General features: G+C 43.4%; 7 protein-coding genes across 18 annotated transcripts; 3 read left to right on the forward strand and 4 right to left on the reverse strand.

Moving 5' to 3' along the window:
- Positions 1 to 24,360: 24,360 nt before the first annotated feature.
- Positions 24,361 to 84,460, forward strand: SMG7 (SMG7 nonsense mediated mRNA decay factor). 7 transcript variants are annotated; one of them, XM_079761613.1, is made up of 23 exons: positions 24,361 to 24,517; positions 49,498 to 49,529; positions 52,255 to 52,372; positions 54,024 to 54,156; positions 55,250 to 55,421; positions 56,630 to 56,701; positions 57,560 to 57,710; positions 58,070 to 58,205; positions 62,229 to 62,391; positions 62,668 to 62,824; positions 65,920 to 65,990; positions 68,145 to 68,205; positions 70,730 to 70,849; positions 71,749 to 72,037; positions 74,088 to 74,232; positions 74,779 to 75,161; positions 75,774 to 76,145; positions 76,851 to 77,000; positions 79,477 to 79,557; positions 80,011 to 80,170; positions 81,584 to 81,754; positions 81,867 to 82,012; positions 82,591 to 84,460. In XM_079761613.1, the coding sequence occupies exons 1-23, from the start codon at positions 24,489 to 24,491 to the stop codon at positions 82,702 to 82,704; spliced, it is 3,426 nt and encodes a 1,141-aa protein (XP_079617739.1). In that variant the 5' UTR covers positions 24,361 to 24,488; the 3' UTR covers positions 82,705 to 84,460. The 7 variants fall into 7 exon arrangements, with proteins under 7 accessions (XP_079617739.1, XP_079617734.1, XP_079617735.1 ...); XM_079761610.1 differs by lacking the exon at positions 24,361 to 24,517 and adding an exon at positions 38,823 to 38,890 and having other exon boundaries at positions 71,749 to 72,175; XM_079761612.1 differs by lacking the exon at positions 24,361 to 24,517 and adding an exon at positions 38,823 to 38,890.
- A 152-nt stretch (positions 84,461 to 84,612) lies between these two features.
- NCF2 (neutrophil cytosolic factor 2) lies at positions 84,613 to 106,290 on the reverse strand. The gene is made up of 15 exons (XM_079761617.1): positions 106,012 to 106,290; positions 104,002 to 104,084; positions 98,258 to 98,366; positions 95,964 to 96,098; positions 94,545 to 94,652; positions 94,143 to 94,202; positions 92,770 to 92,813; positions 91,438 to 91,579; positions 91,274 to 91,342; positions 90,437 to 90,512; positions 88,775 to 88,800; positions 88,203 to 88,354; positions 87,968 to 88,079; positions 86,893 to 87,070; positions 84,613 to 86,302 (listed from the first exon to the last, which is right to left on the reverse strand). Exons 1-15 carry the CDS (start codon positions 106,183 to 106,185, stop codon positions 86,190 to 86,192), a joined length of 1,581 nt encoding a protein of 526 aa, XP_079617743.1. The 5' UTR covers positions 106,186 to 106,290; the 3' UTR covers positions 84,613 to 86,189.
- A 23,059-nt stretch (positions 106,291 to 129,349) lies between these two features.
- ARPC5 (actin related protein 2/3 complex subunit 5) lies at positions 129,350 to 142,440 on the reverse strand. The gene is made up of 4 exons (XM_079760831.1): positions 142,106 to 142,440; positions 139,750 to 139,821; positions 138,861 to 139,037; positions 129,350 to 131,003 (listed from the first exon to the last, which is right to left on the reverse strand). The coding sequence occupies exons 1-4, from the start codon at positions 142,247 to 142,249 to the stop codon at positions 130,941 to 130,943; spliced, it is 456 nt and encodes a 151-aa protein (XP_079616957.1). The 5' UTR covers positions 142,250 to 142,440; the 3' UTR covers positions 129,350 to 130,940.
- A 226-nt stretch (positions 142,441 to 142,666) lies between these two features.
- RGL1 (ral guanine nucleotide dissociation stimulator like 1) lies at positions 142,667 to 363,451 on the forward strand. Of its 2 annotated transcripts, XM_079760833.1 has the most exons (19): positions 142,667 to 143,089; positions 213,137 to 213,300; positions 247,324 to 247,434; positions 287,096 to 287,304; positions 305,974 to 306,051; positions 321,526 to 321,710; positions 324,896 to 325,020; positions 326,656 to 326,871; positions 330,789 to 330,892; positions 334,132 to 334,216; positions 339,183 to 339,272; positions 341,628 to 341,714; positions 343,028 to 343,060; positions 345,360 to 345,481; positions 347,169 to 347,258; positions 350,160 to 350,346; positions 354,057 to 354,311; positions 358,844 to 358,958; positions 361,325 to 363,451. In XM_079760833.1, the coding sequence occupies exons 2-19, from the start codon at positions 213,169 to 213,171 to the stop codon at positions 361,510 to 361,512; spliced, it is 2,412 nt and encodes an 803-aa protein (XP_079616959.1). In that variant the 5' UTR covers positions 142,667 to 143,089; positions 213,137 to 213,168; the 3' UTR covers positions 361,513 to 363,451. The 2 variants fall into 2 exon arrangements, with proteins under 2 accessions (XP_079616959.1, XP_079616960.1); XM_079760834.1 differs by lacking the exons at positions 142,667 to 143,089; positions 213,137 to 213,300 and adding an exon at positions 246,077 to 246,316.
- APOBEC4 (apolipoprotein B mRNA editing enzyme catalytic polypeptide like 4) lies at positions 151,087 to 153,197 on the reverse strand. The gene has a single exon (XM_079761650.1). It carries the CDS (start codon positions 153,103 to 153,105, stop codon positions 151,999 to 152,001), a length of 1,107 nt encoding a protein of 368 aa, XP_079617776.1. The 5' UTR covers positions 153,106 to 153,197; the 3' UTR covers positions 151,087 to 151,998.
- Positions 363,452 to 369,494: 6,043 nt separating the features above from the next.
- Positions 369,495 to 447,423, reverse strand: COLGALT2 (collagen beta(1-O)galactosyltransferase 2). Its single transcript, XM_079761334.1, has 12 exons — positions 446,551 to 447,423; positions 401,520 to 401,630; positions 398,633 to 398,750; positions 397,578 to 397,712; positions 393,947 to 394,151; positions 388,535 to 388,654; positions 381,884 to 381,960; positions 378,231 to 378,337; positions 377,014 to 377,146; positions 375,810 to 375,937; positions 374,014 to 374,220; positions 369,495 to 372,302 (listed from the first exon to the last, which is right to left on the reverse strand). The coding sequence occupies exons 1-12, from the start codon at positions 446,811 to 446,813 to the stop codon at positions 372,026 to 372,028; spliced, it is 1,881 nt and encodes a 626-aa protein (XP_079617460.1). The 5' UTR covers positions 446,814 to 447,423; the 3' UTR covers positions 369,495 to 372,025.
- Positions 447,424 to 452,550: 5,127 nt separating this feature from the next.
- On the forward strand, positions 452,551 to 485,805 carry TSEN15 (tRNA splicing endonuclease subunit 15). Of its 5 annotated transcripts, none has more exons than XR_013812967.1 (8): positions 452,551 to 452,703; positions 455,410 to 455,491; positions 455,802 to 455,937; positions 464,397 to 464,538; positions 467,516 to 468,307; positions 470,435 to 470,543; positions 470,628 to 470,892; positions 485,622 to 485,805. XR_013812967.1 is itself a non-coding variant. In XM_079761619.1 (5 exons), the coding sequence occupies exons 1-5, from the start codon at positions 452,560 to 452,562 to the stop codon at positions 467,537 to 467,539; spliced, it is 528 nt and encodes a 175-aa protein (XP_079617745.1). In that variant the 5' UTR covers positions 452,551 to 452,559; the 3' UTR covers positions 467,540 to 468,911. The 5 variants fall into 5 exon arrangements, 2 of the variants coding, with proteins under 2 accessions (XP_079617745.1, XP_079617744.1); XR_013812968.1 differs by having other exon boundaries at positions 465,044 to 468,307; positions 485,622 to 485,795; XR_013812969.1 differs by lacking the exons at positions 467,516 to 468,307; positions 470,435 to 470,543; positions 470,628 to 470,892; positions 485,622 to 485,805 and adding an exon at positions 461,267 to 461,398 and having other exon boundaries at positions 464,397 to 464,533.
- The last annotated feature ends 51,434 nt before the right edge of the window (positions 485,806 to 537,239 follow it).

A 537,239-nucleotide genomic window follows, 5' to 3' on the forward strand; every position in this document is an offset into this window, starting at 1 on the left:
AGCTCAAGTTGTCTTAGAAAACAACTGTGATCTTACATAAGCTGCCAAAAATGAGGCAAAGATGTGCGCATTCAATAAATGTTTCTTGAGTGCTCACTGTTGTGTTTAGAATTGGTTATAAAATCTGCTGATAAAGCCAAGTCCCTGTCTTCACCGAGTGTACATTCTACTGAAAGGAAACAGATCAAGAAAATATTAGATGGCAGTTGTGCAATGCTCAATCAGTGAATGTAATTTACTCTCCGACTGTGAGTGGAGGAAAGGGGACCATCAAGTAGTTAGAGAAGGCCTCTCTGGGCAGGTAAATTTTAAACTGAAACCTAAAAGACAAGGAGTTGCTAGTACCAATATTTTGGGACAGGTAAGAGTTTATTGTGCCAGTGTGGCTAGAGTACTAGTATATGAATAAAGGGGGAAAACCTAAGAGGGAAGATCGGACTTGTGAGCAGGATCCAATAAAGTAGGGCTTCTAGGTTAAAAAGGTAGGGTGTGGAATAATTTAGAGAGGAATGAAATAAGGAAACCACTGGAGACCTTCCACACGGGGGAAGCAGAATGCTTCCGGGTGCCAACATGCTGGGCCCCAAGCTCTCAGAGGACAGAATTACCTTTGTCTGTGTATCTTTATTTGGCTGTTGTTCATCTATCACTTCATGTCTTTTGTAATAAGTGGGGTATCTAGTAGTGGTGGGGGGGAACCCATTGAAGCTTTTAAGCAGAGGAGTGATTCATAATTTACACTTTTATAAGACAGTTCTGGCTGCTAGGTGGGAAATAGGAAGACAAGGAAAGCATTTAGGAAAACCTGCTGGCAGTCTAAGCAAATGGAATGGTCTTTGGACTAGGATTTATAGAGGTGACATTGATGAGAAGCAAAGGGTCTCAGGATAAGTTTTGTAAATAAAGTTTTTGAGCTTTGCAAAGAGATTGAATTTGGAAGATGAGGGAAAGAGAAATCTAGGAAAATGTCTAGAAATTTGGCTTATGGAAATGAAGAGGTAGAGACTGAGAAAGATGGGAAAAGAAAGTGTGAAAAGCAAGCAAATGTTCTGTTCTGATATAATAGATAGACCTAATAACTTCTTTTTTAAACTGGCCTTTTAAAAATTGAGATAATGATTGACATATATCATTGTATTAGTCTCAAGTGTACATAACAATTCTGAACATAGAACTCCACAAATACAAATATTTACCTTTCTTGGGCTTCATGTTTCTTGGGTAAATTGCTTATCCAAGAGTATATAATAGGTGTGCAATTAATACTTGTTAAATCATTCTGACTAGCAAATCAACCCTAATATGTATAAATTTTCTAGTTTGAATACAAGGGTCCTAAGAATTGTTATATATCAATAATGAAATTTGCATCTTCCCTGATATGGAATGCAGGTTATTGGGTCAGAAAGAGCAAGATGTTGAAGGGAGGCTGACTTGGGTATGAAACAATGACACTAGCTTGGCAATTAACATGATTATAGTTAAGCAATAAATATTTATTGAGATCTGCCATGTGTCAGGCACTTGATTTAGGGGCTTTGAACAAAACAAAGTCCCTGCTTTAGTATAACTCACTATTTTAGAGGAGAAAACAGATCATAAAACAATGAATAAACCTAATGGTAATAAATACCATAATGAGAAGGAAGCAGGGTAAGAAGAAAAGGAAAGGGAAATTCTCTTTTATTTAAGATGATCAGGAATGGTGTCTTTGATAACAAGGAAGGAAGGAAGTGAAGAAAGTGAAGGAAGTGAAGAAATGTTTCACTTGCTAATTGTATGTGTCGCTTGCTAATTGTATGGCTTTGAACTAGAGCTGCTATATTACATGCCCTGTGTACTATATATACAGGTGTATAGTATGTATCAAATAAGGCCATGTGTGAGTAAATGACTTTTTTAAAAAGCATATTGTCAGTTTTAGGCCAAACTCCACAGTTATTATTTCAAAATACGTATTTTTGTGTGTGTTTAGATTTTTTTATTATTTTTAATCCTCACTCAAGGATATTTTTCCATTGATTTTTAGAGAGAGTGGTAGAGGGAAAGACAGAGAGAAATATCAATGTGAGAGAAGCACATAGATTGGTTGCCTCCAGCATGCACTTCTCCCATCCCCCACCCCAGGACCCAAGCCCGGGAGGAGCCTGCAACCCAGGTACTTGGCCTTGACCAGAATCAAATCCAGGACTCTGGTCCGCAGGCTGACGCTCTATCCACTCAGCCAAACCATCCAGGACTATTTAGAGTTTGTTATTGATGACTTTGTCAAGGATATTTCTGGAAGTTACAATCTTAGAAGGCAATGGATTGGAAACAAATAGCCAAAAAACATACTATAAACAAATTAATTTCCAGTTAAGATTCCGAGGCTGACTTATAAGATATAGAAATAGGAATGTCAAGTCTCTTGCATAATACATGTACATTAATATATAGAGTGAGCTATTCTCAGTAGTGCTTATTTTAACTTAGGTAACATAATTTGGTCCAATATTTCAACTTTCCAACAGCTGGGTAATTGCTTTAGGCTGAAAAGGAACCAGAGTTATTCTCCCATAGTCTAAATCTTGTAATCTGCTCCAGCTAGTTCAATTTCCAAATGGCTCAAGGCAGACAGTCCAACCCAGAACTTTCCCTGCTATAAATATCTGTTCTGATGGGCAGGCTTAAGTGTCTATTGGGTCTGGTATGAAATGTGCATATGTAAAATCTAGCAGTGTGGGTACTGATGCTCACTTATCTCCCTGTTTACCTAGCTTGGATTAATCATCCATTTGCATCACAAATCAGGATAAAACCATTTCATGTTTATGAAGCTGGGTTCCAAAGTAATATTAGGGATCCTTTATAGGAAGAGCAAAAAGGCACACACCTAGATGTGGCTCCTTCAGTTCCTGAGATAAAGTCAGATATTAAATATTTATTTTATGTTTTCCTGGTAGGAAAAAAAATATTACTCTGGGAAATGACTCGGAGAAATCCCATGACTCTTTAGGATGCTCTACAATTCCCTATATTTGCATAGTTCCCTCTCTTTTGCTTTCTCTACTTCAAGACAAACATCTTCAGGGAATACGATATATAAAGAAAAGTTCTATCAGAAAGAATTACAATGAATAAGAAGTCAAAGTATTCCTTGAAATGACATGTGAGAATATCTCTGCCTCCTTCTTTTAAGTCATCTGAATGAAAAACATGTCTAGCTCACAGGAGTCTTAAATAAAGGATAGGGAACTTAAAAGACGAAAGTTTGGTGGGTGTTTTTTTTTTATTACATTAATACCTCACAATTTGGTCAAGTCAGATCTAACCTAGAATTTTAATCCAATGACTCCCTAAATTTATGAAATGTAGAAATTAACAGTGGTGCAGCCGAGCTTCTCTAAAAACTTGCCAATAATAACCAATTTCAGAGGAAATGGAGGTATAAGAAAAATAAGCACCAGTTGGACCTGTTACCTTCAGTCTTCACAGCCCATATTCATTCTGTTGCTGTACTTGAGGTGGCTAAAGGTTGGTAGCTGTACATTTTTAGATTTTATGAGTTTCTTGTATGATTTGGGACCATTTCAGAAATCTATAGCAGACACCCTATTCAAACTAACTTAAGCCAAAAAGAACTTATTAATCTACTAGAGGCCCGGTGCACAAAATTCGTGCACGGGAGGGGGGGGTGTCCCCTCAGTCCAGCCTCCACCCTCTTGCAGTTGGACACCCCTCTCACAGTCCGGGACCCCTCGCTCCTTACTGCCGCCTGCTCTTTACCGCTCAGCTCACTGCTCCTTAGCACTGCCGTGGAGGCGGGAGAGGCTCCTGCCACCGCCGCTGCACTTGCCAGCCGTGAGCCTGGTTTCTGGCTGAGCAGCACTCCCCCTGTGGGAGTGCACTGACTACCAGGGGGCAGCTCCTGCGTTGAGCATCTGCCCCCTGGTGGTCAGTGAGCATCATAGCGACCGGTTGTTCTGCTGTTCAGTCAATTTGCATATTAGGGTTTTATTATATACGATAATTATTGCTGGTCCCTAATATTCTATTTCTGCCCCTATCAAAAGGATTTGCCCAAGATTATTCAGTGCTACCCATGGCACAGGTAGGATTTGAACCAGGCCTGTCAAGAGTCCAGGGCCCCTTCCTATAGCAAGACCCCACACTGCCTTTCTAAAGGAAGATTCATCGATGCAGGACTACGGAGTGAGTGAGGGTCTCTTGACTCTCCAACATGATAACTAACCTGGGTGAGGACCAAAAGACTGCTGTGCCAGTCCACTGTGCAGTGACATTTCCAGCTAAAGGCTGAGCCCACTATCTACCCAGACTGACTGCCAGGCAGAGTCCCATCAGTTGGACTTGATATATGGGGTAGAGAAGGCAGCCCTCGCTGCCTGTGATCACCAGCACCTGCTCTGCTTCCTTTCTCACCTGCCCACCTCTGCTGAGGCCTCCCTTCCCCTTCAGCTGTGAGTCAACGTGTTCTGGCTCAGCTGGTCTTTGAACTTGCTCTTGGTTCTCGGGTGCCTAAGTCCCCAGGCATGTCTCTTTCCAGGAAGACTTCCTGGCAGAAGGTAAGCATAGGCCAGTTTTGGTGAAAATGCTTTAAAATCTTCTTGAGGCCCTAAAAGATCGTTGAGATGGTTTCCGAGATGATTTGAGCAAATTCATCACGGTAGAGAAAGTGTCATTAACGTATAATAGGATTTCATTTCCTCATATAAGTAGCGCTGAAAGAGTACTTTGAAGTAATCAAAGTTTGTATTATTAGAAATGATGGATCTTTTGCTCTTTCCACCACTCTGGAAAAATGCAGGAGCCATAATATGGGTTGAAATGAAATATGCTACTAAAAGGAGGCAATTTCACAATGCAATGGATAAGTGACTGCCGAGGTGGCTGAATCTGATGCATTGTTCTCTGTGCTCTCCAACAAATCCAGGATGCTGAAAGAAAAGGAAGCGTTTCTCATGGGAGAATGACCCAGATGAGATTTAACTGATCATCCTAGAGAATGGGATTCAGAGGAGGAAGAAGGAAACTTGCTCACACCTTTTCCTAAAAGCTCCACTAAGAAAAAAAGGCAAAAGGAAAGTTTTATGAACCTAAAGTGGGGCTTGGTATATTTGTGTTTGGGGTGTGTGTGTGTGTGTGTGTGTGTGTGTGTGTGTGTGTGTAGGGTAGTATCTTGCTCAGGGAGAGTTTACCTGGAAATATTTGTTATGAGAGATCTGGATATTATTGAAAATAATACAATGAAGGGAAACCAAGGCAGAAAAGTAAGCTATATATTAGTCAAACTTCATATATGGAAATCCATGTTTACACAAGAGAGAAGTAGGAAGTGGATGATTATTGATGGGTTTTTGTTGTTGTTGTTTTAGATGTTTTTCTAAATAAGATTTCCTAAGTACCAAGATTCTAATTGGGCATCCATGTTATAAGATATAGAAAACTAAGTTATAGTTACATTAAGAAGCCAATATTGTGCTAATTTGCCTGTTTCCTTTCGTTGCTCCTGTGATTAACAACTCTTCCACCTTGCCCTCCCTACCCTCCCCCCCCACACACACACACACAAAAGATGCACATATTAAACATGTCGCAGGGGGAAGTTCAGGAAAAAATATGCTTAAGAAGCTTGGTTGATCCCTTTGTATGCAAAGAATGTATTTATCCCAGGTGATTAGTGCTCATTCCCCAAAGCTTCCTCTGAAGGATTAATTCTTGGCCTTTTCTGGTTAGCCCAGTCCTTAATGATAAGTACAATTTAAAGTGATAGACATACCAGAATGGCTATCATCAACAAATCAACAAACGACAAGTGTTGGCGAGGATGCGGAGAAAAAGGAACCCTCGTGCACTGCTGGTGGGATTGCAGACTGGTGCAGCCACTGTGGAGAACAGTATGGAGTTTCCTCAAAAAACTGAAAATGGAACTCCCATTTGACCCAGTAATCCCACTCCTGGGAATATATCCGAAGAAACTAGAAACACCAATTAGAAAGGATATATGCACCCCTATGTTCATAGCAGCACAATTCACCATAGCTAAGATTTGGAAACAGCCTAGGTGCCCGTCAGCAGATGACTGGATCAGAAAACTGTGGTACATCTACACAATGGAATACTATGCTGCCATAAAAAAGAAGGAATTCTCATCATTTGCAGCAACCTGGGAGGAATTGGAGAACATTATGTTAAGTGAAATAAGTCAGTCAATGAAAGAAAAATACCACATGATCTCACTCATTTATGGATAATAAAGAACATTATAAACTTGAACAAAAAGATAGATACAGAGACAGTAAAGCATCAAACAGACTGTCAAATTACAAGGGGAAGGTTAGGGAGAGGTGGGGGAGATAAGAGATCAACCGAAGGACTTGTATGCATGCATATAAGCATAACCAATGGATGCAAAACTCTGGGGGGTGGGGGCATATATGGGAGTGGGGTGTGGGGAGGGCAATGGTAAGATATGTACACATATAATACCTTAATAAAAAAATAAATAAATAAATAAATTAATTAAAAAAAAATAAAGTGATAGACATACAAGCTACTAAAAGTAGTCTATACTTTTCTATATTAACTAACTCAAATTTATTCTCTAATTAGTTTGAATGAGTGCCATAGTATAGAGATTGCAAATTTATTCAAGAAAATATTTTCAGAGTCAAAAGAAGGGTGCTTGAGATGGATGCTTTTGCTCGCTAGACTTAGAAGTTGCCTTTGAGATAGTAGGAGACGGTTGGTTGCCAACTCTCTTCTTCCTTTTTTTAGGCTCTCAGTCCCATCTACCTTTGGAGTCCGTGTAACTGGGTGACCCAGTTCTGGCCAATGATACATGAGGGCAAGTGAGCTAGGGTGAGAGGGGGGATTCACTTCTGGGAATGATTTTTATTTCTGATAAAAACAGAGGTGGGAGTTCAAACAATTTTATGAGGATGTGATCTTGGAGCTACAGCAGCAATTTTGTTACCATAAGCTGACTATCTGAGAATGAACATTGAATACTCAAAGATATTAGAGTCGAAAGGTTTTTTAAAAGATTTTTGGGCTGCTAGAAGGGGCAATGCGGGGGAAAGAGGACACCTATAATACTTTCAACAATGAAGTGGGTTTTTTTAAAGATTTTTGGTGGCATCATCAAGCGACATCTCAACACTGCAGCCATCTATGTCCAGATAAATGTGCTAATTGCTTAAGCCACTGTTTGCCACATATCCTGTGACTTGCAGCTGTATGTAGCCTGACTGATACAACAGACCTGGCAAAGGAAAAGGCTCCTATAACCCTTCATAAAAGAAAACTCTCTTTTCTACCTTCTGTCTCAACGAGGGCTGCTATGACACAATTTGACAGGGGTATACGTTAACAATTCTGACACTACTTTGCATGTATACTACGGTTAAACAAAAAAAAACAAGTTTTGCCCTAACCAGTTTGGCTCAGTGGATAGAGCGTCGGCCTGCGGACTGAAAGGTCCCAGGTTTGATTCCTGTCAAGGGCATGTACCTTGGTTGCAGGCACATCCCCAGTAGTAGGCGTGCAGGAGGCAGCTGATCGATGTTTCTAACTCTCTATCCCTCTCCCTTCCTCTCTGTAAAAAATCAATAAAATATATATTTTTTAAAAATTTAAAAAACAACAAGAAACAAACAAACAAGTTTTCTCACTATCAAAGAAAGAAGTTACAAATAAGCAGAGAAGGCTAGAATGGACCCTGTGGTTCTAGATTAACGTTGACTAGAACTAGTATGAACCCACTATCTGTTGTATACACACGGGTAGAAAGATACAGAAGTAAATATGAATTTGTGTGTATATACGGGTTAGTAAACAAACATACACACATTTCCTTGTTTATCAGTTCAAAAAAAAGGGCCTACAAAGCAATGATACCCCATTAGCAATGAGCACCCAGAACTTGCTTTCTAAACATCAACCTCCAATAAAAGAAACCAAGGCTTCTTGAAGAAATGACTGATTGATTCTATGACTGAACCAAGGAAAATACAAGTCTGGAGCTGCCTACAGTGCCTTAAAGTAAGGAAGTGCTAAAATAATAAAGGATAGGGCATGTTTGGGGCATATCTAAGACCACTCACACAATGACTCATAGGACTCAGCCTATAGTTGCATTAATGGCTAAAATTGATCACAGTGACAGAATAATGTTACACAGCAGATCATGAAGGGAAAAAGATACATTGGAGAAATCTATCAATAGGCCTTTGATACTGTCCCTGCCAGCCCAGGAGGAGACAACACCAGGTGTGCTACCTTCTCTAACAGTGAGCATGCAGGGCCACATGTGTATGTCTCTCCTCAGGAAGCCCATTTGAGACTTAGAGTTGAGGGCTTTTATTAGGGGATAGTCATGCAGGCATTCTCTGACTGGCAAGTGCCAAAATCCCAGGATCTCAGAAGGAAGCAGGTGTTTGGTACCTGAAGTGGACAAAATAATCTTCCCAGGGTCGGGAACTTTCCATGTCAGTATGGGGAACTCATCACAAGCCAAGTTCCCAGATGCCAGCCAAGGGCAACCTTGCCAGCAGGCCCTTCTAAAGATAGCAGCCATGGGCCTGCGATGTTAACTCTTCCCTGTACAGGCCGTATAAAAAGGACACAGAAGCCTACCTCCCACTCCCATGGCCAGACATGGCACAATTTGAACAACAAAATAAATAATTGTAGTATAGCATTATAATTCAAAGACTAAAATAGATATCCATGAGTCTATACTGATATCAGTAAGTAAATTAGAAGGGAGAGGACTATATCTTTCTTACAGAATAATTCCAAATAAGTGTAGAAGGAAAATTGTAGGGGAAATTGAAAATCACCATTAGAGCATAACAATGATAATTGCTGTAAGCAAGATTCCCTAAAATTAGTAGATGAAACAGGAAAAGCAGAATGTTTGTATACCCTCAAAGTATCTCACCAAAAAATATTAAATTATTGTGGTGATTTAAACATGTATCCACAATTATTTTATAATTAGCCTCCCAGGAGCTGAAGTATAATTCCCTTCTCCTTGAGTGTGGATTGGACTTACTAAGTTCTCCTAACAGAGTCTAGAAAAGGGAAGAATAGTATCTTTACAGTAGAGAAATCTGGCAGACACTAATTGATCCAAGTGATCCAAGTTTACAACGTTGGTAATAAATAATGTTGATATAATGTACCCCTGATGTGATGCAATAAAACGGGTACTTCACCTCTGTGATATTATTTCCCAAAAGCCATAAATTTAGTCTAATCATGAAAAAAATATCAGAAAACCCCCAATCCAGGGATATTTTACAAAATACCTGACCAGTACTATTCAAAATTGTCAAGGTCATGAGAAACAAGGAATGACTGAGTATCACAGATTGAATGGGGACTTAGACGTAATGATGAAATGTAACATGGACTGGATCTTGGTACCAAAAGGGACACTAATGGAAAAACTGGTGAAATCGGAAGGAAGTCTGTAGTTCAGTTAATAGTATTGTACCAATGTTAATTTCACAGTGTCAGTCATTGAACGGTGGTTATATAACATGTAAATGTTAGGGGAAGCTGGATGAAGGATATCCATGAACTCTCTGTACTATATTTCCAACTCTTCTGTAAATCTAAAGTTTTCTCCAAAAAAAAATTGTAGGCTGGCACATAACAGTTACTATCTGATGTTAGCTTCTCTTGGTTAATTTACTTTATAATCACCCCCAGAGGGCGATAATGTTGGGAAATTTCTTGTTGCTTCTACTCCAAATAAAAAGTGTGTTTCTAACAATGAGTGATTTTGTGGCATTTATAAGCTTGGGAAATTTCATTGCTCTTTAAAAGTACAATGTCATGATAGAAAGCTACCAGGCTGAAAGTTAATGCTTTTGGTCTTTTATTTATTTATTTATTTATTAGTTGCTGGGGATGCCTTGGTTTTATTGTCCTATCAGTGGAGACTGGTTTCCAGACGGCCAGCATGGCTGGAGAATTGGGTCTGGACTGTGGCCACTTGGAGGCAAGATGCCCCTACACCAGGCCCTACCCTACAAACCCAACTATCTAAGCCTGTGGTCTTGAGGCTGTTTGGAAATACATGACCCAGAATACTGAAATCAAGTCAACACTGAAGCCAGAAATACCCCAAAACGGGACAGTGTAAAAAGTGTGGCACATGTGGGCCTCACTGCTGGCCCTAAGAGTTCTAGTTGTATCCTATTCTTACCTGTGCTTCATCCTACAGTAAAATGTTTCTTTTCCTCTTATTGGAAGAGAGCTTTGTAAGTTTTACCCTGGCTAAGCGCCTTCTTGCTCAGCGGGCTTTGTAGAGCTACTATGAAGTAGTTACTATTTATGTTCCTACCTACTTCCAAAAGGAATCTAATGGATGGCTCATTCTCCAAATAATTTTGCTAACCCTGGGTCTTTATTCTCATCCAGACCATCTGTTCCTCTTCACCATGAAGTCAGAGCACTAAATTTGTGACAGCACCATTATTTCCATGGTAACAGGATGTGGTCTTCATCACTGAATCCTGATTTCCCTCTGACCAGGATCGAGTAGCCGCAGGATGGCGGAGTACACGCTGACATTTTCCATTCTTTTCATGTTTAGCTTCTCTCCAAAGTTCTTACTTTTCATTCTAAAGTCTTATACTCAGCCTGGATATGTGTTTTTGCCTTTGTCCCATAAATGATTAGATATGCAAGCCAAAAAATAATAAATAATAAGTGGAGAAATCTCTCTCTCTCTCTCTCTCTCTCTCTCTCTCTCTCTCTCTCTCTCTCTCTCTCTCACACACACACACACACACACACACACACACACACACACACACACACTCTGGTATATAAACTTACTTGAAAGTGGGATGATTAGCAAATGCTCTTTGCATTCATATAGAAGAAAAGAGAATAAGAAATGAAAAAATCTATTTAAAAGACAAGAATCTTCTAAGCCTAAGAAATTGGCTTTGATGACTGAAAAGCAGTGGAAGGCAGCTGACCTCATTCCTGCTCAATGCTTTCCCTACCTCGCTTAGCACCATATGACATAAAAGTCTTCCTGTGGGAGCTCAGACCCTCTGACCGAAGGAAGGTGGATCAGCAGCTTTATTCATATAAATGACTAATACCTGGATATTTTGTCCATTTGTTTTCATCTCACACAACTTTTTCTTCTCTCACACAACAGTTACACAATATTTAGAGAAACTTCTTAGAACATAATTTGCTATACTATGGAACTGAGTAAAGGTTATACAATTTTAAGAGAACTAGTTATTGGAGTATCAGAAGAAAATCCCTGATTGGTACATTAATCTAGCAATTTTACAGGACAGTCTGTAACAGGCAAGGATTGTTGTAATGAGGCTCTGCTGGCATACCACATAACATGTTTTATGGATATGTAAGATATATTATAAATGATATATAAAGTTATATATAATATATAATATATGTATATTATAGAAAAAGTGAAATATTTGTCGCCAAAAAATCTGGTATTTGTTTTAAAAATGTGTTTACAAATATCAGACTGAATATAATATGCTGCAATTTGATGTTATAAAAAGACTTATCCATGTACTGATATAGAGTGAGTTATTTTAACTTCTGTACAGTATTTTGTTGAAAGAATATACCATAGTTTGTCTGCTCCCTATTTATTCATTCATTCTTGGGGTGTTTACAGTATTTTATTAATACAAACCATATTGTAATTATCCTTACCTATCTTTTTTTTACCAACTACAGTTATCTCCTATCTCAGTAAGTGGCATCACCAGGCACCAGGCATAGGTGCTTGGCCCAAAACCTCAACGTCAATTCTGAACCTTTTCCTTCACATCTTGGACCAAGTTGTCTGTTCTGTATCCTAAATCCAACCACTCGCAACACTCTCAAATCCTAGCCACCAACATCTCTTTCCTACCACTGCAGTAGCTTCCTAGCCTACCCCACTCACTCCACTTTATATCATGGACTTTTTGTATTTTTTTTTCAAGATGTTAAGCTCATTTGCCATACCTTCTTGCCTGAAATGCACTTTCCTCAGAACTTAAACATGTATATGGCTTGTTCCCTCGTTTCTGTGAATTCTTAAATTCACCTTCTCAGGAAGGCCTTCCCTGTCCGTCTAGCTAAAATAGTGCCTCCTGCTTCCAGGTCTTTACCCTGCTAACCTTTGCTTCAAGATACTGAACTGGTATGTATCCATAAGTCTGTCTCAGCTTCATGAGAGCAGTCTTATTCACCTTTTATTCCCATAGTCCTACTGTGATGGTTGGTTCAGGTAGGAACTTGATAAATATTCATTCAGTAAATGAATGTTTCCTTATGCATTTTTCAACATTTCTTCTGAATTATGTGTCTAGAGCTGGCGTCTCTGGATCATAGAATGTGTGGACATGGTATTTCCAAGTTGCTCCTATAGGTGGTTGTAGGAATTTGTACCTCCATCAGCACAAGATCTCTCATTTCCATATAACTGATAGCCAACACTTGGTATTGTCAGATTTAGAATTTCCTCCCCAATCTGATGGATGCTTTAATTTACATTTCTCTGATTACTAGGGAGGTTGAGTGTATTTTTTAAACCGATTTTTCTATAGGTTGTTTTTCTTTCTCTTATTGGTAAAAGTAATTTATATTATCTGAATATTAATCCTTGGTTTGATATATATGTTGCAATTATCTTCTCCCAGATTGTAACTTTCCTTTAAATATTGTTTCTAGGATATTTTATCAAGCAGAATTACTAAATTTGGAGTGTTCAAATTTATTAGGCTTTTTCTTTATAATCTGTGCTTTTGATGGTACATTTAAATAATCCTTCCTTCCCCTGTGATTATAAAGGTGTTCACCTATAATTTCTTCTAATGGTCATAATGTTTTTATTTTGTTTCAGGTTTAGATCTTTAACTCATCTGGAGTTTAATTTATAGCAGTGGTTCTCAAACTGTAGTATGGGGATAACTGGAAGTCCCAAGACTTTTTCCGGAAGTTTACAAGGTCAACCCTATTTTTGTAATAATACCAAGACATCATTTGCTTCTTTTCACTCTCATTCTCTCATGAGTAGTAGAATTTTCCAGAGGCTATGTGATAGGTAATGATGTCATCACTGATTGGGCAACTTATAAACAGCAGAAACTTAGTGCTCAAGGTTCTGAAGGCTGCGAGGTGTCTGATCAGAACACTAATCTCATTCATGAGGGCTCCACCCTTATAATCTAATCACCTCCCAATGGTCCTACCTACTAATGCCATCACCTAGGAGTTAGGATTTCCACATAAGAATTTGGTGGGGGCGGGGGGAACACAAACATTCACATCATCAAACATGGTAAATATCAATAGCTGTACCCCACATAAACAATAATTGTGGGATCTTCAATAATTTTTAAGAATATAAAGGAGTTCTGAGACCAAAAATTTTGAGAACTGTTGGCATAATGTATGGGATAGGGGTCCCATTTCATTTTTTTTTTTCAGTTCTCACACATTTTTTGTCCAACTATTTGGAGGCATATTATTATTATTATTATTTCTGTTGCAATTGTCAATGGGATCTTCCCCTGTTACATAGGTGTATAGGTTTCCTATTATTTAGGTATATAGGATTGCTATTGACTTTTTGCATTGATCATGATTTAGCAACATTACTCAACACTTAGTCTAATATATTTTTCTTGAAAAGTCTCTTGGAGATTCTAATTAAAAAACAATGTTTTCTGTAAATATTTTGTACTTTTCCTTGCTAATCACTGAACAGCTTTTTTCTCTTAAATACAGGACTAGAGCTTGTAACATAATATTTCATTGTAGAGGTTAGAGCAGGCTCATCATGTTCTTGACTCTAATGATAATACTTCTAGTCTCATAATTAATGTTTGTTATAGATTCTTTGTATATGGTATACTCACATCAATAGTCTTTGTTAGATAAAAGATTTTGTTATTAATTATGTTTCTTGACTTTTCATTTTATTTGTATTTATTGAGATAGGCAGCATATGGATCTTTTCCTTAATCTGATAATAGGTGGGTTATAGATAGATTTTAGAAAGGTCTATGTATTTCAGCTCAACTTCATTTGTGCTTGATGTATTATATTGTATACTCTGCTGGATTTGATTTTATAACTTATTTAGGATTTTCATATCAAAGTTCAAAAAATGAGATTTGTCTAAATTTTTCTTTGGTATCCAGATTACAGTAAATTCATAAAATAAGCTGGGTAGACTTTACTCCTATTACCTGGAACAATTTGTGTAGATGGGATTGTGCCATTAACATTGGCAAAGGTCACCTGTAAAACCATTAGGCATGGTTTCTTTGACAAAACATGGGGGGAGGATGGGAAGGACTTTTGACTACTGACCTATTTTATTAATTATTGATTGGTTCAGACTTTCTATTTCTTTTTGAGAAAATTTGCTCTTTTCTGGTATATTGTCTATTTTTACCTCAGTTTTCAATTTACTGGCATAAGACCACTCAATATTATAAATTTTACAGTATAACTGATGATATTCTTAACAGCTGTTAAAGTCTTCTCATGTGACACTCTTTACATCATGAAGCAGAGTCAAGCTCTCCCAAAGTACCTATCCAAATTCATATCATACAGAATCTGTGAGACAATAAAATGGTTTATTGTTTCATACCACTATGTTATGTTTTGGATTATTGGGGGGGGGGAGGGGGATTGCACAGCAATACACAGAACACAAGAAGGAGACATTTAATAAGAGCCTCAGAAAGAGAGAATATCATTTTTGTATCCTGGATCCTTTCCTGCTGATGTCTCTTACCTCCTTATAAGACAAAACCTCTCCTAGCTCTCTCATTTTATAGGCAAGCTTTCTGAAGCCACTCAAGTCAGTTTTATTACCAACTACATGCTGACGGTTCCTTGATCTACAACTTTAACTCAGATTTCTCTCAAGTTCTCCAGATCCTCAAGATCTCTAAATCCCAGACAATTGCAGTTCAATGTGTCCAAAACCAATTCATTATCTCCACAGTCATACATCTCTCCAAGTGATTTCTCCACCCATGTTTTCTATTTTCATCCAGTTTCCCAAGCAGAAACCTGGGGGGTCTCCTTGATTTCTTCCTCTCCCTCCCTCATGGACATAAGTGACCAAGTCTTATCATCATATTTCCATTTAAGGAATTTTTATAGCCCAGAATTTATTAACTATCACTAGAGCCATAGCAGTATAATGAATTAAAGATGAGGTTAAGTGGGATAAAAAAAAATTAAAATGTCACTGAAGTCAATGTAAAAATAGTTTTGGTATTGCCCAATGGAACATAAAGTTTGAAAGAATAAGAACTTACAAGAGATTGTTAGATTTAGTTAGGAGGTTCTTGGTGATCTCAAGGTCACCTGAGGGATAAAAGATGAATATCTTCAGTGTATATAGTAGTTGGACAACTGTCTGTGTTACTGTTGTAATTACCTAGTTGTTAATATTAATCATAGGAAAGGAGCGAAGGGGAGGCCAGACATTATAAGCTTGGTCATCTGGGCAGCTTCACTAAGAAGTTGCAGTTTGACACTCCCCAGGGAACTACTGGTCCATTCCTTGCAGATCACTGGGGAAAGGGACCCACCAAGGGGGAAGATGGATGCTTATGCACTGAAGTTGAGGTTATGTAGGGAAGATGCTTGCCTGTCAGTCTAATCTGGGAAACAGATCATTGGCTAGAGGGCGTAGAGCCACTGCAAGTACTCGAAATCTTAGAAGGTTAAAATCTGCATACAAAGGAATTATCTTGTTCCTCTTGCTTTGCTCCTGCTTCCTTGCACTCACCCTTGCTCCCTCCATAGCCAGGTGTCCCTAGAAGCCACATGGCCCAAAGCCATGCAGACCCCACATGCAATGGACTGCCGCTGGGAGCACGAGCTAATCTGGACTGTATTCGATAGGAATGGAGGCTCTGGGCAGGAGCGCTGCTGAAGACGAAGTGGGACTTTTTTTCCTTGGCGGGACAGAGGGAGATGGGACCTTGGGAACTCGGGTTTAATTCCGCAGAAATGAAACTTTCCATGACACCTCATCCTCCTATGGGGGCCTCAGGAAATTCTTATTCCGTGGCACCCCAAGAAGCTCACTTCCACCAGCAACAGGTGGGGGCCACAGAGAGCACCGCACTAACATCTGGACTGCGCTGTTTTGTGTTGTTTTAAATGTTTTCATTGTCACCAAAATGGGTAAGAGTTGGGTGACATCACACTTTGTACCCACAGGTTAAATTCAAATGATACATTTTTTTTTTTTTGGAGAATAGTCTTTAAAATGACAATGCAAAGTTTCTCATGGTACATACCAGCCTCCTTGAAGTGGCTCATTACATAGAATTATCTCCAACTGTCACAGATTATAGGCAAGGAGAGCCAGGACGTCCCTTCAGAAGACAGGGATTGCTGAGTCTGCAGGCAGATTGCAGAGGTCACCAAGTCCCTTCCTTGTTTTTAAGACAGAATGGGAATCTAGTCTCTTCTTAATATCTCTCAATTAAAGCAGATTTTAATAGATAGATGTCTAACAACTATTACTACCACCAGGCAGTGCAGTTCTTGACTCATCCATTTCTTCTTTCTCTTCTTCCAGACTCCATGGTTTCCTTTCTTCGTGTTCTCTTTCCCTACGCTTGCTTCCTTCTCCGTTCAGTTTTCCTGCCTCTCTCTCTCTTTTTTTCTCTCTCACCCATAAATAGAAACCAAAAATGTTGAGGTTCCTGACTGGTTACATTCCAGATAAATAAGGAAATGCAGGTTGTTGTATAACTGGGAGAGGTCAGGGGTGTGATCTAAAGTTGAGAGAAGAGGAGGGTTTTAAAGGTAAAGGAAGTCAAAAAGGTTAAGTATAGGTTTCATTTTAGACTTTTATTACATAAAATGATTCTTTTGTGAATTCCATCCAGGCATTCCATCTTTCACAGGTGATCCAAAATTACCAAAGATGGTCAATAACATGTATTCAAAGATGATCACCTTCATTAGTTTTTGTTTAAACAAAAGTATCAGTACCCAATATTTGCATTAGAGTGAACCTTAGGAAATGCCTTAGGAACTGTCTATAAGAACTTGTGTGTTTTTTTCAACCACCAGGATGTAAAATGTCACTGAATTCAATGTAAAAATTGTGTTGGTATTGCCCAATGGAACATAAAGTTTGAAAGAATAAGAACTTACAAGAGATTGTTAGATTTAGTTACATTTATCTTTAACCTATCTCCTTTTCAATTTCCAGTGTTACTTTCAGGCTCTTGTGATGTAGCAGGTAGCGAGACATTGTTTAAAAACAATGACCAACAAACTCCTAATAACAACAACAAGAAATCTATCTTACTTTTTGGTTGGTGGGAGATATTGAAAAATATAAAAATAAACAAGCCACCCATCAATAGTTTGTCTCACAGAAATAACTGCTATTAATATTTTCTTGTATTTCTGACCATTTCCTATGCAATTCTATTTCATAATTACATTTATATATGCGGTTTTGTATCTTCCGGGCATGTGCTAGTCTAGAACACTTTTAGTCATGGTTTCCCATCCCTTTTCTGGTCAGTGGAACTGTATATGTTCCTTTTCCTGCTGGGAAATAGAATTTGAAAAAAGTAAACTCTGCAGTCTCCTTTTGAAGGAGACATTAAGTGGATTATCTAGGTGCATGTCTGTTCTTTATCTCAGGGTAGAATGGCTCTAGGGTCCTCTACCACAGATTTATCCTCTTTAATTGCCCCCATTATTTGATTCTCCTCTAAACTTTAAATTCTGAAAGCAAGACTGTATACACATTTCTACACCAGTACCAGCCTATGACCCTTTATGTAAAAAATTCTCAGTATATTTTTGGAGATTGAATGAATGAAAGGAAAAGGAAACACTACAATTCTAGAGGATCCGTAACTCATCAAGCCTTCTCCTCAGTATCAGGATGCATGCATCTGGATTAAACTTCCCAGAAGTAAAATATAGATTGAGATTTGTCGCAAACGAGTAGAGAAAGATAGGAATTGATCATCAGTGAAGCATCCCCTATAGACCCTAAACTCCTGACTCTACCTAAGATTCCTCCTGTGTTTAATGCTTCAATTTGGCTCTCCACAAATATTTATAGAAAATTAATTTCAACTCTTTCCTCATTTAATAATCTTTGTAACATCTAGGCCACTGCTGGCTACATTTTGGAAATAGTGGCATTCCCATATTTGGCATGCCTATAGGCTTGGTCCCACCACAGGGACATTGTTAAAGAACTAAAACCACGCATATCCTATTGGACAAAGTATTGGATCACTCAAGGGACATTAATAACAAGCTTACAGCTAATGAGAGAGAGAGAGAGAGAGAGAGAGAGAGAGAGAGAGAGAGAGAGAGAGAGAGAGAGAACCATTCCTGAGATGTCAGTTGTCTGGTTCCTGATGAGCCTCCTTATCCTCTTTAGCTTTGGCAGATCTCAGATCTCATCTCATTCAAACAAAAATTGTTAATGAACTGAGACATCCTCTGTAAGTAGATGGAAACTGTTTTCTCTCTTGGCAATTTATATTTGATCAAGATGCAATTGGTCATAAGGTTTTGAGGCAGTGTGCTGTGTACTGCTCTCTCTACAAATGCAATTTTACAACATTTTGTGTTTGTTTTTAGAAAATCAAGTTTAATTCCTATTAATTGCAGTGTGAAGTTGAGTGTGTGAAGCTCTGATTCACCTCATTTGCATAGAGAGAGCAGCACCACCTGTTGAGTGCCTTCAAGGTTCCGGGACTGCTAAGTTTATTACATACATTATCTAAGGTTGGAGAAGAGGCAGGCAAGGACCAGATCACATAAGTCATCCAAAGGATCAGTAACTGTATTCTAAGGGCAATGGAAAGCCAATGGAAATTTTAGGCCAGAAAATAAAATAAAACAATTTAAAAGCTTAATATGGCTAAAATGTGAAATATAAGAATACATTAATTTACTGTTTAATGTGTTCTGGAATGTGCTCTACTATCCAGTAATCCAATAATATCAGTATATATATGACAAAAGTATCTAGATTTCTGATATATAGAATTTTTCTGAGAACTGAGAAGACCCTAGGGTAGTTAAGCAAAGTGGAGCAGTACTTGGGTACATATTCTTAGTATGCCTATGTCTCTTTGCCTTTCATTAATACTGTTTTAACTTGAATTGCAACTGGAGGTGATAAAATAATAAGGGCAGGAAAGGAGAGAGGTGTGCCCGTGTGTACGTCTGTGTGTGTGTGTGTGTGTGTGTGTGTGTGTTTTCCCATGGTTTTGGAGAAGAGCAAATTTATGACAATGAATGTCAGTATCACATTTTCTTTGCTCAAAAATAGCAGTCTACAGTATAAAAATCAGGAAAGTGAAAACTACTGGGTAATACAACAGATTTTGAATTGAAATACATTAATTTTTTACTAGGGATCCCAAGATGGCTCTGGTAGTATTTGGAAGAATAAAGAGATCCATGAACACTAAGGCCCTTGGATAATATAGAGTATTGCAGACTAAAGTTTTAATTTTCTTTCACTTTTTTAAATTGATTTCCAAGAAGAAGGGAGAGGGAGAAAGAGATAGAAACATCAATGATGAGAGAGAGTCATTGATTGGCTGCCCTGTACACCCCCTACTAGGGATCGAGCCTGAAACCTGGGCATGTGCTTTGACTGGTATTGGAACTGGTGAACTCTTCATTTATGGGTCAACACTCAACCACTGAGCAACACTGGCCTGGAAGCAGATAAGATTTTAAGGTATGGTTCTTTCCTAGAGGTATTGTCTTATGGGGAGTTGGGAAAAATTCTTGAAGATTAATAAGGTTCTTTTTTTCTCTTGGATTGTGGACTGCATTGCTTCCTGACTGTTCTCCAGGCTCAGTGACTCCCTCTTAGGAGTGAATAAGTAAGTATATACCTAGCAAACTTCTTTGAGAAAGGCTGCTGACCCTTGGTCTAAGAAATCATGAGCTACAGGAGACGTGCGTTTAGTTGTCAGTTTGTCAATCTGACTCATTTTTTCAAAGAGAATGAATCACTCATTTGATTGACTCATGTAGCTCCATGGTACAAGGTGTGGTAGCACAAAGAGCACAGGCCAGCTTCAGGCACATTACGTACCTGAGTACTGCAATTGATCAGTCATTCTTCTCAACATAAAAACACATTTATTAAGTACCTAATTGTATACATGACTTGAAAACATTCTTACTATGTAGGCTAACTATCAGAATAAATTAGCACTTGTTAAGGTTTCATGGAATAGGTAAGATGTCTATTATTGTAAAAAGGGAGGCGGCTAGCTATGTATTAATTGTCGGGTTACCAAAGCTCGGAGTAAATTTGGTAGGAATGTGAAGAGTAGCTTCTCAGCAAGTGCTTGGTGTCTGGTTGAAAACTGGCCACGCTGCTTACTTGGGCACAGATGTGGTTATGTTAGGCTGTTTTTCATGATAAAAGGTGTTTTAAGTTTCAACCCTCTAGAATCTGATGCTCAATATCCTGATATTGTATTTTTTTTCTGTAATCAGAGTCATGGATAAAGAAATCTATCTTCTTCACCACCCTCCCCCCCTCCCCCAAAGAAATCTATCTTCTAGCACTGAATGAGAATAGATTTGGGTATATGGCCAGACCTGAGTATGATAGCCAAAGATTAAACAAGTTTTTTTTTTTTTAAATAATTTTATGCTTCAGCAGTTCTAAATTATTCATTTTTGCTTGCTATAAAAGAGCAAGGAGGCAAAAAAAAAAAGAAAGAAAAATTAGCATTTATCCAGTGCCAGTGTAGTATGTCAGGCACTCATATACTCAGTCACATCAATCATCATTAAAATTGACAAGGAGCAGGTAATAGGTGATGTTTCCATTTTGTCAAGGAAGAAACTGAAGTTCAGAGACAGATGGGAATAGTTGGAATGCTTACTCAGGTATGCTAGCTTATGATCTTCCCATAAGATCACTTAGGCACAAACTGAAAAACTTGAACTCAGGTAGGATGAAATGAAATGAGACAGCTTCTTCTCTTTATTTTGATTTAGATATAATCTGTATCTGCACGGGGGCGGGGGGGAGGCAAATAAAATCTATTGCAGAAAGATGCTTGTATTCTACAAATCTGTTGATGGGGAGGGGCAATAGGAAGAGATGAGATTAGGAAATGTACATTAAGCAACATGTCAATCCTGGGTCCTAATTTTTCTGAGTCCTATTGCTTTTTTAAAGTATTTTCAAGATGAGCATCAGTGTCTCATAACCTGTAAAATGTGAATGTTGCTGTCCTGCCTAGTTTTTATGGACACTGTAAAGCTACTGAACAAGCTTTAAAAAGTTATTAGGAAAGTTGCTATAAAATACAAAGATTGTTTATATTTTGGACCCTCACCTGTGTACCTAAATTACTTTGTCCTTACCTTAATTACCACATCTATCATATTGCATCCTAATCACTTCTCTACTCTCTGGTATCTTGACCAGCAGGTGGTTCCTCCAAGACAAGGACCATGTCTTTTTTTATTGCAGTATCCATAGTAACCTAGACAGTGCCTGAAATATAACAAGTGCTCAGTAAAAGTTTCTGAATAAACAACACAATAAAAGGATTCATCTTTTTAATATATATATTTTATTGATTTCAGAGGGAAAGGGAGAGAGAGAAACATCAGTGATGAGAATCATTGATTGGCTGCCTCCTGCACACCCCCTACTGGGGATTGAGCCCGCCACCCGGACATATGCCCTTGACCGGAATCGAACCAGGTGGACTGACTCTCTATCCACTGGGTCAAACCGGCTAGGACAAGGATTCATCTTTTTTATCCTAGTCTCCTTATTTCCAAAATCAGAAGGGTAATATTTTTCTAGGTTGCTTATCAGGAGTGTCACGATACATGCTCATGTACTCGCATTACTGGAGATAGGGGCCACCAAGAAGGTATCATTATGATGATTACTAAAGGGGTGATTATTTTACATCACTGAAGTTTTATTCTGGCTAAAAGCATTTTAAAAAAATCTAGCCAATACATTTCAGGAGAGAAACGTAGGGCGTGTGGGGTAATATGTAGGAATAATCTCCATCTCTGGGCTCTCACAGGGTCGAAGAACCAGAGATGAGAGCAACCTCTCACTAGGTGGCTCCCTTTCCCGCGAGGGGGCGGCGCGTGGGCGCGGGGAGGGCGGCCGGGGGCATTGTCCAGCCGCAGTCACCGTCGCGCCCCGGGCGCGGGCGCGGGCGGCAGGAGGGGCAGAAGTTCAGCCTCCGTCTCGTTCATCATCATCTGTCTTTGGGATTGATTTCCAAGCAGCCTGTGCTTTCATTTCCTCCAAACTTACACATGATGTTCCAAATAGACGTTGGTTGGTCCAGTCTCTCAGTAGATGCAATGTCAGGGGAGGGTCTTGCCTGTCCACCTGGCCTGGAAGACCGCAGGAATCAGGGACTCAAACAGAATCAGCCCATCAAAATCCTGATTTTCCCTATCCCCGTGAGGCCGACATTTCTGGAGGGTTTCACACATCCCAAAGGACTTTGGGAGAGCTGCTTCAACGGCTCCACAGGACGAGCTGAAAATAGAATGGATGTCAAATGCCTTCGAACCAGTAGGATGACTTCTGCAACGACTTCTCACACTCTCAGTGCCACTGGCCCCGTTCTCTATTTCTGTTTTTAGGCCCAAACCTGACACAAAAATACACAGGCATTCAAAAAGATTTGTTCTAATGAAAAAAAAAAAAAGTTTCCCTAGACGCCTTCCATCGGAACTTCGCGCCGGTATCTAGGGATGGTTTTTGTTTTTAAATCCTATTTTCCCCAACCCTTTCCTCTCCAACCCGAGACACAAGAGTGGCAAGTTCTAAAACACTGCAGACTCATCAGAGAGTGAAGTTGGCAAAGAAGGGAGAAACTCGGTCTCCTTTGGATAATCAAGCGGGACCTCCACTGGGGGTACAACCGCTAGCGTCGCGCCACCTCCTTGGTCCTAAAAGATGGAAACCCACTTGTTCGCTTCCCAGGATGTGTTCCCTCTCACGCCGGCCTCCTGGCGGCAGGTGGTGGCTCCGGAAGGCCGGAGCGGGGGACTCCGAGGAGGCTCCGTCTACGAGGGAGGGTGTAGGGTGGGGTTTGGGGGATTCCTCTAAGGGGGGGCGACCCGCTGGGAAAAGTCGAACGTCCCTTCCGCAGGCGGGAGAGCGATCGTGGCTGTCGTGTGCCGTTCTCCTCCCTCAGGGACCCCGCCTTGGCGGGATCCCGCCTCCCGGAGCCCGAGGCTGTTGTGGGGAAACCCCTTGACCGCCACAGCCCAGCGCCGCCGCCTCGTCCCCCCGCTCCGGCCCGCCGCCTGCCAGCCTTAGGGCCCTGCGTCTTCTTCGCAGGCCCGGCCCTCTCCACGCCCGGCAGTGAGAGGAAGCTATGGAGGTGGTTCCCGCACTCAAGCGGGCGGAAAAGCCCATGGTGAATGCCTCGGGGTGTCCCCCGAAGCTGCGGGCAGGGGAAAGGGAGGAGGAAACGAACTTCCCCGCCCGGGAGAAACACCCGGATTCCCAACCTGGGGGAGGCCTTTCGATGTCAGGGAAGCCGCGGGGAAACCCTGGGCACCTTCCCGGGTATCTTATTCGCCAAGGGAGGGTCAACCGGTTGGCGCACATTGGTTACCATGACGATACTACAGCTCCAGTTTCCATGGCAGCTGCTTATCCAATCCCGTTGGTTTCCTTTCTCTTCTTCCCGGGGCTCCACCCCATCCCCTCCAACAGTCCCTACGTGCGGGGGGAGGGGCCGCGGAAAACAAGAAGGGGTCCTTCGTGTCACTCTAGGGCACGAGGGGAGACCAGAGTCCAGGCTGGCGGGCGGAACTGTAGGAGGAAGGGGCGCCGTTTCCGGCAGGGACGAGTGGAGGATTGGAACAAGGAAGAGACAAGTCGGGTGGAGTTGAAAGACGGGGGAAGACTTTGAGTGTGACTCCCCGTAGATTTGGGCTCGATGGTCCCGGTGAGGCTGGGGTTGCCCCCTTGCGCGGGGGAGAGGCGTGGATTGGCCGGAAACCGCCCAGCGCCCGCAGCGGGCTACTCAGCGACCGCACAGCTGCAGCCCAGGTAGCTGATCCCCTGGGGAAGCAGGACCGAGTCGGAAATCACCGAGGGGCCGGCGCCGCTGAAATCTCGCGAGAGGGATTCCTACTTCCTTCCTCCGCTTCTCCTCTTCCCCCGCCCCTTCCCACAACCCTCCCCCCTCCCTCCTCCCGGGTCGGAGTGTCCCTGCGCCCCACGGGCCGGAGCTGCAGCGAGAGCAGCTTTCCCCGGTCCCTCCCCTTCGCCTCACTCACCCCCACCCCCCCCGCCGAGCGAGGAGGAGCCGGAGGAGAGGAAGATGGCGGCGGCCGCCAGCACCCGCGGGGCCGCGGGGCCGCTCCGAGGAGCCTGAGGAACCCCCTAGAGGCTTCGCGGGAAGACGCGGCGGCGGAGGATGAGCCTGCAGAGCGCGCAGTATCTCCGGTGAGTGCCGGGCCGGTCGGGACGGAGGGGAGCGGGCCGAGGGTTGGGGCATGGAGCCACCGACCCAGAGGTGGTATATCCGGGGTGGCGGGGGAGTTGCCGTGTCCTCTCTTTCCCCGGCGGGAGGTGGGGGCTGGAGGGGCCCCGCGCGAGGCGGCGGAGCGGGCGCACCGGGGTGTCTCGCCCCTGCGGGTCGGGCTGAGTCCCAGCGAAGCCGGCTCGCCTCGGTGCGGGGAAGGAGGTTACGGAAGCGGGAGCATGTGTGCGCGCGCGCTCGGGTCGCGGGCTCGCTGGTGCGGGCTGGGGAAAGCGCCCGGGGAGGCGGCGGCGGCGACCCGGAGTGGAGGTGGGTGTGGAGGAGTCTGAGCCCCGTGGCGGGGGAAACGTGGTTGTGGGGTGGAACTGGCTGGAGCGGTGCGTAATGGGAAGACTGGGTGGAAATGTGCACACCTGGGATGTGTGGGGGGCTGGGGGAGGAGGACTGGAGGAGGGAGAAGCCGCAGGAAACCGGAGTGAGTTCTTCATTCTCGGGTTGGAGGTACTGAGGAATCCTGCCATCTGTAGTTAGTTGGCGGAGTGGGGGGTGGGGGCACGAAGAGGGGTAATGGATGAGGAAGTGAGGAGCGAGAGAGGTACGACGGACGGGGTTGGGTTCCCCTGAAGAAACTGGGTTAGAACCAGTGTAGTCGGGAGATACCATTCTTTAAGAGTGGCGTAAGGAACTTGCACGTCGGAGGTAGAATGACGCATGGATACAGGGTGCGGGTATGAGATGTGTCTGGAGTGGGGTGAGGGTGGGGGCGATTGATACACGTCTTAGGAGGGGGGAAGATGCAGACACATTGGAAGCAAGCATACGAGGGCGAGAGCATATTGAGTGGAGAGACACCAGCTATTTATTGTGCATCCAGGAAGGTTCCATGGAAGCTGAATTAAGAAACTTGGAAGTAGAGGTACACAAGGGTCAAAATCTTGATGGCAGAGAGAAGTAAGGTTGTTACACCCTGAGATTAATTGGGGAGTTGCCACTGTTTAAAAGGGGAAGGCTGACTTTAAAGTGGGTCCCTTTGTCTTTAGGAGCAGAACCAAGAAAGGCAGGCTTGTTACCACAAAGTGGTTTCATACCTTGCAGAGGAGGAAATTGGATGGGGTAGACGTCTGAAATGAGCAGAAAAGTCACTGTAGTTGTTTAGCGAAGTGAAAGTATTGATGGGTTGAATGCCAGAGTTTAACAGGGACAGGGATCCACACAACCTGTGTGCCCAATGACTTATTGGGTAGTTGGAAGGATGTCTGTATATCAAGGCCCTTTTTTTTTTCCTCCTCTGATATCTGTTTATTGTTTAATATGTCAGATAAACTTAATACACCTGCGGGAAAGATCTGTGGTAGATGCTGTAGAGGGGTGGGTATGGAAACTGATCATCCGGATAGTCCTTTTAATTTTAAGGAATTTGCAGTTTAGTATACATTAGGCAAGTAAATAAGTACCAGCACAGAGTGAAAATGGTAAGTGTCATAAAAGATGCCAAGTGTTATAAAAGTCCAAAGGCAGATTACTTGAGCACTTGGTGGGAATCAGGAAAAATGTCCTTTGCTCATTTACTCATTCATACACTCATGATTCATCAGTCATTTTGTTGATCACCTATATAGGAGACCTTATACCAGCTGCTATGAATAGAAAAGTAAGAACTCCACCCACTGCTTACAGAGTTTACAGTTTGTTAGGCTTCAAGGGGAAAATGGCACTTAAAATGGTCCTGAAGGATAAACAATATTGGATTGTTTATCCAATATTATTATTTATCCAAATTATTTATCTAATATTAAAAGTGTGGGTTGAGAAGAGTGGAATCCAAATGGAAGGAAACTGAGCAAAAATATGTAGATAGGGAGGTTGGGGGCTTGGAGAGTTGTTCAGTCCAGTTACACAAGAACATAGAGCGATACAGCTGGAAAAACATAGAGTTTTATAAGTTATTTAGTTTTACACCTTCCTTTTATAGATGAGGAAAGATAGCCCAAAGAAGTTAAAATTATTATTATTATTATTTTTTTAAATATACATTTTATTGATTTTTTACAGAGAGGAAGGAAGAGGGATAGAGAGGTAGAAACATCGATGAGAGAGAAACGTCGACCAGCTGCCTCCTGCACACCCCCCACCGGGGATGTGCCCGCAAGCAAGGTACATGCCCTTGACCGGAATCGAACCTGGGACCTTTCAGTCCGCAGTCCGACGCTCTATCCACTGAGCCAAACCGGTTTTGGCAAGAAGTTAAAATTATTGAGAATCATACAGCTGGTGTGTGGAAGCTCTGTAACTCAAATGTAGGTCTTTTAAGTCCAAATCAACTGCATTGTGCAAAATGTCTGGGCTTATCCATTCTTTCCATAAATATGTATTGAGAGCTTACTATCTAGGCACTGAGGATATTGTGGTGAGCAAAATGAACACATGAATAGGTTTATCAGGTGGTGACAATACTAGGAAGAAAAATAAAGCAAGAGAAGGTGACCACTTGATAAGGTGCCCATATTTGAGAGGGTCTTGACTCTCATGATCTATAGTTTATAGTTAAAATGAATGGGCAATAGAGAATCTGAGTTGGTTTGTTTAGAAGGAAATTCACACGTTCATAGCTATGTATTAGAAAGATGAACCTGTGTAGTGTAATGGGCAGTTAAGGCCAGAAATAAGGTGGTGGAAGTGGGACAAAAAGGTATGATAAAAAGCAGATCGGGAGAGTAGTGGGAATATTAATGGGAAGATCACTTGGCTTTGAGGGGCTTCTGTGTTAATATATATCTTATATTTTGTAAGTCAACATGGTCCAGAAGACTTATCCTTAAGATGTGAAATCAGTGGCAGACAGCTGGAGATGAATTTAGTTCATAGAAGAAGGGAGAAAGAATAAGAGTGAACACAATGTTTGAATAACCTTTATTTTCCAGTTGAACAGGTAAAATGGAGCTGTCGTAAGACCTGGAGTCCCTTGGAGCAACGGTCGCCAACCGGTGGTCCGCGAGGTCCGAAAGGTTGGCCACCGCTGCCTTAGAGGTTCCTGGGAGCCAATCTTTTCTCAGTCTTGCACATCTGTCCTAAGTAAATAAAGCAAGACTTAGGGCTAATAGTCGCCTGGGACAAGCCTTTCTAATCAAGAAAGGCTTCCACCAGCCCAGATGTCCCCTCTCCCTCTTAAGATGATCATTCTATTAAAAGTTTGCTGTGGGGAGACTAGAGAATGTCTTCAGGGAAGCATTATGTTCACTTTTCTTTGATGAAAAAGGAAATGTTGGTTTTTATAGACAACTCAGGAAGAATGCTGGGTATTACCGAATGAGTATAGTTGAGGGTATAGCAGTTATTCATTGTGACCTTGACTTTAGGTCTTGTCTACCTTTGTCAGTATAAGAGCATGACTGGGCAACTTTTAAACTGCATAGCTACAGATCTTCCCCATGTAGATGAAAATTAGTTTTGTCTCAGCTGAATTAATTTGTTAGAGTAAGTGAGCTGGGTGTCTCATATTGAAATGGTAGGGTGGTGGCAAACCAGGAGCAAGGTGGTAGTTTCAAAAGCCTAAGAAATGAGGATATGAGTTAAGAAGCAGTAGTAAGACAAGGAAAGAAAAGGGATTTAACATCAAGTGAACCAAATTAGTCTTGAGTTGTAGAAATAGAGCAGAGTTGAAAGACAGGGAAAACTGTTTTCTGTATGGGAAAGGAGGTGGTGGTCTGGGCAAGAGAATATGAAACTTTTTTTTTGTTAGAAGGGATGTGTCATTTAAAAAAAGACAGCGACTGACAAGACTCCTATCCAAATGAATAAGTTGAGAATACTTTTCTACACTTTATAAAATAAGACATTTTTTTTTAATGTTTATCATTTTTCCTTTTTTTAAATATACAATTGTGGGTTTTTTTAAAAATATATTTTTATTGATTTCAGAGAGGAAGGAAGAGGGAGAGAGAGATAGAAACATCCATGATGAGAGAGAATCATGGTGGATCGGCTGCCTCCTGCAAGTCCCCCACTGGGGATCGAGCCCACAACCCTGGCATGTGTCCTTGGCTGAACTTGAACCTGGGACCTTTCAGTTTGTAGGCTGATGCTCTATCCACTGAGCCAAACTGTCTAGGGCAAGACATGGTCTTAAATATAGGGATTCTAGACTGTCATTGGAAATTTATTACCCAGTTTGAAAAAAAATCAGTATTTTCTCTTGATTTATGACAAAATGGAAAGATTTTTAAAGTCTAACACCTGTTGAGTAAAAGAAAAGGGTGTATTGAATATAGTTCATATGATAAGGGTGGGAGAAGGATGAGAATAGGCCATAGATAAGATAGTAGGTGAGGTATAATATCATGCTCTAATAGAATAGCATTTGCAATAATAGAAATACAAAAATTAACATGTCAAATTTGGAAAAGCAGGGTGGGGGTGGTTCTGATGTACCAGACAGGGAAGACATCATCGAAGTTTGTTTTGGAAGGTGAGAAAGTAGAACAATCATAGCCATAGGGAACACCAGTCACATAGGGCAAAGCTTGTTAGAAAAGGTGGCACAGGTGCCACTGACTGACATCTGCTACCTTTGCAGGAGCCAACTGTTCATACTCTGTACCCCTCTAACTTTCCTCCTCTCCTTCACTGTGCTCTTCTTTTTGTCTTTAATTTCTTTCTATGCTGTATGTTTTTCAGTGAGATCTATCTACTTGAAGTTGATCCCTAGTGTTAGAACCCTTTACAGGAAAGGTCTATAAATTATCTGTTGTATTGTTGTCGTTTTTTTATGATAACTTAGTGAAGAGGCTGCATTCCAGTGGCACTTATTTTGTCAGAAACTTTGTTTCTTCCTCTAACCAGAGGTAGAAATAATATAACAGCAACAAGGTTGATGTTTAAATACTAATTAAAATATTCAATATGTTGTAAGAGAAAATATATCACTGTAAATCTTGGAACAGAGGGAGAAGGGAGGGGATGAGGCTGGATAAAGCAGAACCTTAACCTAGCCTGGGGAGAAGAACAGGGATGTTAGTATATATATTCCTCCATTTGGCCTGGGTATTCACCATCTCTGGAAACCAAGAGATTCTAGAGCAAATACTGATACTTATTCATGTGGTCAAGAAGTCTTACCTCTGACCCATTCACCACCACCTCTCACCAAGTACAGGATTTTAGCTTTGGTCCCAGAAAATCAGCCCAACATGGCTGATTTATCAAACATGGTAAAATTGTTTGAAGGAAAAGAAACTCTCATGAGGCTTCTAAGACTATTTTTTGTTATAATGGTATTAATAGAATTTTACCTGCTTGAATATTGACTGGCTAAATTATTTTGGCAGTTAATTTCTGCTTCCCTTGTGGTTTCAGTTGGACTCAAAATGTATACTTCCTGTCCTAGTGTATGTTTCACTGCTATCCTTCAGCTGTTACAGTTTACCTTCATGGTAGGTGAAGCAATTGCTGAGTTTTTGTTTTTTAAGATATATAGTGAGCTCTGGATACATTATTGTAGTAAGTTTTTCATGAGGCATTTTTGCAATGGAGAGTGGTTGAAACTTTAAAAGGACTAGTTTGTTTTATAGTGGAGAAATATTATAAACAGCCTCCAACTACAGCTCTAAACCTGGCTAGCCTTTATTTTATTATTTTATTTTACTTATTTTTTATTGACTTCAGAGAGGAAGGGAGAGGGAGAGAGAGATAGAAACATCAATAATGAGAGAGAATCATTGATCTGCTGCCTCCTGCACGCCCCGCCCCCCCCCCCCCCCCCCCCCACTGGGGATTGAGCCTGCAACCCAGGCATGTGCCCTTGACTGGAATCGAACCTGGGACCCTTAAGTCTTCAGGCTGATGCTCTATCCACTGAGCCAAACCAGCTAGGGCCATTTATTTTTTTAATTGGTTGCATGAATGAGTACCTGAAAGTTTAGGTGATTGCTCATGTTTAGAGAATAAATTATTAAGTTCAGTTGTGTGGATAGACATATCAGTGGTCCAGGAGATTGTTAACTAAGAAGGGTTAATCAGCAATTATAGAAAAACACAGTGATGGAGTTTTGGCAAACATGTCACATAGTAAGTGAGAACTTGTAACCAACTCCTTTCTTGTTAGCATGTAAGTGGAGCTGAGTAGGAAGGTTGTTTTCACTGAACCTCCCTTAGACCCAATTTTTGCTCAGTGGGAAGAGTAGGTGACTACTAATTGTTTAAGAAAATTTTAGGAGTCTCAGGAGAAAATTTTAGGAGTCTCAGGTAGACCACGTAGCAATTTTGTTCCAAGTTTTTTTTCTTCTTCTTTGCGTCATTTATAACAGGGTTTCTTAACCTTGACACATACTGGCATTTTGGGCCAATTCTTTTTTGTGGGGAGCAGTGCTGTGTGTCGGATGATTTTAGCAGCATCCCTGGCATCTGCCCTCTAGATGCCAGTATCATTCTCCTCTATTTGTGACAACCCAAAATGTTTCTACACATTGCCCAATGTTCCCTGTGGGTGCAGATTCATTTCCAGTGGAGAACCACTGATTTAGGAAGATATATATGCACAGCATAGATTTTTTTTTTTTCACCTCCTTTAAGCCACAGATAATTTCTTAGGCTTCTCTTTACCGTTTTCTCTTAGGAGTAATAGGCTAGTTACCATGTTTAGACTTTACCCATAAAAACTTGTACATGTTTAAGTGTATTTTTTAATCTCTGTTTTATATTATGGAAAATCATTAAATACTTACTATGTGGGAAGCACAATTATAGGAGTTTCGCCTTTGGGAAAGTCAGAGATACCAGAGAAAGACGTTTAAGTCACTAAGAGCAGATGAACTGGTAAGTGCTATGTTAGAGGAACAGAAGTACTGTGTAAGTATAGGGAAGAAGAACTTCCAATAGAGGTAGAGGTGGGTGAGGAAGTGAGGTATTTTGGAGGAAGTGAGATTTGATCTGGGTTTTGAAAGATGGATGGACTTTTAAAAGTAGATACTGGGCAAATTGATATTTCATGCAGGAGGAACATCTCATGGTTCCTTTATTCCAAATACATTTTTAAAAAATTCATTCACTCCCATGTAATACATTCTGGCCAGGCCTTTCTAAGTTTTCCTTAGAAAAGATAGGTTATAGACAGAGTAGAGATGTGGAAGTGGTAGTTCTGAAGACTTTATGGGTGTCGAAAGGGGGAAGTGGTTTGATTAGAGTCCTGCAGAATCTCTTCATTGTATTTTGAACCTGGTTTATCCATTCCTCCTTAATATCACTTCCCAGGCCATTTCCCCTGTAGAGTACCATCCTCCTGTATCTTACTTCAGCTCCACTTTCTTTGAAGACTTCTTGTGCACACCAGTGATTTCTGTATTCTTTGAACTTTGTAGCATTTTCTGTCTCTTAGTCATTTGATACTTAAGATTTCCAAGTTTGTAATGATCTCCTTTTTTTATGTAAGTGGATTATCTCTACAGCTAGACTGAGTGTGGTAGAGACCATGTCTCAGCATTTTTTAAGTACACAATGTACATAATAAGTATTGAATGAAGTTTTTATGCTTTAGTTTTTGTAAAACATGGAATACTTAGAGATACTAGTGCTAGGCTCTGAGAATATAAAAACAAATAAACAGATTTTTGTTCCTGGGGGAAATGGATGTTGTGCATGTATTTCAAATTCAATATAATGAGGCAACTACTATGTTAAACGTTTTCATTTTATTTCATTTAAGAGATGCCGTGACTTTACTGAGGGAAGTGGAACTTCTGTCTGGGGAGTGCAGAGAAAGCTTCTGGAGCTGAACCCCTGGTTCAGTCTTAAAGGAGGAGTAGAATTAGCTAGATGAAGACAGAGGGAAGACTATAGTAGGCAGGGGAACAAAATGAGTAAATGCTTGGAGCAGTGCATTTGAGGAACTCTAAAAGGTTTGGTATTAGGAATGATAATTCTCTTGATGTAAACATCATGATTAGATCAGACTGGCAGTCAGGTTATGTCATAAATTAAAGAGATTTTGATTAGTCACTCTCTCATCCTGTGTTTCCTTTGGGAGTCTAAGGTTCTTTCTACAAACCTGGTCATTAATCTTATGGGAGCAATTTATGTTTGAATGGCTGATGTTGATTGTACATGTTCCTATTGGAATAGGGAGAACAAAAGAAAGATATGTATACAATGCCTGCAGTACTTCCTTTGAAGCATATAAAGATTTAAATTTCCTTACCTTACCTTTGAAAGTAGCTTCATCTTTGGCAAAACTTAGTTATTTGGATCATTATTAAATTACTAGAGGCCTGGTGCACGAAACTCATGCACTCGGGGCAGGGGCATCCCCCAGCCTGGCCTGTGCCCTCTCATAGTGTGGGAGCCCCGCGATGGATAGCCCCAAATAGGTAGGCCCTGCCCACCCATCCAGGGCTCCTCGATGGATTGCCCCAAAGAGGTAGGCTAGAGCCGGGCTGTTCTGCTCCCGCGGCACGCGGAGCCACGGGACCTGCCTCCTCCGTGCAAGGTGGTGGGGACTGTCTGCCACGACCTGCCTCTGCTGTGCGTGCAGCCATCTTGTGACGGCATGAGGGCATCACGGCGTCAGGGCATGACGACCACCTAGGCCAGTGATGGCGAACCTATGACACGTGTGTCAGCACTGACACGCGTAGCCATTTCTGATGACACGCGGCCACTGAGGCGGCCACGTGCCGAGGATGAAACATTTGCTGCTCCTGAGGATGAAACATTTGTAAAATAATGTTTTTTCCTCAAAGTGACACACTACCCGAGTTATGCTCAGTTTTTTGGCGAAGTTTGACACACCAAGCTCAAAAGGTTGCCCATCACTGACCTAGGCTATTATTAGTATAGATTATGTAGGAGAAGAGAGTTTTAGTAAATACATGTAATTCTGAAAATAGCTTTGAATTGATAGGACTTACTTTATAGAATCCTCACCAGTTGAGATCAGACATGGAATGGAGGTAGAGGTGAGATAAGGGGGGAAAGACATTAAGTAAAGTCTTTTTGGATTTAACTTTTAAAGTCTCATAAAAAAATTTCAGACCCTTTTTGATGATTAACATTTTCACAGTTCCTGATGACATTTTTTTTCTTCTGTAGTGTCTGTTTAAGTGAAATGCATGATTCTAAAATCTATATTTAAAGAACTGCTGTATTGGTGCGTTAATATCCTCAATCTGTTTTCTGAAAACTCCATTGGTTCACCAACCACATAAGTTGAATCTTTTTTCCCCCATGGCTTAGTATTTTACTACTGTATTAGTTAGGCTACTGTATATTAGAATGTGTTTTACTAATAATGCCTCTTAGAAAGGTCATCAATTATTTATGTAGTTTGTTTTTAATCAGGTGCCAACCTAACCAAATTTTCTTTGAGATACTATGTAGTGATGAGATATCTGTAATAAGATAATTAGAGTAAAGTGATGCTGTCAAGTACTGTAATATATGTAATTTAGATGGTTTCCTAGCAAAGCAGCATGTTTTAGTGAATTGGATGAGCATGGCCTTTGAGTTGAAATTGGCCTAATTTGTAATTAGGTTGTTCCAAGTTCAGATTTCAGCACTGTATAGCAATGTGACCTTGAACCTCTGCTCTGTATTTTCCTATCTATAAACTGACAATGATAGAATTATTGGGAAAATTACTTGAGAAGATGCATATATAAAACTCAACATAGTTCCACATTGGTAAAGAGCCTGATTTATGCATTGTATTCATTTTCTGCATTTCTGCATGTATGAGTATTTAACTTATGAACTTGCTAATGTATCCTTTAAATTGGGTGGTAGCAGTTGTGCCTTAAATAGCTATAGGGTGGTGGAAGGGTCTTTACTGTGAAGTGATCTACTTTATTCTTCAAGGGTACCATTTTACTTTTTACTAGTACTTTATACTTTTCAAACATTTTTATATAATTTTCTTCTTAGCTCTCCTGTACAGTAACCTTATGTATCTGGATTGGCATTTTGTAGAGAAGGAAAATGATAATGTACCTAATTAGTGGCAGAGTTGGGATTGACTTTACTTTTATTTTTCATGGACACTGTACATGTCCTGCTGGAAGGATTGGCTTTAATCTGCTCCCTTTTTGACCACTGCACACATTTGGACAGTACTCTTAAAAATGAACTTTCCGTTTTGTTATCTGTGTTTGCCATTGGCACTGTCAAGTAGAATAATGTATGTAATTTAGATAGCTCACAATTAGTGGTTTTAAATTCATATATTAAAAAGCATATTTTTTAAAAGTTAATTTTTTTTAATTTCAAGTGCTGACAAAACTGGTTCATTATTATGAAAATGCTATAATGAACATTCTTGTACACACATATCCTTATGTACACTTGAATGACAGGGTATGTACGTTTAAAAATACTTCCATTAAGTGTGGTAGGCAGAATAATGTGCTTCCCATACCCCCAAAGGATGTCTACATTTTGATCCCCAGACTCTAATAATCTATTATGTTGTATGACAAGGGGGAATTAAGGTTGCTAATCAGCTGAGTATAAAATAAAGAGGTTATCATGGATTATTTGGTAGGCCCAGTGTAATCACAAGTAGACTTTAAGTGTGGAAAGGGTGTCACAAGCCAAGGAATGCACACACCCTCGAGAACCAGACAAAAGTAAAACGAATTCTTCCCTAGAGCCTCCTGAAAGCAACACAGTCATGGTGACACCTAGATTTGACCTCACTGGGACCCATTTAGGCTTTTGACTTTCAGACCTGTAAGATAATAAATTGTGTTGTTTTAAGCCACTGAATTTGTGGTAATCAGTTACGTCAATAGTAGGGAACTAATACATGGTAGATGTTGCAGAAAATGCATACTGTTTATTCTGGCCTTAGCATTATTTAAAAGTACCTGTATCCTTATATTCCCACTAGTACTGAAGGTTTCTTGCATCTCACTTTTTATTTATTTGTTTATTTAGGCAGATTCAGTGATGTTTTTATTTGTCTAGCATTTCTCAGAATGCTTTCTACTGAACATTAATTCTCTGAGAAATTCATAGATGTTGGGATTTTCCATATTATCATGGCAAAAGAAATTTAAGAATCCTGGGTTAAACTGGATTCTTATTTAGGGCTTCTTATAGTTTGTAACATGCTAATGTGATTATGAAACTTTCAAGAGGGAAAGTTTAGTGTTTTCTGAAAGTTATGTCACATCTCACAAAATTGATACTTTTTTGGGACACTTATTTGAAAATGTGGCTCTCCTTTTTTTGATTCCTTTATCTCTTAACTCTCTCTGTAATACAATGACCTTCATATATGCCCATATCATATCTTAGACCTTATCATTCTTCAGAATTCTTCTACTTCTAAAACCTTACTTGCAACCATTCCATTTTGACTACAACCTCATCCCCATTAGTCCCACTGCTTCTGTTTAAGTCTTCTAGTATATTGGAATCAGAGGGAGAAAGACCACACTAGTGAGTTGAAAGAGGTTATTAATTAGGAGGTTCCAGTGAGAAATGATGGGGGCCAGACTAACGTACATGTTCATCTTCATACAAGAACCCCGTTGAAGTAAGTGCTTTTCTTGGTAAGGCATGAGTTACTTTCTTTGGCTTTAGACCCAAATGTGGACACAGTTTCTTGAGGTTATTCATTTTGGGTTCACAGATTCCCAAGTAAGGTAAGATGGAAATAAGAAAATAATTTGGAATCTGAGAATTATGGCCATGTACTGTAAAGTGAGTTTAAAAGTGATATAATGCAATACCAAGCTAATAAAATAACCTTCCAGCTTTCTGCTTTCCTGTTTGTTACCTTCAGTGTTTCTTCATACCTATAATAACAATTAGTCTTTCCTCTCCACTATTTTTGGCAGCTGGTGTGAAGTTAGCTACAAGGGATAGCAGGACTCAGAAATGTGTCAATATGAGTAATTCTCTCATTTTAAATGCTAACAGGGAATTGCTTTCTTTTGTGTGAGGATTTAATTGTTTGTGTGTTGAGTTTGGGGGATGTGTGTGTATATCCTGATTTTGTAGCCCTACAGATATAACCGATATAACCGTTAATATAAATCTTTGTGAAACTTTGAAAGGGAATCATGAGTTAATATCCTTTATTTAAAATTGCTTGGTATGTTATTTTATGATTTTATAAAAAATGTTTTAGGAATCATTTTGACCTGCTTGTTGTCTAAAGCAGTAGTCACCAACCTTTCGGACCTCATGGACCACCAGTGGTCTGCGGACCACCAGTTGGTGACCGCTGCTCCCAAGGTTTCCTTAAACCAACGGTCGCCAACCTCACGGACCACCAGTGGTCCATGGATCACTGGTTGGCGACCGCTGGTCTAAAGGGCTTCTTAATGTTTATGCTCTAGACCTCTGCCACATGGGTTCTGGATTAGCTTCCAATCACCTGTAGTAATCTATTACCTGTAAGGCATTTAGTTATTTATTTTTAATGTGTTAAATAACTGGTTTATATTATCTTATTTATTTTTGGAAGATACAGTGATTGTTGCAAAGAATGCTTTTTAAAAAAAAAGTATGTTGCCCAGCCATGTGGCTCAGTGTTTGAGTGTTGACCTATGCACTAAGACTGTGGTTGGCAAACTCATTAGTCAACAGAGCCAAATATCAACAGTACAACGATTGAAATTTCTTTTGAGAGCCAAATTTTTTAAACTTAAACTTCTTCTAACGCCACTTCTTCTAACGCCACTTCTTCAAAATAGACTCGCCCAGGCCGTGGTATTTTGTGGAAGAGCCACACTCGGGCCAAAGAGCCGCATGTGGCTTGCGAGCCGCAGTTTGCCTACCACAGCACTATGAGGTCACAGGTTTGATTCCCAGTCAGGGTATATGCCTAGGTTGCCAGCTAGATCCCCAGGAGGGGAGGGTACAGGAGGCAGCCCATCGATATTGATGTTTCCCTCTCATTGATGTTTTTCTCTCTCTCCTACTCTCTTCCTTTCTAAAATCAATAAAATCAATTTTTTTAAAGAAGTATTCCTAGTTATCAGATGAAAAATCTTTTAAACTTTTCCTGGAAGGCCTTTGAAATTATTGTCAGTTTGAGAAACCTTGAATTTTTAGGGTCTTAGCCTTTAGATACTGTTTAGTCCAAATTAATAGAAGCTTATTTGAGCAACTTGTAGTCTGGGAGCTGCTGTTAGGAACTGAATATACAAGGTTGAATGGGACAGTCTCTAGAGGAGGAAATGTGTAAACAAGTAACTTCATTATAGTGCATACAGTAATAGAAGTGGGCATTAAGATGCACTGGGAGTGCTTGGCTAAGCCAAGGCCCCTCACTGAAGTTGCTGAGTCTTAAAGTATAAGAAGGGGTTAATCTGACAGGAAGGGAAGAGGGCAGGTTGAGTGAAAAAGCATGAATAAGACACTGAGGGCAAAATAGCAAGGAACTAAAAAACTAATTTAGTTTTATTGGGTCATAAAGTATAAAGTGGCGAGTTGTGGGACCTTATATGTCTGTTAAAGAGCTTGGGTTTTGTCATGAGCTATTTTCTTTCAGTCTTTTTCACTAAAGTACAACTGAAGTCACAGGCAATCGGATACATGCTTTGGAAGTATGGAGATAAAATCCACATAAACCTCTTGTGTGCTTGAAATTTCTCTTAAGACTAGTGTTTATTGTTTTAAAAGTATGAATAACTTTGTCTTTTATTCTATAATTGATTATTAGTGTATCTAGCTCATAGAAATTACCAAATTATTGTTCAGTGAATGAAAATTTAAAAATCTGCCATTACCAGCTGATCTTAGGATTTAAGCATTATTCGTATCACCTATAATTGCTTTACATGTTGTTGTGGTGTGTTTTTTTAAGTAATTAAACCTGTGGTTTGATTGCTTTACATGTTTTTCCTTCAGTAAGCAGTCCTGTTTGGACCAACCATCTGCTCCTGTGTTCCACAGGGCACTCTCACCTTGGTGTACTACAAGAACCCTGCTGGGTAACTGGTATCTGTTCTGTAGAGATCACTCTGCTTCAGACAGAGAGGGAGATTAGGATCACATTTTTATCTAAAACCAGAATGCTAGAAATACACAAAACAATTTAAAAATGTGTTTTCTAAGAAACTAAATTTAAAAAAGAAAAAAGCTTTGATATTCTTTCTTTACCTTTGACATGAAATCATTTCAAATAAAGAGAAAATAATTTAATTTACATCATGTAGCTCTCTGTTATTATGGGTTAACTCATATTTTCCTCTCCTCTATCTAGAATGTCTTAAAACCATTCTACCTTATGAGAAATTGATGTTCTTGCAGATAGTGGGAGGAAACGTTTCATTTAAGTCCCAGATGAGGACCGGAAACTTGAAATCAGAGGAGCATCTGAAATCAAGTTATATTAGGTAGGATAAAAATTACAAGGGTTTCTACATGTTTGTGTTCCTTTTAAAGATGGATGTATTTTAAAGCATTCTTATTCTAAAGTACTCTTGTATGAACACTAATAGAAGGATTAGAGACTTTCTGAAGCATTTGATATTAGCCAAGATGGGAGTGGGAAGTGCTAAAGACATTTTTTTTACTTACGTGATTTCATTAAGAACTTTGGCATATGTTTACTTTCTCATGAGTATTTGTATCTTATACTCCAAGGAAGTTTTCAAAACATTTACTAAATTAAGGTTAAGAAATCTTTGTGTTTATGTATGTCTGAATATATATATATATATTTATGATAAGCCTAAGGACATGTGCTTCATCTTGTAGATTATCCTTCCTACATTTTGGGTTACATGTGTAGCAGTTCATTTGAGTGTAGGGAGCATCAGTTCTTGGTTCTGTTTGTCAGCATGGATGCAGTCAGGCCTGCTAGTGTGCTAGATAGAGAAGCCCTCTCTAACCACACGGTGAGTAGTAACTTGTCCCAGTAGCTAGTATCAGTGATAATGACAGGATGTGTGAAGGTGCTTGATCTCAGAGATGTGGCTTTTAAGTGAGAATTGATAGTTGCCCCTGGAAGTTGATACCATGACAGCGACACATGTAGGACATTTCTCCACCCCACACTACTCCCAAATTCTCCTAGCACATTTCTGTCTAATCTTACCTTACTCTAATTCATCCTGCCTCTTTTTCAAAGCCAGTTCTCGCTTCCATCCTTATTAAGGACATTCTCATGTCCTTCATCTCTTCCAGAACCATGCTCTATCAATTTTGTTCTCACTTTCTTATATCTTCAACCTTTCCTTAAACTTAATACTGGTTTAAGTCAACTTAAGAATTGACTTAAACTTCTCCCTCCCATTTGTTCCTCGGCCCCCTGCAGTTTGATGTTTTTTCTGGCAAGGCTATTGTTGACCAGTATTTCACGGAATCCAACACTTTCCAGTCCTTATAGTATTTTTCCACTGCTTTTATTTTGTTGCCTTCTTTTTATCTTATTTTCCACACACCACTCTTCTCTTGCCCTCATATATGTATTTGACAGTTTCTTCTTGTTCTTCATGGGCTCTTGCTTTCATCTGCCCCTTAACAATAAAGATAGGGAGCTAGCTCCATCCCTCTGCCTTTCTGGGCTATTAACATTTACTCTCATGGTTTTATTTACCATTAATGTGCTGATCACCCCACCACTGTATCTCTAGTCTTGCCATCTCCCCTGTACTTGACACTCATCCCTAAGTGCCTGCTTACACAGCTCCACCTTTTCAATCTGGGAATGATTTTAGACTATTTCTTCTGCTGGTGTTATTTCTAGATTTTTTTTTTTTTATTTTGAAGGTTTTCCATACATCTGTAGTCTTCCTTACTTCTAGTCTTACCCTTTTAAAATCTATCTTCCATGTATCTTGTTGTAAATGTTTAAAAATGCAATTCTGTTCATGCTATGCCCCTGCCTAAAACTTAGTACTGGTTTCCTATTAGTTAGGTGGTTCCCAACCTTTTTTTGGCCATGCCCCACCTAAGCATCTCTAAAGTCCTGATGCCCCCCGCCCGCCGTGACATATAATTCTTATTCAAAAAGTGAACTCCTATTCATGTGGAGGAAGCCTAAAAGTCCATAAATTTGGTCTAAACAAGCTTCCAAAGAACATGGCATCCATGAAAGAGTAAAATAAAAGAACAAAAGGACAGTTGAAGAACTAAGGAAGAAATCACTAAGAAATTGTTATCCTAGCTGGTTTGGCTCAGTGGATAGAGTGTTGGCCTGCGGACTGAAGAGTCCCGGGTTCGATTCCAGTCAAGGGCGCATGCCAGGGTTGTGGGCTCGATCCCTGGTGGGAGACATGCAGATGGCAGCCGATCGATGATTCTCTCTCATCGTTGATGTTTCTAGCTCTATCACCCCTCTCCCTTCTTCTCTGAAATCAATAAAATACACACACACACACACACACACACACACACACACACACACACATAAAAGCCCAAGCGACTGTCCAACCATTCAACTGTTTGACTGTTAGCTATGACATGCACTGACCACCAGGGGACAGACACTCAATGCACAGGCATGGAAACATGGAACAGACTGATGAATCTCAGAGGGAAGAGGGGTGGGGTGGGGGGAGAGATTAACCAAAGATCTTATATGCATACTGCACTGGTGGAGTCCCTCAGCCTGGCCTGCGCCCACTTGCAATCTGGGACCCCTCGGGGGATGTTGGACTGCTGGTTTTCAGCCCGATCCCCCCAGGCCAGGCCGAGGGACCCCACTGGTGCATGAATACATGCACTGGGCCTCTAGTATATATATAAAAATAAATTGTTTAAAAAATAATTTTGAATTGACATGAAAAGAGCAAATAAAGTTTTAAAACATAATAGAGAACTGAAATGCATAAATATGTCACAATATATATTTACTGTATATGAGGCCCCTAGAACCATAAGAAATTCATACAATTCACTCTTAACTCATTCTTGAATTGCCTCTCCTTAAAAATCAAACTGCCCTTCTGTGAGGCATGTGCCCCACGTTGGGAACCACTGTATTATTTGAAAGACAGAATCTGAGCTCCTTAATATGTCGTGTGAGGCCTCACAATCTGCTGTCTGCCTTGACTCTCTAGCTCACCTCCTGTAGCCTCCTGCCTTGTTTCTACCTGCTTCACTAGCTTTTTCCCTCCTCTTTTTATTGTTGTGGTACTTTCTCTGTCTGGAAGAATAATTCCTTCTCATCCTTTGAGATTTCCAGACCAGAATAGGTCCTTAATTAAACTCTTTACATGTTTTTAAATAATATAGATTATAGAGTGAATGTTGTAGAGTATTGGAATGTCAGGAGATTAGAAAATTCATGACAGACTATAAAGTGCCATAGAGAGAAAGCAAGTTAGTATTTTTATTATATTTTACTGAGAAAAGCTCCTTTAGGAGCAACATTTTCCCTAGATGTTCTTTTCTATGAAATTCAACAGTACATCAGCAATACGATTTGTTTTTTCTGATTAATTCCATGAGATTTGATGTCTTAGAGATCTGTAGATTATGTATGCTGTGTACCTGAGTGTATGAACATACTTGATAATGTTTGACCTGTTATTTTAGCACAAGTAATTATGATTATGTTATTATGCTTATGATAATAAATTATGAATTACTCTTATTATCTCAATACTCCTTAGTACTGTATGGAATTGAGTAAATAAATTAACTTGAAATAAAACCATGGCTTTTATTAAATTAAAAAAAAATACTCTAGGCTTGCTTTCCCAAACAAAAGAGGATTATTCACCTTTCCTTAGCAATTGTGAGTTTAGAGGATGTTGGCTTATATTTTTATGATCTGCTCATAGGAGAAAAGGGGGTTGAGAGTTCAGGTAGAGGAATCTTCCATTGTATCTACCCCTGAATTGGAAATATCTTCTATTTTTAAACTGAGAATCTTAATATGTGTCTTAATAATATGTTATTATCCTATGTTACCTTGCATTGTTATATAAGTGCTCTGTATAATCAAGATAGTTGTCAAAGAAGATAACCATTAATTTTAGTGTTTTTCGTCTAGTGACATTATTTTTAAAAATGGTTATAAAATGCTAACTATTGAAAGCTCCACTTCTATGAGCTATTACTAGCAAACATTCTAGATTTTTTTCTTACAATCTTGTATAAGAAAGGGACTGTGATATAATGGTTAGGAATTCGCCTTTGGAACCAAACTGAGTTCAAATGCTATCTCTATTACATACTTTCTAACTTGATCTTGGGCATGTTATTTAACCTCTATCTCCTGCCATTTCTTTAGCTATAAGATGGCAATAATAGTTCAGTGTGAATTAAATGATTACTTTATGTAAAGCACTTAGAACGGTGTCTGGTGATAGTAAGTGCTATTCATAGTGTTAGCTATTTCAGTAACCTAGTACATTAGATTGCATTAAGTGTATTTATAGATCTTGATGATCATATCATCTCCAAGAGTATTGTTTCACATTGTTAACTCTCAACATATTTGATTATCACTGAATGTTTCAGATTTTATTTAGTTTTTAATGACTTTTTATTAGTATAAGTGCTTAATTTCCCATATTGTTTACAGATTGAGACAATATATTGAGTATTTTGAAAACTTTATCTATATATTTAAAAGCCTAATATGCAAATTGTCTCCTTGGGAGTTCAACCAGGAGACCGGGAGTTCGATCGCTTGCTGTGATGTGCGCTGACCACCAGGGGGCGGCGCGGAACAAAGGAAGGCCCCGGCTGATAGCCGAAAGGCCCTGATCGGCCCAGTTTGCTGGCCAGGTCTAGGGACCCTACCTGTGTACAAATTTCGTGCACCAGGCCTCTAGTATTTTATAACTATTTAATAATGCTATTTTAAAAATGATTGAAGCCATGATGATTTTAACTCTTAGATTCTTAGTTTATTCATTTCCTTTATTGATCCCTTCAGCTTAAAGTAAGAATATAAAGGAATTCTAGTTGCCACAAATTCTACCAAGAGAAAACATTTTAAAACTGTTACCTTTTTTTAAAAAATATATATTTTTATTGATTTCAAAGAGGAAGGGAGAGGGAAAAAGAATCATTGATCAGCTACCTCCTGCTCACCCCCTACTGGGGATCAAGCCTGCAACCCGGGCATGTGCTCTTGACCAGAATTGAACCCAGGACCCCTCAGTCCACAGGCCGACGCTCTACCCATTGAGCCAAACCAGCTAGGGCGAAACTTTTACCTCTTTATATAAGCATTGGATGTAGGCTATAAACTGTAATATTAGTCTTTAACAATATTGGTTTTTAACAAGACCAGTAGGTCAACTGAGGTGCAGTACTTTTTCTTTATAAAGTAAAATATAATCAACCAATTTTGTGCTAATCTTTATGAAAGTTGGTATAAGATCACATATCTGTTGACTTGGTTTCTTGTATATTATGCACTGTAAAAAAAGAAAACTAATACTTGTGATATAAACAATTCTTAGTTTAACCCTTTTTCTCACCTGCCTAAATGGATATATTTGGTACACAGTAAAAAGGAAGAGTAAGTGGATAATCCTATATGATAAAAGCCTAATATGCTAGGTGTCCGGTCGTCTGTTCAACAATCAAAGCGTAATATGCTAATGATATGTTAAGGCCACTCGACCGCTCGCTATAACATGCACTGACCACCAGGGGGCAGACACTTTGACTGGTAGGTTAGTTTGCTGCCAGGGTCCGGCCAATCGGGACTGAGCAAGAGGGGCCAGACACACCCTGGAGCTCTCCCGCGGTACTCCCTAGGTGGCCAACCTCCCACATCTCTCCCCGGTGCCTTGGCCTGGCCTGTGCCATCTCGAAATCCCGGACCCCTCGGGGGATGTGGGAGAGCTGGTTTCTGCCTGACCCCACTGGTGCATGAATCGTGCCACCGGGCCTCTAGTGATATATAAACCTAACCTGGTTGAGCTCGATCCCCAGTGGCATGTGGGACGCAGCCAACTAATGATTCTCTCTCATCATTGATGTTTCCCTCCCTCCCTTCCTCCCTTCTCCCTCCCCCCCCCCTCCCTCCCTTCCCCACCTTCTTCTCTGACATCAATTAAAATATATTTTAAAAAACAAAACAACAACAAAAAAACAATTTGCAAATTCATTTAATAAAAAATATGACATGGCCTATAAACACTAACTTTCTGGTTACGTGAAACTATTTTTTAACAGTTCTCTTTGCCACAGGATTACAATATTAACTAATAAAAAGAGATATCTTTACTCTGAGGAAACTATCGATGATTCCTTGTGTAGGAAAACTATTTGGTGTGGGAACTTACAGATATTTTACTTCTCTTTTTTTTAATCAAGTAATCCCTAGAGCAGGAGAGGCAAATTTTTTCTGTGAAGGACCAAATAAATGTTTTAAGGCTTGGTGGGCCGTGTGGTCTTTGTCTACTCAATTCTGCCCTTGTAGCAGAAAGCAGCCATAGACAGTATGTAAATTAATGGGCAGGGCTGTGTTCCAGTAAAATTTATTTACAAAAAATAGATGCAGGGTGAAAGAGGGAATTTCACCCAAGGCTGAAAACTGTCCTAGAATATGAGTTTTACTTGTAGTTCTTCTGATTGAAACTTAGATATTTATTTCCTAACTAGGGGCCCGGTGCACGAAATTCGTGCACGGGGGGGGGGGTCCTCTCAGCCCAGCCTGCACCCTCTCCAATCGGGGACCGATCGGGCCAAAACCAGCGGATGGACATCCCTCTTGCAATCTGGGACTGCTGGCTTCTAACCACTCACCTGCCTGCCTGCCTGCCTGATAGCCCCTAACTGCCCTCCCCTGCCGGCCTGATCTCGCCCCCAACTGCCTCTGCCTCGACCCCCACCACCATGGCGTTGTCTGGAAGGAAGTCGGACGTCCGGAAGATGGCCAGTTGACCTGGTCTAATTAGCATATTACCCTTTTAGTAGTATAGATGATATAGCAGTGATGGCAAACCTATGACACGCATGTCAGCACTGACACGCGTAGCCATTTTTTATGACACACGGCCGCTGAGGCGTCCGCATGCCGAGGATGAAACATTTGCTGGTCCTGAGGATGAAACACTTGTGAAATAATGTTTTTTCCTCAATGTGACACACTACCCGAGTTATGCTCAGTTTTTTGGCGAAGTTTGACACACCAAGCTCAAAAGGTTGCCCATCACTTTATATAGGATAGGATTGCTTAAATGGGCAGTGGGGGGAGCCTTTTACAGCAGGAGGAGATGCGCTTGGCAGACAAAAACACAATCCCTAGATCTGGACTGATAGCCATATGCACTATACTACCAAACCAGTCAAGAAAAAATTGAACCGCTGTCTTACACCTTATACCAAACAGCTGATGTCCTTAAAACCCCTCCTCAGCCCCCACCTTAGGTTCTGCCTTTGCCCTTCACCCAGATTTGGTTCTGGTTGGTTGGTTGGTTTCTATGCCAGTCAGCATCAAAAGCTCCGCCTCCTAGGCATCCATTGGCTCCTGGCACTTCACCCAGATTTGGTACTGATTGGTCGGTTTCTATGCCAGTCAGCGTCTCTGGGCCTATCTCTGGGCCTGATCAAAGAGGTGGGGCTGATCAGCAGCCCCCGAGGAGGCCCGGAGAGAAACAGAGGCGTGGCTGCTGCCGAAGCCAGGAGAGAAAGAGAGAGGCAACGGCTGATCAGTAGCTGCCACGGACGCTGGGGATCAGACCCTGCCTCTCTCTCTGCAGGCCTCTCTCTGGGCCTGATCCACAGCCCCCTCAGCAGTCAGTGCTGGGTCGCCATGGCAACCCAGTACTGACTTCCAGTGTTCCCTTGAGCCTTCGTCGTTATGGACCCTGGCGTGCGCGCGCGCGCGCGCTCTCTCTCTCTCTCTCTCTCTCTCTCTCTCTTTCTCGAGATACTAGACGCCCGATGCATGAATTTCTTGAAAGAGTAGGCCTTCCTTCCCCCCACTGCTGGAACCGGCTTCCTTCTGGAACCCAGGACCCAGGCTTCCCTCTGGCCGCCGGCAGGCACCTGGGACCCGGGCTTTCCTCACAGCCCCGGCTTTGTCTAGAAGGTTGGCCAGAAGGACGTCCAGTCTAATTAGCATATTGTGCTTTTATTGTCATAGATTATCATAGATGAATAGACTAGAGGCCCGGTGCATGAAAATACATGCATTGGAGTGGGGGTCCCTCAGCCCGGCCTGCCCCCTCTCACAGTCCGGGAGCCCTCAGGGGCGGGAGGTGACCCAGCGATCGGGGAAGGTGACGCCCCATCACACCTCTGCTGCTGCCACTGCTGGCAGCGCAAGCCTCAGCCGGCCCTGGTTACCTGCACCTTGGGCCGGCCCTGGGAGGCTGGGGGCTGAGGGGACTGGGGGAATCCGGAGGCAGGTGCACGGAGCGACTGTGCCCGCCCTTGCTGTGCGCCTGCCACCCCAGCAGGGCTGAGGGGACTGGGCGCCACCATCTTGTGGCTGTGGGCGCCACCATCTTTTTTTAAAAAAAATATATTTTATTGATTTTTTACAGAGAGGAAGGGAGAGGGATAGAGAGTTAGAAACATCAATGAGAGAGAGACATCGATCAGCTGCCTCCTGCACACCTCCCACTGGGGATGTGCCCGCAACCAAGGTACATGCCCTTGACCGGAATCAAACCCGGGACCCTTCAGTCCGCAGGCCGACGCTCCATCCACTGAGCCAAACCGGTTTCGATGGCACCACCATCTTTGAGGGTGGGGCAGTCAGTTAGCATATTTCCTCCTTATTGACTGTGGGCGCTGCCAGTTTGCGATGATGTGAGGGTCAATTAGCATATTCCCTCTTTATTAGATAGGATACCTATAATAATAAAAGCGTAATATGCTAATTAGATCAGATGTCTTTCTGGATGAAGCTGGGGCTGCGAGGGAAGCCTAGGTCCTGGGTGTCAGAGGGAAGCCGGTGCTGGCAGCCAGGGGAAGGAAGGCTTATTTTTGCACCAATTTTGTGCATCGGGCCTCTAGTTTTCATATAAGCTAGTTGACTTAAATGTTAGTGTTTAGTTGACAGTACAAAACTAAACCTAGATAAGTCTATGTCAGCTTTTTATGTCATAGAATTTTTATTCTGATTTGAAAGAAATAGAAATAACTTGGACTTTGGTGTCAGAAATAACTAGGTTGCACTTAATTGTGCCTAATTGCTGGTTGTGACGCTGGACAAATTGTTTTACATTTCAGAGCTTCAGTTTCTTTGTTTATAGATTGGGAATTAATAGTAGCTATCTCCCAGGGTGGTTATATTTTTCATTTAGCTTTCTTTTCATCATTGCAATTTAGCAAGATTATTTTAGTCATTAGCTTGTGTCTCTTCCAGAACCTAGTAAAGAACTCTGCATAGAGTGAGCACCTCTACTCTTGTCGACTGAGGAATCAAAATCCCTGGGATTTCAGAGTGATTTAACATTTACGTCAGAGTTTTATACCATGTTCTCACTTTTGTTAGTGCTTGAATTTTTTACTTTTGCAGTTTTCCTTGGACAGATTACATTATATAAAAATACTAGAGGCCCGGTGCACAAAATTCGTGCACGGGGGCGGGAGGGGGGTGTCCCTCAGCCCAGCCTGCACACTCTCCAATCTGGGACATCTCTCTCACAATCCAGGACTGCTGGCTCCCAACTGCTCGCCTGCCTGCCTTCCTGATTGCCCCTAACCGCTTCTGCCTGCCAGCCTGATCACCCCCTAACCACTCCCATGCCAGCCTGATTGATGTCTAACTGCTCCCCTGCCAGCCTGTTTGCCCCAACTTCCCTCCTCTGCTGGCCTGGTCACCCCTAACTGCCTTCCCCTGCAGGGTTGATAGCCTCCAACTGCCCTCCCTTGCAGGCCTGGTGCCTCCCAACTGCCCTCCCCTGCTGGCCATCTTGTGGTGGCCATCTTCTGTCCACATGGGGGCAGGATCTTTGACCACATGGGGGCATCCATATTGTGTGTTGGAGTGATGGTCAATCTGCATATTACTCTTTTATTAGATAGAATAGAGGCCTGGTGCACGGGTGGGGGCCAGCTGGTTTTCCCTGAAGGGTGTCCCGAATCAGGGTGGGGGTTCCCTTGGGGCATGGGGCGGCCTGATCGAGGGGCCTATGGTGGTTTGCAGGCCAGCCACGCTCCCTGGAGACCCAAGCGGAGGCCCTGGTATCTGGAATTTATTTACCTTCTACAATTGAAACTTTGTAGCCTGGAGCGGAGCCGAGGGAGCCAAGCCTTCTGCTCGCTTCGTGGCTGGCAGCCATTTCTTTTGGGGTTTGTGTATCTTCTATAATTGAAACTTTGTAGCCTTAAGCGGAGGCCTGGGCCGGCCAGGGTATGCGGAAAGCTTTGCTTCTTCCATTGCCCGGGGTCAACCCTAGTCTCCTGTTCTTTCCAGCTCCGTGGCTGCCGCCATTTCTGTTTGGATTTGTTTACCTTCTATAATTGAAACTTTGTAGCCTTGAGTGGAGGCTTAGGCCAGCAAGGGAAGGCGGAAAGCTTGGCTTCCTCTGTCGCCTGGGAAACCCAAGCCTCCCTCCTCCTCTCTGTGGCTGTAGCCATCTTGGTTGGGTTTATTTGCATACTCGCTCTGATTGCCTGGTGGGTGTGGCTGGTGGGCATGGCTTGTGGGTGTAGCAGAGTGATTGTTAATTTGCATATTACTCTTTTATTAGGTAGGATAGTGTAAAGTTTTGATCTTTTTTTTTTTTTTTTTTTTTTTTTTTTGGTCAGTGGAAGCCTGGACCAGAATCTCTTGGAATTATAGATCTCCTTTTACTGTTATCTTAAATCTATCTGATTTATATGCAAACAGCAAGAAAGTGAACTCAAAGATTTTATGATGACCTGTAAACTTTTAAGTATTGGCATCAGTTTGCCCAGACCTAGTGCTACTCTGGATGAGAAAGCAGAGGGACTGTTTGCAGTGCCACAGATAGAGCTGCTTACATCCTTATTGTAGTAGATGAGCTCACTTAACTGTGAACTTTTAGTGTTAATTTCTGCTGGGTACACCTGCTTTGTTTCTAACTGCTCTTCTCTTTTTCCTTTTTAGGCAGGCAGAAGTCCTGAAGGCTGACATGACAGGTAGTGGCTACTCCTTTGTTTTTCAGAACTTACTTTACACCATTAAATTAAGTAAAGGGTATCTTTACTATATGACTTGTAGCACTTATTTGCTTTAAATATTTATTGTTTTATATTTTGAATTCTTACTTAGATGATGACCAGTCAAGAATTTTCTGTAAGCTGTACTACAAAGGATTGGATATTACCTAATTTACTACCGAGAATCATTTATCTTTTATGAACTATTTATCAATGATTTCAGACATACAGAAAAAAATTCACATACTATATAAACACTAATATCCTTTGGTGTATTAGGTTCTTTTTTTTTTTTTTTTTTTTTAAAGATACTATTTTTTACACAGAGGAAGGGAAAGGGATAGAGAGATAGAAACATCGAGGAGAGAGAAACATCAATCAGCTGCCTCCTGCACACCCCATACTGGGGATTTGCCTGCAACCAAGGTACATGCACCTGACCGGAATCGAACCCGGGACCCTTCCGTCCACAGGCCGACGCTCCATCCACTGAGCCAAACCGGCTAGGTCTGGTATTAGTTTCTTATCTTCCTATTTATAATTCCTCAAATTGGAATAATAGGTAAATCTTCAGAAAAATATTTGCAGGAAAACTGCTGACATGTTTGAAGTTGAGTGAGCTGCCTCGCCACATTCCTTTATTATTTTATCCCTTTTTTATTTTGAATAGTAGCCAAGGTGTTTTTGAAAAAAATAACTGGACTTAGTCACTAAAGAGAGCAGATGACTCTAACCCCCAAATGAAGAAATATGGCAATACTCTAGTGATAAGTATGCTCTCCATAATAGCATACGCCATCCAAAAATGTAAGAGAAATATGTGATAATGGACCTTGTTCTAATTTTGAGGAATTTAGTTCTGCAATGAAACCCACAAAGAAGAGTTAAACTATTGTGATAATCATCATATCTGCCAAAATTTATGATGAAAAGGAAATGGACTGTTTCGATGTCTTGTTCTCAATTTGTACAATTATAGGCTAATGTTCTCTAAGAATTTGTGAGTAATCTCATTGTCATCTTGTTCAAGGGAAAAAGAAGAAAAAAGTTCCAAACACTTGTTATAGGTTTACTTAGTATAGCACTTAACTTCTTCCCATCCTATTTAATAATCCTATCTAATAAAAGGCTCATATGCAAATTAACCATCACTCCTACACAAAGATGGTGGCTCCCATAGCCACAAGATGGCAGCGCCCAGTCCTCTCCGCCCCGCGGGAGTCCCCCCAGTCCCAGGGGGTAGCTTGGCTGCTGAGAGCGGACAGCGTGAGCGCCTGGTGGAACGCTTGCTTCGTTGCAAGGTGGGCCTCCGGGCAGCGGGCACGGAGCGACCAAGCCCCTCAGAGAGCTACTGGTGCATGGATTCATGCGCAGGGCTGCTAGTTGTTAACATAATTGTCATCATTTCCCATTCTTTGGATATCAGTTTCAACTCTGAGCTACTGTGTTATGCTCTTGTGATGGCATTATAAGTACAATCTTAATTATTAAACACCCTTAGTAAGAATGCCTTCCCAGTAAGATACTAAGTCTATTCATTTAAATAGTGATCTTTTCCGATTATTTCCCTGCCATTGACGAAGCAGAGCTGAAAAAATGTATAAATATTATTGATTTAATCATTTAACACTTAAGAGCAAGAAGCTGATATTATACCCTAACTTTTTTTTAGTAGCCAGCAAACTCTTGTGAGGATTAACTCAAATATCCAGAAGATTCTTCTTGCAGAATAGGATTATGGTGGCTATAGAAACTAATAGCAGAACCTAAAAACAAGAGTGAAGATTATGCCATTGCACAGCAGCAAAATATGCAACCAGACAGCCTAACAGGCAGTTGGAAATATATATTATAAAGTCCATTATTAAGTTCTACTGAGGCAGCTCACTGTCAATTATTGCACTCATAAGCCTACTTATCGGAAAGGCTAATGTGCCTTTTAGGACTCTGGCAGACAATATGGCCTCAATTTGAAATTTTGTGTAGTAATAGCCTGACTTTCTGATTTCATCTTGCAATGTCTCATTTGGCCTCTTGAGCAGTTTAATCACTGTCTGCTATCAGTCCTCATTTACATTAAATAGCAAGTATGGATTGCTCACAAAAGTGTCTTGGCAAGCATCCTACCAATCATTAAAATAATGCTCACTGTCCTGGTTTTGTTGGATTGACATATATAGAGTAGGAGTAACAGCAGAATGCCCAAACAGCTGCTGGATTATGAGCTGATAGGAAGATTTCATAAGGACAATTGTGAGAATAATTTTAAAAAATTTTTTAAAAAGCTGCTTTGGACAAAGAGAGGTATAGTTGTGAGAGTAAACAGACCAACTTGGCAGTCCATCATTTCAAAGAGGGTGGCTAGTGTGAGGTTATGGCTTCCTATGGTATGAATACATAGAAATCCAAACCCAAAACAAAGGGCATACCATTCCTTTTTTTTTTTTTTCAGCCTTTTTCATTTCATGGTATTATTTTAAAGCTAAAAGACAAATACAGAAGCATACAGATTTAGTCATTAGTCAAAATGTGAAAGTCATTTGAAATGCAGTAGTATAAAACTTCAGCAACCTGTGGTATATACTGGTACTTACAGCAGGTTTTTACTTTGGGGAATGGGGAGGGGAAGGAATCATTGGTGTGGTACAATGGTCTTAACTCTCTATTTACCTGTCTACTATTCTATTTTTGTTTTGTTATTCAGATTCTAAGCTGGGTCCAGCTGAGGTCTGGACATCCAGGCAGGCTCTGCAGGACCTGTACCAGAAAATGCTAGTTACTGATTTGGAATACGCTTTAGACAAGAAAGTAGAACAGGATCTGTAAGTATTATCATTTGGGATGTCCCTGTTGAGATCAAGGATCTCACCAAGACTTTAGGATAGTAAAGAACAATGTGGTTGTTTCTTTTTAACCTCTCTCAGAGTAAGCTTTTTCAATGAAAATAAAAAAGAAAAGATATTATAATACTTGTGATTGGGGCGGGGGGAGGGTGGGTAGAGAGATGTTCCGAGTCGGCTCTTATTAAGATCTTTAGGGCATTTCATAAAATAAAGAGGTATTTCCTTCCCCATGCCCCCTTAATAAGACTAAAGAAAGATTTTGTATATTTAGGCTATCTCCACTCATTTTTTTTTAAATATATTTTTTTTTATTTTATAGAGAAAAAGGGAGGGGAAAACATCAATGAGAGAGAAACATCGATTGGCTGCCTCCTGCACACCCGCTACTAGGGATTGAGCCTGAAACCCTGGCATGTGCCCTGACTGGGAATTGAACTGGTGACCTCTTGGTTCATAGGTCGAATGCTCAACCATTGAGCAACTGACCAGGCTGTCGCTCAATGGTTGCTCGTTCTTTCTTTGAGGGGTGAAATGGCAGATAACCAGATTCCCAAGTGAGTAAATAAATGCCTTTTGTGGAAGGCCTTATCTTTTAAATTGAAACAAGGACGTTGGCCTGATGAAAAATGTTAAATCAGTTAAGAACATTCTATTTAGTAATGCCCATTTCCCAAAGTTGCAGTGAAGATTTTTTGAGATCTAGTAATAGAGCTTAATCACAACCACTCAAAATCCATATCTATGACATTAGAGTCAAGGATAAGATGTCATCAAAAATTCTAAGGGAGTGCTCTAGAGCCTTAAAAGTTGACATTGATAGGAGTTAGGTACTTTCCAGGTAGGTTGTAAACCTTTTATCTGTTTGCTTCCTTGAATCAAGCCAGTAATATCATCCCTTCATCTTAGTTCTGTTTTTTCCCCCTCATGTGATTTCCAAGTTAGAAGGTGGCTGTATTTCACCATAACTGAATTTAAAATGATTCTCTAAACAACTCAATTAATGAAAGGCATTTTATAACAGGATTTTGGTATGCTGTATTTCAGCATTGTGTTGTTTCTTATTTTTAAATAGCTAAAATTAAAATGTCAAAAAATGACCTTATATTTCAAGTTCTAAAGAAAACATTAACCCCAAGAGAAACCAACTATTAATTAGAAATAGAACTGTGAGAAATAGATTTTAGGGAAATAAGGGATATAGCTTAATATTTACAAAACTTTTTCCCTCTATACATGTCATTTGTTAGGGTACACTCAATTATTTTTTGGCACAATGTATGCACATTTGTTAATTTATTTTTACATTGGTGTTACCACTGTAGTTCTGATTTTGTACTGGGATCCCTAAGTAGGCTCTAACTTTAGTAGCACTAAAAGATTAATAACTAAAGCCACAATCTGATTATTCAAATATTTGGTTAAGTGTTTACTAAGGCCAGTTGGATTCTACTGCGTGTCTAGTCTTGTTCAAAGGGGAGCCTAAAGTTATTTAATTAAGTCACTATCTTTAATGCAGGTTTACTATCTAGTATGTTATAATTATAACAAACAGTTCTTTCTTGTTCTCAGGGGGACCAGTGTCTGCCCAGTGAGTCACTGCTATACAAATAGAATTACATTTTGTTTTCAGCTGGAATCATGCCTTTAAGAATCAGATCACAACACTACAAGGCCAGGCAAAGAATCGAGCAAACCCGAATCGGAGTGAAGTTCAGGCAAACCTTTCTCTGTTCCTAGAGGCAGCTAGTGGCTTCTATACTCAGGTGAGTTCTACATTGTATACCAATTTTCCTAGAATTCTCTTTGTACACATTTTGTTGTTCATATAAATACTTTGTGGCTCTGGCTGGTTTGGCTCAGTGGATAGAGCGTTGGCCTGTGGACTGAAGGGTCCCAGGTTTGATTCCGGTCAAGGGCATGTGCCTGGGTTGCAGGCTCTATCCCCAGTTGGGGGCATGCAGGAGGCAGCCGATCAGTGGTTCTCTTTCATCATTGGTGTTTCTATCTCTCCCTCTTCCTTCCTCTCTGAAATCAATAGAAATATATTTAAAAAACAAAACACAAAAACCCACTTTATGTAACCACTATTGGGCCATCCAGTTGATCACCTATAATCTCAAGTGAATAAAAATGCCCCAAATTGTATACCATAAGAAGCCAGATCATAATGGATTAAGGAATGAATAGGAATTAAGAAAGCAGGTATAGCACGTGTGGACTCCTTTGAATGAGTTTGGCTGAAGTCTTTTTTTTTTTTTTTTAAGTATGTTTTTTATTGATTTTTACTGAGAGGAAGGGAGAGGGATAGATAGAAACATCAATAAGAGAGAAACATTATCGATTGGCTGCTACCTGCACACCCCCTACTGGGGATCTAGCCTTTAACTCAGGTATGTGCCCTGACTGGGAATCGAACTGGGGGCCTCTTGATTCATGGGTCGATGTTTAACCACTGAGCCACACTGTCCAGGCACTGAAGTTCTTTTTAAAAAATGCTGCCGTTCCTTTAAGATGCATATTCTAGATTGCTCGAATACTTGAGAATTCAAGAGAGATGATTTGTAATGAATGCTACTAATTATCATATGAAGGATTACCATATGTACAAGGGAAAATGAAAGTAAATGATTGTATCATGTATAATACAGTATTACTGTTGCTGTTATTATTTGCTGCTATTAAAAAAGAAATGATTGGGGGAAAAAGGTTACCATAAAATTTTCTTGAAGTGCTTGCTCAGGTCTCAGCAGTATGTGATATTAGATACATATGTTAAAGTATACAAGTTTTACTATAGAGCACTTCTGACTTGCCAGGTCTGACTTAATACTAAATCTTGCTATGTTTTCCTTTCAGTTATTACAAGAACTGTGTACAGTGTTTAACGTAGATTTACCATGCCGTGTGAAGTCTTCCCAGTTGGGAATTATCAGCCATAAACAGACGCATACCAGCGCCATAGTGAAGCCACAGTCCAGTTCCTGCTCCTATATCTGCCAGCACTGCCTCGTGCACCTTGGAGACATTGGTGAGCCTTTGGTGTGAAGGAATTGATAATACATTTATAATACATTTATTCTTTTCTTTGGTGTGGTCATAGAGGGAAGCTCGATTTCCCTGTAAACTGAGCATGCAAACACAATTTAGATGGTCGTAAGAGGAAACTAAAATATATTTTAAGGCACTTAGATTTTCTCATTGTTTTGACATTGGCGAAGGATCTTGAAGGAAGTAACTTTCACATTAAGATTTAAATTTTATTCAGATTTGTGCAGATGTAGGCAAATGATAAATAGCAAAAATGTAATCAAAGCTAAACTTTTCAGAGTGGTGCCATAATATTTCCTAAATTAAGTCTGTACTCCTAGAATTGTGGGGTTTACGAATTATTCCTTCTGAAACCAGATTGCCTTCTTTCCTTCCTGCCAGTGCATTAAAAGCTCATTTCTGTTTCCTTTTAACAGTTAAATTTGTATTTCCATTTTATATATTTAAATCTGGGAATGTTATATAACTTATTTCTTGTTCATTCCTTTAAGGTGACCTAAAAAATGGTTGTAAAACAAATTAACTATAGGATTATGTTTTGTTGTCCTCAAATAACAAGGAATTGAGAACATTACTGCTTTAAGATCAAAGATTTTAGATTTCTTGATGTCATAAGTCACTAATTCCATGAGGGGTCACATCAAAGTAAGCACCAAGTTCTGCAGGAAGATTCAAGGAATAGTGTATTTAGGTTGTTTTGCTGTCAGTGTATTCTTTGCACACACATACTTAGTATTGCAGTAGGTATGAGGCATTTTTCAAAATCACTTTATAAATAATTGAAAGAAATACATAATTTTCAGATCATCTTGTATAGTGTTTTTTGTTTTGTTTTGTTTTTAAGTGCCATATAACTCACCCCTTCTTGGCCGGCTCCAGGTCACCAGCATAGTGCGTAGTGAGAGCTGGTGATGCATGACACTGGAGGACCTGAAAGTGGGGGCTAGGTAAGCTTTAAAATTGGTTACATGCTGAATGTCCCAAATAGGGAAGGCTGGATGGACACTTCACACATAATCCTATAGTTAATTTGTTTTAAAGTATTTTTCTGTCTTTAATGCTCTTAAATCAATTTTAATGTGTTTGTTATCTTTAGAATTTAAAACAATAGCCTGTTTTGGAAATATTACCCTAGTTGTTGCTTTCTTTGTTTTTCTTTAAACTACTTTTTCTTCTTCCTCCTCTCAGCTCGATACAGAAACCAGACCAGCCAGGCAGAGTCCTACTATAGGCACGCAGCTCAGCTTGTCCCCTCTAATGGTGAGTGAGTCTCTCATGTCAACTGGTGGACAGTGACACTTCATTCAGTACCACTGAATGGTAAATAACTGAAGGCTTATCTTTCATGTTTAGGACTTTTGGTATTGATTGTCATATTTTCCCTTTTAACCACATTCTATATAACTGGAAATGAAATTTCTAAAATAACTGTTGTAAATTAAAACAGTATAAATAGAATATCCCCTAACATGATCTAAAATTATTTCAACAACTCTGACTTCCATAATTACTTATAGAATAATTCTCTCTTTAATACCACCATTTCGGTCCTAGGAAAATTATCTCATTATCTAAAAGGTAGTGGTTTTGTATTTTGTTGGTCCCAGAAATAGGTGTTAGTGTGATTCTTGAAGTAGAGAAATTACAACAGATGTTTGATGATATAAGTCATTCTTGTTAAGCCACATTAAAATTCCTCTATAGATTCTAAAAGGAGACCTTGAGAGAGTCTCAAGCAGGGATGTTAGTCGGCAAACTGTTCGTTTAGTGTTGTCTGTGGCTGCTTTCCCACTGCAGTGGCAGAGCCGGGTAGTTGTAATAGAGACTCTGACCCCCCAAATCAAAACATATTTACTATCTAGCCCTTTCTACCAGTTGTATTTGAACTTAAAGTGCTGTCCACTGTAATTATGTGGCTTTTTAACCTAAACATTTTATGTTTCATTGCTGAAGTGTGATGGTTTACATTATGCCTATTTGTAATGAGGTTGTCATGACATTTACTTTATCCAGTACTCCACCTTATTAATTTAAAGGCTTGAAAACTGATAATTTGTTTTCTGATAGCAAAACTTGGTGCATCTTTAGTTACTTTAGAATTTTGACTTTCTCCTCTAGGTCAGCCTTACAATCAGTTGGCTATCTTAGCTTCTTCCAAGGGAGACCATCTGACCACAATTTTCTACTACTGCAGAAGCATTGCTGTGAAGTTCCCTTTCCCAGCTGCCTCCACGAATCTACAGAAAGCACTTTCTAAAGCACTGGAAAGGTAGGGCTGACTTTCCCAAGAGGTCTTTGTGTAACCTGGTAGGCTTTACCCCTCAAATTTAGGCATATAAGAAATAATGACCAGTTCCCTATGCTTCTCTTATACTTGCCTGATTTATAAACAATAATAAATAATAGTTTTCACCAAATTTCGACCAATCAGCAATTGATTTGTTTCCAGTAGAGGAGTACAGGCTGCTGATTACTGCCTCCACCTGAGAGTGTCACATTTGAAAGTCAGTCAGGCGCAAAATTCTCTCTAGGTGTTCAAACATTGTATTTTTACAAACTGAAGCCTCCTTTAAGAGGTTTTAGCCATTTTGCTGCTTAAGATTCATGGAAGTTTTTCTTTCATTTCAGCCGGGATGAGGTGAAAACCAAGTGGGGTGTTTCTGACTTCATCAAAGCCTTTATTAAGTTCCACGGCCATGTGTACCTGAGTAAGAGCTTGGAAAAGTTGAGCCCTCTTCGAGAAAAATTGGAAGAACAGTTTAAGGTTAGATTTCAAAACCAGAGAATTTATTGTCTTGTTTAAATAAGCCTAAGATTTGGAGGAATATGACTCCCAGTTTTCATGCCATTACTTAACTGTGAACTGTTGGTAAAAATTAACTTTGAAATTAAATATGAAAGTTTTGCATACAGCATCCTTGTGATTTAAACTAAGGTGCCGTTTATACAAAGAAATACATGCAGCAACAATGGGCTAATAAATAAGTAGCTGCCATTTGGCAAAAAGTATCCAAGTGGAAAGAAACAACTCCTTCTTTCTCAGACCAAGCACATTTATTTTTCAATTTGGAAAGTACTGCTTTTGATGGATTAGATATTTTTAGATATGGTTTCATTACGTATTTTATAGGTATTTCCATTTTGCAAATCAAGCTCATTTCTCTTGTATTTTGATTCATCAAGATTTGTGGTAGTTTGAAAGAAAGAAATGAGAAATTTCATTCAATTACTTTACTCAATTATTTCTAGTTACGTATGTGAAAATTATCTTGGGTTAGGTTAGTATATTAAATTAGTTTAAATGTAGTGTATGATAGGTAAAATGTGGGAGGAGTCCAAATTAAGTATTAACTTTATTTTTAATTTATTCAACAAATATTTGACTGTTGTATACCTGTCACTATTTTAGTCACTGGGATCAACATTAAACAAGACATTCTCAATGAGCATTTTTTATTTCGTGGTTACTTCTGGGTATCTTTACACTTTGGAATTGTCTATAACAGCAGTTGCCAACCGGTGGTCCATGAGGTCTAAAAGGTTGGTGACCGCTGGTCTATAACTTCTTTATAGTTTTACAAATATTATAAAAGTCTCACAATTCAGAGATTGTAGAACTTAATTAAGAGACATAAATTAGCCAAATGTAATAAATGTGAAGTAGTTTTTACAGATAATTAATTTTTAATTGATACTTTTATATAAAGTATAAAAGTTAAATTGATTTCAGAGAGGAAGGGAGAGGGAGAAAGAGATAGAAACATCAATGATAAGAGAGAATCATTGATCAGCTGCCTCCTGCACTGTCCCCATTGGGGATCTAGCCCACAGCTCAGGCTTGTGCCCTGACCTGAAATTGAACCACAACCTCCTGGTCCATAGGTCAACACTCAACCACTGAGCCACATAAGCCAGGCATAGTTGATACTTTTTGTGTGAAAGAGAGTATAGTAAATAACTATAATAAAATTGTTTGTTTTAAAATAAGCTTCTAAAATAAGAGTCCCTTGCAGTTTTTTGCTTCTCTTAGTGACATATGTAAACTTAGTCCATGATTTCTAGAGGGCGGGGGTGGGTGGTGGGTGGGGTGGTGCATAAAAGCAACAACTTACTTTGTAATGCCTGCAGCTATTCAGCCTGGAAAGAACAAACAAGTCTCAATGCTTCATTATAAGTTTTCAGATATCTGAAAGATTATTTTAAAATGACATATCTTTGTCTTTCCTGGAGTCAGAACTAAATTAAATCTTAGAATTTGAGTAGAGATGTGTAGGGTGTTGCTGAGGACTCTCCTTTGAGAACTTAAAAGTCAGGTTGACAGCTATCTTCTTGGATGGTGTAGGTGTAGTCCTGTTACATATCGGGATTGGATAAGATGACCTCTTGAGATTGCTTCTAGCTCTCTTGTTCTATGAAAGATACACTCCCCAAACAGGGAGGGTGTGGAACCTACCTTAATGAAATCCTCTCCATGTAAGTTATTCTAGTCTAGAGTCTAGTCAGTTTTACACTTGGTTCAACCTCAAACACTAATATTCTCTTCAAATATATAATTCTGTATGTGAAGTTCTGGTGGGAGTGTGTGGGCAATTGTGAAGTATCATTCCTGCACTCTAAAATTAAACACAGGATGAGGCAGATCTATTTTAAACCTTACCCAGTACTAAAATGTCAGAACAACATTGTGGAGTGAAATTTTAGCATAGTTGAGTAAATATTCAAAAGTATTTTAAATCCTATATAATAAAAGGCTAATATGCAGTTTGTCCCCTCGACCATGAGTTCAATCGGGGCAGGGCTGCCCGCCAACCACTCAAGGCCCTTCCCACCCCCGCTGGTCCTACCCCCGATTGCCCCTCCCCCCCATCCCAATCCTGTCCAACCATCCTCCCTTGTCCCCTCCCCCTGGCCGGCCCTCTCCTATTGGCTCCAATAGGGGCCGGCCGGGCCCCACCCATCCACGAATTCGTGTACTGGGCCTTTAGTTTGTAGATAATGATGTAAACTTCAGTGTGTCTGTTTAACTAGCAATCTTTAGCTACTAAGCAGAAACATTTACCAAGTTGAGGTTCATTGAAGGATTAAGGCTTGGAATTTAGGAACTGAGATGTAAGGCTTTTTATATCTGTCAGATGTATGCTGTTTCTTAATGGTATTTAATTCAGTGTTTTCCTCAATGGCTGTTCAAAGTGTTTTTCAGTAGCAATATGTGTGTTCCTATTTGATTTTGTCTCAGGGGAGAATCTACTTACTTCAGTACAATCTAAGTTTTACAAAAGTACAATTGAATAATTACACATTGACTTCCAAAGGTGTGAATTATTCCTTCACTAAGTATTTATTGTGTACCTGTTGTGTGCCACGCACTTTTCTAGGCCTTTGGAGATATAGAGGAGAGAACAAGACAAAGTCTGTGCCTTCATGAACTTAATCTTACATTTGCTAGTACCAGGCTACACCATATGCATCAATGCTTCTGTGCCTACATTAGAAAGTCCTTTAAAGGGTCAGGATTCTGTAATGTAGGACATTGCCTTCTAAAGTGAACGCTGCATTGCTATATTGTAATTGTAAGGAAAAAAATGCTTTTTGAAAAATACAAATAATATTCTCATGTATGCCAGTATCATACATTTGTGTAAAGGCTGGATGCAGAGATTGAAAATTTTGTGGGAGAATTCTGGAGAAGAGCTAGGATTTCAAGACATTTTCAGGAAAGGAAAGTGTTTAATGCCTTTGGGAAAGAAGTGAGCATTCTAGATGTATATATGGGAGTGACAGATGGCAAGGAGGCTGAGAGATCTGATAGGGAGAGGAGAATTAAAGTGGAATGGAATTGTGTTTTTCTCCAATGGTAATGTGAAAGGTCTTGCTAATGAATTATAGATCTTATTCTGTATCTGTTTCCCACCATAAGGCAGTGAGAGTCTCCATTGTCTCCACAAACTTTCCTTGGGGACAGAGGCAGGTTGGCTGTAGCTAAAATGTAGAATGAAGCCAGATGTCATCTTTGTTATCAACTTTGTTAGGAACTTGTGAGGTTAAGGGCGATTAGGTTGAGGCCACCAGCTGAGTGCATGGAGGTAAATTCTTCCTTTTAGCGCTGGTTAGCAGGTCTTTTTGAACACATGGTTATTAAGTAAAAGAAGTTGATGATGAAGGTTATGGATGTACCTTCGGGGGGAATATCAGTGTAATACTTTGTAGAAAGTACCTGTAATATGTTAATGATTGCTTTAGATATCATTTTCCCTGTGTTCCAAAGTATGTTCTTGCTATATACCTCATTTATAAGTAAGTTTCTTTAAGTATGTCAGGCCTTTGAAAGAGTAAATTGTATGACAAAATTTGGAAGTCATACATTATGTACCAAGAGTTCAAAAACATGTTTTGAGTCTCTTTATTTGAAATTTTGCTTCTCACTATATGCATGTACTTTTTAGTCATTGGTCCCAATTTGATATTTTAGTGTGTATGCATCTCTTATGAAACAGCTTCTAATGGATGAAGGCATGTGAATTTATTGATGGATACTGAAAACTTGTGAAAAACAGTTCAGTGGTGTCTGGGTTAATTTTTTTCAAGGCGAATGGTCAGCATGAGAAACATCAGACCACATTAGACTCGATTAAAATACTGGGATTATTAAAAGTGGAACAGTTTACTCATCTGTAATTTACTGTAACCCATGTAGCTCTAAATGCAGACTGACAGTTTAATTCTTGTGTTGAAGATGGCTCCTGTTCTCGATAACAGTATATGCAGTGTTCCCTATCTTCTTTTACAGAGGCTGCTGTTTCAAAAAGCTTTCAACTCTCAGCAGTTAGTTCACGTCACTGTCATTAACCTGTTTCAACTTCATCACCTTCGTGACTTTAGCAATGAAACAGAACAGCATAGTTACAGCCAAGATGAGCAGCTGTGTTGGACACAGTTGCTGGCCCTCTTTAGTAAGTATTAAATCATTTTAACTTTCTGTTCCATCTTCTTTGGCCTTTTCATCATAAAGCATTAATGCTATATAAAGGAGTGTCTTGTATGTCTTAATATTGAATCAGGAGGCCCATACTCTAAATTCTGTTGCTTATCTGCTGACATCCATCGTCAACTATATCTGTAACAATTTTAACTTGGGGGGGGGGGGAGTCTTTTTAGAAAGAAGCTGTGAGACTGATAACACAGTTTCAAATATCTTATGTTTTCTGTATACATTTTTTTCTTTTGAGTGTCTTTTCTTGGCATCCTGTGCAAGTGTCCTCTCCAGAACAAGTCTCAGGAGGAATCCTACAATGCCTATCCCCTTCCTGCAGTCAAGGTCTCCATGGACTGGCTGAGACTCAGACCCAGGGTCTTCCAGGAGGCGGTGGTCGATGAAAGACAGTAGTGAGTATCTTAGAGTTTCGTGTCAGCTTTTGTGCTTTGTTTGTTTGATATTCAAAGATATGTTGAAACCACCTTAGAAAACACAACATTTGAACAATGGAAGGCTGTATTTCCCACCCACTCTTTGGAAATTGAACTGAAGACCTCTTTATATGCTTTCCCTTTATTTGTTTGAATTCTTCATGTGAGGCACAATCTTAAGGATTTCTGACTTTTTGTTCCCCCTGTCCTTGGTTGCCACCCTGGGGAAGTGGCATTTTTCACATTCCAAAGTGAAATGGAGATAAAACCAGTTTGTTTCTTATTCACTACAGTATGCTCCAATTTTTTGTTTAGGAATTAAAATGAAGAGATTTTTACTCCTTTCCATCATTTTCTATACATAACCTGTTTGGTGTTGCCTTATAGTAATGCCCAATTTGAGTTATATTTGTTTGTTTTAAGCATAGAATATTTTGGTCATCGCCATTTTCTCACTAATCTCTACTCAGAATAATCCTGACAGTTCTTAGGAACTATTGGTTTTAGAGTGACAAATGAAAGCCTTCAGCTTACCTTTGATTGTGGGAACATTTTGAAGAAGGCTTTTCTGTGAGTTGGAAGTTCCTCCCCTATATATTCTGATGGTGGGTAGAAGGAGAAGCTCTTTGACATTTCAGCTTTGTATCCCAGCATCTACACTTTGACCAAGGGCACAATCTTGAAAATGTCCCAGCCACATTTAAGACCCTGTGATCCCTTTATTGAATTCTCTTTTCTTTCCCCCTTAAACCTAACTATAAGTTCATTTACTCTATGAATAGAGTTTAGTAACATAGCACAGCATACCACACATCTCCTTTTCATGTCAGTGTGAGCATTGTAAGTAATGTATATTTTTAAACATTGCTTCCTGGTGCAAAATTTTCATTTCTTTATCCAGAGGCTATACCATTTTCCTTCCCTTCTGAACTTTAAAACCCAGTACTTGTGTTTGGTATAGGAAGTTGTATCAGTGAATCTATGAAAGAAGAATTCTGTATTTTACATTTACTTGAGAGTTTTTGTATTTGTGGGCAGGGATTGATTGTTCTGTTTTGTTTTTGTTCCTACATTGACCCTTTTGGCCCACTTTGTGCATCCCCATTTCTTTTCTTTTCTTTTTTTTAAATATGTATTTTTATTGATTTCAGGAAGGGAGAGGGAGAGAGAGATAGAAACATCAATGATGAGAGAGAATCATTGATCAGCTGCCTTTGCACGCCCGCTACTGGGGATCAAGCCCGCAATCTGGGCATGTACCCTTGACTGGAATCGAACCCGGGACCCTTCATTTCGCAGGCCAACGCTCTATCCACTGAGCCAAACCAGCTAGGGCTGCATTCCCATTTCATAGCATGGCAAAATGGTTATTCAGGCAGAGGAATAGTTTTATTTACAAACCTTTTTCCACCCCCTCTTTCTTTCGTATCATTTATTCTTCCCCCTGCCTCCTATCAGATATATCAGGATTTTTATGCCCTTGCAGGTATTTCATTCTATTGTAAATTGTGTTACAATTCATTTTAAAGACGAGTGTGGGGTGTGTCTCTAAAACTGGAGATTTTCTTACTATGTTTCTCTATATATCCTTTTGTACTATTTTAAGTGGCATATTCCCATATTTCTTTTTTTTTTTTAATATATTTTATTGATTTTTTACAGAGAGGAAGGGAGAGAGAGAGAGAATTAGAAACATCGATGAGAGAGAAACATTGAGCAGTCGCCTCCTGCACCCCCTACTGGGGATGTGCCCGCAACCAAGGTACATGCCCTTGACCGGAATCGAACCTGGGACCCTTGAGTCCGCAGGCCGATGCTCCATCCACTGAGCCAAACCGGTTAGGGCCATATTCCCATATTTCAAAGTGCACAAGTATTACTAGTTGTCAACTTCCAGCTTTTCTCCAAGTTGTGATTACTTACATCTAATTTCTGGAACCTGGGCACCTTAACCTAGCCTTTTTATCACACTTTTCACCAACATTGGTTGTTACACATTCCAAGAAAAGCTTAACCTTTTGCACTCGGATGTCGAGTGTGACTCGACATGTTTAGCATCGGTAGCAGCTCATATGTCGAATTGTATTGAATGTATCAATAATTTGAAATATAAAAAAATCCAAATAAATAAGTTTGTATGAAAAGAAACTCCAGTTTTTTAATTCTACTGCCGCGCTTTGTAAAATCTGGGGTATTTAAAAAATTAAATCCTGAGTAGAATAAAGGAATCGAGAAAAAAGCAAGCGAGTGCAAAGGGTTAATGTTGCCTTAAGTAGAACATGGATTATTTTTAATATTTTTAATACTTTAAGTTAACATTAAAAATTTTTAAAATATTTACAAACTTTCACAAAAATAGCTTGCGTATTAGAAAACAGAGTTTAGAGGTAGGAATATTGTAACAGTGTGTATATTCATCACGTTGACCAGAGAATGTGATTTGACTGTTGTAACCATACATGCTGTTTCAGATTAAGAACTAAAAAGGGGTTCCACTTTTTAGTGATGATGTATGTGAAAGCTCTATAACAGTGATGGGCAACCTTTTGAGCTTGGTGTGTCAAACTTCACCAAAAAACTGAGCATAACTCGGATAGTGTGTCACTTTGAGGAAAAAACATTATTTTGCAAATGTTTCATCCTCAGGAGCAGCAAATGTTTCATCCTCGGCATGCGGCCGCCTCAGCGGCCACATGTCATCAGAAATGGCTACACGTGTCATAGGTTCGCCATCACTGCTCTATAAAAACATGTTGCTTCTCTGGTCATAGTTTTCTCAGTAAATACCAATTTTCAATGTTTAAAACTGAAAAATTATTAAACTTAACTAGCTGTTAAGTTAGGAGCCTGGGAAACATCTGCAGTAGTATCTCATAGAAATATGACACTCTGGTGTATCTTTCATCTAGACATCTTTGAAAATATGTTTTAGGAAGTCATACAGTCTTTAAAATGCTGAAGCAAGGAGAAAAATGCATGAAGTCTAGGTCCTCGAGATAACATTTTCATGGCTGCTTAGTGTTCTGGTTTCTCTTATGTGAAAATAAAGTCTGCACTATCGCTTTCATTTTCAGCATTTGGCCCTGGCTGATTTCTCTTCTAAATAGTTTCCATCCCCATGAAGAGGATCTTTCAAGTACTAATGGTAAGAGCAACCTCAACCTTGTGCTGTTGACATTGTTCTCCATCACTAATGGTGGGCTTAAGGCCACAGAAAAGCAGGTTTGTGCTTTTATGTGTTTGGTGTTAAATTTAATGTATCAGAAGTGACTTTGAACTCTATCCAGATTGAGTGGGTGGAAATTAGGTGATGTTCTTCCAGTAGCTTATTCTCCTATTTCGCTGCATCTGAACAGGAGCACAGAGAGTGTAGTACCTTCAGATTCTTTCCATTCTCCTCGTTCTTACTATTTAAAAAAAAAAACACAAACACACACACAAAAAAACCACTAATGTAAACAGCATTTCTCTGTCAAAGTAATGCCTACTTATCATGAAACATTTGAGACATCTATAATAATAAAAGGGTAATATGCTAATTAAACCAGACATCATTCTAGACATCATTCCGGACAAAGCCAGGGCCAGAGGGAAGCCTGGGTCCCGGGTGCCAGAGGGAAGCTGGTGCCAGCAGCAAGGGGAAGGAAGGCCTACTCTTGCATGAATTTCATGCATTGAGCCTCTAGTACAAATATAAGAACACAAGTCACCTATGGTTCTCTCATATAGAGATACGGGATAGTATTGTTTTCTACAGGCCTTTTTGTATGTGTACATACACAGCCTGCATGTGTTTGGTATCTAATTCAGCTTTGTACTTTTTAAATTTAACATTATATTGTTAGCAAACATTTTGACACATGATTTTTACTGGCTGCATAATAGTCCATGCTATGGATATGCCATAATCTATTTAATCATTATCTATTTGCTTTAAAATTTTTCCATCCTACCTAATAATAGACAAATATGCAAATTGACCGTACCTTCGCTATGCCCATGATTGGCCAGGAGGCGCGGGGGGCGGGACTTGGGGTGGCCGGGGTAGCTGATTGGGCCGGCGGGATGCTGAGCTGCGTCGCCAGCAGCGGCAGGAGCTCAGCGTCTGCGCCATGGCTGTGCTGCGGCACAGAAGGGGCCTCTGGGGCAGCGAGCTGACGTCCCGCCGCCTGGACCATCAAAAGCGGGGGAGCTGAGTGCAATCGAAAGCAAAAGTGTGGGAGCTGGGTGCCTGTCCGCTCAGGCAGCAGGCCTTTCAGAAGCCTCTGCCACGCCGGAGGCTTCTGAAAGGCCTGGTGCACCAGCGATCGAAAGGAAAGCGTGGGAGCTGGGTGCCTGTCTGCTCAGGCAGCAGGCCTTTCAGAAGCCTCCGCGGTGCCGGAGGCTTCTGAAAGGCCTGGTGCACGAGTGAACAGGCACCCAGCTCCCCGCGATCAAAAGCAAAAGCGTGGGAGCTGGGTGCCTGTCCGCTCAGGCAGCAGGCCTTTCAGAAGCCTCCGCCATGCCAGAGGCTTCTGAAAGGCCTGGTGCACCAGCGATCGAAAGGAAAGCGTGGGAGCTGGGTGCCTGTCAGCTCAGGCTGCAGGCCTTTCAGAAGCCTCCGCCACGCCTGAGGCTTCTGAAAGGCCTGGTGCACCAGCGATCGAAAGCAAAAGCATGGGAGCTGGATGCCTTTCCGCTCAGGCACCAGGCCTTTCACAGCACCCAGCTCCCCGTGATCGAAAGGGAAAGCATGTAGGGGACCCTACACGTGCATGATTCAATCATGCACTGGGCCTCTAGTTATAAATAATTCTACACTGAACAATCGGTAGTTGACTTCTTTCTGATTATATTTCTTCCATTAGATCTATGCTCCTCAAGCATTAATTTGCAAATGAATCTCCTGGGACCTTGTTGAAAATGCAGTTTATGATTCAGTAGGTTGGGATAGTGCCCAAGATTCTACATTTCTTACAAGCTCCCAGATGATGTCAATTTTGTTATTCAATACTTTGGGATTACTGGGTCTGAGGCTATGAAATTTTAAGACTGCTGGGGAGAGGTGGGGAGAAAGGCATCATACTGCAACTCAGCACTGGGTATAGGTGAATGTTAGGGCAATGTGCAGGGCCCAAAGGCAACATGCAGGGCTTTGACAGGTAAGTTACTATAAAGAAGAGCAGGGAACTATAAATATCATATAGTTTCTCCAGAGACTCCCCTCCCCCCCCCCCCCCCCCCCCACTTAGCAATATTCTGCTAAACAACAGGATTTTAATTAAAATGTTTACAAATCTTGATTTCTACCCTTCTCTAGCTACACCGCTTCCAGAGGAGTTTGAGTTACAAGGATTCTTGGCTTTGAGACCTTCTTTCAGGTGGGTGGCAGCTGGAGGAGGCTGAGTTCATTGCTAGTGGTTGCCGTATTAAAATTATGAGGAATCAGGCTTGGGTGGAAGCACTTTAGATCTTTCTCAGCTTTGTCTTCTTTTCCTAATGGCAACTGAGAGTCCAAGTATTTTTATGTAAAATGGATTTATATACGTTGTGCCTTTAATGCCTATGTAATACCAATACTAAGTGCTTAAAAAATATGGAGGAAAGGAAAGAGAAATGCTTCTTCCAAGTGATATTTATTTCCTTTTATACTTTCCTTGAAATCAGAGAGAAAGTCTCAAAATGGAAACCAAATGTAAACCAAAGGATATTGCTTGACATATTTCATATTAAGAATAAAGCACTCTGTTTTCCCAACCATTTTGTCTCTGTTCCTTCTCTTTAAGAGGAATAACTTCTTACTCCTTTTCAAGTCTAGCCCTTTCATCTGTGTCCTTGATCTCATCCTTTCCTACCTCCCCAAGAACCTTGTTCCATCTGTCCATCTCTCTCTGCATTGTATTTTCAGTATCTTATTTTTTAACAACCAATTACTTCCTTTTGGCCTAGTAACATTTAAATATGCCCTATTCTTTCTTAAAAAAATAAAATTTATGCCCTGGCCGGGTGGTTCAGTTGGTTAGAGCGCTGTCCCGTGCACCAAAAGATTTCAGGTTCAGTTCCTGGTCAGGGTACATGCCTAGGTTGTGGTTTTGATTTTCAGTTGGGGAACGAATGGGAGGCAACTGAACGGATCAATGTTTCCCTCTCGAATTGATGTCTGTCTCTCTCTTCCTCCCTCTCTCCCTTCCTCTCTAAAAATCAATAAACATATACTTAAATGAGAGTTTTTTTTTAAAAAAAAAAGTAAAATTCACAACCTCAGCTTTCTCTTCATCATTAAACTTCTAAGAGTAGTGTGCACTAGTCTTGCTGACCTGCTTCACAGCCAGTTATTTCTCAGCCTACTGCAACTGTAAACTCAGTGCCTCTCTCCTAGTTACCAAGTTGTATTGACTTCTGTATAATTTTCATCCTATATAATTTTTTTTTAGCATTGAGTCTGTTGGTCCCCTTCCTTCATGAAACCTTTTTCTTAGCTCTGGATCATCATTCTTCTCCTACCCTTACAAGACTCAGTTGCATTCTTTCTTTTGTATTACATGCCTTGGAATATTGGTGTTCCCCAGGGTTCTCCCCTTGCCCTTTCCTTTCCATTCTACGTTCTTCTGGGTGATAAAATCCATCCTTTTGTCTTGAGCATTCACCTCCTGGATACTAAGACCAAAATTTTCAGTTCTGACTTAGAATTTAGACTCATATTTCTAGAGTCTTATTTTGGTCATGTCACTTTTGACATGACCAAAAGTGAGCTAGTATTTTCCTATTTGGTCAGTAAAATATGATCTTTCTAAATTTATCTGTATGCCATTATCCAACTACATAAACATTTTTTATTTCTATTAATCTTTCTCACCAAGTCTTTGTAATTCTGTGTCCAAAAGGCCTTTTAGATACAACTCCTCCCATTTATTTCCTCATAGTTCAGGCTTTTATCACCATATACCTGGGGTAAAAAGTTTCCTAATCACCTTCCCTACTTAGAGTCCCTCTCTTTCTATAGTTTATTTTTTCTATCCTGTTTCCACATTATTTATTTATTTATTCATATATATATATATATATATATATATATTATTTTTTTTTAATATATTTTACTGATTTTTTACAGAGAGGAAGGGAGAGGGATAGCGAGTCAGAAACATTGAAGAGAGGGAAATATCGATCAGCTGCCTCCTGCACACCCCCCACTGGGGATGTGCCTGCAACCAAGGCACATGCCCTTGATCGGAATCGAACCCGGGACCCCCCAGTCCACAGGCCGACGCTCTATCCACTGAGCCAAACCCGTCAGGGCTCCACATTATATTTTTAAAGTGTAGACCTGATGATGCCCTTTACTAATATAGAAACAGTTGTTCAATTGGCTTGCTGTCCAAATGCTTAGTTGTTCAGCATACTAGTATTTTTTTTATCACTATGCAGTGTAAGTTTTCAGCCTTATTTTCCACTTACACCTTCCTCCTCCTCACTAATACCTACCTTTACATACTCTACATTCACTATGTTATCTTCTTGAATAGCTGTGTGTTTTTATTCCTCCAAAACTTTGTTCATGCTATGTCTAGAACATTTCCTTTTCTTCTTGTCCTTCCCTTACCAATCTGTAAGTGCTCACTTATAACTGGCCACGCTCCATCTCAGATGCCAGCTATGTGAAACCTTTTCAGAGCTTATCAGAAGGAACTAACTCTCCTTTTTCGCTTTGCACTCTAATGCTTTCCATAGTGTGTTTTCTGCTTTGCTTCATTGGATTTAAAATCTTAGGGAATATAAATTAAAACAAATGTAGTTAATTACATCAAGTAGTTAACCTGTATGGAAAAATATGAAGCCATTTCAGTCAATTAGAATCATTTGCTTGCCTAGGAAATATCTTTTATAACTTGCTTATATCAATTTTAGGAACTTGGATTTTTCCAAAGGTCACCAAGGTATTACAGGAGACAAAGAGGGTCAGCAACGACAAATACGGCAGCAGCGCTTGATCTCTATAGGCAAATGGATCGCGGATAATCAGCCAAGGTATTTCATTAAATACACATACACAGCCACCTGTGTTTTAGTCTTTGGTATAATGCTACTGATTATAAACTCTTAAAGACAAAATGATGGTAACATAGCAAATTATAACCCTGGTGATCATTATACTCTTAAATCTCTCTTCTCCCCATTACCTACCTATTGTAGAGGAATTGGCCTCACCCGCTTGTTTATCATGAGCTTCTGCTTTAATTCATAAACATTTATGTAAATCTATTTTGTACATTCACAGTTATGGTGCTTGGTATTGATTGACAGGGCCATGGTGATCAGTTTCAATCTGAACAGACCAGGATGGAGCTACTGGCTAATTAAATACAAAGCACATTGGGTAGTTGGTGTAGTGGAGGGCACAGGTCTTAGAGTCAGATCCGTTTAAATTCAGCTTCTAGTTCTGCCACTTCCTCAGGTCTGTGTCCTTGGGATCCTCTGCTTGATTATAACCTGTCCAAAGTCAGTCACTATTTCATAGTCATTTTGTACTGAGGTTCCTGTCATACTGTGAGCATTTAAAGTAGTTGCATGATTGATTGAACTTATTACCTCTTAGCTTAGTTTTCACACCTATAAAATTGGAGTTATAAATAGCTACTTCAAGGGCCTAATCTAGTGCCTATGTTTAAAACATGTTCAGTATTTGTAGCTGCAATTATTGGAAAACATTAAAAGGGCACGGATATGTGTTGTAGTGTTGAATATGATAATGAGAATATGAGTCTCTACATAATTACTTTTTGTGTTACCTGAATCCACATTGTTATTTCCTGCTGTTTCCAAGTCTTTAGGGCTGGGAATCTTGACTGTTGGATCCATACACAATTCAATTGTACTGTTTTTTAGGTTTATGTTTTTCATATATGGATTTATTTTTACTTTTTTAGGCTGATTCAGTGTGAAAATGAGGTAGGGAAATTACTGTTTATCACAGAAATCCCAGAGTTAATACTGGAAGACCCCAGTGAAGCCAAAGAGAACCTTATTCTGCAAGAAGCATCCATGATAGAGTTACTGGCTGAGAATGGGAATCCAGGACTGAAATCGGTGCTGTCTACGGGCCGAAATCTAAGCAACAACTGTGACACGGGAGAGAAACCAGTGGTCACCTTCAAAGAGAACATTAAGCTACGAGAAGTGAACAGAGACCAAGGAAGAAGTTTTCCTCCCAAAGAGGTGAGAAGGGACTATAGCAAAGGAATAACTGTAACTAAGAATGATGGAAAGAAGGACAACAACAAGAGGAAAACAGAACCCAAGAAATGCACCTTAGAAAAGTTACAGGAAACAGGAAAGCAGAATGTGGCAGTGCAGGTAAGCTGTATTTGAACTATAAAGCAGGTAGAGGAAGGCTCACACAAAAGGCAAGATTTTTCATTTTGTTCCGAAAGCCTTGACAATTGGCTATTCTAGAAGCTTGAATGCATTCTTCAAATGCTTCATAGTAAGTCTTATAAAGAGCTGTGGTAGATGGTTACTTCATTGACCCTTGGGAATTATCATATGAGTGAAAGAGTCTTAATTTGTTTGACATGTTTATCAGTTTTTTTCAATTTACGTTGTTTGAAATGACCAGTAAGCTGTCAGTTACACAAAAACTTATATTTTCTTTTGAAAATATAATTGCCATTTGTTAATGCTGTAGTGAGAAATTGGGGGTCTTCGATAGACCCAGTAGAACTAAAAGTATAGTAAGGCTTGTATAGGTGGGGTTTTTTAGAGTCACTGTACAAGATAAAAGATGAAGATGAAGCTCTTTTCCTTGACATTTGTACCTGTCGCAGCCAGTAGCATTATTAACACACTTCAGTGTTACACTGGCCATGGGAATTTGTTAAGCAAGAGCCCAAGTCTCCTGCTGGGAAAAGAGAAACACTGCTCAGTTATTTGCAGCTTTGGGGTGTGTGTGTGTGTGTATGTGTGTTTGTTTTAATACCTTTCCAAAGAGATACAGATTATTTTATATAAAAGGAAAGGGTTCTTTACTCTGTACTGGTTTTATTAGTGCCATTAATGTTTGAGTAAATGCCATTTGTTTTGTTAACACATTTGGCAAATAACATTTGTTGGTGGTAGGCATGAGGAACCTTATATTATTGGCGGCCTCTTGCAAATAAACCGCCTTCAATGTGTTTCCTTTGCAGGATTTGAGGGGGTGGCGGGGGAGGGAAAGGGAGAAATAAGAATATAATAGTCCCATTTTAAGATTAGTAGGGGGAGAAACAGAAAAAACATGGTAGAAATTAAGAAAAGGAACGGAGAAAGACAGGTGCTGCGGAAAGGTAAGGGAAAACCTAAATGAACTATAAAACTGAGGGCTCAGTGCTTTAGGGATAGATCCCAGCATTTCCTGCCTGCTCTGCCTCTCTTCTCTAGAACTGCTTCCCAGCACAGTTCAGACTAGAAATAAAATCTCCTCCTGATCCCTCATCCCTCTTACAGTCTGCCTATAGATGAGTAAAGAGCCTGGTAGCAGTCAGTGGATCACCACCCTCTGTACCTCATCCTAAGTTTTCTGTAAAAGTTACCTATTTTCCCTCCTTTTACTCATCTTTTTTTTTTTTTTTAATAATTCTTGTCTAAAGTTTTACATGTCTCCTTTTCCCTGGTTGACACCCCTCCCACCCCCCTTTTACTCATCTTGAGCAGTGCCTGGGGCGTCCACTTCTTTTGCTCCATGTGCAGGACTCAGGGCCTGTTCTTTAGAAAGTATCCTATCTATTCTGAAGGGTGGTAAGGTGCAAGGTGGAGGGTGAATGCCTCACTGGTACCCTTAAGGCTGCCCAGATGAAATTAAACTGAAGGCCAAAGTGGGTCATCATTAATTTATAGTTTATGTATGTTACTTAATGAATTAGAGTAATTCATAAAGGGCCCTGGAACCTATAACAGGCAACTTAAGATCATAGGCAAGTTTTTAACCTGTTGACATTGGGTGTCTCATTTGTAAAACAAATGAGCTCTCAGTCCTTTCCATATTTAATATTTTTATGATTTTGTGAGGGTAAAATAATTATATGAATAAAATGAAGCCATGTATCTTTTATTGGCAATTAAATCACCTACTTTGATTTTCCTCTTTTTAATTTAGGGGAATTTAAGTATCTTTAGCGTTTACTTTTTTTTTTTTGACGTAGTGGTGTTTTAAATACTTTCCTAGAGTAGATGCTTCTTTCTGACACATTTGAGTTTCAGATTATTATAATTTTGCTTCTGTTGGTCACAGGTAAAATCCCAGACAGAACTAAGAAAGACTCCAGTGTCTGAAGCCAGGAAAACACCTGTAACTCAAACCTCAAGTCAAGCAAGTAATTCCCAGTTCATCCCCATTCACCACCCTGGAGCCTTCCCGCCTCTTCCTAGCCGGCCAGGTAAATATGCTTTGTAATTCCTTCTACTTAATAGCTCTGTGTAGGAGTTTCTATTCATTCATTGAGTAATTCATACTCTGTTGGAGTGACATTACCAACGTAGGAGGAAGGAGGATGGTAAAGTGGGAGACATCTGTAATATTATCAACAATAAATATATATATATATATATATATTTTTTTTTTTTTAAGAAGGTAGAAGGAAGTTATGTTTTCCTAATACTTATGAAGTTATTTTGGAGCCATTTCTCTGGTAGTTTATATACAAGGGCAGGTTTGTTATGAAGGAATTCCTGTCACTAAGCGTGATGTTTAGAACACTCCACTTGCTTAAGTGGATAGAAGTAGCAGTCAGTAGTCTATATTTAATTTTTGAAATGACATTAAAGATTTTCATTTGATCAATCTTGACGGTTGATCCCTATCTTTTATAACTTATGAGAAGACCCCTTCCCCACCTTATCCCTACCCAAATGACTTATTTTTGCCTTTTTTTTTTTTTTGCTAAGTTTCTTTAGAACTAAAGCTGTGTTCTTTTATTTTAAAGGGTTCCCGCCCCCAACATATGTTATTCCCCCTCCTGTGGCATTTCCTATGGGCTCAGGTTACACCTTCCCAGCTGGTGTTTCTGTCCCGGGAACCTTTCTTCAGCCTACAGCTCACTCTCCAGCAGGAAACCAGGTGCAAGCTGGGAAACAGTCCCACATTCCTTACAGCCAGCAACGGCCCTCTGGACCAGGGCCAATGAACCAGGGACCTCAACAACCACAGCCACCTTCCCAGCAACCCCTTACATCTCTACCAGCTCAGCCAACAGCACAGTCTACAAGCCAGTTGCAGGTTCAAGCTCTAGCTCAGCAACAGCAATCCCCTACAAAAGCCGTACCAGCTTTGGGAAAAAGCCCTCCTCATCACTCTGGGTTCCAGCAGGTAGGTGACATTGTACCGTCCAGCTGAACTAAGGACGGGAAGGCTGAAGTTAGTCAGTATTCAGTTAATTGAAAATACTAGTTATGCTGTCATACACCTCTTAGACTTGTAATGATGATGAGAATATAAAAGTCTCTCTTTGCTGATTAGGAAAATGTAAATGTTTTCCTTTACACTTTTGTAAAGGTTAGTAGATACTATTCTTTGCTGCTACTACTTGTTAAGTTTTATTGGAAAGTATTTTCTAGAAATAATTGTTTCCGTGTGAACATAAACTATAGAAGGGAAGTAGAATCATAATCTTGATGAGATGTTAAGAAAGCTGTGACACCAACCTTAAATATTGTCATCCACATAGCACTTGAAACCGGAGGGAGACACACACACTCATTAAACCTCTTAAATAATTGAATTGAAAGAGAGACTATGAGTTCAGTGTCCATAATCTGTACCCAGATAGCTCTCTGTGTATTGAAAAGCCTGAACGGTAGAGGAAACCGCTGCGTTGCCGAGTGGTGTTGATTGTAAAACCCCCAAGTGCATTCTGTGATTCCTGAGTGTCAGGAACATTGCGTTTCATCCTCATCCTGATGACAGGCTTTTCTTTTTCAGTATCAGCAGGCAGATGCCTCCAAACAGCTGTGGAATCCCCCTCAGGTTCAAGGCCCATTAGGGAAAATCATGCCTGTGAAACAGCCCTACTACCTTCAGACCCAAGATCCCATAAAGCTGTTTGAGCCGTCATTGCAATCTCCTGTAATGCAGCAGCAGCCTCTAGAGAAAAAAATGAAGCCTTTTCCCATGGAGCCATATAACCACAATCACTCAGAAGTCAAGGTCCCAGAATTCTACTGGGACTCTTCCTACAGCGTGGCTGATAACAGAGCTGTGATGGCTCAGCAAGCAAATATGGACCGCAGGGGCAAGCGGCCACCAGGAGTCTTCCGTCCAGAGCAGGATCCTGTGCCCAGGATGCCATTTGAGGTGTGTGTCCTTTCCTGTCACAGGCACTTGAGAGAGAGAGGTCTGGGGCTGCGAATCTTTTGAATTTCCCAGTAGCTGTTTCTAAAGGTCACTGATTCGTTAGTGTCACAGAATGCTACTGAGCAGTGGGCACAGCGCCTGGTCTCTTCACAGTTGCACAGTATGTTGGATTTGAGGAGCTGAAGGATCCTGTTACTGAGTTTAAACTTGATAGTCTGGCAAAGATGTCATGTGCGGGACTCTAACCCACATATTAGAGAATTCGGAGATAGCTCCCTGCGTTGAGCTGAATCATCTAAGTTTAAAAATAGTTCACTGCACATTTAAAAGAATTGCTTTCTGAGAGGAATAGTCAGCCAGTTATCTTTAATAGTGGAGTTCCCCTTCCTTGCCCTCCTATTCCTGAGACACAGGATGTGTTTATAACTTGGTGGTTAGCACAAGGTAAGTTAGTCACTTTGCTCCATTGCAGTTTGACTCACGAGCCACTTTTACCTTTTTTTGTTCTGCTCTGTCAGTTTTTGCTTCTTTGTATTGTCTTGATCTTTCTCGCCCACTCTGTGCCAATTTGCTTTTGTGTTTCAGAGCCTTTTCCTTTGCATAATCTTGCTTCACTATTAATGACTTCATCCCCTAATCATGCCACTGCTCCTTTGTGCTTTTGTCATCCCTATGGCCTCTCACTGTGCTCCTTTCTGTCACTAGGACCCCAAGGGCTCCCCTCTGCTTCCTCCGGACCTGTTAAAGAGTCTGGCTGCCTTGGAGGAAGAGGAAGAGCTGATTTTTTCTAACCCTCCTGATCTTTACCCAGCTCTGCTGGGGCCTCTCGCCTCTCTCCCTGGAAGAAGCCTCTTTGTATGTATTTAACCTAATTCTTGCTCTAACCCCAGCTGCTTTTCTGAGATTTTAGAATAGGCGATGTCTTCTTTTGGGGGGCATTTCTTTTTTACAGAATTGTAAAGTTTATTTCCCAACCGCCCAAACTGGCCTTCAAATGGTAGTAGAACATGGCAAAATGTTTCTGACGGCCTGGTTTCTCCAGACCTTACAGTTGTGACTTTGTTAAGACCATCCTGAGGGCTGGGCACACACAGGTTGTGATGCTGGCAATTTAACTTAGTTCTCAAGTGGCACTTCCATCCGGACCCAGGAATGTCCGGTGTTGTTAATCTTATATAGAATAGTGAAATTTTTTTCTCATGCATTCAAAATAGGAAATGAAATATGTTCTAGACGGTTTACTGGTGCTTTTGAATGCTATGTGGCTCTTTTCTGTTTGGTTAACTAAGAGCCGTATAAACAGAATGGCTAAAAAGAAGCGTCAGAGTGCCATAAATGAGTGACTACAGCAATAAACAACTATAATGACATAAAGTGTAAGACTTCATTAGTTGTATCTTTTTAAGAAATCTTCTAGATCCCAGTCTGCAATTTCAGAGAGGATACCATGCTGTACCTGTGCCAGTGTTTACATTATATTTACTAAGATGGGGAAGTAAAAGAAAAATGTGCGCTATGGTTGTTTTTTTTTCTGTCCTTCACCCCATCTTAATAAAACGTGAAACAGTTCTGAGACTTATTTTCTTCCCCATAGACACTGGGCAAGAAAATGTAAAATTAAAAGGCGTTGGTTTTCGTACTAGGAGAAATAAAAGCTTAATGGCACTGGTGACAAGCTGCCATCCCTGGCACTTGAAGTTCCCTTAAGAATTTGGCTTGGTGAGTGGCCATAGAAAGCTCCCATTTCCCCCCCTAAGTTAGAAATAAAATCTCCTAAAAACTGGAGTAGTGGTGCCCTGACTGTGCCTAGAGGTGTGGAAACCCCAGTTGCTGACCTGCTGTCGCTACATGTCGCCTTGCTGCTTTTCACGGGTGGCTGGAGGGTTTGGGGGAGGGTCTCCCTCTCTGTCCACCTGCTTCCTGATCCCTTGTTCCTATTGCACTTGCTCCTTCCATAGGAAATGAAGCTCATGGAGCAGTTGGGGAGAGGCATATATTAGTGTTTGTTACACGTTTTTAAAGAAAAACCTTGACTATAACCCTTTCTGTATTTAACATTGTTAATGATATCATGTGTGTGAAAGTGACTTGCGTGTAATAGGTGGTTAATAAAAGCATGTTGACCAACTATTCAATGACAGCAAGCATCAGAGATTCAGCTTTTTTCCTCAATAACTTGACTTTAGCAACTATGTATTTCAGTACAGGGTAGGATAAAAGTAGGTTTACAGTTGTTTGTATGGAAAATAATACAATAATCCTATCTAATAAAGAAGGAATATGCTAATTGACTGCCATGCCCTCACAAAATGGCGGCGTCCACAGCCAATAAAGAGGGAATATGCTAGTTGACTGCCATGCCCTCACAAGATGGCGGCGCCCAGTCCCCTCAGCCCCGCCTCATCCAGCCTCAGTCCCCCAGTCCCCTCAGCCCTGCCTCATCCAGTCTCAGTCCCCCAGTCCCCTCAGCCCCACCTCATCCAGCCAGAGTCCCCCAGTCCCCTCAGCCCCGCAGGGGAGGGCAGTTGAAGACATTCATGCCGGCAGGGGAGCAGTTAGACGTCAATCAGGCTGGCAGGGGAGTGGTTAGGGGGTGATCAGGCTGGCAGGCAGAGTGGTTAGGAGCCAGCAGTCCCGGATTGTGAGAGGGATGTCCGAGGGGTCCCAGATTGGAGAGGGTGCAGACCGGGCTGAGCGGGACACACACACACACACACACACACACACACACACACACTCACACCTGCATGAATTAGTCTATATTATAAAAGGCCTGTGGCCCTAACACCGTAACAACCTAAGACAAGGCAATTTCGCGCTCTGGGCTTCTAGTTAGTAAATATTAATACAAGAATAAACTCTGTGTTTAGCGCACTCAGTGCTGTAAACCTACTTTTGTCAACTGTAGATAAAGCTGCATAGGGACCATGTTCACAAAACCCGTTGTCAAATGGATTTGAAAGGCTTTTCTTCAGTTGTTAATGTCAGTGTTTTTAAAAACTTGGGGAGAAAACAGTGCCAGATCAGTCCAGCATTTTGTCTTGAGATTATTCCAGGGTTACTGGTCTCTGCCAGAATCTCTGTGCTGGGTTAAAAGGGCCTGATCGAGGGGGAGGGTCTGTAACTGCCTGTGGCCACTGGCACTGAGCAGGCATCGTGGCCTTTAACAGATTCGCACTCACATCTTATGAGCCTCATGCTGTACACTACGGTGGGTACAAGTGCGCTTACATTATGGTCTTATACTTGGGCTGTATAGTGTCTTAAAATTAATATTAAGGAAGTGCAAGGCATAATCTAACTACCATTTTTTTTTTCTGGGTCTGTGAAGAAATCCTTATTGGAGAAGCCCTCTGAGCTCATGTCACATTCATCCTCTTTCCTGTCCCTCACCGGATTCTCTCTCAACCAGGTGAGTAAACAGTGAAGAAATCCTGCTTTGTGTTGTCATTGTGGGCTCTCGTGTTCTTTCCCGTCCTATTTCAGTATGTCTGCTTTTCTCCCATATATCGGCACCTTTCGGATTCTTTATTTTATCCCCTCTCTCTCTGATTGGGTACACTAGAGACTGGTATGTTACAGGTTTGAATCCTTTAACTTCTCAATATTGAAATCCTTAGGCTCTGTTTCACCTAATAAATTACTCATACTTTTTAACCTTGTGGTTTACGTAGATAGAGCAAAAGTGTGAGGGAAAGCAAAGGGAAATTAACAGGAAAGCTGAAAGAAATAAATAAAAGCCTTCAAAAGTTTGCCTTAAGAAAAGTTGAAGGTGTCCCAATCATCTGTGAACCTGAACGTGGCATTTTCTAAATACTTTTCCTTTTTTGATGTGCTTCTGTAACTTGATTGTCATTTCTTTCAGGAAAGATACCCAAACAACAGTGTGTTCAATGAGGTCTATGGGAAAAACCTGACAACCAGCTCCAAAGCAGAACTCAATCCTGCAATGGCCCCCCAGGAAACATCCCTGTACTCCCTGTTTGAAGGGACTCCGTGGTCCCCATCACTTCCTGCCAGTTCAGGTATTAACTAGTCTTCAACACGTGGTAGACCTTGCATTACCAGTAAACTCAAATTGATTAAGAGTTAGAATGATTTTACCATTATAAATATATTGTGTTGATTTTTTTTTCTAAGTAACTTCTGAAAGAAAATAGAGAAAAGGCCTGATGAGCTAGTTTACATAACAAATGTCATTAAAAAAGCATTTTTTTAAAATATATATTTTATTGATTTTTTTACAGAGAGGAAGAGAGAGGGATAGAGAGCTAGAAACATCGATGAGAGAAACATCGATGAGCTGCCTCCTGCACACCCCCCACTGGGGATGTGCCCGCAACCAAGGTACATGCCCTTGACCGGAATCGAACCCGGGACCCTTGAGTCCGCAGGCCGACGCTCTATCCACTGAGCCAAACCGGTCTCGGCTAAAAAAGCTTTTTCAGCCTCTCCAGTGTGGCCCAGTGGTTGAGCATTGGAGGTCAAGGTTCAGTTCCCAATCAGGGCACATGCCCAGGTTGTGGGCTCAATTCCCAGTATGGGGCATGCAGGAAGCAGCGGATCAATGAGTCCCTCATCATTGATATTTCTATCTCTCTCTCCCTCTCCATTCCTCTCCAAAATAAATGTGTTTGTGCGCGCGCGCAATTTTTTTTTAATTTTTTTTTTTTAAGGTTTTTTCATATCTCCAGTAACCAGCAAAACAGCAGAGTTGTACGGGAGAAAAATAGGGATTCTAAAGGATGTCAGCTGTTTTTTAGTTTTGTTTGTAGACATACATTCTTTGCAGGAAAAACTGCAATTTTTAAAATAGAGGTTTTTTTTTGTTTTTTGTTTTTTTTTTAATGCCATTTTAGAAATGGAGTCTGATTTAATAGTAATTCTTAAAGTTAGGCAATTATATTTCTCTTGTGGAAGACCAGTGGGTACTTATCTGAAACAGGTGTGTTGCATTAGTGGGTGCATTTGACAGAATCGTCTCCTGCTTTGTTTTGTTCTGTTTTGGTCTAGGGCAGTGGTCGGCAAACTCATTAATCAACAGAGCCAAATATCAACAGTACAACGATTGAAATTTCTTTTGAGAGCCAAATTTTTTAAACTTCTTCTAACGCCACTTCTTCAAAATAGACTCGCCCAGGCCTTGGTATTTTGTGGAAGAGCCACACTCAAAGGGCCAAAGAGCTGCATGTGGCTCGCGAGCCGCAGTTTGCCGACCATGGTTCTAGGGCAAGGAATGTGCCTCATTATTTATGTTTAGTGAAACAGATTCCTACATCTTGCAGAGTCCTTTTGGGGGCCCTTATTTTGCCTTTCCTCCAAAACCCTCTAATTACTTTTAGTAGAATTTAAGTGACCAGATCTACAGGAAACTAGTTCTTGGCATGTTTGTGAAACAGCTTATCTATTGAATGTTCTCTTTTGCTATTATTTAATAGATCATTCAACACCAGCCAGCCAATCTCCTCATTCCTCTAACCCAAGCAGCCTGCCAAGCTCCCCTCCAACACACAACCATAATTCTGTTCCATTCTCCAATTTTGGACCCATTGGGGCTCCAGATAACAGGGATAGGAGAGCTGCAGATCGGTGGAAAACTGATAAGCCAGGTGAGAACCAAACTTGACAAAAGTAAAATAACTTACTCTGTCTTTCCCTGGTTTTCGGCATTTGGCAGTGATAAAACGTATTCTTGAATTCTTATCTCTTTTCATTCCTTAGCCATGGGTGGGTTTGGCATTGATTATCTCTCAGCAACATCATCCTCTGAGAGCAGCTGGCAGCAGACCAGCACTCCAAGCGGCACCTGGACAGGCCACGGCCCCTCTGTGGAGGATTCCTCTGCTGTCCTCATGGAGAGCCTGAAGGTGAGTGGATTTCAGGAATAAGAACCACAACCATTGTTGCTGGTTTCACTCACATAAATAGCTAGGTTATTCCTAAGGCCCCCTCCACTTGATTAATAGCTCCTATCTAGCAGCGTTCTGGAAACATGGCCTGCCTTATGAGGTTCTTGAATGGGCTTTTTGTTTTAAATTTGTGAATTCACTAGTGACAAAGCATTATCTTCAGGGGCAGAAACGCAAAGGTCCTAGTTGCATTCTAAGTTTAAGAACGTTCTGATTCATCTTGGAATGTTTGATTTAAGCCTTTTCTGAACAAGTAAAAGAACAGCACCTAACAGTAAAATACTCTGTGGTCCCACATGGAACTGAGTTTAGTAAAAGACTTCATCTCAAACGTACTTTCACCTTTTCTGGTCTAAAATAATCTTAACAGGCGCTAACTAACTAGTCTTAAGGACAGTCTTTTCTAATAGCAGGATTTTTTAGGAGGTGGGGATCTTGGGACGTTGTGCCTTTATGTTTGGCTGGGATTGAAAAACCAATCCTTTCAGACAACCAGGCCTGTGAGCTCTGCTGACAAGCTCTGGGCTGTCTTTCAGTCCATCTGGTCCAGTTCCATGATGCACCCTGGCCCGTCCGCTCTGGAGCAGCTGTTGATGCAGCAGAAACAGAAGCAGCAGCGGGGACAAGGCACCATGAACCCTCCACACTGAGGATGGGTGGCAACCTGGCAATGAGGCTCCATACACCATGGCATGTTGGGTTTGCAGGACTGGCCCATAGCCCCTGCAGGTGGCAGCCCTCTTCTCTGTGTCTTGCCGTTGAGAGGGTGTAAGTGTTCCACCGGCCCGCTGAGTGTGCACGAAATGTCCGCAGTGCAACCAAAAGAAAAACCATCAGGAACTCTCCGTCCCCCCGGGCCTCCGGAGGGAGAGAGGAACTGCTGTTTGTCTCACTCAGTTACCTGATAGCACCGCCTCTCGCCTTCTCCATCGTGCATGTCCCCAGCCACATGGGAAGTGAAAGCTGAGAAGGGAAGGCAGGTGGGAGAAGCCAGTGGGAACTTCTCAGTCCTTTTTTCCTCTTTGGGGAATAAAATAGGAATCCATTAATGATTGCTTTGCTGACTGAGAATGTAGTTGAAATTATTCCTAAACATCTTTTATTATTGTTATACTCTCAGTAGTAAAAAGTCACACTGAATTCTTCCATACACAGATGTGCTGCTTCTAGTCAGTGTGCAGCAAGGAAAGCCCCGTTCACTGCTCCTTGAGAGGTTGGTGGTGACAAGATGGGGGAGCGGACCTCTTCGGCCAGTGGCAGTGTTCCATAGGGAGAGTACAAGGCCTCGCCTTCGCTCAGAAGGTTCCGGTAGGCCCTCTTCTGGCCTGGAGACTCCAGCAGGAAATGCCCTTCACTCTGTAGGTGCTCGAGCCCCACTCGAGGGTGCAGTGTGGGTGGTGGTGCTGGGCTGGACCAGCAGGTGGCTGCTGTAGGGTTTAAATGGACGTTTTTGATTCCTGTACATTTTGCAGTAGCAGAGCAAGCAGTCTCCCAGAAGGCGGGCTAGTCCATTCATGGCCTGGTGTTTTACTAGGTAGAAGCTTTCAGTGTGGTTACTTTTTGTTTGGTTGGTTTTTGTGCCCCTATCCTATCTACTCCCCCCTCCTCCCATCCTACCTCCGTCCCTTTTCTACCCTATGCTATATGCCAGTCATTGTTTTTATTCCTAATGTGTACAACATCGCAACAAGAAGCAACAGCATGGGGTCCAGCAGCTGGGGCCCAAAAGACAGTCTGAAGAGGAAGGAGCGGCGGCTGTGTAGCCCAGCGGGGCCAGGCCCCCCCACCAGCTGCAATCTCCCAGCCTCCACCTTCAGAGTGAAACTCGAGGCAACATGGACACATGTGCATCATGCACAGAAGGAAACAACGAAGTCCATTCTGGAAGAGGTGGAAGAAAGGAAAATGAGCTTTTATTTGATATTTATTAGAAGGAAAGAGGACTGAAAATTTTCTTGGGTAGAAACAGAAGGACAGCATTTCTGTTAGTCGTTTCCTGGAAAAGTAATATTTTAAGGGGAAATTATGGAAACAATCTAAATGTCCAATTGCTGTGCTAGTGGTAGGGTTTGTTTTCCAGGAGGTCTCTCCTTTGTGCACGTGTGAGTGTGTGCACGCACACGCCCACCTGCTCTCGGAGGAGGGGTGGTGTGTGGTTAGTGTGGGACTTCAGAGCTGGAAGGCGGCTACAGAGCAAAGCACATCCGGAGCCCGGCGTCACTGGAGTCTGGGCAGCCCCAGCAGTGAAAGGGGCAGGGCGTAAGGCGCATTGCTCTTCAGAGAGAGTGGTTGGAGTCCGTGTGCTTACATTATTGCTCTCTCAGTTTGACACGGTGTTTGGGTTTTTTTGTTTTTTCTTTTTTTTTTTTAGAAGGTCTGGAAGGGTGAAGCCCCCCTCCCCCCCAATCCAATGGCAATATGAAACCCTTTGTGCTTCTCTCCTGCCCCTTCCTGTGTCCACCTTCTCCAGTCCCTCCCTCCCAAGCCTCCTCCCTGCTGCCTTTCCCCACTCTGTGTGTTTGAGCCCCACATTCAGGCAGCTGCAACATTCCAGTGTGTGAACTGTCACCCATTCTGGCACCCTAGACCAGCTCATCAGGTTCGCCGTCGCTCCCAGGAGCGCCCATGTCCCCTCTGCAGCCCCATTTCTGCATGAGCATTTGGTGTTTGGAATGTTTTCTGATTCTCGGGCGGGTTCCTCACCTTATCCTCCATGTGGAGTAATAAGGAGGGAGAGGAGAATCTTCATCAGAAACTGGTTTTGTGTAGTAAACCTTCTTTTGTGTTTTGTTTTGTTTTGGTTTTTTTGTTTTTGTTTAGGTCTGTCTGTGCAAGACCTGCAGCTGCTGAAATCAGCTTTGCCTTTAATTAAACCATGTTCTCTCCAACCAGATCTGTGTACAGATGGTTTCTTTTCTACCCTAAAATCAAGACTTGGGAACAACTCGGAAGTCATCTAGAGGTGGTCAGAAATTGGATATGCTTTAGGGTTACTTTTGCTTTTAGTAGCTTTCCAAACCAGCATGCATTAGTATGGAAAGGGGTGGGTAGAAAGAAACTATCTAATTATTTTATTTAATAAATAAAGAATCCTTATGCAAAGGAGTTAATATATCCACCAGTTTTATCCCTAGTTTCTCTGTTAGTAAGGCAATTCAGAGAAAGCTTATCATTTGGGCCTATAAAGTTCACTAAGTCTGATTGGCAGCAACAGTAATTAATAATTATTCTTAGCTTTGGGGTTGCATTTCTTCCAAGTTGTGTCCAAAATGTCCAGTGGCAGCCTGCTGGGCCTTCCGCCTAGGTGTTGATTCTGTCTGTACCTCACCTACACACTTGAAAAATTATTAACAGGGCCTTATACTCACAAGAAGAAAGGAATGGATTAAGGCCAGGCCTAGTATCTATGGAATCCTTCATCCAAGTTAACCCTGAAAAACAGGCCGCTGGGTTACATGATAACCAAGGTAAGGCATTCCATTGTGCGCACTAGCGTTGTAAAATGTTAACTAATAGGATACTGTTAACCAACTGGCTGCCTCAACACAGCTTCTTTTCTTCAGTTAAGTCAGTGGCAAATTTTCCTATTAAGCTCTTGAGTGTTTGTGAGAAGACATGAAGGGATGTAATTCTAGTCACTCCATGGGAACCTCACTCAGTCTAGCAACGAGACTTGAAAGTTAATTTTTGTGTGTGTGCCTCCTGAATTACCTGTAGGTTAGTCAGGCCCCAGTAGTCTGATGGTGAACAGGAATTTATTTACAGTTAGGCCTTAGGCCTGCATTCTGAGTGTCTTGGGTTTTTATTTCTATCACACATACAGAGAAGTGCACCGATAATAACTGCAACTCAGTGCATTTTTCATAAAGTGAACACATCTGGGTAGCCAGTACTCTGAGCAAAAACATCAGCACCTGGGACGCCACCTCATGCCCTTCCAGACACTTCCAACCACTTCCCCCCTCCAACCCCCCCAAGGTGTTCGTAATCCTAAATTCTCACATCATTGTCTAACAGGTTAAATTTTAACGGGAAAGTAGATTAGTTGACACTGTACATTGTACCACAGAGGCATCCTAAACCTTACAAATGCGATGGTAGTTTTTTCCTTCCACTCCGTAGGTTGTGAGGCATCCTAGACTCCCCTGGGAGTGCTGTCCAGGTCTGTGGCTGCACGTTCTTTAACAAAAGCCTTGGGGAAAATGCCAAACTTCCCTTTGCACTCCCCTTCCAGCCATTCGTCGTTCACTGATGAAGGGAAAGCAGAGACTGATTTCTAAAACCAGTACAGGAAAATGACCTCGCGTACTGCAGTTTAAGAAGCACTAAGAACACTTAATGTTTCCGTTTTTAATGTGTTTGATTCCTTGTAGAATTAGGGAAGCCACCAGGGAGGGACACAGTAATTCTGAATAGCTGCTAGTAAGACAAAATTGACCCCCTTCTACTCTCATCTTCGAAAGTGCATACATCCAAAGAACTATGGTTTGCAGAAGATAGGTATCTTATGGCTTGGTGCAAAGGCAAAATGATGCCCACAACCTTCTGGTTAACTCTGGGAATGATGATCCATGGCTTCTGAAGCGTAGACATCTTTAAATGTGAATGTACTGAAGTGTCATTTACTAGTAAGTTGACATTTGTTGCTTCCCTGCCCATTAGAGCAACAAACGGAAAAGCTGAGTACTGGGTTTTGCTCTCCAGCTGAGAGCGAAGAAGGAGATTGAGACCACTGGCTCAAGTTTCGTTTGTAGGTTAGTGATGTTTTCTGCCTCTGCCCTTAAATTGACTTCTGCTAACATGGAAATTGATTTCTGTAATTCAGGAGTAGCACTTACCCATGGACAAAACCTGGATTATGTCCCCTTCCAGAAACTCCAGGTCTTCTGGTTGGGTAGCCTCATAACTGAAGATTGCTACCACTTGGCTCCCTTCCTTCAGCTGAGGTTCTGATGTCTGGCTATTGGCATCCGATTTCTCACTTTCCTTGGGTTCATCTGGAAAGCCTTGGTCACCCTGAAATAAAAAAGGGCCTGTTAGTTTTCCTAACTTCCTGCACAGTGAACATCATCCCTGAAGGATTCAGCGAGAGAAATGTCAGTAGCACCTGGATATAAACTCAGCGGCAGATTTGGGATCAGTGTCTAGCATAGACCTAACACGTACTCTATGAATACTGGCCGGTTGGTTAAATGAAACAAGGTCTGCAGGACCACAGGTAGTTGTAAAATCTTACCTAAAACTCACAGTAATCCTGAAAAGTAGAAAAGTAGAATATTCTTTTCAGATGGAGAAACAGGTTGAGTCACCAGTAAATGTAGACTGCAAAGTCAAACCTAGGTCTCTGAGTCCGACACCCTTTCCCCAGCACTCACAACACAGGACCTTGAAGAAATGCACGTTTTCAGCTCCATCCCAAGCCTATTAGATCAGATGGGGCTCAGCAGTCTGTTTTCACAAGCCCTCTAGGTAATTCTGGTACTTGCTAAAGTTTGAGAACCACTGCACAGCACCATACTATGCAAGGCCAAGACCATTATGGCCATTTTTGTCCCACAGATGTTGAGGGAAAGGTGCCGTTTCTGGAGATGTGAGTCATAGATGTAAGGAATCAGCATTAGAAAGTGCGAGGCTCAGTGCTGTGCTGTGTTAGAAGGTCTCGTTTCCTAGTGCTATTGGCTCCAACCCTGGCAGGTCCTCTGTTGAAAGGCAGTACCATACGGTAGAAAGGGCCCAGGAGTCCAATGACTAGGCTTGTATCCCAGTACCACTGCTCCCAGCAGTGTAACCTCTCTCGGCCTGTTTCCTCCTGAAATCGAGGCTAGAAGAATTACCTGAGGGCCTGCTAGATGTTGAATTGCTGCTGCGGACGGGGGCCCACAACCTCAGTACTCTCAGGCTGACCGCACTCACCACTGTGTTCTCACACCACACCGTCAGGCAGTAGTTTTTCACCTGGCCCCAGGCAGCCTTCATGCTGTCTTCGGAAAGGGGCACTAGCTCATGGCTGTCCCTGGGCCGATAGCTGGGTGGAGATAATGAGGAAGAACCAAGTCAGAGAACATCAGTGCAAAACCATCCTCTTCTGTCCTCCAGGCCAGCGCCAGGTCCCCAGCCGTCCCCTAACTGCCACCTGCACGGAGCTCACCTCAGCTTAGTGTGTTCTGGCAGGAGCTCCAGTTTCTTAGACACCATGTCCCGCACCTGGCTATAGGCGAATCCGGGCTGGATCTCCATGAGCACCGTGTACTTGTAGTGCACCTTGAGTGTGTAGAGCATGGGAACACGGAGCTTTATTTCCTGAGGGGAGAGGAAGCAAAGGGAACTCATGAGTGTCTGTGCTTCCTCTTAGCAACCCCCTGGCTCGCCACAGCTCTACTGGTAGCACAGGGCGTACTGTATGTAGCCGGGAGAGGCCAACACGTAACTGGTTTCAATAAGTAATGTGAAGGGTCTTTGCAGGTCTTCTAGCCCAGCTCTTGCTTGGACAGGAATTCCTACCTAGCAAGATCTGGCCCACCAGCTATGGGCCAGCAGGAAATGTGTGCGTGGGGATGGGGTGGGAGGTTGTTGAGGGGTCCCCAGGGCATGGGCTGTGAACATGGTGGCACTGGTCTGCCCTTTGGGACTATTTCTGTCATCCAGGGAGACATGCCCGTGGTGGACAGCCCACACTCTTCCATTCTCTACCTCTTGAAATAATACGAGAGAAAATGTTACCTTGGGCTCTTCTTTTTCTTTCTGACCTAAACGAAGAAGGTAAGGAGTGAAAAAGAAGATGAATGAACATTCCTGACCAGCCCCTTTCATACACAGAATGAAACCTCTTAGAACAGGGCACCCGACTGCATACCCTTTCATCTCTAGGGTAACTAATAACCTCATTGTGGGGAAAATCTGCCTCTGGGGGCATGCGAAGAGCAAAGCCCTGAATGCACAAAGGAACCCAGTCTCTGCTTCCAGGGAGCTGTGGGTAATTATCAAAGGACTGCCCATCCTCACCGACCCGTGGGGTCAGCAGGGTTGAACAAGTGGGCTCCAAAGCAAAGACAAACGGACTGTGAGGTGAGCCAGGGGCCACAAGAAGAAATGTTAGATAGAACCACTGATTTTTACCTTATCCTTTATTTTTATGTATGTTTTCAATGTGTATAATATATTGATATGGCAATATGCATATCATTTATATACAAGAAGTATTTATAAATACGCTATAGGGGATTCATCATAATAATAAAAAAAAAAGATCAGTGATCTCAAACCAAGCTTGACTATTAAAATCACTTGGGAAGTTTTTTTGTAGAAGTACAGATTCCTAAGCTAATTCCAGGTCTAAAAAATCAGAATAAAGAAACCTAGGGATTTATACTGTTTAAATCTTCCTAGGTTAATAGGTGATCCCCGATGGGCCCCTACCCTAGACAGAAAAACATACAAAAAAGCTAGCAAGGATATTTTTGAGGATAATTGGAGTAATTGAATATGCGATATACATTCTATAAAATTAATGTTAAATGGCCTGGGCTTAACAGTTGAATTGGGGTTATGGAGAGAATGTCCTTGCTCTTAGGAGATACATGCTGAAGTGTGGGGTGAAGTGTCATAACACGGCTCAATCACTCGGGGGAAATATATATATATATATGTGTGTATATATATGGGGGGGGCAGGGCAAGTACACGGTACAAAGTGTTAGCAGTTGGTGACTTTAGGTGAAAGGTATTCTGGCATTTTTTTTGTACCATATTTTCAACTTTTCGGTGGTTTTGACATTTTTGTAAATAAAAACAGGTGTGGGGAGCGTCCAGGGGATTCTGATGGCCTGGTGGGCGTGAGGATCACTGCATCTCCACCAAACGCTCAGAATCGGCTTAAACTGCACTCGTGGCAGAAAGCAAGCCTGTCCTGCCGAGCAGCGCTCTCCACTCAGCGGGAGGGCCTGCCCCTGGGTCCTTTGTCTGTCCCCAGGGCTCTGCAGAAGGTTTCTTTTCCAGATAATAGAGCTCCTGAGACCTTTGAAAAGAACCATCCTGACCCCCTCTGTGGTAAACGTGCAGTTACTTCACCGTGGTTTCAGTACTGACCGAGGGGTTTGGTGATGACTTGAGTTGGGACACTCATTGCCCCCGCCCCGCCCCCCCCCAAAAAAAAAAAAACCCAGCTCCATTTACCCAGGCCCCATGGGTGTTCTGCAGCAGGTAGGGGGAAGGGGCATCTCCTTCCTGTGTGCTGGGAGGGTGGGTGGCTAGAGCAGGAGACGGGGCTCTGGGGCTGAGTGGCCCTGAACTGAGTGGCTTGCTGAGAGGAAAAGAAACCAGAATTTCCTGCAAGCAGCTTGGAGGGTTCCTTTCCCGCTCGCGATGTCGCTCCAAGGACGCTCACCTGGTGACAGCTGGGGTCTTCCTGGAGCACTGAAACTGGGCGGAGCTGGGATGTCAGACTCCGGGGAGGCGTCCTCCTGCTCGGGACAGGAAGAGATGGTGAGAACTTACATCCCCACAAAGTTCTTAGGCCAGAGCAGGAGTGGGGGAGGGGAGATCCGCAGACCCCCAGGGAAGAGAGCCAGGTGCAAATGACTTCCTAAAGGCAGGAGTACTGGTGTCATGGAGGGGAGGGGAGAGACGAAGGAAAGTGGGTTAAAAGGGGAGGCAGGGTGGGCAGGAAACAAACCACAGTAGAAATAAGAATCCACCCCTCAAGGGCCCTGCTGCCTAATCACCCTCATTTACAACTTTTCCAGTCATCTGGATGCCATGATTCCAACCAGGGAGGACCCAGCCCGCAGAGGACACCTGCTGCACTGCCCAGGCATCTACACTCTGCTCAGGCCCAGCAGGAGGGCGGGCCCTTGAGGGGCAGAGGAGGGGCTGGTAGCAGCTCCAGAGCAGTGCTCTAAAGCAGATCTCGCTCGCTCTCTCTCCCTTCTCCCCCCTCTCTTTGTGGCATTTCACCAAGCAACACTTGGACTATTTTTCCAGGTGAAGAGGACATTTCTGGGAAGACCTAACCTGCATATGTTGTGGGCATTGGGTCCCGTGACCAGGAGGAATCACAAAGGTGGGTGGGCCCAGTCAGTCCCAAAGACCTTCTGCTCAGCACATCTGGGCTTTCCCCTCACCCCAGGTGATGGTGACGTTTCCCACACTGCTCTTCCCCCTTCACGGGGAGGCCCGTCAGTGGGTGGGGTGGGAGGATGGGTCAGGCCTTGGTGCCACTTACCTGGGGCTGCTGCTGAGGATGGATCCGCAGCTCCACGGGTTCGAGGAAGTTGCAGGGAACAAGCCCCTTCTGCAAAGAAGGTAGCAGATGGGGGTACTCGGAAAGCTCTGCCGTCGGCTGCCAGGATTCCATACCCCCAAGCCACCCCCAGGCCCCCTGAATACCTGCCCGTTGAACATGACCGTAGCCCAGTTGTCGTTGCCCTTCTTCAAGACAAAGACGATGTTCCCGGGCATGACCTGGAGCTCCTCCGGTGTCTCAGGCACAAACCCGAACAGCACACGGTGAGCCTCCCCTTCCAGGGCCCTGAGGGGTAGACACAAGATCCCGTCCACTCTCTGGCCTGGGGCACATCCCCTCCCACTGTGGGTCCAGCATAGTGGACCTGGAGCCGGGAGACTGCTCCAGACACCCTCTAACTCCACGTCCAACTGTCTGTGTGACCCCGAGCAGGCAGGTGCCTCCCTGGGCACCGAGAGGGCGCGGTAGGGAACTGTACGTGAACTCGCTTCACAGCCATCCATGCAGTGGGACAAGAATGAAAGAAAACCGCGTGGGTATAGAGGCCTTGCGGTCCTTGCCCTCCCTTCCCTGGGGAGGAAGGCTCCTGGTGTGCCTGGCCAGCTCCCCTGTCCGGGCCGGGGTGGACCAGGTGAGGGTGCAGGGGATGGCACCCGTGGGAGGCAGGTGAGAGCCAGCTGGGTAAGCGGAGAAGCCACCTGGAGCCAGTGTGGGGTCAGGCAGGCACACGGACGGGGATGTGGTGCCTGCAGGGGGAGCTGTGAGGAGTAGGGGTGTGTGTGGAAGTACTGAGGCTGCCCACTCTGAGCTACTCTAGGTCATTTCCTCCCTTCCTGCGTAGCTCTTCGGGGCGCTGGGCGCTTTGGCATGTGTGACCACGAGGCCGGCTTCAGGTGGCGATAGTTTCACGTTCCCCCCCCCCGCTCACTCCCCGCTGGCGCTGTCCCCTCGCCCTTCTTTTGTTCCCGACCCTTGTGTCTATTTACACAGCAGACAGGAATGAGCTCATCCGGGCCCCCATTTTTATAGTTGCTTTGGAACTTTTTTCACTCCGTTTTAAACCTTCTTTGGGTGGGGAGCAAGGCTGACTTCCTCACTGAGATGCAGTTCTTCAGAAAGCTGTGCCATTCTTTGCTTTTCATCTTACAGGAGAAATACTCCTTTTCCTTGAGTCCTTCTTCAGAAAACATGTGCCAACAGGGAGTGAAAACAGCCCTTCTGGCTTCCACTCCGCTTGCCCGACTCCAGAGCTCGGCCCCCGGCAGCCCTAGGCCAGCGTTATTAGTTACCCATGGGACCCCACTGCCATTCGGCCACAAGCCCTCCCTGGATGGTGGCTGTGCACATGGACCGGGGGACACAGGGACACCACGTAGCCAGAGCCAGGCCCCCAGCGTCTTCTGCACCCCCCTCCACTCCCATCGGTCCAGGCTTGGAGCTTGCCTCGTCTGCATGCTGATCTGACCCTAACTTACCTGAAGATCTCGGGGGTTTTGGGTCTGGGTGGAGGCTCCGCTGCCTATTGAACATCAAAGAGAGATGAAGACGGGCAGGACAAGAAAGAAAGAAAGAGAACAGACTGTTAATGGTCACTGGAGCCTTCTTCCCGACCAGAACACCAAAGACTGCATTTGTGGCTCCACCAGAACCCCTTCTCGGGAGAGGCACAGGGCGCCCTGACCGAACACTGGAAAGGAGCGCCCCACCCGCTCCCTGGCCAGGATTCACCCGCACAGCAGTTGGTCTTGGGCCAGACCTGGTTCTGGGGAAGTTGGTCTGTCACAGAGCAGCATGGCGTCACCAGGATGCCTTTGACCTTGAGCTCTGCCCTTTGTTGGGACGGTTTCCAGAAGCTCTGTTCTATAATTAATGTCTGCTCTACCACATGACTCTCGTGGGTGTTTAAAATCGACTCCAGAGCCACCGGCCAGGCGAGACTCTCCTTTCAATGTGCGTTTCCTGTTCTATACCGAGCGCCCCGGAGTCCAGTTACCTGGCACCTGCTCCTCTTGGAGTCGTCCGGCTGCTCGAAGCCCAAGGGACTTCTGAGAGGTTTCCCACAATGGAGTGTGAGAAAGATCAATGAATCTGGACCCTCTGTTCTCCTCTGCTCATCTCAGCCTCCGGGCCCCAGCATTGGTCACATTCGGGGCCAGCGGTCACCATTCTGACCCTGGCAGGCCTGGCACTGCCCTCGGAGCCCCACCCTGTCAGTGCTGACCAGCGCTCCTGCCCATCATGGGTCTCTCACAGCAGAGCCTGACTCCTGCTCGGCCTGTCTTACCCTCCCCCCTCACGAGGAAGCTCTGCCTTCGCATGGACCCCTTGCCATCCAGTCCATCGGGGACCACAGCTCTGAGCCCAGCTTGGGCGGAACATGGTTCACTGTGGGCACCCTCTCTGTGTTCCCAAGGGAACCCCCTGCACACAGGCCGATGGGTGCCGCCAGGAGAGCTCAGGGCCTCAGGCCCCAGCCCCCAGGAGGCACCTACCAGCCCCTGTGCCTGAGGAGAGGACTCGTTCAAAGGCCTCCGTCAGCTTGCATTTCAGTTTTCTGGGAGAACAGTCGAAGCTTCAGCTCTCCTAGACCTTAGAGAAGTGGGGACTGGCATTGGGGGCAAGCAGGAGCGTTGGTTCCTTGAGGACTTGAGGCTGGTTAAGCCTCCAACTGCTTTATGCCCCACCCGCCGTGGAGCCTGTGACAGGAATGGCCGCAGGACCCTCAGCAGCACTGTAGGCCAGTGGAAGGGGCCCTTGAAGGGAGGCAGCTCAGCGGAAACGCCCTCCCCGTGGGGAGTGTCACAGAGCACTCTGGGGCCTTGGTCCACGGAGCAGGAAGGACCCTCACCTGCGGCTGCAGAGGGGCAAATCCCGAGAAGCTGTCTTGATCCACCACAGATGCCACCACCTGAAATCGAGGAAGGGGGGTGTGAGGGCTCTGCCAGCACTGTTTCCCGATCTGCCTATGGCCCCCGAGATCCCCTCCTTCCTCCCACTGGCTCGGTCCCCAAGACCAGCATCCTGTGAGTCACCCTGCGGCCCCCGCCCAGGTCAGGCGGAAGGGAGGAACGAGAGGAGCCTGGAGAAAATAAACTAGAAGCATCATTCAGCCAGACCCCATGCTATAAACAGTCTCTCCTTGCCACCCCAGAGCAGAACCACGTGGGGTGTCCTTTTCAGAGTCTCCCACCCACCTTGCTCCGCAGGGCCCAGGCCTCAGGAGACGCCAGGGAAGCTGAGAGCCACCTACCGTCGCCTTGCCCAGGTAATCCTTCTTCACCAGCTGGGCCACTTGCCTCTCATTCGGTCGGAAGAGCCTGCCCGCAGGGATCACCACCGGCTCGTACAGCTTCTGCTTCTACAGAGCAGTGTTTCCTTACCATAAGGCACAGGTAACCGGGCTTGCCCGGCTCCCTCCCCGAGTGCGGGCAAGGATGCAGCGAGATAACCTCGCAAAAGCACTTTTCCTGAACGTGTAGGGATGGAACTTGTTATTGTTTTAGGGTCCCAGGTGGGTGTCACCTTTCGCTGAGGGACTGTGTGGACCTGTTGGTGTTATTTGCCCAGCACCCTTCTCCTAGGGGAGCTGCCCCTCCCCCACTCTGTGGGACTTGGATGGGGCTGTCACTCAGAGTATAGGAGGCACCACCACCATCACCACCACCACCACCACCACCACCACCACCAGACTGGCTCAGAACAGTGCTCTCCTGGGACCAGTGTCTGCTGACATGGGCATGTTGGTTATTATTTTTTGTTAATCCTCACCGAGGACATTTTTTCCACTGATTGTTATAGAGAGTGGAAGGGAGAAGGAGAGACAGAGAGAAACATCGATGTGAGAGAGACACATCGATTGGTTGCCTCCTGCAGGCTCTGCGACCAGGGCCAGGGATTGAGCCTGAAGCCGAGGTAGGTGCCCTTGACTGGAATGGAACCCATGACCATTCAGTGGCAGGCCGATGCTCTAACCTCTGAGGCACACAGGCTAGGGCGGGCAGGCATGCTAAGACAGACCTGTGCCCTCTTGTTCCTGGCGTTTTAAAAATCTGATTTAAAAGGAGCTTCATCCCACATGTGCTCAGACAAGCTATGGATAACTTTCGGCATTTGTTCATATCACCAATGCATTTTTGTTGAGAGCCACCTCATGTGCCTGGCACCACACCAGGCTGCCAGGCCTCTGCCCTTACTTGGCTCCAGCCCGCTGCTCCCCCGTGTGCTGCCACGGAGCCCCACTTGGGGGCGGCCTGGGCAGGGTTCTGCTGTCCTATACTCCAGGCCCGTGGTCAGCAAACTGCGGCTTGCCAGCCACATGCGGCTCTTTGGCCCCTTGAGTGTGGCTCTTCCACAAAATACCACGGCCTGGGCGAGTCTATTTTGAAGAAGTGGCGTTAGAAGAAGTTTAAGTTTAAAAAATTTGGCTCTCGAAAGAAATCTCAATCGTTGTACTGTTGACTAATGAGTTTGCCGACCACTGCTCCAGGCTTCGGCTTACAATCACTTCCAGATTCAGAATCCTGCGTGGAGTTACACCCCCAGACGAGTGTTCCCCAGGACTCAGAGGAAGTAAAAGCACCACGTCCACGGGTTCTCAATCCATGTGTCCACTGGAACAGACCCAGATCCATTGAAGTCCTCCCCGCACCCGCATCTCCAGTGCGCTTACCCACACACACTCCATGGCTTTGTCAATTTTGGAATGTCTCGGCTCAGACTTCATGCTCATAGCCAGTGCTAAGTGTTCTTCGGCCTTTTTCCATTCCTCCTTCTTGGCGTGCATGAAAGCAATGTTATACAACACCTAGAAGAACACAGGCCACACCGTAAGACAGGGCTGCTCCAAATCCAGGCACCAGGAGGAGCTGGCATGATGCTCCTGGGACGTTGCCTGGGGACCTTTCTCCCCCTCCCAGCTCTCCTGGGAATGTCTGAAATAGACATCCATCTTGCTACAGGCTCATGCCCAGCACACGGACGGTGTTGAGTGAACACCACGTAATGCGTAAATCCAACATCGTGTACATTTTTTGACAGCCAAGTAGGTCAGGAGGAAACAACTATCGTGTTGCTTTAGGATCAAGAAGAGTGACAGGCTCAAGACCCCTTGAAGAGCTGGGAATGAAATATATGGCCTCTCAAAACACTGCCTGCCGCTGAGCCTGGGCTGAGAGACTGGGCAGGTGCAGGGTGGGGAGGAAGAGGGTTCCAGATGCATCGTCCTGCTCCAGCACCGCAGACTCTGCCTGGGACACGGCACTAGCAAGACTGACACAGTCATATGGGAGTGAGGATGCGCTATGGGCCATGGCTGGGAAGAGACTCAGCCCAAGCCTAGGGCAGCGCCTCACCTGAGGCGGGAGGGAACAGCCCATTCACCAACAGCCATGCTTTTCCAGGTCTTGGGTTGGGTGGTAGGTTTATGAGTCTTATTATTATGCTTCACAACTTACACATAGAATCACATCTTTTAGATGCATCAGCAAGATAAAAAACAACCCTCCCCCCCCAAACACACACACACACACAAAACACACCACCAAACTCCCTTCCCAGGTTATTTCTGCACCTCAGTGAGCAGTTGCCTCCTACATACACACTTGGCTGGCCCGGCCCTCCCTTGGCGGTGTGTGCAGGAAGAAAGAACTCCAGGCCCTTTACAATTTCCTCTTCCATCTCAGCCCCCTTCTTTTTAGACCTTTCCCACACCGGGTTTTTATGACTCCATGACTGGAAAAGGTTGGGCCTCCTTTTAAAAAGGATGGTGGGGTTTCTCAGAGCCCGGGTTATACCCTGGGGAAGGCAAGGGGCTTTATAAGCAGCGAGATGACTGGAGTGTCCCAGGTGGCAGAGGGGCCTTGGACCCTGAAAAGCCCAGCGTCCCTTGCAGAGAGGCCTACACCCAGCATTTCCTGCCCCAGGTCATCTCAATGCCAATTGCAGGAGGAGCTTCCTCCCATGGAGCCCTGCTTCAATGCCACTGTTTCATGGTCCTCTCTCAACCGGTGGTCTGTGGGGTTCAAAAGGTTGACGACCGCTGCTCTAGAGCTACTTAGTCCCCCAGCCCTTAAAACTATATAAGTGGTTCTCGCTCTGGGGTGATTGGCCACACCTCGTGATGTTTTAGGTTGTCACACTGGGGGTGGGGGACGACTGGCCTCTAGTGAGTAGAGACCAGGGATGCTGCTAAACATCCTACAATACACAGGACAGTCCCCTACAACCAAGAACGATCTGGTCCAACATACCCACGGTTGAGAAACCCTATTGTAGCAGCTGGTCAAATGGCAGGCAGTTCCCACCGCCAAGCCTCATTTCCCGGGCCTGGGAGAAGTGAAGGAAGGCCACCCTGCGGCAGGGCTGGGTGTCCCCGGAGGCCCGGGCAGCTGCTGACGCTATTATTAGCCCCGGGCGACCCTGGAAACACTTGGCTTCTCCCGCTGGAGAAACTAAAACAAGGAGACTTTCTTCAGTGATTCTTCTAAATAAAGATCTGTGACATTTGCAGGGATTGTAGTTTTCAAAGCTAGTGGGGTATTTGAGATGTAAGAGGGGCGTGGGGAGGGTGGGTTGGAAAAAGTATGCCAACTTTTGAAATCCAAGTCATGTTCCTCCCTTTTAGTGAGACAGAGATTAAGTTCTCCTTCTATGGAGAACTTTCCTAAATTGGTGCGTTGAGCTGTTCTTTGACCGAGAGGGAACCGACTTGTGTGAAAATATCCCCACGTCCTCTTTGGGTATCAACCAAGGACATGAGGCCAGAACCATTAATAGCAAAGAGCATGGTCTGTAACTCAGGAACTGAGCAAGGTCACGGCAGGTCCTGCACGGAAAGCGAACCCGGGATTTGGATTTGTTAGTATAATGCTGGGCGAACAGCTTGTCCACCTGAGTGATGCAAATTATCATGGATACTTTCACAGGCCCACACGCTCCTGCCCAGGCTGGGCCCTGCCTCCTCACCTCACAGGCAAACAGCTTGAACTGCAGCCCCAGGATCTTGTAGTCTATCAGCTGGTTGCCCCGGAGCTGAGCCAAGGCCTCCTTCAGGTCTTTAATCGCGGAATCATATCTGCAGGGCACAGGGAGAAAACAGACCAGTCCCGGGCCTGGAGGAAAAACTACAGAATTAAATGTGTCTGCATCCCTTTCTCTGTCCACCTCCCTGGGACAGAGCCTTTCTGTTCCTCTAGGTTTGTGCCAACCCTGAGCCCTAGTTTTCTACAGAACTCAGGGTGCAGGTACCCGCCACCCCCCCGAGGTTGACACAGGGACACCACTCAGAGAGGCCCCTCTCACAGCCGCTGGCATCTCCCTCCTGCCCAGAGCCTTCTCCTTGGCTGCTTTTGAGTCCAATTTAGCTCTTGGTTTTGTGGTTGCTTGGTCTGCCCCACCCCCTCTTTGGAAGAGAGAAACCACCTGGAGCAGAGAACATGTCTAACCCTGCTCTGCAGATAGATCCCTGTACTTGCTTGGATGGGCCTTGTGCGGACAGCTCGAGGTGTCTCAGGGCTGCTGTGGTGCAATCGTGGCAGAGAATGGGGCTGGTCATATCAGCAGTGCCCACGGTGGTGTGGCCAGGACCAGGACCACATCTCCTCGGCCTGCCCCTGACCGCCCTGCCCTGGTGGGAGGGAGCTGTTGCTGACCTGCCGGGTGTGGGGTTGGGGAGCAGAGGAAAAAACAAGCTACCCACACCCCTCAGGCCCCTGGCCTAGAAGGAACAAAGCTGGCTGCTGGTTGTGGCTCCCACGGGGCAGCTGAACCACAAGTCCCCCGGCCATGACCTAGAGCTGCCATGTGTGGCTTTTCTTGGAGGCAAGCCTGGGATTTGGCTCCGGCGGCTGGGGACTCGCAGGAGGTGGTATGGTGTGAAGACGCCCTCGGACAGCGGCCAGGAGACTGGGGCCAGACCCATCAGCTCTGCCACCGACCAACTGGGAGATTCTGGCAACTTACTGCCCTCGGGCTCCGGATGCACAACATAAGGAGTTATTGTGTACCAGGAGCATATCATATTCAAGGAGCATGGAGTATGAGGAGCTTGCTGGTAGGTGGTCCTGGATCTAACTTCTGGAGACAAAAACCACATGGACTTGACTCCTGGCTCTGCCACTTACTATCTAATGACAAAGGGCAAGTTGTTTAATTTCTCAAAGCCTGTCTTCTCATCTTCAGAGCTCCAAAGCTCTGGCAATTGAATTCACACGCCAGCCATTTAGTATTTGCTTCGTTAACACCTAGACCAGTCGTCGGCAAACTCATTAGTCAACAGAGCCAAATATCAACAGTACAACGAATGAAATTTCTTTTGAGAGCCAAATTTTTTAAACTTAAACTTCTTCTAACGCCACTTCTTCAAAATAGACTCGCTCAGGCCGTGGTATTTTGTGGAAGAGCCACACTCAAGGGGCCAAAGAGCCGCCTGTGGCTCGCGAGCCGCAGTTTGCCGACCACGGGCCTAGACTGTAGTATTATCAGGAGGTAAAAACACACCGTTGCAGAAGCTGGAACTCTGACCTCAAGGAGCTGGAGCTGGCCAGGAGGGTGGCTGGCCAGAGAGTCCTAGGGGAGGTGGTTGGGAGAAGCTCTAACATGCCCTTGTTTCAAAGAGGAGTGTAAAACCTATGAAAAGCGTGCAAGCCATTCCCTCCGAAGCAGGAAGCATTTCAAGTCCTTAACCCATCCTTTTGGGACTCCTGTTCCTTCTTTCTAGGCTGGAAGATGGGTGACAATTCACTGAGCCACGGAGGAGGGGCAGACAGAGACGCAGGTGTCCTGTTCCTCCGCACATGCTGTTCCAGGTGTTCCCTGCCAGTGCCGGAGGCGCCCGAGGTCCTCAGAGGGCACCCTCGGGGCACTGTCAGCATTAACCTACAACATGCTTCCTCCTGGCAAGAGCGCTGGCGAAGCAGATGGATTTCAGCTGGGAAGTGACACCGTCCGGGTCACCCGGTATTGAATGACCCCAACACATCCAGCTCATAATTCTCCAGCCCCTGGGCTGTCTAAAGATCTGAGCCCGAGGGAGGAAGAGGGAAAGAACCCACCCATCATTCAAAGCGCTTGTTCAAAAACAGGGAGAGGCGTCCTGCTGAAATGTCTGTTTACCTTGAAAGCAGCATCCCACTGCCCGCAGCAGGCCTCTGCTTCGCCCCCAACTTGCTTTCCCCGAGTGGGCCGCAGGGGCATCGGCCTCATAGCTCGGCTACCCCTGCACGGGGTCTGAATCAGCTCAGTGTGAAGCCCCAAAACAGCGTGCAGCCCCCGCCCACCTCCAGCCGACTTCAGTTCTCTTTGGTGCCACTTGGAAGGCACAGTGTCCCTAGGAGGCCAAGGTGCTGGCAGCTTCTGCGGGTTCCCAATGACACCCCGGCTGGGCGCCTTGGCTAGGCTGGACCCGAGCCCCCGCACCCCAGGCAGGGGCTCACCCGCTGGGGCAAGCTTGCCTTTCACAAGCTCTGAGCCTCAGGCGTTTGTAACCCTCGTTTCTGTAACACTCCCTGGAAAGGTTTCTTAGTAACTGCTGTGTTCCCGATTGTTCCCGTTCTATCCGTGCCCCCTGCCGTCAAGAGTCCAGGATAAAGGAGAGGTTTAGCAGCTGAAAAAAGTAAAAATGTCAAACACCTCTGTGACGAGCTGGAGGTCACAGTTTTCGGTGTCAAAGACTGGCTGCAGGACAAAGATGGCTGTGTCAGCAACATCTAGGGTCTCACTCTTGCTGTCCTAGCCCCTCAGATTCGTAAGACCCAGGGTCTGAGCACCTACAGCTTCCTTCCCCTTTCATATGACAGGCTGGCCGGGGCCATCCCTGAGACACACCTGCCTTCTCAGACATGCGCCCCAATGTTGTCCTGGTGGCTGGGAAATTAATTTGGAAGTGGTTCTGTGGTAGGCAGATAGACAGACATGAGCAGAGCGAGGACAGTGGGCCAGGTACAGAAGGTCACCAGGACCGAAAGCCCTGGGTGTCTAGCAGAGGACAACTGTAGGGTGGGACCTTGTCCCCAGGGTGACCGTTCCTCCCCTAGCCTATCGCTGGTCATGTGGTTTGGACCCTCTTACCTTTCCTCCCTAGAGATAACATCTAGGCCTCAGTTGTATTTCAGCTCCAGGCCCAGAAAAGCAGCAAAACCAGACCGGTGACCCATGGCTGACCTCAGGCCCAGCTGCACTGAATAATGACCCCGTGCCCTGGAGCCCACCAATCAATCCCTGGAGGCTCAACCCTGAAAGGACACACCTGGAAAACGGCTGAATATTTTATAGAGATCTTCCCCGGGACCTCCCCTTACGTCTCCACCCTTAAAACCCCGGAAATGGAGGACCCTCCCGGAGTAGGCCCCTGCCCTTCCCTTTCCCCCAGGCGGGTCCCCTTGACCTTCCTCCCTTCTAAGCGCCAAGGGCCCTTTCTTTAACTCTGTGACTTGTTCCCTCCGCCCATTTCTTCGACAAATTACTTACTTCTGTGATTTTCCATATGTTTAAGTCTGGGCTCTGAAATCTTTCCTAGCCAGAACTCAAGTACTGAGGTTGCTGATCCCAGGGCCAGCCTGACCTCACCGGTCTAACACCTGGTGCCGCGGCCGTTCTCGCCACCCCCAACAGTTACAACCGTTCCGGTAAAAAGTGAGGCCTAAACCAGGGCAGTGCTGGTGGGGAGAAGAATGGGTGGATTTAAGAGATATTTAAGAGGTCGACTTGACAAGGTGTAGGAGAGGAGCCATCCTGGGTTGATCTCAGGTAGAGATTTAGTAGCCTGATGGCTCCAGATGGAGGCCGATGCAATGGGAGAAGGTGGGATCCCTTAGAGTTCAGGTATGGGTTTTCAGGGGACATGGACCCCCCGAAACTGCCGTGTGTGTGTTTCTGGGAAGATAACCCATGCAGTTTGCCATTTAACAACCTGGGAGAGGAGGACACCAAAGCCTATGGACTGCGCGAAAGAAAAGGAGGCGACTTGAGGTGAGAGCAGTGCCTCGTTTATATTGTTTCCTCCATGGATTGCTGTTGAGTCAAAGATAACATTTGGTAGATGTCTCTCTCAGGTTTGACTACTATCAATCGCATGCTAATTAAATCCTGGGTCTTATTTCTAGATCTTTCTGAGATCTTTCTGACTCTCTCGGACGCCAGGCCTTTCCGGCTCAGGGATTTCTGGGCATTTCCATGTAGAAATTTCTCCCGGGAGCATTTCCTCTGGTCAGTGACTCGCCTCATTATAAGCTGTTAGAGCCAATGAAAGGATGGCCTGCTCGTCTGTCTTTTAAGATTAAAGATTCGATTCGCTGGAGGGTTTGTGCTCAGGCTTCGCTGCATCTTCTGTCTGCTCAATCCCAGGCTTTCTGTCCCCAGATGGCCTCTGTGGGCTCTTTCTTTCGGGAAGACGCTACTTCCCTTGCTGACTCAGATAACTGACCGCAACTGCATCTTGGAAGTCTGAGCAGCTTGTAGTTGCCCCTGGCAATAGCTGAGCAAGTGGCATGACACCGCCCACATCATGCTCTGACCGTTTCCACTGGAAGTTCTTCACTAGCCTGAGCCAAAATCCTTTCCCCTAGAGCTGTGCCCACTAACGGAATGATCGATTTCTACAAACCTTCTAAGTTGACGCTGAGAATATGTTTCCTTTGTTATTTACATATTTGTTATTGGGGGAGGGGAATGACATTGAGATTAACTTTGATTTTCTATCTAGTTATCTTTTTTACTAATTATTTTGTGGTGACTGTAAACACACCAAAAAATACAGACAGGCTGATAGAAGAAAATGAAAACCCCTCTAAGCTCATCCCTCCCCCCCCACCCCCCCACCCCCCCCCCGCCCCAGAGAGAACTGCTGACACGTTTTGGTCTACGTCAGTGGTTGGCAAACTCATTAGTCAACAGAGCCAAATATCAACAGTACAACGACTGAAATTTCTTTTGAGAGCCAAATTTTTTAAACTTAAACTTCTTCTAACGCCACTTCTTCAAAATAGACTTGCCCAGGCCGTGGTATTTTGTGGAAGAGCCACACTCAAGGGGCCAAAGAGCCGCATGTGGCTCTCGAGCCGCAGTTTGCCGACCACTGGTCTACAGCCTTCCATAGACACTCTTTGAAACAGAAGTGGGCTTGTGCTAGCCATACTGTTTTGAAACCCGTGTTTTAATTAACATCTACTATGAACTTTTCCCTATATTAATACATATGCCACCTATTTATCTGTATCAACAGATTCTTGTACATATAATGTTAATAGTTTGTTTTCTCATTTTGGTGGCTGAATAATATTTCATTGAATGGATTGAACTAGGCTTGTGACAATACATTCTGCAGGAACGAAAGAAGATGTGGTTTCCTGAGAATCCTCATAGTGGGACAGCTCAGTACCTCCCAGCAGTGGGTCAGCAGCGTGTTCCCTTGATGGCCGGCAACTCACCATCAGCACCGTCCAACCATGCCCCGTAGGGATGCTTGTGCGGTGCCACAGCAGCTGCATCCCCAGCCTGTGGTGGTTCTGTGGGCCCACTGTGAGCTCCGACACAGCTGATCTGCCCCCTGGGGAAGCTTCGTGCTGACGGATTGCATAACTGCCCAGGGAAGGTCCAGCCACGATTCCCACCAGAGGCTGGGGAGACACTTCTCCACTCCCCAGGCCAGCAGCCTGAGACCCTCGGGGTTTCTCTGCGAACTCCCCCAGCTGGTGCCACACCGGGACACTTACTTCTCCATCCGGTGGTAGAGCATCCCTCGCTGGAAGTAGGCCACCGCCAAGTGTTTGTCTCGGTTAATGGTTCTGGAGAAGGCCTGCGGGAGAGGGAGGGTTCACCTGGGTCCCAGGAGGAGCTGGCGGTGAGGAGGTGTGGGACAAGGAGCCAGAGGGTGAGGCAACCAGGGTCATGAGAATGGTGGTGTCTTTACAGTGACACCAGGACCAGAGCGCCCTGTGCTGTCACTTCCTGATGGCATGACGTGAGGCAAGTTGCCTGATCTCCCTGAACCGCAGTGTTCTCCTCGGTGAAATGGGGATATTAAAATCTTTCAAGAGTACTGACAGGATTACAATCATAAAAGTAATTAAATATAAAAATAATTAAAATGTTAGATACAGTGTTCTATTTGTTTATGATATACATTTATCACATAAGTATGACATAATTAAAATAATAACAAATATGAATGCATATAAAATGCCAGGAGTAAGGACTCAAGCAGGACATCAGAGAGAGGCAGAGAGAGGGAGAAGGCAGAGCAGAATGTAGGGAGCGATCCAGAGTGGGGACAGGAAGGCATGGAGGGAGCCCAGAGGTGGGTGGTGGCCTGCCCAGCCTTGCCAGGAGCCCCTGCTGGCATCACTGCCAAGCTCCTCCCCCTCAATGTGCACTTTGCTTCCAGCAGCCCTTAGAATCTGTGGTGCTATTTGCTCAGCCCCCTGGCAGGCCCCTGAGAGGAGGTGGGGGGGTCCCCCCTATGCTCCTGTCCGCCCACTCTGGACCTGAGATGGATTTGTCAAGTCTACAAGGTCTTCCAAGAAGCTTCTCTCCTCCCTCATCTTTGCTCACTTCTGGTCACAGTGAGGATGGCTCTGGGAGGAACAGGCTCTTTAAGGGACCTGGGGAGCCAGTTATCTGTCCACAAGGCCTTGCAAGTTGTGGCTAAAGGTAAAAACGAGAACTAACATGCACAACCTGTTGTGAAGTATTGTGGCATTTCCACATGCGATGCCTCACTTAACCTCAAGAGCAGGGGTCCTCAAACTTTTTAAACAGGGGGCCAGTTCACTGTCCCTCAGACTGTTGGAGGGCCGGACTATAGTTTAAAAAAAAACTATGAACAAATTCCTATGCACACTGCACATATCTTATTTTGAAGTAAAAAAACAAAACGGCAAAACCACCCGCATGTGGCCCGTGGGCCGTAGTTGGAGGACACCTGCTCAAGAGGTTCAAGAAACGGACTCGCTGAGGACCCAAGGCCCAGGAAGAGGCAGAGCTGAGGTCTGACTCTCGGTCTTCTGCTTCCGAACTCCGTGCCCTTCCAGCCTCCCACCACCAATCCACAAGGTGATGCTTGGGGAAAAACATTTGAAAAAGATGCTAAAACACCCGACATGGGTGCCCCGGGCAGACATCACTAGTCAATCACTGCATCATTCCCTTCCAGCAGCCTCAGAATCTTTATTAGTAAAAGAGTGCCCACCTCATAGTCCTGTAGGTGAATGGTCACATAGGTGACACCTATTTTACTTCAGTCCCTCCCCTCGACCTCGTGGGCATAGCTCACCACACTCGGGGGTAAAGCTCACCACACTCGGGGGTAAAGCTCACCACAAACGGGGGTAGAGCTCACCACACTCGGGGGTAAAGCTCACCACACACGCGAAAGTCTTGGAAAGCCAGCAAGAGGCGTTTTTGCAGCAGGTGTGAGGCAGTGAGATGCTGAGCGTGGACAGCAGGAGTTCACAGGAGGAAACATAGCCAGGGGAGTCTTCATATAGGGGTCAGAGAACGATTCCAGAACGATGTGGAGTTGAAGGTGGAGAAGAAAGGAGAGCGGGACCCAAGGTGGATCCCAGCCTGGCTGCCCCTCCGCGGTGGGGCCTGGGCCGCTCTGGTTCTTACAAAGCTCCCAAGAGGTTTCTCAAGTGCAGCCTGGGCAAAGGCAGGGAAGAGGCGGGGTGGGGGGGTGGGGGGGGGTGAGGCACCTTCACTCGCTGGCTCACTCACTCACCCACCTTCTCTGCCGCCGCCCAGTTTCCCAGGACTGTGTGCATGCAGCCGATGTTGAAACAAATCCTGGAGTGGGGGTCCTGGACTGCGGAGAAGGCGTCCAGGGCTCCCTTCCAGTCCTTCTTGTCGGCTGCCAGCACCCCGTCATTCCAGAGGCTGATGGCCTCAGCCAGGGACATGGTGTAGGGGGGAAGAGGAGGCTGCGAGCCGGCAGGAGACAGGGAGAGGGTGGGGGGCTGTCCCCAAGCTGGGCAGCCCCAGGCCTTCACTTGGCGGCCTGGTGCTCCAGTGGGGCCCAGCCTCCCTTAAGACAGCTCCCCAGTGTCGCAAAGGCGTCAGGAAATGTCCCCACCTTTCGGAAGCTGATGCACAACCCTGCCACGAGGGAAACAGAAAGCCAGAGAGATGGGCCAGCGGGGGCGGAGTGTGGGAGAGGAAGTGCATCAGACACTGCCCTGATGGTTCAGTTCCTCAAAATGCTTCTGCCCTGCTGCCCGGCTAGTCCTCTCGGTCTTCCGCCCCCTCCTGCCTGCCGCAGCTTCGGTCAGGGCCCCCCGACCCCCCCCCCCCACACACACACACACCCCGCTCAGGGCAACCTGGGCCAGTCCAGGCACCTCCCCGGGCCCTGATTTCCACACCCTTGTTGAATGAGGGTGTTGGCTGAGAAGACAGTTCTTTCCACTCTTACAGGAAGGCCTTGCTCACGTTCTCATAACCTCATAGGCCGTCTTGAAATATTTGTGTTTTTATCTTGAGCTAAAATGAGCAATTAGCACATTTCTGTGGCAGACGGGTCTTGGGTGTCCATCTGGGTCTGAGATAACTTTTAGGAACGCTTAGGAAGCTCAAGAAGGGCCAAAATTAAGAGCCACATATGAGGGTGAATTATGACTTCTCCCATCCTTGTGTGAAAACAGGAGAGACCAGGGCTCTCATTGATGACTGATGTGTTTACTAGTCTCCAAAACAAACAAACAAAACATTTAATATTCCTTTCTTTGCTGAGCTAAAAAAGTAAAAATCAGTAAAAGCTCCCAGAGGAACAATTGTGAGTAGGGAGTAGAACCAGTTTGCCTTACTAAAATCCCGGCTTCTTGTTAATATTAGAGAAAATGTATGTCTAGGAGGGTCAAATATTTACTCTTACTCTGTAGCAACGGAAAGAACTTGCCATTTATCACCCAACTTCTCTGAGAGCCTGAAAATAAAACTTAAACATGTACATTCTATAGGATTGACGGGATTGAAGGCGTGAGAACTGAGAAGACACGCATCCGTTCCCCGTGTTCGGAAGGCCTTCCCACCTCACTTCTTTGCCTGGCAAACTCCTATTCACCCAGGAAGGCCCAGGGAAATGCCACCGCCTCTCCGAAATCCAGCCCCACACGCCAGGTAGTAGAGATCATCTTCCCTCCTTTGGACCACCTCTTCATCCTAGGCCCCCCTAGCTCCAATGCTCAGTAAGGGATGGATGAAGGAATGCATTCCAGAAACAAGTGAGAAGTCACTGACCAATGCCTGCAGGTGGCAGTGATACCGGGAAGAGATATTGCTTGCCCATCCAGTAAAGAAGTAACCAAAACCCGAGTAGCACATTGATTATTCCTAGGAAAACTAAGTGGTTTGTAGCTAATTGGTGATAAATGGTGAGTTCTTTTGTAGCTAAGCTAGACTTTATTTAAACTCCCCCCCCCTTCTTTTGAATTTATTATCTTAGCCTGCCACACAGAACTCTCCTTAAACTGACACCCATGACTTTTCCAGCCTTATTTCCCAGAATGCCCCTTCACAAACCCCTACAAACTCCATTACTTGCTTCTCTCCCTCAGGCCTTCATTTCCTGCCTCTCTGCTTCAGCTCCTGATGGTTTCTCTCTCTCTGGACTGCCCTTCCCATGTCTGCCCCTAAAGCCACCTTGCACAGCTTTCAGTGTCCTGTTCAAATATCCCCTTCCTTCAGAAGTCACCCTGAAAGCTGGCTCACCCGCAAAATCTGGGAATAGCCACTCCAGTCATCTCACCTTCTGAACGCCTATGTGGCACCTAAGTGGGGTTCTGTGTGTGCCTGTGTGTCTTAGAACAGGCGGTGCCCACCCTGGTATCCCCCAGATGCCATTCATACTCAGTTCTGTCCACTTTCCTGCCATCTATCCTGTGGCCAACCTATCAGATGGACATATAGACTCCTAACATCTTGCCTTTCCATCCAATCATTCTCCACAACATGGCCAAACTGATCTCTTAAAGACACAGTCAGATCACGTCATTCCCTTGTTTTAAAACCTTCAGTGCCTTTGCATTGCTCTTAGAATATAATCCTTCCCCTGGTACGAGGAGGACCCTGTGTGCTGCTCCTTCCATGCTATTTCAGCCTCTCCCAGGGCTCCGGGTGCCCTGAGCTCCTTTCTTGCTCTCGAAAGAGCTGGCCTGTTCCCTCTGCCTGTGCTACTCACCTTTCACTGCCTCCGAGTGGCCTTTCCTGTTCTATGACCTCACTGAGCTCACCCTGCTCTCTCTCTCTCAGCACGCGGTGCTGTCTGGGCACGGTGCTAGTGACCATTTGTAACTGTATACTCTCTGCGGGCTGTTTCTGTCCCCCAGTGCAGACACAGTCATGATGACTGGCTTTGATTGCAACACTCACGGAGAGGGTGGTAGCTGACCTTTTCAGCTGCCCTTTGCTCCCCTTCCTCCTTTCGGTAGAACCCAAGTTCTGTTCAAGTCTCTACTTTCCTGAGGCCAACACTGCCTCAGGGAGTGGGGTTCTGATTGGCTTAGGCACAAACATGAGATGAAATTCGGTTAAAAAAAAAAATGGGCAAAGGACCTAAATAGACACTTCCCAAAGCGGACATACAGATGGCCAAGAGACATATGAAAAAAATGCTCAAAGTCACTGATCATCAGAGAGATGCCAATGAAAACAACAATGAGGTATCACCTCACACCTGCCAGGATGGCTTACATCAACAAGTCAACAAATGACAAGTGCTGGTGAGGATGTGGAGAAAAGGGAACCCTCGTGCACTGCTGGTGGGAATGCAGACTGGTGCAGCCATTATGGAAAACAGTATGGAGTTTCCTCAAAAAATTAAATATGGAACTGCCATTTGACCCAGTGATCCCACTTCTAGGAATATATCCTAAGAAACAGGAAACACCACTCAGAAAGAATGTATGCATGCCTATGTTCATAGCAGCACAATTTACAATAACTAAGATCTGGAAACAGCCCAAGTGCCCACCAGTGGATGAGTGGATAAAAAAGCTGTGGAACATTTATACCATGGAATACTAGGCAGCAGTAAAAAAGAATCTCTTATCCTTTGAGACAGCATGGAGGGAGCTGGAGAGTATTATGCTAAGTGAAATAAGACAGTCAGAGAAAGACAAGTATAACATGATCTCACTCATATATGGAATCTAATTATCAAAATAAACTGATGAATGGAATGGATCCAGAGACATGGAAGCATGGAACAGAGTGCAGAATCTCAGAGGGAAGTCGGGGGAGGGTGAGTAGGTGGGAGGTGATCAACCAAAGAATGTGTATGCATATATGCATAGCCCATGAACACAGACAATAGGGTGATGAAGACCTGGGGTAGGGGGGCGGGGGCAGGCTGGAGGGGGTCAATGGGGGAAATAGGGCTCATACGTAATACTTTCTTTTTTTTCTTTTAATATATTTTATTGATTTTTTACAGAGAGGAATAGAGAGGGATAGAGAGTTAGAAACATCAATGAGAGCCGAAGCCGGTTTGGCTCAGTGGATGGAGCGTCGGCCTGCGGACTCAAGGGTCCCGGGTTCGATCCCAGTCGGGGGCATGTGCCTTGGTTGCGGGCACATCCCCGGTGGGGGATGTGCAGGGGGCAGCTAATCGATGTTTCTCTCTCATTGATGTTTCTGACTCTCTGTCCCTCTCTCTTCCTCTCTGTAAAAAATCAATAAAATATATTTAAAAAAAAAAAGAAAGAAACATCGATGAGAGAGAAACATTGATCAGCTGCCTCCTGCACACCCCCTACTGGGGATGTGCCCGCAACCAAGGTACATGCCCTTGACCGGAATCGAACCTGGGACCTTTCAGTCCGCAGGCCGACGCTTTCGGCCATACGTAATACTTTCAACAATAAAGATTAAAAAGAAAGAAAGAAAGCAGAACACCTCAGCTCCCGTTTTGTTCCCGAGTTACACAGGGAATGAAGATATAGACCAAGGGTCCTCAAACTTTTTAAACAGGGGGCCAGTTCACTGTTCCTCAGACCGTTGGAGGGCCGGACTATAGTTTAAAAAAAACTATGAACAAATTCCTATGCACACTGCACATATCTTATTTTGAAGTAAAAAAACAAAACGGCAAAAACACCCGCATGTGGCCCGCGGGCCGTAGTTTGAGGACGCCTGATATAGACAGAGGGTGGTGAGAAAGCTGAGAGCTTCTTTAAAGAAATTCCAGTTATCATATCCATATATTAAATCCCAGGAACCGAGCCACTTTGGAAGTCTGATCCCTAAAACCTTGTCAATCTCTGAAGTTCCGTAAAGACTGGGAATAGATACCAGAAAGCCAGGATGCATGAGTAAGTGTGGTTCTAGTTTTCCAAAGGCATGAATTCCAAAAAGGACATCAAAGATTTACCAACTCATCCTTGGACAGGATTCTAAAATATAGAATATTAAACAAAGGCGCTTAAAAACAAAATGGAAACTGGGACCTTTAGGAACGAGCATGAGATTCCTAAAGTCAAGTCAGGTCAAAGCAACTACTCTTTTCCTTTTTTTGAGAAGACTTTCCTGATAGGTGGACCAGGAAGGTGCCATATGCAAATACTGGAAAGCTATGCAGCCCAGGCATTCCTCAGACAAGACAATTTAGATGATTTGATTGGTTGAATATTTTGTCCACAGTCTTCTTGATGTGTCAACTTGCACTTTTAACCTTTTTCTAAATAACTTGGGTCGTATTTACAAATTATTTAAAGCTTGGAGTGAGAGAGTCAAGATGTACAAAACAGAATCAGAATTAAAATATTGTCTGGTTCATACTTATTTACCAAAACCCCAAGTTGAAATTCGATAGGGATAAATGTAAAGATTTATTCCTAGGTTAAGAAAGCAACTGCCAAAACTCAGGAAGAAGACAACTCTTAAGAACAATGTGCTGGGAGAAGTCTAGCCATTTGGGTTGACGGCAAGCTCAACACCAGTCAACTGAATCATGTGGTTGCCAGCATAGCTAATGCAATCGGAGGCTCCCTGACCAAAAGTCCACCAGCTCTCACGTCAGACGGTTCTTGACTCAAGCGCTGACCCAGTGACCTGAGTGATCTCTGTTGGTCAGCGCAGGAGCCTGTCACCAACTCCCCAGCCCAGAACATGCGGGCACACACCCTCTTCTATGCACAGGACGGACCGTCTGTCATCTCGGGCTCCCATCCTGACTGGGCTGATGTTCACATCTCTTTCCCCATAACTCTTAGCTGAGATAAGAAAACACTGTCTGGAAGGCCCCCAGGTTCAGTTCCTGTTCTTATCTGGTCACAATTCAACCGCCCAAACAGACAGAGCTCATGCATTCTTCACAAATGCTATATCATGGTAGGTAAACACTGTCCTCGCATGAAGCCGTCCGCGTCCCTTCCAGAAGACCCTAGCCTCTCCATTTCTCGTAGGGTTCAAAGTTCGAGGACATACACAGAGTGGGGGAGATCTGGAGTCCTGGGTTCGAATCCTGGCTCTCCTCCAGCTGGCTGTGGGTCTTACAGCCTCTTGCAGCCTCACTTTCCTTATGCGGGAAGGTGTGTTGTGGGGAAGGAGTCATAATACTGTCAAGTGCTTAGAACACAGCACCTGCCTACTTGATCACTGGGATTGTTAAAATTCAGCTATTTTGAGGGAATTTGGGGAAGAAGGAGAAGTCAGAATCTTTGGTCTGCCTAGCGCCTCTCCCTTTCAGCACTTCTCCAGAAAAACATGTATAATGGCAGCCAGAAGGGAAGCCAGATACAGTATACAATAGGGTGTGACCTGTGCAGTCACACAGGGCCCCAGGCTTGGAAGTCCTCCATGCTGTCACCATCTCGAGGTTCATAATAATTCTGAGCAAGAGGCCACCTTTTCGTTTTGCACAGGGCCCTGCAAATCCTGTACCCACACGTCCTGTATAAAATGTCAGACACACACAAGGTCTGCTCCTTCCTACTGCCATCCCGGACAGAATGTCCTGCTGCTCCTGCAAGCTGCTGGGTGGAGCCCAGCCCAAGGGGACCATCTTTGGCGCCTAAAACATGGCCACTTCTGCTGTGGCCTGGGGCCCCCTGTGCTGACACCTCTGGCTGGGTCCTGTCCCAGCCTTCCTCCGGGACATCATTCCCAGTGTCACTCCAGAGGAGAGCATTTGAGAGCCTTGCTCCAACTGCCCCTAGGATTTCTGGGAGCCTCAGCTGCTCAGAGCCAGGGTTTGGAGGTGCCTCAGTGACTTCTGCCCCCATTCCTGCCCTTGAGTTCCATGGATACACTTAACCATCTGTGGTCCCCTCTTATCCTGTGTTTTACCCAAGAAAGCATTGTGGGGTCAGGAATCCTGGATTCAAACTCCGGCTCTGTCATGTACCCCTGAGTGAGCTTTCATAAGCCACTTCAGTTCTCAAGAGCCTCAGTTTCCTCATCTGAAAAGTGGCTATAAGAACGGTGCCTAACTCGCTGGTGTATCCCAAGACTGAAATGAAATCTCTATATATAAAAGCCTAAGCCACCATTACGACTAAAGGATCTAACCACCAGTCGCTATGTCGTGCACTGGCCACCAGGGAGAAGACCCTCAATGTAGGAGCTGCCCCCTGGTGGTCAGTGCGCTCCCACAGCCAACCTCCCACAGCTGGCCAACCTCCCGAGGTCCCTCTCCCCGGCCAGCCAACATCCTGCGGTCTCTCCCCCACCGCCGGCCAATCGGCCCCCGATCACCGGCGAGGCAGAGGGATCCCACCCGTGCAGGAATTCGTGCACCTAGCCTCTAGTGTTATATAAAAGTGCCAAGCAGCTGCTGAATGCAGTGGGTGCTTTTGGATTCCACATGGGCGGGCAAATGAACAAGCAGTCTTTGTTTTCTTCGTGGGGCTCTGGCCCTCGGTTCTGACATTCCCCCTCCTCCATCTACAGGCTGAGTTGAGCAAAAGTCTCAGTGTGCTGGGTGCCACATCCTCTGCCAGACCCTCGGGCGCTCGATTCCACCTCTGTCCAAACGCCAAGCAGCTTTCTCTGGGCTCCTGGTTAGTCTGCTCTCAGCTTTGTAGCCATGTCCTCCCTAGAGTTCCTAGCACATGAAAGTCTGCAGAGTGGTTTGTTAGACTGGGGCACCATTAAAGCCACAAAATTCATGACACCCAGTCCAGGGTTATTAAATGCGGTGGAAGTCCCCTTTTACACAAACACTTCCTGCTTTAGAATCTATGGTAATTTTCCACTAACCAGAGTTTTTCTACTTCCCTCTCTCCCTCTTGGGGTTGTCTGCTTATGGGGAGCTGTAGCTAAGACATCTCTTTCTCCCAGCATCCAGACCCTCTCCTGCTCTCTCCTTCCATCCCTGTCCACTGGGACAATGACTTCGGGAAGGCACATGGGAAAGCAAGGTGGAGATGTGGGTCTTAGCAGAACAAGGAAACATATTAAGAAGCTACAGTGCCCGGCCGGTGTGGTTCAGTGGTTGTGCATTTACCTATGAACCAGAAGGTCACAGTTCGATTCCTGGTCAGGGCACCTGCCCAGGTTGCGGTTCGACCACCAGTGTGGGATGTGCAGGAGGCAGCCAATCAATGATTCTCTCTCATCTTGATGTTTCTCTCTCTCTCCCTCCCTCTCCCTATCTCTAAAAATCAGTAAAAATATATACACATATATTTTTAAAAAGCTATTGCAATATTTCAGGCAAGAAATAATAATGCTAAGGCAGGGCGGGAAGAGAGGCAGAATATGAGTAAATGCCCGAGATGAGGAGGCCTTACACATGGACATAAAGGAGAGGAGAAATCAAAACGAAAGAGTCTGGTGCTTCCAGCTGGAGTGGCTCCTTGGCCTGTCCTTGAACTCCCAGCTGGAGTGGCTCCTTGCACTGGCCTTGAACCCAGCAGGTTCTTTCAGAATCTTGGTCGGTTTGTAGTAACACCTTGCCACTGATGAAACGTGTTCTTTCTTCTCCTTCCTGCCATGAGCTCTAACTGCCTTCCTCCCAAACAGAACTGAGCAGCCAAATTGGCTACCTCCCAAAGTTCGGCAAACAGGCCAAGAAACGCCGGGGGTCCCAGAGCTGCAGTCAGTGTCAAGTAGCAGGGACCCCGAGTTCTTCAGAGCCCACTGCAAGCGCTTGAGGTCTGAGGCACGTGATTTCCAGAGCTTTCCACACGCACTTCCTCTCCTCTGGACACGAAGTCTGGGTGATGGATGTGTCTCAGGCAGGGCCGCGTGGAAGGGAACTAAAGACTGCAATAAACCGGCAGCAGCCCTCCTCCAGGCGGCGTGCGAAGCGGGAAGGGCACGGGCCCACCCACGTGCTCACTTTATCAGGAGAAGGTTAGGGAACAGAGGAATGACAGCAATGAGCAGCTGGGAGTATCGAGTTCTCAGACCTTCAAAGATTCGCTGAGCCTGCCCAGCCCCTTCACCTACAACCTCTCCTTCTCGGTGTTACTACCTGTTGGCCATTGTGGTTCCCTAAAGATGAGCCGGTTATGTGCAAGCTTCCCCCTGAGGACGATGACGTATCTAATAGCTGTAGCCACAGAGGTGGACATCCTTCAGGGGTCGGGGGGTGGGTAGGCACTGGCAACTGACTCTAATTCTAACAGTTATTCTCCGTTGAGTTCCTACTGTGTGCTGAGGAAGCTTCAAATACCTGCTGTGTACCATTGACTCCTACCAACATCCTAAGTGACCAGGAGTAAACCCGGGTCTTTCTGACTCCAAAACCAGTTCACGCTCAGTAAAGAGGGAGAGCGAAATCGCCACCTCAGAAGCATTTCAACTATTCTGAATACCCTTTGGCAATTTTTTCCTTCCCCAGAATCCAAAGATGTCAAAGATATTTCAGCTGTAAAATTAGTGTTTTATTTTTCCTGGGGGTGGAGGTGGGGGGAGGGCTGGGGGGAAAGGAGGGAGAGGAGAAGGCATGGAGATTTTAGGGGAGGTTCTGGGGGAAGATCTCTAGAATATTCAGCCGTTTTCCAGGTGTGACCTTTCAGGGTTGAGCCTCCAGGGATTGATTGGTGGGCTCCAGGGCACGGGGTCATTATTCAGTGCAGCTGGTCCCGAGGTCTCAGCGGTCAGCGGTCAGCGGTGGAGTGCCTGGTCTGGTTTTGCTGCTTTTCTGGGCCTGGAGCTGAAATACAACTGAGGCCTAGATGTTATCTCTAGGGAGGAAAGGTAAGAGGGTCCAAACCGCATGACCAGCGATAGGCTAGGGGAGGAACGGTCACCCTGGGAGCGAGGTCCCACCCTACAGTTGTCCTCTGCTAGACACCCAGGGCTTTCGGTCCTGGTGACCTTCTGTACCTGGCCCGTCGTCCTTGCTCTGCTCATGTCTGTCTAACTGCCTACCACAGAAGGGTAGGCTTTTTGAAAAAATGAAAAAGCTGGCTTGTGGCATTTCCATGGCAGGGTAGGAGCAAGGGATTAGAAGGGAGACAAGACATGTTTCGTCGGGAGCGGCGGGCGGTTGCGTTCTCGTGGTGGCTTAGCCGGCGTTTGGTTCTGGCCGTCAGGCCTCTTTGGGATCAGGCCGGGGCAGCGGGGCAGCCCCAGCTCCACGGCTCTTCTTATCGGGTGTCCTTGGGATCCTGGACCCAATCTAGGACCCTCCAGTCCAGTGGTCGGCAAACTGCGGCTCCCGAGCCACATGCGGCTCTTTGGCCCCTTGAGTGTGGCTCTTCCACAAAATACCGCGGCCTGGGTGAGTCTGTTTTGAAGAAGCGGCGTTAGAAGAAGTTTAAGTTAAAAAAATTTGGCTCTCAAAAGAAATTTTGATCGTTGTCCTGTTGATATTTGGCTCTGTTGACTAATGAGTTTGCCGGCCACTGCTCCAGTCTATCAGAAATTGAGTCTCTCCTGATAGGAAACCCATTATGGGAGAAGCAAGCCCCAAGAAGCAGCTGGGCTGGGGGGGCTGAGGGCAGAGGGGGGTAAGGCCGACCTCAGGAGCTGGGGAGGAGGCGGCTGGGGGTCGAGAAGGTGGGGGCTTCCAACTCAAGGGCTGCCCAGGGCACTCTGCATGGCAACCTTGACCTCTGAACTCTTTAAAAGCTTAAATCAACTGGACATGTTTCCTCACCCCCTGACCCCAAACAAGTTCCTGTAAAGGCAAATAAATATCAAAATAAATACAAAACAGCCAGCTTTTAAAGAGACATTTGGAATTTGGGAACCCCTGGCATAGTCTTTGCCAGCTGTGGTGCTTTTGCCTGCAAGGACCTGGCCCCATGGGCTCAGCCTCAAGCACATTCATTGCAGCAGAAGGGGGCAGAGCCTACAGCTCCATCCACCCCCTCAGCCATCGCTCTGGGCCCAGGCGGCTTCTCAAGTCCCATGGGGCCACATGACAGGCCTCAGAACTCCCCTCCGGCTCAGGCCCCAGGTGTCCTTGGGATCCTGGGCCCTGCTGGTGGGACTGGGGGTTGTGGGTGACTCCCAGCTTTCCTGAGATGCTTCGTGAACCTACAAATAAAGTATTGCTGAGGTCATTTGTCAAAGTCAAATGGAGATAAACTCTTAATTAGATTTTCTCTGCCTGGGGAGGAAGCAGGCGAATCCTTGCTCCCTGGGGCTTTCATTTTAATTCTGTGTCTGAAAACTCTGCTCCCACTGAGCCGTTTTCAGGCTCCCTAGCAGAGTCCTCAGACAAGTGCTCACTCTGGAATCAACTCCCCGAGTCGCTATAGCAACCTGGGCACCAGCTGGAAGACCCAGAAACTCAGCAGAGTCCTGCTTGTCAGGCCTGAATGGCCACAAACAGGAAGTGTCATTTTGGGGGGTAAAGATTGAATTCAGAGGAATAAAAAAATATGTTTAGTTGACCATAAAGTAGCTTTAAAAATCAGATGCTTGCCCAGGCAGTGTGGGTCAGTGGTTGAGCGTTAACCTATGAACCAGGAGGTCGAGATTCAATTCCCAGTCAGGGCACATGCCCTGGTTGGGGGCTCAATCCCCAAAAGGGGGTGTGTAAAAGGCGGCTGATCTATGATTCTCTCTCATCATTGATGTTTCTATCTCTCTCTCCCGCTCCCTTCCTCTCTGAAATCAATAAAAATATATATATTTTAAAAAATCAGATGCTTTCTGACCCAATTGGGCCTTCATTATGTTTTGATGTCAAATGTTTAAGTTTGAAATTTAGCAATTCAAGGTCCAGCAATTCACTCATTTTGTTCAGGCAAAAAGTCACAAGGATGAATCTCTGAATTAACTGTCTGCTAAACTTCGGGATAATCATCATCTCATCAAACTTGTTGTTTTAACTGAGAGAAGGAAAAGGAGAACTGAAACCCAGGGTTGGTGTCAAGCTTAGTTAAGGCTTCAGATGATGACAAAGCCCCAGTCTGCATACTCCAGTGGCCTCTTACGCAGAGGGGAGGTCGAGATCCTTGCCCCAAAAAACTTACACGTGATTGGAGATGCTAAGAAGAGCTAGTGCGAACCGATCGGAACAAGACCAGGCCGTGCGAAAATCAGCTCTGCCTGTGTGGGCTGCTCACCATTTCCAGCATATGAAAAAGGCTTCAGCTCTTAGGACTCTGAACAAATAGATTCCAATAAATTGTGCCTCCTTTCAGAATTAAAGTGTTCCAGCAGATCGGCTGCTCCAATATGTTATCTTGGGTGAACCAAAGGAAGTCTTTTTTCGTTTTTGGCTGTGGATCAGCCAGCTGGCTTTTAATAAGATTTTCCATGCCTCACCCTAGACGGTTTGGCTCAGTGGATAGAGCGTCGGCCTGCGGACTGAAGGGTCCCAGGTTCGATTCCGGTCAAGGCCATGTACCTGGGTTGCAGGCTCAGGGCCCTTGTCGGGGCATGCAGGAGGCAACCAATCGATGTGTGTCTCTCACATCGGCATTTCTCTCTGTCTCTCCCTCTCCCTTCCACTCTCTCTAAAAAAGATCAACGGAAAAAATATTCTCGAATGAGGATTAAGAATTAATAATTAAAAAAGATTTTCGGTGCCTCTTATAATGCCTGAAACGGCAACAACAGCTGTCTAGCTCTCAAATGACTCTTCTCCGTCAAGTTTGCTAAATCTCGAGCCAGCATTTGATTGGTTACCATTATTGCTCTTGATGGAGAAACTATTTCCCAACCATGGAAGCATCTAAGATAGGGTTTCTGCACTTCAGATTACTTCATCCTTCCGTTCACCAAGCACTCATTTGAGGAGGGAAAACTATAGAATCTTAGGTTCATTTGCTCCCCATGAACTTGAAAAAAAAACACACAAAAAACCACGTGTTACCTTTGGCCAATTGATTCCCCCAGTTCAGCGCTCAGAACCGAACCATCCCTGCTCGGGGTGAACAAGAGGGACATTTCCACATGTGGGGGAGTCCCTGATTAGGATGGGGTGTGGGGAGGGGAGACAGAAAAGGGGCCCGGGTGTCCAAGTGGTAGATCCTGGCTCGGGGAGGCCCTTGTTCCTAGCTTCTCTTTTTGGCTGATCTGTAACAGGCCCCCAGGCAAACTGAACCCTCTTTCACTCCTCTGGTTCCTGGGTGTCCCCTGAGTCACATTCAGGGATGAGGAAGTAAAATATGAAACGAGCCTCATGGCCCCGTGGCTCTCTTTTCCTAATTTGGTGTGGCTGGCCTGGGCACGGGGGCTGGGAAACATGTCTTTCTTGGCAAGGGCAGAGGGGAAGTCTAGGACCTTCTCTTTTCCCGTTCAGGTCTGCGCTGACACTCGGGATGAAAATCTCCAGGGGACTGGAGCTAAGCCATGACTGTCCCAGTTAGAACACACATGTGATTTTAGGCTTGCAAAATGTATTTTCGTGGTAAGGGTGATGCAGAATGCAATAAAAAACATCCACTCCAGAGAACTGTACTTTTGTGGCAAATATGCATTTTCCACTGATATAGAGAGGTGAAAATAAGTCTGTAGAGAGTTCCTCCAAACTCTCTATTTTTAGTTCTCTGCGTTCGAGGCACATGTAGATACTTGAAGTTGAAAGCTTCAACCTTTTCTGAAACCCCCAAACTTTTCCAGGGGTGTCATTTTCTTCCTCGGAGACATGGCCCTCAGCACCTTTCCAGCTGGTCTCTCTCCTTTCTTTATCTTCTTCTCAGGGGCGGGGAAGGTGGAAGCAGGGCAGGGTGGTGGAGAGTGGAGAAGACTGGCTCAGCCAGCACTCCCCATCCCTCCATCCCATCCCTCAGTGCTCCCGAAGGGCCACTGCTTTTGGATTTAAAAGCCAACAATTTTCTGTATTTCTTCTCTGGCTCCACCAAGCCAAGTCACCTATGGGACAAATGGCAGCCTCCTGTTTCTCCATAGGCTCGTGGGGGGAGGTCACAAAATAACAGGGAGGGTGAGGGGGGGATCGTCCATCAGAAATTCACAATATCACAGCAGCAGATGTTGTTATTGTGGAGCTGCTTGTCTTCTGTTACTCCATCCCTTGTACTGTTGACTATCAACAATGGGTGCACCATTGTTGGGCAAAGGGCTCCCGGCCAACACGGCAGCTCACTTGGTACAGGCTGGAACTCAGGGCAGAAGACCCACCGTGCCTTGTTCTCTGAGGAGAGGTGTGCGTGGGTGCGGCCGGTAGGATTTACTATGGGACCTGTCCCCGAGTGCCTCTCCCTGCCTCTCTCTCTGGAAGCATGATTTACAGGTAGTGAAGTGCATGGCTCAATGTGTGTACGTCCATGTCATCACCACCAGAGTGCTCCCCTTCTTTTTTTAAAAAAAAATTTTTTTTATTAATTTCAGAGAGGAAGGGAGAGGGAGAGAGAGATAGAAACATCAATGATGAGAGAGAATCATTGATTGGCTGCCTCCTGCACGCTCCACACCGGGGATCGAGCCTGCAACCCAGGCATGTGCCCCTGGCTGGAATCAAACCTGGGACCCTTCAGTCCACAGGCCAACACTCTATCCACTGAGCCAAACCGGCTAGGGCCAGAGTGCTCCCTTTTTATGGGAGATGGTGAGTGCAATCCTGTAACTGGGACCAAGACAGCCTGGATTTGTGCACAAAATGGTCTGACCTTGGGTGTCAGCTGTTGATTAGGGTTTTGGGCTCTGAATTCCTCAGCGCCTCCCCCCCCTGGCTCAGATTGCTGGGTCAGAGGGCTGCCTGCACCAAGGACCCTGCCCGCCCAGAAGCCCAAGCAACCTTCCTCCCCTCCGCCTGCTTGGGAAGGAACTCGATCACCCACTGACCTCTGTAAAGTCCGTGATGGAGTACTGGTGGGTCTGTGCCAGACTCAGCAGTCACATGAATGTCCTGTGGGGATGAGGAGTCTTGTGGGGGCATCTCAGTGTCACCCTGCTGGTGGTGTGGGCTGAGCTACGTGGGTGACGCTTCATTTCCTGTCAAGTACTGGCACAGAGACAGGAAGCAGAATCGGAACCTGAGTCAGTTGAGAATCGATGGGAGGTATTTTGACTGCGGCCATGGCCTTTGATAGAGGAATTTTTCTTCAGCTTTGAGATGCTCCCATAATTAATAGGATCTTGGGTCCCCTCAAAAGGCAACAAGACCAGTTTACCCAGGGACTTCACTCTGAAAAAGGGCTGACTGTCAGCTTTGGAAAAGTTGACATAGGTACAATCTTTCTGGAGAATAATAAGCTTTGATTCAGCATTCCACTTCTAGAAACCTGTTCTGCTGAAATACTCAAATATGCAAATACCACCCCCCCACACACATACACACACATTGCAGCACTCTTTATAATAAGACGTTTTCTAAAAATCAAATGATTAAATAGATTATGATATGTGTATAGGAAGAGAATGAGGTAGATCTGCATGCGTTGATGCTAAAAAATGGCTAGCCTACCGTGTTAAGTAACACAACACAAAACAAACACCTAAAGAAGAGTTTGATACCTTTTTGGTAAATGAGTAAGAATATGATCATAGCACATGTGTTGAAAGTATTGACATTGCTTATCTCTGGGAGATGGGAGGAATGCTAAGGGACTTTTATTCGCAGTGGTTCTCAACCTTACTAATGCCTCGACCCTTTAATACAGTTCCTCATGTTGTGGTGACCCCCAACCATAAAATTATTTTCGTTGCTACTTCATAACTGTAATTTTGCTACTGTTATGAATTGTAATGTAAATATCTGTGTTTTTCGATGGTCTTAGGCGACCCGGCTAGCGGTTCTCAACCTGTGGGTTGCAACCCACAGGTTGAGAACCGCTGCTGTGGATATAATTGAATGGTATGTATGCCATAACTTTACCCTTCTAAAACCCAGCCTTCTTCCTGGGCCCCGCCGTGTCCTACTCAACACAGCACCCCAGAGTCTCACAACCAAGCAGCATGTGTCTTGCCTAGATACTTTCTGGCCCAACATCTGCGGCATGTCACTCATAAGTGGCTGTGTCTCAGCAGCAGCTGTTTTTCCTCTGGCTAGAATAAACACTGGGTATTATATCCAACTTAAGGAAGCTTGGTTTTTTTTTGAGGACCAAGAAAAATTGACAGCAGTGCTCAATCACTTAATGGTACCATGGTATCACTTAATTAACTTGATTTAATATCAAGAAGAAACAGGATTCTGGAATGCCGACTAATTGTGTGATTTCTGATATCATGGTATTCCTTTTATGTGGCAAACTCCTATGTAGCCTTCAAAACCCAGTGAAATGGGTTTTGCGGTTTTCCCCTAACATTCAGTCTTGGAGAGGTAATTACTCCACATCTGAGAGTCTACCTGACTATTCCCTCCTCTACAATAGCTTGTTCCTTACAGAATAGCAGTTGCTGCTTGTGAGTCTGTCCCCTTGAATCTAGGTCCTGAAAGATAAGAATTGTATGTTACATACTCTATCTAGCAGGTGGAATGTAGATATTTGATTGAACGACATTAGAATTGTACCTTAACATAGAAAACATTTTGGGTAGTTGTAGCTATATATCTTTTTTTAAAAAAAAATATTTTTATTGATTTCAGAGAGGAAGGAAGAGGGAGAGAGAGATGGAAACACCCATGATGAAAGAAAATCATGGATTGGCTGCCTCCTGCAAGTCCCCCACTGGGGATCGAGTCCACAACCCGGGCAAGTGCCCTTGACCGGAATCGAACCTGGGACCTTTCAGTTCGCAGGCCGATGCTCTGTTCACTGAGCCAAACTGGCTAGGGCTGTAGCTATATCTCTTAAGAAAAATACCCTCAAGTCCTGAGAAAGGCAGCCAAACTGGTCAGTTAGGAGCTGTGTGGGACTCTCGCATGCGGACAAACTAATCATGACTTGAACTCTAAAAGCTATAAAAAGATAAGTAAATGTAATTATGTGAAAATTAAATAACTTTTTCTTCATAGCAAAAACCATCATAAAGTCATAAGATCAACTTAGAGAACATATTTGACATTTCTATTGCAAACAAAAGGAGCTCTTACAAATCAGAAATGAAAAGGCCATCAAATGGTCAAAGAAAATACAGAAAAATAAAAACATAAAAATACATAGGAATACAAAAGAAATATAGAAATACAACCAGCTCTTAAACATATGAAAACATGTTCAACCTCATGCATATATGTACCTTTTTTAATCTATCAGATTTCCAAAGACAAAAATGTTTGATCACAAACACATAGGGAAGGCGAAGAGATGGGAAAATAAGCATTCTCCTACACTGACGGAGGAAGGATAGTGGATATGACTTGTAAGGATGGCAATCTAGCAATAACTGTCAAAATGATAGATGCACGTCCTTTGACATAAACACTTTTAGGAATTAATCTATAACTAGGCTTACAACATATGTGAAAAGGCTTGTGCAATGTTGTACAATGTTATTCATTTGTAGCAGTGCTTGTAATTGCAAAAGATTAGAAATCACCTAAATCAACAGGGAAACAGGTAAGTTCCAGTACATTTATCTTTTACAATAGAATATTATGCATTCATAAAAAGGAATAAGGATGTTCTTTATGTACTGATAGGAAATTATTGCCAAAGTATACTGTTAATGAAAAAGCAAGGCACAGAACACTATGTATAGTAGTCTAGTATTTATAGAAACAAAGGGGATAAGAATTATATAGGTATTTGCTTATAAATGCATACACAATAGCTGGGAAAATGCCCAAGGATTTACTAATATTTGTTGATTGTTAAAAGGGAAACTCATGTGGGAGGAAAAATAAAAATAAAATATTGAAGCATAGGAACAAATTACTTATTTGAAAATAATGAATAAATAAATAAAATTACAAAATTATAGGCCCATGAATACACTGACCTTTGACTTGGTCATCAAATTGAACTTTAATGTAGAGGTATTTCTGGAGTCTTGGTTCAATTTTTGGATAAACAGAAAAAAAACATGATGTTATTCAGTGGCCTTGTCCATTCCTGGCATTCATTACCCTAAGAACTGGCATGATTAAAAACTTGTAAGTATAAATGGAGTAAAGAAAGGTGATATAAGTTCATGGATACTATTTCATGATTTTTACACTTAAGGGAAACAAAAGGTATTGGGACACATTTCTGATCTTAGAAGGTGAAGCTGAGTCATGGAACAATGAAAGTTGTTTGTTCCATGTAAATACCCATGATGCCACTGTCAGCCAGAGGTAAGCTGGAATTCTGCTCCTCAGCTACATTCTCTGGCGACTTGCTTATAGCTACATAGTATAAAGGCTGCACATGCTACCTATGGTGGCTCTAATTTCCGCCTAAATCTGATGAATTCTCTACCTAAATGTCCACATTGAAGTGAATTGGTTTGTGACTAAACTTGATTGGATATAAGCTGTTTGGACCCAAGTGGAATTATTTTATTCTTCGCTTAGTTTTCAATTTGTGCTTCTGATATATTGTCCTGTTCAGGCACCCCAGGACCTGTGCATATAATCATTATTATGCAACCAATAGATATTTGTTGAGCATCAGCTATGTCAAAGGACTGTGGAGAATGAGTAAGACACAGCTACTATGACTTCAGGAAGGCTGTATAGTCTAGCAGAAGGGTGGAGAGGGTATGTCCTAGAGCGGTGGTTCTCAACCTTTCTAATGCCGTGACCCTTTAATACAGTTCCTCATGTTGTGGTGACCCCCAACCATAAAATTATTTTCGTTGCTACTTCATAACTGTAATTTTGCTACTGTTATGAATCATAATGTAAATATCTGTGTTTTCTGATGGTCTTAGGCTCTACAGTAGCAGTTCTCAACCTGTGGGTCGCGACCCACAGGTTGAGAACCGCTAGCCGGGTCGCCTAAACACCGATATTTACATTGCGATTCATAACAGTAGCAAAATTACAGTTATGAAGTAGCAACGAAAATAATTTTATGGTTGGGGGTCACCACAACATGAGGAACTGTATTAAAGGGTCGCGGCATTAGGAAGGTTGAGAACCACTGTCCTAGAGGAAACATGTCAAATTCGAAGGCTAACACGGGCCAAACAAATGAGGCATGCAGCCCGTGGGCCACGAGTTTGACATGCTTGTCCTAGAGATTATTAGCTCAATGCTGGGGCTGAAACATATGGGAGTCTTAGCATGCTGGACTGAAGTTCTGGGGAGTCACGTATTATTCAATCTTTGTTTGATGTATATGGTCCTTACGGAACTGTTACATAGAGAAATAAGAGATGTAATCCTAGACAGTTTATGTTTATTATTTCTAAACATCCAAGTAACATAAATGATGAAGGAAAACAGAAACGTAAGCCTGAACTCTGCGGCGTCCCATGTGGTGTGGTTGGCTCGTCCATGTGGGGAAGTGGCACCACCTTGAGGCGAATGACATGCTGTATCTTGATTAGTGATAGAGGCACCTGCATTTGGGTACACAGACCATTTCGACCCTGGGGTCCTCACATATTCTATTAGTGGTGTTGGGCCAAGGTGGAGAGGGGGTGGGGGAAGGTCCATGGCAGAGCACCCCTTTCTAAACCGTTTTCGAGTCCAGTAGATTTGCTTTTTATCGGACTCGTCTTCCCATCCCCAATCGCTTTGCCACTCTCTGGCTCTTTCTTGTCTGCAAGGTGAAGTGACTGGTAAATCTAAAGGGAGAATAATGTATTTAAAAATTATTCGCTCAACTGCTAGCCAAAGCAACCCATGGAAATAAAATCCAGCGTTTTCTCAGTTTAGATAGAAGCAATTCAGACATTTTGAGTCCGTTGGAGAACGGTGGGAGGACATACCTTTAAAGAACCTGCCTGAGCACCGCAGAGTTCAGTGACGGTGAACCTATGACACGCGTGTCAGCACTGACGCGCGTAGCCATTTCCGATGACACGCGGCCGCATGCCGAGGATGAAACATTTGCTGCTCCTGAGGATGAAGCATTTGCGACTAGAGTCTTGGAGTTAGTTTTTTCCTCAAAGTGACACACTACCCGAGTTATGCTCAGTTTTTTGGCCAAGTTTGACACACCAAGCTCAAAAGGTTGCCCATCACTGGCCTAGTTAATGAGCAGGAATGACTCTGAGCGCCAGGGCATGAGCATAAGGTGAACTAACGGGGAAAACGAGGCAGGAGGCGTCGAGAGAAAAAGAGGGGATGAAGGCAGCAGATGCAGGGACTGAAGAGGGAAAAGGAAAGATGACAAGAATTAGGGAACGGAAAGGATGCAAGGCAAGTAAGCATAGGAAGTGGGAAGGGTGGAGGGGGACAACAGCAGGTGAGAACCTAGCCAAACCCGTACAAGCCGACCACAGGCTGGCGGCACAGGATGGGGCCACACACAGAGGGCACAGGTATGTGTTGTTGGGTCGGTGCCTTGGGTCCTTACCCACAACAGGTCCATGATTTTGAACCCAATTTCTTCCAGCCCAGAGTTATCTCAGGGGTCCTGCCTTCCTCAGGATTTCCCCTGCAAAAACTCGGCTTTGAAGCCAGAATGTGAGGGCACTCCAAGAGGGTGGGCAGAGATGAGCTTCCATGGGCGGTACCTCTAAAATGGAGCCCCAGACCATTACAGTGAAGGTGGCCAGAGCGGTTCTGAGGAATTAACTAGGCAAGTAATTTTTTAGTTATGGCCAATAATCTCTTCAGCGTGGCTAACGAAACGAGAGATTGTGGCTCTGGTTCTTGCAAAATGGAATTATGGTGAAACTAATTAAAATAGAAGCTTGAGCTAAAAATACATCATTTATGGAAACGTGGAAAACAGAGGCCCTATGAAAAATACTGGGTAAAGAGGAAGACACAAGAGAAACTGCCTGCTTTGAGAAGCCAAACCCTCGGTCAGTTTCTCTTTTCCAGTGGAGTTATGAATGGCATGGGTATTGACCTCTAACCTCACCACTTTAGAAATCATCAAAAGGCAAGTGAAACTCGGTGAAAAAATTGCTATGCCGAATGTGCCTCTAGTTGTTGTAGTACCTCTCCAAAGCTTTCCTCTGACTTCTACACCTGTCAACGCTTGCCTCTCTGAAGGACTCTCAGCAGCACCCTGCACACATTAAGGTTTGAGATTTCTAGAGAAAGCCCCCATCCTCATTTGTCCCCCAGCACTGAACTTGAGAAAGAAGCGTGGTATAGCCTTGGAGTCAGGCAGATGGGAGTGGGGTCAGATTCGGGGACCCATAGACTGTGTGATCTTACACATGTTCTCTGAGATCCAGTTCTACCAGTAAAGATAAAATAATACAATGGGACTGGCGTGGTGCTCAATAAAGGGTGGCCTTTGTGTTTAATTCACCTGCTCGCACTCAGAATCTTGCTTTGGAAATGAAAAGCCATGTTGCTACCTCATGCCGGGAAGTGGCTCTGGCTGCCTGCTAATTGTGTTATATTTCATGAAGCTGTGTAACTGTGGGCCACAAGGCAGGACTATTGATGTTTCAGTGTTAAAGAACTACTTTTAAGCAAACATTCTCAACATCATGGACATTTTAATAAATGATAAAAAAAATAGTTAAAGGAAAGAATGATTCAGACCCGTTTGTTATAAGTGAGGCTCTTTATTGCTAACGTATGATGCTTTCCTTCTTATAAAATTTAATTTCCCATTCTTTTACTACTATAAACTAGTGACCATCAATGTGTTTCAGCTAAAAAAAAAGGATTTCCTATAATCCCATGACTTACTTGAATCTCCCATAGACATACACTTTATTAAAACATGGTCTTAATAAATAACTTTCACTGTCTAGAACTTCATGTTAAAAACATTAAACCAGCCCTGACTGGTTTGACTCAGTGGATAGAGCGTTGGCCTGATGACTGAAGGGTCCCAGGTTCAATTCTGGTCAAGGGCATGTACCTTGGTTGCGGGCACATCCCCAGTGGGGGGTGTGCAGGAAGCAGTTGATCGATGTTTCTAGCTCTCTGTCCCTCTCCCTTCCTCTCTGTAAAAAATCAATAAAATATATTTAAAAAACAAAACAAAACAAAAAACATTAAACCATAGGAAGAACAACAATTTGCTTCAACTTGCTCTTTTTTCCCCCTCTGTCCACATCAGTTGCAGGAATCCCTTCTGCCCCTCCAGGCCTAGTTCAGACTGACCCATCTCACTTTACTCCAGTCCACCCCGACTTCACTGTTCCCCCAACACTAACTGCACTTACAGTCAAATACTAAATTGCATGACATTAATTAAAAAAAAAATCTTTACTGTTGAAAGTATTGCATATGTCCCCTTTTTTCGCCCATCGACACCCTCCAACACACCCCCGCCCCCCACCCCAGGCCCTCACTACCCCACTGTCTGCGTCCATGAGTTATGCATATATGCATACAAGGGCATGGCATTAATTTTAAAGTGCTTAAATCTTCTCAATTAGGTTGAGAGCAAAGCCCAGACATTATGCTTCTAGCACGTCCAACACAATCCCGGGGGACACAGGAAATGCTTAGAAAGGAAGCATTTTGCTAATTTGCACCATCTACAGATTTCACTTGTGTGTTAATGGATTTCCTTAAGACATATTTCCCATCAAGTGTGACTGTTACCTAAGTGGTGCTGTTACCCAATGACCAAAAAAGGGTGTATGTGCCATTTCCCCCTTTATTTATTTTTTGAAATATATTTTTTATTGATTTCAGAGAGGAAGGGAAAGGGAGAGATATAAACATCAGTGATGAAAGACGATCATTGATCAGCTGCCTCCTGCACACTCCCCACTGGGGATTGAGCCCACAACACGGGCATATGCCCATGGCTGGAGTTGAACCTGGGACCCTTCCATCCACAGGCCGACACTCTATCCACTGAGCCAAACCAGCCAGGGCCATTTCCCCCTTTAAAAAGTGGCAAAGACAAAACAAATAACATGGCTAAAATGAAACACAAAACCACTGAGATCCAAGTAGAAGAGAATGGGAGGTAAAGGACCAGTTTGGGGCAGAAAGTGCTCCCTAGCCTTTCTATTTTCCACGATTCATCCTGACTATCCCCTTCCCCAGGACGCACTGTGCCATGGTCAGTATAACCTGGGCCGACATCAGATGCAGTGTGGAGCCAGTTGGTTCCAGCTGGCATCCATTCTGCACATTGTGAAATATTTTTACTATCTCCCCCGAGTAAAGCTGATTGGTAGATTTTGAATGCACTCATTCTTGTGACTATAAAACTCCAGAGTTTTCCCCAAAGTGCAGTCTTGAAAATGTCATAGAGGAACTTATGAAAAAGTGTTGCAAAATCACTCTTCATTTTAAAGTTTGTAAGTGGTTTGGCTATACCCACTTGACTACCCCTAATACCTATTGCTTAGCTTCTAGCTCACAGCTCTCTGAATTGCCTGTTGAAGCTTTAAAGCCAAAATCCGGTGCAGTGGGAAAGCAAACAGGTTGCTGTAAGAATAAGAAATAGATTTGAGGCATCAGGAACAGTTCAAAAGCTGGATAAATGACTGTAGCTGCTAGACTAATTTGCACATTGTAGTCTAGGTCTTTTTTTTCTTTTTCAATTGTTGACACTATTGCAGACGTCCCCCTTCCACCCTGCCCCCCAGCCTTCACCACACTGCTGTGTCCATGGTCTGACCTAGGTCCCTGGGCAGTGGTAATAAGGTGTTCAACTGCATTGAGAGCTTTGAAATCACTCCAAAGGCTGTGCTCTGAAATCGTTAATGACTCTCTTCTCTACTACCTTGTATTTGAACAAAGTAGCTTTATTTAAAAATATATTTTTATTGAGTTCAGAGAGGGAGAGGGAGAGATAACATCAATGATAGAAAGAACCATTGATCAGCTGCCTTCTGCACGTTCCCCACTGGGGATCGAGCCTGCAACCCAGGCATGTGCCCTTGACCAAAATTGAACCCGGGATACTTCAGTCCCCAGGCCGATGCTCTACCCACTAAGCCAAACTGGCTAGGGCTGAACGAAGTAGTTTTAGAAACCTTCTGTACCAAACTAGTTCTTGACAAGCGTACAATAACCTGGTGGTAAAATAGGAAATCTTTCCCTTTAAAAAACTATACATTCTTAAGTACTAGAGTTAAGAGTTAGAAAAATAAATTAATCAACACTGACATTTTTATTTTTTTCAACTTTATAATTTTTACAAAACAAAAGGCAGTATCAAAAACAGCAAAGAGTTTACAGGATTTCTGCACCAGTTTTCACATAAGTCAGTGATTTCGGTGTCCAACGTAAATACGAAGCGTAGGCTGATTTCCCTCTTGGTCATATGCACTCAGGTGGTTGGATTTGGAGCTACTGAATAACAACTTTTTATGAGCACCGGTCATTTTTTTGAGAACTGATTTGGTTTGTCCAACAAGTAAACACTTTTTGCTGTGTGGCATTTTCTTCTTTTAAAAAACACTGAGCTAAAATACACAATGCGTGTGTGTTTGGATCTGAACCAAATCTTTTGAGATCCTAATTACCCTGAAGAACACTGAAGACATTTATAGGGCATATTAAATACTGGTTCTATACCGCATCAGGTTAAGGCAGCTACTATAGTTCTAAGGAAAACAGCATTTCATTCAGCGGCTGCCCAGAGTTTGAACTACGTCACAGTTTCCATGTCCTTTCTGATGTGGAGTAGTTTTCCCAAGTAGGGCTACATTATTGGAACAAAAGTTTTATGCTCAAGCCCAACAGGCTCTGGTATTTTATGGAACATTAGTGTCGAGCAAGACTCCTTGCTCTGGACCCTGGTGACCACAAAGAAATCGAGAGGCCATGATCGCTGGGTGCTGAGAGGAGGAGCATACTTAAACTCACATAATCTGGAGGCAGACACAAAGCTGGAACTCGGTAGTGGTGTTCACCTACTACTTGTTCCAGAAACACATTTTGCTTAAATAAGGGAAGTATGGTCCAGTTTTGTAATGTTAACAGCTGCCAGTCTCTCAAACATGTTTTTATAAGGATATTTCCTGGCTAGCAATGAGTTAGGAAATCGGCATCAAATTTATCAAATTTATCACTATTAGTCAAAAACAAAAACAAAACCCAAAAAACACCACCAACAACAAAAAGCCCCACCAGCCAACAGAGGTGATTAAACCTGGATGTAAATTATACTATGTACAGACTGGTATACGTATCACTGAAATAGTTCTGACAGCATGACACCTGTTGAAAAATTGCCTATATATTATCCCAATTTTCATGAAAGGAAAATGGATATGAAGTTTTCTTCTTTACAGATATGAAAGAGGAAGCAAGAAGGCAAAGCTGAGAGAAACAGATGCTACCCAAAGGGCAGTGGTGGCATTTGGTTGTTTTGGTCTTTGTACCAGCAACTCCCACACCCACAGGAGAAGCCCAGTTCCTGCTGGACTACACGGTTCTCCGGGCAGTCAACACCCGAACGATGGACCCCACTCCTCCAGCAGCAAGTGCCTGAAAACAAACCAAATGTAAGTGTAAACAAGCAATTCTCATACCAGGTAAAACATTTTTCTTGAAGAAGGTTGAGTGCAGCTGTTGATTTTAAACTCACTAATTTTCATAAATATTTCTTGAGCACCTATCATGCACCAGGCACCGTTCTTGGTTGGCACTGGGGAATAGTAATAAAACCTTTAGAGGCCCTGACCTCATGCACTTACATTCCAAAGAGATACTAATTTACATTCTAGTATGTTGTTTTCAAATAACAGTTTGTTCTTAAAGATATACAGCATAATGTTTTTGCCTAAAACAGGTGCTCAAATATTCTGCTCTTATTCTCGGCAGAATAAATTCCAACTGGGATAAACCAATCTCAGTTCCATTTTGTCAGTCAGGATTTGTCAGATTTTTCTTCCCCAAGCTAAGAATTACTATTTAATAGCTAAGAGCTTCAGAAGTTTGACTTTACCTTGAAGAATTGGAAGTCATGATTAAGCATTAGAAATCTGAAGCTCTGGTTTACTTGTGTTCAGAAAACACTTACTGAGAACCTTTGTGTTTTGGGTACTGTGCTAGATGCTGGGGATACAAAAGTGAGTAAATACAGCACCTTCTGGTCTACTTGGAAGAGACAGATATATAAAAAGATTATTTTAATATTATATAATGTAATGTAATGTAATGTATGACAGAGCTATGCTTTGGGCGCTATAAAAGCAGAGGAAGGCACATACCTAACCTGAAGGTATAGAGAAATGTGGAATGGTCTGGTAAGGCTTCATGGAGAAAATGATACATTAAATGGATAAGTAGGTGGCAGACTGACATAAAGGGTAAGGAGGCACTCAGGCAGAGAGAAGATCATGAGCAAGGCATTGAGGTGTGAAACATTCTGGTGTGTTCAGGGAAAAGGTAGGTCCTGCTGGAGCATAAGGGGAAGAATGACACGTAAGGTGAGGCTGGATTGGGAACCTGGACTTTATTTTTCAGGTGACTGACAAGGGTAGATGTGGATTCTAGAGACAGCATTCTGGTGACTGGGTGGAGAATGGCCACGAGGGAGGCAAAACTGGTAGCTGGGAGGCCAGTCTGGGAAGCGATAGCAACAGATTGGGAGAGATGCTGTGAACAGCTGCATTGAAGATGTATCTGGGTAGATGATTTGAGAAGTATTTAGGAGATAAGACTGGAAAAACACTGGTGACTCATGTTAGGAAAAAAATGAAGCCTTAATATGTGCCTCAATGCCCTAGCCGGTTTTGCTCAGTGGATAGTGTCGGCCTGCAGACTGAAGGGTCCCGGGTTTGATTCTGGTCAAGGGCACAGGCCCCGGGTAGGGGGCTTGATCCCCAGTGGGGGATATGCAGGAGGCAGCTGATCAATGATTCTTTCTCATCATTGATGTTTCTGTCTCTCTCCCTCCCTCCCTCTTTGAAATCAATAAAAATATATTAAAAAATTATGTGCTTCAATTCCCCCACTACTAACGGAATAATAACATCAATCTTTCTCTCCTTGTATTTTTATGAGGATTAAGTGCATTATCCTACCTAATAATAGACAAAAATTTAAATTGACCGTACCTTCGCTATGCCCACAATTGGCCAGGAGGCGCGGGGGTGGGGGAGGGTGGCAGGACTCGGGGTGGCTGGGGTGGCTGATTGGGCCGGCAGGACACTGAGCTCACATCGCCAGCAGCAGCGCGAGCTCAGCGTCTGCGCCATGGCTGTGCTGTGGCACAGAAGGGGCCTCTGGGGCAGTGAGCTCACGTCCCTCCGCGGACCATCAAAAGCGGGGGAGCTGGGTGCCTGTCCGCTCCGGCACCAGGATGGCAGGTTAGACCTAGGGGACCCTACACGTGCATGATTTAATCATGCACTGGGCCTCTAGTTATTTATAAAGGGCTTGGCAGAGTGCTTGGAATATAGTAAGTGCTCAAGTAGTGTTTGCTATGACCCTGAGGTGATACTGGACTAGGTTACTTAGGTTTTTTTTTTTTTTTTTTTTTTTTTTTTTTTTAAATTTCTTTATTGATTAAGGTGTCACATATTTGTCCTCATCCCCCCATTCCCATCCCACACCCCTCCCCTTGGATGCCCCAACCCTCTGTTGAACTTAAGCATTGGTTAGGCTCATATGCATGCACACAAGACCTTTGGTTGATCTCTCCCCCCTCCCCCCACCCTCCCCTATCCTCCCTCTGAGGCCCGATAGTCCGATCGATGCCTCCTTGTTTCTGGTTCTGTTCTTGTTCATCAGTCTATGTTGTTCATCATTTCCCCTAGATGAGCGAAATCATGTGTCACTATAGATATACTTATAAGAATTGAATGTGCGACGAGCAATAATAGTTATGCTGACAGGCAAATGAATCAGTCTGTAGTGAGTTTCTTTCTGGACCAACAGTTCTTTTGAGACCCAATATCAATGTCCACCGGTTCCCTATGAGTACATGTCGGCACTGATCCCTCAGCTCTGGATGGTGGACAAATGGTGGTAATGCAGGTCCGACTCCCTCTGGTTTGGTCTCGGCTGGACCCAGGGGCACTGCTTCACCCGGATCCAGGGGCCCGCGGCCTCGCCCGGACCCGGGGCCCAGGGCTCACCCGGCTCCAGGGGTCCGCGGCCTCGCCCGGACCCGGGGCCCAGGGCTCACCCGGCTCCAGGGGCCCGCGGCCTCCCCCCGACCCGGGGCCCAGGGCTCACCCGGCTCCAGGGGCCCGCGGCCTCCCCCCGACCCGGGGCCCAGGGCTCACCCGGCTCCAGGGGCCCGCGGCCTCCCCCCGACCCGGGGCCCAGGGCTCACCCGGCTCCAGGGGCCCGCGGCCTCGCCCCGACCCGGGGCCCAGGGCTCACCCGGCTCCAGGGGCCCGCGGCCTCGCCCCGACCCGGGGCCCAGGGCTCACCCGGCTCCAGGGGCCCGCGGCCTCGCCCCGACCCGGGGCCCAGGGCTCACCCGGCTCCAGGGGCCCGCGGCCACGCCCCGACCCGGGGCCCAGGGCTCACCCGGCTCCAGGGGCCCGCGGCCACGCCCGGACCCGGGGCCCAGGGCTCACCCGGCTCCAGGGGCCCGCGGCCTCGCCCGGACCCGGGGCCCAGGGCTCACCCGGCTCCAGGGGCCCGCGGCCTCGCCCGGACCCGGGGCCCAGGGCTCACCCGGCTCCAGGGGCCCGCGGCCTCGCCCGGACCCGGGGCCCAGGGCTCACCCGGCTCCAGGGGCCCGCGGCCTCGCCCGGACCCGGGGCCCAGGGCTCACCCGGCTCCAGGGGCCCGCGGCCTCGCCCGGACCCGGGGCCCAGGGCTCACCCGGCTCCAGGGGCCCGCGGCCTCGCCCGGACCCGGGGCCCAGGGCTCACCCGGCTCCAGGGGCCCGCGGCCTCGCCCGGACCCGGGGCCCAGGGCTCACCCGGCTCCAGGGGCCCGCGGCCTCGCCCGGACCCGGGGCCCAGGGCTCACCCGGCTCCAGGGGCCCGCGGCCTCGCCCCGACCCGGGGCCCAGGGCTCACCCGGCTCCAGGGGCCCGCGGCCTCGCCCCGACCCGGGGCCCAGGGCTCACCCGGCTCCAGGGGCCCGCGGCCTCGCCCGGACCCGGGGCCCAGGGCTCACCCGGCTCCAGGGGCCCGCGGCCTCGCCCGGACCCGGGGCCCAGGGCTCACCCGGCTCCAGGGGCCCGCGGCCTCGCCCCGACCCGGGGCCCAGGGCTCACCCGGCTCCAGGGGCCCGCGGCCTCGCCCCGACCCGGGGCCCAGGGCTCACCCGGCTCCAGGGGCCCGCGGCCTCGCCCGGACCCGGGGCCCAGGGCTCACCCGGCTCCAGGGGCCCGCGGCCTCGCCCCGACCCGGGGCCCAGGGCTCACCCGGCTCCAGGGGCCCGCGGCCTCGCCCCGACCCGGGGCCCAGGGCTCACCCGGCTCCAGGGGCCCGCGGCCTCGCCCCGACCCGGGGCCCAGGGCTCACCCGGCTCCAGGGGCCCGCGGCCTCGCCCCGACCCGGGGCCCAGGGCTCACCCGGCTCCAGGGGCCCGCGGCCTCGCCCGGACCCGGGGCCCAGGGCTCACCCGGCTCCAGGGGCCCGCGGCCTCGCCCGGACCCGGGGCCCAGGGCTCACCCGGCTCCAGGGGCCCGCGGCCTCGCCCCGACCCGGGGCCCAGGGCTCACCCGGCTCCAGGGGCCCGCGGCCTCGCCCCGACCCGGGGCCCAGGGCTCACCCGGCTCCATGGGCCCGCGGCCTCGCCCCGACCCGGGGCCCAGGGCTCACCCGGCTCCAGGGGCCCGCGGCCTCGCCCGGACCCGGGGCCCAGGGCTCACCCGGATCCAGGGGCCCGCGGCCTCGCCCGGACCCGGGGCCCAGGGCTCACCCGGATCCAGGGGCCCGCGGCCTCGCCCAGACCCAGGATTCAGCCTCACCCGGACCCAGGGGCGCACGGCCTCGCCCGGACCCAGGATTCAGCTTCACCCGGACCCAGGGGCACGTGGCCTCACCCGGACCCGGGGCCCAGCCTCACCCTGACCCAGTTCCCAGCCTCACCCATACCCAGGGGCACGCGGCTTCACCCGGATCCGGGACCCAGCGGGGTTTCGTCTTCTTGATCCCAATTCCTGTTGGTCAATTCCCTCTCAGCAATTCCTTCGGCCATTTTCTCAGAGTTCCAGGGCAGCCACCGCAGAACTCGTTGGGCGGCGGGCTCAGCGAAGCTCCGGTGTGCCCGGTGCGCGGCGGCGGGCTGGTCCGGGGTGGCTGCGTCGGCCCTTGGGTCTGCAGCGGTGGCCGGTCGCCGAGCGTGCGCACCTGGCCGCTTCCGGGGTGTTGAGATTCTTGAAGGACTCGGAGGTCAGCAAGCGCGTAGTCTCCCGCCCCATGTCTCCCAGGGGCTCGTCTGTCCGTGCTCGGCAGCGAGTGAAGCCTTCCCCTCAGCCGGAGACCGCTGGGGGAACTGCACCGAGCACGTTCCAGGCCGCCATTGTGTCGCCTGAGCCGTAGTTTTTAAAGTGTGGTCTTTGGGTCACCGGCATCAGCTTCATCCCGCGTACCCCTCTCTTTTATTCTAGTTGTATAGCTTCCGCTCAGTTAGCCCTCCGGTGGTTCTGGATGGTGTCTGCTCTGCTCTCCCGTTGTAGTCTCAAAACCGTTGTGGTAGGCAGCAATCAGGCTTCTGCCCTATGCCTCCATCTTGGTCCTTGTTTGTATAGTTAAGTCTTGATTGTTGTTGGTGTCACTGGGAGGAATTGTCCTCCAGGCCTATTGGCCGTGCGGACCCTCTGTGTCTATAAAGGAAGAGTTGCTGTGCGGAAGACACGCCTATGTGCCGGGTCTTGGTGCAGCAAGGCTTCGGCGCTCACTGCGTCTGCCTCTTGAATGTGTCCCTTATGGGAGTGGTCGAAGTCTGGTGTCATCTCACACCGACCACTAGATGCCCTCATTTCTGGGTCTCCAATGGAGTGTAGGTCAGCTACTGCCTGTGGCCCCTCAGCAGGAATTACAGCATCCCTTATATTCGTGACCTGTTTCGGTGCCTTCCCCTTTTGGCTGCCTCCCTATCGCTCAGCTTCCCCAATCTCCCTAGGTGGTCGCTCTTGATATCCCCCTTTGTGGGCTGAGTGCAAAGTCTTGGTGTTGTTAAGCCTTGATTGCTGTTGGTACACTGGGAGGATGTGACCTCCGGCCCAATTGGCTGTGAGGATCAGCTGTGTCTATGCCGGGAGACAGCCCCATTCAACTAGACTTGCAAAATTGTAAAAGCCTCTGTGTTCAGCTTGGATGGGGCGGAGTTACAGGGCGGAGCCTACCGCCTTGGCTTCCTGTCAGCCCCGCCCTATGAGGTTCCTGTGTCCCTCCGTACTCCCAGCAAACACCTCTGAGAGAAAAGTGCCCTGGAGTTTCGCGCGCTGCCAAACAGTCTAGTCTCTCCCCCAATGAATCTGGATTCCCAGATTCTCTCCCGGAACTGGGTTTCCGTGTAGTCAGAATTGGGGCTCACCTCAGTCTGGCGCTTTTGTCTCCTTCCCTCCAGGGCGACTCAGCGGCACAGTCAACAGCCCATCCTCCGCGCACAATCCCCTGCGCGCCTCCGGTGCTCTGCTCTTCGCCGCCTCTCTGCACCTCTGTCCCACAGCTCAGCTTTCCCCAGTATGAGCCTGGCATCCCCGGGACTTTCCCGGAACTGGGGTTCAGTGCAGTTGGAACTAGGGATTCAGCACAGTCCGGAGCTTTTGTCTCCTTCCCGCTAGGGCAATCCAGCGGCACAGACAACAGACCCTCCTCTGCGCGCATTCCCGTGCGCGGCTCCGGCGCAGCTCCTCTGTGTCTCCGTCCCACAGCCCAGACTCCCCCAGCATGAGCCCGGCTTCCCAGGGTTTCGCCGGGAAATGGGGTTCAGTGCAGTCGGAGCTGGGGTTCAGCACAATCTGGCGCTTTTATCTCCTTCCCGCCAGAGAACGCCAGCCAGGCCGTCAGCCGCCCCTTCCTCTCCGGCTCCGTCTTCCCCGCACGCTCGCGGGCTCGTGTCTCCGCCTGTGTCTCCATACCTCAAGCTTTTACGGCTTCTCTGATTTTCCTTGTGGTTTTCTTTTTCCTTCTAATTGTGGGCATTTCAGTCAGCCAGCTTTCCTGTGGTTCTGGATGATGTCCGTTTTGACTTTTAGTTGTGTTTTTGATATTGTTGTGCCCGGCTGTAGGTTAGGTGTTTAACCTATGCCGCCATCTTGGTTTCTCTTTACTTAGGTTTTAAAGCTGGCTCATCTTCTCTAAATTAAGAGCTGTTGTAAGGATTAACTGAAACAATAGTACAGTGCCTGGCAAACAGGAAGTATTCCATGAACAGGATGACCATACAAATTATTCTCCAAATTGGTACCCAGAGTAAAGGGGAACTATTCATATTTATGCTGAAACAGTAGGTATAAACTGGGGCTGTCCTGAGAAAAATGGGAGTTATGGTTACCCTATCCATACATGTTAGCACTTTTATTTGAGAGTGTATGAGGGATAAAGTGACTAGAGAGAGGCTAAGCAGCAATTTTTACTACCTATTCTTACCTTACATGTGTGTATTTTCACTCAGAAAAAAGCTTCTGAAAAACTGAGTTTTGGGAATTGTAAGATTAGAGAATATACACCCCTGATTTTTAAAACTGTGGTAAAATATATAACCCCAAATGTGCCACTTTTAAACATCCTTAGATGTAAAATTCAGTGGCACTAATTACATTCATAATATTGTACAGACATCACCACTATCTATTTCCAATACTTTATCAGCCCAAACAGAAACTCTGCCCCCATTAATCATTAACTCTTTATTTTGCCTTCTCCCCAACCCCTGGTAACCTCTAACCTACTTTCTGTCTCTGTGAATTTGCCTATTCTAGATATTCCATATAAGTGGAATCGCACAGTATTTGTCTTTTTGTGTTTGGATTATTTCACTTTGCATAATGTTTTCAAGGTTCATTCATGCTGTAGCATATATCAGAACTTCCCTTTTTTTTGGATGAAAAAATTTCTATTTTATTCCACTGTATGCATGTACCACATTTTGTTTATCTGCTCCCCTCATTGGGTTGTTTTCACCTTCGGCCATTGTTAAATAATTCTTGATTTTTATTACTTATTTTATTTTCAAAGATTTAATTCCAAGTTCAAGATTATGTTTACTAAACAATAATCATTAAATAAAAGTGCTGCAAATCAGACTCTCTTAGGACCAACGCTAGTAAGCATAAATCTAAATTTTCATTTTTAGGCATTTATTTGTAATAACAGAGATATATAACCAAGAAGTCAGAATTATTTTTAGGCAAGAGGGGCTGTCATTGTTATTGTCCACTATGAAGGAACCAGTCGTATGGATTTATAATTCATAACTTACCTTTTCATGCCACTGCAATAACACAGCGCTGCTATTGTCAGAAGGGCTCTCAAAGCCTTTATAAATGTACTTCATGAGGAGATCCACCCCATTCTTGTCCAGGGACTGAACTGCCTTTTCAATATCATTAGCTTTAAAGGAGATGAGCACCTTCAAGACAATGCTGCCTGCCCGATCCTGAGGGTAAATAAGTAACAGAACAGTTAGACATATGTGTGGGGTTACAGTTTTGCAAAGGCCGCCCTGAGGAGGTGACATGAAAGAGGAAACCGTGGGATAGCTGAGGAAAGTATTTCAGACAAGGAAAGAACACGTGCTGTTAGTGTGTGTTCAAGGAGCAGCATGAAGACCTAAGGTGGCTGGGGCTGAGCTGTGGAAGAATAGCAGGGCAAAAAGTGAGAGAGGATGTGGGGAGACAGGTGATACAAGCCCTGCAGGCTACTGTGGGGAACTTTATCTTTCAGTCAGGGAAACGATGTTGCATGGTTTTGAGAAGAACAGTGGCACAATCTGTCTGACGTTTGAACAGGATCACTTGGCCGCCATGTTGAGAATAAGCTGGGGTGGGGTGAGTGGTATCGGGGACAAGGCAGAAGCAGGAAGACCAGGGAGGAAGTTATTGCAGTAATACAGACTGGTTCTGGCTAGCATGGTAGCAATGGAGGTGGTCAAAAGTGGTCAGATTCCTGACATAGTTGGAGGTAGAGCAGAAAGGATTTGCTTAGAGATAGATGTGATAATCGACCAATTTATTCTATCCAGATTTTTAAAAATCTCTGAACCATCCTTCAGAAATAAGTTATTGATGAAACGTATTTTAAGTTTCGTGTTTATAGGCAAGAGACTCTCAACGTAAGAGGTCAGCAGAGAGCACTTGTCTGTGACTCACCTTCACGGCCTGACTCTTGGTGTTGATAGGGGGGTTTTTCAGGGCTGCCTGCAGGGCAGCCATCATGTTTCCTGTGGTGGAGGTTAAGGGGATAGCAGCAGAGGGCGACCCTCAGGGAAGCACTGCAACTACCAGGAACCACTGGTTCGTAAGACTGGACTTTATGCACAGGAAGAACAATCACTGTGGTCACTGTGTTCAATACTGGAAAATTCAGCATTTTGTTTTCAGGTATGTCAATCAAAGATCAAATACTGAAAACAAAAAAGGACATTAGATTTGTTTTTTAATAAAGCAAAGACTTCCCTCCTTGGTTCTAATTATCAAATGAATACCTTACTAATCTCTCATCTTCTAGTAAGACACATATGGAAATATTATTCAGCAATATTTATAAAACACTCTAAACTATATATCAGAATTATTAGGCCCCAAAAGGAAACAGCCTAACCTCAATCAAAACATGTCCATTTTATGTGATTCTAACTGGAAAAACAAAGATCCAACTTTTCTAGAATTATATTCTATATTAATTGACATGCTGATAGAAAATGCTGGTAGATTAGCAATCTGAATGACTTATATTAGTAATCTCTCGATATGGATGAAAAGAGGCATTATAGAACATATCCAATGACCCTTGGGTGATAACTCTGTTTGGGATATTTTCTCTCATATTTCATGAAGGCTATTCAAACTGTTTTTAGGCCATACCTATTAAATGTAGTCTCTCTTTGAAAGCACCAGTGAGTTAGCACGTATGGCCAATCAGACTGTCAGAATGTACAGTCATTCCCCTAAAAGGAAAACCACACAGAGCTCACTTGTTCCTCCATCTGTGAGTGCCTGACCAGCATTTGTCTCTTCTCTTTGTAACACGAGCAGAAAAGACAGTGTCTTTATAAGCAGATCCACTATCTGGATAAAGCAGAACCACTTAGGGGTCATCTCATATTATCTAAAATTAGTTTCGCAAACATCATTCATTCATCACAAAGAATGTTTTTAGACAGAATAATGTTCACCACTTTTTTCTGAAGAAAGAAAACCTATGGCTGGTGGTAAGCTGTTATTTTCAAGGCTTAATGGACTTCTAGGGAAGTAGCCTTTTGCATATAGACTGGCTCATTTTTAAGACCCCAAACACTTAAATATTTAAATAATTCAACGTAGCAACAGCTGACTGTAAAAGTTGTGGAAATGAAAGAAACATCTGTATGTTGATACATGTTTAAGGCTGTATTTTAGGTGCCTTTAAGACCAAATGTAGTTCCTACCAAATATTATCACTTATCTATTTCCCCATTAGAATTAAATAGGACATTGATGAGGAAAGAGTCTACAAAGCCTTCGTTATGAAAACACCCAAGAATAACCAGAAATGAGTGGATTTAGTAATTGAGAATCTCTAAAACTACAGCTTTGGCTATTGCAACATTTACATTTTTCTAAAGAAAAGCTGATGCAAATGTTCAAGGTTATGAATATGCAAATATGCAAAAAATCCAAACCCAGGAACTGACAGCCAAATTTTAACTAAAATGGTAACGACTTCATGATTATAAAAATGGGCTCTGCTTTGTACAAATGGCTCATCATCTTCTATCTCATTCGCTAAGGTTTACTTTAAATATCTTCAGGGATTCCCCACATGCACTCTGTCTTCTTTCTATCGTCTTTGTGCAGCGGGCAAAGCCTCCAAGCTTCCTTCTCGGAGTTTTGGTTGTTTTGTACTCATACCCCTTCCCCAGTTAACAAATTCTGCGCCAAATACCTTAAAAAAAAAAAAAAAAAAGCCCCCAGGCTGGAAGGACAGAGGGCCTCATTCAGCAACCGCCCAATCTCTACTGGCAAGGAATAAACTATCCTAACGCGACCAAAACAAAACCATCACAACAAAATACAAAATCACGAAAGGAAGATGCCCATCCCTCCCCGTTATAAATTTCTGGAGCTAATGTGACCCCAGTAAACAGCGTTCCCGGAGGAAAGCGTCGCCCTGATCGGTCCTGATCGGCCCAAGGTGCCGTCCCAGCGCCGCGAGGGCGCGGCCGGCGGAGCCAGTGTCCGGGAGGCAGGACCCGGGCGCCACCTGAGGAGTCCCGGCGTGGAAGGCGCGCGGCAAGGCAGGTGACCGAGGGCTGGCCCCCGGGGTCTCGGAGAGCCCCGGTGAGAAACGGAGAGCCCAGCCCTCTCGGGATGGGGACCCCAGACACAGGATCCAGCCGCCAGCCGCTGGGGCAGCTCCGCCGCGCCCGTTCCCCCCGGAGGGCCCGCCCCTTCCACCCGGCAGCGCGGGGTCCCGGGAGAAGGGCGGGGTGGGGAGGGATGGGGAGGTCGGGGGAATGCAAGGATATTGCCGCAGGCAGGAGTCCACCTCGCCCTCGTCGGGCCCGACCTGCCCGTCGCCCCCATCTTCCTCGTCCACGAACTTGTTCTCGTCGTACTCATCCACGTCCACCTTCCGGAACCGGGCGGACGACACCGTGTTCTTCGACATCCCCGATCCCGAGCGGTGGCCAAGGCCTCCTCTAGCTGCAGTCTCTACCTCGGCGAGCCCAGCCTGCCGGGAACCCGAAGCCTGGCGCCTTCACTTCCCTCTTCCGCTCTGGGGCGTCGCCGGCAGCCCCGGCTCGGGCGGTTCTGGGCCTGCGCGCTGGCCACGCGCCTTCCGCCCGGGGTTCTCGCCCAGATCGAGCCTCCCACGCCGCCCGGCTCTCCCCCGGGGAGCGCGCGCGAGGGAGGGAGCAGCGGGACGCAGTGCGCAGGCGCGGACTCTCCGCAGAGAAGGGGCGGGGCGGAGCGCAGGGGGCGGGGCAGAAGGGAGGGCACTAGGCGGTGCCGCGGGCACAGCTCAGAGGCAATTGGGCGTACCACCGAGTCACGTGACCCCTAGGGGTTTCCATAGAAACGCTTCTCTGCGGTCCAGTCTCGGAGGTCTCAGGTTGGCGGCGATGGACACTGGGGGCGGGTGGCCTTGTTTTTTGCTGTCGCCGCCGCTGCCAGCGATCTCCATCCGGGTCCTGCGTAAGGTCCGGCTGGGCCGGACTTGCCTATGAGGTGGGATGGACTGGTTGTCAGACCAAGTCCCCTGCAGTTGGCAGGAGTATGGGGCGCAGTGATGCACGCCCGGGCGCCCAGCATCCTTCTACTTGTCGGAGACGTTGCTTCGGACCTAGCGCTGCCCGCGGCTGCGTGCCTGAGCGGGGAGCCCCTCTCCCGGGCTTGGAACCGCGCTGCGTGCCCAGCGGGAGGTGCCAAGGACGGAGTCCAAAGGTCACATTTTATCCCTTGGTGCTGTGTGACAGCACCGCGGCGGCACCTGCAGAACCTGCATTAGGTATCGTGTCCATTGGGAGGGAGGGGAAGTGTCTGGGCAGGGGTTGGGGTCAGCTGGCAAAACTGGGGTGACCCTGTGGTATGTGGGGTAGGGTCGGTCACTGACATTTTAAAATAAGTGGTTATGTGGAGCAAGAATGCTAGAAAAGCTATGATATGGGCGAGTTAGGTTCTCCGGTGCTGAGGGCGAACACAATGTGTAAGGAGTGGAAACCAGATCTTTAAGATTTATATTTGTGATTTAAGATTTGTATGATCCCTTTAGGCCAGCTTTTTATCTTATTTGACATCCCCGTTTCTGAGCGCAAAGCTCTTACTGAGGAGGGAAAGGCACTAAAACTGAGGAAATGGTAGCTGTGGTGCATGTATAACAATGAAGTATAAATATTTTCAGAATAAAATTAACTTGGACATTGGCTGGACACTCAGATGGCTTTATGCTTTCCTGACATCCTATCGGATCTGGTTTAATTCCACCTCTAGCAGAAGGCCAGCTGTTGCCCTGTTAAGGGTCCCAATCCTTGGTTTCCTGTACCGAGTATATTGAAAAGAGCACTGGGCTTAGATTTAGAATTCTGGCTTGAGTCTTGACTCTCTCCCTTGATCGATTTGATTGAGGGACGGCAGTTAAACTTCTGACTCTCAGATTCTTCACTGCTCAAGTGGGGTTAACAGTGTACGTAACAAGATTGTTCTGAGGGTAAGTACAGGAAAGTGTTTTGCAGTTCTAAAATTCTACATAAATATGAAATGCATGTTACCTGTACATTGATTTTGGCACCATTTAATGAATTACTTTATGATAATTGTGTTTTCACCTTGCCCCCTGGAAGAGATGGAAGGATTCTGGAGGGCAGAGGCTGTCTTATATTTCTTTTGTATCTTCCTTTGGGTCTGGAAGGCACTCAATACACTCAGGTACTCAATTATTCCTGATGAATTGAATAAAATGTAAAAGGCATAGCAGTTTGAGAATCACACTGAGAATAATGAACCAGTAAAAAGAAGAGAAAAGAGGTCAATGTCAAATATTTGTTGGACATATATGCATACATATGTATGTGTGTGTGTGTGTGTGTGTGTGTGTATATATATATATATATATATATATATATATATATATATATATATGGAGAGAGAGAGAGAGAGAGAGAGAGAGAGACCGACCTCAGGAATGCATTTTCTTTGCTTGGGAAGAAGTAACGTGGCATTTTTCTTTTCCCAATTAAATTACTTTTCTAAAAGATTTTGAGGTGACAGAGCAACATTTCTTTAAATTAACATTCAAGTTAATGAACAAACATGCTGGTAAAAACTCTCCCAACGACTGTCATAAGACAGCAAAGGAAAATTTTTCTACCTGTTGGTGGTCTTTATTTTAAAAACGTCTTATACCAAAAGAATCAGATCATTACTATGGTGAATGACATTATATAACTTAAAATAAATATTTTTAATATTCTTTTTTTCAGTTTCAATTTTTTGCTAACTTTAGTAAGAACTGAACAGATTATAGTACTTTTTGTTCTTCTAAATCAATATATTTTTGAAGAGAAAACTGAACATTGGAAGCACTATTGAGAGCAAATGGAAACAAGGATTCAAGAGCTAATACATCCCTTCTCTTACATTTCTATTCTTTTGTATTAGTTCTTACTTAGGAAATTTCCTGCTTATCTCATTTTAGAACTGGGAAAGAATCGTGGAGTAGAAATCAACTTAAGGGAATAGAGAGGGTAATTTAAAAAATTGAGTTGCTCAAGGGTATAATTGTTTTTGATCGCTCAGAATTTTGCTCTGTATGTGTTAAATACAATTAATTCTCAGCCACGTGATGTGTATTACATTTGAGATGTAATAGTGTCAAAAAAATGTGCTTTTCCAATGCAGTGTTTTTTATTGTCTCACACTAAATACCTTGTACATAGTAGGTACTCAACATTTCTATTTAATGAATTAATAAGCTGACAAAATAATTTTGGAATCATATATAGAGATTGAGGTTTTTCTTTTTTAAACCTCACCTGAGGATCCAAGGATATTTTTTCATTGATTTTTTAGAGTGTGGAAGAAAGGGAGGAGGAAAGAGGGTGTGGGTGGGGAAAGAGAGAGGGGGAGGGGAAAGATTGACCTGGACTGGAGAGAGACACCTCAATTGGTCACCTCCCACTCGTGCCTAGGGATCGAACCTGCAACCCAGGCAAGTGCCCTTGACCTGGAATTGAACAGAACCCATCTGTCCTCAGGCCAATGCTCCAACCACAGAGCCAAACTGGCCCGGGTGAGATTGAGTATTTTTTAATCAACACCTTAATTACCTCCCTAAAGCATTAAGGAAATTTCTGTGTATGTGAAGAAACCTGTCTTTAATTATCATTTCATTAGAAAATATACATTATTCTACTTCCTTGCAAATTACAAATTTCTTATGTTAATCATGGTACTTCATTCATTGTGGATAACAGTATTCTCCCTATTTTAATTTTCCAAAGAAATGCTTATCCTTGAAATAAAGGATCCATAGGGCTTTAAGACATTTTTTTTTTTTATTGTGCAAATAACTTGGTTTGGTTCATTACTAAAGTAAGACTGAATCAGAATTTTGAGGTTAATGCTGCATGAGAGTATATAGCTTCTTTTTATTTTCTGTGATGATGCAAACAGCAAAAGATCATTTTAGTTAGAAAGTATTTTGATAAAATTATCCTATAATAGGTTTTTCCTTTCATATATTTTAATCCAAGTACTCTTATCTACATTGTGCTTCTTTTCCCCAGACTTGCCACTAAATACTTAAGACACCAAGACCTTAAATCCTGCAGCCTGGCAGGATTATTATTTGAAATGGCAATGAACTCAATGTTAATCGAATATGTCAAACGTGTTATAAATATAAAATAAATAAATTTCAGTTCCGGTAATGATGATTTAATTTCATGCTTCTCTAGCAACATAATTACTACAATAGAAAAATATTTTTTAGCATATTACCTGTAGACTATATTATGGTTTAATGACTTTACTTAATATCAAATAAACTTGTTCTGTGTTGAAACCACCAACTTTGAAAACATCAAGTTTTTTCTTTGTGATTAATTTTAGCTTTACATAATTTTATGATTACACATTGAGGTAGAGTAATAGGATGGACTGTTTTACAGTGAGACCTTTATTTCTTTATATATCAGTACTTCAAAGACTGAAAAATTTAAATCTGTACTCCTGTATCAGGAAAAAATTTTAGTGCTAAATGAAAGAATAAATCTTGTGTGTTAAACATTTTTGTCAATGGCACTATATCTCTACTTTTTTTTTTTTACCTGTATATGATAATATAAAGGGAAGCTATGGATTTAAAAATTTACTTATTCCATATTCCTTTCCACTACTGGGATCTGTTATTAATGATAACATTTCTTGTCACAATATACAAGCATAATATTTGAGATAATAATTTACATTTCCTTTTCCAATATTTACATCACTTTTATTTTTCTTATCTTATTGCATTAGCTAGACTTTCAAAACAGTATTAAAAAATTGGGGAACAGTAGGCTTCTCTTCTTTGTTTCTGTTGTAATGGAAATGTCTTTGGTATTTTACCAGTTTATATTTTCTATTGCTTCATGATCTTTAGGCATGATGATGGAAATTATCAAATGCTTTTTGGGAGGATCTAATGATAAAAATCATGTAGTTTTTGACCTTTTAGTTTATGAATGTAATGAATTATATTGCTATATTTTTCTGTACTGAACCATTCCCACATTTCTAGAGTAAACTCTATTTGGTTACTATTTTAATTGCTTGCTAAATTCAAGTAGTATTTATTTTGTTTATATGATTTCAGAGTCTATATGTATAAGTCATATTGGTTCATAATTTTATTTCTTTGTGCTGTCTTTATGTGGTTTTGATGTTAGGGTTAGTCTAGCTTTGTAAGATGAATTGAGAAGATTTCCACCTCTTTTTTTTCTGTGCTCTGGAATAGTTTGAATAATAGAAAGTTTCTGTGCTATTATTTCTTTGAAAGTTATAGAATGTGCTCACAAAATTATCTGGGCTTGCTAATATTTTGAGAGGTAGATCTTTGATCATATTTATCTTCTGTGGTTATCGATTTGTTTGGCTTTCTTCTTCTTTTTGTCAAACTTAGAAGTTATATTTTCCTAGTAAATCATGCATTTCATCTAGATTGCCAATTTATTGACAAGAAGTTGCAAAAAATAATTTCTCACAATTATTTTAGTTACTTCCATGACCATGGAACAATGGCTTTTCTCATTGCTGCTATTAAATATTTAAGCAAAATATTAAAATCAACATTTTTTCTCCTCCTAACCTGATTGTCACAAATTCTAGAAACATACTTTTACTTCTTATAGAAAGTAGTCATCTCAGACTATAGTTTTGATAGAATTTGGAAGATCTTACAATTCCTATCCTCTTCTACTATCATCCTATTAATATTTTATTAATAATAGCAACCACTTGATGAGTGTTTATTGTTAGACACTTGGTGAGCATGCTCTTTATTGTACTTATTTTATTTAACCATTTGTACACCATAAGGGTCTATAGACGCCAGCGGCAGACCTTTTTAAATTAAATTCAAGATATCGCGTGGCAGTTAACTGTTAATCCTCAGATTAGCTCTAGGACCTAGGAATTAAGTGTTCCCATTTTATGAATGAGAAAATTAAGGCTCAGAGAGATTGGGTAACTCAGCCAATGATAACGAGCCCGTAGCAGACTGGTATGGGAAACACAACAGTCAGATTTGGAAGCTTTTGTTTTCAATCACTTCATGGAACTATTGCTCTGGTAAATGCCATGTTAGAGCAGATAGGGTTGAAAGGAACCTTAAAAATGCTCACGTCTCTTGTTTTACAGACAAGGACATAGAAGCTACTTGCCTAGGGCCATGTATCTTTATGCTCTCTTAATAGTCTCTTGTTTAAGGCTTGACAGTATTGGCTTGGACTCATGACTTGTCTAACATTCTTCTTCCTAGTCCCAGTCTTATCGAACCAGTACAAAAATTTAACTGCCTGAACACTTTTCTATAGTTCTGGCAGCATTTCTCTCTTTGTTATATACCAGGTTCATATTTGAAACACCTGCCTGATAGGATGATTGGATTAAATGAGTTATACATGTAAATACTTAGAAAAATGACATGTAGCTCTCAGTAAATGTTAGGTAGTAATAATATTATTTTACAAATTTTAATTAGTATAGGCTATCATGCAGCTTTCCTTAAAACTCTTGGAAATAAGATGAATAACATTCCATGTTGTGAGTTAAACATTTTGGTTTGCATGCACTATGAATCAAAAAAGAGATGTAACAACAGTTTAAAGAGATAGGATTTGCTCCCAGGCCAGCAGGATTAAATTGTAGCTTGATGAACATTCTGGGCCCACCTACTAGTAAATACTGTCCATGGACAGGTGCCCGTGTGTATATCACACCATTTCATTTCAAGTGGCAGATGTCTAACCCTGGGAAGCAGAGACTGAAAGCACTAACATTTGAATCACTTAATGAGCTCTTCTAACCCTCAAAGTAAACTTCTAATTATAGTAGCTTCTCATGTAGTTTATCTGCATGGTAAAAGCTGTGTAGGCCGGACAACTTGAATATGTGGTTGCATATCCAGTTGTAAGTCTCACTGGAAATTAGTACATTAGCTTTCTGCTTTTACTTGTCATTCTTGGGAGCTCTGTTAATCCAGGTCTGCTCCTGGTTAATAAATCCATTCTCTCTGTATTGACTAAGTAGTAGCTGAACTTACAAAACTGAGAGTCAAACCCTGGACCATGTTAGATTTACCAAGGTAATGATTCCCTCCCCCACCCTACTCAGTGTCTTGGGCTATACCTCCCTGCCTTTTTTAGATCTCTCAGTAACATTCCTCTTCCTAGCCCCAGTCTTATCTAACTAGTACAAGGTTTAAATGCCCCAAGCACTTTTCTTTTCTATAGTTCTTGCAACATCTCTCCTTTTGTTAAATACTTGGTATCCAGGTTCACATTTGAAATACAAATTCACCATAAATTTCAGACTGTGTTTCTAACTGGATCCTTTATAGCTTGATTGATATTGTGGTCTTCTTCACCACTTTGGAGATAGATTTCTTGGCAACTAATTGGATCTACTTTTTTTTTTTTGAGGAGTCCACAGATGCATAGCATTTCATTTTGTGAGTTAAACATTTTGGGCAGGACTCTCCCACTGCAAGAAGCTTCAGAGCCTCTCCCTGGCCTCCCAGACTTGCTGACGCCATTAGCGGAGTTGCCCACCTGGATCTACTCTGATAGTGATCAGAGATGCTGCATTTGTCATGTTGGGGTCTTTTTTTTTTTAACTCTACACCCCAAATTGTTGACATGGTTTTATGATCTACTAAACTTTAAAAGTATCTCTTTAAATAACAATTAATATATATCCAAAAAAATAATTATCCTATATACACTGAGTGGACAGATTATTATGATCTCTGAACACATAATAATCTGGCCACTCAGTGTGTGTGTGTGTATGTGTGTGTGTGTGTGTGTGTGTGTGTGTGTGTGTGTATGTATATATATATATATATATATATATATATATATATATATATATATATATATATATAAATTAGAGGCCTGGTGCATGAATTCGTGCATGGGTGGGGTCTGGCCAGGGGGAGGGGACATGGGCGGTTGGCCAGCCTGCCTGCTAGTCGAACTCCTGGTTGAGGGGACAATTTGCATATTAGCCCTTTATTATATAGGGTATACACTGAGTGGCCAGATTATTATGTGTTCAGAGATCATAATAATCTGGCCACTCAGTGTAATAAAGAGGTAACATGCAAATTGACCCTCACGCCGTCACAAGATGGCGGCACGCACAGTGGAGGCTGGGTTCCTGTAACACTAGATGGCTGCACCCACAGCAGAGGCAGGGCTCCCGTAACGAGTGATCAGCAGAGACCTAAGGCTGCGTGGTGCTGGGCCAGGGTGGGGGACCTGTGGCTGTGCTCCCTGTCCACCTGGCAGGGCTTGACAGGGGACCTAAGGCCGTGCCCCCCACCCGGCGGGGCTTGACGGGGGACCTCAAGGCGCACCCCTTGCCCTGGTGCCAGGCCTGGGACCTCAGGCTGCACCCTCTGTCCTGGGTTGGGGGACCTGAGGCTGTACCCCCCGCCCCGGCGCCGGGCTGGGGAACCTCAGGCTGTGCCCCCCACCCGACATGCTCTGGGGGACCTGAGGCTGTGTCTCCCTCCTGGCACCAGGCCGGGGGACCTGAAGCTGTGCCTTCTGCCCACGGGCTTGTTGGGGGCCCTGAGGCTACACCCCCCCGCCCAGTGGGGCTTGACGGGGGTGGGGCCGGCTGGGTCTGGATCTCACCCAATGGGGGTGGGGCCGGCTGGGTCTTTTGTCTCGCGTGATTTCGAGGTGTGTGCGGGTGGGTGGGGACTTGACTCTGGGTCCTATGGCATGCCCCAGACTCTGACAGGAGGAAGATTTTCATATACATTTTACTAATTTTCTTTCATCTCTGCCACTTCTATTATAGAGAAAGGGCAAATAGCAATATTAAAATATTTCCTCTAATTAATTCCCTTTTAATGTGCACAAATTTCGTGCACCAGGCCACTAGTATTCTCATAAGTCTATAAAAAATTTCAGGTTAACAATAGAAATTTCTTTTAAAATTTTTATTTATTTTAATCATAACAGACATTCCTATTTTAAACATTTTTCTTTTCTTTTAAGAGGTAAGTGAGGCAGCAAATGTGATTTAATGCACATGCTCAGAGGGTTAAAGAGCACTCCTAGAATTGTGTTTTGAACAAGAGTTTAAGACAAGATATAGATATGCACTGGTGAAAAAGAAGTGGTCAGAAAAAAAGAGAACTAGAACCAATTATGCACTGGGGAGCTATGTCAGAAGGAGGAGGAATGGATGCTAACAACAACAAAAAAATATGTCTATTGCAGGAGAGTTAAGTGGCCACTTGGCTGGAATGGAGAAGAAATGTCGGGGAGCAGGGATTGGTAAAGTTCTGAGATGTGGATTCACAGCCTTGCTACCCATATTTTGCCTGGATATGGTGCTAGATCCTAAAGGGAAACTAAATAAGTGAAAGAGACAGCGCTTGACCTATAGGAATTTACAATCTTGCTGATGAGACAGGGCAACAGGGTGGTAGAGGAGGAGCCTTGAAAGCCAGTGAGAGGGGCTTGCATATTACACGGTGTGTGAGGGAAGGAACCTTGGAGAGTCTCAGGTGTCACCTGCCTCTATCATCCACTCAGGAGGCATAGGTCTGCGCTGGGAAAGATCAAACCCAGCACGTGGCTACATTTCAAAAATCAATTTCTGTAGCTATAGCTAATCAATTAGCAAAAGAGCTTTTTCCCCACACAGAAGTATTTTGAACCACTTTAGAAAAAAAAAAAAAAAGCTGCCTATAATCTTCTGTCCACAACGAACAAGTAATGGAAAATCACTGGTTTGCTTTTGCAAACAGTACTGAGTGTAACTTCAGGCTGTTTTCCAACTTTATAGTCAATTTTAGTACTGAAACCAACTTAGGAAGCTGTTTGGTCCATAGGCATTTTCAGTGGCAAGATGATATGGGTAGACCGGAATAATGACATTTTCTTGTTTACACCAAAATATTAGCGAGGTACTAATGGCTTCACTTGGGTACTGTCATTTTCAAAATAAAGGAAAGATAATAAGTTGCTTAAAGAAACATTTTGAATTATGTTTAAAATAGTGTAGCTTTATAATAGTTAAGCTGGTAAATAATTCAGGTTTTGCCTATAGTGTATCATACCCAAGAGAGAAAGTTTCCAGATTCTTGTTGGCTATCTTCTAAGTCTTCGGTAGTTGTTTGCAGGAATGTTGATTTTATTTCTTCCCTTTCTTTTTCTTCTTCTTTTCATCTGCCTTGCTGCTACTTCCAGACTGTTCTGTGATTGCCATCGTCTCCACTGGCATTGCCATGGGAGGCCTTCTGAGATCCTTGGTTTCCTGGGATGACATCAGAGGCATATTTAAATGCCTTACAACATTCCTGGGTTTATACGGGCTTTGACCCACATGGATTGGTGGTAGGTCTCGGAAGGGCACCAGCACAAACACGACAGGAACCCTGAGGTCTGGTGTCAGATTGGCTTGTGATTGTCCACTTGTCACTTGAGGAGACTGTCCAGGAAAGGCATTGATGAAAGGGTAGCTTTCTAAAGCCGCCTGAGCTGTTACATTCGGATCCTCTTTTGTCTGGGGGAGAACATCAGTGAAGTAAGGTTTCACCCCTGTTATGGCATTGATTTCATACGCATTGTGCCTGTCCGCCAGTGCTCTCCCAGTCAAAATGGGTTGGGAAACAGTTGATCCCAAGACACCGCTCACAAAGTTGTTGAGGAGAAAATGCCAGATCCCACCACTTATTGGGCTCAAAGTGACCTTCGGCCAGAGACTAGCTAGGCTCCGGAGAGCTTCACGGTTCCAGGCCGAGGCAGGAAAATCAGGGTCAGTGTGATAGAGCTGAGAGAAGTAGATACTAAGAGTGACATCTGGGTACGTTGTCAGGAAACTGTACATCTTGCTGATGCAGCAGTGGTCAGCTTCATTACAAGGGGAGTGGGTGGAATACAGAATGATGTGCCGGATGCCGTCGTTGTGGTATATGGCCCAGTCAAAATAACCGTTCGTCTCAAACAGCATTGATTCTGGATGGGTATTATTCGTAGTGCAACTGCTCGCATGGCCCTTTTGCACCAGGCTTCCAGTAGAAGTTTTCAGTTCATAAAATGTGAGGTGTTTTGTTTGAGGATAGGTTGGTCCATAAGGGAATCCAAAAATCTGGTAAAATTCTGTGTAGGAAACTCTTGCTTCTTCGCCTGTCCGAATATGGTAAGGACAATTAGAGCAATCTAGAGAGAAGCTTAGCCAGTAATAAGGTTTTACTATGGTTCCACGATTTGCTAGGTATTCCTCATATAATGGCTCCATTGCTAGTTTTAGCGTCTTCTAGCTGGAATCCTAAGCAAGGAAGAGAGAATATATGTAAAACCAGTGCAGGAAGAACTAAAGACAGCACATTAATTTACTGAGTCATATTTTTCTTTAAAGCAGGTGGTATAATAACCATGGTAGCATTTTGAGTCTAAAGGATAATGATACATATCCATAGATTAGAAAGCTCAGGATTCAGCTTTTTTGAGACTCCTAAGAAGAGGGAGGAGGCATTATACATTACCTGTTTCATAGATTCTGAGGCAGTAGAGCAAATGGGTTAATGGTGAAAGTTCTAGAAACAGACCTGTTGCAAATCAGGGCCCTGCCACGTACCAGCTAAGTGATTTTTGGCAAGTTATTTAACATCAGGGAGCTTCCTTGTCTGTAAAATGAGGCTCAGAATAGTTCCTACCGCATAAGGTTATCTTGAGGATTGAATGATAGATAAATACACAATGTTTTATTATGGGTCCAACACATAGTAAGGTCTTGATAAACACTTAGCTCTCAATAGTAATAGTATAAGTCCTAGGGTTATCTAGATGATTATTGTGTAGGGAAGTCCAAAGAAATAAACAGGGTTTTGCATTTGTTTGTAATGTTCTTTGTCTCTTTTCCAAATATGATAGTGTCTAGCATATCATGAAGAGGTGTTGCATGTGCTTGCATCTCAAATCAGCTATTTCTTCTAATCATCCTATGTAATAAAAGGCTAATATGCAAATCGACCGAATGGTGGAACGACTGGTTGCTATGATGTGCACAGACCACCAGGGGACAGACTCTCAATGTAGGAGCTGCCCCCTGGTGGTCAGTGAGCTCCTACAGGGGGAGTGCTGCTCAGCCAGAAGCCCTGGGCTGGGTGTAGAGGCTGTGACGGGAGCCTGTCCCGCCTCCGCGGCATTAAGGATGTCTGACTGCCGGCTTAGATATCCCCCGAGGGCTCCCAGACTGTGAGAGGGCACAGGCGGGGCTGAGGAACACCGCCCCCCCCCCAGTGCACGAATTTTGTGCACCGGGCCTCTAGTTGACAATAAGTTGGAAGTGGTTATCCTTTGGGGAATATGATCATGGAATCTCAATGGTAGTTGCTAGAGACTTCTTTTTTTTTTAATAAGTATTTTTTTTTCTTTTTTAAAAATTGTTTAAAGTATTACATATAGTAGTACATATATCTCCTTTTTTCCCCCCATTGACCTTCCCCCAGCCTCCCCTACTCCCTGTCGCATGCCCTCATCCCACCCCCACCAGAGACTTCTTGTAGAAGTCCCAGGTGAGTATTCTTTGGGTCATAGATATTCATTCATCAACTTTTGAGCGTTTTATTTCCAGTGGGTGGGTCTTGTTAGAGCAATTTGGAAACTTTACTATTCTAAAAGCAATAGGGTTCTTAGGATATTTCAGATAGTTTCTGGGATGTTAAAACTGAACTGTTAAGATCTTTAGGTAATTATTTTTCCTTTAAAAATATTTCTTCAGTTATCATTATTCCAAAGCAACAACATAGGCATTATAATATAGTTTAAAAATATTGTAAAATAACTTTTTATTATGTAAGTGTTACATGTTTCTTGTAGAGTTTTTTGTAATACAGATACATAAAGGAGAAATAAAAACTCATGCCAGTTTGTATCAGTTTCCATTTCCATTACCATCGACAGGTCTATTCCCTCCAGTCTTTTTGCTACGTGTGCTTGTTGTGCCCAACATAAATAAAGCCATGTTTTACATTTGCTTTTTCACTTAGTATTGTGTCATGAACATTTTCCTATGTTGTTAAAATTCTTCAAAAAGCACAGTATCCACGCCTAATTAGTGTCTTTTTTAAAAAAAATATATTTTATTGATTTTTTACAGAGAGGAAGGGAGAGAGATAGAGAGTTAGAAACATCGATGAGAGAGAATCATCAATCAGCTGCCTCCTGCACGCCCCCCACTGGGGATGTGCCCACAACCAATGTACGTGCCCTTGACCGGAATCGAACCTGGGACCCTTCAGTCCGCAGGCTGACGCTCTATCCACTGAGCCAAACCGGCTTTGGCTAATTAGTGTCTTATTACATAACTATAGCATTCAGGTTCTTGCCTATTGTTATTATTATAAGTAACACTTTGATGAATATTTCTTTAAATAAATCGTTCATATAATTGACTCTTTTCTTTAATGTAGATCACTAGAAGTCACATTACTAGATCAAACTTTCTCACATCACTTCCTAGGAGAATTACATTCCCAGATCCCCTCAGTCATTGCTGTATTTATCTCCAGGCTGAAACCTGCAGAGTTCCTTGTATAATCCCATCTTGGGCAGAAAATATTTTAGGGCCTCAATCCAGCTCTAGATGGAATGTGACCGCTTTACTCATGTCACCATCATCCTCATGGCTAGTCTCTCAGCAGTAACCCTGGGCACCACACCCATCATACTCCAGACTCCTCCCAACCTCTGTCATGTCAACTTAGTCTGCAGGATTGGGGGGGGTTGCCTCAGTTTCCTCCTAAGCGTTGCATTTTCCTGCTGCAACGGAATTCCTGCCCTGAGGCTTCCTAGACCTGGCACAGCTTTTCCTCGCGGCCCTGGACTCTTTCTGCTTAACCCTTGGCAACAGGCGGACCCCCTGGGACCTGACACCATCTCACCCTGATCCTGAGCGTTGTTTTCTCCCAGCATCCCTGCTCTCTCGGTCTTACCCATGGAACTGGGTCTCTCTGAATATCAAAACTTGCTGAAACCAAGCCCAAAGTCTCACTCTGTTTTGACCATTGTGCCCTGGATCTGGCCTGCCATTGGGTGGCACACCTGATAGCCAGGTTACTACTCAAATTACAATTTCAATTCACCCATAGAAACTTACGGTAGATTGATTTGGCTAAAATATTATGGAAGCGGTACCAAGAAGCCCTTTTCTGCTTTTTTTTGGGGTGGGGTGGTGGTGAGTGGAGTTAACTCTATATAATGGTCCCAGAATCACCCTTTTGGGACGCAGAGGTCTTTGTGTCTTTGAGATAAAGGCAGCCTGGAAACCCCAGCACTCCCTCCTTTGCACTCTTCCTCTCCTACGGCTGTTTTAGCAGCGGATGGCGCCTCATTACCATCTGTAAGGAGGTCTGAGGACTGCGCCTTCCTGTGTCATGGAGGGAGCTCTGGAGTTTCCTTCTTGCTGATAGCGAACTCTTCAGTGTCACCCAGCCGTGACTCCCTCTTGGCGAGGGCTTCACTGTTTCAGTCTTCATTTGGGATTGTTCTTTGATCTCTCTCATCTGAAGAGGAGCAGGAAAGAACTCCTGGCCCCTTTGAACTCTGGCACAATTTGTGGTTCATATCAATTAGCCACCGATCACAGACTGTCTTGTATTAACTTTTGGTGTCTGTCCTTTCATTCTCCCCTAATCAGGCAGAGACATGCTCTGGTTAGCCCAGGACCTACCTCAGGAACCTTGATTGGTCACAGGTGGGTTGACTAAGACCTGTTTCCCCAACATCCTGTGTCCCTATCACCTAGTCCAGTGATGGGCAACCTTTTGAGCTTGGTGTGTCAAACTTCGCCAAAAAACTGAGCATAACTCGGGTAGTGTGTCACTTTGAGGAAAAAACATTATTTCGCAAATGTTTCATCCTCAGGAGCAGCAAATGTTTCATCCTCGGCATGCGGCTGCCTCAGCGGCCGCGTGTCATCAGAAATGGCTACGCGTGTCAGTGCTGACATGCGTGTCATAGGTTCGCCATCACTGCCCTAGTCCTTTTCTTTCTTTTTAAAAAAGTAAATCTTTATATGGAGTTGGGGGACGAGAAGAGATAAACCAAAAAACTTATGTACTTGTATGCATAGCCCATGGACAAGGGCAATAGGGTAGTGAAGACCTGGGGGTAGGGGGTAGGGGCTGGGAGAAAGGAGGTAAAGGGGGAGGGGAATGGGAGATATCTGTAATACTATCAATAATAAAAAATATATTAAAAATAAATCTTTATTGTTGAAAGTATTACATATGTTCCTCCCCCCTCTTGACCCCTACTAGCCCGCCCTCCTCCCTCCTCCCTGCCCCCTGCCCCAGGCCTTCACCACCCTATTGTCTGTGTCCACACCTAGTCCTTTTCCTTCTGCTTTGTCTGTGCTTGGGAAACGCAGGTCTGTGGGCAGTGAGGAGTAGAGACCTGCATAACCAGCTCTGTCATCCGGTTGTGAGTGGCCCCTGGACTGCGGCCGGCCGTGGGGGGACGGCTTGCCTGACTTTAACATAAATGAGACAGTCTGCTTTATTTTCACCAGCTAGGATTCGCGAGCGCTGCTAAAGCACAGTTTGCACTGGAGTAATGGGAGAATGGAGTTTGCCTTTCCCAATCTGTGTGCAATCTGTTAGCAGCTAAAAACAAATGCTAGCAATTATAATTACCGTCATTTTGTCTCCAGGCGTGGATCACACTCCAGGTGTTCTGGGAGATGGTCCATTTTCTTCTCTTTCCCTCTTTAAATTCGAGGCCCTGTTTCAAATAGCTTCAGACGACAGTTGTACTGTAAAGATTCACCTTTTGTATCGGTTCAGGACTCTTTCACGCTGCTGTGTGTCTGTTGGTTCGCTTGAACTTTGCTGTCCTAAGTTAGAAAGAACTTGCCGAGGTGTGGCTGCTTCTAAGAACACTGTTGAATTGGTGCCATGGTAACGTTTGCAAAGTAGCTACTGCTAGGATACAGCTCTGACACTTAGTACTTTATTTGCATTTCAAACCACCTGTTCCAAAGATGAAAATATCCATGAACACATATTCCCAATCTGGATAAAAGTGTAACATTTGACTGCTTCAATGAAACGTGTTGGGGTCCCCCACCCCCCTGGCTGTTAGAATCAAGTTCTGAGGTCATGCGTCTCAGCACCTCTGTCCTGATCTAGTATAGGTTCCAGGCTTGGTATCTGGACAAGATTTGTTGTTTCTGTGGCCTGTGGAGGCTCCAGGGCCTCTCCTTAAGCGGTTTCCCTTCAGTGAGAGGGAGGCACCTGTGAGAGGAAGCAGACTTGACTTCCCCAAAGGGAGGCACTGTCTACTAACAGACCCACAGAACCAAAGGGGGAGCTCTTTATTGTGCCCAAACCTGGGTTACTATGCACTAGCAGTTTCCTTCCTCCTACACGTTCCCTGGGAGGCTCCTGCTAGAGGTATGTGCGTGGTTCCCTCCAGGTTAAGACCAGATGTGGCCCTTTTTCTGCGGCCGATGGGAGAGCCGCTCGTCCTTGTCTGTTCTTTCCCCTGCCCCTTCATCTCCACACCGTGTCCTAGGACACTAGACATGTGGAGCGCCATGATTACACTCTTGGATATTCCCTCTCTTCTCTCCCTCGGGCCACTTGAACAAGTGAGCGATGATCACTACTGTGTGTCTATAGCACTCTGAAAATGACCCATCCGGGAGGTGGAAGCACCGAGAAGGCTTCCTGCGCAGCCTCACCAAGTCTTACTTGTTTCTCATGGTCAGACTTCCAGTCTCCACAACAGCAACAGTCTCCTCCTCCAGAGGGCGCCTCTAGCTGGGCTGTTTTATGTTGATCTCTGTGCCTTTTTTTCTTTCTTTCTTTCTTTATTGACCTTACATATGTGTCCTTATCCCCCCATTGTCCATCCCCCGCCCCGCCCCGATCTCTGTGCCTTTTAAGGGTCTCTAGTCTCTAGTGTATTTGTTAACTCCTCAGCTAGTTATTTTTCGTTCCACTTTCCTTCAGGCTTGCTTTCATACATGCTCGCTCTACTGCATCCCACTCCTTCCCATCACGCCTTTACTCTTCCCACATCTTGCTTCCAATCTCATAGTATCTCCTAACTCAGTTAACTTGTAAATATTAAACCAAAAGCTGATCCTCAAAGTTCACCTTTCATTTAACCTTAATAAATGATATTCCGTTCAAAACTATTAACTAAAAAATGAGCCTGTATCCACTAGTATCTTTTTACCAATTACATTTTAGGGTGATTTTAGGTATAGGCAAACTCCAAGTAGCCACCATTTAAAAAAATAGCTCTATTAAAGTATAATTTCCAAATAAAAATTGTATATTGTTAAGGTGTACAACTACATCTTTTGATATATTTACACATAGTGAAATGTTCACAACAACCAGTCTAACTAACATATCCATCACCTCATAGAGTTGTTTTTTAGGGTGTATGAACATGTAAGATCTAACCCCTTAGCAAATTTCAAGTATTCAATACAGTATTGTTAATGTAGTCATCATACTCTATATTAGATCTCCAGAACATATTCATCTTGCATAACTGAAACTTTATACCCTTTGACCAACACCACTCCCCTCTCCCCTCCCCCAACTCCTGGCAACCACCATTCTCCTCTATGATTCTATGAGTATGACTATTTTAAATCCCACATATAAATGAGATCATGCAGTTTTTATCTGTTACTGGTTTTTACACTTAGCATAACATTCTCCAGGTTCATCCATGTTGCTGCAAATGGCAGGATTTCCTTTTTTCAGGCTGAGTAGTATTCCATTGTATGTATATACCACATTTGCTTTGCCCATTCATCTGTCAATGTCTTTTTGGTTGTTTCCATATCTTGACTGTTGTAAATAATGGTGCAGTGACTATGGGAGTGCAGATATCTCTTTGAGATCTGATTACAATTCTTTTGGGAAAATATCTGGAAGTGGGCTTGCTAAACCATATTGTAGTTCTATTTTAATTTTTTTGAGAAAACGCCATACTATTTTCCATAATGGCTTCACCAGTTATATCCCCACTAACAGTATACAAGGGTCTGCTTTTCCATATCTTCAACAATACTTTTGTCTTTTTGATAATGGCCACTCTTGCAGATGTGAGGTGATATCTCATGGTGGTGTTGATTTGCATCCCTCATGATTAATGATACTTGCACCTTTTTATATCTCTGTAGGCCATTTGTATGTCTTCTTTTGAGCAATGTCTAATCATGTTCTTTGCCCTTTTTAAAATCAGTTGTGTGATTTTTTTTTTTTTGCTATTGAGTTGTATGAGTTCCTTATATACCTTGCCTCTTACCCCTTATCAGATATGTGGCTTGCAAATATTTTCTGCCATTCTGCAGGTTGCCTTTTCACTATGTTAAGTTTCATTTGTGGTGCCTATATATTCCCATATATATTCTCACTTGTCTACTTTTGTTTTTGATGCCTGAGCTTTTGGTGTCATATCATTCACGTAACAGTAACAAACTGTATTAAACTGATGAAAAAGAGCAATCACAAAATAAAGACCTGCAGAGAATTCGGTAGATTTCGTGACGCTCACTAAGGACTTAGGTGGGAAAGATGGGGTAAGTGTTAGTGTTGAGGGGAAAGGGAGAGCTTGAAGCTTTGGGTCATAAGCCGAATGGCCACAGGGTGGCAGCACAGTCTTAACAGCCAGGACACTGGTGGATGACCCTTAGTTTGCTAAAACCACAAGACTTTTCAGAATCTCTCCATGTTGTTTTCCCCTAGGGCTGTGGTCTGCAAACTGCGGCTCGCGGGCCACAGGCGGCTCTTTGGCCCCTTGAGTGTGGCTCTTCCACAAAATACCAAGGCCTGGGCGAGTCTATTTTGAAGAAGTGGTGTTAGAAGAAGTTTAAGTTTAAAAAATTTGGCTCTCAAAAGAAATTTCAATCGTTGTACTGTTGATATTTGGCTCTGTTGACTAATGAGTTTGCCGACCACTGGCCTAGGGAAATGAAAACAGATGTTTAGAATCAAAGGTAACTCCTTAACTTAAGCTGAGGGAAAGTGCAGGGTGGAGGCAGCATCTTTATTCCCGGAGGTATAAATAATCTAAAAAAGGTTTCAAACCATCTGTGGGGAAGGACCAATTTAGTTTCTAAACCACTAATTTTGTAAAATTCAATGAAAATGATTTTATAGGAAAAAAAATCAACAAAAAATACATAGAAAATATGAGCCCATTTAAAAAATTAGTTCAACAGATAAAGTGTATACAATTTCATAATTAATTTCAACAGTTATCTATTTTTGTGAAGCATCTTGTTTAGTTCAGCTGGCTCTTTTTTTATTTTTTTTTTATAGAAGGATTTTCTCAATGAAGGAGCAGTGTGTTGCTTTATGTTCTGACACAAGCTCCTTAATCTGTGAGCTATTCTAGAACCTTCTTCTATACAAGATTTAAACTCTAAATCACATTTTCTGATATAGATCATACAGGGTTATCTCCTATTTCTATAAAAATTTTTAAATAGTTACTCTTAAGTTCTCTACTTATCTTGCTCACACTGATAGCCAGTATGGACGGGCCCTGGTTTACAGACTTAGCTTTGAGGGACATTGCTTTCATGTCCTTCTTGTATCCCACTTAAGTCACTATTAGAGAGTGCTTTTACTTCCTAAGTTAACTAAATTTTATTTATGTTAATTCCTCTAGCTAGCTTATATACAAATGATGAAGAACTTAAATGAAAATATCATTTGTTGAACCAATTGACATTTACTGAATGCCTACTTTGTGCCAAAAATTTTACATGCCTCACATCCCAAAGAGCCGGGTATTATTACAATTTCCATTTTACAGATAAGGAAACTGAGGTTAAGAGTGTTTAATATTCAAGATAACATAGCTAGTAACTGGTAGAGCTGGGATTTGAACCCAGAGCACTTTAAAACTTTTTTTCTTTATACCAGGGTCCATTCATCACATCCTACTTTTTGAGAAAATAGAAAATAATTTCAAGTTTGTGACCTAGTCTTAAGATAAATGGGAAAAATAATATTTTAAAAGTGAGACAATGGTAAAATCAAGAAAGAGAAGAAAATGTAGAAAAATGATAAGATGATAAGTATGTAGGGGGAGACAGCTGAACATGTTTTTGGCAAGAGGAAAGATTTAAAACACCGACTTTAATGAGGTATAATTTACATATTATAAAATACACCCACTTTAAGTGTACAGTTTTTTTGAGTTTTGACAAATGTACGTTCTCATGTTACCACCATTGCAATAAAAATATAGAACATTTCCATCAACCCCAAATTTCCCCTGTGTCCCTTCCTTTCCCATGAATCACCCTCCCACATGGCTTTAGGGAAGTGCTATCTTTTTGCTGTTACTGTAGATTACATGTGTTTTTTCCAAAGTGTCACATAAATGGAATCATAAAGTATTCTTTGGCACTTTTCACTTACTTCTCAGGATAATGTTTTTGAGATTCATCCATGCGATTGTATTTATCAGTTGTCTGTTCCTTTTTAATATTGAATAACACTTCATTGTATAGATGTGCTATAATTTATTCATCTGTTCATGGACTTTTGTATTGTTTCTAGTTCGGGGCCATTATGAGAAACCTGTGAACGTGTTCAAGTCTTTGTGTAGACCTATGCTTCCATTTCCCTTGGACAAATACTTAAGACTGGAATTTCTAGGTTGTATAGCAATTGCATCTCACCTTCTAGGAACTTTCAGGTGGTTCAGAACAGGTCTCCCTAAGCTGTGTCACCTTGGCATCTGGATCATTTTGAGCTGAAGGCGATTGAGACCCTGCGGGATCTCAGGGAACTTTTATACCTCCCTTAAAGAATTTAAATTAGGGGCCTTTCCCATAGTAAGGATTATTACCAGAGATAACTTCTTATGACCTATGCATAGGGCAGGGAACACATCTCATTCCTGAACATCTGCTCTTCTTATCGTCCCGTGAATAGCCTCCCTCCCCTCTGAAGCCCCCAGGCGCCTGACCTCATCCTTAGCTCAAAATGTCATATACCCTCCTTTTACCTCTCTGTCCCTGAATTTCTTCCATATGTGGGTCTCTGACTCACTCATGTGTGTCAGGTTCCCATACATGAGTATGTAATTATATTTGGTAATTTTCTCTTGTTAATCTAATCTGTGTCATGTAGGTTTAATCAATAGACCAGCTGAAAGAAGGGTAAAGGAAAATTTCTTCCTCAACATTGCCAAATTGTTTTCAATAGTTATTTGTTATTTTATGTTTCCATTAGCAACATTAAGGTATGGAAAGATATTCCAGTTGCTCACTTCCTTGCCAATACTTGGTATTGTCAGTGAAAGGAAGTATTTAATTTATCAATTTTAGAAAAACCAGTTTCTTTCAAGCTTGTCATCTGATGGGGAAGGAGTGAACACTGGATGGGATTCTGCAGTACTTCTGTTTCTTCATTTAGATAACTAATCCCCAATAAATTTTCATGGTCACCATACGTATCAACAAATTTCATATTTAAGTTATCGATGCTTTCAGCTCCTTCTGTCTCAGTCTCTTTCAAATGAAGTCATTAACAGTGCTGAAATCAATGCTGAGTTGAGCTTAGCTCAATTTTGTCTTTTAATTAAGACAGAATATGTGGAAGCTGAGAGAAAATATTGTGGGCTTAGACTCAGTAGAGGATATGGTGAGCTCTGAAAATCCTCCAAGTAGAAAACTGCCATCTCTTGAAACATTTCTCTCTTTTGAAATATCAATTAGGTATATGTTGACCCTTCTCATTTATCCTATGACTTTTAATTTGTCTGTTGTGATTCCTATTATTCATTAAAAAAATACGTTTTTATTGATTTTACAGAGAGAGTAAAGGAGAGGGAGAGAGAAACATTGATGTGAGAGAGAAACATTGATCGGTTGCCTCCTGCACACACCCCGACAGGGGACCAAACACAAAACCTGGGCATGTGCCCTGGCCAGGAATTGAACCTGCAACATTTTGGTGGACAGAATGATGCTCAATCAATTGAGAGACACCATTATTTAACTCTCAGTGCTGTATTCCTGGTATTTTCTCTGGGTCAATCATCTTGTTCTCTACTTTCCTCTACATATCTGGTAATCTACTCTTTAACCCACTTATTGAGTTCCTTAAATCAATGACTATATTTATCCTTTATAGTTTTATTTTGTGTCTGTATTTTCCTCCATTTTTATATTTTTGGTTTTCCCCAAATCTTTAATTATTTCAATGTTATCATATATCTGTAACAAATAATTCTATTAGCTAAAGTTCCTGGAGGCCTAACTTTGCTTTAGTTGTTCCTCCCTACTCTTGCTGATGGTGGATTGTTCCTTTGGGTGCTGTAAAGTGTTGTTTTTGAAGTCATGCTTGGTGGGGATTCTGTGTGGCCTGCACAGAAGCATGTCTCTCTAGAGCGAAGGTTCTCAATCTTTTCTGCACATTAGAACTACCTAGTGAGCTTTTAAAAATTAGGGCGGCAGTTTGAGCCCCAGATCAGTTAACTCAGATACTCCAGGTGTGAGATTGAGGCATTAGTGTTTTTAAAGTTCCAAAGTCAATGTTGAGAATCACTGCTCTGGAGAGAATTTGACTTTAATTTTCACAGGCACTATGAGTGTGTTTCCAGCCCTGGATCACTTTCATAGCTATTTCTCAGCTCTGGGTTCCTGAACTACATAGGTAATATAATTTTTTTAACAGTAAAAAGTATTTTATTTTTTATTTTTATTTTTTTTAAAATATATTTTATTGATTTTTTTCACAGAGAGGAAGAGAGAGGGATAGAGAGCTAGAAACATCGATGATAGAGAAACACCGATCAGCTGCCTCCTGCACAACCCCCACCGGGGATGTGCCCGCAACCAAGGTACATGCCCTTGACCAGAACCGAACCTGGGACCTTTCAGTCCGCAGGCCGACACTCTATCCACTGAGCCAAACCGGTTTCGGCAGTAAAAAGTATTTTAATAGAGAATAGCAACAAAGCCAATTTGATTCTTTTTGTTTGTTTTCCCCCCAACAGTTTTGAGGAATAATTGACAACTATAATTGTATATAATTAAAGTATAAAATGTGATGGTTTTATATACATATAAATTGTGGAATGATTACCAAGAACAAGTATTTTAATGCACCTGATAGTAAACTTTTTTATTTTTTTTGTGGTGAGTATGCTTAAGATCTACTCTCAGCAACTTTCATGTATATAACAAATACACAATACCATATATAACAAATACACAATACCATATATTTTTTAAATAAATCTTTATTGTTCAGATTATTACAATTGTTTCTCTTTTTTCCCCCCATAGCTCCCCTCCACCAGGTTCCTACCCCACCCTCTGCCCTTACCCCCCGCCACACACAGTGCCCTCCTCCATAGGTGTACGCTTTTTGTTCAGTCTCTTCCTGCACCCCCCACTCCCCTTTTCCCCTGAGAATTGTCAGTCCACTCCCTTTCTATGCCCCTGATTCTATTATATTCACCAGTTAGTACTGTTCATCAGATTTTTTATTCCCTTGGTTTTTAGATTCACTTGTTGATAGTTACCTATTTGTTGTTCATAATTTTTATCTTTATCTTCTTCTTCCTCTTCTTAAAGAATACCTTTCAGCATTTCATATAATTCTGGTTTGGCGGTGATGAACTCCTTTAGCTTTTTCTTATTTGTGAAGCTCTTTATCTGGCCGTCAATTCTGAATGATAGCTTTGCTGGGTAGAGTAATCTTGGTTGTAGGTTCTTGCAATTCATCACTTTGAATATTTCTTGCCATTCCCGTCTGGCCTGCATAGTTTCTGTTGAGAAATCAGCTGACAATCGTATGGGTGCTCCCTTATAGGTAACTAACTGTTTTTCTCTTGCTGCTTTTAATATTCTCTCTTTGTCTTTTGCTTTTGGAATTTTAATTATGATGTGTCTTGGTGTGGTCCTCTTTGGATTCCTTTTGTTTGGGGTTCTGTGTGCTTCCTGGACTTCTAAGTCTATTTCTTTCATCAGGTGGGGGAAGTTTTCTGTCACTATTTCTTCAAATAGGTTTTCAGTATTTTGCTCTCTCTCTTCTTCTGGGACTCCCATAATTCTTACGTTGGTACACTTGAAGTTGTCCCAGAGGCTTCTTACACTATCTTCAACTTTTGTATTCTTTTTGCTTTTTCAGAGGAGTGTTTTTTGCTTCTTGGTATTTCAAATCTTTGACTTGATTCTTGCATTCCTCTAGTCTGCTTTTAGGTCTCTGTATAATATTTTTTATTTCAGTCAGTGTATGCTTTATTTCTGGTTGATCCCTTTTCATGTCCTCAAGGTTCTCATTTAATTTATTGGCCTTTTCTAGGAAATTCTTTAAAAACCTTATAACCATGGTTTTGAACTCTATATCCAGTTTTTTGCTTTCCTCCATTTCCTTTAATTGTGGCCTGCCTCTTTGTCTCCGCATTTTAGCTGCTTCCCTGAGTTGTTGGAGTTGCTTTGTGTGTTAGGTGTCTTAGCAGAGCCCAGTAGCTCAGCCTCCCCAGTTACCTGTGGTGGATCCTCTTGGTGCACCCCTCTGTGGGCTGTATGTGCAGTCTTGTTGTAGTTAAGCCTTGCTTGTTGTTGGTATCACTGGGGAGAGTTGATCTCCAAGCTAACTGGCTGTGAGTATCAGCAGTGTCTCCGCTGGGAGGGCTTCTGTGCTCAGCTTGGATGGGGCGGAGTCTCAGAGTGGTGCAGACAAGCTTTGGTTTCCTATCAGCCCCGCCCTAATGTCCCTCGGTGATGGCTGAGTTTTGCCTGCTGCCAGACAGGCCGGCCTCTCCCGGACCTACGCTGGATATCAGTGTAATAGGGAGGCTTTGTTTTCCTCCCTAACGAGAAAGCCAGCCTCGCACTTGGTGCCCGCCCTCTCCTCGTACCGCGAGCAAGCCAGTCGTGTATTCAGCCGCCTGCCCTCTCCACACCTCCACAGCTCCCAAAGCTCAGCGTCCCTTTCTCTTTTATTCTAGTTGTAGAGCATCTGCTCAGCCAGCTTTCCGGTGGTTCTGGACGATGTCTGCTCTGTTTTCCAGTTGTAGTTTCAAAATTGTTGTGGTAGGCAACAATTAGGTGTTTACTCTATGCCGCCATCTTGGTTTCTCCCCACAATACCATATTTTTAATAGCTATACATTAGATCTGTAGAATTTATAAGTTTGTACCCTTTGACCTACATCTTCCTATTTCTCCCTTTCCCCAACCCTTCGTAACAACCACTCTATTTTGTTTCTATGAAATCAGCTTAAAAATATATATTCCACATATAAATAATACCTTGCAATATTTATTTATTCTCTGTCTGGCTTATTTCACTTGGCATAATGCCCTGCAGTTTCATCATGTTGTTTTTTATGGATGAATAGTATTCCATTATATATATGTGTATATGTAATAGATAGATAGATAGATAGATAGATAGATAGATAGATAGATAGATAGCATTTGTTGCCTGTGCTTTTGGTATTCTTCCCAAAAAAATGATTGCTAAGACCAATGTCAAGGAGCTTTTCCTATGTGTTTTCAGGTTTTATAGTGAAGCCTTTAATCCATTTGGCTTAACTTTTATGAGTTATGAAAAATAGGGGTCCAGGTTCATTGCATCTGAATACTCAGTTTTCCGATACTATTTGTTGAAGAGACTTTCTTTCCCTAGTGTGTATCCTGATGTCCTTGTCGAAGATTAGTTGACTGTATATGCATAGGCTTATTTCTGAGCTTTCTATTCTGTTCCATTGCTCTATGTGCCAGTACCATACTCTTTTGATTACTACAGCTTTGTAATATAGCTTGAAATCAGCCAGGGTGATATCTCCAGCTTCGTTCTTCTTTCATGGATGGCTTTGGATATTCAGGATCTTTTTTGGTTCCATACAAATTTTAGGACAGTATTTTCTATTTCTATGAAAAATACCATTAGAATTTTGATAGGGATTGCATTGAATTTATAGATCACTTTGAGTAGTATAGACATTTTAACAACATTAATTCTTCCAATCTAACAACATGGGATATCTTGCCACTTATTTGTGTTTTCTTTAATTTCTTGCTTCAGTGTCTTATGGTTTTCAGTGTACAGGTTTTTCAATTCCTTGGTTAAAATTTATTCCTAAATACTTCATTGTTTTTGATGCTGTTGTAAATAGGATTGCTTTCTTAATTTCTTCCGATAGCTTGTGGTTAGTGTATAGAAATGCAAATGACTGGTATGTTTGTTTTTTAAATATATTTTTATTTATTTATTATTATTATTATTTTTTAATCCTCACCGAGGATATTTTTCCATTGATTTTTAGAGAGAATGGAAGAGAGGGAAAGTCAGAGAGAAATATTGATGTGAAAGAAACACATTGATTGGTTGCCTCCTGCATGCACCCTGACCAGAGAGCCAGGGCCTGGGAGGAGCCTGCAACTGAGGTATGTGTCCTTGACCAGAATTGAACCCGGGACCCTTCTGTCGGTAGGCTGATGCTCTATCTACTGAGCCAAACCAGCCAGGGCATGTATGTTGACTTTATACTTGCAATTTTACTGAATTTACTTATTAGTTCTAACAGGTTTTGGTGTAGAGTCTTTAGGTTCTTTTGTATATAAGATCATGTCATCTGCAAACAGAGGTAATTTTACTTCTTCATTTCCAATTTGGATATCTTTTACTTATTTTTTTTTTGCCTAATTGCTGTGTCTAGGACTTCCAGTACTATGTTGAATGGAAGTGGTGAGGGTGGGCGTGCTTGTTTTGTTTCTGATCTTAGAGGAAAGGCCTTTAACTCTTCACTGTTGAGTATGATATTAGCTGAGGGCTTGTCATATACGGCCTTTATTATGTTGAGGTGCATTCCTTCTCTACCTAATTTGTTGAGAGTTTTATCATGAAAGGATGTTGAACGTTGTCAAATACTTTTTCTGCATCTATTGAAATGATCATATGAATTTTATCCTGCATTCTGTTAATATTGTGTATCACATTTATTGATCTGTGTATAATGAACCATCTTAGCATCCCATGGATAAATCCCACTTGATCATGGTGTCAGACCTTTTTAATGTGCTCTGGAATTCAGGTTTGTTAGTATTTTGTTGAGAATTTCACATCTGTGTTTATCAGGGATACTGGCCTGTAATTTTCTTTTCTTGTAGTGTCCTGGTCTGGCTTTGGTATTAAGATAATGCTGGCCTTATAAAGTGAGTTTGGAAGTTCCTCTCTCTTCAATTAGGTAATGTAAATTTGAATCTTATGCTTGGGGAGTGCTCCCCCAAACATCTATGTTGAGATAGCTTCCTTGTCATCTCTTTTTCTGAGAAACTAGCCATGTGAGGGCTTATGGGGGCTGGAAGGGACTTGTTCCACGTCACATTGGGCAAACCCAAGGCTTCGTCATCTATTTCCACAGGGCTATACAATCCCAAGCTTCTTGTTTACCAGTATCAACACAGCCTAAATGTCAGTGCCAGTGTAACATATCTGTGTTTATGTTCTTCTCTGGTTTTGGTTTTAGAATTTCCCTTACTTCCCTGTGAATCAGCTGTATTTTTGAATGTTTGTTATATTTTACCCCCCAATTCTAGGTTTTTCTGCATACTTAGATTACAGTATTGCTAAAAATACAAGTCTTGCCATGACTGTGAGTCTGTAGCTTCATGGCCCTGCCCTGCTCTCATGTTCCCAATGTCTGCCTGAACCAAGTATGAGCTTGCTGTGTCTTTGGACATAGTGCATTGGGTTTGCAAGCATACACCTGGCAGACAGACATCTGGAGCTAGTATGCGTTTCCCTGGACTGGGCCTGGCCTGGTCTTGGCTTCGTCTTGCTCCAGCTGGTCTATGTTGCCAAGGTCCCAGCATACTTTGAATTCCAACCTACCTGAATTATGTCAATTTCTATTCTTTTTCTTCTGTTTCCAAGTCTCTGTCTTCTGAACTTAAGTTGCCAAACTGAAGTCTGGTTTCAGTTTATTTTCTGGATTCATCTTTCCACAAAGGACTCTATCCCTGATTTGAGAGTTTGTAGTGTGGTTTATAACAATGTGGGAATGGGTCCAACTCAGGATTCAGATTTCTAAGATGCCCAGATGATCTTAACAAAAAGCTTCTAACGTTCCACTTCATTTAAAAGAATACTAAGCTTATTGAGTATGTGAATTTGAAAGATTTTCTATTACATGTTGAGAATATATAGTATTAATCAAGGTTAAACACTGAATTACTAATTTTGTCAAAAGGAGGAATTTACAGTTGAGAATACTTCGATTTACTTTTATTTGCTTAATTCGTGAGTAGCCATCTCCCTGTATACCAAATACAACCATCTGTGTGGGATTGTGGCTGGTCTAGTCCATAGACCCTTTTACTTTGAGACCTCCTAAGAAAACTGAGTTTGGTAAAAACTGTTCAGAGAACTCTTGTCAGTGTTGAATGGAGCATTTATCCCAATTTTCCTGCCACGATATCATGATCGGTGAATTTAATTTTCATTGGTTTATATCAGGCTTACTTTCAAAAGGGATTTGAGGTGATATTATTGTCTGTTGACTGACTGGCAACATTAAAAAGTATTATTTCTGTATTACTAAACAGTAGGCCCTGTAAAGACAGGGACCCAGCTCCTCTGTTCACCTGCTGCATTATTAGCTCTGAGGGCCATTCATGGCCTATGGCTGCAGTCACTGAATAAATGAATGAATTGGTGAATGGTAATCTCCATGCTAGCTTTACAAGATTTTCTATATCACCTATTTTTCTTTTACTGTTGGTGAGTTGAGAAGCTATTTTGAATCTCTTTTCAAAAGAGCAAGATGCTTTAAAAAGAAAATGTTGTGATGTTTGAAAGGGCACGATGATTTCCTCAGGCTTTTGATTTTGGAGAAGTGTTTTAGCTTGGTGAAGATCCGGGCCTGGCACTGGCTATTTATCTGAACAACAGAAGGAGTAGAGGGGAGCATTTGCAAGGGTGAGGCGAGAGACCTCGCTGTCACTGTCAGCCCTCCTTTACAAGCCCAAAATAGTTCCAGAAATGGCTGGGCTGGGACACGCGCCATATTGACATTTCTCGTTTTTAAGTGGAAAGACCGGGAGACTTCAGTCCCCAAGTGGACAGAAGAGCCTTTATATATAGGTCGTTAGCACATTATAGAGATGAAAGGCTAAACCCATAATTTGCTCCTGGCCCCTCCTGCCCTTAGGCTGTTAGTGGCAAGTTGCCTTAGCAGAGCTGAAGACAGAGTCTTTCCTTTGGAGAACCTTGTTTCTTTCCATGTAAATTATAATTATAATCTGAAAGTACACCAATGTTTGATTTAAATATTTTTATATTTACATTTATATTTATACATAGTTTATATATTTAAAACCTCATTTCAAGAACTTGTTTTAAAGCAATAGCAATTGACAAAAGGTATAAAGTAGAGAATACCCTAAATTGGCTTGAAATATTTAACATTTGAAATGTTCAACATTTCTTCAAGAACTTTGTTTGCTAATAACAAGGATTCTTTTTAAAAATTATTATTTTTAGAGAGAAACATATATTTGTTGTTCCACTTATTTATGCATTCATTGGTTGATTCTTTTTGTTTTTTAATCTTTATTGTTGAGTTTATTACAGATATCCCTGTTTTCCCTCCTCATTACTGCGCCCCCACCCCCACCCCAACCCGGTTCCCACTCCACCCCAGATCTTTGCCACCCTATTGTCTGTGTCCATAGGTAATGCATATATTGCATATAAGATCTTTGTTTAATCTCTTTCCACCTCCCACTTCCCCACTTCCCTCTGAGAATCGTTAGTCTGTTCCATTTCCATGCCTCTGATTCTATTTTATTCACCAGTTTATTCTGTTCATTAGATTTCTTGTTCGTTTATTTGATTTTTAGATTCAATTGTTGATTGGTATGTATTTGTTGCCATTTTGTTGTTCCTATTTTTGATCTTTTTCTTTTTCTTCTTCTTTCTCCCCTTATTAAAGAATACCCTTCAGCATTTCATATAATACTGGTTTGGTGGTGATGAACTCCTCTACTTTTTCTTATCTGTGAAGCTCTTTATCTGACCTTCAATTCTAAATGATAGCTTTGCTGGGTAGAGTAATCTTGGTTGTAGGTCCTTGGTATTCATCACTTTGAATATTTCTTGCTACTCCCTTCTGGCCTGCATAGTTTCTATTGAGAAATCAACTGACACTCTTATGGGCATTCCCTTGTAGGTAACTAATGCTTTTCTCTTTCTGCTTTTAATATTCTCTCTTTGTCTTTAGCCCTTAGCATTTTAATTATGATGTGTCTTGGTGTGGTCCTCTTTGGATTCCTCTTGTTTGGGACTCTCTGTGCTTCCTGGACTTGTAAGTCGATTTCTTTTACCAGGTAGGGGAAGTTTTCTGTCATTATTTCTTCAAAGAGGTTTTCAATATCTTGCTCTCTCTCTTCTTCTGGCACCCTCATAATGCAAATGTTGGTATGCTTGAAGTTTTCCAAGAGGCTCCTTACACTATCTTCATATTTTTGGATTCTTTTTTCTTTTTGCTTTTCTGGTTGGGTGTTTTTTGCTTCCTTATATTTCAAGTCATTGATTTGATTCTCAGAATCCTCTATTCTACTGTTGAATCCCTGTATATTATTCTTTATTTCAGTCAGTATATAATTAATTTCTGACTGGTCCTTTTCTATTTTTTTTTTTTTGGAGGTTTCTAGCAGATTCTTGAGTAACCTTATAACTGTGGTTTTGAACTCTATATCCACAGTAGTTTGCTTTCTTTCATTTCTTTCCTTTGTGACATGTTTCTTTGTCTCCTCATTTTTGCTGTTTTCCTGTGTTTGTTTCTATGTATTGGGTAGAGTTGCTATGTCTCCTTGAGTTGGTAGAATGGCATTGTGTAGTAGTGTTCTGTAGGGCCCAGTGGCTCAGCCTCTCCAGGCACTTGAGCTGGGAGCTCTAGGTTCACCCCTTTGTGGACTGTGAACACAGTCTTATTGTAGACTTGACTGCTGTTGGTGTCACTGGGAGGAATTAACCTCCAGGCCAATTGGCTGTCAGGACCAGCTGCGACTACAGTGGGAAAGCTACTGTGTAGGAGGCACCCTTATGGAGCAGGACTTGCTTCAGTGGGGCTTTGGTGCTCACTGAGTCTGCCCTTTGAGTGGGTCTCTTATGGATGTGTAGAGTTGTAATCTGGTATGGTCTGACACTGACTACTGGGTACACTAGCTCTTGGTCTCCAGGGAGGTACAAAGTCAGTCACTGCCTGGGGCCACCCAGTGGGAGCTATAGAGAGATCAACAGATTCCTCCTCTTTGTATTGAGTTTGGAAGTGTCCAGATGAGGCCCAGCTATGAAGCAAGGCAGGCTGGTGCTGGTGTCGGGTCTTGGGCCTTTTATTGATAGGTTGAGAGATTTTAGCTTGAGCAAGCACAGGCCATTCATATGCAAAAGCCGCTGCACACAGCTTGGGTGGGGTTGTAAATTGAATGAGGGAGGATCTTAGGGAATCACCAGGGCTGGAGCAAACAGAAATGGCTGCCAGTCAGCCCTGTGACCAGGGAGGCCCCAGAAAATGGGACCAATAAAAACAGTGATACCTGCGAGCACCTCTCTCTGGGAAAAAGCCACCCCGAGTTCCTGTCCCAAGCCGGACAATCCAGTTCCTGCTCATGTGTGTCTGTGTTCCCCAGAGCCTCTCCCTGGTGCTGGAGCTCAGAGGAAGCAGGATCTTGTAAGTTCAGTTCATGGTGCTGGCCTTTTAAGAGGAACAGCTGTGTCTCCAGCAGCCTCTGTGTCACTGAGCCCCAATCTGCACTGGTTTCTACAGTCCGTAGTTCTTACTGCTCATAGGGACTTCTTTTCCTAACTCTGGGAACCTGGGCTGGGGGTCTGGTGTGGGGCTGCGACCCCTTGCTCCTCCGGGCGGCCTCTGCAGAGATGATTTCCCTCCCCATTAAAGAAGCAGCACACATGGGTGCCAGACCAGCCCGTTTCGTGCCTCCGCACCTCCTACCAGTCTCAGTGTGCTTTCTTCTTTACTTCTCTAGTTGTAGGACTTCCATTCAGCCAGCTTTCCAGCGGCTCTGTATGATGATTGTTCTGTATTTTAGTTGTAATTTTGATGTGGTTGTGGGAGGCAGTGAGTACAGGTGTTTACCTACATCACCATCTTCAAAATCTCTCAGTGGTTGATTCTTGTGTATGCCCTGACTGGGGATCGAACTCAGAACCTTGGCGTGTCGGGGGGATGCTCTAACCAACTGAGCTACCCAGCCAGGGCCAATAACAATGATTCTTAAATTTACTGTAAAACCTGGAAAAGCAATCAACTCTCTGGATATGAGTCAGCAATGCCATCTAGTGCTTACTACCTTGAATTACAATTGGAAGTACCTACAAGGGACATGGGAGACTAAGAAATCCTACTCTATGTTCAGTGACTTACATGTTAAGACTTTAAGTTTATATAATTAGAAAGGGTTTTCCTTTTTGGTTCAAACATGGGAAAGACTACAGTTTTCTTCAAGGCCTCCTTAGTGTTGAATTTTTAAAAACATAGTAACATAGTAACAGTTATAATTTCATAAAATTACTTGAAATCTTGTAGCAGCAGGTCTCTAATTGTTCTAATGAAACCTGGGGTTATAGGTTAAATTAGGTACATCTATAACATAAATAGGGTAAGCAGATGTAAATAAGCAAAAGAATGACAAGAGTATGGTCAGACAATAGTTTTGTTTCCTCCATACTTATTCTATGTTAACACAGTAATTTTGTGATCCTTAATATATCTGCTACTGTAAAATATTCTTTCCAACAGTTAACAAATACTGATGGTTTCAGTCAGAAATGAATGTACTCATTAGTTTTAAGCTTATAATAGGTAAATGTATGGGATCTTTGAGATTTCTAGGATAATTATATTTTAAAATCTCAGCACTTGTAAGAATAGCCACCTGATTCTTATTTTACTTTACCAGTACACATTAGTCTCTAGAGGTTAGCAAGAATCACCATCTAGACCAGTTTGATCAGTCCTTTGGTAATTCCAAGACTCACATAGGAGCTCCTCGGAAATAGTTCACGAGTTGCTCTTTTCCCCCTATTTGTTATGTCATGCCAAATCAATGTTATCTTCAGAAATTATAACTTTTTGTTATATTACCCTTTTGTGTAGCTTTCTTTTTCTAATTTTTGAAAGTAATATATGCTTATGATAAAAATTTCAAATATTAATTATCCTCTATAAACCAAGCCCCTGGAAATATTCATGATTAATAGCTCAGTGTACTATTTTTAGTTATATTTGTTCATGAAAACCTTTTCTCTTTCCAGTGGAGCAGAGGTAGGGGTGCTCGATCTTAATTTTCCCTGGTGACACTTTCTTCCAAGGAATTTGCTGGCAATTTGTTTTCCAGCTCTGCTAAGGTAACTGGTAATTTATTACCACGGTCAGGAAATTTGCATTTTTACTTCAGTTATTACTGTTCCTGTCTTTCTGTGGTGTTTAATTTCTTAGGAGCTTGACAACAACATGTATTTGTGCAGTGCTGTGCCAATTTCCTAGCATGTCCGGATGTGTGTCAGCCCTGCATAAAAAGGTTAGGAAAGGTTGAAGTCCTGCCTAAGTTAGCTAATATGTGGCACAGCTGTCATTTGAACCCTCTGATTACACGTCCTAAGAAGAACTCATCTGGTCTCATGACCTTAAGTACTACCTAAATTCTGATGATTTTCAAATTTGTATTTCCAGCCCTGACTTCTCCCTTGAGCTTCAGACTTGTATATCCTACTGTCTTTTTTTTTTTTTAAAAAAATAACATCCCTAATTCAGTGGCATCATAAACTTGACTGAGCCATAAAGAGTATCCTTGCCCAGCCCAAGTGGCTCAGTGGCTGATCCCCAGTGTGGGACGAGTAGGAGGCAGCCGATTGATGATTCTTTCTTCCTCTCCCTTCCTCCCTGAAATCAATAAATTTTTTTTTTAAAAGAGAATCCTTGATGTCCCTACTTCTATCTTGTTTCTTTCAAGCTCTTTTCCATCTTACCTAATGGCATTGACCACTCATTTGCTCATGCAGAATTCTTAGAATAATTCTCAATTTCTCTCATCCTCAAACTTGATATCAAATCCATCAACAAGTGCTAAATCTAACTAGATTTCACCAATTTTACCTTCATCTCTTACCTGGGCTACAATGATTGCCTCCCAACTGGTTTCCCTGCTTCTACTCTGTCCCCATTTCCTTGTTTTATTTCTTTGTTATACTTAACAATATCTGATATTATTTGTTTATGGGTTTGTTGCCTATCTTACTCCCTTTTGAATGTAAGCTCTGTAAGGCAGAAACTTGTCTTGCTATCACCGAATCCTCAGGACCTAGAACACTGCTGCCAACAGGGTTTCATGTTGAATGAATTCATGAAGGAATGAACAAATGAATGAATGAAAGGAAGAAATCTGGTGTTCTTCCAGAAGTCAGGGATTTGGGAAAATTACTCCTTTGCTGGTTTTCCTAGGGCTCTTTTTAGAAAGTGTCAAAAGACTTTTATTTAGTAACTAGAGGCCCGGTGCACAAAATTTGTGCATGGGGGGGGGTGTCCCTCAGCCTGGCTTGCATCCTCTTGCAGTCCATGACCCCTCAGCGGACATCCCTCTCACAATCTGGGATCCCTCGCTCCTTACTGCCCGCCTGCTCGCTCCTTACCGCTCGGCTAGCTGCTCCTTAGCACTGCTGCGGAGGCAGGAGAGGCTCCCGCCACCACTGCTGCGCTAGCCATCCATGAGCCCGGCTTATGGCTGAGTGGCGCTCCCCCTGTGGGAGTGCACTGACTACCAGGGGGCAGCTCCTGCATTGAGCATCTGCCCCCTGGTGGTCAGTGCGCATCATAGCGACTGGTCATTCTGCTGTAATGGTAGCTTAGGCTTTTATAATATAGATGTGTTCTTGAGATTGATATTAGAGTCTTATAGTCTGAAATTTATGGGATCATTCGGGTCTTACTAAATGCATCTTGTGCCTTCTGAGATCTTTCTAAGAGATTTTCAGCGGAAGCCTGAGAAGGAAACCAATCATCATGTTTTCTGGCAGAGGCTGGGCCTAATAAATTAATGGGAAGGCACTTTTGCTGGTTGAGAGAGGCATTCAGTAAGCACGTTCACAGTGATATAAAAGAGAAAACAGAGAAGTGAATGAAAACCATCCCTATTTGCTTTGGATTGCCCTTCCTCCAATGCGGTTAACTTTGAATAAAGAGGAAATTGACATTGGGCTGATTAATACATTTTTAGAACTGGGAAATTAAAATGAAGGTCTAAGGATCCTGAAATACTGTATTTTAAAAAATCAGTGATTCTATAAGAAATGCAGAACAAAATGATGGAAGGGTTGAGAGAATGATTGGTCATCCTAAATCTGGTTTAATGGAAAAGGTTTGTTTTTTTTGACAAGCACGACATGGACTTTGGACTTTGATTCTACTCTTGCCATTAGCTGGCCACAGGTCATTGGGCGCATCACTTCTGGAATCTAGGTTTGTTATGTCTGTTGGAGGTTTAAGATGATTATAAGATAAGTGAATCCTGAGGAAGAATTCTTATAAGAATAAAGCACAACACAAATATAATGTGTTATCCTGATTATCATTATCTTACCCTTCTAGTATGAGGTCTTCATTCTCTTGCTCTTTTTAACTTTGGGGTTCTGGGACTCCAATGACTATGAATATCTGAGATCTGAACTCAGAGTTTCATGGCACACCTCAAAATAGTTTTAAATGACTTTTCTGGGAAATGTTTGCTAGTTTGTTTAATTGGTTATGTATGTGTATCTGGGACCAACAACAATAAAAACACCATTTATGTAGTACCATCATTGAGACTTTATTATAAATTTGTGAGCATCCTCTTGGACCTCAGATATGAAGTTTTCTTTGGCTCTATCAGGGGAGAGAGAATGAAGGCTTTCAAGCCTTTAAAAGCAATTACAGGCTCAAGTTTCTGAAAAAACAATGTGTGCCAGGAATGGCACCTCTGCAATGATCTGTTCGTGACTTTTTTAAACTGTTTTTTTTAAACAAAAATCCAGACTTTTGATGCATTTTAATACCATTAGTATTTCTTAAGTAAAATTAGTTTAGCAGTGTTATTAATTTTTCTTGAAATGCAAGGCAGGAAAACGAGCCTGAAGCAGTATTGTTGCATGTGTTTAAATAACTCTCATTTCCAGATATTAGAAGGCATGTTTTTAAGTGTTCTGGAGAAAAGTAATTTTTTCAGGTCCAAGAAGATTGATTTGTTTTAGAAATACTGAGGATGCAATATGTGAATCATATTTGGACTTTCAAGCAGGATATTAAACCTCACAGTGAAGTGGTTCCATGGCTATTAAGGCCCAAGGAGAGGATTGTGAAGCCAGGAGACAGAGACTGCAGCCCACTTGGAGAAGGACATGATACAGGAATGGAAACACTGAATAAATAACTTTCAAACCATTCTTTCTTGATGTTATTTTATCCCTTGAAGGCAGGCAGAGCATTAAAATTAAAATCGTATTTAAAATCTTCACTATAAAAATATGTTACCTAATAAAATGAATCTCGAGTCAGTCACATGTGTCTCTTTCCAAATCCAAAATACTGAATTTATTTAGAATTTGAAGTTCATCTTTTCTAGGCAATGCACTTTAGTTAATCTTTAAAAATAAATCCCTGTTACTCAGTTCAAGTGAGTAATCCTGAGATAAGCTGGCCATGTCGAAATGGGCCCCATCCAGGGGCTGACTAGAGAAACTGAGGAGGGGACAGAAGGGACCTGTTATTTCCATGAGTTTGTGCTTTCGCATTTGCTGTTACTCTCTGGGGATCCCTTTCCCATCCTAGCTCATCTGGTGAATTCATACTAAATCAACATCCACTTCAAGCTTCCTGTTCTCACCGATGACTTTACTAACATCTCTAGGTAGATAGTTGTCTACTCCAGCGATTTTCAACCTTTTTCATCTCATGGCACACATAAACTAATTCCTAAAATTCTGCAGCACACCAAAAGATATATTTTTCCCTGATCTGACAAAAAATAGGTATAATTTTAACTCATTCACACCTACTTCTTTTCTGTGGTTGCCTTATGTGAATCTCTGTTACTGCATATAGCACACCATAAATAATTTACTTACCTATCTATCATTTTTTTATCTCCAGTGTCTAGCTTAGTGCCTGACATATTGTAGGAACTTAATAAGTGTTTGCTAAATGAATGAACACAATGGCGAGTGATAACCCCTGAGATCAGCATAAATCTAGATTCTACTCAGAAGGATGTGGTTCTTGCCCTAGCTGGTTTGGTTCAATGAATAGAGTGTCAGCCTGTGGATTGAAAGGTCTCAGTTTGATTCCAGTCAAGGGCACATGCCCGGGTTACGTGCAGGAAGCAGCCGATCAGTGATTCTCTCTCTCATCATTGATGTTTCTGTCTCTCTCATCTTCTCCCTTCCTCTCTGAAATCAATAAAAATATATATTAAAAAAAAAAAGATGTGGTTCTTGGCCCCATCCTTCCCCTTGGGCAAAGTGGCAGTGGTGGGACAAAAGCTATCGGGAAGATACTCAGATGGGAGGGTTGATCATTCAGTAAATATTCATTGGGCTTCTGGCACCCTGACAAATGTTGTGGGGGAAACTGTGGAGATGTAAGGTATACTGTCTCTGTTTTCAGGGGGTTACCAGTTAGATTTAGAGGTCTAACTTACCTGTATAAATCATTTAGAGGGAAGTTGAAAACCAAATCCTAAGACTTGGCTTTTTGTGTATCCGGAAGCCAGAAAAGGTAGAAAGCCATGTGAGTTGAAGGAGGTGGGAAGGGCTTCATAAGGGGAGACACAAGTTAATTTGGGCTCAGCAGTGTTGACCAAAGGAAGGGCTGAGAAAGTGGCAAGCCTTGGGCCAGGGGAGAGTTGAATGGTTGACTGTGTGGGAATCAGCCTGTGGAGCAGGGTTTCCTCTGGGGACTACAGACACTTTGTATTTATGGCTTAGAGAGGCTTTGAACTCCTGGAAGTCTTTGTAAAATGTTGTATGTATATGTATATGTATATGTATATGTATATGTATATGTATATGTATATGGTTTTCCAGGGATATGGTTCAGCTTTTAAAGATGTAGATGTAGAATTTTAAAAGAATGCTAAATTTTGTAATTTCAATCATTTTAACTATGTCTTTTCATGAGGTCTCAAAGAGAGGGAAAGGGGAAGAATTCAGGGACCCAGGAGGTAAGGGAAAGAGAGAGGGGAAGGAGATTCAGGCTAATGCTTGAAGAGGCAAAATAACAATACAGGTATTAATATTTGTCAATGATATTTCCCTGAAAATGTGTCATTAGCCATAAGACATCTTTAGCTGATTATCAAAAGAGATCTTCTAAGTAATGAAGGCCAACATTCTGGGGCTAACATTACCTATTTGAGAGAAATCAAATACTTAGCTGAAAGTGAATGAAAACCTGTCCCATTGTTGCCTAAATAAAAATATAGTAGATTCAAAGGCAGACAGATTTATACACTTGGCTAGGATTTATTTATTTGTTTATGACAGTATTTGAAATTTAATCAACTAAAGTTGGTATTTTAAAGGGTTATTATTTTTAACCTTTTGAATATAAGGATTTCTCTCAATGAAAAATCTGTATTTTATCATAAAAATTGAACATAATGAACTTGACTGATTATTTGTCAGAGATACAGATTATTTTAATATTGGGTGCTCAATATACATAGAGAACATTCAGACTCATTTTCAGCCATTGCCAACTGACAGTTTACAAAAACTAACACATCAGGGACAGGAATGATGGATTTTCACTTTCTCTTTAGTGAGCTTTTCACTGTCACAAACATGCTTTGAACTGTCAGCTCTGTGAGTTAATGAGGAAGGAAGGAGGTGCATGAAAAAAAAATCTGTTCATTTGTTCTTTGGCTTGTTCCAAAAAGGATTATAATGAAGAACTGCTTTATATTATTGGTTTACTAGAGGCCTGGTGCACAAAATTCATGCATGGGCAAGGTCCCTAGGCCTGGCTGGTGATCAGGGCTGATCTGTGGGGCGACTGGCGGGGCTATCGGGAAGCCCCTGCCAGCACCACCTTGGCTGGCCTGGCGCCGCCCGCTCGCTGGCCCCGCCCCCTTCCACTACCACTGGTTGGGGCCTGCAGGCTGGGGGCAGCTCCTGTATTGAGCGTCTGCCCCCTGGTGGTCAGCGCACATCATAGCGACTGGTCCGCTGTTCAGTGGATTTGCATATTAGGGTTTTATTATGTAGGATGGAATTGGTAAGAGTTCAGTAATTGAGGTGCAAAGAAGTTGAAAGTTTCTGCAAAGAAATAATGCAATGGGGATTTTTCTATAATTCTTTAGGAAATTAACTAATTTGAGAATAAAGAAGATAGTAATGTTGAAAAAGGGAATAGACATATACACCTCAATTATAGCTCAAACATCAGTATAAGCCATATTTTTTACAAGAATTCAGTTTAATTGAAAGAGCTGAGCAATTTGATGATGCTGGAAACTTGTTGAATTAGATTTAAAAACCTAAAAAATGTATGACTGCTTTCAATTTAATAAATGTTGAATTTTAACAGTCTTAAAGTCAAGTATTAAGAAAGATGTTATGTAAACTCTCAGACCATATAATTTTGTAAGGAATAGATCTTTATTTAACCCATAAAGATACCATAGTTTTCTGGGCTGCCTGGTCCCAGGTTGATGTTGGCTGGAATTAAAGGTGCAGTTTCAGATACATCACCTTTTCTAATTTTATGCTTACTAACATAAATTTAAATTTAATTTTAAATAAATTTTAATATGAGTTAAAATAACTGCCATAGAGGATGCTTAACTTTTAAGCTATAAATAATAGCATTTCTAGTTTGGTTGTTTGGGAATGTGGAACAAAGAAACTATTAATGATCTATTTGTGAAGAGCAGATCAGTGGTTGCTGGGGCTAGGAGTTACTGCAAAGGGATAGCGCCTGGAAGTTTCTCAGGGTCATGGTACTCTTCCATATCCTGATGGTGATGGTGTTTACACATATCTATATATGTGTTAAAATTCATAGAATTGTACATGAAAAAAAAGTCCATTTTACTGCATGATAATTTAAAAATATACAAAATAAAGAAAAAAATGCTAGCAGGGAAATAAAAAACTCTTTTTAAAACATAAGAGGCAAATGATGGATCAAAGTATACAAAAACAGTCCTAGAGGGCCACGAGAGAGCAGGGGTCTTAAAAGTGTGTGGCTTATATTTCTTAGCTCTTTAGGTTGGTGGAGGACACACTTCAACGTTGTTATATGGACTGGATTTAGGAGCGAATGGGAAGAGTGAGCCTTCTTAGGTTAGAGTTATATGGTGATTCATTTTTCAAGCTTCAACCCTCCCTCCCTCCTTCCCTTCCTTTTTTTCTTAAGTTCATGCTATCTGACACAATGAAGTAGCATCCTAGAGAATGTGGAAAGGACATGAAATGAAGCTGGTCTAGTTCTTTTCCAATCCAAGGGTGGACAGGTGAACCAGAATAAAACAAAACTAGAAGCCCTGCTGCTCACCAGAGCACACCTATGATATCCAACCCAACCTGTAGGCCTCCCTAGGTCAGATGGTATTAAGTATTAGAGGCTCGGTGCATGAATTCATGCATCGTGGGGTTCCTCGGCCTGGCAGGCGATTGGGCCAATCAGGCTGTCTTGCCCAGTCCTGTTCGGGGCGATCAGGGAGGCCGGGGAGAGGGACCGCAGGAGGTTGGCCAGCTGTGGGAAGTTGGCTGTAGGAGCACACAGACCATCAGGGGACAGCTCCTGCATTGAGCATCTGCCCCCTGGTGGTCAGTGTGCGTCATAGCGACCAGTCGTTTGGTTGTTCAGTCACTTAGGCTTTTATATATACTAGGAGCCCGTTGCACGAAGTTTCGTGCAATAGACTTTTCCTTCACCTGGCTGCCGGCACCAGTTATCCGCCAGCAGCAGTTTTCCTCTGGCCACCCGCCAATCAGAGCTCCTCCCGCCAGCACGATCAGCCACCCCGAGAGGAACTCCGATCAGGAGGCGCTCTGATCGGGCGGGTGGCCAGAGGAAAACTGCTGCTGGCGGAAAACTGGTGCCGGCAGCCACGCAATCGGCCACCCCGAGTTCTGCCACCAGCGTCTTCTGCCACCAGCGTCTTCCGCAGTGCCGGCCTAAGCAGCGCCGGCTGTTTAAGCCGGCAGGAGGAGCGGGGGTCGGGGAGTCCCCGATCCCTGCTCCTACCGCCAGCCAATCGGCCACCCTGAGTCCCGCCCCCCGTGCCTCCAGCCGGCCCAATCGTGGGCGTAGCGGAGTGATGGTAATTTGCATATTACCATTTTATTAGGTCTGATGATAGATTGTTTGGGACCTGAGCATATGGTTTGAGTTAGAATTGAGTCAGGTTCCAGAAGTTGGGTGCAGTCAGGAGGGCCCTTGGAGTAGCCCTTAAGTTGATCTTGACCTTTTAGTGTTCTTCGGGTTGGACTACCCAGGATTACTCTTATCCAAAGATAGCTTTTCGTCCCCTTGAAAGAATAAATTTGTGTCTTGGGCCTGAACAAAATTGAAACCAGTCTTCTAGAGATTTTGAAGGGCTATTAAGGCAAGGCATGGACAACATAGCCTCTTCTCTCATATTGTCTCTTTTGCTTCTCATTTCCTTGACAACCCGACTTCCGATTTTCTGAATGGGTGTTTCTTTGGTCATTTGCCCAGGAAACGGCTCTGGATGAGGGAGCAGAGGAGGGAAAGGTTAACTTTTATTTCCAAGAGCACTGGCTGCATGGATTTTTGGATGCAGCAGTCCCCAGGAGAATGTGGTGTGGCTGAGCCGTGGCTAGCGTATGGAGCTCCACACAGGCAAGAGTGGCCTGAGCAGTGATGACTGTTTACAACAGCTTCCTGAGTCTACTAATACCAGATTGAGTGAATAAAAGATTGGTTTGAAGTTCTTGACTCACATTCTTTACATTAAATATTGGTAACCATTTTTTTCCCAGTCTTTTCTCTAGATTATTCTGGATTTAAAAACTAGCTATGAGGTAACGTTAACTGAATTTGTTGACATTTGCCAATCATAGCCACAACCCTTGCTTAATATCATTTCAACATAAAGCATTTGCCTTTCAGCTAGTTTGAAAATATATTGTAGTACATTGTTGGTAATAGGTTTGTTGGAGTTGAATTGTTGGCTATAGGATTTGTGATTTGAGTTCCTATGGTCATATCATAACTCAGTTTTGCAAATCTTGGTACCATTGGGACTGTGGAGCTATTGTGTCTGACTTAATTGCCTATTTAAATGTAAGGCTAGAGCTAAAGTAAAAAAAGCAGATGGATTTAGAAGAGGAGATCGTTCTGTTTTGAGGTCATGTGTAAAGCCAAGAAATTCCTGGAGCAGCTCTGACAGGGATTTCAGGAAAATAGGCTTGTAATGTTTCCACTTCTCTCCGCTTGCAGTCTGGCTGAAAATGTAGTAAGATCAGCCTTTTTCCAAAGATCTTGGTGTTTCTGCAGCTGTTTTCAGAAAGCATTGAAAATGAAAAGCAAAGCAGTCCACAGAATTGCAAGTATCCATGCCCCAGTCACCAAAGCTTTCGGATGATCTAAGTGGGAAAGAGTTGAAGCCACATAAGTGAAGGTGTGCATGACACAGTGCATGTGCGGAGGCTGCTCTTTCAGATGTGACATCATGCTGATGGCACCTGGAAGCTGTGGGGCGAGCACTGGCTCCACAGCGAGGGTGCCAAAGGTCCTTTATAGGAGCTCTGCACGTTATGGTCCCACTGTCTGTTATTTTAGCTTCTTTTTGTTCTGTTCACTTGAGTCAGCTAGGCCATCTGTCTAGATCAGTAACATCTCACACTTTCCAATTGGTCAGGTAGTCCAGTGTTAATAAGTCACTTACTATCACTGCTGAGGCACTGCATTTGCTAGTACTTTTAAAGCATTTTTTAAGGAATCCTCCTAGTATTGTCATTCTTGGTCTATATAAAAAGAAACTAGGGTTCAGAGAATTTATGTGATTTGTGCAAATCCTGTAAGTAGACCACTGGATCATAAGAACTATAGAACAGTATATTTTATATCGTTAGCTGCCAACTTTAAAGTGGTTAAAGCTCCCTATGTAAGTAATGTGTATAAGGAAGTTTAAAACAGTAGAAATGATTAGACTGTAAGAGTGATTTTAAAGTATTTTTGGCAAATGAAGCTTATGTAAAAGCTCAATATGTTAAGCTAGAGACTATTTTATTAGTATGAATTTATTTTACAAGTTCTATTTTCTTTTTAAAAAATATATTTTTGTTGATTTCAGAGAGGAAGGGAGGGAGAGAGAGAGAAACATCAATGATGAGAGAGAATCATTGATCAGCTGCCTCCTGCAAACCCCCCAGTGGGGACTGATTGCACAACTCAGGCTTGTGCCCTGATGGGGAATCGAACCATGACCTCCTGGTTTATAGGTTGATGTTCCACCACTGAACCACAACAGCCGGGCGCAAGTTCCATTTTCTAATAACAGCCTACTTTCAAGTTAGCCAGTAACGCTAATAGACTATTTATGATGAACACAAATATTTGAAATCTGGATTTGTGTAGTCATTTGAAGCCTCAATATCTGATATATTTTTAAGTTTTGTTGATTGCCCTCATTGAAAAAAATTCTGATTAAGGTAAATTCTTGCAAATGGGTATAATTTTCTTACCATCTAAGCCTACTCAGAATAATATTCAAGCAGATTGACCCAGAAGCTTGAAATATGATTACTAGGAAGGTTTTGATTCAGCTTGAATCACCAAATAACTCTAACCTAAGAAGGCTCACTCTTCCCATTCTCTCTTAAATCCAGTCCAATCCCATCTACTGAAATTGCACTTGTCAAGGTCCCTAGACCTCTGTGTAGCCAAATGTGTTCATAAGTCCTCAGTGTTCACCTCTGATCACTTTCTCCACTCTCTCCTGGGGGGGGGGGGTGCGGTGGGGATGGAGGCAGAAGAGAAGTAGAAGACATTCATAGTTGACACCTCTGATAGCAAATAGATTCTATTACAAGTCACTTTATCTACCCTGAACGAAATGGTTAGTCACAGGTGCAGAATGCTGCGTGGTCTTGTGTAAGTCAGTTTTCCCATCCATAAAACCAGAATAGCAGTGCAGGTTTACTTGGCAGGGCTGTAAATTAAAGTCCCCTAATTCATGGTCATCAAATATTTTCCAAATTTGAAGAGTCATGGAAATGAGAAAAATACTTACCAAGAGACCCCCGAGGGGTTATGCTTGTTTAAGCTGTCAGCCATTCCTTGGGCAGTGGTAATTTCCTGGCAGGAACTGGCCTGGAGGGGCCTTGACAGACGTTGCACAGAGCAGCTAAAGAAGGCCTGATTGACACGTAGATATTATTTTATCTTTGTAAAGCTGCACTGTGAGGCCTGGCACAGCGGGAGGAGGCCGTGAGGTATTCACTTGACAGCCTGCCATTGTCAACTCTTAGGGGAGGGAGACGTCAGTGCCTAGAAGGACAGGTTGTGAGTGGTTCATTTTTAGTTCAGCTGCAACAACTCCTGCTGGTGACTTAATACTGTGATTGTGGAACTCTCTCTCCATGTGTACCCGTGTGTGTGTGTGTGCGCGCGCACAGCTGCATGCATTCATGTGAGCAATTCCTATTCACTCCCCATGGGCCACATTTTTCATGGGTTTCGAGGCTTGCTATTAAGCAGATTGTACTAGGATGACCTGTTTTTCTGGACAAGAAAGATAACACAGTAAGTCATATAAAAATTTAGCTTATGTCTCATTATTGTGGGTGTAGGCTGATAGCAAAGGCAATAGGGAATGGTGGTCTAATTTGGACCTTAATCCCAATTCCTAAAGCAGTACGGGCTTGTGGAAATCAAGTTTTCTGGTGCTACCATAAAGAAATGTTTTGTGGCATTCTGGTAAAAGGAACAAATTGGGAAGGACCCTGTTGAACCTTAGTTTTGCCCCTGCAAATTATGAATGATCTTGGGTTCCAAGCCCTAGGATATTCATCCCCCCTAATCAAACCAACTGTGACGAGGTGGTTTTTCCTCAATCAGCATTTGAACAGTCTGTAGTACAGAAGACCTACATGGCCTTTCTTTGATTTTGATGATTAGATGCAATGGGATGGATGGAAGTTTTTATTTTCTTTAAGTTTTAATATTTTTTTATTGATTGATTTTAGAGGAAGAGAGGAAGGGAGAGAGAGAGACACTGATTTGTTGTTTCACTTGTTTATGCATTCATTGGTTGATTCTTTTTTAAAGAATATATTTTTATGGATTTCAGAGAGGAAGGAAGAGGAAGAGAGAGATAGAAACATCAATAATAAGAGAGAATCATCAATCCGCTGCCTCCTGCACACCCCACACTGGAGATCAAGCCCACAACCTGGGCATATGCCCTGACCGGGAATTGAACTGTGACCTCCTGGTTCATAGGTCGACACTCAACCATTGAGCCACTCTGGCCGGGCCATTGGTTGATTTTTGTATGTGCCCTGACTGGGGATTGAGCCCACAACTTGGGGTATCAGAACGATGTTCTAACCAACTGAGCTATCCAACAAGGGCTGGATGAAGATTTTTAAAAGAAGTTTTATTACTTTTTTTTTTAAAAAAGAAGAAGTATAGTGTCCCCGTTTAAAAAAACCCCACCAAAACCCTTTGAATGAAACCTTATCTTATGAATTTTAGGACAAGATTGTGATTTCCATGAATGTAGGAATTTTGCATGTTTATTCATCACTGTATCCCCAGGCCCTGGAACTTATAGAAGGTGCTCAATAAATATTTGTTTAATGACTGAATCATAATGTCATAAGTGCTAAAACCTTAAGCCACAAGAAATATGGGGTTTGTTTTTACCACAGTGATTTTCTAAGAAAACACTACCCAAACTCTCTCCTCACCCCTTTCCATAAATATTTTTTTGAATGAATGAATATCATGGGTGGGGAATCTTTCCTCTTTTTGGGCAGATGCTCATTTATTTTCTTGCTTCAGTGATTATTTTATAAGATGTCCCCTGTGATGTTTAACTTAACCTAACTACTGGGTTTTTCATTTTATTTTTCTCTGAGTCACACTCAGCCTGTGCCAGAGAATAATGAAATTCAGCTTCCTGATGGTCACGATCAGTGTTCGAAAGGGGCTTGTCTTACTCTTTTTTAAACTGAGGGCCACTTTGGTGTAGAAGATCAGACAGAGAACCTTCCACCTACTTCTGCTTTGATAGTGTACAAAGAAACACTCAGTGCCACAAAGTCACAGAAACAAAATTAAACAATTAAGGGAAGACGATGCTTTTGATGAAATATCAATAAACAAAATTTTAGAACCAATGATGACCTTAGCCTAATTATGCAATTTAAGTCCCTTGGTTTACACTGAGGAAGCCAAGACCCAAAGGGGCACAGAGCAAGAAAGTATAGGAATCTGAGTTAACACTCACTGTGCTTTTCCACAATATTGCCACAGCAAGCCACAGGGAGCGAAGGTATTTTTATTTATTTTAAAAAATAACTATATAGCAAATGGTTAAAGCCAGAAACAAGAGTACAGATGCTAACAGTTTTATATTTGCACTATATAGCCGCCAGGCCACCCAAAAGAACTCCCTGGGCCCTCATCAGTGCCTCTTAGAAAGTACCTGAACCACTGCTGAAAGGCTAGGGATTGGGAGTTGGAAGCAGTGTGGTGGGGATGGGCAGGGACTGAACTGCGGTGGGGTGAGGAAGCTTGGGTTCTGATTCTGATTTTGTTGCAGGAAAGAAACTAACATTTATTGGGCCACAGCTATGATATATTCTTCTTATCTTGTTTAATCCTAGTTACCATCTTTGCCAGGAGGATATGGTCATCTGAAGAATGAGGAAACCGAAGTTTAGCAGGGTTAGGAAACCTATAGAAATTAGGGTCATACATACTACCCAAAAGTTACTGCTCAAGTTCCCCTGATAGGCCTCAACTGTGAAGAGAAAGTATTTGAATGAGTCCTGAGATTCCTCTAGGCCCCATATTCTAGAGGTTCTATATTTTTATCCTGTTCTCTTTACTGATGTTTGGCTTTGAAGATTTAACTTAACTCCTTTATACTCCCTCTCCCACCCCAGCATTGTGGACTGATACAGGGATTGCCACGGGCCCATCTCCCAGGGTAGTGTGGCAACAGATCGCTGGACACCGCGGAAGTGTTTCCTTTAGGTATAAGCCTTGCTTCTCAGGGTGCTAGGGTCTCGCTAGCATCTTAAATAATTAGGTGGTGCATGCTATTGACACTTTATTTTCACATTACAACATCAAAGAGATAAGAATTGCTACTCTTTTAGCAATTAGTCCATGCAAACTTTAGCCCATAGGCCAAACTGTTATCTCCATATACTAGAACTATTACCTTGTCACATTTCCAGAAGGTTGAAGTGACTCAATAGACCAAAGAAAAGGAAGGGTGGCATACTATATAAAATGTTGTGTATTAGTTAGGGAAGGCTAACAGTTATAACAAATGGACTCCAAAATTTCTGATGGCACAAGCATAATAAAAGTTCATTTCTTGTTCATAAGAAGGATAGGACAAGTTAACAAGTCAGTTGAAAGAGGCCTTTCATCTTTAATATTCAGTTTCTCAGGTCGTCCTGGAGGTTGTCTCCATGCAGCCCCTTGGAAGAGAAAAGGGCAAGGAGAAGTGCCGCATGGAGGATTTTAGGAGCCACGTTAGGAATGGCACACATCGTTTTCATCCGACTTCTTTGCTTGGAACGCAGTCACATGGCTGCATCTAACTGCTAGGGGGCTGGGAAGTGTGATCCCTGGAAGGAAAGCCCACTTCCCAGCACGGACCCTACACAGTGGATGAGGGAACACGGGTTCTCAGAGGAGAGCTAGTCTTCTGTCACACCCTGGACCAAGATCAGAAGATCTGTGTTCTGGTACGGGCTTTTCTAGTACTGGCTGGGAATGTTTTCTCCTCCATAAAGTAAGAGCGTTAAATAGTTGATATCCAAGGTATCTTTTACTTTAGAATTCTGTGGTTTTTATATTACTCTTAAAGACAATCTTGTTCCATGTGAAGGCAGCTAGTTCTTTGCCTGGATGCAGTGAAAGTCCTGGGTTGGTGCAGCAAACCTTCTCCCATACTGAACCTCATCCCGGCAAAGCTAGGAGCCAAGTTCAAGGGCTCCTTTGATCCTTGTTTTGTTGATGTGGAGGCTGACGTTCAAAGGGTTGAATGAGATATCCAAGATCACTCAGCTGGAAGAGTTAGAGCTTTCATCGATGGAGCTGCCATTACAAGTGCGGTTTTTATCATTCTAAAGTGTATTCTTTTGTCAGTCTGCTATATTTCTTTTTTTAAAAATATGTGCTTCTCTAGCCCAGACTCTCAGGTCAGAGGTCATATTGTGTTTCTCTTCTGAACACTAGTGCTCTTGGCCCAGCAGTCGGTGTTCATTGATTGACAGGCCACGCAGAGTGAGTGTGAGACACTGGCTGAGAAGGCGTGCACTGTTGCTCTTGCTCAGACTACACATGGTCTCTTCTCTTCGTAGGTGAGGAGATGAGCCTTGCTGAGGAGACCAGAGGGTTTTCCTTCTCTCTCTCTCTCTCTCTCTCTCTCTCTCTCTCTCTCTCTCTCTCTCTCTCTCTCCAGTGCACATGTCTCCCTCTCCAGAGCGTGGTGAGGTACGGGCATGAGGAGAGAAGCCTCCCCGAGGAGGAGCTGAGGGCTTTATTTCCTGATGCCCTGGTGTGGCTTTTTCTTTTCTTTTTTAAGGCCATGTTGGCTTATGTGACACATCCGTGGTTTAGAGGGAAGAAGTAAATGTCTGCAAAGGAAAAGAGAGCACAGAGCAAGTTCACATGGTCTGGTGGAGTGAAGAGAAAGAAGCTGAATGCAGATGGCATTAGAAACAGAGATGATTTAGCAATACCTGAGGGAAGGCGTGAGAGGAGAAACAATGAATGCGAAGTGTGGTAGAAAACTTAGCCTTGAAAAGAAACTGAAGTCTGCCAACAGCAAAAGGAAGGCTCCATGAAGATATAGAGCAGAAGGAAAAACGTGAAATGAAGTAAGGGAAAAATACAGCTGATAAAATCACCAGGGAGATATAGCAAGGCCCTTAAAGATCATTAATGGAAGTTTAATGCCAAAATATTAGAGTAAAAAACCACTCACAAGTATGGAGCTTGCCTGCGTGTGGCTTGTAAAAAAACACCACAGAAGAGCCAACTCCTTTGCCTCTGGCACCCGCACAAGCATGTATGCCCTGAAGTGAAATCTTTCATATCACTCCTGTGCTCCCACTTCAAACACAAGCTTCATTACCATTTTTAAATGTTCTCCCCACTGACCCAAAACCATATAGGCACCTGTAAGAACTGACCCAGAGGTGCTGCCAACGTGCCGAGATCTGCATCCTCGGGCTGCCCCCTTCTGGCAAAGGATCAATTTGCTTAAGTTGTTCATTTCCCCTGTCATACTACCCACTCATCCATATTACAAGTGCTTAGTAATTGGCAGTCTCTCTTTATTCATTTGAAGTCCCTTTCAAGTCAGGCGCTGTGGCTGTTTTGTTCATGTAATAGTCCTACTAGTTAGTGTGTGGAGAATGGATTGGGTAGGGAGGGAGTAGGAGTTTATGTAGAGATAAATGGTGCTCAGAAAACTGGACAGCCAGATGCAAAAGAATGAAACTGGACTATACATAAAATGAACTAAAAACTAATTAAAGAGTTGAATGTAAGACCTGAAACCATAAAACTCCTAGAAGAAAAACATAGGCAGTAAGCTTTTTGACATCAATCTTGGCAATGAGTTTTTGGATCTGAAACTGAAAGCAAGGCCAACAAAAGCAAAAATAAACAAGTGGAACTATATCAAACTTAAAAGCTTCTGTACAGAAAAGGAAATCATTGACAAAATGAAAAGGCAACCTACTGATTGGGAGAAAATTTTTGCAAATCATATAACTGATAATTATATATAATTTTATATATAAAATATACTTATGTACAATACTTATACCTATATATTATAAATTACATAACATCCTATCTAATAAAGAGGGACTATGCTAATTGACCATCATGCCCTCACAAGATGATGGCGCCCACAGCCACAAGATGGCGGTGCCCAGTCCCGTCAGTCCCGCCTCATCCAGCCGGAGGCCCCCAGTCCCCTCAGCCCCACAGGGGAAGGCAGTTGGGGGCGATAGGGCTGGGAGGGGAGGGCAGTTGGATGTGATCGGGCCAGCAGGGTGGGCAGTTGAGGACGATCATGCCGTCAGGGGAGCAGTTAGATGTCAATCAGGGTGGCAGGGGAGTGGTTAGGGGGCTATCAGGCTGGCAGGCAGAGTGATTAGGGGCAATCAGGCAGGCAGGCAGGCAGGCGAGTGGTTAGGAGCCCGCAGTCCTGGATTGTGAGAGGGGTCCCAGATTGGAGAGGGTGCAGACTGGGCTGAGGGACACCCCTCCCATGCACAAATTTTGTGCACCGGGCCTCTAGTATTATCCTACCTAATAAAAGAGTAATATGCAAATTGACCCTAACTCCACTACACCCACAAACCACGCCCACCAGCCAATCAGAGGGAGTATGCAAATTAACCCAACCAAGTTGGCTACAGCCACAGAGAAAGTAGGAGGGAGGCTTGGGTTTCCAAGGCAATAGAAGAAGCCAAGCTTTCCCCTGCCCTGGCCGGCCTAAGCCTCCACTCAAGGCTACAAAGTTTCAATTATATAAGGTAAACAAATCCAAACAGAAATGGCTGTTGGCCACGGAGCGAGCAGGAAGCTTGGCTCCGCTCCAGGCTACAAAGTTTCAATTGTAGAAAGTAAATAAATTCCAGATACCAGGGCCTCCGCTTGGGTCGCCAGGGGGCATGGCTGGCCTGCAAACCACCACAGGCCCCTTGCCCAGGCCACCCCACGCCCCAAGGGAACCCCCACCCTGATCCCGGACACCAGGGCAAACAAGCTGGCCCCCACCCGTGCACCAGGCCTCTATCCTATCTAATAAAAGAGTAATATGCAGATTGAACATCACTCCAACACACAATATAGCTCCCCCCATGTGGTCAAAGATCCTGCCCCCATGTGGACACAAGATGGCCAGCAGGGGAGGGCAGTTGGGAGGCACCAGGCCTGCAAGGGAAGGCAGTTGGAGGTGATCAACCCTGCAGGGGAGGGCAGTTAGGGGTGACCAGGCCGGCAGAGGAGGGAAGTTGGGGGCAAACAGGCTGGCAGGGGAGCAGTTAGACATTAATCAGGCTGGCATGGGAGTGGTTAGGGGGTGATCAGGCTGGCAGGCAGGCGAGCAGTTGGGAGCCAGCAGTCCTGGATTGTGAGAGGGATCCCAGATTGGAGAGGGTGCAGGCTGGGCTGAGGGACACCCCCTCCCGCCCCCATGCACAAATTTCGTGCACCGGGCCTCTAGTATAATTATGTATACGTATATGTAATTATTTTAGAAGATTAAATATATTTATATAACATGTTATATATAATTTTTTATAATTATATCTCTTATATAATCATATATAATTTACAATATATGAAATAATATATAGAAAAACTCATACAACTCAATCTACAAAAAACTTCTAGAACCAGTAAGTAATTTTAGCAAGCTTTCAGGATACAAAATCAATGTGCAAAAATCAATTGTATATTTATCTATTAGCAATAAACAAATAGAAATTGGAATAAAATATAAGACAATATTATTTGCAATAACATCCCAAAGTATGAAATGCACAAAACTGCTATTCTGAAAACTAGGAACATTTCTATGAGAAATTAAAGACCTAAATGGACAATTTACCATGTTTATAGCTTGGAAGACTTTATATTATTATAATTTCAATTCTCTTCTAATTTGATTTCTAGATTCAATGAAATCTCAATAAATTAATATTGCTATTGAATCAGTATTGTTAAAATGTCACTTCTCTTCAAGTTGATATATAGATCCAATGAATCCCAATAAAAATCCCCAGCAGGCTTTCTTGTAGACATTTCCAAACTTATTCTAAAATTTATATGGAAATCTAAATGCCTAGAATAACCAAAACAATTTTGAAAAATAAGAATAGTTAGAGGACTTACACTTACTGATTTTGAACACTATAATGCTGCAGTAATCAGGGCAGTGTGTTATTGGCATAGATTTAGATGCATAGATCAATAAAACTCATTAGAGAGTCCAGAAATAGACTATGTAATGAGGAGGCACAGTGGGTTAAGGAAAAACCTATGTAATGAGGAGGCACAGTGGGTTAAGGAAAAACCTATGTAATGAGGAGGCACAGTGGGTTAAGGAGAAACCTATGAAATGAGGAGGAACAGAAGATTTGACCCAGAGGAAGGTGCTTACATGGTCAGGCCCAGCTGAGAGGATCATGGAGGAGTTTAGCTCACGTCACTACCTCTTCTCCCTAGACATGTTTGGTCAATTGATTTTCAACAAAGATGCCAAGGTAATTCAATACGGAAAGGATTACTTTTTCTACAAATGCTCCAAAACAAGTTACTATCTATGTAGGAAAAAAATGAACCTCAGCCCTTACTTTATCACCCACCAAAATTAACTTGAAATGGACCATAGTCCTAAATGTAAATGCTAAAATTGTAAAACTTTTAGAAGAAACTTCATAATATTCAGGTAGGCAGATATCTTAGATAGGAAACAAAAAACATGAATGTAAAATGTTTGAATTGGGTACATCAACATTTAAAACTTCTGCTCCTCATAAGATAGCAGTAAGGAAATGAAAATGCAAAGACAAGCCTCAGACTGGGAGAAATATTATCAATATATATCTGACAAAGACCGCTTTTGAGAATATATAAAAAACTCTTACAATCACTAATAGAACCAATACAAACTACAAAAATGAACAAACTTTTAGCCAAAGTTATACAGAGATTGTATATCCATTAAAATATGATCAATATCATTTATTATTAGGGAAATGAAAATTAAAACCACAGTGTGATATCACTACATATTCATTAGAACATTAGAGTGGCTAAATTAAAATGACCAGCAATACCAACTGTGGTGAGGGTAGGATGTAACTGGAACTCTGATACACCGCTAATGGGAATATAACATTTTACAACCATTTTGGAAAAGAGTCCTGGAAGTTTCTCATAAAGTTAAATATATACTTACCACATGACCAAGCAATTCCACATGTAAGCATTTATCTAAGAGAAATGAAGGGATATGTCCTCATAAGAGTTGTACACAAATGTTCCTCTCACCTTTTTAAAAGTAACTCAAACTAGGAACAACACTCATGCCCATCAGTAGGTGAATGTATACATGAAATATTTGGCAATGTCAATTGGCCATATATATGTCTTCTTTGGGGAAATGTATTTTCATGTCCTTTGCCCATTTTTTGATTGGATTGTTTATTTTTTGCTATTGAGTTGTATGAGTTTCTTATATATTTTGGAAATCAACTCCTTATTGGATATGTCATCTGTGGATATAGTCTCCCATTCAGTAGGTCATCAATTTTCAACCAGTGTGCCGCAAGAATTTTGAAAACATACAATACCTGACTAGTCAGGGGCACTGACCTCTTTTCCCTTCAATTGTCAAATAAAAAAACACGACAATAGCCAGCACAATAGCCATCCAGTTTCAATGAATCAAAATTATACCAATTTTTTTGCTCTGTTTTTGAGGACAAGGTTTTGGAGACAGTGTAAGGAAACTGAATAAAGGCGTCGACAATTTCTCCACCGTATAAAGCCTTTTTCTGTATTGGGCACAGTGTCAGACAGTCCTTGTGTTTATATTGAAGCTGTGATGGGGCACAGAGGGTTAAGAAAAAAAACCTATGGAATGAGGAGGCACAGTGGGTTAAGGAAAAACCTATGAAATGAGGAGGAACAGAAGATTTGACCCAGAGGAAGGTGCTTACATGGTCAGGCCCAGCTGAGAGGATCATGGAGGAGTTTAGCTCACGTCACTACCTCTTCTCCCTAAGATAATGATGGGGAAAAGGAGAGTGAGTGTTCAGGTGGCTCAGTGGCTCAAACTGGGAGTCTCATATTTAAAATGGATGTCACTGCTATTGTGTTGCTTTAGTGTATCCGAAGTCCTGCCTTTCTATTTCAATTTCCTTTTCAGTTATGTGACACCAGCTATGACAGCCTGTTATAAATGGAAAGCTAGCGTTGCCAGATTTTAATTTGGAGAACACACAATTTATTTTTGACTAATTGGTCCAGTAGGAACAGGAGTAGAATCTAAACAACTTGGGAAGTCTATGGCAAGGCAACAGAGAGGGGGAGGAATTTAATCAACAGGCGGCCTGTTGGCAGATTTCTAGGCTGACTTAATCGATGTGCTTATTTCTCAGGTAAGGACCTCACAATTATTTGGACCTGATTTCACTATACTTCATTCTTTTTATGATGTTATAAAATAATTAGTTTGGAATTCCTTTTCAGGCCACACCAAAGAATCCTATATAATAAAATGCTAATATGCAAATCAACCGAAGGGCGGAACGACTGGTCGCTATGACACACACTGACCACCAGGGGGCAGATGCTCAACGCAGGAGCTGCCCCCTGGTGGTCAGTGCACTCCCACAGGGGGAGTACTACTCAGCCAGAAGCCGGGCTCACAGCTGGCGAGTGCAGTGGCAGTGACAGGATCCACTGCAATTGGACATCCCCTGAGGGCTCCCAGATTGCGAGAGGACACAGGCTGGGCTGAGGGACCACCCCCCGCCCCGAGTGCACGATTTTCATGCACCGGGCCTCTAGTAAAAAAATAAAACCCCACACTTCCTTTTTGTCCTGACTGAAGTGGAGAAATGAACAGTGCCTAGAAGTTGTGATTCTGAGCTTAAGCTTCACTCGCATGTAAATCATTTTTAGACTACAATAAAGTTAGCAATTAAAACCTCTCTGGTATCCAGAATCAGTGTCAGCCACAATCACATTGGAGCAATGAACCCGAGACTGCACTCACCAGAGCTGTAAATCATAAACCCATCACCCTCCGGAGCAGGAGCAAAGGGAAGAAGTCAGTGAGTACTGTAATAGGTTCCATATGCTTTTTAAAGAAAGTCTTAAAAAGTACCTAGACTTATGGATCACCGTACTTCTGTAGCAAAATTTTACATATGTGAATAAGAAGTGGGAGACACTGTCAATTTTTTGCTTCTGTTTTCTGCTCCTTTTTAAAAATAGTGGAATAATTGTTTATTTAGCTCTGGAAGGGCAGAGCTGGGGAAGTGAAATATGTTCCAGAGGATGTGAGGGAACTGGCAGAGTGGAGCATGAGGGGATGTGGGGAGCAGCTGACTCTAGGCTTTGGTAGCTAAGGAAGTACAGATAAGGAAGCACACATTTCAGATAACCCTCTTGGCCTTTCCCCTGCTACTTGAGTGCAAAGAGTTAGGGTTTCTCTTTAAGCATTAAAGTTCCAAAGCCACGAATAAACATGGCCACGATTCTGTGAAAAATCTGAAAGGCCATGGCAGAATGGAAAAGGAAGCTTCATTCCAAATGAGACAAATCTATAGTCAAAATTGGCATTCTTCTGTGTGACCTTGAGCAATTAACTTCTCTGAGCTTCAGTGTTACCTGAATAACAATTTAATACCTCCCAGAACTCTCCATGTAATGCCCTGTGCACATCTCTCTTCTAACACTTATCCTATCATTAAAAAAATGTATCCTATAATTTTGAAACATCTTTCTCTTCATATGATTTCCGATGTTTCAGTGATTTGGATTAAGAGCTCCCAGTATGTAGGCTGATTAAAGGAAGACACATGCTTATTTATCTTTATTCAACTCTGCCTCACGCACACCTTGAATGATGATTACGCTATAACTAAGTAAAATGTTAGGGACTTCCCCTTCCCTCCATGTGCATAGCATGGTGCTGGGTAAGGTTTAGGCTATCTAACGGCCATGTCCCTGGAAGTTTGCCATGTTGCGGCAGTAGGTCATATTGGCCCAGTGACCCCCTCAGCTAAGAAGGCAGGGATGCGAAATTTGCACGATTGCTATTGTGCTAAGAGGTCTGACTCCAAGACACAATCTCATCAGGTTTCCACTCTGATTTATTGCAAATAGCAAGGTCAAGCTGTGGCAATGAAAAAGAAATGGAGAAAGTGGAAAGTCCTGTAAAAGTTTCAGGAGGGAAAATTAAAAGAGAAAAGAAACTGCAACCCAGTTGGAATGAAATGGTGACACAGAATGAAATGATCCTATTTCCCCTCAGACGGATGCTGCAATGGATTTTATACTGACTCTGAAACTCAAACCGACACCTAACCCAGTACTCAAGCCCCGCATTCCATCCACCCCTCGTGTGTTGGTATTGAAATTGAGACATTTCACAAATTTGGCTATCAAATACTGTGTGTGTGTGGAAAAAGGGCAGATAAAATGGGCCAATTAGACCACAGTCACATCTGTCCAAACTCTAACCCTTAACCTTAGTGAGAACATAATCTAGGATCAAACGCAGAAACCCTGCAGATGTACACAGTCATTCCATACAGCCTTTGAAGAGGCTGCGATGGCCGGCTGGCACTGTTCTGAAGGCCTGATGAGAAATCCAGCTTGGCCCTGCTAGGAATATTTTCAGTTTTAAAGAAAAAGGAGGTTCTAATTCAGTAACTATTTGATATATCCCAGCAAGGTTCTCCTCACAGGCTGAGTTGAAAACACCCCTGACTCTGTTGCTATGTAAAGCAGTTTTCAAATATGTTTCGGAAACCTGTTTGAGATTTGAGAATATAACTTGGTTTTATTTAGGCTTAAGATTTTTTGGTTCAACCCCAAAATAATGTGGGGTTCTATCTTTAATGGACCATGGAGGGTAGATTCAATAGCTGCCTCTCCTGCAACAATCCACATGAATGCGGGACCCGTTCTCTATGGTGCACCCTATAGAACATGACATGAGAGGGGGAAAAGGAAGAAACAAGAAAAAACAGATGGTTTGTTCTTATAGAGTTAGCTAATAGACTATTTGAAAACAATTGAAAATCATTAACAATAATAATTGCACCTTTTCCAATATATGTGGAACATAACCAACATAACTGCATTTACTCAGGAAAATGTCATTATGCTATGGCAAGTTCAAGTGTTTGGGAGGGTTTCTTAGAATTCAGTAAGATATTGCTTTGGCTTTTAAATACACACACACACACACACACACACACACACACACACACACACATATATATATATATGAATTTAAATTAAATTTTTTTAAATTTATTTCAGGGAAGAAGGGAGAGGGAGAGATAGATAGAGAGATGGAAATGCCAATGATGAGAGAGAATCTTTGATTGGCTGCCTCCCACAAGCCCCTTTACTGGGAATCAAGCCCACAACCTGGGTATGTGCCCTAATGGGGAATGGAACTGTGACCTCCTGGTTCATAGGTGGATGCTCAACCACTGAGCCACACCAGCCAGGGCTTCTTCTTCTTCTTCTTCTTCTTCTTTTTAAATTTGCTGTGGGTACACAGGTCACCAGGGGATAAGCCCACAAGATTTATGTAAGAGTCAGAGTCGGGAAGCAGCATCTCTAGTGGTTCCTCTTTGATTTCATTGTCTCTTAGTGTTCTTCTGTTCACATGGTGATGGAGCTTTTGATCCTACGTGGAATGGGTTTGCCAGATTATATCACAGATGCAGATAAAAAATGCTGAGAAGAAAGTAAAAAATGTAAGCCAGTGGTAGAACTCCCCCTAACACACGGCAACACAGATCCCGCCCTTGCCCATGCTGGATGGATATTGGACCCATTCCTGTGTCCCTCGCGCCACTTATGGCATTTAGTCCTATATCAGAGGTCAAGGTCAGGGAAGGGACAGCATAGTTAGATGGAAATGAAGATGCTGCTCTAAATATAAAGCTTTCTGCATCTAGTTAGTCTAGCAAATTGGTGTCTGGGTATTCAGCAGTACCAACTAGATGTAATCACTACTGTGGGAAACTAATCAAGAGTCCTCTATATGGAGCAAGATGTTACCTGACTTAATGAAAGGAATTATAATTAAGAATACATGATATGTGTAGAAATCATGGCTTCCTTGCTGCTTAGAGACTGAGAGAGGGGATGAGGGTTGGCCTTGCGCCAGGTCACCACACACGCCTCTCCCAGAAGTGTTTTCTTGAAAGAGATTTTCACCCAACACGACCTATGGCCTAGTAAAATGACTGTAAATAAGTAGAATAGACTTCTGGTTTTGATAAAGTAAAAGATTGAGAACAGACTGCTCTTTAACCTGATATGTAGAAAGGTCAATCTATTTGGAAGTTAGTTTACAATGATTTTGTGTGTTAACTGATAAACTCAACAGATATCCTTCCCCTGCACCTAACATTATTAGGTTCTTGAATTTCTCCCATGAGAAGCCACCTCAGAATCCTTTCAAGAGCTCAGATTCCTGGGAATTTAGATATTCAACATGGACATGATGCCATTCTATAAGTGCAGCATTGACTGTGAAAGCAGAGCAGTGCAGTGTGATGGTGAGGGCATAACTCGGGGTGATGGCTAGAGAAACACTCTAGGGCTTGTTCCTTAATCTCTCTTGATTTGAGCTTCTCCTGAGGCTGTTTTGAGGATGAACTGATGCTTATGAGGTGCAAGCCCAGAGCCCAGTGTAGGTGAAAGCTAAATTCATTGTGGTGGGTTGGAGCGGGAGGGGAATGTTAAGGATGTTGCTGTCTTGACTGTTGGGACCTAAAGGATGGCTCTGATCTGAATCAGCTCGACTGCCTTCAACTTAAAGATAACATTTAGCCTGTGACTACTGAAGTGGATGGTGCTTCCCTAAGGACTTTTGTATTTTGCCCTCATTCAGCCAGTTAGAGCTGGAGTCATAGAATTGTGAAACACTTGAGTTTGGTACAGTCATGTGATTTATAGTCTCATCTCACTTTATGCTGAGCTTTTTATTGTAATAAAAATGCAGGCCATAAACTTTTTAGTTTGATGTTGTCCCATTTGTTTATTTTTTTCTTTCGTTTCCCTTGCCTGAGGAGACGTATCTGAAAAAAATATTGCCTATGTTTTCTCCTAGGATTTTTATGGTTTCAAGTCCAACATTTAAGTCTTTAATTCATTTTAAGTTTATTCTTGTGTGTGGCATAAGAAGGTGGTCTAGTTTCATTTTTTTGCATGTATCTGACCAATTTTCCCAACACCTTTTATTGAATAGACTATCTTTACCCCATTGTATGTTCTTGTCTCCTTTGTCAAATTTTGACCATAAAAGCCCGAGTTTATTTCTGGGCTTTTTTATTCTGTTCCATTGATTTATATGTCTGTTGTTATGCCAGTACCATGCTGTTTTGATTACTATAGCCTTGTAGTATAGTTTGATATCAGGTAGTATGATTCCTCCAATTTTGTTCTTCTTTCTTTCTCAAGATTGCTGAGACAATTTGGGGTCTTTTGTGGTTCATATACATTTTTGGAATATTTTATCTAGTGCTGTGAAATACGCCATTTAAAGGAATTGATAGGTACCTTGATAGGAATTGCATTGAATTTCTAGATTGCTTTGGGTACTATGGATATTTTAATGATGCTGCTCATATATATGTTTATTTCTTGGCTTTCAATTCTGTTCCATTGGTCTGTGTGACTATTTTTCTGCCACTATGATACTGTTTTGATTATTGTAGCCTTTTAATACAATTTGAAATCAGGGAATGTACATCCAGAAAGCAACATATTCCTATCCATGAACACAGTATATTCTTCCATTTATTTGTATCTTCTTCAGTGTCTTATAATTTTCCAAGTGCAGGTCTTTTACATCCTTGGTTAAATTTATTCCTAGGTATTTTATTTTATTTTTAAAATATATTTTTATTGATTTCAGATAGGAAGGAAAGAAGAGAGATAGAAACATCATTGATGAGAGAAAATCATTGATCGGCTGCCTCCTGCATGCCCTACACTGGGGATCAAGCCTGCAACTTGGGCATGTGCCCTGACCAGGAATCGAACCATGACCTTCTGGTTCACAGGTTGACGCTCAACCACTGAGCCACACCGACCAGGCGGTATTTTTTTTTTGGGGGGGGATGTAATTGTAAATGGGATTGTTTTCTTAGTTTCCATTTCTGATTGTTCATTATCCTATCTAATAATAGAGTAACATGTAAATTACCATCACTCCGCTACGCCCACGATTGGGCGGCGGGAGGTTGGGGGGCGGGACTTGGGATGGCCTATCCGGCCATTGAGAGGCACGGATCCGCTGCCACTGAGGGGGGCTACGCTGCTGTTGAGAGGCGCAGGGGGCAGGACTCCCGCCCCCTGTGCCTCTCAATGGCCAGATCGAGGCCAGATCCGCGGCCGCTGAGGGGGCCTGCGCGGACACCCAGCTGCACCTCTCAATGGCAGGGTAGCCAGGTGTCTGCGGCAGCCCCCCTCAGCGGCCGTTGAGAGGCGCAGGGGGCGGGAGTCCTGCCCCCTGCGCCTCTCAACAGTAGGGTAGCCCCCCTCAGTGGCCCCGGACCATCAAAAGCATGGGAGCTGGGTGCCTGTCCGCTCAGGCACCAGGCCTTTCAGAAGCCTCCGCCGCGCTGGAGGCTTCTGAAAGGCCTGGTGCACCAGCGATCAAAAGCGAAAGCGTGGCAGCTGGATGCCTGTCCGCTCAGACACCAGGCCTTTCAGAAGCCTCCGCCACGCTGGAGGCTTCTGAAAGGCCTGGTGCACTAGCGGACAGGCACCCAGCTCCCCGTGATCAAAAGCAAAAGCATGTAGGGGACCCTACACGTGCATGATTCAATCATGCACTGGGCCTCTAGTTGGTGTATAAAACTGCAGCTGATTTCTGGATGTTTATTTTGTATCCTGATACTTTACTAAATTCATTTATCAATTCTAGTAGGTTTTTTGAGGGGGGAATCTTTAGGGCTCTCTACATACGGTATCATGTCATCTACAAATAATGACAGTGTTACTTACTCTTTTCCAATTAGGATGCTTTTAATTTCTTCTTCTTGTCTGATTGCTGTGGTTAGGACTTTCAGTACTATGTTGAATAAGAGTGGTGAAAGCAGATACCCTGTCTTGTTCCCAATCTTAAGGGAAACACAGTTTTTGCCCATTGAGTAGGATGTTGGCTATGGGTTTGTCATATATGGCCTTTATTACGCTGAAGTTTGTACCCTTTAGTCCCACTTTGCTGAGAGTTTTTATCATAAACTAGGGGCCCAGTGCATGAATTTGTGCACCTTGAAAGGAACTGTGGGCCACGAGGCTGCTGTGGGCACAGGGGTAGGTCTCGGCCCATCCTCCATGCCCCTGCTCAGCCCCTCCTGCCTCAGCCCCCAGTCCCCTGTCGGCCAGCAGGCAGCCCCTCTCCCACCACCGCAGCTCCCACGCGCTGACGGCGCTGGCCCCGCTCACACCTGCTGATGGCACAGAGCAATTGGGGCCAGCGCTGTCAGTGGGTGCAAGTGGCGGCTGCTGCCCTGATCGCCCCTTAGGAGCAGGGGGAGGTGGAGAAGTCCTCAGGAGCGATCGGGGCCAGCAGCTGCCGCTCACTCCTCCTGATGGTGCCAAGCGATCAGAACCGGCGCTGGGCGCCAGCAGCAGGTGCAAGCGGCGGCTCCAGTCCCGGCTGCGGCTGCGGGTGCGAGTGAGGCTGGTGCCAGTAGTGGGTGCGAGCAGCGGGTCTGGCGCCAGCAGTGGGTGCGAGCGGAGCCATTGCCGGCAGAGAGTGCGAGAGGCGGCTGCTGGCCCCGATCGCCTCTCAGGAACAGGGGGAGGTGGAGAAGACCTGAGGGGCGATTGGGGCCGGCAGCCACCTCTTGCACCCGCTGACAGCGCCAAGCAATCGGGGCCAGTGCCGGGCACCGGCAGTGGGTGCAAGTGGCAGCTCTGGCACCAGCAGTGGGTGTGAGCAGGACTGGCGCCAGCAGCAGGTGTGAGCACCTGGCGGGACCTTGGCGCGCGGGAGCAAAGAATTTTTAGTAACTACCATAGGCTTGCCCCAATGACAGCGACCGGCGCCCTGCCTTGGTCTGGCACCTCCGCTCACCTGCTTCACCATTCTGGCATGGCCGCCGGCCGCCGTGTTTCATGCTCTGCCACCTACTACAGACGCCCACCATGTTCCACGCATGCCCCCTGGTGGTCAGTGCACATCATAGCGACCGGTTGTTTGGTTGTTCTGCTGTTCAGTCTCTTTGCATATTAGGGTTTTATATATATAGATGGGGCTGGATTTTATCAAGTACTTTTTCTGCATCTATAAATGTGATCATGTGATTTTTATCCTTCATATTGTTTATGTGGTATATCACATTTATTGATATATCAGTATTGTATTAACCTTGAATTCTCAGAATAAATTCCACTTGATCATGGTGTATGATCTTTTTAATGTATTGCTGGATCTGGTTTGCTAATTTTTTTTGAGGATTTTAGCATCTGTGTTCATCAGCGATATTGGCCTACCATCAACAAAATGAAAAGACAACCCACTGAATGGGAGAACATATTCACCAATGATGCATCTGATAAGGGGCTAATATCCAAAACTTAAAAAGAACTTCAACACCAAAGAAACAAACAATAAAATTAAAAAATGGGCAAAGGACTTGAATAGACACTTCTCAGAAGAGGACATACAGATGGCTTATAGATAGATGAAAAGATACTCAATGTCACTAATCATCAGAGAAATGCAAATTAAAGCCACAATGAGATATCACCTCACACTTGTCAGAACGACTATCATCAATAAATCAACAAACAAGTGTTGGTGAGAATGTGGAAAAAAGGAAACCCTCATGCACTGTTGGTGGGAATGCAGATTGGTGCACCACTGTGGAAAGCAGTATAGAGTCTCCTCAAAAAATTAAAAATTAAAAATGATCCAGTGATTCCACTTCTGGGAATATATCTGAAGAAACCCAAAACACTAACTTGAAAGAATATAGGCACCCTATGTTCAGTGCAGCATTATTTATAACCAAGATTTGGAAGAAGCCCAAGTGCCCATCAGTAGATGAGTGGATAAAAAAAGTTGTGGTACATTTACTCAATGGAATACTACTTGGCCATAAAAAAGAAGGAAATATTACTTTTTGCAACAGAATGGATGGAGCTGAAGAGTATTACGCTAAGTGAAACAAGCCAGTCAAAAAAAGACAAGTACCAAATGATTTTACTTGTATGTGGAATCTAATGAACAAAATAAACTAACAAATAAAATAGACACAGACTCACAGAGAATAGACTGACAGCTTTTAGAGGGGAGTAGGGTTGGGGGATGGGTGAGATGAAGGGGAAGGGATTAAGCAAAAAACAAAACAAACCCAAAATTGATAGACACACATAACAATATGGTGATTACCAGAGGAAAAAGGTGGTGGGGGGAGGTAGAAGAGGGTAAAGTGGGGTAGGGGGGTAAATGGTGATGGAAGGAGATTTGATTTTGTGTGTTCAGGATATCTGAACACACAATACAATATACAGATGATGTATTATCGAATTGTATAACTGAAACCGATATAATTTTATTAACCAACTAGAGGCCCGTTGCACGAAGAGATTCATGCAATAGGCCTTCCTTCCCTTGGCTTCCAGCACTGGTTTTCCTCCGGCACCCAGGACCCAGGCCTTCGCTCCGGCCAGAGTCTGCCTTCTTCGTCTTTGCTGCAGACTCAGGCTGGAGTCTGCCATCTTCGTCTTCGCTGCTTCGCTGCAGACTCCGGCGGGAGTCTGCCATTTTCATCTTTGCTGCAGACTCCGGAGTCTGCAGTCTTGTCTTTGCTGTGGCACTCCGCGCCTGGAGCAGCTGTGCAGCTGCCATCTTTGGCCTTCTAATTTGCATACTCACTCTGATTGGCTGTGGGTGTAGTGGAGGTATGGTCAATTTACATGTTTGTCTATTATTATGTAAGATGTCACCCCAATAAAAAAAAATGCAGGCCATAGGAAATGTAGTCCCTTAGAATTCTCTCTTTCTTAGAACCTGAGGGATTCTTCCTGTTCTCAGCTTCTGATCTGTTTACATATCCTCTCCCTCCCCCATGTCTGTTTTGCAAATTTGTTTCCAGACTGCCTGGGCTGAATGGAGACCAGGAAAGAAGCCCAGCTGTTTTCCTTGTGTTGGCTCTCTGTGCTGAGCAGGAATTGCTGAGCAAAAGAGCAGCATTTCTCCAAGGAGGTTCACAAGGGTAGTACAAAAACAGTCTGTTTTTTTTTTTTTTTTTAGGCTTTTAAAAAAATAATTCTTGAAAACTTCTGCCAAATACTATCAGTGAGGGGGAAAAGTACATAAAGTCTGAAGTGCAGTTGGACCAGCCTTTAAAAAATATCAACTTGAATGAAGCAGGAATGTCTTGCATTTCTTTAATTTTCTACATTTAACAGGAGACAGTTGCAGTCAGAGAGAGGCACTTCGGACTCCACAGACTCTATTGTGCAACCTCGCTCAGTCTTGAGTGAGACAGTACATAACTAAAATGCCTTTGAAAATGATTGCCCAATGATTGACATTTGTTCCAAATACATCATAGTGGCAAATGCTTAATCTTTTATTTCAGTAAAGGTTTTATTTTTTAATGGAAAAAAATTAAAAAATTTTAAAGATGATTGAGCTTTTTTTTTTTTTTTTTAAATGAAGCAATAAATTTATGTCTAGCCTTGCTCTCAAAAAGCTGGCAGTCTAGCAGGGGTGACCAGAGTAAGGTGAGGAAAGCAAATAGACTAGAAGGCTGCTGAGAGTCCGAAGAGGAAGAGGTAACGAGGATCTGTTTACCTCCTAATAGATTGACATATACAGTCACTTTAAACTCAACCAACTTCTAGTATTGCAGTGAGAGGATTTGATATGCCTCCTTTCCTCTGACAAACACTGCCCAGCACTGGGAATCTCTCTATGCCATAGCCTCCTGGAGTCCTTTCCATCCGACATCTGTCTGTGCCCCAGTCTTTATTTCACACAGGAATCCTGGATCCCAGAGAGCTGCTTTTGTCCTGTTTTCAAGAGGAAGAGACTGGGGAGACCACTATGATGCACCCCCACAATTGATAAGGCTGTATCTTAAGACCTTTTTGGATTCCCCAATTCGTTAAACACCACAGTGGCCATCATGATTAGAGCAGTCGGCACTGAACCAGGATCTGGAAGCTAAGGATTAGCAAGTGCACCAAACACCAGCTTTACAAAGCCTTAGCAAACTTACAGTTGACAAGGTGTCAGAGAATCTTGTGTTGTTCTCAAGTAGTCAAAACTCAGATGTTATATCCATGAATGCCAAGGGGCTATTATATTATCATATTGTTTGTCTGACTTGAATAATGCATCATGTGGGAATAAATACACAATATGCGATAAATCACAGCCTCATTTAGTAGTGTAAAACCCTCAGCTGGACCAGAAAAATAATTCAATGCTTATTAGTTTTGTTTTCTACATTTGGGGGGAGGCGGATGCTATATTTTATAAATGTAAGGGATCTCAGCAGTCTTGCAATCTATCTGTTCATAGTGAAGATGAGGAAACGGAGGCTGAGAAAAGTGAACTGGTTTGCCCAATGGTTACATAGAGGACTTACTGTAGCCTCCTGATTTGAACCCAGTCTTCTGACTGGAATTTCAGTGCTTTTTTGTATTATGCTATTCTGAATCTTTGAGTAAATGCAAAGACTGTTGTTTATTTATTATTAGTTGTTTAAATAATTTTTTAATTTTTCAATTACAGTTGACATATAATATTACATCAATAGACTTGTAGGTGGGAGAGTTGTAGGTATTAGGAGATAACTGTAAACAAACCTGTCTTATCTGGACAGGAGCTCAGGTCATTAGGAGGAAGAATGAGGATGAGAGAAGATAAAAGGAAAGAATGGACAGAAATACCAGTAATCACTGGAAGATACTGGAACGGGGCAAATGCCAGGCATTTTTAAGATTAGAATAAATCTGAGTTGAATTAAAAAATAAAAAAAATATTCAAGTAGAAGCAAGAGTTTGTGTGTGTAAAGCAGAAACACTGTATTATTAATTCACATGGTGGAATCTGCAGGGACAGGAGAAAAGCATGGTTCTAACAGATAATGATAAACACCAAACCATTTCAGCAAGGTTCTGAATATTAACACTTTTTTTCCCCAAAAGTATGTAAAGAAGAGAGGGAGGAGGAAAAGATAATGATATAGAGGGATCTCTCATACATTATTTACTATCATCAGAAGGAAAGTCAAATTCAATAAAGTACATGTTGATTTATCAAACAAAATCCAGCATGGAGTTTAATACAACAAATACAGATTTCAGTAAAATTGTGCCCTAGTACTTATTATTATTTTAAATCCTCACCCCAGGACATGCTTAATAATTTTAGCAAGAGGGGAAGGAAGAGAGAGAGAGGGAGGGAGAGAGAGAGAGAGAGATAGAAAGAGAGAGAAACATTGATTGGTTGCCTCCCAATGTGCTCCAACCAGGGATCAAACTCACAACCTAGGTATGTGCTCTGACTGGGAATCAAACCTGCAACCGTTTGGTATAAGGGACAATGCTCCATCCAACTGAGCCACACCAGCCAGGGCCCTAGCACTTATATTTAAAGCTATGGTTTAAAAATGTTCATGGGAGTTATGGATAATTTTTATCAAATGGCAAAAACAGACACTGGTAATGTTAAAATTTTGTGTTCTTAGCTTGTCACTTAATACTTATGATTTTAAGATTAGCCCCTTAGGAACTGCTCATTTACTTTTGGTACTTATTGATCATTTAGGATATGAAGCTGTCGTGAGCCCTCTGTTACGACCATAGAAAATATGATGGCCATTAGTCAATGATTATTTTTGAAGAAATGGGAGAAATGCTATTATATTATACATGTTATATCATAAGCATAGTGCAGTAAATATTTTAAAATAAAAATACAGACTTTACAAGCACAAATTTTAAAGATAAAAATTTATTTAAGGAAATACTTTCTCATTGATAATACTATATTTTTGATTATTTATATTTTTATTATTTATATAACCATAATCAAATTATTAGTTTCACTAACTTCTGTTATCAATTTCTGGTACGATAGCTATAATTTATAAATATTGATTAGAATGGTGTTTGGATATAACCTAACTTTAAAGATATTAATAAAAAACCTTTCAGCTTTGGTGGACATGTTAGGGCTCTGGGATTTGATGGCACAGTGACCTCAACAACCCTTCCACGGCTTTTCTCATCTGCAGAGTGTCTCTCAGGGTCGAGCACAAGCACCTTCCTGGCCCTTGTGTTGCTTCTCATGCAGTAGAAACAGTGGATAATCACAAACCTTTTACACTTACACAAACACAGTCCTCAAGCGATTGTATTTTACATTTTTGAGCAGAATTTTGCTTCTGTGTTACCTGATCAGATATGTGCCTTTATACACATACAGCTTCCTTTCTCCACTCCACCTCCAACTGAAGTGTGATCTCACCATTCAGTGGTTTAAACAAAGGGTCTGCTGTGGGTTTCAGGTGTTTTAGTTGACAGTCTTCAAAACTGATTTCCAGAAGAGCTCATAAGGCTTATGATATTTTTAGACAAATTATTGAATAGAATTGAAGATTCTGCCTTTTATTTTATTTTATTTATTTTTAATTTTAATTTTTTTTAGATTCTGCCTTTTAGTTTTACAGTGCGATCACCTTGCCTGTTGCATGAGCTTGGATTAGTGGTGCTTGTATGGAAGTTGGCCTGTAAGCCTTGACTGTGTGTTTTAAGAAAAAAGGCAGTAGGTCAACTCTAAGACATGCAGCATGTCAGAGGTAGAGAAGGTCTACATATTCCTCTTGCTTTATAGACTCCAGTTTATAGACTTCCGGGGAAACAGATAGGAAACCTATAATGCATGTTTAAAGAAGGTATGGAGTGGAACTTACGATTTGAAGAGAGAAAAGGTAGGTAGGTGGCGGGATGGGCTATATGATACGTGGGGGCCAGTGAAAAATGAAAATGCAGGGCCATTTGTTTGAAAATTCAAAATTTCAAGACAGTGACAATAGAACATTCAACCAAGAATGGGGCCCTTCTGAGCTCAAGGCCTGTGTGACAGCACAGGGCGCACTCATCAAGCCTGCCCTGGCCAGAAGTTGAGATGAGAGCAAAAAGAAAAAGGGATAATCTATTTTTCCTGTGTTTCCCTTCCTCTTTCTGTCCCACCCTTATCTATGTACTCATCAGATGTGACCATCTGTGCAGGGGGGACTGTGGGGCCAATTAGCTAAGACACTGACACTTTAGTCTGTGGGGAGGGGCCTGAGAGAGGGGTTGTATTACACCATGATGGGGACGGGGATGGGGGTTGAAGGTCTTCTGAACTGACTTAGGACAGAGAGCATTATCTTGGAAACCTTACAGCTTTCTAGCAATGTATTAAAGCTACTTCTCTGAATCTAACCTTTCATTGCTGTAAAATGGTGATAGCTACCTTGCAGAGTTATTGTAGGGATTAGAGATCATGCAGAAGATACCCGGCATGGTGGCTGGTATGCAATGGGAGCTCAATAGATATTGCATGTATAGTCTTTTTGTGTGTGCGCGAGTGAAGAGATGTATTGAGTGAGGCTGGGTGAAAAGGCCTCAAGTCTCAGGGTGGAGGATCTCAAAATGCTTGAAGAGCCTCGTAAGAGCTGGCTGCCTTTCTTCATCCATCCTTAGTTCCCAAGTGCTTTAGGATAGCTTAAAACTCTGAATTGCATCTTCTTCCCAAGCAGGGCAAGGAACGATCTGTGGGAAGTCAGTACACAGTAGAGTTCAGTCCAACACTGAAAATTTGCCAACTTTCACCCACGCTGCGGAGATGAGAAAGCAGCTGTGGGCAGACACCAGTGAGGGTGTGGGATCGCTGGGATACATTAGGCTTAAAGATGTCCCATTGTTCACCCTGAGATTTTGTAGTTTGTGTATTTTATCCTGTTACGTTTCCATGATATACACAGGACACAGCCAAAACCATTTCATGTAGTTTTCCCACTTTGTTTTGATTTATTATTTGTTGTTTACAGTGTTATCTCCAATAACAACAATGGAATTTCCTTTCCTACTAATCTGGCCTGTTTCCATTTTGCTTGTTTATTTGAATTTCCTTTTTGGACTGAAATCTCCGCATGACTCTGCTTTGTTTATTTCCTTACATGTATGTGTCAGCGTCATTTATTAGTATGTCCACTCGGAACAACTTTGTTCATTAATTATAAAGGTCCTGTTTCCTGGTTCCTAGGGGGCGTGTCTGAAGTGCTCCAGCTTGCTCAGTAACTGTAAGTCGGTTTGGGTTAGCAGCTTCCTCATCACTGCTTTCTGCAGGCAGACGGCTTGCTCTCCATGGCTTACAGATGAAAGGGGAGGCAGCTAAGTAACTCCACAGCCGAAGGCCCTTTTCTCAAATCCTCTGACTTAACCCTGCCCGCTTACCAGTGTTGATTTCCATTTGCTTTTATTTAGGCAGTGTGCTATGTGAGGACCTGCTTTTTGCAGACATGCTCAATTTCTTGAAGATGGGTCCGTGAAACCTAGTCTGTTGTTAACAATAAGCAACTGTAGCTCGCAGTGCTAGCTGCTTGGGAGTGTACGATGAATGTTAGAGTTGGCCCTTTCTTATGAAGGGCTTTCAGCCAATAACAAAGTTAAAGAGGTAACTTGACTTATCCATCTGTTACCTGAATATATTAGATCTGGATTCTCATGATTGACTGAATTAACCAATTCATCAAACATTTATTTAGTACTTACCCTGTTACATGACACCACATCTAGTGTCAAGATGCTTAAAAGGCCAGAAGGTAGAAATAGAATTGAAAGCAAATAAATATAACCAAGTCTTGCAGGTAACATGATGGAAATCTGTCCAGAGTATACACAGAGATTAACAAAGGAGGAGTCTATTCTCTTGGGGGTGGGTGGAGAGGAAGCGTCACCAACAAAGACAAAAGGTACTGGATATATTTGAGGTCCATAAGTACTTTTTAAAAAAATATATTTTATTGATTTTTTTACAGAGAGGAAGGGAGAGGGATAGAGAGTTAGAAACATCGATGAGAGAGAAACATCGATCAGCTGCCTCCTGCACACCTCCTACTGGGGATGTGCCCGAAACCAAGGTACATACCCTTGACTGGAATCGAACCTGGGACCTTTCAGTCTGCAGGCTGACGCTCTAGCCACTGAGCCAAACCGGTTAGGGCCATAAGTACTTTCAAATGGCTGAAACAGAGTGGCTAAGAAGGCAGGAGGGTGTGGTGGGAGAAGGCAGGTGGAGGAAGGCAGACATAAAGGGCTTTGGATGTCACATTAAGGTGTTTGGATTTTATTCTCTGGGAAAAGTTTCAGGTAGGTGGAACATCATCATTAGATTTTCTTTTTAGAAAAATTACCCTGAAAAGGGCAGATTCAGGGGGACCTGAATGGAGGCCAGAAGATTCCTTTGGACAGTATGGTGCTGAGCAGGCATGATGTGATTCTGAATAAGCCAATGGCAGATAGAAAGATATCAAGGAGTAGACTTTATAGAATAGCTATCAATTTTAAATATTGTTTTTATATAGCAACTGCTGATGAAACTGGAGCTCAAGAAAGTAACACAGCCAATAAACATAGAAGAGAATCTTCCTCTGTGCTTCCATTTGCCGTTAGGAAATGTGGTTATTGTCACACTATCCTGTAACACTCTATACAGCGATTACTTGTATACAACCCTTTCTGCCCCGCGGCACTAAGCTTCTTAAGGTTAAGATTCAAACTACCGAATTATTTGCGTATGCCCAGCATGGAGCCTCGTATAAACAAGTGTGCAATCGTTTGATACCACGGCCAGTGCTTCTTGCACGTGCACTGCATGGCATGCAGTATGGGAGCATCCCTCAGGCTCATCTTACAGCCACCCATTTCCACCGCTCCTCCGGAGGGGCCAGAGCCAGGGGACAAGCGGAGGATGCTTTTTACTTTGCTTTCACATTTACTAGTACATCACTTCATTCATCGTCAAGATGCGTCTCTCCCTCCAGAAGCCTGTGTTAAAATACCAAGAACAAATATTGAAAATATAAAAAGTGGCCGTAAAAGTTGACGCTTTTGTGATACTGTTGTCTGGGGTCTCATTATTCACAGATCAAGCATGATAATTTGCTTCTCTACCTCTTTTTACGTTACTTAATGTTTTAACCTAGATCACACTTTATTCTTCCACACAGGTCCGTGATGCCTCCCGCCTGGCTCTTTCAAGATGGAGGGGAAGCCTGTGGGAGAGCCTACCCAAGTGGTGTCTAAATTCAAACTTCCCTCCAAGGTGGAAGGCACAGGGCACTGGCTGGAGGAAGATCATGCTCGAATATGGGAAGTTTTAAAGACAGAGGAGGTAAGACAGCCCTAAGTCACACAGGTGGTGCAATGGTGGATTTTCTCCCCCTTGAGGCCATAATTCTGAGTGTAGCCAGCACCACAGGCACTTCGTGACTGGAGAACAGTGAGTCAGGGTTATGTCCCTTGGACATGAATGGCTCCACAGGGATTCAGCCAACAGAGATAGCACTTAGGCCTTAAAATGTACACGTAGACATTCTTCTTGTACAATCCTACCAAATCTAATTGGGAAATAAAATCATGGGCAGAAAGTTGATAACGAAGGATCAGTCATAACAAGTGGAAGTATATACATTTGTTGTTTGACAGCTACGCGATCAGTTAGGGCTCTTTGGTTGCAAGCAACAGACATGAACTCTGACTAATTTACAAGAGATGGGAAATCATTGGAGGATGGTGGGAGGCTCACAGAATTGATGAGTTGTTTGGAAAAGTAGGCTTAGAAGTAGGTCAGGAACCAAGTCAGTAGGAACTGCTCAGGGTACTGCTCCTGGTATAAATTCCAAAGGGCTTCCCACCCTCTCCTCATTCTCACATTTCTCTGCTCAAGATGCAAAGCCATGGGGGAGAGAGGCTTACTGTCAAGCTTAGTCACATGTTTTTCTCTTCTGTAAAGAGAGAAGGATGCTGCCATGAGAAATCATTATACCAAGTCCTCACAGCACTTGTGTTTAGAGTTCAAATCTCACTTTTTTTTACTTAACATGTTTCTAAGTTTTTAAGATTCAGCGACATTAATATATACTAGAGGCCTGGTGCATGGATTCGTGCACCGGTGGGGTCCCTTGACCTGGCCTGCGGGGATCAGTGGACCTCCGCATTGCCACAGCCCGGTCTTACCTGCCAGCTCCTCGGGCTCCAGCCCGCTGTCCGCATTGTTGATCCCGCACAGCATGAAGTAGTGTGTGAAGCGGCAGGCAGCTGGGGAGGAGCCCGAGCCTGGGCTGGGTGCTGCGCCACTCCCACTCATCCTGGCCCGCTGCGCCTACCACCCGCCCCCAAGGCGCGCAGGGGGAGTGTCCATGGGAGAGGCTCGAGCTGCTGCAGCTGCACTTGACAGTCGTCAGCCCAGCATCTGTCAGCTGAGTGGCGCTCCCGCTGTGGGAGCGCACTGATCACCAGGGGGCAGTTCCTGCATTCAGCATCTGCCCCCTGGTGGTCAGTGCGTGTCATAGCTACCGGCTGGTCATCTGGTCATCTGGTCCTCTGGTTCCTTAGGCTTTTATATATATAGATAGTAGTAATTTATTAATTCTCACTGTTGAATAATATACCATTATGTGGCTATACCATGATTTATTTATTCATTGTTATGTTGATGGACATGTCAATTATTTTCAGTTTTTTGGTCATTATAAAGAATGCCACTATGAACATATTTATACATGTCTTGTGCCCCAGTGTAAGAGTGTTCCATTGTAAGAGTGTTAGAATTTTTCTAGTTTAATATTTATTAGATAGTTTTTGAGTTGAGTATGTACAAGTTCTATTTTACAAGTTATTGCCATATTGTTTCCCAAAGTGGTACCAATTTACACTCCCACTAGCAGTGCACAAAGTTTCCCTATTCCACATCCTTGTCAACTTTTGAAATTGTCAGATTTCTTAACTTTTCTAATCTAGTTGTTATAAAATAGAATCTCGTTTTTTGCTCTTTTTTTTTTTTGTCATTTCAATTTCATCTCAGATCATTTTTTTTCCTGTAGAATTTACTTATCTAAGATTCTAACTATAGCAAAAGTCTTTGTTCGTTTGTTTGAAAATGCCCTTATTTCAAGTAACCTCTTAGAATAATAGTTTACATAGATATAGAATTCTAGATCACTTTCCCTCAGTACATTGAAAATATTACATTTTTCTCTGCCTTCCACTGTTTCTGTGGTAAATTAGCTAAAGTCTAATTTTATTTCATTGGATATAATGTCACTTATCTCTATTTAGATCTCCACATTTTTGCTGTTTTTCACTTTTATTCTTCTGTGTTTAGGTGTGAATTTCCTTTTATTTAACCTCTTGAAATTCATAGAGCCTCCCAAATATATTGGTTGGCGTTTTTCATCAGTTTGGAAACATCTCTGTAATCTTTTCAAATAATTACTTTTGCTTTATTTTTTTTCTGTAACTCCAACAATATTTGTTTGCTTTTCTCGCATTTTGATCATATTCCTTAAATTCTCTTTCAAAGTTATTATCGTTATTTCCTCTCTGTGTTGCATTTTGATGAAATTTAGATGCATCTTCCAATTCACTAATTATCTCGTCAGTTATATCTAATCTGCCCTTTAACTCAACCAATGAGTCTTAAATCTCAATTGTATTTTTTACTTCTAGAAGTTCTGTTTTCTTTTGAAATTTTCTAGTACCTTTTTTCCTCCTGCGTTCTATGCATATTTTTAATTTTTAAGACTGTCAAGAACTGCGAAGGGTCTGAGATTGTATGCTAGTTGCAAGTTAGCTCGCCACAGTTGTGTATGTGCCGAAAGAAGACATGAGACTTGAATCAGAGGCAAAAAAAACTTTACTAATCACTGAAGAAGCAGTAGCCAGTGTCAACATGTTTGTTTTGGTTCCCTATATCCTAATTCCTATAGGAGTGACACAGAGAGCTACCTGCACTTGGGAGGATCACTGATCTTGGGGAATTTGCCAGTTTATAGTAGACAGTAAACAAGGCTATACTTTCTCCAAGTGGGAGACATTATCTTATCCTTTAAGGTTACCTGCTGCAAACACAGGCCTGAAAAATGGTCTCGGTAAAGATCAGCCAGGCCTTGATTTTTTTGGCACACCAAGCAAGACATGCAAGAACAAGAGAGACATATGGAGGAGTATTTCTCCACAATATTAGATACAATGGTTTTCTGATTTGCGTTGGAAATTATAATAGCTATGAGTCTTATTCTACTATATGTTCTTTGTATTGGCTCTTGCACATAGTGTTTTATTTCTTTGTGTATTTTATGATTTTTGACTGTGGGTTCACCTTTCTTGGAATGAAGGGAGTTTTCTCCAGAGAGAACTTGCAATTACTTCTGGGAGCATTACCAGCTGGAATTCACTTTAAAGTACATTCTTAGCTTGTGGTTTTTCAGACCACTCACTGTGAATATAGGCTGGAAACCTATGGATGGGTATGCTTGTCGTAATTAATTCTAAGGGGAAATGACTCCCCCCTCCCTTCCCTGTTGCTATTCAGTACCATATTTCAAGATAAGCTACTTTCCTTCTTCCAAGTTCACCTTAATGTTGAAGGAATAACATTTTGGGGTTCCAGGTTTATGCAGTGGGTATTCCCTAAAGATTTTCTCTATTGAGTCAGTCCTGGACTTTGTCTATTGTTCCCTGTGTCCTTTAAAGTAATAAAACCTATATTAGTTAGAGTAGCACTAATGTTGTAATAAACACAACAAAAAAGTATGTGCTTAACACAATAAATGTTTATTTCTCAATCACATAGTAGTCCAGTTTAGAAGAGAATGCAGCCCTGGCCGGTGTGGCTCAGTGGATAGAGCGTCGGCCTGAGGACTGAAGGATCCCAGGTTTGATTCCGGTCAAGGGCATGTACCTCGGTTGCGGGCACATCCCCAGTAGGGAGTGTGCAGGAGGCAGCTGATCGATGTTTCTCTCTCGTTGATGTTTCTGGCTCTCTATCCCTCTCCCTTCCTCTCTGTAAAAAAATCAATAAAATAATATTTAAAAAAAAAAGAGAGAGAATGCAGCTTTTTTCCATATGGTGATTTAGGAACTCAGACTACTGAGCAACCCAATCAGGACCATGTCCATTAGTTTTAATTGTACTTCACTTATAAACCCTAAAGCACTGACATACTACTGGACACAAGTTGAAATAAATACATGATAATTGATTGATAAATCATTTTCATAGTAATTATGTAATCCTGTAATCATAATTTCATGGTAATATGTTGTTTCTCTAAATTATAACACCAACCAAAATATTGCCATCTCTGGGTACAAAGGTGATTCATTTGGTTCACTCGTGAATAGCACTAAGTGGTGATGATTATTGCTGACTGAATTTGCATTGAGTCATCCACAATGTGCTGGACTTATCTGTGTCCAGTGTTTTCCATTGGTGAAAAGGTTGCCAAGATAAGCAATGCTCTCCATGGCTGTGGAACAGAAATGTTCTCTGTGTAAAATGAAACTAGTGAATGCCTGTATGGAGACTGGACACATGACCTCTTCCTCTCTATCCAGCTCAGGAATGGGGCCTCACATTGTAACATCCCATTTTTGGAGGAGGAAATAGTAATGTGTTCATCATGCATGCTTTGGAGATTAAATCATATTCATCTGAGGCACAGGAAGAGAGCGAATTAAAAAACACACACTGGATGACAGTTGGGACAAGCAGTGGGAGTGTATTGTATTAATCTTTGAAGAGTCAGCTCTTTGCTGAACTTAAAGGCTGTGGTTTGGTGACACTAGGGTTCTTCTTTGTGATTCTGAATGAATTTCTTTTTCTCTCTGCCACACATAACATGAGGCAAAAGGATGGAAATGTCCTGCCGAGGAAGTTATTAATATAGAAAAACGCTTTGAAGTATTTTTGCTGAGTGAGTACAGTAGACATATCATCAGCAATGAGAAATGGAATACTGAGACTGAATAATATCCAGTAGGGTCTGTAAGGGAGGGAAAATATCATTTACTGAGCATGTACTCTGTGTGAAGAACTGTAGGTGGCACTTTCATATTCATCAATATACTTAGTTGTCACAGCCATAGGTACATTTTTCATAAAGATTTTGAAGATTAGAGGTTAAGGCCCATGCCCAAAGATACATAGCTAGTCAGTGGCAAAGTAGGATGCAAATTCAAGTTTTTCTGTCTTCATTTTATACTCTTATCTCCTGATTAAGCTGTCTACCAAAATTGTTTACATCAATCTGATTCTATATTTGGTTTTCCCACCGAGACTTCAGCTCATCCTGTAAGGGCAGCATCCTCAGCTCGTTAAATGGTACCAATCTCTCTTTCACAGAGCTTGGCCCTGCAATGTCTGGTGTGAACAAACACTGACCAACGTGCCTGCTGAGTCATAACTTTCTTCCATTTCTCAAAGTGTTGTCCCAGTGCGTGTGACTGGGCCTCCCTTCCCAATTCTCCCATATAGTATCCTAGTATCTCATGGAGACTTCACCCTGTCCTTTATTCTATTTAAAGGGAGTCTAAAACTCTGCTAGGCTCTTTGCAGCTCTCTTCTGCATAAGTGAGCTCAGTTTCATGTGCCCCAAGCTATTGATTGGGGTTCATTTGTGAACAGTCTGATTGCTTGGAACCTGGATATTTTTACCCATTCCCTGAACTCCTGTTGCTTCCTTAGACATTAAAGGCTGCCAGAATCACATCAGAGTATTCCCATGTCCTTGAGACACTGCTCACTGAACAGTCTGCTGTCATCTTGGGACACCCACACCTGTTACTGGGAAGTCTCAAGTCTCTCTAGCTCCATTTTACCCACTTTGTATCTTCTTATTTTTTCCATTGACTCTTGGTGCCAGAGTTGCAGGTTGCCCAGTGTAAGACCATTGAGCTATGGCATGATATTTTCACTACATTTCATAGTCTAAACCTAAGGGCAATACTCTAGCTATCAAACCTTTCATTATAGTTGCATTTTAGTGTTGGTGTTAGATAGCTCTCACGTGTGACCTCTTTAAGGAAGACATTCTTGAGCGCCCTGGTCAGGGTTGGTGACCCTCCAGTGTAGTTCCGTAACACCTCTGCTTATCTGGCTCATAAGACTTATCATAGGAATGGTACTTGTATGCTTGTATGTTTATATATTGCTATCTCTCAAACTAGAATGTAAGCTCCTTGAGCGAGGGCCTTTTTCATACTTATCTATATATGTCCACAATTACAGTGTTTGGTACATAGAGGCCCTTAGTCAATATTTATTGAATACTGAGACTTAGAATACGAACTCTAGAACAAGACTTGCTGTGTGACCTCATTACATTTCTTAATATTTCTGTATTTCAGTTTTCTCGTCTATAAAAAGGGCATATTAATAGGGTTGTCCTGAGAATTGAGTTATAATATGTAAAGTACTTAGAACAGTGCCTCTGATATAATAAGCAATAGATGTAGACTTTTATTATTGAGTCAGATGGGTAGAGTATTGGCCTACCAATTGTACAGTACTTGATTTTGACCACTGCTATCTGAATTCAATATTTCCTCCACATTCTGGAAGGTCCCTTACTCCTAGATCTTTTCTCTGTTTTTTGTGTTTTTTTTTGGTTTGTTTTTGTTTTTAATATATTTTTATTGATTTCAGGGAGGTAGGGAGAAAGAGAGAGAAATATCTTTATCCTGGCTGTTGATTCAGGTGGCTCAGATGACCATTTGAATAAGACAGGATTGATACATAAAGAACTTTCTCCTGTAAAAAATCATAGACTTTGCAAACAATATAGCTGTTCTGTTTGAGTTCTAGAACAAACCCTGCCTTTACTTTGCATTTTGGTACAGAGAGTAAAGGAAACTCCAGGTAAATTCAGAAAAAGGAAGGAAGGAAGCAAGCAAGCAAGAAAGGAAGGAAGAACAAAAACAGATTATTTTTCTGGAGATTGCATTCACGGGGTTTTAGGTCTCCAAGAAGGACTTCGCAAAGCAGTTCTTTCAGCCCAGTGTTTTCCAAAATGTGTTCACCACAAACTCAGACTCTCTTTATATATATATATAAAATTGATTTCAAAGAGGATGGGAAGGGGAGAGAGAGATAGAAACATCAATGATGAGAGAGAATCATTAATCGACTATTTCTTGCACGCCCCCTACTGAGGATCAAGCCCGCAATCCAGGCATGTGCCCTTGACTGGAATCGAACCTGGGACCCTTCAGCCGACGTTCTATCCACTGAGCCAAACCAGCTAGGGCTCAGAGTCTATCTTTATTCCCTTGAAAACTCCATCATGTCAGAGCAAGGTTGACGAGTCAGAAGAGGCAGGGCCTGGAGAGAGAAGAGCTTACAAGCAAATCATTCCCAGGAAAGAAAAGGGAAGGGAAGTGTCTTCCATCCTTTGGCCTTAACTCTCCTTTGAGGGCAAATACAAGGAAAGGATGACATTATTTAAATTCTTCCTTGGATTACAAATGTGTAGGGTATTGGGAGAGGCTGCACTTCCTCTCATGGCAGTGGGCCCTCCTTTCTCAGAGGCTGGGAAGAGGAAGTAGGTGAATACCTTCACTATAAACTCTCCCCCCATGACTTGGCTTCTGAAAAATTCACCTGCTTTACTTGATGAGTGACCCTGGTCTGGGAATCTCAGGAAATTTTATAGATGAAGAAAATTTTAGAAAGGTAGATGTTTTGGTATGTCATTGATAGGAAGGGATTAGCATTTTTTTAACAATTGCATTTGATAACAGTAACCCCAGTGCTTTTGTTTTTCTCTCTGTTTAGAATGACCTTCCTTCCCCTTTTCCTAGCTAACTCCTACTCATCCTTCAGACTCTGGGAATTTCCCCTGATCTCCGCAGACCATTTGTGCCCCTGTCATTTTTTTTCTTTCTTTTTTGTTAATCCTCACTTGAGGATATTTTTCCATTGATTTTTAGAGAAAGTGCAAGGGAGGGGGAGAGACATACACAGAGAAACATCGATGTGATAGAGACACATTGATTTGTTGTCTCCCACACAGGCCCCGACCAGGGCTGGGGATCAAGCCTGCAAACCAAGGTATGTGCCCTTGACTGGAATTGAACCTGGGACCCTTCAGTAGGTGGGCTGATGCTCTATCTACTGAGCCAAACCAGCTAAGGCTGTCATTTTTTTCTGAACTTGGTTTTCTTTATGTATATTTATCACGTTATTTGACAGTCACTTATTTTATATTTTTTTCCAGTATACTGTGAGCTTCTACATAAGGAACTTTGTCTGTCTTATTCAAAGTTACATCACTACAAAGTTATATAATTACATTGTTGAGATGTTTGTTGAATGAATGAATGAATGAATAAATGAATGAACGAACAAAGGAATGGACAGATAAGGAACATCACACATATCGGTGCTTATCCTGAGAAGAACACCCAAGTGACAGAATTTCTGGGGTCAGTGGTGTTTTCTCTAATGTCATAAAAGGGCATATGTTTTATTCTGTGTATTGTACTTGCCAATAGTAGGAACCATTACAATTTTACTGGATTTCTGAGAAATCAACAACATATGTGTACAGTAAAAATACAGTGACAATAAAAGCAAATAGCCTGATGAAAAGAGTCCTCAGTAAACAATAACCCATCCATCCATTCATGTTTACCCTCAGGATTAAACTAACTTACAGTTGCCTCAGAACACTCTTTTTAAATAGGATGGATGCAATGCCAGGACAAATCTAAATTGTTTCCACAATAAAAGTGTTGATCAAGGAAGAGAAAAATGGCAAAGAGACTTGAAACATTGTGATGGAAGAATCATGCTATGTCCGGGTGGGAGGAGAAGTTATTTGTAAGGATAATTGAGGGTGGTAGATCTGGGAAAGCAAGAACAAGCCAGGATTTCAAATGGAAGTTTAGAAGTATTATCCTTTACTAAGAGAAGCCCAAACTGCTGATAGTACTGTCACAAAGAAAGTGAGTGATTCCCAAACATTCAGGACTTATGGAGAGAAATGTAGCAAGGCCCTCCATACAACGTACACATACAAGGACACGTCATCTCTTTTGGACGGGACCAAGGTGTCATCCATCTTCTGAAGGGAGGCCAGGACCACCAGGAAGAGGTGCAGAGGCCGACCTGCGCCAGACCCGCACTGAAGAGCCACACAGGTGCCAACCAGGGAGTCACCATTAGATTTTGAACTGAGAGCCAAGAAGATACATGGAGAAAAGAGCCAAACTATTCATCCCTAGGTTTCATTTTTCTTTAAATTGTGAAAACAAAAATATAGGGCCCTGTAGAAATCATCAATGACAGCCAGTTTTTAAGTATAACTCTTAAATATCTAGTCACCTTGTAAAATCTTTTCCCACCACAGCCACAAGCTTCTAGTCGTGGTAGGACCAGGAGAAACTTCAGGGGCCATCTGGTATGAATGTAGCTTGTCGTTTGTCATCCTTGAACAGAGAGAGTGTGTGTGTGGTGGGTCTATTCAGCCTATTGGTGCTATTTTCTCATTGCCTCAGTGGTTGCATGTTTCTTTTGCAGTGGAGAATGTCCATTACATAACCACTTTAGTTCTTATTCTTCAGCTAAATTAACAAGAATGCTTGTAAATAAATGCGGGGCCCTGGTTACCTTATTTTTTTGTACATTCATGAGATAGCACATGGCTGATAGTAGGCACTTAGTTACATTTTTAAAATGAATGAAGGAGTTCTAGCCAGTTTGGCTCAGTGGATAGAGTGTCGGCCTGCAGACTGAAGGGTCCCGGGTTCGATTCCAGTCAAGGTACCCTGGTTGCAGGCTCCGGGCCCTGGTCGGGGCATGCGGGAGGCAACCAACTGATGTGTGTCTCTCATATCGGTGTTTCTCTCTTTCTCCTGTCCACTCTCTCTAAAAATCAGTGGAAAAAATACCCTTGGTTGAGGATTTAAAAAATAAAATAAAATAAAATAAAATAAAATGAATAGAGGAATTACATATATGGTTCAAGAAGTGCAAGTTCCTTCCAGACACGGGTAGGATTTGAGGATCTAGATAATAAAGGGGAAAGCCCCATGGGCTTTTTGGATTTAAATAGAATTTGGTTTAGGCATAGTAGTGACATTTACCAGATGTATTTTTATCTTGGGTGGTAGTTAATCTTCTAAATCTCAGTTTCTTCATCTATAAAATGTGGATAATAATATTCTTTTGGCCGAAACCAGTTTGGCTCAGTGGATAGAGCATCGGCCTGCGGACTCAAGGGTCCCGGGTTCGATTCCGGTCAAGGGCATGTACCTTGGTTGCGGGCACATCCCCAGTAGGGGGTGTGCAAGAGGCAGCTGATTGATGTTTCTCTCTCATCGATGTTTCTAACTCTCTATCCCTCTCTCTTCCTCTCTGTAAAAAATCAATAAAATATATATTAAAAACAATAATATTCTTTTGAAGGCAATATGCAATGCATATGAACCATTTAGGACAATGATTGGCACATAGCAAGTGCTCATTAATGTTGTTTCCATTTTTCTCTCTCTAGTTAACTCAGGATTGATCACAAAACCATTTGAGTTTGGCCCTTTGAAAATAGTCTTAAATAAACTGAAAGTAACATGCACAATGTACAGCTGTTAACATTTATTAATTCCAGAATGGTAGTAATGTGAACATGATTATATATTTCTGTGTTTCTCTGTACTTTTACAATTCTATAATTAAACATGTCAAACAAGACAAAAGGGTTACTAAAGTGACAGATATCATTAAATAAAGAAAGCATCTCAAATATATTAATGCCTACTTTAGTAAATGTAGAATAGTGAATTGGGGCATTTATCCAATAAGTATTTGTTGAATAACTGCTGTGAATAGGGCTGATATAATCCCTGACTCATGGTTCAGTGGGAAATATAGATTCTTTTTAAAAAGGCATCATACATCTGATCAGGGCAATTAAAAGGAAATACAAGGTTATAAGGGAGCATGTACGAGGCACATTTTATCTGAATCTGGGAGGTGTTAGGAAAAGCTAAGAGTAATTAATAAATTGCAGGAGTAAGTGACGATGAGGGTGGGAAAGGAAGTCCTTTGCACATGCAGAGGGAAAGGCATGTCTGTGCAAGGGTGTAGAGGCCAGAGGAAATAGGGAATGAAGTCCAATATGGATGGAAGACAGGGTTCCAAGTAGAAGGTATAGGGGAGATAGGCTTGAAAGGAGGGTGGGGTCAGATCAGGAAGGGCCGTGTAAGCCTTTACCTCCTGGTAAATAGTTCATCCACCAAAGCTCCTGTTGGTGGGGTCTCCATTTTTGTACTAATGTTGTTGCCGCTCAGGAACTCAGTGCTTGAAGTTTGACAGAATAAAGTGTTCTGGGAACCTTGAAGTCATGTTGCTGCTGTTTTTAGTGGACAGAAACATACTCTTAACTCCTTCAAGTGCATAAAGTGAGTATAGTTCTGTCTCCTGTACATTTTCAACCTAAGACCTTCCATAGATGGATGGAAGCTGTCCCGACTTGAAGTGCACCCTTTCTGCCTGCCCTCAATAGGAGACTGTTAGCAGTGGATGTTTAACCTTTTGCACTCGGATGTCGAGTGTGACTCGACACGGTTAGCATTAGAATAAAGGAATCGAGAAAAAAGCAAGCGAGTGCAAAGGGTTAATGTCCTCCTGGACCTACAGAGAAGCAGACTTGAAGAAAGCCTTTTGGAACCTAACTTGTCAGTAGATGAGCTTTGCAATACAAGGTTAGCTTCACCATATTTTTCTTAGACTGCTGATGTCTTCTTATATCAGATGGATCATGTTTGTGTCCCTGGTTTTGAGGTTGCCAGAGTCTTTGAAACTGATAAATAATTGTACAATCTGGATGACTTTTGTTGCAACAAAACCAATGGCATTTGTCCCATGCAGCTAGGACAAATGCAGTTTGGTTTGGAGAATCTGGAACATAGTTGCACGGGGCAGAGATGAAGGGTAATTACATCCTAACGACGGTCATTCACATTATCAGGTCATGTTCAACCACACGACCATTACACATCGTTTCATAATGGAAAATAAATGGGCCAGACCGTTCAGTATACACAAACTATCTGGTAACTTTGCCAGTGACCCCTTAGGGAGGGAGTTGATAGGAAAACTCACAATCCAAGATTCTGATTTGCCCAAATTGCAGAATAACATCACTTGACTCGAACTCCCAATAGCTGCTCCATGCACTTGTGTTTTTTTTTTGTTTTGTTTTTTTTTTACAATTGTATAAGATTATCAAAGACTAAGCTTTGCAAACTCTAGTTATATGATGAAGTTCCTGGCTTCTCTCTTTTAATTTGGGAGTACACTTTATATTGTCACTTGAATCCTTCTTGATGGCAGTCTTCCCATCCTTCACTCCCTGCCCTGCCCTGCCTCTTCCTCGCATTAATATTGAGAAATTTAACATTAAATTTGGAAGTGGGATGTTTAACCGAACAGATCATTTTACAGTTTGTTGTACATATCCAAGAAAATCTCTAAGCTACAACTCTGGGTAGCATTTTTCTTTTCTCCAGTTGTATTTTTTCTCTTATTTAATGTGATCAGTAGTTCAAAGCAGGGTCTATTTATTCTTGGCTCAGTTTCCTTCCCACTGGTTATGACTTTTAGATGTATATGTGGAATCTTGTTTTCAGAGGAAGATCTAAGGAGACCCTGTTATAAGTATGGGTTAACTACCACAAGCACAGCTGGTGCAAATCAGCATGATGCAGCAAGAGCTCAGGGTTATTGGCAGAGGCTGTGTTTAGAATTATACAGAAGAAGTAAAGAAAAAGGGCTCTGTACTATAGGGTAGAGAAGAAGGGAAAAGCTAGGCAGGGAGAAGGGGGATATAAAAAATAAACAGAAGAGAAAAGGCATTAAAGGAGCAGGATTTTTTTTTTCCTAGTGACTTCATAACCTTGTAGTAAGGGGGTGGGGATATCTATACAGTTTTATTAAGTAAAATGATAGTCATATATAATCCTCCATGATTTGGAGGGATTTTGGGGCCCCTTATTTTACATACTACCCCATTTATGGGGGCAAACAGAGGAACTGTGGGTAGCTTGATAACCCATGAAGAACTGGGAGAGGTTCTTGAAAGAAGTTGGGAAGAATAGAAATACTAGGGTGGAAAGAGGGTATGGATTCCATATCCCAGGATCTCTATCCTCAGCCTGATTCAATGTGTCATCCATGGTCCAATCAACATGCCTCAGGTTTTGGGTCAAGACACATGGTTGACATACGTCTCTCTGATTAGGGTGAGACACTTTCTCAGATCATTTCCAAACTAGGCTCAATATCCAGAAAATTAGCTGTATCTTTCCCTGAGGCCTGGCTTCAGTGCTCGTGGAAGGCCATGAGCAATGATAGGTGGATCAGTTCCTGAAAGAGAAGGTCCTGTTTCAGCCCCCTGGCAGAGTTGTACACCTGATACTATTGGACCTGGGAGCCTCCTGTAGACTCAGTCTTTCAGGGGACACCTGCAGGAAGGAACAGAGGAGGCGAGGCTCTCTCCTCCCCCAGAGGACAGACTCATACCAGTAAGGGAGCAGTGTAGCTGCCCATTTTCTGGGATCAGGGATTAAAAATGGTGATTCTTATTTGAAGTGTTGCAAGCTTTCATTATTTTGAGATTAGAGAGCTTACAGTTGCACATGTGCTCAGATTTCAAGGTATGTAAGATGACCCCCAAGTCTAATTTTAGGTCAAGGTGAGTGTGTGAGACAGTCCTCAAGGTTAATTCTAGGTCTTTTAAAAAAGATATATATTTTTATTGATTTCAGAGAGGAAGGGAGAGGGAGAGAGATAGAAACATCAGTGATGAGAGAGAATCATTATTCAGCTGTCTCCTGAACGCACCACACTGGGGATCCAGCTTGCAACCCAGGCATATACCCTGACTGGGAATTGAACCAGAACTTCCTGGATTATAGGCCGATGCTCACCCACTGAGCCGTGCAGGCTGGGCAATTTTAGGTCTTTATATGTGTGTCAGATACTGGTGCATGTGGTATTTCAGAGATTATGTTTGTGGATTATATTTGAAACTTCAAAAGCAAGAAAATAGATTGAAGTGTCAGGAAAGACAGTTTGTAAATTTGTTTCTTTGTATTAGTGATGGAAAAGCATCAGTGTTGGGTTCTGCAGAAAATAAAGGAGGTATTTTATGCATGGTGTGTGGGTGAAGAACATGTTTGGAGGGAAGAACTGTGCAGGGCAATTTAAAGAACTAACAGTTTATAACAGAAAAACATCAGTATCTGATTAGCATGAAAAATACACAGATCAGGTCGTGACTAAAATGCATTTAGTTTAGTTTTTACATAAAATACATAGTAATGAGCTTATAAAGGGCACAAACTTTGATAGAACTCATCTTGACTGCAGTTTCCTCCCTGGGGGAACACCTGTAAACAAGCAGAACATTCTTTATGTGCTAAATGAAATAATTTTCTTTGAAGACGTATTTTATTGGAAAAATGGATTCAGAGTTCGTGTGATAGTCTTCTCCTTAAGAAGAAATGGCTGTCTGTGAATACATAGCTATTTTTGTCTGATGACCAACCTAGCAGTTGTGCAGATTGTTGAGGTCTGCTTGATGTTATTATTCCCGATCTCTTTGGAACAAATACCAGGTGATGTAATTTTAATACTTTTGATGTGCTTTGTATCATTTTTCCTGGAGCATGTTGAATTTGAACGAACACATCTATTTTACTTTGGACCAGTCCCTCTTGTCATCAAGGGCATCCATTTTTGAAACAGCTGTTTGGGTTGAGGGATGCAGGATGTGGTCATGACATAAATCACAGCTAATAGCCCTCAGGGTAAATAAGCTCATGACCTTGGCCTCAGTCGCCCTGTAACTAGCTGAAGTAACTGCCCTGGGGGAGTGCCCACTTCCTTGAAGAAGCTCCAACGTTTAGAAACTATCCAACAAGGCTTATCATGTTGTTAACCATCCTCTTCTGCCCTAGTGACGAATGATCAGAGGGTGAGTGAGAAGAGGGGAAAGTTCTGTGCCTGCCCTGGGATCGCCATCAGGTAGAAAACAATGTGAAAGTCATGCTTATTCTATAGGCTTTGTATCTAGGCCTATGCCAGATGGTATTTTACTCAGATAAATTTTTCTCCATTATCAAATCCATTGAGGTAGGTCTTGGCCAATAGAAAGCCTCCATGTGGATCATAAACGGAAGCTGTGTGACAGGTGAGACTTGGTGGATTCTTTGGAGGCTCAGCCTTGCCTTATCTCTTCACTGGGTGGGTAAACAGTTGCCTATGCCACACCAACCTGGACCTTGAAATGGATTAATGAAACTGCAGTTCAAGACTGTTTGCAAAAGCAAAAGGGTTTTTTCTTTCTTTTCTTTCCCAGGCTCAAGAAAACAAAGGAGTCCTGCTGTTCGGTAGTAACCGAGTCACCAGCAGCTCTTGAAGGTCTGTTCTCAGGGGCTGGTTCATATTCCTCATTCTTCCAGGCCCATTGCTAAGCAGCTCTGTCAGCATTCCCTCTGAACACCTCTCTTTTGGCCTTTCGACTGGCCAGTGGGTGAGGAAAGGATAAGAGTGCTCCTTCTGACTCTCAGCATAGCTAGGAAAACATTTCGGTCCCTCACATTCTCCCACAAGGGCTAGTTCCTCTTATCAAAGTCCCTTTTCCAAAGTAAAGTAAGTAGAAAAAATTAAATTCGATTAAAAACCCAGATGAGGCAAGTATTACTCTTCTTTCCACTTCCCCCTCCACCCTCATGTAAACATTTTTTTCAGAGGCCAGCATCTTCCCCTGTGGACTGAAATACTTCCTCTTTAGCTTAGCTGCTGAGGGTATTACTGATCTCTCTGTGAATATCTTTTTTTTTTGTTCTCTCTCTGACCACATACCCAATTGGGGTTGAAGATACTAACTTAGATAACCTTTAAAATGATAACAGAATATTTATTAGTATTTTTAACAATGGGGAATGCAAATAAGAAACTTAAACTGGTCCCTGAGCTTTCTCCTAAATGCCACCCTGTTAAGTGACCCTGTTAAGCTGTTTCTCCACCCGCTTCAAGTCCTTGACTCAAAGTCAACCACGGCTAACCATTTCTCGAGTTTTTTTCATGCATATGCCTGAATGTCATTAAGTGCCCATGCCCACAAATATGTGTGTATTTTAACATATAAGGAATTATACTCTACACACTGTTCTGTACCCGGCCTTTCCCCCTAAATGATGTGTTTTCAAAATCTTTCCATATGGGCACACACAAATCCATCTCATTCTTTTAACCAGTCCGTAGTAATCCATTATATGGGTGTGCCATTTTTATTTAGCCCGTCCCTGCACTGATGGACATTTTGATGTATTTTTAAAACCATGACTAATAATGCTTTGTTGGTCATTCTTGTACATATGTTTTGTTGAATATTCCATGTATATTCATAGGATAAATTCCTAATAGTGACATTACTTGTTCAAAGTGAATGCGTGTTTTTAATACAGTATTGATAGATATTGCCAAATTGTGCTCTAAAAAGATTATACCCATGTACACTGTCAAGATTATAAAAATCTATTTTCAGTAGAAAGAGAAATAATATTTTCTCAGACTTATATAGCTGGTTTCTGTTTTTATTTTTAAAGTGCTCCCCATGTTTTAGCTTCTGGACATCTGATAACACTAATGAATGATACTCGAATCATCTCCTTCCACCCCCTCTGCCCTAGAGGATCCATCTAGTTCTGAAGCTAATCAATAGACTAATTCTTGCTCCACACCTTGAAAGTTAATTTAACCCATGCTGGGCCAGAAAAGGATGTGAGTTCTAATTGAGGACTGTCCACTGATGGCATTCTGTCCTCAGATACCTGCCACAAGGACATGGGGTCTCCAATTCCAGGCAAAGCACCTGGAAGGCAGGATTTGACCATTTCATCTCAACATGGACACATGGGATTTTGAAAGGTGATCACCAACTCTGCTGCCCCATCAAATCTGTGGGGCCAGAGAGAATCCTCTTTGAAATACAACTCTTTCATCAGGGAAGTAGAGCTCATTGCCCAGACAGGGAAGCAGGGAGGAGCTACTGACCACTTGAAAGCACTTTGAAGTATGTTTGATCATAATTAAATGCTTCTTCCTTCAGAAAACCTGATACTTTGATGTCTGTCTAGCATCAGAGAACTCCTGACCATTGGGCCTTCAGACCTCATGGCTTCGGATTTGGCACTGTATATTTCCACTCAGATGTCTAATATTGCAGAATAATGCAGGTAGAATAGACATTATTGTGGGTGGATTATAATTATTTGATTTTTGTTGGCAATGTGTCTAGCTACTGTTCAGGGATTTGGTGAGATCGTTGTCATATTTTTTTAAAAAGTATCTGGAGCTCCTAAGAGGAAAGCTGGAAAAGGGTATACAATCTGCTTAACTCTCCCCCATCACACCATGGCATAGACTTGGCCAAGTGAGAGGACAGTGGGACCTCCATGGCTAGATGTACTGCTGGGAATAAGAGGCTGTGTATTATACAGGATGCAAGAATGAACTTTGCCCTCCTTAATCAAAAACAGAAACACCCACTTGTCAGTCTGGTTTTCCCACCTGTGTCTTTTCAATTACCATTGAATTTTTCAAAGATAGGCAGGGAGGGCATCGCTGGGTTGTTCCCTGGGTCCTTGAGTTTTCTCCTCTCAGGGAAGAAAGCTGCTATGCCCCCTTTATCACACTTATGGGCCAGTAGATGCTTAAAGGAAGAAGTGGAAGGAATTCAACTAGGTGGCCATTTATTCCAGTCCTAGAACTTTGGGGAGTCATACTACTTTGGGGAGTCATAGAACTTTGGGCTGGGAGATGGGGGCTTCCAGACACATTCAGAAAGGGAGGGAGGAAGAAGAGATGCAAAAAGATAAACTCCAAATAGAAAGGGAAGACAATAAGGAATATATATATTACCTAAGGGACTCACAGTGAATTTCCATAAGTCCATCGGGACAGGGGCCCTTATCCCCCATGTTTCAGGAATGATTTGATTAAGGATGCTAAGCAGGCACTTAACAGTATGATCTTGTTCAGTTATAATCTTTGATGGACCATTACTCATGTTGTGAAATTGAGTCAAGTCTCTCTTTCCCTCTTCCCTACCTAGTTTTCTTTGCTAAGTAATCACATATGCATTTTATTTCCAAAATGTTTACTTACATACTTATAGAGATAAGACATTTAAAATAAAAAGGCAATAAAATCCATAATGGAAGTCCAGATAGTGAGCCACAGGACTTCAGAGGAGGGATATGTAATTTCCAGTTAGGGTTGGGAAGAGATTTGGATTGTCATATTTTGGGGCTTATTCTTTATTAAGAATTCCTCAGTAAGTGGGGGATGGAATGGGATAAAGCCCTTTTCAGGTGAGCGGTTGACAGGAATAAATCTGAGAGGTCTGTAGGTGTGGGGCATGCTAGCAAACAACAGTGAGATTATTTTGACTGGAGTCAAGTGTACACAAGCCTAGTGAGAAAGAAGTTTCCTGGTGGGTGGGGCTCTAATCTGCAGGGCGTAGAATGTCAATTGTCATAGCTCAAGATACTATTAGAAATGGCCTGGTTCCCTGCAGAAGACAGGGCAGACTGGCTAGATCTGCCCATGGGGATGGGGCAAGAGCTGCGAGGAAGTTCAGGTGGCAGACAGGGCATTAGAAGTGACATGCAGAGGTCTACAGAAACAGAGGCAGGTGGTCACCAAGGCAAGTAGAATTGGTTTTGGAAGGTGGGAGACAAGTCTCAGGCTTGGAGGTGCTGGTACTGGGCAATCTAGGACAGGTGGCACTGAGAAATGTAATCAGAAATAAGGGAATAAGAAAGTCAGTCAGCAGTCAGCAAGCTTCAGCCATTGAGCTCAGGTTCATGGGCAGATTTCCAAGCTCTGGAAGGAGGAAAGAAAAGAATGGAAAGCAAGAAGCAGGGCCCCCACCCCAGAGGGACCAGGCAGAGTTCCAAGCCAGGAGTCAGACCTGGAACACCGGGCCTGACTAGCAGTAGGAACGGTTGACGCTACATCCCAGAGTGCTGAGCTGAGGTCTTCTCATTCCTTCTGTGTAAGGTTATGCCTGCTCTTGGACGTTGGGACGTCTCTGCAGGTGGGAGTGGAGAGAGAGGCCCAGCTGTGTGGATGGGAGGATGCAAACACTGGAGAAAAGGCTCAGCCCAATGCTGGCTAAAGAGCTTGGGCTTTATTTGGTAGGAAAAGGCAAAAGGCAAAAAGAAAAAAAAAAAAGGAAAAATTAAAGTAAGGGAGTATCTTAATCACAGCTATATTTCAGCAAGATTAGTTCGACCCTAGTGTGTAAAATGAACTAAAGTTCATTTGTAATACATTTCTACTATTCCCCTTCCTGAATACTTCTCCAATGTGTTCACATTTCCCTTCCTCGCTCCCTCCCCCCCCCCCCGCCTCTCTTTCTTTCTTCCTTATGCCTGTCTGTCTTTTTTTTTTTTTTTTTAATTAATCTTCACCTGAGGATATTTTCTCATTGCTTTTTAGAGAGAGTGGAAGGGAGGGAGAGAGACAGAGAGAGAGAGAGAAACATCGATGTGAGAGAGACACATCAATTGGTTGCCTCCTGCATGGATTGGGTATTGAGCCTACAACTGGAAATGTGTGCCCTTGACAGGAATCGAACCTGGGACCCTTCATCCACATGCCAACTGTCAATCCACTGAGCCAAACCAGCTAGGGCTGTACCTCTTTCCAATACTTTAAGTTAAACTATATTATTAACATTGGTAATATTAGTTAATTAATAAAATGTTAATTTCATCGGTTTCTTTTTAAATTTGGCAGCTAGAAAAGTTGAAATTACATAAGTGGCTCAGATTATATTCCTATGGGGGCAGTATTGCTCCAATCCTTTCTCCATGTCACAGTCAGATCTCTTAAAAATTCAAGTCTTCTCATGTAACTCTACATGAAACCTCTTTATGGCTCTGGATAAAATCCAGATTCTTTAACATGGCTCCCAACCTCTTTGTAATCTGACACTTACCTCAGCTCTCCACAGCCCTTCCCACGGCACTCATCCTTCAGGAATATCAAACTATATCCCGTTCTCTCTGTGAAATCGCGTTGCTTTCTTTGACACCCATGCCTCTGTTCATGCCATTCCTTTTCCTGACCCTTCTTATCTGCTAACTTTGGCTTTCCATTAAAGTCTCAGCTGTAGACTTTCCTGACTCCTTGACTCTGGATTAGGTGCTTGTCCGGGCCCCGCCACGTGGCTGCTCCATTGTAATGGTCTCACATTCTTCTAAAGGTCCTATTCACTCATGTCTCTCCTCCCTACCCTGTAAGTTCTTGGACAGCTGAGGCACTGTATTGATCCCCAGCACCTAGCACAGTACCTGAATCATAGTGGCTGCCTACGTGATTGTATGCATGAATGAATGGAGCCGTTGTGCCAGGCAATATGAACCTCAACCAGGATAGTGGGAATGAAAAGGACAAGTCACGCAGGAAAGAGCCAGAATGGACATCATAATTCTTGAGTGCAGGCAACTGTGTGAATGTACCCCTGATTATAAATGGGTATGAAGAGCTCATGTACTCATAAGGTGCTTTAAGTCCTAAATAATGTAAGCAACAGCAAAGATGCAAATAAATGTTCTATGAAAAAAATAGCATGGTATTTGGAATCAAAAGACTTGGGTCCAAGACCTGGCTCCTTTACATTGTCTTTGTAATCTGGAACTTTGAGTGGAGATAATAATATCTCTACTTTTGGAGTCATTGTGAAGATTAAGGGAACTAATATATGTAGAATTACTTTGTAAAGTGACAGAAAGCGTTAGTAATTACCAACACAAAAATATGCATACCTGCACATAGATAATAGTCATGCTGTGGTAGCTAAATTACACATAATTCTGACCTACCTCAAGCAGGGTGGGTAGATCTCAAACCATCCTAGCACAGAGGAACTTGGTTAATCGATACTGGGTAAAGTTATATATTTCCATCAATCTGACTCATGGAATCCTCTGGTGAGAGAGTGAGCAACAGGTACAGTGGCCTGTGTCTAGGCAGGTCATTCTCTCTGGGTGGCTGCCTTCCCTCTGCCTGGTCTATGATGACCTCGCATTTGACCTCTATGCTTGTGCTCATGCCTTTCTGAACCCTTCCCCATTGCCTGGAAATTCTGTTCATACCCAAGTCTCCTTCAGGGGGCTCACAGCATTTAGTATCTCTAAAGCTGCTTCCCTCCCTGACCCCTTCCCCCCCCAAAGAGATCCCACTCTCTGGTCTTCTCTCCCGTTCCCTGGTCAGGGATAACACTAACATTGAGTATTTCCAAGGTGGGACTTGAGAGAAGGCCTCCCATCCTGCCCCCAGACATGTGCCAGACTCTTACCTGGGATGTGCTAGGATAGCCATTCTAATTGGGGCAAATTTTAACACTCACAATCTGGTTTGGAATTTAGAGTCTGGCTGGTTCCATAGAAGCCCACAATAACGCCCTTCCCTCTTGCCTGCTTACTTCGTTCATTTCCTTCTTTGCCTCCCTTACTTTGGATCCAGGAACAGTATGTACAGTACAGGTCAGTGCCTCACACATAGGATGTGCTCTGTTAAAGTCATTAAAATAGTCATTTATTTATCTGAGCCTTCACAGAGGATTAGTTATAGGATAATGGGATTAAATAAAATAAAACAAAAGCATACTTCATGTGTCCAAGGGACATATATCCAGTTAGTATATTATACTATTAAGACAAATTAGTACTCACAAAATGAAGATATAGTGCTAACTTCTTTTTTTTGGGAAAAAACGTACAGTACCAGCCTATTCCCAATTACTATGTAAGGATGTGAAAGTTGGACAATGAAGAGACTGATGGGAAAAAATGGGTTCATTTGAAATATGGTGGTGGAGGAGAGCTCTATGGATACCCTGGACCACCAGACAGATGAACTAGTAGGTCCTGGAGCTAAACTGGCAAAACTGAAGCTGTCCTACTTCAGACACATAAGAAGGTAGGGTTCTTTGGAAAAGACAGTAATTCTGGGGAAACAGAAGGCAGTAGGAAAAGGGAAGACCAAATATGAGATGGATTGACTCCATCGAAGAAGCCATAGGCCTGAGGCTACAGGAGCTGAGCAGGGCTGTTGAGGACAGGACATTGCAGATGTCACTCATTCACAGGGCTGCCCAGAGTCAGAGTGGTATGTTTGGTGAGCTAGTGGGCCATGCCTAGGAGTCTATTCAATCTGTGATCCCTCTGAGTCCTGGGCTTTGCCCTATTCTGTTTCTTTTGCCTGGTTGGTTGCCCCTCACCCTCAACCCCTCCCTGTGCTATTTCTTATTCCATCACATCTTTCAGAACTCACTTTCTTTGGGAAGTATCCCTGAATCCTACAGACTCAGCTTGTATACTCCAATAGAAACCTTTCTCTCAGCATTTATGATACTGTAATGTACATGTTTTGTCTGTTTCTCTAATCTGTTAGCACCACAACTGTCTTGTCAAAAGTTATTTCTCTATTGCCTAGCACAGTGCCTGATATATAGTGGACACTCAGCAAATATTTACTGCATATTCGTTGAGTTAATAATAAGTAGGTAAAGGACTCTTTCAGAGCCTAGAATAATTTCAGAATCAGAATACATCAGAGTAGCCGAAACCGGTTTGGCTCAGTGGATAGAGCGTCGGTCTGCGGACTGGGGGGTCCCAGGTTTGATTCCGGTCAAGGGCATGTACATGGGTTGCGGGCACAGCCCCGGTAGGGGATGTGCAGGAGGCAGCTGGTTGATGTTTCTCTCTCATCGATGTTTCTAGCTCTCTATCCCTCTCCCTTCCTCTCTGTAAAAAATAAAAAAAAAATACATTAGAGTAAATTTCAGAATTATGATCTAGCCTCTGGCTAAAGTGACTCTCTTACCTTTACTGATTTCTGTTCCATTTAACAGATGTATTAACTGGGATATAGATTTGGCTGCATGTGACAGAGAGAGCCAATTTCACTACAATTTAAACATGAAGGAATCCTACTTCTCTCTCATGAAATGGTCCTGAGACAGGCAGTCCAAGGCTGGTATGTAGCAGCTTTGTCCTGTGAGATGATGACCATGGCCAGGCTCTGTCTATCTTGCTGCTCCACCATCCTAGGATGATGCCCTTGTCCACCTGGTTAACTGGCATGCCCAAATCCTAGCAGGTCTAATTTTGTTTTGAAATCTTTGGAACCTACACCCAAAGCGAATTTAATTTAATTTCTTTTTGGTACCTGGAACTGATTCTAGGGCCTTTGGACCTTCTTAGGGCATCTTGAGTCTGCTATAAATTTATAGAACTAATCAAATTGAGGGGTTTTCCGCTCACTTCCCAATCCCCACTTTACCCCTAAGCCTTTTCGGGTGGGGGAAGACTAAAAACTTAGCCCGAGGTGGGTATGTATGCCAAGAATGCCAGCTGGTCCTCATGCTAAGCTCATGCAGCCTTCATTTCAACCAAGGGTGGTGTGGTTTCCTCAGGCACAGGACACATGAGCATCACAGCATGACATCCTGGCAAGTTATAGGAGAGAAATTCCTTTGAATAATGTTAAACACATTACTTATTTGGCTATAAGAAAAAACATACTACTTATTTTGCTATAAGGTGGCCATATAACTTATGATTGCACCATGCTTTTCTGCTGGGTTTATGATATTCTGGAGAGAAATCATTAGATTTTATGATTAAGGTCTGAGATGAAGGCCACCCACTCCATCATTTCTCCCCTCCCACAATGTCCTGTCCTCAACAGCCCTGCTCAGCTCCTGTAGCCTCAGGCCTATGGCTTCTTCGATGGAGTCAATCCATCTTATAATTTAAAAATATGTCCTTCCCTTCCTACCCCTCCCTCCCTCCCTCCCTCCCTCCCTCCCTTCCTCCCACCGTCCTCTTTGAGGGGAAGGCTGAAGAGCCAGGGTGGAAGTGAGATCTCTGTGCAGCTTTCCAGAGGAGCAGCTGTTTTCCTAACTAGAAGAAGCTGAATAAACCAAGGTCATGACACATCCCTTCTCCAGCCCCAAACTAAACACGTTTTCATTCTACAGACCTCACTTTACGTCTTAGACAAAACAGGATCAGTATGGGTTTGTCTCAGTTGATTCTGCCAGTTGAACAAGAAAATCAGAAGAACCAAAGATCTGTCTAATATTGTTCCTGGCAAAGGCATTATATGAGATACTTTCTGATTTTTAAGAAGACATGATATACAACCAACAATCAACTCTCTAAAGTGGTGAAGTTCTTTCTGTTTTGCTTGTCCCTGTGTGAATAGTTACCAATATTTGTAGTGTTTTGGTTAATTATTGTTATAGTTATATTTCCATTATATATGTTTTTCTTTTCTCTCCACCTTCTCAAAACTTCTCCTTTAAGGCAGAAACTTTCCATTCATGGTTTCATCCAAAAGACAACTATTTCTGGGAAAACACTGCATTTAAGCTATTCAGCAATTCTGGTGTTATGTAACTGACCACACTAAGGCTTTCAATTAACTTTGGTTACATTTTATTGAAGAGTGTCATCGAATAGAATAACTAGCCATAATTAAAAAAAAAACTTTTGTATGTTTTAAACAGGGGAAGTCCTCCTGAAGTATATATAATTTCTTGTGATAGCAACAAAGGTAAATCTCATCCTTTTCAGTATTCTAAAGTCCACTGACTATATCCCAAGACTGATTTTAGCGTTTGAGAATTTTTAATTGCATGAGCGTTCCTTTCCGAGTTAATTTCCACAACTCAAGCTCTCTGTGTTCTTCTCGTCCTCATGCTCTTCTCTCTCCTTATTTTTGTTTGGTCTTCTTCAGTTGTGGGTGCCTCTTGAGACTGTTTCTCTTCCCCTGAGGAGGAATCATATGATTTATGGTTTCAAACAACTTCCTTATATACATACCAACTTGCAACTAACTTTCTTCATTTCTAGTCTTTATCTTTCCTTCTGATCACTCTTCAATATCTCTGTTTTCTTTCTCCTCAGAACTGAACTGGTAATTTTTTTTCCCCAAAACAGAACCCGCCCCCCCCTTTTCTCTTTATTCTCATGTTTCCACTTCAATCCCAGTGTCCCAGTCTTAAAACCTTGTAGGTTTTTTGTTTTCTTTCCTCTCCTATTTACTTGCAATACTCTGCCTATCATCAGGTTGCAACATCAATTAAAAAAAAAATCACTGAGATTCATTTCTTTATTTCAAATTTTGTCTCAACGTAGGTGTTAAATATTTTGCATGTCCATTACTCCAACAGTTTCCTATCAGTAGGCTCTACCTCCATGCTTTCTTCCCTCTAAGCCAACCTATGGGAAATTATTAGAATCATCTTATTCACACTCTGCTTTATCATTTCAATGTCCTCTTAAGAAAAATTCAAGAATCTCCACCAGCCAGCTACTTTATCCAAACCTCATTTCCTTCGACTGTATGAGCCACTTCTCCAACCAAATATCATCCTTTGAACCTGCCATCCTCTCCCCTGGAAGACCTCCCTCTCTTCCTCCCAGTCCATATTTCTTTTTCTTTAAAGGCTGTAGCTGACACAGCCTTGATAAAGGCTGTAATTATCTGCAGTGCCTCCTGACCGATTTTCTGTGTCCTCTTGGTGACACCTTGCACAGTCTGCCAGATTTCCTAATCTGTACTCTCTGATCTGTGGATTTGTAAAGTCCATTTTTCACTTATGCTCTTTATGTCCTTTCTCTACTTTTAGAGAAGTAGTATAAGCAACTTAGAGGTGGAGGCAATATTGAGTGATTCATTTATATGACTCAACAGCAATCACTAAGCACTTACTGAATTTATAGCATGGCATTTATCTACGTATTTAGCTGTCAATCAATGAAATGGTTATTGAGCATCTATTCTGTGCTAGGCACTGTGTGAGCTGCTAGAATACAGTGGTGAGAAAAAAACAGACATTTCCTCTGTCTTTGCAGGGTTTGAGGAACAGACATTTACCAAATAATCATACAATTAAATGTAAAATTACAACTGTGATAGAGCTACAAAGAGAGGAACATGGTGCCATGAGAGCACATCTTAGGGAATGTAACTGGGGTGGGAGAAGGGAAGAGGGAGGGATGTCCCCAAAGGGGAGAAGCACATGTGTAAAGGCTCTGTGATGGAGGGAGCCAGATATGTTCAAGGCGACGATGACGATGGCTGCTACTACTAGACAACATTGAGTAGTAACCATGGTGCCAGATACTGTGCTAAGGGTTTAATGTGGATTATCTTATTTAATTCTCACTATGAGCCAAGGTGTTTGTATCCCTATTTTTTTATAGGCTTAGAGATATTAAACACCTCATCTCAGAAGTGATGCATCCAGGACTCAAAGCCACCACAAGTTACACATAACTTAGTCTCTAACTTATAGTGGTTCTCACTTATTTGGATTTTCAGTGCCATTTCAATACCATTATTATGTAAAAAGTAGGCTCCTTTAGCCCCCAAACAACATATGATTTGGCTAATTGCCCAGTGAGTCCATCTGTAATTTTGGTCAGTCTTCATGGCATCAGGTCCCTATTTTCCATTTTGCAGAATGTTTTATTATGTATAACACAGACCTGCTCTCATGTCTGAGCCGATTGTTGTATGTTTTCAATCAAGGGAACAAATTTCTTGCTGTCCTTTTTTCTTTTACAGAAATCTATAATTAGATGAGGAATAATGCTCATTAGTCCAAGTTACACATAGTATTCCAGTAACCAACTTCCTCCTTGGGGGAGCATCATCAACAATTAAGAGTAACCACCAACAATTGGTAAAATGTTTGTCATCAGGACCAGGGGAGTCCCCTGCTTTGGCCTGCCATCTGTCAGGGCTATGTTTATGTTTCCTCTGTCTCCACTTTCTACCCCCAGGGCAGCCTCTTCTTTAGTTGTAGTAGGTGCATCTAACATAGGCTTGTGAATTGCTTCCTTAAATAGAACTTAATAACAGCATTGAGATTTTAATTTATACCTTACAGTATATCTGTGATAATTAATAAAATTACTTTGGTCCCTCAGAAAATAGAAGCAACTCTCTACTGCTTAAAGAGTGTTTAGAGGACTGTACTTTTTTTTTTTTTTAAATCCTCACCCGAGGATATTTTTTATTGATTTGAGAGTAAGAAAGAAAGAACAACATCAATGAGAGAGAGAAACATCATCGGTTGCCTCCCAAACATGCCCCGACTGGGGATAGAACCCGTAACCTAGGTATGTGCCCTGATCGGAAATTGAACCTGCAGCCTTTTGGTGTATGGGACGACATTCCAACCAACTGAACCACTTGGCCAGGGGGAGGACTGTTCATCTTTAACCAAGCATGCCTGGATCTTTACCCTTTGCAGTGCAAGGTTGGAAGTTTAAGAGAAGAGTGGGTAAACAGGGCAACCTCAGTCAGCATAGCTAGAAACAACTCCAGCAGGCTGCCCAGCTGATAGTGGGAAGCGGAACATGAAGTAAATTGGTGAGCAACATAGCCCATAGGCCTAAGAACAGTAGTTTGCCTTTTTTTAAAAAAAAAATAAATATTTTATTGATTTTTTACAGAGAGGAAGGGAGAGGGATAGAGAGCTAGAAACATTGATGAGAGAGAAACATCAACCAGCTGCCTCCTGCACACCCCCCACTGGGGATGTGCCCGCAACCAATGTACATGCCCTTGACCGGAATCGAACCTGGGACCCTTCAGTCCGCAGACCGACGCTCTATCCACTGAGCCAAACCAGTTTCGGCAGTAGTTTGCCTTTTGACAATACTTAAATATTGTTGGGGAAAGGAGTAAAAAAGGTAACGTTTATTTGCTTATGTCCTCCATCAAAAGTTTTTTAGGGACATACAGATAGCTGAAGGTATAGTTTCTGAATAAAATGTTGCCAAATGGCTACATCAATTCCATTCAAAGGTGGGAAAGGTTTTCAGACTCGTCACTTTAGGTAAGGCTGCAGGCAGGCAGAGGCAACAGGCACTCAACAGCCCTGAGGTGTGGAGGGGAAATCCTGACCTCTCACTTATTTAGCTTTCTTCACCTAGCTGCTGTGGCTGCAGTTGTTATTAGTGTTATTATTATTGATCTCTTAGGACTGTTCTCCAAACTTTTCATTGGGCATAGGACATTATAGTCCAGCAATGAGTTTGAGGACAGAACCAAGGCCTTCCCATTTCTTACCATCCCATGCTGATATTGCTGTCTTCAAGACAAGTTTTCCAGCCCCAGCTGGCTTGGCTCAGTGGATAGAGTGTCAGCCTGTGGACTGAAAGGTCCTGGGTTTGATTCTGGTCAAGGGCCCTGGTTGTGGGCTCTATCCCAGTAGGGGGCGTGTAGGAGGCAGCTGATCAATAATTTTTTTCTCTCATCATTGATGTCTGTCTCTCCCTTCCTCTCTGAAGTCAATTAAAAAAAAAAAAAAGACAAGTTTTTCACCCTATATATCCAAGTACAATATACATTATTCTTCCACTGCCCATTCTTTTCTGTCATGCAGCCCAAGCTATTACCCAAGCAAACATGTAAACAACCGGCAGATTGCAAACCAAGAGCAGTAAATGAACACAGACTTACATTAAAGGGAAAGAATGGGAGGATGGGGGGGGGGGGGGAGGAGATACGTTTTTATTCAAGGCCTCTGACATTCCAAGTACTCTGTTAGGTGCTTTATTATTAACTATGATGTTGTACAGTAGACCTCTAGAATTTTCCATCTTGCATAACTGAAACTTGATATGCATTGAACAGCAACTTATTTCCCCTCTTCTCCTACCCTTGGCAACTACCATTCTACTTTCTGCTCCTATGAGTTTGAATGCTATAGATACCTCATATAAATGGAATTGTGCAGTTCTGTCCTGTGACTGGCTCATTTCACTTAGCATAATGTCTCAAGGTCCATCTGTGTTGTCACATATGACAGGATGCCCTTGTTTTTTAAGGCCAAATAATATTCCATTGCATGTATATACCACGTTTTTTAATCCATTCATCTGTTGACGGAGATTTAGGTTGCTTCCACATCGTGGCTGTTATGAACAGAGCTGCAATGAACATGGGAGTACACAGATCTCTGTGAGATCCTGATTTCAATTATTTTGGATACATACCCAGAAGTTGGATTGCTGGATCATATGGTAGTTCTATTTTTAACGTATTGAGGAACCTCCAAACTGTTTTCCATAATGGATGTATTTACATTCTTACCAACAGTGTAGTACAAGGTTTCCTTTTCTCCACATCCTTGCCAACATTTATTATTATTTATTCATGTATTTTAAATATATTTTTTATTGATTTCAGAGAAGAATGGAGTGGGAGAGATAGAAACATCAGTGATGAGAGAGAATCATTGATCAGCTGCCTCCTGCATGCCCCACACTCAGTGCCCCAAACTGGTGAAGGAGCCCACAACCCAGGCATGTGCACTGAGCGGGAATCAAACTGTGACCTCCTGGTTCATAGGTCAATGCTCAACCATTGAGTTATGCTGGCCGGGCTTGCCAACATTTTTTAAAAATAATGGCCATCCTAATAGGTGTAAGGTGATATCTCATTGTGGTTTTGATTTGCATTTCTGTGATGATAAGCCATATTGAGTTGAGTACCTTTTCATATACCTTTTGGGCATTTGTATGTCTTCTTTAGAGAAATGTTTACTCAAGTATTTTACTTATTTTAAAGTACAGTTGCTTTTTTGCTATTGAGTTGTAGGAGTTCCTTATACATAGTGGATATTAACTCCTTATCATATTTGTTATTTGCAAATATTTTTTCCTATCATAGGTTGCTTTTCACTCTGTTGATTGCTCTCTTTGCTGTGCAGAAGCTTTTTAGTTTGATGTAGTCTTATTTGTCTATTTTTACTTTTGCTGTTGATGTTTTTGGTATTATGTCCATGAAATCAGTGCCAAGACCAATGACATGAAGCTTTCTCCTATGTGTTCTTCTAGGAGTTTTACACTTTCAGGCCTTGTGTTTTAGTCTTTAATCCACTTGAATTAATTTTTCTGTATGGTGTAAGATAAGTGTCCTATTTCATTCTTTTGCCTGGATATCCAATTTTACCAGCACCATTTGTTGAAGAAACCATCCTTTCTCCATTATGTATTCTTGGCTCCCTTGTCAAAGATCAGTTGATTGTAGATGCATGAGTTTATTTCTGGGCTCTTTATTAGGTTCTACTGGTCTATATGATTGTCTTTATGCCAGTTCCATACTGTTTTGATTACTGTAGCTTTGTAATATGTTTTGAAATCAGAAAGTATGAGACCTACAGTTTTGTTCTTCTTTTTCAAGATTGCTGTGACTAAGCAGTGTCCTTTGTGGATCCATATAAATTTCAGGGTTGTTTTTTCTATTTCTGTAAAAAATGTTATTGGAATTGTGTAGGGATTGCGTTGAATCTATAGATCGCTTTGGATAGTAGGCACATTTTAACAAGATTAAGTTTTCTAATCCATAAACATGGGATGTTACTCCACATTTTTTGCATCCCCCACAAAACCTGTTAGAACTAATAAATGAATTCAGTAAAATTGCAGGATATAAAGTCAATATATAAAAAGCAATTGCATTTTTGTACACTAACAATGAAAATGAAATTAAGAAAATCCCATTTACAATAGCATCAAAAAGAATAAAATACTTAGGAGTAACTTAACCAAGGAGATCAAAGACTTGTACACTAAAAACTATAAAACATTATTGATCTCCTTTTAATAAAACTTGACCTGTCTTCTTAGGATCATGCTAAGTCATGGGTACACTAATCTGGTAAATAAATTCAAACTTAGTTATGAATGACTTGTTGGTTTATCCTTCCCACATATTGACTAGGAGTATTCCACCCAAAGGTATGTGTAAGAAGGTAACAATGACTGAGCTGCCTGCAGGTGAAATCTTTAAAATTAAATATTTTAAAAATTATAAACTGCAATACTAGATTGCTCTATCTAGCGTAAAACCAGTTTGCTCAGTGGATAAAGCGTCAGCCCATGGACTGAAGGGTCGCAGGTTCAATTTTGGTCAAGAGCACAGGGGCATGGCAGGTACCTCTGTTGGGATCCCATCCCAGTGGGAGCATGTGCGGGAGGCCACCAATCGATGTGTCTCTCTCACATTGATGTTTCTCTCTCTGTGTCTCTCCCCCTCCCTTCCACTCTCTCTAAAAATCAATGGGAAAATATGCTCAGGAGAGGATTAACAATAACAACGAAAAACCAACAACCAGCCTTTTTCTTTTTTTATCAGCATTTGGACAAAATCACATTCTTTATCAGGTATAGATACAAGTAATTATTCTTGGGAAAATCTCTCTGAAATGATAACTTCAGCGAGAAGACATCATTTTAGATTTCCCCACATGGCATACATACAGAACTTCCGTGAGTCTGGGAAAATACAGTTTGGGAGGAAGTGCAATAATAAAGGAATGGAACTTTTTTTATCGCTTACCATGTGCTAGAAGGCTTGCAAACCTATTTCATTTCATCCTGTTCAAACGCTACGAGGTAGACGTTCGTCCCACTTTGCAGATGAGGAAATTGAAGCTCAGGGAAGTAGAGCCCAAGTTCTGTCCTCATGTGAGCGTGGATTTGAAGCTGGGTCTGCTCGAAGTCTGTCCTTTTCTCTTTCCCCACCAGGTGGCCAGCCAGGGAGAAGGTGGTGAGATGTGAGTTACCATTAGCTTCCCTGTCCAGGAAGGCTTCCTGGAAGGGGCGAGGGCAAAGAAACGGCTTGATATCCGTGAAGTAGAAAATCTTCAGCAATCTTCAAATTCACGGCGATGGTGAAGTTAATCCGCGGGCTGCTGAGCGGTCCTCAGGGACATTTGTGGTCTTCAGAATCTCAGAATGGGTTCTCCAGGGGTGGCCTGGGGCCTGCGGATGGCTTAGGAAGCAGGGAGGTTGGGCTTCCACATGACTTTCCTCAGGACTCTGGGGGCCTTGTCCTGGTGCTCACAGGAGGATCTGGTTTTCCTGTCTCCGCAGGTACTGAGCCCTGGAGGTTCTGGTTGGGTGAGGAGACCTTGGCTGAGTGACTTCAAGATGTCCTCAAGTGTCCTAATGTCCTTTTGTTTTTCCTTGATGCACTGTGTCATTTATCCCGCCTTCCTGGGAACATCAGAACACTTGATTCTCTAGCTTTTCAAACAGCTTGTGATATATTTATTATTAACCAGAGCCTACCTTATGCCTTACTATGGCAATTCGTGAGCCATCTTTAAAAAAACACACAAAAGGCGATTAAACTCATTTAGGGGTGAATAGTGTAAAAGACATGAGCCCTAAAGGTTTTATAATTGGCATGGAATTCCATAATGTGCCAAAGTTTGATTGCATTGTCATCTGGTATCTTGCTGTTGATTTATTAATGTGGAGTCTAAAAATGGCCATAATCTTTTGTCCTGAGAGCAGATCTTTCTGTTATGACAAAACTCCCTCTGGCAGGCTCTCCATGAATGGCGTTCCCCCTGTGGTTATTATCCTGCTGTGTCCCTACAGTACAGACAACTGGAGATGGGTGCCCGCCCACTTTCCACTCACTCAGTCCCAGCAAAACCCTTTTCTGCCTTCCCTCCCAGGACGGCCAGGTACTGTGGGATGACCTATGGTTTGTAATGGGTGGTAGAGTCCAGAGTAATTTCCTGTGTGTAGAATGATGAGGCGGACCAGGGTTCATACCCCGGGCACAGGTTCTGTACACAGCCTCTGAGCAATTCCTTTTCCTCCTTTTTTTTTTTTTTTTGCCTTAATAAAAAACTTTCTGCATTCTAGTATTGCTTCACTCATTGGGGTCGCCCAGATTTAATGGACATTCCATAGGTAACAGGCAGATAACACATTTTCCCGACCCTCTCCCCCCACCCTTCTTGCACTCCTCCTCCTCTATTTCTTTTAGCGAAGGGAGAAGACACATTTCTGTCCCCTATACCGCACCCGATCCTTTTTTTGGCAGCGGCTGATCACCGGGGAAAGTCGGATCACCTGCAGAGCTGGAGAGAGCCCTTCCCCGCTAACGCTATCCCTGGGGTTTGAGGAGGGAGCGTGCGCTCCCAGGCACAAACAGGAAAGCCTGACATCACGGAGTGGCGGAGTGGCGTGGGGAGGAGTCTGCGGCGCCCTCGCTCGCTGCTCGCTCGCCGCGCTCCCTTTGTGGCCGGAGTCGCGCGCACCGGCGGCGGCGGCGGGGGCAGCGCAGCGCGTGTCTGTGCTCGGAGCGCGGAGCGGGGGCCGGGGCGCCGCGGCTGAACCGCGCAGGGACCCCGTTGGCCTGGGAGCAGGGCGCACCATGCCGCGTCCCCGTACCGGAGGGAACACTGAGAATGAAATTGCTTTGGCAAGCTAAAATGGTAACGGAACTCTGCCTCTCCCCGCTCTGCTGGGGCCGCTTCTCCCGCTTTCTCGGGGCGCGTTTGGGACTCCCTCGGAGTGAGCGGAGCGGGAGCGGTCCGCCCCCGCTCGGGCGCTGAAGCGTTCTCACTCGGCGCTGTGTGCCTTCCGCGCTGCGGGTCTGCTCCCTTTCGGGGAGTCCTCCTTTCTCGGCACTTGCCTTCGGTGTGTCTGGGGCAGATGTAGGTCCGGAAGGGACAACTTTTAAGGAAAAAGAGGCTGGGTGAACCGCGGAGCGCTTCTGTGCCCGGCGGCTCTTGAACACAGACTGGAAGCCTCGCCCGGGACATGGAAATCCGGGGAGTCCATGCACACGTTTTACTAGAAGCTGCGTGATGATGTGTCGCTTCTTCTGCACTTGCCAGATGATTTTATGGAAATAAAAACTTTCCACCCCCCCGCTAACTTTTTGGGTCCCCAAACAATAAGAGGAGAAAAAGTCGATGGGAAGCGTTTGACTTCCAAAAGCGTCAGGACCCTTGGCATTTTAAATGCTTGTTTGTGTCTGACTTTAAAATGTAGTTCGCTCAAATAACCGAGCCACTTCTAAAAGTACAAACTTTTTTTCTACCAATGAATTATTTTTTCTTTCCTTTAAGGAGGAAACGTTAATCAGGACTAAACCACCGTTTCTTTAAGAAGAAAAAAGAAACCCACAAAATAAAACACACACCTTAAAAATTATTTAAGATACGTGAGTGAGTCTAGGGAAAGAAGTAAGTGGAAAAGTCCGGGGATCCTGATACCACAGGAAAGGGCCGGGGGCCAAGAAAATCTCAGCGTTCCCTTTATCGCAATGTGTCTTGCATGGCTCTGATTGGAATATTTATTTTGAACAGCCTGCTTTTGCCCTGAGTGCTGGGGTAAGCAGCAAAGCAGCTGGGAGAGATTGCGGTTTGCAGCGAGGGGGGCGGAAAATAAAACAAAACAAAAAACCTTTTTCTTTCTCTTTCCCATCCCCTGGTAGAGCTCGATTCAGGACTGGGGTGAAGAGGTAGAGGAAGGAGCTGTTTACCATGTCACCCTGAAAAGAGTCCAGATTCAACAGGCTGCCAATAAAGGAGCAAGATGGCTAGGGGTGAGTAAAGCTGGAGAGATGTGAACTTTGGAGTTGCTGTGTCTGTTGTTCTGTGAATCTCATTATTATTTAGCAGAGGCTGGCTTCTCCCCTCTCCCCCCATTCTCTTTCCGCCTTAGAAAGAAACTGCCAATGACCAAGTATTTGCACCAGCTGTACAGGGCTGTCTGTTTTTGCACTTAATTTTTCCAAAGCATCTTCCCCAGGTTCCTCAATAATTCAGAACCTCTGAGAAACATCTTGAGGTATTTGGCAAATAGAGTTGGGATGGAGGAGCAGAAGGTGACACAGAATAACAGGACCAGAAAGCAGCGCTCTCATAGACGAGAACCACAAGCAGTTTTGTCCAAATGGCACCCCTTTCTCTCCCGGTCTTCCTTCTGCTGATGCTGACAGCCCCTCTCTTACTCCAACATTTGTGGAGTACCCAGAATGCTCAGGGGACAGACCATTCCAAATCTGCTTCCTGTGGGGGGCGGCAGAGGTCCCACTCTTACCTCCTTTCTACAGCCCACGAGGAGGCAGATGCATGCGCCATGCCCGCGGCTCATGTGTAGTGCACATAGACTGTTGGGCCTTGGGAGAAACACTGCCTCCATCAGCAAGATTTCCCCCCCACTGAGATTCTAAAATCTTGAGTGGGATCCTGTGAGGTTATTCCTTATCACTTAATGGATCCTTCAACACGTCCCAAATAATTAGGAGATGTGAGAAATGGAAAGCTTGGCGACAGGATCACTAGTTGAGCCAGCGTCAGCATGTGGCAGAAGGAAGGAACTCTTGATCTGGAACTGGAAGTAAGTCTCAGAGAGAGCAGTGAGAGGTGGCACTAGTTACAAAGCAGGGCACAGACACTGGGAGAGCGAATAGAGGGGATGAATGAGCTTTCGCCGGGCCTTATTCTACCAGTAGCCACACTCAGGCTCCACCGGTTATGGGCTTGAGAGCAATGAAGATTATGCCCTTGCATCCATCTTTATTGACTTTGGGTCTCAGAAAACTCAGTGGCGGGCTGGCGTGGCTCAGTGGTTGAGCGCTGTCCTATAAACCAAGAGCTTGTGGTTCAATTCCCAGTCAGGGCACATGCTCAAATTTCGGGCTTGATCCCCAGTGTGGGGCATGCAGGAGGCAGCTGATCAATGATTCTCCCTCATCATTGATGTCTCTATTTCTCTCTCCCTCTCCCTTCTCTGAAATCAATAAAAATATATTTAAACAAACAAACAAGAAACAAAAAAGACCAGAGGCAGCATGTGACTTGTAACTCCCAGAACTTAAGGCAGGATGGCCAGCAGCCACGATTTCCTCCGGCCTGGTCTGCTGGTCTGCTGACCTCCTGACACAGGCCTTCATTGCTCTCGGCTTCCCCAGCTGCTTCAACTCGGGTCTTTCCTGCTCTGTACTTTGGGCTGAGGTCCCACCCACTAGGAGAGTAACTGTTAGAGACCTCTGCAGGTGTGGCCTGACTTGAGGTCTTCATTGGACAGGTCGGAGACTTACTCTGAATATGATTTAAAAATTAATTAGGTGCATCACCAGTAGGTCTGCTAGGGAAAGAAGAACTGGAGTGCTGACAAGTCATCACTTTGTTTTTGGTGGTTGTGTATATGCTTTTTGTTTAGATGTAGTGTTGATGTGGTTTGTCCTGTCCGGGTATTTCAAAATGATTCACAGGTCCTGAACCAGCTGCCTTCAAAAGGGTCATTGTATTTGCTGATGCTGGCTGTTCCTCTTCTTCTAATGAGACTGATGTTGCTTGGGTGACAGTTTTAGTTTTTAGCCAAACATAGCAGCAATGAATCAGTCATGGGGAAGTGGAGGGGTTAACTCTGTAGCCCCAAATGCACACAGTATGGTTCATTGAGATGTTCACAGTTACTTAGTGGCAGTCTTACTGACTGTTCTGTACACTGGCCTCCACTTCTCTCCCCCTCTCCCCGTGTTCCCAAGTTTATACAGTGTTTAGAGTTGGTTCACCCAGACTTAGCAGTGGAGCTGAAATATTGAGAGGGAGGATGATATAAAAAGATTGCTTCTAGTTGATGGAGGAATCTGCCCCTTCCCTCCCATTTCAACAGAGCGCTATTCGCTGTTACCACCCCAGTCCTCAGGAGCAACTTCTTAGGAACTCTCCAACGCTGATCCCACTAGAGTGTGTGTTTGTCTGTTGGGAAGAGCTGTTTTTGTCCTTGGAAACTCCAGACTTGATTAAATGTGACTCAACCAGTGGAGCCATAGCAATTCCAGACTCTTTCTCTTTAGGACCTGGTGGCTTCTCCATGTTTATTTTCCTGTATTCTAGTAATCCTCTCAAAATTCTTTTCTTTTTTTTTCTTTTTTTTTTTTACCGAGAGGAAGGGAGAGAGATAGAGAGTTAGAAACATCGATGAGAGAGAAACATCGATCAGCTGCCTCCTGCACACCCCCCACTGGGGATGTGCCCGTAACCAAGGTACATGCCCTTGACCGGAATCGAACCTGGGACCCTTCAGTCCTCAGGCCGACGCTCTATCCACTGAGCCAAACCGGTTTTGGCTCAAAATTCTTTAAAGCAACTGGTTTAAAGCAAACTAGAGACTGAGGTGAGGTAAGGGTATTATTGAAATAGTACAACAACCTTCTGGAGAAGGTGGAATCATGATTATTTCTCCCCCCCCGCCCCATGGAAATTAATGCCCAGAGAGGTTAAATTGCTTGCCAGGGTCACACAGCTAGAAAGTGGAAGAGGCTGGGTTTGAACCCAGGTGGTTAGTTGCTTGCTGTCAGGAACAGCCTTAATTATAATACTGTTTCCAGAGTAGTGGAAGAGAATATTGGCTCAGAAGAGCAAATATACTTCTGGTGTAATCTTACCGTAGATACTGCACACCTGGTGAAGGACTTGAGCAAGGTGGCTTCTTTTCTTTATGTTTTGAATGATCACTTGAGCTACAAGTTGAGATATTTGCTGTGGAGATGTGTATCTTATCAATATGCTTTCCGTTTTGGATGCGTAAAGTGTGGTGTACCAAAGATATGTATGAGGCTATGTAGCACAAGAGGGTGAGCATAGCTCTCGTTTACATGCCTTTTATAAATATTTCTCTCTTTTCTGAGTCCAGTGCAGCTAGAGAGTGGTCCGGTTCTTGAGTAGGGGCAACGGGGGATTGAGAAAATGAAAGAGACAGACACAAATACAGTAGAGAAAGCTGGGACTGGGTAGGAACACTGTCCTCTGATGGAGAGAGAGGGACCCAGAGCCAATACAGCATGTTTAATTTATACTGAAAAAATCAGGAAGTTTTACTAAAGCCCAAGACAAAGGAGATTATATGCATTCTTGGGTGGGCCAGAGTTGTATTCATTCCTGGTGCTTGACTGGATTTAGATAATGAAACCCACCCCCTGGCGCCTGGGCTGAAGGTCAAGCTGACAACACTACTGCCTCTGGCAAGTTGTGTTTCCAGGACAAGGCTCTGCCAATGCCACTGGATTCATCTGACAATAATTAAGAAATGCTCATGTGCCTTCCCAGGTGTGCTCTACAGCCTGTAAGACTTATTTAAAAAAGCCTAAAAGACTGAATGCAATTTTGGTATTTTCTAGTACTCAGATCTCGAAACATAATTACATTCAGTTTGGGAAGGATAGCAAAATAATTTAATTTAATTAATTTATTTATTTATATCAATTTTATATTTTTATTGATTTCAGAGAGGAAGGTAGAGTGAGAGAGAGATAGAAGCATCAATGATGAGAGAGAATCATTGATCAGCTGCCTCCTGCATGCCTCCCACTGGAGATCGAGCCTGCAACCCGGGCATATGCCCTGACCAGGAATCAAATCGCAACCTCCTGGTTTATAGGTTGACGCTCAACCACTGAACCACACTGGCCAGGCGATAGCAAAATAATTTTACACCCTTATATGTGAAGTATCATACCATCCACAACATGTAGGGCATTCTCTTGTGTTAGTTAAATTTTGTGTTCAGTTGATCTTTTGAAGTAGAACCCTCTGTCTTTGGTTGTAAATCACGTGACCGAGTGTGGCCCAGGCTGGGTTCACTTATACATGTAGCTGCAGCTTTACCCATTGACAGTGAGATTATGTTCGGTAACTTTGAAAAACCAAATATTATTGAAATATCAACCCAATACTTATTCTATAATAACATCATAGACTGGGATAATTTTACTGGGCTAGAGCCCTCAAAGAAAAATGGCTCCAATGATGTCATAGAATCATAAAATCTCAGGATTGGAAGAGATTTGAAAAAGTAATTTCATCCAACTATTCAGTTAGCTTGTAGAATGTCCAGTGATTTTTGGAAAAGCAAATGGTCAAAACTGATTATTTTTCTTTGGTCCCAGCATGGTGGTTATACATTGATGTGAAATGTAGAAATGATTTAAATTAATGTTAGTAATCTTTGGAGGCAGGAAATGTACCATATTCAAATGGACAGAGGAAAAAGACCCAACTGTTAGGTAAGGGGCCTTGCTGTCCGGACCCATTCTGCTGTCTTTAGAATACGACAGACACAGGGTCCAGAAAAATGTATCTAACCTCAGATAAGCTCAGAGTGGGGGTGTTTGTTTCACAGGCAGGAGTGGTAGGGCTGGATCACCTCTGCAAGGTTTGTGGGGCGTAGGATGGTCAGTGGGTAGTCACAGGGCTTCTCTCAGTTCTGCGCTTCTGTGGTTATGTGGTCCTTGTGCTGGGGCCCCAGCACCTCCCCTCCCTACACCCCATATTTATCACATGTCTCCCACATAGGCCCTTGTTGGGTTGAATTGAAATGCTTCATAGCTGGGATGCTGATAAAGATAGTGAAACACAATTTGTGTTCAGAGAAAGCAGAAATATTTAGAAATAAAGGAACTGGAAATATGTTACAGAACTTAGCACGTAGGGTGAATTGCGGCCAGTCCGTGGGTTACATGGGGGCAGTGGTAAGATAACCACTTGTCATATCTGGATTCTGAAGTTGACTCTCACTTGGGTACACTATTTAGGTTGACTCCACCTGGTGTTCTGCTGGTGTTACTATTCATGTTGCCTTCAAGTGGCTTATAATGCTTCACGTTTTCAACTAACGTCACTTCCGGAAGCTCCTCTGATCTCCCAAGTCTGGAGGAGGCATCCCTGGGGCGTGGCCCAGAAGCATTCTCTGTCCCTCTGCCATGCATGTATCTCACTCTTGTACTTGCCTGTTTGTTCTGAGTGTCCCCACCACGCTATCAGCTGGGTGAAGTGGCATCTGTGGCCATCTAGCTGGCAGAAACTCAGTAACAGTTTGTTGAATGAACAGATCAAGCTTCACTCCTTTATGGGAGACGAATACTGTATTGATAAATATGAACGTATGGTTACTCCTCATAAAGAAAACAGCACAAAGATGTTAGCTTATAAAGTAGAGGAGGGGAGCATGGGAGTGAGAAAAATCAATTAGGTAATGATTATGGCTATCTTACTACATCCTTTCTGGAACAAAGCCGGGCACAGACAAAAGTAGTGATTCTGCATTTTAACAAAAAATTCATGGCAGTGAAGTAACTAGGGAATTCTCCAGTGCCTTTTACAAGCAATAGGTCCCAGAATTGTGATTATACATTGACATGAAATGTAGAAATGGTTTAAGAAAATGTCAGTATTCTTTGGAAGCAGGAAATGTACCATATTCAATGTACCAACTCCAACTGTTAAGGTTCTTTTATTTTTTTTTCCAACCCTTGACTGGAATCGAACCTGGGGCCCTTCAGTCCTGGGGCCGACACTCTATCCACTGAGCCAAACCAGTGAGGGCCAACTGTTAAGGTTCTTAACAAGGGCCCATTCTGCTATATTTAGAATATGACAGACAGAGGGTCCAGGAAAATGTGTTTAACCTAAATTCAAGTGGGGATATGTGTCTTATTGCTGAACGTGGGAGGAAGATAGGCCATGGAAGAGTTAAAGAGTGTTGGCGAGCATTGCAATGATGTGTGGTGTGACAGCTCAGGAGCGGGATCTTAGAGCTGTAAGGAGATAAGCCCTAGAGAGCCTTAGTTTATAGTTGGTCATCTTTGTTTTCATCTAGGAAAACTGGCCCTTGGGTTGCATTATTCTTGTCTATGGGAATGTTTAGTTTGGGCTTTAGAACGTAAATGTCAAAAGTTAGTAACCATCTGTAAATGAACCAACTGGCATTATTCATTTTGACCTTGGGAACATGTTTCTAAAATAACCCCAAAACATGGTAGCCTAAACCAGTAAAAAAAAAAAAAAAGACAGTAAATTTGAGTTGCCTGAGCGAGTTGGGTCATTTCACTGCTATCCAAACCTGTTGGGATCGATCTGTGCAAGGACTGTTTAGCCTTGTTATCAAGAATATCCATTTCAGTTCATCCACCCAGGAGGCACCCAATTGAGTTCAAAATACGTAACAGCAAAATATAAAAGGCCACGGTGCATGAACTTTTTCTATTTAAACTATACATCTGTTAAATCTATATTATAAACATGTTTCCTTCTTACTCCCATGAAATTGTAAGGAAAGAGTTTCTTGGAGTTTTCCATTTAGAAAGAGAAGGAGAGCAATTGGTATATTGTGCCTTTCCCATTGTCGCTTAGCTGGCATTGGTCACTATCTTACTGTCCCCTTCCTGTAGTTTCCTTTTTCTATGGCTTACACATCTTTTTATGCTTCCCCCTTCTAGTTAATCAGTGTCTTGTAATGACTGTCTTATATTAAAATGTGCAATAATAAGCTAAAGTAAATAAAACATTTGAATTTCTACTATGATATGCTTTTTATAGAAAAAAGTGATTTCTGTAAGCAAAGCCAGGAAATTATTGGTTCAGTGAGGGAAGATACTAAATGATGTTTCATTTATTCCATCAGAGAGGCTTAGCCAGCTCGCTAGTGCCTGCTGATGGGTGTGGATGTCTCCATAGAGTTGAGTTGGAGTGTGGAGTTTGGGGTAGTTTCTGGGTCGTTTGCTAGTAATCACATCTGGTGTGACCCCCTCACTACAGTTGCATGTCTCTGCATGATTCTGTCATCTGTATTTGAGTCTGCTAACCTCGCCTTTGAGAGCGCTCATTTATTCATCAAAAGCCTACTGTATGCCAGACCCCATGTTAAATCTTGGGACTCCAAAGTAAAACTTAATGAGCACTGCTTGTTTGTAAGGAGCTGACAGGGAGTGGGGAGACGGAGACTGACTAGTTACAGTGTATTGTGCTAAGTGTGAGCAGTGCCACATGAGAGAGATCCACGCTGTGTTAGGGGAGCCCTGGAGGGGGGCCCTGTCAATCAGATGGGAGTGGGGGGTGGGCGCTTCAGGAAGGCTGTGCAGTGAAGAGTTGTCGGATGAGTGGGGGGCATGGGGGACAGGCATTCTGGTCAGAGAGCACAGCATGGGGAGAGCATGGAGGCTGGGGATGAGACCACTATGTGGGGCCCAGCATGGGAAAGTGACAGGAAGGAGGCCAGAGAGAAAGGTGTGAGCCTTGTCCCTGAGAGCCTGGCATGTACGCTGTGGAGTTGGCTTTGTCCTGAGTACTCTGGCAGTCCCTCTGCTCTCAGCAGAGTGGCATGGTCAGATTTGCATTTTAGAAAGATGACTGACAGCTGAGGGGTGGATGTGCTAGAAAGGAGCCAGACTCGGGGGGATGGAGAGGGGAGGAGGCTAAAGCCGTGATGAAGTGAGGAAGGGATGGGTGCTGAATGGAGATGGCAGCAGAACAGAGAGGGCAGGAGGGGAGAGTCACAGAGGAGGGAGAGTGGTGGGGTGGCGGGGGGAGTCAGGAGAGGAGGGAGAGTGGTGGGGTGGAGGGGGGAGTCACAGAGGAGGGACAGTGGGGTGGGGGCGAGGAGAGGAGGCCTGGCAGGCATGTATCTCAGGTGCCTGGTTTCAAGGAACAGGTCAGAGCCTTCTGGCTCTCTGGGGTCAGCGTCATCCTCTCTCATTGGGGGACCTCGAGCCAGGCCTTGCCCGTGTCTACACTAGCAAAGGCCTCCCTCGCTGTCAGGGGCCCTGCCGAGTAACCAGACCCGGGCCTGCCTGATGTGTCACGTCCAGAGGCGAGATCTCGGGCGGGAATCTCGGGGAGGCTCACTGTGCAGCGGCGGCGAGCACTGCTTGGTTCTCAGGTTCCAGAGCACTTGGAGGGCTGGTGGTTTCTTTCTTTTCTCTGGTCTTCTGTTTCTCTACAAACGAAACAAATTGAATCTGTAGGCCGTGGAGAGGGAGTAAATACGGAACCCACAGGTCTATGATTACAGAGTTGTATTTTAGACAACAGTAGTTAAACTCATCGTTGTGTTGTGAGGGACAGAAGAAATGTTATGGTTGGGTGTCCTGGTCTTTTCCCTCCTCCTACTCAATGCTTCTGAACCCTGACACTGTTTATCCTGGCTGCTGGCATCACTGCGCTTGGAGGTCACTGATTGCTAACCCCACTCAGTTTATAGAAGAAACTTTGGTAAGATCTGATGCTCCCCTGGATTACCGCAACCTTCCCCCCCCCCCCCCCGCTGCCACCTCTCTCTCTCTCTCTCTCTCTCTCTCTCTCTCTCTCTCTCGCACCCTAAATTAAAATGTCTTTTCACATTTTATTTTTTAGGATTTGGTGCATCTTTACAATGTCACTCCATGGCCTCTTCTATATAACTGATTAAAGCCTCATCAGTTTTCAGTTTAACAAATAATAAAAGTAGAGGATGAAGGGAAGGAGGGAAGGAATGAAGGAAAGAGGGAGGGATAGAAGGAAATAAGGAGTGAAGCAAGGAAAGAAGGAGGGAAGGAAGGAAGGAAGGAAGGAAGGAAAGAAGGAGGGAAGGAAGAAGAGGAGAGGAAGGAGGGAAGGAAAGAATGAAGGAGGGAGGGAAAGAAGGAGGGAAGGAAGAAAAGGAGGAGAGGAAGGAGGGAAGGAAAGAATGAAGGAGGGAGGAAAGAAGGAGGGAAGGAAAGAAGGAGGGAGGAAGGAAGGAAGGACAAGCTTACAGCATTAGGTAGGAGACACTGCCTTGGAGGAAGCTCAGTCAGTTTTGTGCAGTTTGTGGAGTCTCCACCGATCCTGCTGGCTTATTGCCGAGCTCCTGGTGCCTCTGCACTGGTGAGCTGGGTGCTGCGTTCCGATGACTGGCGTTTCTGCCTGGCTTGGTTCCTCAGAGCCACCTTCTCCTCTATGTCACTCAGCGAATGACCTCTAAGGTTACCACTGGTGGTGGTTGGGGTGGGATGGTGTGTTGGTGGTGGTTTTATTTACCTTTTCACCTTCATACACTCATTACCCTACAGTTTCTAGCATTTAAATGCTTGTGCCATCTGTGGCCATTCATTTGAATTCATTTCCACACAGTTAATCTTCTCCCATGTACACTCCCCCACACGGTTTCTGTTTATTTGCTCTTTTCAGCAAAGAATCGAGCAATTCAACTATTTCCTTTGTTTTGTTTCCTGCTGATTTAAATACCCATTTTCATCTTTTATAAAAGCGAAGCCAAGGCCAAGTCCTTCCAGTTTCATAATTCTAAAGATAATTCGAAGGCCAAAAACAAGCCTTTTCTGTTAAAAGTAGGATGTCTGTGGTCAGTCCTATCAGCCAAGGCTCCCTGCTACCCTCTTCCTAGTAACTCTTTCCTACTTATGTGCCGTGTTCGTGCTGTAACTTCTGTCACTGCTAGTGACGGGGCCGGAATCTGGGCAGATTGTGACTAAAGGACATTTAATGGTCATAGGTAAATTAAAGATAATTGAAACTGGATTAGCTATTGGCTAAAAATAAAATGCTTTGTGGTCATGACTTTTCCGATGAAAATCGGCACACTAGAAATTGCTTGTTGAGATAACTGGTATTCCTAAAGAGGAAATCAGAAGCATTTGGTTAGTTTGTGAAGTATAGGAAAAGATGTGCTGGTTTCTGTCCAAATGTGGACTCCTCCTAATTACACAACACAATGAGCATAGCTATTTAAAAAAACCACTTAACCAAGTGTTAGCAGGGCCCAGAGCCGTCCGGCCCGACTGGAGAATTCGCTCATGGCTCTCCTCAGCTGGGCCTCTGCAGGAGCTGGCACCTCCCGGTCGCTCCTCCTTTGGCAGGGGCATTGCCAGTGGGAGCCCTGGTTGAAGAAGGACCTAGCGCCGTGGTCAAGAGCCTGAGCTTTGGAACCAGACAGCCCTGAAGACAAAACTTGCGGCCACCACACCACATGTGAGCTGCGTGGGTGGGCTGGGCCTCTCCAAGCCCGAGTTCCTCACCTGTAAGGGAGGACAGGAGCCATCCCTTCCTGATGAGGAGTGAAGGCGTACGAATGGAGGGGGGTTGGCACAGTGCCTGGGGTACGGTGGCACGCACTCACCGAGTAGTGGCTTCTCATCAGGACCCCACTTTTAAAATTGAATTAATTGGGGTGACATTGGTTAATAAAGTTATATAGGTTTCAGGTGTATAATTCCATGAAATAGCATCTCTGTACTGTGTTGTGTGTTCACCACCCCACGTCAAGTCTCCTCCCATCACCGTTTATCCCCGCTATACCCTCTTCTACCTCTCCCCATCCTCCTTCCCCTCTGAGGACCCCACTTTTGAGCTCTGCAATGGAACCTTGTAGAGGTAGGGGTGCCTTTCTTAACATGTGCCCCCAAAGCTTGGGGTTGTATGTAAACCAGATTGCTTGGTTAGGAAACAGGGTTAGCGAGGCTTTAAGGCATTTTCCTGACGTCACTCTCTCATTCTGCATGTCTGGGAGGAAGGCCCATGGCAGGGTGTCGTCGTCTGGTTTATTAGAAGGAATATTTATTGTTGTGTTTTCTCTGTCTGGCCGCCTGTACAGGGAAAGACAGTTATCACTTGGGCTCCAATGTTTTGCATATCAGATTCCTTCCGTTTTTCTATATAATTTGTGTGTGTTCTTGTTTTTCTGCTTTAAAATAAAAACTTGACTACTCGACAATGAGCCATATTCTGTCTTCTATATTTGCTATTTCTGACTAAAAAATGGAGGGTAGGAAACAATTTTTCTAAAAATGGCTCGCTATCCATTATGCTCATTGTTCTTCGTTGAGTATCATTTAGGATGTTAGTAAATTGCAGCACAAATTTCAAGTTCTGGAAGAAACTGCTTAAGTTAAAGTAAAGATAAAATTTCTCCTGTGCCACATGTTGATCAGCTAATGCAGTGCTTGAGCCCCAAACTAGGAATGAGCTGACTTGCCCTCGGGGCTGTGACTTTCGGAATGTCACGTGACGTTTGAAATATTTCAGTCTCCTCATCTGTGAAATGGGGATAATACCTGGCTTCTCCTTCTGCCTGTGGGTTTTGTGTCAATCATGTGAGTTAATGTCTATAAAAGTACCTTTTAACATGTAACTTACTGTACAAATATAGGGATATTCTTATTGTTGTTATTTAACCTAAAGGTTTTTTTTCCTTTCTCTCTTCACTACCTACATGCTTGATGGGCATGTGTCTTTTTCGTTAGTCCTGCTTTTCTTCCCTCATCCCAGAAGCAATCTTTCCTATACATTATTTCTTTTCTATAGTTATTACTGCTAGTTACCTAGTGGTATCTTCATGCTCAGTGTTTCTCTGCCACCACCACTCTGCTCCTGGTATTCCAGGCGCACGGAATATGCGGACACGGTCTCTCTCTACAATTGGATGGGGAAAAATACCCCACACTCACAGCGTTCTAAAGACACATGCTGTGGGTATCTTGCATATGAAAACTTTCTACTGTCTCTCTTGTTTCTTATTTGCTCCAGTCTGATTATTTTTGAGAGACTAGCTGTTGGCTCTCTCTGATTCTCCCTTTCTTCCTAGTACTTTCCGTTTGTTGCGCAGAAGGGTGGTCATGTTAATGCGCCGAGGAGTGGAAAGCGCTCCCAGCCTTCCAGAGCTGCTGGAAAATCAAAGCTTGGTTTGAGGCCAAATCCTAATGTGGGACTTGAACTCATGACCTAATGCCAGAGGCAAGAATGCTACCAACCAGCCCTCACTGACCCTCCTAAGATGTAGGCATTTGAAATCCTTCCTCTGAGTAGTGCTACTGTCGCTTCCTGGGTTTTCTTCTCGCTTTCGGCCTTTTCCTACAGCCCCCCTAGCTTCCCTGTTAGGAATACAATTTCAGCTTTAAGATCTGTTTTTCTCACCGTCCTTCCATTTGCTGTTGAAGTTGCTCCTTTTTGCTTTCCATCTCTCTTGGGTGAGTTCCGGTTTTTGTTCCTGTTCCTTCCTGTTCTTCTTCTGGATTAAAAATAGTCTCCAGGGTCTCTGGCTGCTCGCCCATGAATCCGACCTTCCTTCTATTCATACAGAGTCCTCCCCGCCCCCCCCCCCCCCAACTTCTTAAGGCCCTTTGCTGCTCTCTCAAGATACTCACCCCCCTTCATGCATTCCCTGTGATTTGTGCCTGTTTTCAGCTGGCTCGTGGGGCCAGCCGACCCTTGCACTCAGGCTGTAGCTGAAAATGAAATCTCTGTACAGAGACGCTGAAGAAGTGATTTGCTCACGTGCAGTGTCAGTGACAAACACTGTCTGCACCTGCTGACCCTGTGTGTGATGTAAAGGAGAGGGGACCTGTACACGGACTCAAGGCGCACGTTTAACACTCATCCACGTGCAAAGCAGTGAAGCTGGGATCAGCGGAGCCCCGGGAGCCAGCCTTGGTCCAGCACGCTGCCGTGGTATCCCTAACCCTAACCCTAACCCTAACCCTAACCCTAACCCTAACCCTAACCCCTCTGCCCTCCACCCCACCCCCAGCGAGACCAGCTGCCGTTCTGCTCCCACAGTAGCGTTTCTCAGGGAGTTGAAGTCCATGAAAGTGTTTCTTCATGAACATTCTTTGGTTAGAGTTGGAGGATTCTGATATTCTTTTTTTTTTTAAATTTCTTTATTGATTAAGGTATCACATATTTGTCCTCATCCCCCCATTCCCATCCCACACCCCTCCCCACACATGCTCCCACCATATTCTTTACAAAAATGACTTTCTGTCCAATGTTGACCTCGACAGTCCACAAATGGGCGTCTGCCTGAGGGACGAAGGCCTGTAAAACTTGACATGACCCAGCGAAAAGGACTGCTGGCAGGTCTGATTGCAGCCCCACGCCCTGACCTGAGCTCTTGTTTTGCTAAGTTACTGCAAAAGGGTGGACGGTGCGCGTGGGTGCGGTAGAGGCTGGAGGGGTTCCTTCCATCTCCCCCTCCCGCTCCCTGTGGGGTCGTGTCTCCATGGAGACAACTAGCCTGATTCTTAGCTGGGAAGCCAGAGTTGCAGATTTCAGACACCACCGGGAGGTCCACGTTTCGCTGCCGCTCTGCCTCGCGTCACTGTCTGTGCCATGGTGTCAGCTGCAGTGCTTTCTCCCGCTGCTGCTGATGAGCTACTTACCTTTCAGGTCCCAGCTCAAGTGTCATCTCCACTCTTCTCTTCCTGACCCCGCTTCTGGCGTAATTACCCTTTTATCTGCGTCTCCTTAGCACTTGACAAAAGCGCTATTACAGCACTTACCAGACTGTATCCTATTTTTTTTTTTTTTTTAATGTTTCTCTTTGTCCTGTTCATCTGAGTGCCTCAAGGACGGGGACCTTTCTTTATTATAATCTTTGTATTCTCACCACCTGGGACCATGTCTGAGCCCTGGTTGGTACTCAGTAAGCATCTTATAAATGCTTAACCTCATCTTTGTTATAAAACATGTATCTTTATGACCTTTTTTTGCCTTTTAGTAATGTCATAAAGCCCATTTTTGAAACAAAAGGGAAAACATTAAGTTAGAGTTAATTTATATTGTATACTTCAACTAATGACACACAAAAAAGGAAAATGCTGCTTTTGCCTCACTTTTCTCATCATTGCTTGATCTCCACAGTTCACGTTCTTACGAAGACTGACTTAACCATGATGGTGACTCTATAGATGGGGGGCATGGTATTTAGAGTTAATGCATAGGCTTCTCAGTGACATACAGGTTTGAGTCATGGGTCAAGGCTAGACCTCTGGGAACCTAAGTTCTGTTTTGAATTCCCAAGTTATTTTACTTAATAGAGGCCTGGTGCACAAAATTCGTGCATGGGGTTGGGGGGGGGAGTCCCTCAACCCGGCCTGCACCCTCTCAAAATCCTGGACCACTGGCTCCTAACTACTGGCCTGCCTGCCTGCCTGATTGCCCCTAACCACTCTGCCTGCCTGATCACCCCTAACCACTCTGCCTGCCTGATTGCCCCTAACTGCCTCTGCCTCGGCCCCACATCCGCGGCTTTGTCCAGAAGGTCATTTGGCTATCTGGTCTAATTAGCATATTACGCTTTTATTATTATAGATGGTTTTCACAAATCTTCCTATATCTTATGTCTGAGGGCTGCAGTTTGCTTCAGGCTTGCATTAATCCAGTACCAGGCCAATTCAGCTTTGCTCCATACACGAGATTTTGGTAAAGGGACCTGACACCCTCTGCACAGATGATGAAGCTCCATCTGAGATTTTTGCGGCAGGCTTGGTGTGTCGGTGCTTTCTGGGGCGTGCTCCTCTTGCCAGGATTCACGGGCAAAAGGGACTTACAAATAAGCGACATAAATGATGTAATATCATCTGTATACTTTTCTCGCTTCGTTTTCTAGCTTCCTTTGCTCTCAGACCTTCCTGAACTTCCCTCTGCTCTGTGGTTTTTCATTCTTTTTAAAAAAAATATTTTTATTGATTTCAGAGAGGAAGGAAGAGGGAGAGAGAGACAGAAACATCAATGATGAGAGAGAACCACCGATTGGCTGCCTCCTGCACGCCCCGCGCCAGGGACCAAGCCCATAACCCAGGCATATGCCCCAACCAGGAATTGAACTGTGACCTCCCGGTTCATAGGTCGATGCTCAGCCACTGAGTCATGCTGGCCGAGCTGGTCATTCATTCTTAACGCTTAAATTTCTACTTCAGGCGAAACAAAGTGTTTGCTGGAAGTTTTCAGAATTCGATTGTTAGGTGGTTTCTATTTTGTTAGGTGTTTTCATTCAGACTGTGCCCATATAATTGGCTCTTTCTGATTGCTGCTGAGCCTCCTTGCCTTTTGTCACAGCCTGCCTTCCTTACCTTTTTCTGGGCGGATAGGGGTTCAATGGCATCTGTGTTTGCTTTGCAAAAGAAGGAAGAATCTTTGATAAGCATGGTTATTCTTAAAGGAGTGATGCAGCAACATTATGCATATTTTTAAAAAATATATATTTTATTGATTTTTTTTACAGAGAGAAAGGGAGAGGGATAGAGAGTTAGAAACATCGATCAGCTGCCTCCTGCACACCTCCCACAGGGGATATGCCTGCAACCAAGGTACATGCCCTTGACTGGAATCGAACCTGGGACCTTTCAGTCCGCAGGCTGACGCTCTATCCACTGAGCCAAACCAGTTAGGGCTATGCATATTTTTTTTAAAGAGGGGGAAAATTACCCATAATCCTACCACTATAACAGTTCTTTAAACTTTTACTTTTGATCCTCCAATCTTTGCTCACAGGCACACATTTGAACATAGTTGCCATCATGCCATTTATTCAGTTTTGTAATGAGTAAGACATAGTTTTCAGAACACATTCCCTAAAAGTTACTTTCTCATTGGAATTCTTTGTGACATTTGTTATATTTCTGACATCACAGACAGAAGAATGCATTTGGACTTCATGTTTGAGGAGTTTCATGGTTACAATGCTTCTTATTGGTTAACAAGCCTCATTGCTGGGCTTTTTCCTTGTGAAAGCTCCACCCTGGGTCAGGACTCTGGAGCGTTCGTGAGCCCGATGGTATGAGATGAGGGCATATGACTGAACGTGCAGGACAACTCAGCAGGAATGGGTGGCGCCCCTTCTACTCACTGCCTGGCACCATTGGGGTCCTGCTCCATTGGGGGATGTGGGACCAGAACTCTGTGGGGCTGAGCTGTTCGAAACGGTAGCTACTAGCCATGTATGCCTATTGAGCACTGGAAATGTGGCTAGTCCAAATTGAAATGTTCTGTCCATATAAAATGCATACCAGATTTCAAAGACTTGGGATAAAGAAAATAATGTAAAATAGCTCAGTAGTTGTCTATAGTGATCACATGATGAAATGGATAATATTTTGATATAATGGACTCAATGAAATATATTGTTAAAATTAATCTCACCTATTTCTTTTTTTACCTTTTTTAAAGTGGCTACTTGCATATTTAAAATTACATGTGTGTCTGGCATTCTGTTTCTATTGGACAGTGTTGATCTAGGGTCTAGCATTTCAAAATGCAGGGTGTAGTTTATTAGTAGGTTCTGAAATCAATTCAGTAGGTCAAAAGTCAGTATTTCAAAATTGGAATGAAATGGACTAGAAAATATCAGAATGGCATTTGAGTACTGAGTTACGTGTGAAATGTGTCTTTTCTTTTTACCTCGAATCATGGTTACAAAGTTTGACAATCACTGTTTGAGAGTGGTTTGGCTTCATCTAATGCAGGGTGGGGAACATCCGGCCCCACGAAATCATTTGATCTGGCCCTGCCAAGGCATTAGGGGTGAGTTAATTAAATGTTTGACCAAATATAACAAGCTAATTTTTAAGTTGGTAATTTGTATGGCCCTTGAATGATGTTATAAATATCCGAATGGCCCTTGGCAGAAAAAGGTTCCCCATCCCTGACCTAACGCATTCCAGGAGGCCTGGTCTGCTCCGTAAAGGGGCACGCTGGGACCAGGAACACCGTATAGATTTTAGGTCTGGTTGGTGGGAGCTCTTCTGTAAAGAACTCTTCACCTAAAACAGACGCTGCATGAAAGGGAACCGGAGCCTCGGTTCTCATCCTAAAAGCAGTGGCTACTTAGGAGACCCCCAGAGTGAAGGTTAGCTAAGGAGGGCTGCAGTTAGTTGTGTTGAAGTCCGGACCTGTGTGCTCAAAACTAACGTGTCCCTTGACCCCAGCAGAGACTTTTGTCTGATTAGCTGTAGCTTGAAGACTTCTTCAGAATTTTCTCTTGGGTGGTGATATTTTCTAAGAAGCAATGTGGTTTCTTGATGACCTTGGAGCCAACCTGGGCCAGACAAGGGTTCTCTTTGACCCTTAGAACCTCTACCCACCGTGCCCTGTTGAAATCAGAAGAGGCTGCCGTCTAATCTAGGATCACATCAGTCCTCTTCCCTCCTGACAGAAGACTTGTCCTTTCAGTGCGAGATGGAGGGGCAGTCACTGGGCTCAGGCCTTTGGCTGGGTTCTAAATAAAGGACACTTAAAGCCACACAGAGGGGGCGGAAAGGGCTTGAAAAATGAAGTTTATGGGGTTGCATGGGCCTTGTATTTATTCTGACAGTTGTAAAAATTCTTTTGAGCTGACCCATTTTTCCTTTCTTAATTAAAAAAAAAAAATCTGGCAGGCAAGAGGCAGAAATGTAAAACATGTGACCAATGCTTCAGCTTTTCCTGCTGGAGCCAGATTCTTTCAAATTATACCTTGGGCGGCTTGATGTTTAAAACAACAGTTGCCCACAAAAGCCACCAAGCATTTGTTTCTGAAACGTGTAGACTTCGATGGCATTCATTATCAGGAAAGGGCCCAAAAGCACACCACGTAGCAGTTATTGAACCGAAATCTTCTTTGGAGACTCGGCCCCGGTGGGTTAGATTACCCTAGGAACTGGCAGCGGGCCAGGCCGCCTTTCTCCTCGATTTTGCTTGAGGATTTCCAGTCCTGTTGGTAGTCACCCAGAATTTTTGAGGGAGTTGGACCAAATGATCTTTAAGATCCTTTGTAGGTGAAAAGTACCAGGATTCCAATGAAGGACTGTGTTTATGTTGACCTCTTGTTGTTCAGTACTTACCACTAATAGTTCATTCATTCACTCACTTATTCAAATTTGAGTTCCTATGTGACAAATATGGTTCTGGGCCTTTGTCAGAATTTTAGAGCGCTTATCACAGTGGCTTTGAGGGCCTTCCTCCAGAGTCTAGTGTCAGTCTCCCTGTCTGGCGTTATTTCCTGTGTCTTACCTGTACACACTTCCCCCTTTAACCTAACCAGGCTACTTCCCAGGCCTAGGATGGTAACAGTTCCCATTGTTACCTCTGTCTGAAATGTCCTCCTTTCCCCAAATCTCCTCAAATTCCAGTTCACATGTCACTTCTCCCGTGAATCCACTCTGGTTTCCCAAATGGTGGCCAACTTCCCTTCTGAACTCCGAGCGCTTGGTACTTTTTTTCTTGTGACACCACATGTAATCTGCCATTAGGTTGAACTGTATGAGATTAGCATATTTGTAGGTTAAAAATGATTGGCTAGTGGCAACTTTAAGAGGAGGAGTGTTTATGTGTGGAGCTTAAATTTGCTCTCTTTGCAGATGTATTACACTCATGATTTATGTTCAGCTAAGATTCCTTGGTCTTTTCAGTTTTCGTAATATTAATTGTTATAAAACTAAGGCTTATTTAACCTGTACTTAGAGAGTTGATATACAAAATTAATGTAGAAAATATTTATTATTGTTAAATTTAATTTTGTTAGTCTTAGCTATTTTTCTAGTGTTTTTAGCATTTGAAATTCTGATTCAGCAAGTCAGTGTATGAACTATAAATTTCAATTCCATTTAATAAGGTTCTACATAATTATCCACTTCATTTATTACAATGATTTCATCAACAAGGCCAAAGACAAAAACTCTGTTACGTGGCTGAAGACATCCCCACTCCTAGCAGTACCCATGGGTTAACATTGCTTCCCCATTCAGCATTCCTTGATAATTTGACTTAGATACAAATCTAGTCAACGCTACAACTATTCAACTCTTAAAGTATTATTGTATTTGTAGAGATCTAAGAAGAGAATTGGAATGGTTTTTGAATCTATGAACTTCATGTCTGTAGCATTCCATATTATTGCCTAGGACAGTGATGGGCAACCTTTTGAGCTTGGTGTGTCAAACTTCACCAAAAAACTGAGCATAACTCGGGTAGTGTGTCACTTTGAGGAAAAAACATTATTTCGCAAATGTTTCATCCTCAGGAGCAGCAAATGTTTTATCCTCGGCATGCGGCCGCGTGTCATCAGAAATGGCTACGCGTGTCAGTGCTGACACGCATGTCATAGGTTCGCCATCACTGGCCTAGGATCAGAATAGGATGGAACGTTAGTTTGATATGATTTCGTTTTTCTCAGTGAGTTCATAACTCTTAGTGATCATCGCATACAAACCATCCAGGATATTGGTCACAGTGGGTGGCGGGCAGGCCAGTCATCGTTTTCAGTCTGCCTTAATTCCTGTCTGAAAACGGGCATGTTTTCTAGATGCCAGCCTTGAGACACGTCAGTGCTTCTGAGCTTCTGTGAAGATTCCACTCGTCTGTGTTAGGACCACATCTGCTGGTTCTTGCAATGCCCTTTCAGCTTACTTATCTGGCTCTGGAGACATGAAGTCACTTAAAGGGCTAAGTGCTTTCTTATTATCATCGCCTTCTCTGGCGTAGGCTCTAGTTTCCTCCTCGCAATGTTGGTCCTACCCTTTCCAGTTTGAAGATCATTTTCCTTGATAGTGAAGATAGACGCATAAGTGGGGTGAAGTGGTTCTCCTTTCTCCGTTATCAGTTACTATTGCCCCGCCTGTCAGCCGTTCCCTTCCTCATTCTTGCTCTTAGTACAGCTGAAAAAAGCTTTTACTTGACTTTAACATTTTCACAAGACTCAGTTCATTATGACTATTCATGTCCCTGTTACCATGTTTCTAGATAGATGCTACCCTAAGGATATAGCCTTCATTCTGTTTCTGATAATTTGGAAAAACAATACAACCACCTTAATTCTTTAGTATTTCACATTTGAAATATTTGTCCAACCTTTCTTGAAACTGGACAACCAGTGGGTCTGGGCTGCCTGTCACTCACTACTTGAGCCAATTAAGCAGGCTTGGTTGAATTAGATATGAGTGTTTATGATGCCAGCAGTATGGGAGAGCAGCGGGTCATCCACGAAAATCTGCTCTGCAAAGATTACAAGGGAAAGTGGGCAAAAGGAATAAAAACGGGTAAAATGGTTACAGATTATAGGCAGTGTGGGCTGGGGGTTGCAAAGAGTGGGCGCCCTGACTCCATTGTTTTGGCAACAAGGTTGTTAATCTTTCCGTGATGATAGGCAGTTCTCAGATACCCAGAATGGACCGCATTCCAAGGTTAACTCCCAGTCCCGAGGCGTACAGCTCCCAGCCAGATCAGAATATGCTTTCTTTTCCGGAAGGGAGAGGGACAGAGTAGAAACATCAGTGATGAGAGAGAGTCATTGATGAGCTGCCTCTGGTTGAATGATATATGAGCGAACAAAACAATCACGGTTAACAGAGTATGATGACTATTTCTTATAACTACAGCTAGTCTGTACTACTCCAGTTCTGTCCCTAACATTAACATCTCTCCCTTTTGGTTATTTCAGCTTTCCAGAGCATGTTTACTAATAAAGCTGGAAGTTAATATATGAGTTTTCTGAGTAGCCCAAATGTCTCTCACTCCCTGGGAAGGGCCATTATTCTCAATACACACCATGTCAATTCCTAATACCTGGCAAAGTTGGTTATTTACATATAGTCATAATGGAGTTTTTTTGTTTATAGTTGGGCAGAAGGAGCAAATTTGAAGAGATTGGGGCTTTTAGAGGAAGACACATTCATAATAACAAAAACTGACATTCCCAGTGGAAGGCTGTGTTCAAATGTCACTTCTCAATGAGGCCTTCTCTAACCACTTAAACTGCAACCCTCCCTAACCCTGGAGTACCCTATCCCCTATTTCGGTTTTATTCTCTTTGCCACTAACCACGGTCTAGCATACCCTTTTATGTGTTATTGATTGATTGATTGATTGATTTACTGCCTCTCTCCTGCATTAGAATGTATGTTCTATGAGGACATGGGTTTTGTTGTCCGCCCCCTACTGCTGTCTAGAACAGCATCTAGCAGATGGAAGACACAGTTATATTTGTTGAATAAATGGATGTAATAAAATGATTGAAGACAAGGCATACAGCTCGGCCAGCATGGCTCAGTGGTTTAGTGTCAACCAAAGAACCAGGAGATCATAGCTTGATTCCCGGTCAGGGCACTTGCCCAGGTTGGGGGCTTGAACCCTAGAAGCGGGTGTGCAGGAGGCAGCCCATCAATGATTCTCTCTCATCATTGATATTTCTATCTCTCTCTCCCTCTCCCTTCCTGTCTGAAATCAATAAAAATATATATTTAAAAAAAAAACCAGGCATATGCACTAGAGAAGTATAGGTATATGGGATCATCTACTTTTGGAATAAGCACTGCTATTTATGTCAGTGTCTCTGGGGCAGATACTACAGTCTCTGGTGGCATTGGTGGCCTGCCGAGCTATGAATGGAGGGTTAAATCCTGCTCAGGATATTCTACTTCCAAAGACAAAAAAATAATACATTTCAGCAACATTTCCGTTATATAAGTAAAACTTATATTGGCGTTTAAAGGGTCCCATACTGGGAAATAACTATGCTGAATGTTAAATTTCCCCAGGAAGGGTCACTGTGATGTGATTTAAATATACTGGTTTCTTAAAAGTTTGATTTTTCCTTGACCTCATTCACAGCCTGAACAGCTTCCTTCCAGATCTACTGGAAGGAAATGTTAAAGGTATTGTCTCTTTCCTTCTTTCTCCAAGATCTTTGGCCAGAAGGTGTGGAACTGGTTAGATACTGGGGCTACAGAGAAATACATAGTGGCTACACTTACAAATGACTGAACTAGAAACACTCCCACTGGTTTTGCTTCCATACTGACCACCGCTTTATGTGACATCAGTGGCCTGTTTGTGCCTCTCTTGCCTTTTTGGCAAAATGAATCAGCATGTGCTTCTAAATGACTGCCAGCTGCCCATCAAGGCACAAAGGTCAATTTGGAAAATGCTGTATTTTTTCCCTAATGAACACATAGCTACAAAGCATAGTTCCTTGGCTCTAGCCTGGCCACCTTCTACAAATTCTACCCTCTTCCTCAGTTGCCTTCTAGTCCTTGAAGAAGCTTTTTTTTTTCTTTTCTCCCCCTCTCATTATTTACTTTGGACACAATAGCTGTGTACACAATTTGATTGGCACAATATAATTTAAGGTTTTGAAACTTACAAGCTGTGGAAGTGACTGAGGTTTGCTTTCCGATGTGAAAGAAAAGTCCTCCCCCTCTAACCAGTGACGAGGCAGGATGGAGCCATGCACTGGGTCTTCACGCAGCTTCGTGTTACGTAATACAATGGTCCCTCTCCGCCAGATGCTTAAATCGTCTCACACTCAGGACCATTGTGGCCACTGGCAGAGACAGTGCTCTCTTTGTCTGCACCAAGTAAGCAGCTAATGGTTATTAGCTGAGCCATGACGTTAAATCACATTCCTGGAAAGGGGAATGCTGCAGTTTGTTGTTTTTTTCTAATAGGAGAGGAGAACGCATTTTTGAAAATCCAAACATACAGTTACTACTGGCAACGTGGCCATTACACCTCTTTGATGAGAGAAGCTTATGTTTTGTTTGATTAAGACAGTTACAGTTTCCCATAGTTCTGTGACGTCTATCCTGTTAAGATAAAATCTAAATATTTATCTTCAAATAGTTTTTTTTTAATTTTTTAAATTGATTTCAGGGAGGAAGGGAGAGGGAGAGAGAGATAGAAACATCAATGATGAGAGAGAATCATTGATCGGCTGCCTCCTGCACGCCCCCCACTGGTGATCACCCGCAACCCAGGCATGTGTCCCAACCAGGAATTGAGCCATGACCTTCTGGTTCATAGGTTGACGCTCAACCACTGAGCCATATCGGCCAGGCTGTCTTCAAATAGTTTTGATGACATACACCTATGTCCTAATTTGCCTACAATGGTGTCTTTTTCCTCTAAGTACCCCCATAGAGGGAATTTTGACTTGCTGTTGACTCTAGAACCTGAGAAGGTTGTTTATTTGATTTTTAATTTTTGTGAATCCTCACCCGAGGGTATTTTTCCATTGATTTTTAAACACAGTGGAGGGGGAAGGGGGAGAGACCGAGAAAGAGAAACATTGGTGTGAGAGAGACACATGGATTGGTTGCCTCCCACACATGGATTGAGCCTGCAACTGAGTTACATGCCCTTGATTGAAATCGAACTCGGGACCCTTCATTCTATGGGCCAACACTCTATCCACTGAGCCCAGCTAGCTAGGGCTAGAACCTGTGAGTTTTTATTCATTCTTGACATGGAGCAGACACTCATTATTTGCCTTGTGTGGAATGAAGGGTAGAGGGTATTCATGGGGCACCTTCAATCAGCAAACAGGGGTCTGACCCACAGGAGCCACCTGGCACTGCTCCTTCAGTGTGGCTTTGAAACCTGAGGGGACCTGGCTTGACTCTGGCCTCTGTCAATTACTATTAATGTGACCAGGTAAATTACTTAGCCCCTTGAGACCTTCAGTGTCCTCATCTGTGAATTGGGATTATTGTGAGGATCAAATGAGATTGTATATATAAAAGAACTTTGAATATTAGAATGGGACACATAAACAAAAGATAACAGTATTCCCAATCTGAATGTTTCTACTCAGAATTGAATAAAACTAGTATCAATGATAACTATGGAAGAAGAATAAAATAGGTCCCTTGCTACAGGTAAGGGAGAAGGGGGTTGGAGAGAAGAGTGGTAAAACCAAAATTTTAGAATAAAGAAGTCGTACCCAAGTACAGCAGATTATTTTACTTTAATCGTGGTTTATTTCATTTAATGATCACTGGAATTCCCTTAGTATTGTTACTGTGCTTCTTGGTCCTTCATGTTTATTAAAATATCCTGGGACTAGATGCGGATTCCCCAGTCACAGGGATTTGGATTTAATAGGTTGGAGGTTGAGCATGAATCTGCTTTTAACAAGCACCCCAAGTGATTCCGATGCAGGAGGACCATGGTCCACATTTTGAGAAACTCTTGCCTTTTCTCGTGGTCTTCTAACTGAATCCTTCCTTACTTCCCTACAGTTCATTCTTCATGTAGACCCACGTTATCTTTGATCCTATTTCAGATCTTTTAATGGTTTCCCATTGATATTAGTTAAAGATCAAAATTCTTCTCCTGGCTAAGCTCATCACTGGCCACTCTCCTCTGCCTCACTCCCTGTGGCCACATCAGCTTCTCTCTGGTCTCTCTAAGCTTCCTTCTTCAGGGCATTTGCACATGAAGTTCCCTCACTTGATACGCTCTCTCCCTTTTACCTGGTGAACACCTATGATTATTCTGATCTCTGTTTTTCCTTACTGAAACCTTCCCTAATCACCAAGACAAAGTCTAATGTCCTTAGCTTCTCTTTTAGCTTTTTTTTTTTTTAATGGAGAGCAATGATGTCTACTATCATTAGATGATTAACTGTTAAATTATCTGTTTAATATTTGTCTTCTCTGCTTGCATGTTGGCTTCATGAGGCCAGGGAACATGTCTGTGTTCACTTCTGTACCTGCAGTGCCTTAAAGTAGCACCTAGAACATAGTCAAAGCTCAATAAATATTTCTGAATAAATAAATGAATGAAAGTGGGATTTGTGGTAAAGAAACACTGTTCTAGACCCCCACTTGAAAGGTTTAGTGGCTGAGGTAGCAAGTTGGCCTTGTCATAAGGTGGAAATCACCCTTAGAGTTTTAGAATAAGGAATTAGAGCACTTATTTATTTCTGTAATAAAAACTTACTATAAATTCAGAGACCTCAGACAATGTTCCTCGTGTTCCAGGCTAGAACCCGGCGTGGCAGAAAGGGGAAGTTAAAAAGCTTCAAATGAAATCCTTACTTTATATGGTGACTTTCATGCAGGAAGTTCTGGAAGCTTCCTAGTAGTCCAACACCCCACAAGAAAACTTCTTGCAATGTATTTACACTTATATCTTGTAGCTGGTTGATTAGTTGTGAATTCATGTCCTCTGATACTCCCACTTGGAGTTGTAAGAAGTCAAAACAAGTGCATATTCCCACTCTCTGTTTGCAAAGCAAGCAACTGGTTCAATGGCATTTGCATCTGATAGAACAATGAGGGCAATGTCAGCTCCAGAGCATGAGAGATCCTTGTTATGTGTAGTTTGATTCAGCATCTCAATCTTGATGGGAAAGGAATTCTGGACGAAAAAAACCCCGTGATTTAAAAAATCATGATAACCAAATATGAAATTGAGATGCAAAAGCAGCTCAGAACAGTCATTTCAATAAATTCACTTCAGTTCTCAACCGCTGTGAAGAGATTTAATCAGTTAACTTTGTTTACCTAAGATTTTTAGTTTAGAGGACACAGTTTTGTATTTTCAGTAGATCTATGGAGTTTAGCAAGCTTTCAGTTCAGACTTTTAAGTAATGTGTAATTTAATTACAACATTTACTTGTTTTTCACTCATTACAAAAACATTTATTGAGACTCCTTGTGTGTTAGACATAATTCTAAACCTCAGAGATATAGTAGTGAGCAACCCAGATAAGGCTCTGCTGTTGTGTAGTTTACAAACAACAAACAAGCAAGTCAGTTCTCTAAAGAAGTTAACCTGGATAAGGTGATCTGGCCTGGGAGGTGGGGGTGGGTAGTGTGACACCAGAGGGATGGCCAGGGGAAGGGGGTTATCAGAGGAGATGCTACCTGTTTATTTGTTTTTTAATTTTTGTGAATCTTCACCCGAGGATATTTTTCCATTGATTTTTAAACACAGTGGAGGGGGCAAGACTACATCGATGTGAGAGAGACACATGGATTGGTTGCCTCCCACACATGGATTGAGCCTGCAACTGAGTTACGTGCCCTTGAATGAAATCTAACTCGGGACCCTTCAGTCCATGGGCCAACGCCCATGTTCTATCAGATGCAAAGAAGTGAATGGGGTGGGGGATGGATCTACCCTGAGAAGATCAGGCTGAGCAGCCTTTTAGGCAGAAGGAACAAATGCAAAGACCATGCAGTGTGAATGAGCTTGGCATGTTTTAAGAACTGACCATCCTTGCCTGGCTGGCGTGGCTCAATGGTTGAGCATCAACCTGTAAACCAGGAGGTCACGGTTCGATTCTCGGTCAAAGGTACAAGCCATGGTCATGAGCTCGATCACCAGTTGGGCCTGCAGGAGGCAGCGATCAATAGTTGTCTCTCATCATTGATGTTTCTATCGCTCTCTCTCTCTCCTTTCCTCTCTGAAGTCAATAAAAAAATATTAAAAAAAAAATAAAATAAGAACTGACCACCCTTGTGGCTGGGGCTTACGGATGGAGATGGTTTTTGGTGATGAGGTCAAGGAAGTTAGCAAAAAGGACCTTGCAGGCCCTGGTAGAAGTTTGCACATTATTCCAAGAGTTATGGGAAGCCAGTGGGAGTTTCTAAGGAGAGGAGTAACACTGATTTGTGTTTTTAAAAGGTAACTGTGGATGCCATAAACACAGTTTAAAAGGTACTTACTTTAGCAGTCCAGCTAAGAGTGGTGATCAAGCATTGCATGCTTTTATTGTATGTGTACACAGTTTTCTTATTTATATGTTCAGATTCTTTAATTTGACTGAGTTTGGAAGAAGCAAGTAAACGTTTTATAGGGAACGTAATGCCATTAGGTAGATTCGTTAGATAAAAACCAATTATTCTCTTAAAAACACATATTTAACCAATATACATGAAGTGCTTGTTGATGTGGTTTTAGTCTAATTTTCTGGAGATCTGAACATAAATACAATCTTTCAAGTCTTTGCCTTGAAAGATTTCATAGACTGGTGGAGGATGCCTGTAAGTAAACAGATGTTTACAACATACTATGGAGCATGTGTGTGGCTCTTCTGAGTAAAACTGCTGTAAATGTCTCTGTCTGTGTCTTTTGGCGGACCTACACTTGCATATCTTTTAGGAATGGAATTGCTGAGTCATAGGATAGGCATGTTTAGTTTTTGTAGATACTTGGATTTTGTTCTGAAAGTAGAATTTTTGCTGTAGAAAGATCATTTTGGCAAGATTAGAGGGAATCGAGATTAAGTGCTTACTATACACACCCATTAAAAAATGAGATCTAAATTAAGGCAAGACAGTGAGGTTGGGGAAGAACAGAATGGAGAGGTTATTTGGGGAATCACTCAGGTTGGATTTTGGAGGTGAGGGGGAGATAACATGGGGATAAGGATGATTTGCAAATTTGTGACTCAGACCATTAACCAAATCAGAGGCTAGAGAAGGGGTGAGATTTTAGAGGAATCTAATGAGGTTTTTTTTATATACATGTTGGATTAGAGTTCCATATGGATTATCCAGGCGGATGTGTGGTAATTGGGAATTCAGGTCTAGAATTTAGAAGAAAAGTTAAGAACTGGAGACAAAGATTTGGCAGTTAATATAATATTTGTGTTAGGTAGGGATAATACTATGTTCAGAAAAGTTTCTAAAGTTTTAGTTACAGTGGTTTGAGTTTTGTTTTTTAAAAATATATTTTATTGACTTTTTACAGAGAGGAAAGGAGAGGGATAGAGAGTTTTAGAAACATCAATGAGAGAGAAACATCGATCAGCTGCTTCCTGCACCACCCCTACTGGTGATGTGCCCGCAACCAAGGTTCATGCCCTTGACCGGAATCGAACCTGGGACCTTTCAGTCCGCAGGCTGACGCTCTATCCACTGAGCCAAACCGGTTAGGCTGGTTTGAGTTTTTGAACATAAAATATTTTAAGATTGTTTTTGTGAAAAATGCCACTAAAAACAATGTACACTTTGGGATTTACTTGTTTCCTTGAATATACTAAGCAGTTTTCAAGAGAATTGTCTGGGATGCTGGGGTAAAACCACGGATTCCTCAGCCCATGTTCCAGAGATTCTGATCAGTAGACCTAGAGTAAAGCCAGGGATCTACATTTTTTGTTGTTGTTAATCCTCACCTGAGGATATATATATTTTTTCAACCTGAGGATATTTTTTCTATTACTCTTAAGAGGGAGGGAGGGAGGGAAGGAGGGATAGATAGAGAGATAGAGATCTGGGGGCAGGGATCAAATCCACAACCCCGGTACATGCCCCTGACCAGGAATGGAACCCGAAACCCTTCAGCACTCATGCCAACACTCCAACCACTGAGCAATACTGGCCAGGGCAGGGATTTGTATTTTAACCAGCAGCCCAGGTGATTCTAAATTCAGAAGTTCCACTGATTTCCCTTTGAGAACTACTGTACTTGACCATCTACAAACAAAGATGTGTGAAGTTTATTAAAGGGATAAAGGGCAAGTTGATTAAGTAATACTATAAGCTTAGACAAAGCCATGTGACCTCTAGTAGTCTTAGTTTCATCTGTAAACTGGGAATAGTATTACCTTTACCTTCCTTAACTCACCTTGATGTTGTGAGGATGATTTAAAAAAAAGTGCTTTGAACTGCTTGAGATAAAAGGACTGTATAATAAACTAAGGTATTATTAGCATTCGTTCCAATGACCTGTGATGCTTTCAAGCAGACCACATGACCTTTCCTGTGTGTAGCCTATGAAATTCAATGGGCTTTCCCACAGGACGGGAAGCTATTATGACTAGCGTGTAGAGTGTACTTCAGCCCTCATCACCCTTCCACCTGATTGCCCATCTTATAGAAATGCGTCAGCACTTGCCTTCTGTGGTATCCCTGGAACTCTCTGCCCCTTTTGCTATGAACATCATCTTTTCAAGAATTAAATAATTCGAAGCAGCTTGCATGTATCCATGACAACCTTATACAGGGTGGGGCAAAAATAGGTTTACAGTTGTGAGTACACAGAGTTTATTCTTATATTATTATTTATTAATCATTTCATTATTTTCCATACAAACAATTATAAGCCTACTTTTGTCCTGCTCTGTATTCGTTGAATGAATAAATCCACTCAAATGTATTTAGCAGTGAACAAGAACAACCAAATTAAAAAGAGTGATTCTGGTCCACTGCTGAGATACACAGCAGGCACTAGCAGGTACACAATGATCAGTTGAACTACCATTTTTTCCTGCCTGCCTGCCTTATCATTGAATCTCAGAGTTGCAAAAGGTCTTTATCCTCTTTGGTTCTGCAGTTCTCTCTGTGAGGCCCCTGCGTTTATTTATTGAACATGCACTTGTGTTAAACTCTATACACCTCTTCCTCCCATGCCAGTAAATGGGAAAATGCACCTTCATGTTATAATCTCTACTATTAGGTTTTTAAAGAGTATAAATCCTTCATTTCCTTTATAGATTCCCTTAGCAACTCATTTGGGGTCTTGGCACAATGGAAGCTCTTTTAATGCTGTTTTTACTGACTGACATCAAGAGTGGGTCATGAGCCACGGGAATGATGAACACATTATTAGAAGGATAAATATTTTCTTTGAAACCGACATGCCTATGTTTTTACACATATTTTTTGACACATTAAAATCTAGTGAACAAAATGTTTGTTGTTGTTTTTTTCAGTTGATGTGCATTTGGAGAAATTGGATCTTTTTTTTTTTAATTGCCAGCTATCAGTCCTTTCTATATTCTACCTTCTCGTCTATTTTTGTTACGTGTTAGCATTTACAAACCTGCCACTTGGGCGAGTCCATAATCAATTGTGGCTGTTTTGCTTTCATTTCCATTTCTTTCTAAACATAGAAGGCAATTATCTCTTGACTAGAGAGATTTCTAAATTTAGCGGGTAGGAAAATTAAATAATAATCAGGAAACCAGAGCAGAACATGAGTGCTCCACATGGGCCCTGCACTCCATTATCCAGTAGCTTCTCATATGGCTACTGACATGGTTTCCTGGCTGATCGTGCACCTTTGGGTGAAGTCATTATTATTTTTTATTTATTTAACTTACTCATTTTAGAAACTAATAATGAGGGGATTTTTTTTGTTTTCTTCCAAAGAGGGTGTTTAGCATTAAAAGAACATTTGTCACCTGTAGGTTTTGAGATTTCAGTGTCAGGAGATGGGAAAGATAGTAGTACCAGAGAGCATTTGCTGTAAGAACTTTGGGTGAAAGTAATCGGGGTGGGGGGAGAAAGTGAAAAGAGAAGGATTTTATCTGTTACCTACAATATTTTCTTTTATCTGTAGAATCCCGAATAGTTCTTGTCACCGTTTAACATGCCTTCAAATCTATTATATAACTTTATCTCTTTCTTACAACAATCCAGTGAAGTATGGAGATTCTGGGCTCTTGAGTTCTGTGAAGTAATGAGAGTCTTGGGTGTACAAGATGGAGATTGAATGCCCAACACTGTCACTTTGTGCTTTAACACACACGCTGTAATAGGAAGACAGGGCCGGTTTTATATCCTGACTTGGTCAGTTGTGCTGATTGGCTGGGTGACTTTGGGTCAGAGCCCTCACTTCTTCGAAACTCAGTTTTTTCAAGGAAAGTAAAAATAATTCCTATACGAGAGGATTATTGTGTAGGATTGAGGTTCTGACCCTAAAGTGCTCAATAAATATGTGTTAATCCTCTCTTGCTTTTTCTTTAGGGCATAAGGGGTTTTCTTAGAATTAATTTACAGCTTATTGAAGAGGAAAACCCCTGAAGAGAAAAAGTCAGTTTAAGTCATTGTATCACTCACTGAGACCGTGGAACAAAAATGTTAACCCCCACAGCTGAAAGCCTGTTTAAAAGAAAGGGTTTATTGGGCCATTGGTAGCGAGGAAAAGGAGCTGGGCCATGAAGGCGCAACCATGGCAGCCTTGCCCCCTGGATTGGTGAAGTGTTTTTCTACTTCAAGGAGCCGGGAGAAGGATGGAGGTTGTTTTGGAAGAATTTCCATTGGCTCTAGACAAAGGGTGGGGGAAGGTGAAGTGTGGCTACTTCTGGGCTAGGCAGGGAGTTCCTAAGGAAGTATTTGCTCCTCCGGATTAGGGGTGGGCCACGGTCCAGAAAGCTCACGTGTACACAAGCTGTGGCTCCTGGGGTTCAGCGGCCTTGGCTATCCTCTCTTAGATAATCGCAGAAATAGCCACAGAGAAGTTAATTCAGAGTTCCAGCATACACTCAGGAATGCGGGCAGGCTTGCTGGCCGACCCCCAGCTATCGGCCTACCTGCTCCATCTCTCCTTCTCCTCTCTCCTTCTCCCGCCTGCTATCATTTCTTAGAACATCTCAGAGTTTTCTTTTTTCTGTCAAGGTGTACTCAAACTAAGTTGTTCTTCCTCCTTTGTCCTAGATTTGATTACCTGATAGTATGTTTGAAAGCTACTTGCTTGCTCTGTCGGTAGTCAGTTCTACAAGCCCACGATCTAGGGATATTACCTGTGCCAGATGTCTCACTGACGGATAGAGTCCTCGCCAGAGGCCCCGTGTCCCAGACTCTATGGGAAATATCGAGTTAAATTTCACATTTGAATTTCCAAGTCCACATTGACTGGAAAGATTTAGTTTGGGAGGGAAAAGACACAATCTGGACAGTCATTACTGGAATTCTGAAATCCAGGGAAGTAATGATTTTACTGGTATTTTGGTAATGGAGCTTTGATTTTTATGCTTAATCATTATAATAATAGGTGGTAATAATAGGGGGAAGTAAATGTTTACTTTGTTTATAACCAAACCAATCCCAGAGGAAAATGGGGAGGATAAGAGATCCCGTAATGTGGTGTGCAGAGTAATAATCAAGCTGGAGATTAAGTCTGGAAACACGAGGCAGTCGCCACCCCCTGCCTCCCTGCTCTGCACCTCCTCTCGACTCCCCAAGGACTGGTGAAGAGCGCTGGAAATCTCAGCAGGAGATAAAGGCCCACGAACTGTCTGTGGGATTTATGGCAGGCTGGGAAAGCTTCTGGGCTGTGGGGGAGCCTTCCATTCATAGCAGGCTCCATTCACCGAGAATATTAGGTCACACAGAAGCTCACTCCCCCCTGCTGACCTTTTCAGACAGAGGTTGGCTGGGCTGCACCAAAACAGAGCAGATTCCAGAAAGCCAGGGCACCTGTTAGCCTGGGACCTCAGGATATGAAGACCTTGGGCATTTCAGGCCGAGAGTCAGAGAGAGAGAGAGACAGAGAGAGAGACAGACAGAGAGAGAGAGAGAGAGAGAGAGAGAGAGAGAGAAATTTACGAGTTCACTCTGGATACCAAACTGAATGCGAGGATTTGTGATGTTATTTGCCAAATGCAATAGTGACTATTTTAGTTCAAACCTTTCCCCTTATGTAACTCTAAATCCTTGAACTTTTCAGAATACCATGTGATTTCTTCATTTATAAAGTAGATGTCTAAGACATTGAAACTTGAAGTCAGTTGGTCTCAGAAGTGGAAGTAGAACCCAGGTTAATTCATAACATCTTAATCATTAGCATTCTGAGTTTCAAGCAGAAGAGTAGCGTATATAAGTGAAACTGTTTTATTTGAAAAGTGTAGTCAGCAAACTCCCTGAAATCCACTGAATTTTGGAATCTGCTTCCTTACAGACTTTGGAATCCTTAAAGGAGGACCAGAAAGTCAGAAATAGGGATTTGTGTCAGAGGAGGTTGAGTCTGTTATGGATTACATTGGGCTGAGCAGATTCACAGCCAGGAGGACTACCATTTTTTAGGAGATGGAAAACATAACTTCCTGTTTCCCCCGGGAGAGTTTCTGGATTCTGTGGGGTGATCTGGGAAACCCTGCTGAGACTGGATGGTGGAGGGCCGGGATTTCTGTGTGATAAAACCTGGCTGTGATTTGTTATTACAGCCCCGTTAGCGTTTTCCTGAGGATGAAGAAGGGTATTCTTCATAGAAACCTGACCACATTCTAACATGTGGCTTCAAGCAAAGTCAACTCTTAGGGATCTTGTAATGTTTTTAAAGCGCACTCATTTGTATGCACATGCTCCTGTACCTCTCCCTCCATCACATATCTACTGTTTTCTTAGCTCAGAGACATTCTTTTCTGTCTTCTATAAGATCAATATCATAGTGACAACGCAAATCCCTTCACTGCAGTATACACAGAATGAGAAAAGTGTTCAACCAGAATGAAGTTCTCTCTTGCATTTACCATTGACATAATTTGAGAGGGACCCCTGGGCAGTGGTGTGCTGAGAAATCAGCTCTCCAGAGCAAAAGTCCTGATTTATAGCTAATTTGCCGATTTCCATGGTGTAGATTTCTACCATGGCTGAATTCAAGATACCAACACAATGTCACTGAACATGGAAGCGAGACAGTGTGTGTGCAATTGGGTCTTGCAAGCAGTACCAGCTGGCTCCAGCACACCGTTGGCTGGACCTTGATATGTTTGCACAGTGAGTTGGAAGGTCCATATGTTGGCATATGTATGAAGCTGGTGGTGAAGATTTCTTCTGGGTTCTCTGCCCAGAGATGCCGCCACAGATCAGGTGATGTGTGAATTTGCCACATGCACAGGTGCTTCTTCTGGTGCTTGACATCTGTACTCTTGGAACCCTCTTGATATTCGTCTTCTTCCAGGTGCCACCCTGTTCTACACATGCTGCCTGGGAGGGCGACGCCATTTTCATTGATGTAGCTTCTACCTATTTCCATCTTAGACCCCTCTCCCCACCTTTTAGATTATAACTTCCTATTGGACTGTACCATGGAAAATCCCAAAGGGGCTCCCAACACTTCTAAAGTGGAATTTAGTACCTCTGCCCCACAAAAATCTGCGCCCCCCTCTTCTGGGTGGTACCATTATCTCTCCAGTAATCCACAACTTGGAAATTAGGTAAAGATTTTGAACTTTTTATTTCCCTTCATCTTCACCCTCTTAATCACGAAGTCTTGCCAATTCCTGAATATTCCCTAAATATGCCCCCCCCCCCCCAACCCACCACTTGCTCTATCCTATTGCACAAGTTAAGGCCTATTTGGAGTTGCTCACCTGGAGTCTCAACAACTTTCTTACTGACTCAATTTTAAGCCTCCCATCCAATCTGTCCACACTGTGATTTCTCTGGCCATGTTCACACCTATAGAAAATGGAGTCTTGTTCCTTGGGATTTGCTCCGATGCCTTCGTCAGGTTGTATCTTGCTGACTCTGTAACCAAGCTGACATTCCCTGTCACATTGCTCCCGCAATCAGGATTCCCCCCTTCACACCTCTTTTCCTCTTAATGCCTTCGTGCTGGTCTCCCTGCCTGCTGTGCCCTCCCAGCATGTTAACTCCCACTCTGACTTAAAATCCAACGCAAGCATCACCTACTCAGGAAGCCTTTTCTGATGCAGCCTCTATCCTGGGTCCCTCCTGGTTCTTCCATGGTATCTGCCTCTCTCTCTGCCATTTTACTCACATTGCATTTTAATGGCATCTTTGTGTCCTTTTCTTCCATCACATGGAACAACTTGGGTGTCAGGACTACATTCTCTTTCCTTTATATCTGTACTGCCTTGCACAGTGCCTGGCACATAGTGCTGTCAAGCTAATGTGTGGTTGAATAAGTAGATGAATAAATGAATGAGAGATCCATCGTGAACCCTTTGTATGCACTTAGCATAGGGTTGCTAGACTTACCAAATAAAAATACAGAATGCCAAGCTAAATATGAAATTCAGATAAACAACAAAAAATTTTATGTGAGCAGGTCCTAAATACTGCTTGGGACATACTTATACCCCCAAATTATTTAATCATTTTTTATTTACCTGAAACTAAAATATAACTGGGAGCCCTGGCAGACCTAACCTAGTAAAAAAAGAAAAAGAAAAAAAAAAGTGAGTTCACACCCAATGTAGAAGTCCACACAGGGCAGAAGACATTGAGCTGGGCGTCACATGCCCCCGGGTTTGGTGTAGACTATGTCTTACATCTCTGAATGGCTCACGTGTAAATGTCTCACTGTATTCAGATGCACTGGCTTAGCCATGACACTGCTGTGTGCCGTTAGGTACACGTACTGTTGCTTTGCCCTGCAAGGTCATTTATTCTGTACGTATTTGAGCGCTATGGATAGATGACCAGAGTTTATTTGGAGTCACCTCATGGCATTTCCTGTACTATCTGTGTGGTTCCTTGGTGTTCTTAGTGGTGGTTGCAGACATTTGAAAAGGGAGTATAAATGTACCTGTGTTGCTCTGAGGTGAATGGAGAGTCGCAGCGCGTACCTTCCTAGTCTATAACACCTTGGAGGTGGGTGTTGGATTTTCTTAGGGAGTCGTGACTGGAACAGGACTCACTCCTCCTCTGCTCAGGCAGGATGCCTGGGCGCTGATGTGCTGCAGACTGAGCATGACCTGGAGAAGGACTTCACACCGCCTCCAGGCTAACGGGCTGTTTATTTGGCACGCTCGCTGATAGAGTATCAGATAACTGATGCATTCTTTTGATTGAAGGACACTTGTTTTTTTTTTCAAATTGGAAACACCCAACTTGTTAACAGTTTATGTTTTAGACAATGAAAGAGTATGTTTCTCCATGACTGGAAGCAGAGTTGAAATATGGCACATTTCATCTCCCACATCCTCTTTCTCCTGTCTCCCTCATGCCAAAATTGATAATTATGAAAATTCCGTGGCAGAGTTTTAGATATTTATCCCTTAGGAGTCAGACATATTCTCTTAGGGAGAGCTGAATTGTAATGGTGGAAAGATTGGCCAAAAATACAGTCATGAAACATTTTTGTGGCCTCAGTATCATGATCTTGTCAGTAAAGCGATGGTCTCTGATTAAATCCAGATTGAGCTGTTTCCTGTTAGCGTGCTAACCCAGAGGGCAGGCTCAGCCCTCCCCGCTTTGCCTGTAAGTCTGGGTTATTAAACACTTGTCTGCCAAGCCCCTCCCCCCTTCACTTTTCTTTTAAACTAGAATTCAAAGGTATTGAGATATTACAAACAAAAAGATCCTAAAGTCTCTTAAAAGGGTTATATAGCTCTAAAGTCTCTTAAAAGGTTATGAATATTTTGCTGCAAAAATGAAACCAAAATTTTAGTTTCTCCAGTCTGACCATAAGGCAGAGTATATATTTTCTTTCGTGTTTCACTTTTGTATAATTTTATTTTAAAATAATTTCAGGAACCAGCAGATAGATCATTTTTAAGTTTTTGTCCTCCGTTTTGAAAATGTACTTTATTTGAACGTTGGTAATTAGGACCCATCTTCAAACACCTCGTCTTCCCCTTGCTGTAGCAAGTAAATATTAGGGTGCTGAGCAGATGTGCAAAAGGTGACATTGGGCAAGTGCCCTGACGCCCTAACATGCATTGTTAATTTGGGGGAGAGTAAGTTTAGGCACCAGAGCAATTCCTGTACTTCGGTTCATGACATTGTCATTGATGCTCACTCATCGCCCTTAGAGAAGGATTTAAAAAAATATATATCTTTTTATTGATTTCATAGAGGAAGGGAGATAGAGATAGAAACATCAATGATGAGAGAGAATCATTGATTGGCTGCCTCCTGCACGCCCCCTCCAGGGGATGGAGTCTGTAACCCGGGCATGTGCCCTGACCGGGAATCAAACTATGGCATTCTGGTTCATAGGTTGACGCTCAACCACTGAGCACACCGGCCAGGCTAGAGAAGGATTTTTAAGATCAAAATACTCAAAGTATTTGATTAGCCATCCTGTTAGCTCAAACAGGGTTCTTCCTAATTTACAGATGCAAACACTGAGGAGCAAAAACCATTAAAGGGACTTATGGGGATCCAGCACGCACATTGACATATTTTTTCAGAGGAAAAGGCGGGCTGAAAGGAAGCGACTGGGTTAATGAGCACCATGATTTCATTCCCAAGGGAGAACGTGGCTTCCTGCCAAGTCCGCTTTCTGGCAGGAAAAGGGACCCACTTCATCAGGTCCTCTGACAAGCATTTTTCTCTGTGTTTGAGTTTTTGGCCACATCAATGCTCAGTGAAAAATTTGTTCTTTTAAATAGTTATTACTTTCAATAAGGAAGGATTTAGTTTTAAATTGGAATTTGCGTTGTGAGTAAAATAAGGATCATCAAATGACAGAGCTGTTTGGTAAGGGAGCCCTGACATTGTCGCAAGGTAAGGAAGTGTGATGTAGGATTAAAGCGTTGAATATTCCCCCGGACTGAGAAGCCTTTCCTCTCCTTCTTGTTGTTAACATCTGACACGGAAGTATACTCTTGGACTATCACTCTTTAATGTTATCAGGCTGCTAAGTATTTTGACCAGGTCTTTCAAAATGACTAAGTAAAACCCGCAAAATATCCCTAACTTTTGGTATTAAGAGAGGTCAAAGAACTATAGATGTTTTTATAGAAGATAAAAATTAACATTATATTTGGTCTTCATTTTTCTTCTTTTTAAATGAGAAGTGACAAATGCGAATTAAGTTTTAAATGCATCCCAGTGACTTACTAAGCTACCATTTTCCCTAACTTTGTTCATTCTAACATTCTTCTACAAGATGCTGTGAGAATAAAGGGAAGTTCACTTGCAAATGTATGTCATATACCTTACCCTTCTCTTGGAGTTTCATCGCATGTTAGCGTATGAAAGACATTAAGAGATGCTAAAGTAAAGCCGTGTACTTGACTTTAACTCTATAGCTCCCAGACTTGACCTCAGCCCCTTTTGATCTGGAATGAGTATTTTATAATAGACACATAGGGCACCACTGTACCAAGTAGTTAAAAAATGTAATTAGGCTTTGAAACCTATATCTTTTTCATTTATTGCTTCTGGATAATGTTAATTGAAGCTCCTGGGAGACAGACAGGAAATACTAGGCCTGCTCTGAAAGTATACACAGAGTGATCAAGAACAGTTACTAGGCCATGATCTGAGTCACAGGCCTAAGGAAACATTTGTTATTTTTCTTGAATCAGGCCCCTCTTTTTAGTATCTTCCAAAATTAAATGCAGAAAGAGTCATCAGTCCATAGGCTGGAGTGCTCCTATTAATTCTTGTTGGCAGTTGGACATGGTGACACTTAGCTATTCTAACCCCTCGGGCAGAGATTGCCACACTTTGGTTTTACAGAAAGCAATCTCGCCTGCTAGTTTCCTTCCAGTGTTTTACCTTCTGACAGGCCAGATGAAGAAAAAGCAGGCATGCTGCGTCGTAAGCACACGTCACCATTTAGAGATTCAGTTCTCTACCCATCTTTAATTTTCACGTGTCTGAATATTTCAATTGAGAAGAATTTGATATAAAACCATTCAAACTTACAATTCAGAGAAATTATCTGGTGAGTCTTTGCGTCACTTGGAATGATCACGTGCTTTAGAAACAGATTCCTGGGCAGGTCATCTTCCCCAGCACCTGTGAAGGACAAGTTAAGCTTTGAATACTGCATCTCTGTAAACTTTGATAAGCACAGATTTATTGCAGAACGGCATATCTGTATCATTCTTTAACCTAATTATCTTCCTTCATACTCAGTTTTTAAGCTGTACAGATTTTATCACTAATCACTTCTTAGTATTATGGTTTATGTCTCCAAGGTGCAGTTACACCTACCAGTATTATTCACAGTTTCGTTTTCATGTGACAGTTCCTTCTCATGAACAGATTGATTCTCTTGTGCAATGCCAGTCTCCAGAAGGAGGGGGCCATACGCCCCACCCTTTTCATTACTCCCCAGAGATCAGCCCAGGGCTGCTTGGTATGGCCACTTCTTAGTCAACTATGTTGATTGCTCATGATATTAAATCAGAAAGTAATTGCCTTCCCTGGACTGAAGAACATCAGGTCATGGTCAGATCTCCATAGATTTCCATGGAGAACGTATGCCTACCATGGCTGATTTCCCAAGTTATCAGCATGATGTCAACTGGCTTACAATTTAGCAATCAGCTGTCCAAAGCCAGTATGAGTTGGCTCCAGCTCACCACTGTGGGTGATGTCTTTAAGAAGGAGATTGAACAGCCTTATAGATACAGAGAACAAACAGACTGAGGCCAGAGGGGAAAGGTTTAGCGGTGAGTGAAATAAGGGGATTAAGAAGTACTGAATGGTCATTACAAAATAGGATGGGGATTTAAGGTAAAGCACAGGGAACATAGTTAACAATATATATTTTTTTCATAGTTAACAATATTGTAATAACTATGTATGGTGCCAGGTGGTCACTTGCATTATTGGAGGGAACACTTTGTACACCTGAAACGAATACAAAATAGCATTGAATGAAAACTGCAATATAGAATTTTTTTACAACCCAGCCAAGCATGGCTCAGTGGTTGAGCATCAACCTATGAACTAGGAGGTCAGGGCTTGATTCCTGGTCAGGGCACATGCCCAGGTTGCTGGCTCTATTCCCATTGTGGGGCATGCAGGAGGCAGCCAATGAATGATTCTCTCTCATCATTGATGTTTCTATCTCTCCTTCCCTCTCCTTTCCTCTCTGAAATCAATAGAAATATATATATTTATTATTATTATTTTTTTTTTTACAAAGGATGAGTTTGAACACTTACCATGGAACAATATAAAGGGAATGATTGATACCATTTGCTAAACTTGCTCCTGGGATTATTGAGAACATCCTTGATAAAATATGTCAGTAACCTAGTTCTTGATAGGATAGTAAATAGAAGCAAATGTAACCATGATGAAGTAATACCTCTACTTCTAGAGAGGAAGGAAACACACACCACCACCACCACCACCAGCCCCTCTACTCTACCACATCCACAGGTGAGGGGATGGCCTTACATGGCTTGTAGGGAAATTAAATAAGAGCAAGGGAAAGCATGACTGGCTCTGATTCAGCGCTTCAGCTATTAAAGTTTTCCTTCACAGTGTTATTTCTCCTACTAACAACCCTGCATTTATTGTACAGGTGGAAGGGGACCAGCTCCCTCCAGGACATACCGTCAGCCAGTATGAGACCTGTAAGATCAGGACCATAAAAGCCGGCACCTTGGAGAAGCTGGTGGAGAACCTGCTGACAGCTTTCGGGGACAATGACTTCACCTATATCAGCATCTTCCTGTCAACGTACAGAGGCTTTGCCTCCACCAAAGAAGTGTTGGAACTACTGCTGGACAGGTAAGAATCGGAAGGCGGGTGCGAGGCGACGGAAGTGTAGGACTGTGCAGAGTGAGGGATGAGGGTCTGAATCACCTGCAGTTGATGCTGAGTGAAGGTATGAGAAAGGATTAACTGGAAGGGGTGGAGCAAATGGCATGGAGATTATTCAGGAGCCACTTTACGGTCTATTTGTGATGAAGATATCTCATAAAAAATCTATAGGAGTTAGAAGTACTTGCTCTGAATCTAGACTTGACTGTTTATAGAGTTCACTTACTCTTTGGCACCCTAAAATTTTTCCATGTTTTTATAATTTCATGTAATTCCAGTAAGTAACTGGAAATTTTATTGGGTTGTGAGATTTAAATATACTAATATGTGTGAAGTATGGAGCTCAGTGTTAAATCTATAGGAAGCAGCTCATGAATGGTGGCTGTAAAAATGATGATGATGATAACTACCAACAACCACTGTGCACTGGCTGCTTTATGGACCTGCACATAAATGTCATCCCTGATTTATGTTAAGTCACACGTCACATCTAGTAGAGCAGTGTACATTGTAACTCACACACCGATGATTGTATTTCCCCCTTTATTTCTAATTAAACTTTGTCTTTTAAAAAATAAGCCAGACAATTGTTTTAGAATCCTGAGAGTTCTCATCCAAACCCTTATATTCTAGGGTTTCCTGTATAAGAAAGGAAATGAGATAGGATGTTTTTGTTGGAGTTGTTGAATCCTGATTTTTAACTACGTTTAAAAAGTTGACAGTAATATATCCTCATGTTAAACGTTCTTACACTATAGGAAGGTATAAAAAACACACACGAATGTTTCCTCATGGCTACCTTTCCCCAAATAACTTCCATATAGAAGTATAAAGAAAAAAATTAAGACAGAACATAATCTAATTAGGCAGATAATACACATTAAGATTTCAAAAGTAGAAGTAATCCATGTACATAGTGAGAAGTTCAAACAATTCAGAAAATTATAAAAGTAAGAAGTAAAAATGTCCTTTTCCCCAAGTCCCATTTCCCAGTCCCATCGCTCCTGGGTGATCACTGCACACCATCGCTTTTGTATTCTTCCCAAATTTTGGAGCGGCATATGTACATTTACCGATATGCACATTTATATAGATATGTGTCATGCACATGATATTACATATACTAGTAGATTATACACTTAAATATGATATAAATAGAATCATAATACACAGTCTGTTTTGAAAATTTTTTTTCATTATTGTTCTCTTGGAGATTTTTTGTTCATTAAGGGAATTAACATATCTAAAGGGCTTATTGGAACAGTGCTTACATTTTGAAAGCTTAAATAAACTGTTATTTCAAAATCAGCACATGTAGATAGATTTACCATATTCTTTTTTATTGAACTGATTTTTCTATGGATAGACAGTTAAGCTCTCCCCACTTTTTAAATTTTTTAAAAAAAATTTTAAACAATGCTGTAAAGAGTGTCTTTGAATATATATCTTCCGAGTATCGGTTTGAGAATTCCATAGAACAATTTCATGGAAGAGAGATCGATAGGTCAAAATGTCTTAGCACTTTAAAATGTGAAAGATATTGCTAGATTGCCCTCCAGACGGCTGCACCAGCCACACTCCTGTCCACAGAGGAGGGGGCCCCTTCTCTCACTTTCCCACACCCTTGCCAACTCTGCCATCGGAACTGTCTCTAGCATGACCTGTCCACTGAAAAAGAACTCATTGTTTTTAAACGTATGTTTCTTACATTTATGAGTGAGGTTTAGCATTCTTTAAAATACTTAACAGGGCATTTGTGTTTTCTGTGAACTGTCTTTGCATATCCTTTACTTATTTTTATTTTGGGCTATTGTCATCTAATTATTGACCGTCTAATTACAGCTATTTGTATATTAACAAAATTGGTGCTTTGCTTATCAGATGTTGGAAATATTTTTCCTAATTTGTCCCTTGGGTTCAAAAGTTATTTATTAATATTCTTTTCATGAAGACATTTAAATATTTTTTCTGCAATTGTATCAGTCTTAGGAAAGGCCTTTTAATAATTAAGTTCTATTCCAATGGAAACAAGATTATTGATAACTGGGTTTTTCTCAAGATATTTTCCTCATAGATGCATACAGAGTGAAATCATTTGGATCTTATGTTCTGTATATTCAGGAGCATTCACAAGATATCCCTCCTTATCATGCATTGATCTGGTTATGGTAACTCTGGACTTAGGCAGTCCTGTAGATTTTTGCATAGCAGTACTTAAAATACTAAGCCTGGAGTGTAAACCTGTGGGATTAGTGAGTCATTTTTTTCATAGCTTGTTTGCGTGTATAATACCTCTCACCTATAAATAGAACCTGAAGAATTATGTGAGTTTTCTCTTTGCTATTCTATATTTAAAAAAAGGCTGAAGTATGCTAACTGTTGGCAGGCAGTAGGAGGAAATAGGTCAACCCGTCAGAACTCCTGCAAGAGTTTTTTGGAATGGGTGACCTCTTCTACTTCTGGGGTAACTCCATTGATTATTGGCTACAGATGGCCATAGTCAGTAAGGGAGCGCGTGTGAATTCCAGCTGCTCACCACAAACAGTGGACAGACACACAGGAACTAGAGTGTTTAGTCTATGACTGGTGGACATCCAGCTTTTATTTGATGATCTTAAAAAATCTGCTCTTTGTTCTTCTATAGTAGACATTTTTGGATTTTTAAAATATTAACTAGATGACAATGACTAAATAACAGAATCAATATGAATTAAAATTCCATTTAATTCAAACAGTCATTTAAAGTATAACTGAATGAAGAGTTAAAGTTTATCTTGAACCGTTTGGATGGGCCAGGACCTGGCCTTGAATTTAACCTCATAGTATGTTTTTTCTTGCTTTTGAGGTGAGTGGAATCAGCAAGTACCGAACGCCTGTAAAATGCCCAGGGCTGCAGGACACCATGTGGGTGAAACGATATATAAGGCTTGGTTGGTTCTCACCCTGGTAGTGAATTTGCTGAGAAGCTGCTGGTACTTACCCTCCAGGGACCCTCACTTACAGCCCCCTCTACATAATTTATATTCATAATTTTGTATTCTTTTTCTTCGAGAGGACCCTTCAGATTACATATGCTGACCCTGCAAAACCTGGATCCACCCTGAGAACTTAATATTTTACTGCAAAAGATAAAGTCTACATTTATAAAACAAGTAGACAACCACTTAAGATGGTATAAAAATGAAACTCTAACATGCTCTGAAGAAGTTCAGAGAAATAAACTCCATTTATTTTGCTTCCTCTACAGAAATCTGGAGTTGTCCAGATATGTACAAACTTTAACATGAGTATTTCTTCCTCACTCCATTTCCTACTCACACTTAGATCTTATGACCAGATGTTAATCTTTGTTTCATTTTAATAAAAATTCAGATTCTGTACGACACTGGGTTCTTAAATTTATTTTGGGGGATTTTAATGTCTATAATTGGGAGGTAAGCAATTAAGTTGCATGAGCTTACCTTTTCTGAATGTTTTTATTTAGTTTAGAGAGAGGAAAGGAGAGGTGGGGGGGAGAGAGAAACATTGATTAGCTGCCTCACCCGCTACAGGACATGTGTGCCCTGACCAGGAATGGAACCGGTGACCTTTCGGTCCATGGGACATTCAACCAACTGAGCCACTCCAGCCAGGCGATATACTATTTTCTTGTTAAGAAATTATAGTAGACTTGTTTGTGAGTCTCTGGTGTAATTTTTAAAATAATTTCTCTTGGTTTCATAATAATATATTGCTTATCTTTTGTGAAATCGACACTGAAAAGCTATTGTAGAATGTGCTAATCCTAACCAGCCAAGAATGGATTGAAGGCAGATGCTGCAGTATTTATTTCCCTCCAGAGAAAAGCTTATTTGAAGTCAAGCTTTGATTTTCCTTAAGACTTCCAATCACATGGCTTTTCTTCTATGGAACTGTTTGCTTTCTGTGATTAAAAATAAAATAAAATCTTTTTATAGTTTTTTTTTTTATTCTGTTAATATGAGCCTTTGTGTTTGACCAGTAGACAGTGGTTTAAGTCCCCCCTGGCTAATTCCATGTGTTTGTGTTACCCTGTACTTGGGGTGATCAGCAATTCCCAAGGAATCCTGCTTTCTGTGCTTCTCACCATGGCTCAGAGTTAATTCTAGGGCTCACTGGCTTCCTTTCAGTCTGAGAGAAAGTTTTTGAATTGTGGTTTAGTTGTTTGTGTTGGGGCTTTGAGATTTTATCTTCTGTAACTTTAAACATACATTCCACTTAAAAATATATTCTTCCCACCACACCATTAAAAAAATATAAGGGAGGAAGTTTCCTCTGAAAATACTCAACGTCAAGTGCAGGAAGAAACCTAACTCAGCTAGTGATCCTCACTGAGAGCCAAGAAGTGTTTGTAAAAACATCTAGATTTTTTCTTCAGGCAGCTGTCACATTAGCTACTTTTGGATATTTCTCGATTATTCTCTTTTTCTGCTTCTCTCATAGCAGAAGTAAGCAAGATACTAAGAGCAGGCAGAATAGGGGTGAACGAGGTCCCCAGAAAGTCACTGATGGCACTCAGGCCGCAGTTTGGAAAGGACTGAACAGGAACCTGAATTACCCCTTCATTTCAAGTGCATTCTCCATCGGAGGACTTCTGGAGGGGACTAAGGTGGCAGCCACCTGTTAACATGACGCTTTAGGACCAGTGTGGCTTGAATTTGCTTACTTAGGTCACAGAGAGGGGTCTTTGAACTTATTTCTTCTTCCCATGTTTGCTTGCCATGAGTTTTCGTAGACATTATCTCATTTAGTTCATCTGTCATTACATTACTCCCATGTTTACAGATGCAAATGTTGAGGCATAGAAACATTCAATCAGTAAGTGGCAGAGCTGGAATTAAGACCTCCATCTTTCTGACTTGGAAGCTCTTTATGATTTTATGTTATTTATTTTAAATCTTGATTGTTGAAAGTATTACATATGTCCCCCTCCCCCTTTCCCCCCACTGACCTCTTCTAGCCTGCCCCAGCCCCCCGCCCCAGGACTTCAGCACATTATTGTCTGTGTCCAAGGGGGAAGGGGGAGCTCTTTTCAAGCGTAGCATCTCACCTCTGGTGATTTGTCACTGCTGGGTCTGTGTATCTGGAGTGTTTCTGTTTATTTGATGTACTCAGGCCAAATCCCCTGACCTGAATCTGCTCCTTCCAAAAGAGGACCCTTCTTGGAGGCTAGGGATAGCAAATAAGAAAGCTTGGGAGGATTTACACAAATGCCTTACCCCTATGGGGATGGCAGTCTTAAATCTGTACTTCATGACGCCTGGCGAGGCAACACCTTCATATGAAAAGATGCTGCACCATTAGCCAGCAGGACGTGGGGCTGCCGTGCCAGTGAAGCCAGTTCCTCCTCGTCATAGGGAAGAGTTGATCAAATATAAAAGGAAAACATTCTGTTTTTTCCATAGTCTGTCATAAGTGCCAGATATGCTTCCTTTTCCTTTCAGAGCTTTAGGATGCTTCTGGGGAAAGCAGTTTTCCTGTCTTTCTCCGAGTCATGAGATTTATGGGCAACACAGGAGTGTAATGGCTAAGAGCATGAGCTTGGGAGTCAGAAAATGAAATTGACTCCAATTTTGTGCCCCTCACACGCTCTGCAGCATTGGGCAAGCTACTTTATTTTACCAGCTTCCGTTTCCTTATCTATAAAATGAGAATGAAAAAAAAAAAGCCTTATCTATAGGGTTATTCTGAGGTTTAAGCTGGATACTATAAAGTTTTCAGTATAGTGGTTGGCAAATACTAAGTGCTTATGAGATTACCATGAGTATTTCTTTCTTCATGACACTTACCACTCTTTGAAATTACCTTTCTTATTTATCCTGCTATTTCCTGACCTGCCTCCTACTCAGAATCATGTCTGTCTTGTTCATTGCTGCACCCGGAAGAGGAATGCTATTTGGCAGTAGGTACTTAAAAATGATTTGTCTAAAAAATAAATAATGGTTATTATTCAAGCCTGTTACAAACACTTGCATTGGAAGGTACAGCAGTGAACGTGACCCAGCCTCTGGCTACTTTTCGTGTAAGAGACAGATAGTCCAGAGACTTGTGCCATTATTGTCAAGGCAGTGAGGGCTCAATGAATACTTTAACATTTTTTTATTTTTTAGAGAATTTTTATGCTCACAGCAAAATTGAATGGAAAGTACAGAGAGTTTTCATATACCTCCTGCCCCCACACAACCCCCCACTATCAGTACACTATCAGTACTCCCACCAGAGTGGTACATTTGTTACAATCATTATCACCCGAAGTCCATAATTTACCTTAGGGTTCACTCTTGATGTTGTACATTCAATGGGTTTGGACAAATATATAATGATATGTATGCATTATTATTATAGTATCATACAGGGTATTTCCATTGCCCTAAAAATCTTCTGTGCTCTCCCTGTAATATCTCTCTTCCCTCACCCCAATCCCTGGCTATCACTGATCTTTTTACTGTCTCCATAGTTTTGCCTTTTCCAGAACCTCATATAGTTGGAATCATACAGCATGTAGTCTTTTAAGATTGGCTTCTATTTTAAAAAATATATTTTTATTGATTTCAGAGAGGAAGGGAGAGAGAGAGAGAGATAGAAACATCAGTAATGAGAGAGAATAATTGATTGGCTGCCTCCTGCATGCCCCACACTGGGGATTGAGCCCGCAACCCCGGCATGTGCCCTGACCAGGAATCGAACTGTGACTTCCTGGCTCATAGGTTGGCCCTCAACCACTGAGCTACACAGGCCGGGCTAAGATTGGCTTCTTTCACTTAGTAACATGCAATTAAAGCTTCTCCATGTCTTTTCATGGCTTGATAGCTCATTTCTTTTTACTGCTGAGTCAGATTCCATTGTCTGCATGTAGCAGTTTGTTTGTACCTACTGGGGATATCTTGGCTGCTTTCAAGTTTTGGCAATTATGAAAAAAGGTGCTGTAAACATCCATGTATAGGTTTTTGTGTAGACATAAATTGTCAGCTACGTTGGGTAACTACCAATGAGCAAGATTACTGGGTTAAATGAGAAGAGTATGTTTAGTTTTATAGCAAACTGCTAAACCGTCTTCCAAAAGGGCCATGTCATTTTGCATTTGTTGCTCCATATCCTTGCCAGTATTTGATATTGTCTTCGTTTTGGATTTTGGCTGTTCTAATAGGTGTATAGTGGTATCTCATTGTATTTTTAATTTGCAGTTTCCAATACGCATATGACATTGTACATCTTTTCATGCACTTCCTTGTCATCTGTGTATCGTCTTTGGTGAAGTATCTGTTAAAGTCTTCAGCCCATTTTTTAATCGTGTTGTTTGTTTTCTTATTGTCGTTTTAAGAGGGTTTATTTTTATGTTTTGGGTAACAGTCTTCTAGCAGATGTGTCTTTTACAAATATTTTCTCCACGGGCTTGTCTTCTTACTATCTTGACATGGTCTTTTGCAGAGCAGCTTTTAATTTTAATGAAGTCCAGCTTATCAATTTTTTCTTCTTCCATGATTTGTGTCTTTGGTGGTGTGTCTATAAGGTCCTTGTCATGTCCGAGGTCACGTAGGTTTTTTCCTATGTTATCTTCTAGACGTTTTATAGTTTTAGATTTTACATTAGGTCTGTGAGCCATTCTGAGTTAACTTTTGTGAAGGGTGCAAAGTCTGTGTGTAGATTCCTCACCCTCATGTCGAAGATCAGTTGACTATCTGTTGCTCTGCAGTCCTATGATTAGGTTTGAGTCTTATGATGAGCCTGGGCCCCTGGTCTGTGACCTTTAGTGGTGCTTCTGAGTTTGTGTTTTTTTCTCCCTCAGGGAAAGGATGGCTAGGGGGACCTGGAGATGGGGATTTTCCTTTAGGGAGGTTAGTTAGGCTCCGATAAAACCCAGCGAGTTAGGCTCTGGGTAACTAGTTTCCCCCAAGAGCAGGTCTTGTGAAGAAGAACTTACCGAGAACTGAGTGCTCTGGTGTATTTCAAAATGGTTCCTTTTCCCACCCCTTTGCTGGAAGCAGGAGATTTTTTTCTTTGATATTTATTGTGACAACATGGTAAAGCTTCTATAGACAGCCTGGTGGCTTCATCTATAGTTTTTATCATTCAGATGTGTCCCCGCTGAGCTCTAGCAGTTCACCAGTTACAGTTCAGGTTTTCCTCCCGCGGTTGGCTGGTTCCCGTGGGGATCCTCTGTCTGTGTCTCCAGCTTTGGGGGCAGTGGTTTGCCTTCGGACCTCATGTCTCTGATGGATCTAAGAAGAGTTGTGGATTTTTCAGTTGGTTCAGCTTTTTACTTGTTAATTAGGATAGAATGGCTACTTCTAAGCTCCTTCCATGCCAAACTGGACCATGGAAGTCCTCTTTTGCCCATTTTTAAGTTGGGTTGTTTGTTTTCTTGTTGTTGAGGTTTAAGCTGTAGCTGATCTTCTCATTTTCTTGTCTGAATGTGCACTTTTAAGAAGAACCTACTTCCACTGGGAGCCTTGAGGTGGTCGTAGTAAACCTCCTTTCAGTTGCTCATAACACACAGCCATTCAGCTCGCCAGTGCTTTCTTAGCATGAGAAGCTGGGTAAGCATTTTTGAGATGCATACAATATGTTCCAAATGACTTTTTGTAAAACCTCACTTAAAAATAATTAAGTTTTTTTTTACTTAATTCTAGAATTAGACTGGGCACTTGCCAAATACTTCAATTCATGCTGGCATGCAGTGCTCATGAAATCCCCTTCCTTCCTTCTCTTTTAGTAGGAGGCAAGGCTTCTAGTATCTTCCCTCTGCTCTCCCAAGTCCAAAGAGAGGGGGGTTATGAGCAGAGGGCCCTGTAGGGAGCAGATACTGGAATTTAACCTGCTTCGAGGGCCTCACAGCAACTTGCACTGGTGACCACAGTACCTTCAGGCGCTGGTCTCTTACAATAGGAACACTTATATTAAATGTTACAATTAAACTCATAATATTATTTTTCCTACACTTTTATTTCTTCTCAAAGTCACTTATGTCTAATTTCTATCACTTATATGGGAAAGTTTTTCAAAATAATGCTATACTATTTTCTTAATTTGTTTATTTTATTTCCACCCCCTATTGCTCCCCCCAAAATGTAGAAATAGAATCTTTTGTCCCACGGTGCATGAACAAGTTGAGGTTTATTTGTCGGTTGGCTCCAGGATGCTCATCCCACTCACAGAGTGGAAAAGCTTTCAGGAAATCCTAACATTGCTTTGTTTCCTTTTCTAGCTCAAAATACAGACATATTGCATATCCTGACTAGAGTGAGGATTTCTTAGAAAAAAAAGGCCATTTCTTAAGATTTTTGTTATAACAGATGAGTTTAAATATATTTTCTCTAGGTTTGAGTGTTTATGATTCCATAGTCAAGAAACCCTCTGATGGTATATACGTTGTGGTTAAAAATAAAGGCAGATTGCTGAAAGATAAATTGGATTCAGATCATATTTCCTGTGACTATGAGGTAGATGAAAGTATTTGCTGATGGAAAAGAAAAGAGGATTATAATAAGAGCTATGAGAATCTCTGAGTATTGAAATGCTTCTAACATCAAAAAGAACATTGAAAACTTGTATAGGGCACGCAATTCATGAAAGGTCCCATGCTCTTGTTGGTTCATGCTTTATCAGGTGGAGAAAAGCAGTTTAGATAATAAAACTATAGAAAAGATAGCATTTGTAATAATTTACATACCCATCTGTGGAGGGTGGGATAATGGCCCCCAAACACATCTAGTCTTAATCCCGGGAACCTATGAATATGTTGGATTACATGGCAAAGCAGAATTGATGTTGCAGATGGAGCTAAGGTTACTAATCAGATGCCTTTAAAATAAGCAGATTATTTTAGATTATCTGGGTGGGCCCAGTGTTGTCACAAGGGTCCTGAAATGTGAAAGGTGGAGGTAAAAGAGAGAGGAAAAAATGTGAGGATGGGAACAGGATCAGAGAGACCAGGAATTCTTGTTCAGGGACTTAGTAGTGCTCATGGGCTCAAGGAAGCTGAAGGTCAGTTGTTGGTTGGTCTTCACCTGTGTTCTGTTCAGGACATCACACCCTGTTCAGCCGTGGCCCACACACTCAGCTTGTGGGAGCGTGATTGCAAACAGAGCGACGGGGCTTAGCCTCAACGTGACAGGCTTTGTTACTCTTTGCTCCCTGTAGCGACACCACTGCTTTGGGTAACCAGAAAGCTTCATTTGGTTGTTTTAGAATCCTATCCAACTAGAAGCACACAAGGGAAAATGGAAATAAGTTCTCTTCCCTGCCGGGCTGCTTGTCTTTGGTAAATTTGTCTTTATTTCTGCCAAGTGGACCCTGCTGTCACCCCGCAGCACTGTGGGTCCTCTGTGGGAGCCTGTGTGACTGCAGGGCCCTAGCTTGACGAGGTGGCAGTGGGGTTCTGTTCAAGCCGACACTGACGGGTGTGTCAGGCTTCCCCACGGACCAGAACCAGGCTAGCTTTCATTTCTGCAAACCAGAGAAATATGTTTCTGTGAAGTAGTGTGTGTGTGTGTGTGTGTGTGTGTGTGTGTGTGTGTGTGTGTGTGTTTCATTTGGCAAAGGGAGACAGGACATACAGTTACCCTTTTTTAGAAAAGAATACCAAATTTCTCAGCAGGTTTAAAAAATGTGCTGCTGTTTGGGAACTAAAAAAAACCCAAAACTGACGAAACACTGAGAGGCAAGGTGTATATATCCTGAGTGGTAACTGGCCCCTTTTAAACTCAGTTTTGATAATCCAAAAACAGTGTTGTTGTTTTTTTTACCATTTTCTAGCGGTTGGTAAAAGGGGTTGATCACCAATTCCTGTACCAATTTGTAAAAACTATGGACCCTCTCTATAGGAAAAAAGCTCATCACTAAATGATGCATGCTGTTTAGAGATTCCAGACTCCCATGAGTTCATCCAGAAGGGACTCTGCGGTGACTCCTCTCATCCCCCTGCAAAGCCTTCTTACATGACAAGGGCGATGGGGATGGCTATTATGCCATTATGAGAAGGGCACTGCTCCTAGCTTATATTGTGATGGGGCAAATGTCCTAAGTATGGTTCTGAAAAATAAATTCATTAATTCCATTAAAGTCATGTAATGGTTTAAAAAAGTATATCTCTGAATCACAGTTACTTTATGTTTTTGTTTAATCACTTTGCTCTCACTTGACATTTCATTTTTAACCTTTTGGGTTTGTGTGTGTGTGAACTTAACCACTGAGAATGACATCAGGCCCCTTGTCCTGGAAAACGTAATTCCTTTGACTTTGGTCTCTGCTGAAGTTGCCAGTAAGCTCCAGTTTAGATAAAGTGATGCTCTGTTGAGTTTTCTTAAACATGGAAGTAACTAGTCCTCGCAATGATGGGTACCATGACCTAACCTGAGATGTATTGCATGTGATTTTGCATAGTGTATTTCACAGGGCTCTTGAAGAGCTGTTCATTAGCAGCTTTTTGTGGGTGGGGGAAACCGAGCCACAGGCCTGACTGATTTGTTAATAATGCATTAATTCATCTTAAACCTGAGGAGAATTCTGACTTGTTAACCTTCTGTGATGGTCAGCGTATTGCCTTCTCCCTGGCAGTCCTACCTAACCTGTGCCTCCTGTTGTCTTTCACTGTGATCGCATGAAGTATGACAGTGTGCTAACAGGACAAATAGGCAGTTGACTGTTTAGTGTTGGTGTGAACTGCAGTGCAGGGAGGGGTACTGATGAGCCACCATGCTCTGTGGGCAGAAGTCCAGCCAGAGAAGAGAAATGGATGACAAGGGCTTGGAATGGAAACTAGATGAAACCTTACAGCAAGGGTGTGGAGGCCATCATACCTAAGAAATAACCTTAAATTTGATTGAGAAAAAAGTTATAGCAAGAGACACCTTTTTGTTTTCTTTCTCTGGATGAATGGTCATTATAAAACCTTGATCTTGTTTTGGTCTCCTCTTTAGGCAGTTGTGGGCTGTGGCTGGGTGAAGGTCGTATTCGCAAGGAACATTTTATAGCATTTTTCTAACTGTCAAGTGAAACAGAAACAACAGGTGCTTTTTTTTTTTTTTTTTCTGATAATGCTGCCTTAACTTGCAGGGACTTCTATGGAGATAATCTGTAGAATTATCTCGAAGGGCAAGGAAGGTGGAGGGCCCTTCACGACAAAGGCCCAGAGGGGAGGAGGGCAGCTCTTTCTGAGTCTTCCAACTTTTTCTAACCAGGGGCCAACTTGGCCTAGAGAACCAGATCTTATGAGCAGAAAGCACCCCACAGGGTTCTCTGCTCAGTGTCGCTGGCCCCTCCTTTCTTGCAAGAGAACAAGGCGTTTTTGCCTTGTTGCCTTTGACCTTTGTCTTCTCCTTGAATAACCAACTCCACAGTGGTAGCAAGACCTTTGCCAGGTAGGTTTGGTGGCCACAACCCAGTTCTAAGGTCAGACTTGGGTGGAGAGGTGCCTGCCATGGAGGCTCTTTCTCAGAGTGATTAAAAACAGCTCCTCACTGATCTGTGGGACGCAGATGGGTCTCGGTCAAGGCTTGGTTTCCAAACATCTGCAGGCTATTTCACCCGTGTCGTTCTCCTGAGTCAGGGTCAGCTTCTGAACATTTTTCTCATACCTGACCTGTGTTCTTGCAGGTCAGGTAAAGAGAAATGTCTCAGATGTTCACAGGCTGGGGCTCGTTAGGAAAGCAAAGACTCCCCGAGGTCCTTGAGTCAGCAGCTTCATGTGAGGTCTCCCTCCTTGACTTCCTCCTCTCTGTTCTCTCATCTTCCCCAGGAAGTAGCTTTGTCCCTTCTCTTCCCTCCCCAGCCTTTCTTTTGTTTGTGGTAGGAGAGGATATCAGTTCATTCATTTAGCAAATGTTAATGGAGTGTCTAGTCCAGGCTCAGGGGTTATAGCAGTAAGCAAGATAAAACCCAAGTCCTTACTGTGACCTCCTAGGCCCTCATGATCTGTCCCTGTCACCTCCATGCCTCATCTTATCCCCCTTCACTTACTCTGTCTCTCCTTGCTCATTGGCCTTCTTGTCACTCTGACACTGCAGCCAGGCCCTTGCACTGGCTCTCTCTTCCTCGAGAGATCTCGGGAGCCCACTCCTTCACCTTCTGGAGCATTTTACTTAATTGTCTCATTCACATTGGACCTTCTCTGAATACCTCCTATGAAGTAGCCACCTCTGACCCTCCAATCATGTCCAATCCTTACCAGCTTTCTTTTTCTCCACTGCACCTTTTATGGTCTGACTTAGCCTTTGTCAGCTAATAATATACACGAACATTTATTGTTTATCTCCCTCCACGACAATGTACGCGCCATGAAAATAGGGGCCTTGGTTTGTTCACCGCTGTATTTCCAGTGCCCAGAATAGTACCTGGACTTGGGTCTTAGGAAATAGTCATTGGATGAAGACAAAACGAGTGGAAGAATAAATAACTGAGTGAATGAGTAAAAAGCTCAATGTTTCTAACCTCAAAGAATTTATAATCTGGTGGGGGGAGACATAGAATAAATAAACAAAATAACCACAACTGTGTGGTTGGGCAGTGACTCAGATGCTGGTAAGTCTGACTATTCAGGTTCAAACCCCTGCCCCACTTATTAGCTGAATTTTCAAGGGCAAATTACTTCAGCTCTCTGGGCCTCATCTTCTCATCTACAAAATCGGAATAATAATAATAATAATAATAATAATAATAATACCACCCTAGAAGATTTCTGTGAAAAGTAAATGAAAAAAATTATATAAAGTGCTCAGCACAGTGCGTGGCATATAATAAGCTCTTGGCAATTATTAACTGCTATTATTATTAGATGACTTGCTAGAATCAAGTGGAGCCTGAAAAGTTCTTCAGGACTTCGCCCATCCTGGTCTACTGTTACTGCGCTGTTTCTGTTTGGGAGCAAAGGTTGGAAAGGTCCCCTCCCAGAAAGATTGTCCCTGGCCAGTGTTGTATCTTAGGGATTCTCTGAACCACAAATATCCCTGGTCCTCCCTTCAAACACATATTAAACATTTCATCCGCCCAGATGGGCTCTACACAATACATCTACACCCCCCCCTGGAAAAAAACTGTTTCCTGTTTAAATATTAGCAATCAGTTAAACATTATGTTGTTTTTTTCTTTTTCTAGTAATTTTTAGGCTGCAGTAAATAATTGCTGAAGGCTGTACTTTAGAAGATACTTGTAAATCTACCTTTCGCCTTGTGATACAGAGAAAACCATGTCAAAAGTCATTCTGACCATTTGTGTTCTAATTTGTTTTATGAGTTACCATTTAAAAAAGGGCAGTTCCTCGGTGGTAAGCCTTCTTAAGAGGTTGGAGCTTTGATCTCAGATCCTAGGGAGGCTTTGCAGAAATTGGAGGTGACATTGTTGGCAGTTTGTCTGTAACTATTCTACTGCCATTAATTAAACACACGCATCTACACGCCCTTTATTTACTCCCCTGGAGTCAATGAATTGAACTTGACTTTGGTTTTTGCTGGGAAGCTGTGAGAGGGTCCAGGAAACATCAAAGGAATGCTCTTAATCTAGTAAAACTGATTCTCAAATACCCTAGCTCAAACATTAAAGAGTTCTTGATTCTAAAGCTGGTCTAGCTTCTTTACTGTAAAGCATTAATTCTCCTTAATGATAAGAAAAGTTCAGGGGCAAATAATCCCCAGTCCATAAGTCCCAGGCACTTTAATTTTATTTCACTTCTAAAGGTCTCTTTTGTAAAATTGTATATATACACTGAGTGGCCAGATTATTATGATCTCTGAACCCATAATAATCTGGCCACTCAGTGTGTGTGTGTGTGTGTGTGTAGATAGATAGATAGGTATCAGTATATATTTTAGAGGCCCGGTGCATGAATGGGGTCTGGCCAGCCTGGCCAGTGAGAGGGGACATGGGCGGTTGGCCGGCCTGCCTGCTGGTCAAACTCCTGGTCGAGGGGACAATTTGCATATTAGCCTTTTATTATATAGGATATACACTGAGTGGCCAGATTATTATGCATTCAGAGATCATAATAATCTGGCCACTCAGTGTATATCACTCTGTTTTTGTTTTTCTTTTTGCATTTTCATACTGCTTACACCTTCATGAACTCAACTTAAACATCTTAAAACTTTATTTCTTTTGTATCTTAAATTTTTGCACGAGTTACAGCTATCCTAAAGCTTTTTTATGCTCCTAACCCTTTAGAAATGAAGGCACAGATTGGCTAAGACACTTGTGTAAGCAGATGGTGCCTTTGCAGAACCCAGTAGCTGGAAGATCCATTGTCATGTATGCTTAGGGAATTCTACGGAACCACTCATGTGCTCCCAACAAATAGCCATCACTAGGCCTGTTGGGTGCCTGGTTTTTCTTTTAATCCTTACCCAAAAATATTTTTCCATTGATTTTTAGAGAGAGTGGAAATGAGGGGGAGAGACAGAGAAAGAAACATGTATGCAAGAGAGACACATTGATTAATTGCCTCCCGCATGTACCCTGACCAGGCAAGGGATTGAACTTGCAACCTAGGTACGTGTCCTTGACCCGAACTGAACCCAGGACCCTTCAGTCCCCAGGCCGACATGCTCTATCCACTGAGCCAAATCGGCTATGGCAGAGTGCCTGTTTTAAGTTCTAAAGAGTAGTGAGCAGAAAAGACAAAAATCCTACTCTCGTGGAATGATGTTGTAATGGACGTTAAACACAAAGAGTAAATTATTACACATGTTAGCAGGTGTTAAAGGTGGTGGTGTTAGAGTTGCTTTGTGTTTTCAATAGGTTGGTCAGGGAAGGCCTCACTGATGAAGTGACATTTGAGGAGAGATCTGAAGGAGCTGAGGGAGTGTGCCTTTGGCATAGGTGTGGGACGGGGCAGTAGGGAGTGCAAGGTTCTGAGGCTGGAGGATGCCTGGGCTGTGGGTGGAGCAACCAGGAGGCCAGTGAGGCTGAGGAAAAGTGAGTGCAGGAGACCTGGTCAGAGACAATCAGGAGCAGGTAGTTTAGGGCCTTGTGGGACAGGTAAGACGCTGGCCTTTTCTCAGAGCGAGATGGGAGCCGACATGATGTAGTTTACACTGACTGGGATCATGTGGCTGCTTCTCAGAAGCCAGGAGTTAGGTGGCTGTTGCCTTGCTCTAGGGCAGAGATGCTGCTAGGCTGAGCCAGCTGGAAGTAATGAGAAGGGTGTAGATTCAGGACATGTTATAAAGGCGGAGTCAAAAGGATTTCCTGGTGGATTGGGTAGAGAAGAATTAATAATGTGTGCAAACTCCAAGTCTGAGCACCTAGACCACAGGGAGATATTTCTCCTCTGCCACACGTGCATTATTGTTGCTGGTTCTTACTGGCCTCCAAGTTATTATCACAGTCAATCTGGTCCCAATTATGAATCTGCAGACACTCTGGTGGCCGGAAGGGCCATCTGTATCATCTTCTAGGCCCACATTCTGAGAAAATGGGCCTCACTTAATTAATGAGAGAGCTTTGCTCACCAGGGTAGGTTGCTTACTCCTTCTCCACACATCTGACTGCACCTGGGGCATGTCCCTCTGGGCGCGGAGCTGTGGTAAGTGTGAGTGCCATCCCAGCCAGCATCTCAGCTCTTAGTCCGGAAAATGCAGAGAAAGAGCAGCAGAGCTGGAGAAGCTCAAGTAAAGACAAGGAATAGGAAGGTCAGGACACTGTTAGAACAAACAGCTCTGAAGAAGAAATCACAGGAGCAGTAAAATGTGTGTCTTTTCTTTGTAAGGGTTTTTCCTTCTTATTTCTCTCACTCATGGCTTCTCGTTGGGAGAGAAAAGGTGCAATATTTCTAAAATAACCAGGGAGAGAATTAATGGAGGACGGGCAAGAAGAGCTTGGTAAAGTGGCTCTCAGAGCCCCAATGCTCACTGCCCCCTACCCCCTGCCCTTTGCCCCCCAACCTTCCTACTTAAGTCAACCCCAAAGCCTACTATGAGAGAACAGGAGGACTCAGTTCACTATGGTGGTGGCCAAGGAGAGAGCCAAAAATTCCACTCTGTTTATTTACTAGGAATCTATCCCCGCATTGCTCACTTGGGGTGGAGTAAATCTTAATCTGACTGAGTTGTCTCTGGAAAAGCAAAGGGTAGCCCTGGAAGCCCTCTAAGTAGCAGGTGCAGGGCAGCAGGAAGAGGAGCAGGGAGGGCGGAGGCCAGTGGAAAATATTTCAGGGAGGCCAAGAGGTCCATAAGGCTGATGAGCTCGAAAAAGGAGCAGGTGGATTGGGAGGGGGCGGTTCATGCCTAAGGGCACAAACTGGAACCTCCAGGATAGGGTGATAAGGAGACCAGACGGACTGGCATTCAGTCAAACCAGATGGTGGACTTTTATTTTTAAAAGGATTTTAAATGCTAAGAACCAGGAACCATAAGGGCGGTGGGGCCTTTAATCCCATTAGTAAAAGATAAAAGTGTGCTCTTTAAAAATGTAAAGCCACCAGTTATAGAATTTCTATTATCCAAACTTTGGCACAGACTGTCAGCTTGGGAAATTCCAAGGAATCTCTGAATTCGTCATTGATGGAAAGATGAACTACAGAAATAGTCTAAGTATTATAAGTGAATGTAAAGACTCCTGAAGAATTCAAAGTAAACTTACTACATGTACATTCTGAACCAAATAAAACATGATCTATTTGTATGAAATAGATTTGCTTACATACAGAGTTGGAAGAAGAGCTAACCAGGGGCTGATCAGTTATTTAGTAAATTTTGAGTACGCACTGAGCCAAATTTTAACATTTAAGCACCTGTTGCTTCCTAAAATATTGTGCCCCAGTGCCCCCTTCCCTAGTTGATGTGTCTAGGTCAGCCCAGCCTCAATGTACCCACAGCTGCTCTCCTGAGATATAACAATTCTGCTCTTTGGTCCTTGTCTCTATCTCAGCCATCACTTGAGAGTCCAGAATTATTTCCATAACCCTTTTCGAACAGGACTCATCCTCGAAGAGACCACAGTCAGTGTGGGGTTGTCACTCTGTGCTCAGTTGTGGCACGTGTGAAAGCTGTGTCAGCAGGGCCCTGGCTGGTGGACGCAGTAGAGGGCTGGGGGTGTCGAGTCATGTGCTCAGGAGTTCACGAAGGGCCCTAGCCAGTTTTGCTCAGTGGATGGAGCGTCAGCCTGTGGACTGAAGAGTCCAGGGTTTGATTCCAGTCAAGGGCACATATCTCAGTTACAAGCTCGATCCCTGGCCCTGGTTGGGACGCATGCAGGAGGCAACCAGTTGATGTGTCTCTCTCACATCAATGTTTCTCTCTCTATGTGTGTCTCCCCCTCCATTCCATTCTCTAAAAATCAATGGAAAAATATTCTCGGGTGAGAATGAACAACAACAACAAAAGGTTCACAAAGGGTCATGTAGCATCTGATTATTCTGCTGAGAGGAAAAGCCTAATTTCATTTTTTAAAAATTCAAAGAAATGTTAACTACTAAGAGCAAGTTTAAGTAGGGTGATTCATTGTCACTTTTCTATTTAGAATAGGCCAATATACCCATTAAGTAAATATCAATAATCCAATATAATTTTTGATGCTATTGCATAAATATTTCTTTCCTGAATTATTCCTGAATGTTCTTTCATGGTTGAAACTGAGTAGAGTGGCTTTCCAACACCATTGACTGGGTTTTGTTTGTTTGCACCCATAAAGGTATGGAAACCTGACAAGCCCAAACTGTGAAGAAGATGGGAGCCAAAATTCACCAGAGTCCAGGACAGTGATCCGGAAGTGAGTGTCTTTTCTCTGCATTACAGGCTCTTAGTCAAGACTTACTGTCTGAACGAATATGGTTTAGTAGGGTTTTCTAAAAATTCCTTTGGAATATTGCCATTTTTTTTCCATAATGTATAAGCACATAGCATTATTTTTTGACTCTCTAATGACATTCATTTATTCATCCCCTAAAAATGTATTGAGCACCTACTGTTTGCTAGGCTCTGTGTTAAGGAATACAGCCCTGAACAAAAATAAGTAAGGCCCAGCTCTATGAAGTTTATATTTTAGCAGAGAGAGACAAAGAATCCACCCAAAAAGGGAGGAAGGAGGTAAGGGGTCTAGATGCTGGTGGAGTCTGACTCACACTGGACCAGGAATGCGCTTTCTGGTCTGGGGATGTTGGATCAGAGTCCTCAATGTGGTGCAGGCTGGGCTTTGTGACTACCAGGCAAAGAGAATATGGAAAAAGCTATGAGGCAGGAACAGTGTTCAAGAAACAGTGAGGAGGGGAGGGAGGCTGGAGCAGAGTGATTGAGGGGCAATTGCTAGGAGAAAAGATTTGTAAGGAGGAGAAGCCCCGGATCACGTGGGGACTCAAAGGTCTTGGGAAGGACATTGAGTTTTATTCTGAGGAAGATGTGTGTTTAGAAGGTTTTGAGAAGACTAGTGCTGTGTCCTGATTTGTGTTTTTAAAGGCTTACTCTGGCTCTGGCATGACAGTGGGGATGGGAGCAAGAATGCCAGCAAGGAGTCTTTTAAGGGTCCAGGCAAAGGATGATGGTAGGTGGACTTGAGGTTACAGCAGAGGAACTCAGCTTCTGCAGAGTGTTGACGGTGTTGCTGACAGGATGTGCTGGTGGAGAGGATGGGGCATATGAGATAAGAAGAGGAGGCAAGATGCCTCCAGGGTTGTGGTGTGAGCAACTATAGAGCAGAACCTCAGTTTTACCAGACTGGTGGGCAGGAACCTGTTGGTGGGGAGTGTGTGTCAGTAACTTAACCTTAGACATGTTCATTTGAGGTCATCAAAGTCTAGATTTCAGGGAGAAGTCTGGACTGGAAGTATATATTTGAGCATCCTTAGTTTCTCCATGGTAGTTAAAGCTATGGGACTGCATGTGACCTCCTGGGGATGAAGGGTAGCTAGAGAAGAGAGAAGTGCAAATGAGTTAAGGTTAGGGGGCGAGATACTGATGGGGAGTTTGATTCAGGTAGGGTACCAGGAATGCACTTTCTGATCTGGCGATGTTGAATCAAAGCCTTGGTTCCCTTCAGTGTTTAGAGTTAGGAAAGGAGAGGGTCCAGCAGAGGAGCCTGGATCAGAGCAGCTGGGGGAAGGAGAAGAAAGATGTTATGTTCCAGAAGACAAGCTAAGAAAGGGTTCAGGGTGAGGAGGGACCAGCTGCGTCTGACGCTGCCCATAGATCAAGTGAGAGGAGCCTGGGGAGTTGACTATTGCTTTTGCAATGCTTTGATCTTTTGTTTGATTAGCACAGATGTGGTTTAAGAGAGGATGGAAAGGGAGGGAGAGGGGATGGTGAGTTTGACAACTTTTTGGAGTTTTGCTATAAAGAGGTGGAGGATCATCTAAGGGCAAGGGGGGGTGTTTTCATTGTGTATATGTTTTGTTTTGTTTTGTTTTTACAATGGGAGATCATTTACGCTAATGATCTTGGATACAGTCTGGAAAAATCCACGATGCAGAGGTGGGGGATACAACTATAGCAGTGATATTCTCAAGTAGGTGGGATATATTTCTGAGTGCCTGGAACACTGGTAGTAAATATTCATTTTGGGGCCAAAAAATCCTATGGAATTTTTATCCCAGAGGATTAACCCATGCACTCCTTTCTTCAGGAGCCTGGGATGTGAAGGTTAGAAACTGTCTTTTAAACTCCCAAATTAGGCTCCAGATAGTTTTATACTTTTTTTGGATGGGCTATAACTTTCCAGAAAACAGGACACACCAGAGTAGATATTTGAATGCCAAGTGCAAGATGTGGTGAGTGGAATGCCTTATTCCTAGAGAGCTTGGGGAATGCTTCTTGGAGGTGACATTTGACCTAGATCCTAAGAGGGGAGGGTGAAGACTTTATTGATAGAGCCATCCAGGCAGAGGGAACCGTGGGACCATACCAGGGACATGCAGTGGGCATGACATTTTAGGGAACAACACAGAATTGGTGTGGCTGCTTCACAGTACATAGGGTTAGGGGAAGGGAGTTAGTGGAGCTGACTAGATTGGGGTTATATCATGAAGGGCCTCAATTCGTCACAAGAGAATTTGTACAGGAGGAAAATGCTATGAGATAGATGATTTTGGAGAATGGATTACACTTAGTGCCTTCTTACTCCAAGTGTGGTCCTCAGAACACCAGCCATATGAGCACCGCCTGGGAGCTCCATAGAAATGCAGAATCTCTGCCCCCACCCCACCTAGATTAGAATCTGCATTTTAACAACATCCTCAGGTGAGTCCTATGCACTTTAAAGTTTGAGAATCATAGGATTAGAGAGTTTTTTGTTGTTGTCGTTAATTTTGTTTATCCATGAAAATGAACTGCAATAGTAATTTTTTTTTTAGAAGAACCTTTCTCTGATGTGTCTTTTAAAGCATATACAGAAGAGATACTATAAGAATTGAGTGGTCAGCTTGTCAAATGTTACCTTGACCAGAGTCAGAAATGAGCGTGTTGCTATCCACATATTTTGAAATTGAGTCAGATCTAGAGCTTCCATTCAACCAGCCACCCAAGCTCTCCAAGATCAACAGTCTGTACAATGCCCAGAGCCTGGCTGTTTCCCAGGGGGTGTTTGAGATTCAATAGGTTTCTGGGAAGTAGTAGTTAAAGAAATGGATTTGTACCCTGGTTGTGAAGAGTCACCCTCGGTGTTTTAAAGGCTTGTTATTATAAAACTGAAAGCGTCATTCAGCTTCATTGTGTACCAGGAACAGTAAGGTGGGTGAAACTCCAGGGTAGGCTGTCTTAAAGGGCTTCGGTCTCAAGCATACGGGGCCTTTACAAAGCGCTTCACATATAACGCCCCCGAGGCCCGTCATCTGGCCACAATGGTCCTTTCCCAAAGCCTCACAATGAATTGCTGGAAAGTTCTTGACCCTTTTTCTCAGACTGAGTTGCCTTTTTAGAAAATTAGGCCTGATGAAATATGCCCCTTTCTCTTATAACAGGTTGCTCTGTCCTGCAAGCACGCTGAAACCCCTCTGTCTGCTGACCTCTCTCTTCCTTCCACTTCCCTTTCTGCTGTTTCTTACTGTTCTTCTTCCTCCCACTTCTCCTTTTATTATTTTTACCTCCTTTCACCCTTACCATTTTGCTCTCTTTTTCTAAACGTACTCTGTCCTGATCATTTTGTGATGGAAGGAGTCACTGCTCTGTCTTTCTGAGAGGAAGTCAGGGGCCCACCCTCCCCATCCGTAGGTGGCATACTGATGGCGTCTCCATCACCCAGAGCTCCGGCATCTGAAGACCAAAGGCTTCCTGGTGGCTGATGGGTGTGCAGGAATTAGGACAACATGGGAGTTCTCAATGGGCAATTTTGCCCTCAGAGGACATTGGCAATATCTGGAGAAATTTTGGTTTCAGGTCCATGGGGAGCCACTATTGGCATCTTGTGGGTAGGGGCCAGGATTGCTGTGGAACATTCTACAGTGCACAAGTGAATTATGTGACCCTACGTGTCCAAAGTGCCTAGGGAAGAAATCCTGCTATCTGGTGATGAGGCTGCCATCTTGAGTATATAAATCTGTGTAAAATTAGGACCATGCTTATTTGGAAATTTATTTGTTCATATCCCTTCTTGTAATTGGGAGAATCAAATGCTGAGGTGGCCCAGGGACCAGCCTCACAGAAGGTGGAAGGTTAGGGGCCCTGGCTAAGGAGCCTGGAGAACTCAGATTTGAGCTCCCTGCAACCCACCCCCCCCCAATCACTCTGTCAGGGACCAGCCATGTGACCTGGTCACTTTACCTCTCTCACTTTCGATTCTTTACCTGAAGCATGAGTGCTTGGAATTTGTGAGCTTTGAGGTCCTTTCAAGTTTAATGATAGCTAGGATAAAATTTATTTAGCTCTCTCTTTATCTTTCTTAAAATTAAAATGAATATCAGAAACAGAGGTGTGGTCCAAATAGTATATTGCATTTTTGAAAGGTACCCTTAACTGCTTCTCTCTGTTGGGAAGACCATGCAACCTGTTTTGATAAAATAGGAAGAAAAAATAAACAGTATCTTTGATTGGCTTGTTATTCACCACAACTACTCACTGTGGTTATTAATAAAGAGCTGGGCTAAAGCGTGGCATTGTGGGTAAGACAAGGAGTGGCAAAATGCCCATTGTTTTCCTTTGCTGGGAATCTGTCTTGTGATTGCAGGTGGGAAACAGACACAGGAAGAAGTAAACATCCTGCTTTAGGGCAGTCTCCCTCAGTCTTGGAGAGTTTTAGGGATGGGGAATCACTGCTGGGTTTAACCATGAACAGAAAAGTGATCAGCCATTGTTTGGCTTTTCGTTTTTTGCTGGAAAGCATGGAGCTAGGCTTTCATTTTATGCAGGCTCCTAAGTCCCAAGATAACACTCTTTCCTGTGTTTCTAAATATGGATCTAATCAACCTCCCAGAGGATAAAAGAATTAAAAGAAGGAAAACGAGGAAGTGCAGATGAAACAGTCAGGATGAAAGATTGGTTTCTGGTGTCTTGGACCACAAGTGACCAGTGTTCTTCATGCACTTCAGAAACACTCGGGTTGTGCCGACTCCCACCTGTAATCCCAGCCCCGAGTGTGCCCAGTTCCGGCTTTGTGCTACCGGACGCCTTTGAAGTTCTGGCCCAAACAAGCATCCCTCCCATTGCAAGGAGTTCACCTTCCAGGGCTTCTAGACGTTGGGATCTTGGCCACCCAGCGATTTCTGACGTTAGCGTTAAACTGATGGATCCAGTGCTTACTGTGTTGATTTCTACGTTCCCCAAGTTGCCACTGTTTGGAAATCAGGAAACTCACTTTCTGTGGCAGAAGGAAACCTCTGCCCACACTCATTCTACCTGTGCCCTTTCCCTCCTTCCTGCTGACAGTTTCATGATAACATGCTGTCTATGGAGAACAATAACATCAAGCCCATGGAAAAAGGAAACTCCCTAGTGCAGTCTCCTTGCAGTCATCGAATTCAGGAGTGAAGAGACTGTAAAGAGGGATGTTCTCCATGCAGAGTTGGACACCCCTCCTCTTCACGCTCTGAAATGGAGTTGAGATTAGAATATCTATATATAGCCATAACTTCATTCAAAGAGGTTTAAACCGCCTCAGGAAATGAGGCTATTTTCTTCCTTTTCTTTAACGACCAATGTTGAAGTCGCTTCTGTGTCCTCTTTGATGGACTCTCCTCACCTCCCTCTGGACCGCCATGTTTTGTTTTCCCAAGCTCTTCACCGTAGCAGATCCTAACACTGTTGAAATCATGCTGCTCTCATCTCCACACATCCAGATGATGTGATGGGAATGTCATTCCTCTTATCTTTTCCCAGCATCAGTAAACCGTGACACCAGAGTTTAGTCACTGGTAAAGAATCACATAAATAGTAGTTATCCAAGACATTGGAGACACTTTAAAGAAAAGGGAGATGAGCTAAAGAAAGTTGGCTGTGATTCTTTAACGCCTGGGAAACTTTGCAGTGGAAAGTATTTAAAAATCTTCCCAATATTCATTCCAGCAAATTCACATACCCGGAGAAGGCGATTGAAATTAATCTGAGGAGTTGTAACAAAAATGAGAAGAAAGAGGGGTGAACAACAGAGCATAAAGAAGATGTAAAACTCCAAATTTAGAGAAATTAAAGGCTGTAATGTGAAAGGAATACTTTTAAAAAATAAAAGTTTAAAAACAAACAAACAAACAAAAGAAATGGAGAAGTAATATGCCACATAAAAGAGCCTGGTATTGTTTTTCAAACATCCATACTGGAAAAAGAAACATGGAAATTAAAGTTTTAAAAGTCATTGAAATCATGGATCAAAATTGTGCTTTTAAGGGAAGAGAGTAGGCTTCCAAGCAGTAATTACTTTTTGAACAATTAAGGAGGACTAAACAACATTGATAATGTGTGATACAGAAAGAAGGCAGAAAAGTCATCTGAGAATCTCCCAGGGTGTCCTACACGTTAGAGAAAGGTCAACAGACCTCACATCCAGTCTGTCACTTGGTTCACCCTCCAGCCTCCTCGATGATGGGAGCCATGGTAACCACATCCCCACGCTGGCCACTGCCACAGGCTACATACAGTCTGCTGTGCTCACTGCTGAGGGCATTCCGCTGGGCCCTTGTCCTCTCTGATGGTAGGCTGTGCAATACTGTCCTCATCTCACAGGGTGGAAACTGAGGCTTCAGAAAAGTTATGTGCTTGGACTAAGATCAAGCAGCTGGTTCAGAGAGAGGTCTGGTGTTTGAACTCATGTCCAGCTGACTCCAAGACCTGGGCTTCTCACCATTTTGCTCTGGGCCTTGCCGTTTGAAAAAGAGCTTTGGGATCTCAAGTGCTCAATCCCCGCACCCCCCTCCCCGTTAGTCTGTGTCACAGTAATAGGGCCAAGGCAGAAGTGCATGAAGAACTAGGTTACAGTACCACTATTGTGACTAATGTTTTAGCTTGCTGGCATTCAGAGATCTTTCCATTTGGGATTATTTCCTTTACTCTATGTTATTTTGCCGGGCTTCATTATTGAATGAACACCCTGAGAAAGGACTCCAAACAGCTGTTAGGAATGTGGAAGTTCGGCTTGTTTCCTGGGGAGGAGATGGGTTGCAGGATGTGAGGAAAAAAGAAGGAAGCCCAGGTTGGTCGGGCCATCAATCCGAGTGCCTGCTTCCTGTTCCTGGTGCCGGTAGCATCTGTCATTGCCAATGGAAATTCCATTCTAATGTGAAAACTATAGAAGGCCTCAGTAAGTTTTTCATTAGAGGCCTATGCACAACATAAAAACTCCCTTCTCAGACTGTGCAGAATTGGAGAATAGTGTTATTGAGGTCCCTGAAAAATAATTTTGGTGAGTTGGCAATATCCCTTTCTAATAATAACAGCTAGAGTTCATTGGCTACTTAGCAGGAATAGTCCCTCTGTTAAGTTCTGTATATCCTTTAATAGTCCCATCATAACTCTATGTATTAATAGTCCCATTTTACAGATGAGGAGTCTGAGATATAGAGAGCTTAAGGAGCACACACGTCCAAGGTCATACAGTGAATAAGTGAAAGATCTGGGATTTAACCCAGGCCTTAAACTCTATGCTTTGTGGCCTCTACTTCTTTCCCTGTGGTGAAAAAGAGAATATTTCTCTTAAGTACGTAGGCTGGGACCCTCTTGTTCATCCTTTTTTTTTTTTTTAAATTAAGAGGTTTTTTTTTTGTTTTGTTTTTTTACAACAGTTAGATTTATATAAAATTTGAGCAGATAGCACTGTTCCCATATGCCTCCTTGGCAGTTTCCCCTGTTGTTCTTACGTCAGTATAGTTTGTTTATTATAATAAGTGAATCAGTATTGATACACAGTTAATTACAGCCCATATTTGATTCAGATTTCCTTACTTGTTACCGAATGTCCTTTTCCTGTTCCCAGATCCCACCCAGACACCACATTCCATTTAGTCATCATGTCTCCCAAGACTCTTGTTGGCCTTGACAGTTTCTCAGACTTTTCTTGTTTTTGATGACCTGATGGTTCTGATAAGCACTGGTCAGGTGTATTATAGGGTGCCTCTTTGTTTTCTTGTTATCACCCTTAGATTGACAATTTTCTCATAACTAGACTGAGTTTCTGAGGCTTTGAAAGAAATAACAGAGACAAAATGCTGTTCTCATCACAAGATATCAAGTATACAGGCTGTCAGCATGATTTTTTTAAGAGTTTCAAAAACAAGTTCTATGTATTTTGACACAATACTTAAATAAAGCATGGGGAGTATCATATTGCTTTTTACAAATATCCCAGCTCTCTTCTTCCTCCAGGCATACGTCAAATTACAATTCCCCATGCCACTGAAGATAGGCGTGGTCACGGGGCTATCAGCATGATTTATGACTGCTGATTTTGGCCTTGATCACCTGGTTGAAGTAGTATTTTTCAAATTTCTCTATGGAAAACATCTTCTTTTTCCTGTCCTTTCCATACTATATGGTTTGGAAGGAAGCCACTATGCACAACCCACATTTAAAGAGTAGGGAGTTATGCTTCCTCTTTTAGGGCAAAATATATAATTTATTTGGAAAACTTCTGCATGGGAGGTTTGTCTTCCCCATTTATTAATTTATTCAATCATTTATTTAAATCTGTGTGGACTGGTAGATATTTATTTTATATTTGGGTTATAATACAATGCTTCTTTATTCATTTTGTTGCTTAGATTGTACCAGCTTTAGCTCTTAGATAAACTTGTCAAACTGGCCACGAGTTGGACATGCTTGCAAGAGCTCTTTGGTTGACTCCTGTGCCACTTTGAAATGCTCCTGTCATTGTGGGTTCCTTTACTCTGTTATTTTGCTGGGCTTCATGAGAGCTATTTCATGTGTTTTTGAGTCCTTCCTTCCTTTATGACACTACAAGATGCTCTAGGCTCGTCTTATATTTTTTCTACCGCAGGCCTGGAATTAGCCATTTCTTCAAGGAGACCTAGTTGCTTTGATTAGAGAATGGTATTAGAAGCCATGATCTGGCCCTGGCTGGTGTGGCTCAGAAGGTTGGGCATCGTCCCATGCATGAAAAGTTGCCAGTTTGAATCCCGGTTGGGGCACATGCCTGGGTTGCAGGCTCAGTCCCTGGTAGGGGGTGTGCAGGAGGCAGTCGATCGATGTCTCACTTTCACATTGGTGTTTCTCTCTCTCTCCTTCTCCCTTCCTCTCTCTTTAAAAATCAATAAAAAAAGTCTTAAAAAAAAAGAAATAAGAAACCACAATCTGGGTGCTCTGTGTGCTCATTGCTACTGGGGTGTCACTTATTTTAGGCCCTCTCAGCTGACAGGGCTAGGAAATATATGTGTGTACTAATTATATAAATACACATATTATCAATATTTCTGTGTGCAGCCATCAGCGTTCATATCTGTTAAACATGAGCTCTTACTCATGTCTCCGACTCTAGTCCATGACCACATGGCTTATTCTAGACTCCTCCCCTTGCTTATTTGTAAATTCCCTCTCCGACAGTGAGAAAACTGGCTTCTCCCATCTGCCATTCATTTATTTAACTGTTCAATTCCAGTATACATGCCTAGCAGTGTCAGAATTGTTAACTCATGCAGTAGGAAACAGCTTTCATCAACTAGTGTGGTACATGTGTGTAGTTCCTTTTGCCTTTAGTCCTAGTCTGACAGACTTCACTTCTTGTTTAAAATAATACACAGAGCTAATATTTTTTGAGCACTCGCTATGTTCTAGGGACTAGTCTAAACACTTCACATGTATTGTATCTTTTAGCCCTTACAACAACTCTATGAGGAGGGATCTGTTATTATCCCATTTTACACATTAGGAAGCTGAGACACAAAGCGGTTAGTTAGGTTACAGCTAGTAAGCCATAGAACCAGCATTCCAGCTAGTCCAACTCCAGAGACCGTGCTTAGCTGCTCATGGAAAGCGGGCATTTAGGAGTCCTGTTAGCTTTCTTCCTTTTCTAATGGAATGCATCACTGACACAGTGAATAGGGTTTGTTGACATGGGGTTAAGTCTATGCGCAGTACTTTGCTTCAGTTTCTGTAAATTTACCTCCAGATGCCAGGGCCTGCACATGGAGTTTGGGAATGAGCGACAGGTGGGTAAACACCCTTGACTTTGGGTAATTGGCTTTGGGCTCACCTCCTCCTCTTCTCAGCCCTTTCCACTCTACTTACTGGTATTTCTGCATGTCCTTCCCATCACCACCCTCGTCTTCCTTCTCCTTGTCCTGGAACTTTGTCTCTTCTTCAACTGCCCACAGCCCCTCACTGGCTTGTTCCCTGTACTTGCCTTCTGGTGCTTAGCTCTCTGGCTGTGTTTCATTTATTTCCCTGGGGCCACTCTTAATTCCTCTTTCACGTTCCCTCCCAGTATTCTAATCCCTGCTCACCACCAGTACCAAAATGAACAATGGAAAGTACCAGAAAGCATTGCAAAACGACCTTAACAACTTCAGATAACAATGTTTCCATCCACTCCAGGCTTTTTCAGAAAAAAGAAAAAAAAAATAATCTCTGTCCCTTCCCTTGTTCTTTCTCATCAGAAAACTATCTAGCTGGGGTCTCAGAGGCAGCCTCTATCTGGCAACGCCCCTGCACCCCGAAGACTCTTCTGTGACTAGGAGAACAAGGTGGAAGGCCCCGCTCAGGGTCAGTCTCAAGGTTACTGTGCTCTTTTCCCCTGAAGGGCAAAGTGCATTGGCTCCCACCCTCAGGGCGTGGCAAACGTGGCAGTGTCACGTAGATCTTCTTACCTCTTCATTATCAACATTAGGAAAAGATCCAGTTCTGGGAGAATGTCCTAAAATAGAAAAACATTGTGCTGCTTTTGAAAAATAGTTTCATGTCTTATCTTCTGCTGATGATTAAGTAACAATAAATTATTGTCTTAAACAGTTTTCTGGGGAGAGAAAAGAGCTCTAAATGGACAGTTATTCCTTTTGTATGGTAATCCTATTTCTTGGCTTGGAGGTTACATACAAATCATGAGAGAGATGACTTCATTCCTAAAAAAGTTTTTATTAAACATTTTACCAATTCTAGAGCATTTTACTACTAATGGGATTTTAATATGATTTAATACATTTACCTAAAAATAATCTCTATGCATTGAAAATCTATGGTTTGAGCATAATAGCAGTTAAATGCTCACCTTAGCTCCCTTACTCTGGAGTGAAGGCCCCTGGATGTGGCTAAAATGTTGTACTATTTCCTTGCAACTCTCAGCTAAGTCATCTCTTAGCTTTCAACCAGGTATTACTAAATGTGATTGATGTCTGTTTGGCTAAGAAATCAAATAAGTATAGCAAATCTCATTGTGATTGATACTTCCCCTCTATTTTTAAAAAATATATTTTTATTGATTTCAGAGAGGAAGGGAGAGAGAGAGGAGAGAGAGAAACATCAATGATGAGAAAGAATCACTGATCGGCTGCCTCCTGCACACCCCCTACTGGGAATCAAGCCGGGCATGTGCCCTGACTGGAAATCGAACCATGACCTCCTGGTTCCTAGGTCGATGCTCAACCACTGAGCCATACCAGCTGGGCCCTCCCCTCTATTTCTATTCTCTTATTTCCCTTCAGAATATTTTGCCCTCTCTCACCTCAGGGCCCTTGCTTAGCTGCTGTCCCAGCCTTCACCCTTCCTTATCTTTACTATCTGAGCTTTAACATTATATCCTCAGGGAAGTCCTCCTGAAGCCCTAATTAGATTAGATCTTTCTGAAGTTAAATCCTTCCTGGGACCCTAGGCTCTGCTGTTGTGACACTCATCACATAGTTTTTGTGAATATGGAAACAAAGGGCACTCAGTAAGCGTCACTTTAATCCGTGCGTTAATTCTCCCCAGAGGTCTGTTTCTTAGAAGGAAGTATCTCAGAACAGCATCCGTCAGTCGCACACATTGACGCATGAGCATGCCTTCCTTCTACAGAAATTTGCAGTCGGTTAGAAAAGGTTCACGTACTGCCAACGTTTTGCACGTTGCCAAGAATGCTTGAGGCAGAAAAAGTCATCCCGTTGTCCCTTCAGCTATAAAGCTTGGCCCCCTGCCCCTGGCACATACCCAGCATGCTTACTCAGATGTACATGTCCCCTTGAGACTGGGGGGTTTTGTTCTGTGACCCACCAAAGGTGGCTTTGGCAAAGGAGTCCTGTAGTGGCTTTTGTCCCTTCTGAGTTTAGATTATGTCACAGTCTTAATCTCTCCATTTGGTTTCAGAAATTCCTTCTTCAGTTTCCACCAGTCATTTAAGAGTCATGTCCTGCAATTTGTATTGCTGCTTGATGTGCCCCAGGTGATAAGTCCTGAGGAGGCTGCCCCAGGGCTGTGGGTGTGGGTGGTGTTTGTTCACGGAGCCTGGAGCCACACGCATTCGGGTTTGTATGTTTGTCATTCTTTCTAGGACAGGCGGTAAATTCTTTCTGTTGCTTTCCATGAGTGCTGACTTCCCTGAGCCATTTTACCTTTTTCAGTACCTTCCTTTTGTGGCTTATGGCCCGTAGTTTTAGAACTGCCTCCTCCCCCGATATCTCCCAATGTCCTTATTGATATCATGTCATCTGGAGTCCTGCGTGACCAGGGCCAGGAAGAGGAAAGCAGGTATTACTAGGTCTCTGCTCCAGATCGGGCAGCGGAGTTCCGTGACCTGTCCGCCTCCCTTAGGGCACAGGTGTTCCTTCCCCAGTGTCCTCTCTTGTTCTGTGTCCAGAGCCGAGTGGCTTCCCTGGTTTAACAGTCACACTTTCCTGTGAGTTTGTAGTTAGAGCGCAGGAGCGGAACCAAGGATGGGAAGACAGAAAAGCCACTGGCCACTCACCCTGGGGTAGCTCATGACTGTGATGCTGCTTTCCTTTTTGAAATCTTACCAGTTGCACATTTTATCTGCTTGTCCGTCCATCAAGAACGGAAAGTTTCTTCTCAGAAGGGGCAAGCACAGAGCTGCTGTGAGCTTGGGCCCTGGTCCAGCCTTTCCCGGAGGCCTCCCTGGCCTGTGGATCAGCCCTCTGCTGGTAGGAGGCAGGGTCTGCTTAGTGCTGCAGCATCACGCTGTTTGTGTGTGTCTTTCCCTCCTTCTCTTCCTTCTTCCTCCTTCCTGTCGTTTCTCTTCTGTACGAAAATGCTTTTTCTAGCTGATTCACTGTCTGGGCTGGTAGTGGACTTTCAGAGCCCCCTTAGGCTGAGCTGCGGGACTGGCACTGTTACAGAGGGTACATGATAGGTTACCAGAGCTGGTTAAAACGTGAGGCTGAGGGGGACACATTTTGCACTCAAAGAAGGAACTAAGTCCTTCTCCCTTCTGAGGCTGCACCTCTCTGGAGGTAATTTCTTTAGAGTGCGCCTATAGAAATACACACGCACACGGAGAGGGAAACAAGGATGCACGTTTTGTAGTTGTTTGCAATTGTGAGGACCTGAAAATAACCTCAGCACTTGCACACTAGTGGGCGAAGACTGATGCTAATTCTCTTGCGTCCGTGCAGGGAACACTGCGCAGCCCTGAGAAACAGGACGATCTAGAGGTAGTGAGTGCAGTGGTGTCTGTAACATACTAATCCGTGGGGAAAAGCCATGTTGGGTTACATATACATATTCTAGCTATTTAAACATATCCATATCCATAGAAAAGTCTAAAAGAACGTACTCCAAACTGTTAACAGAAATTCACGGGAATGGGATTAGAGTGAAAGGGGAGTAGATGTTTTGCTGTTTTAGTTTATACCCATTTGTAATATTCACTTTTGTCTATAAATAAATTAGTTTTATAATTTTAAGAATAACAATATGGGGGTAAAAGAGTAAATGACATATTAATTTATTGTAATGCCTTTTTACCTGTCATTTTGGATTTCTACCTAGGTTTTCTTTTACATTATTAAGCGCTGAGGGGTCACTGGGGTCATTGAGTTACTGGTCTTGATCTTAGCTGGATGCTGTTTTTCTTTTAATTTTTAATTTTGTTAATCCTCACCCGAGGATGTTTTTCCCATTGCTTTTTTAGAGTTAATGGAAGGGAGGGAGAGAGAGAGAAATATTGTTGTGTAGAGAGACACATCGATTGGATCGATTGGTTGCCTCCCGCCAGCACCCCCACTGAAGCTGGGGATCGAACCTGCAAGCCATGACTGGGGATCAAACCCAGGACCGTTTGGTGTATGGGCTGATGCTGTAACCATTGAGACCCATTGGCCAGGACTGGCTGCTGTTCTTTTATTTTTATTGTATTATGTGAATTACTAGCTCTCTATACCTATTTTCCCATCAGTGTCATTGGAAGAGTATTCTCTCACTGAAATATTAGCTGACTGTGGTACTAGTTAAATTAATTCATCCATCCTTTAGAAGTGCAGAACTGTTCGGTAGGAGTCAACCTGCTCAGCCATCAAAAGAAATCACCTTCACAATGGCTCTGCTTGCCAAGTTTATCTTCACCGTTCACAACCTAACTTCTCTAGTCATACTGTGTCTCCCACTTGAACCATATTTTTCTCTTGTAATTTGAGAAGCAAAAGGATAATTTTGTGAGGACATTTTTGGTTTTTATGTTGAAACCCTGGTGATCTTTGTAAAATTAAATTTATGCACTTATCTTTTCCACTTAGCTTTTTATCAGTCGGATTTCTAGCCTACTGTCAGTTAATTCCTGAAATGCTGGGACTGTAGCTTTTGTGGTCTCTGATTTGAGTGAACCCAGGATTGGAAACACTTAGTCTTCTTGTGCACAGACTGCTTTGAAGTTGCTTCAAGACTCACTAAATCTTCTCTGCATGTCTTTTTTCTGCCCTGTATGGATTTTTCCAAGGATTATAGTCCTTTAAAATTTTTTTTTTATCAGTCTTTACCCTGCTCCTTAAAATAATAAAATGTAGTCAGCTTGTTTTCAAGTACTTTAATTTAATTGACATTGCTTTGTTACCGGAGGAAGTTGAGATCTTGGGGTGCCGTGAGGAAATGAATTTCCTGAGGCACCCACGGGAGAATGGGGTTTCATGGTCAGCTTTATTGATGATGTAAAATGAAGGGGGTTCCCTTCCAAGGTCCCATCTCTGTCCGCCCCACCATGGAAAACGTCCAACCTTGTCTTCAGCAGGGACAGAATTAAGGCCACTGCCCAGAATTTCTGTTCCATAGTAAAGTCCAGTCCAGCACCTGGCTAGCTTAGGTTGTGTTCCCAGCTGCAGTCCATTGTGTGTGGGGTCTGCATGGCCATGGGCCATGGTGCTTAAGGCCACGTGGCTATGGAGAGAGAACACAAACACACAGGCAAGTCTGGGTCACGAGCAAGAGAGCTCCTTTGTCTGGGGTTTTAACCAGGAGCTTAACCAATTAACTCTCCAAGATTTTGCACGCTTCTGATGGGGTCCACCCCCTAGCCAATCCATTGTTCCCCAGGCTAGACTGACAGGCAAGCACCTCCCCGGTGCCACCCGGACTACTGCACTAGTGCCTGTATCTCCCACTGCTTCCCCCAACAACCCAGCACCTGATGGAGGAAGGGAAGGGTGTTAATCCCCTTGGAGGAACAATACTGTGTGAAGCTGTAGCTTCCGGGTGAAGCTGCCCAATGACCTTGCTCTCAGTGTCTGACTTCCCTTTGCTTTCTTCCCTTTATTAGTATTAACGAGCTAATTCCGATGATAACGCATTCTCTGTTGACCACCTGCCCATGTTTTCCTGGGGTGTGCCCAGGCTGGGTCCTGGTGTCCAGGGCCTGTTTTGAGTCCCCACAACCAGCCCGGTGCAGTGACTCCCCATTTCTCTCTTTCAGTGCAATCGCCTCTATCCTGCGGGCCTGGCTTGACCAATGTGGAGAGGACTTCCGAGAGCCCCCACACTTCCCTTGCTTACAGAAACTGCTGGACTATCTCAAACGCATGATGCCAGGCTCCGACCCAGAGAGAAGAGCACAAAACCTTCTTGAGCAGTTTCACAAGCAGGAGGTGGAAGCCGACAGTGAGTACTGGTTTGGTCCCAGGGAAAAAGCTGGGTTCTGATTCTGTAACCGCCACGTTGAGGAAATGTTCTCCCTCCCCTTGTTGACTGGGAGACCTTGGCTTCCCTCTGAAGGACAAGCTGCTGGGGGATTGGTGGTGGGTGTCAAATCTCAAGGTCATTCAGGGCCTAATTCCAGAGCCCTAGAGCTTTAGAGCAAAGCGTCTTCTCAAGACCACCTAGACCGGAGCCCTCGTTTTACAGGGGAGGAAACTGGACCCGGAGAAGCGAAGTAATTTTCTAGGGTTTCTTCTAATGTCATAAAAAGGATGATCTTCTGTTTCTGCACTGAGCCTGAATTTGCTCTTTATTATCTGCCCAATGGCTCCTCCTACGATCAAATGGAAACCCATCCCACACAACAGCCCCCATTCAGCAGGCCAGGAATGGCCTCCAGTTCTGCCCCTGCCCTCACAGAAGCTGGGAAGGGGTGTTTCTCCTTCCCTGAAAAGCGTCACTGTAGTTAATCTGCCCCCTGCCAGGGCAGGTTACCGTCATTCAGAGTCCCCAAAGGCCTCATCAGGGGAGGTTTCCCTGGCTGTTTTTTCCTATTTGAGGAATTGACTGCCTATTTTCAAGGACAAAGGAAGAGCCACCACCGCAGGTCCTGGAACTATCAGGCGTTACAGAAAGCCAGAGAGAGATTAGGACGGGCTTTCAGCGTGATGCTTTCACCCCCACTGGCGTGCCAGGCGCTGGTTGCCATGACGCCTGACCCACTTGGAACTCCTGACAGGCATGTCCCAGAAGTGACGCCCGATTTCCTCAGTGGGTAAAGGAAACAGTTCCGCCACACCGATAAGGGACGCTGCCTCAGCGCCAAAGAAAATACCCTTAAATCCCAAACGGTACCTGCTGAACTTTTTCTGTTATGGAGGACCAGCGAGGGGAAAGCACAGTTGCATCATTGGAAGCTGCCTGCCAAGCGCTGCTATCTCAGATGACTTCATCTGCCGGGAATGTTTGAATGCCAGGGGCGCTCCTCCAGCCCGGACCTCAGGGCCTCCCGCCCCCTTTGTGCGCAGTGGAAAGGCTGGGTTAGAGCCCAGCTCTCCCTGGGGCTGCCCCTGGCTCCGGGCCTAATTGGGGAACCGGTGGGACCGGTCGTTCATTGTTCCTACCAGGGACAGAAGACAGAGCTCACTGGCAGGCTTTGGGAAGGCTTTCAGTATCCCAGAATGACTTTTTTCTAAGTTTGGACATTTTTTATCAAGAAAGCTCAAAACTGATGTTTAAGTACAGGAGCCATTACTGAAAAGGAGTTTTAGGAGCTTGGTTCCCATGAGCGTCTTTTACCCAAATTCATTCTGGCAAAAGCAACAACCTCTCCTATGTGTGTTTAGCCTCTGCTAGAAAGTCAACAGCAAACACTGTGGTCTGGGCCCGGAGAGAAAGGACCATGTAATCTCCGCAGCATCCAAGGCCCATGGCAGGCCCCTGGGAGTGTTGAGTGAATGAGAGGGAAGATGAGGCCTTACCACGAACACCGCTTGGCTGAAGTGGGTCGGCCTCTGCATTGCAGTGATGGAGACAGACTTACATAGTAGCTGGCAAGAGGGTTCGGGATTTCAAATGTCTTCCTCCTCCACAGAACGAGAGAGCACCAGGGCTGTGTGCGGGCCAAGCGGTGGAACCGTGGGGTTTCAGCTTTCTTTAGCTCGTGCCTGTGTGTGTCCCAGGCTCCGGAACAGGCAGTGACCTCCTTCTACCTTCTCCACGCATAACCCATCTCCGCTCACATCAGTGCCTTCAACTCTGGGGAGAGGGGCGGCCTTAAACCGCACACCTGTCATCAGAGCTGGCAAGCACTCACGTGGCACCTCAATAGGGGAAGCGATGTAGGGTTCAATCTCAGCACTCCCTTTCCCCGAGAAAACGAAGAAAACGCCACCGCAGCTTGATCCATGGTGCCTAGAAGTCTCTTATTCTACAAAGAAAGCAAGGAAAGGCTTAAAATGCAAACCTTTGGGGGAGTAGTGACACATTAAATTCCAGCAAAGAGATAACTGAATACAGCTCTAGGTATTATCCGTTGAGGACAGATTGAACAGTGAGGACAGCAAGGAGTGTGAAGAGGATGAGGTGGGAAATCAGCCGGGAACTGGGAAAAGGTTCCAGGGAAGGGGAGCTGGTTAGACTTCATCCTGCTCCGTCTTCAGCGTGGAGCCCGGAGGTCCTGCTCCATGTGTGTGCCGAGACCTCCAGGTAGGATTTGGAGTCGTACGTAGTGATTGCAGTGACGTTGACTCACTCAGCCTGTGCCCTGTATGATGGGCTAAGTGAGGATCTTACCTATAATAAGGCTCAGTGTGAATTTAGTTGTATTTCTTTGTTTTTAAATCCTCACTGGAGGATATGTTTTTATTGATTTTTAGAGAAAGGGGAAGAGAGAAAGAGAAACATTGATCAGTCACCCCCTGTATATGCCCTGATAGGGGATAGAACCTACAACTTATTTTATGTGCCCTGTCCAGGGATCCAGCCCACAACTGTTTGGTGTACAGGACAACGCTCCGACCAACTGAACCACCCAGCCAGGGCTGAATTTAGTTTAAAAATATTTGTCATGCAAATTTAACTTGAGGTGGAAGCTGGAAGCTACTCCAAGCATTTTGAGAATTCTGAGGACTTGTTGAGGCTTCTGAGGACTTTATCAGCATTTCTGACACCAAATTGGCCCATTTTACTCCCCAAAGCCTGACCTGCCTTCACATTCAGTCCTTCTAGGCTTCTGGTCATAAATGGCCCAGTAACTAAGAATGTCATATTTGGAGTTCAGGAAGTATTGGGTTAGTCCTTGAGCTGACCAGAGGGTTTGAGGGAGCCCAAGATGAGGGTAAGCACCTCAATGTGCTTCGCTTCTCTCTAGACTTTGCCTAACCTGGTTCAATCCTTGGCCCAGGTACCAGGCAGGGGTTTGTCAAAGGCAGAGGCCTCTAAACTTGATAAAGAATCAAAAAACAAGCAGAGATGGTGAAGACCTCCATTCATTCCACTCGGATTTATTGTGCTTGCTCTTCTCTCCCTATGGGTTTACTGAAGGAGTCACCCTTTCCTTCCTAAGAGAAAGACGTTTAGTGGGACTCCATAAACAAGGTCATATACAGTGGCCCCAACTAACTAACTGTTTCAACATCTGTCAACAGATGGGTTTGCCAACACCATCTCCTGCCGCCTGGAAGAGGAAGAGGAACTGGAGGCCGGAGGGTCTGCAGAATTCACGTGCTTCTCAGAGGATCTTGTGGCAGAGCAGCTGACCTACATGGATGCAGTAAGTCTTCTCTGAGCCTTGGATGTGCTTCTCCTTAACACCTGGCGGGGGTGGGGGGTGGGGGGAATGGTGTGTGTGACAGTACTGGTGGCCGGGAGGGCAGGGGGCAAGGTGATTTAAGTCTTTTCAAATCCTTGCGAGGCTGTGCCTGTAAATGCAGGGTGAAAATGTGACCTGAATCAATCATCTGAATAATTCAGGCCTAAGTTCTCCTTGCAGTTCTGGGTGAAGGTGCTTTTTCCTTGGCGCTCAATACACAGAGGGAAACAAGAATTTTAATCCTAGTGAAACAAAATCTGCCCTGTCCCATGGGTGTTTCTCTCCCTTTAAGCTCAGAAATATTTCAAGTTCTGAACTGTTTATTTGGGGGATTGTAAAAGGGTCAAAGTGTAAGTTAGGATCACATAAATCCACCGAATCCACATGTGACTATATCTGGCAGCTCATTTCCACATGTGCTTCTTGCACCTTTGAAGTTCGAATATTTTTTTTAGCTGCACATGTTTGATTACGTCAGCCACATTTCGTAGCTCAACCTTAGCTGATAAATACCAATGAAAGAAAAAAGGACTATTATGAATTATCACGATCGTCTGGGCTCTTCTGCATTTACCGCTTTGGGAAAAGCAGCATAAAAAGTTGCAGTTTTCATCTAGAGCATGCAGATAAACACAGATAGTCTGTGTAAAGTCAATCCTGGTGGTCGCTCTTTTCATATAAACCCTGTACATCTCATATGGAATTGTACAAATGATACTCTGATTTGTTCAACAAATTTGTGATTGTTCCTCTTGATAGCATAAGAGAAAGATGGGAAATGTCACTGGTTATGACTTTTAGGCAAAGACCTCAAAGCCAGGCTTCAAATCCCTCATTATCCCTTTTGTTGGGTGACTGATGTTGAATAGTTTTCCCTTTATATGCTTCTTACCTTCTTCATTATAAATAATGTGAGATAGTGACCTCGATGAATGTCGCATGTATTGTATTTTGGTGGGTCACTTTTCAGGTGGTCGTTGAGCATTCATATGTATTATAGACAATTCATAATACATATAAATTATTGACAATTATTGCTTTCCCCAAAGTGGTAAGTGCAGAAGAGCCCAAACAATTGTAATAATTCATAATAGTCCATAATTCATGGTCATGAGTGCCCAGAAAACACCATGGATATGAATTTGAGGTCAAAATAATCTTAAAAATTTTTTTTAATTTTTCAGTTAAAGTCAACATACAATATTATTATAGTTTCAGGTGTACAGCATAGCAATTAGACATTTATATAACTTACAAAGTGAGAGGTCAAAAATAATCTTAAGCATAGATTTTTACTTGGCTTTCCTTCTAAGACAGAAAAGTTAAACCGATCTTGGGCATTTAGATTTTCTCTTGGTCATTGTGTTTCGTTTCTTCAGTTGAGCAGATTTGGAAAGAACATGCGGGCTTTTCTGACCAGTTCATATATTAGTTATTCACTTTTGTCTATTGATATGAACACCATGAGGCAAATCAAGTAGAAAAGGATTATTTGTTCATTGAAAAAAAATAGCAATTTACAGATGACCCAGATGACGTATGTTGCCACATGAAATGTCTGTGTTGTCCTAAAACTCAATTCCTCTTTTGTTCTAGCAACTATTCAAGAAAGTAGTGCCACACCACTGCCTGGGCTGCATTTGGTCTCAAAGGGATAAGAAGGAAAACAAACATTTGGCTCCTACGATCCGCGCTACCATCTCTCAATTTAATACCCTCACCAAATGCGTGGTCAGCACCATCCTGGGGGGCAAAGAACTCAAAACGCAGCAGAGAGCCAGAATCATCGAGAAGTGGATTAACATTGCTCATGTAATTGTCTCTTTTTAAATATTCTCTGTGCTTAGTCGACATCGGATTCTACTGCATCACGGTGTTTAAATGGTTTCCATCTGGTTGAAAGGCAATCGAAAGACCTTTCCATGTGAGGGCCCATTGGGTTTTGTTATTGTTATTGTTTTTCCGAAGTAAGAAAGTTGTCTTTCTTAACTTGGGAGCTTATTTGCTTTTCCTCCTTTTCCTGTTTTTCCTTGCTTACTTCATTTTGCTCCTGGAGCCTCGCACTGCTGCTCCTTCAGGTTGAAACATTCCGCCTGCTTTTTCCTTCGTAGGCACAGGCTGTCGGTTCTGTCCTGTGTTCAGTAAATATAAACTGATAGTCTAAGTGTCAAACAGACTGCGCTCAGCCAGAGTGATTACCCATGCACCCTATCTTTAGCAGATTTGAAGAGCCAGTACCTTCTCAGAGTCCTGAATCTTTTTTCTAAAGGACTGAGATACACAGATTTCCCATTAATCGGGGGCTTTTCCGAGAGCCTTATCTCTGATGTTGGAGGGGCAGAGTCTATTCCTAGGCCTGAATTACATTTTGCTTAAGGTCATTCTGCTTATATTTATCTTATTTTATCATTGAGAAAAGGTAAACAGTATTGAGTGAGTTGGTCACCAAATAATTCACGAACTTCTGTGTATGTATTTTGGGGACATAGATGGGATAAGCACAATTAATTTGGTCTTACAGGAGTCTGTCTGTAACAGGTCAAGCAAGGAAGCTAAGATTGCTGGAGTGATCTCAGCCCAGGCAGGGGAGGAGTAGGGCGCTGGGAGATAAGAGCTGCAGGAGTGGACAGAGGAGAAATCCCTCTGACTGGAGCAATCAAGGAAGGCTTCATGGATAGGGTGACATTTGCATGTAGCTTGAATGATAGATAGGACTTTTGATATTTGAAGATTGGGTAGTTTTTTTTTTCTTCTAGGTAGAAGTTATCTCAGCATAAGCTATATAATTTACAATTTTGAAGAATAATTATTATGTAAACATCTCATTAGTTCATGTTCTAGGTTATATGGATCGCCCCTCAACAAAATCACATTTTGCTTTTTATTCCATTATATATATACTAGTAGCCCATTTGCAGGAAGAATCCTGCAAGCGGTCTCTGCGGCCTCACGCGCTGCTGCCGTTGCAGCCGCTGCACCTGCACCCGAGCGCCATTGCCACCCGCCCCGCCCCGCCCCACCCCACCCGGGCTTTCCCTCTGGCAGCCACCTTGCTTTCCGCTTTTCCTCCCTCTTCCTTCTAAGTTGTCTTCAGTCTTCACTCCTCTCTCCCTCAGCGTATGCAAATTAACCGCCATCTTTGTTGGGTAATGTGCATACTCGCCCTGATTGGCTGGTGGGCATGGCTTTGGCTGGTGGGTGTGGCTTGAGCGTAGCGAAGGTGCGGTCAATTTGCATATTACTATTTTATTAGGTAGGATATATATATATATATATATACACACACACACACACACACACACACACACACACACACACATATATATACATTTATAGATATTTTTTCCCATTAAGCCGTGGTCTATAGGGCATAATGCTTAAATTTTCACATGCTCTCTTTTTCACATTCTTTTTAGTTGTCTTGAATTAAAGAGCAGGGCCATCATTGTACCAGAGAATTGGCCTTACTTTGTGTTTTTAGGTGGTCTGTTAGCACAGGCATTTTAGAATATGAGAAAAGTAAGAAACAAAGAATATCTCATGCAATGTCGATTTTTCGTTTCCTGAATTGAGCTTATTTCTCAACAAGAGCTACAAAAAGAAGTTTTGATAGATTATGACCGAGAGCATGAGATGGAGAGGATTTGTCTTCTTAGAATGATAAGAAAACACTTTTGCCATAAATGCCATATCATTTGTAGTCTTCTACATGTCTGAAAAGAAAATAGTCTATCTACCTTTAATCCATTCTACTGCTTAGCAAATCTATAGCAAGAATACAACAATTGTATATAAACAGTGTGGCTCCAACAATGGCTTTTGGTCCAAATTAAATATAGACTGTGCATTTATGTGGTAATAAGAAATGCGAGTTGAATAATTTGAAGTATATTACAGATTTCATGGTATTTCAAAGCCAAGGGTCCTTATTCTTGGTGAAGCAGTTTCCTCATACTGAGCGCTTGTGTCCCTTGAACTTGTGTGGGCTAACTTAGAATAATGAAGCTCACAGCTGGTTTCCTGCCAAGATTTATTTTACTTTTCCTGCATTATAATCACAGTCAATTTCTACTGAGAGAGTGTTTGAAAACTGATGATTTTACACGCAGAGGAAATTTCTGACCAAATATGACTATATTTTCTTGGACGGGCCTCGCTGCTGCATTTTTACTTTGGTGTCATATCTCCTGAAAGGATACCTCCTTTTCTAGCAATGGAGCCAGATGCCTTTTCTGCTCCTTCAAACCCTTGGCTTAAGCCTCTTTCAGAATAATGTGTTCCATATGTTTATTAGAATTTGCATGAAATATCTGTGCCTAAGTTCCTTTATTTATTACAAGTTTCCTGATTTTTAGAACATAATTTTGGATTCTGAACCTTCGTTGAACCAACCATGTTTGGTTTCCAAATTCAGCATTCTCTCTCTCTCTCTCTCTCTCTCTCTCTCTCTCTCTCTCTCTCTCTCTCTCTCTCTCTCTCTCTGTCTTTGTCTCCTTTCTCTCTCTCTCTCTTTAAATAAAGGGAAGGCATTCAGACATTTCAAAAGAGTGGGCATGACTTCTGTAAAGTATTTGGCATTTACTCTAAAGAAAATGTTTGAGGGTTTGTTTGTTTGGCACGGTTTTAAGTAGCCAGATTTTGGCGTGCTAAATTAGAGAATGCTGTTTTTCCTTCATATTCAGGATTAGCATTACTTTGTGAAATGATCTTTTAAGCCATGTGCATTTTTGCCCCACCACTCTGAGGCCTCTTCCCCAGATGTTCTGCACAAAGCCAAACCCATGCTCACGGCGGCCTGAACGGCAAACAGTGGATGGGACTTAAGACGTAGTCCCCTCTCTCTGTGTGACCCCCCTTCCCCGTGCAGCCAGGCCTGGGACCCTTGCCCCGGCTGTCCTGCCATCCCTGCCATTCATTCAGCGGAAGTTGGACTCCACGGTCACTGGCTGCTCAGGCTGTAGACTCCCTGTGGCAGCTTAAGTTTCGGAATCAGAGAGCCTTTCTCCTTCCCCACAAAATGACACCCAGAATGTTTCCTGTTCTCCTTCTATTTTGTTTTCAAGCGTCGCCAAAATGAATTTGATTTTAAAAGCCCAAGCTATTTTGGAAACATTGAAGTACCAAGGTGTTTCTGAATGTTTATGATTGTGGCACAAGCCAATTTGAAACGAAATGAATGTGTATAAAAATATTCCCTCTTGGCTAAGAACATAAAAGCCAAAGTTCAACTTGTGGTGAATTCTTATTGCCAAGTTATATACACCTCGCTGGGCGAGGGTTGGTCATGAGATGTTCGATACCATCTGACCTTGAGGTGGCTGCTGGCCCGCTCACTCTGTGGGTCTAAAGGATGCAGTGATCTTTCATGTGTATTTTTAGGGCAGCTGTGTGCTGTCAGCAGAAGTAAGTTTGCTTTCTCTAGCGTAGCTCTACAGACTCACCTCCAGTCGTGTTTTTACTAGGAAAGCTGGAAACTATAAAACTGTAACAACAACACAAAAAATATATTAAAGGAGAGAAAAACAAGCATAGAGTGCCAAAATCTATAAAGTGCTTCAGTGACTGGGGTGGGAGTAAGGAGCCACTTTTTGATGTTCAGTATTTATACAGCTGCCTATTTCGTGGTACGAATTCAGAGCAGCTGTGATACCTCTAAAAACGGGAAATGGCCAGCTCACTGTAGTATTGATATTTAAATGCCTTTTCTGTTCTAATCACTCTCCATATAGGAATGTAGGATCCTGAAGAATTTCTCCTCCTTGAGGGCCATCGTCTCGGCACTGCAGTCCAATTCCATCTACCGGTTAAAAAAGACGTGGGCTGCTGTCCCAAAGTAAGTTCCCAAGTGTCTGCTCAGCTTGCTTTGGCTGAGGGATGATTTGCTGCCTACATGGTGTGGGTCCTCACCTTCAAAGCTCTTATTTGTAAAGAGAGAAACATATCTGAAAGCCCCCGTGTGCTCCAGGCAGGGTGCGTCTTACCCATAATCATTCATGAATTTAAGGCAGGGCCGCTGCAGCAGCCACTCTCGTTCTCACAGTGCGCCAGAGCCAAGGTCATGGGCTGCAGGGACCATTTTAAGGATGTGCTGCTGATCGTCTGGATGTTGAGGGATGAGGCTGTGGAGTGATGAAGTTACAGCCATTTGCCATTCTTTCTTTTTTGTTGTTGTTGTTAATATATTTTTTATTGATTTCAGAGAGGAAGGGGGAGGGAGATAGACAGAAACATCAATGATGAGAGAGAATCATTGATCGGCTGCCTTCTGCATGCCCCCCCACTGGGGATCAAGCCCACAACCTGAGTGTGTGCCCTGACCGACAATCGAACCGTGACCTCCTGGTTCATAGGTTGATACTCAACCACTGAGCCACACCAGCTGGGCTGCCATTAGTTCAGGTTATGTTTCAGCCTCCCAAAGCCCTAAGCTGATCCGAGATGTGAGGGGTAACGTGTGCAGCCAGGACATTGTTCTTGTGGCTTCAGTTGTTTCTTCCTTTCAGTTGTTTCTGCTTTGGCATGTGAAAAGCTAGCTTAGCGATGTTCAACACCTCTAACTGTTCCTTTCTGCTGTTTTCTTCACCTTTCCTGGTGCGGCCTTTGGAATAATTAATAACTTAATGTCCTTGTTATTTTGCCATCTCTCTCTCTCTCTCTCCCCCATTTCCAGAGCTTCTCTTGTAGACCAGAGAACTTTTTGCAAAGGAGGGAAGGGTGAGTGAGAAGGCAGTTCTGGCCCTGAGGCAGTCCAGGCTGAGAGGCTGGGGGATGTGTCCTGGCTGCAGACTAGGCCAGCTACATACCACAGGTCCGCCTAGGTTTGAGCTAATCAAGAAGTCAGGCTGTATCGGAAGAATGTGTAAACTGTTTATAGTCTATACTGTATGCAGTATAGTCCATTTCAGTCAGGAGAGAGGCCAGCTGGCTCCCTAGCAGGCTCACTCTTGTGGAATTGGTGGGTTTGGTCCTTAGAGTAGGTCCAGTACTGACTTTCATCAATTCTCTCAGAGCTGATTAAGCCCAAAGGGACGGACACGCTCCAAACTGCAAGAGCCCCAGATGGGTAAAACAGAGTTTCCTAGATTTACGCTAAAAAGTGAGTGCCAGGGATCTCAAGGTTACTGATGAGCTCATAGTCCCAGTCGGAGGAGAGTCTGCTTGGGAGAAGTCTAATTATTTATTACATAATTCTTTGGTGGGTAAGGGGGGAAACATTGAAATGGATGATCTTAATGCCTGGCATTGCAGAGCTGTAGAAACCACCACCACTTGGCCCCCAAAGCTTACGCTCTGCTTATGATGCCGTTATCTCGCAGTAGAAACATTGGCAGGCAGGCTTTTCAAAGTCCAGAGCAACTTTCTTAATTAGCACTGTGCATGTGGGTTCTTTCTCCTCTGCGTTAGTTTGAATAATCTAGGTGACTCTGTGTGAAAGGGAGATTAGTTGATTGATTTTCCTCTGCACATACATGTTCTGAAAGGTATGGGTCCTAGAAAATTCTTAAATAGGTGGGAAAGTCAGCTGTGTACAGAGTCCTCATCCTCAACACCCCCAACTCCACCTCCTTCTCCTTACCACTGCTCCCCAACTGTGGTATCAAAAGCAAAGGCATGGGCAGTTGCTAAAAGGCAGCCTGGCCTGATTGCAGCCTTCTCTGATGGCAGTCAAGGGCAATCCTAGCTTTCTTTGGAGGCTGATAAATTGACCACTATGAAAAGCCACTTAGAGCCAGAGACTTCTTCCACAGCAAACCTGAGGCTAAAACACAACTAAGAAAATCAGTAAGAAAATAAGTAATCTCCTTGGTTCATACGAGAAAGTCCATTCTTCCAGCTGGCTTTATTAACTATTCAGAACACGCACCACGCAATCAACCTCAGAGGGGCATTCTGCACAGCATGGGGCCTGGTTTGTTTCTTAGTTAGATGGTTGGGTCACGTCTGAGCAGGGATGCTGCAGCAGTGTCACAGTTCCTCAGAGAAGACACTTCTGTTATCAGCCTTACATAGTTTCCGTTGCTAAATTCAAGTGACAGGGTTAAGATAGCTTACTGGGTTATCATTTTCCCTGTCACCCTTTATGCTAATAACTTTCAGTGGACAAAGAAGATGTCTATTTATTTCTCTTTATTTAGCCTGACATGTAATCAATTTCTTAATTGTTTTTTCCAAAATATAAATCGCTTGCATGGTTTTCTTAATTATGAGAGCAGTATTATACGCGTGAAACAAGTAAGTTGTTGAGAATGGCTTTCTCGTGATAATGAAAATGCTGCATACGGAATGAAATTGCCCCTGTTAATCCTTTGCCTTCAGAATTATCCACTCAGTAACCCTGGAGGGGTGCGTGGGGAAAAGCCTGAGGCCCATGGAGACGTAGTGAACAAAAAGGAGCAAGGACAGAGCGGGCTCTTTGCATGTGTGATTCTGCTGGCTTTCACAGCAGTCCTGCAGGCAGCTGTTGGTATTTCCATTGTCCAGATAAGAAACTTGAAGCTCAGAAAAGAGAAGCAACTTGTCCAAAATCACGTGACGAGCAAGTGGCGGAGTTGGGATTTGAACCCACTCCTCTGACTCCCGAGTCCATCTTGATCCCATCATCTACTCCGAGTCTGTGATTCAGGAGACTTGGGTTCTGTACCTGCCAAGCTCAGCAGTTATTAGTGGAAACTTGGGCCAATCCCTGACCCTGGCGTCTCCATCTCTAAAATGAGGGGACCGGCCAAGATAATTTCTCAGGTCCATGGGGCCGTGTGTGTTGCCAAGATAAATTTTTTTTCCTGAAGAGAACATGTCCCAGTCGAACAATTTAATTCCCCAATTTAACAATATTTTTATGATTACAAAACACATAGTTAGAAAATATCCCTCTCTTCATACAAGTGATCATATCTACTTAAAAAAAAAAGCCACCCTGCATGGAAAAAGTCATTGGTTTCATCTGCTCATATCACTCACTGACCCTGAGATCAAGTGTGATCCCTCTGTAGCTATAGGTGCTGGGAACAGCTGGACTGAAGGTGTAGGTTTTCCTAACTTCATTTGTTCATATTTTCTTGATCCCTCTTACAGAGAGCGAATGCTAATGTTTGAAGAACTTTCCGACATCTTCTCGGACCATAATAATCATTTGACCAGCCGGGAACTGCTGATGAAGGTGAGGCATGGGTACAGGGGGCACTCTTGACTCTGGAATCCATTCAAGGGAACAGTGGCTTGTAGGGGGTGCCGGGGGGTGGGGGTGGTGAGTCTCCTTAAATTCCTGCAGTTGGAGAAAGCCTCACGTGACTAGAAGGCAGACTTTTTTGTGTGGTTTTTTTTTTAATGCCTAATCTAAGAAGCTTGGGGCTGAGAAAATCCAAAGTCCAGCTCCTCGGCTTCACTTGTTACGCAACCAGATTGTGAAACTTGTGCTCATGTGCGTCCCTCTTTAACGAGCTGCTCTGCAAATACCAAGTGCTGGCAGTTAGGTGGGTAAGAGGCCCTGGAATATTTCTTCTCAGCAAAACATCTCCTAGAATGACAGAGGCCAAGCCAGCAATTCCACATCCTTTATTTGGACTACGTTGCACAATCTGTCAGTCAGCAATATTTATTGAACGCCAAATGATGCTGACTGCTGAACCCCGGGCGAGGTGAAGGTATAGCGTGCTGCAGTTTACTGCTCCGGGCGTTGGTTGCATACCTAATATTTGTAAAGCACTGGGCCAGCCTCTAGAGGTAGGAAGGTGGCTAACAGATCCTGTTTTCAGGAGTTCACCTTCCCCGTTGGTAGATAAAGACACTAAATGAGAATAAGTCCAAGATGCACATGACAGGCTGTGAACATTCATCAGAGGTGAACATAGAGCAGATACCATCTTCATAGCCTTTCTATAAAGCGGACCTTATGATCCTCGTTTTGCAGGTAGCCAAGAGTCAGATAAGTAACATGCCCTAAGTCACACACGTGGTAGGCGGTGCAGCTAGATGGGGATACAACCTGGTGAGACTCTAAAACCTGTGCATTCTGACCCCTTGGGAGTAGGGGACAGGGTAGATCAGGGACAGCTTGATAGAGAAGGTAAGTCAGCGGTTCAACAAATATTGATTGAGCATTCATTATGTGGTAGGTAATGGAGGTACAACCATATTGAAGGCGGTCTCTGATTTTAAGGAGATGACAGTCTCATGGGGGAGGGAGAGGAGTGGACAGTTACAAAATAGCAGGAGATGCGCTACCCTAAGGGAGCCCTGAACTGGGCAACTAGAGGGTAGGATCCTTGTCCTTACTCTACTTTCCATAAATTGGAGACAATAATAGCGTTTAGTCTACTGACCTCTTGGAAGGGTTTTGAAGACTGACTAAGATAAAATATTTGAAAGCACTATGCAGATGTAAGTTATTTTTAGTATTTGGCAAGCTATTGCCCCTGTTAATCCTTTGCCTTCAGAATTATCCACTTGTCCTTACTCTACTTTCCATAAATTGGAGACAATAATAGCATTTAGTCTACTGACCTCATGTAACCAAAGTATGCATGATACATGAAAATAAATGAAGTAGAAGTTGCATATGTGACCTTAGGCAGACACTTGGAATAGGAGTGAAAGTCAAGTGGAGGTGGGGTGACGAAGGAAGGGTGTCCAGTTGATAACTGTTAGATTAGTCCCTTCCTCCAAGGGCATTGGTTATGGTCTTTCTGATTGTTCTCTTTCTAAGTCCTACTCATCCTTCATGTTGTCGTGTACACTCTCCTGCTGGGAGCCTTCCTGGACACCCTCAGGCCTGACTAGGTTCCTTGCATGTGCTCCAGAGGAAGCCCGTCATTCCTCTGACCTAGCACTTCTCATATGTCCCCTTGGCATTGCCTGTGTACTTCGCCTGTCTCCCTACTGGCCTGCAAGCCTCTTTCAGTCAGGGTCTGGGTTTCTCTCTTTCACGGGTACATCCCTGATGCCTAACACAGTGCGTGGCTTGTAGCAGGTGTTCAGAAACTATGTTTGACTGCATGAATTGATGGGTCTTACAATTCACATGACTTAAACAACTTGCCCACTATTAGCCCTTCTTAGAGAAGACAGCATGAGCAGAGTAGTTTGTGCTGATGTCTGACTCTGGATTTGGCCTACCTGCTCAACTGTACTCTACACAATGATCGCTGAGATCACATTACTACTCCCCTGCTCCACATCCCCCTGGATTTGCAGACTTTAAATGGAAACTCATCTGGCTGGAAGGAGATGGCTTAGTGGTCTCCCGGTCAGTAATAGAAAGCTAGACTAACTGGAGCCACACATTCAAATCGCAAGAGCTCTGAGTCATCCTTGCAAAGCAGATAAATTGAATAGTGTGCAGCTCATTGCCTGGTGACGGTCTTCTGGCTGAAACCTTAGAAGCAAAGCTATCTCTAGACATTAAAGGTCCCATAAACCTTTCTTAACCGTAGAAGTTTACCTCAGTGCTCTAAGTTAAATTTCTTATGTAAGGCCCTACTCCCAAAGAAATGAGAAACTTGGCTATGAACTCATGTAGTCTGTGCATTATCATTAATGATAGTGGAATGTTGGGGCCAAGTACATATGTACACGTAGGTCTCTTTCCAGTCATCTTTGTTGATCATTCTTTACTATGAAATATATGATTCTGGGTGTTAAATCTCAGCACAGTTGTGAAAATGAAATTAAGGTATTAGGTTCTCAAAAGAACCACCTGGACTTAGACTGATTTGTGGTTGCGCAATCTTAGTCTTAAATGGCCACTCTTCTACTTCTGGGTAGATGTAATGAGTGAGGGAACATTATAATCAGCAAGAATCTATGGTTTTCCTTTCGTTGGGAAAAATGTTTTTATTTTCCTCAAAAATGATCTTAAACCTGTTACCTCCTTATGATTTCTAGAACTTAGATAATTCTAAGCAGGTAAATTACAGAATCTACAAATATCACAACCACAGGGAAGCAGAACATCACAAATCTCCCTGGTTCTTGGGACTCTTAAGAGAATTCTTCCCAGTTGAATTGACACACATAACTTTCAGGAAGGCCCAAGAATTTGGCTCTGGTACAAATGTACTGTTCAGTGAAGCCCCCAAACGCACACTCAGAGTTGGAGCAGGAAATTGCTAGGACAGTGAATACCTACGCAAATAATCTACATTTATTGAGAATGATCCCATGCTTGTGTATCTCCCGAATAGAAGAGGCCCCTCTCAGGCCAACAACAGGATGAATGAGGGCAACTGAACTCTGCTAAAGGTGGAGAGAGCTGGTGAGACTCAGGCGAGGAATTTGCACGTGAGAGGGAAAGAGGAGAGTGTTGAGTAGTGGGAGGTTTATGGAGGGAGAGATTTGGAATCCATCCCAATGTAGGTGATGATTAAGGTCTTGGGACTGGATAGTATTTGCAAAGACATGAGTATAGTGAAAACCAGGAAGATGACTTTGATAGAAAGAAGAATTACTGAGATCGTGTGAGCGAGAGCAGAGAAGAGGCAGAAGGAAAGAACCTGAGTGATGTAATCACAAAACCTGTCAAAAGCTTCGAGAAGTATGGAGGGATTGGTGTGAGACGTTGCAGAGCAGAGGATGTAGGGCTGAGGAAGAGAGAAACTGAAACTGTGGGATGTGGCAAATAGGGGACTCTCCGCGGACACCATGTTTGGAGGAACTGCACTAGCCAACCATCCAGCAGCGATGGACGCTCCTCACGAAGTTGTGAAGTCAGTGCGTCTCCTACCTCCCACAGCAGGCATTGCCTCTCCACCAATGAGCAGGTTGTTCTAGTGCGTTGTCAAGGTCCCCCCCATCTGTGGTTCTCAGGAGCCTGTTAACTGTTCCAACGCCCTTCGTAAGAACGTTAGGTATATCTGCAATCATTTCCTACATATTCCTCTGCCAGTGGTTAAGCAAGTGGAAGGGAGCCAGAAGGACTGACACTCTGGCAGAGATGGACACTCGTATTAAAGTCAGAAAGAATGGCTTTCTTACTCCAAGAAAATTCTCAAGAATTTGGGAGGACTCACAAACTCCTAGTCCAGGAAAAACTATAAGTAGGAGATTATTAAATGGTAATGCTCCTGATTATCCTCTGTCACAGGGAGAATTAAAATGGACAGTAAGTCACTATGGGTTTTGTCCCCAGCGGTGTCCCTGGGCCTGGGTTAAGGGTTGTGAGTGATAGAAGGTAATTGACACCTCCCTGCCATGGGGAAGGCCGAGACCCTTTAGCAGCCATTCGGTAATAAAAGGCCACAAGCTATGAAAACTTAACGAACCCAGGGAAACTGACTAAGGGAAAACTAATGTAGAGGTTATACGCTACTGAACTGTGCAATTTGCCTCCCATTCATACAGTTCCTGGAAAATGAGAACTTAACAAGACTGAAACCACAAAACGGAAAACACTTTATGTTCAGTCAGCAAACTCAAGATGAGTCATTATGTAGAAGAGTTTAAAAGAGTTTGTTGTTACAACAGACGGGAGGAGGGAAGGGACAGTCATCTGTCCTCAGGCGCCCAGAGGAAGGGTTGACGTGTAAGAGTTCTAACCTGAGAGGCAACTTGAGAGGCTTGACTGGGGGAGAAGACGGGGGAACGTGTATGAGGTCCTGGCTTTCACAGATTCGCGCTGTGCCCAGTACTGGACTTCCTCAAAGAACTTCCGGTACAAAAGTTTCACTTGGCTAAGAAATACCACAGAAATAGTCCCTTTTCTTTCACAGAATGCTGGCCCATGCACTTCAGGCCAAGAGCGAGAAATCACACGATGTCCAGGGGAAGAGATCTTCATTTCCAGGCCGAGGGATGACTTTGAGTGAAATCTGAGATGTGTAAAAAATGGTCTCCACTTCCAGGAATTGCCTGTCTTATATTGACGATTGACTTTATACCCAAACCAGGGCTCTTATTACCATGCAGGGGGGTACAGGATAATCCAGGGCCCCCAGGTCTTTCTACAAATAGACCACTTGCAACCAGCCAGTGTGGATTTGCATAATTCAGCCCGAGCCCCCTGCAGGCCTCTCCATTTTGCCTGCCATCCAGACAGTTGTGCGGAGGGTCCGTGCCAGCCAGTAGGCGCCACTTCCCTTCTTTCCAGGGTCCTTCTCCATCACTCTCCTCTGTGTGTGCTTCTCTTTCAGGAAGGAACCTCGAAGTTTGCCAACCTGGACAGCAGTGTGAAAGAAAACCAGAAGCGGACGCAGCGGCGGCTCCAGCTGCAGAAGGACATGGTACGTGCACCCGGTTCTTCCCGAGGCCCACGGGAGAGCCGCCTGGGTGGGGAGCGGCCCCCACATGCCACCAGCGCCTTCATCTGCAGGGACCCAGGCTTTCATGAGCGTCCTCCCACCCCTTGCCTGTTTGCTCTCAGTAACCCTGGGGATCTGCAGGAAAGGAAAGGCGTTATTACTCCCATTGGACCCAGCAGGAAGTAAACACTGAGTGAGAGTCGCGGATCATGGTGCTCTCTGGGGGGCTTTTTTCTGTAAGGAACACTCTGCCGCAGGTAGACTTCCGTTCCTCTTGCTGTCTTCCTCCGCCCACTCCTGCACTGAGAAGCTGCTGCCACCTTGGCCTTGAGACCTCCTGGGCTCCACTCCCCGATGGGAATGCCTCCGTAGTCAGCTTTGCACACGTGGTGGCCCAGGACCAGGTGGGACAGATATCCGCTGCCAGGAGGATTTGATCCTGTGCTGGGAGATCTCATTTGTTCCCACCCTCAAGTCAGTTTCCAGCTCTCCTAACCCCAAGGGCCAGCCAAACCTTTCTCGTTTCCAGTGCTCAGAGGAGTGCCAGACCTCCCTCCTTAAGACGGAAGGATAGCTATTATCATCTTTAGCTTCACTTAAAAAGCTCCCCTAACTATAAGCATACAAGAGGGAAAGCAGAGAGAGGAGACTAGAGACTGACAACTCTGATATTCTCATCCTGTTTACAGAGGACTTCTCTTTGGAAAGCTGCACATAAGTCGGGAACGTTCTTGAATGATAGGGCTCTGTAACATAAAGCCATACAAATTTACAACATTTCCAACTCTTCAGTTGTTCAAAGACAAGTTAAAAATAGCTGTTAAAAAAAAAGAAGTTTATTTTGGTCCGGGATGAGACCTTGAGTGCATAATGGGGAAGGACGAGCTGCGGCTGACGTGAGGCCCTGAAGGACGAGGCCCTCCTTGGCGTGACCCTCACCAGGCAGTTCTGGCTGAGGAAGCAGCCACCTCGCGGCGTGCAGCCTGGCCTTGTCCTCGCGGGGGTTTCTTTTGGCCAGAATTTCCTAAGTGCCTCAGTGGAATTCAGAAGGTGTCCATGGAAGTACCCTTTTATTTTATTTTCAACATCATTAGTGCTTGGTGCCTTTATGGAGAACAGAGATGACTTCAAAGGAAATTTGGTGAAATTAATACAGTATATACCTGCAGTTGAAGTATTTCTACCTGATTGCCAAGGGCCAATTTTTTAATTATTATTTTGGAATTTACAGAGAAGTTCCAGGTAGTGCGTGAGTTTCTGTGAACCCTCACCCAGTTTCCTTTCGTGGACATCTTCCGTGACCATGCACACCTGTCCTGCTGAGACACGGACCCTGGCAGGCCACTGCTGCCTAAGGGCAGACCTTCCTTGCATCTCAGCACGTTTCCGTTAGTGTCCTCTTTCTGTTCCAGGGTCCGACCCAGCTTACCCGCCTCGTTCAGTTGTCATGTCTCCCAATCTCCTCCGGTCTGTGCCAGTTTCTCAGTCTTGCCTTGTTTTTCATGACCTTGACAATCTTACGGAACACTGTCCTGGTGCCCTTAGAATGTCCCACAACCAGGGCGAGTCTGTTGTCTTCCTAGTGACTAGACTGAAGTTATGGGTTTGGGGGAGACTGTCACAGGGCGAAGTGCCATTTTCATCACATTCTAGCAAGGAGCGAATGACATGACAACAGGATGACATCCGGTGTCACTCATGATATTAGCCTTCATGCCTTAATTCATGTCGAGTTTGCCAGGTTTTCCCCTTTAAACTTACTCCTTCTCTCTCTCCCTCCTGTGCTTTGGAAGTGAGTCATGAAGTCTAGACCAGGGGGCCATTGTAGCAGCGGCATCGCACCCTCTTGTGGTGCACACTCTTCTCCTGTGTGCAGCGTCCCGCCCCCTCACCGACGGCGAGGCCATCCCTCTCCAGGCCATTCCAAACCACTCGAGTGTCCACCTCTCTGAAAGAAAAGAGACGTCTCTGGCCTGAGCCTGAGCAACATATAAGCCCCCTGTGGGCACTCTTATCTGGTCTCCTGGCTTTGAGGCTCAGTTTTTAAAACTTTGAAAGTCAGATATTAGATGATGGACTTCTTGTCCTATTTGTGTAGGGATTTTCAACAATTTATCCATGGGGTTAGTACCAATGGCCCCAAATTAGGCCCTGAATGGTTCTGAATTAAACTTGTCACGGCTTACCTGGCCATTCAAAGATTGCTGCTTCCTTCTGCGAATGGGCACGTTGCTGAACGTAGCCCACAGCAGGTCCATTTGCTCCAGCGTGGAGGTTATTGAAACCCGTAGGCTTGTCAGTAGCAGCCAAGACAGTTTTGTTGTGCTTCCTCCTCAGGGGCTGATGCAGGGCACTGTGCCCTACCTGGGCACCTTCCTGACCGACCTGACCATGCTCGACACCGCTCTCCAGGACTACATCGAGGTGAGTTCTGTGCAGGTGGCGACATTGCACCTGCAGCCTTCTCATTGGGTACCCAAGAGAGAAATTCACTTTTGTTAGTATCTAACGAGGGCCCATTGTGTCCATGGCACTGTGCTAGATGCTATGAAGAATACAGAGATGAGTAACCAGAAGTGGCTCACAATCCCATGGAAGGTAGATGTCAAAGCTGGCAGGGTTGATAGAAAATAAAGAATTCAACCAGTTGCAGTTTGGTAAGAGGGGAGGTCATGATTAGTTCCATATGAGGAAAGAGATGGCAAGACCTTATGAAGGAATGGGTTTGAGAAAGAAGTTGATGTTGAGTTGGGTTTTGGGAGGGGGTAATATGCCCTAACATTCCATCCTATCTGGTGGGGTAGGGAGTCAAGTTTGTGGATTTTTAAGTATTCCATATTTTCCTTATTATTATCTGCTCTGAGGCAGCCACATTGGGCATGCGTGCTCTTCCTCTTTGTCTCCTTCAACAGGAAAGGAGCTCGACCCAGTCAAATAAGCTACTTTTTAGTAACTACTAAAATATTAAGTGGAGAATAAATTTGATATTGAAATGAAAGTTAAGGATATGTTTACGTTCATCTCTCCCCCCCGTGGTTATCACATGTAATCAGCCTTTATTAGAAGGAGTAGCAGTAATTTTGCATACACCTGCCTCCGAGTTCACGTAAATGTTGTGGACATGCTCATTCATGTTGCATTTCCTATGTCTCTTCACATCCTCTGCCTCAGCTTATCTCAGGAAACACTCACCAGTGTTGGGAATTTTGGGGAGTGACCAATGATTTAGAGGTTAAATTCAGCCTACTGAGGATAGGAGCTGGGGGATGAAGAATTGAAACTTAACTTTTCATGATGCTGTGTAGAAGAGACTTCCCTTTTGATAAACCATTGACAATTTGGTTCCTAGTATGAGTCAAGGACCATCTGTTTTTGTTACTTTTGGTTAAAAAAAAGTGTAATGGAACATTTACTCAAGCCCTTCCTGGTTCTGCAAATGTATTTGGATTCTGAATTGTAATTCCTCAATCATTTCTGTTTTAGTTGTTTAAGAGAAGGCTGTTTGCCTATCCTGTCCTATTATAATTAAAAAAATATTTTTCTGGAAGCAAACAATGCTTTCTTTCCTCCATAATAGCCATAATTATAGTGCCATTGATATTGATGACTTTATTTTAATCTTAAGTAAAACCTTCGATTGATTTTAGTAAGACCTAGAATAACACAGGGCTTGGCTGTGTTTCAAAGTAGTTTGGTTTGTCACTCTCTCTCTCTCTCTCTCTTTTAATTCCTTTCAGGGTGGGCTGATCAACTTTGAGAAAAGGCGAAGGGTAAGTGGAGATCTTGGCTGTGATTTTCCATGTGACTTGATCTGGGCATGACAAAATGAAAGAAGTGGGGACTTACAGTTTTGGCAGAGGCGGAAAAAAATGAATTAGCATTTATTGAACATTTGTCATGGACCACTGTGCTCGGCATGCTCCCGTACATTATCCCCCAAGATCCCCATGAGGTAGATTTCTCATCCTCAATTCAAAGGTGAGGAAACCAGGACTGAGCGAGATGAAGTCACGTGGCCAGAGTCACCCGGTGGCAGAGCCAGGGCTCACATCCTGCCTGCCACTGCAGAGCCCGCCTTTCTTTCCTCACACTTCCTCCCGCTTCTTTACAATTGGCTTCAGTAATAGCAGGTTCATCTTACAAGGGTTTCATAAGAGTAAATGACATAGGAGAATTAATAAAGATGGTTAACTCTTTTTGTTTAAGAGTATTAATCATCGTAATTCTTTTTAAAAAAATATATTTCTTTATTGATTTCAGAGAGGAAGGGAGAGAGAGATAGAAACATCAATGATGAGAGAAAACCATTAATCAGCTGCTTCTTGCATGCCCCCCTCTGGGGATTGAGCCTGCAACCTGGGCACATGCCCTTGGTGGGAATCGAACCCAGGACCCTTCAGTCTGCAGGCCGACGCTCTATCCACTGAGCCAAACCAGCTAGGGCAAGATGGTTAACTCTTATGGGTCTATTTGAGAGAGGAAAGGAAAGGGTCTTCATTGTTATTTGAAGAATTATTCTTTTTCTTTCCTGTCAGCATAGGAAAGGGTGTTCAACATAAATTTTAACTTTTTGTGTGGACAGTAGAATAATTCTGCATTGCACTAAAAAAAATAAATAAGACAGAAAGCTTTGAAAATTTGGTGTGGCTTTAGTGTTGACGTGGTGTAGTTAAATAGATATTTAAAAGATTCAAAGGAAAACAAGCGGGGAAAAAGAAAAACTTCACCCCAGAGGACTCTTACTGTTCTTCAGTCATTCATTCACTTTTTGATTCCACGAATACTGATTGCATACCTACCATGGGCCAGGCGCTGTGATAGGTTTGGGTATTGCAGCAGAAAATACATACAAAACAACAGCGCTCACTAGCCTCGGAAAGCCCGCAATCCAGGAGGAAGGTGAACACATAAGAAGGCAATTCTAAGGCAACCTGATGAAGGGCTTGTGAGCAGGAGGAGTGGGTATTATAGGAGCCTGCAGGAGGGGCATCTATCCCCCAACTCATGGGGTCAGAGAAGTTTTCAGAAGCAAATGACCTTGAAGTTAAAACCAGAACTTCAGGAGCTAAGCAAGCTGAGTTCACTAGTAACAAGATGTACTAACCTAAACAGATGTAAGACTTCTGTCCTTGGCAGAGTATGCTTTCTTCTGTAGCCAACGATAAATGTTGCCTGAGGACACTAAGACCAAGGGTGGAGGTCATTGGATGGGAAACTGACACCATAGACTGCCAGCTGTTGAGTTACCTCTGTCATGTCCTGTAAGGATAGAACACATTGTTGTTGCCTCCAGTTACCCATCTTTGTCCTTTAACTTCAGAATAACCATGGATGGTAATCTCTTTCCCTTTAAGACTAGCATGCGGAACTCTTGGAAAGTTTGAGTATAAAACCTAAGGCTAAAGCTTATACTCATTGCTGACTTAAAAATCCTTATTGATGCATCTAAGGAAGTATAAATAATTTTGGACATAATTATATACTTGCTTCTCTTGTGAGCTTTAAAAGACTTGGTTAAATGATTTACTGGAGTAGTAAAAACCCGAGGATTGCGGAAATCTAAACATTCTAGTTTGTGAGGCACCGAACTGTTTAGATATTTGAACATACCACAACTTATTTGTTGAGGGGTAAGAGTTGAAGATGAGGGTGGGGACCTTGGGAGCTTCCAAATATTTTTGTTTGTCTTTTAGAAGTATTCGATTTAAAAAATAACTTTTTTTATCCTTAGCATTAAAATAGAAAAGAACAAAAGGAAGTCACTATGACCTTAGGTAGTAACTAGTTTGGGTTGCTTTGACAGTGTATTTTATTCACACAAATTGCTTTGTTCAGGGGAACGGAGGATTGGCAATTAAAGCAGACAAGACCTTCAGAGATTCTAAGTTAGAATTTCTAAGCGTTACTCAGCTATTTTATTTCTAAGGAAGGTAGTACTTTGGAGTTCCCCTAGATGATTTTCTCCATCATTTATCCTAATGCGGCTTTTTTTTTTTTTCATGTTGAAAAGATGTGTATTTGGTTGGCCTTATTACTCACTCTTTCTCTTTGGTGTTGTGTCTGCTTTAGGAATTTGAAGTGATTGCCCAAATAAAGCTCCTACAGTCTGCCTGCAACAGCTACTGCATGACTCCAGACCAGAAGTTCATCCAGTGGTTCCAGAGGCAGCGGCTCCTGACAGAGGAGGAGAGGTAGGCGGACTATTGCCCACCACAGTGGAGCTGTGGTGCTGGCGAGGGGAGTGCCACACCCAGTTCCTCGTGTGGCCATTTTTTCAACAGCTGTTTAGTGAGCAGCTACTAGACTCTAGACCAGGGGTCCTCAAACTACGGCCCGCCGAGGACATTTATCCGGCCCGCCGGGTGTTTTTGCCGCCGCTGCCTGTCCTGCTTAGCAGCCGACTTAGTAGTGTGCATAGGAATTTGTTCATAGTTTTTTTTTTTTAAACTATAGTCCGGCCCTCCAACGGTCTGAGGGACAGTGAACTGGCCCCCTGTTTAAAAAGTTTGAGGACCCCTGCTCTAGACCCAAAGGTTTCAAAGGATACTGATGTAGCAGGAAGAGCTGAGTTGATGACATCAGAAGATGTGCTTTCAGATTCTTGCTCTGCCATTGATTATCTTTGTAACCTGGAACAAGTCACTTACTCTTCCTGATCTCCAGGATGCTCTTCTGTAAGATGTTTGTGAGGATTAAATAAAATCATATTTGGGGAAAACATTGCTAAAGTGCTTACGTCACCACCACCACCACCACCACCACCACCAATCATCACCATGTTTGTCACTGTTGTTAATTGGTACCAGCTTTCAGTCAGGGAGGGGAGGCAGCTCATGAAGAATGGAAATAAAATGCTGCAGGATCTCCAGGCAGGAACAGTTCATTTGGCCAAGGATGGGGGGAAACAGGGAAGCTGGCCATGAAGTGTTACCATTTGGGCGGGTCTGGGAAGGAGAGCGGGTTGCACCTGGAGAACTGGAGAAGAACATTCCAGACAGAAGAATATGAGTGAAGGCTCAGTGGCCTGACACGCTTGGTGTTTGGAGGGACAGTGAGAATTCTGGTGTGGGTGGGACACAAGGGACAGGTTTCGGAGTAGTGGTTGGGGAGCGTGGGAAGGTACATTAACTCCAGAATGTTGGCCCTTTAGTGGTGTTATCTTTACCGTGTAGCCCAGAGGAATAGAGTCTGCAAGCAACATGGGCCCACTGCATGCTTTTACATTTTTAAATGGTTGGAGTCACCTGGGGGGTGGGGGTGGGGCGGAGGGCGGGGAGGAGCAGAGAGACAAAGGATGTGACATGGGGTAGTTATTTGAAATTCAGATTTTATCCATAAATAAAGTTTCATTGGAACACAGCCCATTCGTTCACATCGTATTTATGATTGCTTTCATGCTTTCAAGGCAGAGTTGAGTAGTTGCCACAGAGACCATGCAGCCTGCAAAGCCTGGTCCTTTACAGAAAGTATATGTGGACACACACACACACACACGTACACACACACAGTGATAGGAGGGAGACAGAGAGAGGAGATGATTCTTCCCCTGGCTTAGCAGTGGGAGGAGAATGACCAGGAAACAGAATGGAGTCAGCCTTTGATGCTGCTACAAAGCACACATCCACGTATTTGAGGCACGTGGAACTAACCGGCCTCAGTCTATATGCCAGTGGGGGATGTCGGGAGGAGGCACATGTGTGAATTTGTAAGATCTGGTCATTGAGTCAGTGCCCTCAGACACGTGTGATAGAACAACATGGTACCTATCTTTTATCTTGAGTAATCAGAACCTTCCTCTAAAATAAAACCAACAAATCACATGAATTTCAACCTCTTTAATTGCTAAGCCCTGACCTCGCGCTCCCTTCTCTCCCCCAGCTACGCCCTGTCCTGTGAGGTGGAAGCAGCTCCTGACGCCAGCGCCACCTCGCCCAAGCCTCGGAAGAGCATGGTGAAGAGGCTCAGCCTGTGAGTGTCGCGCAGGGTCCTGGGCCCTCAAGGGCCCCGTCAGAATAGGGGGTGGAAGGGTATTCAACACAGACGCCCTGAGCCAGGGCGAAAGTGAAGGACAGTTCACTCACTTGTTAAATAGCTCCTTTCTGTCATGAACTCACTGTGTATATTTTCAAAATCCATTCATTCTTCTCTGTCCTGCCTGGTATAAACCACCCTCATCTTTTGCCTCGCGCACCAGCAACACCTTTCCCAGCTTCTGGCCCCAACAATCCACATAGTCTGGAGTCTCTTAAAGTATACACCAGGTTATATAATTTCCTTGCTTAAAACCTCCAGTGGTTTCCATTTCCTAAATGCTAGATTTTTGAGCTTTTAGATTCCTTTTAAAGTAGCACCCGAACGCCTTATCCTAGTTCACTAGGCCCTGCACGATCTTCCCCCAACCTTCTTGACCACCTTCCTCTCATCCGACGCTCCACGTAGTTCACTGTCTTCCAGCCCCCTTCAGCCTCGCCGGGCTTGGCAGTAGCTGTTCCTTTGGCCTGGCGTGCTCTTTCTCTGCGTTAGTATTGGTAAAAGTGTTACCTCCTGAGAGAGCACCCTCTCTAACGTTGCTGTCTCCCCCCTCACTGCCAATTGCACTGGATGTTTCTTCCAGTGGAATGTAAGCCACCTGAAGCAGGAACCTGTCCATCATACTCATGGCTGCTTGCTCAGCTCAGAGCCAGGCACAGGAGGGGCCCTCCGCGGCTCACTCCCCACCCGTCTCCTTTTCAGTAACATTGAGTCTGACATGGCCCTCAGGACTTGAGGGTCTGCAGCATCTCCCCAGCCCCACCCAGCTGTCCCACACCTCTGTCCTCATCTTCCCCGCTCACTCTACTCCTCGTGTGCCAGACACCCAGACCTCCCTCTCTTTTGAAGACGTACCTGTGTCTGATCTTTGGAGTGACACATCTGCTTTGGCCAGGGCCAAGCCAGAACAGCATCTGTAGTACTGGACAGTGTTTTCGTGGCAGAGTGACCTGACACATCCCCACTCTACCAGTTACTTAATCGTGTGAATTTCTGTTTATGAGTTCTTGATACTTCCTGGCAGTCTGTCCACCTGCCTCAGTGAGTCACATTGGTAGGGATGGTGCATGGACTTGTTGTTGTCGTTTTCCCAGTGTGACATATGCAGGCCCTTATTGGCCGTGGATGGCATGATCTCCCGCTGTCAGAAGCTGCTCAGGCTTCTTTCTACCTGATACCAGGTGATAAGAGGCTTTTGAGGGTTAGAACATGTGATTTTATAGAAAGCATTTTTAAGGTAATCCTGTTGTCTTGCCAAACCTCTCTCCTTGTCGGGATGTCTACCCTGGCCCTCCTACATGCTAGATTTTTGAGCTTTTAGATTCACCTCTTGGAATTTTCCATAGTATCTCACTATCTTTTCATTGCTGCAATCATGGGGGAGAATGAGTTCTCTTCTGAGATAACACAAAGGCCTGACCAAGCCTTGTCAGCTGGTAAGATGGACACTTGCACAAGGAATCAGGCTCCTTGATAGGTGAGGTGAGGAATGCAGGGCCTCTTGGTCCCCTCTGCCTCACAAAGAATTGGGCCTTTCTGGAGGTCAGCACAGGTAGATCGTCCTACGTGCTGCATCCTTTGCCCGCTTGCTGTTTTTGGTAGCTGCCACTGCATACTCATTTTCTATGCCTGCTTCTCTCACATTTATAATTTTGTGTTGTGAGCTCATTTTTATCAGATAATTCTTTGCAGCCTGGGTTGAAGGTATATTTCTCCAGAAATATGTATATGTGTGTATATATATTTAGAATTCTAGTTTCTTCAGGAGTATTACTGTCCTGAGAGTTCCTAGAATGCTTAGGTAGCAAATCTAAGATCACATATGATTTCTGGAGAGACGTTTTTCTTTTCTTTTTCTTTTTATTGATTTCAGAGAGGAAGGGAGAGGGAGAGAGAGGGAGATAGAAATATCAGTGACGAGAGAGAATCATTGATTGGCTGCCTCCTGCACGCCCCACACTGGGGATCGAGCCTGCAACCTGGGCTTGTGCCCTGACCAGGAATCAAACCGTGACCTCCTGGTTCATAGGTCGATGCTCAACCACTGAGCCACACCGGCCGGGCTCCAGACACTTTTCTTTCACCCAAACTCAGGCAGAGACAGAGAAGCTGCCCTGCTGTCTTCCTGTGCCAACAGGAAGATATTGTTCTAGCCCATCTTTTCACTAGGATGCAGCCCTTTGAGGGTCCTGTCTGTATGGAAGGGGTCTCAGCTCCCACTCCCTGCCTTACCCAAACAGCAGCCCTCACCTGTGGGGCTGTGGGTGTGCTAAACCCATGCCCCTGCTTTGCCGAGGCTGGTGCCTCCCACTCCCCACCCAGAGCAGCTGCAGTTCCCTTCCTCTCTGGCCTTGGGGGATTTTTCCCTACTATCTCGCATGCCCAACTTTAAAAAGATTTTTTAATGTATCTTATCAAGTTGTTTTATAGTGAAGTGATTTATAGTACAGTTCATCAACTCGTGGGAAACAGAACCTGCCTTCTTGGTTTCTTATCTACTCTGGGCCAGTCTTCTTCACCCACATGGAGTTCGTCTTATGATGGGATTTTGATTCTGTTAAAAAAAAAAAGAAGAACCCTTGACCTAGAAAGACCTCAGATTAATATGGCCCTTGGTTCAGCTAAGCAATCTGTGTGTACTTTGAGGTTGGAAATAATCCACTGGAACAAGATATTTGCTATGATCTGTTAGAAACGTTGTAGCAAATGTTTTCCTAAAATAATAAGGACAGAGCACACAAGATTGAGAAAACATCAAGGATTTAATACAAATATATTTGCTCGATCGCGGATTCCAGATTTGTAAGAGCCAAACGCCTGGCATTGTGTTTTCTGCAGACTGTTTCTGGGGTCGGACATCATCACCAGTACCACTCCCAGCAAAGAGCAGCCCAAGTCCACGGCCAGCGGGAGCTCTGGCGAAAGCATGGACTCCGTGAGTGTGTCCTCCTGCGAGTCCAACCACTCCGAGGCCGAGGAGGGCTCCATCACCCCGTTGGACACACCCGATGAGCCTCAAAAAAAGGTACGGCCTTAACCCCTCCCTTAATTCCTAATTCAGGCACCCGGCCTAGTGTTTGCCACGTGGGGCATGTCTGTGTTCAGGGTTATCACTCCACAGTATTTGGAAAGTCATGTTTTTAATAGGTGTCAAAAGCGGAGTTCTAGCTGGGGACTCATTCCTTACAGACACAGGTCCAAAAGCAAGCAGCTGGTTGGTTTATGTCTCTAGCTTTTAAAATACTGTCCCGTACCCACACCCAAAGGCAGCCGAAGGATTGTAACCTATAACCCGGGCTACACTTTATTGAAGAGATGTAGGATTTTCCTAGAAGGAGCAAAAAGTCAAGAGACAGAGATCTGTCAGCTTCTTGATGTCATACTTGGTCTCAGCCAACCTTTTACCACAATAATGTCGAATAGCAAAGCACTTCCAAACTCGGTGCTCAAAACAACAGCCATTTATTCTCTGTCATGCACAGCAGGCTGGCTGCTTTGGGTTGGGCTTGGCCCTAGGCCATGGGTTTGGTGCAGGGTCTCCTCTGCCTGCCTTCCATTCTTTTTGGAGTTATGGGCTAAGACAGATGGATAAGCGGGCAATCCCCACCCGTAAGTACACATTAAGCCTTCACCTGGATCCTATCTACCTTTTTATTGGCCAAAGCAAATCATGTGGCCAAATCCCACATAAATAAATGAGGCAGGGGGCTGTATTCCACTTCTAGTGGGAGGAACTGAGGAGTCCCAGAGCAAAGGGCATGGATGCAGAGGAGGGTAAGGAATTGGTAACAATGATACCGTCTACCATGTTCCCAAAAAAGGAAAGTGATGAGAGGTGATAAAAGAATTCCCAGAGAGGATTTCCATTTCCATGTTGCGTAAGTAAAGGAAAACCGACGATCCATCTTAACCTTATACAGATCTGCTTCAGTTGTTGGTCATTGAGCTAGAGAGAAAGGCATCCACTTTGACGTGACTAGAATTTGCACCATTTTGGGAGGTTTGGGGCCAGACACTCTTGCTGTGTAAGTGACTTCTGGCCCTTGGGTTATGCGTAGGCCAGCGAAGTGGAGTGTCACTAACAGTCCTCCATTGTGTGTATACCCACTGTGCTAGGGGGTCTGTGTGCTCTTTCACATCGTGTTCCAAGCAGCAGCAGCAACCCGGGGCCTCAGGTGTCCTTGTCACCAAGTCGCCAGTGCAGGAGGACACCATGCTCCGGGCCCATCACCGAGATGACTCCGGGGCTGCCCCAGCCGGGTGTCTCGCCTCTCTGTTTGGAATCCAGAGAACACTGTCCAATTTGTGAGGGCAGTCTCTGCAAACACCGGCAGCTATCTCGGGCATTTTTCCCAAGCCAAGGGCGTGATCCATCTCCGTGACCTTGATCTGCAGCACTGTATCTGTCAGTCTGGAGTGAAGTCTCATTATTCACCTTTGGACAGGCCTTTATGGTTTGTAGGCCCCTTTTCTGATGATGGACATTGTGCGGAAGTGACAACTGAGGTATCGCCCACATCTTTGTGGGATTTCTGCCCGGTCAGGAAGGAGACAGAATCTCATTCGCACCTGTTGCTGCAATGGACATGCGCGTAGGTCCAGGTCATCCCTTCTCAAGCGACACCGAAGCCCTGTGTGTCCTTTGCTCGCCCCTTGCTTCATTCCTTTTTGTCTCCCTGGTCACGCCGGTGCTTCAGTTTCTTGCATGAGTCAGACATTTTTATTCTTTGGATGAACCTGGCTCCGAGTCAGGAATTTCTGTAGGTTTAAAAATGAGTCATTGAATTGGATGCAAGTAGTTGCTAGGCTTCAGCATCCCTGAAAGCTAACGGGAAAGGTCTCAGTTGTCCTGCTCAATTCAGAGCCGTCCCGGTGACCTCCACCCTCCTGCTCCGCCATGCTGCAGCCTCCAGGCTGGCGCTCTGCCTTCCCCACTGGCTGTTTAGTAAAGTGTAATCCCCTCCCGTCTTCACTTCCTTGATCACAATTTCCAAACATTTATTCTCACACTTGCCCCTCAGAGTAAATCCTCAGTAAGAAGATGGGGCTCCTCAGGTGGTCTGTTTATAGCTGCTGTAACCCAGCTTTATCTCCCAGGCTTTACCTTAATTGTAAATGTCATTAAGATCATGGGAAATCTAACAAAGGACAGTAGATTTATATGAAGGAAAAAGAAGGTGATGAAGTTGAACCAGTAACTGGAACATGGGCTCTCTCGGCTCTGTGAGGTACACCTGCAGGCAGAGTGGGCCTATTGATTACCCACCATCCGTCAGCCCTCACACTGAGCCCCTGGTTCATTCACTAGGGAGCATAAGGAGAAAAATGTAACTAAGCCATATTATGATGGAGCCACAGTTAGACGCCTGGATTTCAGAGCTGAAACATCCGCTTGCTGGTCTCCAATTAAACTGACCACGCAGAATTTAATGTATGTTTATGCCATAGGAGGAAGTCCAGTGGAGTAGACTCCATTTTACTTGGAAGCCAGGTGTCAGAACACTAAGTTCCTGGAGCTCTGTTTCCATGGGAAGGGAGACTGGTATGAAAGAAATTAATGTCGCTTATTTTTTAAAGGACTTCCATGCTATTTGATAGGATTAATTGGCTTAACTCATCTGAGAGATTACTTATAATTTTGTACAAGTTGATATTTAAAATGATTCAATGTAATGACTTTTTGGAACACCACCTTGTGAATTTGGGGCATCCTATTTTTTTTGGTAATTGGTATTGCACACAGGAAAACGATGTGGTTAATCAGAAAAGCTCATGGACTATAGCGCCTCATTCCTTAATTATTCTTGATATACAACATGGAAATGTGTACAGTTGGTTCTAGAAGCAAACGTGGAAAGTGGTGAGCCGCTCATGGGCTGTGTGCCCTTGGGTAAGTCACATGTTCTCTGACTCATCACTACAGTGTGTTTTGTTCACAAGACATGTGCAAGCTCATCACAGGCTCACAGTGATAACTATCACCAAGGTGATGGGTACTATGTTCAGTCACCGTGCCATCACCAGCTGCAGACTGGGCCCTGGCTACGTGATGGTACACCTTGGCTCTGTGAACCTGACCACGGGCGCCAGGGAACTTGGGAGCATGTCCAGGTGGTACTGTCACCAGTTTTCTCTCTGGCCTCAGGCTCCTCAGCAGTAGAAAGGGAATAGGCTGGGTGGCCTCCAGAGACCTTTTTAGGACTAATAGTTCATGTAGGGCTGTAAAATGTACTCCTCCCCTTAGAAGCTTCTAAAATATTAACATTTCTCTCCTGCTACACAATCTGATGGCGAAGTGGAATCAGGATGGAAATGCTGTCTGTGGGTATGTCAGGCCTCATTCCTGCTCAGGGCAAGTGGGGCTGGATAAACTGCAGGTGACGCTTTCCTCTGCCCTGTCAGTTTTTCCGACTTCCTGCGGGAGCCCCTATTGCCTCCAGCTTCTGGTATCTGCTGCCACCTGCTGGTTAACGTCCTTAAGAGCAGCTACTAAGGGGGAATGAGAGCGCCCCCTTGCCTCGCACAGATGCAGAGCAATCAGGTCAAGTACTGAGTCACTGATAGGCATCTGCCAAGGAGGTGCTCACACAGAGACAAGACACACGTGTGCTGTGGGCTGTGTGGAGGAGAGCGGAAATGTTCTAGTCTCAACAACTGTGCTTTGAGAATTGTGAAGCGCACTGTCGGCCAAGAGTCTAACGCTCCATTTACTTTGGGGTGTGTTTACTCTTCCAGCTCTCCGAGTCGTCCTCGTCGTGCTCCTCCATCCATTCCATGGACACAAATTCCTCAGGGATGTCGTCCTTAATCAACCCCCTCTCCTCCCCTCCGACCTGCAACAACAACCCCAAGATCCACAAGCGCTCCGTCTCCGTGACCTCCATTACCTCGACTGTGCTGCCTCCTGTTTACAACCAGCAGAACGAAGACACCTGCATAATCCGCATCAGCGTAGAGGACAACAACGGCAACATGTACAAGAGCATCATGGTGAGGTGCCCAGGCCCACGCCCAAAATACGTGCCGGTAGCATATACGTACATGTTCACACAAAATGAGTATGTGCCAAAGGATCAGTTCCTAGACCTCCCTGGGCATACACCAATGATGCATATCTATAATAATAAAAGCGTAATATGCTAATTAGACCAGATGTCCTTCTGGACGACCTTCCGGACGAAGCCAGGGCTGCAAGGGAGGCCGGGTCCCGGGTGCTAGAGGGAAGCTGGTGCCAGTAGCTGGGGAAAGGAAGGCCTACTCTTGCACGACTTTGGTGCATTAGGCCTCTAGTATCTAAATATCTGCTTACTCAGTGCGTATAGGATGATTTTTACATCTTAAAATTTGCTAAGGTTTATTCCCCGGGCCAGTGCCATCCTTTCCAGAAATGTCTACTTGGATGCCTCCATAATGTATTCCAGGGAGACCGCTGCTGCACACCTTCTTGGGAGTCTTCCTGGGGGTTCCATGTCTGGGTGCTAATTGAGTGGCCATGCGGTCTTAGCAATGTCCTCCATGGCGGTGAATTTTTCTTTCAGTTATTTGGAATCAAACTTAGTAAAGTGGATGATCAAGCTGGAAATACAGTGTGAGTCCACGAGGAACTGTTTACAGATAAATGAGACTGACCTTGAGGTTCTCGTATAGACTGTGTATTTTTGATCACAGTCCCAAAAGCTCTTTGGGTGATGGCAGTCTTTTTGGAACACAGAGCCTCTCCTGGTGTGTATGTGTGTCAGGTCGGGTGTGTTTATCACAAGAATAAACTCTAGTTTATAGGAAATATCGTAGATGGAAAAGCAGGTCTCCTTTGCTATGAAATCCCTCGAAACATCATACATCTCAGCTTCATCACTTGTCTTCTCTGAGGGCACTTTGAGTGCTCACAAGCTCAGCTCTCAATATAACAAGAGATACAGAGCCAACTATCTTTTAACATTCTAAAGAAAAGCTTTACTAAGGCATTCATTGAATCAACAAAGTATTTATTAAACTTGGTTGTGTACCAGTCGGACAAGGATTTGGGGATATGGAGATGAAGGAGACATTTTTGTCTTTGAGGAACTTATAATCAAATGGGAGATAGTAAAACATTATTCAAAATGTTTTAACCACTCTAAGAGAGATGAGATTAGATCAGATCATAAAAGGCCCCAGGCCCACATGAAGGAGTTTGTGATAGTCCTTAGGGTCTTATGGAAGGCTCTTAAGTCACAATCAGATTTATTCATTAAAAAAGTAACTGGGATTGTGGAATCTTGGTGCTGGGGTGCAGGGGTGGGACCAAGGTGGGGAAGCAAGTTCGGAAGCTGCCATGTGGGAGACGATGAGGGCTTGAATGATGGTCATGTGATTGGAGACGATATGAATTTTTATGAAGTAGAGTTGTAGAATCCATTCACTCATTTCTCAGCTTTTGGTTACTGTTGTGGGAATGAGGAAGAGGGAGGACTCAGGCTCTCCAGGCAGCTTGGTGACTGGTGGTCCTATCAAGTGAGGAATGAACTACTGGAGGAGGAGGTTTGGGGGCATTGAAATTGGAGGTACCAGTAGGCTATCCAGGTGGCCCTGTCTAGTAGATGGTCAGAGATATGGGTTGGTACTGGAGTCGAATACTGGGAGCCATCCAGGCCTGCTGGGTGGATACGTCATGGGGGAGTGAGTGCAGCCTGAGACAGAACTCAAGTGGTAGTGCGGGCGGGGCTGGTCCAGGAGCCTTGTGGGAAAGGTAGGAGAACCGCCAGGAAGCCACGGTCATCATGTTACTGTGTTTTCAGCAGCTTATTCTCATGCCTACCAGAGAAGTAAGTTTCCCCTCAGCAAATGTAGGGTGTCTCCGAACTAAAAAGAACTAAGAAGCGATACATACAACACTGTGAACGAACCTCTAAAACATCATGTTGAGCCAAAGAAACCGGACACAGAAGATCACATCCTGTAGGAGTCTGTTCTTTCACAAACAGGCTACACAAACCTGTGGTGTTAGAAAACTCACCTCAGGGAAGGGGCACAGGGAATTGTTTAAGTCCCGGTTTCAGGTGCATGAAGGTGACACCCAATCTTCATTGCACATGGCTTCATTCAGTGGAGTAGCCACTAGCTACAGGTAGAGATTAAACATTTGAAATGGGAACAGTATAAAATAGACACCAGATTTTAAAATATATATATATATATATTTATATTTATATTTATATTTATATTTATATTTATATTTATATTTATATTTATATATTTATATACATACATATTATTGATTTTAGAGAGGAAGGGAGTGAGAGAGATGATGAGAGAGAATCATTGACCAGATGCCTACTGCATGCCTACTGCATGGGAATTGAGCCTGCAACCTGAGTATGTGCCCTCACCAGGAATTGAACCATGACCTCCTGGTTCATAAGTCAATGTTCAGCCACTGAGCCACCCTGGCCAGGCTAGACACCAGATTTTGAAGACTTAATACAAAAACAATGTAAAATATCTCATTGACAATTTTTATATTGATTATATGCTGAAATAATACTTTGGGTGTATTGGATTAAATAATATATTATTTAAATGAATTTTTCTTTTAAGCCACTTTTTTAATGGTGCTACTAGATATTTAAAATTACAAATGTGGCTCATTATGTATAAATACTAGACGGTGCTGGTTCAGTACATCGGCATGCAGCTGTGTGACTGAGCTAGCTGTTAATACTAATTGTGGTCCTCAGTTTCCCTCCGTAGCTTTTATGGTACAAAGTATTAAGCACTCAAGGAAAGCCCTTGCCTATCCCATCCTCGTTCGGACTCACCTGGGGAAGAATAAGGTAAAGAAGATAAGGGTAGCCTGGCAGTAGGTTTCAAGTTGACAGCCGCCTTTGTCCAACATGCCATCCTCACGTGGTGTCCTCTCTCCTTGGGCTTCCTGCTCCTCCTCCACTGGGACTCAGCTGTGGGAGCGTTTCCTGCAGACCATCCAACAGCGTATTTTCCTCCTGTAAGCTTTCGTGTACACTTACTTCTCCTTGGAAATGGAGATGCCAGATGTTTTGGTAATGGACAAATGTGCAAGGTCTTTGTCGCCTACAAGGACCCCGTTGTAGGGCATGTTGTTTATTGAATCGCAGATACCAGCTGCTGCCTGACTAGAGGGAGACATCTGGGCCCTGCCGTCCTTGGGCTCACAATGACACAGTTTTCTGGAGGACTTCAGACGTCTTGTTTGTCTTGTTTGTTTTTTTTGTGGTTGTCTCTCCTTTTACCTCCTGGTGAGAACAGCGTTTATTTTTAAGTAAGAATAATTTGTGTTTCCATTTGCTTTCTGTCATATTAAAGAAATCGCTCAAGGGATGGTACATGAGTCAGCCCTCGGTGTGCAGACTGGCCATTTCTGAGCACCCTGCAAATGGGCGGCTGATGGGCAGAGAAAAAGGGGAGAAAGTCAGAATTGGTGGTGAGGGGAAACTTTACTTACACTTAAAAAAGTGCTAGATTTATTATTTTTAAACATTTAGAAGCTGACTTTTATTGGAGTATGATTTACAAACAATTACATACACAGATCTTGTGTTCAATTCTTTGGATTGTGAGAATAATCTCTATTTCTGTCTGTGTCTGTGTCTATGTCTATGACCATGTCAATGTCTATGTCCATGTCCATGTGCATGTCCATGTCTATGTCTATGACTATGTATGTGACCACCACCCCAAGTCTAGATAAAGAATCTGTTTTCGTCCTTTCAAAAATTCCTTTGTGCCCTTTCCTGTTAATCCCCTCTTAACCTGGTTAAAGTTAAGGTTAATTGAAGTTAGTTTTCTAACACCACAGGCTAGTTGACTCCTGCAGCATGTAATCTGCTGTGTCTGGTTACTTTGGCTCAACGTGATGTTGTAGAGATTCATCCCCAGTGTTGCCTGTATAAGTTCTTAATTTCCTTTTATCTGCTGAGTAGTGTTCTATAGGGAACATATGATCATTTCTTTATCCATTCCCTAATGTCCTGTTGATGGAGATTCAGGTTGATTCCAGTTTTTAACTATTACAAGTAAATGTGCTATGAACGTTTGTGTACAAGTCCTCTGGTGGACATCTGTTTCCATTTCTCTTGGTGATAGCTGGGAGTAGGATTGCTGGGTCATAGGGGCATTGTGCTTTTTGAAATGGTCGGTGTGCAGATCAGGCCACTTCTGACCACAGGCCACAGGTTGTAACCAGTGCCATAGCAGCAGCTCAGCAGATAAGGATCATTTTGGTGGAACCTCAACCAGTGCGAGCGAGATAATTCAGGCATGCGTTCTCTCTGTGAACAGGGGAGACACTGTGACTCAGGGAGTAGGTGACTGAGAGTAGATGGCCCATCATCCCTTGACTACTAAGGCTGGAGCCAGGATGAGAGCCCAGGAGTTCTGGCTCTTGGCCCTGTTCTCACTCCCCTGGGCCATTTCTCCTGGAAAGGACAGCAAGAATAAGGGGGTCGGAGAACTCTTTCAGGAGACAGGAGGCTAAGTACTCTGCACACCACTTCATTGTCTTTCAGCTGACGAGCCAGGATAAGACTCCCGCTGTGATCCAGAGGGCGATGCTGAAGCACAACCTGGATGCGGACCCGGCTGAGGAGTACGAGCTGGTGCAGGTCATCTCGGAGGACAAAGGTGGGCGCAAGTTCCTTCTCCCGTCTCCTCACGCAGGTTGCCCCAGTTTTAGAAGATAGAAAATGGGTACGGTGAATCAGTGGAGTTTTTAATTGTGCAAAGGTGGAGTTGTGTGGAGAACCTTGCCATCACCTCTCTTGTAGAATTAAGTGTCTCAGGCTACCCCCCCTCCCCAACTCTGTTATTTGCTGAGCATTCCTACTGCCCATTCTTTGTAAACTTCTCATCTTATGTCAGGAGGTGGGAATAGTTGGGGGTTCTGTTGGGTCTTTGCAGATGGCCACACATCTCCTTTACCCAATAATGTGTATCTAGATTGTGTGTGAATCTGAAATGTAGCAGTTTCTGTAATCATTTATCGTTGTTTCAGTTAATCATTTTTGAGAAGCTTATAAGTTTGTCTTTCAGTTTGCCTTTTAAAAAAAAGATTTTTATTGATTTTTAGAGGGAGAGAGGGAGAGAGAGAAACATTGATGTGAGAGTGAAATATTGATGGGCTGCCTCCCACACATCCCTCACCAGGGAGCGAGCCTACAACCAGCACATGTAACCTGACCAGGAATTGAACTGGCAACCCTTTGGCTCTTAGGACGACTCCCAACTGAGCCATTATCTTTATTCATGTTTGACCTTCAAGTAGCAAAAGCTTCTAACGACCTGCATCTAAGGATCTTTCACTCACACTTCTTGAAACAAAAAATTGATGAACTATGACATAATTCAATATGCCTAGAACTCATTATTTTTAAAAATTCCTTTTATGAAAACTCTGGGCAAATAAACACCCTGAATGTGTCTGTTTGCTCATTTGAATTGGGGTTGTAAGTCCAGAGGAGCAGCAGATACGGCTGACAGACCCCATGCTGACCAGTGCGAGTGTCTTTGACCAGCCCCTGGAAGAGCAAAGGAGAATTCTACAGGCAGGGGTGTGGGAAGGGAGCCGCTGGGCATACTCCATTTGACCACCCAATCACCCAGGGCTGTACCTTGGACCCCGAGGAGAAGGGCCAAATTAGTAGTACCTATTCTTAGAGATGAAAGACTAAAGCTCATGGAAAATTCCTTCTCAGCTACCTCTTACAAATGTTCTCACCCATTCAGTTGTAAGATATAGTTTAATGTACTTTCAGTTAAAATTCTAAGCCTCAAAAGTGGTCTCTTGAGTTCTACCATGTTACCAACAGAACAACGCTAAGGTGAGGCCGGTGGGTCTGAAGAGCCAGGAATCCCAAGTTGCAGGCTGGGCCCAGCTTTGATCACGGCTGCGCGGTCTTGGTCCGGCTGCTTGACTTCCTGAGGCCTTGGTCCTTGGGAATATGTGGGCCTGAGATTGGAAACACTTTAAGGGAGTTTTTCTTTATGAAACATTTGTGCAACATGTACTCGAGTCGCCTGGAACCTCATTGCGTCAGTCTTGCTGTAGTCTCCGTGTTTGAAGTTCACACAGGTTGACTTAGCCAGACCCACAGTCAGAGGCCTCCCCATCCGCTGCCACGAAGCTACACTTGCACAGTTTACCTTTTGTATTCCTGTTGGTTTTTTAGACACCCATTACCTCTGAGTGCTAAATAGTATATACCTTCTTTTAAAAAGAAAAGGGAATTAAAATAACTTCGCTGGATAATTTCATATCACACTTGGAATAATCCTTGTTCAGAAATTGCAGCTGTCTGGTTGGGAATCATTGAAGTAGACTATAGCTTACATGTTAACAGATACACACTGTCCTGTATGATGCTATTTAATATGAAAATGCAAGCTCTTGATGAAGCGGGACCTCACAAGGAATAAAATACTGGTTGGGTTAGGGATTGCTTCAAAAAGTGTTTTGATAGTCCAACAAAAAAGAGTTCTGGAAAACACTGTAGAGTTTATACTTCCTCCCTCTCCCCCTCCCCCCATGTCATCAGATCTTCTCAGTCTCAAGAAAAGCTGCATATTGGAGTAGAAAATAGACTACAGGAGGAGTGAGACCTGGGTTCTGGTCCCAGTTCTGATGTTTACCGAGTTGTGATCTTGGGAATGTCATTTAACTCCACCTGGGCTCTGTCTCCTATAGAACCTTCCTCCAGTTAAAACATTCTGCACTTGAACATTTAGCTCATGGGTTGAATTTCTAAGCTCCTGTTTGCACTTAGTTTTTTTAAAATTGGGATTAAGAAGTTGTGAGAACCTGTGTTTTTTTTGGTGGCGGCAGGGGGATGGGGGGGTGGGGTGGCAGTGGAAGGTCATTGTCTGGTTCAATTCACATTCCCAGGACTGAGGGCCATAGTCCCAGCCTGTTTCCGGGCAAACTCTGCCCCGGCCACTGTCGGTGTTGGGCTGACCTGCACAAGCTGACTGTCTCTCTCGCTCCTGTGTTGTAGAACTCGTGATCCCAGACTCGGCAAACGTCTTTTATGCCATGAACAGCCAAGTGAACTTTGACTTCATTTTACGCAAAAAGAACTCCACGGAAGACCCAGTGAAACTGCGTAGCCGGACGAGCTTGACCTTGCCCAGGACAGCTAAACGGGGCTGCTGGAGCAACAGACACAGCAAAATCACCCTCTAAAGGGAGGGACCACTGGCCCCTTGCTTGCCCACGGCAGAGCGGGGCTAAGGACAGGCCGTGGTGAGTGCAGCTACCATCCAGTGTTAGAGGATCATTGGTGAAGTCAACAGCTATTTATTGAGTACCTGTGGTGTGACAGGCACCATGGGGAGATCGGAGATGGATCTGAAATGCAAAGAATGGACGATTCACTGATCCTCTTTGACCAATTTGAGACTGAAATGCAAAATTACCCACATTTATAAATACATATGACACATATTTGGTATGTATGTGTGTATGTGAAAATACATGAGGGACTGAGAGGATATTCTGGACTGCGGAGAAACAAATTTGCACAATGGCCTGGGGAGTTGAGGTCACTTTTTACAGGGAAATAGAAGGAACTGAGAACCCGGTTTCCTACCTGCCCAGTAAGTGGATCCAGTCCCAGGAATGCAGAGTGTCCTCGTGCCAGTATTATGAGGAGCCCACACCGTTTTACAGGGAGAGGAGGGCTTTCCCGATTAAGTGCCACCAGAAGACAACAGCTGCAGAGGCTGCGGCGCCACGGGTTCCATGAGAGGCCGCTTGGGAAAGGGTTTGGATGAGCCCGTGGCTTCCCCAGCCGGCCTCTGCCTTCATCCCACCTCCTCGACCCCAGGGAGGCAGGGAGGCCCAGCTGACCCACTAGTCCAGCGTCAAGACACTTTTGGAATCAACGCGAGTCCATTTTGATGTCTGGCAACCGCATCGTGTTTCTGTTTCCCCCTAACTTGCATATCACAGTCATCACTGCACAAGCAGCCGTGTTCTTTGGTAACTAACTGGTGGGCCTTTTCCGATTGCCTTTGGCGTGGAAAGCTCTGTGTCTGGAGCCTTTTGCATCTGGGTGGTCGCACCTCCACACGATGTGCAATTTGTTCCTCAGGTGTAGAAAGTTCTACTGCGTTAGACTCTCATTTGATCATTATGAGCCTGTGAAAGATTTCTAAGCAGCGACTGCGCCGTTAGCAGCCCCTGGGCAGGTGTTCCCTGTGGCAGCTGTGTCCTTTCTACGTTTAACTTGTAGCATTAAGTGCCTCCTCACGGGGAGAGAAGCGGGCTGCGCGTGCCACCTAAAGCATTTCTAAAGAGGTACATTCTTCCACATGGAATCAATGAGGTTTTTTTTGTTTGTTTGTTTTTGGTTTTTGAGGTCCCCATTCTTGCTATCACAGTGTCCCTGTTAAGTGATTTATTTTATTTTATTTTTTTTTTGTCTCTCATAACACCATCAACCTCTCCCTTCCAAATCTGAGCTGTGCTGGGGTTTGAACTAAAAAGCCATATGTGGGATGTTGACATGTGTAAGAAGCACTTTCAGAATGTTGTCCTTTTTAAGAAAAAATTCTCAAAATACCAGATTTCATTCCAGAAATAAAGAGAACGAAACCACACATGAAGTGTAGACTGTAGCAGGGAGCTTCTTTTTCCCCTGAATCCTGTAAGAGGGCTCCCAAAGGTTATGGGAGACTTATGCTACGTGAGTGACTATATGAAATCTGCAAGAAACACCAGGGAAAGTGTAGAGCCTGGGGCAGCGGACCAAAGAATGAGCCGGGAAGGGGTCGCCGTTCCTCTAGACCTTCCTACGAGACCAGTCCGTGCATCGCAAGGACCGACCGGGCCCCAGCTAGTTCAAAGCACTTTGTTGCTGCGAGGCTTGTCCCGTCGTGCCCCTGCGCTGGGGGAGATGGCCAGGGAGCTGGACAGCATGGACACTGGAGTGAACGCGGCCTCCGCCCGGATTCCTTGGTCTCGAGGTCCAAGAGGAAGTAGAGAACTGCCGGCCTCGTTTCAAGTGCAGCTACCGAGACACACGTGTGCCCATGTGCTCGCCCTGTGTATTTATACTGTACATGTAGAGTCTAGATTTATATACTGCAACGTCAAAATATATTTTCCTTTTTTAAAAGACCATGGAAATGCCAAGTAGCTAAAACGTAGCCTCATTTATTTAATGCCACTTGAAATGTCTTAAACTTGTTCCCTGGTGGACAGCCGGGTCATGCCTTTCGCTGCTCGCATGCTTGTCTCTCTGCATCTCCATCGTCTGTCTGTTTACCTTTTGGTTAAACTAATAAACTGGTTGGGACTTGGTTGGCATGTGCTGCCGGCCCCAGAGGGATGGTATCTGGAGTCTCAATGAGGCGGGTCTGGTTCCAGGTGTGTCGGTAGGCTCTTTGGATGACCCCTCGGGCTCGGTGCGGGGAGCAGAGGGAAAAGCAGCGGCAGAGTCCGGAGGGACCCTCTCCCCTGGCCACGTCCCAAACCCAGCACGTCAGGGTTGGGGCAAGAGTGACCAGAAACTGCAGTCGGGTGCCCCCATCTGCTAGCTTGTTCTTCCTGGGAGCCATGCTGTGGGGGACACTTTTTCTAACATGGAACTTCAAGCTAGGCTCGAAGTCAGTACTTTGCCTGCTTGCTGACAGCCGATCCCTAGTCCGCACTTGCAACCATCTAAGTAATCCTCGGAACCCGAGGGCCTCCCTAGGAGAAGGTCTTCCCGAAAGGCAGCCATGCCAAGGCCTGCTTCGCTCACCAGCTGCCCGTTACTGTCATCCCATCATATTATTTCCCCCAAGCTCCCAGAATCCTCTTCTGTTTTTTAAAATATATTTTTATTGATTTTAGAGAGGAAGGGAGAGGGAGAGATAGAAACATCAATGATGAGAATCATTGAGCAGCTGCCTCCTGCACACCCCACACTGGGGATCGAGCCCACAATCCGGGCATGTGCCCCAACCGGGAATCAAGCTGAACTGTGACCTCCCGGTTCATAGGTTGATGCTCAACCACTGAGCCATACCAGCCGGGCCCCAGATTTATTTCCCAGTGAATTCTTAAATGGTTCCAAGTCATCCAGTTTTCTGGGCCCTTGTGTTATTTTGGGAGAGAGCCAACCAGGTGTGTTAATAATTGACAATACGGGGTGGGGCAGGAGGAAAAGGGGTTTCTGTATCTGGCTCCAGGTGACTACTTTTCCAAGATCATTCTAGAGAACAGGTCCCCTTGTTTAGCCTCTGTCTGGAAACTGGACTTGGAGACGTTTTGCCTGAAAGAATAATGTCTCAAAATTGCCTTTTCTGGAGCTTTCGCCATGCAGCATAGGACCACTAGGAGCCTGCGGCCCGGGTTTCTGTATCCGGAAGGCTCCCTCAGGCCATCTCTTTTTCTACAGACGCTGCCGCAACGGCTATGGTCACACTCGCACCACAGTTCCACTACGAGAAGTTTCTTCCGTTGTGTTTAGCATTGCTGGTTCCCTAGAATCTCCCCTTAAATGAAATACCCCTGGAAGGGAGGCAATGGTAGGCTGAGGTGAGAAACCGTGACATTTCAGTGGTCTACGCATTTTACTCTCCAGGGTGTCCTGGCGTGATGCACAGGAGTTCTAAGCATGGCCAAGGGTCCAGGCAGCGTCCTCCTCGCAGTTCTGCCACCTCAGGTCTCTGAAGGCAGAGAGAACACAGAACTGTCCCTAACGGCCTTGGGGCACAGCGGCGATGTCACTTCCATCCGCAGTCCTTGGGTCAGTCCCTGGGGCCGGTCTAAGTGCAGGGGAGGCGGGAAATGAAAGAGAACCCCGAGAAGAGTCGACCAACGTCGCCATCCCGGCCACCAAGGAGTTAAGCCTTCTGAGTAGGGTGCGCAGGTTCATGTTCCCACAGTCATCGAAAAAGTGGAGGAGGTGGCGGGGAGGGCTGGAGAGGGAGGCTGCCCAGAGCCAACAAAGGGCTGAAGAAAGGCAACTGCTCAAGGAGGAGAAAATGCCAGAAAGAAACGTGATTTTGTCGACAGCCTTACAGCATTTATTTTCATTTGTCAGCATGCAGTCACCACCTAGTTCACTTGCTTGTAATGTTCCTACTTGGACTAAACTAGGAGCTCCTGAAGGACGTAGTTGAAAACAAGTCTCATAAATGGAAACTGTTTGCACGTGGCCCACGAGATCAATTAGAAGCCAGGCCAGCGTAATCGCTTTAGCCTCAGAATTTGAAAGCCCCTGCGTGGTGTGCTTTCCCAACATCTCTACCCAGAAAACTGCATGGAAGCAGTTCACTTAACGGTTGGTGAAACCCAGCGTGTTAACATGTTGTGGAGTCAGAAGGCATCTCAGACATGAAGTGCCCGCCTCCTGTTACAGAGGCAGCTGGGCCCAGAGCAGTGAAGTCGTTGCCCAAGGCTGGGGGCGGAGCTCTGGATTATCGGCCCCACTGTGTGCGCGTCACGGTGGGTGGGTGCGTGCGTCACGGTGGGTGGGCGCTGGATCCAGGAGGTTTTCCTGCGGGACACTCGCCAACGCTTGGACAAGCTGGACAGGATGCTTGGGGTTCTCTCCACCCCCAGCCCCCCCGACCTCATGAACTCACACCATCCGGGTTCTATGGCAAATGGTTGGTTCTTGAACGTCTCCGAGGAAGGTTGTGCTGCTGGTCAGAGCACCGCTACCTGTTCTCCTGAGCACGGTTCATCTCACAGGTGAGGAGACGGGGCCACGGAAGTCAGGGTTCCTGTGCGTTAGGTCCCCCGCTGGGATTTGAATCCATTTCTGATCCCTGAACTTGGCCGTGCCATGGGGTGGGGTGGGTGCTGGGGGAGGGTCTCCTGTGAGAAGCACCAACTGCGGGAGGACAGGAGGAGTGGGTGTGACGGGCAGGGCTGCCCTGGAGAGAGCTGGGACCTCCCTTTCAGCCTCTGGCAGCCAAAGAATTCATTTCATTCCCATCATTGTTTCATCCCAACTCAACACTGGGTGCTACAGTTCCAGTTTCTTCCGTAAGGGGGACCAGAACATCAAGTGGGAAAAGGATGCGGTGAATGGTTTTAAACTGTTTCTGGTTTGCTCACGGGCATAAAAAATATATATCAAGGCACTCTTTTCCAAACGGGACTTAGCTTTCCCCCGCACTCCTCCTTCTGATCCTTGTTTATGCGATGGCTGCCATCCACGCCTCCCGCAGAGGCCGTCAGACAACAAGTCTGATCATTGAACAGTCAGTACATGAGAGGTCACAGGTGGGGAGTGGACAGAGGGGATGGAGCTGCAGGCTGTGTGTGTGTGTGTGTGTGTGTGTGTTGTGTGTGTGTGATAGGCATTCAGAGAGAGACAGATGGAAACATTAGATGTTGGTGAGAAATGAACAAGACAGACTACACCAGAGGCTCTGCCACCGACTACCTTAGCGCAGCCACTTAGCTGTGGCCTCACCTGAAAAGTAGGAGGTGATGATGACAGTTCCCACCTGTGGAGGTTCACGTGGGATTAAAGGAGGGTGCACGCGCATGAAGAGAGCACGTGGGCAGAGCACGTGGGCGCGCACGGTGAGAGCCAGCTGCTGCTGTCCCGGAGGCTCAGGTGTAAGGGGAGCGGTGTCTGCCCAGGGCCCTTCAGCCTCCTCCCCTGCTGAGCAGCCACTGCAACACTCAGATGTGTGAGCAGCGCCCCAGGAAACCCGGCTGCTGCTGCTTTGGGGAAAGACTTACTCTCGGAGTTGGAGGGCAGCCAGGGCCGCTCCAGCCTGTTCGACAGCGCAGGCCAAGGCTCCCGGAGCGGGGACCATGGCCCCACAGGCCGGGCCGGCTGCAGGCTGTGCAGTGTGGACGCCCATGGCCGGGCTGTGACCCGGGGGGTGGGGGTGGGGGGGCTGACGGGCCGGAATGTCTCTTCTCCCCTGTCCTGACACTTCTGTCCCGGGCGCTGTGCTGGGCCTGGAAGCCACCTCTTTCCTCTTCCCTGCATTTCCCTCCGGCCTGCCCTCCCCTCTGTCCCCTGACGCTCAGCTCTGGGGTTCCTCCCTCTCCCTGGGAACAATCACAGCCCCATCCAGTCTCCGCAGTCTGTGCTGGCAGTTCTCAGAGCAGCTCACACCCTGCAGCCCAGAACATCAGCACCTGGGCGCTCCTCCTGTCGGGGTCTTCTCTTTCAGAACAGGACACTCTGTCACATGATTTTCTAAGCTTCTCCGAAGGACGTAGACAGGGGGCCGTCCACTACACTCCGACGGTCAGGTTTCCTCATGAGCAAGAGCTCAGACGTCTGTCCAGCCTCCCCTAGACCCAGAAACGCCCAGGGACCCGCGGGGGGCTGGGATGCTTGCGCTCTGCACCCTGAAACTGCTTGGACATGAGATTTTTTATTAAAACGCCCATTCTAGAGGCAGCCAAGCTGAAGAAACCGCAGGGCGGGGCACACAAATAAACGCAGTAAATTAGCCATCAAGAGAAACCAATGCTCAGAGGCAATTCTTCATTCTTTCCACCCCTTTCAGGGCAGATGGGAGGGCAGCTTTGGGCTGGGAGCAGCCCAGCTGGTGTCATAGGAGCGGCCAGAGCAAGATCATCTCCATCTTAACATCCGTGGGCGGGAGCAAACACACAGGCCATTTCAGGTCAACTCGCGGCGCAGGAACCAGTCCTGCTCTTGCCCTGGGTCCCCTCAGTGCTGGACAATCTGAACCGATTCTCCCTGAAGCACCTGCCCTCTTCGTGCTGCGATGGGGAGGCACCGCTTTCCCTGTCATCTGTCTAACACGCCGGGCCAGACCCACCATCATCTTCCTCTCTTTTCCACGGAGGCAAAAAGGACACTTGGCCACCGCGGGCCAGGCTCTTCGTCCTGCCTCAGCCGCCTGCACTGACTCCGGGCCGCCATCACCGGCTCACGGGGCCACCTCACTGCTCTCTCCTCCCTCGGCCGCATGTGATCAGAAAATCCCAAGGGAGGAAGGTTCTCTCCGAAATAATGAACATCACCACTGAGTGTAATGATGGTTTCCAAGGCTGCCTGCTCTGTGTTCTGTTACCCGTCATGCTCTTTTCTTGTCAAAGGGCCAGCCCCACTTTAACTCTCACTTTGTCATGAACTCCTCAGTCAATGAATTCCTTCTGGATCTTTTCTCTCCCCCTCTGTTCACCTGGAAAGTCCCAAAAGCACCTGGTAGACACTCACCTGTATTTGACAGTTACTTGTTAGAGGGGTTTACTCCAACCTCAGGTGAAAAGATTCCCAGTGTGTAGGTGAGTGGGAACGGTCTGTTTCAGGCACCAGCATTTTACTGGAAACCTCTGCACTGTCTGTCAGGAAACCAAGCCTAGGATCCCCCGGGAACAATGGCCTCTGCATTCCTGACGAGGCAGCCTGAGCGGGAGGGAGCCGACTCACCTTGCCGTCATTATCCGGGCTCAGCCTTGTTTCTTATCATCAACCCCAACACATACCTGACTCTCCAGTCCTACCGAGCGCCCGGTCCCTGCCACAGCCCACGCCTCACAGTACCTAGAAAGCTTTCCCCCGCACCTTGCCCAACCCTCCTGCCTCATCTAGACTCGCATTCATGCCCCCCTTCCCCACAGAGCTGCCTCAGCAGTCCTCCCAGCAGAACCAGGTATCTGGGTCCTCTGGCCCGCTTTGTTCCAGCCTCTGAGAGCAGGCCATCCTCTCATGGCTGCTCCACGGACCACAGCAGTGGGGCGTCTCCTCGCCCTCTGAGCATCCCAGTGCCCAGCACAGGGCCTCAACAGGCAGTGCTCACACCTGGTTTTTGAAGTTTGGGGGCAGCATGATCTGCTGAGGCTAATATGGAATTTTTATTTTTTGCCTCAGGAGAAAGCTGTTTGGCTTTGGACAAGCATCATAGTACCTTTCGATGAATAGACTGACCTATAGCACAAAAATGTAAATGCCCTCTCCCTCAACACCCTCCCACTGGGGATGCCTGTCTTTCTGTAGCCTACAATCCTTTTTAGCGGACCCACCTCCACCCAGCCATCCAAAACCACCCCCTCTGGGCAGCAAGCTCAGGGGCCAACCTCTCGTTTGCCGTGAGGATCACGCAGCCATGATGGTTATCTCTGGCCTTCGACGTCTTCGTATGAGAGCAAACCTCAAAACCCCAATATTGGCCATTGATCATGTTGGAAGAACCAATGAACAATCATAGCATTGAGCCCAATTTTTTTTTTTAATTTTTCACAAAGAGCTCTAGAAGGCAAGTAGTAGTTTATCACGTCCTCTCCGGAAATGACACAGCATGACGGGTAGGGTAGGGCGCTGGGAGGCCGGCTCTTTGTCATTGTCCAGAGTCCCTGCAGCAGCCCAGGGACCCCACAGCAAGGCCATGTGGTGTGTCCTCTGCAAGCGTGGTCGCTCAGCCCACACTCAGCAGCACCAGCACTGCTGCGGTCACGATCGTCTGTCCAGAAGATTCCACCTCAGATCCCAAGATCCAGACCAGGATCCAGGTGGGGTTTGACGGCCAGAGGCAGAGAACAGGTGCCATGGCTGGAGGCAGAGCTCTGACACTGCGAAGGTCAGACGTCTTGACTCAAGACTAGAGGGGAGGCAGGAAGAAGGATGAGGTCAAGGAAGCCCTGGGTTGCTGAAGAGACAACTTTTTAAAGGAATGCTGGCTCTGCAGTTTGCAATGTTCACAACAAAAGAACGTTGCTTGGGATTCCAGACCTGAGCAGCGAGAGGCAATGGCTGGGCTAAGAGAGCCAGAACTTTCTTCACAGTAGAACAGCCCTAATCTAAAATTCTAGAATTTAAGACCAATGTCTTTTAAGAATGAGAATTCGGAAACCCATCAGACCAGCTGATGGAGGCAAAAAAAAAAAAAAAAAAAAAGTTCTCTATTAAACAAAACCACACAAACAACTCAATCCTCCTCCACTCCCAATACCCCAGCCACCTCCCACCCCGTTAAAAAGGATCATGAATGTTACACTCGCACACACTGAAATACACAAAATACAAGACACCCAAGGAAACCTCAGGGATTATTTAAGGAGTTTTCACAAGTTCTCCAGGTGCTCTTCCTGTTTTGTTTTGCTTCTAGAAAAAGAAGTCAAGCTCTGATGGTTTGTCTAAGCAGTAAAAACTGGAGTCAGCCAAGACCCCTTGCCTCAGTTTCCTGGCTTATTAGTCTATGTAGAGGGATATCAGCGGTAATTCAAGAAGGGAGGCCAAGACTCGTGTTCTGTGGAAGGCGAGCTGCCTTGTCCTGCAGCCGGGCCCTCACCAAGGAGCACTCAGCTGTCACACGCAGCAGCCCCACTCATGGGATCTGCTCCAACATCAGGACACTGAGGGACACTGCGTGTGCGCACAGAATGCTGGGGAGGCTATTTCCAGAGGCAAAGCTCGAGAAGATAAACGTGAAGCAAACCGCCAAGAGACAGCCGAGGATCACAGACGGTGGAGCTGGAAGAGATGTTGCAGTCCAACTCGGCCTTCGACAGAAAATCACTCTATGGAGAAAGCAGAGCTTGTCTGTCCAGATCCTCACTCCACCTGAAGCTTCCCTGGTGGTTGGCCTCAATCAGTTGATCAGTCCGTTGTTTCTGACCGACGTCCCTCACCGGGATCATTTGTCTCCAGATGGTTAGAATCTCCCACTCGGCACCAGTCTGCCTGGGAAATGCAGGAGAACCAGACGACTGAACCGATGTGTCTACACTGACCGCTCCCAGGGTGCCATTGTGTTTAGTCTTCAAACACGATAAAGCTCAAAACATCTGTTTCTCTGCCTTATCATACAGATATCTCCACCCACTTTGTAAAATAAATAATTCAAACTAGACTGAAACTTGGGCAAGGGCAGTTGCTGCCTCTTAACAGTAACTCATGGAACTCACACCTGCAATTCATTCCCATGCGGGGGTGGAGGGTCTGACATGCTAAAACCCTGGGACAGAAGTCAGAACCAGCCCCCCCCCCCCCTTATATATTAAATTTATCTCCATAAATACAGCATCTTAATTCCAATGGCCACAGTAAAAAGGCCAAAGTTTGAGTTCTTTTTTCCTCAAATAGTTACACAAACCCCCAAATATCTACTAAGCTACCCACATGGCCCATTGGAGCCTCGTTATGAGAGCTCCGACTGCCACGATAGTCAAAGGCCAAGGCTCAGACAGACCCAACACCCATCCCTGTTGGACAGCGAGGACTCGGATAGAAAATTCACTTTGCAATAAGGCTCATGACAGAATTCCTTTCAACAAAAAGCCCAATTACTTTGATTTTAAACTATTAGATTTCCCCCCACAAACTTGTGACCTACACAAGTTTTTAAGGTCACATCTATGACATGAAGTGGGCTCACTAGACCAAAAGACGTGGCCTCAGTGGGCATGGCAAGGTTGCCCACCCATTCACTGATGTGACACTGTGGTGATCACCTTCCTCTTGGACGAGTCTCTGAGCCATTCTTTTCAACCTTAGTGTGAGAACCAGTATCAATGGGTAATTAACTGAAGGACTAGGTGTCTACATTAAAGTTTATCTTAATGGGTGCAATAAAGCCTATCTTCTAGCCATCCTAGGAAATTTGGGTTGTAATTTTCTTATTTCTCCTCCCCTCTCAAAAATATATTAATTTTGATCAGTCACTTTGGTTAGATGACTGTGACCATAGGAAGAAGCCGGAGCAAACAGATGGACAGCCCGTTAGGGAAACCAAAGGGTGGTGAACTCAGGGTGGAGCCTTCATAGCTCGTCCCTCGAAGGCACGGTGTCCAGGGAGGTCGGCGGTGGCAGGGCCTCTGTGTTCTTGGCATTGTGGTGGATGTGGCCTTGCTTCTGGGACTTCCAGGAATGTGTCCTGTCCCAGTCAGTGGCCACTGTCTCATTGTCCCAGATGGTCGAGGTCTCCGTGTCACTCAGGTACCCCGGCTGGCCTGTGTAGTGTGTGGGGTAGATAAGCAAGGGTTCTGCGGAGAAGGCTTTCAAGTTCCTGGATTTGTAATGCTCTTTGTACTCAGCTCTGAAAACAAGAGGTGCACAGGCATGAGGGGGCAGGGTGCTTACAGAACAGGGGAGAGGGGGAGGGGCCCTGCTTGTTACCAATTCAATGATCAGGGATTCATCTGATTATCTTTTAAGTTGTGTCCTTTGTGGAAAACTTTAGTCTATAAATACAATAAAGGTTCTTTAGAAGCTTTCGGATGATCTAAGGCTCCAGTGGTCGGCAAACTCATTAGTCAACAGAGCCAAATATCAACAGTACAACGGCTGAAATTTCTTTTGAGAGCCACATTTTTTAAACTTAAACTTCTTCTAACGCCACTTCTTCAAAATAGACTCGCCCAGGCCGTGGTATTTTGTGGAAGAACCACACTCAAAAAGCCAAAGAGCTGCATGTGGCTCGCGAACTGCAGTTTGCCGACCACGGATCTAAGCAAATACATAGAAAAAGTCAGAATATTTATGTTGTATTTGGTAAGACTAGTTTAAAAATGAGTTTCAGCTCTTACTCTGAAAGTTAAGAATTAAGCTCTGTGTGGGACCGTAATAATGCATAGATGTGATCACTCTGTAGAAAATGCCCTGTTGCTGGATTAATAAATTAGCAGCAGGATCTGGACAGCAGTGAAGGAGTTAAGTGAACAAGTGTAGGCTTGGAGGCAGGCCAACGTGGCTTTGTATTGCAGGTCCCTGTGAGATGACATGACCTCCCTCCCAGGGCTCTGGTGCAGATTATGTGAGGCGACATCTGCTCAGCTCCTACGTCAGTGAGTGCCTCATAGGTGTTCATTTCCTTTCTGTTAAGGGGATGATGGTTGGCCTCCCTGTTTCTTCAGGATTCAGAGATAAAGTCCATCTCTAATATGTTGTGTAAAAGAGGGCAAGGAGATAAAATGAGCCTGATGGAGATCGGGAACTCTTAACCGCTAAAATGAAGACCATCTCCGTGAGGAGATAACCCAGAAACTGAGAGAAGGAACGAAGGTTAGGACCTGGTCTCCTGCTCCATTAAGGAATTTAGGAATCATTGACAGAACAGCAATTATGTAGAGAGTTTGGCCTAGGCTCTAAAGACGCAGAGATGTAAGACTGTGCCTACCTGAGGGGCTCACAGGTTATTGGGGAGACTGACAAGTAAACCAGCAATTACCAAACCCTTTGATAAGTATTGGTCAGAGCCAACTCCTGGGCTACAGAATCCCTGAGCATCACACTGCCTTCTCCCATGGATCCACCCCAGAGGCCACCTGCCTTGCCCTGATTCTCTAACACACCTCCATGATCACAGGTAGCACAATATATCACGATGATTGTTCATGGGCCTGCGCTCTCGACTAGGCTGTGAGCCACTGCCTGGCCAACAGGACCCATAACGGACTGAGAAATGAGTTGAAAATTTTGAGATGATTAGGAAGATGACCTTCACCTTGAGGTGTATGGGTTTATGGAAGTAAGGAGATCAAAGACAAGGAGAGGACAGAGCAGATTATGCCCATTTAAATTACAAATTGGGTATTAAAGGGGATCCCTATGCAAGACACCATTTCTGATTCACCTTCCCCGTTAGGGGATAATCACTCGAGTCAACCTCCCTGGGTCGTGATTATGGAGAGATCATCTAGGAAAGCAGTACACCGTTAGAAAATACCAAGTACTGCCCAGAAACTGAGGAGGCTGATTCACGAATGCACTGTGCTCATGGGACGGGCAGGGAGTTCAGGGCAACTCACACAGGATGCTTGTTGTACATGATTGGCAGGAACTCGTCCACTGGCAGCATCTTCCCAAACGGATCAGCTCCCACCAGCTTCTGTGCTCCTTCCAGAGAGAGGGCGTAGCCCAGCGTCCAGTAGGAGTAGTCGGCTTCGACCAGGTTGACCACGTTGGGCACCGCCTTCTCCGGCTCTTTTACTTGCATCCTCTTCCTACCAATATAACTAAAAGGAAGTGGGCAGAGGAGAAAATTCCAATTGGAATACCAGACATCCATAGGAATGGAGAACGGCTTTGTAGACACTTTTGAAAGCTTGGACCCGCTGTGTCGTATCACATCTGTCACGAACCAGGACTGTCACCTGCCATCAGTGGGGCCGTTTCCCTGGCTCCATTTATCAGCATCCCATCTACCCCTGTCTAGGAGACAGTGTTTAAGCCAGAAAGTTAAGATGTAAAGAGATGAAAGGTCTTTTCAGGTCATTTCCCAAAGGTGGTATGGGATTTCCCACTGTGTTTACAGGGGTCGGCAGGGGACACAAAAGGCCAGATGTGAGAATCCTGAGTTTATGTTCAAGTCCCCCAAGTTTCAGCCTGCTGTGTTGTCTGCAAGCTCTCCAAATGCTGGTGGTAAACAGGCCAGAACAGGCTGTGGGAAAGAAGCAGTCTGCAGGAGTGGCCCCCAGAAGGCTCTTCCCGGGGAGGATGATGCCAGCGCCTCACACGCCCCTAGCTCTGCCCACACTTCCTCCTGCGTGCTCTGCTCTGAGAAAGGCACCCGAGTGCATGTCCTCTTCTCCATGAGCATCTTAGCAGCTGCGGTCTGACAGGGAGCCAGTCTCTCTATTACACTGTACTGACTGCTGGGTCTATTTCCCACGGGTCAGTGGAGCTACTGCTAGGTTGCTTTTGAGCTCAGAAGGGTGCATTTTCTGAGAGAACAAGTATTCCGCCTGGGCCCAGAGCTGGCTTTCCCTCCAAGGATGGGAGGGGCGGGGACGGCCTGTCTGAAGCAGGTGCTCCAAAGGGACAGGCTCTGATGGGATGGGGCTGCCTGTGACACACAGCTGGGGGGAGAACGCAGGGCTCTGGAACTTTCTCCTCATGGAGAGAAGAAAAGTGTCATTTGGGTTTAACAAGAAAATGAGAGAGAGAGGGAAGGAGGAAGTAGAGAGGGAGGGAGAGAAGAAGGAAGGGAAGAAGGGCAGGAGGGAGGGAGAGAGAGAGAAAGAGAACTCAATTCCACGAGGTGGCAGACAATGAGTATTAACCCACTGTTAACTCATTAATGTCAGTTCAGAGCCACCAGTCCCTTGGGGAGCCTGGTTTTCCTGCAACAGCCTCTGACCCTCCACCAAACCCGGCTGTCAGTGTTCTCCCTGCTGCACAGCTTCCTTTCCCAACAGAGATGCCCTCCCCTTGCCCAATCTCCCACACCCACAGAGGGAACCTGCTCTACTGAGAGCCGAGGCCCAATGCGACCCAGGACTCTTGCCCTGGAATAAACCCCCTCCACGGGCCACGTGCTTCGAGGGTGGGGCGTCTACTGTGCTCCCGAGTGAGTGCTCTGTCTGAAGGCCCCTGATCTGCAGGCTGACCCCAGGTCTCATAAAGAAGCTCCCTGCAGAGTACACACATGCAGAACCAGTGGCTATCCTCTGCTCACTTCTTTGGTTTCTGGTAACGTTTATGGAGAGAAAACCAGTGGAAACTTGAGGTGTATCTCCTGCCAGTGGGGGAGGTGGGGGTCGCTGCCCCTGGAAAGGACCCAGTGCCTCCTGGAGCTCTCTGATAAGTGTGCCTTGTCACTCACATCAGTTCCCAATCCAGCTGAGCCTGGTCAATGTCATCCATCAGCTTCATCAGCTTCTTCTTAAACTGATGTTCAAAACGTACATCATCCTCAATAACAAGAGTCTTCTCCAGCTCTCGGTCAATTACCTGCAAAGATCATCAGTGGGAAGACACTCTATGAAACGTTCGATACTTATTTTTTTATTAGACAAATCAGTATTAAAACGCCAGGAGTTTAGTAGCATATGTAAAAGCTCATAACTGGGTTCTAAGTCAACAGTAGAATGAATCAATAGACTGTGGTGTATTTGTAACAATAAGAATGTATGCTCTACAATCAAATTGAGTGTTCTAGATGAATCTCACAAACTTAAGGTTGAGGACATACCCTATGGTTCTATTCATATATAAAAAAAATTACAAAAGAAGACAAAACTATTCTTGCTGTCATTAAAAGTCAGGATGGTGATTACCGGGGGGACAGTGACTAGAAGGAAATGTAGAGTGGGTGGGTCTGTTCGGGATCTGGGTGCTGGTTAACGTGGGTGCATTGTTCAGTCTGTGAAATTTCATTGTCCCGTGTTTTACAATCTACATATTTTTATACATTTCTCTTATGTGCCATTTAAAGTTTAAAGAAAAAAAAAAAAAGATAGGCCTAGACTGGAGCATTCAAAGAGAGAAGGCATTCAAGGGGCCCTTCTTCAGAGCCTTTTCCTTTTCTTGTGAGAACTGAACCTTGACTAAGAACCCCACACTCCATTACCACTCCCATTGTCTGATCTGTAAGATAGGGGTTCAAGTCCTGGCTCTGCCACTTCTTGCCTAGACAACATATTTATTTCCTCTTGGATAAAATGGGCCCATCCCTCCTGACCCACCTCATGTGACTTCTGTGGGTCTTCTTGTATGAAGTCACTTACTAAATGATGACATGCTACACACATACAAGGCATCCCTCCTAACGATGAGAATGCATCAGTAGGAGTGTGGCCCTATGAACATGGGCATCCTCCCCTGACATTGTCCCAAAGGGCCCAAGGTTACCCCTCCTGGCCTGTGGCTGGCTTTGTGTCAGAGGAAGACACGGAGCAACTGCAACTTGCAAGTGTACTTCCAGAACAGTGATGGGCTCACCTTGCACCTGGCCCTCACTCACCCACCAAGTCCCACTCTCCCTCCTCCTCATTACAAAATGCACATGTACATGAAGCATCGTTTACCTCTTTCCAGACAGAGTAGTGGCTAAGGAAGCAGCCGATTTCACCCCTGGTCAGAGGCCTGGAGGAGTAGGGGTCTCGATACCCAGGCAGCATGTCAATGTTCAGGGCCTTCAGCTGGCTGGTGTTGAGCGCCCTGTGTGACAGAGAACACATCTGAAAACGAACAAGGCGAGATGTCCCCACCCCGGAAGCCAGAGAGAGAGTTCTGCGTGCTCCCCAGAGCCTTCACACACACTGAGAAAAATGTCCCAGGTTTCCCATAACTCCTTAGGAGCTCCCCGGGGTTCACGTGTCCTGGGGACCGTATGAGCTTTGTGGAGAGCAGAGGGTGTCTTGTAGTTGGTGTATCCATCCCAATGCCCAACATAGCTCTAAGTATCATCACTTTTTTGACGACTTCGGAAAATATTTTCCTCATGAAGGAAAGTGGCTAATAGGAACATTAAGTCCCCTTCCCAGCCCTTGGGGACTCTGCTGTGGGTGTCCCGGCCACACTTCAAGAAACACTGATGGGATTCTCTAAAGGAATCATAAGACCTCTCACTACAGCTTCTAACCATCCTCCTTAGAGGCATGCATATAACATTGGAACTGCATTTTTTGCAAAATCCATGCCTGGAAGGAGGGTGTCAAATAAAAGGTCAAAGCAAAGCAAAAGAAAATAACAGTAATAACAAACCCCTCTGAAGGGAGCTAACGTGTACCCCATGTGACTTGCCTGCCATTCTCGGGAAAGCGATCAGCCCAGACCGACTGTGGCCAGCATCTCATCAACAGCATACACAGACCATTATTAACTTTTTCCATTCGTTTTCATTGGGTCACCCAAGTTTACTAATAGACACTTTGCTCTAAACCAGGCTCTGAATGCAACTCTGAACGCATTCTTTCCAATACACTGCAGGAAGCTGGGAACCACCCCAACCACTGCAAGAACCCCAGAGACGGGAACATCATTTCCGGCGTGAGCTTCAGCATCATGAAGACCAGAGATGGCTGGACGGTGAGTGGACTGTGGTCCAGATCTACATGGTGAAATTAACTTCTATGCTACTATGAGTCATAATGTCTCCCCAGGAAGGCTGCATGGGGCTGTTATAAAAATGTGCCTATATTCCAATGACCACAGATACTCCTCACTCAGAACTACTCCATTAGATAGGACATGTCCCCACTCCAACCCCATCTGCAAAGGTTACAAGAGAAACCCAACTCACTTTCCATCCACAGCCTCCACGATCTTGACCTCAATCTCCTGCTCATACAGGGTGCGTAGCATCCGGTCCCGCCGGTCCTTCCTGCGTTTGAGATTTATCATGAAAATCTAACGCAGGGAGAAAAAGAAAAGGAAACACAGATGACTCGTCTTCTTTTAGGCTGTTTGAGAATTTAAATGTAACATCAATGTTTTAAAGTTTCAGTTAGAATAAGGAGTGGAAACTAGAGATTTGTTTATGTTTCATATCAGGTCAAATGACATGAATCCAAATGGAATTACTTTAAAAACTGAGCCATTTGTGGTGATTTAACCCTCCCTGTTTCTCTGATGTTTGTTGGTGAACACCTCCACCTTGTTTTTGAGACAGGAAAGTTGAAAACGTTGCTCTCCGGGAGGCTAATGGTGACTTAAATGTAGGCATAGGCACTAAGGGGTGGGAGGCAGCTTGGCAAGTGGTTAAATTCATCAGCAGACCTGAGTTCCCATCTTGTTATTTACTAGTGTTTGCCTTGGATCAGTTCCTCTGCCTCAGTTTCCTCATCTGTAAAACTAGGATAATAATGGTCCTATCTCATGGGTACTAAGTATCAGCTATTAGTATAATGTATATCCTCTGTCTAAATTTAAAGTCAAAGAATAAGAAAAATCTAGACTTAACACATTCCTTTTATTTCCAAAGGTTCCAAACAGAATGATCAAGGTCTCAATTTTAGTAGCTTCTGTGTCAAAATTCAACTTCCTTAAGGACAAGGGCATTTTTCTGAAAGGGGTAAAGGAAGGAGCCATGGCCTCAGGGGCAGCCCTTTGAGGAAGAGAGAAGGGAGAAATGGAAAGAAAGGCTTAAGTGAAGGCTTAAATGAAACTCTAAATTTCCCTGTGAATCTGTGGGAAAAGGTATAGAGAGGACTCCGACTGGTCCCAAAGAAGGTGCACTCAGATCATCCCCCACGAGGGCGGGGTCCACCTGTGCACCCACGTTAGTCCCTACATTCCTGATGGCTGCACTAAACACATTCGTATTACCAGGCCACGACAGGAAGTTACAGATAATGATGCTGTCCTAACTATTCTTAGGTGTAAGGGGCCACAGAAGGACCTCAAGCCTCATGAATCCTATTATAGGTAAATTAATATATTAATAAGGTCTCTCCTATGGTCAGTAATAAACCCACTTAGTCCTCAAAGTGAGGGAGACTTCAGCTGCCAGCATGAAATGATTGACACATAGCACAGAAAAGGAGAAACCTACAGGAGTAAGTCAGATGATGCTGGCTACCTCTTTAACCATCGAGATGATATTTCATGTTACAGGGTCCAGACACTTGTTTGTTGAGGGAGTTGAACAAACTCATCTCTCAAGTCCAGTACAGAGGAAAACTTCTATGATCCACGCTTTATAATAGGGTTGCTTTATGCTATGTCTGGAATAAAGAAGTAACTATAACCAGCCTGCAGTTCAGACTAGATTGGGTAAAACTTTGGTTCATATGGTCATTCTGAGTGTGTTTATTGATGTTGTATGACTTATTGGGATACAAAGCTACACTAACTAAAATTGCAACTCTTCCTTACAAAATATTCTCATTTCCATCCATTTATAAAGCTCTGGGCAAAGAAAGTGAAGCGGGGGGTGGCGGGGGGGGGGGCATGATGACCTCTTTAAAAAATCATCCACTTGATTTAGGGCAAAGTGTGTCAGGCGTGTCATGATTTCATCACCTCCTTTGTTTACCTAACTGGGTAATTATTTTTTTAAAACACAATTTCTATGGTGACCATTTGCCTTGGTACTTGTGATTTTACAGCTTCATGGGTGGTGTTCTTTCATATTTCATTTTCTCCCTGTGTAGACTCATACTGCGATGGGCCATATTCCATCCCTTAGTTTTACAGATATAGAAAGGGCATTGCTTGTGGGTACACAAGGAGCTACCTGGGGTCACTCCAGGAGAGCAAACCACAAAACAAAAAAAATGAACAGAAATACAACAAAAACGTCCCCTCACACCAAGGACCTCTGGCCTGGGATGACTTTAGGAAATAACAAGCCTGTCCCAGTTCCTACCAGGACAAGTGCAATAAAAACTGCAGCCACGAAGGAAAAACACAGACAGCTCGCTCATACTTAGTGCACGGTAAACAGAGAAAGAGCCACACAGCCAAAGGCAACCCAGACACCACCACCGAGGTCGGAGAGTCCTGGGAGGGTTGGAAAGGCCCAGAAAATCTTTTTTTCCACCATCCTATTCAGGACGGAGAGAAGATTACCCTGGGCCCAGGACCGTGGAGTCCCTGAGGCTGTGTCACTTCCTAGAGTGGGCCCTTCTCAGAAGGCAATGACAACTGACCCAGTCGTCACATCCACATCCAAATGCAAGGCTAGAGCTAGGAGATCCCGTTCCCGTCCCGTTTATTTGCTTCTGTTTGATCCTGAAGAGAATGTGTTTATAGAAGGAAGATGGACACATGTGAAGACACAGGCTCTTTTACCTGGAGAGCCAGGAGATCCAGGGGAGGAAAGCTACAGTGACACACGGGGGCCCGTCAAGTGCACAGGGCAGACCAACCTTCTCTGCAGCCCTGATGGTTTTTAAAAGCCATTTACACTTCAAGTCCTCTCTCCCACACTTCCAGCCATCTCTCCTCATTCTGCCCTCTGTGGAAATTGCTTAGTAGTGCTCTTTCCCACTTGATATTCATGAAAGACTTCTTCCCATCCCAGTAGTTCAGCCCCCAAGTCAATTTTATAGACAGAACCCCATTTCCCAGTGCCAGCAGCTCTTTAAATGGCTGTACTTAGGGGACATGCATTATATGATACCAGGTGGTAAATCAGGACTTTCCTTTCAATGGAACAGCCGCAGTGGGCACAGCACAAAGCTTGGCCTATAACCTATCCAGATTCCGTGAGAAAGCTTCCAGTGTGTGGATTCCTGACTCGCCTCTAGACCACCAAGCTCCTGAACACAGGACAGGAGGAACCATGAAGGAGCCAGTGACTTGGGAGTCACGTTTCTGGCCCTGCCAAGTATCATATATGTTGGGCATATTACCAAGAGAGGCATCTCTTTATATTTCTGCTTCATTCTTGATGCAATTGAAACTTACTGATAAACACGACCCTCAGCAAACTATTATGAAATTCTTGCCCAGGGAAAGGCAGAATTTTAGAACAGTTTCTTCGTTCTCTTTTTGCTTTGTCCTCTTAACCCTACCTTCCGACCTTTTCCCTTGGAAGAACAGCGGAGAGAACATAAAGCTCAGAGTGGTCCAGCACAGTTCCCACCCACTCAGAGTCAAGTTCAAGTTCTCTAATCCCAAAAAATATATCCTCTTTACCTTACCCTTGAGTCTTGATAAAAAGGTTGATAAAATATGGCAATATTCTAGAAAAAACATCAAATTTCACTTTCACCATTCAATAGTAGCTTCTTCCTGACTCAATGATTAATTCACTTTTACCATGATACTCATCTTTTAAGATAAGAAAACTGAGGTACAACAAAAAGTGTGTAATTTTTCTCAAGACCTCAGTGTCTTTTCAGCAGCCAAGCCCGTCCTGTTGGCTCCCAGACCTATGCTCAGGCCTGTGCATTGATATAAACATACAAGCATGTTACACACTTGCACACACATAGACACCTTTCCTACCTCATCAAATCCCATCTTGTCTGGGTACTTAGGGACAACTGAGACAAACTGGGAGGGTTCCATTGGAGGACGGTCAACTGGAAGACACAAGAAACACGCAGAAGGCTTTGTTAGTGCAGGTCAGAGCACAGAATTGCATCCATACGCCTGATCTCTAGGAACATAACATGCGTGTCCAGGGCAGGGACAAGCACTCAGCACCTCTCCAGGACCGAGTGGCTGCACAAGAACCCTGCCAGCCAGGGCCCTGGCTTTGAGAGCACTTGTTTATATGCAGATTGCAGTATTTGCTCCATTTCCCATAGACTTATTGTCAGATACCCTGCCAGTGTGGCTCAGTGGTTGAGTGTTGACCTATGAACCAGGAGGTCATGGTTCAATTTCCGATCAGGGCACATGCTGGGGTTGTGGGCTCGATCCCCAGTAGGGGGAGTGCAAGAGGCAGCAGATCAATGATTCTCTCTCCTCATTGATTTTTCTCTCTCTCTCTCTCCCTCTGCCTTACTTTCTGAAATCAATAAAATATTTTTTAAAAAGACGTATTGTCAGAGCATTTAGAGCAACGGATGAGGGTGAGGGCTCTGTAGTCAGATGACCTGGGTCCAGACTTAGGTTTGTGAAAGTCTGGAACAATTAGGTGACTTCTCTTAGCCCCTTTGTGTGTAAGATCAAGATAATAAAAGTGTATCTTTTAGGATGTTATAAAATTTAAATGATACCAGCATGCCAGGCAGGCACACTAAATTAACATAATAAATACTCAATAACTCTTAGCCCAGGATACCTTACTGTGGCCAATGATGAAAGGGTGCAGAAATAGGCCAGACTCTCTCGGAATAATGCTTTTCCTATATAGTTAAAATGGTCAAAGCCTAGGACTATTTTTATCCCAGCCAGGCAGGGTTAGCTACAGGTACACAAAAGGTCCTTTATTTCAATACAAACTCAGCTCTGAGGGCCAGCCCACGTCCCAGAACCTGGAACAGGGCTAACAAGGAAGTTTCCAGATGGAAGGGACATCAGATCTTAACTCACGAAAAGTTTTAATTATTTGAAACTAAAAAAAAACCCACCAAACTATCTTTACAAACAATATATGTTAAAGATTGATAGCCATGTTGGTTGAAAAACCTGAGAGAGTCTTGAAGACTTCTGGTATTGCACAAATTCAAAGTATTCGTTTGGTTTTTCTTAAAGAGATAACACAGAATTTAAAAATGAAAGCTGGTACGTGGGTTGTGTGAAGACCTATGGGTGATGGACCTTACTAGTGTTCAGCAGCATCCATTCTCCTCCGTCCCAGGGATGTGAGAGGAAACCATGTGAATTCCCATTGCTCCACTCTCCAAACCCCCCTCCCATCCCCAACCCAGCCCCCACTGTGATATGGAGAAGCCACACATTGGAAGCAGCCCAGAGTGAGGTACCCACATATGGAGGGCAGCCGCCCAGGGAAGACATCAGACCGCGGCAGACTTTACACAGCCAGGAACAAGCCATTGCTGGATTGAGCTGAGGAGATTTGGGTACCGTTTGATATTCCAGCATAACTTGCCTCATCCTGACTGAGATACTGTCCAAAGGGCATTATTTAACTAGCTGACCCTTCACTGGGATATTAAAGAGAAAGCAAGACATCCAGTCTCACTAACGACCAAGTAATGTGAAGTTCTAGAAGACAGTGAGACAGGTTTCCTAAGCCAAACATTAGAGTCGGGCTCTTACATCAGCCCTGACCCATCCGTCCAATTTCTGTGCGAACACAGAGCACATGTTTCTGTTGCCATTAGCAACCCCGAATGTTTTGGTCCTTTCTGTTCCACCTCACTCCTCACTAGTTGCTTTTAACATCAACAAATATTTATTGAGGGTCCACCATGTACAGAGTTAGATTTCTAAGAGAAAGAAACGTAACATATAAACTCCTCCTTGTTTATACCGTTGTTTGAGGAGCTGTCTAGCTCTCCCTCCTCGGGCCTTCTTAGACTTGGGAGGGGGGTTATTTTTTTGAGTTACCCTTTCCACACTCTTGGTCTCTGTTTGGCACTCACATGGCCTGTGTGGCTTTAACATGTCAGCCAAACAGACTGCTTTTAGCCACTTTGCTTCCATCAAGCATGGGAGGTCATTGCATTCATAGAAGTGCTCGCCCAAAAGCCCAAAGTGGCTGCCTCCTGAAAAACATCACTGAACAAAAATTAGAGGAATACGCCTGGGTTTTGCCACTGAAGGCAGAGAGCTAAGCCATAGGAAAAACAGGAAATGATATGAGCCAGACATAAAAAAACTCGACAGTTAGGTATATCCCAGGTTGTTTGGGGTCATTTCTGACTCCATCATTCATAATTGATCTAGACCCTCATTGAATCCCTCTTGATACATAGTCCCTCCCTATACCAACATTTGATGCAACATGTTTCATTGGCTCTTGGATAGGTTCAAGATCTAGGAATAACAACAGCTATTGTTACAGAGTTCTTATCACTTACTGAACTCTGGGCTACACACTCTTGGCATATGTAATCATATTTATTTAATCTTTACAACATGTACCGTGGAATAGCTATGAGTGTCCTTATTTTACAGATAGGGAAACAAAGGCTTAAATGACTTGCCCAAGGTCACAGATCTGACAGAACTGATATCTGAACCTAAGCCTGACTCTTGCACCTGAACTCTTAACCGCCAAGCTCTACCTTGCCACCAAAGCCATTCCTTGGTAGTCCTTGGAGCCAAGTTGGCCTTGGGCAATGGGTCTGGGTTCATAGTAGCTCAGTTAGCTAAGTCCTTGCTTCTGGAGCACCAACCATCCAGCATACAACATACCAGCCCAGTCACACTTGGAAAAGTATTTGAGAAATTATGCTTGCACCAAATCCTAACACTTCTCTATAACTTCTCCTGAACTTCCATTGCTCTAGCCACCACCCTAGCTCAGGTGCTCATTCACCATGCATGGGGTGTTTTAATATTTTTTAAACACTCATGTGCTCTTACTCTTGCCTCATTCTAACTCATTGTGCACACTGTTGTCAATACAATTTTCTTCCACAAAAAGAGCTCCGTTTTTGACCATGACACTCAAGTGCTTTATAATTTAAGTGCTTTCATATTCACCATGTCATTTTATAGCTTCTTTTTTATTGTTGTTCTTTTGTAGAGATGAAGAAATTGAGACCAGCCTAGATATAGACTTGCCCAAGGTCAAATAGTGAGTGATGGGAGGAGCTAGAACTCAGTTTTAGACCTTATGACTTCAGATCCAATATTCTTTTTAATATTTTTAATGTTTTTATTGATTTTTAGAGAGAGAAGAGAGGAGAGGGAAAGAAGGAGAAAAACACTGATGTGAGAGTGAAACGTTGATCAGCTGCCCCCTTCACCCCTCTACTGGGATCAAGCCCGCAACCTGGGCATGTGCTCTGACTAGGAATCGAACCAGCAACCTTCTGTTGCATGGGATGATGCCCAACCAACTGAGCCACACTGGCCAGGGCAGGTCCAATATTCTTAATAATCTACATGGCATTCTGTTGCCTCAAAATGTCATTGCTGAAAATGGGCACCTAAGATTTCCATCATCTCATGCTCTGATTTGCAAGAGCAAACTTCTCATACCTCATACCCATTTACTTCTAACACTTTCATAAGCTCTAGCTTCCTGTAATTCACCCCCAAATTTGCTGTACAGGAAGCACACCCACAAATTTCTGTGCAGCTCCCACCACTCATGCCAAACTGTTTATCCTTCATCCTTCAAAACTCCCAGCTTCTTTGATGCCTATTTTCATACCACCTACCTCCTTATCAGGCACTGATAACTACGGATTCTGGCTCATGGTCTCACTGTTATCATTTTTGGAAACCTCATCATCCATGTGGATCTGTCTAACAGCCTAGTGGCTCCCAGGTCCTAGACCTTAGTACCAGCAAGCATTCCTTCAGTGACCCAGTACCATGCCTGCACCCATCCTGGCCTTCATGCCCTTGCTTCCATCAGTACCCAACCCAGACCTCATGGTCCAGCACTCTAACCATTCCTAGTAAACACTCTTAAGTCTCTTCCATTGATCTTGTTTAGCAAAACCCCAATCTTGGTTAAATTCAATTGTCCATTTACACAGCACCGAGAAAAATACCGCAAGAGAAATTCACACAGTAGTTCTGACTGAGTCATTTCAAAACTATAACCACAGATGTCAAATTGGCACTCAACACTGCCAAATATGCAACAATATACTTCCACAGTAAATTTACTTTCTATGCTCTGAAAGATATTTTTTATGCCTTTTTCTTTCTTCTGAAATTTCCAACATCTCTCTCAAGCTGTTGATTGGACTACATATGTCATAGAGAAAATATTCAAAGCCAAATTAGACCTGCCTTTTCCTTTGACCTCAAGTTTACAAACTCAGAAGCATCTGTACCCACACGTTCTGACTTCTACACATTGGCTACCGTGGGAGAAGCATCCCTGTTCCTATCTATGACAACCTCTCCAATGTTGTCCTGGGTTACAACGCCTTTTGTTTTCTCAAGGTCTTCAGCCTTAAGAATCATCTTCATCTCTTCTACATCATCAAGTTCTTATAATGTTCTCCTTCTCAGCACACACGTATGCTAAAATCATATCTTAAAAAATAACACACAAAACATAACAACCTCTGTCTTGATCTCTCACTGCCTTCCAGCCAGCATCCTATTCCTCTGTTCTCCATCCCAACAAGATCCCACTCTCTCATCTCCCCATTGTTCTCTCTTCAGCCCACTCCAATGGGCTTGTGTCCCCATCGTTTCACTGAAGTGGCTCTTTTCAAGGTCACCACACATCTCTATCTCGACAGAACAAATGATCAATTCTCTATCCTCACTTTATTTGACTTCTCAGCAGCATCTGGCTCCTTCTTGAACAGTTCTCATTTTTTCCTTCCAGCTTTCTGGCTGTTCGTCTCCCCCAGGGATCTGTCCTCCTCCCTCTCCTCTTCTCTTTCGATGTACTATTACTAAACAAGTTCACTCTGTTCCATGGCTTCAAATATTCTTTTAATTCGAATGACCTCAAATGTCTGTCTCCAGCTGGAGTCTCTTCCTGAACTCCAGACTTACAGAGCCAAGTATCTCCTAATCTTTCCATTCAGATATTCAATAAATATCTTAAACTTACATCACCAAAACTTCTCTCCCAAATCTTTTCGCATGAAGCCTTTCCCACTTCATTAAATGGTAAACCAGTCCAAAATCCTGGAGCCATCCTTGATTCCTTTCTTTCCTCATGGGCTGCATCCAGGTCTCTGTAAGTCCTGTTGACTCTACCACCAAAACATATCCTAAATCTCCTTGCTTTTCATCTCCTCCCTGCTACAGCTTACATCCCAAACACCATCATTCCTCTCCAAGAGAGATATACTGGACCCCCTATACTGTAGTGTCCATACCACAGACTGAGTGACCTTTCTTATACATCAGAGGTCGTTCTGACTGGGCTCACGTCCTGCCCACTGCCCACATGCACACATCCTGTGCTCTAGTGATGAACAATTGAATTTCTTAGATCCTGTGTGACAATTCAGTGCAAATATGCCCTCCTTTGGGAAGCCATTTCCAACATCCTTCCCTCGGCAGGGTGGACCTGTAGCTTCCTCCTTAGCCACCCGTACATTATACATAATAATCAGTGTAGCTACTGATTGTTGAGCATCTACCAATCCTGACATCATGTAGACCTGGAGGCAATAACAACACAGTGTGTAAGGACACAAGTTTTGGAGACAACAAGATTGGTTCAAAACCCAATCTGTCATTTCCTTAGCAGAATGATCTGGGGCAAGTTACTTAAACTCTCTATGCCTCAATTTTTTCATCTTTAATATGGAGATAATAAAACCCCTTTCACTGCTCTGTTGTAAGGATTAATGAGACAATGTATAAAAAATGCTTAGTAGCCTTAGCCGGTTTGGCTTAGTGGATAGAGCATCGGCCTGCAGACTGAAGAGTCCCAGATTTGATTCCAGTCAAGGGCACATGCCCGGGTTGCAGACTTGATCCCCAGTAGGGGGTGTGCAGGAGGTAGCCAATCAATGATTCTCTCTCATCATTGATGTTTCTATCTCTATCTCTCTCTCCCTCTCCCTTCCTCTTTGAAATCAATTAAAATATATTTAAAAAAATTCTTAGTATGGTATCTGATACATCATAAGCTATTAAGATGAAGTCATAATTATTGTTGTAGTTATTAGACTTTTTATATATATCATTGAACATCTTCCCCCAAAGTCTACAACTTTTCATCATCTCATAGTATAACTAAAGAAGTTAGATTACTTGCCCAAAGTCATATAATTAGAAAGCAGCAAAGTTAAGAGTTTAAATCCCAACACAAAGCACCATTATAGCCCTGATGACATCGTGTGAAATGCAGTTACTGTGTACCCAGCTCTCCACCTGGACGGATGCTCCCTGAGGGAAAAGACTTGGTCATGTTCACATTTCATGTTAGGGAAAGTTTAAGAATAAATGAACAAATGAATAGCCATGTTTCCGCCAAGGCAGACTGATGGCTGTGAGACTCCAGTCCTGTGGCAGGGGAGGTGTGTCTGTTGTGGTCACAGTGGCAGTGGAACAAGAGCCATCACAGGCTCTTGGGTCACTCACTCATCGCTTCTATCTGCACATGGATGAGGGTCTCGACGTCGTCCTGCAGGGTCTGATGGGGCTTCAGGGGGATGGGCAGGTAGCCGTAGTGCTCTCTGTTGCAGAGGTACATCTGGATGCCTGAGGACGCAAGAGAGGGACAAAGCCGACCAATCAGAAAACAACACTTGTTAGTTCTATAGTGATAACTATGGAAAAGGAGGCTGGACTGTGGCTGGTGCTGGGTTTGGCTCTGATAGTGAACAAGTAGCTGTTTCAGGCACTGTCTGCAGACCTCAAAAATGCTCCTTTATTAAGAAAGTATAACACAGCATTGGGGTCTAATAAAAAGCCTGGGCCATTCTTCAGCTCAGAGGAAATTGATTTTTTCTCTCTAAAGAAAAAGCATAGTTGTGGTCTGAAATGAACACTAAAGGCATGAAGGGATCAAAAAGGAGGCAAGGAATTCCCGTTCCAGAGAACAGAATGGAACACGGCAATCCACCTACAGGAAATAACGAGAGAATGAGGAATAAAATCCACATTTGATATGAAAGCGAACAGGAAAATCTGTAAGGCTGACAGATTACTAGAGCTAAATCTAGGCATATGTAGAACAAAAAATAAAAAGCAAGGAAATTTAAATTCTCCATGACTCTCTTTGGTTTTATTTCTTCTCTGAGCAAGCTCCCTGAGAGCAAGTTCCCTGGATTTGGCGTCAACCAATGGACACGAAACTTCTAGAACAAATTCATAAAGAAACAAAAGAAAGTCTGCATCTCAAGTCCTGTGAAGAACCTGCCAGAAATATGCCACAGCCCTCTCGTATTCAACACTGGTCTTACAGTCCCAGCTGGCTAGTTCCGAGAGTTATATTACACAGCATCTGTATTCAACCAGATAGCTAGGAATGTAGGGATCAAGATGGTCTCCAAGGGACCCAGCAGCAGACACAGTTTTGACTAATGAGAAGATTGCTTAATTAAAAGAATGAGTCTGCCAAGCTCTGGTCCATGTGTCCAAGCTTCTGACTTGTTAACTGCTAGAATCATCTATGCTTTCCAGAGAGAATTACCTGCACAGAGCCTTCTCTATTTTGTGCAGATGAGATTTCCTCCGGTCAGCAGGATCACCTGCCAAATCAGCTGTCTCATGGCATTAACTGGAAAGAACAGGAAAGAAAAGAGCTTCTATCCTCTCCTTTGCTGACTCTGGCTGAGTCAGGGTTGGTCCACCAATCACTGTCACTTCTCTTGCCTTCACCAAGTGAAGTCACTAGCTCTGCTGTGTGCCCGCACAAGGGCTTCCGGGGAACTTCAAACCCAAAGCTACCCTCTTGCAAGTCACGATGAATTCAGAAAGGAGAAGAAAAGTGATTTCAGGTTCAGGTTGCCTCTCAACCCTTCAGCTTTCCAAGTTACCATTCAACTTTCCAAAGCTTCAGTAAAAAGAGGGCATGAGACCTAGCTGAGCTATCCATCAAGTGAGGAAACAAGAGAGGCATGTTCAAACATGCAAGGTCAAAAATATTTACTTTCCATCACACTGTCTCGCCAAGTTACTGGATGATGTGGAAGAAGAAGGAGGAGAAGAAAGAGGAGGGGGGAGGAAGAAAGGTGGAGGAGGGTTACAGACAACAAGGAAGATGGGACATAATACAGACACAGTAAAGAGGACAGTCAATGAAGAAGACAAGAGAAGAGGATCCCAGGTTGACAGTTGTGGCACCACTAAGATTAGAGTGTATCAGAGGCTCCAGGCCAGGCATCATCACCAATAAGAACAGCAGATAAATCTGACCATTCTAAAAACAAAAAAACACTAATCCAAAATAATAATCTCATCCCTTTGTTTATTGCAGTGTTATTTACAATAGCAAACAGCCCAAGTGTCCATCAACAGACATGTGGATAAAAAAGCTATGGTAGATCTATACAATGGAATATTACTCAGCCATGAAAAAGAATGAAATCTTACCATTTGCAACACTATGGATGGACCTAGAAGGTATTATGCTAAGTGAAATAGGTCAGTCAGAGAAAGACAAATACCATATGATTTCACTTATATGTGAAATTTAAAGAACAAAATAAATAAACAAAATAGAAATAGACTTATAGACACAGGGAACAGACTGATGTTTGCCAGAGTGGAGGGAGGTTGAGGTACTGAGTGTAAAAGGTGAAGGGATTAAGAAGAACAAATTGGTAGTTACAAAATAGTCACAGGGGTGTAAAGCACAGCATAGGGAAATATAGTCAATAATATTGTAATAACTATGTATGCTGCCAGTTGAATACTGGAAATATTGGGAGGAACACTTGGTAAAGTATATGATTGTCTAACCACCATGGTGTGCACCTGAAACTAAATACTGTTGAATGTAAACTGTAAAAAAAAAGAAGAAGAAGAAGAAGAAAAAGAAAGAAATGAATGCAGACGTACTTAGCTATGAAAAAAAAATGTCACCATTCTAACATGAGTTTTAGACAATTAGGGATTAAATTTTTAAAAGGAAATGTGTTGATAACTAGATAAAGTCTATGAAGGAATCTGGTACTCTCAGTGAAAGCTGCTTCTGGGCAAACAAAATTCTCTTTGATGCCGCACCTTAAAGAACTGTACCTACTTACCTTATGAAGATATCCATCATTTTCATATACTCACATAGTACCTTAATATTGTAAATTGATATACTTATCTTTATTCTGATGAAAATTCAGAGAGGTTATGATTGGCCCAAGGTCATACAGTAAGTCATTAGTGCCAAACCTCTGTCCCTGAAGGCCAATGCCAAGCCTCTTTCTACCCACCCAGAATTTGGAAGCTGAGTCTGAAAACTAGTAACCACTCTGGATTGCCATCCGTGCACATGGTGGGGGCGGGGGGGGGGGCACTTTTGATCACTACCAGTGATGTGCAGGAGGCAGATCACCCACGTCTCTTGCCTATTTTGACACTGAAAGATGACCGGCTGGCGCCAAAGATGGTTCCCGTGGCCACAATTCAGACCCAGATCACTGGCCACAATGGGGAGTGAACTCCTGCCCCTGCCCTCATTATAGCCACAGAGACTTGCTCTCTTCTTGGGCTAGATGGGCAGCCACGCCCCAGTGCCCAGGCGCACTTGGTTTGACCCTTTCACTCATCACCCAAATGTGATGCCTGAAGTCCAAGCTTAAAGAGTAAGGATCAAGGTGTGTGGCTAGATGGTCCTAACTGGGACACACAGACCCTTTATTTCCTTCTTGACAGTTAAAAAAAATGACGCTCCAATGGATGAAGCACAGCTAGGGAGCTTCACAAGAGTGAGAACAAAAGAATGCAGATCATCCTTCATCAAGACTCTTTCAAGGGGGAAGGGAAGTGCTTTGCTTTGGATCTAGAAATGGAAGAGCCCAGAAATTCTCGCTGGGCTGCATTCATGTCTCTCCTGGAAATACTTCAAGTGAAAGAGCTACCTTAGGACCACACCACCATCTGGGAAGCTTTTCCATTCCTCCAAATGACGGTCATTCTTTCGGTCTTGACACCTGGCCTGTTCACGGTTTGTATCACCCATCTGACCCTCAGCTTTCACTGTTTCATAACTATATTTACGTTTCCACATGTAAAGGTCCTGTCTCCCCAAACACAGAGCCTAACACGATGCTAGGCACAAGAGGAAGGCCTAGAGCCCTGATCCCCTCGCCGTCCTTTTCTCCCTCTCTTCTCCCCAAAGAGAGGAATCACCAAGCAGCGTTGGGCCTCTGCACCTGCTTTCAGTGTCCCGGAAGGACCCTTGGGAAGTCTGACCAATAATGAATGAAGGCCGAGTGAGTAGGACAAGCAAAGGGCAGAGCTGACAAATTCCTTCCCAGCCGGTGTCACTCTCCTAGCCACAAATCCAGTTCTTGGTTGAAAAGAATCATCATCATAATTTAGTGCCTGGCTCACCATAATGCCTTGTGCAGTGCTGTAAAGGGGGACTCTGTTAGGCAAGGATCATTACTGTAACTGTTCACTTTCTTGGAACTTCCTTACTTCTAGCTCTGAAGCAAAGGGCCTGGCACAAATAGAAGGAACGAGAAGGCCCTGCATCTGCTTCTCATCCTGGGGAGGTCAGAGCCAATCACAGACCAGGAGGAAAGAAGCAGTTTCATTAACATTGACACAGAACCTTCAGGAAAACTTCCAACACACGGGAGAACAAGAACCTTGCTTTTGCCTTGACACAGGCCTGAAAATGCCTGCATCTGGCCAAAGAGTCCCAAGGGCCTTGGCAGCCAAGGGGGGAAAAATCAGCCTTCCACATTTCCACCAAATATTCTCATTCCCACCAAGTCTACAACACAGTTGAGTTTATTCACCATCTGCCTGGTTTCTAAACTCAGTTTGTCTAGTGGCTAAGCGACACATTTCTGGCTCATTGATAATGGGACCTAGCTTCCGTCCTGAGAATAAAACTTTGCTTTAGGAACGTTCGGTATCTTCCTGTTGAACTGCTTTGGTGAATTACGTCCTCCCTGACGGCATGTGCAGGTGACACAAGAGAAATAACTTACATTCCTACTGACTTGTCTTCTTTAAAAGACTTACACTCGCGTCTGGAAATCCTTTCCTATGGTTCATGAAAGACTTCAGTCTGGCTTTGCCTGACCTTCGATGGGGACTGTGGTTGACACCCCACATCTACTCTCTCCTTCTTCCAGAGCAGGAGAATGGGGCTCTGGACTGCATAGACAACATTCTGAGCCCCCTCGGTGTTGTCCTGGGACTAAGTTCTGGTTAATGGGTTATGCATGGAAGTGATGTGTTCAACTTTCAGAGTGTACCCTTCAAGGGGAAGACACTGCCATCCCTCTCGGTCTTCACTCGATGGCTGGAACGCATCCCTAGTAATGAGACATCTTGGATCATACATTTAAGGATGATGCTTCATGGAGGGTGGAGAAGCAATGGAGAAGGATCCTGGGCCCCCTGAAAATGTGTGGATTAAAGCCACTACACCAGCTCAGACTTTTTAAAGAAGAAATAATCTTCCATTTTTAAAGTCTGGGGTTTTTGTTTTGGTGTTTTTTGTTTGTTTGTTTTTTTGTTTGTTTGTGTTTTTTTTTGCCAGTGTTGTTTTGGTCTCTGTCTCAGTTTCTGATTAATAAAGGGACTCCTACAATGAACAAAGCAATACACCATAGAGAACCAATAACTGCCCATGGCTCCCACCACCACCACCCTCCTCCCTCTGCTCAGTAACAAGAGTGGATTCTGGGTAAGGGCTCTTGGTCATTGGTGCTCACAGGGACAGCAACCCAGAGGGTGCTGGGGTGAGAACTGTAGCAATCAACTGCCTCTAACACTACCTGCAGAGGACGCCCATTTCTTTAGAAACAAAACCAAGAGGCTGGTTATTTGTAGTGTTTCCCTGTGGGCGGTGCCACCGAATACCAACAGTACCTGCTTGCCTGCTGGAGAAGGCGAAGACGATGATGTCATCGAAGGTCCAGGTGTAGTCCTGGTGCGGGGGATAGAACATCAGCTTGTCAGTGGCTTCCTTCCTGAGGTCAATCAGGAGTGTGGAGTGGACCATGGGGACGGGAAAGCAGCCCATCCTCTTCCATTCTCTGATCTGGAGGTAGTCCGGGGTCCGTTTATAGAAGCCCTGGGAAAGAGCAAGCAGGGAGGCTGTGTTCTCGGATCTGAGACTTCATCTTTCTTGGTCATCTGCTGGCCGATTCCTTCTAAGTCAGCACCAGTTAAGTAGAAGTCCCCAAGCGAAGTCACCTTCACTCTTTTTATCTTGGCCTAAGAATTTGGATTGAGCTCAAGAACTGCTATGTACATATTAAACAATACTAAAAGGGTCCTGTTAACAGAAATAATTTTGGTTTCAGCATATCTCTTGATTAATAATTTCATAAAAGTGCATTTTATGTTGACCTATGATTGAAGCATGAGTATGAAGAGGTGGCAAAGCCAAGCCATGAAGATGTCTGCCAGCCTGAGTTCAAATCCCACCTCTGCTACTTATTGTCTGCAGGTATTGGTCAGAGTACTCAAGTTAGTTCCTCATGTGTAAAACAGAAATGATGGCCCTATCCACTCCATGGGGATGCCTTAAAAATTCAAAGTGCTTATAATAGTGTTGGCACCGAGAAAGCATCACTGGCTATTATTAAAATTGCTACATTATACTGGTTAATATTTTTAACTCAACATGCAGTACTGAGACCTAGAAATAGGGTCTTCTTTCTATGAAGTTATTTATTCAATATTCTGGGGAGCTGTCACTGCTCAAAAGAATTCCCCTTTGGAAAGTTCCTTGTGGGCAAGCACACAGGGCAACCAATCCCTTTACTTTGTGGTCACATTTTCTGTTGTGATGTCAGGGCCCACACATTGGGCATTGCAGCCTCCTTCACGCCTCGGACAATCCCTTTAGTGTCTAGATGAGTGTTCCAGCTGAGCTAACCCTAACCCTGACCACGTGGCAAGGTTGAAGCGGTGCAAATTGAAACTTAGAGCATATGAGGCTTACAGTGACTTTAACCATCTTCCAGCTGTAGGATCTCAGCCCATGTTTGATCTCTTTGAGTTTCTTCTCACAGGGTGTAGAATGGATCACAAGTACTAAGGTCTATGAAGATACTTTGAAAACTGTGATTCATTATAGGAAGTATTGTTAGTAGTATAATTTTTTTTATTAGCTTTTAAGGATCACTTAATATCCTTAAGTTAGAATATGGGTTCTCCTAATACTTGAACTTGAAAACATTTTCCCCAAGGGGTAAAGGGAATGCTGGTCTTTAAGCATGCATGTCAAATATAAAGTTCTAGACAACTTAGGCACAATATTCTCAGAATGAGAAGGTTGGAAATTTCATCATGATGATGAATCCCTGAATATCCCAGGGGCAGGGAGGAAGGGAGCAGAGAAAGAGAGTTAACATGCCTCCTGCAGACAGGCAGAGGTGAAAATTGTGCCTCCCCCACCCCCCCCCCCAACATAAATTGGATGATGTTGGTAATCTTGTTCACTGGCCAGACAACACCACCAGGGCCGCTTTGCTTTGGATGCTCTGGAGACCAGGCCCTGCCTTAATCATATGACGTCATTGACTGCCCTAGCAGAAGCCTGCTAGGGATGGCAGCCAAGAGTAGAGGGGTAAAAATTAGAATTGCCCCTAAAGTGTTCAAATGTTTACTTAAAAAAAAATCCTCACCTGAGAATATGGTTATTGATTTTAAAGTGAGGGAGGGAGGGAAGAAGGAGGGAGGGAGGAAGAGAAACATCAATGTGAAAAACATCGATTGGTTGCCTCCCACATGCACTCTGATCCAACCCATAACCTAGGTATGTGCCTTGACTGGAAATCGAACCCCAAACCATTTTGGTGTACAGGATGATGCTCCAACTGAATCACACTAGCTGGGGCCAGGATTTTTACTCTTACTGTGCAAAAAAAAGTGAACAATTTCTCCTATTTGCTTTTAATAATGAAAGCAAACAAGAAGATGATTGAAACCTGGAGGCTGCAGTCCCTAGAATAATCCACCCTTTTTGCTGATGTCAAAGCATAACTCATTAAAAACAACCGAGTGATTCTGCCATGTGAAACACTGCAGATGATTAACTAAGAGTGTGTGAATTCAAATGCACCTATATAACGTTCCAGACCAAGAACGGAATGACTCATACAAATATGAACTTAATGCTTCCCTAAAAGAGATGTGGATAATAACATGCATTCAAAACCTCTTGGGACTGTGGGAAATCTGTAACGAAAGAGGAATGCCTCGTCCAGTAGTGTGCTAGAGCCACTGACTGTTATGTTTTCAGGAACTGTGCAAGCCAGTTGACATGTTGATAGCTGTAAAAATAAAAATCAAGTTAATGCCCACCATCTAACAGAACCACAGATGTCAGCTCTGCATACTTTTAATAATTATCTCATCAAGTAGCTACACTGCAATTTACTTAACCTTTCCCTTAGCTTAAACAACATTTAAGTAGTCTGCATGGTGGGAGTAACTTACACCATGAAAACTGGCAAATGTTACCAATCAGGATTTTCCTCCCACAGAGAGCCAGTTATTAAACATTTATCATTTGGCCCCAAACCAAACAAAATATAAAAGAGGGACTCACAATTTTAGCCCCTTGGGTCTGAGACCACATTTAACATATATATATATTTTTTTTCCTTAAGCACGTCTTTATTCTATATTGATATATACAACATTGATCAGTTTATCTCTCGCATTTATTAACTAAAGAGTAAAAATATAACCAACCATAAGCATTCACTGTAACAGATCTCTAGACTTTAAAGACTTTACAGTGGAAAAGAGAGGTGATGGAAATAAAAGGATTCTGTTTTTAACATGAATTTTGTAAAAACAAGATACCATAGCAGTTCTAATTATTGGATCTCTTTAGAAATAAATTTGGCAACATATATAAAAGGTCATAAAACATTTATACTCTTTGACTAAGTAATTCCACTTCTAAGAAGCTATCCTAAAGAAATAATATTAAATACAAAAAAAATTATATCATGACGGTCCTTATAATAGTTAAAAGTTACAAACAACTTAAATGTTTTTAAACTAAGAGAAAGGTTGAGTTGCACTATAGCCACTCGATATAGTTATTAAGGACATGCAAACTGTTATCTATGATGTTAGAGTGGTGGGGATTAACATGATATTTTAACCTTTTTTCATTTTTAAAATTTTCTATAGTATTCTTATGATAGTGTTAATGACAAAAACAAAAACCCCTATTAAAAATTTTTAAAAAATCTCTGAGTCAGAAAGAAACAAAGTACAAATCCCAGCAAGCTTTGTTGGTTCATGTAAGCTTCTAATGCTAAAGTCATTAGAATATTTTCTTCATAATTCATTAACTCAGAAGCACTCACTGGGTTGTGGCATTGGGCCTGGATTTTCCTGAAAATGCCTGCTCTGAAATGGCATGCATCTTTCAAAGGGGGAAATGAGAAAAAGGTTAATAGGTCTTAACTACTGGTGACTCGTAGCTGCCTTGTTAAAACTCATAGCTTTAACTCATTAGCCAAAAACTTGCCTGAGGTGTGATTCCGCACCAGAAATTAGAGTACAGGCCCCGAGACTCCAGCATGGGGGCCACGATGGTTTTGTTTTCAGCAATCAGTAGACTGAGGGTCTGTGGATTAGTCAGGAAGTTGTCCACATCTATGAACTAGGAAAAAGAAAAGATCAAGTCAGGTGAAAAGGTACTTGTCGTCATGGGTTCAGGAGTAACCCAACACCTCTGGAGGATTGCAGAGGCTGGCTCATGAGATATGGAACCAAGTTATCTATGTTCTCCTTATGGGAACTCATTGCAACAGGATGGCTTTCATTCAGACTAAATACACTTAGTCTAACTTCTACACGTTCAGCTCCGCAAAAGGCACCAGGCAATGAATTGGTGTTACCACGCTGGGGACACACGCAACCAGGACCCAACCCACAATATTCAAAAGGGAAGTGGGAGCTGTAGCTGCTTAAGAAGCTGTCCTTTCCAGTGGAGAGAGGTTCATGGAGGACGAGGATGGAACACAATATTGATTCCTGATCATCAAGTCCAGCACGTTCTGGACCAGCTCAAAGTTCTAATGGAAGTGATGGAAGCTCTTCCTGGAGAGAAATCCACCACCAGAGCCCAGCATCATGGGGAGCAATTAGGAATCCAAGAAAGAGATGCCATTTCCCCAAGTCACTCAGGAGCGAAAGGGAATGGTGTTTCAGAGCTGTTAATTTGAATCTCTTTTTTATATAATTTAATTCCTCTGAAAAGTTATTAAGACTGTATTATTTTACCTACATGTCCCATGAGCTACAAACATTTGGGTTTTTATGCCTGTTCTATGAAAGAGAGTGAATAATTCAAGAGCTTATTTGCTTACAGAAAATGCATGTCCGAAGTGGGTCTGAGATGAAATCCGGGTATCTCAATATTAAATTCCCAACATTTCCTCTGTGCCTTTATTAAAGAGTGGAGAAGGCAGGGCCTAAACATAAGATTGTTTTACTTGATCCCACGGTCCTAGTTTTCGGACAACTGATCTGGACATTTTCTAGATAACAGTTGTCAAGAAATCAAACATCTGATTTTACCAGAATGTAGTCTGACCATTTTTCCCTCGCAGTTCGAAGGGCTGCCTGTCGTAGTTTCATTACGTGGGCAAACCGGGAGGCAGGCCAGTGCTTTGGACCAATTTCATCGGGGTAAGACCTAAAATAAGAATAAATAGTAGTAGTATTAGTAGTAGTAGTAGCTTTAATTATTGAGTGCCTATATATTCCAGGCACTATGTAGAAACTCATTTAATCTTCCACTCATCCTCGCTTGAAGTAGATATTATTATTGTTAGTATCATCCCCACAAACACATAAAGAAACTGGAGCAAGGAGAGAGCAAGTAACTTCTGCTTATTGTACACAAGAATCTTTATATGAAACATTTCAGTGGGTTCTAAAGGGAACCCACTGAGTTCCCTACTAGCTAAGCAGAATTATCTCTGAGTATCCGAGAGGTATTGCTTTTAGGACCCCCGTGGTTACCAAAATCTGTGGGTGCTCAAGTCCCTTCTATAAAATGGTGAAGCATTTGCATATAACCTGCACACATCCTCCTGTATATTTTAAATGATCTCTAAAGATTATTTTTGAATATATAGAACAATATAAATGCTATGTAAATAGTTATCCTTTATTGTTTAGGGAATAATGACTAGAAAAAGTCTGTACATGATCAGTATAATCAGTATAGATGCATTGTAGGCCTAACTACACAGTACACACACCAGCAAAAAGTATTAATTTTTTTCTGAATACTTTCGATACACCATTAGTTGAATTGCAGATATGGAACCCACCAACTATATTACTAGTCTCCCCATTTCACAGATGAGGAAATTAGTGTAGAGCAGTTTAAGCCATTTGCTTAGTGCTATGTAGTTAATAAAGGGCACAGTCAGGATATAAACCCAGGCATAACCCCAAAGCTCATGTTCCTAGATACTTCTTAGAATACATTTTGCCATCAGGTACATTTGGAAACTTGTAGCATAAAAATATGAATTTCCCAGGGGAAAGAAAGGTTTAATTTACTTGGGCAAGTCTCAGTAAAGGATGCCACAGAAGCAAACACATGGATGTGTCCCGGGTGAAAGGAGGTCATGGAGCAGATGCATAGTCCTTGGGATCTCCATCAGCATCCTCAGAAAGGCCAGCCCCAGACTCTTGCATGGCCACACAGACCAATGGGTGCTGTACCCTCGAGAAACCTTCTGAAAACTCCTAATTGGCATGGGCATTGATATTGCCACAGTGGCCCGAACTGGCCACCACTTCAAGTTCTTAGAGCTGTGCTGGTAGTACACGAGCCTTGGTGAATGAAAAACCACAAAAACGATACAAATAGGATGAATACAACTATGTACGGCACAGGAATTCTCTGGGATGTCTTCCCCTGTTATTGCTTCAATGAAAAGCAGTACAATTCCTGTGTTTCTGAATATATTACCCCCCTTCCAAACGCCTCTCCTAATATTTTTCACACTGACCTTGGCATACAATATATTTAGTCAAAAACTGGCTATAGAGAAAATTACCAGGATGCAAGGAAGGAACATAAAGTCTTTGAGGGCCATTCTAATGATGCCAAATTCCATTATAAGGGACTCCAGAAGGGTGTTCAAGAATTTTTATAGGTTCAAATTTTGTAGTTAAATGTTGCTTGATATATGGACCACAAGCTGGGATTTGAGATATGTATATACATGCATACACATATAATAAAAGAATGATATACAGAGAGACTAGAAGGACAAAAATTTGTTCTGGAATGGCACTTATAATACAAATTTGGCTTTCAATAAATGACTTATCCTGGGCAACTCAATTTATTCTACTTGTACAATTCCATAAGCTGGAATTATAGTAGCCTTGGGAATATGTACAATAGTAATGTATTTACTCACTCACTCATTTGTTCATCCAACAAGTATTAATTTTGTGTCTGCCAAAAACTGCATTGGGGGTAATATAATTTGTGTACTTTAGCCCCTGACAAAGAACTCAGAAACTTGGAAAAATGCATAGATTATATAGTTTATGTTCATTAAGTGTACGGTTGTGTCAAAAAGGATGATGGAGAAAATAAGCAACACACGTGTTGGGGGAGAGACAGCTATGTAACTGGAATGACTGGCAACAGCTTTGGGTAGGAGGTGGGATTTGGGATAAGAGTTGGTTATAAAGAAAGAAGGGTCTTCTAGGAGAACAAACCTGCACCAGCAAAAGCTTGGGGTTGAAAATAAAAGGAACATTCTAGATAAAGCAGGCATTTGGTGGGGGAGAATCAGGAAATGTGGGTGCACAGGTTTGAGAGTCACTGGAGGCCTTTTAACAGAAAAATTAACCCACATCGTTAGTATTTTAGATAGATTGATTTGATAGCACGGTATGTAGAATGACTTGAAAATGGAAGCACCTAAGAAATTGGTCTGGTTAAGATTAGAAATAACCTAAATGCCCATCAGTAAGAGACTGATTATATAATTATGGTATTTCCATACAATGGATACTCTGCAGTCATACAGATAACAAAGAAGCTACTTAACTATAGAAGGATTACCAAGATATGGTAAGTGAAAAAGCAAGGTGTATATAAAAAGTATACGAACTTTTCACTATGACCCCTCAAGTATAAAAGGTTTATACTCAAAATGTGAATAAGTATTATCACTATTTTAAAACATAGACCGCCCTAGTGCTTTTCTGTGAACTCATGAGAACCGGAACTTGGCTGGGACCTGCTGGAGTCAAGAGGAAGGGAGAAAGATGAAGATCTGCCCGAGGAAGAAACTTCCTAGAGATGCAGATGAAAAACAAAGAAAGGTCACAGGCGCCTCCAAGGCTAGAAGCCTGGGTGGCTGGAAAACTGGTTAAGGGAGGAAGGGTTCGCAGTGAGTTCACAGAATGTCCTCTTGCTACTCACTCAGGCTCATCCATGGGCCTCCATTCCACGTAGTGATAGAGCCTCTGTACATTTTTCAGCCACTCCCTGAGGATTTCTGTTGTGTTATCCACATTGTGATCAGTGGCTGCCCTGCACGAGAGAAAGCACAACAGAGGTCAGTTACGCCATGTGAAGGAAGACGGGGGGGGGGGGGGGGGGGGGGGGATCCAAAAGACCCCAGATTAAGTGACAGGAGAATGACCAGTTCCAAAAACCGAACATATGAAAACAATCCCCGCACAGTCTCGATGGAACAATACATTTCTAAAGAGAGAGATACTGCTTCAAATCACCCTTTGTCATTAGATCCTTAAACAAGGCTCGGCCAACAGCAGAGTAAGAGGTTGTACTAAAACAGTATATGCATGAAATGAATTAAGCTACAGTGAGTTCGTTACTCTTATTGGAAATCTTCCTATTTGCTTTAATTTTCATTTAGCCAAGATATAAACTCTGCCTTTTAACTTCACGAACAATTACCCTTAATTTATGCAGTAATTCAGCTGCATTTTCATTTCAAGTTTATTTGCAGGGCCACAACAAAATTTCTAGCCAGCGCTTCTTTAATCCCATGCAGCAGAAGGGAAGGCCACAATAACAGTTTCCAGTATAAAGCTCAAAATCTAAGGTACCCTCAGATCCATTTTGGATTAACTTCGCTTATACAAAAGAAGAGTACCATCAAAAGTCTTCAAATAATGTATGCAAAGCTTCTGTTCTACCTTGAAAGGTGTAACAAACTGATCCACTTATAAAGGAGCTTAACTAGCCTATTCAAACAAAAATATTTCCATATTATATCACAAAGCAAATTCATACTGTGTATCAGATACACATCTAAAACAAAATCAGAACAGGTAGAAATGAAGAGATATGCCAGTATTGGAAAAGAAAGAGGGAAAGCAGGGATTATAATCTTGACATCAAATAAGGTAGAATTCAGGCCAAAAAAAAATAGATAATTATAATTTTAAAGAATATAATTCACATCAGAGATATAACAAATGTGAATATGTTTGTACCTTGATATAGTACAGGGGCTGGCAAAGATTTTTCTTTAAGAGCTACAAAGTAAATATTTAGGCTTGCAGGCCATATACTCTGTCCCAGCTACTTCCTCTGCCATTGTAGCAGTAGAGCAATCATAAACACACAAAAAGGAATAAGCATTCTTGTATGCCAACCAAAACTTTATTTACAAAAGCAGACAGCTAGTCTGCAGGCTGTAGTTTGTGAAATCCTGATATAGTGGAAAGTATAGAAATTGCAAGGAATTCTCTTTCAGTGGAAGACAGTGCAAATGGGAATAAATACACAGGATCTGTAGAAAACATTAGAGAGACTCTATTGTCTTCTCACGTACACATGGAACAGTCACAAAAATTGATCAACAATTATATGACAAAGAAATACGATAATATTGAAATAATATCAACAGCATACTCTGGTGACAATGCAATAAAACTAGAGATTAGCAGTAAAATAAAAACCAAAAGCATTCCATTAAAAAAGTCCCTATTAAACAACTGTTGAGTAAAAGAATAAATACAAATAAATTTCAGAACTTATAAAAATGAATAATGAAAATACTATATATCAAAATTTTGGGAGACAATTATGAGAAAATGGTAGTTTTATTTCCTTAACTTGATCTAAATAAAGAAGTTGAATTCCTACTCAAAAAAGCTAGAGAAAGAACAAGAAAACAAACAAGCATAAAGAAATAAATAATAAAGATACAGGTAGGAAGTCAGAAGGCAGAAAACAGAAAAAGAATAGAAGTAAATAAATAAAAATGCTGAAAAAAATTTTTAAGGAAAAAAAATTAATAAAAGACAACCACTAGTTAACCTAATCAAGACAACACAAATAAGAAATGACAAAGATAAGGGGATTGTGATTGATATGGAAGAACATTTTAAAATCATAAGCAATTACTTTGTAGACATCAATGAAAACTAAAATTTACAACTAGATATAATGGGAGATTTCCTAAGAAGATGCATGTTAGCACAACTAACTCCAGTAGAAATATAAAACTTGAACAGAACAATTTCCATGTAAGAAATAAAGACAGAAAAACAACAACACTAGGGCCAAATGGTTTCCCAAGGGAATTTTACCAGATATCTTAACAGACTAGATATCTCCAATGCTATGTGGCTTGTCCTCCAGAGCATGGGGGGGAAATCCAAGTTCTTTTAATAAGTCAGGTATTATTGATATCTAAACCTAATGAAGAAACTTCCCACCCACCCCTCCCCCACACAACAATAGACCAATATCTTTTAATGAATATGCTGCAAAAATCCTAAATAAAGTATTAATAAACAGAATCCAGCATCCTATTAAGGAAATATTATATAGCATGTCCTAAGATTGTTCAATTTAAAGAAAATTTATTAATATAATTCACTATACTAATAGACCTGAAGGAAAATCATGTGATTATCTCTGTAAATGCTAGAAAGATCTTTAACAAAATCGAACATCTATCCCTGCTTTTTAAAAACCATACTGTATAATTTTATTGAGCAATGTTATCTCAATATATTAAATTTAAAAAACAGCCAAAACCGGTTTGGCTCAGTGGATAGAGCGTCGGCCTGCGGACTCAAGGGTCCTAGGTTCGATTCCGGTCAAGGGCATGTACCTTGGTTGCGGGCACATCCCCAGTGGGGGGTGTGCAGGAGGCAGCTGATCGATGTTTCTCTCTCATCGATGTTTCTAACTCTCTATCCCTCTCTCTTCCTCTCTGTAAAAAATCAATAAAATATATTAAAAACAAAACAAAACAAAACAAAAAAACAGCCCTAACCGGTTTGGCTCAGTGGATAGAGCGTCGGCCTTCGGACTCAAGGGTCCCAGGTTCGATTCCAGTCAAGGGCATGTACCTTGGTTACGAGCACATCCCCAGTAGGAGGTGTGCAGGAGGCAGCTGATCGATGTTTCTCTCTCATTGATGTTTCTAACTCTCTCTCCCTCTCCCTTCTTCTCTGTAAAAATCAATGAAATATATTAAAAAAACAACAACATACTAAATCAAATTTCAAATGGAAGGAAGGAAGAAAGGAAGAAAGGAAGACCAGAAAAGAAAGAGTCATGGGAAGAAAGAGATGTCTGAGATTCATAAAAGGGACTAAAAGTGCTTAGATTTTATTGGCAATTCGGCAGGTCCTTCTTGGAGAGAAAACCATGGGCATTATCCCAGTCATTCCCTGGGAGCAAGGCCTTGATAAGAGCAAATGAAGAGCAAACGAAGAGATGGCAATTTCAGTAAATAGGACTTTGTTCAACCCAATTCACAATGGCTTTCCTTCTTCCTACTTGAGCTTTGGGACGTCACTGCAGCTCCAAAAGTAACAAATGAAAATCTTTAATAGAATATTCAGGAATGTTCAAGAAAAAAAAATTGTTAAGCAAAGCATAGTGGAACCCAACGCTACACAGGGGATAGATTTCTGTAAAACACCAAGTAACTTGAAACAGATATGGAATTCAAGTCACACGTAAGTCGTAAAGAATAAAAAAATGGGATAAGAGGTGTGCGACTATATTTAAAAAAATCTTATTTTGTAAGATGGATATTTGAACTAAAGCCAGTCTAACTGAAAACCAAGGCTAACGTATCTACTTTCAAGCCTCTCCTGGGAATCAGACTAGAACCAGCTCCTCTTTTCAGAACAAGGTCTGAGAGGGCGAAGACCCGCAGGCCCGCCTGGCATCCCACCAGCTGGAGGGGGAGAGCGGTGTGTGTGCAGCTGACGGTGCCGAGGGACACCGGGGGAGCCCCTTGGACAAAGATAGGGTAATCCGAGGAGGTGGGAAATGGGAGAGAAAGCAGCGTGGGAGAGGGCTCCGAGCTCCATCTGGTTTTCGATTGGGCTCAGATGTACACGGCAGCGACAGTCACATGCACTGTGACATGCGGCGACATGCCACTGATGTCCTGCGAAACAGCCACGAAGGGCCCTGAGAGAGTCGGGCCATTGGTCTCCCATTATGAAGGCTGTCCAGGGAAATTCCTGGAACTGGGAATCAGCTCTAACGCACGTTATGCTTCACTCACAATATTATGAGCATGTTAAAACAAAACAAGAAATACCTTGACTACAAGGTCAGCCAAATGTTTGGAGAATTCTGTATGATTCCCAAATTACTTATCAACAGTGTAGGAGCATTTATACAGCATCTATTTCTTTCCTTGATTATCGTGTCTCCATTACCCAGGACTTAAATGCTCTCTGCCCTCCGTACACATTGATGCATTTCCTAATCATTGGAACCAAGTTGGCCTTAGAGTATGAAATTTATGTTCCTGGCATACATACTAGACAACTTCAAACTCTAAGTATCCACTACTGACAAACCTCCTTAGGTATTAGTTGCTTGGAGTATGCAAAGATAAATGTGCCTAATTCAAAACAGAAGCGTAGATTTTAAATACTCTTTTTTATTGAGTTGAAAAAATTTTCCTCTATCGAACTTCCCGGAATTATTAAGATTCCCTTTGTTCTCAGGCTTCTGAGGAAAGGAAGAGGCCTTCTGGCTGTGGTTGGAGCCCCCTCCACATTGGTCTTTGATGTGCAAGGCCAACCACTGTCCCAGAGGAGGGGCAGCGCTGACCGCACCAGCCCACCGAGAAGGGCCTGCTCTCCGCACTCCCCACTCCCTGCCCTGCCCCTGCAGTCCCAGCGAAGGCGGATCAACAGAAATCCAGGCAGACAGTCCTCGCTGCTGCCTTGTAACCCCTCTGACACAAATGTGTTCCTGTTCAAATACATAATCATGAAAGCACGCAGGCTCCGGTCCATTCAGAGAACTGGAGGGAGAGATAGCAAAGGCCCAGATGCGAACTCCCTGGAGGGAACACGAGGCTTCCGTTAAAGGCTCCGTCTCCAGCCCCCTGGAGAAGCGTGCAGCAGCGCGGGGCCTGTCCTGCTGCGAGCCTTCACGAGCACTGGGCACACAACACTGTGAGGCTGAGATGGATTTTTCCATCAAGCCGGGCAGTGGAGGACACGGAACATGTGAACCGCTCAGAAGCCCAGGCATCTCTTCCATCACCTGGAAGCTCCTTCCAGGCCCGTGGGAAATGAGCGCTGTCTCCGGTCAGCCATCCTCCTCCCAGGCAGACCAGGAAAGGCACTCAGGGGGGGAACAGACATGGCTAAAGGATTCCTTGAAGGAAACAAATGATGGGAAGAGACATCGGCCACGGTGATCTGCAAGTGATTGCCAGTCCTAGTCAAACCGGAAACCCACTGTTGGAGCGCACAAGCGTGCACTGGCTGGAAGACCACGCTCTTGGGAATCCAAGACCGTTCAATCTTTGCCTCAATTCCCCAACCGGAGTGAAGTCACATTTAAATCAAAAACTCCCTCCCTCTCTCTTCCCCGGGTCTCTCTGGCTCAGGATAGGATGGTAAGGACAGCTCAGCTCTTGAGCCTGCCAGTCCTCACATAATTCCTTTTCTTTGAAGGCCATGTTGGAACTTTGACTTCCCTCGATCTCTTAAGGAGCACCAGGATCTGCCATCACTAAAAGATCTCTCTCCTCCACATCTAGGAGAGCTGTGGCCCTGATTTGGCTGTGGTGCTTGCAGTCGGTCCCCTCTCTGTCCATCAGTCTCGCTGGCTTCCTTTGGAGCCAGTACCTGAAATGGAAGAGCTGGTAGACACAGGTGCAAAATCCAGTTGGCCTCAGAGGGAAGTCCAGGCCATTTCTCATCATCATGCTGCCCATCCACTTTCTCTCTGCTTCTGCTGCTTCTTCCACTCCTCTAGCTCTGCATGTCAGCAAAAGCCCATTCGTCTCAGGTTCAAAGTCAAATTAGGACAAAGGGAAACACACACACACACACAATCAACAGGATGTGCAGGGATCTCCTTGGCTCCTGGAGTTCCCTGGCTAGCAGGTGCATTGTCACTGTTACAGAGAAAAGAATTCCTAGAGCAGACCAGTGAATAAACATGTCTTCAGGATGATAGAGCTTTCCTACTTTGGCTGTACCCCCCACGCCCCCGAACGAATGGAGATTTCTCTGGTAATATCTAAACACCCTGATATTTCTCCTTATTCCAGGACAGTTTTCTTTCCTCAGTCTTGGCTCTTAAACTAATAGCCAACTTGAAATAATTAGCACTGACTCATTTATTTTTACAAGGCCTACTAAGGTGTGAGGGCTAAACTCACATTGGTAATTGTAGGGCCATGGGAGCCATATACACACGTGGGCCAGGTCTCCCAGCAGGTGGAACAGAGATATTGAGGAAACGGTACTCTTGATCACGTCCATCTGCACTAACCCTCGGGGAATGTTCTCAGCCTCCCTGCCACCCCAGAAAGTCTAGATTTCTGACACTACAGAGCAACAGGACTACAATCGGGTGGGCAGGATGGAGGCAGAGCTGTGATCTTTGCTGCCTCAGTGTCAAAATACGTCTCCCAGAGGCTCAAGGGAAGAGATGGTGAGATAAACAACACAATTAGTCACCACCTGGATTCATACCATGGATTCATACCATGACTAGTGAGTTGGCAAAAATGAATTTTCCAACTCGAGACTTCAAAGACTGTCCTCTTAACTGTCTCTTGTTTTCATTCAGTAAGGAAGGCTCATTGGTGTAGATGTAGAAAATAAAGAGCTCCACCTTCAAATAAAACTCCACTTTTGGAAGCAACTAGTAAAATCCATTTCATCAAGTCCCACCACTTCTGTTTCTGTTCTCAGGGACAGCCTCACCAGCAGCTGTGCTGCCAACAGGAAGAGATATGCTTGGCCACTCGGCAAAATATGATGACGGATTCTTGCTTCTTGGGAATGGTATAGAGTTGTTTAAAATCTAGAATCCATCTGCTGGGTAGAAAGCTGATATGGATATGGTTAAGGATACAAATATGGACTGTGAAGGCCAGGGATTTCTCCCCAAAACAGCCTTTTCCTAAGTCCTACTAAGTCCATTAGTAGCAATTCTTCCTAATGAATGAAGAAATCTGGAAAACTCACTTCTCATGAACCCTCCTCACCAATAAAATAAATGTTTATACTCCCTCAACATCCCTCCTCGGTATGTCCCGCTTAATCCCAGAAATAATCACAGACTTCTCACACCTGAAGGTTGGGTAAGAGTGATGTAAAAAGAAATGTTTAATTCTGGAAAGGCAGCCAAACAACAAGTCCATTTTATTCCTAAGGGCCAGAAAGAGGAATGGTAAAATCTGCCGATTGACCATTTAATAGTTAATTCAATATCAAGATGAACTTAATGAAACATATTACAAATGAGCCTTTTATTGATACCTTTGATTCTGAGCTATAGTTTTCCTCTCTTGGTGTTAAGAACCCCTCACCTTTATATCATGTAGTATCCCACTTTAAGCCTCATTTAGGCATTATTTTGATCTCCCCATTTTATAGAAGAGAAGGCTGGGGATGAGAGGTTATGACTTGCACAAGTCATGCAAAAGGTGGGTTTTAGAGCTCGGATTTTTTTCTTCAGACCTTTGATACTCTATTCCAACCTTTATCTTAAACTTCCCCCACCACACTCACCCACAAAGAGTGAATGCCCACCTGTCAGATTAGAAGAAATTATCTGCCTTGTCAAGGACATTAGTAAACACGACCAAAATGAAAAATCTCGGTATGAATAATTTCAGTGGGACTTTTCCCAATCCAACCCAATGCCTACAAAGGCTGAGCATAGATAGCAAATGTGCTATGTATGAGCTAGCAGTGTGAGCATAATGTTTTTAAGGTTCATCCATGTTGCAGTATATATCAGTACTTCATTCCTTTTTATGGCTGCATACTACTCCACTGTATGGACATACCACTTTCGTTTATCCATTGATCACTTAGTGGACATTTGGGTTGTTTTTACTTTTTACTTTTATGAGTATTGCTGCTATGAACCTTCATATGCAAATTTTTGGGTGCACATATGTTTGTCATTTCCCTTGGGATTACTGCTCACATCCTGGAACCCTGGAGTCTTGCTCCATTTGAGAAAAACAAACTGGTGAATAATTCTATGAAATAATATATTTTGCCAAATTGTGGCAGGTATTGCCTTTAGCATGAACCTATTCTTTTAATTCCTCAAAGGAAAGAAATGCTGAAAATACTATGAAATATTGGACTACTTTATTCCATTTTCATGCACAGGTTCAGCTGCCATATATGATGGGTTTTCTAAGAAAGGTGTGATTTTTAACATCCTGACCCATTTACTGTCAAATTTCATTTATACTTCTCAGACAATGTGTCCAATTATTATTATTATTATTAAATATTTTTAAATGTTGACATTATTGTAGGAGTTCTCCTCCTACCCCTTCCTTGGCCTTTACCAAATTATTGTCCAGGTCCATGGGGTATGCATGTATCATGTGTCCAAATTTCTCACTCAAAAACTATGTCTAGCATATAGTCAACATTTAGCACAGGCTTACTGAATGAGTCAGTAAATGCTGGAATAAATGGATGACAAAATAAAAATATACTCTCCATATTTACTAAGGGCCTGCCATATAAGCGAAAGCAGCAGCAAATGTAAGAATAATGCTAACCCCGTATGAAGCATTTTGACTTATTAAGAAGCCATCAGACTTCTTCCTGCTATAGCCCATTTCCCCTCTGAAAACGGTGGGCTAGACACATGAGCAAAGACAGAAAATGTCCAATTTGCCACAGAGTCACCTACCATGAGAACTTGGCTCCGGCTAATGAAACATTTCAGTTCAGTGCATTGCTGTAGCTCAAACCTGTTGTCTTGGTTCCAGTAATAACAGGCCTGGCCAGCTCCGGAGGGAAAGAGAAAATGTTTGCCTTGAGTTTACCTGCTGTAAAAAGTTTTAAGTCTGGCCTTCCCACATCACTTCATTTGAGATTTTTTTCACTGGAGGGGTGGGCGATGGGGGGGATACTGTTTGGCAGATGTTAGCGCCGTGTTCATTTTCTATAATCACACTCAGGCAGACTGCAGAGTACTGAGACATATTGATGAGGCGGTTTGAGTTATTTACTCTTGTCCATGGTGTCAGGCTATTCTGATGGTATTTTTTCCTCCATCTCTATTATGGAAAACTGCTGTCAGAAGGAAGGAACAGTCTGTGCTCCTAACATTTCCAGGGTCCACGTGGGGTTGTCACGTGTTGCTGGGGAGGGAGCCATGCACAAATCCACAGAACAGAGAAGTTTTCCTTCTTTATCACTCACTCCACCTCTGCAGAGAGCAAACAGCCAGGCGCTCACTACTGGTCAGGCACCGAACTGGAACCCCTGACTTGTAACCTCTCATTTCGTCACAACTCTGCTGTGTATTCTCATAAATCCCATTAGGAAGACGAGGAAAAGCAGGTCCAGAGAGGTGACACCTCACGTCCAAGCCTCAGAAGCAACAGAGTCAGAGAGCAGGGCTCAGATGACTGTCTTGCTAACCACGCCTGAGGCTCATTTTGAAATTGTACTTTGGAGTGACGTTTGAAACAGGAAGAAATATTCTAAAGAAGGCAGAGAGTAAATTGCAGTTGTGTCTTCAAAGTGCTAGATCTAGCAAGGGCTTGTGGGCTTAGTTAAACTGCCGCAGCCACAGGGCATTTCAGTTATTTCTGAGCCCCCAGGGGTCATTGGCCCTCTTCCTGCCTCGGGAACAGACATACCCTACCAAGCCCTCCTACTTTTCAATAGTGCCTTGAACAGCAAATGGCACTTGTCAATAACTGGTTGATTTCACTCTTTGCTGTTTCCCAAGCTTTCTGTGATCTTGGTAATCTCTCTAGCACAGCGGTTTAAGGAACTTTGCCTTGGCTGTAAGAGGAGAAATAAGGTTTAGGAAAAAAATAATGGAGACACTAACTTTTCAAAAGCCTGACACGAATGGCACCTGGTGACTTTGGGAGGTAAGATCCTGGATCCTAGACTTCCAAGGGACTGAGGCCTTCCCTGACCGCCCCACGTGGGGCAAACCCCTGGTGGTCAGTTCTTTTGGTGCCACACACCTCTTCTCTCTGGTACTCATCACAGTTGCAAGTTGATCTTTATGGTATTGCATAATCTGTTTCTCCCTCCGGTCTATAAGCTTTGTGAAGGCGGGGATGTGATTGTCTTTGCTCATCATTGTAGCTTCAAGCCCAGGACAGTGTCTGGCATGGGCACGGAGTAAAGTGTTGTTAAATGAATAAACTGAGTGCAAGATACGATACCTGCAAAACTAAAACACATAACTATACAAGTGTGGGGAAATATCTTTTGGGGCACTTCCATTCTGTTTCATAATCCATATCCGGCAAGAGTGAGTTTAAGCAGGCCCTGGACACAAGCATGGGGGCAGATGCTGTCTGGTATTGAGCTGTTGGAAGGCTCTGATGGAGCCCAATCCTCTGTCCGGGGGAAGTGGGGAACATGATCAATTGCTCTGAAGGCAGCATCCAGAAGACATTTGGCCAGGGCAGAGTTCAAGCAAATGTAATTGTGGCCGATGGTAAATATGGCAACAGGTGAGTCATTCTTCTTCCCGGCTTTCATTAGGGTGTGTCCTCTGAGCCAAATTAGAAATCCAGCAACAGGACTTGGCACGCATCATTATAAACAGAGTCCAGTTCCAGCCAACAAAGGGACAAAGCTGCAACTTCCTTCTCAGACCTAGAAGAGGGTGCGATGGCTTCCCCAGGACCTAGCAGGATGAAGGTAGCTCCTCCTGCTCTTTCTTCCCCTGCCACAAGTCAGGCCGCGTCTAAGGCACGCTTCAGTCTTTAGCTGCCGCCACGTTCTTCTAGAGGCACCGTGGGAACAAAGCCAATGATGTCCAACATTTCAAGTTCACATCCTCAGAATCTCCCAAATAATGTTTCAGTTCACGTTTTCTGTAAATGATATCATGGCATGTCGCTGATGAAATTCTCATTTTCATTCCTGCATAGCTGACATTTGGAGAGGGATTTAGGCATTGCCAGAGCCAGATGCAAACTCACCGACCCAAGTTTCTTCCGCAGGGGATCAGAGCACAGTCTCAGATGAACAACATTTTCATCAGAACAACTGTTGGCAGGAAGACCTGATAGAGCCCTTTGGTACAACGCAGTTATACTCAAGAAGGAGGATTTGGTCAAATGAATCATGTGTACTTTCTCCTTTAAAACCCACCATATTCTAGGAAGTAGGTATTCTCCCCATCTTATGAATGAGAAAGTAGTCACAAAGCTAGTAAATGATAACCCTGAGATTAAGCCACTCAAAATCCTGGGTTCAGTGCTCAATAAAGAGACCCCCAAATGAGGACCAATGAGACACATTGGAGAGAAAACTCGATGAAGATGCAATAAGGAGTCCTAGCCCGAAACATTGCACTCGGAGCTCTGGGAAGGAAAGGCTATTTTCTGCCAAGTTATCTCCCCTTAGACCAAAATAAATGCTTTGACATTCCTGTGGGCTCGGGCTTGGTGAGTTCTCTGCCTGTGAACAAAGCCTGCCTGCCTAGAGGGGAGGGCCTGTTAGCTGGCGAGCTGCTTATCTGCCTTATACCCTCAGGGCACTGGCTTTCTTTAAACACAGGCAACAGTTTTCATTGGAGGAGACGGGCAGCAGGTTATCAGGGATCCTGAGGAAAGCAAACACACAGGCTTCTCCACTTCTCCTGGGGTTACCTACAGATAAACTCATCATAAGTTGAAACGATTGTAAATCAAAATGCATTGAATACACTGAACACACTGAACAACTCAGCTTAGCCTAGCCTACATTAAACATACTCAGAACACGTACATTGGCTTACAGTTGGGCAACATCATCGCACACAATGGATGCCCTGTACAGTGTGGGTTGCTTTCCCTCGAAATCAGTAGCTGACCAGGAGCTGGGCTCACTGCTGCTGCCCAGCATCACAAGAGAGTATCATACCACCTATCATTAGGCCAGAAAAAGACCAACATTCAAAAATCTGAAGTATGTTTCTACTAAATGTGTATTGCTCTTGCACCATCATCAAGTAAAAAGAATCACAAGTCGAACCATCATAAGTGGGGGGACCAACTGTATTATGCAGGCAGAAGGGATGACCTCTCAAAAATAGGGTGAATGTACCCAGAGGTAAGGTAGTGCCACTAAGGTAGTTAAAATATTAGCTACTAAAGCCTTTTGCATGATTGAGCTTTTAATCTTTGAAAGAATTTAAACTGTCTAGTACAGTCAACAAGGGGGGGGGGACCCATATTAAGTGAAGGAATAGGTGGACAGGAAAAGAAATGAATAAATGAATTCATGGCATGAGACTGATAATCTGCAGAAATATTTCCATAGAACCTGAGGCTTGGGACCCTGCCCCAGCCAACCTAGTGTGGAATTTCAAGCAAATAAATTTACATCTCAAATTTATTTTCTGCAAAATAAGACTACCTTTGCTAAACAAATGTGTTCTGAAGAGAAATATGAAATAAAAAGTTTTCACTGGACAGTAGTTATAAAGAAATTATAAATTCTTTTTAGCCTTTATGTGTTTAATTTTTGTAAAACTTCTATGTGTGTCTGAGGAAGAATATGTGTTCTGCAGGTATGGTAGTGCTTTGTTTTTTTATTAGATATTTATGTAACTTATGAGGTGATCATCCCAACAGGCTAATACCCATCTGATACCATACATAGTTATTACAATATTATTGACTATATTCCCTCTGCTGTACTTGCCATCCCCATGACTAGTCTTTTTTTCATTATTTCCTCTCTTGACTTATTTTAGGTTGAGATATTTTCCTCTCATTTCAGTGTTTTCCCCTCCAATAGTTAGTGATTAGCATAGAAACTAGAATATATGTATCTAACAACACAGATTAAATGTAATAAACATTTTTACTTTCTGCCAACCAACGTAAGAATCTTAGAATGATTTAACTCGTCACTCCACATCCCCAAATAAATGTTGTTATCCCATATTTTAGTTCTCCCTTGATTTTTTCATACTTTAAATTAGAACTTATTGCTATTTTATAAAGTCAATAATTTGTTAGGATTCACCCACATGTCTACTATTTTCCTTGTTCACCATTGCTTTCTGCATCTTAAATCTTCTTTCTGGTATTCCTTCCTTCTTCCTGAAGCACATGCATTTATTTATTTTTTATTACTTTTTATTTTTTTAATATGTTTTATTGATTTTTTACAGAGAGGAAGGGAGAGAGATAGAGAGTTAGAAACATCGATCAGCTGCCTCCTGCACACACCCCACCGGGGATGTGCCCACAACCAAGGTACATGCCCTTGACCGGAATCAAACCTGGGACCCTTCAGTCTGCAGGCCGACGCTCTATCCACTGAGCCAAACCGGTTTCGGCTGAAGCACATGCATTTACATGCTTCTTTAGTCAGCATCTGAGGGTAGCAAATACTCTCATTTTTACTTTGTCTAAAAATGTCTCCAATGACCCTCCTTGTTTAAAGAGGGATTTCTAGGTATAGAATTCCAGGATGTCAGTTATATTCCAACACTTTAAAAGATGTAATTCTGGCTTTGATTTTGTTCTTGAAAGTCAGCTTTAGTATGTTGTTATTTTTCAGTAACCTGTCTCTTCTCTCTGCTGTTTTTAAGATCTCATCTTTTTTGGAAATGTATTTTGCAGTTTAACTATGATTTATCAAGTTGTGGGTTTCTCTTTATTTATCCTGGTTGGAATTTACTGGAATCTGCATCTGAAGATTGGTGTCTTTTACAGGTTGTGGAAAATTCTTAGCCATATTCTGTCCAAATATTGCCTCTCCCCTATTCTCTTTACAGTTGACTTCTGGAAGTCCAGCAGGCATATATTAAATCTTATCCTCTTTTCCTTGGTATGTCAAGCCTCTCTTTGATATTATCTATCTTTTTGACTTTCTACATTGAATTCAGGATAATTCTTTAACTCTTATTTTTCCAGTTTATTAATTCACTCTTATATTGTCCTTAGTCCAATTTATAACTTAAAGCATTACATTGTTTTCTTTTCTAAGAATGACTCACGCATCCCCACTTCACATCGTCATATGTAGAGAATCACTTTCCAAAGCACTTGCATTACAGGCCAATTCCATTTTTTAAAAAAAACTAGCATATGAGTCTTTTTGTTATTAGTAAAGTCAGCTGGAATCACACACAAATATTCTGCCTTATTTAAAAACAACCAACCCTTTAAAAGCCCTGCTCCAGTGCCTTCTTACCCCTGAATCTCAAAGTCATTGCAATATTTTTAGGTCAAGTCAGAATCCAAACCCTTAGCCATATTATTGTCGAAAATATTCCATGGGTCGGCAGGTTTCGACCGTATGCTTCTCTGGCACAAAGTTTCATATCTTTATAAGCTTCTTCCAGTGAGATATTGTGAATGACAAAGTATAAACCTCTCTCTAGCCATACTACCCCATACTCCTTTTTTTTTTCTCTCCCCACTCTAGTTTGAAGACGATGATTTTCCCATTTCACTGCTGCAGAAAGCAAACACTAGGCTACGGGAGTTTGGGATGGAAGCCCAGTTCTCACTGGACGCTGGTCTAGGTTTCACAGATGGTGCCCCCGAGAGCCTGGGCCCGGTTCCAAACAGGGTCCCCTCGGCCTGGAGTGGACCGTGGTCAGGTGACTGCTGCCCCAGGCTGGGAGAAGAAATCTGGGTTGGACTCCGGGCCTGCAAATAAACGCGTGGCCATCTATATTCCCTTTCATGACTCAGCCGGTCTTTATGAAAGGATTCACTGTGTGACGAGCTGGAGGCTAGAAGATCTGAAAGAAGAAACGACAGAGGAAACTGGGGAGACTATGAGGTCACTGGACTCAAGGTGCAAAAGCAGCTGTTCTGGGCTGCTGCTGCTTTGTTGTGGCAGGAAGAGAATTTTCCACTTAAAGAATAATCCTCGTGGGAAAGTCCACCTTTGTGTGCACAATGCAAACAGCACAGAAGCAGAACAGGATCAAGTCACCTTACGGGGATCTCAGAGAAAAGCAGGATGTCAGGACAGGCTGAGTAAAGGCTGAATTTGTAACCTCAAGACCTAGTCCAGATCGGGTGGTAGAAAGAGGCCTTAGGTCTGAACTCTTGTTCCACACTTTCTATTTTTGGGACCATGGGCAAAAATTGACCATTTCTGAGCTTCAGTTTCCTTATCTGAAAAAAAATGGGGATAATAACTACATCTTTGGGAGAATCAGAGATGACACAAATAAAGAAATGATACAGAAATTGCTAGTTATCTACTAGTATCCAGTTCTCTCTTCTTTCTGGTTCTTCCTGGTAATAAGAACTATGATTTTGTCTGGGCACATAACCACTCAGATAAAAGGCTTCACTCCCTAAAATCACATGCCTATGTATGTATAAGTTTGGGCTAATGATATATATATAAAAAAATTACACAGATATCCATTAGTTTGAAGTTTTATTTTCATACTCAATCAAACTTAATCCTGATGCAAAGAACTAGGCTTAACCCTTTGCACTCGCTTGCTTTTTTCTCGAGCTGCTACCGATGCTAACCGTGTCGAGTCACATTCGACATCCAAGTGCAAAAGGTTAATATCTATCAAAATTAAAATTTCACCTTTTTTTTGACCCAACAATCCCACTTCTAAAAATATAGCCTATGTACGGAGATATATGTATAAAAGATACAATAAAAATGTATTGCATCCTTGTTTGTAATAGCAAAAGACTGGAAACAAATGAAATGTTCAATAGCAGGTGGCTGGTTAAAGAAATGATTTGTACTCAAGCAGTAAATTAGCCTGAGAGATCTATACAGAATAATCTCCAAGTGGAATAAGATTATATATGTATTTTTCCAAAGATAGCTGCAATAAAGATGGGGGCCAAGTCTCTTCCTCTGGAATGTGAGTGGCAGAAGTGACTTTCAAGGCTAAGTCTGAAAGGAGACTTGTTGATCTCAAGCCAGAGTCCAATATCAGCAAGAGGCTGCCATGCTGTAAGGAAGCCACGCCGCATGGAGAGGCCACGTGCTATGCTCAGCAGTCTCAGTCTTCATGTCCACCCAGTCCAGGGACCACTCATGGGAGTGTGTGAGCCTTCCAATGATCCCAGCCCCCAGCCTTCGAATCTTTTGAGCTGAGGATCCAGGTCGCATGGGGCAGAGAAAAGCCATCCCTGCTGTGCCCTATATGAATCTCTGAATGACAGAATTGATGAGTATAATAAAATGGTTGTACTTTTCTGTCACAAAGTTTGGGGTGGTTTGTTGCACAGTAATAGCGTATTTTTATATACATACAAATTTTCAGGAAGAGTATATCATAAAGCCATTAACCTTGATTGTTTATTGTGAATGAGGCAGGAGCTAGAGGGTGCAGAAGAGAGTCTTCACTAGACGCTTTTTTATGCCATTTCAGATTTAAATGGAGAGGTGTGAGTAGGTCATTTTGAAGACTAGATTCATATTGTTAGCAGAAGACGACACCGCTTTTTTCAAATCACTGAACAACCAGAACACAGGGAGTGACAGCTCAAGAAGTCAACAGAGAGAGAGAGTAAAACAACAAAAATGATGCTGACTTACATGTAACAACTGATTACGACGGTATTTTAACATATCACTTCTCTGCCCACTTTTTGGACATAACTTGTATTCATTCCAGTCTTGCTCATGTTCTTTTGTCCATAAGAACAGTGGTTATTGTTAGGATGGGAAGGAAAATGACAGAGCAGCTGAAAATCTGAGCCTAGAGTTGCTGAACGCCCTGCTTTTGACCAACTCCTGGAGGCAAGAACGTCAAGGCTCCTTTGGACGTGGGCCAGTCTTTGCTCCCAAAGTGCTGGCTACCTGTCACAGCTGCACTAACAGAACTGCTGGCCAGGTTTGAGGCAACTGAGACAAATGATCAGCAGCTCCCAGGAGACCAATCCCAGCCACTGAGCAGGGAGCCAATGGTGCCCTCCAGCCAAAGGAAGCAGATACAACAGGTTTGTGGGGAGGAAGGTCTGTTTTCAATTTTCAGTGGCACCGGGCTGCAGGCTCAGTCAAGAGCTGTGTGTTGGGAGAAGGTCATTGCTTGACATGTAATTACCAGGAGTAGCAACCTACCAAGGACGCTCGTGAAGTCCCAAGGACTGTGGCAGCCGTTTCAAGCGACAATCGAAAGCCTTGTTAAAAACAGCAGCATCCACAGTTCATCTCCCTCCTCAGTGCGCCTCCCGATCTGGAGTTGAACACACGAGACTCTGTGAACGCTTCTAAGCGGATGTTCGCTCTGCAAGTGCCGGCCACATGGTTTGTTTGGGGAGCCTATTTAATGCAAGCTGGAATCCGGACCCGTAAAGCTTTCACTTCGCCCCACCCCCTTCTCCAATACAGTTCTCTGACAACTGGGGGAGAGGAACTATCCAGAAAGAGAAGGCAAACTGGAGAATATTGGGCAAACTGGAGAATATTGGGCTAGGCACAGTCTCCCGTCTCTGTCCAACTCCAGGATAATTCCAGCCTCCAGTTACCTTCAAAGCTGTCTGCTGAAACCTTTCCTTCCCACCCCCTTGTCTGCTGCCCACTGCTACACAGAAACCCAGGCATCTTCTATCTCTACGACCGACTCTTCTATAAGGTACCAGGCAGGGCGTGGAAAACCAACTTCTTTGTTCCAGACAGCTGTCCTGCTATTTGACATAAGGTCGGGGACCATTCTGGCAGCAACCTGAGACTTCCCTTTTGTTATCAATGTGATTGTGCGGTTATGATCATGATGCAGTTTGTCCGGTTGCCTGTCTTGACTCACTTTCAGGATATAACATGTAAACACTACACGTGAGGCCCGGGGAGGCCGCCATCTGACTGGTACTGGTCAGTGTGCTCCCAGCACATTTATTATTGTCCCATGAACCAATAATAAATGTGACCTGACCAGTAAGATTTGGCAGGAAATGTACATTTTACAAATTCCCTGCATGTACACTAGCTCTTATTATAAAATACTCTATTATAATTCAGAATATTGTTATCTCCAAGAAGAATAGGTGAAACGGAAAAGGCAGAAAAAGAATGACTTTTCTTTGTCCTTCTTGCCTGCTGCATATACATTTATCATACCTGTCTTCTCCCAGAAGAAAGAAAACAAAACCATGAAAAAAGGAGAGTAAAGATTCCCCAGGATCTCTCCTGAATCCAGCCCATCATGTGGCCACAGCCCACAGCCCTACAGCATTTCTCACACCTCTTTCTTTAGGATGCTGAGTGCAAATGATTTTTTTTAAAATCCACTATTCTTACCAGCCTTTTTGTGCAAATGTCTTTCTAAGTATTTAAAACCATCGTGAAATGTTATCCACTAATACAAACATAGAAAAGAAACTTAAGAGATTTGGGTAGTCATGGAATTTACATCAAAATGTGTGTGAGGTATCCTGTAGCATCTAGGGTTATTGGAGGAGAAAACTATTTCCTACCAAACCAAATGAAAACGCGATGAGGGGGTCACCTTTCGAAACCCCCTTTCTTAAGAGAGAGGAAAAAAGACTGAATCTAATTTTCCTAATGAGCGTGGATCACTCTTTGAAACAATCACAGTTTGTTTTTATTGCATTAGCATCATGATACAGACACTATATTTTCAGTGTGGGTATGGGGTTCTAATAAACATGAAATTCAACCTCAGGGTGCACTTCAAAATGTGTACTTTATTCCATCACCAAATAAGCAAACTAAGAGAAAGGATCCCACAGAAGAGAATCCCTACTCCCCTGCTTCTGGTCCTAACTTTGTAACCAGACAGGCCCCTGAGGAACTGGGAGGAAACCACTCGTTGTCTTTGGGGATCTCCGTTTTGTCATAAAAAGGTAAAGTGGATATTGATGTGAAACTCGATTAAAATAATTTATTTACCTTTCCCCAAATATTTATTGAGCCCTTCCTGCTGGGCTCCTCAGTGCCAGAATCTGGGATTACAATAAGACAGGCCTTGTTCCCAAGGAAAACCTTACGTAGATATAAGGTAAATACACATCGAATCCTATTCCTTTTCTGTATGGCCCTGACAGTGGAGGCATCTGTGACCTTGCCAACCTGTCACCTTGTTCCTGAACCCGCGATGCTTCTGTGATGCTGGGCTTCCAGGGTGAAGAGTGAGGTGGTATTTTACTCCCTTAGAGCCCGATGCCTGCCATTAGGAAGACACTTGATATCTGTGGTGAAAGGAGAAATAAGAGAATACCCCATATGTTTGTATAACTTCCAATTTGGTGAAATTCTGATGACATTGCTCACCTTCCCTGCACAGGTGCACAGGGAACATCCTTAGTTCTGAGATCCACACGGCAGATCCTTGGCTCTGGGCCATGGAATCATTAACACTGCAAGTTAGAACAGCAACTACAGAGGGAACCATGGGGCTGATGTGAAGAACTGAAGTTCAGTGGCAGATGACAAGCCACAGAGTTCACAGGGCACCTCCCGAGCAGCGCGGAGGACTGGGTCAATGAAACAAGGCTCTGCATGTGAAACGAGGAAAAGATCTTAAGTCCCAGCTGCGGATGTCACAAGATGTGTGTGACATTCAAATGCTCGGGAAATTCTAACTCATTATGATTTCTAGACAGTCACTATTAACTTTGGAGGCTATGCTGAAGAACCTCAAGTGTCATAGGTGATGTTATGAAAATGAATTCTTCCTCCAAGCCCCAAGCTGTCATGGGTGGCTTTATTTATAGGCACGAGGTGGTTTCTGAGGCCATCGGCAGTTAATAAAATGTGACAACATGAGTGTTTTGTGGACTAAAGGACACTCAATTATCAAATTTGTTTCAGAGTCAAAATGATTTAGAAATGTCCCCTGGGATTCTAAATTACCCGTCACTACAATTTTTATCACTCACTGCATTACATGAAGGACTCAGGAGGAATTATACAGCAGGCCTGGAGTGGGACGCTTCGTGCTGAGAATTGCCCGTCAGTGTGGCAAAGCAGCCACACAGCATGTTTTCAACACGTTTTATTGTGGGAAACGAGTGTGGGTGTTAACGTACTATTTCTAACTACAAGTTTGAGGATGCCTTTTTTCCAGTAGTGAGATTTCATTGTGTTAAATAAGGATAAACGCTGTTAGTTCAGAAAGTGCTAACATGAAACTTTAATGGAAAGAACAGCTGGTTAGTGAGACAATCAAAAGTTAAAAACAAGGCTTGACAGAGACGATTGGGGCCACTCCAGGGCAGTGTGCAGAAGGGCAGGAAATGGGTTTGAAAGCCAAGGACTTGGGTGGGATCGAATCAAGGGCTTGAAGCTTATATAACCTGGGAGAACCCAATCTAAAAGAAGAAAACAAGATCCCAAATGTAAAAGGAGGCATGAAAGTGAATATTTATAGAATAAGAAAATAAGCTTATAAGTAATTACAACCAATTAACAAATGTGTTTTATAGTGACGCGATAATGAAATAATTGTCACAAGTTTTCCAAAGCTGAGAAATGCCATAAACACCCACAAGCCAAGAAAGCAGTTTATTAATTTACCACCAGATATACTTGTATAAATTTATGTTCTAGATGTTTGTTTACATACTCTCTGATCACTTCCTCACGTGGTAATTATTTTACAGTATCTCTTTGGATAGAGAGGATGGAAATATAATTGCCCTCCCTCCCTCAGCCAAGGTTGACTGAAACTTGCTTATTATTGTTCACAGTTTAGAGCATTTCAAGCTGTCTTGCTATGTCAGTGACACTGTTGTATGCCACTTTCAGCACAGCTGCCAGACTTTGCCAGGCCAAGAGGCACTAGATCTACTACAACACAGCCCACGGTGTCGCAGTGCAGAAAACAGGTATGTGCTCAGACCTATGGCCACTGTGGTTTGTGCTCTGCAGACACAGTAATTCTATCCCGTGGGATTCCCATAGGGACAAAAGTGTTCAGTAGGTTTATAATGATACTAGAGGCCCGGTGCACGAATTCGTGCACCAGTGGGGTCCCTCAGCCTGGCCTGCAGGATCGGGCTGACACCGGCTCTCCAACATCCCTCGAAGGGTCCCAGATTGCAAGAGGGTGCAGGCCAGGCCAAGGGACCCCACCGGTGCATGATCGGGGCCAGGGAGGGATGCGGGAGGTTGGCCATCCAGGGAGGGACCGCGGGAGGGCTCCAGGGCATATCTGGCCCGTCTGGCTCAGTTCTGATCAGCCGAACCCCAATAGCAAGCTAACCTACTGGTTGGAGCGTCTACCCCCTGGTGGTCAGTGCATGTCATAGCGACTGGTTGACCGGTTGACTGTCTGCCCCCTGGTGGTTAGTGCACATCATAGTGAGCGGTTGAGCAGCCTTAGCATATCATTAGCATATTACGCTTTGATTGGTTGAACAGCTGACTGGTGACCAGGCACTTAGCATATTAGGCTTTTATTATATAGGATTCAATTGTATTAACTGCATTATGAAGTATGCTTCTGGTAGAAGATAAGTTTTGCTTTGACCAGGAATTAATGAGAATTAAATCATTCACTTAAAATTTTGCACAGCTAATGGTTGAAGATAGTTTCAAGAGACAAGTTGCAATCATTGTTTCTCCGCTATATCTCACTTCTGACACCAGCTGTACAACAGGGCTGTCGGTCCTTTCCCTGTTGTCAAGTGGACCTAAGAATAATAAACTATACGTAGAAGTGATGATGAGCCACATCATTCAGCTAACCCCAAGCTAAACGCATTCCCCAAGTCAGCTTCCCCTTAACCAGATCCCATATATACCCATTGCCATTCTGCTGCCACCTGAAATAAGAGGAAATGTGATTAAGTGGAAGTTGCCTAAGTGTTCTGAGCCAATTGCTGATAAAATATTTTCCTTTCGCATATTTTATCCAAGTAGCTGTGAACACACAGCCATGGGCCCCTGGCAGGGGGACTGAAGCTCAAGCTTCATTAACTTCACAATCAAGCCCCTCTGGGCCTGGGTCAGGCCACAGCTCTGCCACTAAGCATGGGGCTCTGGAAAAAAGTTTAATTTGTCTCAACTTCAGTTTCGGCTTTGTCAGATGAGGCTGCTAATAACAATCTGTGTTTCATGGGCTTGTGGAGCGCTCTGGACAAGTTAATTCATAGAAAATGTTATCACAATGCTTGGCACACAGTAAGTGTGCAATGACTATTAGTTCTCATTAAGTGACAGTATTACACTGCAGAAGACTAGAAAAACAATTCATACACTGACAATAAAGACACAGTTGTATATATTAACTAAAATGATTAATTAAAATGATTCTCTGAGGACAGCAATAGCATTGCCTTAAATTACCAGATGCATTTAAAAAGAATGAAATTACTTTTTAAAATTATATTTGAGAAAGTTAACAAATTACACATCTTCCTTCACATCTCACTATGTTTGAACTAGGCAGGTGGGGGAGATTTGTTCTATATAGTATTACAGGGGAGAGAAGAACGTGTCTTTTCTCGTATTAATTATTCTAAATGGTGTGTTATAGTTCCTTTCCTAGGAAGCATATAAAGAATTCCATTCCCAGAAATCAAGGTTTCAAAACATCTTCAGATGCAAAGTAAACAAAGTGGAAAACAAACCCTAACAATGATTTCATTCATAGGAAACTTTTCATTGCTAATAAAATCAAGGGACAGTAAAAACCCTTTTCAGACTGCACACATTCTTCACTTTACACATACACCTTCACTGTCCCTAGATATTTAATAACGTATACATAGAATTACTGCACAAAATAGCTACGTGAAAGGGCACAAGATATTTCAGAGCCAACTTTGACACCGAGGCCCTACAAAGATGAATATGTGATCTTCCTAAGTTAGGAATTCATATGCTGAGAGATGCTACGGACAGCCAGGATGAGAATAAATTGAGAAAAAATAAATAGTTTCTGCCAGTAGCGAGCAGTAAGAATGCCAGATGTCAGGGAGTGGGGGAAGCTTAAAAAAAAAATAGAGATCATTGTGAAACCTTACATCTGTTTAAAGCAAATCAGCTTGCAATTATAATTTTATTAGAGATTGGGTTTCGAAACATCTTGAATGTGGGCACTTGATTTGAATGGCTGAGGTCCCTTTTCAGTCCCTAAAAATGTATCTCTCCCTTCTGAAATACATGAATCACTGCTCTCTACTCTGACTTTTCCCTTCTCAATATTAACTCACTTCTTGGTAGCACTGCACGTGGGAGGCAGAGGAAACGTCATTGACCTAAAGAATCTAAATCATTAAGGGGTGAAAAGCAGCTCTTGTGAGCGCTCAGGCAAGAGACAGAAAAATGCTGGCGGTTGTCTTATTTTTCATGAAGAAACCAGAGCTGAGCTTTGCCAAGCAGACAGCCATGAGCTCACTGGTCTGAAATAATTACTCGTTGAGACTTTTCCCCAGGACGGAACTATAGGGCTTCTGCAGGAAACGTAACTCGCATACTGACTTACAAGATTTTTTCTCTTTAGATCAATAATCAGTACCCTGTGCCTGCACTTGTGCCTGACAAAGTTCTGGGTTACATCTGCTGACAAAGTAGGAGTTTAAAACAAAAAGAAATATTCCACCAAATCAGATTGTTTTTAATTCACCATTGTTGTGTTTGGTGGCCTCATTCCTATTTTTGGAGATAAAATAAATCAAAGCATCCAACAATTGAAAATGATAGGAGAGTTTTTATGGGGTATAATACTCCACAGTCGAAACTCAGAAATTAAGCACAAGCTGACGCAAGTCCAAAACAAATTGCTCTGTTAGCCCAGAGCCAATCTGAGAAATGTTCTTTTTAATCGTGATAATATGTGCTGTGATGTCAACCGGGGAACCAGGGACATCAAAAGTGGGCTGTGTTGACATGATTTCTGTGGGAAGATGCAGAGCAAGATCTAAAACACTGATGTATGGTTTTAAAAATTTTGCTTCATGGCTAAAGAAAACATAGTAAAAGGACAGGAAACAACTCACCTAAAACTCTGATTTTTAGCCGCAAGTGTAGTAGGTCTTTTCAACACTCCCAAGCTGTGCTTTAAAGAAGAAACACACAGATCTGATCATGTCCTGCACTCTCCTACTTTTTTTTAGGTTCTTTGGATGGCTATGCAGAAAGTCTTCTTAATCCTGGGATTGTATGTTTTGTTCAGTTTTATTTTGTTATTTTAAAAGAAAGCATCATTTTTTTTAATGAGTAGTGTCCCCCCTGAATCCTGTTAGTGCTGGCATTGCCACGGATGACAATCGAGGAAAAAGTATTTTGAGAACATTCCACTGTGAAATCAGGCTACCGAAGATGCTAAAGTAGAGAATTTCCTGACATTTGAGTTTATTGGCCTTTGACAATCCTCAAAGATTACTAGCACAAATAATACTTATTCCCACTCACCGGTGGGCGTTCCATTGTACAGTTACACAGATTGATAAGAATTAAAATGTAAACGTATCATCCAGCCTTTTAGCCATAGTGATCTCATTGGAGAAGACTGCCACTTGTGACTGTCCTGACCCTGGAAGAAATGGCTTTTCTCCCCCAAGGATAGGTCTGCTGTGTTGGCCCACACCTTACTCAGAACCGCTACGCATTCCTTTCGTCTTCCTCCGAGCTCCAGAGCCATCGGTACAAATGCTTTATTGAAACTAAACACATAGCACGTGAAATACGGTTGAGAGAACACAGAAGTTGGCATTGTCCTCACACCCCTGTTCCCTGGCTGGTGGAGGCAGCCCCATTGGGTCAAAGGAAGGCGGGGGCCCACCCAGCCCAGGAAAGCCAACCCACTGAGGGCTGCTCACTCATGATCTCGAGAGGTGATGCTGAGCTTCTTTTGGATTTCTTCAACTATTAAATGTGTGTCTGAGTGGCCAAAATGTTTTTAAAAAAATATTATACTGTGGTTGATGATATTGAAAACTGACCCTATTTCCCCCAAGAGGAAGCCCAGGGAAGAATGGAGAGCCATTCAGAAGGCAAATCTGACATAAGTCCCAAGGGGACTAGGCACGCCAGCCTTCTTTGCCTTCTTCCAACAAGCAAAGCCTTTCCCTGACTTAGGAACCTGGTTTCCCTTCTCTTTGCTGCCCCTCCCCTCCCCTCCCCTCCCCTCCCCTCCCCTCCCCTCCCCTCTCCACCATGCTGACAAGGCAGCTCCTTCTCATCACACATGGCTTCCTCAAATATCACCCCCTCAAGAGCCCTTCTCCACCCACTTTATTTATGAAGTGCTCTCCAGGAAAACTCTACCCCACCATCCTGTTTTGTTTTCTCCTTAGCACATATCTTTATTTCATTTTTTAAAATATGTTTTTATTGATTTGAGAAAGAGAAGAAGGGAGAGGGAGAGAAATTTCGACGTGAGAGAGAAACATCCATCGGTTGCCTCCTGTACACACCCCAACAGAGGACCAAACCTGCTACCTGACCGGGAATCAACCAGCAACCTTTCAGTGCACAGGGCGACGTTCAACCAACTGAGCCACTCGGGCCCAGTAGCACATACCTTTTAAAATCACCTTGTTTAATTTACTTGCTTATCATCACTCTCTCCCCGTGCTGTGCAGCATGAGCTCCACGCGTGTTTAGGACCTTCTCACTTGAGTCTCTCAGGTTGTGCCAAGATGCCATCTGAAAGCCTGACTGGGCTGGAAGACCCACTTCCCAGGCGGCTCGCTCCCATGGCGGCAAGTTGGCTCTTGCTGTTGGGTGCAGATCTTACTTCCTCTCCATGTGGGCCTTTCCGTGGGACTGATACAATGTCCCTATAGCAGAGGGGACATCTCCCGAGGCCAGCAATCCACAGACCATGGCAGAACATGCAGTGCCTTCTATGATCTGGCCTCGGAGGTCATGCACTCTCACTTCCACCTGCTCTCCTGTTCACAGGAGTCAGGAGGGGAGCAGACTAGGGAAGGAGTGGACACCAGGAACAAGGCTCTTTGGGGGCCATTGTGGAGATGGATGGCCACACCGTGGCTACAGTTTACTATTAAGAAAGCAGGCCTCTGAGACGAGAAACTATCCACGCAACCTCATATTTGTACGCATTCGTTCAATACTTAAAGCCCTTTTAAAGAAGTAATGTGTTCTACTTTTCTAAGGAGACTAGAAAAAGTACACATTTCTTCTTAGTGACAGAATTACATGAAAAGAATCATAAAATGACTACTGTTCTCACTTCCACATTTTGTTGAACAACAATAGGTTACTGGTTTTGTTTTACTCGATACTTCATTGGACGTGTGCAGCACTCAAGTGCTTTGAAATGTGAAAGTGAGATGAAGGCCAAGGCCAAACTAAGTTGGAAGGACTTTCAACAAGTACTTGGAAGCTGGCCCCCAGACAGACTCTGCAGCCCATGTCTCTGTTGAGACAATGACATATGCAATTCTCCTACCAAAAATGACCTCACTTGTTAACAGCTGATTTTTCAGGGGGTCTGGAAACCGCCCTGTATTATTTTACCACCCAGGATGAAGTTGACTACAGACTGAAGCCATGTGTAACCTTGGTCTTCCCAGGGATCAAAGGCCAAGGAAAGCAAATATTTTTTTAAGTGGCTGAAAATAAGGATTACCTGTCTGGAGTTTTAAAAGTCATAATCATTTTTTATAAGGTGATGCACAAAACAGCTTTTCCTAATTTTTTTTTTTGGATAAGACACCTGTGTTTCCAGGACTGCCAAACCTATTGATAATAAAGAGATCAATCCACCAATAAATAAACCAAAACCTACCTAGAAAAATACCTCTTTAAAAAAAAACAAAAAAGGATGCCCAGCCAGCATGGCTCAGCAGTTGAGCGTCGACCTATGAACCAAGAGGTCACGGTTTGATTCTTGGTCTGGGTACATGCCTGGGTTGCAGGCTTTATCCCCAGTGGGGGACATGCAGGAGGCAGTTAATCAATGATTCTCATCATTGATCTTTCTATCATTCTACCTCTCTCTCCCTCTTCTTTCCTCTCTGAAATCAATAAAAAATATATTTTTTAAAAATAAAGAAATAAAAAGGAAAGAGAAAATGGCCCCAAATCTGTGATGTAAATAAAAGCCGTAAAAGTTCATTAGAATAAGAACTTTAAAAAAAATCTACTATGGAGAAATGATTTCAGAGGGTAAAACACAGACTATGGTTTATTTGTCCTGTGACCCTTTGACATCACAAAGACAAAGTGTCCCATTTAGGGAAACTATTTGCTTTCTAACTCAAAGGAGCAGAATGCCAATGCAATTTCTTATCTAAAGCTTGACAGCTGAAATATAGACCAGAGAAAGCAACAACAAATCTCAGATACCTTGGTATACAGAAGAGAGGGAAAGCTTCAAAATCCACTTTACAGCAGGGCAAAACAGTCTGACCCCCCCAAGTCCCTTAAATCACATTTACTGTTCTATCAGAAGAAAAACTCAGTAGGGCATTGCACACTATCATGCCCGAGCCCCAGTGTGACTAAGGCATCCTACATGAGTCTTCAGAAACTCAGAGCAGGGGGCACAAGATGCTTGGGCCGTAGGGGAAGGAAGCAGCTGGCTTAGAGATTGAGAGTCTCATCTGAGTAACAAGACCAGCGAGGGCTGAGAGAGGGAGCCGAAGGGCAGCTGATCCAGCGGAAGGGTTTGCGTTTTTATTTATTGGTTATGGCTCAAAAAAGGAAGTGTTTGCTGTAAGAGACTGAACCCCGAGTCGGTGAGACAAAGGGTCACCAGGGGGAGCATTCTCTGAAAAAGAAAATTGTTGACTTCTTCATTTTAGTTTTCTGAGGCATTTAAATTCAAAACTGAAGACAAGCGATTCTGTCTCTTTCCCCCCTTCCCCCCCCCCCCCACTTTTCCCCACCCCCGACTTTTTCTTCTGTTCCTCCCATAAAGAATCAGCAAGAAAGGACATGGCTCCACTCAGCTTCATGATAAAGAGACCTCGCGCAGGCACTCCTGCTCCGGGCCTCTGAAGGTCAGCACAGGCCAGACTTCAGCATCGAGGGTATAATGACACCTCTAGGGGATGGGGACTTATCACTTGGGTGCAATAACCCATTAGCCTAGTGAAACGTGACTTCTAAGGGCCATGTTTCCCCAACCCCCAAAGTGCACATGCAAGCTCCTTTCCTCACTCAGTGCACTGAGCAAACTGCACAGGCCTGCAGTCTGGCCAGCAGCCTTTGCAAAGAGCACACATACGTATTGTTCCCCATCACAACAGCAGATGTCAAGCCCCTACTGCTGCCTTCTAGGGAATACGTGCACTTACTTTGCACGCATGAGGAAAGCCAACTCTAAAAAGACCTGCACTATGTATACATGCAGCAAAGATCCCTCGCCAGGTGTCCACAGCAATAAGTCCAACTTTCAGATCTGTAACTATCTCTTCTGACATCATTCTCTGGGTTCTTTTCCTTCTCGTCACAGCCCTTCTTTTGGTTGTGGTTGCTCATGAAAGAGATGGTATTTTATTTCAAGTTAGAGGTTATATTAGTTAGAGTTCTCCAGAGAAACAAAACCAATAGTGTGTGTGTGTGTGTGTGTATAGCTATACAGAGAGATAATATATAATAATATATCTCTCTATAACAGGGCTTCAAAGCCTGGACAGGGCATCAAATATGCACTATATTTACTTCATAGAGAGAGTTTAAGGAATTGGCTCATGCAATTATGCAGGTTGGCAAGTTCAGTTTATAGAGCAGGCCAGCAGGCTGGAGACTCACGGAAGAGCCGATATTGTAGTTCAAGTTCAAAGGTAGTGTGGTGGCACAATCCCCTCTTGCTAAAGGAGGTCAGCCTTTTGTTCTGTTCAGTCCTTCAACTGAGTAGATGAGGCCCATCCACATTATGGAAGGCAATCAGCTTTCCTCAAAGTCCACTGATTTAAATAGAAACCTCATCTACAAACACTTTCACAGAAACATCCCAGAATATATCTGGCCACATATCCAGGCACCATGGCCCAGCCAAGTTGACACATAAAATTAACCATCACAAAGGGGAATATGTATTAAGTGTTACAATTTTATATAGATAGGAACCATCAAGCTATTTTGCAAAGATATGAGACATGGAGAAGTCAAAAGTACCGAAGAAATTAGATCTACACACGAATAGAGAAATCGAGACCCAAATGCCATCCTATCTAATAATAGACAAATATGCAAATTGACCATACCTCCGACACACCCACAAGCCCCGCCCACAAGCCACACGCCCACCATCCAATCAGAGCGAGTATGCAAATCAACCCAAACCAAGATGGCTACAGCCACAGAGAGCAAGGTTTCCTAGGTAACAGAGCAAGCCAAGCTTTCCGCCTGCCCTAGCCAGGCCTAAGCCTCCACTCAAGCTACAAAGTTTCAATTATAGAAGGTAAACAAATTCAAACAAATGGCGGCAGAATGGAGCTTGAGAGAGCAGGCCAGGGTTGCCGCCAGCAACAGGGGAAGCAAAATTTTCCGCACATCCTGGCCAGGCCCACCCGCTTAAGGCAACAAAGTTTCAATTATAACCCCAACACAAATGGCTGCCAGCCTCTGAGGGAGCCCCAGGCTTGGCTCCGCTCCAGGCTACAAAGTTTCAATTGTAGAAGGAAAATAAATTCCAGATACCAGGGCCTCTGCTTGGGTCGCCAGGGGGCGTGGCCGGCCTGCAAACCACCACAGGCCCCTCGCTCAGGCCGCCCCACACCCCAAGGGACCCCCCACCTGATTCGGGACGCCCTTCAGGGCAAACCAGCTGGCCCCCACCCCTGTACCAGGCCTCTATCTTATCTAATAAAAGAGTAATATGCAGATTGATCATCACTGCAACACACAATATAGCTGGCCCCATGTGGTCAAAGATCCTGCCCCCATGTGGACACAAGATGGCCACCACAAGATGGCCAGCAGGAGAGGGCAGTTGGGAGGCACCCGGCCTGCAAGGGAGGGCAGTTGAGAGGGACCAAGCCTGCAAGGGAGGGCAGTTGGAGGAGATCAACCCTGCAGGAGAGGGCAGTTAGGGGTGACCAGGCCGGCAGAGGAGGGAAGTTGGGGGCAAACAGGCTGGCAGCAGAGTGGTTAGGGGGTGATCAGGCTGGCAGGCAGAAGTGGTTAGGGGCAATCAGGAAGGCAAGCAGGCAAGCAGTTGGGAGACAGCAGTCCTGAATTGTGAGAGGGATGTCCGACTGCCCTCAAGAGGTCCCATATTGGAGAGGGTACAGGCTGGGCTGAGGGACAACCCCCCTCCGTGCATGAATTTCGTGCACCGGGCCTCTAGTCTTAAATAATATGGCAACAGAGTAGGTTGTTTCATGTTTCATGGTATCAGTGGTGGAACTGCAAATACATAGCATACTGTGCATTAAAAAAAAAAGTCTTTAAAGATCAGTCTGTCCAGCACTCATTGTACAGATGAGGAAACCAAGGCAAGAAAATCTGAAAACATGGTACATGGCACAGATGATGCAGAAGGGCAAAGAGCTACAAAACCAAATGTCACTGGCACTGGAATGCCCTCTGTGGAATGTTGCTGAACACCTTCCAGCTTTCCTCTGAGCTGAGATAAAAATTACTCTCCGTTATCTAAACACACAACCCTTGGGCAGCATAGAGACACAGCTCAAGGCTGTGCTGGGTGATTGGGCCATACAGGCTGATCAAAAGCTGGCCTTTCTGTATCCAAAATACAGACAATCCAGCTGTGGATAACTGAGAGTCCAATTACTGCCTTTACTGTGAAAAGATACAGAGAAGTGAGGGTGTCCTCCCCACCCCCCCATGCTAAACATCAGCAAAGACTGGCCAATGAGCCTGGGGCTTCCATGCTTCCCAGAGCGATTCTTGATCATGGGTCTCTCGTGGGGCGGGGACAGTCCACTAATAGCAAGTTTACTGTCCTTTGCTCTTCAGACCAACGCCAGCAGTGCCCATTTCATTCACCAGCATTTGCACAGGCCTTAGGAAAAGCTATTAAGATTCAGGGGCATTATCAAAGGGGCCGTGGCAGAACCTAATCTTTGGGAGACAGCAAACTGGCCCAGAAGTGGAGCTGTAACCTCCAGTCACCTGCTGGCATGGCTGCAATCTGATGCCTAAGGAATGAGGATCCAGGGCGTCTTTGATGCCCAGTCCAGGCTTTGAAGCCCTGTCAAGACCACAGGACAAAGGCGGCACTGTTTATGCAAATCTGGAAACAAAAGAAGCTAACATCCGAAGCCATTAAAAGTAACACCAGAAACCCAATCCCCAGAGATGATTAGAGGCCCTGCACCAGAATGAAACAGATGCGGTAAAGCAAAGCTGGGCAGCGCACCAAAACACACACAGCGGGAAGGAATCCTGCGCGCCAGAGCCTGGCCGGAGGGTGCCCTTAGAAGGCTGGGTGCACGCGGCTCCCTTAGCCACGGAGCAGCATCTGGGCGCCGCAGGGAGCAAGCCCTGCGCAGCCGCTGCCTCTGCATCTGGCGCGCACGGCCCTTCGAGAGACGTTCCAGAGGTGCCCCTGCAAGGCCAGCCCTCTGGCTGCCACAGCGCTTGGCAGTCCATCCTGTAGCACCACCTCCTTGCAGGACACCACAGTCTGAGTGAACATCTCCAAGCACCGCCTCTGAACCACAGGATGAAGTACCACGAGCTTTGAGAAAACTTAAGATTTTATTTTTAGGCCATTCCAAAAAGATCTAGGGTTGGCCTGAGCATCCAGGAAACGTCAGTCAGGCGGAGTTATGATTCATGAAGATTCCTCCGATAGGGTCACAGCCAGGGAGGGGGGACTGATGTCAGCCCGGGGAGGGGCCCCAGAGAATGTCTGATCCAGAGGTTCTCAAGCCTGGCTGTGCGTTATCCCTGCCTGGGAAGTTTTCAAGAGCTGTCACTTGCCCTGGCCCTACCCCAGAGATTCAGACGTAAATGGTCTGGGGGTGGGGCCCAGCATCGGATTTGTTTAAAACCTCATCAAGTGATTTTAAATAGCAGCCGCATTGACCATTACAATTCTAGCATGTCTCCCTTATGTTGCAGGAGAGGAAACTGAGGCCCAGGAAGAATAAGTGGCTTGTTTGAAGAGGCACACATGAGCAATGCCTCCTAGTCTTTCACAAGACAACCTAAGTGACAAAACGATGATATTTGCACACGGGGGCCAAGGTGGCTCTTGGCTAGAAGCAACTCCAGGTGTGCAAGCCAGGGCTCACCTTCCTGCCCAGATGACTATTATCTTCTCCATGGGACACATTAAGCTATAGATTGCAGCCCTAACCGGTTTGGCTCAGTGGATAGAGCGTCGGCCTGTGGACTGAAAGGTCCCAGGTTTGATTCCAGTCAAGGGCATGTACCTTGGTTGCGGGCACATCCCCAGTAGGAGGTGTGCAGGAGGCAGCTGATCGATGTTTCTCTCTCATCGATGTTTCTAACTCTCTATCCCTCTCCCTTCCTATCTGTAAAAAAATTAAAATTAAAATTTTAAAAAAATCAATAGATTGCAGCTCACATTTTTGAGAAGAAAAAGGACTAAAAAAAGAAAATAGACACATAAACTTGAAAAGCTTGACTGTGGAATTTTGGATAGACCTGTCACCAAAAGGACACAAAGAAACTAAGGTACAAGAACAGTACAAGCCCTAGCTGGGTTGGCTCTGTGGATAGAACGTCGGCCCATAGCCTGAAGGGTCCCGGTTTGAGTCCAGTCAAGGGTATGTGCAGGCTCAATCCCCAGCCCTGGTCGGGGCTCCTATGGGAGGCACCCAATCCATGTGTCTGTCTCACATCGATGTCTCCTCACCCCTTCCACTCTCTGTAAAAGTCAATGGAAAAATATCCTCCGGTGAGGATTAACAACAACAAAAGACCAGTACAAGATTTAGTGACTGAGTTGTGCTCTGTTCCAGGAAAGGCTGCCTGTAAGTGAGGTTGTAATAATGCTACTATATCAACTCAGGCCATACCATTGCACAGCAGTGACAAATTCAGAACAATCCTTTATGCAGCCGACCAGAACAATGAGAATTTCCAAAAATTTATATTTTCATTTCATAACTAAAGAAGACACAAGACATAGGGACTTTGTAATCTTACCTAATAATAGACAAACATGTAAATTGACCATACCTCCGCTATGCCCACAGCCAATCAGAGTGAGTATGCAAATTAGAAGGCCTGCTATGAGAGGGAGGGCGGGGGGTAGGGGCGGTGAAGGGATCTACACAAGCGGAGTGCCACAGAGAAGACAAGACTGCAGACTCTGGAGTCTGCAGCAAAGATGAAGACAGCAGACTCCGGCCAGAGTCTGCAGCGAAGCAGCAAAGACTAACCGGTTGGAGTCTGCAGCAAAGACCAAGAAGGCAGACTCTGACTGGAGCGAAGGCCTGGGTTCCGGGTGCCGGAGGAAAACCGGTGCTGGAAGCCAAGGGAAGGAAGGCCTATTGCATGAATCTCTTCATGCAACGGGCCTCTAGAATCATATAATTAGGACTGAAGTGCCAACTACTAAATGCAGGCTAATTTAATAGACCATTTATTTTTTTCACAAATGAGGGGACGGGTTTCTAATGGCATGCCAAAGAGAAAACCAAAAGTAGGAAAATTAAATACAAGCAACAAAGGGACCAAGATGAGGACCAAAGTGGTTCAAATGACGACTACTTACTCGAAGGAAATGCACGGGTTTGATTTCCCTTCGCTCTATTAAGAGATGTTTATCAATAGCTATCCTTTCTTCTCTAGAACTAAATGCTCAATGAGCTCATGATGTGAGATACACTGAGCAAAGAAAAAGGTTTCAGGGAGTGTCATTTTATACCGACCACTTCATCCAGTGGGCAGTTGGGGGCACTGTCTTTTTTTTTTTTTTTTTTAATTTATTGATTTTTTACAGAGAGGAAGAGAGAGGGATAGAGAGTTAGAAACATCGATGATAGAGAAACATCAATCAGCTGCCTCTTGCACACCCCCTACTGGGGATGTGCCCACAACCAAGGTACATGCCCTTGACCGGAATGGAACCTGGGACCTTTCAGTCCGCAGGCCGACGCTCTATCCACTGAGCCAAACCGGTTTCGGCAGGGGGCACTGTCTTAAAAAAAATAAATAAAATTTTTTTTTTAAATAGTTACTGTTGGAAGGAGGGAGAACACAAGTGCTTGACTCAATGAAAAACACAAATGGTGCCCACCTGGCACAGCCTCTCCTTTATGAGCCTGTTCCTTCCTACTTCATTGATAAGAAAACCCGTTGGCCTTCATGCTTCAGTACCTGGAACCTGGAGTTTAGAAGATTCCACACTATGCCAACTTCCCAAGCTCTGAAAATCCCAGGGCCTGTATTTTAGATACATACAGAGCCTTCGCTCCTCGTCCCCTGTTCCTCAGGGGGCCTTCTGAGAGCCCATCTTGCAGTTCCCAAACCCAGAGCTCCATCCATATCATTCGTGTCCACGTTTAAGACCAGCTTCCCAGGCGCATTCCCATGGGCCATCTGATTGAATGTGGCTGAAACGGGGCCCAGAAATCTGTGTAACTAATGAACGTCTTAGGTGTTGTGATACAGTTGGCCCCTGAACCAGCGTTTAGTAACCACGAGTTGAAGTCCAGTAATCTTATACCAAAAGGTGGGCAGACAGTGAGGAGAACCAATGTCCATTCACGGCCAACAAGCTTGACCAATGGGGAGAGTGAGTTGCTTGTAGGCCATCCCAACGACTAATTTCAACATGATGACCTGGATTCATCCACATAGACTATCTGCAATGGCCAAGTGAATAAAGGAATGCACATAACATTTTTTTTTAGTCCATTGCTTTAGAAATTCATGGTTTATGGTGCGAAAGAGAATTTTCTCGGATGGAAATCAATGTGCCCAGGAAATCATCAAGTCTAACAAGACTGAGGAAGGCCAGGGAGGAGATGTGTAATTTTCTAAAATATTTTAGCATGCCGGCTGTTTCAACAAAATCCATTGGAAACGCAAGACAGGGTCTGAAGGCTCTTCGGCCCCAACCTGTTCCAGCAGACGGAATGTGGGAGCTTCATACACACTTACTGTGCAACGCTGCGGCCATGACATGCAAAACCCTGATTCCACTTGGCAGCAACTTCCCACTATCTTGGCGGGTCTAAACCATAATCGCTGTGGTGTGTGGAGCCTGGACAGATTATGCGGCTGGCTGGAAACCAAGAAACAAAAAAGCAGTCCTGTGGTCCAGCAAGAAACTCCGTGTTGGAAATGCCACAGACCAATTGTCCACAACCACATTTCTCACAGATGGCCCAGGAATTTAAGTTCTGCCGTTGGTCTCCAGAAAATTCTACCTTTCCCAAGACCCTGAAAAGCAGCAGTTTCTCACTTGACATGACATTTAGGGAGAATGCTAAGGTACCTCCATACATTCCCCTTACTCAGAATTAGCTTTCATCCTGTGAGAAGAGGAAGCTCGCTGTAACCAATTGCCCCAACCTCCAAAACATATACAATCACTCTCAGAGAGAAAATAAAGAATTCTACTTCCCTATTGTCTAAAATGCAGGCACTTTAAGCTACCTTCATGATTTTCTTTCTTTCAAAACAATTTTTTAACATATATATATATAGTATTGATTCCAGAGAGGACAGAAGAGAAAGAGAGAGATAGAAACATCAATGATGAGAGAGAATCACTGATCGGCTGCCTCCTGTACACCCCACATTGGGGATTGAGCCCGCAACCTGGGCATATGCCCTGACCAGGAATCAAACTGTGACCTCCTGGTTCATAGGTCGACACTCAACCATTAAGCCATGCCAGCTAGGCCCTTCATGGTTTCCTTGAGCTTGACATCTGCTTAATCTGTTCAGCCTGCTAGAACAAACACACCGACTAGGTGGCTTATAAACAGCAGAAATTTGTTTCTCAGGCAAGTTCTGGATGCTAGAAGTCCAAGATCAAAGTACCCGCATGGCCAGGTCAGGTGAAGACCCTCTTCGGCTTGAGGACTTCTCGCTGTGCCCACCTCATGTGGTAGAAGGGTTGGGGGATCTCTCTGGAGCCTCTTTTAAACATTTAGCCCATTCAGGAGGGTGGAACCCTCTGGGAGACCCCACCTCCTAATACCATCATCTTTGAGGGTTAAAAGTTCAACATATGAATTTGGGGGGAGGGGGTACACATTCAGACTACAGCAACAGCCAAATTGGGGGAAGATTCATTTAAGGAAACTCCTCTTTCCAGCCGGACACATCCCTCAATAGACTTTGAAGTGATTCAGCCTAGAAGGTAAAGAACTCTTTCAAAACAGCCCATTTATCAATGAAACCCAGATGCACCAGAGCTTCCCAGCAGTGGCCTGGCCCCACACTCAGTCCTCTGCCCCACTCTTAGGAGCACACAACCCAAGATCATTGGTGACTTATCATGAAGGCTTCTGAAATGCATATCCTCTAAGGGGTCTTGAAACATTAATCAGAAAACCTTGGGGGAGGTGGATTATTTTGCATTCCATTTGCAGAGGAACAAAATCTCATCAGCTAAACCATCAAGTCAGGGCCAGGCCTCAGCTTGCCAAATTTGATAAACAACTAGAATAGCAACAACTGCCTCCATGACATGAAACGTGTTACAAAGTCATGAGTCCAGCCTTGGCAGGATGTCGTGCGGCGACTCTTGGGAGCCCGAGAGTCTGAAATGATTTCTGTACGGTGCTCCTAGAGAGGAAAAGAAATGCCCTCCAGCCAGAGCTAAGGTTTAATTCATGCAAGAGACTTGGCTGACGCCAGCAACCACAAACACCGCATTTTCACGGATCTGAATGGCAGCAAGTCCCAGTGAATTAATTACAGCCACTCGATTTGTATTTCGCAGGACTTTTCAATGATTAGCTATAACGAGATCCCTTTTTACTTTTATGAACATGAACACACGGCTTTCCTACCAGAGGAATGGAGAGCTGAGGGGAAAGAAATAGGATCCCGATCCCCTGACCTCTAGATCTCGCTTGGCAACAGGCCAAGCCTGCTGGTTCTAGAACGCAGTTACTACTTGAGTCCCAGGGCCCCAGAGGAGTCTAAGTCCTAGGGCCCCAGAGGAGTCCGAGGAGGATGCAAGGGGGGCCAGGCAAGCCACAGCAAAGAGTCAGGCTGTGCACACAGGGTGGTCCCCATGGGGATGTGACGGTCTAGAAAAACTGCACGGGACAGCAGCGACTTGGCCCCAACAGTCATTGCTCTGTACAAACGCAATGGTGAGGCAGGTGCTGGTCATACGGACATGTTCTGTTTGTGAAAAGTTATTCAGTTATGTATTTATAATAAATGCACTTTTTGGATGCATATTACACTTCATTAAAAAGTTTGTTTTTTTTTAAATGAGCTTAGGACCAAATTTTATCAGGGCCAGAGATACAGGACAGGAGAGCAGAATAGAGCTAGGTTCAGACTCACTACCTGGAACAGGTATGAGTGTAGGTAGGCTGGCAGAGTTGAACAGAGGTTAACAGAAGTTGTGTGTTGTTTTTTGTGTTTTTTTTTTTTTTAAATCACACTTATGCAGAACAGGCTACATAAAATACTCATATTTGGGTTGACATCAATAGGATACGTGTATGTGCACAGAAAGTTTCTAGAAGAATACACAAGAAACTGGTAACATTGGTTGCCTCCGGCAGGTGGTATGAAGTAGAAGAGAGGCTTACTTTTTATTGTATCCCTATTCATACTGTTTGAATTTTTACGTTATGTTACTATTTCATTTTTTAAAAAATGTCAGGAGAAAAAAATTCATAAAATACTTAAATTACTATTAAATAAATCCACAGGGACTCTAAGAGATTTACTTTTTTTTTTCTCCAAATCAGTACTATGTGCTATTCTAACAACATAAGTACAATGACATGAACAAGTCAGTCCTTTGCGAATGCAAATGTCAAGACATATACAGTACACGTGTTTTTAAATTCCCGATGAATAATAAATATGATTTAAACACATGTAGTGAGAGCCCGTCATAATCTGGCACCTGGAGAATGGGACTAACAACCTTACCACAGGCTGATCATTTTCTCTGAGGCTTTAACTTTACTGTCTATTGTTATTTGAAGAAATGCGGAGAAACCAGCCTTATAATAGTCCTACTATAGTCCCCATCTGAGCCTTATAATGTCCTACTATACTGTGCCGCTGACTGGAAGACAGTGCCGCACAGTGATATGACCCATGTGTACGTTTAAGGGTTGGAAAAAGGACCGAGGCACACCACCAGCAGCCCTTCTGGTTACAAAGCCTTCACTGTTCATTCCTCCCACCACCAGATACGGCGCAGGGAGAGGGTCACAAGGAGCATGCTTATGTGCCTGGAGTCACAAAGAAACCCGGTGAGGGAGTCACCTGGAGAAAGAGCTGAAGACAAGCCTGTAAAGCTGAACCCAGCTGAGAATAAGGGGCATGCTCCTTTACCCTGTGAGCGACATTGGTTCTAAAAGAACACAGCCACACAGGGCTTAAGATCTAAAGATCTGGTGTCTCATCTGGATGCGCATTCCCTGGATAGATAATATATGAGGGTCAAACCCTTGAACTGTGCTTTACTTTCCCCATCCATGGAAGGTAATGAACAATACAGATCCAGGACAATTTTAGGCCTCCTTCCTAACCCTGCAGGCAATCTGTCATAACTAGAACAAGAGGATTGGTGACCTGTGTTAGTCACTTCAGTTTTTACCCAAAGGAAATATATAATGCGGAGAGCCAACTGTGTGTTGAAATTGGGGGTGGGGGATAGGGACGGATTGATAATCTTCTCCAATCATCTGGAAGAAAGTTGAGTTTAGGGGTCAACCACATCTAAGGCCGCTAATGAAAAAGGCTGAAAACCTGGTATTTTCAGTTTTGCCAATATGAACCTAAAATGCTAGAGCCACTCGTGTATGAATAGTGCTGCTTGATTCATTTGCCGCTAACAATACTTGGTACATTTCTTTCTGTTTCTATGTAGCTGTGATCATAGCAAGTGACCTGAATATTTACGGACAACCCACATAGTCCGTCTCATTCTGTTTCTATGAAATGTACCATAGAAAGAATTCGGTAACTAGAAATGTCTAAGCTAAGTGACACAATTATCAAGACAGCGGAATGGAACCACGGAGTCCTATGCCAATTAAGTAGAAGGGGCCATTCTTATTTCAAAGAAACACTGGCACTCTTATCTTCCCAAATTGAGTCAACTAACCGAAGCAAAAACTAGAACTAATTGGTCCTTTCTTGATCTTAAACAGACCACCTGTACTCAGTCTGTGACATTAGCTGCCCGGGTCAGATCCTGGCTCCAACATGCACTAGCCTGGTGACCTCAGGAAAGTCATTTAAATTCTCTGTGCCTCAGTTTCCTCCTGTGTAAAGTGAGGAGAGTAAATCGGTTATCAAACAAAAATGTTTATAATAGCACATCTTTTTTAAATGTTAGTTTGCATTATGCTGATCATTTATTATTCAAAGGAAGAAAATAGAGTTCCTTTTGAGCATACATTTATATATATATACTAGACTAGAGGCCCAGTGCACGAAATTCGTGCACTCGGGGAGGAGAGGGGGGGTAAGTCCCTCAGCCCAGCCTGCGCCCAACTGCTGTGGAGGCAGGAGAGGCTCCCGCCACTGCCGCTGCGCTGTGAGCCCAGCTTCTGGCTGTGTGGCGCTCCCCCTGAGGGAGTTCACTGACCACCAGGGGACAGCTCCTGCATTGAGCGTTTGCCCCCTGGTGGTCAGTGCATGTCATAGCGACCGGTTGTTCCACTGTTCGGTCAATTTGCATATTAGCCTTTTATTGTATAGGATATTTTTAATTTTTTTAAATTTTCATTTGGAAGATAAAGATAAAGGAGACAGGACAAAAAGGAAGAGATAAATAGAAAATGGCAACTGGTACTTATTAACATTTATGTAAAAGACAATGTCCACGTGTTATCTCATTTGCTATTAGAAGAAATCTTTGTGGTAGGTGTTATTAATAGTCACTTCCAAATGGGGAAGCTATGCTCATAGGTTCGCTGATGGAACCCTAGTCTGTCTGACTCTAAGCTCACACACTCCAACTTTAGTACTAAACCACCGGCTGTGACTAATAAAGGTGAGGAAAAAAGACTAATGGAGAGAAGGGGACTAAAGTATCATCCACTTTTTCAGTCTTGAACTGAAACTCTCCATAAGGGTAATGAAAACATCTAATGTCGAGATGAAATGTGACATCATTCTCACTGCTGGTGCTGAAAGCGATCGTTAATAGTAGTTTGGGAACATTTTATGAACATACGTATATTAGTGAATCTAGTTAAATAGTCACCAAAATGCTCCTGGTTGGGCATTAAAATGTGGAGATCAATCCAAGCTAATCCCCAAACACTGCACAGAGTAAGTAGTGTACAAAAATAATGGGATCAGTACCCAGACCAAGTATAGCTCACCATTGTTTCTGTGCATGTCAACAGAAACTCATCTCTTTATTTAGAAAGCCATACAATGGCCCCCAATGGAGGATATTACTTTTCAACACTCTACCAAGGGAAATGCCCAAATGGTTTCTGTAATTACATGGCAGTTACGGCCTTATGATTGTACAGACTCTGCGAACCCCAGCCGTCTTCCCAAGGACAATAGCAGGCTCTCCAAAAGACAAAATTAATGTATCTTTTGGTCAAATGTTTTTCCTTGTGCCCCAATCCACTTTTCATGATCATGGAACTTGGCGCTGCTCCCCTTAATCATAGGTTTGGAAGGGGGATGAGTTCAGCCTTCCCTCCATGGCTCAGGCCACTGTGCATGGCTCCACCGAATTAAAGAGAAGCCACCCAAGTCCACTGCCACATGCCACAGTGCCTCCAGCTCCCTCCATCTCAGCACAGCAGTGATTCCCACGAACTCAGTGCAGGATGGAATTAGAACACAAGGGGTACTTACCTTAGTTCATATCACAAAGCTGTGCCAATCTGAAGGAAAACCATGAGCTTGTTGGGGTTTTCAGATCAGATGGGTACATGGGACAAATTTTCCTTTTTGCTGGCACAAAGTATCTCTAAAATATAAACTTGCCTTCATTCAACCTAATCTGAACAAACCTGATGCTGAGATATCGATACTCATTCTCTGACAGCAAAAGTTTTCAGGTCAATGTGTTGACCCTCATTCCACCTGGAGGGGCCCTGCAGCCCTGGTCCAGAACTTTAGGTGAGAAAAAAAAATCCTATACTGGGAAGTCTGAATGTGATCGGTGAGCCAGGCCTCTCAATTACCCATACAGGAAAGACATCTTATCAGGTGCTCTCTGGTCATGGTTAGAGGTAAGTAGATGAACGAGAAGTAGGACTACTTGGAAGCTGGCAGCCAGACTCTGTACTCAACAGGGTTCTATTTTGTAAGGTTCTGGGTAGCTCACAGCCATTTTTGACACAGACTGCTTTTGACAGCAGCGTATGCTGGCTTTGCAGAGTGAATACTAACCAGCTTGGCATCTCAGAATGTTGAATAGAGTTAGGACAGAGAGACTAGAGGTAAGCAATTGGCTGAAGCCCCTCAAAGATGTAGCACCCTAAACTTAGGTACCACCTCCTCCTAGAGCGGGGGTCCTTAAACTTTTTAAACAGGGGGCCAGTTCACTGTCCCTCAGACCGTTGGAGGGCCGGACTATAGTTTAAAAAAAACTATGAACAAATTCCTATGCACACTGCACATATCTTATTTTGAAGTAAAAAAAACGGCAAAAACACCTGCATGTGGCCCGCGGGCCATAGTTTGAGGACGCCTGTCCTAGAGGGTTATATCCCATAATCTTCCCAGCCAAATACTCCCCGAGGGCCATTCGCAAAGGTAGCATCTCCGGTGGTACAATGTGATGAGTTGGGAGGTTTGCAGTCAGTATACCTGCCACCCATATTATTTCCCTGACAGTAAACTCTGGTTAATGTCCCAGCGCCTTTTGTTCTTTTGTCTCCCTGTTCCCTCTTTCTGGAAACCTCCTTCCCTCCCATCCCAGGTTTTAGTAGATTCCTATTTGTCCTTTAAAATTGAGTTCAAACAAAGTACCAACTCCTCCAGAAGCCTCCATGTCCACACATCTGCCCCAATCTGATTTAGAAGTCCTTTGTCACTCCCCTACATCCCATAAATGCCATTCACACGACCTTACACTGCCCAGTAAAAAAAAGAAAGAAAGGAAGGAAAAAAGAAAGAAGGAAGGAAGGAGGGAGGGAGAGACGGAGGGAGGGAGGGAGGGGGGGAGAGAGAGAGAGAGAGAGAGAGAGAGAGAGAGAGAGAGAGAGAGGAGGAAAGGAAGGAAGGAAGGAAGGAAGGAAGGAAGGAAGGAAGGAAGGAAGGAAGGAAGGAAGGAAGGGAGAAAGAGAGAAAAAGAAAGAAAAGCCCTAGCTGGTTTGGCTCAGTGGATAGAGTGTCAGCCTGTGGATTGAAGAGTCCCAGGTTCGATCCTGGTCAAGGGCATATGCCTGGGTTGCGGGCTCCATCCCCAGTAGGGGGCATGCAAGAGGCAGCCAATCACTGATTCTCTCTCATCATTGATTTTTCTGTCTCTCTCCCCCTCTCCCTTCCGCTCTGAAACCAATAAAAATATATTTAAAAAAGAAAAGGAAAAGCAGTATTTGTCTGTAAGGAGCCACATCTAATTCAACTTTTCTTGGCCCAAATGGCCCAAATCTGGCATAGTGCCTGATTCTCACACACAAAAAAGTCATTAGGAACATGTGCTGGTACAACCTCTCAGTGCCTCCGTTTTCTTATCTGTAAAAGGGTATTTAATACAGTATACACCTGATAGGGTTTTATAGCGTTTTTATGAACATTAAACCAGAAAGTGAGTGTAAGGTACTTAGAAGAACTGTGAGCTCTTAGCATTAAGTGTTTGTGAAATTAACAAATAAATGTAATCCTAAGTCAGTTACTTTTAACAGAATGCGTTCTATAAAATACAGATACTTTTATTTCTTTACAGAATGACAGTCAGGATCAAATAAGACAACATAGCTGATGAAAGTACTTTGAGAGCTGTAAAGCACTGCTTAAAGCTGCCAATTTTGGTTACTGTCATCTAATACATGATACAAGGGTTCTAAGCTAGAACTCAAAGAAGAGTTTTCAGTGGCTAACCCATGGGTTGCCCAAGGCCTTACCCAAGCCTTGGGTTTCTTCCTTAACTTTCCAACACTGGCCGTAAAGGACAAAGTACTTACATGGACCATGAATGAGGGTAAGGAATATAAATCCCAAAGATCTATGCAGAACTGGGAAACTACCCACCTAAACAGAACACCAAAGTCAGTAGAACCTGGAGTATCCAGGGACCTAGGAAGTACAATCGTTGTTGGTTAATTCTGATCACATCATAAAATCTATGTAATTCAAGAGCCGGAAAGAACTTCTGAAATTCTAATTTCAAATGTAGTCCCATTCCATCATTTTACTAAGGAAACTAATGTCTGCGGCTCCCAAGAAACTGTCCCAACATCACGCATCAAGTTAGTGACAAACAACTCACATTTCCTGATCTGCAGCTGATAGGTTTATGTAACCTTGGCTTCTAGGGTCTCATTCCCACTACTCCCTTCCTAGGGCAGTGCTTAGGGACACACTTGGGTTCAAATTCCAGCGCTGCCATTCATTAATCCTGCGACTCTGAGTCTTTGAACGGATTCAAGTCTCAGTTTCTTCGTTGGTAACACAGGGTCATGGTATCTCTTCTAAACAGTAACCATTGCAACGCTCTTTAACACTAAGCCATGCATGAAGACCATACGGTAAAGCATCTCTTTTGAAACAGGCATCTAGGAACGGACAGCTGTGAAATTTTCCTTTGGGATTGAAGTGGTTAAGAAAGTACTTCCTTCTGGTTGAAAACCTGGCTGACTGCACCAGCGTTCCCACTGGCCACATCGCACGCTCTCCTCCGTGGCAGTGGTCACGTCTGGAGGGCGTATAGTAAAGCAGTGTACAGCACAGTGCTGCACTATACTGCGTGTTTGCTTTCTCACCTCTGCACCTCTCCCCCCAGGTACCCTCCGGCTGCCAGTTCCTGCTACTGCGTTATCCAGCCTTCTTTCTTTCTGCCCAGACGCTGCTCCAAGGATCAGTTCTGTCTGCGGACAGCTCCCTTGATCAACGTAAGACAGAAACTGCTCCCGAGTGAACTGGGGTTTGTCTTCCTCTAGTCCGTGTACACCCGGCCGCCTATCTCCCCAGGCCAGGGTGCACCCCCTTGTCCACAGGCTCCTTTAGCGGCTCACCTGGCCACCAGCTTCTCGCCCTCTGATACCTGCGTTTTTCACAGATGTGGGACGGGACCCATTCCTAAAGTTGGAGCGGACAGGCACCTCCATGGATGCCCCGGCCCTCCCCGCAGCAAACCCAGGAACCAGGCCCGCAGCTCTCGGCTACGGGTTACAACATTTGGCTGTTTGCCTCCTCCAGGGCGCCCCACGCGGTTGGCATCAGCGGCGGGGAACGAGTCCCAAGAGAGGATGCACAGGCAGGGACAGTCTGGAGCGCTCAAAGGAGACAGGACCCACGATGCTGGCGTGGTCGAGGAGGCACAGCGGTCCCACCAGGGCTCAAACTCTGGGTCCAGGTCTCCTCTTTGCCCCCTCCCAACCCGGAGAACCGGGAGCCTCGGAGGAGGGAGCAGGGGCCGGCCCCGGGGAGCCAGGGCGGCGCCCTCTTCGCCACCCCAGCCATTCCGGAGGCCCCTTGTCAGCCTCAGTTACCTTCCCAGTCGCATGTGGAGTTGGCGGGGAGGACACCCTTAACCCTTTACTCCAGGGCGAAGGGTAGGAGATGGGGAACGAGGAAACCTCGAGAGCGGAAAGGGAGAGAAGCTAGCACTATAGTGGGGTGTCCCCAAAATCTTGACGGGGGAAGGACGAGGCTGCCCGGACCCACACCCCCAACCCCCCACCGGAGCTCCGAGGCTGGTTATCCCCGCGAGCACCCCTTGCGCACAGGGACCCGCGCGTCCTTTCCCAGCCCGGCCGCGCGATCCGCCCGGGACCCGCGCCCGCAGCGAGAGGGTGTGCGCACCACGTTTCCCGCGGTTCCCCAGCGGTCCCCTCGCCCCGCAGCGGCCCCCGCCCAGGTCCCCGCAGGCGGCCAGGGCCCCGCCGGCTCACCAGATGGCCATCCTGCTCTTGGGGTAGTCCAGCCGCTCCAGGCAGCCCAGGAAGTGAGGCAGCGTGTGCGCCGCGTTGCGGGCCAGGAGGGCCACCAGCACCGTGGGTCTCTGCAGCGGCGACTCGGGGAAAACCCTCGCCTCCTCCTCGTCGTCCTCCGGGTCCGCCTCGGCGGCGAAGCGCGCCCGGCAGCCGCCGCGGAGCAGAGCCCAGGAGAGGAGCAGCAGCGAGCAGGCGAGGCTGGCGGCGGGGCGCGCAGCCATGTTCCCGGCTGGGGCGGGCGGCGGGGGACCTGCCGCGAGCGCCGAGCCCGGGGATGCGGCTCGCGGGGCGGGGGGTGCGCGCACGCTGGCACCGACCTCCGCGGCCCCGGACCCTCCCGCCGCCGCCGCTGCACCGCCCAGGCCCTGGCGCGGGGGCGCACCGGGTACCTGCCGCCGCCAGCGCTCGCCCGGGGCTCAGGCTCGCAGACGGTCGGGTCTGGGCGCTGTTTGTCCTCAGTCCTGCGGAAAGTTCCTCCAGGCCAGGCTCAGCCCGTACAGCGGAGGTCTGTGGCTTCCCCCAGAGCTGTGAGGTGTGGCCTTGTCTGCCAATGGGCGTGTGAGAGTGTGTGTGAGTGTGTGTGAGTGTGTGCGTGTGTGTGCGTGTGTGTGTGTGCGTGTGTGTGTGTGTGTGTGTACATAACGGTACAACTACAAGAAAATTTATTCTGCTTTCGCAAACCGCAGTCTAAAGTCCTTCACAGTGATGCAATGTGTCCAGTTTTTCATAATGCACCTATTGACTAAATGGGTAGAGTTCTAAAATGGAAAGTCACCCAGCTCTTCATGACTATGATAAAGAATCCTTTAACTTCCACAAAGGCAGACTGCTTGCATTATATGCTCAAGTTATCCGGAAGTCAATTCTTCACTGAGTAGACCTCAGATCTGAGTAGACCAAGTTTGAAGACTTGCAGAATTTTACAGACAGATGGACTCCCCTGGAGTGAAAGGACAGGCTGTGGGACCTGTTCTGAAGCCCGACTCTACCTGCCAACCCCGGGGACCACAGAGCCCCGGAGAGGGGATTCCATTAGATGGCTTTCTTCTTCCCTAATAATCTAAACTAACCAAGAGAAGGAAAAGCCGTACACTTTGGAGGACAGGAGATATGAGGAAGGAGGAAGAATGCAATGAGCAGGTAGAATGAAATTGCTAGGATGCACTGCTGTGGTGTTAAGGAACAACACAGAGAAGCCAGTAATGAAATCCCAAGTTCCTCCTTTGTGGGGCTGTGTAGGCTTTGATCAGTGGTGTGCAGGGTGGGCTGGTACCACCACTCCTTCATGAACCCCCATCCCAACTTGCCTTCAGCCCTGTCCCACCGTCTTTCCTCTAGTTTTATCTGCAAGTATGAGAAGACTTCACCACTCAACTGTGACCCCCTCGCTCCCCCAGAAGAATTTCCTTCTTCATTGAACTTCCTCAGCACCCCTGTCTCTAACTAACATCTCTCCACCAACACACTCCTGCCTTGCAGGCACCTATCATGACAGAGCCTTTGATCCCATCTCCTCCCTTCTAGTCCATGAGTTTTTAAAAAGATTAATTTATTTTCTTATGAGTTGACAGTATTACATAGGTCCCTCATTCTTTCCCCCTTTGAGCCCCTCCATCCAATCCCCACCCCACCCCAGGCCTTCACCACACTATGGTCTGTGTCCATGGGCTATGCATATACGCAAATAGGTTCTTTGGTTAATCTCTTTTGGTCCCTACCACCCTTCTCCCCTCTGAGCTCTGTCAGTCTGTTCTATGCATCCATGTCTCTGGACCTATTTTGTTTGTCAGTTTGTTTTGTTCATTAGATTCTGCATATAAGTGAGATCATGTGATGTTTGTCTTTCTCTGACTGGCTTATTTCGCTTAGCACAAGACCTTCCAGGTCCCTCCAGGTCCCTCACAAAGGGTAAGAGATCCTTCTTTTTTACAGCCCAATAGTATTCAATTGTGTAAATGTATAACAGCTTTTTAATCCACTCCTCTACTGATGGACACTTGGGCTGTTTCCAGATCTTAGCTATTGTAAATTGTGCTGCTGTGAACATAGGGGTGCATGTATTCTTTCTGACTGGTGTTTCGGGATTCTTAGGATATATTGCCCAGAAGTGGGATTGCTGGTTTGTTTTTTTAAATATATTTTTCTTGATTTCAGAGAAGAAGGAGAAGGAGAGAGAGATAGAAACATCAGTGATGAGAGAGAATCATTGATTGGCTGCCTCATGCACGCTCCCTACTGGGGATCAAGCCTGCAACTGGGGTGTGTCCTCTGACCAGGAATCGAACTGTGACCTCCTGGTTTATAGGTAGGTGCACAACCACTGAGCCACACTGGATGGACCTGTTTTTAATTTTTGAGAAAACTCCATTCTGTTTTTTTCCATTTAGCTTCACTTTCTACCTAATCTTCAACTGGTTCTCTCTATCCTGTCCTTCAAGATAAAAACTCAAGTCAGTCCTCTCCTAGCTTTCCTTTTTTTTTCTTCTTTCAAATTTGTGTCTCCTTATAACCCTAAACAACCTCTCCATTCTCTTGTGACTTCTGTTCTTCTCGTAAAACATACTAGTAAAATAAAAGGCATTTATTTAATGAGCATTTCCTAACTGTCTTCACACTCTTCCTTATCCTCCTCTTCCACCATAACACATACCACTTTGTTATATTTATTTGTTCATATGATACATCTTAATTATCCATGCATTTCCCTCCCCCGTGTCTTGGCACAGGGTAGACCCTCAGTTTATGTTGGAACGAATGAGTGGATACAATTTGATGCATCGAGTCTTCTTAAATGAGATAGGGGGATACATTTTAAGTTTGTACACATTTGCTTGAAATTGAAAAACATTTCTTTTTCATACACTAAAAATTCACATTACAATTCAAAGTTTGTTTTTCCTTTTGAGACTCTAACTGAATTAATATGTCTCTGCCTAGACAATAGAGACTTTTTTTTTTTTGGTGGGAGTCAAGTGGTCTGGCTCAGACATCAAGATGGGAAATCAGCAGAGCAAGTGCCAGATTACATAGAATTTGATCACACCAGTACACTCAGGGGGATTTTACTGTTGTTACTTACCTAGCTTTTTTCCTAACCACTGACTCTCTAATATGGTGAACTACTAAAGCAGTTCTAAAAGGAGAAATCCTACCGTCTGTCACAAGCTGAAACTCTAACCTGTTCTCTGTGGGTTTCACCCTAGATTGCCACAATAGTCATTTTCATTCTAGGACTTCAAATACGAGGTTGTATTTGTATTCCTATATACTTTTTTTCTTGGCTATTCCCAAGCATCAAGACTTATTTATAAATGTCCATTGCTTAATGTGAAAGTTAAGAGACACTCCGTTTCATTCTTCAACTCTTTTTAATAGACACGAAAAGTCAGAAGCATTTAATACGCACGCTTAACTATATCATGATTTTTTTGGTAATAGAATATCATCTATTTGCCGAAAAGTACCATTAGTCTGTTGTTTTTTTTTCAGTTTACAGTTCTTTCTGCGTCCTTCTGGGATTCCCCCAACCCACCCACCCCCTTTTTTTTTTGCTTAAGCTTAAGCTGAAAATCTTCCCCTGAAGATGGTTGAGCTGTGTTCACATAGTACCCAAATTTGATTGGATCTCCTTACTAATTTATAAAATTTCCCCTCAATTCACATTAGGAACAAAATGCCCTTAATACTTCTATAAATACCATCATATGAACTGACTGGGGTCTTTAGAGGTCAGAGAGAAACGTTTATTCACTTCTAATTACTTGAATTAACGTCAATGTCAGTGCTTCAAAGAGCCTACTAATTTCAGTGCCATTTGCTTCTTTAGGGCTTAGCAGCTGCTTCGTGGAGACAAAGGTTAATGATGATTCAATGCAATACTTTCTAGGGAAACTTATGAATCTTCATGTGTGGTTTTACATCACATTCAGGAATAGATGCACTTCTTGTCTCTGCATGTAATATACTGCCTTTCTTTTGACACATTTAAAATTACATCTGACTTTCAACAGTTTAATTTTAGGGTGGACGTGGTTGTGTTTATTTTACGTGGTGGTCATTTAGCACTATGTACCTGCAAATTTATTTCATCAAATTTGGGGAAATTATTTTTCTTCAAAAATTTTCTTGCCCTATTCCCTTTCTTTTCTCCATCTGGTATTCTACTTATATGAATGTTGGGTTGTTAGATATTATGTACTAGCCTCTGTTTATTTTTAGAAAATCATTTTCTCTGTGTTGTTCACTTTGGATGATTTCTATTGCTCTACCTTTAAGTTCACTTTTATCCCCTTTGTGATTTGGCTGTTAAATCCACCCAGTGAAATTTTTTATTTCTGAAATTTTAATTTTCTGTTCCAGAATTTCTGTTTTTTTTTCTTTCTCTGCTGAGTTCTTCTATTTGTCCCCTGAGATTTTCATTCACTGAAAACACATTTTATTTTAGTTCATTTAGGATAGTTATAATAATTAATTTCAAATCCTTACCTGTCATTTTCAGCATCTGATTCATCTCAGGGTTGGACTCTAGAAAATGTGGTCCATTTTCTTTATTTTTATATGTCAGTAATTTTGAATCATATCTTTATGAATTATAAATTGTGGAGGTTTTGGATTCTATTGTTTTTCTATGATGAATCTTATTTCCTATGTGTTGGTAGGTAATTTTCTTGGCTGGATTAGAACTGCAAACTCTATTTCTTGGGGACAGCTCTGGTCGCAGTTCAGATCATCTGTTTTTAACTGAACTACTGTGATTCTGTTTTGAGTGGTTCAGGATCTATCAGAAACCTGAGCAGAGAGAGTTTGGGGATACCCTCTTTGGTTCTTCCCTTCTGGGATTTTTCTCATTTCTTATGCATTCAAATCTCCTGCCTTCATTGTCCTGGCTCCCCAGATAAGAAAACTGGAGAAGTTTTGCACGTGAATCCTGGCTAATGTTGAGCCTGCCTCCTGGACTGCACTGAGCCTTAACCTAAATGCCAAGGAAAGGGGAACTTTCTTGTATAGCTCCTCATCAGCCCACCTCCAAGCAAGTTGCCCTTCCTACCAAAGTCAGCCTGCTTCTGTTTGCATTCCAGTATATTCAGGTGGTTGCCTTTTGTATGATGTCCAAGTTTTACAGATGTTTTCTACTGGAAAGTAGAAAAGTCCAGTAGGATCTTTGTCATATTTGGACTCAGAGGTTCTATCGCTGCCTGGAACTTTCAGTCTTGAGAGAGTCATTTCTTGCCTAGGTCAATGCAATATCCTCCTAACCATTCCCTGGTCTACCCTTACCCCCTAAGGTCTATTCTCAAACACATCAGCCAGAGGGATACTATTAAACATTAAGAGCAACTTCCAGTGTCTCCCCATTTCACTCAGAGTAAATCCATAAATGCTTACAATGCCCCACCCTGCCTGTTTGAAGCTCCTCATCCTTGGCTTCCCGGTCACATGTCTGTACTGTTTGCATCTGACTTTCCTGACCACTCATTCAGCAAATCCTGTTTACTCTTGCTCATCTAATCCCAAAAGTTGAATCCGCCCTAAAAATACGGTTCTTGGTACTCTGGTTTTTCTTTCCACTGTCTTCTATAGAGATTTCACACACTTTAAGCTTACATGACACTGAATGAGGCTTTTCCTGTTCCCAGGAGCTGGAGACCTGGACCCAATGCTGAAGGCGAAGAGGCCTTATATGTAGTCCCTACTTTCTCAACAGAGTTGCAAACAGCACTGGTGTAAGGCAACTTCTTCACTCTAGTATCTGCCCAGATTTGAATAAACGCAGAGCAAAACTAGGGTACCTCCGCGCAGGTTCCAGCTCCGTTTGTTAGAAGGCGGGGCTGATCTAACTTCGCTCCCATTATGGAGCCCTCCTGCGTGGAGGCAGCGGGCGGCGGGGAGGCGGAACCCTCGTGCGCGCGTCCCTGCTTCCGGCCGGGCGCGGGCGCGGTGCACAGCTGGGGCGCTTCACTGCCCGGCATGGAAGAGCGCGGCGATTCCGAGCCCAACCCGGGCTGCAGCGCCCAGGGCCCGGGCGGCGCTCCCGGCGGCGGCGGCGGCGGCGGCGGTGGTGGCGCCCATCCATGGGCTCCGGAGGACGCCTGGATGGGCACCCACCCAAAGGTCAGGAGGCGCGAAAGGAGCGGGGCGCCGGTCCCGGCCCCCAGCCCAGGCGGAACCCCCAGGCCGCGCTCCCCTCCGAACTCTCCACCCCTGCTGGGCCGGAACGCCGAGTTCATGCACGACCCTCACGGAAGGGGACCCGTGTGCACACTGCCAACCGCAGCAATTTTGTTTTCATTTGTTTAAATGAGTTGAACTCTTGCCCTGACACTAACCCCCCACCCCCACCCCCACCCCACTTTGCCATTGTAAACCGGAGGTGTAGGCAAACCCGGCCCCTCCCACGCCGGACGCCAACACTAGCCACTCCATTGGAGATGGTCTCATTTCATCCTCACACTGACCTCGCACAAACGGTCTGTGGGCGGTGGATAGACCCGGGAGTCAGTCACGGTAAAGGTGTAGGCACGAAGTCTTGTGCCCAGAGCGTGCGTCTTGATTTTGCCGCAGAGCAGATTCCTAAATTTTTCGAGTTTCTTGGAAAGTTGAATGAGTTCTTCCCAAAAGCAGAACTGCTCACTTCGTGGTTGTATTTTTCAGTTTAGCGGTAAGGAGGAGAAAGATAATTCCTTGCTTGCTTCTGCTTGGCAAATTGCTGCCTGGTACCAGTAATGTCCCAAGCAGTGAGTAAACAGGGAATGGAGATGGGGGAGGTGGGGGGGGGGGCAGGGTGGTAGAGGGTAGGAATCTCAGGGACTGGTCTAGTAACTGGTAGAATTGCAGTCTTCTGCTGAATTGCAATATTTCATAAGTAATCATCTAAAAACAGTCAAGAGCCTGGCCACTGTGGCTCAGTGGTTGAGTGTTGACCTATGAACCAGGAGGTCATGGTTCCATTCCCAGTCAAGGCAGGTGCCTCGGTTTCGGGCTCCATCCCCAGTGTGGGGCGTGCAAGAGGCAGCTCATCAATGATTCTCTGATCATTGATGTTTCTCTGTCTCTCTCCCTCTTCCTTCCTCTCTGAAATCAATAAAAAAATATTTTTAAAACATTAAAATAAAAACAGTCAAGAAAAGAAAAATTTTGAAGATAAAAGTCTGAAGCGTTAACCCCTTCTCATGTTACCTTGATTTTATCCTGCTGCTCCGTCCCCTTATTCCCCTTCAAGGTGAGAAAAACAAACACTAACATGGAGCTGTTAATTCAGTGCCCTAAAAAGAAACACCTTGACACGGAGAGGCAGCACACTGGTTAGGAGCATAACTCAAAGACACATCGCCTGAGTTTGAATCCTGATTCTGTCACCAGCTTTGTGATTTGGGGCAAATTGTTTAATCTCATTGCACTTAGGTTTTCTCATCTGTAAAATGAGCATAATAAGGGTACTTATCTCATAGGATTAAATCAGTTACTATTTGGAAAGTACTTGACATGTAGTAAGTAAGCACTATGTAAGTATTTAAGAAGTGAAACGCCGGTAACAAGTATTAGAAACCTCCTGTAGATTTGGTGGTGCTACTCAGTTTTTATACTTGCAGATTTTTTTTCTCTTTGAAGTTAATGGCTATATAGGCCCTAGTCTTCACCATCAAATTTTCCTTTTCGATTTTTTTTTCCTCTTGAAGGGTCTAATTAATTTTTTTTAAAGAAAGAAAAGATATTGGGTGTTTGATTTTTCTACTTCTGCCTTTTTATTATTCAATTTGAAAATGACTTAGGTCCATCTAGTAACATGGTAACAGATTTACTGTCCTCAAACACCACATTCGTCCTACTCTCATGCTTAGACGTCTTCAGTGTTTCCTTATGGGTAAAATTCAAACTTTTAGCTGGGTCATCCAGTCCTTGCAACCTGGTTCCCAATTACTTTTTCAGTGCTGTGTTCAAGCACATTTAAGGTTTGAGGAGGACAACTAATAACACCCCTGTTCTCCTGTACCTGTACACTTATGATGAAGCCAAAAAGGAGAAGGTGATATCAGATATGCACCCGTGCAGGTCTGCTGATCCCTCACTTGTGCATTAGTCTTGCTTACCCGTCTAGTCACTGACGTAGCTGGAGAACCTCAGGCTTCCCCTGCAGGAGTAGACCCCTGAAGAACGTTCCCACGGTGTTGACCAGTAAGTCTGAAAGCAGCAGCAGCTTGCTTGGTCCTTTCTTTAAAATCTAGCATTTAAATAACTCGCTGCTGTTGAGTGAGAAGGAGAGAGAGGCCAGGAGTGGTATTCTACTAGACTTTTTCCACATGCAAATAAGAGACCAGGAGAATAGAGGCCCCCGCTACATGCCCCAACAAAATTCTTATTAAAAAATGTCTACTCCTGGCAGATAGGTTTCTTTATAGGCCCTTGAATATGTGTAACCTTTGTGTGATTAGATATACTGTTGCACTACCTTCTCAGTTTAGTCAAATCATACATGTCCTTCAGGGCCCAACTTGTATCTCACCTCTCTTCATAAAACATTCACCAACCAATTCACCGGAGTATAGCTCCTCTGACCTGTTGTGTCATGGTTCTTTAATTCCACTCACTTGGTTTTTAACCACTTCCTGTCATGTATTGTTATTTGCCTAACAGTTTCAGGTGTGCAGTGTGTTTACACTAATAATTGCAGGTTTTTTAGAGTCAGGGATCAGGTCTTATAACTCCCACTATACCTAGAATTGAGTTTGATACTTTCTATATATTTAATAAATAGTTGGTTGAGTGAAATAAAATATTAAGAGATTCTTTCTTCTCTAACAATTACATTTTGATTTTCAGTATTTAGAAATGATGGAATTAGATATAGGAGATGCTACTCAAGTTTATATAGCATTCTTGGTTTACCTGGACCTCATGGAGAGTAAGTTTTTATTTATATTGCTTTATTATTGGGGCCATGGTGGAGGGTTGGGGAGTTGGGTTTGGATATAGAATTATTGACATTATAATAAGCCATTGTTTATGCATTTGCTGTTATCCATTTTATAATTTCTTCATTCATTTACAGTGGGAATTACTTGATAACAAAATAAGTAAAAGAGAAGATAAATAAAAATGTAAAGAGAAGATAGCGTTATAACTGACGTTGCTCAGCTGAATATTAGGTAGAAGTTTAGAATTTTTATCTTTGATTTTTGATAAACATTATCCATTTAATGATGCTCTTTCAGGTAAAAGTTGGCATGAAGTAAACTGTGTGGGATTGCCAGACCTCCAGCTCATCTGCCTGGTTGGTACTGAGATAGAAGGAGAAGGGCTACAGACTGTGGTGCCTATATCCATCAATGCTTCCCTCAGCCATAACAGGTGGGCAGGTGATTTTGCTCTTTAATAGGTTAGTTCATCACATTGTACACTTTAAACTTATACAGCGTTGTATGTCACTTTCATCTCAATTTAATAAAGAAAGCATGGTGGAATGTGAATGGATGACAGTGATGATATGTAACAGGGAATATTAAATTATATCAATTTTATATTAAAAATAACATGCCAACTTTGATACTTCATTGTTAGAAGCAAATTGTTTTCCATACACTGCACAACTGGTCTGAGCACACCAGTTGTAAATTGCTATCCTAGATGATCCTGCTTAGCTGTCTGTGTATAGTGGGGATTTTTTAATGTTCTTTATTCCTCAAAAATTTTAAATAACATTTTTCTGACTAGGGAATCTGGGTGATATACAAAGCCTAGAGCCAGAGGAGTTGGCATTTTGCTGGAGGTGTAATTCCATATTATTTACACAGGGCATATAGCATATAAGGCATGATAGCTGTCCCCTTTATTGAAGTCTCAACTTTGTGAAGCTGGACTAAACTCTATCATTTACATAGTTAACTACAACTTGGTCATAAGATAGTTCCCCAGTCATAACAGTAAATAATCTCATTTATCCTTTAAAACCACTTCAGTAGCTATCTTGACTATTGAGAGACAGAATGACATACACACACACACACACACACACACACACATACACACACACACACACATACTAGTGACCCGGTGCACGAAATTCGTGCACATTAAAAGGGAATTAATTAGAGGAAATAATCTAATATTGCTATTTGCCCTTTCTCTATAATAGAAGTGTCAGAGATGAAAGAAAATTAGTAAAATGTATATGAAAACCTTTCTCCTGTCAGAGTCTAGGGCATACCATGGGACCCAGAGTCAAGTCCCCGCCCACCCACATGCATCTCAAAATCACGTGAGACCCAGACCCGGCCGCCCCTCCCCATTGGGCTAGATCTAGACCTGGCCAGTCTCACCCTTGTCAAGCCCTGGGCAGGGGCCATAGCCTCAGGTCCCCTGGCCCGGCGCCAGGACGGGGGGCATGGCCTGAGGTCCCCCAGCCAAGACCGGAGCGGGGGGCGTGCTTTGAGGTCTTCCATCAAGCCCCGCCAGGTGGGGGACACGGCCTGAGATTTCCTGTCAAGCCCCGCTGGGTGGGGGGCATGGCCTGAGGTCCCCCGTCAAGCTCTGCCAGGCAGGGGGGCGCAGCCTCAGGTCCCCCGTCAAGCCCCGCTGGGCGGGGGAGCGGCCTGAGTTCCCCGACCCAGCACTGGGGGTGTACCTTGCGGTCCCCCGTCAAGCCCCACTGGGTGGGGGGCACAGCCTGAGGTCCCCTGTCAAGCCCAGCCAGGCAGGGGGGCGCAGCCTCAGGTCCCCTGGCCTGGTGCTGGGGTGGGGGGCGTGGCCTGAGGTCCCCTGTCAAGTCCCATGGGGGCAGGGGAAGGCATAGCCTCAGGTCCCTGCTGATTGCTGGTTAAGGCTTCTTATGGGAACTTGGCCTCAGCTGTGGGTGCAGCCATCTTTGTGACAGAGTGATGGTCAATTAGCATATTCCCTCTTTATTAGATAGGATATTTGCATCGGCTTATTATTTCCATTATTTATTTTATGGTGTATGTGTATTTGCCAACTCCTTAAAAGGTAGCAATTCTAGGTAACATCTAATGTCATATCTGTCTGAATTTCTAAGCTCGCCTACACAGTTTTTGTATCCATTTCCCACCCCACTTAGTTTTCCAGGCTTTGGACCTGGTGATCTTATTTACATAGTTTTGGCAAGAGTACAACAGATTCCATTACAGAGTGAGTCTGTATTACAGTGGCAGTGAGTGAATGCACTACTCTGAGCAAAAGTAGTTGTGACTGGTATTTTCTTATACATAATATATGCTCATAGTTAAAACACTTTGGCATATTTTCAAAGTTTCAGAAGGTCTTTCAAGTAAAAGTTGGTGTACAGTAAAATGAGTGGGATTACCAGATCCCCAGCTCATCTGCCTTGTCAGTACTGAGATGGGAGAAGGGTTACAGACTCTGGTACCTACACCCATCAGTGCTTGTGAAAATATTGATTGAATACTAATTGCTGATCTCCAGGAGGAAAACAGAATTGGTAAAGTACCCATATCTGATTATCTAGTGGGAAAATTATGCTGATGGAGTATGAGGTTGTTTTTGCTTCTCAAAGGACAGGACACATCTTTTTCTCTCATCTAAAACTACTACTTAGCCCAACCAGTTTGGCTCAGTGATTGAGTGTCGACCTATGAACCAGGAAATCACAGTTCGACAGTTCCATTCCTGGTAGGGGCACATGCCCGGGTTGCAGGCTCGATCCCCAGTAGGGGGCATGCAGGAGGCAGCTAATGGATATTCTCTCTCATCATTGATGTTTCTATCTCTCCCTTTCCCTTCCTCTCTGAAATCAATAAAATATATTTTTTAAAAATAAAAATACTACTGAATGCTAATGTAAATTTTTAGCTCACATTTAAAAATACTATATTAGGTTATATATTTGGATTATATATGCATATGAAAAGTACTCTATAGATTGTTTCTTACTAAAGTGAATCTGAGAATCCAGGTAGCAATTTTGGTAAATGATTGTAGAGGTTATGAATACTCTGATTTCCCCAGACCCAGCAATGGTATAAAAATCATATTAATAATTTTATAGAGGTCAAAGAGATCTGCTAAGTTTAAAGATGAGATAACCAGAGGAATCCTAAGGAAAGCCAGGGGCCTTTTTCAGTGCTAAGATAGCAAATGAAGCCACATTAATATTCAGAGGGCTTGATGAGCTTCTTCTGGACCACTTTGCCACTGATATTTGCTGAGAAGTATATTACAACAAAGTTAGGATAATAGAATTTCAGGCTTCTGTAATAATATTAATATTGTGGATAGTTATAAATGGGAAAATATCTTAAGCAATTTACGCAATGACCTAAAATAATGAAAAAAATGTTTTGTTTTTCACTACTGGTTTTTTTCCCCCTGATAGAATCTATATTGTCTCCCAATTTCAATGTCTACTCAGTTTCTTTAGTAAAATATAAGATGCTGAAAACTAAAACCATAGTAGCTGTATTTTAAGCTTATCTGTGTTTGTACATAAGTTAATTTTTAAAAAGCAGAGTGAAGCCTTAGCTGGTTTGGCACAGTGGATAGAGCATTGGCCAGCAGACTGAAGGGTCCCAGGGTTGATTCCGGTCAAGGGCATGTGCCTGGGTTGCAGGCTTGATTCCTAATGGGGGGGTGGGGTGCAGGAGGCAGCCAATCAGTGATTCTCTCTCATCATTGATGTTTCTATCTCTCTTTCCCTCTCCCTTCCTCTCTGAAATCAATAAAAATTAAAAAAATAAAAAGCCAAGTAAAGTGTTTTGTAAATTACAAAATCCAGAGACAGTTAATATATTATTTTTGAAATGATCTGTAAATCTCTCTCTTTTTTTTTGCTTAGTAACACCAATGAATTATTCATCCTGTTAAAACTGACTGGATTATAAAGGGCTCTTTCACCCTGGTGCCAGCAAAGGAGAATGGATAGCTTATGTGAGGGTGGAGCCTCTCCAGTGACCACTGTATCCTCCAGCCCCACAAATTAGGGGCATTTCTATTGATTTCTGGTGATAAATGGGTACCCTCAGCCATTTTATCTGAGAGAAAACTTTTCCAAATGTACTGTTTCTTAGCATCTTCCTATTTGAATATTATTGTAGAAATTTAGAAAAAGGCTTCAATATGCCATATACCAAATTCGTCATCTGCTAATTCAGCAGCCATTAGGCTAAAAGTCTAAGAACTTTTGTCATTTGGTTTGATGAAGACTCTTGGCCATAGTATTGCAACTAAGTGGCCTTCCTTTATAACACTTATCACATTTATTGCTACTCGATATATTATATATTTGGTTTTCTTTGGTTGTTTGCTGTCTTCCTTTCCCTTTTAGAAAATAACCTCCATGAAAGCAGGAATTTTGTTCTGCTCATTGCTGTTTCCGCAGTGCATCGCCTGGTACCTGGTACTTGGTATTAAAATCAGTGTTTGTTGAATGACTGAATAAGCTCTCTTAGACCACTACGTTCCTGCAGTGGAGATTTGCTAAATAAAATCTTAAAGAACATAGAATATGCTCAAGCAACCTTCCAAGAGTTTCTAAAAATTAGAATGTCTGCAAAATCCATTTGCTTCCAGGTTTAGCACTACTTTCACACTTTATGCTGTAACTATAATACACATCTGAGGATAGAGAACAATCACAATGCCTCCTTACCTTTTAGTGAAACTCTTTTTCATCATCTCCACCCCCCTACCTTTAATCCCTTCTTTTTCCTTAGTGTCCTGGGAAAAGGACTTATTAATGGTGGAGTGAAGGGTTACTAGAACTGAGTTTCTTCTTTAGAACATTTAAAAAAATTTAATTGACATATAACATATTAGTTGCAGGTATAAAATAGTGTCATTATTTGTATACATTGCAAAATGCTCAACACAATAAGCCTAATTAACATCATTACCTTACATAATTACCAAAAAAAAGGTTTTTTGTGATAAGAACTTTTAATACTCAGCAACTTTCAATTATGCAATATAGTATTAACTATATTTAGAACGTTTTAAAAGACGTTCTTACTTATGAGGTTTAATCCTGAAATGCTAATATATACATATCTATATCTATATATCTATCTATATAATTTTTTTATTGTTTAAAGTATTACATATGTCTCCTTTTTCCCCCATTGACCTCTCCCTGGCCACTTCCTCCCCCCAGGACAATGCTACAATATTTTTGAAGGATACTCTATTATTCCCATGTAATTGAAAAATATTTCCACTCTTCAAAAGTATGTTCTTTATTACAAATTCATTGAATGATCATTACTTTATGTGAGGCCTAAATTTTAATAAGTGGTAAAATGATTTCTGTCATTTGACTTCCCTGCTTATCTGATGTGTGTCCTCATATTACCTTTGTTGGGAATCTGTTACTGGTGAACCCCCAATTCTGGCAGCTTCTTTTAACAGACACAGCATTTTTTCTCTTACCCTCCACACACACACACACACACACACACACACACACACACGCTTGCAGTTTATATTAACAGAATAGCTCCCCACTGGGGTGAATAGTCACACAGGCACTTAATTGTTCAGTAACCCGCCACCTTGGGATTTTAGCCACCTTGCTTTTTTACCAAGCAGTCCTTGGCTTGATTCCCAAGGAGGTGGTCTGTTATTCTTGAACTTTTCTTCAGGATTGAGCCTGTGGATGAATACAGCTTCTTGGGCACCTTGGGCACTAATTTAAATTTGCATTGTGTTCCAGAGTTGGATTGTGGAATGTCGTTCTAAAGTATCATAATGAGGCAGATGAAGGAGTTAATGCCTTTAATTGATGAGGCTACAACAGTTGCCAGTTTGGTCACATTGAAGAGGACAGAAGAGGATACCGCTTTCTGTGGGTTGAAATTAATAATTTTAACCCATGATGCATTCTATTTCAACATTTCAAGTTAAAAGTAATAAGTAATGTTGCCTTCAACTTTCTGTCCTCTGTGTAAATCTCTAGAGATCACTTAGTCTCTATTGGAGGATCTTACAGAAAGATGAATGCTAAGAATTCTGGAAGGCATTTACTTAGTTTGGAGGAAGGGCAGTAGCCAAATGGTGTTGCCTGTCTGTTTGCCTCAGACTTGTTTTCAAGTTAACTTTAGTAAACTTTGGATCACTCTGTTTACAGTATGCTGAGCTCCCCTCTGAACAGTTATGAGAACATCATAACTGTTATTGTTTGCAACAGTTAGTTATGAGAACATCATAACTGTTGCAAGCATCAAATTCTGTTACTGTTGAACAGCAATTATAATTATTATTGACATCTATTTCTTCAGGTGGGTTTTTCCCTTGAGATATAATTAACTCAAAAATATGAAATTCTCATTATATAAGTTGTTTTTCATATGTGAATTTATATAAAATATGAACTATAAGCAATTTTGTTATCCAAATTATTATTTTAGATTTGTGTGGTGAAACATCTTTACAATACTTTTTAAAGAACTAAGCTTTTAAAAAATGTGCCTATGAGGAAACTTCATTCTATGGTTTCTAAATTATTATTTCAAACTGTAATTTCCTTCTTCCTTCCCATACAACCAAATAGGATAAACAGCTCAGAGATGGGAACTTCCACTTCATTTTTAACAGTGGTTCCCCTCAGCTCTGAAGACAAACCAGGCTTTACAACTCTGAGCTAATTTTCAGATGTTAGGGTTTCCCATGTGGGTGTTCTGAGTAAGTCAGAAAATGTTTTGCTGTTTATATCAAAGAACTATGAAAACAAATATGAATGAGATGGAAATTTCTACTCTAAATTTCAATATATGGGCTAGAATTTCCACACAGTTTACCTTACAAAACACATACACATACATTCTGATTTAAGTATCATATCTTGAGAAACGGAAGATATGTAACAGTTTTCTTAATAGGTTTTTTCCCTTCCATCTGTGTCCCATCCTCGTCATACTCTGCCAGTTAGGGATGTTTAAAGAAACTTATTTTTAACTTGTGTGTACTGCAGTGTCTTAAGACTGTCATTTTCCATCAGTGCTAAGTATTGAGGTTGCTAGTTAATATCTATGGTTGCTTCATCTGAGTATCTCTAAAGAAAAATTCTGATATGAAGTGGAATCTAATTGATGTTCATGTAATTTAACATAGTTAGAAATTATTTTTTAAGGAGGGTGTGGATAAAAACATGTCCCAATTTTCAAGGTAGCAAAGCTGGTATAGGTACCATATAGTAATACTTGTACTTGCTGACTACTTGACAGTTTGCAAAGCCTTTTCATGTATGCCACCTCAATAGTCCTATGTGTAGATGTACAGGTATATTGTCTTCATGTTACAGCATCATTTCTTGAAAAGCTTTGACCCTCAAAATGAGTACAACCCAGTGGGAAACAGACACTGAGATGTATACAAAGTAGTGATTACAGTAAGGTAGGGCTCCGCAGGGTGCTCTGTAGGGTAAGACATGTAACTTCGCCTAGAAGTTGGGGAAAGGTGACAGGAAAGACTTGAGAGAAGATGATGCTTTGCTTTGTTGACTCGTGGAAAGGAATTAAAATTTTGCCAGGTAGACATATTTTATTTATCTATTGCTCATTTACCTCTTTCAGGGTCATTTTAGAAACGGTTTGAATATGAGGAAACAAACTTAGAAACTCACCCTCTCATCTCACTTCATGCCTTTTTAAACTTAAATGATAGGTAGCAGGTAAGCTGCCTTTTGTGACTGATGTTCTAACAAACCAGTTAGAACTTCAGCTTTTTCAGAAGTTTACTGCTGTTTTAAATCACTTAAAATCTCCAGTCTTTACTACAGATTTTTAAAAAAGCATTATAATTATTATAGTAAGAATATTTCAAAGCAGAGACTTTTCTTTTAAGATTTTTTTTGTAGTTTCAATAGCTAATAGGATGGGGGAAGAGTGACCATAAGAATTTTTACTTAAGGATGGGAAGTAGAACTTAAGGGGACAAATTATAATTTTACTAAATACAATACAGTGTTTAGATGTTAATATGCTAGTAAATCTTTTTCCAATCTTTGGAGAATTGGTTAGCTTAGTGAAAAAACAACTGATCATTTTTTATTTGCTTTTTAAAGAAACCACCTTTGGAGGTTACATTTACTGAATTTTGAACATGGGCTTTTTTGAGTACATAATAAGGATTTTCAGTTGGTAGTAAACAAAAGGTAATAGTGCCTAAATATCAGATTTGATAAATTATTTTCCACAGCAAGCAAACTGAAATAAGTTATAACATTGATTGCTTGATATATAATGTTACACCAACAAATATTTAAAAAACAACAACTACCTTCAGAAAGATGATCTTCACAGCTCATTTTTATTAGCATCTTCACCCCACAAAACCTGGAAGAAATAAAGGAATGATTGGGCAAATTATGAGTGAATAAAATATTACATAGCCATTTATAAGTAGTAATTATGAACACAACAAGGGAAGTATTTATTATAGTCTGTTTTTTAAAAAACAAACCTCAATACTAAATTATTTCACTCATAAGAGGAAAATTGGAAAATGAACACTGACGATCCTTAGTCAGTTCAGATGCACTAAACACTCACTTTTGGAATCCTGTTCGGTAGGTTCCTAAATATAGTTTGACTTTCAGGTCTGATGATCGGGAGAGATGGGCGAATGAAAAAGAGAAGGGTTGAAAGTCCGGATAACCCTTCCCTGCAGGATTTTCTGTGTGAGAAGACAACTTTAAATGTTTATATTTGAGCCTGCAGACATTTCCCGAGTCAGCATTATAGATGTAATGTGATTATTGCCTGCCTCTTGCCCAAGATTTTACAGTATTTGATCTTATTAATGAGTGACTGTGAATCCTAAATGCATTGTGGCTTGCTTTTCAGGATAAGAGAGATCTTGAAGGCATCTCGAAAATTGCAAGGTGATCCAGATTTGCCGATGTCTTTTACTTTGGCCATAGTGGAGTCCGATTCCACAATAGTCTATTATAAACTTACCGATGGATTTATGCTGCCAGACCCTCAGGTCAGTTTTGAGGCAACCAACAGTAAACAGTGAAAAAAGAGAAAAATTATGACATAATTTTAATTGTGAATCAAGCCTTTCACAGAACTACCTCTTCCTTTGCAGTATGAAAATTCATGAAAAATAATGGCTTTATTTTCATACCTGCTGTATTTTGTTCATAGTCACATGTTCTTGGTTTTCGTAAGAATGATTTTTTTTTCTATAGAGAATTTAATGGTTTCCCAGAGTACTTCATGAAGTTATAGTGCATTTTATTATTTGACAAGTAACAGGTGGAAAGTAAAGGCTAATGATAGCTTTAACCAAAAGAACACTTTATGATATGTTAAATTGGTGGACATTTTGACAGGAATATTTTAATAAAATAAATGTGTTACCTATGATATCTTTATATACTTGTTGGCATAATTAGAATAATTACATTAAATATCTTTCTAGTTTTACTTTTAAATTATGGTATTGGGGCAAAGGTCCATCCTGATCTTTGTTTTTTATGTTGCAGAATATTTCCCTTAGAAGATGACACCTATACTTCCTGGTGCTTACTTTATTCATACAAGATTGGAGACCCCTCAACCTGCTTACTCTTTTATCTCAGAGACAGTCAGGATTGACTTAGCTGGTCCCATTCCATAAGTGTTTTTCTAAAGTAGAAAAATTTCCCAGATAGAGAATTTTTTGTTACTGTTCAAAAATATGGGGTAGTTGCTCTAAAACTTTATCTGAGACAGTTTAATTACAGTTGTATACAAGTTTATGCCTAGGGTGTTATAAGAGTGTTATCCTCCACTCTTAGCTGCCTCATCGTTCACTGCTGTTACTGCCAGCTCATCGTCGAGACTGCCACCCTTTCCCTAACTCAGCCCTCTCGGTGAGTTAGGCAAAGGCCACTACCGCTGGCTTGGAATACCTTTCATATACACCTTGATACCTGGAGAGTTTACTTTAGTCTGCTTTTTAATCCCAATAGAAAGTAAAACATTTCTGTAATTGTTTTTAATGTTTTGATTACTGTTACATTCCTCTTTGGTTTACTTTAAATCAAAACTATAATTAAGCTCATCCAGAGTGTGACCTTGCATGCCTAGATTAATAAGGACCAGAGAAGTGCTACCTACAAAAGTACTGAGCCTTCCTTTCCCTTCTTATTACCACAACCCTATATCATAGTAGACTGTTACAAGAGAAATAGTGGGGGACAGTGTCTGCCTTAAAAACATCTTTATGAAGTAGACCCATTTATTCCACTTTTGTTATAATCCAATCAAGTTGCCTAAAATATAAAAATTATATGCACAAAGATGCTCTAAATAGCATTACTTGTAATTGCTCAAATTATAAACCACTTAAAAGTTTAGGGCAGTGGTTAATAAACTTTTCCGGTAAAGAGCCAGGAAGTAAATAATTCAGGCTTTGCAGGCCATGTATTCTCTGTCACAGCTTCTCAACTCTGTAGTTTGTAGCACAAAAATAACAATAGACAATAGGTAAACGAATGAGTATGGATGACTGTGTTCTAATAAAACTTTATTTACAAATGCAGGACCATAGTTTGCCAAATCTATCTATCTATCTATCTATCTATCTATCTATCTATCTATCTATCTATCTCCATCTTCAATGAATGGTACATTATGTACTCATTAAAAATTAGTGAAGAATATAATGAACATGAGAAAATATAAAGTAAAAAAGCAAGATATAAAAGTGTATGAACGGATTTGATCATGGCTATAAATAACACCCAGACAAAATAAATTACTAGCTGTGGTTATAGTAGAATGGCAGGGCAGTAAAAGGATGAGTTGGTCTTCAGTATTTCTTTATTTGTGTTACTTTTATAATAAAAATGTTTCTAAAAAGTATCTTGAGATTTATATTAGTTATCTATCATTGCAAATAATATAACAAACTTAAAACAGCACCCATTTAAGATCTCAAAGTTGGGTCCTTTATAAGGGTGCAGTCAAGGTGTTGGCAGGGCTGCAGTCTCATCTGGGGCTTGGAAGGGGAAGAGTCTGTTTCCTTGCTTGTTAGTAGCAGCTTTTAGTTCCCTGCTGGCTGTTGGACTGAGGGTCTCAGTTCCTAGTGGGCTGCTGGCAGGAGGCCTCTCAGCTCTGCCACGTTGGCCTTGCCTGCACAACTGGTTGGTTCCTCAGAGCCAGCAAGGAGATTCTCAGCAAGACAGACCTCATAATCTCAAATGATATAATCCTCTCACCTTTGCCATAGTCTGTTGGTTAGAATCAAGTCATGGCTGATTACTCTAGAAAACCAAAAATAACAAGAATGGAAAATGGCAAAAAGTAGGAATATTACAAAATGGTATAAAAGCATCATTCCTGGTCTGTAGTAGCTCCTCTTTTCTTTGATGACATTTAAATTGCATGTTTGTTTTACTTTTTAAATTTTTATTGACAGTATTGCAGATGCCTCCCATTTTCCCCAACTTTACCCTCTCAAGAAGCCCCTGCCCCACCCCAGGCCTTCCGCACTATTGTCTGTGTCCATGGGTTATACACATACCCGTATACATATATGTTCTTCGGTTAATCTCTCGATGGAAGGTCTTGGCAACTTTTTTAGATTCCCCCTGCTCCTCAAGAAAGTCTGAAGATGTACCAGTTCAGAACAATGTGTGTTTCTGAAGCTCTAGTTGTCAATTTTCAGATCTAAGAATTCTCAAACAGTAATGATTAATCCTCAGGGTTTCTCCCACTTCATTCCTTTTGAGGCTTTTCATCATAGTGCTAGGAAAATGGTGCATTTTCAGAAAGAAATGTAAAGCTTAATGTTAGATTTGTGTGTCCTGTCTGATGACCAGTGGTTCCCCAGAATACTACAAGACCAGAAGTGTCCTTCGGGTTGACCGTGATAGCTTTTTTGCAGAAATTGTTAAAACTGGATGTCCGGGAATGTTTACCCAGTTTCAGAATGTTCCCAGTGTACTTGACCTAAGTTGTTCTGTCCACAGCCAGCCAGATACCCGCTAATGTGAATAAAGGTCCAGAACAGTTTGGAAAGGAGACAACCCAGCTGTATCTGTCTCATTTAGTGGAAAACTAGGTAAAGCGACTTTTTGTGTATGATCAAGTAATTTTGTAATTGCATTTACATTCATGTCTTCTTTTAAACACCTGTGTATCCCACCACCTTCCACAGTAACTGGCATAGCTACTAAGCTCTTAATAAATATTTGATGACTGGATGAATGGTGCTGGTAGACTTGTTGGATTCTATAGTGGCTTATTTTTTACCTCAAGGCAAAACTAAAATCCATTTGGACACCAGAGGGCACTGCTAAATAAGCACAAAGTTTTCAGATTCTAGGAGATGATCAGCTTGAGAAATGGTGCTCTTCAAAGTTTATTTTCAGCCTGTGGGAAATAGCATAAATAAAAATACAAATGAGTTTTATGTGCTCACACCCCCTTTTTCTTTCTGGCATGCCTCTAAAATTACACTCAATTGTCATTGAGTTTGTAACTTGATTCATGTTTTCTCAAAATGCAGCTCTGTCTAAAAATAAAGGTTGTTTGGGGCAGGGGTGGGTGGTGTAGGTATTTTTTCTAGATTATGGTTTTGTTCATATCCATATGAAATGATTCATTTTCTCCCTTGCAAATGTCAAATTTATTAAAGAAATTTCAGGCTCAGATTACATAGCCAGAGACTCCTGTCCTGAAACACTTGCTGAACTTGCTGCTTACCACCAATGAGATGCCAATTGCTGCTGGAATACACTTAAGAGAGCAGCCCTCTCCAGGTGGGTTCCGGAAAGAGGGAAAGGGCAGGGCGTGCTGCCGCTTCTCTGTCCGTGCCTGGTCAGGGCACCCTCTGCTGAGGCAGCTCCATGGAACATTGGGTGATGTGGGTCCAGTGAGTCCAGATTAATGTAGTTTCCCCTCCTGGCCTAAACACTATGGATCTCTTATGAGAAACACGAGGGCAGTGAGTGGCACTCCGGAATTCTAAGGTATAATTAGGAAAAAAATAGTAAACTCCAACCAATTCGTGTAATCTATTTTTTAAACTGAAATAGCTTTATGCTTTAATATGCCCAGGAGCAAAGGCCTTCACCCAAACTGCATGGTATTTCATCTTCTTTTTCTGAGCCTTTCTGCTCTGAATTCCTCTCTGAGGTCATTTTTTCCATTGCAGCCCCAGCAGGAGGCCTTTTGCTACCACAGCACAGTGGCTCCTGCCAAAGTTTATATTCCGTACAGAAGCTCTTTATCTATTTGCTGCGTTTTCACCTTGACTGTTTACATGTGCAGAATAATGTTGTCGTCTCTGAACAATGAACAGTACAATTTCCCCTTCTCTCAGACCAATAGCTGTTCTGTTCCTTCCCACCCCATCTCCCGCAGCCTCAGCCTCTAATGATCTTTGAATAAGAACTGCTTGTGTTCAGTAAGGAAAGAGGTTGGGAAAATCACATGACTTGTTGCGTAGGTGTGCTTTAAAAATGGTGCATTTTCCAGATGATTCTGGAAAACTCCCAAACTATTTTAACCAAAATCAAGATTGGCTTTTTAGGTTTCAGGGTATTGAGTGGAGGTAATATTAGGAAGTTTATAATTAAAGTTCACTTCATTTATTTATCTTTATATCACTTGGGCTCCCTCTGTGTGCTTAGATGACTGGTAAGTGCTGGGGATACAAAGATTACTGGGATGTGACCTTTGCCCTCAAGAGACTCAGGTACCTAGTGACAACTCTCAGCCAAAATCCAAAACTATGTCAGGGTGATTGAGGCATACCTGTCATGTGGTCTGTGAAGTTTATACAGTTAACCATGAAGGGGTTCAGTTTTTGGCATATTAAATACTTTTCAAACAATTATTGTATGTGTATTATTTGTCCCAGAGGACTGAACTTTGAATAGGACCCAAAGAAATATTACACAATGCACCTCTCAAGGACTTACTGTCTAGCTAGCGTGGAGAAAATCTACCTATACGAGATAACTGGAGAGCATTCTAAGGCAGTATTCTATATAAATGCTAACTTATAGTTCTGTAGCACTTCATTCACTACCAAGTTCTTCACTCTGTTTTGATTCTCACAAAAGATCTGATGCTATTTGTTCTTATTAACTTATTTTCATCATTTAATAGATGGGGAAATTAGGGTACCAGGTGGTTACGTAGTGGCTTCATGTAGTAGCGAGGGATTAGGTAATGAGGACTAGAAGTAGTTCTGTCACCTAGCCCACTGTGATTTCCAGAATACCATGCTGCCTCTTTCCTGTATGGTGCACAGAAATATATTAATGTGTGTCAAAGAGACTTTGGAAACAAAAGCATAACTCTATTTAGTGCTGGAGGGAGTTAGGATGTGATTTAGGGGTTAATTGTATTATCCTCTTGTACTCTTGAACAAATGTATCAAATTGTCAAGCTGTCTGTGGGTAATCTGGAAAACCATATTCATAGGCAATATACTTACAAAGTTTTATTACAAAGAGTAAATACATGAATGTCCATGCTCTTATGTAGGGAAACCTAAAGCAATATTTAATATTAAATGAGAAAGAGCTCAGAAAGGTTCTCTGCTTGTTAAAGCTAAACTCTGTGCTGGCACAAAGAGTAGACTTGGAACTTTTAAATGATTTCACCCTGAGCCAGGAAGGGTCTTACACCCTAAATATTCTCCAGACCTGCTTGCTATTGCTTGAAATCTTACTGTAATTCTTCTTAGTCATGCAGCTTTGATCCAAATTAATAACAAGCATTTTTGTAGCATCCCATGGGCAAGGCACAATGCTAATATTTGGGTGAAACATAAGCCCAAATATTTTTATTAATAGATTCAACAGATAAAAATTAGTTAAGTTGTTATAAGATTTTCTAAATGTTTGTTCTCAATCTCTATACCTGCCTCATTGCAGACTGGTGATGTTTTGTGGATTGACATTTGTGTGTAGACCACACTTCGAGTAGCATGTGTTAGAGTTCAGATGACAAGCACTGAGAACCTGCACTCCAACAGTAGCCCAGGTATGTTAGTCAGGATGGGCGAGATCATGATGCATTAACAACCAGTGAATTAGTTTAACAGATGTTTATTTCTTGCTCACATAGACTTGGAGTCCTTATTCTGGGAATCAGGTCAACAGAGCCTCCACCTTCTGGAATGTTGGTTCCAGTGGCAGGAAGAAGAAAGGACTGTAGTGTCTGCAATAAAATGCTTCCTTCTACCAGAAGCAGCATATGGCACCCCTGCCCATATTTTATTGGCCAGAGCAAGTCACATGGCCGGCCATGATCAACTTCAGAGAGGAAAGGATGTGAATTCTACCATGTTCCTGGACAAGTAGAAGGAATAGTCAGAGAACAGCATTTCCAGGTAATGGAAGGGAGAAGAGAGACAGCATGGAGGTAGATTTAACAACTGATTATCTGTGGGAATAGAGGCATTAAAGCTCAACCTATACTGAGTCACTTTAAATAAGTTTCATGTTGCAATGGGAAGATAGTGAGAGGACATTTCAAGAAGGACAGGGCACTAAACCACCAAGGTGGGAAAAGGGCCAACCTAGGGGCTAGGAGGAGAGGAGAGTTTGGAAGACAAACTTTCCCCTACTTTTCTGCTCAGGCTATGGGGTTAGCATCTCAGAAGGAAAATCTTTTATGAGTCAGGAACCTAGGACCACTGTAGACCTCCCTCCCCTCCCTCTTCTGATGCATCTGGGCTGTACGCAGAGTATGTTGTCCTAGTCTTGACTTCCTAAGAATGGGGAAAAGAAAGCATTTGTGCCTACCATGTAGGGGATTTAGTTGGGTCCTGCGAGAATATTTTGAAAGAAACTGTTAAACATAGACTTGGATGGTGCTGGATTTGTGAGGAACCTGAGATGGATAACTATCTAGTGGGATCATGACCTGGAGTATTTGTAGACCTTGGGGCACTTGGTACATTAACATGGGTGGGGGCAGACATCAGTCCATGCTGGCATTGGCTGACTTGAGCGTCATCCTGCAATGCCCGTGTTCCACACAAGTCACCACCATGTCCTCCTAATCCCCGGTGCTCCTTCAGATCTGAATCTCTCTCGGCTATTCCACTTGGGACGTGGAAAAGATTTGGTTCTGGTCCTGAACTCCCAGGCATGTGAGGGAACTTTCAGGCTGTCCAGGTCCTCTCCATCTCGATTTGCTTTTCCCTGTTGTCACCACAAAAGCCTGCGTGGGTGACTGTCAGAGGCTTTGTCTGAACCTGGAGGCAGCCGCGGGAGTTTGGGCATGGGTGCTGGCCACAAAAACCTGCACGTGAGTGAGGGGAATCCCCCAATTTCCTGTTGTCACTCCTCTGCTTCAGGAACTCAGACGGGGTCAGGGCAAAGGGAAGGGAACTGGGCCTCTGCTCCGTGACCCACGCAAAGGCCTAGTTTTTCCATGTTTGCTCTCACCTGTCCCTGCCAGGCTTCTCCCTCGAGTTCTATCTTAGGCTAGAAAAAGTCTATGACCATTTCCCAATCTAGTTTCTTCCAAACATATTGTTTTTGCCAAGATTTCAGGTTTTGAAATTCAAAAGGCAAGAATTTGCCTCTTTTGTTCTATAGTATAATCCCATGCCCAGGCACTGTGCCAGGAAGCCTGTGTGGGAAAAGGTTCTCAGGTAACAAGAATTACTGAGGGGAAAACATAGCAGTTCATATATCAAAATATTTTTCGGCTACATTCACAAACAGATGTTGATTATCATTAACGTGCATATTTCTCTCATAAGAATTAATTTTCTTAGGCATATCAGGCAGCATCCGACCTATTAGTGATATAGTACTTGGCACAGAGTAAGAGCTCCATAATGTTTTATTTGATTGCATTCAAATGCCCACAAGTGGACTACTTCTCACCCAGCGTCCTCTCTGCCATTCTAAGGACAGGGCAAGGATCAGCTGACCTTGTTCTGTCAACCATGTAGCAAAGGAGGAGCTGTGTTTCTTGGGCCGTGAGAGAGTTCATCCCATGATAAATGCTCCTTTAAACATGCTTATGCGATGAAATCCATGAGGGCCTCACTTCTGTAAAGGCAGAAGGGGACCTGTGCTCTCCTCATCCTTCTTCAATGGCCTGGAGATTTTGCGATGCCCCAGAACTTAAAACACTGTGTGTTTGCAGACATTGCTTGTTTTTTATTATCTCTTGTTTTTTTAGTAGTCATTCTTTAGGCAAGGAATGAGAATTTGCAGCTTCTAATTGTTTCCTGGCATGAACCTAGTACCTTTTTAGCTTGTTATTTTTTCTTCTTCTTCTGGCTGCACAGAACATTTCTCTAAATATAGAATGATGCACGCTATGGACAAGGCTGGAATAAGATAAAATTTTCTTTTCAGTCAATTCCCTCGCATCTTCTAGTGAACACTAGCTACTGTTCTTTTCTCAGAGTGGCAAAAGTGGGCAGCAAAAGGGAGTGATATTGAATTGTGGAGCTTTCTAAAGCAGAAGTCCATCACTGCAAAGCCCTCTGAGGAGGTAGCAAGGCCAAGGTAGCCCATGCTTTGGGGCTGGCTCTCCTGTGACCTCAGGTGAACCACACGGTGATGGGGTGATGGGCAGCAGCACATACCTGCCCTTTGGGGGCAGGGCAGGTAGTGGAAGGGGTGCCGGCTTCAACAGCCCTGATTGGATCTCCTGCTGTGCCATACAGATAAGGGTGACCTTGGATAAGTTATTTAACCTCCTCTACAAAATGGGTGGTACTAATGAAACCTGTCTCTTAGAGCCCTTATGGGGCTTAAATGAGATGAATATGTATAAATTATTTGGCAAATTTTCAAGAAATGGTAGCTATTATTTTTTAGCATTAAAATAATGGTAGCTGATATAGCATTAATGTTTCAAATGTGACCATATTTTTAGTTTTGTTTCTGGGGGAAGTTATTTATGTAAATTCATTTATAATATTAACAAAAAACAGCTCTCACATACCTTGTGAATCAGATACAAGTCTTTATTACCTTCATTTATTCTGGTGGGAGGGTTTTATTATTGGAGGCTGTGCTGGCTAGTGGTTAGAGCAGGGGTTTTGGCACTATAGTCTTTTGGGCTCAAATCTTGATGTGTGATCTTGAGCAAGTTAATTAACTTCTCTGAAACACAATCCTTTATCTGCAATTCCAAAATAAGACTACCCCATTTAGTCTAAATATTCCTATTTTTGGTACTGAAATACTGGACTCCCCAGACTCTGATGGGGGTTTTGCAATACATGTTACATGTACCCTGTTTATTAAGTCAGAATTATGAACTTTAAAACTCATCTGGCTCCAAGGGTTTTGGTACAGGATATGTGATACACCCTCATAGGATTATCTTGAGTTACATTAACTTCATGTAAGCCTTTTGGAACCTTATTAGCTATTATTGTCATCCTTGGAACAATCCTTTGAGGCAGCAATTATGATCCTGATTTATAAATGAAGAAAATAAAGCACAGAGAAGTTAAATTGCCACATAGTTCATATGTGGTAAAGCTGGAATCCAAGTAGAAATTTCTGACTCAAAGCCTGTGCATTCTATTGAAACAGATTAATTTCTAGGGCCCTGTACATGCTCACCCCCAATTAAGATTCCACTTAGAGAGGTTAGGATATATAGTTAAACACCATCAGTGAGGGCTGCTCCCTCCAGACATCTCCACAGGCAGACCCGCTCTGGTGTGGGCTCCCCACCCTCTTTGTTTTATATATATTGATTTTGGGGAGGAAGGGAGAGGGTGAGAGAGAAAAACATCAGTGATGAGAGAGAATCATTGATCAGCTGTCTCCTGCACGCCTCCTACTGGGGATTGAGCCTGCAATCCAGGCATGATTCATAGGTCGATGCTCAACCACTGAGCCACACTGGCCGTGCAGAGGAGGTGCTGGTAAGGCTTCCCACGGGGGATTGCCAACCACCTGGCATGAAGAGAAAGCCTGCACACTGTCTGGTTGCACACCTCTGCCCGTGTCCTCGATGGCCATCCTGTAGTGCAAGCAGTTGACTTGTAAGTAAGAGTCATTTGCCATTTGGTGATGGGGAAGGGACCGAGGGAAGGTAGGCAGCCAGTGATAGGTATGTTATTAAATCTAAATTATGAATTTTAAAGCAGTGAGTGGCTGTAACTCCATGGGGGAAGCATGAGGTTACGTGTGAAATCTATGCCTCAGAATGATGCCACCCAAGGGAGGAGGCACGGGCATTTATGATACATCTCTGGAGAGTCATTGGTTGAGAGCCACTCCCAGGGATGTCCTTGGCAGGCAACCAGAAGCAGCATGACCTTCCTGTTCTGAAAAGTGAGGTCTATAGAAATGAGCGAAGCATTGATACACGCCCTTTAGCACAGCTCTGACAGCGCAGGAACAGCCTTATTTGTGAAAAGCCCAGGATGGATGACGTCTCACTGTCTGTGAGTTTGATGTCCACTGACAGACCCGCCTACCCTCAAAAAACTCCCACTGTGCTGCCTGCCGTGGTGTCGGAAATTTGTGGCATAAGTCACTAGTCTCCAGAGGCCACCAACAAAATGTCAGTACATTGCCCCGAGAAGCAAGGAATGAGCTATGAGAGTCTTGCCTCAAGGGACTGGGACTTGGAACAAAAATGCTTTAATGGAAGAAATATCAAAGTTCTGGACAGGGGTGAGGGTAAGGGAAGAATAACAAGGTTGGAGGTGGACATGAAGGAGATGGTCTCTGAGGAGTGGGGCAGGGACCCAAAGGACCATTTTTCTCTTTCCCAGTGTGATCCAGAGCAAAGGCCGGGGGAGGGAGAAGGAAGACTTCCCTCCCTGTTGCTGAGACTGTGAGCTCTGGAAGACAGTGATCATGTCGTCTTGTCTCTGTGTCCCCAGAGCTCAGCACAATGACCAGTGACTCGTCTGACTGAGCAGAACTGCCATGAATTCAGTGCTCTGCTCTCGTTTTCACCTGCCAATCCTTCTACTTTTCTGTTAGCAACCCCACATTCATACCAAGGAGCTCTCTGTAGTTTCATTTCTAGAAATAAGCAATACCACCAACACCTTATTTATTGGCCGAGACTTTGGGCAAGTTACTGAACCCTCAGTTTACTCAGTGATGACAAGTTGAGAAGGCCTTTAACTTCCCGAACTTGTAGTCAGGACTTAGTGGGTTTACTATGAACTGAATTGTGCCTCCCACAAATTTATATGTCCAAGTTCTAACCCCACAATGTGACTGAATTTGGAGTTAGAACCTATAAGACGGCAATCACGTGACAATGAGGTCTTAGGGTGGAGCCTTACTCTGATGGAACTGGTGTCCTTATAAGAGAGGAAGAGACACCAGAGGTCTCTCCTCATGTGCACACAGGAAAGGCCATGTAAGGACATGGTGAGAAGGCGGCCATCCACAAGCCAGGAAGAGAATCATCAAAACCCAAATTTTCTGGCATCTAGGTCTTAGACTTCGAGCCTCCAGAATGGTGAGAAGATAAGTGTCTGTTGTCAAGCCCCCAGGCTGAGGGTTTTGTTATGAGAGCCCTAGCAGTCCAGTACAGACCTAATTCCCAGAGGACTTTGCTACAGCACCATGACACAAGGCAGAAGGTTATTACTTGCAGCTATTGCCTATATTACTGCTTCTAATAAAATGGCTACCTCTCCAAGAGAGAAAGAGAATTCTGGGAATCCTGATACTAACCAGTCAGCAAGTCCATGCTAAGCTTCTCATGAGAAATCGGGGACGTCAGAAAGACAGCAAACTGCACTCCCTGAAACTTTCCAGTCTTATTTCTGTATAAAAGGCATAACGATGGTGTCAAGTAATATGACTGCATCTTTCCTTTGAGGAATTAACATGCTTATGCCAACCACTCATCCATCAGGCAAATGTTTGCATCCTGAGGATGAGTTAAGAGAACATCTTAGCCAGTCAGATGCCTGAGGCCAGGACTGTGTACAGAGGGGCACTAATAAAATATGACCATCATATTTGTTTCATCCTCTCTGAGTGTAGGCTCTGCCGTCTGAAAGCAGGCCAGGCTGGTAGGTTTTAGGAATTTCAGGGTTGAGTTTACAGTACAAGAGATTTTACTTCAGGTTGGCCTTGACTAATGGCTGTTCCATCTCTTTAGAAGTACAGCTAGCCGACTCATGAGCACATCAAGGAAAGGACCTCCCAAAACTCTGTTCTGGTTTCATAATGTTGTACATATTCCTCAGGATACCTCCATCAGGCCTCTCCTAGTGGACTTCTGGGCTGCAGACCTCCAACGGACAAATGGGGAAGCAGGTAGAAGAGACCAGTTCCTTTTGGCTTCATTTTCAACCCAAATGAATGCATTACAGTTGGTACTAAAATCTCTTTGGAAAAACAGAACCATCTGTGATCATTGGTCAGAATTCTAAATGGTGTAGAAAGAGGAAAAAAAATGTGCTGACTCCAGACCAATGGAAATGGGGTTGCATTGGTTTAATTGCAACCAGTTGAAGGGGTTCTTTTGTCTGTTTTTTTCTCCTAAATTTTTTCTTTAAATCCATGTTGTTCACCTGTCCCCAGAGACTACATAAGGCACAGTTGAAATTTCTGTTGTCCTTTCCTGTTACTCCCTCCCCACCGATCCTGGCTTCATAGGGTAGAGAGGTGTAGACTGTAGGATCCCTTGCCCATTATTCCTCTGTCACAGATGGATGAAGTGCTCAAATATGAATCATTAAGCACACTTCTTTTTGTATCTCCCAGTTGCTAACTATTTGTTCTCAGATTCAACGTTGATTTAATGTGTTCATTAAATCCAAACATTTACTCAACGCTCACCATGTGCCGGGCCCCCTTGAAGGCACTGGGGATGCTAAAGCAAAGCAGACTCAGATCCTGCCTTCAAAGAGCTGCAGTTTAGTGTGAGGGCAGAGAAATAGTTACTAACATACAGTCACAGAGGACAGAGCATGGAGAAAGGCTTTGAAGAGAGTACCAAGGGATGTGGAGGTGACTTTCCAGGAGGGAAAAAAAAGAGGAGCATTAGTGAGTGGGCAAATGTAATGGGAGAAAAAGAAGCAGCCAGTCAGAGAGTCAATCTTTTTGATGTACCCACCTGCTGAAAGCAGCTGGTGATAACGGTGCAGACTGCAGACAACTTTAGCTTGGGCACCAAGAAGTAGCCTCAGTAGGTGAAAGCCTAAATGGAAAAGCCATTCTCATCTTGAGCTGCACTATGCAATCATTTGTTATAGGATGGAAAGAAGAAAGGAAGGTCACGGGGCCCCAGAAGGTGCTAGAGGACCATCAGGAAGCCTCACAAGCCCTTTGCGAACCATGCCCCCAAAGCACATTTTTAATGAGAAAAGTCTTCCTAGTATAAAACCAGATTCAGTTGAGACTCCAAAGGTAGTGTTTATGTCACATTTTCCACAGAAATTCATTTTCACCCAAGGCAAAACACATCTCCACTGGGACCCTGAGCCATGGAGAGCTTGTGTGCTATCTGGGGAATATACCATGTTCTTTGAGTGTTAACAGAGTAGCCCAAAGACTGCCTTTGATTGGAATCAGATGCTATGAATTGGAATTTTTAATTCCATTGTTATCCCTAAGGCAAACTGGGCCTTGTGGGAAGTCTCAGTAATCCCCAATGAGTTGGATCAGTCATAGTTCACATAGGCTTCAGTTTATGAGGACTTTTGTATGCATTCATTCACAGGGGGTGGGGCTTTGTTTGTTTGCTTTGTTTTAACATGGTTCTTTGTAAAGCATTAGGATCAGCTTCCTAGGTAGGCCTTATCAAGGAATCCATCTGTTTGTAGAGAAGTAGCTTAACTCTAGTTGCCTCGGTCAAGGAGTCCCATTCATAGGGGACAACTACCTAGCTCAGCACCTTGGGTCCAATTGAAAGCACCACAGAACACTCATAGCTGGGAGGTGACAGATTGCCCCATGCCTGGACCAGGGCAGCCAGCATCACCAATGGGCAGATGGAGCCATCTGCCTTCCTTGATTGTGCCTGTTTAATCAACTTTGGAGGTAGCTATCATGCCACCACCTAACAAAAGTGCTTCATATCCAAATAGTAATACCCCCAGAAAGATGTTCACCTTGATAGAAAAATATGATAAAAGAGCACCAGAATCTTTATTTCTGCAATCAAAGAAGTCCCACACAGATTTGGTATTTATCTATGGCAATACGTTGAGGGCACTTAACTCGGCTCTTTATAAGAAAGGCAGAAAGCTTAGTTGAGAATTACGGTACTGACACCCACACACAGAGTTAAGAGAAGACAGTGGTCTGATGTTGACCTTAGGTTCTCTTTCTCTGGGTTCCACTGATCCTCATCTCAGTGTCTCCCACTCTGATCTCCACTGGCTATTGCTTTCTAGCTTCTGGACCCTTACCATCTACAGAGAGTCCTCAGTCTTTGTTTATGCTCTCACCCAGTGTTCACTTGAAATACAACCTTTCCCAGTTACAAAGGAGAATCTGATTCTTTTAAAAACATGCCAAAATACTGGTTATTGGTTTACTATCAGCATCTTTGCTGACGGTCGGTGTCTTTCCAAAGCCAGCTTGGTGTTCTTTTTGCCTTGGTGCCCTGTTCTTTGTATTCTTTCTTTTGCCTGCCATATAATGAAGAAAAGGATAATCAACACATTTTATTTTTAATTCAGCAGAATATGGATTCACCATCATCCATCTCCAAAACTATTTCATCTTTTCATATTGAAACTCTTCCTGTTAATGAATAATTCCCCTCCCCCTACGCAACTATCATTCTACTTTCTGTTTCGTTAAATTTGACTACTCTGGGTACTTCATATAAGTGGAGTCATATCTGTCCTTTAAATTCATTTTTAAAATATTCACTAACCTCTCTTGAACTGCCCTTCTACTCCAGCTCCTCCTCTCCTCTTCTCAAAACCTTTTCCATCCTTCAAGGCTCTGAACCAAGATTTTCCACTTGCTGCAGCCTGTGGGCATCTCTCCCTATTCTGGACTTGGAGTGCCCAGATTACTGGATGCTCCCACCCATGTGATCCCTGTGTAGATTGTCTCAGGACATATCTGGAGTTTTTATTCAATATTAGCTGTCATTCTGTGAGTTATTGTCTTATCTCCAACTGGATTGTGACTTTCTGGAGAGCAGAGACTGTATGGGTAAGCCCTCTACACAATAGTTACTCAGGAAATACTTGTCAAATCCCCTGCACTCTTTAGAAAAGCTGCCTAAACCAGCTGTATAATCCAGAAGCTTGCACTTCAGCCTGATCATGCTGCTCTCTGGCTGTCGAAACTTAAGTCTTTTTACTTTATCTTCCCTGCGATAGAGAACAAATGTCCTCCTTATACTTGTCTCTGTACTTGAGGGAGGTTAACATGTCACCTGTAGTGTCTGCTTTTCCAGGCTGAGCCAAGATAATGAGGCAGAACCACTATATTTACACAACACCTTTTTCCTGAGAAACCCATAACATTTTCCTCACATTAAGATCAGTTCTTTTCAGTAATTAAAAGTAAAAAGTTTCACAGTCTGGGAAGGAATTCCTCTTTTGTAGAAAAAGTCAGAGTTGGGAAATCCTGAGCCTTTGGCAGGCATTTGTTTATTGCAAAAACTCCTTCACCTTGCTGTAGTTTAATATCTACTGAAACCCTGAGGATAACACACACACACACACACACACACACACACACACACACACACGCATACATACACCTGACACCCTTTATATAGTGTTGATCACAGCTATACATATTACTGGATCATTTCTAAAAACTCCTAAAAGCAGGAGTTTACCAGGAAATTACCCAAAAAGTCCCTCCTGTCATCACACACACACACACACACACACACACACACACACACACTCACACAAGTTGTTTCAGATAATCCCCTCCGTAGAGCAAAGTTGACTTTCTCTGCTATATTTCCCATTAGCCCAACCCTCTGGAAACACTTAAGGTACTTTGGGAAAGAGGACCCACGTTTTTAAACATGGGGATGACATATACCCACTGTCTCCAGCTTGCAAGTTCATTGAGTGAGGACCAGGTTGGACTTGTGCCCTGCTCCATCTCCTGTGAAGACCTGGCGTGTAGAAGGTCCTCCTTAAACATTTGCTACATAAATAAATGAACTAAATGAACCAGGCAGAGTGGAGAATGGGCTAACAAGGCAGGAGGCTACTGGCAGACCACTCACTGGGCTGTTACAAGACACAGGTGAGCAATCACAGAGGGGATGGAGAGGAAGGACCAGAATTTAGACCAGCACCTTCTGGGGTTACAGGCAGTGCATAGGGGAAGGCCTCAAGATGGGAGAGCACTTGACAAATCAAAGATTCAAGAAGCCAGTGTGGCTGGAACACAAGAAAGGAGAGGGATTGTGTTGTCAAATTCAGGCAATTGGAGCAAGAGTCACAGACAACTAGTATTGTTAGGAGAGTGTTGGGAAGTTTGAGGGTAGTGGAGGAAGTACAAATAGAAGTTGTAAGAGTGGGAGAATGAACTTACTAGAGAAAAGTGGTAATATGGTTGAATGGTCCATGTAAGTTGAGATAGGATAAATTCATAAAGATGCCAATCTTTTGGGTTGTGAGATTTTTTAATAGCAGTGTTCAACATTTAGATACAGACATATAAATTTATTTTGATGTTGTTAGTTATGACTTGCCACTTCATACAGTTCTATATAAACATTTCTATATGTTTTTATTCCATAACTTGTTATTTTTTAAATAGTGTAGTATTCCATCATGGTTTCCACCAAGGTATCTTTGGCCCTTCTTCACACTGGTGTGAGTTTTAATTTATAGTGTTTTTGTTTACAAATCATGCTTCTGGGAATATTTTTGGTTTCCTATGAGTTATTTCTTGGGTTTCATTCCCCTGGGGGTCATTTCTTTGCATTTCAGATGGCTGCTGTCATGGTCACAGTGTTCTGTTGCATTGTGCTTTATTTGCCTGCCTGCATTGGAGCAAATTCCCTTATGTTTCAGGGAGTTGGATGGGGAGGGGCAGGGGCCAGCAGGAAGAGGGTTGTCTTCATTAGAAATGCAGACAATACAGGTTATTGTGTTAATACACTTGCTCCTCTAGGATGTTGCCTCTGTCAGGAGTTTGTTCTGAACTCAGAACCTTTGCAGCCCTTAGCCTGACAGGTGGCTCATTCTCTTCCTTTACTTTGCAATTTCCCTCCAGGATCTATAGGTTCCTGTTGAGTGTTGTATGGGGAACAAAAAAGTATAGGTAGTGGCAATTAATTGAATTGTTAGTAAGAAGTGACTGTGAGAAGAGGCACAAAATCTTTGTGAATACAATTAACTGAAAGTTACATCATCTAAATGGTTTCCTGAATGTCAATATTTTTATTTATTCCTTTATTTAATACTTAATTCTCAATTTCTAGATGTTGTTGAGAAATTAGTCAGGGACCAACTCAGTAGGTATCAGGAAAATTCATTCAAGAAACATCTTTTCCTTACCTGGTCATAGCTCAGCCATTTATTTGATCTGTGTACCTCTTCAGCATTTATTCTTAACATTGGTCAAAAAGTTAGTGATACAAAACAGGATAACTGAACTCATTGGATTTGGAACAAGAGTAGAGTTTAAGTTCAGTTCTCCTGGTAGGGGCAGGGAGATATGGGGACCTTCTATTCCCTGTGTCAAACATAATAACATATAATAATCTAAAGTTCTTGAAAACTGGGTAATAAGTTCTAAAAGTTTTCTTTATTTTATCAAAGCAAAAAAGAAAGACAAAAATGGAACATAATAACCATTTTGTCCTCTTCCAAAAAGAGTATGTATGAAGGGAGAGAGGCTACAGATGGAATCCTTGCCCTTTTGGTCAGAATGACCATGACTGACTGTCATTGATGTCTGTAGTTAATACTAATGGCAAGGATATTAACATGCAACATCTTGGAGCATTCCCTGTGTGACAAGCATAGTGCTTTATATTATACTAGAGGCCTGGTGCACGAAATTCGTGCATGGGGATGTGTGTCTCTCAGCCCAGCCTGCACCCCCTCCAATCTGGAACCATTCAAGGGATGTCTAACTGCCCGTTTAGGCCCGATCCCAATAGGATCGGGCCTAAACGGGCAGTCAGACATCCCTCTCACAATCCAGGACTGCTGGCTCCCAACTACTCGCCTGCCTGCCTTCCTGATTGCCCCTAACTGCTTCTGCCTGCCAGCCTGATCACCCCCTAACCACTCCCCTGACAGCCTGATTGATGCCTAACTGCTTCCCTGCCAGCCTGTTTGCCCCTAACTGCCCTCCCCTGCAGGCCTGGTCACCCCTAACTGCCCTCCCCTGCAGGCATGGTCCCTCCCAACTGCTCTCCCCTGCAGGCCTGGTCACCCCCAACTTCCCTCCCCTGCAGGCTTGATCACCCCCAATTGCCCTCCCATGCAGGCCTGGTCCCTCCCAACTGCTCTCCCCTGCTGGCCATCTTGTGGCAGCCATCTTGTGTCCACATGGGGGCAGCCATCTTTGACCACATGGGGGCAGCCATCTTGTGTGTTGGAGTGATGGTCAATTTGCATATTACTCTTTTATTAGATAGGATTCTTATCTCACCATTGTGAGGTGGGTTTTCTCAAGGTCACACAGCTAGTGAGTGAAGCACTCAAGATTCAAAGTGTGATCCCAAGCTAGTGCTCCTCACTTCTTCTCTACCCTGGGGTGCCATGACTAGAGGCAGTGTGGGGTAGCATGAGAAGCCCATGCCCAGGGTCTGTACATAAACAATCACCTCTCATGTTAGCCTCTATAATCTTCTGGGTGAATTTGGGTAAGTCACATCAATTCCTCAAGGTTTAGCATCCTATAAAGCCGAAGGCAGTCCTGTTTTTTCCAACTCCCATTGTGCGGGCATGCCGGATAATAGCTGAGAACATTTTTTGACAACCATCCAGAAAGTCCTATAGAAGTAAAAGGACTTATTATTTTGTATTGTGATTGCTATGATGTGGTAAGTTCTCATACTTAAAGTTGAGATATGCAATCGGTGCTCTAGAGTAAGGTTGCTCTGGGGGGTTAAGTTAGACTGTCACATCCTGGGGAGTTGTGGTTCAAAATGAATCACCTGATATGCTGACATGCCAGGGAACCAGATAATTCCCAGCCAGGAGGCAGCAGGAATCATGTATGTTGTGTATGTGACTTGATTGATGTGGTGACAGATGTACTGAAAGCATCACCAGGCTCCCTAAACAGATCTCCTTCTAGGAACACTGACGGCTGTGGGATACTCCCTTCAGTGATGCAAGCCTGGAATGGATCAAAAGATCCTGAGGTAGATTTCTACAACAAGGTCTGAGGGCTGGAGAAGGAGTCAGGGGTTTTCCAGAGTGATCTTGACATTATCCCGACCCAGGCTCCCCCATACCTTGAGCAATGAGTACATCTCGGGTCCTGGGTTTCTAGGAGGCCAAGCTAGAAATTTCATTCATACTTTATATAAAACCAGTAGACAAGTGGGTCTCAAATTCCAGGAAAACTAAAACCTCTTAGAAAATTTGTCCAAAGGTAGATTCCTGAGCTCCATTCCCAGTGAGCACTATTCCATTGGTCTAGCACGGGACCCAGGACTCTGCATTCATACAACTCTTTAAGAGATTTTGATGCAGATAATGTACAATTTTTATTTTCAGGGAAAAAATGAAGTTGTTCTGAGAGAGAGCTACTATGATAAAAATTGAAAAGCTAACACTTATTGAGCACTTACTATGAACCAGGCACTCTTCCATATATACGTCGAGTCATTTAATTCTTACCACAATGCCATGAGAGAGACAGCGATATTTCCTCCATGTTACAAATAGGAAAACACAGAAATTTACATTACAATTCATTAATAGTAGCAAAATTACAGTTATGAAGTAGCAACGAAAATAATTTTATGGTTCGGGGTCACCACAACATGAGGAACTGTATTAAAGGGTTGCGGCATTAAAAAGGTTAAGAACCACTGCTTTAGATACTACTGTCAGGGTCAGACAGGTAAACAAACATATTAACAACGTGATTCTAAACTATATGTATGATTTAAAACAGGAACTTAGAGAAATAACATTGGCAGGAAGAAATCTTACTTGTAGACAGTGGTCAGAGAAGTTCTTTTTTTTTTTTTTTTTTTTTGAGACGGTCACATGTAACCTCAGAGTTGAAGGATGAGAAGGAGCTAGTCCTACAGGGAGAAGTGGGAAGAGCATTCCAGCAGCACCTCTGGATTTCTCTGTTTTTTGGGTGCTTCTAATGAAGGAGCCCCCTGATCTTGATGAGGTCCTTGTCAGGAGACAAAACTAAAACAATTCGGTAATGAGTTTGGTGTCCAGGGAAAACAGTCCACGGATGGGGGAGTACAGTGCCTCACCCACGGTGGAGCGCTCCTCCCGAGGGATCACGAGCGAGCGCTGAGTTTTATAGAGCATTAGAAGAGGCCATACAGAAACAGGGCAGGATTGGCTAGGAGGTCGGGGACGTCCTGAGAAGGCCAGCGGTCCTGTCTTCTAAGGTAAGCTAGCTAAAGCTGAGTTGGAGGATTGTGACTGGTATTAGGCTTCTTGACAGCGAGGCCTTTCCAGTAAGTGCCGGCTGACCTTGGTTTAGATTTGTGGGCGGGGCACTGGGGCAGCCTCCTGATGTATGGATTACCTTTATCGTCCTCAAACATAATTTAAGCTCTCCTGTTTCCATGGTTTTGTGCATACTGCTCCCTCCTCCTAGCATTCCTTCTCTCCTGCCCCCCTCTCCCTGTTTTTCAAAGCCGTACTCATTCTCCAAGACCCATTTAAATGCCACTATCAAGCCACTGCCTCCAGGAGTCCTCCTCTGGCTGCACCAGCTGGGGATCTGGTGCTTCTGTGAAATGCCAGCTCTCTCAGCTGCTTAGCATCTGCTGCCTTTCTTTCATATCTCTCTTATTTTCATTCCTTGCTGGGAAATTATTTGGAGGTAAAGACTGCTTTATGTCTTAGCATTCCTTGAAGCACCTCCACAGTGGCTTTCACATATTAATAACAGTACAAATGGTCTGCATACATAAAAAACGAATGAATGATTCCAAGGCAGACTATGTCTTAACATTGTATTCCTGCAACCTTGCCTTTCTTTTCCTTTGCAGACCAGGATAGCTGCCACTGCAGCTGGACCACGAGGCAGGTGATGAGACCTTGCATATTTAAAATGAGCTGAGAGAGGAGGAGGGATGATGAATGAGCTCAGGAAGACGTGGTGGCTTCTGCAATGACACTAATAAATGGAATACAGAGTCTCCAGTACCAGCTCTGATATTTAGGATTGGAAACTACAAAAAGGCAAGCAAGAAAAATGAATGTGTGGGTAGAGGATGGGGGAGGAGCATATGCAATTTTAAAAAAGATAAAAAACTACATGTTGCTGATGGGACAGGAGGTTTTACATTATGACTGCTCTGTTTTTCTTGTATTTAAAAAGAAATTTAATGGGCAAGCAGTCTCCAAAGGTTTTTACACAGTGGGTGGGAGTCCATGGGTAAGACTTTGAGCTTAACAGTATAGGTGGTCCCCCAGCAGGCCACGGATTAGATCAGAGTCCTTGGAGTGAACCGTCAGGCTGGTGCTGATGGCAGATTGTAGAACTCATCTTCCATAATTGGTTAAGCCAATTCCTATAATAATTTCCCTCTTAACTATATCTGTATATATTCTACTGGTTCTGCTTCTCTGGAGAAATGGCTAATACGGTGACCCTGGATCAAGACCCCAATCTCCCCATTAGTGTAATGTTGTCTCCCATCTGTGATATCACTTCTCACCACCTCCCCTCGGAGACCCCATAGTCTAAGCCACCATCACCTCCCTTTTTTTCTTTAAATGGCTTTAGTGCGGTATAATTTACATACTATAAAATCCACCTATTTTAAGTGTACAATTCATTGATTTTTAGGAATGTATAGAAATGTGTAACTATCATCATAATCCAGTTTTAGAACATCTTCATTACATTTAGAACATCTCTACAACATGTCTTTATGCCTATTTGTAGTAGATTCTGCTCCCACTTTTAATTCCAGGCAGCCACTGCTCTGTTTTATCTATAGATTTGCCTTTCCTGGATAATTCATATAAGTGGAACCACACAATATGTTGGTGTGTGGCTTCTTTCACTTGGCACAATATTTTTGAGGTTCATCTATGTTGTAGCATGTATTGGTAGTTTGCTCCTTTTTATTGCTGAATAGTGTTCCATTGCCTGGACATACCACATTTGTTTATCCTCTCAAAAGTTAGTGGACATTTAGATTATTTCCAGTTTGGGGCTATTATGAAATTCTGCTGTAAACCTTAATGTGTAAGTCTTTCTGTGACATAGGTTTGTGCTAGTGTCTCTCTTATATAGGTATCTAGTTGTGGAATTGCTAGGTTGTAAATATGTTTCACTTTATAGGAAGCCACCAAAATATTTTCCAAAGTCGTTCTACCCCTTTCCATTACCATAGGTATGAGGGTTTTAATTTCTCAATATCCCTACCAACTCTCGTTATTGTCTGTCTTTGTGATCATAGCCAACCAGTATCTCATTTTGGTTTTAAATTGCATCTCTCTACTGCAGTGATTTTCAATGGGTGTGCTGCAATAATTTTTAAAACATGCAATACCTGACCTCTTTACCCTTAATAAATAAATAAATGACAAATAAAATAAATGACAACAGCCAACACAACATTAACTGTCCGGTGTGAATGCTCTATGTTGAACCATAATTATATAAGTCATATAATGGAGTTGCATCTTATTGATCATGTTGCATAATAGGGTTGCATCTGACTGGTTAATTCTCAGTACCAGAAATCCTTATATCAAGTATAGGCATCTAATTTTTTAAAAAGTCACTTGTAGCAAAAAGGGTAGGTAATTGCTACTATTACTATATTTTGTAAATCAAAATTATACCTATTTTTTGTCAGATTGTCAAAAATTTTTATATTTTTTCTGGTGTGCCATATAATTTTATTAATTCGTTTATGTGTGCCATGAGATGAAAAGGGTTGAAACTCGCTGTCCTAGTGGCTTAACGATGTTGAGCATCTTTCATATGCTTATTAGCTATTCCTATATTTTCTTTGGTGATATGTCTATCCAAATCTTTCGGCCATTTGTACATTGGATTGTTTGTCTTCTTATTGAGTTATATGAGTTATTTATATATTCTGAATACAATTCCCTTATTAGATATGTGATTTACCGACCTTTTCTCCCAGTTTGTGCATTGCCCTTTCATTTTCCTAATGGTGTCTTTAGGAGAGCAAAACTTTTTATTTTGATAAAGTCCATTTTATAATTTTTTTATTTTATAGATCATGCTTTTGCTGTCATATATAAGAACTCTTTGCCTAATCAAATGTCACTATGTTTTTTTTCTAGAAGTTTTGTAACTTTACTTCTACAAAAGTCTATGATACATTTTTTAGTTAATTTTTGTGTATGATGTGAGGTCTTTGTTCTTATTTAAATTTTTTTTTTGCATGTGAATACCAGTTGTCTCAGCACTATTAGTTGGGAAGACTATCCTTTCCCCCATTAAATTCCCTTAGCACATTTGGCAAAAATCAATTGACCATAAATTTAAAAGTATATTCTGGCCTCTCAATTCTGTTCCATTGATCTATGTGGCTATCCTATACCAATACCACATTGTCTCGATTACTGGGGCTTTATGGTGAGTTTTAAATTGGGTAATATAATATAAAAATTTTTTTTCTTCTTTTTCAAAATTGTTTCAGCTATTCTAGGTGCTTTGCATTTCATATGCATTTTAGAATAAATTTGTCAATTTCTACAAAAATTTTTTATGGTAATTTTATAGGAATTGTGTTGAATCTATAGGTCATTCTAGGGAGAATTGTTACCTTACTAATATTGAGTCTCTAATTTATGAAAATAAAATGTGTCTTCGTTTATTTATCTATGCTTTGTGGTTTTTAGAGTACAAGCCCTGTCTTGCACTTCTGCTGTTATATAGATTCCTAAATAGCTTATTTTTTTTAATGCTATTGAAAATGGAATTCATTTCTTAATTTTATTTTGGAATTGTTCCTTGCTAATATGTAGAAATGCTATTGATTTGTGTACATTGATCCTGTATCCTGTGATCTTGCTAAACTTGTTTATTAGTTCTAATAGGTCATTTTATGTGTGGGTTTCTTAGGATTTTCTACATATAAGACCATGTTGTCTGTGAGTAAAGGCAGTTTTATTTCTTCCAATTGAATGAGATGCCTTTATTTTTTTTCTTGACTTAGTAAACTGACTGGAACTTTGGTACAGTGTTTAATAGAAGGAGTAAGCATGGTTATCCTTGCTTTATTTCTAATCTTTCATCATTAGATATGCTAGCTATATATTGTTTGTAGATTACCTTTATCAGGTAATCTTGTATTAGTAGTTTATTGATATTTTTACCATGAAGCGTTATTGGATTTTGTGAAATCTTTTGCTGTGCCTACTCAGGTGATCATGTAGGTTTTGTCCTTTTTTCTATTAATATGGTGTATTGCATTAATTGGTTTCTGAACACTAGACCGAACTTGTATAAATTCCATTTGTTGATGGTATATAATTCTTTTTATATGTTGCTGAATTCAGTTTGTTAAAATTTTAAGGAGTTTTGTATCTATTTTCATGAGGGATGTTGGCCTGTGGTTGTTTTTCTTAAGATATATTTTACTTCTGTATCACTGTGATACTGGACTCATGAAATGTGTTTGAAAGTGTTTCCTTATCCTCTGCTTTCAGTGTTTGTAAAGAATTAGAATTTTTTAAAAACATACTTGGTAGAAATCACCAGTGAATCCATTTTGACCTATGTATTTTTGGGAAGATTTTAAATTACTAATTTAAAAAACTTTTTTACTTACTGTATGTCCATCAGGTTTTCTATGCTTCTTGAGTCTGTTTAGGTAATTTGTGTCTTTCTAGAAATTTGTTCATTTCGTATAAATTGATTTGGTACAAAGTGGTTAATAATATTCACTTGTAACCTTTAATTTTTGTGAAGATGTAAGGCTTGAGCCTCTTTCTGATTTTGGTAATTTATGTCATCTTTTTTTATTTCTTGCTTAGTTTCAGTAAAGATTTATTAATTTTGCTGATCTTTTCAAGGAACCAACTTTGATTTCATTGATTTTTCTCTGTTGTTCTTCTGTTTTCTACTTCATTGTTTTCTACTTGAATATTATTTTCTTTTTTTTTTTTTTTTGCTTGCTTTGGATTTAGTTAGCTCTTCTAATTCTAGTTTCTTATGGTGGATATTTAAGTTACTGATTTAAGACCTTTCTTTTGTTCTAATGTGGGCATTTATGGCTATATATTTCCCTTTAATCACTGCTTTAGCTGCATTCTATAAATTTGCATATGTTAAATCTTTTTTGCTCAGCTCAGAATATTTAAAAGTTTTCCGTCTGGTGTTTTTATTTGACAAATGCATTATTTAGAAGTGTTGTTGTTTTTTAAATTTCCAACTATTTGATAATTCCCCAAATTTCCTTCTGTTGCTGATTTCTAATTTAATTGAATTGTAGTTAGAGAACATGCTTTGTATGATTGCAAAGCTTTTAAATTTATTGAAACTTGTTTTATGGCCTAACATATGGTCTATTCTGGAGAATATTCCATGTGTATTTTTTTTTAAAGTTTATTCTGCTGTCACTGGATGGAATGCATTATTATTATCAGTGAAATCAAGTGTTGTGTAAGTCTTCTATATGCTTGCTATCTTCTTGTTCTGTCAATTATTGAGACTGGAGTATTAAAATCTCCACCTGTCATTTTTTTAACACCTGTCATCTCTTGCTTAGGTTGTTGAAATAGCTTTGCCCTCCCTCCGCCTTCCTTGCTTTATTATTCTCCATAGGACTTATGATTGTCTGATCCAGTAAATATTTTACTTATTCACTAGACTATCTATGTCCCAAGATGGCAGGGATTTTTGACATTTTTCATCACTGTCGTGTCCGTAGCCACCCATAACAGTGCCTGACACATTAGTCACTCACAAATGTTTGTCAGAGAACAAATACTTTGCCAAACAAATGACACCCACTATTCTCTTAGGTGAGGGCAACACTCCTCATCTCCACTGTCTGGAAGCGATCTGAAATGGGCCAATATTGGTGAAATATTGAGATACAAAGGGTGGAAGATATAAAAGTTACCTATGCTTTGGGCCAAAGGTAGAAATTCTACCTTTCCCTTTGAGTTTTCACTTTGGGTTTATCTCTCTTGCATTTTCTTGTCATCAAAGTGGTGGACACTTGAGGACCAGGACTGGATGTAGGTTTGAGGAAGCAGACCACTGTGCTTCATTTGTTCCAGGCTATTTGGCTGCCTTCTCCAGGCGAAGGAATTCCTGTGGCATCAAGCAGCCCTCTGCAGCCCAGTGGGGGTTAATTCCCAAGTGGAGAGGGCAAGGAGGGGCTAAAATTTCAGAGAAATAAACAGAGCAGTTTCCCCTGAATATATATTTTTTCCCTCCTGACCCCAAGAGAGAGGTAGCCATAGATGGCTGGTCTAAGAATGGATGTTCAGGATCCCAGACAAATATTATTCCATTTTAGCATAATTGATACTAGAGGTAGCTTTAAATTCATGAATACCCCGCTTTGGAGGGCTATATTATACAAAAACATCAGAAAAAACCAGCATCTAATATTCATTGAATGCTGGGCATAGGATATCAAGATATTTACATGTATCTAGCATATTAAATAAATTGATTATATGCTTAATCAGTTAAAAATAAAACATTGATATTTTTTCTTTTATTCATTGAAGTGAGGCCTAAGTTTTAGAAACTTTTCCTGTAGGGTCTGCATAACCAACTGGAGCTCAGAGGAGAGGTCTGGGCTGGAGACAACGGTTTGGGCACCGTGTATAAATATATAATTAAAACTGTAGGGATAGATCATGTGCCCTAAAGACGGAGGAGAAAGCCTAGGTTAAAACTTGGAGGAATTTAACGTGTAGTGGCTGAGTAGAGGATAATAAGCCTGAAAAGGCCAGAAAAAGCTTTTCTTTTAGAGCAGCAGGAAAGTGGGGAGGGTAGTCCATCCAGGAAGGGATGTGCCAGCTTTCTGGAAACTTGCAGTTCTCATGGCACACCTTGCTCTGGGGGAGTCTAACTCCTAGTAAAGTCCCTGTCCTTTAATTATAAAAACCCATTAAGTGGATGATCCTGAAAGTGTGCTTGAGGCTAGATAAATAGCTCTCATCCAGAGGTACCCAGAACACTGGGAAGATGGGAGATTTTTGTGTTAAGACGTTATACTTTCATGAAAATTATTTTACTCTCATTCTTGCTTTCCCCTCTAAGTGTGACGTACCCTTTCCTGATGCCCCTGATATCCACCTATGACTTCTTGTCATTCCAGCAGTAATTTGAATATTTGATGTCAGGGAAACATGATAATAAGCATTATACAAACAAGCTGAATTATTAAGGCTTTCTTGGGAATGGATGGCAGCTATTTTATTATTTTTGTGTTTAATGTTTGTGGCAGTAAATTCCCAGTGAATTTTTATTTTATTGCTTTAGACTCAGTAACGTGTTTATTTATAAGAGTATATATTTTATTTAGTTCATTCACTCATTTATTCATCCATCAAATATAAAGGGTGGGGCAAAAGTAGGTCTACAGTTGTTTGTATGAAAAAATTATAAATAAATAAATAAATAAATAAATAAATAAATAAATAAATAAAGCAAGAATAAATTCTGTTTCACCTACTCATGACTATAAACCTACTTTTGCCCATCCCTGTATATTAAGTGCCTACTGTATGCCAAATACTGGGAGTGTTAAGGCACATTGGGCATGGTCCTCAAGCTTTGGTATGCATCAAAACTGCCCAGAAAACTTGTTAAAAATACATATCACCCAGTCTCAACCCTCACATTCAGTAGGTCCAGGGTAGTTTCCAGGAACTATATTTAATAAGCTGTGCCTGATTTTGATTTACAACAAAGTATTAGAACTATTGATCTATGTGAAAACATTTACTGAAAAATTTAATGTTATAGATTATAAGATGTGTCAGATAGAAGTATGCACAGTGTAGAGTGTATATTAAATTGTATTATATTCATATCTTACTATAACATTAGACTGTACACGGAACAATATTGTTGCAATTTTGAAGTATAATGGAATTTTTTGTTAGGGCTTTAAAGCCCTAGCAAGATGATTTACTTTCATTAATAGTGTAGAAGTTTTTTATAATGTCCTTGTAAATTATAATAAAGGTGAGAGAATGCTGTAAACTTACAAATATCATCATGTTCGTGCATATAGCTCGTGTCAGTACGAATGAGAAAAGCATCTGATGATTCCTACTTAAACCCTGGGAGCCTGTTCCGTGGTCATTGCAAGATTGGGCGTCTCATAAGTGAAGGAGTTCTTTCCTTTTTTTGCCCTTTGTCCATGAGACTCTTTTGCACCCTGTTGATACAACAGATTCAGACAGCTTTGGAGGAGTATTCGTAGCAGTTCCTCCTAAACCCCCAGCACTGATGCAGTGCAAAACTATGAGTTTTATATGGAGGAAAACAAGCTTTCTTTTAAAGAGTAAATGGTGTTTTCTTCTTAAAAGGAGGCACTCATTCACCATGCCATTCACAAGGAAATGTAGGCTGTAGGGACATGCCGCACTGCAGCACATGGTCCTAGCAGCACACAGGGCGTAGAATTCAGAGAGAGCAGAACCAGGTAGAAGGAAACCAGGGGCACAGCCACACTGAGCACAGCCTGTAACACAGACAGAACCAGAACCCAGGTCCACCTCGTAGGCCCCTTATTGCATTTGGCACAGATTGACAGGGGATGTCTTCAAAATTTAAGAGACATTCCTCCCGGTTTGTGGAATGCTTTACTGTATGGAAGTCAGATAGCAGATTCACAGTGTTTAAAGTCCCAGTCCTTATCAGTTTTGGAGAGATCGGGTTTCCTTCCCCTTTAGGATGACTGAGCCCCTCCAAAAGGTCTTCTCCCGCCCACTGAAGCTAGCCTCCCTCTCACAGGCCAACACCCGACCCACTGCACGATCCCTTTCACTGGGTAGCTCTTAATGGTATTGCCCATTCCAGGTACAACTCTGTGGAGATAGAAACTATTTAAAAATTTGCAACCTGGCTTTATTTTTAATTTTGGCTTTGTTTTTATCCAAAATATTACCCCCAAGCTTAAAAACCCTTTAGCCATGTTAGGTACCTGTCTGTCCTCCCTAGTTTATGAAATAAAATAGCTGCCATCCAAGCCACAGTAGTTCTGTCCAGGCACAGTGCACGGCCTTTAGGTACTGTGTTATTTAATCTTCACAGAGATAGGTATTTCATCCCATTCCGCAGGTGAGAAAACTGAGGCACCAAAAGTAACTTGGCCAACAAAGTTGGCATAGAGCAAAACCAGGGTTCTGTACCCTAACCATTGTACTACACTGCCTCAACTTCCATCAGCCAATTTTTGCTCATGGAAGATACGTCTTAGGAGAGTAGCTGATCCTTCAGATGGGCAACAGATGAACTCCAGTTCATCAGAACTTCACCTCTGCACTGGCTTTTTCTTTCCAGCGCTTGTGGAATTCGGGAGCTTCTTACCACGATGCTCACTCTCCGAGGTGCCTCCCTTCCCTAGGTCTTAGCAGCTCCCTGGCATGGTGAGGTGCTGGGGCCGTTGCCACGGTCTTCCGGCAAAGAGAAGCCTCTTGGCCCCTGCACGCTCTTAACGCTCAGGCGAAGAGCTGTGCTGACCGACCGATCTGTCACTGCAGCTATATTTAGCACCATCTGCCAGGAATATTTCAAACCGCCTATTTTTGTACACGCTGTCTTGTGCAAATGCGGCTGCTCCACCACTGGTTCGTGGGAAACCAAGGGCATTAAGTGGGTTTTCTGATTGTTATGTTCAGTGCTGCGAGCTGGCCCTTCCGCCAACCTTCAAATGAGATGGTGGAGAAGGAGGCAGGGTTTTCCCAGGGTGTTAGTCCCAGGGGCCCACACTTTTCGTGGCTCAAAAACAATCCAGGGGTGGTAGCTGCAGAGGAGGCGGTTGAGGTTCTGGGGAAAGGGAGGAGGAATATAAAGGGCTCTTACACAGCACCCCCGAGGCAATGTGATGCCTTGCCCATTTCACAGCTGCCTCACGTGTGGACTTTTCCAGCCTTAACCAGCCCCCTATACTTCCTTCTTGATCCGTATCAGGAAAAGACAGGGCCTCCCATTTACTGAGGGTTTCCCTTGTGCCCGTTTTCAGTGCTGGCATTTACACGTATCCGCTCATTTTGTCCATATAACATCCCCATGAGGTGGTTCTATTCTGAGTTCCATGTTAGAGCTAAGGAAACTGAAGCTTAGAGAGCTGGGGGACTTACAGAGGCAGAGTTCAGGCCCACCCACAGCCAGACCTCATGATCTTGACCATCAGTACCATACTGACCAATTGTATACACCCTACCCATCCAGTCTCTGTGTTCTTCCCCCAGCGATAGATGTATGTTTTGCACATATTTCCATCTCCAGCTTATTTTCCAGACTTGATGCTTAACTGCATTTGATGGGTCTGACCATAGGTATACTATCGAGCCCCACTATAACTATGTTGACCCTCCCACAGTGGGCTCAGCAACAGCCCACTGAGGTAGTGGGGTTCCTAGGTTTGCCCTTCACCCTTGATTAAGAACTGTTGGGTGGAGCATTTGAGCAGCCTCATGGGAGGTTGCTCCAGCTGCGAGGTGAGTTTGACTAGAGTTGCACAGAACATGGCTTCCTAGATGACCAGGGCTATTGGATAGGAATTGCCACCGGGGACTGGCATGGGGCTGGGACTGAGGGACTGGCCATGGAGTTCTGTCTGACCTCAGGTCATGTCCCCAGAGTACTGAAAAGTGCATATTAGATGCTCAATAAATACCTTTAGAATTATACAAACAGTGAACTGTTTCCATTGTGCTAGTCTACCTCTAGCCCAGCCTCCCCTATAGACTCTATATAGACCTACATAGTGCTCCCCTATAGACAGCAAGGCCCCGGAGAATGGAAAGGAGGGGTCCTCACCTACGAATCCTCTTTCTGCCTGACACATAGTTAGTGCCCAAATATGTATTCATCTGAAATGACTTGACTCTCAGCTAGTCAAGGCCCAGACTGAGGACTGGATTCACAGCTAATTTGAAGTTAGAAAAGAGGCCTTGGGGAAGGGAGTGTGTTTCTGACAGTAAAGCCACCAGCCAGCCTTGGTAAGGGGGTAGGAAGCTTTGGCAACCTCCTACTGCGGCCGGACTCCAAGCCCCACTACGTAATGCAGGCCAGAGCCTGTGATTTGGAGGGCAGCAAGCCATGGAGCCGCATGCCAAGTTCAGAGTCATTGAAGCAAATGGTGTAGATGATGAAATTGAAAAGACAGAGACCTTTTTAGAGAAAGCCAGGGTATGAAGAAGTGACCGCATTGAAAGCTGGGTTTGGGGGGAAATGACACATTTTCCCTGTTCCCCTGGCGGGGACGGGACGGCGTTGGTGAGTGGCTTTTCAATGCCCCTGTACGTGGCTGGAGGAGCTGCCTGCTGCATCAGCTTGGGCTGGGAGGTTGCTTGTGATCATTGGCAGCGTAACTGAGGCTCCACCTCCTCCCTGCAATGCTGCTCCTGGGTCAGGCGAAATGCACGGGGGGTGGGGGGGGGGGGTCTCCACTTCGTTGTGTTTACATTCCCCCTCACTGTCCTTGTTCTTTCGCTCTTCCAGAATGACCAGGCTCTCGCTCGCCCCTCATTTGAGGGCGGGATACTTTCTTTCCTCCCAGTCGGGCCCTTTCCCCCCAGTACAGCTCCCTCTCAGTGCCCTTTTCCAGCCAGTGGAAGGGCCGGCCCATACTGGTTGGCCATACTGGTTGGCGGTGGGCACTGAGCAGCAGGCAGCCTGACTTCTCTTCTCGCCCACTTGCCTGAGAGAGAAGGGTCGGCCTCCTCGTGCTTCTGAAGGTGTCCCCAGACGTCTGCTAAATTGCAAGGTTTTTATCAGTGACTGAGCCTCTCTCGTACACCCTGAGATGGGGGAGGTGGGGAGAGAACTGGTGTGAACGCACGCTTATCCCTCAGATGGATATTGGACGAGGCGCCCCATGGGCGTCAGCTGGAATCTTCACAGCCACCTGGAGGGCTCAGCGCTGACCTCACTTTGCAGATCAGGGAACCCAGCTCTGCCTGAGTCACAGCCTGGACTTGAAGAGCGAGGGCTCGATTGCAGGTCCCTGTCCCAGCGTACAAATCCTTGTCCCTTCGGCGGCTTTAGGGAGGGACTTCAGCTTCTCCCACACCCACCCCACAGAGGGATCCTGTTCTCCCCCTGGCCCCCCACCTGCTGATTCATAAAGAAATGAGTACATTCATGATTTGTAAAGAGTTTTGTCCCCTCTCTTCTCAGATGTGCTTCAGTTCAAAACACAGTGTTCACTCATGTCGGGTTTCCCAGGACACTGCCAATTTCGTGTCACACTCTGATTGTTAATACAGTCATAAATTTTGTTATATTTATGACTAAGCATGATTTCATTTCACACCACTTTAAGGCATTTCATGTACCAGAATTCAGAGACCAGAACTTCTTTCTTTTTTTTTTTTTTTTTTTGGTCAGATGCCATGCTCTGATTTTTGAATCAGAAAATACACCCCCTTTCTGCTGTGCACTCCAAGTCTGTAAGGGACCGTGGGAATCGTGGCACCTTCGTCCTTTCATCGGCATTTATTTTTAGGGAGAAAGTTCTCTGTTCCAGCCACTGGAAGGACCACTGTGTAACCCTCATTGCAGGCACAGCCCCAAAGATTCCAGCACCTTCGCCAAACAGATTATTGACCACATGGTCTCAGCACCCCACTCCCCCACCCCCCATACTGGGAGTCAGGAGGCTTTTCTCTATCACCTCCCCAAATCCCATTCCAGGGAAATGTGAAGGATGAGGCTACTTGCTATGTCTTGGCACCAAAGAGACAGTCCTACACCTCCCCAGTGGGCCCCCGCGGGCTGGCTCCCCTCCTTTCCCAAGGAGGGGGCCCTGCTGGAGCCCACTCTTTCCAAACCACTGAGTCATTTCCTCTCGGGGACTTTCTCATTCAGCCTTCCTGTTTGCTTTAGCTCAGGAGCTCCGTTCTGAGTCGCTGTTTCCTTCCCCATCCCCACTGCGCTGTAATTAATTGCCCAGCACCTTCCAGCCCCTCCCACTGCACTGCTCCTTCCCACTCTCCTCTCTTGACTGCAGTCTGCACATTTTGTACACGTTTGTGCAAAGCCCACGAGTTCCTAAAGCCATGTGGGAAATCGGGGATGCTGCTCCTCTCCTGCAAGGGATTGCTTGAAGGATACATTGGGAAGATGAGTGTCTACAAAGAGACACCAGGAAGAACAACCCTCCCTCCCCCACTCCCCCCTCCCCCCCCCCACCCCCCCCCACCCCCCCCCCGCACCTCCAGCCAGGAGCTAGTCCCAGATGGGTCGGACAGAGCAAGTTGAGCAGTTGGGAATAATAACCTTTGACCAATGTACTCTGAGCTGCTCGACCCGCAGCAGCTGTTGACTCCCCCGGGAGACAGCTGTGGTCTCCTGGAAGCCCTAGCTTGGAGTGCTGTGTGTACATCTGAGACCTGCTGACCCAGGACGGTTTGCTGTGTGGTCAGTGGCAATAGGCAGGCAGGACTCCGTGGGGCAGAAGAGGCCAGAAGACATTGGGGCTTTCTGGTTCGTTGATGGGTGAAGGAGAGAGAGTATAGAAAGAGAAAGGAAATGACCGTAGTCAGCACTGGACCCTAGCTCTGTCAGACGATTGGTAGGGAGGCGGCTCTCTGTTCCAGGCACTTGGAGAACTGTCATCTATTCCCATGGCAGGCACAGCCCCAGAATAGTCCAGCCCCTTCTCCAAGCAGATTCTTGGTCAGATGAAATGTTCTGGGCTGTACTGAGGACAGTGGCCTTTTTGCCCTGAGGGTATTTGGTAAATGTTCATTGAAGCAAGTCAAACTGAAGTTCAAAAACTATGTGACCAAAGGGATGGCTGGCCCACAAATTCATCTGTTGTCTCAAAACCTTGCGTTGTCTATTCACTTTATCGCACTGTCTGTCATTATAAAAAGACTTTGGGAGATATTCCTGGGGTGACCATCTTTGCCTTCCCCTCAAATCCCATCATGTTGGCAGTCCCCTGCCCCAATATTGTGAGGCCCTGGGATCTCGTGACTGCCGATGTGGCTTTGCAGAACTCCAAAACCAATTCACTGCCACCTGAAAACCTGCTTTCAAAGTATACATCACCAGTTTGGTGACCTCAGCTGAAGGTGTTGGTCCTGGCTCCTTCCCTTCTGGTTCGGAGGACCCTGTCTCCTTCCTCACGAGGCTCATCAGCCCCCTCTGCTCTCCACCTTGGTCCCTCCTCTGTGAACTTCTGCATGCTGTGCGTTGTGTGCCATAAATGATCCTCCTTCCTCGCAGATTTTCAATCTCTCCGTTCCCACTGGACTTTTCCAGTCAGCCTATGAAATGTTTAACTTTCCATTTGGAAACAATGCTTTCCTCTGCCTGCTTCATAGAGCCTTCCCTTTAGGTCCTCCAGGGGGCGCCACACATACCATTCTCTGGGTAAAGGAGTAGTTTCATTTACCTTGAATACAACCTGAAGGGCAACTCCATCTCACCCTTCTCCTTGTGCAAGGATGGGCACCTCTGCTTCCCTCTATTACCAACTTCTTACAAGCGCCTCCTCTTTTCCTTACCCCTCCACATGGACTTGCTGCTGCCAAATCAGTGGCCTCCTTTCAGTCCTCACCCTGCTTGCCCGTCGGTAGCATTTGTTGTATCTGGAGGCACTCTCCTCCTATGGCTTCCCACTTCTGTTCCCTTGTGGGCCGTCCCCCCCCCCCCCCCAGTTCCTGACCAGCTCTCCTGGCCCACTCTTCTCTCTGAAGTCTTGGTGTTCCTGAAGACTGTGTCCTCAGCCCCTTTCAGAGTCTCTTCCCTGGACAATCTAATTTGCTCCTATGGCTTTGGTTACAACTTATATTCTGATAACTTTCTTATTAAATTAAAAACCTCTTATGATTACAAAGCAGCATATGTACAGGTAAACAAAAACATGAAAATGAAAATGCACTGTTCCCACTTACCACTCTTAGTATCTTGTTGTATATCCTTCCAGAATTTTAATGAATGTATATGTATCTTTCTACCAAATGAGAAAAATACTACTTTGTAAGTTGTTACATACTGTTTTTGTAATTTTTTTCAAGTTAATAATTGGAAACTTTCCATGTCAATACATCTTATCTAGTACCCAGTCCATTTATTTGATTACCTGAATCATCCCCCAAATGTACTTTCTAGCTGGTTTGTCCAATTAGGGACCAATTCAGGCATATATATCATATGGATATTTTCTAAGCTTTTTTACCAAGCATAGGTATCCCATCATGCTTGTTAAATGTATTTGGCCAGTTATCTAGAGAACATTTCATTTTCTGAATTTGACTGGTTGCTTCTTTACAATATCATTTAACTTGTTTCACTAACCCAGTTATTTCTTATAAACTGGAAATAATGGAAGTAAAATGGAAAAGCATGATGAATTTAAGTTAATCCTTGTTAGCTAGATTATATGATAGGAGATGAGTACTTCATATTGCATTTTGCCTTATATATATACATATATATGTATAATATATATATATGTGTGTGTGTGTGTGTGTGTGTGTGTGTGTGTGTGTGTGTTGACCCACCATTAGGCATCCTAGCATTGACCAATTAATTAAAGCAAGTAGCAGTCTTATCCTTCTGTTGTAGCCTTATGTTTTTCCCTGTTGTGGCTGAAAAGTAAATGGTGTGGTGTTATTTTTGGCAATATACAAATGTCCAGTGTCCCATCAACCATATGCCTAATGCGTTTAACACCAGTTTATACTCATTGTTGAAGTCACTAATCCATTAAGAGTTTAAAGTGATTATCAGCCAGGGTTCTTGGTAGGATATGGATGGTGCACTTTAATTAATTAAAGGGTAACAAAGAATATTTTTATGAGGGAGCTATTCACTGAGGTGTGGGCAGGGCTGCAAGAACCATCAAGGGGTGGTGTAGAACCCAGGGACAAGTAGCAGTGGGAGCTAGTCCTGAAGGGGCAGGAGGAAGGAGGGGGGGCCCCGGTGCCTAGGTCAGCTGCAGCTGTGGCTGACCTCAGTTAGAGCTGTGGCTGCTAACAGAGGAACACAGTTACACCCCAAACCTTGACCAGGCAGGGCACTCAAATGAAATGAAACTCTTTTAATAATGTTGTTTTTTGATTCTTGCCTAAAGCACAGTTGCAGGAAAGAGGGGTTAGACTTGGGGTATTAAAAACAACTATTCCTTAAAAAAAATTTTTTTTAAATTGATTTCAGAGAGGAAGGGAGAAGAAGAGAGAGAATCATTTCATCGGCTGCCTCTTGCACACCCCACACAGGGGATTGAGCCCACAACCAGGGCATGTGCTCTGACTGGGAATTGAACCATGACCTCCTGGTTCATAGGTCGATGCTCAACCACTGAGCTATGCCAGCCAAGGTCAACTATGCCTTTTTTAATGGCTGTTTCGGCACCAAGTTAGCCATTCATTGAGAACCATCAAGACAAACAAAGAGGATACCACTTTCAGGTGAAGTTGGTCTCCAGTTGCCAAACCCCAAGAGGGGGTGCTGTGATGACATTTACAATGCAGAATTATATTTGTTAATAGCAGCTGGGATGCGGGAGGGGACCTTTATCTACGATGTGATATCACCCCCGTGGTTATGTTATACTAGAGGCCTGATGCACGAAATTCGTGCAAGAGTAGGCCTTGCTTCCCCCGTCTGCCAGCACCGGCTTCCCTCTGGCGCCTGGGACCCGGGCTTCCCTCGCAGCCCCAGCCTCGTCCAGAAGGTCATCTGGTCTAATTAGCATATTATGCTTTTATTATTATAGATGTTATGTTACCTTACATTGTGTTACATTATATGACAAAGGGAGGTTACTGGGGTGGACCTGACCTAGTTAGGCGATCCCTTTAAAGGCAGAGAGCTTTCTCCACTGGTCATGGGGGTAAGTCAGAGGGGTGCACTCCTGCTGGCCTGGAAGAAAGCTGACCTCCGTGTTGTAGTGGCCTATGGGGACCATATGGTAAGCAAGGCCAGTGGCCTCTGGGAGCTGAGCGTGATCCCCACCTGACAGCTAGCAAGAAAATGGGAAACTCATTCCTGCTAGATCACACGGGACTGGATTCTGCCAACAACCTGAATGAGCTGGGAAGGGGACCCCAGCCTCTGATGAGGAATGCAGCATGGTCTGGTGGCTGCCTCGTGAGACCCTGAGAGGGACCCAGTGAGCTGTGCTCAGGCTCCTGATCCATGGAAAACGTAAGCTAACAAATTTGTTTTGCTTTAATCCACTTAGTTTGTGGTCATTTGTTCACAGCGATAGGAGGCTAATCTTCTTCCTGAGTTAATCAACACTGCTCTGTTCTTGCTGGTCCACTTCTGTTCCTAATTGCTGTAGCTCAAGCAATGCTTGATTGCAGAAACCATGACAATGCAAGAACGACAAGAGTGCTGTTCTTGAATCCACCCTCCTTAGACTGTGAATAATATCCCTCTTCTGCTAATGGGCTGGTGATGGTCACCAGGGAGGAGTGGTTTATAGACCTTTGTGGCTTCAGAAAGACAAAGAAATATTGTGGGAACCGTCTTTCCTGGAAGACTCAACTCATTATGCAAAGCCCTTTCCTTCAGGGGTTCCTGTCTCACACTACAACCCTCTCAACCACAAAGGGCTCATCTGAACCTGAGGCCACGCTTAGCCCAGTGATCTGTTGAATTATTTTAGGTCCTTACTGAAGCTGCTGAATGTCGGGAAAGGCAACCATTTACACAAACATAAAATGATAAACTGTACTGTGTGCCTTCAAGGAAAAGCACCACATGTCAGAGAAACCTGAGCCCAAGGATTTGGGGAAGGCTTTCCTGAGGAAGTGATCCTTGCCAGGAGATCAGGAGGAAGAGTAGGAGTTGACAAGGCCAAGGGATGATAAAGGGAACAGTTTGTGAAAGGCTCTGAGGCAGGAAGAGTCGTGGCCATTTAAGAAACTGCAAAACGGGGGAGCTAGCAAGGAGAATGAGGAGGCCAGCATGTGGGTGTGACGATGGAGAGGGAGTGGGGAGATGGACCCTGCAGGTCCTGTTAGACCACGCTACCTGCTTTGGTTGCAATCAGGTTTTCCTTTAAAAAAAATTTTTTTAATGTTTCCATTACAGTTTTTCTTTAAATATTATTTTGTATTGGTTTCAGGTGTATAGCATAGTAGTTAGATAATCATATACTTTACAAAATGTTCCCCCCAGTAATTCTAGTACCCACCTGGCAGCACACAGAGTTACTGCAATATTATTGGCTATATTTCCTATGCTGTACTTTCCATCCCCGTGACTATTTTGTAACTGCCAATTTGTACTTCTTAATCCAGAGGAGAGGGTGGTCGGGGGTCTGGGTGAAAGGGGTTTTCCTTTTTAAAAGACCACCCTAGCTGTGATGGACAAAAAGGATTGTAAGGAGCAGGGACAGGTGCAGAAATACTTGTTAGGAGGCAACTGCAGCCATCCAGACAGGAGCTCAGGCTCTGACAAGGAGTCTGGTTGTGGAGAAGGAGAGAAGTTAGATAAAATAAATATTACTTGGGGAGTTTTAACTTTGCCCATTAAAAATATTAAGAAAACATTTTCCCATAAGCTCTACCATTCTTGAAGAATTTACATTCATTCACTTATTCAACAACAAAAGTATTGTGTTACTTTTATGTGCCAGCCACTCTTTGGCATGAGGATATAGTAGTGAATAAAACAGGCAAAAATCCCTGCTCCCAAGGAGCCTGCAAGGGAGTTAAACAGTAAGTAAGAAGATAAGAAATATGTATAGCCCTAACTGGTTTGGCTCAGTGGGTAGAGCGTCGGCCTGCGGACTGAAGGGTCCCAGGTTCTATTCCGGTCAAGGGCATGTACCTTGGTTTCAGGCACATCCCCCATGGGGAGTGTGCAGGAGGCAGCTGATAGATGTTTCTCTCTCATCGATGTTTCTAACTCTCTATCCCTCTCCCTTCCTCTCTGTAAAAAATCAATAAAATATATATTTTTAAAAAGAAATGTGTATAATAATTGAAAGCAACAAATGCTAGGGAGAAAGTTAAAGATGAAAAAGGGGACTAGGAAATGTTAGAAGGTTGCGTTATATATGTCCAGACAGGATCTCATTAAGAAGGTGGCATTTGAAAAAAGGTCTAATGGAGCTTAGGGATCAAGGCATTACAACTACTGGGAGTGGAGTGGTTCAGGGAAGGGTATTCTAATTAGAGGGAACAGCATATAATGGTACAAAGACTCTGAGGTGGGGATGTGACTGCTTTTCCAGAAGGCAATGATGGCTGGAGAGGAATGGGCAAGGGAACGTATGTTATCTATTCTACAATAATCTGACCTGTTTCCAAGTGTTAGTGTGTAGTTTGGGGACTAGGATTGAAGGAGGAGGAAACTTTACTGACAAAACAAGAAGAATCTTCTATAATCATTTAGTGACTCCCACTTCTCTTCCCTCCAAAGTTTTCAATACAGGAAGTCAGGCAAAAATAAAAAAAAAATAAAATATATATATATAAAAGTCCACATTAAGAATGAGACCAATAAGTAAAATAATGCCAGCTTGAGCATTTTTCTCCTTTCCACCTGTGCCAATAGTCTGAATTAATAATAGAGGCATATGGCAGAATAATCAGAATTATTTATCAAGTTAATTAACTATATGTAGTTTCCAAAGTGGCCACAACATGGCAGAAACCTTTACTTAGAGAGCAAGACTTAAAAATTCATCGTGGTTGTTACAGTAATGGCTATTTTTTTAAAATCTTTGCAGACACAACTCCTTGAAATAATATATATTCCTATCAGGTGCTTCAGAGGAGCACTGGCCTTTTTCTTGACAGGCGATGTGCATTTTGGCACCAGATTATTGGATGGAAAAATACAGGCGTTTTTCCAAGCCCTAAACACAGAGCGTGCCATCTACTCGTTTGGATTTTTTTCTGTAACCATCGTCATACCAATATGTGGTGGTTTTCTAAGAAGAAATCAATCCAAATGTGTCTTTGGACTCAGAATCCGCGAAGCCTGGGTTTCAACACTGGCTTGGTCACAGATGCGCTGAAAATGGGCAAGTCACTTCCATCTTTGCCTGAATTTCTCCATCTGGCCAATGTAGATTCTGACACTCACCATCAGATAATGTTTGCAAAACGTTTGACGGGCCTTGCTGGTAGACAGCATGTAATTGCAAACTGTTGGATTACTTTTTTTTCTGTCCTAAAAACTCTACTGTTTTCTAGAAACTATTTTTTTTAATTAAAAATACCACTTTTAAAATATGGGCACATGGCTTCCAGATTCAGGTGGTAACGGAGAGTAATTAGAAAAAAAAATGCAAAGTTCTTTCTCCATGGCATTCCCTAGAGGTAACAGCTTAAAATTTTTCTGTGTTTCATCTTCCTGAGGCCAACCTCCACAATAATAACTTATTATCCCTTTATTCTTGACTACCAACTTCAAAGTATATGAAAGATGAGGATTCTTGGCTCATATACACTTCCTTTGGACAACTGCCGAATATATATATAAATATATATATATATATATATATATATATATATATATATATATATATATATATATATTACTCTGTTATACTTCTGTAGCTTTACACAATATATTCAACCTGCCATTTCTTGATCCATAAATATTAAACCGTATCTCTTGATTTCCCTCTAAGACAGTGAGAGATTTAATAACCCTCTGTGGCCATCCTCAATGCCAGTCTTTCTATTTAACTTCTTATTTTGACAAAGATATTTTTAATTTCTGGAAATTCTTTTATATTCTCAGATAGCAGCCTTTTCTTGCTTTATGGATGCAATCTCTTAATTACTTAAGGTTCTCTTCTCTAACTTGAATTACCTGTTTCCTTTATGTCCTTTTGCTTTGTTGTTCATCTTGGTCCTTGTGTTTAGTGCTAATGGTTTTCCCTTCCTGTGAGTGAATGAAGGAATGGAAAAGGTGAGTTGTCTCTGCCTTTTAGGGCCTGCCTGTGGATGAGAGGCCTGGCCTTATGACCTGGGTGTGAAGTCAGGGACCTGAGCCACAGGGCCATGGTCAGAGAGCTGGCAGCCGGCCTCTCTGCCTCCCTGTGCCCCACAGCCAGAGGAAAAGGGTCTGCTCTCAGACCACAGTGGAGTTCAACTAGAAATCAATAACTGAAAGATAACTGGAAAATCCCAAAATATGTGGAGATTAGATGACACATTTCTAAATAACACGTGGGTCAAAGAAGAAATCTCAAGAGATATGTAACCATGTTTTAATTAAATGAAAATGAAAACACAAATTATCAAATGGATCTGTCCTGAGAACTGTTTCTCTGAGGATTCACTTAGAGATAAAAGGGTGACTGTGTTGCTTTGGTTTGAGCAAGGTTCTTTGGGGCATTAAAATGTATTGATCACTGTGGCCACCTGTATGTTGTGAGAAGCCTTGCCCCTTCCCCTTCATACCCCTTGGAGAAAAACCGAAAGAACAGAGTAAAATGGCCATGACTGTCCTCTGGGAACAAACTTAAGGGCAGTGTCTCTTCCTTAACAAAGCGCACTTCACGTATCAACTCCTGATACAAATACAACAGCCATGAGTCTGAGTGCCATGGAGACCCAGCTGCACCACCGGCCTCATGCCAGACGCATAGAAGGTTACAGGAAGGAATCTGCTGAAGGGGCCCAGGGCTTGGTTTGCTTACGGACTGTTTTGTTAACCTTTGCCCGTTTGGCAACTGTTCGGAACTGTTTTGTCTGTCTCCTCACCCCACAATATTGTACAGGGTCAGGTTCCATGAGTGAGCGTCTGACATATTTCCCTTCTTCTTTTTTGATGTTTGGGCTTGATTAGGGTAAACAGAGAAGGAGATTTGAATGAGTCCCTGTTTCCAGGGACAGGGGGACCCTGTCGATGCCCCACCCATTTCCCCTCACTTGCCCTGGCGGTCTCCTGCCAGCGGTTCCCACACTCTGATGGATTCCTGTGACTGTGCCTGAAGGCGGCATCAACTGTAGGTCCAAGCCTGGCCACCCTCCCTACGCTCAGAGGAGTGGAGCAGGCCAGTCATGCTAGAGCCAGTGCTCCCGGAGCAGGCCTCTACCAAGGAGGTCTGAGTATTGAATAAAAAATTCAGCTTTCTGTTTCCTCAGAGGGACAGTTCTCAGGTGCGTTCCATCCATTTTCTTAAAATGTCCCAGAAGTATTAAATCCCATTAACTCACAATTCATTAACTTACAGTTTATTGGCTTTACCCCTTTTCTGTCTTATTTTCTGATTCCTTCAATGTCCTTCCTAGAATTCACCTCTCAAATAAGTTACTTGTACTGAAGTTCTTTTCTCAGTCATATTTTAGGGACAACAGAGTGAGATAGGGACGTATTTTGCCCTATCTCACTGGGCTAAGCGTGCTCTAGCGAGAAGCAAGCACTTGGAGCTACAGCATGTCTGAACTTGCAGCTGAGCTGCGTGAAGCGATGTGGCAGGGCTGAGGCTGGTGAAGTATTTCACCACTTGGATCATAATAAAATTTCTTGGTTATTAAGTACCAAAGTAATGCTACTCATTTCTTCATATACTTTGTTGACTTAAATACTATATAGACATAAGTTATCAGTATGAATGACATAATAGCATTTAGATGATTATCAGATTAATTGTTGGTTATAGGGTACTTTTTAAGAAATAAGAGTTATTATGAATTTAATTTATTGAATTTAAAAAACATTTTCAAAGTACTGTAAAAATGTAACTTTCAACCTAGAATTCTATACTTAGCAGTGACAATCTCGCAAAAATAAAGGCAAAACAAGGACATTTTCTGACAAAAAGACCAAGAAAGTTACCACCAACACATCTTCACAAAAGGAACTTCTAATGAAGGAACTTCATGTCAGAAGGAAGATTTGCAATACATAAAAATGGAAAGCATAAATATTGACTGTATAATAGAAAAATGGATGTCTAACGTATGAGGCTGCATATCAAGAGAAGATAGCATATAACTTAGGGAGGGAAATGATTAGCATGGCAACATTCTAAGATTCTTACATGACTCAGAAAAAGTAAAACTATTAATATTAAACTCTTAATTACGCATGTTTAGATTTCTGGGATGATCATTAAAGGAATAGAACTAGCTAATATGTTAGCTTTTATCATTATTATTGTTATTATGTTATTACTAGAGGCCTGGTGCATGGATTTGTGCACCAGTGGGGTCCCTCGGCCTGGCCTGCACCCTCTCACAATCCAGGACCCCTTGGGGGATGTCGGACTGCCAGTTTTAGCCCGATCCCTGCAGGCCAGGCCCAGGGACCCCATCGGTGCACAAATCCATGTACTGGGCCTCTAATATGCATATAAGATCTTTGGTTAATCTCTTCCTGCCCTCCCCCTTCTCCCCTCTGAGATTCATCAGTCTGTTCCATGTTTCCATATCTGTGTATTGAGCAACTGCCCCCTGGTTGTCAGTGTGTATCATAGCTACCAATCAAACGGTCAAATGGTCACTTGGGCTTTTATATATATAGATAGATATATAGATAATTATTACATTCCAGGGATTTTATAGAAAAAAAAGAGAAGGAGAAATAGAAAGAGGGAAGGAAAGGATTTTGTAATCAAATCAGTTTTACTTAACCAAATTAAACATATTTCCTACTTGATTTCTCTAAGTTTTTTTCTCAGCTAATGTGAGTTATAAATCCCTAAATAGAGACTGTAGAAGGTTTTAAGCATTTCCTTTGTTTATTTGACATCAAAATCTTTATCTTTGACTGTTTGGGGAACACCTTTCAACCTAAATCTGAATCTACTAGAGTTTGACTTGCCTGTTTAAGGGAGTAATATAGCAATGTGGGCTTGAAAAGAATAACAGACTCAAATAATAAGGTCAATCTTAGAAAGATCTCAGGTTTGGGGAAAATAAGACATTAAGGGAGAGTTTAAAATATTGTTGTCCAAGGATACCAGGAAGAATGGGGCAACATACTGCAAGCTATTTACACTGGAAAAACCATAAAAGCACCACCTAGCAAATAGGTTGGCAGGCTTCTGCCACGAGGCTATTGAAACAACTGGGAACACGGCCAAGCAATTCTGGGGAGCAGGCTTGGCACTGATTGTGGCCTTGTGTTCTTTATGAAAGAAAGAAGATTAATTTATTTTATAAGTCATAACACACTACCTAGAAGCCAAATTGCCTGTTAAAATTCTATTTGCAAGCAGGTGTAGGGTTTCAATATAGCTTTCACTTAACATCACAGAACGCTGCCTCTTCATAATCAAATATGATGCAAACTATCTTTTCAACTACATTTTCAGTGTTTCAGAAAAATGTCAGGTTAGGAATGGCCTAAATTATAATGGGATCTCGGGATCTGCTTTAAATGCAGCTGTTCTGTTTATATGGTACAGAGGAAATAAATCACTACTTATCAATCCAATGAATTTTATCCTCTAATGTGTCCAAGCAAACAGAAGGTGAAAGGTATTTGGTGGCTAGTTTTCTAATTTCATGCTGTTTAGAATATAGGATGCTACCTTTTTAAGAAGTCCATAATATATTTATTTGATACGCACCCAAGGATATGTTTATTGATTTGAGAGAGAAAAAAAGAGAGAGAGAGAGAGAGTGATATGAGAGGGAAATATTAATCAGTTGCCTCCTGTCTGAGCCCCGACCGGCGATCAAACCTGCAATAACGTTCCAACCAACTGAACCACCTGGCTAGGGTGACGTCCGTAATATTTTAATTGCAATTGATGTTATGTAATTCATTGATGCTTTATGTAACTCTGCATATAGCAGGCTTGTTTTCTGTGAAGACTCAGAAACCTGCCGGTGTTAATCACAGTCCTCATGGTGGGAGACTGAAGAGGCAAGCCAGATCTGAGGTGGCCTGAGAACATTTTTTAAAGGAAAGAAGAGATGCCTCTTGTTAGGGGCTTCAGCTATAACACCTCTCACCACCTTCTCCAATAACTGGGTTGCCCTAGGCACTTTTTTCTCTTGCTCTGCAAAGCCCAGTAAGTTTAAAGCCTGCCTCCTCCAGGAAGCTTTCCTTGGTATCCAGTTCCCCAGAAGGGGAAAGCCCATCTCTCTAATTCTCAAGGTAATCCTACTGCCTTGCGTTGTCCTCTAATTACCAATCTGACCTCCTCCTTTAAGCAGTAAGCTCAAAGGCCCATTTACATCTTATATTTTTGACTCTTGCTCAATTCATTGATGGATTTACAAATGGCAACCTATAAATACTTGCTAATGAAGTGACTAATGAAAGAACCAGAGAGTTCAAATGTTCAAGAACCCCTTATTCAGGCAGCTCCCTGGCAGTAGGGAGGTTTGAGGTCACCTGTGGTTTGGGGATTACTTGTATGTCATCAATCTCCAAAGAGCTTTGGGAAGCATACTTAGTGCTTCGGAGAACACTCATTTCTTATCTGTGTTTGTGATTGGATTAGATCAAAAGCCAAACAAAGGTCTTTCCAGTGATGGAGGAGGGAGGCAGAGCAGGGAGCAGGGCTGGAGACACACCAAGCTGTTTCAGTTCTCCCCCAGGCCTCAGCCACCGCACTTGGCTACACTGTTTGCCCTTGTATATCCCACCACAGCCCCCTGTATGTTTTTATTTTTTTATAGTAGTTAGAAAAAAAAATTTAATTACAGTTTTGACATACCCTTTTATAGTAGTTTTAGGTGTATACTATAATGGTTAGACATTTATAAAATTACTAAGTGATTCCCCAATAAATCTAGTGCCCATCTGACACCATACATAGTTATAACAATATCATTGACTACATTCCCCGTGCTGTACTTTACATCCCCGTGACTGTTTTTATATATAACTTTCAATTTGTACTTCTTAATTCCTTTCCCCTTTTTCACCCAGCCCCCAATCTCCCTCCCATCGGGCAACCATCAAAATGTTCTCTCTAGCTATGAGTTTGTTTCCATTTTGTTTGTTCGTTTATTTCATTTTTTAGTATCTTAAAAGACTGCTTGGAAGACAAGCACTTGGACACACGTGTTTAGCCTTTGTAAAGGCCTCCTCCAAAGCTTTGCAGAGTTCCCAGGGAGCATTTTGATTATCGGTATTTGCTTTCAACACAGGAGTTTGCAGAAAATGAGAGGTCAGTCATTCCCGCCTCTTGTTGCTATTCAGAGGGACCGGAGCAGCCAGGTCAGATGGAGTGGGCCAGGCTGCTCGAATGGGTGCCTGAATGAGGGCCTGGGGACCGGACAAGGCATGGGGATAAGAGCCCTGAGCCCTGCCGGCTTTGGGTGACCATCACACCTGGGTGAGTGGCCTCATCTGCAGTGCGGATGCAGCAGGGGCTACGCTGAACAAGGACCGAGCAGGCTCCTTGAGCGTGGCACTGACTAAGGCAGAGGACTGTCACAGTGCCAACAGCCGTCTGATTTATTTCAGGGGCAGCCGTTTCCACGGGAATGGGAAATTAATCTTAGATCCTTAGCTGATTTCCTTTTACATCATTTCTGCGTCTTTTAATTATTTGCACATCTGGGGAGCTCTAGGGTCCTCCTAAACCATACAGGTGTCTAATTTAATAAAACAAGTGATTAAAATCTGAGTTCACAAAATTAGTAAATTATGGGGATGGGTTATTTTTTACCACAAAAAGATTTTGTGATCAAATTAAGCGTCACTTTTAGTAGTCCTTAATTCTCCTAGTGTATATAACATTACATTTATGGATTTCTTTGTTCTGCCTTCAGAAGTCATCCGTGTTTCTAGCCACATATTCATGGTGGTTAAAACTATGTTCTTTGACTTCACCAAGACCTAGATTTGAGGCCAGGCTCTGCCACTTACCTGCTTTGTGTCTGGATACGTTTATCTTCTCCAAAATACAAATGGAAAAGTTTGCAATGATTAAATGAAATAGCATCTTTTAGGCACTTAGAGCATAGTAAGAGTTCAGGATGTCAGTAAACAATTTTTTGTCTTGTTATTATCTATACTAATAAAAGGGTGATATGCTAATTAGACCGGGAGACCTTCCGGACAAAGCCATGGTGGTGGGGCAGAGTCAGAGGCAGTTAGGGGCGATCAGGCTGGCAGGGGAGGGCAGTTGGGGGCAAGCAGGCCGGCAGGGAGGGACAGTTGGGGGTGAGCAGACCAGCAGCGGGGGGACAGGTGGGGGCGAGCTGGCTAGCGGAGAATGGCAGTTAGGGGTGAACAGGCCGGCAGGGATGACAGTTGGGGGCAAGCTGGCCAGCGGGGGCGGGGGAGGGCAGTTGGGGTTGATCAGGCCGGCAGGCAGAGTGGTTAGGGGCAATCAGGCAGGCAGGTGAGCAGTTAGGAGCCAGTGGTCCCGGATTGCGAGAGGGATGTCTGACTGCTGGCAATGGGACATCCCCCGAGGGGTCCCAGATTGGAGAGGGTGCAGGCCAGGCTGAGGGACACCCCTCCCCCGTGCACGAATTTTGTGCACCGGCCACTAGTTATAATAATAAAAGCATAAAATGCTAATTAGACCAGATGTCCTTCCAGACGAAGCCGGGGCTTCAAGGGAAGCCCGGGTCCCAGGTGCCAGAGGGAAACCGGTGCCGGCAGCCGGTGGAAGGAAGGCCCACTCTTGTACGAATTTCGTGCATCGGGCCTCAAATGCAGTGTGTTTCTTTTTTTCAAGTGAGAGATCTACCTTTATTGCTGTGACCATTCCTGTCTCTTTGCCCCTCCAGTCCAGTGGTTTTGGTTTTAAGGCTGCTGGGGCTCCCTCAAGGGCCAAAGTCCTTTCCTGGCCTACCCAGCACAGAATGGGTAGAAAAAGGGCTACTCCCACATCCTACTGGCAGTAGGCAGAGAAATGGAAGCTATTTTCTCTCTAAAATAATGTTTCTTACAGCATAGCCCCTCTCTCAGAATTTCTTAGGAATGTTGATTAAGTTGAAGCTTTCGAGGGTCCTGCTTCAGGCTTTTGAAGTAGAATCTTTTGTGGGTTTGGGGGTAGGAATCTTTATTGTAATCAGCTCCCAGATTACTCAGATGCTAATGAATAATATTTTAGAACCGCTCCAATGTGGTCCTTAAGCTTCCCCAATTGTACACTGGCCTGGGATTCTTAATAAAAATAGAGGTTCCTGGACCCCTCCCAGAATTTCCAGTGGAGGAGCCTGAGGGTGTATGTTTTTAATAAGTACCCCCAGGTGACTCCGAATATCTGGCCAGTGTAGTAAATGCCACTCCAGAATGGCTGGCTAGTGATGTGACTGGGGAGGTGGTAGTGATGGGTGGTGGTATGATTAGGGAGGGGACGGAGGTGTGAAAGATCTAGAGAGGCACTTGGGTCCCGAGTTGAACCCCCACTGTGAGTGCTTGTCTTTGTCTGTTTAATGTCCTCTCCAGGTGCAAGAGTCTCATGCAGCCATTCCCACATCTGGACACAGGAAATGAATGCACACTTCTGTCCAGACCTTCATCCTCTCTCATCCAGATGTGCTCATTCCACTAACATTTATTAGTATTTTGTCTCTATTCCCGGACTAGAGTTGCAAAGATGCATGTGCAATGGTCACTCTTGCAGTTTTCTCCTTGCCCCCCCTGCCTTTTCACACACTGTTCCTTTGGTCTTAAACACCTTTCCTCAACTTGTCCTATTTCTTGCTCTTTCTTCAAAATTCTGCTCAAGAGTTAACTCCCCAAATCTTTCTTACTCCTACTCCCTATCAGGGTGTGATATAAGATCCTATGTTAGCCTTTATGATTCTGTATTGTAATTATTCATGAGTATGTTTTGCCCACAAGACTGGGTGTGCTATGAAGGCAGGGACTGTCTTATATATTTTGTATTCCTAGAACAAGCATGGGTCTGGGCAGAGTAAAGGACCTCAGCAAACATTTATTAAATGGATAGATATTTCCTGTAAGGTGGCAGAAGTTGAGTTCTTACTTGTCTTTGATAAAAAGAAATATTACCCAAGGTCACACAGCCAGGAAGATAATTCAGAATAGTTGACAGAAGTTCAGTTCCACCCGCCCTGTGTTGCTCAGTGGTTGAGCATTGACCTATGAACCAGGAGGTCACGGTTTGACTCTGGGTCAGGGCACATGCCTGGGTTGTGGGCTCTATCCCCAGTAGGGTGGGGTGCAGGAGGCAGCTGATCAATGATTCTTTCTCATCACTGATGTTTCTATTCCTTCCTTTCTGAAATCAATTTAATTTTTTTTTAATTTAAAGAAGTTCAATTCTCCAAAGTAAGTTGAAATTCTAGATCTAGGGACAAGGTTGAGGAGGCTGAGAAAAAGCCCTAGCATGAATAGATTCAACTGTTTAGCAGAAATTGTCTGTGAGGTTACCCACTCTATTCTTTGTTTACTAGGGGAATGTAGGGAGCTCTGTCCACTGCTAGGAAACTAAAAACACCAAGAGATGGAGGATAGTCTGATAGAGTTCTTTAAAAAAAGGAGTGGACACGGTGCTGTGTGCAAATAGGAAATCCAACTTAGATGTACAGTGGCAGAGGGAGAATTTGCTCGTTATTCTCAAGTGACTCTTGAGCAGAGAGAGACAGTTATTATCAGAAAGAGAGGCTGTGCCTCGAGGCCCAAGTGGTGGGGTCAAGTGGATAATTCATTGGAGTTAAAACCTCAGCTCAGATAAAACATCCCTCAAGGACATCTGACTTTCTGTGCTCTGATTTCATGCTTAACACGTCCCTTCTGTTCACTAATTTGGTTTCTTACATATTTTTTTTATTAGGGAAATATTCTCTTGAGAGTGGGTCTGGGTATTCCTGTCTATAGAAAGAAACCTTCCTCCTTATAAATGCATATGCTAATATGGCAGCTTTTAAGCCAGTTTCTTTTACACTTGGTTAGTTGGGGAAAATTCTCTGAATATAGTCAAATGGATCTGAGTGTTGATTGCCATCGTTTTTAAAGATCACACAATAATTCATATATACTTCTTCATTGTAAGACTATTCAAATGATTGAAATAAAGTAAAAGTGAAAGCTCCTTTCACCACCAGTCCCCCATCCCACTCCCAGTCTCAAGGATTATAATTGTTATGAGTCCCATTTCTATACATTTATATATAGAGAGGCTCCTATTATATGTGTTGCAAATATTTTTCTCCCAATGCATCACATCTGTATTAACTCTGTGGTATCTTTTGTCACGTAGACAGACATTTCCTTCATGACTATAGAGTTAGCGTCTTGTTTAAGAAGAAAAGATTAATATCTTAACTAGAAAAACTGCACACACCTGTCTGACGCTAGTAATAAATAGCTTGTGACCTTGAGTAAGCTCAACACTCCTTCGAGCATTAGTTTTCTTATCAAAATAATGAATTTATTCATCCACAATTTATTTACTGTGAACCACTTTATACCATGCCTAGATGCTGGGAAGACCTAAGTGAATTCAACATTCAAGGAATATATAGTCTAACAATGAAACAGCCATACGACATAAGAGTAACAGGAGGACATGTGCTGTCATAGACTTTCGTGCAGGTGGGAGGAACCCCACATCCAGACCAGGAGGTTTCGTAGGACTTGTGCAGGTGAGGTCAGATAACAGGAAGGGCACATTGGGCTGAGGGAGCGGGGGATACAGAGGCCTGGGGCAAGAGTGAAGAACCACCCATAGTCACAGGATAGGGGTGGGGATGGTGGTGAGTTATGAGCCTGGAGCAGTAGGCAGAGACTGTTGTAGCCCATATCATTACGTTTAGCCTTTCTTATGATTGGAGTTTGAAGCAGGGGAGTGACATGTTGAGTAGCCTTTAATAGAGACCACTTGACTATTCTGTGGAGAAGGGGCTAGAATAGGGCACGAGCAGAGGCAGGGAGGTCTGTGAGGAAGGGGGCCATTGTACTAACCCAGGAAGGAGATGGTGAGGTGGGACTAAAGTAGTGACAAAGGAGATGGACATCTGGCGGACCTGAGAAATGAGTGCCCGCCTTCCCCACAACTCAAGTTTGTTGTGAGTCAAAAACAATATGTAGTGTTTTTCCAAGTGGAACTTGTTTATAAATTTGAAAGTTCTACTTCATAATGGAATTGTAGGCACTGTGACAGGCCAGTAGAAATATTTCTGAATAGAGACTTTCCAGGAGAGGTAAAAGCCACTATATTGAAAGCACCAAATTATTACATATTCACACCATACTTACTCCATCCTTCATATTTTTATTTTCTTTATATGACTATGAATGTATAACTCAAGCATCAGCCTGTCTGTCATCCCCTTTTTCCTACCAACCTCTTATTCCTTGTGTTGGTTATCTCCCCATGTGTGTGTTAGGACACAGAGGGCTTATTGTCCATCTTGCCTGCCACTCACAGCCCTGGTATTGGCCACCATCCATCTCATGATTATTCATTTCGTACCTGAAAATCCTGGACCAGTGGATAGAGTCCGTGTCCTCAACCTGGCCAGGGGCCAGTGAAGGTGTGGATGGGGAAGAAGAAAACTCTGATGTTTTCTTATCCCTCTATTCTACATGACACCATTTCTCAGAGCGATATAGGGACTCCACATTTTTCTAAAGTGTTACACTGAGTCAAAGGGAATTATAGAAGAGCAAATGATTAAAACTATAAACTAAGATGTTTCCCTTTCTCCAAGGGATAACTGCTTCCCTCTGCTCCACTCTTGTCCCCAGCTCTGCTTCTGCTTCCTGTTCCCAAGCAAGTGACCAAACAGCACAGGGAGAGGACATGCCCTTTGCCAGATGAAAAGCTTTTCCTGTCGCAGTATTAATCTTCAGCTCCCTCACTCAGACATGGAAAAACTATTGAACAGCATTTCCCAGACCTACTACTGGCTAATAGCGTAACTGCTAATGTTTTATGAAATCCATCCCAGACAATGTGGTACATTAAGGAGAACCCACTGGGTCGATGTGCTCTCTCTTTCCTGCTCTCTCAGTGATACTGGGCCTGTCCTGCTATGCAAAGAGGCTCTGTGGATCCAAGGCTCAGTGTGTGCCAAGCAACAGTGACAGGAAATGAATGTCATCTTGATGCTGCCAATTGCCTTTTGCTGCTGGTGTTTGGTGGGCCTTCCAAAGAAAGCTAAGTTGTTGACATTCTTTTTTAAAATTTTTATTTATTGATTTGAGAGAGAGACCGAAAGAGAAACATTGCTTTGTTGTTCTACTTATCCATGCATTCAGTGGTTTCATTAGTTATTTCTTGTATGTGCTCTGACTGGGTGTCAATCCTGCAACCTTGGCACATCGGCTGACACTCCAACCAATGGAGCTAGCCAGGGCCTAGCTAGTCAGGGCCTCAGTTTGTTGACATTGTGAGTTTGGTTATCAAAGGCTCTAGGTAGCCCCTATACTAAGTGGCTGACATTAATTTCATCTATTTCTATTCCTCATGGTTAAAAATAAAGCTGAGTCATTGGTTCTTTGGCATGAAGATGCCCAGTCTCACTCATGTGACATGTGCTCTCAAATGGCAACATGCAGAGGACAGGTGGGTGGGAAAGGAGACAACTGGAAATCTGTTCAGAAAGTTGTAAAAATAATCATAATATATTTGCATGTCCTGTCTTATTTGATCCTGAAATGAGGTGGGCATTGTAATTTTTGTTTTAAAGGTGAGAAAAATTGAAGGTCAAAGATTCAGAAACTTGCCTAATTCATTCATGTTGGTGGAAGAAAGTATATGGATTTATGTGATTCAAGGCCTGAGTGTTCCAATATCTTAGGCTGGATCCAGTTATGTTTTGTCTTCCCCTGGACAAGGGGTGCCATCGTCCAGGGAGGTCAGTGACCAGGAAAGATGAGTTTTGAGTTTGGTTTTGAAGAAGGGTAGAAATGAGCCCTAGCTGGTTTGGCTCAGTGGATAGAGCATTGCCCTGCAGACTGAAGGGTCCCGGGTTCAATTCCGGTCAAGGGCACATGCCCAGGTTGTGGGCTCGATCTCCAATAGGGGGCGTGTAAGAGGCAGCTGATCAATGATTCTCTCCCATCATTGATGTTTCTATTCTCTCTCTCTTCCTCTCTCTCCCTTCCTCTCTGAAGTCAACAAAAAAAATCTATAATAATAAAAGCATAATATGCTAATTAGACGAAACAGCCAGATGAACTTCTGGACGAAGCCGTGGTTGCGAGGGCCGAGCCCCTTGCATGAATTTCGTGCATTGGGCCTCTGTGTGTGTGTGTGTGTGTGTGTGTGTGTGTGTGTATATATATATATATATATATATATATATATATATATATATATGGTAGAAATGAGATCTGGCAAACAGAGAAGAGGGATATTAGTTTTTTGGGGTGGGAATTTATTAAATCCTGGGCATTAAATGCATCTGGTTGGGAGGTAGCATTAACACAGGGAATTTCTGTGTTTGACCTGTGATTAACTTAGCATTATGAACTCTTAGCTTCTGGGTCTGTACATGGTCACAGCGTTCAAGTACAATGGTCTCCAGTTCCATTAGGAATTGGGAGCTGGGGAAAGTCAGGGCTGAAATGGGCTGGATGGAAACCTGACCCTTTCTCATCCCTTAGAACTTGAAAGAGGCCATGTCACAACCGGGAGCATCAGCTGAGCATGATGGGGCCATTTGCAGCTTGACAGCATCTGCTGAATTATTGATGTCCCTCCCTACCGCAGGACCTCCCCCTTGTTAACAAATCGCACTCCATATTAAAATTTAAAGAGGCAGATGAGTGCAATCTCTCGCCCTATTATTTCCCTCTTCTTTTGCCATCTGAGCTCTAATTTTCAAGTCAATCAGCCTGAAAGGCTTCTCCTGAGACCTGGCACAGCTCGGAGAGCCAAGCTCAGGACAGAAAAACGAAAGGCCCTGACTGAGACCGTGACCTGAGTCCTGAGTCAGCTGATGGAGTCTGAGTGACTGTGGGCCGGGTGAACCTGACTTTCTCTGAGTCACTAAAATACCTGAGAAAAAAACTTTGTCACCCCCTTACTGGAGCAGCAGTGCCCCTACCCAGTTTGCCACTCCCCTAAAATTTCCCTACAGCAGAGGACAAAACCTTTTAAGTAGTGGTCCAGATTTGGGTGTTAGATGTTTTTTTTGGCCTGCAGAATAATGTTCTTTTTTAAAAAATTAAAATAGTTGCCAAATTTTTACAAATTGGGAGGTTTTACATAACTATTTGATTTTTCTGACGTCTCTTGAAAATCTGAGGACTTGGCTTTTCATTTCTACATTGTGCAACGTTCTGGGGCTGACAGTGGCTGCTCCTTTAAATGAGGTGCCTCCTCACTTTGCCTCAGTTCCCATCACCCCCTCTTAGTGGTTGAATCTGTGACCCTTGGTATTAAGAAAGATGGTGGCCCAGCTGGTGTGGCTCAGTGGTTGAGCATTGACCTATGAACCAGAGTCATTGTTCGATTCCCAGTCAGGGCACATGACCAGGTTGTAGGCTCGAACCCCAGTAGGGGGTGTGCAGGAGGCAGCCAATCAATGATTTTCTCTCATCACTGATGTTTCCATCTCTCTCTGCCTCCCCCTTCCTCTCTGAAATAAATAATTTTTTTTAAGAAAGAAAGATTGTGAACACATTTTTCTGTGCCTGCTTGAGTCCGTTAGGACTGCCCACAGTGCCCTGGTGAATCTGATCAGTTTGAAACTATTCACCTCCCTCCCCTCTGAGAGGACTCTCCATCCCTGGCCATTGCTGTGAGACCGTGTGTGGATCGTTGTAGCAGAAGCTCTCAGAGGCATTGTGGGTCATCACCAGCTCTCAGCTCTCTCCCTCTGCCTGGGGAACAGCACACCCCATGGTCCTTCAGCCTGGAGCCCGGAAGGAAAAGAACACATGGTGCAGGCCAGCATCTGACCTGGAGCCAAGCCACAAACTAGAACAGAGCAGCCAACCCACAGCCTTCAGCAGTGCAAGTGAACAACAAATGTCACGTGAGCCACTGAGAATTGGGGGTGTTTGTTACTGTATAGAGCTGACCTATACAGCAAAACCAGGCTTGCCAGGAAAGGATGCTGAGATGAAAAGGCAGTATTCTCCTACTTTTGGAGGAGAAAAAAATAATAGCATTAGAGAATTTTTATTGTTAATTTTAATTGTCTTTGATTAAAAACAACTTTAGAGGATGCTGGAAATATCACAGTGGTGGCATCAGAAGTACTGGGTCGAGTTCCTTAATGACCATGTTAGAAAATCTGGAATAGTTTTTCTTTTATTGAGATAATTGCCTTTTAAAAAATCGTATGTGTATTGAAGTTGTATTTTCAGTTAATATCATTTTGTAATAGTAAAGAGGATATTGCAAAATATTTCTCACATAAAGGGTGTCTAGCTCAGGTCCCAGGGACTTGCTTGTCTTTTAAGGGGGGTAGGGGGAGGCAGGGGTAACTGGGGACAGGGTCTCTGTTTCTTCTGTTGTAGTGTGTGGAATTAATAACATTAAAATGTACTGGTTGGTGGTAGCACAAAAAAAAAATTAGGGTCAAATGGCTTAAATGTTTTAAAAATGTTTGTCAGCATTAAGTGCTGACACATTCTAAGTTTTTCTAGTTTGTTGTTCCTAACCCTTCTCTGCTCTTCAGACCCAGAGCACTTGGTTTGTGTTCTGGTTACTTTTGTGTGTGTGTGTGTGTGTGTGTGTGTGTGTGTAATCTCCACTACCAGTGAGAAAAGTCCTTGAGGGCAAGGACCCCACCTTGTATAGCTCTATGTCTTGCCTTGTGCTGCTCCTTGTATAGAGCTAATGCTGAGTAATTCCTGGCGAGATGAGTGAGTAAATCATATTCATGACTTTGGCTCTGGCTGTTTCTTCATTGACAACATGTCATGTGACCACAGCTCCCACTATGTGCAGAGCTGAAAGAACCCCAGTGTGGTGCCGGTGCCCAGGAGGACTACCCATCTGCCGTGGGTACGGTGCTGGTTACAGAGTCCACAGGCCCAGGAGGTCTCATTGGCTCATAGATCATCCAGAAGAGCAAGGTGCATGAAAGAATAGTTTAAAACTTGTCTTTTAAGGGGGTAGGGGCAGGTAGAGGTAACTGGGGACAGGGTCTCTGTTTCTTCTGTTGTAGTGTGTGAAATTAATAACTAACATTAAATCGTTTAAAACATCATTTGAAGATTATCTGAGATCTAGTAGGTAATCTGGAAATACAGTAAATAGCAGCTACTATTATGGTGGTTAAAACTCTATTACAACCAGAGGTAAAGTCAGAAGTTAAAGCCAAAATTAAAGAAAGGCTTTTTCCCTCCTTTTGTTTAATCCCCTGCTGCTAGAGAAAGCTCAGGAGAGGGATCCCCATTGCTTGGAGAAGGAATGCAGAGAGGCTGAGACTAAGGCACAGGTGCATAAACACGCACAGTAATTACCTCATTAATATAAAATCCAGTAGGAAACAGGCTCATTCCAGAGGGCAGGGCCGGGCCGGGCTCCTTCCTGGGGCCTCCAGGCAGCATGGCAATTCCTGTGAGGTGTGGGGCCGGCTTGCAGTCTTTCCCAGCCCCTGCAGCTGTGCGGAGGGCCCAGACCACAGGAGCACCGTCTCACCCACCTCCAGTCCTCACCTCCTCTAATTGCTTTAGGTGCTAACTTAATAGTACCTCATGCTAACCTTCACATCTGTTGCCCCATTCTAGGGCCGGCAGAACTATGATTACCTTAGAGATGGAGGACTGACATGGGAGAAAATTATGTGATTTACCGATGCTTTTTCTTTTTTCCAGTACAAGTGAGTGAAAGAAAACAGTGGTTTGACAACATGGATGGACCTTGAGGGCATTATGCTAAGTCACACAATGAAATAAGTCACACAGAGAAAGACAAATACCATATGATCTTTCTTATATATATGAATGTCATAAGCTCATAGATACAGAGAACAGTTTGCCAGAGGTGAGGAATGTGGTGTAGAAATGGATGAATTATTTTTAGTTGTTTTTTAGTTTAAATGAGTTTGATAATAAAAATACATATGAAATAAAATAAAGGACGAAAAAGAAAAAAGTGGGAGGAGACGGAGCTCTCAGACATTCACAGTATTCTTGGAGGAGTCTGAGTGCACTTGGTTGATTTTGTGGCTTTCTTCCACTGTCCTCCTCACCTCCTCACGCTGAGCCTCAGGAAGGTTAGGTGTCCCCAGATCCCTGGCAGAGGGAGAGCCCACGAATAGGATCACACCGATTCCCTCACCTTAAGAACTACCTCCCTGCCCCCATGCGGCTCCCTCTCACAGCTAAGGGAACAGACACCAGGCTGTCTGGAGTGACTTGCTCAAAGTCACTGAGCACACTGGTGGCCCAGTCTAGATTTATGAGAGAAACTGCTACTTGTGGGGTCTGTCTGGCAGCCACCCGCCTGGGTCAGTGAGTGTCTCCTTATAACAAACTTTTCTCTTTGGCGGCCTTGACAGCTCCTAACCAGTATTTTCATTATTGAACTACAGTTAAATTTTGAACAACATGGGTATGAACTGCGGAGTTCCACTTAGACGAGGATTTTTCTTTTTCACTAAATACAGCCGGCCCTTCGATTCTGCGGGTTGGTATTCAACCAACCGGATTGAAAACAGCATTTTCTCATTCCCAGCTGCAGCTTCCCAACTGGATTGGATCGAAAGTGCTGCTTTCAATGTGTGGTTGGGTGCACCTGAAGATGGAAGGGCGGACTGCAGAGCGGAGAGTGAAAGGCGGATTTTTGACTGCAGGGTGGGCGCCCCTTGGGCAAACACAGGTAAGAGAGACCTTGTTGTATCCGTCTCCACTTCCACTGCCAGGTTCTTGAAGTGAAAGTGTCAGTAACCATCCAGAAACCACAGGCCTAAGACGCCATTTCATCTTTAGAGCCGCTTTTCACCTGCTGGGCCGCATGGCCCACGGCAGGCTGAGCAGCGTCCCGTGGAGACGAGCAGGGCACTGTCACCTTCTGGTTGTGTATATGCCGGTCATCTGCCCTGGGAGGGCACAGTGGCAAGAACCTGTGGCAGGATTAGGGGTGGACGAAGGGACTTTCATACAGGAGGTCAAGGGCGTACGTTCTGGTCTGCAGTGGACATGGTTAGGCTATTAGACAAGTCATGTACCTGGTCTGTGCTTTAGTTTCTTCTTTGGTCAAATGAGGAGGATATTCATTTTGATTTTCTTGCTATGTCAGGGAGTGAAAAAATTTATTTTAAGTTTTTTGAAGGTGCAGGTGAGCCCTGGCATAGTATTAGTATGTGTTTACTCAGGTGTACTCTGGCTAGCATCATAGTAACCCAGGGACTATGCCAAATCACTTCATCTCATTGATCCCTAGTCCCTTCAGCTACAAGGTAATGACAATTAGCAACCGCCTTGTGGTATGTTGTGGGGTTTAAATGCATTAATGTATACAAAGCACTCCCATGTCTGCATTTCCTTTGTGCGCAGTACGTCACAGCAGTCAGAGCTAAGATGAACTGGCTCAGATGTCTAGAGTTTAGTGCCTACTCTAGTCATTGCCTCGTGGCATCTGGCAAGCTTAAAATGTAAATGGAAGAGCAAAGGACAAAGGATAACAAGAGGAGGTGGGAAAACGGACAAAATAGGAAACTGCCCTCCCCAAGTACCTGGATCTCTTATAGTGTTAGAGCAATTAAGGGGCATGGTACTGGAGCAGAATAGGAAAAAAGTGAACCAATAAACTGGACAACAGCAAACCCCACACCTAAGTAAAAAATGTGATATTTTTACTTATGTAAAAATGTAAATAAAATGTATAGTAAAGCAGGAAAATGATGGACAATTAGTTCACCACATGGAGAAAAATAAAAGCATATGACACAAAAATAAATTTCAAGTGCATGAAAAAGCTCTACCTGAAAGCAAAAGTGTAATAATTTTATAAGAAAGTATAGGAAAGCATCTTTGACTTAAGGATTGGAGAATGATTCCTTAGGCCAGTGGTCGGCAAACTCATTAGTCAACAGAGCCAAATATCAACAGTACAACGATTGAAATTTCTTTTGAGAGCCAATTTTTTTAAACGTAAACTTCTAACGCCACTTCTTCAAAATAGACTTGCCCAGGCCGTGGTATTTTGTGGAAGAGCCACACTCCAGGGGCCAAAGAGCCGCATGTGGCTCGCGAGCTGCAATTTGCCGACCACGGCTTTAGACAATACATAAAGAAGGAAAACCATAAGGGAAAATAGTGACAAATTTGACTACACTAACATTAAATTTAAAACTTCATCACTTATTGATACCACAAACAGAGATTAAAATAAGTCTGAGAGTAGGTGAAAATATTGGAAACACAGGTAATTGATAAAGGCCTAGTACTCAGAATTTAAAAAGAACAACTCAATAAGAAAGAAAACAAAATAAAAACAGGCAAAGTGGGATGATAGTCATCGATTGCCAATAAATACATGAAAAGATGCTCCAGCTCCCCAGTAACTAATAAAACACAAATTAAAACAACCATATGCTACCATTACTCTCTCATTATGTTGGCCAAAATGTTGAAGTCTGATCATAGCAAGTATAAGCTAAGATGTGGGTAGATGAAAATTCCCTCATACTACTTTGTACTTAGTTACAATCACTTTGAGTCAGTTTTAGGCATATAATTTAATGAAATTCTATCACACTGCATGGGAGATTTATAGAAGAATGTTGATTGCAACATTGTCATAAAACAAGAAAAAGGCAAAACTACCTAAATGACCATCAAGAGTGGATAAGTTATAGAATACTCATACAATGGAATATTATGTAGGGATTAAAATGAATGGACTAGAATGACATGGTTTGAAAAGGATAAATTGTAAAAACATTATGTTGGTTGTCAATAAGCAAATTATAGAAGAATAGGCATAATAGAATGTCATTTCTAAAAAGTTAAAAAGCTTTTACTTACTTCTTAGGACTTTATTATCTATGGATTCCCATAGGTGAAGAGTAGTATAAAATATGAATAGGAATGATTAACATTAGATTTAGGATGATGGTTACCTGTAGGGTGGCTTAGAGGAGGTGTGTATAGGAGACTTCAATTATAGTTGTAATATTTTACTATTTCAAAAAATCTAAAGCAAATAGGGAAAATGTTAAGATTTGATAAAGTTAGATGGTGGGCAGACAAAGGTTCATTATGCTGTTTTCTCTCACTTTGTATATCTTTACAGAATTTTGTAACCCATTTAAAAAGATTTTAAATTGGATTGGATTTCCAACACAAAGGAAGGTGAAAGTATAATCATTTGCTACTAAATCGCTGATGTATGACCTGCTAGCTCCTTCCAATAGCCCAGGACAACTCTCCCCAGTACCTAGCCCAGTGCCTGGCTCCAGAAGAGCCTGTCATAAATGAGGATGGAAAGAATGAATGGGCCTGTCATTGGAAATAGAGGCCCAGTCATATATACACTGTGCCCTTTCTATCATTAAATCACACTTTGAGCGTCATTTCCTTCCCATCCATCTCCCTCAGCCTGAGTTGCCATGTAGTATAATAATTCAGGGGCATTGCATTGAGGGACCCTTGCTTGCAGGACAGCAAGGAGATGCAATTCAGTCTCAGCTGTGCTCTGAATTCATTAGTGTCTTCCCAGCATCCTGCGGTGCTCAGAAGAATGATCCTCTCTGAGAGCAGGGCATTGCTGTCTTCCTCATATTATTGTAATAATAATAACCCAAAACAAACCCAAGGAAGTAAAATCACCAGGGAGGCCTTCCTCTTTGATTAAGGAGTGCAAATGAGCCACAGTCCACCATGCACGGGACTGAATCCCCCTTTATAAATAGGGGATTGTGAACATGGGATGTGTTGTTTTGCAGCCCTGCTGTGTTTCTCTTTTGTTTCCCTCGCCTGATGCTGCTGCCTGTCTCTGTACATATATGTGCACATATGTGAAATACATGACATAAAGGATCCAAGCTCTTTATCCACCTAGTCAGCTTGATGTTCTAAGATTCCTAGGGTGTTATCCAAGGAAATGTAATATGGACCAGTAGCTTAATGGGTAGGTAATGGTGCTAATGAAGGTAAAGACTTCAGTTCCACTCCCCAAAAGCCAGAAGGATTTCCTCTGTTGACAGATACAGAAAGTATCTCAAATCTTGGCAAATGAATCTTTGTTTATACTGGGTCAGATAAGACAGAGTGGCATGAGTCATGTCAAATGCACCACCACCATGGGAACTCAAATTGTCCTCAGGCTGACCCTGGTTGGGTTGCTCAGTTGGTTGGTGCATCATCCCGTGCACCAAAAGGTTGCAGGTTTGATTCTTGGTCAGGGCACATACCTAGATTGCAGGTTCAATCCCTGGTCCGGGCGCATACAGGAGGCAGTCAATCAATGATCGACATTTCTCTCTCACAGTGATATTTCTCTCTCTCTCTCTCCCCCTTCCTCTCTCTAAAATAAATAAATAAATAAATAAATAAATAAATAAATAAATAAAAACATATCCTTGGGTGAGGATTAAAAAACTGATCCTCAGCTGGTGAGTCTGTGGATTCCTTTTATGAGAAAAGGAGAACATCTTACATGGGTAAAAAGGGTTAGTAATGTCCCAGCTCAGCTGTAAATGTGAAACTGAGGAAGTAGTCTGGGCCAAGATTCCCATCTTTATTATGAATGAGTAGAAAATTGAGAATTGATCTCTATTCTCACTGTCATTTTTGTGATTTTTTCTGAATCTGAGGGTATATAATATGGAAAAATGTGACAAACTCAAGCAAAGAGAAATTTGGGCTGAATCTCTGGGGAAAAAAATCATGGTGAAATCCATTAGACTGAGTAATAGTTTCCCAAGGGAAATGACATAAACCTCATAGTTGCAGTCATTTAAATTTAGACTGAGCCATGCATTTGTGAGCAGACCCCAGGGAACCATTCTGCATTGAAGAGGGGATGGGGAATGTGATAGGCCAGGTGACCTAATAGATCTTTTCCATCTTAATTGTGGGATCCTAATTAAAATGAATGATATTGCCTGTTATGAACCCATTACATTAATATTCTGTAAGGTCTCCAGGCAAGCCAGGGGGGGTTAGTTTTTCCTTATTTTTGTAGCCACGAGTCCATGAGCCACCTTACCCACATAGCTGCTGCCTCTGCACCGATGTCTTCACTGGTGATGCTTGGCTTAAGCCTTTAAAAGAAATTAGAGCACTAATTGGACATGGGCTGCAACCATAAATATTGTTCTGGCTAGTGAAACAACGGTGATCGGACTTTGTGGTGGTGGCAGTTGTTACCATGGAACACCCAGGACTGAAATCTTCTTTTTCACAAACAGCTTCCTCTGACATTTGAGCGGGAATGTTGATAATTAGAAAACTCTTAGCAGAGACCCTGTCATCATGGAACTAACAGCCCATTTCACTGATGTTAGCTTCTCTTCCTTGACTGTCCCTTAAAGATGGACTCCAATGAGGAGGCACAGACAAGGCCACTGGTGGGTCTGCGCGGGGCTGGTCTGAGAACCACCAGCCAAGGGGCAGAGTTCAGGGCAGGCAGGAGAGGTAGGTGGCCCGGTTGCCCATGTTGTGTTTCAGGTGAATGTAGCTGCTGGATAAGAATGGTGGTGACATCCATCTGGTCAGATGCTTTATCTCTCTTGTCCCATCTTGAGGATCCCCAAAAGGTTCTTGATTTGCCACAGAACTCTACCAGCAGGAAGTAGACACAGGTATGCATCAGAGGATATCAAGCTCTACCTATTTTAAATTTATAAACTGGGCTCTAATTACCCTGCCCGGAGTTTCCATGGAAATTGGAGATACCACTTTGCAACAGTATAGGCATACAGTATCAGGTAGGCAGGAGGACTGGAAAACCCCAATTCCTGGTGTCACCTCACTACGACATTGTCTTTGACTCCTTCGGGCAAGTCTTCCACTTTCATTATAGTGTTTCTAGTGTGTAGTTGTCAGCATACATACCTGTGTCTTTACAGACGGCGGAGAGTCTGTCATTCCATCTATTTCCCCCATAGTATAGTTCAGTTGACATAGAAGGCACTTAACCAGTTTACTACCACGATATTTTGGATTAAAAAAGGTCCGCCGCTTGCGTCTATAGACACTTATGGTGTACAAATGGTTAATAAGAACGTGTTGGGTTATTACAATAATAACTTAGAACCGTGGTTTCTTCAGCTGTAAAGTAGCACAATAATCCTAACTCAAATGGCTGTTCTGAGCATTAAATGCTGGAACAAATAAATCACTTAGCACAGTGCCCAGCACTTAAATAACATGTAGTTCCATTCCCCACTTTTTTTTTTGGCATGAAAGGCTTATATCTGGTTCTGATATGTATCAGACCAAAAAAAAAAAAAAAAAAAAAAAGTGCTTTTTTTAAAAACAGCCAGTAAATCATAATGTGCACACTTGAATTTTGTGTTCAAAATGCAGGATAAGTCAGCATTTTGTGCCTTATAATCATGATCGAGGTTATACCAGCTTCAGTCCAAATTCCTGGGCTTTTAACCTGTAAGATTTCTGAGATGTTCAGACTTGATTCTATTTCATACTTCCAGTAAATAAACTTGGAGGAACTACCATCAGTGATGATAAAAGTGAATATTGGGAGGTGGCCCTGTTTGCTTGTTGATGGTCAGAATTTTACTTTTGTTGTCCCAGAATACCTCCAGGCCTTTCCTGAAAACTCCCCTGGAGGAGTCTTAACTTGTATTCATTGCTTTATTTCTATAAGCAAGAAGTACCTATAGAGTGATTTGTAAAGGAGGTTTGTGCAGTCGAAACACACCTGTCTGTGATGCTGGGTTTGCAGGCCATCCTGGGAGGGTTTGGCAGGAACCACACATGGAATAGCCTGAATGCACCAGAAGCCAGTTTTCTGCTTTCCACCAGCTCTGAATTCACCTCTTCCAGATGCACACCCATCGCTGCAGGCCATCCTCTCAGTTGTCCTCTGCCCCACACGGGGCCTGTAAGGAGCAATGTAGAGGCCAATTTGAGGAGGAGCCGAACACTGTTAACACCCAGGTGCCCCTGATAGCATTTCAGAGCTTATTCCCTCTTGTTCTGTGGTGAGCCCAGTTCCTGGCAATGGTTTGGGTTCTCCCACCCCAGCCCCATGCCCTACCTGACTGATCATCCCTGGTTCCCAGTTCTTCCATGGTCTCACCTCTCAACCACATGAAATTGCATTGTCCTGGAGTCCGTGAGCAAATGCATTCTTTATCTCCTGCCTTTAATTCCAGCTGAACCCTTGACTTCTGATATTGAATGGACATCACTGGAATTGCCTCTTTGGAGGGCAGAAATCCCCTGATTCCGGCTCTGTTGCCCCAGCTGCCCTCTGCTGGCCATCAGGGGTACTGTGGTCAACCCTTTGTCACCTGTAACAGGAGCCGTTTTCTTTGTTCTGTCCTAATTCTCATGCTTTCCTCTTCCTTCTTTTTAAAAAACCGTGGTACTGCCTCAGAGATTTCCAGACAACACTGAAGCACCCCATCTTCCCATGCTCCAGTGACTGTCATGGGTTTGCCATGAAGCATCTCGCACAGCTCCGCACTGGCCAGGCACTTGATCAGTAGGTTCTTGCTGGCATGGCTGTGGAGCATTGTGTGGGGCTTGTGGAAGTGGGGTTGGTAAGCTGGAGGGCTTTGTTATAGCAGGGTTTCTTGAACTCAGCATTTTGGGCCAGAGAACTCTTGTGTGGGTCTTGCCTACCCATTGTAGGATGTTTAGCAACATCTCTGACCTCTACCCTCCCCATACCAATCGCACCTTTCCCAAGGGGTTGTCTCCCAGATGACACAAAATGCCCCCTACACACACTCCACCACATTGGGGTGATGGAGGAAAGCCTTGCTTTCATCAGTAGGACTTCTAAATGCCAGAAGGTGCAGGTCTGTTCTCTGGGGCCATCCAGGGCCTTGAAGGACACCCTAATTTATTCTGGAGTTGATGTCAGCTGCCAACTGCTGGGGGAAGTAAGGTGTCTCAGAAACTGCTCTCTCATGAAGGCTTCCAGTGAATCCCGTTCTCCACTGCCCAGCACACTCCTGCGCTCACATCTGTCAGGCCTGAGTCCTCACTTCTGAGCCTTGCTGAGCCTCGCTTCTCGGTGGCACCCTCTCCCACCCTTCTCCACTTGTCACCTCCTTTTCCTGTCCCCAAGTACCTCTCCTCCATCCACTTTCTTTCATAGATTTGTCAGGTCTCTTGTCTTAAGGCACTTCTCCTTTTTTTATGGATTTATCCTCACAATTTTATTCCACTATAATCGTTGGTTATAATCTCTTAAGAGAGAGAGAGAAGTTGAGGATGTGTGGCTAGCCGGTTACCTTTAACCAGAAGTCATTTCTCCTGCCGCATTGAGACGCCCTGTTGTCTCCACAGCACCCTGGGCCTACCTCTCCTCAGCCCGTGCTGCTCAGTGCTGAGCCTGTCTGTCTCTGCTCGGTCCTCCTGACTGGACTGTATTCTCAGGCATCGTGTCTTTCATCCTTAACATCGCCAGGGCTGAGGAGAGAAGTGCTCACAGTGCCCGTGATGTGCTCAATAAAAGATTATTGAATGCATGACTAGCTTCAACCTTGGGAAAAATTCCTTAATTTAAATGCAGCAGCAATAGACAGTCTTGAACTTTAAGAAAACTGAGCACACAAGGCTTTGAATATGTCTTTTGAATATGTCTCTCCTCAAGGAACATAACTCTGCCTTAATTTGTCAGAACCTGACCTTCAGCCTCTGGGGTTCACTAGTACCTTTGATGGGGGAGCTCTGAGTCTGTGTCTGATCCGCTATATCCCATGCTGGAATGAAGCCATTCCTCCGGCATCCCAGTCAGAGGGTCATGCTGGCATTGCCTACTACTGATACTGCAGATTAACAACATATCCTGACATAGATACACCTTTGTCCCAGTCGTGACGGATGGGATGTTGATGGCATCCCCTTAGACAGCCACCTAAACATAAACAAAGAAGGATGAGCTAATAAGAGAATAAGCTGCTAATACCAATCTCTTTGTGTCACAGTTTCATAATATCTGGGCGCCAGCCCAACTTTATGGAAATTACTCAGAAGACTCAGACAAGCTTTTCTTCCCAGGGCACTGTTATATTTTGCAAAACCATCATCATTGTCAGCTTTGATTAATATTTATTGATGTGTAGCACAATGTATTGACTGTTAACAAACTCCAGAACTGTCATCTTACAATCCAGGAAGCAGAGGTATAGAGAGGTTGAGCAATTGCTTGAGGCCACAGGGTGAATTCGGTGTCAAGCTGAGACCAGGCTCCTTACTACCCAACTACCTGGAGAAGGACTGCTGTCTTGGGTCAGTTTTGGGGGATTTGCCTAACCTTTGTGTACTTAGCAGACAAAGTGAGCCCCCTGGTAGCTATTCCAGGTACTGGGCAAGAAGCAAGTTTTCGACATGAAGCAGGAGCCAGCTCATTCCCTGACACATGTCACATCTCTCACTGAAGGAAGAGACCCACTGACGCCTGGCTTGTCCATTGGGCATATCACGGTCTAGATGGCATATGAAAGACAAAAGCTCTCTTGTCATCTGCCTTTCGCTCTACAGAGACAGCCCCCAAAGTGCTGCTGTCGTAGCTGCGAGACGACGCGTCACATATCAATTAGGGGGAGCATATGTAGCATTTCTAAGCCAGGGGCCATGTGTGGCGGTGGCAGCCACACAGGGAATGAAGTCAGTAGCTAAAAGGAGATCTGGTTAAGATTTAGGAGGCAGACTGAATCAATAAGATCATCTTGCCTGCCTCCACCCAGTCCTCCTGCTGGTTCTGGCCAGAGCGCACCTCTCATCCTCTGTCTGTAGCCCTTGAGACCAGCGGGAGCACGGAGGGATGCACTACCTGGAGAGCAAGGACGCATGTGCAGAGCAGTCTGAGATCAATGTGCACACCTGAGAATGCTGCTGAATGAGACAGACCCCACCTCGTTCTCTATATCTGCTCCTCCCTCCTTCTCCCCTCATGGACATGGCTTTCTGCGAGTGTTCATGAGAAGAAACTTATCTAAGGTCAAGGACAGAACTCAGAAGCTGGGATTGCTGCCTGCTTCTTACTAACTGTGTGGCCTTAGCCAAGTTCCTTAACATATCTGAGCCTCTGAGTCCTCATTAAAATGAGACTGATAATACCCACCTTCTCTATGATGCAGGGTCCCATGAGATACTGAGTATTGTGTAGAAAGCATGCTCTACAAATCTGATGATGGCAGTGATGTTTTTAGATTCATCTATGTCAGTTGTACCCTTAACGTCTCAAGCTGATTGAGAGACACAGAACCTATTAGGGATGCAGGTACTGTGATTACCCATTCTATATAATAAAGAGCTAATATGCAAATGGTCATCGCGCCCTCGGGCCCTCGCGCCGGGGCCAGAGGACCTGAGGTTATGCCCCCCACTTGGCGGGGCTTGACGGGGGACCTGAGGCTGCGCCCCCTGCCCTGCAGGGCTTGATGGGGTTGGGGCCATCCAGGTCTGGATCTCACGCAATTTCAAGGCGTGCGTGGGTGGGCGGGGACTTGACTCTGGGTCCCGCGGCGCACCCCAGACTCTGACAGAAGGGAGATTTTCATATACATTTTACTAATTTTCTTTCATCTCTGACACTTCTATTATAGAGAAAGGGCAAATAGCAATATTAAAATATTTCCTCTAATTAATTCCCTTTTAATGTGCACGAATTTCGTGCACTGGGCCACTAGTAGTTATTATAACTGTGAGGATTTGCTGCCCCTTTGTGTCCTTGTGCCTTGTCAGGTAGACGGCCTGGGATGTGCCAGTCCATCACCCCAGCAGACCATTACTAAGTTCCTTAGCGTTATGAGAACAGACTGAGCACAATCCCGGCCCTAGAGGATGAACAGTCTAGAAACTAGAAAGCAAGATAAGGGTTGGAAATATCACATCCTCTAGTCCAGTGGTTTTCAAACTTACAGAAATACCATATCTTCTTGGGCAGCTCAGTGTCTAGAAAGTACATTTTCACATTACTTTGCAGTGCTGAGTAATGTAATTCAAGAACAGGTGAGTGTTGATCATTTCATATGGGTCCCCTTAAACATTTGGGGGTTCGGTAAATATTTTTGTACTAACACAGAGTTGTGGCCCTTAGGAGATAAATCTGGAACATAGTTTTGATATTCTATTTGGTCATTCGTACTGATAACTAATATTTATAGCATCCTTTCTATGAATTGTCTCATTTTAAATTCATAATAACCTGTGAGTTAGGTTTTCTTTATTCTTATTTTATATAAACAACTGAGCCTCAGAAAGGTTAAGTAACTTCCCCAAAGTTGCACGGCTGGTAAGTGGTGGAGTTGAGATTGGGACGTGAACCAGGTTTTGTCTGGTTCGTGTCCCCACTTTTCATGCAATAGTGCTTCACAGGTACACAGTACACATATGCCCTGCTGCTCAAACCTCAGCTGCTCACCTTCCTATCTAGTACTTACAGCTGATGCTCAAGAAACATTTATTGAATCAAACTAAATACACACATCCAAAGGTTCAGTCCCTACAACTGCTTTCCAGACACGTGGTTCTTCACATGCGTACATTTGGCGCTCATGTATCCCATCTGCCACTTTTCCCTTATTTTTTACCCAGGTACTGGGTATCTCTGAACCTCATTTTCTCTTACAGTAAACAAGGACTTAGTGAACACATACTATGTAAAAGGCTCTGTTCTGGGTGCTATTTCTACTTCTTGGGTTCTTACTTTCCTCAATTAAAAAATTATTATTTACACACATGTAGATATATCAGCACCCTCTGTGTGCCCACCTCTGCCCTGAAGACAGAGTGAATGAACGATGCCTCCTGCTTCCATGAACTCAGAGGCAAGCAGAGGAAACAAACCGTCCAGCTAAGCAAGTTCCCATCCAACGGTGTGGATTGGAGCAAAGTAATAGAGGAATAAATGGGGTGCCCAAGGTAGGATACAGGGAGAAGTGCTTAATTCGAGGTTGTCAGGGGACTTCTCAGAGGGCGCTAAGCTTTACAGCTCCATCACCCCAGGACCCAGGCCAGGCATGTAGTCATGTAGTACGCATGCCATACATTTTTATAAACAGAATCACCTTGAACATAAATTTGAAGGGGGCATGGCACAGTATGTGGCTGGAGAGTTTATGAGGCTCAGTGGATTTTCTCTGTGGGCAGTCGGGTGTCCTATGCAGTGTAGGTAGAAGAGCACAGGAAAAGATTCACTGGATACGTGGCTGGTGTAGGTGATAGGAAAGGAGTTGGAAGGAGATGAATGAGAACATTCGTTGCCATTGGAGCTATGGGCAGGATTTGGAGGCAGGGGGCGGACAGAATGCCACGCAGGGCACTAGGAGAGGAGGGAGGTTTCTTCCGGGGTCGCCAGCTTGACCTGCTGGGCCTGGCTTTCTCTGAATTCTTTCTTTCTTTGGATATTTACTTTTATAGTCTACCTTCTAAGTTTGAGATGCAATAAAAGAAACAGATATAAGTGTATTAACATAGAAAAAATTATGTATATATCAGAAAGATATATTAATGTTTAATATTAAAGTGGAAATAAACATAGCAGAGAGAGAGAGAGAGCGCGATTCTAGAACCATAGCCTCGGCCCACACCACTACTATTACTGAGCAGTAAGTTTGGCTTTAAGCTTCCAAGCAGCCAAAGCAAAAAAAGGACAGCACAGAGCTTTTTGAAAGAGACAGTGTTTTTTCCGGTACTAAATTCTGAAGGGAATTTCTCAAATTGGACTGAAGTGCTGACACCAACACTACCTCCCTGCCTCATTGGGCTCCGTCCTCAAACGTTGTGTCCTCTGAGATCCTGTCTGGCTGGTGTATCTGACACTGCATCCTGAACTCCAGCAGCGAAGGAAGTTCCAGCCCTGATTCTGCCCTGTGTCTGGACCTGCTTAGTTACATTTTAGGATTAGATCCTCCATTCCCGTCAGCCGTAGGCATGCACATGGCAGAAGAATCTTTCTGTATTTGCGGGACACTGGTACTGAAGACATAACCCACTGTTCATTTAACAAGCACTTACCAGAATCCTCGCTGAGCAGGACACGGTTTTAGACAAAGGGAAAGAAGCACAAAGTTTTGGCCCTTTGGAGCCGATATTTTTTTGTGGGATAGACAATACATAAATGAATAAATATGTTATATACTCAGGTAAAGATGGGCATGGGGAAGAAGCCCAAAGCAGGGTAAACGGATCATGTGTGCTCACCTAGTGGCTGGTTTTAGTGGCATTACGTGGCTCCATGTTCATCTCACGCCTTTTATCTGATGACAGCACCTTTTCCTTAGCAACACGGAAGAAACATTACAGAACCAAATACCTTTCACCAAGCTATCCAGAAGGGTGGCAGGGAAATGTGCTGCTACTATTTGAGGCAGAGGCTTTTGCCAAATTGTTCATCACAAGAATAACAGTCGTAGTAGCCAGGTCATTTCAATGGTAAATGTAATCTAAGCCCACGCCAGTGAATGCAAGCTCTTTCTGAATTCCTTCCCCAGGTGCCACATTCGCTCCTTGTATGCCGTGCTTAGATGGGCCACGCCCTCAACATATATTAGCTCAGTGAGGGAGATTTCTGGGAATCAGGAAAGGAAAAAGGCAATAGAGCAGATGGTTAGGAAGCTGGGCTCTGGAGCCAGACTGCCTGGCTCTCCACCTGGACCCTGAGAACGCCTAGCTGGGTGATCTTAGACAGGCTGTTTAATCTCTGAGACTGTTCTCTTTGTCTCTAAAAGGGGGTAATAATAGTAAATAGCTAATATAATAGGATTAAATTAGTTAATATATGTACAACATTTAGAACATATCTGGCATATCACACCTAATAAGTCTACTCCATATACAGATAACTCCAATATACAGGTGGGGATATAGGTAGTGGGTGGTGGATTCAAAATTTATACTTAGGTTTTTCCGACTCTGAACTCATGCTCTTCCTGCTAATGACTACTTCCATCACGCATGCATAGACATTAAATGAAAGTTTCCTATAAGAGACCTAGATCCAAATAACAAGAGCCAAACAGGCAGAGGCATTCACGAGAAACCAGGGTCAGGATTATACTGGTGAGTAATCAGCAATGTTTATCAAGTGCTGTTGTGCCCAAGGCCTCCCACCCAATGAACAGTGATACCTCAGAGCAAATGGGTTTTCCTTTTCCCTGAATATTCACTTCATTCCTTCATTTGTTATTTGTATACCGTTTACTGAGCCGTGGGGTGGGGATTCTCAGAAGCAGATGAAATGATCTGCTCTCAGGCTGGGGCCGGAAAGGGCAGAAGACATATGCAAATGGCGAACGTGCTCATACTCAGGAGCGTGGGGCAGTCCGAAGGGGACTGGAATGGGAAGCAAGAGTGCCATTGGTTGAGGTTGGGAGTAAGTCACAAAGGGCTTGTTTTTGGCCCTGGAGGAAGTAACTGACATAATTAGCCAGGAGGGCTGCTAAGCAATGATGTCAAAGGGCAGGTCAGTGAAGGTGTCCTGAATAAAATCACCTGCAAAACTTAAATTCAGTGCATGCTTTGGAAGTAAACTTTTTTGGGATGGATTTTACATCACAAAGTATTTTTTAATCCCTTGGGATTTTTATGGGAAGAAATCTGAATTAGAAACCCACATGCTAAAGGACTTCTTTGGTTCTGTGTTAGTCAGGGTGCGGTCAGAAATTGAAAACCACACCAGTTATTTACACAGAGTAAATTTAATCTGAAGAATTGCTAACCAGATGTAGCTGTTAACTAGGTAAATAAAAATGTAAAAAGAGAACCCTACGGCATCATGAGGTCAGCCACTGCAGGAAGCAGCTCCCACCTCTCTGTGGGACAAGAAAAGAGGTTAGAATTACTAACATTTAGAAGCTTGGAGGAGGAGTCCCTAGGGCTGGGACCCAGACCTTAAGGAGGGGTGCTGGCCCATGCCGTAGTCTCTTTGTGGGGCACAAGGAGGCTAGTTCCGAAGGGCCGGAGAAAGTGCAAACTGGATTCAGCTTCTACTGCAGTAAGGTAAAGAATTGCTGGAATTCTGCTCCCCGGAACAGGAAGCAGACAAGAAGCAGACAGGAAGAGGCAAGTCCCTTCCTCCTCCAGGCTTGCAGCTTCTTTCCAATACTCCCTTTGGCAGAGCCTAACATGGGGCCAGTTGGCAATACAAATATGAGTCCAACACAAGGATGACTGTGGTGTCTTTATCCCTGTCATCAGCCTCAGAGGGAACCCAGGAAGCACAGTAGGTGTGTGATACCAGAAGACCATGCAGGTTTCAAGGGAGCCTGGATTAGAAATGATTCTTCTTAAGAAGCGGACTTAGGAAAGACTTTGTAGATCATTCTTAAGCTGAGCCTTCAAAGGTGAGCTTTGTGGCCCAGGTAGACCTGGTCACAAAGAGAACATTCCACACAAGGAAGCCTGGGCAAAGATGTGGAAGCAGGAAGGAGAGTTGTGTGTTCAGAGATCGTGAAAATAATTCATCCTGGCTGGACTGTGGGATAAGAAAGGAGGGTGTGGTAAAGGATAAGGTTCATGAGGTAGATCTTCAAGACTTGTCTCTGCCATCTGAATTGTTTGAACTCTGTCCTGGAAGCAGGGAAAGATTTAA

This window comes from Cnephaeus nilssonii (assembly GCF_951640355.1).
Source record: "Cnephaeus nilssonii genome assembly, chromosome: 21".
Lineage (NCBI taxonomy): Eukaryota > Metazoa > Chordata > Mammalia > Chiroptera > Vespertilionidae > Cnephaeus > Cnephaeus nilssonii.

Bases quoted from the DNA above. Each gene is read 5' to 3' on its own strand.
- SMG7 (XM_079761610.1), top strand. From the start codon at position 38,838: ATGAGGACCGGAAACTTGAAATCAGAGGAGCATCTGAAATCAAGTTAT. The intron at 62,825-65,919 runs GTGAGTATCTTA...TTTCATTTTCAG, and splicing joins GTGGTCGATGAAAGACAGTA to CATTTGGCCCTGGCTGATTT. The intron at 79,558-80,010 runs GTGAGTAAACAG...CATTTCTTTCAG, and splicing joins CCGGATTCTCTCTCAACCAG to GAAAGATACCCAAACAACAG.
- NCF2 (XM_079761617.1), bottom strand. From the start codon at position 106,185: ATGTCCCTGGCTGAGGCCATCAGCCTCTGGAATGACGGGGTGCTGGCA. The intron at 92,814-94,142 runs GTGAGGGTCCTT...GATGTTCAATAG, and splicing joins TTGCCCCTCTGCAGCCGCAG to GCAGCGGAGCCTCCACCCAG. The intron at 88,801-90,436 runs GTGAGCGTCCTT...TTCTTCGTTTAG, and splicing joins AAGACCCCAGCTGTCACCAG to GTCAGAAAGAAAAAGAAGAG.
- ARPC5 (XM_079760831.1), bottom strand. From the start codon at position 142,249: ATGTCGAAGAACACGGTGTCGTCCGCCCGGTTCCGGAAGGTGGACGTG. The intron at 139,038-139,749 runs GTGAGTCACAGA...ATTTACCCTCAG, and splicing joins CCAAGAGTCAGGCCGTGAAG to GATCGGGCAGGCAGCATTGT. The intron at 131,004-138,860 runs GTAAGTTATGAA...GTTTGTTTTCAG, and splicing joins TATTGCAGTGGCATGAAAAG to GCACTTGCTGCTGGAGGAGT.
- APOBEC4 (XM_079761650.1), bottom strand. From the start codon at position 153,105: ATGGAGCCATTATATGAGGAATACCTAGCAAATCGTGGAACCATAGTA.
- RGL1 (XM_079760833.1), top strand. From the start codon at position 213,169: ATGGAGGGGAAGCCTGTGGGAGAGCCTACCCAAGTGGTGTCTAAATTC. The intron at 339,273-341,627 runs GTACGTGCACCC...CTTCCTCCTCAG, and splicing joins TCCAGCTGCAGAAGGACATG to GGGCTGATGCAGGGCACTGT. The intron at 358,959-361,324 runs GTGGGCGCAAGT...CCTGTGTTGTAG, and splicing joins GGTCATCTCGGAGGACAAAG to AACTCGTGATCCCAGACTCG.
- COLGALT2 (XM_079761334.1), bottom strand. From the start codon at position 446,813: ATGGCTGCGCGCCCCGCCGCCAGCCTCGCCTGCTCGCTGCTGCTCCTC. The intron at 394,152-397,577 runs GCAAGTTTTTGG...GCTCTTTCCCAG, and splicing joins GGTGCGGAATCACACCTCAG to GGCTTCTATAAACGGACCCC. The intron at 372,303-374,013 runs GTGAGTTGCCCT...TCTTGTTTTCAG, and splicing joins ATGTACAACAAGCATCCTGT to AGCTGAGTACAAAGAGCATT.
- TSEN15 (XM_079761618.1), top strand. From the start codon at position 452,560: ATGGAAGAGCGCGGCGATTCCGAGCCCAACCCGGGCTGCAGCGCCCAG. The intron at 452,704-455,409 runs GTCAGGAGGCGC...TTTGATTTTCAG, and splicing joins GGATGGGCACCCACCCAAAG to TATTTAGAAATGATGGAATT. The intron at 455,492-455,801 runs GTAAGTTTTTAT...ATGCTCTTTCAG, and splicing joins TTACCTGGACCTCATGGAGA to GTAAAAGTTGGCATGAAGTA.